General features: G+C 42.0%; 4 protein-coding genes and 1 long non-coding RNA gene across 5 annotated transcripts in view; 1 reads left to right on the top strand and 4 right to left on the bottom strand.

The window, feature by feature from the left end:
- Positions 1–19,132, top strand: part of LOC117521243 (nucleolar protein 9) — a 30,685-nt gene extending 11,553 nt beyond the window's left edge. The window contains exons 7-11 of the mRNA XM_034182576.1: positions 1,813–1,953; positions 3,200–3,319; positions 3,479–3,691; positions 16,842–16,947; positions 18,899–19,132. Of these exons, the coding sequence (XP_034038467.1) occupies positions 1,813–1,953; positions 3,200–3,319; positions 3,479–3,691; positions 16,842–16,947; positions 18,899–19,053 (735 nt within the window). The 3' untranslated portion in view covers positions 19,054–19,132. The remainder of the gene's footprint in view (positions 1–1,812; positions 1,954–3,199; positions 3,320–3,478; positions 3,692–16,841; positions 16,948–18,898) is intronic.
- A 32,330-nt stretch (positions 19,133–51,462) lies between these two features.
- Positions 51,463–186,841, bottom strand: rem2 (RAS (RAD and GEM)-like GTP binding 2). The gene is made up of 5 exons (XM_034183050.1): positions 186,595–186,841; positions 164,631–164,967; positions 147,296–147,369; positions 92,847–93,024; positions 51,463–52,027 (listed from the first exon to the last, which is right to left on the bottom strand). Exons 1-5 carry the CDS (start codon positions 186,604–186,606, stop codon positions 51,699–51,701), a joined length of 930 nt encoding a protein of 309 aa, XP_034038941.1. The 5' UTR covers positions 186,607–186,841; the 3' UTR covers positions 51,463–51,698.
- A 30,631-nt stretch (positions 186,842–217,472) lies between these two features.
- On the bottom strand, positions 217,473–239,816 carry si:ch211-119o8.4 (galanin receptor type 1). The gene is made up of 2 exons (XM_034183338.1): positions 239,389–239,816; positions 217,473–218,635 (listed from the first exon to the last, which is right to left on the bottom strand). Exons 1-2 carry the CDS (start codon positions 239,793–239,795, stop codon positions 217,930–217,932), a joined length of 1,113 nt encoding a protein of 370 aa, XP_034039229.1. The 5' UTR covers positions 239,796–239,816; the 3' UTR covers positions 217,473–217,929.
- A 70,365-nt stretch (positions 239,817–310,181) lies between these two features.
- Positions 310,182–563,965, bottom strand: carmil3 (capping protein regulator and myosin 1 linker 3). The gene is made up of 36 exons (XM_034182575.1): positions 563,784–563,965; positions 557,495–557,589; positions 519,263–519,313; positions 518,995–519,054; positions 501,561–501,682; positions 494,160–494,254; positions 490,897–490,967; positions 488,420–488,493; positions 459,751–459,826; positions 448,116–448,204; positions 438,277–438,371; positions 433,569–433,655; positions 429,022–429,131; positions 427,435–427,512; positions 416,660–416,736; positions 399,674–399,778; positions 394,369–394,438; positions 394,185–394,266; positions 390,613–390,709; positions 390,470–390,524; positions 383,162–383,334; positions 379,950–380,018; positions 379,530–379,623; positions 370,979–371,077; positions 370,752–370,871; positions 366,343–366,456; positions 352,478–352,653; positions 352,307–352,394; positions 347,025–347,147; positions 336,840–336,906; positions 335,522–335,709; positions 334,884–334,963; positions 320,428–320,547; positions 319,393–319,567; positions 314,603–314,969; positions 310,182–310,366 (listed from the first exon to the last, which is right to left on the bottom strand). Exons 1-36 carry the CDS (start codon positions 563,839–563,841, stop codon positions 310,182–310,184), a joined length of 3,885 nt encoding a protein of 1,294 aa, XP_034038466.1. The 5' UTR covers positions 563,842–563,965.
- LOC117521600 lies at positions 538,411–543,079 on the bottom strand. The gene is made up of 3 exons (XR_004563991.1): positions 543,070–543,079; positions 541,431–541,436; positions 538,411–538,526 (listed from the first exon to the last, which is right to left on the bottom strand). It is a non-coding gene; the product is annotated as an uncharacterized LOC117521600 (long non-coding RNA).
- Positions 563,966–570,947: the final 6,982 nt, after the last annotated feature.

Here is a 570,947-nt window from a genome sequence, read left to right as displayed (position 1 = left end):
GACTAAAAGATTAATCCAGGTTTTGAGTATATTTCTTATTGTTACATGGGAAACAAGATACCGGTAGATTCAGTAGATTCTCACAAATCCAACAAGACCAAGCATTCATGATATGCACGCTCAAAAAAAAAAGTAGAAAAGGGGGTGTTCACAATAATAGTAGCATCTGCTGTTGACGCTACAAACTCAAAACTGTTATGTTCAAACTGCTTTTTTAGCAATCCTGTGAATCACTAAACTAGTATTTAGTTGTATAACCACAGTTTTTCATGATTTCTTCACATCTGCGAGGCATTAATTTTGTTGGTTTGGAACCAAGATTTTGCCTGTTTACTAGTGTGCTTGGGGTCATTGTCTTGTTGAAACACCCATTTCAAGGGCATGTTCTCTTCAGCATAAGGCAACATGACCTCTTCAAGTATTTTGACATATCCAAACTGATCCATGATACCTGGTATGCGATATATAGGCCCAACACCATAGTAGGAGAAACATGCCCATATAATGATGCTTGCACCACCATGCTTCACTGTCTTCACTGTGAACTGTGGCTTGAATTCAGAGTTTGGGGGTCGTCTCACAAGCTGTCTGCGGCCCTTGGACCCAAAAAGAACAGTTTTACTCTCATCAGTCCACAAAATATTCCTCCATTTCTCTTTAGGCCAGTTGATGTGTTCTTTGGCAAATTGTAACCTCTTCTGCACGTCTTTGATTTAACAGAGGGACTTTGCGAGGGATTCTTGCAAATAAATTAGCTTCACACAGGCGTCTTCTAACTGTCACAGCACTTACAGGTAACTCCAGACTGTCTTTGATCATCCTGGAGCTGATCAGTGGGTGAGCCTTTGCCATTCTGGTTATTCTTCTATCCATTTTGATGGTTGTTTTCCGTTTTCTTCCATGCGTCTCTTTTTTTTTTTTTTTTTTTTGTCCATTTTAAAGCATTGGAGATCATTGTAGATGAACAGCCTATAATTTTTTTGCACCTGCGTATAAGTTTTCCCCTCTCCAATCAACTTTTTAATCAAACTTCGCTGTTCTTCTGAACAATGTCTTGAACGTCCCATTTTCCTCAGGCTTTCAAAGAGAAAAGCATGTTCAACAGGTGCTGGATTCATCCTTAAATAGGGGACACCAGATTCACACCTGTTTGTTCCACAAAATTGATGAACTCACTGACTGAATGCCACACTACTATTATTGTGAACACCCCCTTTTCTACTTTTTTTTACTAATAGCCCAATTTCATAGTCTTAAGAGTGCATATTATGAATGCTTGGTCTTGTTGGATTTGTGAGAATCTACTGAATCTACTGGTACCTTGTTTCCCATGTATCAATAAGAAATATACTCAAAACCTGGATTAATCTTTTTAGTCACATAGCACTACTATTATTCTGAACACTACTGTATACGCGCACACTGAATATATACATTGCTGGGGTTGGCTGTTATTTTGAAACAAATAGTGGTGGAAATAAAAAAAGACTTCTGCAATGAACTATTGTATTGTAAAAATAGGCAAGATGAAATTATATTTCATAACAATGAGTCGTTTTTAAAGTGTAATGCAAAATATTTCATAATAATGACTGAATTCTAGAGAATTAAAATTATTTTGCTATTTCATGATATCACATACGTCTATATTTATTCACATGATTGTGTATTTCATAATGTCTTATTTATTTTGAACTATTTTGTTGCGCCAAACAGTGGTGGTGTAACTTGAGATTTAGGGATGTCCTGATAATCCTGAGAATGACTTTATTCCTCACTGGTGTCCACCCACCCCCCCGCTTTTCCATGTAGTTCTTGAAGTTGTTTGACGAACTCATCCAAGGAGTGGAGGCCATCTTGGCTGCAGGTCACATGGGTGTTGTTGTCCAACTCGCCGAAAGCTGTGCAGAAAGTGAAGCGAAACAAGAAGAGATGATGCAGTGTCTTCTTCACGTAAGCCTGGGAACACTTCATATTTGAACACTCCATAGAAAATGTGAAACCGAAAGTCCCATAATAAGTCTATTCAGGTCTGAGAGCACGCACTGTCACCACCGTCCGGGTTGGCAACGGTCAAGGCAGACACCAGTTTATATCCACCTCCCGAAAGTAACCATCTGTCTGCTCCAGCCAGGTGGTATCTGGGCATCTACTTAGCTTATTCCGGTTGCTGGGGACCTCAGCATTGTGGCCCTTGCATGCTGAATCACAGTCAGAGACATGTGCCAAATAGTGAGTGTCGGGACTGACATTCCCTCACAATGCACATTACATATTACGTACACTGTTTACCAGCTCTTGGTTAAATGGCGTGACTATGCACGATGTTTAATGATTGATTATAACTGACGGGAAAACCTGACAGTCAGTGTGAATAATTCTCCATGCTTGACTGCTAAACTGATCCAGAATTAATTTAATTTTGTTTCAGTCCAACCTCATTCACAGTGATGTTCCTGTATTGCTAGTTAGCATGCCAACATCTCCATGCAGTGGCTTGTAAATCACTTCAGAATTATTATGTGTATGGAGAATACATTTTAATCCACCTGTGGGAGTTCAGGCCTGGCACCACAGGTCCCTGCAACTTTACCCAGTGTCAGCAGCTTCACTATCTTTGCAGTCTGAGATTTGTTAGTTCAGAGCTGACTGATGGATCAACCATCAGAAGCATGGCACCAAAGGTAACCAACATCCTTACAAGAGGATTAGCCTAATACAGCTGCTCAAAGTAGGTGGCCTAGTGGGTCAGTACAGCAGTCATTTATCAGGATTTGCCAGACTGGACAGGGTATAGGTTTGGAGGAACACCGCGCTTCAGTTCCCCTGTAAACAGACTGAGGGTCACTACACCACAGATTGTGTATCACCTGATAACAGATGCTTCCTGGTGTACTCTCAGTGCCATCACAGCTTGCTGTCTCAGATCCCAATACAGCTCAGAATTACTACCAAGACACACTGTTAACACCTCTGGATGATATTCAGAGTGCCCCCAGAGATGAAATGCCACCTCCTTTGAGTTGTTGACTGTTGACTCCAGTGCAGTCCCAGCAGATTTCAGGGTCTTGTTAAGAAAGAACTCCTACATTCTGTTCATGTCTCTTGTCCCAGCTACTCGCAAGTGCATAGTCTATGTAAATATTTACAGTCCGGTATTGAACCCATTCTGATGTACTGCCACTCATTTTTCTCCCAGGCTTTCCACTGCGCTGAGCCTGGCTCTCGACATGTTGCCTGCCTCCCTCTGTTTATGTCCCTGCTCGCCTATGAGGTGTATTACCACTCTGAAACAGCAGAGAGCAATGCAAAAGCAGAGGTAAACAATTGAGGGAATAAAATGTATCCTTCCAGCTCAAAAATCATAATCTTGACATTCCAGTCTAAATAATTTTAGTAAGGTAGAAAAATGAAATGCATTTATTAAGATTCAGGCATTGAGTAAATGTTGCTTATAGTTTCGCTTCAATGTCTCCAGGTTCCACTGTCCTCCATCTGTTACCATGGTTCTCGCCTGGTCCAGGCACTGGCTCGGTTCAAGGAGCGCTCACTTCTTCTGAGCAGTCTGCGCACTCTGACCCCGGCTGACCTCCTAACATTGGCTTGTGATCCTTCAGGCAGCCATGTCCTCCAGGCCCTCATCACCACATCCAGTGACAAAGGCAGGGGCAAGATCCTGAAGAGAATGAAGGTATGAGTGCAGTCATCATTTCCAAAGCGTAACACTGCAAGGAGATAATCAGTGGTGTCGTACATTTACAACAATATCGAGGTGTTTGTGGCATAGACTAAACAAACATCAAAGTGGCATCCTCATGTGCTCAGATCTTGCTGTGTGTTTTCAAAATGTTCTAAAAATGAAGCTCCAATACTGGGAGGATAGCCATTTCTGTCTTGCTCAGTTGATGAAATTTTTAATAATCAGTACATCCAGAAAGTGTTCACAGTGCTTCACTTTTTCCACATCTTATGTTACAGCCTTATTCCAAAATGGATGAAATTCATTTTCTACACACAATGCCCCATAATGACAATGTGAAAAAACTTAGAGTTTTGCAAATTTCTTAAAAATAAAAAGCTGAGGAATGTCATGTACATAAGTATTCACAGCCTTTGCCATGAAGCTCAGAATTGAGCTCAGATGCATCCTGTTTCTACTGATCATCCTTGAGATGTTTTTACAGCTTAATTGGAGTCCACCTGGGGTAAATCCAATTGATTTGAAATCAGAATCAGAAGTAGTTTATTGCCATTGCCAGTGAACAGGATTCACAGACTAGGAATTTGCTTCGGTACAATGGTGCAACATTAAGAAGAGATAAAATGCTAAGATAAAATATAACATATGTGTCAAAATAAGATAAAATATAAGATAAAAAAAAGAAATATGAAATATGAAAGGCTGTGTGCAACAGAAAACAGAGAAACAGAAAAAACAGTGCAGTGGGAGGAGTGCAATTAAAAACCAAAGTACATTGTCTAAAGTGACCCGTGATAAAATGATAAAGTGACAGAGTTAAGCTTAAGGTGACTGAGTTATGAGGTGTTCATGAGTCTAACGGCAGAGGGGAAGAAACTGTTCTTATGGCGGGAGGTTCTGGTCCGGATGGACCGTAGCCTCCTGCCCGAGGGGAGTGGTTTGAACAGACCGTGTGCAGGGTGAGAAGGGTCAGCTGTGATCCGACCTGCTCGGCCCAGAGTCCTGGAGACGTGCAGGTCGTGGAGAGATGGAAGGCTACAGCCGATCACCTTCTCAGCAGAGGCCACAATGCGCTGCAGTCTGTGTCTGTCCCTGGCTGTGGCCCCCGGCGTACCACACCGTGATGGAGGAGCAGAGGATGGACTCGATGATGGCCGTGTAGAACTGCACCATCAGCTGGACAGGCAGCTTGGCCTTCTTCAGCTGCCGCAGGAAGTACATCCTCTGCTGGGCCTTCTTGATGAGGGAGTTGATGGTTGAGTCCCACTTGAGGTCCTGGGTGATGGTGGTGCCGAGGAAGCGGTGACAGACCACAGTGGTGATGGGGCTGTTGGTGATGGTGAGGGAGGGCGGGGGGGCTGTGGCTTTCCTGAAGTCCATGATCATCTCCACTATTTTCTGGGCGTTGAGCTCCAAGTTGTTGCTGCTGCACCAGGTCACCAGCCGGTCCACCTCCCTCCTGTAGGCAGACTCATCCGCATCCGAAATAAGTCTGACGAGGGTGGTGTCGTCCGCAAACTTGATGAGCTTTACAGAGTCGTGGCTGGAGGTGCAGCAGTTAGTGTACAGGGAGAAGAGCAGAGGGGAAAGGACACAGCCCTGTGGAGATCCTGTGCTGAGAGCCCGAGTGTTCGAGACATTTTTTCCCAGCCTCACACGCTGACTCCGGTCCGTCAGGAAGTCTGTGATCCACCTGCAGGTGGAGTTGGGCACGTGGAGCAGAGAAAGCTTGTCCTGGAGCAAAGCTGGAAGGATGGTGTTGAATGCAGAGCTGAAGTCCACAAACAGGATCCTAGCGTAGGTTCCTGGGGAGTCCAGGTGCTGCAGGATGGAGTGCAGGGCCAGGTTAATGGCATCATCTACAGACCTGTTGGCTCTGTAGGCAAACTGCAGGGGGTCCAGGAGGGGGTCGGTGATGGACTTCAGGTGGGATAAAACCAGGCGTTCAAAGGTCTTCATGACTACAGACGTGAGAGCCACAGGCCTGTAGTCATTAAGTCCAGTGATGTGTGGTTTCTTGGGGACTGGAACTATGATTGAGGACTTGAAACAGACTGGAACATGGCATGACTCCAGGGAGGTGTTGAAGATCCCGTGAAGACTGGGGCCAGCTCATCAGCGCAGTGTCTCAGGGTGGCAGGAGAGACAGAGTCTGGGCCCGGGGCCTTACATGGATTCAGCCTTTTGAAATGTCTCCTCATGTCCTCCTCTTGGACCGAGAGGGCAACAGGGGGAGTGGGGAGGGCAGCAGTGAGAGGGGGGAGGTCCAGAGTGTTTGAATATCCAGTTGTGTGGGGGGTGGTGTGAGTCCTTGTCTTCAAAGCGTGAATAGAAGACGTTCAGGTCGTTGGCCAGCTTGAGGTCGTCAATAGAACGAGGTGCTTTGGGCTTGTAGTTGGTGATCTCTTTCAACCCCCTCCACACAGAGGCCGAGTCATTGGCGCTCGGTGGAATATACACAGAGCAAAGTATGAAAGAGTTAAACTCACGTGGAGAGTAGACCGGTCTGCAGTTTATGAGGAGATATTCCAGAGAGGGACAGCAGTGTTGGGAGATCACAGTCACATCGGAGCACCAGGCTTTGTTGATATAGAAGCAGAGTCCTCCCCCTCTAGTTTTTCCACCAGAGAGTGCTCGGCCTCTGTCTGCGCGGAGGAGTTGGAATCCCTCTAGTTGGAGCGTGCAGTCCGGTGTCTGTGCATTTAACCACGTCTCCGTGAAGCACAGTACACAAGATGAGGAGAAATCTCTATTCTTCTTCATCAGCAGTGCCAGCTCATCCATCTTGTTGTGGAGTGAGCGGACGTTGGAGAGAAATATCCCAGGTAGGGGCATGCACGTGCCCCTTCGTCTGAGGCGCACGAGAGCTCCAGCTCGTTTTCCTCTCCGCCGTCGTCTCACTTTTTTTGGCCAAAAAGTGAACCAGTTCAGCTGCAGGCACTAAAAAAACTGGCGTAATGTCCGTGGGTGTTGATGATTTGATGTTTAGAAGCTCCTCGCGGGTGTAGGGACATGATGACGCACGATTCACGCACAAAAACACACAAAACAGGGAGCACCAGAATACCAGGGCGCCTTCACGTGGCGCCATCTTGGAAGGGAAGATTTGGAAACGTGCACACCTGTCTACATATAAGGTCCCACAGTTGACAGTGCATGTCAGAGCACAAACCAAGCATGAAGTCAAACAAATTGTCTGTAGACCTCTGAGACAGGATTGTCTTGAGGCATAAAATCTAGGGAAGGATACAGAAACATTACTGCTGCTTTAAAGCTCCCAATGAGCACAGTGGTCTCCATCATCCTTAAAAGAAAGTTAGGATCCACCAGGACTCTTCCTAGAGCTGGCTGTCCATCTAAACGTAGTTACAGTTGTGCTCAAAAGTTTACATACCCTGGCAGAATTTTTGAGATTCTTTTTGAAAAATTCTGCCAGGGTATCTTGCAGAATTGCATTTCTCAAGTATTGCAGCATGTATCTGCATCTATGTATCATATTGGGAGTTTAGTGTATTGTTCCACCACTGTTTTGCATAAAATACACTACCATGCTGCAGAGGTGGGACAAAGTTACTGTCAAGTCATTCTCAACTCATCAATCTGCAAGTCTCAAGTCAGCTTGCAAACAATTGGTCGTCATTATTAGGGATGGGTATTGATAAGATTTTATCTATCGATTCTGATTATCGATCCGATTCCTTATCGATTCCCTTATCGATACCTCGTGAATTTTGTACTAAAAGTAGGCTTTACAGGTTTTCTATGTATTTCATTGAGTCTTAAAGTAAATAAATATGAAGTTGGTCACTGTATCCTTGATCTCTGGACATAAATAAAAATAAACAAAATGGTGTTTTGCTTTGAATTTATTAATTCCGACTGGATTGTATCGTTCTGATTTGACTCGTCAGAGAGCCATGCAACGTTTGGAGCTGTGTTAACAGAACGGAGGACGATTCTTGTTTCTTTCTTGTAACAAGTCAGGAGTCCCACTTAGTAACTTGAATCCGCACAAAAGTGACTCACGATTTCACATATTCACGGATGAAAGTGGTGAAAAACAAAAAAAAGCTGAAACCCAAAATTACCCCCCAACACCACCTGCACGAAAATGTTTCAATTAAAGAAGCTCTGAAATGCAATCTGGGGCTATTCCAGACAATAAACTGCAGTCAGTGCAGCATCCATTTAGTGAGAAAAAACCCAACTTTCCTTATTCAAATTCATTCCAGTAGTATTCTGTCTTTACTAGGATGCAGCAGTTTTCTAACTTGGCAGATACGTCTGAAGGAAATCACTGAAGAAATTAACAAACTGAAAATATGGTTTGACTGAAACAAATTGTCATTAAACTTAAATAAGACAGTGATGAAATGGAGGTGTAAGAGTCACTAGGTGTTCACAGGAAACAATTATTTATTTCTGTATTTATTTATTTATTTATTTATTTATTTATGTATGTTCATTGTTAGTTGCTTTTATATTTTCTGTTGTTTCTATTCAGGTCCTTTTTGTCTCTTTCTCTAAAATTGTATATAATCATTAGATTATTAATATACACTCAACAAAAATATAAATGCAACACTTTTGGTTTTGCTCCCATTTTGTATGAGATGAACTCAAAAGATCTAAAACTTTTTCCACATACACAATATCACCATTTCCCTCAAATATTGTTCACAAACCAGTCTAAATCTGTGATAGTGAGCACTTCTCCTTTGCTGAGATAATCCATCCCACCTCACAGGTGTGCCATATCAAGATGCTGATTAGACACCATGATTAGTGCACAGGTGTGCCTTAGACTGTCCACAATAAAAGGCCACTCTGAAAGGTGCAGTTTTGTTTTATTGGGGGGGATACCAGTCAGTATCTGGTGTGACCACCATTTGCCTCATGCAGTGCAACACATCTCCTTCGCATAGAGTTGATCAGGTTGTCAATTGTGGCCTGTGGAATGTTGGTCCACTCCTCTTCAATGGCTGTGCGAAGTTGCTGGATGTTGGCAGGAACTGATACATGCTGTCGTATACGCCGGTCCAGAGCATCCCAAACATGCTCAATGGGTGACATGTCCGGTGAGTATGCCGACCATGCAAGAACTGGGACATTTTCAGCTTCCAAGAATTGTGTACAAATCCTTGCAACATGGGGCCGTGCATTATCCTGCTGCAACATGAGGTGATGCTCTTGGATGTATGGCACAACAATGAGCCTCAGGATCTCGTCACGGTATCTCTGTGCATTCAAAATGCCATCAATAAAATGCACCTGTGTTCTTCGTCCATAACAGACGCCTGCCCATACCATAACCCCACTGCCACCATGGGCCACTCAATCCACAACATTGACATCAGAAAACCACTCACCCACACAACGCCACACACACTGTCTGCCATCTGCCCTGAACAGTGTGAACCGAGATTCATCCGTGAAGCGAACACCTCTCCAACGTGGCAAATGCCAGCGAATGTGAGCATTTGCCCACTCAAGTCGGTTACGATGACGAACTGGAGTCAGGTCGAGACCCCGATGAGGATGACGAGCATGCAGATGAGCTTCCCTGAGACGGTTTCTGACAGTTTGTGCAGAAATTCTTTGGTTATGCAAACCGATTGTTTCAGCAGCTGTCCGAGTGGCTGGTCTCAGACGATCTTGGATGTGGAGGTCCTGGGCTGGTGTGGTTACACGTGGTCTGCGGTTGTGAGGCTGGTTGGATGTACTGCCAAATTCTCTGAAACGCCTTTGGAGACGGCTTATGGTAGAGAAATGAACATTCAATACACGAGCAACAGCTCTGGTTGACATTCCTACTGTCAGCATGCCAATTGCACGCTCCCTCAAATCTTGCGACATCTGTGGCATTGTGCTGTGTGATAAAACTGCACCTTTCAGAGTGGCCTTTTATTGTGGGCAGTCTAAGGCACACCTGTGCACTAATCATGGTGTCTAATCAGCATCTTGATATGGCACACCTGTGAGGTGGGATGGATTATCTCAGTGGAAAGGGACGGAGTATTTCGCTGGCGTTTTGGCCGCCGTACCATCCGCAAATACGCGGATAAAACGCTGCTAAATCTGCCGAATAAAGCAGCGTTTTGATGCCGTAGCATCCAGCACATGTCAGGCAACGGGAGTTAATACCCAATTCTATCCTTTACAATCGCAGTTTAAGACACGCGTGAGAACGGCGGTGTTCTGCTGCCGCCGATAATGCCCTGTGTACCGCTGGATTTATCCAGCCAAATCCTGCGTTACTCCAGGAACTTTTGCATATAGGCACCGCCCCCAGAGTATAATAGGCTGAAGCAACATGAATACATGCCTGTCACTGCAGGGGGAGTGAGATCATACTCAGCCTTTTCTTCTCCTTCCTTTTACCCTCCTCAACGTGTTGCTCCGTCTCCACCACAGGGCTACCCTCTGCTTCTGAACCAAACCTCTTGGTAAGTCCTTGCTGCTGCCAGTTTTCTTTTAGGAGGCATACTGGAGCTTCTCTGCAAAAATATCTGGAGCTGGCCACGAGTGAGTGGTCTCCATGCAGTGCGCTAGCGTTTTTATATTGACCGCCGCCTATCACCCGTTTGGAACGCCGTTAACCGGGAGGTGGCGTTTAGAACGGCGTACTGTCCGCTAGCGCCACCGTTTTGTCTGCCTCTGTCGCCGGTTAAAATGCCTTTGAGGACGCCGATGTGGGCTCTATCGCCGTTTTACACGCCATTGATTAGGGATACAACGCCGGCCGGCAATTATGGCGGTGTAAACTGCGGCACTACAGGAAGGGGCAGGATGAAACGGCGATTAAAAAGTATCAAACGCCGTTGTTCGCATTGTCTCCGTCGTCACGCGAATTCTCCGGGAGCGCTCCCAGAATTATTCGACATGTTGAATAATTTTTTCGACGATTCCCGGTAAAGCCGGAACTAAGCCACGCCCCCTAGTGCCGGCCTTAACAATGGCGTGTGATCCTTAAGACGGCCAAAAACTCTTCTGGGAGGCTTCCGGGAGCTCTTACCGTCTATGTGTAAACGGGGCTTTAATGCTAACTTTTAACATTGAAAATGCCATAGACATGCTAACGCGTTAGCATCGCTCCCATTTTTAAGTCTATCTATCAACTGTTTCAGAAGACCATAACAGGTCGGTTTAACATAGAAAAGGTAAATAATACTCACAGACATATGCTCTTTAGGGTTTTAGCGGGGGAAAATTAAGCGAAAGAAAGAAAGAATAAACGAAGCAATAGATCGAAGCATTGCTTCAATCTGCGAACTGCGAACTGCTGGGACTGGTTGGGGCTGAGGGAGAGAACCAGGAAAAAGACATGCTGTGGAGGGGAGCAGAGATCGATCACTAATGATTAAATGCAGAGTGGTGCATACAGAGCAAAAAGAGAAAGAAACAGTGCATCATGGGAACCGCCCAGCAGTCTACGTCTATAGCAGCATAACTAAGGGATGGTTCAGGGTCACCTGATCCAGCCCTAACTATAAGCTTTAGCAAAAAGGAAAGTTTTAAGCCTAATCTTAAAAGTAGAGAGGGTGTCTGTCTCCCTGATCTGAATTGGGAGCTGATTCCACAGGAGAGGAGCCTGAAAGCTGAAGGCTCTGCCTCCCATTCTACTCTTACAAACCCTAGGAACTACAAGTAAGCCTGCAGTCTGAGAGCGAAGCGCTCTATTGGGGTGATATGGTACTACGAGGTCCCTAAGATAAGATGGGACCTGATTATTCAAAACCTTATAAGTAAGAAGAAGAATTTTAAATTCTATTCTAGAATTAACAGGAAGCCAATGAAGAGAGGCCAATATGGGTGAGATATGCTCTCTCCTTCTAGTCCCCGTTAGTACTCTAGCTGCAGCATTTTGAATTAACTGAAGGCTTTTTAGGGACCTTTTAGGACAACCTAATAATAATGAATTACAATAGTCCAGCCTAGAGGAAATAAATGCATGGATTAGTTTTTCAGCATCACTCTGAGACAAGACCTTTCTAATTTTAGAGATATTGCGTAAATGCAAAAAAGCAGTCCTACATATTTGTTTAATATGCGCTTTGAATGACATATCCTGATCAAAAATGACTCCAAGATTTCTCACAGTATTACTAGAGGTCAGGGTAATGCCATCCAGAGTAAGGATCTGGTTAGACACCATGTTTCTAAGATTTGTGGGGCCAAGTACAATAACTTCAGTTTTATCTGAGTTTAAAAGCAGGAAATTAGAGGTCATCCATGTCTTTATGTCTGTAAGACAATCCTGCAGTTTAGCTAATTGGTGTGTGTCCTCTGGCTTCATGGATAGATAAAGCTGGGTATCATCTGCGTAACAATGAAAATTTAAGCAATACCGTCTAATAATACTGCCTAAGGGAAGCATATATAAAGTGAATAAAATTGGTCCTAGCACAGAACCTTGTGGAACTCCATAATTAACTTTAGTCTGTGAAGAAGATTCCCCATTTACATGAACAAATTGTAATCTATTAGACAAATATGATTCAAACCACCGCAGCGCAGTGCCTTTAATACCTATGGCATGCTCTAATCTCTGTAATAAAATTTTATGGTCAACAGTATCAAAAGCAGCACTGAGGTCTAACAGAACAAGCACAGAGATGAGTCCACTGTCCGAGGCCATAAGGAGATCAATTGTAAGCTTCACTAATGCTGTTTCTGTACTATGATGAATTCTAAAACCTGACTGAAACTCTTCAAATAGACCATTCCTCTGCAGATGATCAGTTAGCTGTTTTACAACTACCCTTTCAAGAATTTTTGAGAGAAAAGGAAGGTTGGAGATTGGCCTGTAATTAGCTAAGATAGCTGGGTCAAGTGATGGCTTTTTAAGTAATGGTTTAATTACTGCCACCTTAAAAGCCTGTGGTACATAGCCAACTAACAAAGATAGATTGATCATATTTAAGATTGAAGCATTAAATAATGGTAGGGCTTCCTTGAGCAGCCTGGTAGGAATGGGGTCTAATAAACATGTTGATGGTTTGGATGAAGTAACTAATGAAAATAACTCAGACAGAACAATCGGGGAGATAGAGTCTAACCAAATACCGGCATCACTGAAAGCAGCCAAAGATAATGATACGTCTTTGGGATGGTTATGAGTAATTTTTTCTCTAATAGTTAAAATTTTGTTAGCAAAGAAAGTCATGAAGTCATTACTAGTTAAAGTTAATGGAATACTCAGCTCAATAGAGCTCTGACTCTTTGTCAGCCTGGCTACAGTGCTGAAAAGAAACCTGGGGTTGTTCTTATTTTCTTCAATTAGTGATGAGTAGAAAGATGTCCTAGCTTTACGGAGGGCTTTTTTATAGAGCAACAGAGTCTTTTTCCAGGCTAAGTGAAGATCTTCTAAATTAGTGAGACGCCATTTCCTCTCCAACTTACGGGTTATCTGCTTTAAGCTACGAGTTTGTGAGTTATACCACGGAGTCAGGCACTTCTGATTTAAAGCTCTCTTTTTCAGAGGAGCTACAGCATCCAAAGTTGTCTTCAATGAGGATGTAAAACTATTGATGAGATACTCTATCTCACTTACAGAGTTTAGGTAGCTACTCTGCACTGTGTTGGTATATGGCATTAGAGAACATAAAGAAGGAATCGTATCCTTAAACCTAGTTACAGCGCTTTCTGAAAGACTTCTAGTGTAATGAAACTTATTCCCCACTGCTGGGTAGTCCATCAGAGTAAATGTAAATGTTATTAAGAAATGATCAGACAGAAGGGAGTTTTCAGGGAATACTGTTAAGTCTTCTATTTCCATACCATAAGTCAGAACAAGATCTAAGATATGATTAAAGTGGTGGGTGGACTCATTTACATTTTGAGCAAAGCCAATAGAGTCTAATAATAGATTAAATGCAGTGTTGAGGCTGTCATTCTCAGCATCTGTGTGGATGTTAAAATCGCCCACTATAATTATCTTATCTGAGCTAAGCACTAAGTCAGACAAAAGGTCTGATAATTCACAGAGAAACTCACAGTAACGACCAGGTGGATGATAGATAATAACAAATAAAACTGGTTTTTGGGACTTCCAATTTGGATGGACAAGACTAAGAGTCAAGCTTTCAAATGAATTAAAGCTCTGTCTGGGTTTTTGATTAATTAATAAGCTGGAATGGAAGATTGCTGCTAATCCTCCGCCTCGGCCCGTGCTACGAGCATTCTGACAGTTAGTGTGACTCGGGGGTGTTGACTCATTTAAACTGACATATTCATCCTGCTGTAATCAGGTTTCTGTAAGGCAGAATAAATCAATATGTTGATCAATTATTATATCATTTACCAACAGGGACTTAGAAGAGAGAGACCTAATGTTTAATAGACCACATTTAACTGTTTTAGTCTGTGGTGCAGTTGAAGGTGCTATATTATTTTTTCTTTTTGAATTTTTATGCTTAAATAGATTTTTGCTGGTTATTGGTGGTCTGGGAGCAGGCACTGTCTCTACGGGGATGGGGTAATGAGGGGATGGCAGGGGGAGAGAAGCTGCAGAGAAGTGTGTAAGACTACAACTCTGCTTCCTGGTCCCAACCCTGGATAGTCATGGTTTGGAGGATTTAAGAAAATTGGCCAGATTCTAGAAATGAGAGCTGCTCCATCCAAAGTGGGATGGATGCCGTCTCTCCTAACAAGACCAGGTTTTCCCCAGAAGCTTTGCCAAAAATGACAATGAAACAGTTTAATTCAGTGTTGGTTTGGGTCCCCAAGTAATGCAGGTGTCATAGTGGCTCAATAACAGCTTAGTTCAAGTGAAACTGGTTCATTCTCACTGATACATGATAATGCAGCGCTAACATGGAATTTTAAAATGGATTATTTTACCTCATGTCATCGAACCTCATTGTTTTGAGTCTACACACCTGTGAATGACAAATTTATTCTACTATTGAATACCAGTTCAAATACGTTTAATTGAATGTTTTCAATATGTTTCCCGTTTCTTCAAATTTTGCATAATTGGAATAAGAGAAAATGGGTCTTTTTTATTTTTGTTTACCAGTGATTTTATTTTTTTATTAGCCTATCCTAAGTATGAAGAGAAAATTAATTAATTAATTTTTTTTTTATTTCTGCTCATCCATTTTTGACCAGGAAAAATAAACAAAGCTCATATTTACTCTTTTGTATTAGAAAAAGGTTTCTGTTGATTGTTTGGTTTTTTTTTTTTGTTTTTTTTTTTTTAGCTGTCTCCACCTTATTTTACTTTACAGGCTAGGGGGTGTGTGTGTGTGTGTGTGTGTGTGTGTGTGTGTGTGTGTGTGTGTGTGTGTGTGTGTGTGTGTGTGTGTGTGTGTGTGTGTGTGTGTGTGTGCTTTAATCCCTGGTCGAGGCTGCAGTTCTGACACAACTAAAGGTGAAATTTGAAATATCGAAAATGTTTGTCCGTGTTTTTAGTTCACTGTGTCATATCTGTGTTGCACCATTTTTTTTGTTGTTGTTTTTCCAATAATTTTAAACATTTTATTAAATATTCCAGTTGTACAAAATGGTTTAATTTGCATGCATTTCTAAAAATAACTTCTAGCCAGTAATGCCGACCAGCCAAGACTAGACGATAAAACTGTGGGTGGGTCAGATCCCGAAGTTTTAAAATATTATTGTAACTGTGCAAAAAATGACACTTTGGGTCTTAATTAACATGTTTGTATGTGCTGCGGTGAATTCCCTTCTACTTTTATTGATTCCACACCACGAGAGCTGCAGCAACTTCATAAATTTTTGCTTCTATATTATCATGTGATATGTCTTGGGGGGATGACCCTGATAGAACAGTTTTGTTACTTTTCCAGTGGCAATACACAGAACCTCTGTGATAAGGTGCAAAACAGATCCACATAAGTGAGGATCTGCAACATCTGATTGCTGTTCTGCTAATATTGTGCTCAGTGATAACATGGGTCAAACATGTGTCTGCAGTCAGTCTGAAAGAATCTGCATGGGTCAGGTCAGGTGAGCCTGCTTTTGGCTTGGGGTCAGACCCAGGTGTTGCACTTGTGTAATTTTATTTGAATGGATTATGTGACCTAGTTCTTGAAAACGAGTTCATTGGGTCCTGACACCTGCTCCCCACAGCCATCAACATGTGTCTGAGATGTAACACTCATTAGCATCTTCAGGGGACTTTATTTTTGGAGAGGTATTTACATCTGATTCCCACTGATAGCCCTGTTTTCACCGAGTGGTCCGCATCGGTACAGCACACTGTTTTCTGCATTTCCACATTCAGATTTAGGAATGTACACCAAAATAACTGACCCGTACCATACCGTTTTTTTTTTTTTTGGCACCCTTTGGCTGGGGTCCCAAAATTATGGTCCGTTTACAAAAGGGAGGCGCTAACCTGCTGCTGTGCATTGATTGACTCAACAGCTAAGTGAAAGCTGCACTAATGCGAACAGTTCAGACTGTTTCAAATATTAAAACCATTTACACACTTGCCAAATATAAAGTCTTATTGTTACCTGTTACGTCATTTCAGTCAGATTCATCATCACAGCCTGACAAAAACGTACCCACATAAAGCGCCCTTATTTTGGAAAACGACGCCTGGTAATACTTTAATTCTTTGTCATGGCTGAAAAAACATAGCGTTTTAAAAGAAGTCCCTCTGTGTTTCTCTGCTCCAGGTGTGTTTGAGTCAAAGCACCTCATTCATTTACATCAGCCTTTAACACAGGCATGAGTTGACACTTCAGCACTCTGCTCATGATGAAAATAAATCCCATGATCCACCAAGACAAAAAATAAAATGAAATTTAAAAAATGTTCAATTCTGGCTTTCCAACCCGTACCATACTGTGCGGTACCGATTCAGACTGCTCGGTGGAAATGAGGCATAGGTCAGTCAGCCTGTGTCCAAAAATTAAATCTTTGTGGCAAAAAAAGGTGATGTCACAAATTATTTTACTTTTTTGTCCATAATAATGTATTCAGATTAGCACAAGTATTGATCACTACCTGCTGCTCCACCTCCTCAAGTTTGAATTCACCCACTAATTTAATTAGGTGGAAAGTCTTTTTTGTTGCCCTGACAGATTGATTCAACAAGAAAGAACATTGTTAAACAATGTAAACATTGATTTCTTCAGTCTTTCTCTTACTGTCTGTCTGTCACGAACAGGGCCAGTATGTCCAAATGGCGTGCTCCCGGTTGGGTAGCCGTGTGCTGGAAGCTGTATGGAACAGTGCATCTGTCAGCCAGAGACAAAGCATTGCACAGGAGCTCGGTGAGTCCAGAAACATCCTGCAGGTGTCATGTTCATATCGTGGTTGTGTTATGTTACATATTGATTTTTGTTTGGGCATCCATGTCACCAAAACCTTGCACACTGCAAACATGAACAAAGTGTCCTGGAAATGTCCCATATGTGTGTGTAGCGTCACATTGACTGTGCCCCTGGAGAGAATAGACTCGGCGCCTACTTTTTCATACGTGCCATGACGAACATCGACATAAGAAAAGAGCTGCATACAGTGGCTTGCAAAAGTATTCAGCCCCTTGGTATTTCATGCAGTTTAATTTGTTTATGGCATTTCCTATACAAAAAGTAAATCAGGCTTCTCAATATAAAAATTTCTAAAATTGTCTTCCTTCGACTCAAACTGAAAACAAATCTCTACAACTTGATATAAATTAATTAAAAATATAAAAGCCAAGATGATGGGTTGCATAAGTAATCAGCCCCTTTGGTGTAATACCTGTAAATAAACAGTTTAATTGCCAGTTTTCTTCAGACAAGTCAGGGGATGGATACATGAACATTTCCACATCACTGAATATGTCTTGAACTTTATTATGAAGAAATACAAATGATATGGCACTCTATGGTAAATCTGTGGAGTAGACAGTTCTCAAAAACTGAGTGACTGTGCAAGAAGGAGAAGAGTGAGGAAAGCCACCAAGACACCCAGACAACCCAGAAAAAAACGTTTTAGGCTTCTGTGGCTGTGATTGAAGAAATTGTGCACAGTGCAAATTCTGCATTTTGTATCTCCAGTTATACAGCTTCATGATGATGTGATATAGACGAGGGTCTTCTTTCACTAAAATATCAGATCTAGGCTTGCATCTCAGATGTACCTTCTGGCAAATTGTAGTTGAACTTTCAGGTCTTCTTTTTTAAGAAAATCCTCCTCTGCTCCACTTTATCATGAAGGTGTATAACTGAGGATATAAAATCCAAAACTTGCACTATGCACAATTTCTCCAGTCACAGCCACAGAAGCCTATAAGTTCTTCTGGGTTGTCTGGGTGTCTTGTTGGCTTTCCTCACTCTTCTCCTTCTTGCACAGTCACTCAGTTTTTGAGAACTGTCTACTCCACACAGATTTACCATAGAGTGCCATACTGTTTGTATTTCTTCAGAACACATATTCAGTGACTTTGAAATTTTCATGTATCCATCCCCTGACTTTTCTGAAGAAAACTGGCAATAAAACTGATTATTTACAGGTATTATACCAAAGTGTTCCCTTACTCATGCAACCCATCATCTTGGCTTTTATATTTTTAATAAATTTATATCAGGTTGTAGAGATTTAATTTCAGTTTGAGTTTAAGGATGATAATTTTAGAAATTTTTATGTTGAGAAGCCTGGTTTACTTTTTGCATTTGAAATGTCATAAACAAATTAAAATGTGTGAAATACCAAGGGGCTGAAAACTTTTGCAAGCCACTGTATGTCATTTTGCCATCATATTGGCAACATTAAATAATTAACACCTTTTACTGGGATTTCTATGACTGCGAAAGAAGGCACGGACATGAAAAATATGAATACAACTTTTTAAAAGTTGACATGTGCCAGAAGTTGGTTGACGCCATGCAACAGATATTGTAAAGCAATTCTCAGAAACAGTGGTTATGAGTCTTGTTTAAACACTCTGCTATTATTTTGACTGTACAGTGTGTGGAGTAAAAATCTTTATGAAAGATGAACAATGTAGAAAGATTGAGCAACAACATAAATACAACTGAAGCTCAGCCGGTCTAAATAAACACGCACGACTGCTGTGATATACTGGCAGTGTGTTTTAGGTGTAATACAGAGGAGCATTCATCTCAGATTGTAGTCCAACAATTGAACACTGCAGTGACTTGGTGCATTTTTGTGTTTCTACATGTTCCTGCGTGTTTTAATCTCACTTCATGAGTTTATTTCCTTTGTTCCTTCTAGGACCTCGTGAAACCCAGCTGAGGTCTGACCAGTTTGCTCGTCACATATGGGCTAAATTTGCCCTGTCCCACTTCATTCACAGGCGAGGCCACTGGATGGAAATACAGAGCGGTCAATCCAAGAAGCAGAAACTTTTTAGTGACATATTTGACTGAAAAGTAAAGACTTGGACACTTTTTTTTGTATTGTAGATGGCAGGTTCTCAGTGTAAGAAAATAAAAATGAGTAAATTGTCTTTGTGAGTTTCCTCTAAAAGAGTGTGATATTTACAAGATTTGTTTTCATGTCAAGAGAGCGCTTTCATCAACGTTGGAACCTGAACAGTCTGCAACAGTCTTTAGGACAGGAGTGGGTGTACAGAGCACCACAGCCACAAGGGGTGCCAGTGCAGCATCTTTGTGGTTTGTAGAGAAACAGCAGGAAACATTTGAAAACATGAAATTGCAGAAGTGAGACACTAGTAGTTGCTTTAAATAATTGGATGTGATGATTAATTGGCATTGTTGATAAAAGGTAATGGATAATAAAATGCCAAACACAATGAGTTAAGTGGTTTAAAAAGATTTTGAGTGTTTAGTGAAGATGTCTTAGACCAGATGGGGGGGTGAACACAATAGCAAGGGTGGTGGCCAAGTGATTAGTGTGCTTAGTTTCAGTTCAAAAACCTTAGCCCTTCCACATTTCTCCATGCAGTGTGGAGTTGTGTCAGGAAGGGCATCCAGTGTAAAAATTGTGCCAAATCAAAAGCCACCTGCTGGCACCTTGGATCTGCTGTGGTGACTCCAAGTGAAAACAAGGGAGCAGCCGAAGGGACTTTCTTAGTGAAGAAGGCTCACATGTATCTTTCAGAGCACTCATTTGTCCTCAAGATTTCAATACCTTTGAAGTTTATAGTAATAATGATACATTTATTCCCTGTGATTTGCAGGGCATGCCCAGCTATAACGGATTTAGTCAATAGGTCTGCAAAATTTCTGCCAGTAACGCTGTAAAACGTCTGTGCAGGATTGGAGAGAGAGATGAGAAGCATTGAATCACCCTTTTTCAGGTCATGTTGACATCTTTTGGCAAAATTTACAGTTATTCTCATTTTAAGTAGGAGTGCTGGCATGAGGCATATCTGGGCTTGTTCACTCAGATATGCCCAAAGTCTGATCTATGAAGCATTGTGATCACTAGGCTCACTGTTTTTTTTTTTTTTTTTTTTTTTTTTGAAACACTGAGAAGTGAAAAGCGCTGAACAAGTTACAGATCAGTAACAAAACTTAAAAAAAATGCCCTATGCAAGATGAGATTAAACTGAGCCATATATTTGTATAATTGTCATAAATATACAGTTGTATGCAAACATTTGGCCACCTCTGATCATTTTCATGATTTTCCTTTATATATCATATAGCAGACAAACACACTGATATTTGAGAAGTGAAATGAAGTTTCTAGTATTTACAGAAAGTGTGCAATAATTATTTAAACTAAATTAGACTTGCATAAATTTGGGCACCCTTGTCATTTTATTGATTTGAATACATTTAGCACTAATTATTGGAACACAAAATTGGTTTGATATGCTCAGTGACCCTTGTCCTCCTTACACAGGTGAATCCAATCATGAGAAAGGGTATTTAAGGTGGCCATTTGCAAATGTTTCCCCTCTTTGCAACTCTTCCAATGAGTGGCAACATGGGAGCCTCTAAACAACTCTCAAATGACCTGAAAACAAAGACTATTCAACAACATGGTTTAGGGGAAGGATGCAAAAAGCTATCTCAGAGATTTCAGCTATCAGTTTCCACTGTGAGGAACATAGTGAAGAAATGGAAGAAAACAGCCATAGTACTAGTTAAGGCCCAAAGTGGCAGGCCAAGAAAAGTCTCATAAGCTGAAGTGAAGGATGGTGAGAACAGTCATAGTCAAACCACAGACCTGATTCAAAGACCTACAACATGGTCTTGCTGCAGATAGTGTCTTTGTGCATCGTCCAACTATACAGTGCACTTTGCACAAACATGCTGCTGTATGATGCTGTAATGCAGAGGAAGCCTTTTCTGTGTACATACCACAAACAGTCACTTGAGGTATACTAAAGCACATTTGGACAAGCCACATGGATTCCAGTCAATATCAGCAGATTGTTGAGAACAATGTTCATGAATCAGTGACGAAGTTGAAGTTGCGCTGGGGCTGGATCTTTCAACAAGACGATGACCTTAAACACTGCTCAAAATCTACTAAGTCATTCATGCAGAGGAACAAGAACAATGTTCTGGAACGGCCATCTCAGTCCCCAGACCTGAATCTTATTGAAAATCTGTGGTGTGATTTTAAGCGGGCTGTCCATGCTCAGAAACCAACAAACCTGAGATGTTTTGTAAAGAAGAATGGTCCAAAATACCTTTAACCAGAATCCAGACTCTCATTGGAAACTATAGGAAGCGTTTAGAGGCTGTTATTTCGGCAAAAGGAGGATCTACTAAATATTGATGTATTTTTTTCTGTTGGGTGCCTAAATTTATGCACCTGCCTAATTTTGTTTAAAGAATTATTGCAGACTTTTTGTAAATCCTATAAACATTTCACTTCTCAAATATCACTGTGTATGTCTGCTATATGATATAGTTAACTGAAATTGTGGATCCAAACAACCAATGATTTATAAAGGAAAATCATGAAAATTATCAGTGGTGCCCAGTTGCATACAACTGTAAGGCTTACACTCTGTGAGCTGTGGAGGTGCAAAACCATTCAGTATTTTAAGTCAATGACACCAAGTTATGTGACCAAGCTTTCCTATTATGCTTAATATTTCAGAACTCTAGCTCCTATGTTCTGAATCATCTGGGGACATTTAAACTTATGGGGTAGTCAAGAAAATAATACATTGCAGTATTCAAGTCTGGAGGACAAGACAAGAACAACACTTACAAATAGGATTGGTCTAGTCATTACGATGTATGAAAATGGGCTGTTCTTCCAACTGCATCCATTAGGGGTCGCCACAGTACATAATCTCCATTTCACCCTATCCTTAACATCTGTCACACCAGCCACTTGCATGTCCTACCACACCACATTGCTAAACTTCCTCTTTGGGTTTGCATTTCTCTTGCCTCAGCATCCTTCTCCCAATATGTCCCACATCCAAACCACCTCAGTGTCTCTTCTACCTGCAGTGTCCCATTGGTACTTTCATTCCTGTAATTATGTTCTTCTTTGTCATTTCTCCTCAGTACTAAATGTAAAGTCAAACAAATTAAGCTGGGATCGCTTTATTTGTAGGAATTTTTGAGAGCAGTTTAGTTACCAAGGAGAAGGTGAATTACAAATTGATTTCCAGATGGTTGGTCTTTATGTGGCAGATGATTCTCAGCAGAGAAGGAGCACATGGCCAAGGTGACAGCCTGCCAGACAGCATGAAGACGGCCTTTTGTTTGACCACGGGGCGGTATGGTGGTTGTTTTTAGTTGGCAGCAAATGTGGCTGTAGTGCAGTGTAAGGATAAATGTTTTTCCAACCCCAGGGAAGTTGTTTTTGCTTGTGTGTACCTGATGGGTTATTAGCAGCATTTTTCAAAAACTAATTAACAGATTCTCACAACACTTGCTGGTTAGGTAAATTGTGGAATATAACCCATAATGTTATGAAGCAGGTGCCAAATAAAAATATTTAATTGCAAGCTTGAGCATGCTAATACTTTAATCAAATGTGGACAGTTGTGCCTGTGGTTCACACTATGTTTTGGTGTGGATCTAGATTGAGTCTTACATGTGAAATTTTAAACATGTAACATTTCAAGATTACCTGTGTCACACAATAGGTCCTGGTTGAATTATAAGTGTGTCATCAGGCTTCTTGTTCATGTCTTTGGATAAGACATTTTGTTTACTGGCCCCAGTACATCTAACTGTTCGAAGGTACCAACCATAGTTGTGGAGTAACTTGCAATGGACTTGCATCACATGCAGGAGAGTAATGAACATCTGTTCCCTGGGGATAAGAAGTTGTCCAATCTGCCTCAGGGTGCCCAGTCCTGTATACTAGGTTCGAAGTCTTTTGTGCCGGAGTGTGAAGTGAATGAGAGTCTATTGTAGAGCCCGACCGATATATCGGCTGGCCGATATTATTGGCCGATATAAGCCCTTTTCAAAGTACTCCCTATCGGCCGGAATTTTGCCGATAGAACGCCGATAATTTCTCATAAACAGAACAGTTACTGAAATAATGTTTGTGTCGGCAATGTAAAATGTCCTTGCACCGTTTGTCCAGTAGATGGAGCTCTGACTCCATTCAACTGAGAGCTGCTTACACCCCTGCTTAAATGTGTTCACCACCAGCCCCCGTAGTTCACCGTTATACTGCGCTGATCGGCTGACAAAAGCATACAAGTAAGTTTATAAGGATCTATATCCTTATCCTGAACCTATATCTAAGTTGCAGCAACAAGAGGTACATGTTCATCAAACAGCGTGTGCAAGGATAAGCAATAATAATAATACTTGTAACAGTACAAGACATAAGAAAATGAGGTATTATTGCATTATTGCAGGGAGGAATGACCTGCGGTATCGTTCATTCTTGCACTGAGGGTGCCTCAACCTGTCACTGAATGAGCTGTTCAGCTCCACTACAGTCCGGTGCAGAGGGTGAGAGGAGTTGTCCATAATGGATTTGAACTTGGCTAACACCCTCCTTTCAGCCACCTCCTCCAGAGAGTCCAGAGGACAGCCCAGGACAGAGCTGGACTTCCTGACCAGCTTATTCATTCTCTTTCTCTCCCGCTCTGTGCTCTTAAGCAGAGGCCTGCTCACTCCAAAGGATCTCTGAGGTGGAGGCGACTCTGGCCTTTTTTGTACAGGGCATCGGTGTTGAGTCTTCAGCTTGGGGGGTCACCCAGGGGTGGTTGTTGGGAAAGCACCGTACCCTCCGGGTAGGCACAGTGCTCTCCACACAGAAGTACAGGTAGTCAGTGACACACTGGGTCAGGCCGTTGATGTCTTCACCATAAGAGTTTTGAAACATGCTCCAGTCTGTGGTTCTGAAACAGTCCCTCAGCCTCTCAGTGGCATCTTCAGTCCAGAGTTTCACTGACCTTTTCTGTACTGGTTCTCTACTCACCCTGGGTGTGTATCGGGGGAGCAGATAGATGCGATTGTCATCTGAGCGTCCCAGCAGGGGGGGAGGTGTAAGTGTCTTCCACATTAGCGTAAAAAAGGTTGAGTATTCTATTGTCCCTGGTTTTACACGTGACATACTGGGTGAAATTTGGGAGGGTGGCAGAGAGGGAGGTGTGGTTAAAGTCCCTGGTGATGAGGAGGAGGGTGCGGGGGTGTTGTGTCTGCAGCCGTGTGACTGTACTGTGGATCCGCTCACAGGCAGCAGCGGCGTCTGCAGAGGGAGGAATATACGCACAGAGTGTAATCGCACTTCCAAACTCCCGTGGGAGATAGTATGGCCTCATGCTCACCGCGAGTAGCTCCACGTCCGAGGAGCAGATCTGATCCTTCACGTAAATATGAGCTGTGCTGCACCATCTCTCACTCACATAAACGGCGAGCCCCCCGCCTCTTTTTTTCCGTTCTCCGCCAGCGTCCTGTCCGCGCGGATGAGTGTAAAGCCATTCATGTTAATGACCGAGTCCGGTACATGTTCATCCAACCCCGTCTCTGTGAAGCACATGAGACTGCAGCCCTTATACGACCTCTGGAAACGGGTTAGCGCTGCTAGGTCCTCTGTCTTGTTGCGGAGAGACCTCACATTCCCCATGACCACAGACGGAATATAAATCCTTCTCCGCTTTGTCTGTCCGCCCCTGTAGCCTCTCCGTCTCTTCCGTATGTTTCAGGTATGTCCAGGTGCTCAGCATAGCGGGGACCCGGCCACTGTACATTGAGTCTCTTAGTCCAAGCAGCTGATCCTGGCTATAAACAATAGGACATCCAGAGCTGGAAACAAAGGGATTTCCCCGCACTGCCTCAAATAATGCCGAAAGCAACATAAAAGTAATCACAAGAGTAACAAAAGTGGGTTTCCCATGTGTATACTTGCACAGGGTACCACCCACTGCAAATAAAGACAAATAAGCACTATTAAAAAGTATTAAAAATAGCAAAAGCAGGAAAAGAGGGAGCAGAGCTGAGGTAACAGGCAGCCGCGTCGGCAGCACCATCTTGAAAAAAAAAATGTTTAACTCTTCCTGGCGTGGGTGGAGCTATAGGGGAGGCACATCCGTGCCTCCCCTACAGCACGTCCGTGTTGGAAACCATGGCACACAACAAAAAGCACGTCCGTGTTGGAAACCATTCGGAAGATTCAGACGGCTTTCGGTGGCTTTTCAGTCGAATGAGTATCTGAGAAATTGTGTAACAGCTGGGCATGTCACAACTTGTCCTGTGAGACTTCCAACACAGACGTGCTTTTTGTTGTGGGCCATGAGCGGCTCCGTCCCGACGCTCATGGCGGCTCAATTCCTTCGCACATCTTTCATTATAAAATCTCCTGTAACAGTGGAATGTGCCGCAAAAGTGCTGATGTACACCTCTTCCACAATTTCTCTGGTAGTCAGACGACGTCCCGGATCAACACAGCCTTCACTTTGGAAATGATCTGGTCGTTTCAGCCTGTCGATGGCCTCTCAGAGCGCGCCGCGCCCTGCACGCGCCCTGTGCCGCGCCCTGCACCGCGCTGTGGGCCATCTTTAATCCGGTTGTAATGATCCTTAATCTGTGTGACGCCCAGAGTATCTTCACCGAAAGCCATCTGAATCTTCCGAATGGTTTCCACCTGGCTATCTCTCACAGTTTCTGGAAAAATTTGATTCAGCGCTGCTCCAATTGCTCAGCCATTTTCCTGACAATGAAAATCCAACGAGGGGGCTGGACCAGTGCTCGCTCAAAGCCTGCCCACAGGCGAATGACGCAACCGACAGGCGTGAAAAACCTCACGCATGCGCACGAAGGTTCAAGCTTGACTGATGCAAGCGCACATGATTCAAATCCATATAGTTTATATATATGTGTGTGTGTGTTTCTCTGGTGACTTTACGTGAAAAAACTAGCAGACAGCAGCTGATTCATGCTCTGTTGGCCTATATATGAGATGTAAGATGCTGCCCCTGAGTGTTTCTCAATTGCCCTCAAAATTATAGGAACACTTGGTGTTTCACATATTTGTATTTGTTTATGCCATTTCAAATACAAAAAAAAAAAAAAATTATAAAATTATCTTCCTTAAACTCAAACTGAAAGCAAATCTCTTCATATCAATAGAGATATAATATTTGGCTTCAATATTGAGATACGATAATTTGGCCATATTGTGCAGCCCTACTGTCAACTAGCTGAAAAGTTTAAATATTAATTTACATCTACATAAAAAAAAATGCTTAAAGTGACAGGAGGTTAAAAGGGGGCCTGTTGCAGGCTTTTAGCCATGCCAATGCTCCCCAGAAGCATTTACTGAAAATAATGTGTGAAGGACCTAAATGAGACAGTGAGGACTTTTTCCAGGCATGTGAGATGCAAAAAACGAAAATACTTAAAATGGCGGCGAGTTAAGAGGGCCGTAGTTGAGGCTGAAGGTTTTAGCCATGCTAATGCTCCCCAGAAGCATTTACAGAAAAAGTCTGAAGTACTTAAATGACATGGTGAGCTACTGATCGAAGAGCTTTGCTTGTTCATGTCTGTGACATATACATATTAGATTGCGCTCACAATACTGTTTGGACATTTTCCTATGGTATTTTTATGCATGAAATATTATGTAATTTGTTATTTTTCAATGCCACTAATATTGGCTAACAACAATAACCGACTACTCTGTGCTACAAACTGCGCAGTAATTTTAAACAGTGTAACTTCTGTGCCAAGCTTGAGGTCACATGTGGATCTTGGAAGTATCTATATTTCAAAAGCTTGGAGGCGTCCAACTTATTTTCTGACTGGTGATGTTGCTTGGAAACCAGGATGCACTTCGACACCACTCTGAGGTAAATTGAATGCAGCGTGTGACTCCCAATGGATGTGACACCAGTTTGTCAAAGGTCACTTCCCTAGCCAAGGCCCTTACCCATTCACAGCTGGGTGGTCTGGATAGCTACAACTGAGATAGGTACTTAGAGGTACAACTAATAAATATACAAGAGTACCAAGTCTGTTACCTACACCTCGGTTTGGTGCAATTTGATGATCAGATTAGTAAATTTAACAACATATTGTAATGTGGTTTATTAAAATACTTGATATAAATAATTGTCATTTGGGAGACTGTAAGAAAGAGATCCAGAAGTAAAATGAGAATTAAAGATGGCCACCAACATCATTGGTTCATTAGATTTAGATCACTGTGGCTTCAGGTTCATCTTTTGGTTGGGTCTTGTTCACTTTGCTTTTTGTCTTACTGCACTCTCTTGTCTGTGTTCAGGCTTTGGTATAGGTGTATCTTCTCCCTTTAGTTTGCCACACCCCCCTTACAGATTGTTCCTCCACAAATATATATATATATATATATATATATATATATATATATATCATAATTGTCAGTTATGTGTAAACAGACCTGATGAACCTTTCAGTACAGAGGATGTCCAGTATCTTATTTCAAGTATCTTATGTGAAATAGAGCAAAGGGGATACAATATTTTTAGCTTGCTAACAAATCTTTATTTAGATTAAACATACAAGAGTGATGAGACATTCAATGCAAAAACATGTCCTATAGACACTGATGACAACAGTATTTTGTGGTTAGGAACTTTTCTGCCAATTGGTAAAAATATAAAAAAAATAGTCTCTGCTGTTGGTATCCATTGATGTCATCAGGTTTCCACCTTTGACAGTAATGACAGTGACTGCAATTCTGTTTGTGTGCTGTTCAAAATGTTGAAATCTCTGAGTCAACATCAAAATGTCACAGAAAAATGTATGAAATGATCTCTCTGCTGTTAACCTCGTGCCGGCCTGTCAGGGATTTTGCGGTGCATCAGGCTGTAGTATTTCTCTCCAGATTGTTTATCACAATGCAGTCAGAAAGTTGAGAAATTTACAGTGCCTAGTGTTGCTTCAAAAATAAATTGATAAATAAATGAGGTGAATTCCTAAAAAAATTCCATTTTGTGACATTTTGTTGAGTCTAGCTAAATACGTGTTATTGTAGGAGACACATTTGTGCTGATTTATAAAGGAGTCATATTTTGCTATTTACAATATTATGGCTGAAAGTGCCCTGTTTTTACTTTTGTAACAACAGGCGCAGAAACAGGATTTTTTTTTACCTCTGAAAAACCTTAAAACCTGAAAAACGTAAAAAAAAAAAAAAAAAAAAAAAAACCCTGATGCCAAGTATGTAATGTTTTCTGACCCTGTTTGTGTCTTTCAGCAGCATTATCCAACAAATGAACTTTAAAAAAAAAAAAACCTTCAAATACACAGGTACAATACAAATACAAATAAAATTTTTGTGCAGCAGATAGCTGAAACAGTTCTTCAAATTGTGATACAAGCACCAACTTTGGCACAAATACACCTTAGACATTGCTCTTGAAAAAAATGGTTGTCCACTTGAATTTTCAATAAGCAGCCAGATTGGGGTCAATTGAAGAATTACACAGGGGTCAAAATTTAAAAATGCTTCAATCAAATTGAAAACTACACATTATTTGTCTGATCATAAAGATTCCAAAAAGGTATAGTTTGGACTATCTTTGACTGAATGTTGTGGAGTTATGGGGTAAAAAAAGCAAGAATGGTGACAAAGGTCAATTTCAGTTTATACAGGGGTCAAAAGTAAAAGGTGCTCCAATTTTGGTAAAAAGTGATGCCAGTTATTGGTTGAGCTAATAGGATTAATAAATGGAATAATTTTGACAGTGTTGAATGTTTGGTCTCCAAAGTAAAGGTCAAACAAGCTCAATATCCATTGGATTCTATGATATGATAACTAAGCATGTTGCATGGTCCAAACTATCCATCCATCCATCCATTTTCTTCCGCTTTATCCGGAGTCGGGTCGCGGGGGCAGCAGCTCAAGCAAAGCCGCCCAGACCTCCCGATCCACACACACCTCCTCCAGCTCCTCCGGGGGAACCCCAAGGCGTTCCCAAGCCAGCCGAGAGATGTAGTCCCTCCAGCGTGTCCTGGGTCTTCCCCGTGGCCTCCTTCCAGTGGGACGTGCCCGGAACACCTCTCCAGCGAGGCGTCCAGGGGGCATCCGGAAAAGATGCCTGAGCCACCTCAACTGACTCCTTTCGACGTGCAGGAGCAGCGGCTCGACTCCGAGCTCCTCCCGAGTGACCGAGCTCCTCACCCTATCTCTAAGGGAGCGCCCAGCCACCCTGCGGAGGAAACTCATCTCGGCCGCTTGTACTCGCGATCTCATTCTTTCGGTCATGAGCCAAATCTCATGACCATAGGTAAGGATCGGAACGTAGATCGATCGGTAAATCGAGAGCTTTGCCCCCCTACTCAGCTCTCTCTTCACCACGACGGTCCGATACAGCGACCGCATCACTGCAGATGCTGCACCGATCCGTCAATTGATCTCACGCTCCATCCGTCCCTCACTCGTGAACAAGACCCCGAGATACTTAAACTCCTCCACTTGAGGCAAGGACACTCCACCGACCTGAAGAGGGCAAAGCACCTTTTTCCGGTCGAGAACCATGGCCTCAGATTTGGAGGTGCTGATTTTCATCCCGGACGCTTCACACTCGGCTGCAAACCGCCCCAGTGCACGCTGAAGGTCCTGATTTGACGAAGCCAACAGAACCACATCGTCCGCAAACAGCAGAGATGAGATTCTGTGGTTCCCAAACCAGACCCCCTCTACACCCTGGCTGCGCCTAGAAATTCTGTCCATAAAAATAATGAACAGAACTGGTGACAAAGGGCAGCCCTGGCGGAGGCCAACGTGCACTGGAAACAGGTTTGACTTACTACCGGCAATGCGAACCAAGCTCCTGCTGCGGTCGTACAGGGACCGGATAGCCCTTAGCAAAGGACCCCGGACCCCATACTCCCGGAGCACTCCCCACAGGGTGCGCCGAGGGACACGGTCGAATGCCTTCTCCAGATCCACAAAACACATGTGGACTGGTTGGGCAAACTCCCATGAACCCTCAAGCACCCGATAGAGCGTGTAGAGCTGATCCAGTGTGCCGCGACCAGGACGAAAACCACACTGCTCCTCCTGAATCCGAGGTTCGACCATCGGTCGAATTCTCCTCTTCAGTACTCTGGAATAGACCTTACCGGGGAGGCTGAGGAGTGTGATCCCCCTATAGTTGGAACACACCCTCCGGTCCCCCTTCTTAAACAGAGGGACCACCACCCCGGTCTGCCAATCCAGAGGCACTGTCCCCGATCGCCACGCGATGTTGCAGAGGCGTGTTAGCCAAGACAGCCCCACAACATCCAGAGACTTAAGGTACTCAGGACAAATTTCATCCACCCTAGGAGCCTTGCCACCGAGGAGCTTTCTAACCACCTCGGTGACTTCGGCCTGGGTAATGGATGAGTCCGCCTCCGAGTCCCCAGTCTCTGCTTCCTCTTCAGAAGACACGACGATGGGATTGAGGAGATCCTCAAAGTACTCCTTCCAGCACCCGACAACATCCCCAGTCAGGGTCAACAGCTCCCCACCCGCACCGTAAACAGTGCTGGTGGAGAGCTGCTTCCACCTCCTGAGGCGTCTGACGGTTTGCCAGAATCTCTTCAAGGCCGACCGATAGTCCTCCTCCATAGCCTCCCCGAACTCCTCCCAGACCCGAGTTTTTGCCTCTGCGACCGCACGGGCTGCGGCACGCTTGGCCTGCCGGTACCTGTCAGCTGCCTCTGGGGTCCCACCTACCAACAAAGATAAGTAGGACTCCTTCTTCAGCTTGATGGCATCCCTTACTTCCGGTGTCCACCACCAGGTTCGGGGATTGCCGCCGCGACAGGCACCAGAGACCTTGCGACCACAGCTACGAGCAGCCACATTGACAATGGAGGTGGAGAACATGGTCCACTCGGACTCCATGTCTCCAACCTCCCCTGGGATCTGGGAGAAGCTCTCCCGGAGGTGGGAGTTGAAGACCTCGCTGACAGAGGATTCCGCCAGTCGTTCTCAGCAGACCCTCACGATACGTTTGGGCCTGCCAGGTCTTACCGGCTTCCTATCCTCCCAGCGGATCCAACTCACCACCAGGTGGTGATCAGTTGACAGCTCTGCCCCTCTCTTCACTCGAGTGTCCGAGACACGTGGCCGAAGGTCAGATGATACGACTACAAAGTCGATCATCGACCTCCGGCTCAGGGTGTCCTGGTGCCACGTGCACTTATGGACACCCTTGTGCTTGAACATGGTGTTCGTGATGGACAAACTGTGACTAGCACAGAAGTCCAAAAGTCCACGGTAGGTCCAAACTATTCCTTTTTAAAACCCTGTTAACTAATAACTTGCATCACCTTTTACCACAATTAGAGCAACTTTAACTTTTGACCCCTGTACAAACTGAAACTGACCTTTGTCACCATTCTTGCTGTTTTTACCCCATAACTCCAGAACATTCAGTCACAGATAGTCCAAACTATACCTTTTTGGAATCTTTATGATCAGACAAATAATGTGGTACAGTTTTCAATGTGATTGGGGCATCTTTTAATTTTTATCCCTGTGTAATTCTTCAATTAACCCCGACCCGACTGCCTATTGAAAATTCAAGTGGCCAATCGATTTTTTTTTCAAAAGAGGAATGTCTAAGGATTATTCTGCCGAATTTGATACTTTTATTGCCATTTGCAAGATTCCACTCTATATATTCTCTTGTCTGCTGCACTATTTGCCATGCAATGTGAGCCAGAGTTGTACCATCTCGGCTTACCCAGCAGCATCAGTAGCCCTGCACCACTTTTGGGTACCCTGATGTGTTGCACAGATGCAGGCACACAGGTTCCAGATACCATCCCAGACAGTGCCCATGCTCATAAGTGGCATGTTGTTCTGACGTACGCACAACAGGAGCCCAGCTTGTGGGCTCTCTCTGCATTCAGCAGATCTTTCCCTGCAGTCACTGAAACTTTCCTCAGAGTCAGTCCAAAAACAGGGTTTTATCATCTTCAAATACACCAATACAGTGTTGTGGTATCCAGAGCAGTAGCATCTCAGCTCACCCATCAACTTCACCAGCCCTGCACCACCCTTGGGTGCACACTTGTTGGAAGGGTGAAGCATATGCTAAGAAAGAACACCTTTGGATTGAAAAAAAAATTATTTGTTCAATTCAATTTCAATTTATTTAGATTATATAGCACCAAATCACAACAAAGCTGCCTCAAGGTGCTTCACACAAGTAAGGTCTAACCTTACCAACCCCTAGAGCAAGCACACAGACGACAGTGGTAAGGAAAAACTCCCTATGATGATTTGAGGAAGAAACCTCAAGCAGACCAGACTTAGAGGGGTGACCCACTGCTTAGGCCATTCTAAGCAGTGGTTTGTGTTCTTTTTTTTTTTCTCTCCCCACTCACGCACAGTAGCACATGTGGGGGTATTATTATTGGCTGTGTGTCCCTCCAAATGTAGCTGAACACAGTATTATGATATGACTTGGATCAAACTTGGTGAAATGTCAGATGAGCAGCCAAGGATAAAGTTCTTTGATTTTGATAAAAATCGGTTAGAAGTTGAGGTCACAGGCCAAGGTAAACATTTTGGCCCAGTGCTTATATAGAAAGGATATTTACGAACAAATACACCTATGATTGTTAAAAAACATTAATATTAGGTCATGTGTCATCTTTCCGTTGGTCACATGACCTTTTGCTTGGGTTACCTTGAAAGTTCAAACTCAGTGTCACAACGATTGAACTAAGACAAATGGGACACATTCCATGCAAAGGTTTTGCTGAATATGTGCTGGACAGGTACAACAAAAACAGATCTCATTTGTCAACATTACCTTTACATTTTTATTTGTATTGGCAAAATGAGTCAGTGGGAAGCTTTATTAGATTTTATGTATTTTTCCAAGTTGTATGTCTGCAATTCAGAGTTTACAATTTTCAGGCAGTGCCGAATTTTGTACCTTGCACATGCACTGCTCACTCCATGTCGTCTGCAAGATTTCATGGTGCAAAGTCACTATATTTGCTGTGGAATTCCTGCAAAATAAATACTAACAATAAAATTGATCATTTTCTGATATAATTTATAATAACTTGATTTCAACACAATAATTTTTTTTTTCATTTTTGTGAACAATCCAAAGGGACTGCAGCATTACTGCTGGATCACCTAAGTGTGTGTGTGGGGGGGGGCATTTTTGCGTAGAGACTTTAATAAAACATTTGTAAGATCCAGAGTGATCTACTTTAGCTTGCTTTATAATATGACAGCTTTAAAACAATCTGCTCAGGTCTCAGGCGGAATTAAACTTAACCTGGTTTAAATTAAAAACCTGTGGTAAATTAATCCAGGCAGGATTTTGCAGTTGACCTGAAGAAAGTACATTTTTAGCAGCGGACACATTTCCGACACACATCTGTGTAGGCCAACTTTGTGATCAGTGCTCCTGTCCTGAGGACATCTTGATAAACTCTTTCCACATTTTGTTTTTGCTGTCACATTTTAAATTTCAAACACAAGAACCTCAAGCAGCAAAGTCAATTTTGTCTCTTTGTCCACTTGCCAATACAATCACTTGGCTTAATGTGTTTTTTTTTTTGTTTTTTTTTGGAGTAGTTTGCTCAAAGGTCAAGGAAAACAGGGCTTGAAAAACAACTCTCTTTGTGTGTGTTGGGGGGGGGGGGGGGGGGGGGTATATCTGACCAACCAAGGAGCTTAGATGGATCAAACCTGTTGGTAATACTTGAAAAGACATCTAGAGCTTATTAAATTTTGGAGGAGTTTGAACAAAGGCCAAGGTCAAGAAAAACTTTAACCTCAACATCTCAAAATTGGTGTGAATATTACTTGAATTAATATCTAGAGATGATTAGATTTTGGAGTATAGACTGGCGTCCTGTCCAGGGTGTACACCGCCTCACACCCTGTGACTGCTAGGATATAGGCTCTAGCCCCCTGGAACCCTTAACTGGAGTACATGGTTGAAGATGAGTGAGTGGTGTCAATGAGGTGGCATGGTGACACAGTGGTTAGCACTGTTGCCTCACAGCAAGAAGGTCATGGGATTGCATCCCACCTGGGCCTTTCTGTGTCTACATTGCAATGGGTTCCTTCTGGGTACTCTGGCTTCCTCTCTTATAAAGACATGCAGGTTTAAATTGACCGTAGGTTTGAATGTATTTGTCCGTCTCTATGTGGCCCTGTGACAGACTTGTGTCCGGTCCAGCCTCCCCATGACCCTTAATTGGAATAATCAGGTATAGTAAGCAATTTAAGTAAGTTATACATAGTCAAAAGCACCATTACAGACATATGAATATGCACATTTACGTCATGGCGCGTACACCGCACAGGATATGCATCAGCCCTCTGATGCCTTTTTTTTCCACCAGCTTGCTATATTGCACAAAGCACATTTATATACACACTTTGTGGTTTGAAAGCGTGATCTTGCTCCCTTTGGAGTTGTCACTGTGTGCATGTATAACCGCTCAGACAGAGCAGATGAACAATGACCTTTGGGCTGCGATGAACCATTACACCTTGCACAACAATTTGCACAGCTCCCTTGGAGACAAAAGGCTGTTGGTTACGGCTCTCTGGACTGTCCACACCGCTGTATGACTGCACCCTTGCCCTGGCCTGTCCTCATTTGTAACACATTTCCAGGATTGCCTCACAGCTAGTGCGCCGACACCCACACCTCGGGAAAATATGCATCTCATTAGTTATGCACAGTGCTCACTGAAAATAGGCTTTTGCTGCAAAGTGTGGAAGAGTAAGACAGGTTTTCCCTGGCACACAGCTGGTGGTTGTTTTATTTTTTATTATATTATTTCCATGGCTGGACCTGTCTTCTTATATCAAAAATCATAATAAATTCTCCTAGATGGGGTCAGTGACATTAAGACACACAAACGTCTGATTGAGTCAGGATGCCATCAATATAGCTGATATCAATGACTTGTCTCCTCCCTTTGCTCAAGGCCCTGACCCCTTTAAGCATGAAATAAACCCGCTGGGTGTCTGCAGAAGAGATTACGTAAAAATCTGCCTCTGTTTGAAGAGTTGGTCACATCTGTTTTAATCAGTGTTCTGGGGAATCCGAAAACAAACAGAAACCCTTGTGATTCTGAAAATCAACATAAATATAGGACATTTGAGATGCCAAAGGACTCTGGGACTCATTGTCTCCTTGACAACAGTCTCTAAGCAACCATCACTCCTCAAAGCTTTTTTTTCCCCAGCCCCGTCTGTCTCTCTTGCTCTCTCCTCTCTATTTGCCAGTTTTGCTTAGTCTAAAGTCGGCCCATGTATCCACTCTCAGACACTTACAGGACCAGTTCCTTCATACTGCAGCTGTCTGATATCAGCCGATGTGACTGGTTACAGGCACCATTGTTTTGTTGGGTTTTTTTTCTTTCTGTGTCGCTGAAGGTGTTTCTTTAAACCTGTGAAAACCAGGGAGGAGCAGAAAGGCAGTGACAGGGACAAACATTCACATATTACTAGGGGAGCTACGACCACTACCTTTGCACCCCCCAGGACTAAACCAAACCTACTTTTTTAGGTTCCTTAAATAACCCCAAAACACACTCAGGATGTTCCCAAAAATAAGAGATTCAATGGGAAGACCATTGCAGATCACAGCAAACTCATTTGTGCCTAAACTAAATTCATTCATGGGTTTAAGTTTCAAAATGGCATCCAAAATGGCCACCAATAGACCATTAGCATTGAATCTCTGCGATATTTAAGTTGTTTATATGTTGTTTAAAGGTGTTTTAGTGAAAAACCCCATTTTGGTGGCCATCTTGGATAACTGGCTTGAGGCCAGTTTTTTATTTTTGGGAGCATCATGGTTGTGTTTTGGGGTCATCTAAGGAACCTAAAAAAGTTGGTTTGGTTTAGTCCTGGGGGGTGCAAACGTAGTGGTCGTAATTCCCCCAGTATATATTACTGACACAAATGGGAAGTCAAGTCAGTGACCACAGTTAAATGTGGCACAAGTTCACTTTTTACAGCCTCAGTCATATTAAAACAATGATTCCTGTCAAGTCTCTGACTCCCTGCCTCACCTTTGATGATTGCATCATATAAAAGAAATCACATTTTCACAAACTGCTGAAAGCCAATATATATGAATCAATAGAGTATGTGCAGTAGATACATACACATATTCCTCAGGCTGGGTGCAAACTTCACTTCACAGTAGAACCGCCTTGGATCCTGGATGGTAACCATCCATGCAGACAACTGGTCCAACCCATGTTGTCTATTTGCTGCAGCCGGATGAAACGTGGGCATCCATTTGGCAGTGTTGTGTGGGCCGCTGAAGAGGAGGTACTGCTGGCCCACCACCACCAGATGGCGCCCTGCTTGAAGTGCGGGCTTCAAGCACAAGAGGGCGTCATAGCAACCAGGAGTGACAGCTGTCACTCGTCATCAGCACCAGCTGTCACTCACCTACATCACCATCACCATAAAGGCCGGACTGCCACTCCACCTCCCCGCCGAGAAATCAGCTACCTTAGAGGTAATGTTCTCTTCTGTGTCTGAACTTAACACTGACTTATAGTCTGAACTTTGCAGCCGTTTTCCTGTAAGTGTTGCCTTATCTGTGGGATTGGCATTTGGTGTGTTCAGCGACGGCTTCACTTCACACCCCAACCAGATAAGTGGTTAGACAGGAGCTGCACGTGTGTGTGATTGGAGGTGGAGGTGCTCCCTCCCAAAGGAACACAGACTGTGGGATTACTGAGTGTGCGTACTCACACTCATCTGTGCTGTTTTTGTTCTCTGCCAGCAGTGCCAGGTCTGACAGCTGGAGACGGTGGCCACCTGGGGACCCAGGACTTGGCGGCTCCGGTGTTCTTCAGATCCGTTGGCGGTGAGGGCCGTGTGGGATCCGGCTCGGTTCTGGATGGGCGCCTCCTATCCTCAAGCCTGCCCACACGTCACTCAACGTGTAATTGACTGTACGTATTAAAAGAAATACTCCTAGCTGGCCATGTTTCTCCAGACCATGTTCTGCTAATAATGTTGGATCAGTTACACAACAGGTTGGTAGCACTATTTTGGGCATACTTTTTGTAGGCTGGTTGAAGGCTGCACTGTTGCACAAATCTACAAAAGCTGCACAGAAACCACATTATTTGGCTGACCTGACTGTTTGTCAGATTGACCTCAGCTTTTGGATATGGCTTGCACATGGCACAATGATGTGCATCCTTTAATTTGAAAATTTTTGAGTTAAATTTTCAAAACATTTATTTTGAAATTAAACCTTTATTTTGACATTGTAACATTAGTACCTCCAAGATGGCACTCTCTGTGGCATCTCTGTCCTGCAAAACCTCCGTTTGTATATGGATTTCCATCAAAATTTGTTTCCGTGTTCCGTTTATTTCATTATATATATATATATATATATATATATATATATATAATGGCTTCATTTTGACATGAAATGTGCTTTTTCTCAAAATGTAACCCTGTGGAGAAAAACAAATGCACCCTTCTCTTTCTTCTTCTGTGGCATATAACAGCAGCCGGCATCCTTATTGTTGCGTTGCTGCCACCTTTTACATCAGCCCATTATAGCAGTCCTAAATCTTCTCAGTAAGTCCAGTGTCATTCAAGTATTTAAAAAGCCAACACTTCCCCCTCTCACTTCACCTTATGGCTAAAATACGTCCTACAGAAACTTCATTCAGGCTTTATAATTGATTTCCTTCTGTTTTTACTCTTTAATAGGTGAGCCAATCAAAAATGACAACATAGTTTGTAAAATAAAATATTTTGAGGGAAAATTAAAACACTGTGCTAAGTACTGTAGAGGTATATTAATTGGTTGTGATTTTTAATATTTATATTTTGCTATTATAACGTGGCATTTCACAAGACTCTATTTAGAATTCAATTGGTCTGGTGATGGCATTTGGCATTATTATGCAGTATTGATCTGGTGATGGTCTTTTTACTCTCACTCCTCTTCAACCGCTTATCCAGGATTGGGTCGCTGAGGCAACAGCTCCTGCTGGGGATCCCAGACTTCCCTTTCCTGGATCCCGAGGCGTTCCCAAGCCAGTGTGGAGATATAATCTCTCCGCTTAGTCCTGGATCTTCCCCGGGGTCACCTCCCAGATGTACGTGCCTGGAACACCTCCCTAGGGAGGCGCCCTGGAGGCATTCCTACCAGATGCCTGAACCACCTCAGCTGACTCCTTTCAACGCAAAGGAGCAGCGGCTCTACTTCGAGCTCCCCACGGATAACCGAACCCTATCTGTAAGGGAGACACCAGCCAGGCACCCTCCTAAGGAAGCCCATTTTGGCCGCTTGTACCCACGATCTAGTTCCTTTGGTCATGACCAAACCCTCATGACCATAGGTCAGAGTAGGTATGAAAATTGACCAGTAGATTGAGAGCTTCGCCTTTTGGTACGGTAGAGTAAATGTGACACCATCCCTGCTGCGCCGATTCTCCAGCCAATCTCACGCTCCATCGTCCCCTCACTCATGATCAAGACCCCGATGTACTTGAACTCCTTCACTTGGGGCAAGACCTCATTCCCTACCCAGAGTAGACAATCCATCAGTTTCCTGCTGAGAACCATGGCCTCAGATTTAGAGGTGCTGATCTTCATCCCAGCCGCTTCACTCTCGGCTGCGAACTGATCCAGTGAGTGTTGGAGGTCACAGGCCGATGAAGCCAACAGGACCACATCATCTGCAAAAAGCAGTGATGAGACCCTGAGCCCACCAAACTGGAAACCCTCCTCCTCCGACTACGCCTCGATATTCTGTCCATGAATATCACAAACTGGATTAATGACAAGGCGCAGCCCTGGCGGAGTCCAACCCCCACTGGAAACTAGTTTGACTTACTGCTGAGAACCCGAACACAGCTCTCACTTTGTGGTCTTTTTTAATTTAATTTTTAGCTCCCAATTTTCTATAGGAATGGAAACATCCTCCAGGCACTGCACTAATAATTAATAAATATACAGTCAAATATAGGGCATTTTAGGGATGTTATAGAAGAAACACCAATGATAGACAAAACATGTTTTCGATAATCAGTTGCACCGGATTAAAAAAAAAACATTTAGAATAAGGAAACATTAGCAGGAGTGTTTCCAGGAGATAAATGGTTATAGCACTCAGTGCTCACATTTGGTCTGCCATATTTGTTAATTAAAATAACTCATCTCTAAGATAATTACCTTTTTATTAATACGATTGACTTCAATTAAACTCCACATACTGTACACTTCATCTACTAAGGCATGCCATCTGTCACATCTGGATCTCTAACTGGAGACAGACCAATTTGCACTCAATCATTTATTAAATAGATTTTTCAAAAAGTCTCTAAGTGAAACCTAACTACTTTATCATTAAAAATTTAATGGTTTTCTCTTCTCATAGCAATAAATTTTATATAGATAGATAGACAGATAGCACGCATATTACACCCAAATCAGATGACTAGATTCAAGTTAATCCTGGTAACAGAGAGACAGATGGGGTATAAATTATATTATCTGGACTGTTCATATATTTATCATCCATATAGTTAAATTATGGGATTATGAGGCGATCATTTCAGTAATGTACAGATGTAATGTTTTCAGCTCTGTCTCTCTGTCCATGGATGACATAGAGTGTCTCATAAAGCTTTAAACCAATATTTAGCAACACTGCCGGAGGCGCACTATTAAGATTGCCTTGGTCTCTGTGTAACTATATTTGTATGTAAGCCTATGAGCAAAATGTCTTAACAGCACCAAATCCATTTTTGACCCATTTTGTTAGGGACAATGGGCATGTGGATTGGAAGAAATACAATGCAAGTTATTGGTGCAATTACCTCCCAACAACATGGTTCCCAGTTCAAGGCTACCTGCGATCTACTGTATATCTTGTGCCAAATCATCACGTGAATCCATCCTGAATGATCTACTGAGGCAACCCCCATTAAAAGGAGAGAAGCCAAAAGAAATTAGTATAGATAAACTCAACAAAAATATAAATGCAACACTTTTGGTTTTGCTCCCATTTTGTATGAGATGAACTCAAAGATCTAAAATGTTTTCCACATACACAATATCACCATTTCCCTCAAATATTGTTCACAAACCAGTCTAAATCTGTGATAGTGAGCACTTCTCCTTTGCTGAGATAATCCATCCCACCTCACAGGTGTGCCATATCAAGATGCTGATTAGACACCATGATTAGTGCACAGGTGTGCATTAGACTGCCCACAATAAAAGGCCACTCTGAAAGGTGCAGTTTTATCACACAGCACAATGCCACAAATGTCGCAAGATTTGAGGGAGCGTGCAATTGGCATGCTGACAGCAGGAATGTCAACCAGAGCTGTTGCTCGTGTATTGAATGTTCATTTCTCTACCATAAGCCGTCTCCAAAGGCGTTTCAGAGAATTTGGCAGTACATCCAACCAGCCTCACAACCGCAGACCACGTGTAACCACACCAGCCCAGGACCTCCACATCCAGCATGTTCACCTCCAAGATCGTCTGAGACCAGCCACTCGGACAGCTGCTGAAACAATCGGTTTGCATAACCAAAGAATTTCTGCACAAACTGTCAGAAACCGTCTCAGGGAAGCTCATCTGCATGCTCGTCTTCCTCATCGGGGTCTCGACCTGACTCCAGTTCGTCGTCGTAACCGACTTGAGTGGGCAGATGCTCACATTCGCTGGCGTTTGGCACGTTGGAGAGGTGTTCTCTTCACGGATGAATCCTGGTTCACACTGTCCAGGGCAGATGGCAGACAGCGTGTGTGGCATTGTGTGGGTGAGCGGTTTTCTGATGTCAATGTTGTGGATCGAGTGGCCCATGGTGGCGGTGGGGTTATGGTATGGGCAGGCGTCTGTTATGGACGAAGAACACAGGTGCATTTTATTGATGGCATTTTGAATGCACAGAGATACCGTGACGAGATCCTGAGGCCCATTGTTGTGCCATACATCCAAGAACATCACCTCATGTTGCAGCAGGATAATGCACGGCCCCATGTTGCAAGGATCTGTACACAATTCTTGGAAGCTGAAAATGTCCCAGTTCTTGCATGGCCGGCATACTCACCGGACATGTCACCCATTGAGCATGTTTGGGATGCTCTGGACTGGCGTATACGACAGCGTGTACCAGTTCCTGCCAATATCCAGCAACTTCGCACAGCCATTGAAGAGGAGTGGACCAACATTCCACAGGCCACAATTGACAACCTGATCAACTCTATGCGAAGATGTGTTGCACTGCATGAGGCAAATGGTGGTCACACCAGATACTGACTGGTATCCCCCCCCAATAAAACAAAACTGCACCTTTCAGAGTGGCCTTTTATTGTGGACAGTCTAAGGCACACCTGTGCACTAATCATGGTGTCTAATCAGCATCTTGATATGGCACACCTGTGAGGTGGGATGGATTATCTCAGCAAAGGAGAAGTGCTCACTATCACAGATTTAGACTGGTTTGTGAACAATATTTGAGGGAAATGGTGATATTGTGTATGTGGAAAAAGTTTTAGATCTTTGAGTTCATCTCATACAAAATGGGAGCAAAACCAAAAGTGTTGCGTTTATATTTTTGTTGAGTGTATGTGAATATTTAAAATTCCCCATAACATTTGTCTTTACCTGCTTGATACATTTAAATGCTGGCATAGCATCACTGTAGACTCTGAGCACTTTCGATGAAGAGGTAGGCTTTGGACCTTCTGAACATAAAGAAAAATTGTCTTATTGGTGTTAGTATTTTTGTACACAGCAAATTTTGCAGAGTAAAATATCGGGGAAACCAGTGCACAGTGGATCAGAAATGTTGTTTTGTGGCAGCATAAACACATTATGCATAGGTTTAGGTCATTCTATTGTGGATTTAATACAGCAAGTTATTGTTTATAAGGCTGTGTTATTTATTTCTCCCCAAGTGTAATTTACAGGTGTTTAAAATCGATTTAAAAATTTTTGATTCACTGTGCCCGGACACTTATTCACAGGGCACAGTGAATCAACTTAGAATATAATGAAAAATCACATGATTATAAAGATTTCTTAAAAATTATTAAATATATGCTGACACATATACAAACTATAATCCAGCAAACCAGCTATGTAATGTGTGAGTGTCTTATACAGTGATATAAGTCCTTTAGAAGCTATTATAAATGCAACTGTCATAATTTCTGTTCAAACGTGAAAACAGTTGTTTTTATACACAAATTATAGAAATAATTCATGGAAAAATAAATGTATAAGCTTCAACAAGTAATATTTGTTGTCCACTTGATACTGGGTCTTAGAAAATCACTTTCTAGACTGATTCACTGTGCCCCAGGTGCATGTGACACACATGAGTCATGTTATTAAATAGCTGATATTCTGGAGAAGACATAACACATAACACATGCTCATCAGTTGGACAGGGTAGTCTTCTATCGAATCATTTTTTTGGGCCACCTTTCCTCTGTTGTGAGAAATAAATACAAAGACACTGACATCTACAAAATTTACTTTTGATAGGAAAAAACTGACTTCACTTGCCACTTAGTTTTACCATTAATATTTTCCAAAAACAAAACATTAATTTATAAGGGGGATGTCTTTATGCATAAAAATATGGTATAACCGCTGCAAATACATATGTAGTTTTGCAGATATAGCTACTGATTCACTGTTACCCATGATTCACCGTGCCCTGGTTTCCCCTACTCTGCCAGGACTACATTTGGTCCCAATCCAAATATTCTATAACAGTGCTAAATCAGTTCTATCACAGTGTAAAATCAACTGCATCATGCTGTGAATGACTCTTATTGGAGTTAAAAACTTGATTTGACAAGACAGTAGAGGTGATTTCACTCTATAATAGAGTGTATTTAACTCTATTTGGACTGGGACCAAATATTATAATTGCAGATTACATTTTGGTCTGCAAAATTTACTGTGTAGGTTGGTGAAACAGCTCCTCTGTGAGTGTGTCTGCACCGGCCTCCCCCCCCGCTGACCCTTAACTGGAATAAGCGGGTTTAGGGAATGGGTGGGTGGATGGACACCTGCTCATTGATCATGTGTTTGTGCAGGAACTGAGTCATGATCTTTCTTGACAAACGCACATGAAAATTCAGTAAGGTATTTCTTCTATAATATATTCTAATTCTAAAGTAGAACTCTACTGTATACTAAGATATAGCTAAATATATATAAAAAAAGAGTAGAGTAGAATAGAGTAGAGCCACTTAGGTGCCTGGTTTTGAAAAGCAGGGATGTTGGGTTGAAAAGCTTTATTATCCCATGGGAACTCTGCCTACCCACCCAAGCGGCTTAGGAACATCATGTATATAAGTGATAGTTACACAATAAGGGTAATAAACAGCATATACAAGAAATATAGCACTACATAATATATAGGAATTAACTTATGAAGTCTAAATATGCATACAGGAAAAGATATTAGTAGGCTAAGTTATAAATATGGTTAATTTATTATAGAAACAGAAGCTATGATGTAATATGTTTTAGGTATCTATCTAAAGTTCACCCTACTTGCTTACTATATGAAGACAAAATACATATTCTATATGATATCTAATGGAAACCCCAAAATAGGATACTATATATTGATATCTATTAAAGAACCCATAAAATGAAGAATATTAAAAATCTGCACCATGTAAAATACATAAGTAAATCACAAAAATAAGCTCACTATAGCTAGATGAGCTACCGTTAGATTAGCCATTAATAAGCCAACCGTACCTTGCTAGCCAACAAGGTAAACAAAGCTGGTAACTAGTGTACAAAGTACAATAGCGTAGTTTAACCCTAAAATAATGATATTAACAATTACATTTAAAAACAAATGTGAACAATAGTGTATATTAACGTTAGCTTCCCAAACAGAACAGAACCGACTATACTGTTAGCTACATGAACAGAAAACTAAATCAATGTTTCCAGACTGCATTTTCTTGCATTTTATGTCCTTGTGATGTCTCATGTCCAGTCTATATTTAGTTGTATGTCTAATTTAGCCTCTGTTACTGCACACTTGGAGTCTGGGGAAACGCAATTTCAGTCTTCTGTGTAATGTACTGTTGCATGGCTATATTGACAATAAAGTTCACTTTGACTTTGACTTTTCTTTATAGAAGGGTAGTGTCTGCATATACAGACAGAGAATTGTGGAACCCCAATTAGAGGCAGCCAGTGGTGACCTTGGTGATCTAGATGGTCACCTTCAGTGTAATTTGCCAGGAGGTTGCCCTGAGAATGATTTTTTTTTTTTTTTGCAGCGCACGTGCTCTCTGACTCACAGCAGCCTCAATGCTCGAGTCACCCCTGAGGTACGAGTCTCACTTGCCCAGTGTGCAAGCGGCAACCTGTCGTCATGTGTGCTGAATTGAAAACCAAATTGCTCCGCAGACATCACACATACAGCTGGTGTACTCGCCAGTCCACATCAAACAGACCTCGGTGTGACATGCAGGCTGTGTGAGCCGGCTGGGGTCAGCATTAACAGCCTGTGAGGTGAGAGTCTGTTTATTTTCTGAGTGAAATCTGAGTTCTGATGTTTGAGGTGCTGTACCGGCAAGGAGGGGAAGCTTCGACTACCTGCAGGTAAAAAACATTTATACTTGTAATGTGTGTGCTCCCTGTGTTCGGCACACTAAAGATCATTTCTTTGTTTTCAACACAGTAAATTTTGCAGAGTAAAATACGTATACTCTGCCGGGATAACATTTGGCCCCAGTCTAAACAGAGTAAAATACACTCTATTATAGAGTGAAATCAGCTCTACCGTCTTGTCAAATCAAGTTTTTCTACTCCAATAAGAGTCTTTCACAGAGTTGATTTTACACTGTGATAGAGTATATTTACTCATAACTCTATTTGGGTTGGGACTAAATGTTATCCCAGTGGAGTGAGTATATTTTACTCTGCAAAATTTAGTGTGCATGAATAATTTTTAACCTCACCAGCTCTCAGTGGAAAACAAACAAACAAACAAACAACAAGAATTTTTTAAACTTTCAATTTATTTCATTTATATAGCGCCAAATCACAACAAAGTTGCCTCAAGGTGCTTCACACAGACGACAGTGGTAATGAAAACCTCCCTCTGATGATTTGAGGAAGCAACCTCAAGCAGACCACATTCAAAGTGGTGACCCTCTGCTTGGGCCATGCTACGACACAATTTACAAAACAAATATACAGGAAATGTTGCTCGTGCACAGGACAGGAGGGTTACAGAAGTAGACACCCATCTCTGGATGGAGCCGCACCTCAAACAAAGAGGAAAAAACAGAATCAAGCATCGGAAAGACAACAAAAACAGTATAATTTGTCAGCATTAAGCAACAAGATCAACAGAAGAAATACTAAGGTGATCGCTGGCCACTAGCCCTAAGCTTCACTTAAAGACCCAGAATTTAGATAAAGTTGAGGCCGCGGCACGCTCCGTTTCCTAATAAAACGAATTTAAAAAGATAGGAAGCATAGTAACATACTATACCAGTATGCTAGCCATATGAAAGGGAAAATAAGTGCTTCTTAAGTCTGAACTTGAAAGTCTCTACAGAATCTGACTGTTTTGTTGACACAGGGAGATCATTCCACAGAACAGGGGCACGATAAGAGAAAGCTCTTTGACCCACAGACTTTTTATTCACTCTAGGGACACAAAGTAGTCCTGCACCTTGAGAATGCAGAGCCCGTGCCGGTACATAAGGTTTAATTAAGCTAGCTAGCTAGGGAGGTGCCAGTCCATGAACAATTTTATAGGCTAGTAGCATAACCTTAAAATCTGATCTCACAGGGACAGGAAGCCAGTGAAGGGATGCCAAAATGGGTGTAATGTGGTCAAACTTTCTGCTTCGTGTCAAAAGTCTGGCAGCAGCAAAAGAACCCTTCATATTTGTACTATATACAGTTATGATGAAAAGTTTTAGATACCACAGCAGAATTTTAGTTTGCACTGTGCATACTTTCTCCAATCACAGCGAGAGACGCCTATAACTTTTTCTGGGTTGTCTGGGTGTCTTTCTTCACTCTTCTCCTTCTTGCACAGTCACTCAGTTTTTGAGAACTGTCTACTCCATGCAGATTTACCATAAAGTGGCACACTGTTTGTATTTCTTTGTAATTAATGTAAATAAAGTCCAAGACATATTCAGTGGCAGCTCTACCATCAGAGAGCCTCGTCCAAAACTACCACAAAAGACTCCAAGCTGTCGTTGATGTTAAAGGGGCAATACACAGTTAAGAACAGGGGTATGTAAACTTTGGATCAGGTTCATATGGATAGTTCTCTTGTCATTTTGATTTAAGAAGGGGAAACACCGTTGTTTGACAGTAAATGGGTTCACCCAACCACTAACCATGAGTGGAAAAAATGTTTGTTATTATTCATATTCTCTGAAAATGTTTTTTTTTTTTTTTTAAATCTGCCAGGGTATGTAAACGTCTGAGCACAACTGTATATTTATTTATATATAAATACAAATATGTATTTTCATGCAATTTCCATTTTTCCCATAGCCAGGTATCGCAATGTTGTGATGACACTCATCTCAAGCATTATTACGTAACTATGCTAGGTGGGAAATGTAAGCTCATTTATGATGAGGTCAACCACAAACATGATCCCTGCACAATCAAGCCGGTAGCGTGTTACTGACTCACTGTCATTCTATATATGGAGAATCTCTCCTACCTCTCTGTCTTTTCCGCCATCTTCTCTGCTTAAGACACGCTTAGCCTTCTTAAAAGTTCTCCCTACTCTTACCAGTTTGGCACCTTAGGAGCTCTCTTAAGGCCAAAAGGGATTTTGTGGCCAACTTTCATCTTACCAAGGGAAAATTGTAAGACATGTAAGAATTTAAGGAATTCTTCGATTTATTCGGAATAACATCACTGGAAGCTACTTTTAGCCATACCCGCTTTGTGGATACGGGGCAAGATCACTCATACTTAAACCCAAGGCTTTACCAGGCCAGCCCTAGGGGAATTCCTCACTAGCCATGCTAGTAGGAACATCTTTTCAATCTGGACTTCACCTTATTACGTATTTCCACACCATTTTTTGACCTCACAGATGCATTTACGCATGTTCTGTGACAACCAGGTCAGCTGCCACATCCTGTCAATAATGGCAGTTTGTGACCAGATGACATATGTTTTTGCCTACACTGAGGTTCCAACACCAGATCTCTTGTACGTGAGACCAACCAACCTGGTCACTTTTTTTTTTTTTTTTTACCAAAATTGGAGCAGCGTTAACTTTTGACCCCTGTACAAACTGAACCTGACCTTTGTCACCAATTTTTGCTGTTTTTACCCCATAACTCCTGAACATTCATTCATAGATAGACCAAACTATACCTTTTTGAAATCGTTATGATCAGACAAATAATGTAGTGTAGGTTTCAATTTGACTGGAGCATTTTTAATTTTGACCCCTGTGTAATTCTTCAATTGACCCCTACCTGGCCGCCTGTTGAAAATTCAAGTGGCTAGTCATTTTTTTCAAAAGAATAATATCTAAGGAGTATTTGTGCCAAATTTGATGCTTATATCACCATTTGCCATTAGATGTTTCTCTAAATATTCTTTTCTGCTGCTCTTATCTTCTTTCTGATGTTACTCTCACTTGGAATTGCCACATCTACCACAGCTGCCCATTCTTTGTTTACTTATGTACGTACTTCGTAACTGGTCAATGCAATATTTGTTAAATTCTCTGAATTAATGGCAACAATCTACACTACAAGCACATCTTGATGTTTCATTTCAACTCTATTGTGATGGTGTACAGAGTAAATTTTCCAAAAATTGTGCTAATATTACCAATCTGACCGTATCATTTCCAAAGTGATTTCATATGGCGGCACTACTAATTCATCACAGCTGTAACTGGGAGGGCATGTCTTTATTTTCCCTTTGTTTAACAGGTTTAAGCACACTATCCAAACAACATTGTTGGAGGTACTAAGCTGTTCATTTCACAACTGTGTCAGAAAATAAGAAGATTACACTCTTTTAGGACATCAAGCAAAATTAATTTATTCTCACTGGAAATACAACAGTGCTTAGTAGACGGTGACAAACAAGTGATCATGTGTTAATGACACTGCCACGCAGACACGACATCCAAATAACGTTTCCAGAACGTTCTCATTTGGGTCACCTGTGTTGCCAGCTGCCACAGAAACGCTCGTTTAGTCTCGATGCACATAATAATGGCAGTGGGTGCAAATCAGAGCAGAAATTAAAACAAGGTAGATTATTTTTTTCTTTCTTGTTTGTCCTTTCTTGCTCTGGGGAGATCAGAGGTGGGACAAAGTAACCAGCAAGTTACTCTCAAGTCATGAATCAGCAAGTCACAAGTCTCAAGTCAAGCCTCAAGTCCACCAATGACCACAAGTTGTTTGCAAGCTGACTTGAGACTTGACTTGAAACTTGAGACTTGTCGATTCATGACTTGAGAATGACTTGACAGTGACTTTGTCCCACCTCTGGGGAAGATCCCTGTGTTCCATGACAGTTTTTATTGAAGGAGGTTGAGTGTGTTTTCTCTGCATCCTGCAGTAAAGGGTTCTTTGTGCTGGAAAGCTCAGAATGCGTTCAGCAAGATATGGCTTTGGGCGTGACCACTTTGTTTTTAGCCTTGTATAAAAGTCAACAGTGAAATCTTCTTGTTTTGGGTATGGAACACAAATGGCTAATGTGGTGTGGAAACTGGTAATGTGGATTAAAATGTGCAGAGATTAACATTATTTTGTTAAATAAAGGGACTTGCCTTAGAAAGGTCACTGCTAGACACACTAGCTAAAATTGTGCAGTAGCTGTTGCCGCTGAGGCACGTTAAATTCATTCTTGTAAAACCTACGGGATTATCTACTCGGCATGCTATAAAACAGTCTACATTAGAGTATCATCAGTCTACAAAATTTATGTGTGCTACTTTGATGTGTGTTTGACTGTTTTGTTCTGTTTCACATCAGAAATCGTCCAGTCAGCATTACCATGACTTGTTTCCCTCATCAAGTTCTTGCTGTTACACCAATGCTTGTATTGTAACTTAAGACCCACCAGTTTGTCAGTCCTCTTTTTAAACTGGTTTTCAGGCTGAAAGGTAGAAGATAAAGGTATGGTGTAGTAAGCCAGACTGGAGTCGTTTCTATCCCCTCTTGACCATCTGTTTATTCATTTTTTTACTTCTCTCTCTTGTACTCTTCCCCTTCACTCCAGCTCTCCACCTGGTGTTTATACAACCCCAGTTCCAATGAAGTTGGGACACTGTGTAAAATGTAAATAAAAACAGAATACAATGTTTTGCAAATCCTCTTCAACCTATATTCAATTGAATACACCACAAAGACAAGATATTTCATGTTCAAACTGATAAACTTTATTGTTTTTGTGCAAATGTTTGCTCATTTTGAAGTGGAAGCCTGCAACACATTTCAAAAAAGTTGGGACAGTGGTATATTTACCACTCTGTTACATCACCTTTCCTTCTAACAACATTCAATATGCATTTGGGAACTGAGGACACTCATGATTAGGTATAAAACGAGCATCCCCAAAAGTCTCAGCCATTCACAAGCAAAGATGGGGTGAGGATCACCACTTTGTGAACAACTGCGTGAAAAAATAGTCTAACGTATAAGAACAATGTTTCCCAATGTTCATTTGCAAGGAATTTAGGGATTCCATCATCTACAGTCCATAATATAATCAGAAAATTCAGAGAATCTGGAGAACTTTTGAGACGTAAGTGGCAAGGCCGAAAACCAACACTGAATGCCTGTGACCTTCAATCCCTCAGGCATTGCATTATCATTGTGTAAAGTATCTTACTGCATGGGCTCAGGAACACTTCAGAAAACATTGTCAGTTAACAGTTTGTCGCTACATCTACAAGTGCAATTTAAAACTCTACCATGCAAAGTGAAAGCCATACATCAAAAACATCCAGAAATGCTGCCGCCTTCTCTGGGCCCGAGCTCATTTGAAATGGACAGACTCAAAGTGGAAAAGTGTGCTGTGGTATGATGATTCCACATTTCAAATTGTTTTTGGAAATCATGGACGTCGTGTCCTCTGGACAAAAGAGGAAAAAGACCATCCAGATTGTTCCCAGTGCTAAATTCAAAAGCCAGCATCTGTGATGGTATGGGGGGGTGTTAGTGCCCATGACATGGGCAACTTACACATCTGTGATGGCACCATCAATGCTGAAAGGTACATCCAGGTTTTGGAGCAACACATGCTGCCATCCAAGCAACGTCTTTTTCAGGGACTTCCCTGCTTATTTCAGTAAGACAATGCCAAGTCACATTCTGCACATTGCAACAGCATGGCTTTGTAGTAAAAGAGTGCGGGTACTAGACTGGCCTGCCTGCAGTCCAGACCTGTCACCCATTGAAAATGTGTGGCGCATTATGAAGAGCAAAATACAACAATGAAGACCCTGGACTGTTGAACAACTTAAGTCGTACATCAAGCAATAACAGGAAAGAATTCCGCCTATAAAGCTTCAACAATTAGTGTCCTCAGTTCCCAACACTTATTGAGTGTTGTTAGAAGGAAAGGTGATGTAACACAGTGGTAAACATACCACTGTCCCAGCTTTTTTGAAACGTGTTGCAGGCATCCATTTCAAAATGAGCAAATGTTTGCACAAAAACAATAAAGCTTATCAGTTTGAACATTTAATATCTTGTCTTTGTGGTGTATTCAATTGAATATAGGTTGAAGAGGATTTGCAAATCATTGTATTCTGTTTTTATTTACATTTTACACAACATCCCAACTTCATTGGAATTGGGGTTGTATATGTACTCAAGGCACTTTTCCACTGCATGGTACCTGCTCAACTCAACTAAACCCATCTCTCCCCACCCCTTTTTTTTGGTTTTCCATTGTCCAAACATGGTACCAAGTTCTGTTTTTAGTATCACTTCCATCGCGGCTCCAAGCAAGTTGAGGCGATACCAAAAGGTGATGTGAAACACTGCAGATTATTAACTGGACAAAAAGAATCATCACTATCTGGGTCATCATTGAGCACAAAAGCACATAAAAGATGTCGTGAACAAACCAGCCCAGTCTCACGGCAGTTCGTGGCAGCATTACAAAGAAATATGTTAATCTATGGGTTCGTGATGGGGTACGAAAATGGGGCACTTTTCATAACGGGGCACAAATTAATTTCATGATGGGGGCACGAAATGTGGGGTGAAGGGGAGCAGTCTGGGGGGAGTTATGGTTAACATTTGGGGAGGGTAGACACTTATGCTAGGGTTATGATTAGTATTGGGAGAAGGAGATTATAAATAGTAAAATGAAAAAAAAACATGATGGGAGACTGGGCTGGAACAAACCTGTCATTTTTCAAATATTGTTTTACCAATAGTGTTGTCTGTACTATACTGTACTGCAAAAGCAAAGCTACTCACTGATTATGATGTCACGACAGTTTCATGTTGCATTGCTATGAGGAATAAGGTGTATGACACTTGGCAGTGGAAAAAGCTAGCACCTGATAGCAAAAGCAAAAAGAGCTGAGGAGAGTAAAGTCAACCTGGTACCATCCAGTGGAAAGGAGCCATCTGTGTGTGCATGTGTGTGAGAGTATCCCTTTGTAAAGAGTGCGTCACAGTGCACTGAGGTCATGGCAAGAGCGAGACTTCTGCCGGAAGATTTTGCTGCCTCGGTGGTGGCTCATCTCACGGTAGCGGCCCCGATCTCTGTCCCGGTCTCGGCCGTACGAGCGTGGTACCAGTCCCGCCAGGAAACGCTTGGCCCGGCTGGTTAGGCTCTCCCTGCGGCCTGCCCTTGAATCACCATCTGTCCAGCCAGGGCCCACACAGTCGCCCCTCGCCATCCGAACCGCAGCCTCCAAGAGCTCTGTGGTTCCATGGTCCAAAGAGGCCGACACCTCCAGGTAGAGACAATCAAACATCATAGCACTGGATTGGGCCTCTGGTGCACACACAGGAAAAAATATGCAGAGATATGTTAAAATTGTATTTGTCGACTTGTCCATTCATACACACAAACATTCAATAGATTTATATTGGAAACATCTTGTTTACACGTCCTTTTAGCTTAGGTGTTTTGCATAATGCAGTTTAATCATTTCCAAATTATGGAAAATGTGCTTTTGAAATATTGATGGCCATGCCAGCAAAATGAATAATGCCATTCTCCAACACAGTCTTATTTATTTATATCCATGCTTCAAACAATAATGGACACAAGTGCTTTATAGATATATTTGTAGGCTTTGACAAATCATGTTCCCTCTAAAATGCAGTGAATGAATACATAAATAATTGAGTCCATCCTCTACATTTTAACACAGTAATTCACCATAAACGCTATCATCGTGTATTTCACAAAAATAAATGGGCATCCTGTTTACAGCCAGTGAATTTTGATGCAACAGATTTTGCTTTGCCTTTGTAATACTCGTACAGTAGTCTTCAGAATAATAGTAGTGCTATGTGACTAAAAAGATTAAACCAGGTTTTGAGTATATTTCTTATTGGTACATGGGAAACAAGGTACCAGTAGATTCAGTAGATTCTCACAAATCCAACAAGACCAAGCATTTGTGATATGCACACTCTTCAGGCTATGAAATTGGGCTATTAGTAAAAAAAAGTAGAAAAGGGGTTGTTCAGAATAATAGTAGCATCTGCTGTTGACGCTACAAACTCAAAACTATTATGTTCAAACTGCTTTTTTAGCAATCCTGTGAATCACTAAACTAGTATTTAGTTGTATAACCACAGTTTTTCATGATTTCTTCACATCTGCGAGGCATTAATTTTGTTGGTTTGGAACCAAGATTTTGCTCATTTACTAGTGTGCTTGGGGTCACTGTCTTGTTGAAACACCCATTTCAAGGGCATGTCCTCTTCAGCATAAGGCAACATGACCTCTTCAAGTATTTTGACATATCCAAACTGATCCATGATACCTGGTATGTGATATATAGGCCCAACACCATAGTAGGAGAAACATGCCCATATCATGATGCTTGCACCACCATGCTTCACTACCTTCACTGTGAACTGTAGCTTGAATTCAGAGTTTGGGGGTCGTCTCACAAACTATCTGCAGCCCTTAGACCCAAAAAGAACAATTTTGCTCTCATCAGTCCACAAAATATTCCTCCATTTCTCTTTAGGCCAGTTGATGTGTTCTTTGGCAAATTGTAACCTCTTCTGCACGTCTTTTATTTAACAGAGGGACTTTGCAGGGGATTCTTGCAAATAAATTAGCTTCACACAGGCGTCTAACTGTCACAGCACTTACAGGTAACTCCAGACTGTGTTGTGTGGGCCGCTGAAGAGGAGGTACTGCTGGCCCACCACCACCAGAGGGCGCCCTGCCTGGAGTGCGGGCTCCAGGCACCAGAGGGCGCCGCCGCCTTACGAGAGCAGTCAGGGTGACAGCTGTCACCCATTACTGGACACAGCTGACTCCACTCAGCACGGGGGTATATCATCAGGACGGCGTCTCCACCTCAGTGCCGAGATATCGCCTTAAGACTGAGGTAACGTTCTCTGCATTCATATTCTGAATAACCAGCTAAAACTTGTTAAACCTTTTCAGGACTGCTGACTACTGATAGCTAAATTGCTTGGATAAGTACTCACCTTCCTGTTATATATTGATCAAGAGGTGGAGGCGGCTTCTCCCCTCTCCGTTACTGGGTGCTGTCGCATCCACACCTGTGTGTTGTTGCTCTCTCCCGCCAGCAGTACCGGATCCGACGAGCGGAGGCAGTGGCCACCTGGGAATTCGGGACTTGGCGGTTCCAGTATTTCCAGGGTTCGGTGGCAGAGGAGATCTGGGTGGTTCCGGTTCGACTGAGACGGACGTCTCCTACCTTCGAGCCTGCCCACACGACACCAGTGGATTCGACCCCAAATTGTTAATTGTTGTATTCGTTGTGCTCGTTTCACAACAGTAAACTTGTTATTCACCTTTCTCCATTGTCCGTTCATTACGCCCCCTGTTGTGGGTCCGTGTACCTACACTTTCACAACAGAATATCTCGGCCAGCGTCATGGACCCCGAGGGGCGTCAACCGGCTGTTGAACGGCCAATGGAAGACCAAGGCGCGTCGGCGGCTTCGGGAGGGGTAATCGGTGAGTTGCAGCGGATCCTCACCGCTTTCACCTCTCGGATCGATTTAATGACCGAGCAGCACGTACTCCTAAACCGCAGGGTGGAGGCTCTCGCCGCACAAGTGGAGGCGCGCCCTCCGGGCGCCGCTGCGGCTCTCCCTCCCGAGGACCCTGCGCGTGAAAGTGACGTTCCACTGGTCGTTCAACGGTCCCTTCCTCCGTCCCCAGAAGCATACATAAGCCCTCCAGAACCGTACGGAGGCTGTGTGGAGACGTGCGCGGATTTTCTGATGCAGTGTTCGCTCGTCTTCGCACAGCGTCCCGTGATGTACGCGACTGATGCTAGCAAAGTAGCTTATGTAATAAATCTGCTTCGCGGGGAGGCATGCGCTTGGGCTGCAGCGCTCTGGGAGCAGAATTCACGGCTCCTTCATACATACGATGGGTTTGTACGGGAGCTCAGAACGGTGTTCGACCATCCCAACAGAGGAGAGTCCGCTTCAACCGCACTACTGTCAATGAGACAGGGGCGTCGGAGCGCAGCTGCCTATGCAGTCGCCTTCCGCATCGCGGCGGCGAGATCCGGCTGGAATAGCACTGCCCTCCGTGCCGCCTTTGTAAACGGACTGTCACTGGTCCTAAAAGAGCACCTGGTGGCAAAGGACGAACCGCGGGACTTAGATGGGCTCATCGATCTGGTCATACGACTCGACAACCGGTTAGAAGAACGCCGTCGGGAACGAGGCGAAGGGCGTGGCCAGGCACGCGTCGTCCCTCTCCCTTCCGGGTCCGATCGAGCTCCGCCTTCCCCACGCTCCTCTGTTCCTGCGCTCCGCGCGCCTATGGCTCCCCCTGCTGACGAAGCTATGGACACGAGCAGGGCAACATTTAGGGCACCTGGAGCACAAAGGAGGCGGGCCCACGGAGCTTGTTTTGTTTGTGGCTCGAGTGAGCATCTCGCAAACGACTGCCCCGAGCGGTTAAACTCCAACGCCTGCCCCTAGAGACTGGGCCAGGGGTGGGCCAAAACATTCACGTGGGACACACCCACATTGCTACACGACTCCCAGTCACGATCCTGTTTGAGGATTCAACCCTGAAGGCCCCAGCACTGGTGGACACGGGCTCTGAGGGGAATCTGCTAGACAGCAGATGGGCGAGGGAGATAGGGCTCCCTCTGGTGGCTCTTACCTCGCCTGTGCAGGTTCGGGCGCTAGATGGCTCCCTACTCCCGCCAATCACACATAAGACACCTCCAGTAACTCTGGTGGTGTCAGGTAACCACCGGGAGGTGATCGAGTTCTTTGTGACTCAGGCCACCTCCCGTGTGGTTTTGGGTTTTCCCTGGATGCTAAAACACAATCCCCGGATCGATTGGCCGTCCGGGGTAGTGGTTCAGTGGAGCGAAACCTGCCATCGGGAGTGTCTAGGTTCCTCGGTTCCTCCCGGCTCCCAAGCTAAGGAGGAGGTCCGAGTCCCGCCCAATCTGAAGGCGGTGCCGGCGGAGTACCATGACCTCGCTGACGTGTTCAGCAAGGATCTGGCTCTCACGCTTCCTCCCCACCGCCCGTATGATTGTGCCATTGATTTGGTTCCAGGCAGTGAGTTCCCGTCCAGTAGGCTGTACAACCTCTCACGGCCGGAGCGTGAATCAATGGAGACCTACATCCGGGACTCATTAGCTGCCGGGTTGATCCGGAATTCCATCTCTCCGATGGGTGCTGGTTTCTTTTTTGTGGGTAAAAAGGATGGCGGGCTTCGTCCATGCATTGATTATAGGGGGTTGAACGAAATCACGGTTCGCAATCGATACCCGTTGCCCTTGTTGGATTCGGTGTTCACCCCCTTGCATGGAGCCAAAATCTTCACCAAGCTTGATCTTAGGAATGCGTATCATTTGGTTCGGATCCGGAAGGGAGACGAATGGAAGACGGCATTTAACACCACGTTGGGCCATTTTGAGTACCTGGTCATGCCGTTTGGTCTCACTAATGCTCCCGCGACTTTCCAAGCGCTGGTAAACGATGTCTTGCGGGACTTCCTGCACCGGTTCGTCTTCGTGTATCTGGACGATATACTCATCTTTTCCCCGGATCCTGAGACTCATGTCCAGCATGTCCGTCAGGTTCTGCAGCGGTTGTTGGAGAACCGCCTGTTTGTGAAGGGCGAGAAGTGTGAATTCCACCGCACGTCTTTGTCCTTCCTGGGGTTTATCATCTCCTCCAACTCCGTCGCCCCAGATCCGGCCAAGGTTGCGGCGGTGAGAGATTGGCCCCAACCCACAAGCCGTAGGAAGCTGCAACAGTTCCTCGGCTTTGCTAATTTCTACAGGAGGTTCATTAAGGGCTACAGTCAGGTAGTTAGCCCCCTGACAGCCCTGACCTCACCAAAAGTCCCCTTCACCTGGTCGGATCGGTGCGAAGCCGCGTTCAAGGAGTTGAAACGGCGCTTTTCGTCTGCACCAGTTCTGGTGCAGCCCGATCCTAGCCGCCAGTTAGTGGTTGAAGTGGATGCCTCGGACTCAGGGATAGGAGCGGTGCTCTCCCAGAGCGGGAAGACCGATAAGGTTCTTCACCCGTGTGCCTATTTTTCCCGCAGGTTGACCCCCGCTGAACGGAACTATGACGTCGGCAATCGGGAACTCCTAGCTGTGAAAGAGGCCCTCGAAGAGTGGAGACATCTGTTGGAGGGAACAGCCGTACCATTCACGGTTTTCACTGACCATCGGAACCTGGAGTACATCAGGACCGCCAAGCGGCTGAACCCCAGGCAAGCCCGCTGGTCACTGTTCTTTGGCCGTTTTGACTTCCGGATTACCTACCGTCCCGGGACCAAGAATCAACGATCGGATGCATTGTCCCGGGTGCACGAAGACGAAGTCAAAACGGAACCGTCGGATCCCCCGGATCCCATCATCCCGGAGTCCGCTATCGTGGCCGCCCTCACCTGGGACGTGGAGAAGACCGTCCGGGAGGCCCTGACCCGTGACCCGGACCCCGGAAACGGACCAAAGAACAGACTATACGTCCCACCAGAAGCTAGGGCTGCAGTCCTGGACTTCTGTCACGGTTCCAAACTCTCCTGTCACCCTGGGGTGCGAAGAACCGTGACAGTCGTCCGGCAACGCTTCTGGTGGGCATCCCTGGAGGCCGACGTCCGGGACTACGTCCAGGCCTGTACCACCTGCGCCAGGGGCAAGGCCGACCATAGAAAGACCTCAGGGCAGCTACAGCCACTGCCCGTGCCTCATCGCCCCTGGTCCCACATCGGCCTGGACTTTGTCACGGGTCTCCCGCCGTCCCAGGGAAACACCGTCGTTTTCACGATAGTGGACCGTTTCTCCAAGGCGGCCCACTTTGTGGCCCTCCCGAAGCTCCCAACGGCCCAGGAGACAGCGGACCTCCTGGTCCACCACGTCGTCCGTCTGCATGGAATACCATCAGACATCGTCTCCGATCGCGGTCCCCAGTTCACCTCGCACGTCTGGAGGAGCTTCTGCCGGGAACTGGGGGCCACGGTCAGCCTTTCGTCCAGGTATCACCCCCAGACCAACGGGCAAGCAGAGCGGGCCAACCAAGAATTGGAGCAGACTCTACGCTGTGTGACAGCCGCGCACCCGACGGCCTGGAGTACCCACCTGGCCTGGATCGAGTACGCCCACAACAGCCAAGTGTCATCAGCCACCGGCCTCTCCCCGTTTGAGGTGTGCTTGGGGTATCAGCCCCCCTTGTTTCCGGTGGTCGAGGGAGAGGTCGGTGTGCCCTCGGTCCAGGCCCACCTACGGAAGTGCCGTCGGGTGTGGCGTGCCGCCCGCTCTGCTTTGTTGAAGGCCCGGACGAGGGCGAAGAACCATGCAGACCGGCGGCGGGCCCCGGCCCCCAAGTATCGTCCTGGGCAGGAAGTGTGGTTGTCCACCAAGGACATTCCCCTTCAAGTGGACTCCCCCAAACTCCAAGAACGATACATTGGTCCCTTCAAAATCCTCAAAGTCATCAATCCCGCCGCAGTGAGGCTCCAGCTTCCGGCCTCGCTGCGGATTCATCCAGTTTTTCATGTCTCCCGGATAAAACCCCATCACACCTCACCCCTCTGCACCCCGGGTCCGGCACCACCTCCTGCCCGGATCATCGACGGGGAACCGGCTTGGACCGTGCGCCGGCTCCTCGACGTCCGTCGAATGGGCCGGGGTTTTCAGTACCTGGTGGACTGGGAGGGGTACGGCCCCGAAGAACGCTCCTGGGTGAAGAAGGGCTTCATCCTGGACCCGGCCCTCCTGGCCGACTTCTACCGTCGCCATCCGGACAAGCCCGGTCGTGCGCCAGGAGGCGCCCGTTGAGGGGGGGGTCCTGTTGTGTGGGCCGCTGAAGAGGAGGTACTGCTGGCCCACCACCACCAGAGGGCGCCCTGCCTGGAGTGCGGGCTCCAGGCACCAGAGGGCGCCGCCGCCTTACGAGAGCAGTCAGGGTGACAGCTGTCACCCATTACTGGACACAGCTGACTCCACTCAGCACGGGGGTATATCATCAGGACGGCGTCTCCACCTCAGTGCCGAGATATCGCCTTAAGACTGAGGTAACGTTCTCTGCATTCATATTCTGAATAACCAGCTAAAACTTGTTAAACCTTTTCAGGACTGCTGACTACTGATAGCTAAATTGCTTGGATAAGTACTCACCTTCCTGTTATATATTGATCAAGAGGTGGAGGCGGCTTCTCCCCTCTCCGTTACTGGGTGCTGTCGCATCCACACCTGTGTGTTGTTGCTCTCTCCCGCCAGCAGTACCGGATCCGACGAGCGGAGGCAGTGGCCACCTGGGAATTCGGGACTTGGCGGTTCCAGTATTTCCAGGGTTCGGTGGCAGAGGAGATCTGGGTGGTTCCGGTTTGACTGAGACGGACGTCTCCTACCTTCGAGCCTGCCCACACGACACCAGCGGATTCGACCCCAAATTGTTAATTGTTGTATTCGTTGTGCTCGTTTCACAACAGTAAACTTGTTATTCACCTTTCTCCATTGTCCGTTCATTACGCCCCCTATTGTGGGTCCGTGTACCTACACTTTCACAACAGACTGTCTTTGATCATCCTGAATGGGTGAGCCTTTGCCATTCTGGTTATTCTTCTATCCATTTTGATGGTTGTTTTCCATTTTCTTCCACGCGTCTCTAGTTTTTTTTGTCCATTTTAAAGCACTGGAGATCATTGTAGATGAACAGCCTATACTTTTTTGCACCTGCGTATAAGTTTTCCCCTCTCCAATAAACTTTTTAATCAAACTACGCTGTTCTTCTGAACAGCGTAGTTTGATTAAACAGCATAGGGCCAGTTGTTTTGATTATAAAGTTGATTTTACAACAGTTGTTGTAAAACCCAAATAATAGTCAGAAGTCCAAACCACCCCATGAGAAGGATTTTGTATGAACGTAACTGAAGTACACATTCTCAACTTACTCTGTGTGGATTTGAATTCCATATAGCTTGAAATTAATTTGTTTGTCAGTTTCTTTTGTTTCTAAAGCCTAGGTACAGTGTTTGTTAGTATACTGAGGTTAATTGTTTATTGTACTATGAAGTACTGAAGTGACTTAAGCACTTGATTAATATTTTAGTCTTTACATTTAATAAACAAACAACAACAAAAAATCCGGTGTGAAACTTGTGCCAAATCAATGTGTAGATCCACCTTTGACATGCTGTGTCGAACCCTAATGAAAACAAGGGAGTAGCCAAAGGGACTTACTTTACTTTTACGTAGTCCAAACACAAGTGTTTTGAGAACATTAGATCTCAACTTCTGGGAACATTAGTGCCAACGTTATTGTCGAACGTCCTGGGAACCAAAATTAATCTTTCCTAAAAGTGCTCCGAGAACTTTACAGCTAATGTTCTCATAACATTTGACAAAAGTTCTTAGAACATTTTGAGAACTTTATTTTGTTAGCTGGCTTGTTAATTTCAGTTTCAGGAACTTCTTTTAAAGTAGCCCAAAGGGTACAATGCAACATAAAAGGGGAATAAAAAAAGGTCAGAGTTCAAATAGCGTAGATATATCAAAGTGTGAATACTCTTTACAAATCATACAGTCAAAAGAATATTTTAATCTGTGGTGGCCTCAATATAGACCTATTTAATTCCCACACTGCTGCACAATTTGCTGTGCCAATGTGACCCACCTTGTGCCGCTGGACTCTGCCTTCTATAAAGTAATTATTTCATAGCGGATGATGCATTTCCTTGCTGATGAAACCATATGTTATCCCTCCCGGAATCACAGAGAAATTATCTACAGCTGCAGCTTTTCTCATGTGCTTCATGAGGTGGAGAATGCATCTGGAACCATCTCAAAGGTGGTTGTTGTCCATTCGGCTGCTCCTGTTTTGTTCGGGTCGCCACAGCAGATAGATCCACATTGATACTTGGCACAAGTTTTACGCCGGATGCCCTCCCTGACGCAACTCCAGTGTTACCTGGAGAAACACGCATAGCTGCCGGTGTTCCAAAGAGGTCTCCCATCCAAGTACTAACCAGATGCCGCACTGCTTAGCTTCTGAGATCTGACGGGATCAGGCTGACACAGAGCAGACCAGCTGCACAGAACCATCTCAAAGGTAATTATTTATAATATTTATATTGTAATGAATTGGTAAAACAGCTGCATTGTCATTTCCTCTTATGAGTCTGATCATATATTAGTAAAATTATGTTAATTTATTATATTGTTTATTATGGATGTAACATGTTGTCGTAATCGTTCAGATGTACAGCGCTGCACTATGGCAATTACACGCATTGACTTGCAGTGACACACAGTGTTTTTGAGTAGACTGCGCAATGTTCAAATCTCGTTCACATTAATTTTGAACAGAGATTTGGAACATTTCAAAATTTTCTTCACGCACTTGCACACAGCTGCGCACAGTTTACAACAGTTTACAACCAGTTTACAACCAGTTTACTCTCTGATGCCAGAGATTGCATGCCAGTGTGGGAATCAAATTTGTGCAAGTGTGAAGATACCTAAAGCAACACAAAACAGCTGAAAGTTCATAAATTCAATGTACAGCTTGGCTTTGTGTCCAAAAATCACCAGACCCAGTAGAATAACATCACATTGTGCAACCTTAATTACCTCCTCCAAGGAAGTTATGTTTTCGGTCGCGTCCGTTTGTTTGTTGGTTGGTTGGTTGGTTTGTTGGCAAGCAGGATTACTCAAAAAAATCCTCAACGGATTTCAATTAAATTTTTACCAGGGGTGTAGCTTGGCCTAACTTAGAAGTCATAAAATTTTGGTCATCATCCGGAACACGATCCAGATCCAGTAATTTTTTTTAAGGATTCTTTATCATTGCAGGATAGGGCCAATTTCAACATTTTTGCATCTAACTTCATGAAGACGGGTCACAAAGGATGAACAAAAATTAAGTTACGACACAACAATAATTTAGCATTTGTTTCTCCTCATTGAATAAACTTATTAGAAAATAAAAAAAACTTGTGTAGTTCATGCAGTTTCTCTTTCTAAATACATTTGTTGAAAAACTAAGGGTTTAACCACTGAATCTGAAACATGACGGTAGATGCGTGAAACGATGTGGAATAAGTCTCTTTGCCAAAGGGTATTCCATGTGACGTCAGTGACCCTATGGTCTTGGCGGAGGTTTGCGCTCTCCGAGTGCTTCTAGTTGACAATGTTACAGAAAATAACACAGAGTCGTGACATCAGTGATCACTTGCCAGTGTTTGTAATTACACGGGCTTGGGACAGACACTCAGAATGCACTGGTGTTATTCACTGGAGTGTAAATTTGTGACAATGAAATAGGACTACTTTGTCTTTGAATGATTATATCCATATGATGAAAACTTAAAATCAACAATAATGTTGATTTTAAGTTTTAGTTTAAGTTTTAGATTTAAAAGAATGGTGACCCCTCTTATGCTTTTATGTGTTGTCAGTTGCTCTTTTTGTCCCTCTTGTTCTTTTTCACTACCACAAAGCTATCTATCTATCTATCTATCTATCTATCTATCTATCTATCTATCTATCTATCTATCTATCTATCTATCTATCTATCTATCTATCTATCTATCTATCTATCTATCTATCTATCTATCTATCTATCTATCTATCTATCTATCTATCTATCTATCTATCTATCTATCTATCTATCTATCTATCTATCTATCTATCTATCTATCTATCTATCTATCTATCTATCTATCTATCTATCTATCTATCTATCTATCTATCTATCTATCTATCTATCTATCTATCTATCTATCTATCTATCTATCTATCTATCTATCTATCTATCTATCTATCTATCTATCTATCTATCTATCTATTATCTATCTATCTATCTATCTATCTATCTATCTATCTATCTATCTATCTATCTATCTATCTATCTATCTATCTATCTATCTATCTATCTATCTATCTATCTATCTATCTATCTATCTATCTATCTATCTATCTATCTATCTATCTATCTATCTATCTATCTATCTATCTATCTATCTATCTATCTATCTATCTATCTATCTATCTATCTATCTATCTATCTATCTATCTATCTATCTATCTATCTATCTATCTATCTATCTATCTATCTATCTATCTATCTATCTATCTATCTATCTATCTATACACTAACTGTAGTGATGGTACAGTTATGTACAAACCACAGATAAAGGACAGGTTGTGTAAGCACTCCGTGTCAATGTGTCCACTATTCCGTGGTTTTGGAGTAAATATGATGACACGGGCAGTAGGAATAATGGCCCACATGCCACCAGAGTATGTGTAATCACAAGTCATCTACAACACCATATCCACCTGCAACACCGACAAAATCACTTCTGTCCTCCTGTTAGTGTGACAGCAGCACAAACCGGAGGACATCACTCAATTAACTCTGTCTCCATATCCTCAATTTCCCTGGCAGGACTAAGTCTTAAAAGCAACATTTTTTTGTTTTTGTTTTGGTTTGTTAAACTTCTTAAATTAAATCTGTGTCCAAATACCAGTGCTATGACATTAGAACATCTATTGAAATGAATAGAACAGGATTAATGGAACTGTTCAAGCCTAATGTAGTTGTTTTGTGTTTTGAACAGTGAGACCATATGTTTGGCTTATTTCACATGTATTTGAAGAGGAAACTATTAGAAGCCTTATTTCACGGAGTCAATAAAATATCATTGATCCTCATCGGTATAATATACAGTATAAATTAGTTGTTGTTGTCCATTCAGCTGCTCCCGTTTTTGTTTGAGGTCGCCACAGTGGATACAGCCAGATCCGCATTGTTATTTGGCACATGTTTTACGCCAGATGCCCTTCCTGGCACAACTCCAGTGTTACCTGGAGAAACATACATAGCCGCTGGTGTTCCAAAAAGGTCTTCCATCAAGTACTAACCAGGTCCCGCACTTCTGAGCTTCTGAGATCTGACGGAATCAGGCTGACACAGAGCAGACCGGCTGCATACAGTAGGAATTAGTACTTCAATAATATACCGTACAAATTAGTACTTGGATAATATTTACTATGTACAGTATATGTCACAGACATGAAAGAGCAAAGCTCTTCAGCATCTCACCATGTCAATTAGGTCCTTCAGACTTCTTTCAGTAAATACGTCTGGAGAGGATTAGCATGGCTAAAAATCTTCAGCTTCTGGGGGGCTCTGCTCCCCAGGCCCCCCAACTACGGCTCTCTTAAGCCCCTGCCACTTTAAGAATGCTCTACCTGCTTCCCTTGGGCCAGGTCATCAGCAAGCATGGGATATCCTACCATTGCTACGCTGATGACACACAACTCTACTTGAGAACAATTCCAACTTCCACAGCTCTCCTGCCAACATCCACACTTACCACCTGGTTGGAGGAGATAAGAGGCGTGGATGAAGCTAAATTTCCTTCAACTAAACAGCTCCAAAACACAAGCCATTCTCGTTGGCATTTCATATCAGCTCCGCTTTTCCACCATCACCAGCATTACCTTTACTGACCAAAGCATTCCCCTTTCCACTTCTGTCACAAACCTAGCTGTCAGAATTGACCCACAACTCACTTTTGACACCCACATCAAACATCTGTAAAACATCATTCTACCATCTCAGGAACACTGTCAAACTTCATTCAACTCTTACCCTGGCTGATGCAGAAATGCTTGTCCATGCCAGCTGGATTATCGTAATGCACTCCTCATCGGGATCTTTGGCAGGAACTTACACAGACTGCAATGCCTCCAGAATGGTGCTGCCAGGATCCTGATGAGGGTGCGCAAATACGACCACATCACCCCAATCCTCAAATCTCTCCATTGGCTCGCTATCCCACTCAGAATTGAGTATAAGGTCTCCCTCCTCACCCAGCAGTAACTTTATGGACATGCCCTCCATATCTCAAGGAACTCCTCATCCCCCAGCCCCCCATACGCACGCTTCAATCCGCAAATACAAAGAGCCTAAAAGCCCTCAGAACCAAGCTCAGCACCATGGGCGACTGGACCTTTTGCTCTGCAGCTCCAAGGCTGTGGAGCTCCAGACCACCTGAGGGCCCCACAGACCACTGATGTTTTTAGGAACTTTTCAGTAAATATGCTGGGAGCATAATCATGGCAAAAATCTTGTGCTTCTGGGGGCTCATGAGCGAGCTTCGCGCCTCTGCATGATGCTTCGCCCGTATTAATTGAAGCCTCATGAAAGACTTTCTGTGCTACGTCTCTGCAGACTCTGCATCTGCCCTTAGTTTCTGCTCCAGTGAATATTGCTGTAGATACAAATGGATCTCATGCCTTCTTATTCAGTAATGATGAGATCACAATGTGTGTGAGAGAGGGAGAAAGTCCCAGTCAGCAGGATGGTGTTCACAATATTCAACATATCACTTGAGAGAGATGCTGATGATGGTGTCAATGGAGCAGATGTAAGACTTTAGCTGCTTTATGGGACTAATTATGTGCCTGTATTTAGCGCCAACACTTTATCGTGAATTGGTATGAATTAATGAAGGAGAAGCATTCTGGAAAAAACTGCATTATTTTGTCAGATGCTGCATAGTTTTTCATGGAAAAAATTAGAAAAATTATTACAAGGAGCTCAAAGTGAAAGTGTGTGTATTTGTGATTTAATTACAGTAGATAATATGTAAAACATCAATGCCATATAAGTTGTTTACAATGTTTCAATTTTTGACTCCATCAAGGAGGTTATAGGTTCACCCATGTCTTTGTGAGCTTGTTTGTTTGACTGTTGGATTGCACAATCACCCAAAAATTAATGGGCAAATTTTAATGAAACTTATTGGAGGGCTGGACGTGGGAAAAGAAAGAATCCAGTAGCCACTAGCATGAACGAGCTTATCCTGACCTTTGATACTGATTAAAGGATGAAAATTGATGAGAATTAAAGTCAGTGATAAGCATTAAAATTCAGTAATCATCATCAAGGATCTGTGATTACAGATAAAAGGTCAGTGATTACTTTCAAAGGTCAGGATTAATTATAAAGCTAAGCAATCACAATCAGAGGTACAGTCAGGGAAAATGACCAGAGAGAACAATAAAAAAATGACGAGCATGATGTTGATTCCCAAAATGTGAATCTGTGGCAAAATTGTAAATTATCTGCACACCGTGAATTGCAAAGCGTGAATACTGAAAAAACATCTTATGAAACGTGAATGCACATCTCGCAAAACGTGAATTTCTTCACAATTCTTGGTCTTACGTTTTGCATTCCTCCAGGAACACCTTAGTGGAAAATCCACACTTTGTGTCTCATCCCAGTGCATCGTCGTCGCTTATAAATCGACCACTTTGCATCCCGCTCAAGACTCCCAGCTTTCCCTCCCACAGCCCCACCAACCACCAGGGTCCGATGATAATGATGATAAGAAAAATATAAATAATAACAATTATATAGGTGTACAGGTAAAGTTGTGTGTGATTTTTTTTTTTTTTTGTACAACATATATTAGCTGTACATGTCACAATCCATAGGCCTTTTGACTGTAACCTAATGATAATATTCAATTAAAAAACAAATGGACAGTTATATTATTTAAATACACAATCATTTCATTGGTTTGAGGCATTATATTCATTAATTATACTGAATGTGTCACTCACTAAGTTGTGTTATTTATGAGGGCTATGTTTTCTATAAAGCGTATATTAGCTATCATGTAATAACTGACGTTTGCTGATAATGTTCAGTCATTAATCAGATAGAATAGAATTTTGTTCTGTTTGACTGTAAAAAAAAAGATGCACACTTTAGCCTATTACCCAAGAATATATAATTAATACACAATAATTTATTTCTGCTAAAATGTACGAGTTCCTTCAAATGTTCCTTCAAATGTTCCTTCAAAGCCCAAGCTGGATTTTTACAGTGTCAGATTTATTTATAAATATTCAAAAATATTCATCGTATGAACATTTTAGTTGCTTCAAAACATGGCCGATTAGTTTGTAAAGAATATATAAAATATATATATAAAAAGTAACTAGCAGCATGGTGGCTTAGTGGTTAGCACTAAGATCAGTTGTTGTAGATCAGTCAAATGTGCAGTCAATAGAACATAGGCCAAACTGTAAATGTGCACATATAGCTCATGAAAATTAAGATTGCATTGACACAGATCTTTTGATAGTGACACGCCCCACCCCACCCAAATAATGTTTTTGTGGAGATAGGGTTTGCGATCAAGATTTCCTGAAGTACTTGACCTGTAAAGTACTTAAACTGAAAGAAAATATATGTCATGACTTACATTTTGTGAGAACGGTTAGCGGATATTCGCAGTTTGCGTAAATTTTCATTAACAGTTTGCAGATAATTCACGATTTGCATAAATTTTTGGTAACGGTTTGTGGATATTCATGATTTGCATAAGTTTTTGTTAACAGTTTGTGGATAATACACAATTTGCAGCAGATTCACATTTTGCAGGTCAACAGTGGTCAAAATTGACCATTTAAGGTCAAAAGATTGGAGAGGCAGATTTGTGACCAGAGGATACTCAGTTTCTTTCCCAACCAGGCAGGCAACTAACTGAAGTCATGTAGAGCAACATCCTTAAGCCTTAGGTTGCTTTGAACCCCTCGCTCACACTGCCTCTGGTGTTACCGTTGCGGGGTACAGATGCGAGACCCGCAGAGAATCCAAGTAATTAAAATGATATAAACCTTTCTTGGTGGCCACGGAGCTCTGCGGCTGTGGTTATCGAGACCCTGCAGCGCTGCGGATTTTTCCACGAGAAGTCTATCCTTGTGGGCTGCCGGAGTGCTCCACATCAAAACAGTGGCTGTAGTCTCTGGACCTGTTGCCGGAGTTGGCCGCAGCTCCGCACAGCAGACGGGGGCGGTGTGAGTGGCCCGCTGCGGCATTTACCGAGCCTGCAGACTCGGTAAGCGCCTCGGAGGAAGTGAGAGCAAGGCCTAATGTGCAGCTGAGCGCCTTGCATGGCAGCACATTGTCTGAGCTGGTGAATGTGAGACATCATTATCAAGTGCAATGAATGCATGCATCAGATAGAAAAGTGCTATGGAAATTCCATCCATTTACCATTTAAGGTAAAACTTCAGCGATTGATCAAGGTTCAGTAATCTATCCCAAAATCACTGATCAGAAAAAAAAAAGGTGAAACATTGGCAATCAATAGCCGAGACTATAATCAAAGTTCAGGAATTGGCATTAAAGTTTAGGTATGAGCATCAAAGTAATAAGTATCAGTTGGTTATGTCATTGATAGATTGGGTGTGCTTTGGTTTTTTTGAGGTACGTAATTACTGTATGGACAGTTTTACAGAGAGGAGTAAAGTTTGGAATATGGTTTTGATTTTAATTTAAATCAAACAGACTGTGAGGCATTGACTGGACTTTACCTTTCCTTTTGTATGCATTTCTAAAAATGCACATTGACTTCTCACAAAATAACCGCTGCGTTTACAGCAAACCTTATGACCCCTTCACACATAGTGCAAAGTTTGGACGGCGTTTGGACGAAAACAGCAAAACAGTGCGAAACAGATCAAAATTAGCACATGAAACATTGTGCTGATGGGCAAGCGTGCACAAACCCGGTGCGAGAGTTTGTGCACGCGCCGGTGTCCATTGAGCAGGAACAGTACGAGGTGTACCACATGGCACCGCTTATGTGGAATAAATAAAAAAATAAAAACCAGCCGGTACCTGTGGGACCACATCGCGCTGCTTATGTGGTATAATTTAAAAAAAGAGAGAAAAATAAAAAACACACCACCCGAGAGCTGAGAAGCTGTTCTTTGAAAACTGCAGGAATCTACCTCATATCATGAAGGACATGGAAGTATTACAAAAAAAATAAATAAAATAAAATCCCACACCGTATAAAAAAAAACATATTTATCAAGTGAGCCATACAAATATGATCTATCTGTTCCTCTGGTGATGACCCATGGTCACAGACATACAGTCATGAAATGACATGAATGAGAAGCAGTGTGCTCTGATCATGTCCACATCTACTGGTCAGGTGCATCCAGCTGTCTGCGCACGTGTTCTGCCAATCATGTGGAACAGAGCTCACGTGGGTGACGTGACGTCAGATCGCCCGCTGCGTGTTCTGATCTGATGGTCTGTTTCAACCTGGGGGGCTGTCAGTGTCTGCTCAGTGTGCACGCTCACTTGCTGCAGCTTGTCGCCACCACGGCAATATATGTTTTTATTTATGTCCATGTAAATACAGCAATCAGACATATGTGCCTCACAGTGGACAGTTGTTAGTCCATGACTGTCCAAACACAGTAGGTGCTGTCCAACTGGAATGCCCAGAATGACAGATCACCACAGCTGCTTCGGTTGGAAGCCACACCTCCCGTGAGTGGAGCGCACACATCCACGTGTCAGTGTGTGTTTGCAAAGTCACACTCGTGGGGAACTTAGACAAATTTCACAACAGGTTGACAATGATTGTCTGCAGTCTGTTATCGTGCCAAGAGTGCGACTGGCCACATATTATCTAAGTGCCAAGCGAGCGGTGTTAGATGTTCATGCGTGTCACCTGGAATTTGGCCGGCACCTGCCGCGAGAGTGTTGACGGGTTCGCACAGCGCACACTCTGTCTTTCAGGCACTTGTGAGCGCAAATAGATGTAACAACAGGTGTACGAGGCATTGGAGGCAGGGACGACATTACACGGTTTGCACACAATTCCTGCGTCATGCGCACGAAGTGTGCACCTCATCCAAACTTCGCACTATGTGTGACGGGGCCCTTACAAATAAGTCGTTCCGCATTAAAAAGATCTACTTCCTTTCTCTCAACCTCATCGGTTGTGGTCGATGACCCCTTCTGCTGGTTCTGCTTCAGGTTTCTTCCTGATTAAAAAGTAGTTTTTCATCACTTTTTGCGCCAAGTGTTTTCTCGAGGGGGAATGTTGGATTCCTATAAACTATACGAGGTCTGTCCATAAAGTATCGTACCTTTTTATTTTTTTTAAACTATATGGATTTGATTCATATGTTTTCATGTCAGACATGCTTGAACCCTTGTGCGCATGCGTGAGTTTTTCCACATCTGTTGGTGACGTCATTCGCCTGTGAGCACGCCTTGTGGAAGGAGTGGTCCCGCCCCGTCGTCGGATTTTCATTGTCTGGAAATGGCGGAATGAAAAGGACTTTTTTCCATCAGAATTTTTTCAGAAGCTGTTAGAGACTGGCACCTGGAAACCATTCGAAAAATGTATCTGGCTTTCGGTGAAAATTTTACGGGCTTCACAGAGAATAAGGTCTGGTAGTACAGCTTTAAGGACCCCTTTAAGGACGCTCAGTGTGCTGCGCTACGAACTGCGACAACACGGCACAAGCCACCGGACCATTTCTGAGCTGATGGCTCTGTGGATACGAGACCGTCGTGTGCTCTTTCTCTGGTTATCACAAGAGCTGGGCATCAGCCATTTTCCGGCAGATTTCACTTTTAACAAGAGATTTTGTCATGGAAAGCCACGCGGAGGCTTCGTACATCACGACTGATTCGCTTTGGAAGCGAGACAAAGGAACACCTCCGTTTCGGTGTGTCAGAGGACAAGTTTGGACATGTCTGTCTCGGCTTTCAATGCTTACCAGTCCAGTAAGTATCAGTGAAATTGTGGAGAGCTGGACATGTCCTTAAAGGGGTCCTTAAAGCTGTACTACCAGACCTTATTCTCTGCGAAGCCCGTAAAATTTTCACTGAAAGCCAGATACATTTTTCGAATGGTTTCCAGGTGCCAGTCTCTAACAGCTTCTGAAAAAATTCTGATGGGAAAAAAAGTCCTTTTCATTCCGCCATTTCCAGACAATGAAAATCAGACGACGGGGCGGGACCACTCCTTCCGCAAGGCGTGCTCACAGGCGAATGACGTCACCGACAGGCGTGGAAAAACTCATGCATGCGCACGAGGGTTCAAGCTTGTCTGACGTGAAAACATATGAATCAAATCCATATAGTTTAAAAAAAATAATAAAAAGGTACGATACTTTATGGACAGACCTCGTACAGTACACAGACCTGCTCTATATTGTTTCTAAGTTGCTTAATATCTGTTATAGTTTTGCTCTGTGCATACACTTTTTACATGCCCTATTAATATTGAAATACGACACTGAATATAAAGTACCAGAGTGAGACAGTGTTTAATGCTGCTGTTTACTGAGTTTGATGTAAGCTAAAATCTCTTGGCTGTAACTCAGGTTTAGAAATATTTCCTATCACATTTCCTGAAACTAAATGTGTTGTTGAAAATGCTCAGGCTGTCCACTCTATGTCAACCTTACTGTTTATTCCTGATCAAACAAGCCTACATGATGAGGACTGTATCATTCACCACCACACAGGCTTACTTCTCAACTGAAAGTTTTTAAAAAACAAACTGTAGTAGATCAGCTTTGTCCTTGCCCCAGCTTACCTTTGAACCAATATCTGAGAGTTTAGCAGTCATGCTGAGTGCACAGAATATTGCTTTTAAGGCTTTGCATTTATTATACTTTATTTTTCTGCAGTGACCTTGTTCTTGTGAATTATTTCAAAGTAAATAGGCACCATTTCTATAGCACTTTTCCACTGGAAGCAGACCCTCAAAGTGATGCCTCACATTCACCCATACACACTTCTAAATAACAATTTATTTTGAATGCTTATGTTTTTGCTCAATGTCATGTTGATTTGGTATATTTTAAGATTTTTTTTTTTTTAAATGACATTCAATCAAAAACAGACACAGACATGAATATATCATCAACCCTCCTCCCGCACAGTGGATCAGCCCCTCCTCTCTGAAGGTCAGCGGGGAGCAGAAAGACAATCCTCAACAGATAATCCAGTAATCCTATCTGTTGTCCTACATTTATCAAAATGGTGTAACTGCATAACATATGCCAAATTTTTTAATGAAAAAAAAAAGAATAATGGGATGTAAATGAAATTTCTGTATCAAGTGACTAAAAACAAATGGAAAGACATACAGGCAGACTAACATGCATGCATACATACAGGCAATAAAAATGACAAAGAACCACTAAAAATCTAATATGAATAATAAATGCATTTTTTCTGTGATAAGACTGCATCATTTATTCTAATTCTGTTGGAAAAGCAGATTGTATGTAATGATTCATCATGAAGAATCCCTGCTCCAGTTCTATGGACATTTCACCCCTCCCAAGAAACTGTGAACACAGTTTGTATTTTCATATTGCACTTTTTAAAAAAGATGCCTCTTTTACTGTGCCCTTTTATTTCAAATATGCCCTTGCTAAACCCTTGTTAAATGAACTAGGGCCCTCATTTATTAATCTGTGCATAGAATAGGTTGTAATTGGTGTTGCACAAAGAAAATGTAGCATGTGTGCAAATACAAAAAAAAAAAAAAAAAAATCTGTGTTTATGTAACAGACGCATGTTGTTTGCTGGTCAGCTGTTTATCAGTCCCACATGTTCTAAAGCACATGCTCATGCTGCAATATGTGGCAGTAATTAAACCATTACTTAAAAAGCCATCACTTGACCCAGCTATCTTAGCTAATTATAGGCCAATCTCCAACCTTCCTTTTCTCTCAAAAATTCTTGAAAGGGTAGTTGTAAAACAGCTAACTGATCGTCTGCAGAGGAATGGTCTATTTGAAGAGTTTCAGTCAGGTTTTAGAATTCATCATAGTACAGAAACAGCATTAGTGAAGGTTACAAATGATCATCTTATGGCCTCTGACAGTGGACTCATCTCTGTGCTTGTTCTGTTAGACCTCAGTGCTGCTTTTGATACTGTTGACCATAAAATTTTATTACAGAGATTAGAGCATGCCATAGGTATTAAAGGCACTGCGCTGCGGTGGTTTGAATCATATTTATCTAATAGATTACAATTTGTTCATGTAAATGGGGAATCTTCTTCACAGACTAAGGTTAATTATGGAGTTCCACAAGGTTCTGTGCTAGGACCAATTTTATTCACTTTATACATGCTTCCCTTAGGCAGTATTATTAGACGGCATTGCTTAAATTTTCATTGTTACGCAGATGATACCCAGCTTTATCTATCCATGAAGCCAGAGGACACACACCAATTAGCTAAACTGCAGGATTGTCTTACAGACATAAAGACATGGATGACCTCTAATTTCCTGCTTTTAAACTCAGATAAAACTGAAGTTATTGTACTTGGCCCCACAAATCTTAGAAACATGGTGTCTAACCAGATCCTTACTCTGGATGGCATTACCCTGACCTCTAGTAATACTGTGAGAAATCTTGGAGTCATTTTTGATCAGGATATGTCATTCAAAGCGCATATTAAACAAATATGTAGGACTGCTTTTTTGCATTTACGCAATATCTCTAAAATTAGAAAGGTCTTGTCTCAGAGTGATGCTGAAAAACTAATTCATGCATTTATTTCCTCTAGGCTGGACTATTGTAATTCATTATTATCAGGTTGTCCTAAAAGGTCCCTGAAAAGCCTTCAGTTAATTCAAAATGCTGCAGCTAGAGTACTAACGGGGACTAGAAGGAGAGAGCATATCTCACCCATATTGGTCTCTCTTCATTGGCTTCCTGTTAATTCTAGAATAGAATTTAAAATTCTTCTTCTTACTTATAAGGTTTTGAATAATCAGGTCCCATCTTATCTTAGGGACCTCATAGTACCATATCACCCCAATAGAGCGCTTCGCTCTCAGACTGCAGGCTTACTTGTAGTTCCTAGGGTTTGTAAGAGTAGAATGGGAGGCAGAGCCTTCAGCTTTCAGGCTCCTCTCCTGTGGAACCAGCTCCCAATTCGGATCAGGGAGACAGACACCCTCTCTACTTTTAAGATTAGGCTTAAAACTTTCCTTTTTGCTAAAGCTTATAGTTAGGGCTGGATCAGGTGACCCTGAACCATCCCTTAGTTATGCTGCTATAGACTTAGACTGCTGGGGGGTTCCCATGATGCACTGAGTGTTTCTTTCTCTTTTTGCTCTGTATGCACCACTCTGCATTTAATCATTAGTGATTGATCTCTGCTCCCCTCCACAGCATGTCTTTTTCCTGGTTCTCTCCCTCAGCCCCAACCAGTCCCAGCAGAAGACTGCCCCTCCCTGAGCCTGGTTCTGCTGGAGGTTTTTTCCTGTTAAAAGGGAGTTTTTCCTTCCCACTGTCGCCAAGTGCTTGCTCACAGGGGGTTGTTTTGACCGTTGGGGTTTTTACGTAATTATTGTATGGACTTGCCTTACAATATAAAGCGCCTTGGGGCAACTGTTTGTTGTGATTTGGCGCTATATATAAATATAAATATAAATAAAAAAATAAATAAATATGTGGTAAAATTAAACATGTTTAATTTTTTTTTGCGTCCTGTGCTTGACGCAGAATGCGACAGTACTCAACGTGACAGGCAGCCACATCCTCACAATACAATGTTACCCGATGCCAATTTATGATTCCTGCTTTGTTCCATTGTTCCCGCAGTATAAATCACACAGGATTATTTTTAATACCGTACACAATGCAGTAAAAACTACACGGTCAAAAAGAGCACAGAAAAAAAAAAACCATATATATATGCTGATTGCAGCTGCAGCTCCTCGCTCTCCTCTCACAAATGTGTTTAAATAAAGTCCATAAAGTTGTGCTTACAGACTGATTGCCAGCAACAGGACATGTCCACATCCAGTAAAAAGTCCGGACATCTCCAGTCCACTCACGGATGATTTGTTGGCGCATGCACATGTGAACAATTAAAAGAAACAAAACTGTCTGGCTGCAGACAGTTAGTTCCTTGTTCTCCCCTCAAACTCTCTCATCACTGTGTTTCAAAAAGGACATAAGTCCTGCTCACAGACTGATTGCCAGAGACAGGACATGTCCATATCAAGTATAACTCCAGACATCTCCACATTCACTCACGGACGGTTCGTTCGCACGCACGCAGCTCGCGGTCGGTTCATTCACGCGCGCGCAGCTCACCGTCAAAGGAAGAAAGATAAACTATAACAGAACTCAGAGCACAGACCTGCAGCTCAGCACATGAACAAATATAAACTAGAAGAGAAATCAGAGTGCACAGTCTGGCTGCAGCCAAACTGTGGACTCTGATTCCTCTGTGCAGAGAACCTGCAGGCTGCATTCTCACCTCCTCTCTGCCCCCTGCTGCATGCACCTGATGCAGACATTCCTGCGTCATCATGATGCCACAGGAAGCAAATCAAAGGAGACCTGGTGTGAGGAGAGGAGGTGAGGACGCAGCCTTTCGGTCCTCTGCACAGACAAATCTCTGGCTGCACAGTCTGGCTGGTACAGCCTGTAAATGTACAGGCTGTACCTTTACAGTACAGCCTGTAAATTGTCCAGTGTAAAGCTGTTGTAATTTACAAAAACTTTACATTTTACACCCACCAATCCAACTGCATTTTTTGGGCAAAATTAACGTTATCATGCTATTTTTTAACAAATTATTTCTGTAGAATTTAAATGCAGTTCTTACTTATAAAAGTTTGCTGTGTTGTTCTGATTTTGCTGAGGGCCACCACAGGCAGTTTGGCATAGCATCCACATGTTGATCTGGTTTTTCCAAACACAAACCTGGCCTCGGGCAGCCTTGAACCGAGGACATTTTGCATGGGAGAAGAGCATGTTTACTGGATTCTGCAGGTCATAACATTTCCAGCATAATTTTGTACCATGTAACACACTGGTGGCGCAAGCAGGCAGAGTTGATGGTGCCAAATGGGCTGGTCTGAGTATTTCAGAAACTGCTGATCTACTGGGATTTTAACACACCATCTGTAGGGTTTACAGAAAACGGACCAAAAAAGACAAGATATCCAGTGAGCGGCAGTTGTGAAGATGACAATGCCTTGTTAATGTCAGAGGAGAATGGGCAGACTGGTTGAAAGGGCAACTGTGTGATGGTATCATGCCAACATGTACCAACATCTCTGAGGAATATCTCCAACACCTTGTTAAATCTATGCCATAAAGAATTAAGGCAGTTCTGAAGGCAAAAGTGGGTCCAACCTGGTGCTAGCAAGGTGTACCTAATAAAGTGGCTGGTGAGTGTATTTCACCATGGTTAGATGATTGCAGCTCCCTTTTCTCTGTCTGCAGTAAAGAAAAGAATATCCTCCCACCTCTCGCCAATTAATCCAAGAAAAAGAGAGCACATTACACCTATCCTTTCATCTTTGCTCTGGCTGTCTTAGTTTTAGAGTGGATTTTATGACTTTACCAATCCCTTTTAACATCCTGAACAGTTTGCCTCCAAGTTCTATTTCTGACCTTTTACGAGTATCTTTCCAGGAGCCTTCATGGCCCCTGAGGTCCTTAAACACTGCTGTCCTAGTAGTTCCTAAATCCAGACTGAAAAAACAAATGTGACAGATTGTCTAGGGCCCCCCAGACTTCGGCGCAATCTTCCAGAGGAGATTAGAATGAATAAGTCTCTCTCATCATTTAAGTCTCTTCTTAAATGATCAGAACTAATCCTAATACCTATGATTGCACTGAGTCACCATGACCTGTTTGAAAAGCCTGCAAATTGAATTGGAGAGAAGTGGAGCGTAGAAAGGTGGCGCATCCTGCAGGGATCAAAGTATTATTAACACCGACAGGACAGATATGAGATCTCTTACAGATCAAACAGGGACACTCTAAGGAGAAGGAGATAATGAAGAAGAAAAGATGAAGAAGATACATGAGCCACAAACGCAGAAGAGATGCTGATGCGAGATGACAGGAAGATAAAATGCGCAAGCAACAGGTGGGCAGAAAAGAAGACAGACGGAAAGAATGCATACTAAACAAATGGAGACGGCGTGCGCATTAAAGTCCATGGGCCGAAAATGCAGCCACACTGAGCAAATGACAAACATATTGTCAGTATGAGCTGATATACATCACTACGTGCTCCAGAGAGACAAACAGAGGGGAAGGTGATTGACGGCAGAATAAAAGCTTCAGCGTCCAGGCTATAAATAAGACTTTATGTCTTCAACCCTCTGAGCCACAACTCTTGCTATAAGCGAGATGTGAACTCGCCGGGCAGGCCTGTCCACTTCCGTGCAAGGCTCACATAACGGGACAGACGTGTGAGAACACAAGAGCATCTTCCTCGCGCGCCTTGGGAGCAGAGCCGGAGTATTTCCATATTGCTGACCACACTGCTTCTGTTTTATTTTTATGACAAGAGAATGTGCTGAGTGTAGACATTTCTCATTGGTATTCCTTCTCCTCACATCAGTTAGAATATACACTGTGACCCAATCTGACTCGACAGGGCAGCGCGGGCACCGATGTGCACAAATTTTACACTTGCTGCCTCTGTTTAACTTGTGCAGCAACCCAAATAAGATCTGACCCCAAACTGTGCTTTCCACACTTTCACACACTGCACAAAGGCACACGTGAGAACCGCACACAATCTGTCTCAGCGACAAACCAAAAGGAACCCTAGTTTGAAGCGTAAAACAGTAATTGTACTTGAATTCCAGATATGGCACTAAACATGCTGTACACCTGTGGAAGTCTTGAATTATTACATCCACCAAGGATGTGTAATGGAGGCCAGCAGGTGTCGCTGTGCAGATGTAGTTAGTAAACCTCACTCCCAACAGCTCAAAAGGATTCTCTGGTCACAAGGTCAGAGCCCTGGGTTTTAGCCTTCTGGTTAGAGAGTCCGACTTCCATGCTGAGGATCGTGAATTCGCGTCCTGAGGGGAGCGAATGGGTGGAGTCATAACAACACAACGCAGAGTGCAGCCGCTACAGATGTAATAAAATAATTGGTGTTTATTTCTTTATTTATCTGTCTGCCTATTAGCACGATTACGCCAAAACTACTGCATGGATTTTGATGAAATTTTCACCACAGATTGATATTAGACCATGGAAGACTCCATAAAATTTTGGAGGTGACCCAGATCCGGATTCACACACACCCACACGCTTGGGTCGCGGGGGGCTGGAGCCAATCCCAGCAGTCATAGAGCCCAAAGCGGGGTACACCCAGGACAGGACGCCAGTCTGTCAAAGGGTTACAAACAGACAAACACATTCACACACTCGCATACCTATGGACAATTTAAAGATTCCAACCCACCTAACCCGCATGTTTTTGGATGTGGGAGGAAACCGGAGCACCCGGAGGAAACCCACACAAACACAGGGAGAACATGCAAACTCCACACAGAAAGACCACAGGTGGGAATTGAACCCATGACCTTCTCGCTGTGAGGCAACAGTGCTAACCACTAAGCCACTGTGCTGCCCCCGGATCCGGATTCAGGATCAAAATTTCACTTTATATAGGCTTTGAAGGATTCTGTCAAAACTACTTCACGGATTCTCACCAGTTTTCAGACTTCACTGAATTTTGGAGGTGATCCAGATTCTGGCTCAGGATTTGTTGGCAGTGATCTGGATCAATATGCAGGTTCTACAGCAGAAACATACAACATCTCGATGTAAAACCAAGATCAGGAAGACACTATTTTGTTTCAGCTTTTGAATTAAATATAAGATTGTAACATCTTGATCAGCTGGACCATTCTGGATCAGTATGCAGTTATTGCACTGTGTTGTGGAATCCGGATCCAGGTAAAGTCCAAGTCATGATATGAATCGTATCTTTTTTTGAGTCCTCGTCAACCCTTGGTGGACATCAGAAATCTCAGATTACTCTTGCTGCATTATAATATTATTACAGCTTGTCATGTGAAAACTGTGCAGCTCACATTACTTTATGTAATTATTATTTTTCCGACACACTGGGCATAATTTTTACCAGTGTTTTACAAAGTAAAATATCCATGATGTACAGTACAACATAGTAATGTTGTATCATAAAACATAGCTAAATCTAGGTATATCATCATGCCTAGCCTACAAGTACTCAGCTATTGGATGGATACATCCATCCACATACATGTCTAATAGATTACAATTTGTTCATGTAAATGGGGAATCTTCTTCACAGACTAAAGTTAATTATGGAGTTCCACAAGGTTCTGTGCTAGGACCAATTTTATTCACTTTATATATGCTTCCCTTAGGCAGTATTATTAGACGGTATTGCTTAAATTTTCATTGTTACGCAGATGATACCCAGCTTTATCTATCCATGAAGCCAGAGGACACACACCAATTAGCTAAACTGCAGGATTGTCTTACAGACATAAAGACATGGATGACCTCTAATTTCCTGCTTTTAAACTCAGATAAAACTGAAGTTATTGTTCTTGGCCCCACAAATCTTAGAAACATGGTGTCTAACCAGATCCTTACTCTGGATGGCATTACCCTGACCTCTAGTAATACTGTGAGAAATCTTGGAGTCATTTTTGATCAGGATATGTCATTCAAAGCGCATATTAAACAAATATGTAGGACTGCTTTTTTGCATTTACGCAATATCTCTAAAATCAGAAAGGTCTTGTCTCAGAGTGATGCTGAAAAACTAATTCATGCATTTATTTCCTCTAGGCTGGACTATTGTAATTCATTATTATCAGGTTGTCCTAAAAGTTCCCTAAAAAGCCTTCAGTTAATTCAAAATGCTGCAGCTAGAGTGCTGACGGGGACTAGAAGGAGAGAGCATATCTCACCCATATTGGCCTCTCTTCATTGGCTTCCTGTTAATTCTAGAATAGAATTTAAAATTCTTCTTCTTACTTATAAGGTTTTGAATAATCAGGTCCCATCTTATCTTAGGGACCTCATAGTACCATATCACCCCAATAGAGCGCTTCGCTCTCAGACTGCAGGCTTACTTGTAGTTCCTAGGGTTTGTAAGAGTAGAATGGGAGGCAGAGCCTTCAGCTTTCAGGCTCCTCTCCTGTGGAACCAGCTCCCAATTCAGATCAGGGAGACAGACACCCTCTCTACTTTTAAGATTAGGCTTAAAACTTTCCTTTTTGCTAAAGCTTATAGTTAGGGCTGGATCAGGTGACCCTGAACCATCCCTTAGTTATGCTGCTATAGACGTAGACTGCTGGGGGGTTCCCATGATGCACTGTTTCTTTCTCTTTTTGCTCTGTATGCACCACTCTGCATTTAATCATTAGTGATCGATCTCTGCTCCCCTCCACAGCATGTCTTTTTCCTGGTTCTCTCCCTCAGCCCCAACCAGTCCCAGCAGAAGACTGCCCCTCCCTGAGCCTGGTTCTGCTGGAGGTTTCTTCCTGTTAAAAGGGAGTTTTTCCTTCCCACTGTAGCCAAGTGCTTGCTCACAGGGGGTCGTTTTGACCGTTGGGGTTTTACATCATTATTGTATGGCCTTGCCTTACAATATAAAGCGCCTTGGGGCAACTGTTTGTTGTGATTTGGCGCTATATAAAAAAAAAATTGATTGATTGATTGATTGATACATCAGCATGCAGACAAACAACATTTGTCACAAAGTTTTATCTCAGCTATCATGGAACAGTTACAAATTCCATTTATTGGAGCTGCAGCCCAAAAAAGAACTATTACAGAAGTGTTAGAATACTGAATTCCACTGGATCTTGATCTTTTTTCTGATGAGAATGTTCTTTTGATAGTACTGTTGATAACTTTAATCCACAGTACTGGACTCATTAGCATTTGTGAAGCCCAGATGGTGCTATGATCGCAAATGTCTTGGCTTTACTGATCATCCTAGCTTACTGATCTACCTAGAATTTATGACTAGTGATTATGATGAGTGGCATATATACATGCTCTGTTAGGTGGTAATATGAGCAAAGTGGTGCAAGCTCGCTCATGGTACAGGGAGTCACAGACAAGAAGTGCCATATTTTGAGTCCACAGTGAAACAGGAAATGTCAAATGTTGAACGCTTCCTGGATCAACACTTCCTGGATTGACAATAGAGGAGATCTCGTGGGATCTCGCGAGAATTCAGTGGTAAGTTAACGCTGAAACAGGAAGTGCCAAATTTTGAGTCCACAGTGAAACAGGAAATGTCAAATGTTGAACACTTCCTGGACCAACACTTCCTGGATTGACAATAAAGGAGATCTCATGGGATCTCGTGGGAATTCAGTGGCAAGTTAACACTGAAACAGGAAGTACCAAATTTTGAGCCCACAGTGAAACAGGAAATGTCAAATGTTCAACCTGGAGCTACTGCAGGGGATATTAACCTGTTTTTTATTATGTTATCTTTGTGCTGGTATGTTTATTCTCTGCAAGGTTTTTGTGTAACTTTTTGTTTGTCTCAATTAAAAAGAAAATACAGTTTTAAAAAAGAGAAAGAGCAGATCCCGCGCAAATAAATTCAGTGGAAAGTCAACACCGAAATCAAAAATGCTAAATTTTCAGTCAACACTGAAACCGGTAATGTCAAATGTTGAACACTTCCTGGACCTGTTTTTCAGTTTTTGCTGTGGTATGTTTAATCTCTGTAAGGTTTTTGTAGAATTTTTGTTTGTCTCAATTTAACAAAAAGAGTCTGAAGGACCTAAATGAGATAGTGAGGACTTTCCAGGCATGTGAGAGGCAAATAAAGAAAAATGCTTAAAATGACGGGGGGTTAAGAGTAGTGTGCCTTAATTGACGTGGCGCCATTTTGGTTCCAACTGCGCTGAACTTTTGAATGAACCTTTAATGTTTTCAACTTTTTAAAAAATCATTTAACCACATACAGCAACACATCCAGGTACAGGTGCTATCAAAATAAATATAAAAATAGTTAAACTATCAAATTTCCAAATTTATGTTGATTTATTTAATTAATTTAAAGCCTGATTTATGCAGCTGCTGCTCTGTAACTGCGCCATGCAATGACATGTGTGAGTTTTAAAGTTCTCCGTCTCTGGATTATGCTGTATTATGGACTAATTTGTCCCTCAACAAGCTTTTCTTTCTACAATCATCACCTCCAAATCAAAGGTACGCTGTACATTTTCCTCTTTTATCGACTTTATGATGTAAATGTGCAGACTTTTCTGATCCATTTTTAATCAGTGTGCACTGCAAAAACTATTATAATATGATGGCAGATGAAGGAGTAAAAGCAGACAAGTGTCAAATCACAGCCTTTTGTGTCTGATTTAACAGGTGCATGTCAGGCTTCAGGTCCCAGTCTGAACACGGTTTGAAAAAATAAACAGTCGGGCTTTTAATCATAGAAATGACTCCTCTCCCACTTCCCACAAATCGGTGAGTATCACAGCTGAACTTCAATTTGTACCTCTGTTACTTTACAATTCCAGGCTGCTGGTCTGAGTCTGAGCACAGTGTGAAAAAATAAACGGTTGGTCTTTTAATCACAGAAATGTCTCCGGTCCCACTGTCCTCAATACAATACAAAAACTTTGTCATTTTTTTGTCCGGTGACTGTGAATATCTGGTTTATACGATGATTTTAGGTGAGTTTTATTGTACATGGGACTGAACAATAAATTTACCTATCAAAACTTTGATGATGAAGTTGCTTCCATCCCACGCGGCTGACTTTATTTTCCCAAATTTTTCTTCTGTTTGGATCTGAAGGGAATCTGTACATCTTGAAGGACTTGCTGTGTCTGTTTGTGCCTCCAAATGCACAACAACCAGGTATTTTCAGCAAATAAATAAATAAAATAGCTGGATTTCCATGCAGACAGATTAACAGCGAGCGCTATTTTGGAACTAAGATGGCACCAGGGATCACGTGACAGGATTTTTTTTTTTTTTCTCTCTTCATGTCGCCACTCTCTCAATTAAGGCACACTAGTTAAGAGAGCTGAAAGGTTTTAGCCATGCTGAAAAAAGTCTGAAGAACCTAAATGACTTGGTGAGATACTGACTAGCTTCGCTCGTTCATGTCCATGGCATATACATATTAATAATAACAATAAAATAGGTCAAGTCTGCAGGTCATAGAGCTTTCTCTTATCGTGCCCGTTCTGTGGAATGATCTCCCTGCGTCAATAAAACAGTCAGATTCTGTGGAGACTTTCAAGTCCAGACTTAAGACGCACTTATTTTCCCTTTCGTATCGCTAGCATACTGGTATAGTTTTGTTTTATGCTTTCTACTCTTTTAATTCATTTTATTAGGAAACAGAGCGTGCCACGACCTCAACTTTACCAAAATTCTGGGTCTTTTAGTGAAGCTTAGGGCTAGTCGCCGGCGATCACCTTAGTATTTCCTGTTTTTCTTGTTGTTTAATGCTGGCAAATTATACTGTATTTCTTGTCCTTCTGATGGCTGATTCTGTTTTTTCTCTCTGTTTAAGGTGCAGCTCCATCCAGAGATGGGTGGGGTATTTGTACTGGTGTCCTCTGGCCTGTGCACCAACAGCATTGAGGTAAAAAAACAAACAAACAAACAAACAAAAATAAACATTTGTAAGAATTTTCTTCAGAAAACTGCTGTGTATAAATTAGCACTTCTGTGACACATTTCTGCACTGTAGTGTTCCGTGTTTTGGCCTGGTTTGACCAACCTTATGCCTAACTCATCCTGAAATGTAACCCCTCACACTAAACCCTATCCTACTAACCCCGAACATGATACCCTACCCTTGACCCTAACCCTAAACTGGAATAGATTTTTATCATGACACTGCCTCTTGCTTGCCTCTACTGGTGGTTGGCTCTCACTGCGGTATTGTATCACTTCCTGTTCCGGAGCACAGCAGTGTTTTTCTGTATCTGTTAGCTGTTTAATCTGTGCAGTTAGATTGATCTAGTTATCTAGATTACGATTTGTTTCCCAGTGTAATCTTTACGTGCCTTAACTAAAGCACTCCTTCTGCTGAATCACCTCTAAATTATTTACACATTATTCACTTTGCGTGTTTTTAGGAATCTGCTAGCTTAGCGTAGCTACTAGCTCTTAGCCGATTTAGCATGGCGGCTTCTCCTGTCTCTCCCGCACTTTTCTGCTCTGGGTGTGAAATGTTTAGTTATTCCTCGGCCTCCTTTAGCAGTAATGGTACTTGTAATAAGTGTAGCTTATTCGTAGCTTTGGAGGCCAGGCTGGGCGAATTGGAGACTCGGCTCCGCACCGTGGAAAATTCTACAGCTAGCCAGGCCCCTGTAGTCGGTGCGGACCAAGGTAGCTTAGCTGCCGTTAGTTCCCCCCTGGCAGATCCCGAGCAGCCGGGAAAGCAGGCCGACTGGGTGACTGTGAGGAGGAAGCGTAGCCCTAAACAGAAGCCCCGTGTACACCGCCAACCCGTTCACATCTCTAACCGTTTTTCCCCACTCGGCGACACATCCGCCGAGGATCAAACTCTGGTTATTGGCGACTCTGTTTTGAGAAATGTGACGTTAGCGACACCAGCAACCATAGTCAATTGTCTTCCGGGGGCCAGAGCAGGCGACATTGAAGGAAATATGAAACTGCTGGCTAAGGCTAAGCGTAAATTTGGTAAGATTGTAATTCACGTCGGCAGTAATGACACCCGGTTACGCCAATCGGAGGTCACTAAAATTAACATTAAATCGGTGTGTAACTTTGCAAAAACAATGTCGGACTCTGTAGTTTTCTCTGGGCCCCTCCCCAATCAGACCGGGAGTGACATGTTTAGCCGCATGTTCTCCTTGAATTGCTGGCTGTCTGAGTGGTGTCCAAAAAATGAGGTGGGCTTCATAGATAATTGGCAAAGCTTCTGGGGAAAACCTGGTCTTGTTAGGAGAGACGGCATCCATCCCACTTTGGATGGAGCAGCTCTCATTTCTAGAAATCTGGCCAATTTTCTTAAATCCTCCAAACCGTGACTATCCAGGGTTGGGACCAGGAAGCAGAGTTGTAGTCTTACACACCTCTCTGCAGCTTCTCTCCCCCTGCCATCCCCTCATTACCCCATCCCCGTAGAGACGGTGCCTGCTCCCAGACTACCAATAACCAGCAAAAATCTATTTAAGCATAAAAATTCAAAAAGAAAAAATAATATAGCACCTTCAACTGCACCACAGACTAAAACAGTTAAATGTGGTCTATTAAACATTAGGTCTCTCTCTTCTAAGTCCCTGTTGGTAAATGATATAATAATTGATCAACATATTGATTTATTCTGCCTAACAGAAACCTGGTTACAGCAGGATGAATATGTTAGTTTAAATGAGTCAACACCCCCGAGTCACACTAACTGTCAGAATGCTCGTAGCACGGGCCGAGGCGGAGGATTAGCAGCAATCTTCCATTCCAGCTTATTAATTAATCCAAAACCCAGACAGAGCTTTAATTCATTTGAAAGCTTGTCTCTTAGTCTTGTCCATCCAAATTGGAAGTCCCAAAAAACAGTTTTATTTGTTATTATCTATCGTCCACCTGGTCGTTACTGTGAGTTTCTCTGTGAATTTTCAGACCTTTTGTCTGACTTAGTGCTTAGCTCAGATAAGATAATTATAGTGGGCGATTTTAACATCCACACAGATGCTGAGAATGACAGCCTCAACACTGCATTTAATCTATTATTAGACTCTATTGGCTTTGCTCAAAAAGTAAATGAGTCCACCCACCACTTTAATCATATCTTAGATCTTGTTCTGACTTATGGTATGGAAATAGAAGACTTAACAGTATTCCCTGAAAACTCCCTTCTGTCTGATCATTTCTTAATAACATTTACATTTACTCTGATGGACTACCCAGCAGTGGGGAATAAGTTTCATTACACTAGAAGTCTTTCAGAAAGCACTGTAACTAGGTTTAAGGATATGATTCCTTCTTTATGTTCTCTAATGCCATATACCAACACAGTGCAGAGTAGCTACCTAAACTCTGTAAGGGAGATAGAGTATCTCGTCAGTAGTTTTACATCCTCATTGAAGACAACTTTGGATGCTGTAGCTCCTCTGAAAAAGAGAGCTTTAAATCAGAAGTGTCTGACTCCGTGGTATAACTCACAAACTCGTAGCTTAAAGCAGATAACCCGTAAGTTGGAGAGGAAATGGCGTCTCACTAATTTAGAAGATCTTCACTTAGCCTGGAAAAAGAGTCTGTTGCTCTATAAAAAAGCCCTCCGTAAAGCTAGGACATCTTTCTACTCATCACTAATTGAAGAAAATAAGAACAACCCCAGGTTTCTTTTCAGCACTGTAGCCAGGCTGACAAAGAGTCAGAGCTCTATTGAGCTGAGTATTCCATTAACTTTAACTAGTAATGACTTCATGACTTTCTTTGCTAACAAAATTTTAACTATTAGAGAAAAAATTACTCATAACCATCCCAAAGATGTATCGTTATCTTTGGCTGCTTTCAGTGATGCCGGTATTTGGTTAGACTCTTTCTCTCCGATTGTTCTGTCTGAGTTATTTTCATTAGTTACTTCATCCAAACCATCAACATGTTTATTAGACCCCATTCCTACCAGGCTGCTCAAGGAAGCCTTACCATTATTTAATGCTTCGATCTTAAATATGATCAATCTATCTTTGTTAGTTGGCTATGTACCACAGGCTTTTAAGGTGGCAGTAATTAAACCATTACTTAAAAAGCCATCACTTGACCCAGCTATCTTAGCTAATTATAGGCCAATCTCCAACCTTCCTTTTCTCTCAAAAATTCTTGAAAGGGTAGTTGTAAAACAGCTAACTGATCATCTGCAGAGGAATGGTCTATTTGAAGAATTTCTGTCAGGTTTTAGAATTCATCATAGTACAGAAACAGCATTAGTGAAGGTTACAAATGATCTTCTTATGGCCTCGGACAGTGGACTCATCTCTGTGCTTGTTCTGTTAGACCTCAGTGCTGCTTTTGATACTGTTGACCATAAAATTTTATTACAGAGATTAGAGCATGCCATAGGTATTAAAGGCACTGCGCTGCGGTGGTTTGAATCATATTTGTCTAATAGATTACAATTTGTTCATGTAAATGGGGAATCTTCTTCACAGACTAAAGTTAATTATGGAGTTCCACAAGGTTCTGTGCTAGGACCAATTTTATTCACTTTATACATGCTTCCCTTAGGCAGTATTATTAGACGGTATTGCTTAAATTTTCATTGTTACGCAGATGATACCCAGCTTTATCTATCCATGAAGCCAGAGGACACACACCAATTAGCTAAACTGCAGGATTGTCTTACAGACATAAAGACATGGATGACCTCTAATTTCCTGCTTTTAAACTCAGATAAAACTGAAGTTATTGTACTTGGCCCCACAAATCTTAGAAACATGGTGTCTAACCAGATCCTTACTCTGGATGGCATTACCCTGACCTCTAGTAATACTGTGAGAAATCTTGGAGTCATTTTTGATCAGGATATGTCATTCAAAGCGCATATTAAACAAATATGTAGGACTGCTTTTTTGCATTTACGCAATATCTCTAAAATCAGAAAGGTCTTGTCTCAGAGTGATGCTGAAAAACTAATTCATGCATTTATTTCCTCTAGGCTGGACTATTGTAATTCATTATTATCAGGTTGTCCTAAAAGTTCCCTAAAAAGCCTTCAGTTAATTCAAAATGCTGCAGCTAGAGTACTGATGGGGACTAGAAGGAGAGAGCATATCTCACCCATATTGGCCTCTCTTCATTGGCTTCCTGTTAATTCTAGAATAGAATTTAAAATTCTTCTTCTTACTTATAAGGTTTTGAATAATCAGGTCCCATCTAATCTTAGGGACCTCGTAGTACCATATCACCCCAATAGAGCGCTTCGCTCTCAGACTGCAGGCTTACTTGTAGTTCCTAGGGTTTTTAAGAGTAGAATGGGAGGCAGAGCCTTCAGCTTTCAGGCTCCTCTCCTGTGGAACCAGCTCCCAATTCAGATCAGGGAGACAGACACCCTCTCTACTTTTAAGATTAGGCTTAAAACTTTCCTTTTTGCTAAAGCTTATAGTTAGGGCTGGATCAGGTGACCCTGAACCATCCCTTAGTTATGCTGCTATAGACGTAGACTGCTGGGGGGTTCCCATGATGCACTGTTTCTTTCTCTTTTTGCTCTGTATGCACCACTCTGCATTTAATCATTAGTGATCGATCTCTGCTCCCCTCCACAGCATGTCTTTTTCCTGGTTCTCTCCCTCAGCCCCAACCAGTCCCAGCAGAAGACTGCCCCTCCCTGAGCCTGGTTCTGCTGGAGGTTTCTTCCTGTTAAAAGGGAGTTTTTCCTTCCCACTGTAGCCAAGTGCTTGCTCACAGGGGGTCGTTTTGACCGTTGGGGTTTTACATAATTATTGTATGGCCTTGCCTTACAATATAAAGCGCCTTGGGGCAACTGTTTGTTGTGATTTGGCGCTATATAAAAAAATTGATTGATTGATTGATTGACTGCCAAAGTGGGGATGTAATAATGCAAGACTGCAGTTAAACCTACTTGAAGATAAACAGCAAAATGCAGTATTGCATAAATAAAAACCAGACTACATTCTGGATGCACTGTAGACACAAGTTCAACACAAGTTCAAATGCTGCAGTTACCTCGCTGCATTTTCCAAGTCATTCTGTTCTTATTGCAGATAACATCATTGCCTATAGGTCATAATTTACACACCAGTCATGTTCTCAGGTCTCTTTAGTGTTGCTTAAAAACATCCAGCAAAGCAATATATGTTTTATCTCTGGTTAATTTGTTTTTCTGAAACCTTGCATCACTGTTGCAGATCAAGTGCAGAAAAAGACAAACATTTTTTGCTCAACATGACTCCTCTTGAAACTGTCAAGTGTGGATGCTATAGGATTCAATTATTTGGTTGCAAATTGCAGCTCCACATCAACTGATGAAAAATATCCACTCAGTTGGAAGGTTTTCTTTTATTAGAACATTGAATCAATACAGTCATTTGACACAGAAAACAACTGTATCTAAATTGCTTCATATCTTGATCAAAAATGAAACATTACAATTGTTTTCACCCCTGGTAGGAAACATTTTAACAAATGATCCTTTTGCAGGAGTAACATCACTAAAGCTGTGTGTAGTTTTAACCCAAAACTGCTCAAACTGAAGTTGAATAGCTGTGATGACCACAGTGAAATGTTTAAAAGGCAGAGATAAGATTGCTTCATACTTAATTTGACAGATGGTTGCAATAGAACGAGATGAAAACCTTCATTTCAATAATGAAATGCAATAAATCTGGGAACTTATTCCAACTCAAACAATTGAGCAGCTACACACATATCTTGTACAGATTGGCTAAGAAACATAGTATATCTGGTTAGTATATCCTGTTGGGTCAGGAATGGGAACCAGAACCACTGTGATCCTGGTTGGCCACCATCCAGATGAAGAACCAGTGTGCCCGTGTATCCTGAAAGTAGCCATCTATCTGTTGTAGCCAGGGGAAACATTGGCATCTCCTTGACGACAATATATTTGTTGCTAGCATGTTTAAGCCCCCGTCACACATAGCAAGAATGTGCCGGAAGCATGCCCGATACGGCAAATATTGCAATAATTCAACGAAGTCGGGAGGAAAAGCGGCGTGGTCTGCAGTGTCAGAGTGCAGACAGACTGCCTCATCCACAACTGTCAGATTGCATCCAGAGCACATGTAGACGACACAGACTGCTGTCAGATGGCCATAAAAGGTGCTGCAGACTGACTGATCTCCAAATGTCTGGATGACAAACCGGAGCACTGTTTTCCTCACATGCACGTGCACTCCACTCACATGCATAGGGCTGTAATTTTCACTCATTATCACACACTCACTGTGTGTGTGTGTGTGTGTGTGTATGCATGCGTATGCATAACACTGCATGGGCCACTAAGTGCGTGCACGCAGGGTGCATGTGTGCGCACCTGCCACTGGACATCTTCACTCAAAATTTGCTGGCATTGGGCCATGCAGTCACTCAGACAGAGCGCCTTTCCAGGGAACTTTCTTTCTTCTTGTTTGCCCACTTCAGGAGCACAACGCAAATCTGGACACTGCAATGGTTGGATTATCACATGGAATTAATATTTTTCTTTTGGGTGAGAGGATTCTAACCGCAGGCTGCTGTCCTGCTTTATGTCCATGTGGGCGCTATGAGAACTCCTGGACTGCTGTTGGAGGTACGATGCATGTTTATTAATGGTGTAACTGTCTGGTACAAGTTCCATGTTAAATCTTCTACAGAGTTAGAAGGTGATCATTTATTACAGCGTGAGATCCGTTCAGCTCTGAGCCTGACATGCGCAATGACGTGTTACTGTACACAACAGAGAGGCAGCTGCCTGTGTTATGATGGAAACAATAGTTTACATTATTTATGTAACCCTTGGGAAGTAATGGACAAATATCTGTACAGTAAGGTCTATTGCGGATATAACAGCCTGTTCAGATTTTAGCATTAGTGCACAGAGCTTTTGGTTTGATAGCCACTGTTCACATTCACTGTACATGATAATAATTCATAATTATAATTGTATATATATTATAATAATTATACAGTGGGTGAAGAAGAGGTCCAGACGTAATTTGAAAGAAGAATGTTTTCAAGATAGCACCCCTTGGCTACATATTGCGATGCTACGGGATTACTTTTCACCATTATGCTGATGATACTCAGTTGTACATGCAGATAACTGCTGGTAATCTTATATACATCAAGATTTTAGGTGATTGCCTTGCTTCTGTGAAAAGCTGGATGTTGAGGGCGCCAGACTAACCTCAGGACACCCTACCTACTCAAGACCTTGAGGAAGCGAATAAGCACCAAGAGAGACAGTTTTTATCTCAATAATGGACTCTGTTTTTGTTGCTTTTCTGTTTTCTGTTTCTCCTGTTTTTTTTCTCATCTTTTGTAAAAACCCTGTATCTGTTAGAATGGCTCAAGCAGTGGGTCAACCCCCTGAGTTTGATCTGCTTGAGGTTTCTTCCCCAAAAATACCAAAGGGAGTTTTTCCTTATCACTGTGGCCTGTGTGCTTGCTCAGGGGTGTTGGCAAGGTCAGACTTTACCTGTGTGAGGCGCCTTGAGGCAGCATTGATGTAATATGGTGCTATGTATATAAATAAAATGAACTGAATTCATTAGACAGCTGGGATAGGTTCCAGTAAGATTTATAAATTGTTTATGAGACCATGTATGTAGTATGGCTTAGAACCAGTAATGCTGACAAAAAAGACAAGAGGAGAAACATAAGATGCTGTAGTTTTCTTTGAGAGTGAGGATGATGGACAGCATGCATATCAGAAATGCATAGGTGAGACAGTTTGGAGAGAGAGAGGCGACACTGAGTTGATTTACGCATGTACAGAGGAGGGATGTGGACTATAAAAAGAGAAGGATGTTGAGGATGGGGTCACCAGGTAGGAGAAGAGGAAAGCCAAAGAGGAGGTACAGTATATGGACGTGGGGTGGAAGGGCATGCAGATGGTTTGCAGAACAGAATACAAAAAGCATCATAAGGTGATTATAAAGAATCCGTGATTTTATTTTAATGGAACACAAACATTTAAAATAATTCAATGCAAAAGTAGTTAAAATAATTGCCACTGTGTCCTTCGTGACATTCTGTATAAAAACATTCAATTACACCCACTGTTTCACTGTAGTGAAACAACAAAACTGTTTGTCACTACATATCTAAATTCCCAACGTTTTACTGGTAGCACTGTGCTATGTCATGCTAGACACTTCTAACAGTTAACATTTTCAAGATACATGAACGATTCAATCCATCATGGCTCACTGCTCATCTTGGTCACATCATCACAGTCTGAAAATAACAACATTTATAAATGAATAAAAATAAAACTTTGTCGTGTTTATTGGCAGATCACAAACTAGCTCTCGCGGTGCATAACACCACCTACTGCATCAGAATGTATGGAAACATGGCATTAGATATTCTAGCTCAATACAATACAGAACATGAAACAAAATGAAAAATAAACGATTAGGAAACAGCAAAAATTTGACAGTTAAAAAGTAAAAAAAAAAGTTAAAAGTTTAAAAATAATTAAAAGACTGAGTAACAGCACTCTGCGAGTTCTGTTGCCAAAAAACATAATTTTGCTTCCAACTTGGGAACTACTCTTCACCTGGGTGAACACTGGTACTTATGCAAGTGTAACAACTGTACTCTCCCATCTGCATTGTGTCTCTGTTTTTGATTCCTCCCACTCACTCCCCTCAGTACACAAACTAACAATCTCTGACATGGGAGGCGGAAGTTCTGTCCAGTCGGCTTAATCCTGGGCTCTGGCCACTCAGGCCAGAGCATCCTTTAGCTGTCAGGGGAGTGAGACCTGTTGACTATCACATACACAGCGACTCCTGCTGGCCTATGTCACACTAGTTAGCAAAATAGATCGTCATACTTTGCAATCAACGTTTGACTGTCTGCTTGTTCCTCTACTCCTATCAGGTCCTTTGGCTGAGATCCACCAAATGTGATATGTGGATGACAGTCAACCCTGAAATTGTCCGTCAAAGGTTTGTTTTGGCAAAGGTTCTCATTCAGAGGTCCACCAATATGTGGGTGGGTTCTGGAATTGTCCAGGTGAGATCAAATTTACCAAACGTCGGTCATTGTGGACAACATCTTTGGGGGTCAAAAGACAACATTTTACTTTTTCAAGCCAATTTTCTCCAACCTTAGCAGACATATTGAGGTGGATTCAGAAATCGTCCAGAAAGGTCAATTTCTCAAAAGTCAATCACTGGGCCCAAGCTCATGTCTGCTTGACTGTTTGTTGGCCAAAAAAGGTTGACCCCAAAGTACCATTAAACAATTAATTATGGCAAAGGTCAAGTATTTGATTTTCAACCCAAACTGGACCAAAAGTATCACACACTTTGGTGGATTCCAGAATTGTCCTGTCAAGATCAGACAGGGTTCAGTTATTTGCATGAAGGTTAATGTCAAAACGGCCAAAGGCCAGATTGCCCACTGGCATGTTTACAGAGTTCCGCAAAACACTCAAACATTGTTCTCTCATGTGATCACATTACAGCTACATTTTTGGGTATTTTATGCACTCATTCATTATAGTGCATTTAGTGCGTTTCTCCCAGATGACTGCCAACGCAGTACAAGAAATTGGGAATGAAATGCCAGAATGAACATTCAATAACAATGCAGATGATTTCCCATTTGGGGGACTGCTTTAAAAATATAAAAATTAGATTAAAGAGTGCATTTGTAACCATTGCAGTGTGTTTGTTTGTTTTCTAGCACTGTGTACTCAGCAGCCTGGTTTCTGTTTATCGTCTCCTGATATTCAAACCGAACCCTACCTGTTTGCATGTGTGTGCGACAGGTTTAAATTACACCTGGTCGTCCTCTACCTACCCTCTGTGCTGATTTCTCGGGAGCGGACGAGGTCACTCTTATTACCAACCAGGATGATTGGCATGTGAGGCTGGGACTCCCTGAGGAGAAGACGGCGCTGGGCAGTCCGGTGGAAGCTTCGTCTGTCAGTTACCGAGAAGACCAGGATACAGACATCACACCGTAGAGTGCTCAGGTCCTGTGAATACACAATGCACATGCATTAATATGTGCATGAATAAAACAAACAGATGAGCAAAGAATTCTTGAAGAAGAGATCCAGTGCTTGACAAAAGAGTGGAATGAAATGCAGCTGCAGCATCTTGCACCAGATCCTTCACTGCTATAAGCATCATCACCCAGAATAGCTTTTCCAAGCTCATATCCTTTCTCGATTCTGTGACAGCACAGCACTGCCTCGGCTAATCCGAAACTCAACTTTTATCTCTGTCCTGTGAGAAGACTTGGAGGAGGACTTTCTTTACTTGACTGTATGCACATCACACTTCACTTTCAGTATCTTGACCTTTTTAAGTGTGACAAAAAACTTACAGGGGGGGGGGTTCCTGACACCTAAGCTCAATTAGCCAGAGTGAATCTAGCTGAAACAGCAAACTTGCCTCGAGCCACATTTGTCCTCTCTGCCACACTTACGTCAAACTACAACAAAGTTGTGTATGTAGGCTCATATTCCAGCGTTTCTCCTGGGACTGCCTTGTTGGCACGGTGGTCAGGTCAGAACAAGGTTAACCCTCTGGGGCCGACGCCGTCGTATACAACAGCTAAGACCAAGATTTACTAAATTATAAATAACTTTTGAATGATATGAGATAGAAACTTACTTTTTTTGCTGAAAAGTTAACTCTGCAGACTTTGGAGCCAGCCATCGGCCATCTTTGTACTCCTCATAGAAGCTGTGTGATGATGACGTGTGCAATGTGAGTGTCCAATCGGAATTGGTTCACTGTTACATGGTTTTCCAAAATCCAGTCGTAGGGCAGATTTATCCATCCATTCATCCATTTTCTTCCACTTATCCTACGTCGGGTCGCGGGGGCAGCAGCTCAAGCAAAGCCGCCCAGACCTCCCGATCCACACACACCTCCCTCAGCTCCTCTGGGGGAACCCCGAGGTGTTCCCAAGCCAGCTGAGAGAAGTAGTCCCTCCAGCGTGATCTGGGTCTTCCTCCCGATGGGACATGCCCGGACACCTCTCCAGCGAGGCGTCCAGGGGGCATCCGGAAAAGATGCCCGAGCCACCTCAGCTGGCTCCTTTCGACGTGGAGGAGCAGCGGCTCGACTCCAAGCTCCTCCCGAGTGACAGAGCTCCTCACCCTATCTCTAAGGGAGTGCCCAGCCACCCTGCAGAGGAAACTCATCTCGGCTGCTTGTATGAATGAATGAATGAATGAATGAATGAAAACTGTTTATTTTGAACATTTGATACAACAACAATTACAAGATAGATCAGTAAAGACAACAACAAAAAAGTTCCTACTGTGTACCCAACATGTCCGAAAAGGGGCAGGGTGAAGCATCAGCTTATTTATCCCTACCCCTTCTTCCCCACAACCAGTAATACCCTTTGCCACATATACACATAGATTCCTACACACCTAAATCGATATCAATATATATATATATACATATACATACACATACACATATATATATATACATACACACATCAACATACATACACATATACATACACATATATACACATATACATATATGCACAAACATAAATATACACCTTCACATACCTACTTACATACAAAATACTATATATTTACAAGCCGAAGCAAAAAACAAAAACACCCTAACCCTCATTACCCTTCCTCCTCCCTATACCCAGAAAAAAACATATTTTTGTACCGCTGTTTGAACTGGTTCATGCTTGGACATTGCTTGAGCCCCACTCCCAATCTGTTCCACATCCTCACCCCACAGACAGAAATACAGAAACCTTTTAATGTTGTTCGTGCCCACTGATGCTTTAAATTAAATTTCCCCCTCAGACTGTAATCCCCTGATCTGTTAAAAAACATATTTTTAATATTTGCTGGAAGTAAATTGTTTATTGCTTTATACACAATTTGTACTGTTTGAAAATGAACCAAGTCTGTGAATTTTAAGAATTTGGATTGTAAAAATAGTGGATTTGTATGATCTCTATAGCTAGTATTATGAATAATTCTTATAGCTCTTTTCTGCATTACTGATAGTGATTGTGTTGTACCTTTATAAGTATTACCCCATACCTCTGCACAGTACTGTAAATATGGTAAAACCAGTGAGCAGTAAAGAATGCGGAGTGAGTTGTGGTCCAGAATATGTTTCGCTTTGTTTAGAACTGAAATGCTTCTTGACAGTTTACTTTGTATATGTTTTATATGAGTCTTCCAGTTTATCTTATCATCTATTATCACCCCCAGAAACTTATTTTCATGTACCCTTTCAATATCTACCCCCCTCGACTTGTAACTGAACCTGTATGTCTGTATTACAATAGCCAAATAACATGTATTTTGTTTTACTTAAGTTTAATGATAATTTGTTTCTGTCAAACCATATTTTCAATTTTCCCATTTCTATACTGATCCTCCTCAGTAACTCCTGCAAATCCCCCCCTGAACAAAAAATGCTTGTGTCATCTGCAAATAATACTAATTTTAATATTTTGGAAACATTGACAATATCATTTATATAAATTAGAAACAGTTTTGGACCCAATACTGACCCCTGTGGGACGCCACAAGCATTGATGATGTATATTCCCCCAACTTCACAAACTGTTTTCTGTTACTTAAGTAGCTTCTCACCCAGTGCAACACCAACCCCCTAATCCCATACTGTTCAAGTTTATTGATTAATATGTCATGATTAATTGTATCAAAAGCCTTTTTAAGGTCTATAAATATTCCAACTGAATGTAATTTGTGGTCTATGGCGTTTGTAATCTCCTCAACTGATTCTATTAATGCAAGTGATGTTGAACTATGTGCTCTGAATCCATATTGACTATCAGTAAGTAATTTATGTTTATTTATGAATTTGTCTAATCTATTATTGAATAACTTTTCTAATAATTTGGAAAATTGTGGAAGCAAAGAAACAGGTCTATAATTTGTGAAGTGGTGTCTATCCCCAGTCTTATACAGCGGCACAACCTTAGCTATTTTCATTTGATTGGGAAATTTACCGGTTTGAAATGATAAGTTACAGATGTATGTTAATGGTTCTACAATCCATTCAATGACCTGTTTTACCACCACCATATCAATTTCATTTAAATCGGTAGATGTTTTATATTTACAATTATTCACAATGTCTAGAATCGGGAATTTTTTCTGCCAAGCTTGGTCCAATATTTACAAAAAAATTATTAAAACCGTTGACTACCTCATCCTTATTTTCCTTCTTGACATTATTATCAATGAAATACTGAGGGTAACTCTGTTTTTTATTACCATTTTTGATAATGCTATTTAATATATCCCATATTCCTTTAATATTGTTTTTGTTATTATATAATATGTTACTATAATATTCCTTCCTACATACCCGTATAATATTAGTTAATCTATTTTTGTATTTCTTATATCTATTTTCTGCCTCTTTAGTCTTTAGTTTTATGAATTCTCTATACAGTGTATTTTTCTTATTACATGCATTTCGTAACCCTTTCGTCATCCATGGTCGAGCTTGGATTTTTTGTTTTCTGTAGTCTTGTTTAATTGGACAATTTTTATCATATAATGATGTAAACATTTGTAAAAAAGTTTCATATGCACTATCAACATCACTTTCACTGTATACCTTTTCCCAGTTTTGCTCCTGTAAATCCTTCTTTAGTGTGTTCATGTTTTCCTCTGTCCGCACTCGCCTGTATTTTATTTTCTCCTCTGGCTGATTCCGCCGATGGTTTCTATTATAAACGATGAAAACTGGTAGATGATCACTAATGTCATTGATTAATAATCCACTCACAGTGTTATTCTCAATATCATTGCTGAATATATTATCAATTAAGGTAGCACTATGGGATGTAATTCTGCTTGGCCTGGTGATTTTTGGATATAAACTCATACTGTACATTATACTGATAAATTCATCTGTTATTTTATGCTTATTTGGATTGAGCAGATCAATATTTAAGTCACCACAAATGAACACAGTTTTTTGATTAGTTTTTGAGAACATTTTTCCCATACAGTCAGTGAATGTTTCAATACTAGATCCTGGTGCTCTATATATACAGCTGACTAATACATTTTTGCTTTTTTCTTCACATATTTCAATAGTTATACATTCTAATAAGTTATCAATCACAGTTGTCATATTGTCTACTATTTTATAATCCATGTTCTTATCCACATACACAGCCACTCCTCCTCCACTCTTATTTTTTCTGTTTACACAATTAAATTCATATCCATCCAGTTCAAAATCCATTCCTTTATCTTCATTGATCCATGTTTCTGATATAGCAATTATGTTAAATATTTTTTTAAACTGACTTAAATATTCTTTAATGTTGTTAAAGTTTGCATATAGACTTCTGCTGTTGAAATGGATTATTGATAATTTGTTATCCGTTCTAATGATCCAATTAAACTGTTCATCTGTATAATAGCAACAACTGTCATTGATATTTGAGAAGAAATTATTGTCCGGGTCTATATCGTGCTCCAAGTCCAGTACATTGTGGTCTGTGTATTTAAATGTTCTCAGTTCTACTTTTCCATGATCAGCAATCCTTTGAGTTATATCCTTCTTGTCTCCAGATGTAGATGAATAGGTAGTAGATGAATAGGTTCCTCTGGTCTGTGTCATGGTGTTGTGATGTGTTTGTGTCCTCATACCTTATTGGTCATATTTGTCCAGATCCTCGCTTTAAGAAACACTATTGTTCATATTTGTCCAGCTCCTCGATGTTCCTTATTGCCATGACTTTTGCTTGTTCTGGTGATCCGTTCAGTTTGATGAATATTTTACAGTTTGAAGTCCATGTGTGCTGGATTTTTCCCTGTTTCTTCAAGAAGCGTGCTTTCCTGGCGATGTCGGCATTCCGTTTGGTGAGATGTTCATTGATGAATACGTTTGTCCCTTTCAGTTTTCTTCCTTGTTTTAACAGTGCTGTTTTGTGTTTTCTGTTGATGAATCTCATGATGACGGTTCGTTTATCACCGTCATTTCTCCGGGGCAGAGGGTGGCACGCTTCAATGTTATTTAAATCCATTTCTATACCTTTAGATAGGAGGAAATCAGCAACCTGTTTTTCCACAGAGCTGACCTCCTGTTCACTGGGCTCCCCTCCGCACTCATCTGTTACCGCCCGTGCGTAGGACCGTGGTTTGATGTGAAGACCTGTGATGATGACGTCGTTAATTCTGGTGTACTGCTCCAATTCAGCCACTCTATTTTCCAGCTGCACCAGATGCCGGTCTTTCTCGGCATTCTGGAGCCGTAATGCCTTCACCTCCTCCACCAGATCCATGATTGATTTCTGTTGCTGCTTCACAACAGAAATCTCCTCTGATAGAAAGTCCAGAGATTTTTTAATATCGTCACCTTCCTCCGCTGTCAGAACCTTCTTAGGCCCCATGGTCGGCTTATGAGCAGCTTGTCGATCGCCGATGTTAACAGCCTGCGTTGTTTGTCACCGGGATGGATCTGCACTGCGCTGGTGCCGCGCGGCCTCGGTGTTTCCGCGCTGATGGATCCGCGGTGGCTGCACGAGGCCTCGGGGAAGCGGCACTCGTGACGCGCGGCTCTAATGACGCAGCGCGCGGCCTCAGTGAATTCACCACGTTGAGCGGGCCTCGGACGTTGTTGCTGTCCAGTCGCGGGGCTAAGTTGCCGGTTGAGGTGGTATTCCCACTGTCCGGGTTGGCAAACACCGGCGTGGCAGATGGCAACTACAAACACCACCTCTGAAAACTCAGGTACAAACTTTTTGCAGCTCGCTCTGACGACACGCAGCTCTGACTGACTGTGACTGACGCAGCTCTGACCTGATATCTGACCTGATGATGGCCGAGGCTCTACAGAGGTCGCAACTGGTTAGCAAGTTTCCTGATTGTTAATCCTGCTAATTGTACTCGTGATCTTGTTCTTTCAGTCATGAGCCAAATCTCATGACCATAGGTGAGGGTCGGAACGTAGATCGATTGGTAAATCGAGAGCTTTGCCCCCCTGCTCAGCTCTCTCTTCACCACAATGGTCTGATACAGTGACCGCATCACTGCAGACGCTGCACCGATCCGTCTATCGATCTCACGCTCCATCCGTCCCTCACTTGTGAACAAGACCCCAAGATACTTAAACTCCTCCACCTGAGGCAAGGACACCCAACCGACCTGAAGAGGGCAAGGCACCTTTTTACAGTCGAGAACCATGGCCTTGGATTTGGAGGTGCTGATCTTCATCCCGGACGCTTCACACTCAGCTGCAAACTACCCCAGTGCACGCTGAAGGTCCTGGTTTGATGAAGCCAACAGGACAACATCATCTGCAAACAGCAGAGATGAGAGCAGTTCAAAAGCTCCCATGACCGACACGAAATCAAGGACCGAGACGTCGCCCGGGCAGATTTACCTCACGTGAAAAGCCAAAGATCGTTTTCAGGAGTGATGTGTTACTAGTTGGCCCGTCTGAATAGCCCTCTGGGTGCTCCAATGAGTACATACTATTAGTACATACTCAGTGTGCCCTGCGCCATTACACACAGCAATCAGTGAAAGCAGACGGAGAGCCTCTGATGACAATCTCACGTGCTCAAACAAAGATTGTGTAACTATCAGGATTGCTCCACTAGTTTGCATGTGAATGTTACTGGATAACTCTGTTGCTTTCTCTGCGTAAACAACAAAACGTACAGACCATTTTGTATATATTGTTCAAAATGTGCATTTGTGTTTATTGTTTGAACCTTTTTATTGTACAGACTTTCACACAAGACCTCAAATTGCCTTTATAAAGTGTCAAAACATTTATTATAGTTTGCTGTGTGTTTTTAATAAATTTGTGTGGAAAATTATTTTTCGCTTTATTTTTTTCTTGCCTATTTTTGATTGTAAACCGTTATTACACTTATAAAACACAACAAAAACATATATACTCTGAAAGCACAGCTTGTTCTGAAAAAAAGAGACATAAAACTTGATTGTGGGATGCAGGGAGAGCTGTTAACAGCAATAATAAACCATTTATGCCAGGTGAGTGAAGTGTCCAAAAAATGCCCTCGGACCCCAGAGGGTAACAATGCTTATGTCTGTTTAAAAAAAAAAAAACTTTAGCAAATATTATGCAAGCGCTGCTAATTTTCAAACATTTGTGATCACAATGACTTTCATGATATCAGTCATTGTGCAGCTGCTGCTGGTTCAAGGATAAAATGTGTTATCAACAGTCACTTTACACATTTAACTTTGCACCTACAGCAATAGTGACCATACGGTGTCAGATGGGTGCCAAAACGAGTTTTGTGTAAAACATGCATATGAGCATATTATATTATTTCACACACGTAGGTATTAACTGTGTGCATGTGAATTATCTTCGACAACGCACACTCAGTGGGAACTGCTCTTCAAGTGAGGAAAAAGGTGCTGCGGATGAGGAGGAACATGTGGCCGTCGCACCAGCCGCCTTCTTGAAGTTTATTTCTGCTCGCGCTGGGTGGATTTCTGTACTCTCACTTGAAACTTGGGGGAGGGTTTTGGCACTATGAGGGAGGAACCGGGGGGGGGGGGTCGGTACTAGCTCTGTTGTGATTGGTTGTTTCTAAAGTGCAAGGTTTGATTGACAGCCCTCCTCTGACACATAAGTCAGTGAGACAGTCTCATTTCTGCTTAAAACTGCACTCGTCTATCTCAGCGACAGATCTCTGAAGCTAATGTACAACAATCATTTCCACATAAATTCAGCATTATTTCATAATAAATTACAGAAAGTCCTAAAAATCACCTGAGATTAATGAAACCTGGCACGCCTGAGTCTGACGCTCTACACCCAAAGTGATCAAATGAAATAATGTGATTATTAAACATCAAATGACAAAGTAAAAACGCTTAAATCACATTCAAACCATTACGCCACAAGCTCCCTGAAGGAGACAACGGCGTCTTCTTTGTTTCAGCAGCCTTGTATAAATGTAGGGAAAGCCTTGCATTGATGAATATGCATTTGTTTGTGCTGTCTGTGAATATGATATGTACAATACCAGTTTGGAGACATTCAAAGTAATTCAGATTCCAAAGAGCTAAATGACAGTCTTAAACACATGCACACACACACACACACACACACACACACACACACACACACACACACACACACACACACATATATATATATATATATATATATATATATATATAAGAGCCACATAGTCATCACTTCTCTGACCCAAGTAGCATCTCAAAATCTGTCAGCTGCTGTTTGAAATCTGTTGTGCAGAAACAGAAGGGAATAATCAAATAACCTCTACCCTCTTCTCTCAGTAGGCGGTGATTAAAATCATTAATTTATAAATTAAATTAAAATGGGAAGTGGAACTTTGTAGGAAACTAATACATACAATAATTATTGGTTAAGACTACTTACTTAATAAATGGGAGACTGAGGGAGAGATATTCAGACTGGACTTTGCTGTATGGTTGAGGATTTAGTGTTGTGATGTCCCTGCAGCTGTGCACTGCAGTGCAAAATGCAAATAAATTTTAGAGCTAATGTAGATTAGGTGGGCATGATTTGTATCTCAGCATACTATAGGTTTTTATGTGATAAGTTCTTTTGTTATTAATTTTGGATTACAATTATCAGACTATGAAAGGCCACATATTTTTAAGTGCTATGAAGTGTTTTCAGTTTTCCATTTTCATTGTTATTGTTTCAAATGGATGATAATGATTCATTATTTGCTACTTTAGTTATGTGACCTCTACAGCAGCACATAAGTATATGAGGGCTGTCAATAAAGTAACGGTCCTTTTTATTTTTTTCAAAAACTATATGGATTTCATTCATATGTTTTTACGTCAGACATGCTTGAACCCTCGTGCGCATGCGTGAGTTTTTCCACGCCTGTCGGTGACGTCATGCGCCTGTGAGCACTCCTTGTGGGAGGAGTCGTCCAGCCCCTCGTCGGAATTCCTTTGTTTGAGAAGTTGCTGAGAGACTGGCGCTTTGTTTGATCAAAATTTTTTCTAAACCTGTGAGGCACATCGAAGTGGACACGGTTCGAAAAATTAAGATGGTTTTCGGTGAAAATTTTAACGGCTGATGAGAGATTTTGAGGTGATACTGTCGCTTTAAGGACTTCCCACGGTGCGAGACGTCGTGCAGCGCTCTCAGCCGCCGTCGTCAGCCTGTTTCAAGCTGAAAACCTCCACATTTCAGGCTCTATTGATCCAGGACGTCGTGAGAGAACAGAGAAGTTTCAGAAGAAGTCGGTTTCAGCATTTTATCCGGATATTCCACTGTTAAAGGAGATTTTTTTAATGAAAGACGTGCGGACGGGTGCCGACACGGTGCGGCGGCACAGGAAAAACACCTCCGTGTTGATAATCATTTGTAAAATCCAGGCGGCTTTTGATGGCTTTCAGTGGAGTGAGTATATGAGAAATTGTTTAACAGCTGGACATGTTCCAACTTAAGGCTTCCAACAGAGGTGTTTTTCCTGTGGCGGAGCGTCACAGCGGCTGCGAGCCGACGCTGCAATACACAATTTTAGAATAATGCTGTAACATAAAATGTGGAAAAAGTGGAAATGATGCTATCCATTACTCTAAAACCTACCTCATCCCCTAACAATTAGCTCCAAATCGAACTCCTAACACTAACTCTTAACTTAAAACACTAAGCCCAACCTTATGCCTAACTCATCCCAAAATGTAACCCCTAGCAGTAAAACCCAAACCATAACCCCTAACTTGATTACCTACCCTTAACGCTAACCCTAAACTGGAAAAGAGTTTTATCAAGACACTGCCAAAGTAGGCATGTCATGTAGCAATGCAAGACTACAGCTCAACCTACTTGAAGACAACGGAAAAATGCAGTATTAAAATAAGAATTTAAATTAAAAACCAGGCTTCACTCATCCAGACAAACACAGACCATAATATCCATCTGTGGGTTGTCAAACTGTGGAATGGGTTCCCTGAGAAAGCCAGTGCAGGTGAATAAATTGAGAAATGTGTGAAGTAAATCCGTTTTTTAACTCGGGGTTGCCACAGCAGATATACACTCAACAAAAATATAAACGCAACACTTTTGGTTTTGCTCCCATTTTGTATGAGATGAACTCAAAGATCTAAAACTTTTTCCACATACACAATATCACCATTTCACTCAAATATTGTTCACAAACCAGTCTAAATCTGTGATAGTGAGCACTTCTCCTTTGCTGAGATAATCCATCCCACCTCACAGGTGTGCCATATCAAGATGCTGATTAGACACCATGATTAGTGCACAGGTGTGCCTTAGACTGCCCACAATAAAAGGCCACTCTGAAAGGTGCAGTTTTGTTTTATTGGGGGGGGGATACCAGTCAGTATCTGGTGTGACCACCATTTGCCTCATGCAGTGCAGCACATCTCCTTCGCATAGAGTTGATCAGGTTGTCAATTGTGGCCTGTGGAATGTTGGTCCACTCCTCTTCAATGGCAGTACGAAGTTGCTGGATATTGGCAGGAACTGGTACACGCTGTCGTATACGCCAGTCCAGAGCATCCCAAACATGCTCAATGGGTGACATGTCCGGTGAGTATGCCGGCCATGGGACAACTGGGACATTTTCAGCTTCCAAGAATTGTGTCCAGATCCTTGCAACATGGGGCCGTGCATTATCCTGCTGCAACATGAGGTGATGTTCTTGGACGTGTGGCACAACAATGGGCCTCAGGATCTCGTCATGGTATCTCTGTGCATTTAAAATGCCATCAATAAAATGCACCTGTGTTCTTCGTCCATAACAGACGCCTGCCCATACCATAACCCCACCGCCACCATGGGCCACTCGATCCACAACATTGACATCAGAAAACTGCTCCCCCACACGACGCCACACACGCTGTCTGCCATCTGCCCTGAACAGTGTGAACAACGATGAACTGGAGTCAGGTCGAGACCCCGATGAGGACGACGAGCATGCAGATGAGCTTCCCTGAGACGGTTTCTGACAGTTTGTGCAGAAATTCTTTGGTTATGCAAACCGATTGTTTCAGTAGCTGTCCGAGTGGCTGGTCTCAGACGATCTTTGAGGTGAACATGCTGGATGTGGAGGTCCTGGGCTGGTGTGGTTACACGTGGTCTGCGGTTGTGAGGCTGGTTGGATGTACTGCCAAATTCTCTGAAACGCCTTTTGAGACGGCTTATGGTAGAGAAATGAACATTCAATACACGAGCAACAGCTCAGGTTGACATTCCTGCTGTCAGCATGCCAACTGCACGCTCCCTCAAATCTTGTGACATCTGTGGCATTGTGCTGTGTGATAAAACTGCACCTTTCAGAGTGGCCTTTTATTGTGGACAGTCTAAGGCACACCTGTGCACTAATCATGGTGTTGTGTGTTGGGGGGGTGTGGCTGGACATTTTGGTGTTCTTTTCTTTTCTTTGCTCTCTAGGTGGTATGAAAACTGATTTGTCTGTGGAGAAGGTGCTGGCTGAAGAGTCCTTCACCCTCATCAACGTTATGTGCAGCACCTGTGGATGGTGCTCACATGCAACCTTAAAGACTTTCAGCTGAAGCAGATAATTAGATGGCGTTCTGCATTTAAGCCATGTGTGATTCAAGCAGAATTGCCGGGAACTCGACCTTGTGATGTTCGTTTGTGAGACGCTGAGGACCGCGCCTGGGTTTGACACATCGTGCCTGTGAAGGAAGAAGGGTGAGGGACACATGCTGTCAGCACACATCTGAGGTGATTAATTGTTTGACTAATTGTTGATAGTAACTTGGTATTTTGTTACGCAGTGGATTTGAATTGTGATGAGAATTGTGCAGCTCGCTTCTCACTGCCGTGGCGTGTGGAGTGGTAATCCTCCACCTGTTGTGAGAAGCTGCTCATTTACATAAAGCTTAAATACAGACCTGAATGTGTTGCTGATAGTGTGTCTTTTGAAGGATATTGGTTGTAGCTGCTGACTTACCTCACCTTTTCTATCCTTCGCAGAGAGTTGGTTTGTCGTGTCCACCTGGGGGGTGTTTGGCGGTAAAGTGAGTCCAGAAGTGCCGGGCTTCGATCCTTTTAGGCGCTGGAGAGTGTGCCAGCCTTCACTCCACCAGACTGACGCATCTTTTGTTCATACACTTTGTTATGCACCAGAGGGTGGAAAAATAAATTGTTTTGTTATTGGAACCGCTTTCTGGTTATTTTAGCGCTGGGTTCCGTCTGACGCAGGTCCACTCCTCAACCCGCGTCGACACATAACAGTAGTTCCCGGCCATTCCATAATGGACCCAGCGGCAGAGGCGGTTCCTTTCGCCCGAAAAAGTTCAAGAACACTTGGAGAAAATATGGGAGTAATTACAGCATCTCGCAAACCAAATTAAACAAACAGACGCCCGTGTTACGGAGCTTGCAGTGCAAGCCGTTCCGCTTCCTGCTGCTCCAGCTGCGGCACCATCGATACCGGTGCAGATAACTCCGTCACCCAGAGATTCGGCGTCCGAACCGATTATTTGTCATCCGGAGCCTTATGCGGGAGACGTTGAAGCCTGTGCTTCATTTTTGATGCAATGTTCTCTGGTTTTTGCTCAGCGACCGGCTTCCTTCTCTTCTGATGGGAGCCGTGTTTCATATGTGACAAATTTGCTCCGAGGTGACGCCTTATCTTGGGTCACAGCGTTGTGGAGTAACAACTCGCCATTGTTAGGATCCTTTAAGGATTTCTCCCGGGAGTTCCAACTGGTTTTTGACCATCCGGTGAAAATGAATACCATTGCCCAACGGTTGCTGAATCTCAGGCAGGGGAGGCGGAGTGCGGCGGAGTATTCCGTGGACTTCCGGATTTTTTCTGCTCAGTCAGGTTGGAACGCCGCAGCTTTACAAGGAGTGTTTGTAGATGGGTTAAATGAGTCATTAAAAGACGAGCTGGCAGTCCGTGACGAGCCAAACGATTTAGATGAGCTAATATCGTTGGTGATTCGTCTAGATGATCGGATGAAGGAGCGTGGACGCGAGAAAGGGCGGCCATCAGAACGGGTGTTTTTGTCTCGGGGCTTTCTCCGACACAGATCTGGGCCGCCTCTTCTTTGCCCCACTGAGGCTCCTCCGACGGGACCTCTGGCTCCTCTTGCAGACGAGCCCATGCAGCTCGGACGAGCTGGGACAGCTGTATTGCCCCGACATATAAGCGTCAAGAAAAAATAATGGTGACGTATCTCCAGGTGTTCTGGGACAGGCGAATAATACACAAAAAAAAAAAAAAAAAACTTGTATGGGCTAATGTTTTGTTTTTTTGAATAGGGGTTATAATTTGTTTGGGGAGTCAGAGGCATGTCTGGTGGAGTGAACGATAGGCGGTAGAAGCCCGTCTGGACTCACTTGATCGTTGTTTTTTTATGTGTATTTAAGTATTTTCTGTTTGGGTCTGGGGTCATTTTGTTTTGTTGTTTTTTATTTCCCTACTTCCCTAACCCCAACCTCACTTGCCCCAAGACCGTTCGTCTTGTGGGTTGTGGGGTGGTGCAGGTTGGTCACGCTGAGCGTTCTCAGAAGACCTCTGCACCTAGGGGGGGGGGTTGTTACGGGCGTTTTTCTTGGTTTGGTTAGGGCCCGGTTCCACTCCAGCCTCGGTGGGCCTTTGTACCATTCGTCATTGGTGTTGCCGGGGTGTGGTGCAGCGGGGACATACCTCAGTCGGAGGGGTGGGCCGATCTGTTGCCGTTCGCCATTTCGGTAGTTCCACCCCTCCCGAGAGGCTGGGGTATGGTCGAGTTGGGGCACCGGACGTATTTCCGGTTTTCCGCTGCGCCTAGGGGTTGGGGCTGGGTTAGTTTTTCCTGTTCCCTTCCCCGGCTTGATGTTTTGTGCCGTTCGCCAAAATTGAGCCGCCGAGGGGCTCTGGGAGGGACCTGGGGTCTTTCGGGGTGCCGGGGAAGGTAACAGGGTTTAACGGTTATTTTATTTGCCCCCGGGGTTGTTTAGGGTAGTCCTCCGGGGGTTGGACTTTGATTTTGTTTTGTTTCCTTCCGGGTTCCACCTCCAGGGTTGATGGGACGGTCCTCTGGGGGGGAATTGGTTTGTGGGGCCGACTAGCCAGGTGTGGCCGGGTCTGGGGTTCCGGGGTTGTGGGGAGGGTGCCTCCTGGGGTTTGATGGTACGGTCCTCTGGGGGGCGCCGTTTGCTCCATGTGTACTTGGGGACCTTTGTGGGATTCCGGTTCTGGCTATTCCTCCTGGAACCGGCGGTAAAGGCCTTCTGGGGGGTGTTGGGCTCTGCAAGTCATTCTGGGAGGGTTGTTTGTTATTTTTCTTTTATGCATTTATGTTTGTATTGTGTTTGTGGGGCTGTGTTGGGTTTTTGCATTTGGGAGTTTTTCTTTTCTTCCCGGGGTTGGATGGGACGGTCCCCTGGGGAGGTTTTGGGTGTGTTTTATGTTTTTTCTTGTATGTTGGATTGTATTAGGGACTGTTTTGGGGTTTTTGTTGATGCCAGCCGGCCTTCCAGCTGCGGTGCCCTGTCCTGCTGTCTGTGGTGGACCTTGGGAGCGTTATGCTGTCTGCTTCCTGACGAGGACCCCGGAGGGAGGTGCTGTTCTCGGACCTGGTCTGTTCGGTCGCCGGCAGGCTTCCCGTTAAAGGGGGGGTACTGTTGTGTGTTGGGGGGGTGTGGCTGGGCATTTTGGTGTTCTTTTCTTTTCTTTGCTCTCCAGGTGGTATGAAAACTGATTTGTCTGTGGAGAAGGTGCTGGCTGAAGAGTCCTTCACCCTCATCAACGTTATGTGCAGCACCTGTGGATGGTGCTCACATGCAACCTTAAAGACTTTCAGCTGAAGCAGATAATTAGATGGCGTTCTGCATTTAAGCCATGTGTGATTCAAGCAGAATTGCCGGGAACTCGACCTTGTGATGTTCGTTTGTGAGACGCTGAGGACCGCGCCTGGGTTTGACACATCGTGCCTGTGAAGGAAGAAGGGTGAGGGACACATGCTGTCAGCACACATCTGAGGTAATTAATTGTTTGACTAATTGTTGATAGTAACTTGGTATTTTGTTACGCAGTGGATTTGAATTGTGATGAGAATTGTGCAGCTCGCTTCTCACTGCCGTGGCGTGCGGAGTGGTAATCCTCCACCTGTTGTGAGAAGCTGCTCATTTACATAAAGCTTAAATACAGACCTGAATGTGTTGCTGATAGTGTGTGCCTTTTGAAGGATATTGGTTGTAGCTGCTGACTTACCTCACCTTTTCTATCCTTCGCAGAGAGTCGGTTTGTCGTGTCCACCTGGGGGGTGTTTGGTGGTAAAGTGAGTCCAGAAGCGCCGGGCTTCAATCCTTTTAGGCGCTGGAGAGCGTGCCAGCCTTCACTCCACCAGACTGACGCATCTTTTGTTCATACACTTTGTTATGCACCAGAGGGTGGAAAAATAAATTGTTTTGTTATTGGAACCGCTTTCTGGTTATTTTAGCGCTGGGTTCCGTCTGACGCAGGTCCGCTCCTCAACCCGCGTCGACACATAACACATGGTGTCTAATCAGCATCTTGATATGGCACACCTGTGAGGTGGGATGGATTATCTCAGCAAAGGAGAAGTGCTCACTATCACAGATTTAGACTGGTTTGTGAACAATATTTGAGTGAAATGGTGATATTGTGTATGTGGAAAAAGTTTTAGATCTTTGAGTTCATCTCATACAAAATGGGAGCAAAACCAAAAGTGTTGCGTTTATATTTTTGTTGAGTGTATATCTGCTGTGGCAACCCCGAGTTAAAAAACGGATTTACTTCACACATTTCTCAATTTATTCACCTGCACTGGCTTTCTCAGGGAACCCATTCCACAGTTTGACAACCCACAGATGGATATTATGGTCTGTGTTTGTCTGGATGAGTGAAGCCTGGTTTTTAATTTAAATTCTTATTTTAATACTGCATTTTTCCATTGTCTTCAAGTAGGTTGAGCTGTAGTCTTGCATTGCTACATGACATGCCTACTTTGGCAGTGTCTTGATAAAACTCTTTTCCAGTTTAGGGTTAGCGTTAAGGGTAGGTAATCAAGTTAGGGGTTATGGTTTGGGTTTTACTGCTAGGGGTTACATTTTGGGATGAGTTAGGCATAAGGTTGGGCTTAGTGTTTTAAGTTAAGAGTTAGTGTTAGGAGTTCGATTTGGAGCTAATTGTTAGGGGATGAGGTAGGTTTTAGAGTAATGGATAGCATCATTTCCACTTTTTCCACATTTTATGTTACAGCATTATTCTAAAATTGTGTAAATTCATGTTGCCCTCAAAATTCCACACACAACACCCTGTAATGACAACATGAAAAAGTTTTTTTTTAATTTTATAAATTCATTGAAAATAATAATAATAATTAAAAAAAATCACATGTACATACCCAGCTAACAATATAAAGTTCCCAAAACATTATAAGAACGTTTGCCAAATGTTATGGAAACATTAGCTGTAATGTTCTCAGAACGTTTTTAAAGAAAGTTTCATTTTGGTTCCTAGAACGTTTGATAGTAATGTTAGCATAAACATTTTGAGAACGTTAGGCCAAACATTCTGGGAATGTTTGCAAGGGAAATTTAGTTTTGGTTCCCAGAATGTTTTACAATAATGTCTGTGCTTGGACTCTATAAAAGTATACATCCTTTGGCAACTCGCTTGTTTTCACTCAGGGTCACCACAGCAAATCCAAGGTGGGTCTGCATGTTGATTGGGTGCCCTTCCTGATGCAACTCCACATTACATGGAGAAATGTGGCAAGGCTAGACTTTGAACCGGGAGCTTTTCACACTGAAACCAAACGCGCTAACAGCTTGGACACCACCTGTGCTTGCTTATATATATATATATATATATATATATATATATATATATATATATATATATATATATATATATATATATATATATATATATATATATATATATATATATATATATATATATATAATAGTATCCTCTGGATTCTAACAGGTTTATTATATTATTATGTAAAATAATCAAATAATAAATTTAGCTTATTGTTCAGTGACATCTTCCTATGCATGCTATAACTTTTAAATTGCAATTATCACAACTTTAAAATAGCAAAATAATGATTATAATAACAATTAAGCATTAAATGGATTGCATTTATATAGCACTTTTTACCCCAATGTGAGGCTGCTGCTATGCAAGGTGCCCACTACACACCTGGAACAACTAGGGGATTAAGGACTTTGCCCAAGGGCCGTTAGTGATTTTCCAGTCAGGCTGGGATTTGAACCAAGGATCCTCTGGTCTCAAGCCCAACGCTTTAACCATTAGACCATATACAAAAGTCTCAAAAACCTCCCCAGACAGTTATACTAAGATAAGGTCCCTTGACCCATGGTCTCATGACCAAAAATTTTCATATTTTTCGCTGAAACAGGCATATTGACTTGGTTCGGTTTATCAGCTTTCCAAAGACTAGAATGAATGCTTGATAAATAATACACTCCCCTGCAGCAAATGAATTGCTCACAGATACTTTTCCACATAGACTTTTTAATTCAAACTTGATCCTGCTGCAAAGTTTAATTAACCTTTACGAAGGAAAAATAGAAAGATGCATAAAATGTTCCTAGAATGTTCCAAAAATGTTATGCCAAAATATATGTCCCCCAAATTATATTTATGATAAAAAAGAGTGAACAATGAACTTCAACAGAATGCATTTTTGCCATACACATAACTCCATTTGAAAATATATTGTTTTTTACTGTATATTTCATTTCAAAAAGGCCTTCCCACGGTTTAATGTAAACATTCCCAGAACATTCCGATGATATTATACAAAATCGAGTAATGTCTTATTTCATTATTAAGTGTTTGATTCCAGAACAAGTTGCCGACAGTTACTGATTCAAAGACTTTAGACTAGGGAAGACAAAGATATTAGAAGTATTATCGTTGTTAAATGTTCTGTCAAATTTCTCTTGACCATAGACGTGACTTAGTTTTTCATCAAATAGATGAATCAAGCACATTCATTCAGGTAAAAAACAGGTCTTCCAAGCATTGTTTCATTCAAGCTTTTCCAGAAGGCTTTTGGTAACATTACATATCAAAATGTATGTTTCATCCAAACATTTTATATATATATATATATATAATTTCTTTTGACTATAAACCCAACCTACTAGTTGTATGTTTAACACTTGATGAAACTGGCTGTCTGGACAACTTTTAATTCAAACATTTCCAGAACATTCTGGTAACATAACCTAAAGTTACAGTCTAGTCATTGAAAGAAGTTTGGTGTTAGAAAGATGGTGAGACTAGAATTAATATATTTGTCAAATTTCCCTCAACTATGAAGATGACTTAATATATAAAAGGAAGTAATAACATGAGCAAAACATTCAGGAAACATCTGTAATAACCATACCCAAAATAAAACCAATATACAGTATAACATGACCAAAACGTTATGTGTTAGTTGGGTAAGTATTCGTACACTTTGCTCAATGCTTTGTTGATGCACCTTTGGCAGCAATTACAGCCTCAAAGTCTTCTTAAATATGAAGCCACAAGCTTGGCGAACCTATCTTTGGGGTTCTATTTCAGACCTGACTGATACACCCATCTGTTGTGCTAAAGGTCCACAGGGTTGTAAAAGCTAAAATGTTGAACAACTGATGCACGATCAACACAAATAAAGTTCCCTCAAAGCCAGAACACATTTAAAGTGACATTCCCAAACTGTAGGTCAAAAAATAAAGGATAACAATATGATTAGACAGTACCCTGAGGAGTCAATATATACTTAGGATGAAACAGTATCAACTCCATGCAAAACTATTTTTTTTTAATAGTAATGGGACTGTGAAGCCATCAATACTGGTAAGTGAATCAATATCAGATATCATGTTTGTCCCATTAGCTAGCTGTAGGGAACCTGTGAACAGACTTGTCCTACATCCACAAGCCTCCAAGTTAAATGCTTGCCCTCCAGAGAGAGGAAGATACTTGAAAAATTCAAATCATCTCAAGCAGCCAAACAGTATTGGATCAGACTCTACAGCAGGAAATTCACAGTGAGTGCCTTGGCACTTTGTGCTATCCGTTCACACGGTGCACAGGAAATAAGGAGAACAGGAGTGGGGAGCGGAGGAGGGAGCATGAGCACGGAAGGCAACATCACCACCTGACAGTGTCTGATTGAGGCATGAGGGAGAATCCAAACAAGAAGACAGAGAAAGGAACACAGACAGACACTAATCTTTGCAAGTAAAGGAGGACAAGACAGAGTGTGCTTGAATTAGGAGTGTGATGGAGCACACCAGGAGGAAAGCTACTATCAAATAAATGTACCTCGCTATCAAACGGAGACTGAGCAATTCAGGAAAGTGCCAGCTCTCCTCTGTCATTGTTAAGCAGCTCGTATCTGCTTACAGTGTCGGCCAACTGTCAATATTGATTGCTCCCTTGCAAACACACAATACACACCGACCAGTCAACATCCAGACAAATACACACACACACACACACACATATATATATATATATATATATATATATATATATATATATATATATATATATATATATATATATATATATATATACAAACAACTAGTGTACTGCCCGTGGGGATCCAAGGGTTGTAGATTGGGTATGTGTGCCACAAGCTTGGCACACATATCTTTGGGCAGTTTTGTCCATTCCTCTTTGCAGCACCTCTCACACTCCATCAGGTTGGATGGGGAGCGTTGGCGCACAGCCATTTTTAGATCTCTCCAGAGTTCAATCAGATTCATGTCTGGCTGGGCCACTCAAGGACATTCACAGAGTTGTTCTGAAGCCACTCCTCTGATAACTTGGCTGTGTGTTTAGGGACATTGTCCTGGTAAAAGATGAACCGTCGCCCCAGTCTGAGGTCAAGCGCGCTCTGGAACAGGTTTTCATCCAGGATGTTTCTGTTCATTGCTGCATTCATCTTTCCCTCAATATTGATTAGTCTCCCAGTTCCTGCCACTGAAAAACATCCCCACAGAATGATGCTACCACCACCATGCTTCACTGTAGGGATGATGCCTGGTTTTCTCCAAACATGATGCCTGTCATTCACCCCAAAAATTTCAATCTTTGCCTCATCAGGCCAGAGAATTTTGTTTCTCCTGGTTTAAGAGTCCTTCAGCTGCCTTTTGGCAAACTCCAGGTGGGCTGCCATGTGCCTTTTAGTAAGGAGTGGCTTCCATCTGGCCACTCTACCATAGAGGCCTGATTGGTGGATTGCTGCAGAAATGGTTGTTCTTCTGGAAGGTTCTCCTCTTTCCACAGAGGAATCCTGAAGCTCTGACAGAGTGACCATCGCCCCTTCTCATAGGCCCTCCTCCCTCAATTACTCAGTTTAGACATGTGGCCAGCTCTATGAAGAGCCCTGGTGGATTCAAACTTATTTCATTTACACATCATGGAGGCCACTGTGCTCATTGGGACCTTCAAAGCAGCAGAATTGTTTCTGTACCCTTCCCCAGATTTGTGGCTCGAGACAATGCTGTTTTGGAGGTCGACAGAAAATTCCTTTGACTTCATGTTTAGTTTGTGCTCTGACATGCGCTGTCAAAGAAACATTTTTCACACTGTCATTATGGGGTATTGTGTGCAGAATTTTGAGGGAAAAAAATCAGTTTTAGAATAAGGATGTAAGAACAAAAAAATTGGAAAAAATGCAGCACTGTGAACACTAACACACTAACACTATATATATATATATATATATATATATATATATATATATATATATATATATATATATATATATATATATATATTCAATTAGATTTGGCTAGTTTTGTGAAAAAAATGAGTGTGATTTGGTTGTAAACTACGAAAATGAGTTTGTGTTTTCATACATGCCTATTTCTTGGTGTGTTAGACTAGGTATAAAGAAATGTTTGAACGTTTGACATCAAATTTTGAACTGACCAAAATTCAAGTAAAATTTTCCCTGATGGAAAAACTAACTTTGACATTCCTAATCGATCTACTTGAAGGGTATATCGTGAAAATTTCATCAAAATCGGAGTCGGTCATTCAGCCACCCCCACATGAGTTTCTCTGAGACAACTCATTAAATTGGCTGTAGGCGTGTGAATGACTTTGTCAAGTCATTTTGCAGATGAGACCGTGTACTTTGTTGTTTTGCAAAAAGAAATTAATAAAAACATTAAGCAGCAGCTTGACTTGTGTGGAGTTGATCTTTTTTCCGTCTGTGCATTGCAGAGCTGTTCAGTTGTAAAGCACATACACTGTGTTGACTTTAATGTATTTGCAGTGTGCTCTGCGCAGCCCAGTCTCACGTTTGTTTTTTGTTTTTTTCGTGCTCCCGTGACGAAATGAGTCAAATTTTCGTGACGAGATTTTTTGAACTCACTATTCCTAACCCTACTCCTACTCCTGACCCTAACCTTAACCATAACCTAATCTTACTCCTCCCCCCCACCCTAACCATAACCACCCCGACTCCCCCCCCCACCCCCGCTTCACTTTTAATTTCGTACAGCCATCATGGAATGAATTAGAATGAATTTGTGCTGCCATGACGAAAACGAGGCACTTTTCGTCACAATATCATAAACCAATAGATTAATGTATATTTCGTGCTTAGGGATTCCATCATCTACAGTCCATAATATAATCAGACGATTCAGAGAGTCTGGAGAAATTTCTACACATAAGCAGCAAGGCAGAAAACCAACACTGAATGCCCGTGACCTTCGATCCCTCAGGTGGCACTGTATTATAAACCGACATCATTGTGTAAAGGACCTTACAGCGTGGGCTCAGGAATCCTTCAGAAAACCATTATCAGTTAACACAGTTCGTTGCTACATCTACAAGTGCAAGTTAAAACTCTACCATGCAAAGTGAAAGTCAAACAATAACAACATCCAGAAACGCCGCCTTCTCTAGGCCCAAACTCATTTGAAATGGACAGACGCAAAGTGGAAAAGGGTGCTGTGGTTTGATGAGTCCACATTTCAAATTGTTTTTGGAAATCATAGATGTCGTGTCCTCTGGACATAAGAGGAAAAAGACCATCCAGATTGTTACCAGCACAAAGTTCAAAAGCCAGCATCTGTGATGGTATGGGGGTGTCTTAGTGCCCATGGCCTGGGCAACTTACACATCTGTGATGGCACCATCAATGCTGAAAGGTACATCCAGGTTTTGGAGCAACACCTGCTGCCATTCAAGCAAAGTCGTTTTCATTCTGCAAGTGTTACAACAGCGTGGCTTTGTAGTAAAAGAGTGCGGGTACTAGACTGGCCTGCCTCCAGTCCAGACCTGTCGCCCATTGAAAATGTGTGGTGCATTATGAGCACAAAATACGACAAAGGAGACCCCGGACTGTTGAACAACTGAAGTTGTACATCAAAGAAGAATGGGAAAGAATTCCACCTACAAAGCTTCAACAATTAGTGTCCTCAGTTCCCAAACACTTATTGAGTGTTGTTAGAAGGAAAGGTGATGTAACACAGTGGTAAACATATCACTGTCCCCACTTTTTTGAAACAAGTTGCAGGCATCCATTTCAAAATGAGCAAATATTTGCACAAAAACAATAAAATTTATCAGTTTGAACATTAAATATCTTGTCGTTGTGGTGTATTCAATCGAATATAGGTTGAAGAGGATTTACAAATCATTGTATTCTGTTTTTATTTACATTTTACATAACATCCCTTCATTGGAATTTGGGTTTGTAAAAATGATATTTTACAAAATGTCTATTTTTTCACTGAAGTGGAGTTAGGAGAAACCCTCCAGGACACCTGACAGAAAGCACGGTTTGTTATCAGTCAAACATAAAGACATATCAGGCTGTACTTTCTCAAAAGAAAAAATGAGATTTATCTCATTTTTGAAGCTGCAGTTGCAGCAGAGTTTCTTTTTTTCTCAAAGCCGTTAGTGAGATGGAGGATGATGACAACTAGCTTTGTAAATCCCAAGTTCGGGGGGAAGGAGACTTTGAATCATCTATGAAACTGGAAGAAGACAAAACTGTACATAATATTAAGGTCATAGTCTAACATATTAAATTATCCACACAAATTAAAGCAAATTCACATGTACCCTGACACACATAAAGACTATGTGCCAGAGTCAAATGAAAAATCTTTAAAAATGAGCATGATGAATGATTGATAGACATCTTTTGTATGAGTTAATATGGCTCTGTGAGCAACCAGAGGCCTTCCAGGGAAGGAAAAATCCAGAGAAACAGCATGTGGCCTGATTTTGAGAGTGTTTATGAGCGTATATGGATGTGTAGTCAGATCCATAAATATTCAGAAACAATGAAGCTTTTAATTTAGCTGTCGACCGCAGCATGTTGGAGTTGTGAAGATTTTAGATGAAAGGCATTTATTTGCAAAGTGGATGAATGCTGACAGAATTTCAATACTTTCTGCTTGTTGCTCCCAAACCAAATGTCATTAAAAAATTACTGTATATTTTAAAGCTTTTTATTAAATGTGTTTTGCTGGTCTTGTGACTTATAGTTATTTTTTGTTATATGTTAAAAATATGCGCATATACGCATTATACGCATGAACATCCAACACTGCTCACATGGCACTTAGAAAATGTGTGGCCAGTCACCTTCTTGGCACGACAGCAGACTGCAGACAATAACTTTTGTACTTGCAGAGAAATTTGTCTAAGTCTCACACGAGTGTGGCTTTGGTGTGTGTGTTGAGATGACAGGAGGTGTGTCCTCCCACTGAAGCAGCTGTGGAATCTGTTTATCTGGACATTCCAGCTGGACACCACGTACTGTGGTTGGACAGACATGGACAAACAACTGCCCTTTGCTGTTATTAAGTGGACATAAATAAAAACATATATCAGTGTGGCGGCGTGCTGCAGCAAGCGAGTGCATGTGCACGGCGTGCACATGGACAGGCTACTCCCAAAGTGGTAAAGGACCATCAGATCAGAACACACAGCAGGCGATCTCACTGTCACGTCACCCACGTCAGCTCTGTTCCGCATGATGCGGTGTCCTGCGCTGCGTCGTCCAGAAGACACACGCACGTGGCCGGTTGGAGACATGCCAGCAGATGTGGATATGATTGAGACGAGTGAAGTGATTCTCATTCATGTCATTTCATGACTGTGTGTCTGTGACCATGGGTCATCTACAGAGAAACAGACAAATCATATTTGTATTGTTCACTTGATAAATGCTGTGTTTTTATATGGTGTCTGATTTTAATTATTTTTTAATACTTCCATTTCCTTCCTGATATGAGGCAGATTCAAAGAACAGCTCCACAGCTCAGCGGTAAAGTCTCTGACTGGCAATCAGAGGTTTTGGACGGTGCGGGTTCGTGTCCAGTGGGTTGTATGTTTTTTTTTTTTTTCACATAAGCAGTGCAATGTGGTCCCACAGGTACCAACTGGTACCACATAAGTGGAGAAATTTTCCGCAGCTCGCACTGTGTGTTCCTGCCTGAAAGACACCGGCGCCTGCATAAACTCTCGCACCGGGTTTGTGCACGACTGCCCGTCACGGCGATGTTTCGTGTGCTAATTTTGAACTGTTTTGCGCTGTTTCGCCATCCAAACTTCGCACTATGTATGAAGGGGCCATAAAGCCCCTTCACACTGGGCCTGCGTAGAGTTGCATTGTTCCTCTTATGCAGGAATGGCTCTGTATGTTGGCCTGCCTCTTCTTCTTTTGTGGTTTTGAAGCTTCACTGCCAGCAAAGATGAGCAGAGTCCAGCGGGATGGAAAAAAAATAGTAATGCAAGTATGTACTGATAAAAAACCTAAAAGTATTTTTCGCCAGACTGCTGTAGGGTAGCATAGAATTGCGGAGGCATGGTGTACAGTAGTGCAGTGTTACGTAGACTTGAATACAGTAGCAGAGTGTTGCACACACTTGCATAGAGCAATGAGTCTAGTGCTTAATGCTGAATGTCCACAAAAGTTAAAAAATTAAACATGTTTAATTTTTTGTGTCCATGTTTGCAGACCCCTTCGCATCCCTCAGCCTTCTGCCACGTATGGCTGCATAAGCTCGGCGTAGTCGGTACGACGCATTACGGAACTCTATGGTGGCCTGGTGTGAGAAAAGCTTGAGAGTTGATTGTAAGTACTGCTGTTATATTTGAAAACAGTTGCTCAATGTGAAGTCACAGAAGTAGCAAACCACCAGCAAAGGCACTCGTTGTAGTGAAATCACTATTTAGTATATTTTTAAAAGGAAATTGGTGAGACCAAACACCCACGGGCCATTGTGTGGTAAATCCAACAGAGAAGAAAATGTTGGGAAAGTGTAGGTACACGGACCCACAACAGGGGGCGCAAATGAACGGACAATGGAGGAAGTCAAATAACAACACTTTACTGTTGTGAATGGGCACAACAAACACAACAGATTACAACAATAGACAAAAAGCCAAATCACAAAAGGTTTCGTGTGGGCAGGCTCGAAGATAGAAGACGTCTGTCCAAAGTAGAACCGGAACCACACGATTTCCTCCGCCACCAGACCCCGGGAATACTGGAGCCGCCAAGTCCCGAACTCCCAGGTGGCCACTGCCTACGCGTGTCGGACCTGGTACTGCTGGCGAGGAACAAAAAAACAATTAAATGTGGGCGCGTTTGCACCCAGCAATCCACACGGCAGGAAAACTACCTCCACCTCTCGTTGGAAAAAGAGTCTGCTATACAATGCACAAAAGTCACAAAAGGTTACTGTCGAAAGATCACACAGTCAGTTGAGAACGTTACCTTCCAGGTAGAGCGATATCTCGGCAAAGAGGTGGAGACGTCGTCCTGCTGATGTACCCCTGCTGATCAGGTGATTGGTAACAGCTGCTGCAGGTGATGCGTGACAGCTGTCACCCTGGCTGCTCCTGTGAGGCGGCTGCGCCCTCTGGTGCCTGGAGCCCGCACTCCAGACAGGGCGCCCTCTGGTGGTGGGCCAGCAGTACCTCCTCTTCTGGCGGCCCACACAACAGGACCCCCCCCTCAACGGGCGCCTCCTGGCGCCCGACCAGGCTTGTCCGGGTGGCGGCGGTAGAAATCGGCCAGGAGGGCCGGGTCCAGGATGAAGCTCCTCTTCACCCAGGAGCGTTCTTCGGGACCGTACCCCTCCCAGTCCACCAAATACTGGAAGCCCCGGCTCATCCTACCGACATCCAAGAGCCGGCATACAGTCCAAGCCGGCTCGCCATCGATGATCCGGGCAGGAGGCGGCGCCGGACCCGGAGTACAGAGGGGTGAGGTGTGATGCGGTTTAACTCGGGACACATGAAACACAGGATGGATCCGCAGTGAGGCCAGAAGCTGAAGCCTCACTGCGGCTGGACTGATGACCTTAAGGATCTTGAAGGGGCCGATGTAACGGTCCTGTAGCTTGGGGGAGTCCACTTTGAGAGGAATGTCCTTTGTGGATAACCACACCTCCTGCCCTGGCCGATACGCAGGGGCCGGGGTCCGCCGACGGTCTGCATGGGCTTTTGCCCTCGTCCGGGCCTTTAGCAAAGCAGAACGGGCGGCACGCCACACCCGATGGCACTTCCGTAGGTGGGCCTGGACCGAGGGCACACCGACCTCTCCCTCAACCACCGGAAACAACGGGGGCTGATACCCCAGACACACCTCAAAAGGGGAGAGGCCGGTGGCTGAAGACACCTGGCTGTTATGGGCATACTCGATCCAGGCCAAATGGGTACTCCAGGCCGCCGGGTGCGCGGCAGTCACGCAGCGCAAGGCCTGTTCCACCTCCTGGTTTACCCGTTCTGCTTGCCCGTTGGTCTGAGGGTGGTACCCGGACGAGAGACTCACCGTGGCCGCCAGTTCCCGGCAGAAGCTCCTCCAGACTTGCAAGGAGAACTGGGGACTGCGATCGGAGACGATGTCTGTTGGAATCCCATGCAGCCGGACGACGTGGTGGACCAGGAGGTCCGCTGTCTCCTGGGCTGTTGGGAGCTTCGGGAGGGCCACGAAGTGGGCCGCCTTGGAGAATTGGTCCACTATCATGAGGATGGTGGTGTTACCCTGGGACGACGGGAGGCCCGTGACAAAATCCAGGCCGATGTGGGACCAGGGGCGATGAGGCACAGGCAGAGGCTGGAGTAGTCTTGATGCCCTGCGATGGTCAGCCTTGCCCCTGGCGCAGGTGGTGCAGGCCTGGATATAATCCCGGACGTCGGCCTCTAGGGACGCCCACCAGAAGCGCTGCCGGACAACTGCCACGGTTCTTCACACCCCTGGATGACAGGAGAGCTTGGAGCCGTGACAGAAGTCCAGGACTGCAGCCCTAGCTTCTGGTGGGACGTATAGTTTGTTCTTCGGCCCAGTTCCGGGGTCCGGGCTTCGTGCCAGGGCCTCCCGGACGGTTCTCTCTACGTCCCAGGTGAGGGTGGCCACGATAGTGGACTCCGGGATGATGGGTTCCGGTGGACCCGACAACTCCGCTTTGACTTCATCTTCATGTACCCGGGACAAGGCATCCGATCTCTGGTTTTTGGTCCCGGGACGGTAGGTGATCCGGAAGTCAAAACAGCCGAAGAACAGTGACCAGCGGGCTTGCCTGGGGTTCAGCCGCTTGGCGGTCCTGATATACTCCAGGTTCCGGTGGTCAGTGAAAACCGTGAATGGCACGGACGTTCCCTCCAACAGATGTCTCCACTCTTCAAGAGCCTCTTTCACCGCAAGGAGTTCTCGATTGCCGACGTCATAGTTCCGTTCGGCCGGGGTCAACCTGCGGGAAAAATAGGCACACGGGTGAAGGACCTTATCGGTCCTCCCGCTCTGGGAAAGCACAGCTCCTATCCCTGAGTCCGAGGCGTCCACTTCAACCACTAACTGGCGACTAGGATCGGGCTGCACCAGAACGGGTGCAGACGAGAAGCGCCGTTTCAACTCCTTGAACGCGGCATCGCAACGATCCGACCAGGTGAAGGGGACTTTTGGTGAGGTCAGGGCTGTCAGGGGGCTAACTACCTGACTGTAGCCCTTAATGAACCTCCTGTAGAAATTTGCAAAGCCGAGGAACTGTTGCAGCTTCCTACGGCTAGTGGGTTGGGGCCAGTCTCTCACCGCTGCAACCTTGGCCGGATCAGGAGCGACGGAGTTGGGGGAGATGATAAACCCCAGGAAGGACAAAGATGTGCGGTGAAACTCACACTTCTCGCCCTTCACAAACAGCCGGTTCTCCAACAACCGCTGCAGGACCTGACGTACATGCCGGACATGAGTCTCAGGATCCGGAGAAAAGATGAGTATATCGTCTAGATATACGAAGACGAATCGGTGCAGGAAATCCCGCAAGACATCATTAACTAATGCTTGGAACGTCGCGGGGGCGTTTGTGAGGCCGAACGGCATGACCAGGTACTCAAAGTGACCTAAGGGGGTGTTAAATGCCGTCTTCCACTTGTCTCCCTTCCGGATCCGAACCAGGTGATACGCATTTCTAAGATCTAGCTTAGTGAATATTTGGGCTCCATGCAGGGGCGTGAACACTGAATCCAACAGGGGCAACGGGTATCGATTACGAACCGTGATTTCGTTCAGCCCCCTATAATCAATGCATGGACGAAGTCCGCCGTCTTTTTTACCCACAAAAAAGAAACCTGCACCCATCGGGGAGGTGGAATTCCAGATCAACCCGGCGGCTAAAGAGTCCCGGATGTAGGTCTCCATTGATTCGCGCTCAGGTCGTGAGAGGTTGTACAGCCTGCTGGACGGGAACTCAACGCCTGGAACCAAATCAATGGCACAATCGTACGGACGGTGGGGGGGAAGGGTGAGCGCCAGATCCTTACTGAACACATCCGCAAGGTCATGGTACTCCACCGGCACCGTCCCTAGATTGGGCGGGACTCTGACCTCCTCCTTAGCCTGGGAACCGGGAGGAACCGAGGAACCTAAACATGCCCGATGGCAGGTCTCGCTCCACTGAACCACTACCCCGGACGGCCAATCGATCCGGGGATTGTGTTTTAACATCCAGGGGAACCCTAGAATCACACGGGAGGTGGCAGGAGTCACAAAAAACTCGATCTCCTCCCGGTGATTTCCTGACACCACCAGAGTTACTGGTGGTGTCTTATGTGTGATTAGAGGGAGTAGGGAGCCATCTAGTGCCCGCACCTGCACAGGCGAGGTAAGCGCCACCAGAGGGAGCCCTATCTCCCTGGCCCATCTGCTGTCTAACAGATTCCCTTCAGAGCCCGTGTCCACCAGTGCTGGGGCCTTCAGGGTTAAATCCTCATAAAGGATTGTCACTGGGAGTCGTGTGGCAATATGGGTATGTCCCACGTGAATGTTTTGGCCCACCCCTAACCCAGTGTCTAGGGGTGGGCGTTGGTGTTTAACCGCTCGGGGCAGTCCCTCACTTGATGCTCTATTGAGCCACAAACAAAGCACGCTCCGCGGGCCAGTCTCCTCTGTCTATCTGGTGCCCTAAATGTGGCCCTGCTCGTGTCCATAGCTTCGTCAGCAGGGGGAGCTGTCACCACACGGAGCGTAGAGGCCGTGGAGCGTGGGGAGGGCGGAACTCGGTCGGAACCGGAAGGGAGAGGGACGGCGCGTGCCCGGCCACGCCCTTCGTCTCGTTCCCGACGGCGTTCTTCTAACCGATTGTCTAATCGTATAACGAGATCAATAAGCCCGTCTAAATCCCGCGGTTCATCCTTGGCCACCAGGTGCTCCTTCAGGACTAACGATAGTCCGTTTACGAAGGCGGCGCGGAGGGCAGTGCTATTCCAGCCGGACCTCGCAGCCGCGATGCGGAAGTCGACTGCATAAGCAGCTGCGCTCCGGCGCCCCTGTCTCATTGACAGCAGCACGGCTGAAGCGGTCTCTCCTCTATTTGGGTGATCGAACACTGTTCTGAACTCCCTCACAAACCCATCATATGTCAGAAGGAGCCATGAATTTTGCTCCCAGAGCGCTGTAGCCCAAGCGCGTGCCTCGCCGCGAAGCAGATTAATCACATAAGTTATCTTACTAGCATCAGTCGCGTACATGACGGGATGTTGTGCGAAGACGAGCGAACACTGCATAAGAAAGTCCGCGCATGTCTCCACACAACCCCCGTACGGTTCTGGAGGGCTTATGTATGCTTCAGGGGAAGGTGGCAGGGGTCGTTGAACGACCTGTGGAACGTCACTATTGCGCACAGGATCGACAGGAGGGGGAGCCGCAGCAGCGCCCTGAGGGTGCGCTTCCACCTGCGCGGCGAGAGCCTCCACCCTGCGGTTAAGGAGGACGTTCTGCTCGGTCATCAGATCCAGCCGAGCCGTAAAAGCGGTGAGGATTCGCTGCAACTCACCGATCATTCCTCCTGCAGACGCCTGTGCGCCCTGCTCTTCCATTGGCCGTTCAACGGCCGGTTGACGCCCCTCGGGGTCCATGACGTTGGCCGAGATATCCTGTTGGGAAAGTGTAGATACACGGACCCACAACAGGGGGCGCAAATGAACGGACAATGGAGGAGGTCAAATAACAACACTTTACTGTTGTGAATGGGCACAACAAATACAACAGATTACAACAATAGACAAAAAGCCGAATCACAAAAGGTGTCGTGTGGGCAGGCTCGAAGATAGGAGACGTCTGTCCAAAGCAGAACCGGAACCACACGATTTCCTCCGCCACCAGACCCCGGGAATACTGGAGCCGCCAAGTCCCGAACTCCCAGGTGGCCACTGCCTCCGCGTGTCGGACCTGGTACTGCTGGCGAGGAACAAAAAAACAATTAAATGTGGGCGCGTTTGCACCCAGCAATCCACACGGCAGGAAAACTACCTCCACCTCTCGTTGGAAAAAGAGTCTGCTATACAATGCACAAAAGTCACAAAAGGTTACTGTCGAAAGATCACACAGTCAGTTGAGAACGTTACCTTCCAGGTAGAGCGATATCTCGGCAAAGAGGTGGAGACGTCGTTCTGCTGATGTACCCCTGCTGATCAGGTGATTGGTAACAGCTGTTGCAGGTGATGCGTGACAGCTGTCACCCTGGCTGCTCCTGTGAGGCGGCTGCGCCCTCTGGTGCCTGGAGCCCGCACTCCAGACAGGGCGCCCTCTGGTGGTGGGCCAGCAGTACCTCCTCTTCTGGCGGCCCACACAACAAGAAAAACCCTGTTCAAAAGACAGCCATATCAAGAAGACTATTGAGGAGGCTGATGCATCTCTGCCAAAAACAGCAACTGAGAAGGGACCTTAAAAGAGACCTCAGTAAAAAAACAACAACAACAAAACAAAAAAAAAACTCAATGTATGACAACTAGATAAATCAATAAAATCAAAAAAGGCTTCACATTTGTGCAAAAATACCTTACGGCCAGATGAGAGAAACAGAGTACCAGAATAATAGCAGGAGAAGGTATGAAGAACAGAAAAAATGCTTGTGGGCTGAAGTAAATTCATTCTGCTGTGAAACAAGGTACCAATATGTAAACTTACTGATGGAACTCGTTCATGGTATGTATTGCTCATGTAACGTCTGACAAAACAGCCACTGGCATGAATTCTGAATTATGTGTTGCCGTCTTATCACATTTACCAACACACTTCCAAACAAATTCAAATTTCAAATTTATTAATTTATATAGTGCTAGTTCACGACAATATTGCCTCAAGGCGCTTCACTCGATACGGAAAAAAAACAAAAACAAATTCATGGTAAATGTGGACAGTGATCAGAAGCACACAGTAAAGCTACAATTTTAATTTTCACAGCTATACATCCCACATTTCATTGCAAGGAGATTGCACAGGTCACCTTATGGGAGGTCCGGACCCGGCGCCACGAGGGAGCGTTTGGGGGCGACGCCCCCTCACGTCATCAACCTCGCCCCCTCGGATGTGAGAGTTATCAAAAATAAAAATAAAAAAGAAAGAAAAAGAAATACTGGAAAATATAACGCCTCGCAGTTTCGCGGATTTTTTTTAGTCCAATTTTGCATGCTTTTTTTTTTTTTGTTTGTTTTTTACAGCGCATTGTGCTCTGCGTCCTCATCAAGCAGGCCGTTGTTCTGTCAAGATGACAGGACACCTGTTGCCGCACCGCGAAGGGAGAGTACGGGCATTGTGTTCTGCGTGTCTGTTTATAAGAATCTTCTCACCCAGAAGAAAGAGCGCCAACAACTACCCATAATTGTGTTCTTCACTCGGAAAAAGACACCTGCAGCGAGGTGTGACTCAATGGAAAAAGACACGGCGCCAGGACGAAGAGGCGCTATCAGAGGAACTGTGAAATACTGGTCAGTCACTATTAATAATTTCTTATGTGTCCAACCTTGTAGGTTGATCATTAAAATTAAATTTGTTAGTTCTAAAAGCCATCATAATTCTTTATAGGAAAACGTTCTATTTTTATTTCTCAAACAAATGTTTGGGCCTGAAAACAGGATGGTCTTATTTTTCTACTAAGGTTTGAACTTTGAGAGTGTTTACACATGAGAGAAAAGTGAGAAAATGTTAATGCCTGTTTGAGAAAAGTGTATAAAGTGTGTGGTGAGGGGTTTTACAGCCTTAAAACGTCTATAATAATTGCAAAAAATAACGCTGACTACTTTGCGGATTTCGCCTATTGCGGGCTATTTTTAGAACGTAACTCCCGCGATAAATGAGGGACCACTGTACCCACATGAAAGGTTTATCTTTGACCCGTTGTGTGACTGTCATGCCCAATTGCGCTGTGTTTGCACTTGTGATGGAGGGCTGTATGTGGGGTTAATCTACTGTCTTGTGTCGTTTCTCAGATCAGTTGTTGGTTTGGTTTTGTGGTATGCAGGAGATCACTTGACTGAGGGTCTATACATTCAAATAATAATTAAAAAAATACTGTCATCACTCTTTACTCTTACTCAGTCAGTCTCTTACAACGGTGTAGCCTAAATACACGAGCTTTCTAGGAGCCCACCCAATTCATTACGCACGCTCAGAGGCAGGAACCTTCCGGTGCACACTTTTTTTGTGGGGGGGGGGCGACCCCGTCCCCTGTGATAAAGTCATCGCCCCCTTAATATTTTTTTTCTGGCACCAGGCCTGGGGAGGTCCAAAAAGTGTGGTGTGACTTGGACTGAGTGCTCTCATTCTCAGACAGATTACCGAAGGTTGTAAACAATCACCGTCTAATTTACAAACACAGACACATTGACCACATGTTGCAAATAATTGGAGTCAGTCTGTAGGTTGTTGCAAACCATAAAATGGTAAATGGACTGCATTTATATAGCACTTTTCCATCTATTTGCTGTTTCACAGTTGTGAATTTCGTATCATCTCATGGTCTCTGACTCACGCAGGAGGTCAGTTTCAGCAGAGTTCCGGTTCTCTCAGGGTCAGCAGCACGAAATGGCAGGACACAAATGCAAGGCTCAGACACAGGCGAGTCACTTTCAAAAGGTTTTACCGTGGGTATTTGCAGGGTTCGGTACAAAGAAGGCAGTCCAACAGTAGCAACTGTATCATAATCATGAGGCAAGAGCATGGTCCAAAAAACATGCAGAGGGTCAAAAACGTGGCAAGGCAGTCAAGGCAAAACACAGAAGATAAGGCTGGAAGTGAAGACTGTGAGGCACGATGATCTGGCGGGGAACAGGTGGACAAGGTGAGGTTTAAATACAGGAAAGTGATGAGCAGACAATGAGGAACAGCTGTGATGGAAAGATCCAGGGCGTGGGAGTAGAAAGACAGAGGAACATGCCCGCCACCAAGTGACAGACAAGAGGAATCAGTGCAGCAATTTTAAGTATGATTCAGCGCAACGACCATGTGATATTTGGGTGGGCGCTATTCATTCTATGCATTTTGACCCATCTACTAGATGACAATGTACCCAAACATTACACATTGCGATGAATCACACTTAAACAGAATTTTCAGTTTTGCAAATGCCCTTTTTCTTTTACAAATGACAAAAAATGAGATACAAATACACATTCATTTGTAAAAACCAACACACGCGTTACAGTAACTTGTGTGTTGGTTTTTACAAATAATAAACCAACCAACCAGTGATGAGCAGAGGCTCATTTTCCCATAATGCCTTTTGGCATCTGTGTGTGTTAATGTTCAAACCTTCAGAATTTGCACATTTTTTTAAATTAAAAGATATGTGTTATATTTTCACTTTGTAAAAATTCACGTTAATGTAGATAAACTATCCGGATTAATTTGGTTTATAAACCAAAACTATAAGTCAAACATGCTTTGCTTTTCATGACTTCTGCCTCACATCTGGGGCACTGTATGTTGAATGCAAATGACTTTTCCTTACAGCAGTGGGCAGGGCGCACAAAGGCAAAGGCTCTGACTTGTTGTTTGCGTTGAGTTTGTGATGATCTTTAACTCTAATCAGAAGCATCAGTGGTGCTTAAACTCAAAACTGGCTTGTCAGTAGCTGAGAGTGTACTGGAGTTAATACTGAAACTTAGTGCTTAGTGGTTAGCTGTAGTTTCCTCTAAATTTTTTAGTGGTTTATCGGTTTAGCATTATGAAAGTTAACTTTTCAGTTAGCAGATTAGCAGTTATCGAAGCTAACTTTTTGGTTAGCTGTGCCCCCCCCCACTGTCAGTGGGTGATTATAGAAATGTCTGGACAATGACGCATTGCAGGCACACAAACAGCTGTGGTTCTCTGTGGGCTGCTGTGACCCACTCACAATTAAACAGAATTTTTTTTAATTAGTCGGCCTGCCTAACACATATTCTTCCTCTCCTTGTGGGAGCCATGATGTGATGTCATGTGGATTTATCACCTCCACAGTTGTAAGGGGACTGGCATTGAGATCCAGAATCCGCCAAAATAATACCCTCAACTAAATGGCTGCATGTAGACAGCAACAGGTTTGTAACCCTGGCACTTCTGGAAAACCTGGTGATATCATGGCATGCAGGACAATACAGTATTACTGACTCTACAAGTATACAAATGATTTAAACACCTTGAAAAATCTCACCACAGTTAAATTATCATGGACATTCTCCCGGAACCTCTAAGATTTTCCAAGGTGTAGACAAGATTTCAAGTCCTGACTTCCCAGGATGCATATCTGTGAAACTGTGAATGGGGCCTAACCCAACATATTTATAGTTATATGTTTATTTTGCATAGTAATCTGTTATGCTTGGTTATGTTACGAGATATTAACATATGTCACATGTCATAGAATCCTATGGATGTTGACCTTGTTTGATCTTAATTTGGAGACCAAGCATTCAACATGGTCAAAACTATCCCATTTAGTAATCTTATTAGCTCAACCAATATTTTTCAAAACTTTTAATCAAAATTGGAGTAACTTTTACTTTTGGTCCTTGTACAACCCCAATTTAAATGAAGTTGGGATGTTGTGTAAAATGTAAATAAAAACAGAATACAATGATTTGCAAATCTTCTTCAAACTATATTCAATTGACTACACCACAAAGACAAGATATTTAATGTTCAAACTGATAAATTTTATTGTTTTTGTGCAAATATTTGCTAATTTTGAAATGGATGTCTGCAACAAAGACATCCATTTCAAAAAAGCTGGGACAGTGGTATGTTTACCACTGTGTTACATCATCTGTCCTTGTAGCAACACTCAATAAGCATTTGGGAACTGAGGACACTAATTGTTGAAGCTTTGTAGGTGGAATTCTTTCCCATTCTTCCTTGATGTACGACTTCAGTTGTTCAACAGTCCGGGGTCTCCGTTGTCATATTTTGTGCTCATAATAGATTGGAATAGATTACATTGAATTAGATAGAACTTGATTGATCCCTTGGGAAGACTCCCTCAGAGAAATTGAGGTTCCAGCAGCATTGTATAGCAGCACACAGAGTATCAAAAGTGACAGACGAGATCTTATGGAATCTCACGGGAATACAATGGCAAGTTCATACTGAAACAGGAAGTGCCAAATTTTGAGTCCACAATCAAACAGGAAATGTCAAATGTTGATCACTTCCTGGCATGGGTGAAATCTAGAGCAGAGGCCAGGGTTGCACTGGACTCCCCCGAAATCTGATTAGACACAGATGATTGACATGTCATGGCACCGCACATCTGGTTGAAAAGAGTTGCATTTTGAAATCAGTGACACATATTGACTGCTAGGCCCCTCCAGTACAGTAGCTGGTGCTGTGTACCACAACAAGTTCTAATCCACGTTAGTAGAAGAAAAATGTTTGACTCATGGACTCCAAATGACAGGAAAGTTATATTCGTGAGTAAACAACCGTATTTTATGCCAGAAATGAGGTCCAGATTGTTAAAAGCGGCAGTTCTCCTTTAATTTGGGTTGTCTTATATATACGTGTTTCTCCCGAGATTTTCAAAGAGCAGGTTGTTGATTCATGAGATATACACTCAACAAAAATATTAATGCAACACTTTTGGTTTTGCTCCCATTTTGTATGAGATGAACTCAAAGATCTAAAACTTTTTCCACATACACAATATCACCATTTCCCTCAAATATTGTTCACAAACCAGTCTAAATCTGTGATAGTGAGCACTTCTCCTTTGCTGAGATAATCCATCCCACCTCACAGGTGTGCCATACCAAGATGCTGATTAGACACCATGATTAGTGCACAGGTGTGCCTTAGACTGTCCACAATAAAAGGCCACTCTGAAAGGTGCAGTTTTGTTTTATTGGGGGGCGATACCAGTCAGTATCTGGTGTGACCACCATTTGCCTCATGCAGTGCAACACATCTCCTTCGCATAGAGTTGATCAGGTTGTCAATTGTGGCCTGTGGAATGTTGGTCCACTCCTCTTCAATGGCTGTGCGAAGTTGCTGGATATTGGCAGGAACTGGTACATGCTGTCGTATACGCCGGTCCAGAGCATCCCAAACATGCTCAATGGGTGACATGTCCGGTGAGTATGCCGGCCATGCAAGAACTGGGACATTTTCAGCTTCCAAGAATTGATGTACAGATCCTTGCAACATGGGGCCGTGCATTATCCTGCTGCAACATGAGGTGATGTTCTTGGATGTATGGCACAACAATGGGCCTCAGGATCTCATCACGGTATCTCTGTGCATTCAAAATGCCATCAACAAAATGCACCTGTGTTCTTCGTCCATTATAGACGCCTGCCCATACCATAACCCCACCGCCACCATGGGCCACTCGATCCACAACACTGACATCAGAAAACCGCTCACCCACACGACGCCACACACGCTGTCTGCCATCTGCCCTGAACCATGTGAACTGGGATTCATCCGTGAAGAGAACACCTCTCCAACGTGCCAAACGCCAGCGAATGTGAGCATTTGCCCACTCAAGTCGGTTACGACGACGAACTGGAGTCAGGTCGAGACCCCGATGAGGACGACGAGCATGCAGATGAGCTTCCCTGAGACGGTTTCTGACAGTTTGTGCAGAATTTCTTTGGTTATGCAAACCGATTGTTTCGGCAGCTGTCCGAGTGGCTGGTCTCAGACGATCTTAGAGGTGAACATGCTGGATGTGGAGGTCCTGGGCTGGTGTGGTTACACGTGATCTGCGGTTGTGAGGCTGGCTGGATGTACTGCCAAATTCTCTGAAACGCCTTTGGAGATGGCTTATGGTAGAGAAATGAACATTCAATACACGAGCAACAGCTCTGGTTGACATTCCTGCTGTCAGCATGCCAATTGCACGCTCCCTCAAATCTTGCGACATCTGTGGCATTGTGCTGTGTGATAAAACTGCACCTTTCAGAGTGGCCTTTTATTGTGGACAGTCTAAGGCACACCTGTGCACTAATCATGGTGTCTAATCAGCATCTTGATATGGCACACCTGTGAGGTGGGATGGATTATCTCAGCAAAGGAGAAGTGCTCACTATCACAGATTTAGACTGGTTTGTGAACAATATTTGAGGGAAATGGTGATATTGTGTATGTGGAAAAAGTTTTAGATCTTTGAGTTCATCTCATACAAAATGGGAGCAAAACCAAAAGTGTTGCGTTTATATTTTTGTTGAGTGTAATATGAAGACGCTCAGGCTGAAAGAAATGCAGGTAAATTACTCCTCCTCTGTCCTGTATAAAACCTGTGTGACCTACTAATTTTACTCTCTGAAGGACGTATTTTTAAATAACCTCTTAATTTTGCTGTCTGAGTGCAGTAAGTAGTACAAGCAGAAAGTAGTGAAATTCTTTCAGCATTCATCCACTTTGCATATAAATTCCTTTCATCTAAAAACTTCACAACTCCAACATGCTGCAGTCAACAGCTAAATTAAAAGCTTCATTGTGTCTGAATATTTATGGATCTGACTACACATCCACATACACTCATAAACACTTGCAAAATCAGGCCACACGCTGTGTTCTCTGCATTTTTACATCCCTGGAAGGTCTCTGGTTTCAGACATCTTATATATTACTGTGGAACAATACGGCAAACAGTGTTGTAAAGGACAATAACCAGGACATTACAGAGCAAACAGGAAGCGATTGCAACTCACAGTGATTCCAATTAAGTAAGTAAGTAAACTTTATTTATATAGCACTTTTCACAGACCAGGGTCACTAAGTGCTTCACATGATAAAATCAATAAATACAAAATAGCACATACATTTAAAAAAAAATCAAGCTAAAATGCAATTTTAAAAAGGTGAGTCTTAAGTTGCTTTTTAAAAGCATCGACAGAGTCTATCAAGCGAAGGGAGCAGGGAAGCTCATTCCAAAGGCGCAGCGCCACGGCTTTAAAAGATCTGTCCCCTCGAGTTTTAAAACAGGTACGGGGAACCATCAGCAGGTTCAGGTTGGAGGACCTCAGGCCCCTGGTGGACACATATGGTTGGATCAGTTCCTTGATGTATTCTGGAGCCTGCCCATGCAGAGCTCTAAATGTAAGCACGAGGATTTTATAATTTGTCCTAAACGAGACAGGGAGCCAATGCAGGGACTTGAGTATTGGGCTAATGTGGGCTCTCCTGTGGATGCGGGTCAGAAGCCGTGCAGCGGAGTTTTGCACAACCTGCAAACAAGCCAGTTCTTTCTTATTAAGACACGTGAACAGGCTGTTACAGTAATCCAGTCGCGAAGATATAAAAGCATGTACAATCATCTCTAACTCTTCAAAAGACACCATTTTTCGAAGTTTAGAGATATTCCGGATCTGTAAAAAACAATTCCTAACTAACTGTTTCGTATGATGTTCCAGAGACATCCCTTCATCCAAGATAATGCCAAGATTGCGCAGGCTGCCCTTAACTGAACTATTCAGTTCAACAATTAAAAATAATGGAGAAGCAACCTGAGCTTCTTCTGGCATTTTTACATAAAAAAGCACAATAACAACGTCTATAAACCCAGAGAATATATTCCTAGAGTTTTAGGCACAATATACAAAGAATTTAATGCTGTTGTCCGTGTGGAGCCTGATCAGAGCATCTCAAATGCATTTTTCCTGTTGTGAACTTGTACCCATAATGGACTGGCACTGCCGAGGCATGTCCACACACTAAAACCTTCAAAATTAGTGCAATCCTTTAAAACTAAAACATATAGCTGATATTTTCACTTTATAAAACTTCAGACGTGACATTAATTTAAATAACATGTCCGAAATTAGTTTGGCTAAAATTTTAACCATAAGTTAAAACTGTATGCCCCTGGATGACTTGGGTGACACTGCCAGCAAGTTAGTATGGTGTCAAGAGAAATGATCTTGTGACAAGTTCTCCTCTGATTGCAGAGGATAGAGAGGTTTCTCCTGAAACCAGCTCTCCTCTGTTTGCAGAAAATAGAACTATATATCTTTTACAAAACATTTAAGTAAGCACTAAAGTCTTTGATATCAGACTTAACAAATGTTTTTGATTGTTAAAGCTTTATTTACTACATCTGCAAAAACACGTTAGTGATCTAAAAATTATTGGACCTAAATTTATTGGAAGATAAGTGGTCTGCTGATGGTTTTCAAAGTTATCTGAAAAGCTAATCCAATAATGAAAATGTAATATAAAATACACTCAACAAAAATATAAATGCAACACTTTTGGTTTTGCTCCCATTTTGTATGAGATGAACTCAAAGATCTAAAACTTTTTCCACATACACAATATCACCATTTCCCTCAAATATTGTTCACAAACCAGTCTAAATCTATGATAGTGAGCACTTCTCCTTTGCTGAGATAATCCATCCCACCTCACAAGTGTGCCATATCAAGATGCTGATTAGACACCATGATTAGTGCACAGGTGTGCCTTAGACTGTCCACAATAAAAGGTCACTCTGAAAGGTGCAGTTTTATCACACAGCACAATGCCACAGATGTCACAAGATTTGAGGGAGCGTGCAATTGGCATGCTGACAGCAGGAATGTCAACCAGAGCTGTTGCTCGTGTATTGAATGTTCATTTCTCTACCATAAGCCGTCTCCAAAGGCGTTTCGGAGAATTTGGCAGTACATCCAACCAGCCTCACAACCGCAGACCACGTGTAACCACACCAGCCCAGGACCTATATAATAAAACCAGTAATAATTCTTTCTGAAATGGAAAGCTTAAAAACACTTTTTTCCTACCATTCTCGAGTCAGATAGGGTTCAGTTAATTGTGGTCTGACATTAAAATCCACTTTTTATGCTTCAAAATGTTGTGTGCTATGTAGTTCATCATAATTATACTCAACTGTCATTTATGAAACAATTAGCTCACTGAGCTAAGGAGTTGGGCTACCAGTATCTGAGGTTAATCCCCAGTCGTGCCTGTTATGTGCATTATCCCAGTCGATTCAGCTATAAATGGGTACCAGACTTGGCTGGAATAACCTGTGATAGACTGGCGCCCTGTCCAGTCGGAGCCGTAGACTTTCATCAGCTTCACACTTTGTATTCTGTGATAAGCACCGGCACCAATGGGCCTTAGGGCCTACATAAGACTGACTTCCCAAGAGAATAGAATAATGCTGGTTTCACATGTCAGCGACAAAAAAACAAAACAACAGTCGTGATAGCAGAATTAGTGACGATATGAGTCGCCACATTTTCAATGCAACAGGGACAATAATTTACATAAAGATTAAAACAGAGCTGAAAGACACAACAAAGGTTTAGAATTTTGCACAGCTTTACCATTAAAACAAGAAGCCCTGGCTCTGATGGGTTTAAAAAGTTAACTTTTTTCTGAGGTTATAGATTAATTCCTCTCTGTAAATCACACAGATTATTCACATTTACTTGATTAAAACCGTCGGACACTCTGCGACAAAGTAATCCATCTGTTGTGGCCAGCCTTTTGTCTGTCTCTCTCCCCTTTCCCTTCTGTCTTGATTCCTGAATGATTGTAGAATACTGCTTCATGACCTCATCTACGCGGACGCTTCCAGGCGTTCTTACATCTGAGCTTCCCGCAGGTCTTCTCAAGGTAACCTAGCCTCCTCTATTTTCCATAATAGAACTCCTTGACCTTTTGTTGGTTCCAGACGCATTCCTGCGTGGCTTCCACGCTGCACTACTCCTGGACTCCATGCTACTTCCAGCACTACATCACTTTGGAACTTGCTGCTGCTCTCAACCTCAGAGCGCGCTGCTCTGCCTTGTTTAGCTACGTTCCTGCATGACTCTGAGTTTGTGAGATTCCGCTGTTACCCTGCTCCTGTTTGTGACTGTGCATGACCAAGAACTGTTTTTAAGAGCTATATGAACTGATATGCAGAACTACTGAGAACTCTCAAGTCATTTCTGAAGCCAAGCCAAGCTTAACTGGAACTGCGTCATAAGGTGCCCAGCATCTGACCTCTGACAATTCATGAACTGTGAAGAATTCCTGAACAGTGAACCTTATTTCTTAAACAGTAAACTGTATTTCCTGAAATGTGAAAGTTCCTGCTTTAAACCTACCATGAACTGTCTGTTGTTAAAGGCTTCCAATGTTCCAAGTGCATTCACTCACCTTCTGTTTTCCTCGTCCTCCTAGAACATTCGTAGTCCTCAGCTGTGTGCATCCCACCTGGGTCTGGTTCCAGTCCCTGCTTATTCTCAAACTTTCAAGCCTGGCTCAGTGTGCACTGAAGCTCCCGGATTTCCACCGCTACAAGCGGGCCCTGTCTCGGCTCTGCAGGCATCCCCAGTGCAGCGCTTTCAGTTATTTATTTATTGTAAATAAATCTCTTTTCATTCACAACCAGTTCTCTTCTTTGCTCCCAGCATTTGAGTCCATCGCCTGTATCGGTTTGGTCCTATCCGGATCTCTAACCACAACACCATTTCTTGCTGTTCATTTTTCTTCCTCATTAAAAATAACACAATGTCCGGTTTGGCTTTGTCACTGCTGTAAGCGGCAAAAATTCCAAATTTTAAATGTTTGACAGCAAGTGTCATCGTGGTGTGTGGCCACCACGGTTGCAGCCAGAGGTGGCAGAATGTATCTGTCAACCTCTCATTGAAAATAATGGAACATCCGGTTTACCATCTACTCCTCACACCCGAATGCACATGTGAATGTAGCATAATTGTATGATTACGTTTGGGAGGGGCAACATGCAAACGTAGTGAAATTCCTTCATTCATTCACCAAACATTCCAGTAAAAGAGGATAAGCATCAGCACTAATGGACCTCATGGCTTGCAAATTGAGTTGTCATGGCAAGCCCTCAGTGGCGAGGAAGACTGTCTCTTGATCAGTTCCTGAGCAGGATAAAACAGAATAAACTTAGATGACAGAACAGGTCCAGTCTTGATGAGTACTGTTTCTTACAGAAGCTGCAGGTTGATTAAGAGATGCCTGTGTGTGTTTGTTTGACATAGGCATGTCATTGCACACCAAAAAACACACAGCTCTTGACAGATCCTTAGACTGGTCTATGGCTCGGAAATTTCAGATGGTTGGGGTCTGAAGACCTACTGCAGCCTTCATTCACCATCACAGCCACTGGGCTGCAAGCCATTACCTCCTCCACCTGATCCTGAGTTGTTCTTGTTTTACCAGAACCCAATAGCCATCTCATGTTCAGGGTTCCTGTGGGGACTTCATGGCTCCCATAGTGGCACAGGGCACACAAGATCCCCACCATATTTCATCCCAACAGGTAATCCCCTACTTGATACGATACCCGGGCGTCATGATGTAGTCGAGAAGTTGAATTTTGTCACCCTGTATACACTGGTAAGTTGGGCCTTTTTTAAAGGTGGCCTTTATAATAATTGTTATTTTTATGCCCTGCGATAAACTGGTGTCCTGTTCAGCATGTACCCCACCTCATGCCCTATGACTGCTGGGCTAGGCACCAATCCCCAAGACTGTTAATTGCAGTAAGCGGGTATTGAAATAGAGGGATTATTATTATTATTTTTAATTAATGATTGAATTAATATTTATTTTGAGCACATAACAAATCAAAAAGGAAAAATAAAATACACAACTTTATGAGAATATTTAAGAAAACATTATTATTGAATACTTATTGACACTGGAAATTTTGGGAATTGGAACCAAGAATGGAATTTTTAAAATTAAATAATTAAGCTTAAAAAGTCTATTTATTAAATTAAACAATTTGGACAACCATTTATTTTCAATTTGTTTCCACTGCTGTCCATCTGTTCGATTCTCATTTAAGTGCTGCCAACAATGATTTAATGAAAGGTCTGCTGATAGGTAACAAAATGACGGTACCGTATATACAAGCATTGATTAGTTTCAGTAATTAGAATGCAGGCCATGTTTCTCTCTCCAGGTCATCAATGAGTACACTAGATATCCTTCACTCTGCAGACACTAAATCAGCACACACTAAAATCCATTCAGCAATCCTTTAAAGGTTTAATGGCTGATGTGTAGTTGGGCAACAATGGATAAATAGCTAACTGGAACAACTCTCATTTGGACATAAAATAGGAAAGAGACAAATGTTCCAGGGTTTGTGCTCCCTGGACAATACACAAATTACACTTAAGGCAAATTTGTTTTTCTTCCACACTGAGTGCTGGAGCAATGTTTCTACTGCTTCGTAATCAAGTAAAGGAATATGGTCAAGAGCCAATTATCGTCTTGCAAATTACATCGAATTTGGTTCAGCATAGTTATTGCTACACACACACACACACACACACACACACACACACACACACACACACACACACACACACACACACACACACACACACACACACGCACACACACACACACACAGAGTTGAAGTCCCTTTGGAGGGCAATGCAAAAGAGTGATTCCCTAAATACTTAATTGCTATTATTAAAAACTACATACCCAAGCATTATCTAACTGTAACTTTAACCCCCCCAAAATAAATAAATAAATAAATAATTTAACTGCAAGAAACCCAGTTTTGTGTTTCCAAACAGAACATAAATTCTCTGACAAATTCAAACATGAATTCATATTTTTCCAGGTTCTACTTTGTGGTTCTCTGTATGACTAAGATTTACGGCTATGAAAAAAAAATAAAAGATGAGACTCGAGCCTGAAAAGAATTTCTGATGGAAAAAAAAGTCAAAACAGACAAATACACAGGAGGTGAAAAAGAAAGAAGGGTCTCCCCAGGCCTTCATCACCTCTACCTCATCTATTTCTTTAAATAAACACATTACCATGGCAATGACTGTACATTACCAGCTATCAAAGAGACATTAATGCAGTGCCTCTAAAAATTAGAGTCCCTTTAAAAATCACCCCTCCATTGAGCTTTTAAATGTTTTTTAATTGTTTTATGACATCATGTCAAAGACAAAAACAGACATCATCGAAAAATTGCAGAAATTATGCTCTTTAATCTCAAAGTGAAAATGCTATAAATTTATTATTTTATTTTTCTTTTATTTACTCTTGCTTTTGATTCAACATTGATTCAAGTTTTATGCCAGATGCCCTTCTTGATGCAAATCATGTTACATGGAGAATGGGCATGGGTAATCTTGAACCGGTTACTTTTTGTTTTGGAAGCAAGCACAGTGGCAACTTAGGCATCATGCTGTCCCTCTTTTTCAATTTAAAAAAGGGATCTAAATTAAAATTAAATGAAAAATATCTGCAGCAAAGGAAAGTTTTTCGGGTTCTGGTACTTCCTGCTTTGAGACTTGGATGCTAACCAGTGACTAAAGACGAGCAGATGCCTTTGGTACTATGTGTGACAATGGACTGACTCTGTGTTATCAGTCAGCTTTGTACGAGGCACCAAAATCCTCCTAACCTCCCTTCTCGCAAAGTGTCTGAAGATAGCCCAAGCATTTCCTGGCTGAATTTATGACACCTCAGGAAAACTTCAGCAAACAATCCTTATGGATCAAAAGACTCTTGTTCCAAGCTGTTCCAGTCAGCACCAGTTCAAATGGAATTTTTTTGGCAGTTTAATGAAACTTGTCCTATTTTGAGAACTTCCAACCCAGAACAGGGCACTTTCTGCTGATAACATCTCAATAAACATAGTGTCTCATTCAGGCAGATGACCAAAGATCATAGGTCATACAACAATCAACATAGGGATAGAACCACAGTGCCCCCTTTTGGAAGGACACAGACCCCTCAGTACACAAATATACTTTGAACAAAGAAAGGAGAAAAACTGTAATTTCTTTCATTGTGTTATTATACTTATCTGAAGACAAAATTTATATTCCAATTTAATCTTTTCTTTAGAGTGATGTTAAGAGTTTTCCTTTTACATAATCTGTTGGTGCATGCTTCAATGTTATGTTTATTGTTAATGAATATCAAATCGTAAACTGTTTTTTAACCACTTTCCTTTTTCTCGGTTGGGTTTAGAAGATGACTTTTAGTCAGCTTATATGTGTTAGTCAGAAAAAGAATGTTATCATACCATGTCATATTATTTTATTGTATTCAATGGAGTTTCTCAAATAATGTTCTGGTAAAATCTATCTGATGCCAAGTAGGCAGAGCTTATGGCCATGTTCAAAGCACTCTTTAAAAGAACCCTGAGACAAAGAAAAATGCTCTTCTTCTGTAGTCTTGTCTTCACCCTGTTGCTTCCTGCTCCATTGGTTATTTTGTTCTTCCCCTTAATCTTAGCTCATGGCATTTGTTCTATTGTTTCTGTGCTTCAGTCCTCCATTTTGTTTTCTGTTAGCTGTAGCTTGGAATGCTGCTAACTTTTGCAAGTAACTTTAAGGCATGAGTCAAGTCATCTGCATTTTGAAGACAACTTCCTAGCTGAGTTTTTCAAATTAAGAGCAAATTTGCAAGTCTCCAAATTGTTCATTTTCCACTCAATGTAAAAAGTTGTTTTGTTTTATTTTTCTCCACAACATTCTTTGTCAAGTCTTGAGTCTTTTTCTAAATTTTTACAAAGACTTTAAATTTATTTATTTATTTATTTTTTTTTTTGAAGTTATGGAAGCCGCCGGAGCATTTTAGACAGCAAACACCAAAATCTTCATCTTGGGTCAGTCTGGTGAACCATATTTCTATAGAACCACCAAACTATTATGTTTGGTCCTGCTGGGAAAGCAAACAAGCAGTCTGTACACATGTAAGCCACCTGTGAGACCTGGTGGGTTAATCTGACACAGGTCATGAAAGGAGGCCAGCAAATGATCAACCGGACCGGACCAAACCTCTTCATCCGATCCAAAGGGCCCAGATAAAGTGAACCTTCAAGTTGTCTGATGGTCTTTACTGTCAGTGATGCAAAGTGGCTTGGGCTAATTTTCTTAATAATAAAAACAATAAATTGTGAACCAAAAGTCATCACTAAATTTCAACCAGGTTTATTATCAATTTCCATATTTAGTGCCTAGTTCTTTCTTTTTCCCTTGCTCTTCATGCCTCATCATATCCTCAGTAAGAAAATTATGAATCATTATCCATATTCTCAAAATCTCAGTCACATGTGTTTGCACCTGTAAATATGTAAATAAAATGTGTAAATATTATGCCAGTTGTTTGTCTGTACAGTTGACAGCAGATGTTTAATCAATCATATTCAGAACTTATGACTTTCATATTTTTTGAGTTTTCCCCAGTGAATAAGAGGGCTGCCTCGAGAGAATAATCTGACTATTGTTTGTGCATATGCGCCAAACAGCACTTTGACCAGAAGGTTGTTGGTGTTTGTTGTGGCAGCAACCCTGTTTGTGAAGTTCATAGACAGGATTTCAAGGCACAGTCAGGGATTAGAGGGTGGCCACTTTGGTGACCTCAGAGCTGCATCTCTGCTTTTTGCAGATGATGTGGTTCTCTTAGCTTCATCACGCGTGACCTCTGATGCACAATGAGCAGATTTGATGCCTAGTGTGAAGCAGCTGGGATGACAATCAGTACCTCCAAATCTGAGACCATGGATCTCTGTCGGAAAATGGTGGATTGTCCCCTCTGTGTCAGGGAAGAGTTACTGCCCCAAATGGACGAGTTTATGTAACTCAGGGTGATGGTGGGGGGAGGACTGAAGTGGGAGATCAAGAGACAGATTGGGGCGGCATGTGAAATCTTACAGATGTTGTACCCATCAATCATGGTAAAGAAGGAGCTGAGCTGGAAAGTGAGGCTGTCAATTTACCAATCTATTTATACTCCTGTCCTCACCTATGGTCATGGGCTTTGGGTAATGACTGAAAGAATAAGATCGTGGATACAAGCGGCAGAAATTAGATTCATGTGTCAGGTATCTGGCCTTACACTCCTGAGCAGGGTGAGAAGCTTGATTATCTGGGAGGGACTCGGAGTAGGACCCTACTTCTTTGCAACGAAAGTGGCCAGTTAAGGTAGTCTGGGCAGCTGTTGAGGATGCTCCCTGGACGTCTAGCTAAGGAGGTCTTCCAGGCATGCCCAACTGAAAGGAAGCCCTGGGGAAGACCAAGTGCATGCTAGAGAAATTATATTTCCCAGTTGGCTTGGGAACACCTTGGGATCACCGAGAAAGAGTTACTAGATTTGGCAGAGGATAGCTCCAACATGTTAGCCATATGGTGTGTTTCTCTGGGTGTAATGCAACATGCAGGTGCCCCAGTGTTGGCGACCGCAGCTGTTGGAAAAGGTCAAGGTGATACCCATGTTTCACCTGGCTGTGGCAGACAGATGGTTACTTTCAAGAGATGTGGATGGACTGGATGTCTGCCTGGGTGGTTGCTATTTAGCACTCAGGGCAGTTCTGTGGTGTACTGGAGTGCCAAGCTTGCTACCAACAGGGGTTGGTAGCAGGATGCAGACTGTTGTGGTGCTATTAGGTAGCCTCCCAGCAAGGATGCAGCAATGGGAACCTGAAATCCTCAATCTGATTTCACGTCATAACGCAATAAAAACATGCAAAAACCAAAAAAGTGTGAGTTCTTTTTTGAGGCACTATCTGTCACATGACTAACACCATTCCTAAGGCAGAGGACAGTTTGGGCCAGTCAAGGCCAAGGGTGCATTCTATTTTGGGAACATGAGTGACTTATTTAAACCATCTGAAAGGAGCACTACCATATCTTGGCATCCGACTAAGCAGACTTTTAGTCTTCTGTGCATGTGCGTGAGTTTCACTTTCAATCATCTGTCAGCAATCTAGAAAATTCATACTTGGAAAACTGCTCTAAGCTGCACCTGGAATGTGTTGTGTGGTCGTCGTGATGCCGGCGGCTGAGAAAACTGCCAGTCAGCTGTGACTCAAACCAAAATCCACTTGAGCAAACAGTTGTTCAACATGCAACAGCTTTTCATCAGTTTTTGGCAGTTTGTAAAGTGTAGAGAGCACTGAGGCCCTGATGGGGCTGGTCAGGAGTACAGGAGTCCACAGGGTTAGGAACTGAACATTCAGGCATATGAACTCATACATGAAGGAGTGGTTAAGTCCATTTTTATGTCTGCACATGTATGGATGTTTTTTGTGGTAATTTGGGTTGCCTCCTCAGAAAACAGCAACTCCAGAAGCTCCGCCTCCTGGGACTGTCATTTTTTGACTGTCCACTTTGCATTTCAAGGCCATGCCATGTGACACCCATTAGGACAAAATCTGAACACACGTTTGTCTGTGTGCATGAGAGCCGGTGATAGCGTTTAGCTAGTATTTATGTGTCTCATAGATATTTATATATTTATGTTTACCACTGAAAAGAAAGGAAAAAAAACTTGGCAGATGCTTTGGGAAGCTGTCCAGTTCCCTTGCCCTGAATCATTTCCAAGCTTCCCGCTGGCCTGCGTCTGTTGCCTCTGCTTTAATGCGCTGCCTTGTATTGACACTCACAGAATAACAAATGTAATTAAATCTCAGCCAGAATTAACTATGAGAAGAAGAAGAAAAAAAAAGCTTGTACACAGGAACACAGCAGAACACAGCGAGAGAGTGAAAGGAAAGGGAGGATTTTAGATGATGACAGCTACAAGGCGAAAACATTTAGGTGAAGAGAGACAAGTATTTAAAAACAGTCAGGGAGTTCCCCCAAGGCTACAATAGAAAGTCTAGACAGCTTTTAGCTTTTACACATTTTAATTTCTTTATGGCATTAAAGAAAAAAAAATCTGTCTCCTCTATATGAAAATTTCTAAAATAATCCCCTTTAATGGGCAGTACGGTGGCTTAGTGGTTAGCACTGTTGCCTCACAGCGAGACGGTCGTGGGTTCAATTCCTGTGGCCTTTCTGTGTGGAGTTTGCATGTTCTCCCCGTGTTTGCATGGGTTTCCTCTGGGTCCATCCAAAGACATGTGGGTTAGGTGGATTGGACTCTTTAAAATTGTCCGTAGATGTGTGTGTGGGTGTGTCTGTGTTTGTTTGTCTGTTTGTGGCCCTGCGACAGACTGGCGTCCTGTCCTGGGTGTACCCCGCCTCGTGCTCTATGACTGCTGGGATAGGCTCCAGCCCCCCGCAACCCTTAATTGGACTAAGCGGTAGAAGATGAATGAATGAATCCCTTAATCTCAAACAGACTACAACGTGATAGAAATTAAATAAAAAAAACATCAAAGGCAATATAATGGTTTATATAAATAATGGCACATTTTGAACAACTCAAGTAAATCATAACCTTCACAGCCAGTTTTCTTTCTACAAGTCAGGAGATGGCACTGTATGGTAAATCTGTTTACAGTAGGCAGCTCTCAAAAATTGAGCTGCTGTGCAAGAAGAAGACTAGTGAGGGAAGCTAGCAAGATGCAGATGACTAGTGTGAAGGAGATGATAACGCTAAATACTTTTGTATTTGGTAGTACTCTATTATTATTTGAAACTGCAGCTGAACTTTCAAGTATAAAACTCCAAAGTTCAGCAACAGTTTGCCAGAAGGCATGTGGGAGACTCGAGCCTTGATTTGATCTGTCTTCTTCTGCACAAGTCCTTCTCTGTGCCATGACACTGTGATTGGTGGCGCAGCAGTCAAAATCTCCGTCTCTGATCGTAGCCACAGAAGCCTCTAACTCCTAGAGAATTGTCAGAATGTCTTGGTGGCTTCCCTCACTCGTCTACTTCTTGTACGGTCACAGATTAACCATACAAACCCATACTGTTTGTATTTCTTAATAACTGATGGAAATTGAAGTACAGCACACAATCGGTGACTTGGAAATGTTCATATATCCATCCCCTGATTTGTCTCAAGAAAACTGGCTGTGAAAGTCCCAATTTACTTGTGTTGCAGTCAAGGGTGCCACCCATTATTTTCGCTTGTAGTTATTTTTGTAAATGGCATGAAAGAAATAAAATGTGTACAAACCAAAGGATGTGTAACCTTTCCATGTCAACTGAATGTGTAACTATGATTTGTACAAATTTAAGCAGAATGCAGTGTAATGCCACGTGGTCATCTGCCCATGTGGTCATCTGCAGTGCTCCACATCAGGGATAAAGACAATAATTAGTCCTTCATCAGAGGTTTAACAGATGATTATCACTGCAAGCTTTTTGATTTCACAAATTGCCCCACGTGTCATGAGGAGTTGTCACAGTTGTCACAGCCTCATATTAATTCCTTCCCAGGTTTCAGCCAAAAAGCACATTGATCATGTCTAACAGAAGCAAATTTAGGGCATGCTGAATTTCATTTTCACAATCGATTTGTGTCAATTATGTTTAACAAGAGAGTGACTGCCAAGTGCAAATACTGCAAATGCCTTCAAATTGTGTACAATAAGCAGGGTTATTCTGAGAATGACAATCCAAACACAAAAAAGCAGTGTATAAATATAGTATATGCATGTCATTGTTGGGCTCATTAGTGCTTACTGTATATATTATACAAATAATGAATGTTTATGAGTTCAATGGTATGAATATTTCATGAGGTGAAAGCTGAAATGTTCCATTCAATGGGGCTTCGCCAAATTAACCCTCTGGGGCCGAAGACCAAGCTTTACTAAATTCTAAAGAACTTTTTAATGATATGAGAAAGAAAGTAACTTTTTTTTTTTGCTGAAAAGTTAACTCTGCGGACTTTCAAGCCAGCCACCGGTCATCTTTGTATTCCTCATAGAAGCTGTGTGATGACGTGTGCAATGTGAGTGTCCTATCTGAATTGGTTCACCGTCACATGGTTTTCCAAAATTCAATCGTAGGGCAGATTTACCTCACATGAAAAGCCAAAGATCATTTTCAGGAGTGATATCTTACTACTTGGCCTGTTTGAATAGCCCCCTGGGTACTCCAATGAGTACATCCAGTGAGCCCTGCACCATTACGTACAGCGATCAGTGAAAGCAGACGGAGAGCCGCTGATGACAATCTCACGTGCTCAAAGAGTGTATAACTATCAGGATTGCTCCACTAGTTTGCATGTGAATATTACTGGATAACTCTGTTGCTTTCTCGGCGTAAAGCACTGTTTACCATATCAATGGACAAGAAAACGCATGGACGATTTTGTATATATTATTCAAAATGTGCATTTGTGTTTATTGTTTGAACATTTTTGTTGTACAGTCTTTCACACAAGACCTCAAATTACCTTTATAAAGTGTCAAAACAGTTGTTTATTATAGTTTGCTGTGTGTTTTGAATAAATGTGTGTTGAAAATTATTTTTCACTTTACTTTTTTCTTTCTTATTTTTGATTGTAAACCTTTATTACACTTATAAAACACAACAAAAGCATATATATTCTGAAAGCACAGGTTGTCCTGAAAAAAAGAGACATAAAACTTGATTGTGGAATGCAGGGAGAGCTGTTAACAGCAATAATAAAACATTTATGCCAGGCAAGTGAACTGTCCAAAAAATGTCCTCGGACCCCAGAGGGTTAAATATTTGTTCCACTGAAACAATGTAAAAACATTCAGTATTTGTTTTATGTAACAGCTAAAATAGATGCTTGTCATTTGATATTTTGGTTACACTTTACTTGAAGGTATCGTCATAATAGTGACATAACACTGTCATAAGTGTTACATGACAGTCATGAATGTGTCATAAACATTATGTCACTGTCATAAATGTTTATGACTGCTATCATTAAGTGTCATTTGGTTTTTGTAATTACAAGTTGATAATTTTTTGGGTTGTCTTGAATATGACAACTTGATATAAATCAAAGCGACATAACCAGAAGTTTTCTTTAGCCTTTTTGGTCTTCAGTTGTATGCCAGCTTGTCAGCTTGTCATTACAAAAACCGAATGACACTTAATGACAGCAGTCATAAACATTTATGACATTGACATAATGTTTATGACACATTCATAACTGTATCATGTAACACTTATGACAGTGTTATGTCACTATTATGACGATACCTTCAAGTAAAGTGTTACCAATATTTTATTAACTTATAAATAACAGAAAAGGGACTTACATTTTGATGTGCTTCACTGGTGCTTTGACATTAACAGTCAAACACAAACCTTAAATCAGAGTCCAAAATTGTTCTCAGTCAACTGGGAAGAACAGTTAGATAGTTTAAAAATAGTTCTGATGATGTAGTCCGCAATGCCCAGCATCCTCTTCATCGTAGCAGCTTTTCATGCCTCCAGACGACTTACAGCATAGTGGATTCGTTTTTATGTGTGTGTGTGTGTGTGTGTGTGTGTATTAAAAGAATTAGCACCATCATTAACTCATCGTCCGTCAGCAAAACAAACTCTGCCATGTTTAGCTAAACGCTGCCACCACTAGTGGGCGGTGGTCACAGCGTGCAGTGGTACAAAATGTATGGAACGAAATTTGCACACTAAATGGAACCAAATTACACACTTAATGCAACACAACACAAATGCGACGAATAATCCATGTCACGTGACATACAAAGCACCAATCAAATGACAAGGAGCCACTCAGCCGTTATATAATGCATGTTGTTTCCACTAATTTGTCATTAATGGGCCACTCCTTCATAAATACAAACCAAAAATTAGACAGGGAGTGAATCATAGGTTCCACATCTGCAACAAACCATGTGACAAGCAAAGATTCTACAGTGCAACAATAAAAACGCCTGACTCTCAATTCACCAAAGTGAGTTAGATTTTTGGTGGAATCTTAATGGTGTTGTTTGTATTCACAGAATGTACCTCATCATTTGCTTGTTCATGATAAATGTGTCCCTTTTCATTAAATCAATCTCTTTTACCACACTTGAACAAAGTGATTTCTACAAATTTAAGCAATGCACTGTCATGCCTCATGGTCATCTGCCCCGGTGGACATCTGCAATGATCCACGTCAGAGACAAAGACAAGAATTAGTCCTCCATCAGATGTTGAACAGACAATTATCACAACATCCTAGGGGTGCAACGATACACAAAATTCACGGTTCGGTATGTACCTCGGTTCTGAGGTGTTCTTCATGTTTAGATGCTGTTTTGGATTTTAAAAAGGGACGCTTTATGTGGATTATTTATTCAGATAAATTTCACTGAAACTAACAGGTAAGAATTTATATTTACTACATGTATTTTACTCTGCCAATCAATGCATTAATAGACGTATTTCTGTTGTTTAAACCTCAGGGTTCAAAGCATGTGAAAAAAGCAGCAGCTTTTTAGTTTGTAAATGACGGTGTATCTAATACCAAGATAAACTGTGACTTCTAATACTGTGTTTTACTGCTTTTGAAAGATTATGACAGCGTTTAGGGTTTTATTTTTTATACAATCATTTTTCGTGCGTTCTTATGTGTTTGTGATCCTTCAATTTACCCAGCAGCAAAAAGTGAAACTGGTTTATCAGAAGCCGACAGTGTAATCTGATGTGGCTGCGTCTGAATCAATACTAAAAGTTATCGATTATCTGTAATAAAGAAATTTTTTTTTAGCAGTTTATCGGTTTAGCATCATAAAAGATAACTTTTCAGTTATCGGATTAACGGTTATCAAAGCTAAGTTTTTTCTTAGCTGTGCCCACCACTGGATACAAACAATATGAGACAGAGAAATGTGGAGCTGAGAGTAACTCACTTGTTTCCAGTTGTCGTAAATGATCATTTTGCTGTCCTCATCATCGACTGTAACTGTGCACTCATAGCCTTCACCTGCGAGAAATGAGAGAAAGAAAGTGTAAGGAATTGGTATCATCAATGGAAGGCAATGTTAATAAAATGTGAGAACCTATGACTGCCAAAAGTTTTTAATGAATGCACATATTAAATGCCACAGGGCACAATTAAATGCCATACATTAACAGTACTGTCAGGGGTCGTAACTGCAGGTGGAAATTCCTCACCACTAATGATCTTTAAAAAAAAACAAAAGGAAGACTTGTTCTGCTCAATAAATTTTAGCTTTATGAAGACATCTAGACATTGCAACTTTTAGTTTTATGTAGATTAAATGTCTAAAAGTAACCGGCAGTGTCAGAGCTAACCCATATTTCATAACAACGCCAACATTTAAAATTAGTAACAAATTTATCATTTTTAATTGAATTTAGCTTATAACGTCAGTTTTTATTACACTTCTTTGAAAATGTGTCTTTTATGTCAGACTCATCATTCAAGTTGTGCAGAAGGCAGCAGAGTCAGTGGATAAAAAGTGTAGTATTGAATAGAACACATTTGGAAAGCAGCATCTAGCAATATAATACATGTTTTCCACACACACAAAAAAGTTATTTTATCCAACTGTGACCTGCCACTCCAACACATGCACAGTGGGTTGGGAGTGAGGCTTAAGTAGTTAGCTACAGTTATTAGGCACTAATGTTGTGCACTAAAATAGGGAACCCTTTCTTTTTTTTTACATCTGCCAAGGACATAATAAAATCATCTGCGTTTATTTATTTATTTGTCTGTCAGTCTGTCTGTCTTTTAGCAGGATAACATCAAAACTACTGCACGGATTTTGACAAAATTTTCTCCACAGATACACATTAGGCCAGGGAAAAATCCATAAAATTTTGGAGATGATCCGGATCGGATTCTGGATCAGGTTTTACTTTATACAGTCTTTGAGGGATTACATCAAAACCACTTTACGGATTCTCACCAAATTTTCATCATGGATACATATTAGGCCATGGAAGACTCCATTACATTTTGGAGGTGATCCGGATCCAGATCAGGATTCTGGATCAAGATTTCACCTTATATACACTCTGAAGGATTATGTCAAAACTACTTCATAGATTCTCATCAAATTTGCACCACAGATAAATATTAGGGGATGGAAACCTTCATTAATTCTGGAGGTGATCCGGATCTGGATTCTGGATCAAGATTTTCCTTTATGAAGGCTTTCAAGGATTACATCAAAACTACTTCACGGATTCTCAACAAATTTGCACCACAGATAGATTATTAGGGCATGGAAGACTGAATGTTGGAGGTGATCCAGATCTGGATTGGTGGACATCAGAAATCTCTGATTGCTCTTGTTTTGTTGATGTTATTGTTTGTTTTTCTTGGGTGGCATTAATGACATATTTAAAACAATAATGCAAACAGGAGAATAAAACCGAATAGTCCCAATAAAAATTGAATAATGCCATCATGTTAATAATGACAGTATGTAATCTTAAGGTATGGAAAATTAATTGCAGTTTTATTTAGATTAATTTAATTTGAGTAATTTGTGGAAAAAAGGGATTTCTTCTATGCAATGCAATAGTCAGACACTTCATTGCTAACAATGCTTCAGTATAACCAGAGCTGTAAAAAGAGAACTTGTCCTTTAAATTGTGCTAGTTTTTAATGTTTGAAATGTTGTACTCGAGTTCAAAGGATAATCTAGCGCAGTGACCCAGTTTCTGTAATGGAAACACATCATCATGATAACATGTATATGCTTCTAAGTGTGTCGTCTGTCTATTTTTGATGCATGAATGCAGGTGTAGCTCATGAGGAGTGTTGAATACTGTATGGCACGACGAAAGAGTATGTCTGCTTTGTAGTGTGGAGAACTGCCACTTGTCTTTAACACTGACAGATTAACTGTCTTTGGATGCTTAAGGACCTGCACTGATTATCACGGCATCAACGACAGGCATTCACACTAAAAATAGCCAAAAGAGAGAAAAAAGTGGGAAAGTGGTTTGTTTTCCATTTTCTCTTTTTTTTAAACACAATTTGCAAGAGGATTTCAACAATGTGGAATATAATAATTAGATCTGATGATGCTGTTTTCGTTAGATTTCCCTTTTAAAGTAGTCCTATTAGTATATACTTTTTCAGCAAGATTATAACTGAGCTACATTTTTAAAAGCAGAAGCAGTGGTGGACACAGTTCCGATAATCCGATATCCGATAATTATCGAAGATAATGTTTTCATTATCGGATTATCTTTTCAGATAACTCTGAAAACCATTATCGGAGTAATTATCTTCCGATAAATATTTGTCTGATAATTTTAACACGGTAAACAAAGCTGAACAGCTATAAACTCTTATAAAATTTTAAATTAGTCGAACACCTACCTGTTAAATGTTTTGTAGCAGATGCGTCATTCTACCCTTTGCAAAAAGAGCTGCCTCTAGAAGAAACCGCTCTATCCTCTGCAGGCAAAGGAGAACTGGTCACCAAAACAAAAAACCTAATTTCTTTTAACCCCATACTGATACGACAGCAATATCACCCAAGTCATCCAGAGGCATACATTTTTAACTTGTGGTTCAAATTTTAACCAAACTAATTTCGGACAAGTTATTTAAATTACTGTTACGTCTGAAGTTTTATAAAGTGAAAATATCAGATATATGTTTTAGTTTTAAAATGATGCGCTAATTTTTAAGGTTTTAGTGTGGGTATGCTGTGTCTCCAGGTGCATTATGGGTAGGATAGGGTAATCTCAGTACATTCACGACATGAAAAATGCATTTGGGACACTCTGGTCAGGCTTCACGGATAACAGCATTAAACTTTAGTGCCTACAACTCTTGTGAATATATTCTCTGGGTTTATAGACGTTATTGTGTTTGCGTTTATTAAATTCCACGCATATTAAACGTAACAGAGTAGCAGCAGACACAGATTATCTGGAATTTTGTTTTGGCAAGTCTCTACTGCCATCTACTGGCCAGTAGTACTCATGGCAGTATTCAAACTGAAGCTGGGCTGATATTTTCAATCACACTCTACTTGGTTCCAGCTCAAAGTGTACCACAGAACCACACAGTGTAAAAGTTCAGAGCACACGATTTATGTTCTCACACACATTGCACGTTCAAAAACCACACATCGGACTTGTGTTTCCAGAAGCAAAACGTAAACGTTTTTTCAAACTTAATTTACAAAAACTCTCGATGGGAGACATCAAAGTAAAAAAAAAAAACATAAAAAAAAAAACACATTACAAGACAGGTCTGCGGTGTTTGCACAGGCACAGTGCGAGAGGTGGTTGTGAGATGTTAAATGCAGCTCGTTACTCCATGTATACTAAACGATGCAGGACGCACGATTAACCTGAAACTCAGTGATCCAAAAAATTCTCGCACCAATGGAAAATCAACTGAAAAAGGGCCAAAACTCACACTGGCACCAGTAGATCATGACAGTGTTCTATTTACTTTGACACCAGTTATATCAGACAGTTATCTAATTACAACTTGGCTTTTTTTTTTTTTTTTTTTTTTGAAAATGCCTGTTTTTACAAATAAAAAATGGAATATTTTACAAAAGCACATTTATCTGTAAACACCAACACATGACACATGTCACATTAATGTGTTGGTTTACATAATCAACCAACCAACCAATCAGTGTTTAGCGGAGGCACATTTTACCCAGAATCCTTTGCGATCTGTCTGTGTTTGTTACAAAACTTCAGAATTAGTGCATTGTTCAACATTAAATGATATATGTTATATTTGAACTTTGTACAAATGACAGAATTAACATTAATGGAGTGATACTATCGATATTCATTTTATTTATACACCAAACCATACCTCAGCATTGCTTTATTTTCCAAAACCTTGGCCTGATGGCAGCATTGTGATTGAGTAGAGTTGAGCTTTATGGCTCCTCTCAGTTGCTGCTATGCTGGAAGCCATGTAGTAAACAGGAAATTCCAGCAAGGAGCAAGATGTTCAAAGATAGAAGTACTAGCTCATTGTTTGGGTCTTTTGTCGCTTTTGATGCTTTCAGAAGCGATTGTGGTGTTAAAACTCAAAATCAGTTTGTTAGTAGTTGCAAGTGGCATTTTTGGGTGGTTTATCATTTTATCTTTATCAAAGATAACTTTTCAATTATCTGTTATCGAAGTTAATTTTTTGGTTATCTGTGCCCATCACTGAGCAGAAGCATGTACCTTCAAAAATTCAATGAGTAGATAGATAGATATATCACACATACATTGAATTCAGAAAGTCTTTACAGTGCTTCACATTTTCCACATTTTGTGTTATAGACTGATTCCAGAATGGAATAAATTAGTTTTTCCCTCAAAATTCTACACACAATACCCCATAATGACAAGGTGAAAAAGTTTTTAATTTTTTTTATTTTTACAAATTCAGAAAAAAAAACAACAATAACAAAAACTGCAACTAAGAAATCACACGTACATAAGTATTCACAGCCTTTGCCATGACACTCAAAATTGAGCTCAGGTGCATCTTGTTTTCACTGATCATCGTTGAAATGTTTCTACAGCTTAATTGGAGTCCACCTGGGGTAAATACAGTTGATTGGACATAATTTGGAAATGGACACACCTGTCTACATATAAGGTCTCACAGTTGACAGTGCATGTCAGAACACAAACCAAGCATGAAGTCAAACGAATTGTCTGTAGACCTCAAAGACAGAATTGTTTCGAGGCACAAATCTGGGGAAGGGTACAGAAACATTTCTGCTGCTTTGAAGGTCCCAATCTGTAAACAGAAGTGCGGATCCACCAGCACTCTTCCTAGAGTTGGCCACCCATCTAAACTGAGCGATCGGGAGAGAAGGGCCTTACTCAGGGAGGTGATCAAGAGCCCGACTATCACTCTGCCAGAGCTCCAACAATCTTCTGTAGAGAGAAGAGAACCTTCCAGAAGGACAACCATCTCTGCAGCAATCCACCAATTTCTAAGAATTTAAACTTGCTCTGTATGGTAGAGTGATCAGACGGAAGACACTCCTTAGTAAAAAGCACATGGCAGCCTGCCTGGATTTTTCCAAAAGGACTCTCAGACCATGAGAAATAAAATTCTTGAACTCTTTGGCGTGAATGCCAGGCACCATGTTTAGAGGAAAACAGGCACCATCCCTACAGTGAAGCATGGTGGTGGCAGCATCATGTTTTTCAGTGGCAGGAACTGGGAGACTAGTCAGGACTGAGGGAAAGATGAATGCAGCAATGCACAGAGACGTCCTTCAACAGGACAATGACTCTAAGCACACAGCCAAGATATCAAAAGAGTGGCTTCAAGACAACTCTGTGAATGTCCTTGAGCGGCCCATCCAGAGCCCAGACCTGAATCCAATTGAACATCTCTGGAGAGAGCTGAAAATGGCTGTGCACTGACGTTCGAGAGGTGTTACAAAGAGAAATAGGCAAAACTGCCGAAAGATAGATGCTCCAAGCTTATTGCATCACATTCAAGAGGACTTCATGCTGTAATTGCTGCCAAAGGTGCATCAACAAAGTATTGACCAAAGGGTGCAAATACTTATGTACATGTAATTTCTTACTTTTTATTTTTAATAAATTTGTAAAAAAAAAAAAAAAAAAACTTTTTCATGTTGTTATGGCTGCACTGTATAATGTGAATGAACTGATTCAAATCCAGTGAACTTTAATGCGGCAGATTAATTCAAAAGTCTCCTTCATTTTGCCTATGTAGTATCCCATAGATGTGATTGCTCCCTGCTGGATGGAAAGGAGACTCTGTGTTGATGATTGATTATACAGACCATTTCCTCATTCATATTTACAAAATTCGTGAAACAATCATTAATTTTCTGACTGTTTATTAGTGGTTATGTACCAAAAACTCAAGCACCACAGTCGCAGATCGACACAACCCAGTGGAAAGGATTTTGTATGAAGTAGTAGACTACCCGCTGGTTAGAAAGCACAATACAAAAGATACATCAGTAAGAGAATGAAGTGTTTGAAAAAGACTCCATAAATACTGGTCATGGGTGTTATTTTTTTGTGGAAAAACAATGGCTATACATCTTTGAATGTACTCTTGCACAATACTCCACTGAAGCAAGTTGATGAAATGTAAACAACTTAGAACAAAATAAATGTGAGATCAAAGCTCTTGGTATAATTTAAATATGTATCTATTATGTTTCAGACATCATCATGTTCACTAAAGCCCAGTTATCTTAACACATTAGGGGCGTGGCTGCTTTGAGTGACAGCTTGTATGTTGTTGTTATGGTTGATCAAAAGCTGTTGTTGTGAAAGCCTGTTTTTCTGAACATTTTATTACAAATATTTGTAATAATACTACTTGTGTGATTAATTCACTGAATGAATCATACAAGATGTGCATGTGGCAGTATTTCCCTCAAGTGAAATTACTGCAATGTCATTTTGGATGCTAACAGTGTTTGTGTTTTTAGCAGCTGTTGCTAGCTTAATGATGGTACGTAGCGCATGGCCTCGATTTGTCATAATTAAATAAATACATTAATGCTGTCTCAACAAAAACCTGAGTTTTGAACTGCAGACAAAGACTGTGTTTTCCTTCTCAATTGAGAAATTCCTAAGTCATCTGGAGATCTTAAGATAAGCTTGGAGACATCCCCCATGGGCCAACATTGGGATTCACAACAAAACAAAACTCTAATTCAAAGTTCTTCAAAGGGGAGCCCTTGCCTTTTTAATCAGTGAATTTTCAGTCATTGTGAATTACGTGACATTATAATGGCTTCACGTCAAAATCTGAGCTTCTCCAGGCAAGGAGAACCCAAATTTTATGACCTCACGCCAAGGCCAGACCCTCTCAAGACTGCAAGATGATATCGCTTCCACAACACAGGGCCATAAAACTTTGGGCCTTGACAAGCAGCTATTATATTTAGGTTTAAGTGAAGAAAGACATTCTTTTAAAATAAACAAATTGCATCAGTATTCTTTGATTCACATATATAAAGACGTCTAATGGTGTTTGTATTGATTAATCAAACAAAATACTTTGCATATAATTATTCCATTTTATTGACATGTGTTCCTGTAACTGATGTGTGTTTAAATGTGATCTTTCTGCCTTATCAATATGTTGATGGTGAGGCATTCTGTTTATCCAAAGGAAATGTTCAAGTGACGATTAATAATGTGTATCCATTCGAGTGTCTTAGAACAATATTATACCAAAATAGTTAATGTGTTTAAATAGTTGAATCATTTGAGTCTGTCCTGTGAACACGTGAAATTTCTGTGAGATTACACACCCTAAATGGGTGGAGTTTGGTGACGTCAGTCCCCCTTAAAAAGTTAGAACAGAGCCCTTCTCTCTGCCTCTTCGGCCCTTCTCCCTGCTCTCCTCTCTCTTCCTTTCTTAAACGCTTAATTTCTATTCTTGGGTCAAGGCCCCATCGTTAAGATAAGCTAAGCTACAGCTACCATGTGGCATTCATTCTTTGTTCATTTTTGATCATTTTAACAAAGTTTTAACCTGACGCTTTAAGGTGCGTCAAGTCTTATGAATTTTTAAGAGAACTTCCGAGCTGAACTTTTCAAATTAATGGCAAATTTACAGAAAAGCGACTCTCCTTTTCTGTCAACAATTTTGTTTGTTTTTTTCAACGCTTTTAAAGTTTTAACTTTTTCCTAAATTTACAAAGATTTTTAATCTGGCTCCAACAAACTTTTTAAAAGCTACCAGAAACCATTTTCAACAAACACCTTCCACCTCTGGGTTCCTGCAAGCTGATGACAGTGCTGATTTCAAACCATCAGCCATCCTGTCGGTAAAGCCGACACAAGCCTTTGGGAACGCCTGAGGAGACCGCTGAGTTAACCCCTTGACCCAAATGAGAATGACGGACAGATGGCCAGACAGACAGACGGACCCCTCCGAACCACCATCTCATCTCACCAGCTAAGTGACCCAGTTAAAGGTTCCAGAAAAAGGATTTGTTGTTAATGATACAAAGTGGCCCCTCCTTATTATTATTCTTCCTTTTAAGCATATTCATATGTTTAATATTTTTCGTAATAATTGGCTTCAAATTTCATCTATAAATTCTAATCAGATTTATTTACTTAGTCTTTAAGCTTTATCTCTCTCTCTTTCAATGTCTCATGAGTTAGTAAGAATTGTGTCCATAAATGAACTTATTTAATCACTGTCCACAAAAATGTCAGTAAACTGTTCATTTCCTGTATACTTGTAAATAAATAGTAAATATTTCTGCTGTGGTTCATTTTGTGTTCAGAAGGAAACCCTTGTTCAATCGTATTGTGAATTCAGACTCTCAAATCAGAGACTGATTAATTGAGAGTGATTAATTAATTTGAGACTGATAAATTAATGAATGTTTAAAGTACCCATGCTATAAATAGGTGGTGCCTCGAATAATGACTAAATAATAAGTATTAAACCCTAAATTATTAATTATTTTGGTGACTCATCAGATGGGTTTAACCCAATCTAATTCAATTTGGGAGTTTAACTGCTTATTCACATTTTATAATGTTGCGTCCCATGTGAGGAGATTTAAATAAATTGTTACATTTTCATTGGTGTCCCGTGTGGAGGCTCTAATAAATAAATTGTTACAGTATGTCATTAAGGGCCCCTTCACACAGAGTGCAAAGTTTTGACAAAGTGGACACTTAGTACACATGACGCAAACTGTGTAATGTCGTCCCTGCCGCCAACGCCTCACGCACCTGTTGCTACAACTATTTGCACACGAAAGCACCTGAAAGACAACGTGTGCGCTGTGCCAACCCATCGAACTCTCTTGCAGCAGGTGCCGGCCAAATTCTAGGTGACACGCATGAACACCTAACACCGCTCGCATGGCACTTAGAAAATGTGTGGCCAGTCACACTCTTAGCACGACAACAGACTGCAGACAATCACTGCTGTACTGCTGTCAGATTTGTCTAAGTTCCCCACGAATGTGACTTTGCAAACACATACACTGACACGTGGGTGTGTGCGCTCCACTCACGGGAGGCGTGGCCTCTGACAGAAGCAGCTGTGGTGATCTGTCATTCTGGACATTCCAGCTGGACAACACCTACTGTGTTTGGACAGTCATGGACTAACAACTGTCCACTGTGAGGCACGTGTGTCTGATTGCTGTATTTACATGGCCATAAATAAAAACATATATCACCGTGGTGGCAACAAGCTGCAGCAAGCCAGCATGCACACGGAGCGGACACTGACAGCCCCCAGGTTGAAATGGACCGTCAGATCAGAACACGCAGCGGGCGATCTCACTGTCACATCACCCACGTGAGCTCTGTTCCACATGACGCAGTGTCTGTGCTCTGGCGCGCCGTCCATAAGACACGCGTGTCGGGCAGAACACGCGGGCGGCCGACTGGACACACATGACCAGTAGATGTGAACATGATCAGAGCACACTGCTTCTCATTCATGTCATTTCATGACTGTATGTCTGTGACCTTGGGTCATCACCAGAGGAACAGACGGATCATATTTGTATTGCTCACTTGATAAATGTGGTGTTTTATATGGTGTGGGATTTTAATTATTTTTTTTGTAATACTTCCATGTCCTTCTTGATATGAGGCAGCTTCCCACAGCTTTCAAAGAACAGCGGCTCAGTGGGAATCAGAGGTTTTGAAAGCTGCAAGTTTGCATCCTGGGTGGTGTGTTTTTTTCTTCTTTTTTTTTTTATATTCCACATAAGCGGCATAATGTGGTCCCGCAGGTACTGGCTGGTTTTTATATTTTTATTTATTCCACAGAAGTGGCGCGATGTGATTCCACGCATACCAGCTGGTTTTTATTTCTTCCACATAAGCAGCACCATGTGGTGCACCTGGCACTGTTCCTGCTCGACGGACACTGCCGTGTGCACAAACTCTCGCACCAGGTTTGTGCACGCCTGCCCGTTGGCCCAATGTTTCGTGCACTAATTTCGAACTGTTCCACCATTTTCGTCCAAATGCCGTCCAAACTTCGCACTGTGTGAAGGAGCCATAATCTGTGATTATTGAGGAAATGAGTGGGTTATAATTTTAAATCAAAGCAAATCCGTTTTGCAAACCAGGACTCAGCCCTCAAAAATATGATTTAATAAACATCTGAACCAACTCGTATAGCTGAGCTTGTCAGTGTTCAGACATCATTTCTAGTGCCCAGGTCATACACAATCTCACACACACTCCTCTACCCATATATGGGTTGGCCCTACACACACACACACACACACACACACACACACACACACACACACACACACACACACACACACACACACACACACACACACACACACACACACACACACACACACACACACACACACACACACACGTTGTAAGTGAAGCAGACACTTCTTCATTCTCTCTGTCTCTCAGTAATATGTGTTGTTTGGAAGTTGCATATATCTTGGAAAGAGCTTGTTTGCCACTTTCTTTCACATGGAAAGCCTAAGTGTGGTGGCCACTAAAGCATGTCTAAAAATATATGTATTAAATTCTTTCACCAGAAATACCTCATATTCATCCTTGCAACATCATTTTCTGGTCTTGAAAAGAGAATTTCTGTGCCTGTTGCAAAGTGCCCACTGGCTCAGTGGGTGTTTCTCACAGAGCAAGCAAGACTACATCACAGAATTCTGAACTCCTTTCAGGTCTTATGGCCCATTCACACATAACACAAAGTTAGGCGAAAGAAGCAGGAACCTGCTGAAAAGCTACAACAACAACAACAAAAAAAGCTGAATTGGGGAACCGTGAAAAATTCCACCTGCTGTCAGGAGGGACACACGGTCGGACATACGAGAACAATAGTGCAGCGATGGTTTCATGCACGCTTGTGCGTGCAAACAAACACAGTGCGAGCACGCAAGAGGTGTGAGACCACATCGTGCACACACAACAGTGGAAGGAATTAGATGTGCAAATGTACATAAATCAATTAAAATGTCTATGGACAAATTAAGAGAGTACAGAACATTATAAGAACAATTAATGTACTGTGTAAATAAGACAATCTGGTAATGATTGTTCTCAATGTAATAACATTAAGAAAAACAAAAAAACAAACAATTTACAGGAATAATACAGTTCCCCTTATTATTCTTATTATGTGTAATTGATGCCTGATGACGTGATGGTCTGTGTTGGAAATGACGGATCAATTGGATTGTGTTTTGTCTGCTAAAATATTTAATTCCTGGTATAAAGAGCAGACATCACAAGAATTAACATCCCTCTGTTCCCTGTTCCTCTGTACATGAACCAAGGAATTAATGAACTGACGATTGAATGATCGTGAACACATCAACCGGCTCTGGCGTGTCCAAGTGTCCAGCGCATGGTGCGCCAAAGGACGCAGTATGTTTCGGAGGATACCGAAGGACACTGCATCATGTGGACTAACATGTTGTGGACATGACATTTGGATCGCCAGCTGAGCAGACATATGATTACACAGATATATTCACATGGAGCAGCCTGCCTGATCGCGTCTGCAGTGTGCAGTGAAGTGCTGCTAACGGCGTTATGTGTTTTTATTTATTACCACCTCAGGAAAGCGTGCCCATACGTGTGCCTCACGGTGGAGTGTTCAGAGGTGGTGCGCTACATGGCAGGATATGTGTTCTCCATCTGTGAGCAGCGATGGCGCAGGACTGAACTGCTGCAGGTCACCTGCGACACGCCCACTTGTTTGGTGCAAGTCACAGTGGCAGAACACATATCTGCCATCAACTCATAACATGCCACAGTAATGCACATGCAATTTCTCATGACATGCATTGTTTTATTATAATTATTTATTGTTCTTTGTCTTAATTTAACACGTTGTGTTCAGCCTGTCAGTGTCAGAGTGAGTCTGAGCTGGACATGTCCCCGTATGTGCAGAGAGAAGCAAAGACATCACACGTCTTGCATTTTGTGGCATAACACCTTATAAATATGAGCCAAACTCTCAAAGGAATATTTCCAACACCTGCCATGAAGAATTAAAGCAGCTAAGGCTCACTAAAGTGACACACTTTTTGATGTTGGGTAGGGATGCAGATTCCACATCAATGCTGTCATTACTGGATGTAAATGCAGCCTTTGATACAAGTGATCACCAGATGTGAGTTGTAACACTCTACAAGTAACATACTTGAGCAAAAAAAGTCATTTTTTAGAGGAACAAGCATTTTTCAGATTAATATTTTAAACATGTATTTGTACTCTTAGTTGAGGAGTTTTGCATGGTGGCCAAATGTTTAATGCTGTTGTTTCAAAACAGAAAATTTCTGTTTCAATACCACCATGTCCATTCCACAATATGGAGTTGAGTTAGGAAGAGCATCAGTGGTAAAACATGCCAAATCAACATGCAGATCCATATCGGAGGCACTGTGATGACCAACTCAGTATCACATCATTATGGGAGCACGGATTCATTCTAATTCATTCCGTGATGGCTGCACATAATTAAAAGGGCAGCGAGGGTCGGGGTAGTTATGGTTAGGGTAAGGAGTAGGGTTAGGTTATGGTTAAAGTTAGGGTTGGGGGTAGGAGTAGGGTTAGTAATAGTGAGTTAAAAACACCCCCGTCATGAAAATTTTAATCACTTTGTGAGGGGAGGATAAAAAAAAATGTGAGACTGGACTGGATGACCATAGCTGAAAAGTGAGAAGCCAAAATAACTTAGTAAATACATTTGCCATAATGTCTTTGTGACAACCCCTCTGCTGTAAATTGGGTAGAGATGACGCAAGTACTGAGATGCATAGTGTGGATGAAAATAAACAATACCTGTTTGTGGACTGACACTAATGCAGTGACAGAAGACAGAACAAGAGACAGAGTGGAGCAATCCTTAATTTACTGACCACAGTGTTTTATTCCAAAACTGATTTACAATCTCCACAAGCAGGCTGTCTCAGGTAAAGCATGCTTATATTTGGTTCTATAAAGGGCTATGAAATGTCCAAATGGTATCTTTATCAAGTATCATAGGCATAATTTGTGGTTGTGATCACCTAAAGGCTTCCAGATGTCCAGGAGAATCTTTGGCTTTTTGATCCGAATAACTTCATGCAATGATTTGTCATCATGGGTGAGACCTGGGTCTGTCACTTCGAACCGCAGTCCAAATAACAGTCAAAGCAATGAAAACATGTGGATACTCCACCATCAAAGAAAAGTTGGAAAAGTAGCCTCTGCCATAGTCTCTGTCTTCTGGGATATTGAGGGCATCATAATGGTGAACTATCTCCAGAAGGTACAGAAAATCAAGGGGGCCTATAATTATCATTTTGCGATAACTGCAGGAGAAAATCAAGCAGAAGCAATACTGAATGCTCCAAAGAGATGTCCTGTTTCACCATCACGGTCATTGCAACGGCTGCCATTCATAAATGTGGCTTCGAACTTGTTCCACACCCACCTTATTCCCCTGATTTGGATCCTTCAGACTTCCATCTGTTTCCAAACATGAAAAGGCCTCTTGTGGGAACCCATTATAATACTGATAATGATGTCATATCTGCAGTGGATGATCCTTGATCTACAGGATATGACCTTCTTTGACAACAGTATTAAGACACTGCAGAGACACTGGAAAAAGTGTGAGGATGTACATGGGGACTATGTAGAAAAATAAAGCATTACATTAATTCAATTGTGGTTTCTTTGTCAGGCTGAAAACTACCCCTCGCATTTGAGCAGATTTCCCAAAGTGTAACTTTCACTTTTATTTGAGTTATGTTATTTTACTTGTGTATAGATATTCAGTACTCTACTCTTCACTGTTGGTCAGTCAATTTTGCTGGAAAGAATTGAAAATTATTTTGATATTCCTAGATCTTACATGCTGGGTCGGTTGTTATAAAGCCACAACATCTGAATTCTTAACTGTGAAGCAGGGGGTCAAGGTTCTTGTAGGTCCACTACCGATTTCTCTATGACTTGTACCTTTTATGGAGACTATAGGTCTGATTTATTAAGATCCCAGATAACAAGTGCTAAATTACGTGGACAATCCAAACTTTTGCAATTTGGGATGGAGACAGTTTTGCGGGTGATTTAAAGAGTAAATGCGAAATTGATAGCGGGCGGTAATGTGACATAGACAGCCAGATATACTATACGTAGGTCTTATGCATGTAAGTACAAAATGAAATTCAATCAGCCACTTAGTTACTGGACAGAGGTGCAAGGCACCTCTTTATCCGGATATAATATACATGGAAGACAACTCAGTCAGGACTTGAAAAGCATTATATTTTATTGATTTATCAAATGCTGTCTGTATTATATTTACTACCATTACGTTTGTAATGTTTCTCTCTCTCTCTCTTTTTAAGAAGGATTACACTCGGTGCTGTTTCTCATTATAAATGAGAATTTCCCCTAATCCACATGTGACTTTCTTTTAAATCATTTCATGCTGTGAGCCCTTCTGCTGTCTTCTGATCAGGAGTACATTCGCTCACAGTATGCACCCTGTGCTTTGTTACACACAAACTCTGACACATAACTGTGTTCATGCAATGGCAAAAGAAAAAAAAAACAAAACACAACAAAACAAAAAGAAAACCATCTCTGATTTCAGACATTCATCTCCTGTTCCATCCATGGCACTCCAGCAAACTAGTGATCATTCACGATACGCTTCACCTATGGAACGCACAGAGAAACGTGCACAGTTCTTTGAGTGCTCCTGCAGAACACACGGCAACCACCCACCATCCTGCCAAATCACCATGGAAAAAAACAAGAAGCAAATGTCTGAAACAGGAGACCACTTTATATGTTTGTTTGTTTGTTGTAGTAACCAGTGCATGTTCAAGAGCTGTGCGTCCCTTGCTCATAGCCATGCTGTCTCACTCACACTCTGATATAAGCATCTGTTTTTGGTCAACCTGTTACATATGTAGACATTTATTCTTAGAGAAACAGATGCTGAATATGGCCGATGTTTACAATGAATGATTTATTTATTTATTTGTAATTCAATGCAGCCTCTGTGCAGGAACAGTAGCCTTTCAAGTACAATCAATCAAGTTTTCAAACTCACAACATCTAGATGCTATCAGCACCTGCTAAATTTCCTTTTGACCATGATAATTTCTGTTACATATGCAGACCTCACCTATTTGCATGGTTTCCTCCCACTATTTTGCACTCATGAGTGGAAAACCTCAAATTACATATTTATGAAGGCAAACATGGTAGCAGCCAGGCAGATGCAAACTTAAGCTCATTTAACACCCTCAGTGAGTGACTTTGTGATTCATCAGAATGAAAAAGTTAACGCTCTGAGATCCAAGTGCATTTTCTCAATTTTACCATACCTTCAGTAATTCCCCTTTTAAGGTACTTGCATATAGTATAATGTCAATATGCTGCATATCAAAATGTTCAGAATAATCTAAGCTTTCTGAATGTGAGACAACTATTTCCTCTAGGTTTGGCTGTCAGTGAAAGTTTGTCTAGAGGGAAGATGGAAACTACAGCTGAGAATTTTTAGTTTCAGGAAGTCATCGAACAAACTCCCTGTGAAATTCTGTCACTGACCTATTAATATATATATATATGTCGAAAAGTACACTTGGACACACTGACATGTTTTTGGACCACAGAGGGTGAAAAATAATGGGGTGACTTTTGATCCAACATTGTCTTTTGTTCTACATAGTAATAATGGGGCCAAGACTTCACATTTTAATTTGCATAACATTGATGACACCTAACCTGTCTATGGTGGATGCTGAACTTCTGACTCATATTGTTGTTTTATTTTGTGGCTTACTACATCACAATATATCTTCATATGATTTAGAATACAGCTGTTAGAGTTTTGACTAAGGCCAATTTTCCATATACTACATTTGCATTGCATCACATATCCATCAAGTCTTTGTCACATTTTTGGTCCATCCTTTATATACAAGCTTTGTTGCAGAGCCTCTGGGGAATCATTGGACAAGCAAACAAGCAAGAAAGAGATAGAGAGAGAGAATGGATTTGCATTATACTGAATGCCTCAGGGAGGGGGTGTGTGTGTTCGTGTGCACATGTAACATACTGCTGTGGAGGTCGTGGAAAAGTATGTTTATCAGCTCAATACACGTATCACACACACAACAACCCACAGAAGAAACACAAATGCAGTACGTGGAAAACCAGTCTATCACTCAACAAAGAGAAAACCTAAAGAAACTGCTTCAGTTATTAACATTCAACTGAATTAACTTTACCAAAAATAACATGTTTGCATAAAAATAACATGTTAAGTTAATTTGTGTCAACTTAACATAATTGTTAAATTGTTAAATGTGTTTCAATTAGAAACACAAAAAAATTAACTTATTTAGGAACATTCGCACATATTTAAATTATGTAAATCCAACAGACATTTCCAGTGTACTTTGAGCAAATGAGCTTAATAGGTTATCAGGCTTTAGAGACTTTAGTGTAAGGTGGGAGAAGTGCTCGTGGTAAGATAAGGTATCCAGTTAATAAAATCTTTTCCAAGCCTTTGGACCAGTGGGTCTTTGCTTATGTCCAACTGAAAGTCTACAGCTCTATCTTCCTGCGAGTCCATCACTGGGTACTTCCCAGCAAAGGTCAGTACTAATTAACAGCTTGGGGGGTTAGTTAATATCCTCCCAAATGTGGATTTCTGTAACATGCCATAGAAAACCCTTGCCCTGTTGAACTGTAAAAGAGAGGGAAAAACACAGACTTTATGTTGCACAGTATTGACCCATATGTTGAATGAGAAAAGATGCAGTTGAATAATTTATGAGCACAGTTCTTCAGAGAACTGTGCCCATTATTCCTCCACACGCCTGAGCTGGGGGCTTTGTGGGATAGGAGTTGGGCTCAATATATAGACCAGGACTTGCGTATAGGTATGTGCTTCACGTTATCTGTCTATGTACTTGGACAAGATACATCATCTGCATCCTCCCAATCCACCCAGCTGTAAATCGGTTCGACCTTAGCTGAGGAAGTAACCTTCGATGGATAGACATCCTGTCCAAGGGGAGTTGCAGACTCACACATATGTGGGTAAGCACCAGCCTGATGGGCCTCATGGTTACGATAGGACCTACGTTTTCCTCCACATGCATGGGTGAAGGTTTACCAAATTCAAACCTTGAGACAGGTAACTTTCAAAGAGGTCTCCCAGTCCCAGTGAACACATTCAATAAAAAAAATGACATAATCCATCCCCACCCGAGCTATTACCGCATGCTTGCGTCTCCGAGTCTACGGAGAGGGATCTATCTGTCTGCCCAGCCAGAGATAAGGCGAGTGACGACTTGCCCACGCCATTCTGTCCAAGTAGCACTATCTTCAGTGCCCCGCCATGGCTGTGGTAAACCAAATGGGCAGCCGCCGAATGGCTCGATGATTCATCCAGAGGCACTGCTGTGTCACTGATAGGCAACGTGGCCGGCTCCTCCAAACCTGGGATCCAATCGCAGTCCTCCGATACGGCCTCTTCCCTCCTGAGCTGGTGCTTGACAGGTAGAGGAGTGCTGCCTCGACGGAGGGGGGGCGCAGTGGTCAGAAACATACTGTACTGGAAGAAGACAAAACAAAGAAATGTAAGTGTCCTGCCTGTGAAGCAATAAATAGGTTTGAACGGGCTGCTGTTGCTAGAACTGACACTGTACGTTCTGGTATGTGATATCACCGTGATGGGGGGAGGGCATCTGCATTATGTATGTCTGTGTTGATGGGCGAGGTGATAACAGTGGAGGTGAGGCAGATAAAATGACAAGGAGGGAGGAAGATGTCGATGAAGACACAGAACGTATCAAAGGTGAAATCAAGAATAGAAGCAGGAGGTCCGCAGTGTTTGAAGGCATGCTGAAAAAATAAAGCAGACTGATGAGGAAAGGAGAGGGAGAGATGATCAAGTGAGGACATGACGATTGAATCTCTACAGGCAACCTGAACTGCAGGTCGTATGTACTCGGACATCGTGATTGCAGCAGGAAGTCAGGTCATAAAAATAAAGTAACCATTTCATTTACAGAGAAAAAAAAAAGAAGGCTGGAAATCTGTTTGTGAAACAGTGTGGCTGACAAAGTGTGCACAACTGTTTGCACAGTGACGTGCATTGATGCGTGCGCAACAGTTACAGACCAACAACCCTCATCAATATTAATACAGCAATCAATCCAGCTCCAGGAAGATCCCTGGTGTCTGTGGTCTGATGCCTGCCAGTGGCAATGCTAAAGACTCGATCAGCACTTAATTATGTAGTGAAGACACAATTAGAGCAGAATGTAATCCAGTATGACTACACCTCAAGACAAACTCTCAAAAATCTCAAAGTCCCTTCTACTAAGATGCATTCGTTTGTACTGGTACATAATGAACTGGTAGCTCTCAATGTTTCAGACAGTACAGACAAGTTTTTAGAATTTTCAACAGTTAAAAATATTGACATACATATACAGTGAGGTAAATAGCAGGGGTGGTGGCCAAGTGGTTAAATTGCTTGGTTTCAGTGCAGAAGGTTCCGGGTTCAAATCCCACCCCTGCCACATTTCTCCATGTAATGTGGAGTTGCATCAGGAAGGGCATCTGGTGTAAAACCTGTGCCAATTCAACATGCAGATCCACCTTGGATTTGCTGTGGCGACCCCGACTGCAAACAAGGGAGCAGCCGAAGGGACTTACTATACAGTGAGGTAAATAAGTATTTGATCCACTGTTGATTTTGCAAGTTTTCCCACCTACAAAGAATGGAGAGGTCTGTAATTTTTTTTTATCTTTCTTGTGTTTCCTCTATTGTCTAATAATTACACCAACAGTTGTTGTCTTCTCACCAAGCTGCTTGCCTGTTGTCCTGTAGCCCATTCCAGCCTTGTGCAGGTCTACAATTTTGTCCCTGGTGTCCTTAGACAGCTCTATGGTCTTGGCTATGGTGGAGAGGTTGGAGTGTGATTGATTGAGTGTGTGGAAAGGTGTCTTTTATAAAGGTAACAAGTACAAACAGGTGCAACTGATACAGGTAAAGAGTGCAAGACAGTTCACTCGCCTGGCATAAATGTTTTATTATAGCTCACCTTGCATCCCACAATTAAGTGGTATGTCTCTTTTTTCAGGACAACCTGTACTTTCAGAATATATATGCTATACTGGTGTTTTATAAGTGTAGTAAAGGTTTATAATCAGAAATAAGAAAGGAAAAAAATAAAGCGGAAATAATTTTCACACACATTTATTCAAAACACACAGCAAACTATAATAACTATTTTGACACTTTATAAATATAGTTTGGGATCTTGTGCAAAAGAATGTACAAAATAGAGGTTCTAACAATAAACACAAATGCACATTTTGAACAATATGGTCTAATGCGTTTTGTTTGTCTTTATGCCACATCTCAAAGCAATCTCAAGTCTGCTATTACACAAAGGCTTACAACAAAAAACATTTTACTTCCATGGAGTTAACTCCCTCTTGGAACGTGCTCCTGCACTGTAAACAACCTATCTTCACAGTTTGAGGCCCTGTTCACACCCCTCCCCCCTCCTATCATTCATATGCATAAACGGCACTTTACGAGTGAGAGCGAGAGAGGCTTATTCACCAATATTCACTGGCCAAGTAGTGAATCATTTTTTTCCACTGACACTCTTTGGTCGCAACGCAACGCTGCACTTTTACGCATGGAGCCAGCAGCCAGAGGGCCTCTAGTGAGCCTCGACCGACCTATAATTACAGCCGCGAATGGCTTGCATCAGCCACACTAAGCCATGTAACGCTGTGATAGTGCCATGATAACGCAATGTTGGCGCACGTATAGGCATGATGGGTTTGGTCCAAACCTCCAGCCCTCCTACACCTGGTCCCTTTAAAGGTTTTCAATTCACAGATTCACACAAGCATTTAAAGATGTCACATTTTTTAGATGCAGTCCAAAAATAGATGCTTCAGTACAGTGCCGCGGTTGTGCACTGTGCGCCACGCTGCTGTCAACCTGTAATGCACCAGAGCAGCTACAACCGAATCAAGGGTTCCTGGACAGCCACCTCTGTGCTCCTCTCTGGCTCCGTGGCTCACTGGCTTTATTTTTTACTTGGCTTTAAACACACACACCATGATCTCACTTTAAACTTTATGTTTGTCCATTTATTTCTGCAAAATCGCTCTTTTGCGTGCGCACTGCTGTTCTCCATTCATGGACAGCCGCCTCTGTGCTCCTTCTCACTGGCTTCCTTTCCATCTGTGGCTTGCTGGCTTTATTTTTTTTCCCTGGCTTTAAACACAATCATTTTCACAGTGTGATCCCACTTTAAACTTTGTGTTAGTCCGCATATTTCTGCAAAATCACTTTTTTTGCACACGGTGCTGTTCTGAATACAGAATGAGTTGGCCGCTTTAATTATATACACCTGTTTGATCACTTTAAAAAAAAAACATATATATATATATATATATATATATATATATATATATACGAGGTCTATTAGAAAAGTATCCGACCTTATTATTTTTTTCAAAAACCATATGGATTTGAATCACGTGTGAATACATCAGACATGCTTGAACCCTCGTGGGCATGCGAGAGTTTTTTCACGCCTCTCGGTTACGTCATTCGCCTGTGGGCAGTCTTTGAGTGCGGAGTCGCCCACCCTCTCGTCGATTTTTTCATTGTTTAGGAATGGCTCAGAGACTGCTGCTTTGTTTGATCAAATTTTTTTCAAAACTGTAAGGCATAACTGAGTGGACACCATTTGATAAATTTAGCTGGTTTTCGGTAAAAATTTTAACGGCTGATGAGAGATTTTGGTCTGGTAGTGTCGCCGAAAACCCGAAACAGGCCGACGATGGCACCTGGAAGCGCTGCACGACATCCCGCTCCATGGGGAAGTCCTTACACCGACAGAAACACCCCATAATCTCTCATCAGCCGTTAAACTTTTCACCGAAAACCAGTTTAATTTCTCGAATAGTGTCCACTCGGATATTCCTCACAGGTCCAGAAAAAATTTTGATAAAGCAACGTGCGCCGTCTCGAACAGCGTGTGAAACGAAGAAATTCAGCCGAGAGGGCGGGACCACATCTCACTCAAGGCCTGCCCACAGGGAAATGACGTCACCAAACACGCGTGAAAAAACTCACGCATGCGCATGAGGGTTCAAGCATGATTGGTGTAATCGCACGTCATTGAAATCCATATAGTTAAAAAAAATAAATAAAAGGGTCGGTTTATTATCTAATAGACCTCGTATATATATATATATATATATATATATATATATATACGTGGTCTGTCAATAAAGTAACGGTCCATTTTATTAATTTTTTTAATTATATGGATTTGAATCACGTGCAATTGCATCACACAAGGTTGAACCCTCATGCGCATGCGTGAGTTTTTCCATGCCTGTCGGTGACGTTATTCGCCTGTGAGCATGGCTTGTGGGAGGAGCGCTCCACCCCCCTCGTCTGATTTTTTCCTGAGAGAAAATGGCCGAACGCTTGGAGCAGCGCTACTACATTAAGTTCTGCCAGAAACTTGGCGACAGCCAGGCAGAAACGATTCGAAAAATCCAGACGGCTTTCGGAGATGAAGCCATGAGCAGCACACGGATTAAGGAGTGGTACAATCGGTTTAAAGATGGGCACGTAACGGTGGAGAGCGAGCCGCGCTCCGGTCGGCCATCAACGAGCCGAAATGATGAGATTGTTTCCAAAGTGCACACTGTGGTTATGCGGGATCGTTGTGTGACTGTCCGAGAAATTGCAGAGGAAGAGGACATTAACAGGACTTCGGCACATTCCATCGTGACGGAAGATCTGGGCATGAAACGAGTGGCGGCGAAGTTCGTGCCAAAGTTGCTGACGGCGGAGCAAAAGCAACATCAACATCGTGTTGAAGTCTCACAGGACATGCTGGACTCCATTCACACTGATCCCAGCTTTATGGACACTATAATCACCGGAGATGAGTCCTGGGTGTATGGGTACGATCCGGAAATGAAATTCCAGTCATCACAGTGGAAGCATTCCACGCGCCAAGACCGAAGAAGGCGCGCCAAGTGCGCAGCAAGATCAAGGTAATGCTGACTGTTTTTTTTTTACTCCCGTGGTGTGGTACACCATGAGTATGCACCAGAGGGTCAAACAATAACAAAGGAGTATTACAGGGATGTCCTCCGTCGTCTACGTGATGGTGTGCGGCGCAAGAGACCGGAGTTGTGGGCCAGAGGAAATTTGCGCCTCCACCACGACAATGCGCCAGCTCATTCCTCTCACTTAATTCAGACTTATTTGACCAAAAACCAGACTCCGGTGGTTCAACAGGCACCTTACTCCCCTGACATGGCCCCTTGCGACTTATGGCTCTTCCCAAAACTTAAAATACCATTAAAAGGAACCCAATTTGAGACAAGAGAGGACATCATGGCTGCGACGACGGCGGAGCTGTGCGCCATCCCAAAAAAGGCGTTTTTGGAATGCTTCCAACAGTGGTGACACCACTGGGAGAAGTGTGTGGAGCCCAAGGAGAGTACTTCGAGGGTGATTAGGTTTCCAACCCTCCAGGTAAGCCAGTTTTTTTTCCCAGCCAATGGTCCGATACTTTATTGACAGACCTCGTATATATATATATATCTATCTATATATATATAGATATATATCTCTATCTCTCTCTCTCTCTCTCTCTCTATATATATATATATATATATATATATATACGAGGTCTGTGAGAAAAGTATCGTACCTTTTTATTTTTTTCAAAGACTATATGGATTCATATGTTTTTACGTCAACCAAGCTTGAACCTTCGTGCGCATGCGTGAGTTTTTCCACGCCTGTCGGTTGCGTCATTCACCTGTGGGCAGGCTTTGAGTGAGCACTACTCCACCCCTCTCGTCGTCGTTTCATTGCGAGTAAATGGCGGAATGATTTGGGCTTTTTTTTTCCATCAGAATTTTTTCAGAAACTGTTAGAGACAGGCAGCTGGAAACCATTTGAAAAATTTATCTGGCTTTCCGTGAAAATTTTATGGGCTTCACAGAGAATAAGGAGTGTTACTACAGCTTTAAGGACGGCCCACAATGGCGCACAGCGCGCCGCACTCTGACCCGCCATCGAGAGGCAGAAACCACCACATCATTTCTAAACGGATGGCTGTGTGGAGCCGGGACCGTCGTGTGCACTTTCTCTGGTTATCACAAGAGCTGGACATCAGCCATTTTCCGGCAGATTTCACTTTTAACAAGAGATTTTGTCATGGAAAGCTGCGCGGAGGCTTCGCGCGTCAGGACCAATTCGCTGATGAAGCGAGACAAAGGAACACCTCCGTTTCGGAGTGTTAGAGGACAAGTTGGGACATGCCTATCTCGGCTTTCAGTGCTTACCAGTCGAGTGAGTATAAGAGAAATTGTGGAGAGCTGGGCTTGTCCCAACTTGTCCTCTTGTGATAACCAGAGAAATTGCTCACGACGGTCCCGGCTCCACACAGCGATCCATTTAGAAATGATGTGGTGGTTTCTGCCTCTCGATGGCAGCTTGGAGCGCGGTGAACCGTGCGCCATTGTGGGCCGTCCTTAAAGCTGTAGTAACACTCCTTATTCTCTGTGAAGCCCGTAAAATTTTTCACCGAAAGCCAGATAAATTTTTCGAATGGTTTCCAGGTGCCTGTCTCTAACAGTTTCTGAAAAGATTCTGATGGAAAAAAAAGCCCAAATCATTCCGCCATTTCCTCGCAATGAAACGACGACGAGAGGGGTGGACCAGTGCTCACTCAAAGCCTGCCCACAGGCGAATGACGCAACCGACAAGCGTGAAAAAACTCACACATGCACACGAAGGTTCAAGTTTGGCTGACGTAAAAACATATGAATCAAATCCATATAGTTTTTGAAAAAAATAAAAAGGTCCTTTACTTTTCTCACAGACCTCGTATATATAAAATTTATTTCTTCCGCAGCTTACAATTCACTGTGATACAACTTTTAACTTTGTGTTTTGCCTTCAAAATTGCTCTTTTGCGCACTCTCCTTCTGTGTGGCTGCACAGCTCTGCACTGCTTTTTGCGGCTTATCTGGAATTATTTCTTCCACAGCTTTAAACACACATCCACTTTCACACAGTCATCCAAATTTTAACTTTGTGTTCATCCAATATTGACTAAAAATCTCTCTTTTGTGAGCTGGAGTTCTGCCTCAATGCTCGTTTGGAGCGTGATGAGTCACTGCCTCAGTGCACAGTGCGCACACACAGTGGAGCTCATGTAACTAAGCTTTACACGATTGCTGGGTGTGTATTCACACACCCACCATTAACTGTTTCTGTTTTCTGCCAGCAGTACCGGGTCTGACTGCTGAAGACAGTGGCCACCTGGGGCGCAGGACTTGGCGGCTCCGGTGTTCTTCAGATCCGTTGGTGGTGGAAGCTGTGTGGGATCCGGCTCTTCTCTCACCAGACGTCTTCTATCTTTGAGCCTGCCAACACGTCACCTTGTGTATAATTGACAATCCACATTATTGTCATTGTCTGTATTTTGTTGTGCGATTCACAACATTAAATTGTTACTTTGGCTTATCCATTGTCTGCAGCACCTCCCCCTGCTGATCGGAGGCCTGAAACAGACATTCCGCTGGTCGTTCAACGAACCCCCCCACCGTACCCTGAAGCATACATAAGCCCTCCGGAGCCGTACGGAGGCTGTGTCGAGACGTGCACGGACTTCTTAATGCAGTGCTAGCTGGGCTACGGCGCTCTGGGAGCAGAATTCATGACTCCTAACGTGTTTGACCACCCTCATAGAGGCGAGACCGCTTCAAGCGTGCTGCTGTCGATAAGACAGGGGTGCCGGAGCGCAACTAAGTATGCAGTCGACTTCAGCATCGCGGCTGGAATGCTGTTGCGCTCCGCGCCGCCTTTGTAAACGGACTGTCTCTGGTCCTTAAGGAGCAGCTGGTGGCGAAGCACAAGCCACGGGATTTAGACGGGCTTATCAACCTGGTTATACGGTTGGACAACCGATTACAGAACACCAACGGGAGCGAGACGAAGGGCGTGGTCCCTCTTCCTCCCGGGTCCGAAAGGGAGCCGTCTTCCCCACGCTCCACAGCCAGGGCTCTCTACGTGACGACAGCTCCCCCTGCTGCCGTTGCTATGGAGACGAGCAGGGCCAAAAGGCGATCAGATCAGAGACAGAGGAGGCTGGTCCGTGGGGAGTGTTTTCTCTGCAGCTCAACTGAGCACACGCAGAGAAACTGCCCCAAACGGTCAAAACAGCAGCACCCGTCCTTAGAGACTGAGCTAAGGGTGGGTCACAATACCCACACGGGGAGACCCCGTAAATCTGCACGAATCCCAGTCACGATCCTAAGTGAGGATTTAACCCTTCACGCCCCAGCACTAGTAGACACAGGGTCGGAAGGGAATCTGCTGGACAGCAGATGGGCAAAGGAAGTAGGGCTCCCTCTGGTGGCTCTGCCTTCACCTTTGAAGGTACGGGCACTAGATGGCACCCTTCTTCCATTAATCACACACCAGACACAGCCCGTGACATTGGTTGTGTCTGGGAATCACAGGGAGGAGATCGTGTTTTATGTAACACCTTCTACCTCCCGAGTGATTTTAGGGTTTCCATGGATGGTGAAGCACAATCCCCGGATTGATTGGCCGTCTGGGGTTGTGACGCAGTGGAGCGAAACCTGCCACCGGGAATGTTTAGGATCCTCAGTTCCACCCAGTGTGACAGCTAATGAGGAGGTCAAAGTCCCCCCCCCAATCTGACGGCGGTGCCGGAGGAGTACCATGATCTTGCTGACGTCTTCAGCAAAGATCTGGCACTCACTCTTCCCCCGCACCGACCGTACAATTGTGCCATCGATTTGATCCCGGGCGCTGAGTACTCGTCCAGCAGGCTGTACAACCTCTCATGTCCGGAACGCGAATCAATGGAGACCTACATCCGGGACTCCTTAGCTGCCGGGTTGATCCTGAACTCCACCTCCCCGATGGGTGCAGGTTTCTTTTTTGTGGGTAAGAAGGACGGCGGACTCCGTCCATGCATCGATTACAGGGGGCTGGACAAGATTACGGTTTGTATTCGATACCCATTACCCCTGTTGGATTCGGTGTTCACGCCCCTGCATGGAGCCCAAGTATTCACCAAACTCGATCTTAGGAATGTGTACCACCTGGTTCGGATCCGGAAGGGAGACGAGTGGAAGACGGCATTTAACACCCCCTTAGGTCACTTTGAGTACCTGGTCATGCCGTTTGGCCTCACTAACGCCCCTGCGACGTTCCAAGCATTGGTTAATGACGTCTTGTGGGACTTCCTGCACCGGTTTGTCTTTGTATATCTAGACGATATACTCATCTTTTCTCCGGACCCCGAGACTCATGTCCAGCATGTACGTCAGGTCCTGCAGCGGTTATTGGAGAACCGGTTGTTTGTGAAGGGCGAAACGTGCGAGTTCCACCGTACTTCTTTGTCCTTCCTGGGGTTCATCATCTCCTCCAACTCCGTCGCCCCTGATCCGGCCAAGGTTGCGGCGGTGAGAGATTGGCCCCAACCAACAAGCCGTAGGAAGCTGCAACAGTTTCTCGGTTTTGCAAATTTCTACAGGAGGTTCATTAAGGGTTACAGTCAGGTAGCGAGCCCCCTGACTGCCCTGACCTCCACTAAAGTCCCCTTCACCTGGTCGGATCAGTGCAAAGCCGCGTTTAGGGAGTTGAAACGCCGGTTCTCGTCCGCACCAGTTCTGGTGCAGCCTGATCCTAATTGCCAGTTCATAGTTGAAGTGGATGCCTCTGACTCAAGGATAGGAGCCATGCTGTCCCAGAGCAGGGAGTCCGATAAGGTTCTCCACCCTTGTGCCTATTTTTCCCGCAGGTTGACCCCGGCTGAGAGGAATTATGACGTCGGCAATCGGGAACTGCTGGTGGTGAAGGAGGCTCTTGAAGAGTGGAGACACCTGTTGGAGGGAGCGACGGTGCCCTTCACGGTTTTCACGGACCATCGGAACCTGGAGTACATCCGGACCGCCAAGCGGCTGAACCCCAGGCAAGCCCGCTGGTCACTGTTCTTCGAGCGCTTTGACTTCCAGATTACATACCACCCCGGGACCAAGAACCAACGATCGGATGCCCTGTCCCAGGTGCACGAAGAGGAAGCCAAGGCCGAGTTGTCGGACACAACAGAGACCATCATCCCCGAGTCCACTGTCGTGGCCACCCTCACCTGGGACGTAGAGAAGACCGTCTGGGAGGCCCTGACACGGAACCCGGACCTCGGGACCGGCCCGAGGAACAAATTGTACGTCCCACCAGAGGCCAGAGCTGCGGTTTTGGACTTCTGTCATGGTTCCAAGCTCTCCTGTCATCCTGGGGTGCGCAGAACCATGGCAGTGGTCCAGCAGCGCTTCTGGTGGGCATCTATGGAGGCCGACGTCCGGGATTACGTCCAGGCCTCTACCACCTGTGCCAGGGGCAAGGCCGACCACAAGAGGACTTTGGGACTCCTCCAGCCCCTACCGGTGCCTCACCGCCCCTGGTCCCACATCGGCCTGGACTTTATCACAGGCCTCCCGCCGTCCCAGGGCAACACCACCATCATCACGATAGTGGACCGGTTCTCCAAGGCGGCCCACTTCGTGGCCCTCCCGAAGCTCCCCACGGCCCAGGAGACGGCAGACCTCCTGGTCCACCACATCGTGCGTCTGCATGGGATACCAGCGGACATCGTCTCGGATCGTGGTCCTCAGTTCTCTTCCCAAGTCTGGAGGATTTTCTCCAGGGAACTGGGGGCTACCGTGAGTCTCTCGTACGGGTATCACCCTCAGACAAACGGACAGGCAGAGCGGGCTAACCAGGAGCTGGAGCAGGCCCTCCGCTGCGTGACCTCCGCGCACCCGACGGCCTGGAGTAACCATCTGGCCTGGATCGAGTATGCCCACAACAGCCAAGTGTCATCTGCCACCGGCCTCTCCCCGTTTGAGGTGTGTTTGGGGTACCAGCCCCCATTGTTCCCACTCGTGGAGGGGGAGGTCGGTGTGCCCTCGGTCCAGGCCCACCTCAGGAGGTGCCGCCGGGTGTGGCAGACTGCCCGTTCTGCCCTGTTGAAGGCCCGGACGAGGGCCAAGGCCCATGCAGACTGCCGGCGTTCCCCGGCCCCTGCATACCAGCCCGGGCAGGAGGTGTGGTTGTCGACAAAGGACATCCCACTTCAAGTGGAATCACAGAAACTCAAGGACAGGTTTATTGGACCGTTTCCCATCTTCAAAGTCCTCAGTCCGGCCGCAGTGAAGCTAAAGCTGCCAGCTTCACTGCGGATCCACCCGGTTTTCCATGTGTCGCGTCTCAAAACTCATCACACCTCACCACTCTGCACCCCTGGCCCCACACCGACTCCTGCCCGGATCATCGACGGGGAGCCGGCATGGACCGTGCGTCGGCTCCTGGACGTCCGTCGTAAGGGCCGGGGGTTCCACTATCTGGTGGACTGGGAGGGGTATGGACCCGAAGAACGCTCCTGGGTGAAGAGGAGCTTCATCCTGGACCCGGCCCTCCCGGCCGATTTCTACAACCGGCACCTGGACAAGCCTGGTCGGGCGCCAGGAGGCGCCCGTTGAGGGGGGGGTCCTGTTGTGTGGGCCGCTGAAGAGGAGGTACTGCTGGCCCACTACCACCAGATGGCGCCCTGCTTGGAGTGTGGGCTTCAAGTACGAGAGGACATCGGAGCCGCTGGGAGTGACAGCTGTTACTTATCAGCACCAGCTGTCACTCGTTCAACTCATCACCATATAAGCCGGACTGCAACTCCACCTCCTTGCCGAGAAATCAGCTACCATTCCAGGTAACCTTCTCTGCTGTGAATTTTCTGAGACTGAATATTGTTCTGTGTGCAGCCGTTTTCCTGTGGTGACAGTCTGAAGCTGGATTGGCGGATAGTGTGAGCGCGACGTCTTCGCCTCTCACTCCTTCCAGGGAAGTGACTGACAGGAGCTGCACGGGTGATTCTGTATCTGGAGGTGGAGGTTTTCCCTCCTGGAGGAACTAAGCTTTACACGATTGCTGGGTGTGTATTCACACACCCACCATTAACTGTTTCTGTTTTCTGCCAGCAGTACCGGGTCTGACTGCTGAAGACAGTGGCCACCTGGGGCGCAGGGCTTGGTGGCTCCAGTGTTCTTCAGATCCGTTGGTGGTGGAAGCTGTGTGGGATCCGGCTCTTCTCTCGCCAGACGTCTCCTATCTTCGAGCCTGCCCACACGTCGCCTTGTGTATAATTGACAATCCACATTATTGTCATTGTCTGTATTTTGTTGTGCGATTCACAACATTAAATTGTTACTTTGGCTTACCCATTGTCCGTTCATTATGGCCCCCTGTTGTGGGTCCGTGTCACGACACCTTCCCAACAATCTCTTGTTAAAAGTGAAATCTGACGGAAAATGGCTGATGTCCAGCTCTTGTGATAACCAGAGAAAGAGCACACGACGGTCTCGTATCCACAGAGCCATCCGTTTAGAAATGGTCCGGTGGCTTGTGCCACATCGTTGCAGCTCGGAGCACGGCGTGTCCTTAAAGGGGTCCTTAAAGCTGTAGTAACAGTCCTTATTCTCTGTGAAGCCCATAAAATTTTCACCGAAAGCCAGATAAATTTTTCGAATGGTTTCCAGGTGCTAGTTTCTAACAGCTTCTGAAAAAATTCTGATGGAAAAAAAAGTCCTTTTCATTCTGCCATTTCCAGACAATGAAAATCCGACGAGGGGACGGGACCACTCCTTCCCAAGGCGTGCTCACAGGCGAATGACGTAACCGACAGGCATGGAAAAACTCACGTATGCGCACGAGGGTTCAAGGTTCAGGTTCTTTTTGTCTCTTTCTCTAAAACTGTATATAATAAGTATATTGTATATAATAATCATTTGATTATTAATATATAAACAAAAATAAATTTAAAAAATATTACAATTTGAAAACAAATGCACCCGAACGTGATGACAGCTGCAACTGCTTAATGCTAACTTTTAACACTGCAAATGCCATAGACATGGTAACGCGTTAGCATCGCTCCCGTTTTTAAGTTATAAAATACATCTATCAACTGTTTCAGAAGACCATAACAGGTCGGTTTAACATAAAAAAGTTAAATAATACTCACAGATGTATGTTCTTTAGGGTTTTAGCGGGGGAAAATTAAGCGAAAGAAAGAAAGAATAAATGAAGCAATTGAAGCACTGTTTCAATCTGTGAACCACTGCTTCGATTGGGTCAAGCTTCAAAGCAAAGCCACGCTGCAGAAAAGTTGATTACGGACCCGCTGCAGGGTCCGTAATCAATGTAGAGAAATGATCATTTTCCTGACAAACACCCACCAAAATAACGGAGACTCTGAAGGACCGATAACAGAATCTTTAAGCAAAAAGCTTATTGATGTCAGTGGATTGAATCATTTCTCAACGATACCCGAAAGGAACCGGTTCTCGATACCCATCCCTATTCGTGAATGAATCGATTCCCGTTTGTCTGTCTGTTATTGTGTCCGCCCGCGCAGTCTTTTAATAAGTTCCCTGCAACTGTGCAGTAGCCTAGCTCTAACGATGCGTCCTGCCACATTGCTAAAACCTGCCTAGTGCCTAAAGAGCAGAAGAAGCCTAATGCTTTTAAGAAGGGTTTCCATTCATGAAAGGGATTTTGCTTAGTTTTTAAAGCCTGACGGAGACCCTGTACTTACATTCCTGACTGTGAAGAGTGAACAAATATCTTGTTTCTTGTCATCCATTACCAAATATCACCGAAGTCTAGCTCAAGAGAGAGAGATGGGGTGGGGGGGATGGGGGTCGATGGGCAGTCGCGGCCACTGTGGGAAGTGTGCTGCTTGGAGTGACACGTGGGATAGCCAACCAAGTTAGCGAGAAACGGGTAGCTATTCAGACAAGGATATCTACTTTAAAGAGGGGGGCTTCAAGCAGTGGCATACATTTAACCCCTTATGTGCCATAATAATAGAGGACAGCGGTTTTATTGGTCGTGATTACACAGTAGGGGGCAGAATATTGGTAGGGACATGACCCTAGTGTCCCTACCCAAAATTACGCCCTAGGACTACTGCAATGTTCTATTTTCTGGTTTACCGCAGTCTAGCATTAGGGGTCTCCAATTGCTTCAAAATGCTGCAGCCAGACTTTTGACATGAAGAAGAAAGTTTGACCACATTACACCCATTTTGACATCCCTTCACTGACTTCCTGTCCCAGTGAGATCAGATTTTAAGGAACTGCTACTAACTACTATAAAATTATTCATGGACTGGCACCTCTCTACCTAGCTGACCTAATTAAACCTTACATACCGGCCCGGGCTTTACGTTCTCAGGGTGCAGGACTACTTTGTGTCCCTAAGGTGAATAAGACGTCCGCGGGTCACAGAGCTTTCCCTTAGTATTTCTCTGTTTTTCTTGTTGTTTAATGCTGGCAAATTATACAGTATTTTGTCTTTCTGATGCCTGATTCTGTTTTTTCTCTGTTTAAGGTGCAGCTCCATCCAGAGATGGGAGTTGTATTCGTGCTGGCGATCCTCCTGTCCTGTGCGCCAACAGCATTTCTTGTATATATTCGTCCGTGAATTGTTCTGTAATTTATGTTTATAGCATGGCCCAAGCAGAGGGTCACCCCTTTGAGTCTGGTCTGCTTGAGGTTTCTTCCTCAGAGGGAGTTTTTCCTTACCACTGTTGCTCTGGGGTTTGGTAAGGTTAGACCTTACCTGTGTGAAGCGCTTTGAGGCAACTCTGTTGTGATTTGGCTATATATAAATGAAAATAAATTGAAATTGAATTGAAATTGAATGTCTGAAAGGAAATGCTTTTGACAATAACTACAGATTTTGTTCATTTCTATTTATGTCCAGAGATCAAGGATCCACCATGTAGAGTATATTATGTCCAAAGTTTAAGGATCCAGTGACCAATTTCATATTTATTTACTTTAAGACTCCATAAAACGTTGTTCCATTTCAATTCAATTTCAATTTAATTGGCTTATAAAGGGCCAAATCACAACAAAAGCTGTCTCAAGGCACCTCACATAGAACAGTTCAACATAAAAACAATAAAACAAATAAATAAAAATTCAAAAATTCAAATACATAATTAAAAACAGAAGCAAAAGAATAAAACAGAAAAAAAAATTAAAAATATTCATAATAAAGAGAATAAAAATAGGCTTTAAGTCTTGACTTAAAAATGTCCATGGACTCCGACTGCCTCACAGTCGCAGGAACACCGTTCCACAGAGCGGGTGCACAATAAGAAAAAGCTCTTTGACCCGCTGACATAGAAAACCTGTAAAGCCTACTTTTAGTACACAAAAAATACACAATAGGTATTGATAAGGGAATTGATAAGGAATCAGATCGATAAGCAGAATCAATAATGGTATCGATAAAATCTTATAGATACCCATCCCTAATCCTGACTAGTCTCCCAGTTCCTGCTACTGAAAAACATTCCCACAGCATGATGCTGCCACCACCATGCTTCATTGTAGGGATGGTGCCTGGTGTCCTCCAAACATGATTCACGACAAAGAGTTCAACCTTTTTCTCATTAGACCAAATAATTTTGTTTCTCAAGGTCTGAGAGTCCTTCAGGTGTCTTCTGGAAAACTCCAGGTGGGTTGCCATGTGCTTTTTACTAAGGAGTGGCTTCTGTCTGGCCACTCTACCATACAGCCCTTATTGGTGAATTGCTGCAGAGATGGTTGTCCTTCTGGAAGGTTCTCCTCTCTCCACAGAGGAATGGTGGAGATCTGACAGAGGGATTCTTGATTTTTGGTCACCCCCCTGACAAAGGCCCTTCTCCCCCAATTGCTCAGTATAGACAGATGGCCAGCTCTAGGAAGAATCCTGGCGGATCCGAACTTCTTCCATTTATGGATGATGCAGGCCACTGCACTTGCTGGTACCTTCAAAGCAGCAGAAATGTTCCCTGGATTTGTGCCTCAAAAAAATATTGTCTCAGAGGTCTACAGACCACTCCTTTGACTTCATGCTTGGTTTGTGCTCTCGCATGCACTGTCAACTGTGGGACCTTATATTGTATGTAGACAGGTTTTCCAAATCATGTCCAATCAACTGAATTTACCCCAGGTGGACTACCAATTAAGCTGTGTAAACATCTCAAGGATGATTAGTGGAAACTGGATGCGCCTGAGCTCAATTTTGAGCTTTATGGTAAAGACTTGATTTTTATTTTGAATAAATTTGCAACAATCTCAAAAAAACTTTTTCACATTGTCATTATGGGGTATTGTGTGTAGAATATTGTGGAAAAAAATGAATATCATTGACTGTTTATTAAACAAAGTACTGTACATTAAAAAACAGGTTAGCCTACTTCATAATGCTGCTATATATACACTCAACAAAAATATAAACGCAACACTTTTGGTTTTGCTCCCATTTTGTATGAGATGAACTCAAAGATCTAAAACTTTTTCCACATACACAATATCACCATTTCCCTCAAATATTGTTCACAAACCAGTCTAAATCTGTGATAGTGAGCACTTCTCCTTTGCTGAGATAATCCATCCCACCTCACAGGTGTGCCATATCAAGATGCTGATTAGACACCATGATTAGTGCACAGGTGTGCCTTAGACTGTCCACAATAAAAGGCCACTCTGAAAGGTGCAGTTTTGTTTTATTGGGGGGGGATACCAGTCAGTATCTGGTGTGACCACCATTTGCCTCATGCAGTGCAACACATCTCCTTCGCATAGAGTTGATCAGGTTGTCAATTGTGGCCTGTGGAATGTTGGTCCACTCCTCTTCAATGGCTGTGCGAAGTTGCTGGATATTGGCAGGAACTGGTACACGCTGTCGTATACGCCGGTCCAGAGCATCCCAAACATGCTCAATGGGTGACATGTCCGGTGAGTATGCCGGCCATGCAAGAACTGGGACATTTTCAGCTTCCAAGAATTGTGTACAGATCCTTGCAACATGGGGCCGTGCATTATCCTGCTGCAACATGAGGTGATGTTCTTGGATGTATGGCACAACAATGGGCCTCAGGATCTCGTCACGGTATCTCTGTGCATTCAAAATGCCATCAATAAAATGCACCTGTGTTCTTCGTCCTTAACAGACGCCTGCCCATACCATAACCCCACCGCCACCATGGGCCACTCGATCCACAACACTGACATCAGAAAACTGCTCCCCCACACGCCCTGAACAGTGTGAACCGGGATTCATCTGTGAAGAGAACACCTCTTCAACGTGCCAAACACCAGCGAATGTGAGTATTTGCCCACTCAAGTCGGTTACGACGACGAACTGGAGTCAGGTCAAGACCCCCGATGAGGACGACGAGCATGCAGATGAGCTTCCCTGAGACAGTTTCTGACAGTTTGTGCAGAAATTCTTTGGTTATGCAAACCAATTGTTTCGGCAGCTGTCCGAGTGGTTGGTCTCAGACGATCTTGGAGGTGAACATGCTGGATGTGGAGGTCCTGGGCTGGTGTGGTTACACGTGGTCTGCGGTTGTGAGGCTGGTTGGATGTACTGCCAAATTCTCTGAAACACCTTTGGAGACGGCTTATGGTAGAGAAATGAACATTCAATACACGAGCAACAGCTCTGGTTGACATTCCTGCTGTCAGCATGCCAATTGCACGCTCCCTCAAATCTTGCGACATCTGTGGCATTGTGCTGTGTGATAAAACTGCACCTTTCAGAGTGGCCTTTTATTGTGGGCAGTCTAAGGCACACCTGTGCACTAATCATGGTGTCTAATCAGCATCTTGATATGGCACACCTGTGAGGTGGGATGGATTATCTCAGCAAAGGAGAAGTGCTCACTATCACAGATTTAGACTGGTTTGTGAACAACATTTGAGGGAAATGGTGATATTGTGTATGTGGAAAAGTTTTAGATCTTTGAGTTCATCTCATACAAAATGGGAGCAAAACCAAAAGTGTTGCATTTATATTTTTGTTGAGTGTAGAATATGTATATGCATTATATATTGACTAGCATATTGCCCGTGGGGATCCATGGGCACTAGATTGGGTAATGTATATAAAATGGCTAGCTGACATTTTTCAAGGGTGGTAATAAATGATACAAAGTTTCTATAATGAGTTGAAATGGCGTGTAAGTTCGGAATGTTTTTAGAACCTTAGACATTAGACCTCAACTGTTTTTAGAAAAAGAGCTCAGCCCTTTTTATTTCCTGTTAATTATGTAATTTTCTAATATTAATTTGCTGTCTTAATGTATTTATAAATTGTTAAGGTTGTTGTTATCACATACACATGATTATTGTTATTATTGTTGTTGTAAGTATATTTTTTATTTTATTATTACTTTAATTTTGTAATTTGATTTTTAAATCAACCACAATGGAAATAAGTGTTTTCACTTTCTTGTGCCATCCATGTATTTTATTAACATATTTATAATTATATTATGTACTTACATTGAACTTGCTATATAAAATTACACACGCACGCATGCATGCATGCTTTTAATATATAGATGATTTACTGCCCCCTGCTGGAATGGCATGTTAGTCTAGAATGTAATTAACGTAAGCTAATATCCATGGTTTCTCCAAAAATATTAGTCCTATCAATGTTCCATTTTCACACAGTTCATCCTTGACCCAAAATACATAAGCAAACCAAACGACAAATGTCAGCTCTCCATAGTTTGTCCGTGATCGAAGTTATACACACACATGCATGCACGTAGGGAACAATTTTGTCTTTTACGCATTCTGCCATAAGCAGGTGCTTCTATTTTTACACATGCACAAGCAGAGATTGTGTCAGAAGACATCAAACGCAATACACTTTTCACTCACGGTACCGACAGCATGCCCCTTAACTAAACTGACTAAACCAATTGAATTACAAAAAAACCAACAAACAATAATACTAACAACACTGTTAAACTAACATGAACTACAGTAACAACATTTAAAACCCCACAACCCTGAACTCCCATGGTGCAATACAGCACAGCGTCCATTGTTTACTTGTTAGCTATATCGCTAATTTCTCCAAAAATATTTGTCCTATCAACTTACCATTTTCGCAGCATTCATCCTTCACCCAAAATACATAAGCATACCAATCAACAAATGTCAGCTCTTGCAGGAAGAGCTGGCATTTGCACTGATAGAAGTCATATGCATTCACGCAGGCACGCACACACACAGAGGTCACTTGGCTATTATAATATACATAGTACACTTCAAAAATACATTTGCTGTAATACCAAAATGTGATATTCTACATAACACTGCATGGCACACTACATAGTACAGTAATGTACAGTGTGGTTTGACATATTTTATTGCAGTTTGGTGCAGTGTGGTATAGCATAGCATAGCATGGGTTGGTCTAGGTCTGGGATCATGTGCCAATGCCATATGTTGCTGCATCCATCACAACACAGAACTGCATCAGGTCTTGGAGAGCATCCACACATGCAGACAACCAGTTCATCCACACTTCTCCAAAGCAGCCATCTGCCTACCGCAGCCAGGTGAAACATGAGCATCCCCTTGTCCTTTTTCAGTTGCTGGGGCTCTTATACCACATGTGCTGGATCATTCCCAGAGAAGCACACCACGTTGCCACAATGTCAGAGCTGATGTCCCCTCACTATTCAAGTGATAGCCTTTATCTGAATCTCCCTAAGTCACCATTTGACACAAAGACATTCCAGTGGTACCCAAGTATTCTCCAAAGACAACTAGTACCAAAGACATCCAGTTATGACCTCAGGACATTGGTACGTGTCCATGTCTTGCAACCATATAATGAGACAGGAAGTATGTTCACATATACTATAATGTGCAATACAGTGTATTTGTAGTGCAATACCATTACCTTTGTAAATGTGCAGTTATCCATAATATATAGTAATTTCAATTTCAATTTATTTTCTTTTAAATAGCACCAAATCACAACAAAGTTGCCTCAAGCCACTTCACAGAAGTAAGGTCTAACCTTATCAACCCCTAGAGCAAGCACACAGGCGACAGTGGTAAGGAAAAACTCCCTCTGATGATTTGAGGGAGTAATAAATGGATAATGAATATTTATGAGTGCAATGGTAAGAATATTTGTATGAACTGAAAGATGGCACACACTATTCAGCAAGGTGCCAACATACATTCCATCTTCCAACAAATTAAAATATTTTTTCTTTTACACCAACTGACAAAACATTTACTATTTGTTTTATATGACACCTAAACCAATCTGCAATATTTTATTCAAATTAGACAGGTCTTTCTGTCTATGTGTCTGCCCCGGAGATAACTTGCTGGCACATCACTAAGATGAGCTTAGAGCCTGTGGGGAAACACATCTGCTTTCCTCAATCCAGCAAAAAAGTCCTTCTATGACCACTAAAGGTGTCCCTGCACAGTAAAATCACCAGTGTAAAACTAACACTAGTGAGTTTACTGTGTGCAAACACAATGTCTACTGGATTTATCTTCATTGTATCATGGAAGCTAATGGAGGCACTCAATAGAGGGAAATGTATGGACTGCATTTATATAGCGCTTTTCCATCTGCATCAGACGCTCAAAGCTCTTTACACATCAGTGCCTCACGTTCACCCCAATGTGAGGCTGCTGTCATACAAGGCCGCCCACTACACATCGGGAACAACTAGAGGATTAAGGACGAACAACTAGAGGATTAAGGACCTTGCCAAAGGGCCCTTAATGATTTCCCGGTCAGGCTGGGATTTGAACAGAGGATCCTCTGGTCTCAAGCCCAACGCTTTAACCACTAGTCCATCACCTCCCCTATGGGACATAAATTCACAGTTAATCATGCAAAAATGCATGATACTTGGTGTCACACATACAACTGGATAATCAATGAATGTCATGTGACATACAATCCACCAATCACATGACAAGGATCTATTTAGGTGTCGTATAACAGTGCATAATACATACACCGTACTTCTTCTGAAAATAGTTTAGTCTACTGTACTATACAATTTGCTTTGAAGTGTAAAGTTCATTCATTCATTCATTTTCTATACCCGCTTACTCCAGTTAAGGGTCACGGGGTGCTGGAGCCTATCCCAGCAGTAATCTGGCGTGAGGCGGGGTACACCCTGGACAGGACACCAGTCTATCACAGGGCGAAGTGTAAAGTTACTACATAGAATAGCAATAGTATGTAGTATCAGTAGAATTTCTGAAAACAACAACAACACCAACAACAACAACAGTCTGAAAAAAAAACAAAAAAAACCCAGAAGGTTCCTGTTTCAAGATCACCCGTGCCCATTCTCCGAGTTATGCAGACTTGTGTGAGGAAGGGAATCTGGTGCAAAACCTGTGCCAAATTAAGATGCAGATCCATACTGAATATACTGTGACAACCCTGAGCCACAGGAGGAGGGGAGAAGCTGAAAGAAATTAGCATATTGTATGGTTTGGAATATATGGTTATTCTGCACAGCGTAGTGTAATTCAGTCATGTTCTTTGGAACCGATAGCACACAACGCACTGTACTATGTTTTGCAGCACACACTCATACAGTATAGTGTTTTGTGGTACAGCACATTGGAATAATGTATAATAATAGTTTTTCAAACTCACTCCATCTTCAACCACTTACTCCAATTAAGGGCCACAGGTAACAATTTTTAAAATTACCATACTGTAGCTGTTACTGTGGCACTCTTGCTCACTCAGACACGCACACACCCGCATTAAGGTCGATTAATGGGGCGAAGTGTGCGCGCTAATGAAGCATGGAGACGTGCACAGTGACCGTGCACTGAGCGTGTCAGGGGTTAATCTGCTTTACTTTGCAGCCTCTGGAGAAACTAGGGCAAACAACACAATGCAAAATCAACAGGACACAGGCGGCGCTTCGATTATATCAGCCCGCAAACTGCACACCAATTAGAACTGCTGTGAAAATAATAAATTACTATCAGGGACGGACGCACGAAGGAATCACAGAACAAAAGGAGTGATCGGGTCTGTTTCACATCACAGGGTGTGTGCAGCCTACCTGCGTGTGTGTGTGTGTGTGTGTGTGTGTGTGTGTGTGTGTGTGTGTGTGTGTGTGTGTGTGTGTGTGTGTGTGTGTGTGTGTGTGTGTGTGTGTGTGTGTGTGTGCGCACAAAGCAAGAGGCGGGGTAATATGCGTCTCCTTACCTGATCAGCCATGGTGATCACTCAGCAGGGTCTTTATCGAACCTCTCTGCCGTCCGCGTCAGGTTATGGGTGCGCATCGCGCGCACGGCGCACAAAAGAAACGCACCGACATTCATTTACCATGATGCTTATCCCCCAACATCGGTGCGTAAAAAAGCCCCTTCTGGTGAGTAGGTGCATGGGAATACGGAGGCACGAGGAGGAGGAGGAGGAGGAGGAGGAGGAGGGGAAGGAGGAGGAGACTACACCTGCGTGCCCGGTGATGGAGAAGGAAGAAAGACAGAAGCCATCAGAGCATCACCTCCAGAAGAAACCGGCAAATACGCACTCCTTATACCTGCATCTCCTCTCTCTCTCTCTCTCTCTCTCTCTCTCTCTGTGTGTGTGTGTGTGTGTGTGTGTGTGTGTGTGGAGAGCGTGAGTTGTGGGCGTGTCTGTCACTAAGGGACAGGGATCTTCCCACGTGAGCTGGGTTGTCGGTAGGAGGACCGCTCCTCCTCCTCCTCCTCCTTCTTTCACTGCCAGTTTGCGTGCTCGCGTGCTCCTCTACCTTCTGAAGTGTGTTTTTAATTGTTTGGAATTTTCCAGGTGCATTTCATTTTAGTTTTATGGCAAAAACAATGTCTCAAACCAATCCTCCGCCGGGTGTCGACAAAGTCACACATGTTGTGCTGCCAATATTTATAATAAAATATCAACAACATCAACAACAACAATAATAGCTTGATAGATGTCGACCACAATGGCACATCATAATACCATAAAACTTGACAGTTAAAAACAATAGCATAAATAAACACCAAGCACCCATGAAACAACACTGAATGCATGATTATAAGTGGTTGCTAAGTGTGACGTAAGGCATCATGTGATTTTCAACTTCCGGCTCCAAACAAAAAAGGCGCGCTGTCATTAACATTGAGAACAGTACTGACAACTGTACTGCTTAACAACCGGATTGGGTGAACCTGTGCAATTTTGTTTTGTTTGTTTGTTTTCAAAGAACACAGTTAAACAAGGGCAAGGGACACAACTGTAAGATGATTTTTTGTCTGTCAGCCTCACTTATTTTCATCAAAAGTTAACTTCTCAAATGAATAAACAGTTGCCTTGCCACACGTTTTGAGCAGCTTTTGTCACCATCTAGCAGGCAATGATTATTGGGGAAAGTGAGGAACATGGACCCACAACAGGGGGCGCAAATGAACGGACAATGAAGAAGTCAAATAACAAGGTTTTACTGTTGTGAATTCGCACAACAAACACAACAGATCACAATTGTAAAAATAAACCAATTCCACTGGTGTCGTGTGGGCAGGCTCGACGATAGGAGACGTCCGTCCGAGTCGAACCGGAACCACCCGATTTCCTCTGCCACCGAACCCCGGGAATACTGGAGCCGCCAAGTCCCGAACTCCCAGGTGGCCACTGCCTCCGCTCGTTGGATCCGGTACTGCTGGCGAGGAACAGAAACAGTCAGATGTGGGTGCGGCTGCACCCAGCAACACGTAGGGTGGAAACACCACCTCCACCTCTAGTCACAAACAATACTGCAGTGTAGGGTACTTATCCGATATGAATTTAGTTCAGTCTTCAGCTGTCTTAAGCACAAGCAAAAAGGTTATTCTTCAGAAATGAGATGTCTGGCTGAGTGCGTTACCTTCCTGGTAGAACGATATCTCGGCAATGAGATGGAGATGCCGTCCAGCTGATATACCCCTCAGCTGATGGATGTCAGCTGTTTCAGGTGATGGGTGATGGCTGTCACCTGGGCTGCTTCTGTGAGGCGGCAGCGCCCTCTGGTGCCTGGAGCCCGCACTCCAGGCGGGGCGCCCTCTGGTGGTGGTGGGCCAGCAGTACCTCCTCTTCAGCGGCCCACACAACAGGACCCCCCCCTCAACGGGCGCCTCCTGGCGCCCGACCGGGCTTGCCCGGGTGGCGGCGGTAGAAGTCGGCCAGGAGGGCCGGGTCCAGGATGAAGCTCCTTTTCACCCAGGAGCGTTATTCGGGGCCGTACCCCTCCCAGTCCACCAGGTATTGAAAACCCCGGCCCATCTGTCGGACATCCAGAAGCCGGCGCACGGTCCAAGCCGGCTCGCCGTCGATGATCCGGGCAGGAGGTGGCGCCGGACCGGGAGTACAGAGGGGTGAAGTGTGATGTGGCTTGATTCTGGACACATGGAATACAGGATGGATCCGCAGTGAGGCCGGAAGCTGAAGCCTCACTGCGGCGGGATTGACGATTTGGAGGATTTTATACGGTCCTATGTATCTGTCCTTGAGTTTCGGGGAGGCTACTTGCAGTGGTATGTCCTTGGTGGATAGCCACACTTCCTGCCCGGGGCGATACGTAGAGGCCGGGGTCCGCCGCCGGTCTGCATGGGCCTTAGCCCTCGCCCGGGCCCTCAATAAAGCAGAACGGGCGGCACGCCACACCCGACGGCACTTCCGCAGGTGGGCCTGGACCGAGGGCACACCGACCTCTCCCTCAACCACCGGGAACAAAGGGGGCTGATACCCCAAACACACCTCAAAAGGGGAGAGGCCGGTGGCTGACGACACTTGACTGTTGTGGGCGTACTCGATCCAGGCCAGATGAGTACTCCAGGTCGCCGGGTGCGCGGCTGTCACACAGCGTAGTGTCTGCTCCATCTCCTGGTTGGCCCGTTCTGCTTGCCCGTTGGTTTGGGGGTGATACCCGGACGAGAGACTGACCGTGGCCCCCAGTTCCCGGCAGAAACTCCTCCAGACGTGCGAGGAGAACTGGGGACCGCGATCGGAGATGATGTCTGATGGTATCCCATGCAGCCGGACGACGTGGTGGACCAGGAGGTCCGCTGTCTCCTGAGCCATTGGGAGCTTCGGGAGGGCCACGAAGTGGGCCGCCTTGGAGAATCGGTCCACTATCGTGAGGATGACGGTGTTTCCCTGGGACGGCGGGAGGCCCGTGACAAAATCCAGGCCGATGTGAGACCAGGGGCGATGAGGTACGGGCAGCGGCTGTAGCAAACCCGAGGACATGCGGTGGTCGGCTTTGCCCCTGGCGCAGGTGGTACAGGCCTGGATATAGTCCCGGACGTCGGTCTCCAGGGATGCCCACCAGAAGCGCTGCCGGACGACCGCCACGGTTCTTCGCACCCCAGGATGACAGGAGAGCTTAGAACCGTGACAGAAGTCCAGGACCGCAGCCCTAGCTTCTGGTGGGACGTAGAGCCTGTTCTTCGGCCCGGTTCTGGGGTCCGGGCTTCGTGCCAGGGCCTCCCGGACGGTCTTCTCCACGTCCCAGGTGAGGGTGGCCACGATAGTGGACTCCGGGATGATGGGATCCGGGGGATCCGACGGCTCCGTTTTGACCTCATCTTCATGTACCCGGGACAAGGCATCCGACCTCTGGTTCTTGGTCCCGGGACGGTAGGTGATCCGGAAGTCAAAACGGCCGAAGAAGAGTGACCAGCGGGCTTGCCTGGGATTCCGCTTGGTGGTCCTGATATACTCCAGGTTCCGGTGGTCAGTGAAAACCGTGAATGGCACGGACGCTCCCTCCAACAGATGTCTCCACTCCTCAAGAGCCCCTTTCACCGCAAGGAGTTCTTGATTGCCGACGTCATAGTTCCGTTCGGCCGGGGTCAACCTGCGGGAAAAATAGGCACACGGGTGAAGGACCTTATCGGTCTTCCCGCTCTGGGACAGCACGGCTCCTATCCCTGAGTCCGAGGCGTCCACTTCAACCACCAACTGGCGACTAGGATCGGGCTGCACCAGAACGGGTGCAGACGAGAACCGACGTTTCAACTCCTTGAACGCGCCATCGCAACGATCCGACCAGGTGAAGGGGACTTTTGGAGAGGTCAGGGCTGTCAGGGGGCTAACTACCTGACTGTAGCCCTTAATGAACCTCCTGTAGAAATTAGCGAAGCCGAGGAACTGTTGCAGCTTCCTACGGCTTGTGGGTTGGGGCCAGTCTCTCACCGCCGCAACCTTGGCCGGATCAGGAGCGACGGAGTTGGAGGAGATGATGAACCCCAGGAAGGACAAAGACGTGCGGTGGAACTCGCACTTCTCACCCTTCACAAACAGTCGGTTCTCCAACAACCGCTGTAGGACCTGACGTACATGCCTAACATGGGTCTCAGGGTCCGGAGAAAAGATGAGTATATCGTCTAGATATACGAAGATGAACCGGTGCAGGAAATCCTGCAAGACATCATTAACCAACGCTTGGAAAGTCGCGGGAGCGTTGGTGAGACCGAACGGCATGACCAGGTACTCAAAGTGACCTAAGGGGGTGTTAAATGCCGTCTTCCACTCGTCTCCCTTCCGGATCCGAACCAGGTGATACGCGTTTCTAAGATCGAGCTTAGTGAATATTTGGGCTCCATGCAGGGGCGTGAACACTGAATCCAACAGAGGCAACGGGTATCGATTGCGAACCGTGATCTCGTTCAGCCCCCTATAATCAATGCATGGACGAAGTCCGCCGTCTTTTTTACCCACAAAAAAGAAACCTGCACCCATCGGGGAGGTGGAATTCCGGATCAACCCGGCGGCTAACGAGTCCCGGATGTAGGTCTCCATTGATTCGCGCTCAGGCCGTGAGAGGTTGTACAGCCTGCTGGACGGGAACTCACTGCCCGGAACCAAATCAATGGCACAATCATAAGGACGGTGGGGGGGAAGGGTGAGCGCCAGATCCTTGCTGAACACGTCGACAAGGTCATGGTACTCCACCGGCACCATCCCCAGATTGGGCGGGACTCTGACCTCCTCCTTAGCCTGGGAGCCGGGAGGAACCGAGGAACCTAAACATACCCGATGGCAGGTCTCGCTCCACTGCACCACTACCCCGGACGGCCAATCGATCTGGGGATTGTGTTTTAACATCCAGGGGAACCCTAAAACCACACGGGAGGTAGCAGGAGTCACAAAAAACTCGATCTCCTCCCGGTGATTTCCTGACACCACCAGAGTTACAGGTGGTGTCTTATGCGTGATCGGAGGGAGTAGGGAGCCATCTAGTGCCCGCACCTGCACAGGCGAGGTGAGCGCTACCAGAGGGAGCCCTATCTCCCTGGCCCATCTGCTGTCCAACAGATTCCCCTCCGAGCCCGTGTCCACCAGTGCTGGGGCCTTCAGGGTTGAGTCCTCATAAAGGATCGTAACTGGGAGTCATGTGGTGATGTGGGTGTGTCCCACGTGAATGTCTTGGCCCACCCCTAGCCCAGTCTCTAGGGGCGGGCGTTGGTGTTTAACCGCTTGGGGCAGTCTCTTACGTGATGCTCTGTCGAGCCACAAACAAAACAAGCTCCATGGGCCCGCCTCCTCTGTGCATCTGGTGCCCTAAATGTTGCCCTACTCGTGTCCATAGCTTCGTCAGCAGGGGGAGCTGTGGCCCCACGGAGCGCAGGGGCCGTGGAGCGTGGGGAAGGCGGAGCGCGGTCGGAACCGGAAGGGAGAGGGACGGCGCGTGCCCGGCCACGCCCTTCGTCTCGTTCCCGCCGACGTTCTTCTAACCGGTTGTCTAACCGTATGACAAGATCGATGAGCCCATCTAAATCCCGCGGTTCGTCCTTAGCCACCAGGTGCTCCTTAAGAACCAATGACAGTCCGTTTACAAAGGCGGCGCGGAGCACAGTGCTATTCCAGCCGGACCTCGCAGCCGCGATGCGGAAGTCGACTGCATAGGCAGCTGCACTCCGACACCCCTGTCTCATCGACAGTAGCACAGTTGAAGCGGTTTCTCCTCTATTGGGGTGATCAAACACGGTTCTGAACTCCCTCACAAACCCATCATATGTCTGAAGGAGCCATGAATTTTGCTCCCAGAGCGCTGTAGCCCAAGCGCGTGCCTCGCCGCAAAGCAGGTTTATTACATAAGCTACCTTGCTAGCATCGGTCGCGTACATAACTGGACGCTGTGCGAAGACGAGCGAACACTGCATAAGGAAATCCGCGCACGTCTCCACACAGCCTCCGTACGGCTCTGGGGGGCTTATGTATGCTTCCGGGGAAGGTGGGAGGGGTCGTTGAACGACCAGTGGAACGTCAATGTTACGCACAGGGTCTACGGGAAGGAGAGCCGCAGCGGCGCCCGGAGGGCGCGCTTCCACCTGCACGGCGAGAGCCTCCACCCTGCGGTTAAGGAGGACGTTCTGCTCGGTCATTAAATCTAACCGAGTCGTGAAAGCGGTGAGGATCCGCTGCAACTCACCGATTACCCCTCCTGCGGACGCCTGCGCGTCCTGTTCTTCCATTGGCCGTTCTACAGCCGGTTGACGCCCCTCGGGATCCATGACGTTGGCCGAGATATCCTGTTGGGGAAAGTGAGGAACACGGACCCACAACAGGGGGCGCAAATGAACGGACAATGAAGAAGTCAAATAACAAGGTTTTACTGTTGTGAATTTGCACAACAAACACAACAGATCACAATTGTAAAAATAAACCAATTCCACTGGTGTCGTGTGGGCAGGCTCGACGATAGGAGACGTCCGTCCGAGTCGAACCGGAACCACCCGATTTCCTCTGCCACCGAACCCCGGGAATACTGGAGCCGCCAAGTCCCGAACTCCCAGGTGGCCACTGCCTCCGCTCGTCGGATCCGGTACTGCTGGCGAGGAACAGAAACAGTCAGATGTGGGTGCGGCTGCACCCAGCAACACGTAGGGTGGAAACACCACCTCCACCTCTAGTCACAAACAATACTGCAGTGTAGGGTACTTATCCGATATGAATTTAGTTCAGTCTTCAGCTGTCTTAAGCACAAGCAAAAAGGTTATTCTTCAGAAATGAGATGTCTGGCTGAGTGCGTTACCTTCCTGGTAGAACGATATCTCGGCAATGAGATGGAGATGCCGTCCAGCTGATATACCCCTCAGCTGATGGATGTCAGCTGTTTCAGGTGATGGGTGATGGCTGTCACCTGGGCTGCTTCTGTGAGGCGGCAGCGCCCTCTGGTGCCTGGAGCCCGCACTCCAGGCGGGGCGCCCTCTGGTGGTGGTGGGCCAGCAGTACCTCCTCTTCAGCGGCCCACACAACAATGATAGCATTTCAGGGCTTGTGGTACATTTCCTACTTGAAACTGAAAATGCAGTAAAAAAAAAAAAAAAAAAAAAAAAGCCATTTAGAAATGTCAGAAATGCATGATGGAACCACCTCCAAATTTTACTGTAGGTAGCAAGTGTTTTTCTTGGAATGCTGTATTCTTTTTCAACCATGCATACCGCCTCTTGTTATGTCCAAATAACTCAGTTTTAGTTTCATCAGTCCACGGCACCTTATTCCAAAATTCAATCAATCAATTTTCAATCTATTTTTTTATATAGCGCCAAATCACAACAAACAGTTGCCCCAAGGCGCTTTATATTGTAAGGCAAGGCCATACAATAATTATGTAAAACCCCAACGGTCAAAACGACCCCCTGTGAGCAAGCACTTGGCTACAGTGGGAAGGAAAAACTCCCTTTTAACAGGAAGAAACCTCCAGCAGAACCAGGCTCAGGGAGGGGCAGTCTTCTGCTGGGACTGGTTGGGGCTGAGGGAGAGAACCAGGAAAAAGACATGCTGTGGAGGGGAGCAGAGATCGATCACTAATGATTAAATGCAGAGTGGTGCATACAGAGCAAAAAGAGAAGGAAACAGTGCATCATGGGAACCCCCCAGCAGTCTACGTCTATAGCAGCATAACTAAGGGATGGTTCAGGGTCACCTGATCCAGCCCTAACTATAAGCTTTAGCAAAAAGGAAAGTTTTAAGCCTAATCTTAAAAGTAGAGAGGGTGTCTGTCTCCCTGATCTGAATTGGGAGCTGGTTCCACAGGAGAGGAGCCTGAAAGCTGAAGGCTCTGCCTCCCATTCTACTCTTACAAACCCTAGGAACTACAAGTAAGCCTGCAGTCTGAGAGCGAAGCGCTCTATTGGGGTGATATGGTACTACGAGGTCCCTAAGATAAGATGGGACCTGATTATTCAAAACCTTATAAGTAAGAAGAAGAATTTTAAATTCTATTCTAGAATTAACAGGAAGCCAATGATGAGAGGCCAATATGGGTGAGATATGCTCTCTCCTTCTAGTCCCCGTGAAGCTGGCTTGTCCAAATGTGCTTTACCATACCTCATGTGACTCTTTTTGTGACGTGTATGCAGAAAAGGCTTCATCTGCATTACAGCATCATACAGCATCTCTTTGTGCAAAGTGCACTGTATAGTTGAAGGATGCAAGAGACACTATCTGCAGCAAAATCATATTGTAGGTCTTTGGAGCAGGTCTGTGGGTTGACTATGACTGTTCTCACCATCTATCACTTCAGCTTATCTGAGTTTTTCTTGGCCTGCCACTTCGGGCCTTAACTAGTACTGTGCCTGTGGTCTTCCATTTCCTCACTATGTTACTCACAGTGGAACGTGACAGCTGAAATCTCTGAGATAGCTTTTGTATCCGTCCCCGAAACCATGATGTTGAACAATCTTTGTATTCAGGTCATTTGAGAGTTGTTTAGAGGCTCCCATGTTGTCACTCATTAGAAGAGATGCAAAGAGGGGAAACATTTGCAAATGGGCACCTTAAATACGCTTTCTCATGAATGGTTCACCTGTCTAAGGAGGTCAAGGGTCAGTGAGCTTACCAAACCAATTTTGTGTTCCAATAATTAGTGCTAAATGTATCCAAATCAATAAAATGACAAAGGTGCCCAAATTTATGCACCTGCCTAATTTTGTTTAAATAATTATTGCACACTTTCTGTAAATACTAGAAACTTCAATTCACTTCTCAAATATCAGTGTGTTCATCTGCTATATGATATATTTAACTGAAATTTTCGATCCAGACAACCAATGATTTATAAAGGAAAATCATGAAAATTATCAGGCGTGCACAAACTTTTGCATACAACTGTGTGTGTGTGTGTATATATATATATATATATATATATATACATACACACACACACACACACACACACACAGCTTTAGGTGAAATTCTATTGTACCTGCATTAAAGGTAAATGTCCACCAGGTGGCGATGTTGCTCCATTTCAAGACCCATGAGTACAGGCTGCTGAGGGACGCCGTGCCAAATCTGTTGCTTATAGTAGGAGATATACACACACTAGCAGTGTTCCTGTGCATTGGCACACTGATGTAAGATTGTGTAGACATTTGTGATATACACCTCCTAACCTCCACATATAAGTGCAATAAAACATATTTTAAATAGGCCCACATGGAGCCCAGTAGCCATCAGCACAACAAATTTATTCATCTTATTAACATGCTTTTAGTAATCATGCTATTTTTTCCATTTTTTTTTTTTGTTATTGTCTTACATGATTATGCCTGCATTTCTACTTAATATTCCATTTAAAAATGTAATGCTTCATTGTTCACGTCAGCAAACTGGTGGACATTTTTTTCTTCTCTAAATTCTCCATCAGCAGAGCATTTACCTTTATCCACTTGTTGTTTAAGATACCATATGTCAGGAGACACCTGCAAATTGGCAGGATGGGTGTTTTCTCATCGAGAGCTCACATCTGTCATATTTAATCTGAAATAATCTGGCGTGACTGACAGCTCTGCCTCCTCATCACTGATGAACTGATTTCACAAATGCTCCTTCAAATACAATGAAGTTCAGTTCTGTCGCTCAGGCAGATGTTATTTGTCAGTTTCAGTGAGTTATGTGAATATTTAAAGTCTTCAGTTATTAATTTATAAGTCACATCGAGTAAACAACTCTGGAGCTGTTGCATGTAAAATGCTGTGCATCTTCTTACAGTTGTTATTACTCATACTGCCACATAAGAGGAAAGGTCAATTTGTAATTCAAGTTAAGAATAAAGAGTTTTTTTATTGTCATGTGCACAGTAAAAACAGGCAGTTATACCACACAATGAAATTCTTACTCTGTTCATTCTCCCTAGAAAATTTGTATGTAGAAAGTTCACATCAGATGGTTCAAAACAAGACATAAAATACATATTATGAGACTGAAGAATGTATTATATGCACTATTTAAGGGCCCCTTCACACATAGTGGGAAGTGTGGTCGGTGTCTGGTCGATTACGGTGAAACAGCGCAAAACAGTTCGAAATTAGCACACGAAACATCGCACCGATGGGCAGGCATGCACTAACCTGGTGTGAGATTTCGGTGTCTGTCGAGCAGGAACATGACGCCGCTTTTGTGGAAGAAATAAAAACCAGCTGGTACGTGTGGAACCACAATGCAACGCTTATGTGGAATAAATAAAAAAAATAAAAAACAAGCTGGTACCTGTGGGACCACATTGTGCTGCTTACATAGAATAAAAAAAAAAAAAAGCACCCAGGATGCAAACTCACACTTTTCAAAACCTCTAATTCCCAGTCAGAGACTTTACCACTAAACTACAGCGCTGTTCTTTAAAAGCTGTGGGAAGCTGCCTCATATCAGGAAGGACATGGAAGTATTACAAAAAAAAAGTGCTACACCATATAAAAAACACCACATTTTTCAAGCGAGCACTACAAATATGATCCGTCTGTTCCTCTGGTGATGACCCATGGTCACAGACATGCAGTCATGAAATGACTGCATGTCTGTGACACGTGTTTTGCCCGACACGCGTTTGTGACACGTGTTTTGCCCGACACGCGTATCTTGTGGATGGCGCGCCGCAGCACAGACACCGCGTCATGTGGGACAGAGCTCACGTGGGTGACATGACAGTCAGATCGGCCGCTGCATGTTCTTATCTGGATGTACAGTTTAGAGGATGTGTGGATGTACAGTTTATGCAGTATTGGCAATTTTGTGCAATATTGTGTAGTTTAACAACATTTCCTGCTGTGCAGTTGTCGTAAGGTCCATAGGTGCAGTTGTAATCAGTGCCATTAGTTTGATATTAGTTATGTCCACCAAGGATGTAATAAAATCACCTGCATTTATTTGCTGTCTGTCTGACTTTTAGCAAGATTACGTCAAAACCACTGCACAGATTTTGACAAAATGTTCACGACAGATAGATATTAGGCCAAGGAAGAACCCATTAATTTTTGGAGCTGATCCGGATCCAGATTCTGGATCAAGTTTCTGTTCGGCGTGTGTGTCTGATCAAGGATTACTGTTTGCAGGATTATGTCAAAATTACTGCACGGATTTGACAACATTTTTTATCACAGATACACATTAGGCCATAGAAGACACCATTAAATTTTGGAGGTGATCTGGATCCAGATCCAGATTCTGGATTAAGTTTCACTTTATATAGGCTTTGAAGGATTCTGCCAAAATTACTTCTTGGATTATCACCAAATTTTCACCATGGATACATATTAGGCCAAGGAAGACTCCATAAAATTTTGGAGGTGACCCGGTGTTGCAGACCGAACGGCCCCCCTAAAAATTGGTTCCCCCTGATGCCGTGGTGATGACGTGGTTCATGGATTAACACCTTGTTTCTGCTTCAAACTGCACTCCAGTCATCATCTATCTCAATGACAGATATCTGAAGATTTTGTACAACAATCATTTCCACATAAATTCAGCATTATTTCATCATAAATGACGGCAGAAGTGATCAGAGCACTGCTGCTAAACAAGCTGCTAGCTGATGCATTTACTGCGCAGTGGACACTGCAAAGCATCACAGAATTTTGCCTCATTTCTGCTTCAAATGGCCTCGTTTCTGCTTAGAACTGCCTTTAGAATTATTTAAGAGGTTTTACCTTTATCATCTGATGGTTAATAATCCCATTAATCCATTTCATTACTTTGGGTGAAGTGAGTCCGTGTCACAGCTGCGGTGGTCCGAAATGACGCATGCAACGATTCAAAAGGTGGACCGATTTTGAGCGGCGGACCATTCGGCCTGCGACACCAGATCCGGATTCTGGATCCAGATTTCACTTTATGTACGCTTTGAAGGATTATGTTAAAATTCTCACCAGATTTGCACAGATAGATATTAGGGCCTGGAAGACTCCACTGAATTTTGGAGGTGAACCAGATTTGGATCCGGATTCTGGATCAAGATTCACCGCTGTCGGAGTGTGGATGCATTTGTACTACACTCCTGGGAGGAGTAGCATAGGTGATCGTCAGCTCAACATTTGTGACATCAGGTGACGTTGCCTACATAAACCTGGTGTAACGCTGCAATTGTGTCACTTGCTACTGGTGTGTCATCGAGACAGGATCTAAATATTCCTTTACATTTCTTCATATTTCTATATATTGCTTAATGCTCAAGGGATCCAGAGGAGGTGGTGCATCCAGTCAAGCCTCCAACACTGGACAGAGGAGGGAGGTGAAGAAGCATCATTTTAGCATGAACGCTGAAGATTTTCAGCATGTTGAAAATTTTTCTTGGGCCACGGCAAACATCAGCATTACCTGACTGACGTCTGCCGAGGTCCTGTGGAGTCTAACAGACCTCAGTGCTGGTCAACAGTAAGCAACTTTTCACTCTCCGGCAGCAAACACCATGCGAACTGAGTGCGAATGGGCCATTACACATGTATAGTTGGGGTTTCAGTTTAAATAGTCCAAAAGTCTAGCAATTTGGTTTACACATGTCCAAATTCTCTTGTTATCAGTACAATTAAGAAAAAAAAAACAACCCTGAAATCATGTTATATAACTGCATGACATGTATGGAAAGTCCATATCTGGAGTTTTGGTTGCGAGACTCGAACAATGAGGCAGTCTGTGTGACACACCCACAGGGATACGCCCACATGATCTGCAGGAGATCAAGCATGTTGGCGTACAAGCAGGCTGTTTTTGGAGAACTGAATATGATCATTTGGAGTGTTTTTCACCTCCATGTATGTGATTTTGGGTATGAATTTTAAAATCTGTTTCAAAGACACCAGGTGACTCTTATTAACTTGGCGAATGGGAGTAGAACATGACCTATTTAAATGCATTTTGCAAGTTAAAGAATGAACTTCATGAAGTTCAGTGAAATAGTGGTCCTGGTGTGTAGTGAGGGAATCCCAAAGATTACAGGATCAGCAGTCGTTCTCAGAATAACATTGTTTATTTGCACTGCAGGGAAGGTAATCAGAAAGTTCCTCTGGGTGACACTGAACTGTAGGAGGTTTGAGCTGAAGGAGCATGAAGGAAGCTGGCTGTGGGGCCGGATGAAAGCCTAAGTGTGATCTTTTGATGGCTGGTGCAGCAGGCGGACAGGCTGCAGGCGAAAATAACAACAGGAGGCAACACTAGGCATGGCCATTGCCCAAATTAGCAGGTGAATTTTGACAGCAAAATATTTTTTCATGATGAACACCAGTGGGATAATTGATATTTTTTCATTTATTTTTACTGCATATTAAATAATGTTCTATTTTTGTAAGAATATGAATAAAGGTTTCAGTGAGTTTAATACCTTTATCAATCAATGAATAAATCAATCAAGCAATCAGTCAGTCAATCAATGCCCTAATTTAACCAGGTTAAAAACACATTGAGATTTAAAACCACCTTTTCAAGAGTGACCTGGCTAAAAGGGCAGCACAAAACAAAATACAGCAAACACTCAAAACAAAATAAAATAAACTAAAATAAAATGCAGTCGCCATTTCACACATTACAGAAAAACAAGAGTGGAATTTCAAGCTTTTACACAGTGCAGCCACAAGATCCAATAGAGCTTATTTGTCCGTCTTTTACAATTGCCTTAAATTTCCCCAGAGATTTCAAGTCCTTCCGCATATCATTCCAGGTAGGCGGGGCCAAAAATTTAAAAGCCTTTTTGCCCAGTTCGGTTCTGACTCGCGGGACCTGCAACTGTATGATGTGCTGAGAGTTCAGGCCATATCGGCTGAGGTTTCTACACATGTATGAGCACAAGTATGTGGGCAGAAGTCTAAGAAATGATTTGTAAATAAAACTCAGCCACTGAGAGAATCGACAAACATAGATGGACAATGTGAGACAGCATATAAGGAACAGTGATGCACATGATAGCGGCAACCAGTAATAAAATACAAAGCACAGGGCTATACATTATCCAGTTTCTTTGGATCGTGTCTGATAAGGAGCATTCATAAAAAGCAGGTCTCCATAGTCCAACAAGGGTAAAAACTTGGAGTGATCAAATATTTTCTGAATTGCAATGAAATACTTGATTTATTTCTCAAAAAGAAGCCCAATATCAGTTTCAGATTAAAAAAAGTTTATCTTTGTGCAGTTTGAAGGACAGGTTCTCATCAAGCAGAATGCCTAAGTATATTTATAAGATGTTTAAGCTTCAGCTTTGCAACCATACTTCCCCCAAAACCCAAAGACTTTGGTTTCCCAATGCTGCCCGGTGGGTCATGGGAATAACGCCACCGGATCGCTAGTTGGCATCCTTTAGGGCCCCTTCACACAAAGTACAACTGTGGTGGAATTGCGCATGAAGTGTGCATGAAGCAGGAATCGTATGTAATACATGTAAAATCGTATTTGCCTCAAACGCCTTGTACACCTGTTGCTACAACTATTTGCGCACACAAGCAGCTGAAAGACAGAGAGTGCACTGTGAGAATCTATTTGATCCCTGTCGCGGTAGGTGTTGGCCAAATTCCAGGTGACACGCACGCACATCTAACACCGCTTGCTTGGCACTTAGAAAATGTGTGGCCATTTGCACTATTAGCATGACATCAGTCAACAGACAATCACTTTCGAGTTGGATGTGAAATCTGACTAAGTGCCCCTACGACTGTGGGTTTGCAAACAGACACAGTGACACATTGGTGTGTGCGCTGAACTGACAGGGGGTGTGTCCACTCACAGGAGCAGCTGTGGAGATCTCTGGTTCTGGATGTCCCAGCTGGAGAACACGTACCATCTTTGGACGGAAATAACTGTCCACTGTGACACACGTGTCTGCTTGCTGTCCGCAAGTGGACATACATAAAAACATATATTGTTGTTGCAATGGGCTGCAGCGAGCGCACGCACACCATGCACATTGACAGGATACCCCAGATGAAATGGACCATCAGATCATAACATGCAGCGGGAGATCTGAATGTCACATCACCCATGTGAGCTTTGTTCCACATGACGTGGTGTCTGTCCTGCAGTGCACCGTCCACAAGACACGCATGTCGGGCCGGACATGTGCGCGGGGCCAGCAGGACACACTGCCAGTAGATGCGGACATGATAAGAGCACCCTACTTCATCATTCATGTCATTTCTTCACTACGTCTGTGACCATGGGTCATCTACAGAGGAACAGACAGATCGTACTTGTATTGCCTGCTTGATAAGAGGGATTCAATAAAATGTGGTGTTTTTATGTGGTGTGTGGTAGTATTTTTTTTATATGTCCATGTCTTCTTGATATCAAGCATTTTCCCGCACCTTATACAGGGCAGTGATGGTAGCTCAGTGGTAACATTTCTGGCTGGCAATCACAACTTTTGGAAATTGCAGGTTCAATTCCCGTGGGTGGCATGTATTTTTTTTCACAGCAGCTGCGCAATGTGGTTACACATGCTGCAGGTGCTCACACTGTGTTCCCGTGTGCATGAAACCATTGCAGAGGCATCGTTAACGCGTGCCCGTTGGATCGATGTTTTCGTGGTTCACTCATACGAGCTGTTCCGGTGTGATTTGCCCTGATTTGTACTTATTCGTACTATGTGTGAAGGGGCTCTTATGGACGGAACTACGACCATAACTGATCGTCTACGAACCTCCAACTTTCGTTCTTGAGTAATGAAAACACGCTTGGCAAATGCTTTAACTTTCATTTGTCTTGTGCCAGTCCAAGAATTTCACCTCTAGCAGCACAATACGAATGCCCCGGCCGTCCCTCTTAATCAAGGCCCCAGTTCAGAGAAAGAAAACCCACAAAATAGAACCGGAGTCCTATTCCATTATTCGTAACTGCGGTATTCAGGTGACCGGGCCTGCTTTGAACACTCATTTTTTCAAAGTAAGCGCTTCGGACCCACGGGACACTCAGCTAAGAGCACCGAGGGAGCACTGAGAGGCAGGAGCTGGGACAGATGGCAGCTCGCATCACAGCGGGCCATCAGCTTGATCCCGAGATCCACCTAGGAGCTTTTTAATTGAAGATAGACTATTGGATCTGGAATTACCGTGGCTGCTGGCACCAGACTTACCCTCCAATGGATCCTCATTAAAGGATTTAAACTCACTTTAAATGTGTATGGCACTGGATTGAATCATGATGATGTGATTGTTGTAAGTTAATGAATGCCCTATGTACCACATTTTCTGAAGAATAAGTTAAATTTTTTTTATAGGTTTGGCACGTCCATAACTTTACAGTGATGCCTCATATTAACCATACACTCACACACTGAAGCAATTCCAGAATCATAAGTCAGACAGGTATAAAAATAGAATGTTGGTGTTTCTGTGTGAACTCACTGGCTCAACAAAAATGTGCTATACAAATCCTTATATTCAATAGATGCACCCTGAGGAATATGAGTGTATGAGAGAATGGTAGTATTGCGTCTTAAATGTTCACTCTCACAGGATCAATACCTCTCTCTCGCTCTAAACTGTAGCCGCTGATGGAGCTATCTGTGTTGCATAGAGGAGATGGGAGGAATTGATCAACATGGGTGACAGCCTAGTTGTCATTTTCATCTCTCCCGCCTCCTCCACGGAAGCCAGAGGACACCTCAAGTCCGTGCTGGCTATCCCGATTATTACTTCCTCTGGATGCTTCCTCCAAAGTACCTGATGCTACTGCAGAGTTATAAAAGGTTTTTTTAATCATGCCCTGCATATATAGAAGGGACCTCAATTTCCTCGGGAGATGAAGGTGCCAAAGTGCTGCACTAAACAGAATGAATGAGAAATATCCTCTCAAAGGGAGCACTGAACATATGGTTAATATTTTAATCTTCCTCTAATCCATAGCTTTAATTAAGTTTCATCAGAACATCTCAGATGCCATTGAGCAAGAGGATCACAGTTCAGGAAGATGACATAGAGACATAGATAAGTGTTCTCATTATATCCATAAAGGATATTCAGCCAATATATATATATATATATATATATATATATATATATATTAGGGGTGTCGGAAAAAATCGATTCATGTCCGAATCGCGATTCTTATTTATTACGATTCTGAATCGATCCAAAATGTCCAAGAATCGATTTTTAAAAAGCATTTTTTTTTAACATTTTCTTGCTTACTCGCTGCGTGCTTCAAACATTCGTGAGCTGCAGCTTAGCATGGCGGACGAAGAGCTAATTCAGCCAACACCGTCTTTGCTGAAGGCAAATGTTTGGGCGCATTTTGGATTTTATTATTTGCTGCGTGAGAAGGAGCATGACATGACTTATGCAGTGTGCAAAATCTGCAAAATAAAAGTCAAGTACTTCAGAAACACTTCAAATCCGCAAGCCCACATGCTACGTCATCACCCGGAGCTAAAAGAGGGGAGCAGCGGTATCTGCCGACTACTGACGAGTGCTTCGCTAAACAGCCAACCTGAACGAGCAAAGCAGATAAGTAAATTTACATCTAGAATCACTTGATTAACCCTGTAAAGCTGCATTTTCTTAAACATAAACATTTTTTAAGTAATATAACTATTTCTCAGAGCTCTTTGAATTGAAAATCGATTCTGAATCGAATCGTCACCCCAAGAATCGGAATCGAATTCAATCGTGAGTTGTACGATTCACATCCCTAATATATATATATATATATATATATATATATATATATATATATATATACACACATACAAATCCTTATATTCAAATCACTTTCATATATATTTGACCATCGTCATCGATGATGTCAGTTCTGCTGCTTTCTCTGGTGGGCCCTTGTGTGGCTGTTCAGGCCAATTCTTGATGCACAGACTCTAGAGCACAAAGGGCATTGGAATAGTTGAGAGTCAGGTCTAGGAATCCTGTTGAGAAAGTGACGTGACACGGACCCACAACAGGGGGCGTTAATGAACAGACAATGGATAAGCCAAAAGTAACAATTTAATGTTGTGAATCGCACAACGACGTACAGACAATAACAATATGGTGACTGTCAATCATACACCAGGTGACGTGTGGGCAGGCTCGACGATAGAAGACGCCTGGCGAGAGAAGAGCTGGATCCCCACACAGCTTCCACCACCAACGGAGCTGAAGAACACCGGAGCCGCCAAGCCCTGCGCCCCAGGTGGCCGCTGTCTTCAGCAGTCAGACCCGGTACTGCTGGCAGAGAACAGAGACAGTACTGATGAGTGTGAGTTCGCACACTCAGTAATCCCACAGTCAGTGTTTAGTAAAGGAGGGAGAACCTCCACCTCCAATCACACACTCGTGCAGCTCCTGGTTAACCACTTATCTGGTTTGGAGTGTGAGGCGAAGCCGTCGCTGTCACACCAAACGCCAATCCCACAGACAAGGAAAACACCAGGGAAATGGCTGCAACAGAAGTTCAGATTATTACTCAACGTGTTAGTCAGCAGAGAAATTACCTGAATGGTAGCTGATTTCTCGGCGGGGAGGTGGAGTTGCAGTCCGGCCTTTATGGTGGTGGTGATGAGTAGTGGATGAGTGACAGCTGGTACGGATGATGAGTGACAGCTGTCACTCCTGGTTGCTCCGACGCCCTCTCGTGCTTGAAGCCCGCACTTCAAGCAGGGCGCCATCTTGTGGTGGTGGGCCAGCAGTACCTCCTCTTCAGCGGCCCACACAACAAATCCTTGCTTTTCGCCTACTCCTGGTGCTGGCAATACGGTCCCGTCGTGCAGTCTCAAAGTTTGCATGGGCCCTCTCTACAAAGGACCTCCATTCAGTTATATTTGAAGCATAGGCTTCATGTTTGTTTGGAGCCAGGCCGCACAGTTTCAGGTTGTCCTTTACGGCGTCCTTAAACCGTTTCTTTGGGCGTCCGACTGATCGTGTTCCTTGCGCAAGCTCACCATAAAGAAGCTGGCGTGGAAGCCGTGAGCTGTCCATTCGGAGGACGTGGCCTGTCCAGCGGAGCTGAGTCTTAAGGACCATGGCCTCAATACTGACGAGGCCGGTCCGTTCCAGGACTTCAAGGTTGGTCACTTTGTCTTGCCATTTTACTCCAAGCAGACTTCGCAACGATTTCATATGGAATCACTCAAGCTGCTTCAAGTGCCTCTTGTAGAGGGTCCAGGACTCACAACCATACATGAGACTGGATAGGACGACGGCACTGTATACTTTGATTTTGGTGTGCATTTCAATGTTTCAGTTGGCTAACACACGGGATTGAAGGCGTCCGAAGGATTGACTGGCCTTGCTGATTCTGGCCGCTTTTTCCTTATCTAGGGATCCATCAGCTGAGATTACACTCCCTAGGTATGTAAACTGGTCTACAGCCTTTAGTTTATGGCCATCAATGGTGATTATCGGTGAAGGGGCTGTCGATCCGGGTGCAGGTTGGTGAAGAGCTCTCAGCTCTCAGCTTGGAGGTCTGATTCTGTATGCGTCATCAAAGCGCAGTCATCCACAAAGAGGGCTTCTTGGATCAGCTTGGTAGTAGTCTTCGTGCTGGCCGCCAGTCTTCATAAATTGAAGAGGGATCCATACAACCTGTACCTTAGATACACCCCATTATTGAGATCACAGAGGGCGCGGTTCAAAACGCAGGAGAAGAAGAGGTTAAACAGCACTGGGGCAAGGACACAGCCCTGCTTTACCCCGTTAGATATTGCAAACGGGGCTGAGGTACCGCCTCTGATTAAAACAGAGCCGACCATGCCATCATGAAAGAGGCGGATGATGCGGATCATCTTGTTCGGGCAGCCGAGCTGCTCCAGGATTAGCCAAAGGGCTTCTCTGTTGACAGTGTATATATATATATATATATATATATGTGTGTGTGTGTGTGTGTGTGTGTGTGTGTTGTCACAGTATGACCCCTTTAACATCACTGAATCCAATACCATTTAATTTTAAAATTTGCCCATTGAAGATTAAAAACTGGATAAAAAACATCATGACTCAAGCATTTTAAACTTTTTTAAAGGTTGGTTCACACACAAACCACCACATTTGAGATATAACCATGACAGTTATTACAGCAATTCACTTTGGTATGAAAAGTATTTAAGAGATATTTCACCTCCATGTGTTGTTGAGCAGCAGGAAACTAATGATGCTCTTATTCTCTCTTATTCCTCACTTCAAATAGCAACATGAGTTAATCCGTGTGCCGTTGATGTGCTCATAGCGTTATTTTTCCTTGGTGCTATAAAAAAACAATAATCAGAAAAAAACAAACAAACAAAAAACCAGGAACAACAACAAATCTTCTGGTCTGGAGCTGTTGTTTATTCATTTTCTGCTGCCTAAACCGCACATGCACATCCAAACCTGTTATTGTTCTCAAAAACACTGGTTAATTACAGACCACGTCAGTGACATCAAAACAAAACTGATCAAAGTGTGATTAAACACAACTTAAAAAATTATTATGTTATTGGTGCTGTATTTAATTAATCTAAAATAGTGGTTTATTTTCACAGCCAGCTGTGACACAGTCTCTATACAGTCATCTACACATACAATACATTATATTGCCCATTTTACATATGGTATTCTTTCCAAGAAAATGTTTGGATTGTTTTAATGGCACCCTAATATTTTCTATTGTAGATCTCTTTGGAATCAGAAAAAAACATGAATGCTAATTTTCTAAATTTTCTATGGTACTTGTATTTTATCGTCTTTTATCTGAAGATTGACACTGATTAATGCATAAATTACAGTATCTTCTCAAAAAAGACTAAAGCTGGCTCACTGGATTGGATTTCTGTCTCATAAATATATGTAGTCCCAACTAAATTAAAGTAAATTATCTTGCAGGGGTGCACTTTATTTGAGATGGGGCTTCATATATTTATTAATATGTAAATATTTATAATTGAATTGAGTTCATCCAGTGAGTCTTTTTTTTAAGTGCAGCAGTTTTCTTTTCATTTTACCTGCAATTTTACAGCAAGATAAAATAAAAAGTTTTTTACAAACAATTTTGAGTGTGCACAAAACACTTTCTTTTTTCAGTGAATCCAGTTTATACTCCTTCCCCAATGATTTGCATTCTACAAATATTCAAGTACAACCCAATATCAGAAAACGTTGTGCCTATATGGAAAGTGAAATATATATATATATATATATAGATATATATATATATATATATATATATATATATATATATATATATATATATATATATATATATATATATATATATACCCTGTGATCCTTATTTTTACTTTGACTTCTTCATTTCATACTTCATGAATCCAATATATTTCATGTTTTGTCTGATCAACTTCATTTCATGTATTAATATACATCCATTACTGCATTTAAGGTCTCCAACATATTAACCCCTTAACGCCTATTGTCGCATATATGCTACAATATTTGACTCAAATATGCAACATACCAAATTGACCAATATGCCTGTTGTCACAAATTTGCAACATACTATTATTATTATTATTATTATTATTATAACATTATAACATAAATTATTACCAAAATACCAAAATTACTATTTATTTTTTATGCAAAAGTGTAATTAATAGTCTCAACATTATTTACCATCTACTTAAAGGCAAAAACACACACAAAACATTTTTTTTATATACAGCTATATAAATTCAGGTGTTAAGGGGTTAAACATAAAAAAAAAGATTTCATGCAAACGTAATTTCCATTTTTAATGTACTGTTATAAGAACTGCTAGAGTTCTGACTAGGAGCAGGAAGTTTTAACATATTACCCCGAATGTGGCCTCCCTTCACTGGCTTCCTGTCCATGTCAGAGCAGATTTTAAGATTGTGTTATTAACATACAAAATCCATTATGGACTAGTGGCTTCCTTTCTATTTGACCTTATTAAACTGTATATACCAGCCCATGTTTTGCATTCTCAAGAGGCAGGACTACTGTTTGTTCCAAAGTTAAAAAAGAAGTCAGCAGGCCACAGAGCTTTCTTACCGTGCACCTGTTCCATAGAATAGTCAGCCTGCTGACTGAGATAAAACAGTCTGATTCTCTGGAATCATTCAAGTCTAGATTAAAGACCCATCTGTTTTCCCTTTAGTGTGACTAATGTATGAGTGTTCTGCTCAACCATTTTTTTTCCCTTCTCTTTCATAATTGTGTTACTAACAGTGAAGCAGGTCTCAGTCTCATATTTAAATTCTGGGTCTGTTAGTTAAGCAAAGGGCTAGCTCCCAGCTACCACATTTTTTTATCCTGTCTGTTATTCTGTTGTTTTACTGCTGACAAATAGTGTTTTGTCTGCTGTCAGTTCTGGGGACTAAAGGCTGGCCAGTCCAGTACTTGTAACCTATTCTAACACAATCACACCTTTGTAATACGTGCAGGCTTCTTTGCCTCATAAAGTGTTTAGTGCCATTTATGAATGTAGGTATGTGTTGTCGTGGTTAGCAAACATTTTCCAAAGTAATGCCCATGTGGTTATATCAGCTATTGATGAATGATGGTTTTTGATGCAGTACTGTCAGGGATAGATCAAAGGTGTGCAGCTTAGGCTTGTGTGCTTGGTCTTTTTGCACTGTAATTCCTCCAGATTCCTTCAATCAGTTAATGATAGTATGAACTGTAGAGGGAGAAATATGAAATTCTTTATGAATGTTTCTTTGAGGAGAATGTGTTGGGAAGGTGTCGTAGCACGGACCCACAACAGGGGGCGCAAATGAACGGACAATGAGTAAGCCAAAAGGTAACAATTTAATGTTGTGATAATACACAACGAAACGTGTCAATAAACACCAGGTGATGTGTGGGCAGGCTCGAAGATAGAAGACGCCCGACGAGAGAGAAGCCGCGTCCCACACGGCTTCCACCACCAACGGTCTGAAGAACACCGGAGCCGCCAAGTCCCGAGTCCCCAGGTGGCCTCTGTCTTCGACTGTCGACCCTGGTACTGCTGGCAGAAAGCAGAAATATGATGTGTGAGTGTGAGTCCGCACACTCAGTAATTTACAGTCCAGACACCGTTAGGAGGGAGCACCTCCACCTCCAAATCACACACACTCGTGCAGCTCCTGTTTGTCCCTCTTCTGGGTCTTCACAGGAATGCGACTGCACACAGAACAATGTTAGACAAAGTATTAGTCAGCAGAGAAATTACCTTGGTACTGGTAGTCGATTTCTCGGCGGGGAGGTGGAGTTGCAGTCCGGCTTTTATGGTGGTGATGATAAACGAGTGACAGCTGGTGCAGAGGATGAGTGACAGCTGTCACTTCTTCTGGGTCTGGCGCCCTCTCGTGCTTGGAGCCCGCACTCCAAGCAGGGCGCCCTCTGGTGGTGGTGGGCCAGCAGTACCTCCTCTTCAGCGGCCCACACAACAGGACCCCCCCCTCAACGGGCGCCTCCTGGCGTCCGACCAGGCTTGTCCGGATGTCTTGCGTAGAACTCGGCCAGGAGGGCCGGGTCCAGGATGAAGCTCCTCTTCACCCAGGAGCGTTCTTCAGGTCCATACCCCTCCCAGTCCACCAGATATTGGAAACCCCGGCCCTTACGACGGACGTCCAGGAGCCTGCGGACTGTCCAGGCAGGCTCCCCGTCAATGAGCCGGGCAGGAGGCGGTGTAGGTCCCGGAGTACAGAGGGGCGAGGTGTGGTGTGGTTTGAGACGGGAAACATGAAAGACAGGGTGAATCCGCAGTGAAGCCGGGAGTTGAAGCTTCACTGCGGCCGGGTTGATGATCTTGAGGATCTTAAAGGGTCCGATGAACCTGTCTTTCAACTTTGGGGAGTCGACACACAAAGGGATGTCCTTGGTCGAGAGCCACACCTCCTGCCCGGGCTGGTATGTGGGGGCCGGGGAACGTCGGCGGTCTGCATGGGTCTTGGCCCTCGTCCGGGCCTTTAACAGGGCAGAGCGGGCGGTCCGCCACACCCGGCGGCACCTCCTGAGGTGGGCCTGGACCGAGGGCACACCGACCTCTCCCTCCACCAGCGGGAACAATGGGGGCTGGAACCCCAAACATGCCTCAAAAGGGGAGAGGCCGGTAGCAGACGAGACTTGGCTGTTATGGGCATACTCGATCCAGGCCAGATGGTGACTCCAGGCCGCCGGGTGCGCAGAGGTGACGCAGCGAAGGGCCTGTTCCAACTCCTGGTTAGCCCGCTCTGCCTGGCCGTTGGTCTGGGGGTGGTACCCGGACGAGAGACTCACGGTGGCCCCCAGCTCCTTACAGAAACTCTTCCACACCTGCGAAGAGAACTGGGGACCACGATCTGATACAATGTCCGATGGTATCCCATGCAGCCGCATGACGTGGTGGACCAGAAGGTCTGCCGTCTCCTGGGCTGTCGGGAGCTTCGGGAGGGCCACGAAGTGGGCCGCCTTGGAGAACCGGTCCACTATCGTGAGAATAACGGTGTTGCCCTGGGACGGCGGGAGGCCCGTGATGAAGTCTAGGCTGATGTGAGACCAGGGGCGATGAGGCACTGGCAGGGGCTGGAGGAGTCCCGTCGTCCTCCGATGGTCTGCCTTGCCCCTGGCGCAGATGGTACAGGCCTGGACGTAGTCCCGGACGTCGGTTTCCAGGGACGCCCACCAGAAGCGCTGCTGGACTACTGCCACGGTCCCTACGCACTCCGGGATGACAGGAGAGCTTGGACCCGTGACAGAAGTCCAATACGGCAGCTTTTTGCCTCTGGTGGGACATACAGTCTGTTCTTGGGGCCAGTCCCGGGTCCGGGCTCCTTGTCAGGCCCTCCCGGACGGTCTTTCTCCACGTCCCAGGTGAGGGTGGCCACGACAGTGGACTCGGGGATGATGGTCTCGGTGGGGTTTCGACAGCCCCGCTTTGGCTTCTTCTTCGTGCACCCGGGACAATGCATCTGGTTTTTGGTTCTTGGTCCCGGGGCGATACGTGATCTGGAAGTCAAAGCGCCCGAAGAACAGAGACCAGCGGGCTTGCCTGGGGTTCAGCCGCTTGGCGGTCCGGATGTACTCCAGGTTCCGATGGTCTGTGAAAACCGTGAAGGGCAACGATGCCCCCTCCAGCAGGTGTCTCCACTCTTCAAGAGCCTCCTTCACCGCAAGAAGTTCCCGATTGCCGACGTCATAGTTCCGTTCAGCTGGGGTCAACCTGCGGGAATAAAAGGCACAAGGATGGAGGACTTTATCAGCCTCCACGCTCTGGGACAGCACGGCTCCTATCCCTGAGTCAGAGGCGTCCACTTCTACTATGTACTGGCGATCAGGATCAGGCTGCACCAGAACTGGTGCAGTCGAGAACCGGCGTTTCAACTCCTGGAACGCGGCTTCGCACCGATCCGACCAGGCGAAGGGGACCTTGGTGGAGGTCAGGGCAGTCAGGGGGCTAACTACCTGACTGTAACCTTTAATGAACCTCCTGTAGAAATTTGCAAAGCCTAGGAACGGCTGTAGTTTCCTGCGGCTTGTTGGTTGGGGCCAATCTCTCACCGTCGCAACCTTAGCCGGATCAGGGGCGACGGAGTTGGAGGAGATGATGAACCCCAGGAAGGACAAAGAAGTGCGGTGGAACTCGCACTTCTCGCCCTTTACAAACAGCCGGTTCTCCAACAACCGCTGTAGGACCTGACGTACATGCTGCACATGGGTCTCAGGGTCCGGGGAAAAGATGAGTATATCGTCCAGATATACGAAGACGAACCGATGCAGGAAGTCCCGCAAGACGTCATTTACCAAAGCTTGGAACGTCGCGGGGGCGTTAGTGAGGCCGAACGGCATGACCAGGTACTCAAAATGACCTAACGGGGTGTTTGAATGCCGTCTTCCATTCGTCTCCCTTCCGGATCCGAACCAGGTGGTACGCGTTTCTAAGATCCAATTTTGTGAAAATTTGGGCTCCATGCAGGGGCGTGAACACTGAATCCAACAGAGGTACGGGTATCGGTTGCGAACCGTGATCTCGTTCAGCCCTCTGTAATCAATGCATGGACGGAGTCCGCCGTCTTTCTTGCCCACAAAAAAGAAACCAGCACCCATCGGGGAGGTGGAGTTCCGGATCAGCCCAGCAGCTAAGGAGTCCCGGATGTAGGTCTCCATTGATTCGCGTTCCGGACGTGAGAGGTTGTACAACCTACTGGACGGGTACTCAGCGCCCGGGACCAAATCGATGGCACAATCATACGGTCGGTGCGGGGGAAGAGTGAGTGCCAGATCTTTGCTGAAAACGTCAGCAAGATCGTGGTACTCCTTTGGCACCGCCGATAGATTGGGGGGAACTTTGACCTCCTCATTAGCCGTAGTGCCGGGAGGAACCGAGGATCCTAAGCACTCCCGGTGGCAGGTTTCGCTCCACTGCGTCACAACCCCAGATGGCCAATCAATCCGGGGATTGTGCTTCACCATCCATGGAAAGCCCAAAATCACTCGGGAGGTAGAAGGTGTTACATGGAACACTATCTCCTCCCTGTGATTCCCAGACACAACCAAAGTCACTGGTTGTGTCTGATGTGTGATTAATGGAAGCAGGGTGCCATCTAGTGCTCACACCTGCAATGGTGCCGGCAGAGCCACCAGAGGGAGCCCTACTTCCTTTACCCATCTGCTGTCCAGCAGATTCCCTTCAGACCCCGTGTCTATCAGTGCTGGGGCATGAAGGGTTAAATCCCCACAAAGGATTGTTACTGGGATTCGTGCAGATTTGCGGGGTTTTCCCGCGTGCGTGTTATGACCCACCCTTAGCCCAGTTTCTAAGGACGGGCGTTGTAGTTTGACCGTTTTAGGGCAGTCCTTCTGCATGTGCTCGCAAGAGCCGCAGACAAAACACTCCCCGCGGGCCAGCCTCCTTTGTCTGATTTTTGATTTTAATTTGGCCCTGCTCGTGTCCCTAGCCTCCTCAGCAGGGGGAGCCGTAGCCACACGGAGCTCTCTGGCAGTGAAGCGTGGGGACGACGCCACCTTGTCGGAACCGGAAGGGGGAGGGACGGCTCGTGCCCGGTCACGCCCCCCGGCCTGCTCCCGACGATGCTCATTTAAACGGTTGTCTAAGCGTATAACCAAATCGATCAGCCCGTCAAATTCCCCCAGTTCCTCCTTGGCCAGTAGGTGCTCCTTAAGGACCGGGGACAGTCCATTTACACAGGCGGCGCGGAGCGCAACGTTATTCCAGCCGGACCTTGCTGCCGCGATGCGGAAGTCGACTGCATACTCGGCTGCGCTACGGCGCCCCTGTCTCATCGACAGCAGCACGTTCGAAGCGGTCTCGCCTCTGTTGGGATGATCAAACACTTGTTTGAATTCCCGTACGAACCCAGTATAAGACGTTAGGAGCCGGTGAATTCTGCTCCCAAAGCGCCGTAGCCCATGCGCGTGCCTTTCCTCGAAGCAAATTAATAACATAAGCCACCCGGCTAGCGTCTGATGCGTACATGACGGGGCGCTGTGAAAAGACGAGCGAACACTGCATGAGGAAGTCCGCGCACGTCTCGACACAGCCCCCGTACGGTTCCGGAGGGCTTATGTATGCTTCAGGGGACGGTTGGGGGGGTTCGTTGAACGACCAGTGGAACGTCTGATACAGGCCCAGGACCAGCCAGAGGAGTGGCTGCAGCAGCGCCCTGATCGCGCGCTTCCACCCTGGCGGTGAGAGCCTCCACCCTCCGATTAAGGAGGACACTCTGCTTGGTCACTAATTCTAACCGGGCCTTGAAGGCGGTTTAAGATCTGCTGCAGCTCACTCAACCCGCCTCCCGCTGACGCCTGCGCTCTGGCTCTTCCATTGGCCGTTCAAGCTTGAGTTGACGCCCCTCGGAGTCCATGACGATGGCCGAGAAATCCTGTTGGGAAGGGTCGTTAGCACGGACCCACAACAGGGGGCGCAATGAACGGACAATGAGTAAGCCAAAGGTAACAATTTAATGTTGTGATAATACACAACGAAACGTGTCGTAATTTTCACAGTCAATAAACACCAGGTGATGTGTGGGCAGGCTCGAAGATAGAAGACGCCCGACGAGAGAGAAGCCGCGTCCCACACGGCTTCCACCACCAACGGTCTGAAGAACACCGGAGCCGCCAAGTCCCGAGTCCCCAGGTGGCCTCTGTCTTCGACTGTCGACCCTGGTACTGCTGGCAGAAAGCAGAAATATGATGTGTGAGTGTGAGTCCGCACACTCAGTAATTTACAGTCCAGACACCGTTAGGAGGGAGCACCTCCACCTCCAAATCACACACACTCGTGCAGCTCCTGTTTGTCCCTCTTCTGGGTCTTCACAGGAATGCGACTGCACACAGAACAATGTTAGACAACGTATTAGTCAGCAGAGAAATTACCTTGGTACTGGTAGTCGATTTCTCGGCGGGGAGGTGGAGTTGCAGTCCGGCTTTTATGGTGGTGATGATAAATGAGTGACAGCTGGTGCAGAGGATGAGTGACAGCTGTCACTTCTTCTGGGTCTGGCGCCCTCTCGTGCTTGGAGCCCGCACTCCAAGCAGGGCGCCCTCTGGTGGTGGTGGGCCAGCAGTACCTCCTCTTCAGCGGCCCACACAACAGAATGGTTTTTAAACAATCCAATAATTTTCTCAGATATTTACTGATAAACCTTTGCCTATCTTTGCTCCTCAAAGACTCAGCCTTTGATGGCTACTGCTTTTGTACCAAATCATGACTGTAACATCACTTGTTTGAAATAACCTTATTTATTTTATTGACTTGCCCTAAATTGTCCCATTTTTTTTTGTTAGAATGTGTCGCATACCTTGATTGCAGGAATGGCTGTACATACATGTAATGAAGCTGACCACACAAAACATGAAATATCTTTTGTTCATTCTGTCTACAATTAAATAATGCAGGGCTCACTGCATCCATGGGAAACAGACTGCATTTATATAGCGCTGACAGGGGTTTGAATATAACCGCATAACCACTAGACCAGGGGTGGCCAAGTTCAGTCCTCGAGAGCCACATTATTGACACTCTTAGTTGTCTCCCTGCTCCAACACACCTGAATCCAATGAAAGGCTCATTAAAGGTCTGCTAACGAGTCTTTCATTGGATTCAGGTGTGTTGAAGCAGGGAGACAACTAAGAGTGTCAGGAATGTGGCTCTCGAGGACCGAACTTGGCCACCCCTGCACTAAACCATCACCTACCCAACACCTTTCCTGTTTTTAGTTTTATTTTTTAATTTGCATTTTCCATACTGTCACAATGTTTTCTGATATGGGGTTGTGCAAGTACACAGGAATTAAATTGATGTTTTCTTACCATAACTGTATTGGGGTACCTTCGAAACTAGGCTGCTATAGGTCAGAATTGGATTGGTGAAATACATGAGATATTAAAGCTGAAAACACAAGATTTTTCTGGTAAATGGTGGTGTTTATGATGGTGTTTATAGTTGGGACACTTAAATCCTTTGGGAGGGGCATAGCTCCATCAAACCTCACCTTTGAACACCTATCTCCTAAGCTGTTCCTTTTCTATTCCATGTTACACATTTAAAAATAAAGGCCCCATTATATAACATTTCATCATTCCAATACATGAAATCTCTGAAACCTCTGACAACCCCCCCTCCCCCCACTCCCAAAAAAAATTAAATTACTTGGAAGAACCCATTTGTGAAACAATGCTCTTATCCACTGCAATTACAACTACACAGCATGCCATTTACATTGCAATAATAAACCACTACAGACACAGAAGGGCTCAGTTTTTTCCTCGTAATTTTACTCAGGCCTCTTCAGATGTGAGTCTTTGGTCAACCTCCGATGTTGTAAGTACCCAACGGTTAGAACAAAAACAGGTCAGCTTCTATTAAATGCTTTATGCTGCTCAAAATGGAACCTGTTTTTTCAAGGTTGCTGTGATGACACTGAGTTTTGATAATGTGGCAGTCAAGAGCTTAGAGGGAGTTTCACACAGAGACACAGCACGTGTTTTCCCTCTGTCAATGGGCTTAGTAATGGGGTTACAAGGCCGTATTATTTGTTTGTCCCAAACACCCGTCTTAAACCAAGGAGAGGAGCTGTTTTCCCCATTTATCAGGTGCTTTTTGTTTTGGCACACAGGGGAATTTTGCTTCTTTTTGCTTGAATGAGTCGTGCCCGTCAATGTGGTGGCTCAGCAGCGCTTTGGTCCCTGATGATAGCTAAGACTGGAAGCATCTGCCTCATGTGGGACACAAAGCTGTAAAGAATTCTCCTTAAGATCGCTGACTTAGATTTGTAAACCATGTCAATGCTTTGATATAGACTTTGTTTCACTGTGAAATATTCAGTCATTTCCAGTTATCGCCATCACTGCCAGGACACCCGGCTGCTTAGTGACACTGGAACGACGACGGAAAACATAAACCTTCAGTTTTTATGGTACAAAGTGCACTTTATGGTACACAGTCATCTCGCTGAAAGCCTCATACATGGTTGCCTGGAGGCTTTTGTATATTTAAGAGGGCACTCCATTGTTTTTTTTTTTACATAACACTTTATCACCATAATTACAGCTACCCAAAAGTAAACAGACTTCCAACAATTTATGAACATATTAAGAATGTCTTTTTAATGATTGACTTTTGTTTATCCATGAGCAGTTGTACTGAAAGTGATTTTTTTAATCAAAGCTTTTCTGTTTTAAGCAACTAAGCAAATGAAAAAAAGCTGTTCAGAATATGACAGTAGCTTTGTTTCTCAAGTTCTCACCTGTTGTAAACCAATTAATAGTAAGCAAAGGGTGGAACTTAAAGGGGGACCCTGGAATTTTTCAACTTGGGCTCTATTTTTAGATGGTCTTGGGTTGTTACTAACAATGGAGCAGGTCTCAGCCTCATCATATTTAAATTCTGGGTCTGTTAGTTAAGCAAAGGGCTAGCTGCTAGCTATTACTTCTGATTTTTTTTATTTTGTTGTAAACCAATTAATAGTAAGCAAAGGGTGGAACTTAAAGGGGAACCCCAGCATTTTTCAACTTGGGCTCCATTTTAGATGGTCTTGGGTTCAGTTTTTCACTCAGGACAAAAAATATTTGAATCGTTGCAGTGTTGATTTAGCATTTAAACACCATCACAGGCTAAACAGCTGCATAATGTTATTGTATGGGGCAAGTGGAAAAAGTATCTGGGATTACAAGTATTACCAGTATTTGATGGCATGGAGGGGATCCATACAGTATTGATGTAAATGTGTACAAGATTACCTCACAAAATGTAAAGAAACATTTTAAAATGTCAGACTCTGCAGTTAGCTGTTTACCTTAGCCTCATGTCTGTTGCTTTTGACAACAGGAGTGAGCTTCTCACCACCAATCGAATTATAAGGACTCGGTGGAACAGTTAATATGTGTGTGACTGAACAAGTGATGCCGCTGGTAACTTTACTGAGTCAGTCTATGTGTTAAATGTTGCTGGGTTTTGTGAGTTTACAGTCGGTAAAGCACGTGATAGGCAGGAAGCAGGAGCAGGAGCTATACGCCAGTGATGTACGTTAGAATTTTTCCTGTTGTTATTAAAAAATGCAGGTAGAAGTGCTCGTAACTGGCGAACCGCTGGACATGACAGCAGAAAGTAAAGGGGAGGGTTCCAGCATGGAGCCAGACATACCAACAAAATGGCCGACAAAGATGCCACCTCCCACAACAAAGACACTCTTGTCTCTCTTTCTGCAGTTTGTGCAGTCGAGGTAGGTGATAAATATGAAACAGACAGAGTTGAAGCATCTAGTGACGTGCTAATGGGTGAAGCTACAGAGCTAACATAGGGAGACATAACATTGACAAACTCAAGTGCATAATAAGGCAGCCAGCTAATTGCAAAAACCAAAGTTGCTGCAATCAACAAAGCAGTCGCTTTTTTGTTGCGCCGGTCGGCGGTCAGTGTTCCCTTGCAGCGGTGGAGGTGAGAGATGATAAGGCCACAGTTGATGGCAATGCAGAGGAGAGGGGCAACATAATACACCAGAAAAGCAGGAACCAGGAACCCCAGCCACTCCCCGCGGCCAACTGACCACGTGCAGCCGCTGTCAAACTTGATGTAGGTGACTTTAGGCAGTGCCATGGCTACTGAGACCACCCAAACAAGAATCACAGCAAACAGCCTGTAGGAAACAAGGAGAAGGCATAGGTATACAGATTAGCCAGGTCAAGTTATAACCAAATGGGACTGAAGTTCTGGGCACAAGAAATGCAAAATCTACTAATCCAGAAGTCAGAAATAGTCAAAGAAGAATGGAAACTGTATACTCGTGGAAGTGAGGGTACACTGGCTCAATGTAAACTTACAAATTTATTTACAAATATTTCAAAGAAAGACATTTCATTTACATTTCAGAAAGTATGCATTTGAGGAAGCTTTCTTGAAATTTGTAAAAAGGATCTCCCAAGAAGCTACCTTAGCTTATAAAAGGAGTCCTAAGCACAAGATATATTACAATACAACAGTAAAAAAAAAAAAAAAAAACACCCACCACCCCAACCCCTATGGATGCATTAAGCACTCCCACACACACATTCATACAGTCTCACATTATCTGGAAGTGATATTGCACTTATATATTCACAAAGGTACATCATCAAACACATTAGATTATTTGCGGCAGCAATTTTTCTTACATTTACAGTCGTGACAGAGGCATTAAAAAAACAAGGTACAAAGACATTTAATTATAATACATTTGAATTTCATTGTTGTGTACATTATATACACATTGTTTTGTATTATTTACTATTAGGGTCTAGCCTGAGTATAATGTAACAACAAGTCATTTTTCAAAAGTTTCTTAAATATACTTAACGATACTGAGTTTTGTATTGTATCGTCAATTACATTCCACATCTGTGGACCTTTGCATGTAATGCTAAAATTAGTACATTTCAGTTTACGCTTTTTGCCTGATTTTTTTTTCTTGTGTTATATTCATGAGTTGGATAAGTAATTGGGATTAGTTGGCAAAGTCTTTCATTTCGCTTTTATGCTACATTATACATCATGCATGTGTTCTGAAATATGTTGCTCTCAGTTAGCTTCAGAAGCCTACGCCTATAAAAGAAAGGATCAGAGGGAGCATTATATTCGAACCAGGTTATAACATGAATCACTTTCTTTTGCAAAGCAATCAATTTATTGAGATAACTAGGATACGTGTTACACCATATAATATTGCAGTAATTCAAAAGTGGTTCAAATAAAGTTTGATAAAGTGTTATAAGAGCTTTGAGAGGGAGATAATGTCAAATTTTATAGAATAATCCAACATATTTCGATAACTTACTTGTCAATTCATCAATTTGTTTTTTAAAATATAAAAATTCATCAATATATATAACTAAAAATTTTATGTACTGTACTCTTTCAATGCCAATTCCATTAATCTCTATCTGTACATTTTCAATATTTATCCGAGATCTGTTAGAACGGAACATAATGTAGTGAGTTTTATTAATGTTTAAAGATAGTTTATTGCATTTGAGCCAAATGTCAACTTTAGTTAATTCTTTATTAACTGTGTTTTGGAGAAACTGAAGATTTTTATGTGATAAAAAAAAAGATTTGTGTCATCTGCAAAAATAATTTTGTGTAATATATCTGATGAATTTATAAAGTCGTTTATGTAAATAATAAAAAGAAGAGGACCTAATATGGATCCTTGTGGAACACCACATTTTGTTGTCTTGTATTGCGATTTACTGCTATATATCTGTACATAATGCTCCCTTTCAGACAGATAGCTTCTGAACCAACTGAGCGCAATACCTCTGACACCATAATGCTCAAGTTTCCCCAATAAGATGTTAAAATCTATAGTGTCAAATGCTTTTGATAAATCAAGAAATATCCCCACTCCACATTCACCTTTATCTATAGTATCATATATTTGCTCTATAAGATCAAGATGGCCATACATGTTGTTCTCTTTTTCCTGAAGCCATACTGAGATGTGGTGAGTATGTTCAATTTGTCCAAATATTCACTTAATCTGTTGTAAACAATTCTCTCGGATACTTTGGAGAGAGTAGGCAATACAGATATTGGACGATAATTATGCATATTATTTTTGTCCCCAATTTTATATACTGGGATGACTTTTGCTATTTTGATTTTTTTTAGGTACAACACCATGTATTAAGGACAAATTTATACAATAGGCAAGTGGTTCAATAATTTCATGAGCCACATATTTTATAATTTTACTACAAATACCATCCATCCCTTCAGTGCACGAACGTTTCAGTCCCACTATGATTTTAAGGACTTCAGCTTCATCAGTTGGTTTCAGGAAAAATGATTTAGAATAGTTACCTTTTAGATACAAGTGATATGTAGCACCCCCTGGTGGCCTTATAATCTTTGATCGCGATTCTCCTATGGAATTGAAATAATTGTTGAAGCTGTTGGCAAGATCTTCATTTGCCTGTTTGCATTTGGTGTCAGGAAGGACAGTTGTTTTTTTACCCCACTGAGAATTTTATTTACTACTTTCCAGCATTGCTTTTGGTCACCATGGGCAGCCTTCAAATCTTGTGAATTTTGATTTCTCTGACTTATTCTTATCAAGTTAGTCAGTTTATTTTATATTTACGATCCTGTCTTTGTTTTCATCAGTTGGCTTCTTAATAGAAAGTTTAAAAAGCTTATTTTTTGTTTTAATGGATTTCAGGATGCCCTTGGTAATCCATTTTTCCTGTTTACCAGAGAGTGTTTTGTTTACTTTTTCAGGTATAGTTTTGCTTATATTGTCAGATATCTCTTGTAGAAGTGTATTATAGGCATCATCTGGAGTATTACAATGATAAACAGAATTCCATACTTTTGCTTTAAGATGATCTTTGAGTGATCATAATACTTTAACTTTTGTCTTTTGGAGTGGTTCATTTAGGTGTCTTGTAATATCAACAAAAAGCACAACAGGAAAATGATCAGAGATACCCGACAGTATAACACCCGAGTCAAAGCGATGACATTATCAATGATTGATTTACTGGATTCGGTTTCCCTTGTATACAGATTAATTGTAGGAAAAAATGATGAAGCATAGATACAATTTAAAAATAAAATAAAACCCTAACCCTAAATAAAAATAAAATCTAACCCTAACCCTAACCCTAATGACATTATTATAATAATTGTTTTCATATGATATATGACATGATATGTGTGTGTATGTGTATATGTATGTATGAGATTTTACGATTACTTATATGATTAACGGCTGCATGAAATACTAATAGTGACAACAACACAAGGACAGGTTGAATTAATATATATATTTAATATATATACATTAAAGATAATTAAAAATAAAACACTGCACATTCAAGGATCCTGTCCATTCTAACCCTACATTTATGTCTGTGTGTTTTTAATGCACTACATTCCACAATGTTTTTAATGCACCATACAAGATGAGACCCACACATAGACAAAAAAAAGAAAAGAAAAAAGAATGGGTCAGATACAATGCAATAATCAATGTCACACTATTTTGAAAGGTTGTTTAATCGTTGTTGTTGCTGTGGCATGGATTGATGTTGTTATGATTATTGCTATTAATATACACAGATATGTGTTTTGTAGACGTGTGTGCATGTAAGTATGTATGTATGTGTATATATATATATATATATATATATATATATATATATATATATGTATGTGTGTGTGTGTGTGTGGGTATGTATGTATGTATGCATATGTATATATACCTCCTTGTGTATCATGTCTGTATTGTTTTATATTATATGGTTATTATCCTCATGCATTTATTTCTTTATATTACCGTTGTTGCCAGTGCTCGTTAATGCCTGTTTTGTTTTATGTTGTCATGTTGTCTTTGTCTTCTAATAAAGAAAAAAAAAAGATACAATTAAAAAAATCTATTTTTGCCACATTTTCTACGGCAAGATTGATGTTATAATCTCCTAGAAGAAAGCAATTTTTGTTACAATTATTTAGTGTATTAAGGAGTTCTGCCAAGCTATTTAAGAAAATATTTAAATCTGAATCTGGAGGCCGATATATTACTCCAACAATAATGTTTTATCATTTTTATATCTAGCTCAATAAACAGGGAATCCGAAAATCCATCATCTATAGTTAAGTCATCTCTGACTATTACAGAGTCATGTACATTAGCATATACACAGACACCACCACCCTGTCTACCTGTTCTGTTTCTATTGTATAATACATAACCATCAAGTTTAAGTGTGTCCAGATATGTTCTTTCATTTAACCATGTTTCACTGCATCCTATAATATTGAATTTATGATTAAGACTGGCTAAGTAAGTAAGTCATCGTGATGTTTAACTAGGCTTCTTGTATTAAGGTGTAGTATTGAGAAAGGATATTTATTAAACACTTATAAGTTTTCAGGTGAAGCCCTCTTGCAATTTATATTTTCAAAGCAATGCTGTTCAAGCACTTCATTTGATTCAATTGTCATGTCATCATACCCCATTAAATGCAAAAAAAAAATATATATACTCAACAAAAATATAAACGCAACACTTTTGGTTTTGCTCCCATTTTGTATGAGATGAACTCAAAGATCTAAAACTTTTTCCACATACACAATATCACCATTTCCCTCAAATATTGTTCACAAACCAGTCTAAATCTGTGATAGTGAGCACTTCTCCGTTGCTGAGATAATCCATCCCACCTCACAGGTGTGCCATATCAGGATGCTGATTAGACACCATGATTAGTGCACAGGTGTGCCTTAGACTGCCCACAATAAAAGGCCACTCTGAAAGGTGCAGTTTTGTTTATTGGGGGGGATACCAGTCAGTATCTGGTGTGACCACCATTTGCCTCATGCAGTGCAACACATCTCCTTCGCATCATCCGTGAAGAGAACACCTCTCCAACGTGCCAAACGCCAACGAATGTGAGCATTTGCCCACTCAAGTCGGTTACGACGACGAACTGGAGTCAGGTCGAGACCCCGATGAGGACGACGAGCATGCAGATGAGCTTCCCTGAGACGGTTTCTGACAGTTTGTGCAGAAATTCTTTGGTTATGCAAACCGATTGTTTCAGCAGCTGTCCGAGTGGCTGGTCTCAGACAATCTTGGAGGTAAACATGCTGGATGTGGAGGTCCTGGGCTAGTGTGGTTACACGTGGTCTGCGGTTGTGAGGCTGGTTGGATGTACTGCCAAATTCTCTGAAACGACTTTGGAGACGGCTTATGGTAGAGAAATGAACATTCAATACACGAGCAACAGCTCTGGTTGACATTCCTGCTGTCAGCATGCCAACTGCATGTTCCCTCAAATCTTGCGACATCTGTGGCATTGTGCTGTGTGATAAAACTGCACCTTTCAGAGTAGCCTTTTATTGTGGGAAGTCTAAGGCACACCTGTGCACTAATCATGGTGTCTAATCATCCTGATATGGCACACCTGTGAGGTGGGATGGATTATCTCAGCAACGGAGAAGTGCTCACTATCACAGATTTAGACTGGTTTATGAACAATATTTGAGAGAAATGGTGATATTGTGTATGTGGAAAAAGTTTTAGATCTTTGAGTTCATCTCATACAAAATGGGAGCAAAACCAAAAGTGTTGCGTTTATATTTTTGTTGAGTGTATATATATATTTTATGATATCCAATGTGTACATTCATTTGATACATATTTGATACATATGCAAAATTCATCTGGCTAAGTGCAATAAAAATGAAAAGCGAAAATGTCAGTGATACACCAAAATACAGTACTTCTAAAACTAGCAATAAAATAAACATACTAACCTAAACAGTAATCAGAGTTATACGATTTAAACCACCCTAATACTGCTCTGAAATAACAACACAACCTAATCCCTAATCTAAATTAAGTCTTCTTCAAGTTATTATACACGTAAGCACACACACACGAACACACACACACGTCTCTTCTTTTGAGCATCTTACTCTATGAGTAATCTTAGTGGGCTTTATATATATAAAACTAATAGGGTTGCCGGAAAAAAATCGATTCACGTCCGAATCACGATTCTTATTTATTACGACTCTGAATCGATCCAAAATGTCCAAGAATTGATTTTTAAAACGCATTTTTAAAACATTTTCTTGCTTACTCGCTGCATGTACTGTTTGTAAGGCAACGGCTTCCGTACTACAGAGTCCCCGCGAGGGGAGGGTCCGGCGTGCTTCAAACATTCGTGAGCTGCAGCTTAGCATGGCGGACGAAGAGCTAATTCAGCCAGCACCGTCTTTGCTTAAGGTAAATGTTTGGGCGCATTTTGGATTTTATTATTTGCTGCGTAAGAAGGAGCATGACATGACTTATGTAGTGTGCAAAATCTGCAAAATGAAAGTCAAGTACTTTGGAAACACTTCAAATCCGTAAGTCCACATGCTACGCAATCACCCGGAGCTAAAAGAGGTTGAGCAGCGGTCTCTGCCGACTACTGACCAGCGCGTCGCTAAACTGCCAGCCAACTCTGAACGAGCAAAGCAGATAAGTACATTTACATCTCGAATAACTTGATTAACCTTGTAAAGCTGCATTTTCTTAAACATAAACATTTTTTAAGTAATATAACTATTTTTCAGAGCTCTTTGAATCGAATATCGATTCTGAATCGAATCGTCACCCCAAGAATCGGAATCAAATTGAATCGTGAGTTGCTGTACGATTCATATCCCTAATAACTAATAATAATAATATAGACACATAACTTTAAAATGCAGTTGTTGCTCCGTGAAAAGTAATGGGTAAGCATTTCCTTCCTTTCTTTTGGAGCTGTGTGTGTGGTTTTTTTTTTTTGGAAATATTTAAATTAACTTCCTTCTTAATGGCTTCATAATAATGTAAGTAACACATAAACTCAAATCACATTACACAGTACTGTAATATTCCCAGATAAATGGAGCTACAACGTTGACTGTCAAATCTATATTTCATATGTTGTCTTTTCAGCAATGTCTTTGCACAGCTCCCCCAGAAAGTTGTGACTAGTGATGTAACTGTGTGCAATGTCTTCCCAATCACAACCATTAAACTTTGCAACTCCTTCAGAGTTGTCACGAATGAGCTGACACTCATCGTGTCCGTGCACCATCGCTGGGTTTATCAGCACGGCCCGCTCCAAGAAGATTTACCAAACTTTGACATTCCCTTTCCATTTAATATTGATTGAACTGAACCATGAGGGAAATATAACAAGCAAAATCATGTGGACAGCTTTAACCTGCTGACATATCAATAAAATAATGAGAGACAGACACTGAGTTCAGCTGACACCTGTCCAATTATGTTTGACCCCTTACAAAAAGGACCCCTTTAGCAAAAAGGAAAGTTTTAAGATTAGGCTTAAAACTTTCCTTTTTGTTAAAGCTTATAGTTAGGGCTGGATCAGGTGACCCTGAACCATCCCTTAGTTATGCTGCTATAGACTTAGACTGCTGGGGGGTTCCCATGATGCACTGAGTGTTTCTTTCTCCTTTTGCTCTGTATGCACCACTCTGCATTTAATCATTAGTGATTGATCTCTGCTCCCCTCCACAGCATGTCTTTTTCCTGGTTCTCTCCCTCAGCCCCAACCAGTCCCAGCAGAAGACTGCCCCTCCCTGAGCCTGGTTCTGCTGGAGGTTTCTTCCTGTTAAAAGGGAGTTTTTCCTTCCCACTGTCGCCAAGTGCTTGCTCACAGGGGGTCGTTTTGACCGTTGGGGTTTTTACGTAATTATTGTATGGCCTTGCCTTACAATATAAAGCGCCTTGGGGCAGCTGTTTGTTGTGATTTGGCGCTATATAAATAAAATCGATTGATTGATTGATACACAAAAGGGACAACACACAAAAAGTGTCGTCATCCCTCGACTCTTGGACTAGTTTGGATGTAGTTGCACTTTAAATTGAAGTCGACAGTCTGCACTTTGGCTCATATTCAGTGTTTACTTTCAACTCTAATATATAAAATAATAAAAACTTTGTCAAAGTCCAAATGCACAGTACGTAGACTGAAGTGTTTATCAAACACTGTGTGCACTACTTTTCTTGTTCAGTTTACTGTTAGGTCGGTGCAATAAACAGTGAAATAATTCATGTTACAGCAAGCACTGACCGTCAGTGACCTCAAATACCACATTAAACTGCATTGGTGGATAAATGTGAAGCTATAATTGGAAATCAGGTTCACTGGCAGCATCCGTGCTTTTGGATTCCTCTGCAGAAATGTGTTACCCTCTACTACTGTATGCACACTGACTCATCACATGAGCAAACACCTGTCACACAGTTCTACACAGTTTTGTTTTGCAAATAAATAACCTGAGGATGAAGCAGGTCTCCAGGGTGTCATTTGAACGCAGTTCAGAAAGAGTTAAAGAACTGTGATATAACTTCGTGTGTGTAAGTAGCTCCTATTCACCTTATTCAGCCCCGCCCACTTTTACAACAGAGGCATTTCTGTTTTGTCTTAGGACTTCCAGTGAGTGATGTTTTCAATAGGGTTGGGTATCGAGAACCGGTTCTTTTCGGGTATCATTAAGAATTGATTCGATCCACCAACATCAGTAGCCTTTTTACTTAATAATTCCCTTATCGATCCTTCAGAGCGGCCATTGTTTTTCAGGGTGTTTGTTGGGAAAAATGTTAATTTCTCTACGTTGATTGCAGACCCTGCAGCAGCTCTGTAATCCACCGCTTCTGCAGCGTGACTCCACTTTGAAGTGTGAACCAATGAAGCAGTGCTTCGATCCGCTGGCTCGTTGGTTCTTTGATTGGGTGCTCTTCAGAAGCGGCAAGTCTGCTTCTTAATCCCTCTCAAAGCCATTAAAATATGTCAATTGTGAGTCACTTTTGTGTGGATTAAAGTCACTAACTGGGACTCTTGTCTTGTTGCAGTCAAGAAATGAGAATCGTCCTCCATTCCGTTGGCACAGCTCCAAACGCTGTGCCGCTCTCTCCCAAGACAGAGTCCGGTCGGAATTAATAACCTCAAAACGAATTGCCACTTGAAATAAAATGACACCTCTTTCCAAACGCTGTAATACAGACAATAAACTACAATCAACTAAAACTTTTTCCCTCCCAAAATGAGACATCCTGCATTTTTTATGAATTACATCCTGACATGCAGTGCAGCCAGCTGCAAGAGCTTTTGACAAAAACTACAGATTTTGTTTATTTCTATTTATGTCCAGAGATCAAGGATCCACCATGTAGAGTTTATTATGTTTATTATTATGAGTTTAAGGAACTGATTATGTATGCCGATATTGTTAACTACATTGTCTTGTCACTTGGTGTGGACGGTTTAGCTATGAGGAACAATAAAAGCTCAGAAGTCTATCAATACTACCCAACAAGTAGTACCACCATAATGCCAAGATTACGTAACGTTAATATACGTATGGTGTTATTTCATGCAGTGCTTGGTTGTATCAACGCCAGAAAATGAGTAAATTAGATAACAGCTAACACTACAAACACAGCTTACCCGTTTGCCTCACTAGCATCCACCGTGGCTTCTACAATGGAGCGTTGTAGCCCAACCATTTCTCTGTGTAAAGATCCAGTGGTGTGGATTTCCACAAAATAAAAACAACAGACATAGGCAGCGCCTTTAGCCAGAACCGGAGATCCTTGTTTTTCGACAGGAGAGGGAACAAGTTAATGTTGGTCCACAGCACTCAGATCTCTCCTTTCCATCTTCAAAACATCGTTCTGAAAGTGATAGTTTCCTCTTCTTCCAGTTGTTATGGCACTCACGAACTGAACAATAAATGCTGCTCATGTTCGGACACTTCTAGCGTACTGTGTTCCCACGTAACTAATCATTAGACACGCTGGCAAACCGGAAGTTGCTTGAAAAATGGAGCCGCCTACCCCGACTTCTTGAATAATGTGAATACGAGGTTGTTAAGGATTTTATATATATATATATATGTTATCACTGTTAAACATTTGTACCTTCGTCTTCTTTCTTATGAAAACGGTGTTGTGCTGTTTGCACCTAACCCCGAGAATGTATGTGTTATTCAACCTTGTTTTAGCATGCTGGGGTCAATCTGAACTGGGAATGAAGAGCTGGATATACTTATTATTATTATTATACAACTTGTTTTTGTAGCCGCTAACGACTGGGAGTGAAGCATGACGGGGTCAGTCATGAACTGGGAGTAATAGACCTGAAGGTTGTTTTTGACTGTTGTGACGTGATGCTTAGTGTGAAGACCAGGACGCTCCAGGCAGATGCACAACAGCTGATAACTGCAACAGACGAACGAGATGTGCTGACCTCCGACGATAAGAGTAAAAGAAAGAAACTGTTTGTCCTTACAGCTGCGCTTATTGACGTATGTGTTTATGTTACGGGAAGAAACTTGTCTCGCGTTGTCCCCCCCCCCCCTTAGGACAAGTTTTATGATGTAATGAGGGCATCTCTAATAAAAAGAGCAGGAGCACAGGCCAGACTTTAGTGTAGCTTTGGTGTACAGCCTGGCCGCACTCCGCGCGTGATTAATTTGACTTTCTGTCTCACTGGTGTTTCTTGACTCTGTTTGTCTTATCAAAGGTTTTAAGAATGTTTGGAGGAGAAAATACCCAACATTGACTGGGGGCTACGTCCGGGATCTCAACAATACCGGAGGTGTCCAGCGGAGGTCGTCAAGTCCAGACGTAAATCCTTGGCCAAGGTCCGATCGATTGATCGTGTCTGCAATTGTCGACCACCGTTGGCATCGTCTGGTTGACGAGATTTTCCCGAAGAAGACAGACAGGAAGTCGAGTCAGTGAGTAAAATTTCTTTGTAAACAGTACTGAGTGAGTGGTGATCAGATCACATAAACAGTTAAATTCCGCAAGCGATGATACAGAATCGTCTGTTAATGCAAAGCAGTTAAACTCTGTAAGGAGGGTGCGGACTCCTCTGTTTATATACGCGTACCGGTAGGGGATAAAAGTGATCACAAAAAACAGTTAAACTCCGTAAGCGATGATACAGAATCGTCTGTTAATGAAACACAGTTAAACTCTGTAAGGAGGGCGGACTCCTCTACGGTTGCGAGGGACGCACGTAGTTAAATTCCGGAAGGAGGATACGGACTCCTCTGTTTTAATACGTAAAGGAAATCCCGGGTAGAAATACGTGCACTGTAAAAAAGCAGTTAAATTTGGCAGGGACGGCGGAGTCCCCTAATGCAGGACATTAGTTAAATTTCACGGGAGGGCGAGCTCCCCTGGCATAAGAATACGCGTACGATTATTAAAAGTGTTTCTATGTGTAAACAGTGTTTTGTGTAAGTGTAAATAACTGTGTGAAAGTGTAATACTTTGGACAACGTTAGTGACAACCGTGCGTGTGGAAGCAGCAGGCAAGTGATTCCGCTTCCTACGGGGAGGTGAAAGGAATCAACCACACGACGGCAAATTAATTGTCACGTCCAAAGAAAGTGTGAAAACTTCAGATTTAGAACACCCTAGGTGTGCCCCCGTCTGAAGTCCAAATTATAACAAGGGATAATAAAAATGGGGGGTAAGACGTCTAAAAATAAGGAAAATTTATCAACTGACGACTGGAAATTTATGGAAGCAAAAAAATCCAAAAGCAACAAAGAAATTGGAGACCTGGATAAATAAACATGACTTTGACGGACGACTGAACCTGATCAGTATACAGAAGCTAAAGAAGGAGTTAGAACAGCAACATAAAGGTGATGAGAAAAAGATGCAGAAAGTAGGGGCAGATTTAGTGGCATTTTGGGAGGAGGAAGCAGAGAACAGACAGAAGGGAGCAGAGAAGCGACGATTAGAGAAAGCAAGGAAAAAGAAAGCTGTAGGTAAGGCAGAAGAAGATGTGATAATTCAGCACAGAGAACCAGAACAGCCTCAGAAACCACCGCCGGCTGGATCGTCGGTGACAACAACACCTTTATCTCCTCTACCAGAGGATGACGATGTACCGCCACCACAGTATGATTTGGCAGTAAAACCTAAGGTAAAAAGTGAAAAACCAGAAAAACCAGAAAAACCAGAAAAACCACAAACACGCAGTCAAGCGAAAGTGCCTACAGCCCCTCCCATGGTGGAACACAGTGACCAGGGAGGTGCCTATCCTATGATAGAAGTACCAAATCCTCGTGCAGGAACAGCAGGACAGCGATCAACCATGCTCGTATATCGAACATGGAATGCTGATGATATCAAAGCAGCAGTCGACATGATACCATCGCCACATGTCGATATTGAGGGATTTATGCAGGATATAGAAAACATTAGAAATTCTTACCACCTTAGTGGACCTGAAGTCCAACAGGTGTGGATGAAAGCATGTGGCCCTAAAATGGAGTCAGATACGCGGAGACTGGAATCCTGCAGACCAGGATGGCGTACCATTGCCACATGATGATCCAGTCTTGAAAACAAGAGTGGAAGCTATGATTACACGTGCAAAAGGTGTGTTAGGACCAAAGATAAATTATACTGAAATTACCAGGACAACTCAGAAAGAAGGAGAACCATGGATAGAGTTTAGATGCAGATTTAGAGTCCATAGTGGCATATTGCCAGGAACACCAGTGTATGAAAACAAATTGAAAAATATTTCACCTGTGAAGCTGACAATGACTGATTTGATTCATGATGGCAACTCAACAGCTGTCATAACAGTAACAGGTGCCACTGAAGATGTTTTAAAATTGAGATTCACAGGTATGCCATTACATGTGTCACTTTGTAAACCATATTTGACAGAATGGCAAGAATTGGGACTGACAGTCATAACAGCTTTGTCAGCCACTGATTGGAGCAGAGTTGGACCACGAACGGAGTTCAGTCCATCAACTAAATTGTATAAAGTGCCAGTTAATGTCTCATTGGTGCTGACAGCTGGAACACACATTGATGTGTCCACTTCACAATCCTGAGTGTTTCAGTTGAGTCCTGAAGAAGATGATCTTCTCTCTTCGGTACCATCAGGATTGTGGACAACAGGTCCTTCAGACGTAGGACTGATAAAAAATGCACAACCTGTAGTTATAAGACCAAAAACAGAATACAGACCATGTGTAAGACAGTATCCATTGAAACCTGATGCAATTGAAGGAATCAGGCCAGTAATAGAGAATTTATTAACAGCAGGAGTAATAGTGCCATGTCCAGATTCACCATGTAACACACCCATATCTCCTGTAAAAAGGCTCCGCCCTCAGTGGGGTGGAGAATGATTCAAGATCTGCAGGCAGTAAATGCTGCTGTGATTAAAAGAGCACCATGTGTTCCAGAACCACACACCTTGTTAAATTTGCTGAGACCAAATTCTAATAGTTTCTCAGTAATTGACATAAGTAATGCATTTTTCTCTGTGCCAGTACACCCAGATAGTCAATTCTGGTTTGCTTTTACCTTTAAAGGACAACGATATACATTTACCAGATTACCGCAGGGTTACGCAGAGAGTCCAACTATTTATTCTCAAGTCATGTCAGCATGTTTAGCTAATTTCGTTCCACCGGCAGATAGCCAACTATTGGTGTATGTTGATGACATTTTGATTGCCTCTGACACACGAGAAAACTGCATAACTGACACAGTAGCATTATTATGTTTCTTATTTGATAATGGCCACAAAGTGAGTAAAAACAAAGTTCAGTTGTGTAGGGATAAAGTAAAATATTTAGGACATGAATTATCAGCCACAGGGCGCACGATCCTGTCTGACAGAAAGGAAGCAATTTTGCACGCTCCAAAACCACAAACCAAAAAGCAGATGATGTCATTTCTTGGACTGACTAATTACTGCAGGGCATGGATTCCCTGCTATGCAGAATTGACTAGTCCACTTTCTGATTTGATGTACAAGGATGATATTTCAATGTCAACCGTGTTGGAATGGAACAAAGATGCTGAGGAAGCTTTTGTAAAAGTAAAACAAACATTAGTGTCATCCACAGTTTTGGCACTACCAGATTATAGTAAACCATTCATTCAAACAGCTGATTGTAAGAATAAGTTCATGACTAGTGTTTTGGTTCAAGTGTATGGCTCAAAATTGAGGCCAGTTGCCTACTACTCATCTAAATTGGATGCAGTGGCAAGTGCTCTACCACCATGTGTACAGGCTGTTGTTGCAGCCTCTATGGCTGTTCAAAGTAGCAGTAATGTTGTTCTATTCCATCAGTTGACACTGAAAGTTCCACATGCAGTTTCTGCACTTCTGTTGCAGACAAACATGAGCCTTTTGTCCCCAGCAAGACATCTTTCGTGCATGTCCTTGCTATTATCACAACCACACCTTACGGTAGAGCGCTGTACAACATTGAATCCATCCACATTGATACCTTTACCTGAGGATGGTGAGCCGCACAATTGTCTTGATGTAGCTACGGTCTGTACGAAAGCACGCCCAGACCTCCAGGACACACCCATCCCAAACAGTACAATTGTGTATGTGGATGGTTCTTCCACTAAAAACGCTTATGGACAAACACAATCTGGATATGCTGTTGTCACAAATTCAGAAGTATTGGATTCTGCTTCATTGCCATCCTCATTTTCAGCACAAGCAGCTGAATTAGTTGCTTTAACTGCAGCTTGCTATCTGTTTAAAGGTACGGCTGTATCAATTTATACAGACAGCCAGTACGCTTTCAGCACAGTGCATGTGTTTGCAAAACTGTGGGAAGAGCGTGGAATGGTGACATCATCTGGAAAGCCAGTGACTCATGCCACTCTCCTAACTGCACTACTGAAGGCTGTGAAATTGCCTAAACAAATTGCTATATGCAAATGTGCGGCTCACACCAAGGGCTCTGACAGTATTTCAAAAGGAAATGATTTTGCTGACAGAGCAGCAAAAGAGGCAGCAGCAGCTTCTTCTATTTTTGTTGTACAGGAAACCACTCCAGATTTGCATTTAGGTCATACACTGCTTGCTGACATGCAACAGCAGGCAACTGAAAGAAAAACAGATGTGGATAAATAAAGGAGCTACGTATGCAAATGATTTGTACGTATGCCCACAAAAGAAACCCATATTGCCAAAAAATATGTTTAAATGGGCAGCTATTATGAGCCATGGCGTGACGCATGTCTCATCAGGGGGTATGATATCGCAATTGCAATCTATTTTTTGTCTTTATGGGTTCGATGCATATGCAAAACAGCATTGTAAAGCATGCATGACATGTGCAAAACACAATTCACAAGGCAATTTGAGACCCCAAAGAGGCAAATTTCCAACACCACAATATCCCTTTCAAGTGATTCACATGGATTATATACAGCTGAGTAAACATGAAGGGAAGGAATTTTGTTTAGTCGTAATTGATGCCTTCTCAAAATGGGTAGAATTGTTCCCTACAAAACATGCAGATGCACTTACAGTGGCTAAGGCATTGTGCAAAGACATCATTCCACGATTTGGAATACCAGAAACAGTTTATTCAGATAATGGAGCGCATTTTGTTAATACAATAGTGCAATACGTAGGAGAAGCGCTACAGGTCAATCTCAAAAATCATTGTGCTTATCATCCACACAGTGCCGGATTAGTGGAAAGGACAAAGGGCACAATAAAAATAAGATTAAGGAAATGTATAGAAGAGACAAAACGAACCTGGATTGAATGTTGGACCTAGTAAAATTGTATATGAGAATAACACCAACACCATCAGGGTTAACACCATTTGAGATACTTTATGGACGACCATATCGTCTACCAATTTTGACATGGATACTAAAACAGCAGATGAGGAACAAACATTAGCAAATTTTATGAAAAAGACATTAACACAGAAAGAGATAACTTAAACACATTTACTGCCGAATAATTTTGATCTTCCACAGGACGGCCTTCCAGTAGTCTAGCCAGGAGACTGGGTGTTCATCAGAGTGATTAAGAGGAAGAACTGGTCCAGTCCTCGTTGGGAAGGTCCATACCAAGTGCTGTTAACAACACCAACTGCAGTAAAGATAGCGGAGAGATCAACGTGGATACATCACTGTAAGATACAGCGTGTGTTGGTGGCCTCCACAGTGTAAGGGGAAGTCTGGCTACAAAGGGAGTCTATTTAATTAGCAATAGATTGTCTCAATGCCAGTGAAGCAGGGAGATCCTTGCACTGTTAGGTGAGGTGGTTAACAACACTGTATCCTAGCAATCATGACTGAACTACAGCAGACCCCGGAGCGGCGTGCTCAGCGCCGCCGCTGCCGGACTGTTGGTAGGGCAGCCGGTTGCGTTGTGATCTTAGTGTGTTTCGTGCTCCTCGGATTCCTGGCCTGGTGGTTGACCCAAGAATTGCAGCTCACTGTGGACCGAGCCAGAGAACAACGAATTACGTTACTAATTGTTATGTTTGTTCGCAAATACCTATATCCTCAACACACCCAGCTCTGACGGCTAAACCGTACCCTGCTAGGGTGACAGAACGTCTTATCATACGGATGCATAATCAAACTGTATTTCGGGGGCAGTTCTAACACCACTTGCCTCAGTGCAACCACTTATATGATAGGGATTTCAACAGAGGACGTACAAGCGTGCCCAAGTGCTGCTCCATTGACTAGACTGAAGGGAAACGCAAAAATATCATCACGTTAAATTGTCATCACAACGGCCATTCCCAAATTGCTTTTACGGGACAGGGAATAAAACTGTAGGTAAAATTAAGAAACGTCTGTGTACCCAAACGTATGTTTTATCAAATAATTTAAGCCTAGCCAAAACATAATATGTGGATGGTACTTATCTTCATCACATTGGACGGGGATGTAATTATACAGGCTCCTGTCCATGGGGAACGGATGAATCATGTGCTTATGTTAGTAAGTTTTTGCTACCACCTGTAAATGGTACTCCGGTGTATGATGACATCTATTGGCTTTGTGGTTCCAGACTGTACATGAGTCTCCCACCAAATTGGGGTGGTGTGTGTGCACCTACCCAGGTGACTGACCATACATATGTGGTAGGACCTCCACAGAGAAGAATGGCAGCACCAGACGGAGGAGATTGATATACCCAGATGTGTTACCACATGATCACATGTGGGGCTCGGATGTACTAAAGGACCAAAAAATTGTGGTCTGTAGGAGATAAAATAGCACATTCATTGTTCCCCTGGATAGGAGTGGAAAAAAATTCATTAATGATTGAAACTCTGAATTATCGATTGGGTCTGTTTATGAATGTAACTAAAAAAAATAGTAGCAGCTCAAAACACTGAAATAGATGCTTTACGTACCATGGTGATGCAAAATCGCATGGTTTTAGACTTGCTTACTGGTTCACAGGGAGGAATTTGTGTTCTGCTGAACACAACATGCTGTACTTTCATCCCAGACTCCATTCATTCAGTGGATATGCAGGACGCATTGGAAGAGCTGAATAAACTTTGTGATGCAATGCATAAAGACACCCTAGCCGTGAACCGGTGGGATCCCTGGTCCTGGTTGACTTCAGGACCATGTTGGCAGTTACTATTGAAAATGGTGACACCAGTTATTATAGTCCTAATTCTGATTGGACTTTGCATGTGTTGTGTGATCCCTTATATCAAAACAATGGTTGGCAAAATGGTGTCAAATACATTTGTACAGTGTAATCTGGCCTTCCAACAAACTATGCCAAAATATCAAGCATTGAAACAGTCAGACCTTAGTGGAGAAAACTGTAATGACTGTACTGAGAATTATGATGATATTAAAAAGCTCACAACTCCAGTTCAAGCTTGAACTGTTGACGTGATGAGTTAACACACTCTTAGCCTATGAAGCTTTAGCTGAAAAAGTAATAAGACAAGTGGTGTAGTCGAATAATACAGAAAAACGGTTCATTTATACCAGTCAGCCGAAGTGATGTATGGTGGTGGTGTGGTGATAACAGAATCTTTGACAGACTGCCACGAAATGTGTCAGGTTATTGTGCATTAATATCATTATTGTTACCCATGACCCCTGAAAACGTTACGACATATGCAGCCTCTCTTATTCCTGAGGATTGGCAGAAAGGCATAGCCAGACATAGAGTAAAAAGAGATTGGAAAGGAGTAGGAAATCCAACATATATTGACGCAATAGGAGTCCCCAGAGGAGTGCCTGACGAGTATAAACTGGTTGATCAAATAGCAGCTGGATTCGAATCTTCCATCTGTTGGTGGTGTTCAATTAATAAAAACGTGGACAGAATAAACTAAGTTAATAAACAAACTAACTAAGCTGGGTGATGCCTACTATATGTTTAACAGGTGATAAACAGGTGGGAAATGTTAAGGATTTTATATATATATATATATATATATATATGTTATCACTGTTAAACATTTGTACCTTCGTCTTCTTTCTTATGAAAACGGTGTTGTGCTGTTTGCACCTAACCCCGAGAATGTATGTGTTATTCACCCTTGTTTTAGCATGCTGGGGTCAATCTGAACTGGGAATGAAGAGCTGGATATACTTATTATTATTATTATACAACTTGTTTTTGTAGCCGCTAACGACTGGGAGTGAAGCATGACGGGGTCAGTCATGAACTGGGAGTAATAGACCTGAAGGTTGTTTTTGACTGTTGTGACGTGATGCTTAGTGTGAAGACCAGGACACTCCAGGCAGATGCACAACAGCTGATAACTGCAACAGACGAACGAGATGTGCTGACCTCCGACGATAAGAGTAAAAGAAAGAAACTGTTTGTCCTTACAGCTGCGCTTATTGACGTATGTGTTTATGTTACGGGAAGAAACTTGTCTCGCGTTGTCCCCCCCCCCCCCCCCCCTTAGGACAAGTTTTATGATGTAATGAGGGCATCTCTAATAAAAAGAGCAGGAGCACAGGCCAGACTTTAGTGTAGCTTTGGTGTACAGCCTGGCCGCACTCCGCGCGTGATTAATTTGACTTTCTGTCTCACTGGTGTTTCTTGACTCTGTTTGTCTTATCAAAGGTTTTAAGAATGTTTGGAGGAGAAAATACCCAACAGAGGTCTATTAGAAAAGTATCAGACCTTATTATTTTTTTCAAAAACCATATGGATTTGAATCATGTGTGATTGCGTCAGACAAGCTTGAACCCTCGTGTGCATGCGTGAGTTTTTCCACGCCTGTCGGTTGCGTCATTCGCCTGTGAGCAGGCTTTGAGTGAGGAGTGGTCCACCCCCTCGGCGGATTTTCATTGTCAGGAAATGGCGGAATGATTTGGGCTTTTTTTTTTCCATCAGAATTTTTTCAGAAACTGTTAGAGACTGGCAGCTGGAAACCATTCGAAAAATTTATCTGGCTTTCGGTAAAAATTTTACAGGCTTCACAGAGAATAAGGACTGTTACTACAGCTTTAAGGACGGCTTTAAGGACGCTCGGCGTGCCGCGCTCCGTGCCGCCATCGAGAGCCACAAATCACCGGATCATTACTAAACAGATGGCTCTGTGGATCCGAGATCATCGTGTGCAGTTTCTCTGGTTATCACAAGAGCTGGACATCAGCCATTTTCCAGCAGATTTCACTTTTAACAAAAGATTTTGTCATGGAAAGCCGAGCGGAGGATTTCTCGTCACGACCGATCTTGATTGCAAACCTTATCACGACAAAAATGAAACACTAGTTTCTAATCTCTGGAAGGTAGACTACGAGCTACAACCTTATTTTTATCCATACGAACTGTCCTCTGAACTGGAAAAATATCGGAACGAGCAGCCGGCTGAGAAACGGAAGTGTAGGGACCATCTACAAAGTGCAAACAAAAGGAGATGCCAGAAAAAATATTTTAAAATATAAGGTGTGGTGTCATGAAATTCACTGGACACATCCAGTGAATTATTTCATTCTGCTCATTCAGTCGCTGAGATAGATGAGGACTGGAGTGTGCAGTTTTAAGTAGAAATGAGGCGATAATCAGTGAATTGCTGCTGATGCTTTGAAATGACCCATGTGCAATGAAGGCAGGGTGAACCAATTTTTAGGGATGGGGCAGTTTTGTCGGCGACACCAGCTTATTGGCTCACTTTGGAATGCTAGGGTTTGAGGTGGAACAAACATGAGCTAAGCTATGATACCTGAAAATAACCAGTAATAGAACGAATTAAACAACATGACTTCTTCGATGATCTGTTAGTAAAATTATGCCAGATATTTGCAATCAAATGCTCAGAAAAGACAGACACAGTCGGTTCACAACAGCTAGCAGCCGCCGTTCGCAGTCTCTATGACTAGACCAGTCTGCAGTCACCGTACGTCAAACGCTACCTGTCACTTAAAGTGACCATGCTCCTAAGCCACTTTATTAGGTACACCTTGCTAATCACGGGTTGGACCACCTTTTGCCTTCAGAGCTACCTTAAGTCTTCATGGCTGTTGGAAACATTCCTCACAGATGTTGGTTCATATTGACATGATAGCATCATGCAGTTGCCCATTCAACCAGTCTGCCCATTGACCTCTGACCTTTGACATCATCAAGGCATTTTTGCCCACACAACTGCTGCTCACTGGATATCTTCTCTTATTCGGACCACTCTCTGTAAACCCTATAGATGGTTGCATGTGAAAATCCCAGTAGATCAGCAGTTCCTGAAGTACTCTGACCAGCCCATCTGGCACCAACAACCATGCCAGATTCAAAGTGACTTAAATCCTCTTTCTTCCCTATTCTGATGGTCAGTTTGAACTTCAGCACATTCCTGACGCAACTCCACATTACATGGAGAAATGTGGCAGGGGTGGGATTTGAACCCGGAGTCTTCTGAACTGAAACCAAGCGCATTAACCCCTTGGCCACCACCCCTGACACACACACACACATATATATATATATATATATATATATATATATATATATCAATCACAGCAAAATCTATCGTCTTTCAATACTTCATAAAACCAATTTTTGCTTGACAAGTGATACTCACATTTGGTTCATGCTAGCGGGCGGTCTTGTCTGCGGTGAAACAATGCGATACCTCAGCACTGACAAGACTACCAGGCTGAAAATATCCACACCTGCTGTCAACGAGGTCATGAACCCCAGGAAGATGCAAGTCCCCCCACCAAGCTGCCAGTTCTGGAAACTGGCACTCAGGAACACACAAGGCAGTGTAAGCAGGGTAGCCAGATCTGCCAGGCTAAGGTTGAGGAGCATGATGGAGCTCGGCTTGGACCGGCTACGGCGGTTCCTCACCAGCACCAGCCACAGCAGTAGGTGACCACTGACCCCGACCAGAAGAGAGACCAAGCTGACAACTGGCAGCACCAGGTTGAAGGTGATGGTGGTGTTAGTGGATACGACGTTGAACAGCAGGTTTACTAAGGCAGGCATGGCGAAGGCAAGGCTGTGTCAACATGAGAGGACTGGAGAGACTGAAGGGGGGTGGAGAAAGAAAGAAAGAAAGAAAAACAAGAGAAAAGATGTGGATTACAAACAACAGGGGAAAGGCATGACTGAAGATAATAAAGATGTTATGGAATGACTCCCAACAAATAAGAATGCTACGCAGACAAAATCTTAGCGGAGACATGCAGAGTGATGACAATTTAGAGGGCTCATTTCAATAATTAACTACTGCTCATGTATTATTCACAACAGCTGCTGCACAGCTCCAAAATGACCTGCTATTCAGAGCTCGCCAGGTCCTTCCTGTGACTGACTTGCCTGATGAGTCAGACAAGACAATCTCATCACCCTTTGGTTCTTAGGAGATGTAACCAAAGAATACTGCGGCATCAAAAAAAGTCTGAGAAATCGCGACATTAATACGGCAGCTCGCCTTGGTCAGAATGTGACGAACAGGCAAACACAAATCACACAAATACAACAGAGATTGTTTGTTCCCGGGGGGGACGTAAAGCACAGAATTAAATGTAACTCCAATATGTAAAATTTGCTCTGACAATTATTTTATAGTCCTGGGGAATATATATACGAGGTGTATTAGATAAGAAACAGACACTTTTATTTTTTTTTAACTATATGGATTTGAATGACGTGCGATTACATCAATCATGCTTGAACCCTCGTGCGCATGCGTGAGTTTTTTCACGCGTGTCAGTGACATTATTTCCCTGTGGGCAGGCCTTGAGTGAGATGTGGTCCAGCCCTCTCGGCTGAATTCCTTTGTTTCACACGCTGCTCGAGATGGCGCGTGTTGCTTTATCAAAATTTTTTCTGGACCTGTGAGGAATATCCGAGTGGACACTATTCGAGAAATTTAGCTGGTTTTTGGTGAAAAGTTTAACGGCTGATGAGAGATTATGGGGTGTTTCTGTCGGTGTAAGGACTTCACACGGAGCGGGACGTCGCGCAGCGCTTCCAGGCGCCGTCGTCGGCCTGTTTCGAGCTGAAAACATCCTAATTTAAGGCTTAATTCACCCAGGACGTCGTGAGAGAACAGAGAAGATTCAGAAGAGGCCGGCATGAGGACTTTATGCGGACATTCCACTGTTTAAGGACATTTTGTAATGAAAGACATGCGCGCAAATCTGTGTGCGCCGCGACAGGAAAAACACCTCCGTGTTGAAAACCATTTGTAAAATTCAGGCGGCTTTTGATGGCTTTCAACAAGTGAGTAACTGAGAAATTGTTTAACAGCTGGGCATGTTCCAACTTGTCCGTTAAGGTTTCCAACGGAGGTGTTTTTCCTGTCGCGACCCCCCGCGGTCGGGTCCGGCCCGACATGCGACTCTGCCCGCACGTTCTTTCATTACAAAATGTCTGTTAACAATGAAATGTACGAATAAACTCCTCATGCCGACTTCTTCTGAAAGTTCTCTGTTCTCTGATGACTTCCTGGGTCAACAGAGCCTGAAATGTGGAAGTTTTCAACTTGAACGGCGAGACGCTGCCGCCTTGAAGTGCAGATTGCCGTCAGGCGCCGTGGGCCGTCCTTAAAGCAACACTACCAGACCAAAATCTCTCATCAGCCGTTAAAATTGTTACCGAAAACCAGCTGAATTTATCGAATGGTGTCGACTCAGTTGTGCCTTACAGCTTTTGAAAAATTTTTTATCAAAGCAGCAGTCAATGAAAAATCAATGAATGAAAAAACAATGAAAAATCGACGAGAGGGTGGGCCACTCCTCACTCAAAGACTGCCCACAGGCGAATGATGTAACCGACAGGCGTGAAAAAACTGTCTGATGTAATCACACGTGATTCAAATCCATATGGTTTTTGAAAAAAAAAAAATAAGGTCGGATACTTTTCTAACAGACCTCATATGTATATATATATATATATATATATATATATATATATATATATATATATATATATATATAGCCCTTTTTCAGCAGTATTTTGTTGGCTTGGTGGATCCCATTGGACCACTCCAAAATAAAACAAACCACAACAATGTGTAGAGAGGTTAAACCAAAGGCTGTGTGTGCTTGCATTTAAAAATATTTCTGAGTCAGACACGTTATCCAATTTTTATTTTTGGCACATAGGTCTGAGCCAGTAACCTATGAGCTGAATCCACAATGAAGCGATGAAGGTACGACATATTGCAGTTTGAGAAACTGCACAACCTGTTAAATCTTATGTGTTGTGTGTCTGCACATTTTTTCTGCACCTTCGCTGAGGAGGTAATCTTGTCTGTTTGCAGTATTAAGCAAAGATTACTGAGGTGATTTTCTTGAAAACTGGTGGAAGGATGGAGTACAGGCCAATGAAGAAATCATTAAAATTTGGAGTAGAACCAATTAAGGAGCCAGGATTTTCATTTTTTTTCTCTCTCCAATTTAATACATAAACCAATGGTTCCCAAAGTGGAAATCACCACTAATCAAAGCCAGGCTTGTTCAATTCGGCGTTGATTTCTTAGAAGACATTGATGGAATACCCCCTGGTGTTTTTCCGTGAGCACTTGTATGTCTGTCATCTCCTAGTGTTTCATTTGATATATTGTTGCTGTCCCTGTTATTTCAGTTTTTTCAAGGCCATCAAATTATCTCCATCGGGTATTGCAAAGGCTTTTCGTCCATCCGTCTGTCCGTCTGTGCTCAGCATAACTCCAGTCCTGTTACTGCCAAGGTCTTCAAATTCACGGGGAACATTCTTGGGACACAGACCTTGGACAAGTTCAAAGATGGCTAACCTTGACATATTTTAAAAGGTATTTTAAGAGGTTAAAATTCACATCCTGTTTCAACCTGTTCAGGGTTGTTTTTGAGTGGTGGATATGACAGCCAATCAGAGTAGAGCTGTACTGTACCATCAGTGGCTGGTCTCTCCAAAATTGCTTCATTCTGTGTTTATATATATATATATATATATGTTTCTCATATATTATGTAAAAGCTAGCGAGAAATAAACACTTCGAAAACTGAAAACACTGTTTTTGGAATCTAATAACACCTCTGAACTTATTTACAACACATTTAGCAAATGTTAGCGTAGTGACGTCACAGGTTAGTAGCTTGCTGCAAAACTCAGTTTCATTTGTATGTAAATATATCCTCTTTGTCATATATTATATAAAAGCTAGCAAGAAATAAACACTTCTAAAACTGAAAACAGTGTTTTTGGAACCTAATAACACCTGTAAACTTATTTACAAGACATTTTGTGGATGTTAGCATGGTGACGTCACAGGCTGGTAGCTAGCTGCAAAACTCTTTCATTTGTGTGTAAATATATCCTCTGTCATGTAGTTTGTAAAAGCTAACGAGAAATAAACACTTTTAAAACTGACAACGCTGTTTTTGTAACGTGATAACACCCCTGGAGTCATTTACAAGACATTTTGCAGATGCTAGCGTGCATGCTAACTTCCGCTAACTCAAAGCTATCTTCCTATGGAGTTAAATTTGTCTCATTAATACCTGCAAATACACAATGGGTGATCTACAAATATTCCTTGATTTGCATTATTTTCACTCTTTAAATGTAAATATTGTTTATGACTGATTGATTGGCTTTATTGAACATGTACAAATCGTATGTAAGACAATAGGATCTTACTAATTGGGGGAGGTGATGGTCTAGTGGTTAAGGTGTTGTGCTTGAGACCAGAAGATCCTCAGTTCAAATCCCCGCCTGGGTGGAAAATCACTAAGGGCCCTTGGGCAAGGTCTTTAATCCCCTATTGCTCCCGGTGTGTAGTGAGCGCCTTGTATGGCAGCACCCTGACATCGGGGTGAATGTGAGGCATTATTGTAAAGCGCTTTGAGCGTCTGTTGCAGATGGAAAAGCGCTATATAAATGCAGTCCATTTACTAATTAATTAAACAATTGCAAATTATAAAGAACACAATGCCCATACAACCGAGGGCATTTTAGCATTGAATTATATTTTACTTCTGCATTGTGCCAGATGTTTTTGGATTTTGTCTCCCTGATCTGATTGCCTTATCCATCACTGAACTCTGTGTTTGTTTTTGAAATTTGCTTTTCCATTGTTCCTTGAGTACTGTTGCCATGCTGCCTGATCTCCTTATCTTTGTCCTCTGGCCCTCTTCCTTGAAATGCCTTTGCTCAAACCCTCACAACCCAACCTAAGAATAAACTGATTCATTCCAGACTTTTCACTTTTGGAATTTTTATTTTTTAACAAGTTTGCATGTCCTCCACGTGTTTTTGTGGATTTTCCTCTGGGTGCCTCTGCTTCCTCCCACTTCCACAGACATGCAGGTCAGGTGAAGTGGTGCCTCTAATTTGACTGTAGGTGGGAGTGAGAGTGTGAATGTGTTTGTCTGTCTATAGGTGGCCCTGCGATAGACCGCGGCCTGTCCTGGGATAGGCTCCAGCTCCCCGTGATGCATAACTGGAATAAAAGTGTAGAAAAAAAATCAATGTGGTGTATTATTATTACTTTCTTTAAGATGTGAGCTTTTCATTTCGATAACCTCAGGGAAGACTAAACCTGGGGCACCCTCTGCGATCGTTGGTGCACCGCAAAGAGGTGCTGTAAACTAACGATGGATGCGTATCAATGAAAATAAGGAGCTCTTACAACTGAAATGTTTGCCTCTGAAAGTTGGCATTTAAGCAGAATTTGACAATTTCATAAATGCTGCCATTGACACAATTTTTACCAATCAGAAAAAAAACCTGGATCGCTTGCAGCACTGCTGTGTTGTAGCATGAGCACAGAAAGCAACAGATGGTGAACATGTGCTGATGTAAAAGTCCTCCCTCTCTCTCTCTCTCTCTCTCTCTCTCTCTCTCTCTCTCTCTCTCTCTCTCTCTCTCTCTCTCTCTCTCTCTCTCTCTCTCCCTTGCTCGCCATTTCCTGATGAGCAAACGCGAAGCCTTTCAACTGCACAAAAAAAAAAATCTACATTTCTAATCATCATCAGCGATGCTCACAGGAGTAACTCTGGATAAACACTGAATGATTTTGGTGTTTTTTTCCACCATTCAGCAGAGAGAAAGTGAATCCCTGTTCGGCTGTTCTTCTCAGCTGTGCGCTCTGAACTGCTGTGAAAGCGTTTCACATCACAGTCTCTGGATATTGAAGCAGCTGATTTTCAGTAACAATTCAGTTCATTTTTCAGAAAATCCGTGCTTTGCAGCACAGACCATTTGAACCTGAGAGCCCGGCGGAAATTTGCCGTTACTGGTGGATTAAAACTCGTTTCTGGTGCGGTGTGCGGAAGAAACAGCTCGCCTTCAGCACAGAAAGTTCCCACTCCCCTTAGTCTCCTCCCGTTCAGCAGTAAACAGCAGATAATGATTTATTCTGCCTTACAGAAACCTGGTTACAGCAGGATGATTATGTTAGATTAAATGAGTCAACACCCCCAAGTCACACTAAATGTCAGAATACTCAAAGCACGGGTCGAGGAGGAGGATTAGCAGCAATCTTCCACTCCAGCTTATTCATTAATCAAAGTCCCAGACAGAGCTTTAATTCATTTGAAAGCTTGACTCTTAGTCTTGTCCATCCAAATTGGAAGTCTCAAAAATCAGTTTTATTTGTTATTATCTATCGTCCACCTGTGAGTTTCTCTGTGAATTTTCAGACCATTTGTCTGACTTAGTGCTTAGCTCAGATAAGATAATTATAGTGGGTGATTTTAACATCCACATAGATGCTGAGAATGACAGCCTCAACACTACATTTAATCTATTATTAGATTCAGTTGGCTTCGCTCAAAATGTAAATGAGCCCACCCACCATTTTAACCACACTTTAGATCTTGTTCTGACATATGGCATAGAAATTGAAGACTTAACAGTATTCCCTGAAAACCCCCTGTTGTCTGATCATTTCTTAATAACATTTACATTTACTTTAATGGACTACCCAGCAGTGGGGAATAAGTTTCATTACAGTAGAAGTCTTTCTGAAAGCGCTGTAGCTAGGTTTGAGGATATGATTCCTTCGTTGTTATGTTCTTCAATGCCATATACCAACACAGTGCAGAGTAGCTACCTAAACTCTGTGAGTGAGATAGATTATCTCGTCAATAGCTTTACATCCTCACTGAGCACAACTTTGGATGCTGTAGCTCCTCTGAAAAAGAGAGCCTTAAATCAGAAATGCTTGACTCCGTGGTATAACCCACAAACTCGCAGCTTAAAGCAGATAACCCGTAAGCTGGAGAGGAAATGGCATCTCACTAATTTAGAAGATCTTCATTTAGCCTGGAAAAAGAGTCTGTTGCTCTATAAAAAAGCTCTCCATAAAGCTAGGACATCTTACTATTCATCACTAATTGAAGAAAATAAGAAGGTTTCTTTTCAGCACTGTAGCCAGGCTGACAAAGAGTCATACTCTATTGAGCCGAGTATTCCTTTAACTTTAACTAGTAATGACTACATGACTTTCTTTGCAAATAAAATTTTAACTATTAGAGAAAAAATTATTCATAACCATCCCAAAGACATATCTTTATGTTCGGCTGCCTTCAGTAATGCTGGTATTTAGCTAGACTCTTTCTCTCCGATTGTTCTGAGTTATTTTCATTAGTTACTTCCTCCAAACCATCAACATGTCTGTTAGACCCCATTCCTACCAGGCTGCTCAAGGAAGCCCTACCATTAGTTAATGCTTCGATCATAAATATGATCAATCTGTCTTTATTAGTTGGCTATGTACCACAGGCTTTTAAGGTGGCAGTAATTAAACCATTACTTAAAAAGCCATCACTTGACCCAGCTATCTTAGCTAATTATAGGGCAATCTCCAACCTTCCTTTTCTCTCAAAAATTCTTGAAAGGGTAGTTGTAAAACAGCTAACTGATCATCTGCAGAGGAATGGTCTATTTGAAGAGTTTCAGTCAGGTTTCAGAATTCATCATCGTACAGAAACAGCATTAGTGAAGGTTACAAATGATCTTCTTAAGGCCTCAGACAGTGGACTCATCTCTGTGCTTGTCCTGTTAGACCTCAGTGCAGCTTTTGATACTGTTGACCATAAAATTTTATTACAGAGATTAGAGCATGCCATAGGTATTAAAGGCACTGCGCTGCGGTGGTTTGAATCATATTTATCTAATAGATTACAATTTGTTCATGTAAATGGGGAGTCTTCTTCACAAACTAAGGTTAATTATGGAGTTCCACAAGGTTCTGTGCTAGGACCAATTTTATTCACTTTATACATGCTTCCCTTAGGCAGTATTATTAGATGGCATTGCTTAAATTTTCATTGTTACGCAGATGATACCCAGCTTTATCTATCCATGAACCCAGAGGACACACACCAATTAGTTAAACTGCAGGAATGTCTTTCAGACATAAAGACATGGATGACCTCTAATGTCGTGCTTTTAAATTCAGATAAAACTGAAGTTATTGTACACTCAACAAAAATATAAACGCAACACTTTTGGTTTTGCTCCCATTTTGTATGAGATGAACTCAAAGATCTAAAACTTTTACACATACACAGTATCACCATTTCCCTCAAATATTGTTCACAAACCAGTCTAAATCTGTGATAGTGAGCACTTCTCCTTTGCTGAGATAATCCATCCCACCTCACAGGTGTGCCGTATCGAGATGCTGATTAGACACCATGATTAGTGCACAGGTGTGCCTTAGACTGCCCACAACAAAAGGCCACTCCGAAAGGTGCAGTTTTATCACACAGCACAATGCCACAGATGTCGCAAGATTTGAGGGAGCGTGCAATTGGCATGCTGACAGCAGGAATGTCAACCAGAGCTGTTGCTTGTGTATTGAATGTTCATTTCTCTATCATAAGCCATCTCCAAAGGCGTTTCAGAGAATTTGGCAGTACATCCAACCAGCCTCACAACCACAGACCACATGTAACCACACCAGCCCAGGACCTCCACATCCAGCATGTTCACCTCCAAGATCGTCTGAGACCAGCCACTCGGACAGCTGCTGAAACAATCGGTTTGCATAACCAAAGAATTTCTGCACAAACTGTCAGAATCTGTCTCAGGGAAGCTCATCTGCATGCTCGTCGTCCTCATCGGGGTTTCGACCTGACTCCAGTTCGTCGTCGTAACCGACTTGAGTGGGCAAATGCTCACATTCACTGGCGTTTGGCACGTTGGAGAGGTGTTCTCTTCACGGATGAATCCTGGTTCACACTGTCCAGGGCAGATGGCAGACAGCGTGTGTGGCATTGTGTGGGTGAGCGGTTTTCTGATGTCAATGTTGTGGATCGAGTGGCCCATGGTGGCGGTGGGGTTATGGTATGGGCAGGCGTCTGTTATGGACGAAGAACACAGGTGCATTTTATTGATGGCATTTTGAATGCACAGAGATACCGTGACGAGATCCTAGAGGCCCATTGTCGTGCCATACATCCAAGAACATCACCTCATGTTGCAGCAGGATAATGCATGGCCCCATGTTGCAAGGATCTGTACAGAATTCTTGGAAGCTGAAAATGTCCCAGTTCTTGCATGGCCGGCATACTCACCGGACATGTCACCCATTGAGCATGTTTGGGATGCTCTGGACCGGCGTATATGACAGCGTGTACCAGTTCCTGCCAATATCCAGCAACTTCACACAGCCATTGAAGAGGAGTGGACTAACATTCCACAGGCCACAATTGACAACATGATCAACTCTATGCGAAGGAGATGTGTTGCACTGCATGAGGCAAATGGTGGTCACGCCAGATACTGACTGGTATCCCCCCCAATAAAACAAAACTGCACCTTTCAGAGTGGCCTTTTATTGTGGACAGTCTAAGGCACACCTGTGCACTAATCATGGTGTCGAATCAGCATCTTGATATGGCACACCTGTGAGGTGGGATGGATTATCTCAGCAAAGGAGAAGTGCTCACTATCACAGATTTAGACTGGTTTGTGAACAATATTTGAGGGAAATGGTGATATTGTGTATGTGGAAAAAGTTTTAGATCTTTGAGTTCATCTCATACAAAATGGGAGCAAAACCAAAAGTGTTGCGTTTCTATTTTTGTTGAGTGTACTTGGACCCACAAATCTTAGAAACATGGTGTCTAACCAGATCCTTACTCTGGATGGCATTACCCTGACCTCTAGTAATACTGTGAGAAATCTTGGACTCATTTTTGATCAGGATATGTCCTTCAATGCGCATATTAAGCAAATATGTAGGACTGCTTTTTTGCATTTGCGCAATATCTCTAAAATTAGAAAGGTCTTGTCTCAGAGTGATGCTGAAAAGCTAATTCATGCATTTATTTCCTGTAGGCTGGACTATTGTAATTCATTATTATCAGGTTGTCTTAAAAGTTCCCTGAAAAGCCTTCAGTTAATTCAAAATGCTGCAGCTAGAGTGCTGACAGGGACTAGAAGGAGAGAGCATATTTCACCCATATCGGCCTCTCTTCATTGGCTCCCTGTTAATTCCAGAATAGAATTTTAAATTCTTCTTCTTACTTATAAGGTTTTGAATAATCAGGTCCCATCTTATCTTAGGGACCTCATAGTACCATATCACCCCAATAGAGTGCTTTGCTCTCAGACTGCAGGCTTACTTGTAGTTCCTAGGGTTTGTAAGAGTAGAATGGGAGGCAGAGCCTTCAGCTTTCAGGCTCCTCTCCTGTGGAACCAGCTCCCAATTCGGATCAGGGAGACAGACACCCTCTCTACTTTTAAGATTAGGCTTAAAACTTTCCTTTTTGAAAAAGCTTATACTTGTAGTTAGAGCTGGATCGGGTGACCCTGAACCATCCCTTAGTTATGTTGCTATAGACTTAGACTGCTGGGGGGTTTCCCATGATGCACCCTGTGTTTCTTTTTAGTCACCTCTTTTTGCTCTGTATGCACCACTCTGCTTTTAATCATTGGTGATTGATCTCTGCTCTCTTCCACAGCATGTCTTTTTCCTGATTCTCTCCCCTCAGCCCCAACCAGTCCCAGCAGAAGACTGCCCCTCCCTGAGCCTGGTTCTGCTGGAGGTTCCTTCCTGTTAAAAGGGAGTTTTTCCTTCCCACTGTCGCCAAGTGCTTGCTCATAGGGAGTCGTTTGACTGTTGGGGTTTTTCTGTAATTATTGTATGGCTTTTGCCTTACAATATAAAGTGCCTTGGGGCAACTGTTTGTTGTGATTTGGCGCTATATAAATAAAATTGATTTGATTTGATACTGGCGGAGTTGTGAACCTCTGTGCCCATGTGACATCACACATTGCTGTTATAGCAGCCAGCATGGTTGCCTGCTGGTGGCTTTAGACCAGCCATACAAAAATGCTCTTAACTTTAACATAAATGCCTAACAGATGCCTACAACTTTTCATATGGGCTCTCAATATCATAATCTACCAACCCAATCATAAATTATCAGTGAGTTTGCCTTTCCTTTAAGGTGCAGGTCATCAGGCACAGCCTAAAAATAAACTTAATATTAAAAAACTTCTTCTTTGTGTTTATTGGCAGATTGCAAACCAGCTTTAGAGGTGCATAATGTGTGGAATTATAAGTCAATACATGACAGAATGTGGAAAAGTAAAAGGAAAATGTAAATAATCAAAACATATAAAAATATATGTCAATCAATCAATCAATTTTATTTATATAGCGCCAAATCACAACAAACAGTTGCCCCAAGACACTTTATATTGTAAGGCAAGGTCATACAATAATTACGGAAAAACCCCAATGGTCAAAACGACCCCCTGTGAGCAAGCACTTGGCGACAGTGGGAAGGAAAAACTCCCTTTTAAATGGAAGAAACCTCCAGCAGAACCAGGCTCAGGGAGGGGCAGTCTTCTGCTGGGACTGGTTGGGGCTGAGGGAGAGAACCAGGAAAAAGACATGCTGTGGAGGGGAGCAGAGATCGATCACTAATGATTAAATGCAGAGTGGTGCATACAGAGCAAAAGAGAAAGAAACAGTGCATCGTGGGAACCCCCCAGCAGTCTACGTCTATAGCAGCATAACTAAGGGATGGTTCAGGGTCACCTGATCCAGCCCCAACTATAAGCTTTAGCAAAAAGGAAAGTTTTAAGCCTAATCTTAAAAGTAGAGAGGGTGTCTGTCTCCCTGATCCGAATTGGGAGCTGGTTCCACAGGAGAGGAGCCTGAAAGCTGAAGGCTCTGCCTCCCATTCTACTCTTACAAACCCTAGGAACTACAAGTAAGCCTGCAGTCTGAGAGCGAAGCACTCTATTGGGGTGATATGGTACTATGAGGTCCCTAAGATAAGATGGGACCTGATTATTCAAAACCTTATAAGTAAGAAGAAGAATTTTAAATTCTATTCTAGAATTAACAGGAAGCCAATGAAGAGAGGCCAATATGGGTGAGATATGCTCTCTCCTTCTAGTCCCCGTCAGTACTCTAGCTGCAGCATTTTGAATTAACTGAAGGCTTTTCAGGGAACTTTTAGGACAACCTGATAATAATGAATGACAATAGTCCAGCCTAGAGGAAATAAATGCATGAATTAGTTTTTCAGCATCACTCTGAGACAAGACCTTTCTAATTTTAGAGATATTGCGTAAATGCAAAAAAGCAGTCTTACATATTTGTTTAATATGCGCTTTGAATGACATATCCTGATCAAAAATGACTCCAAGATTTCTCACAGTATTACTAGAGGTCAGGGTAATGCCATCCAGAGTAAGGATCTGGTTAGACACCATGTTTCTAAGATTTGTGGGGCCAAGTACAATAACTTCAGTTTTATCTGAGTTTAAAAGCAGGAAATTAGAGGTCATCCATGTCTTTATGTCTGTAAGACAATCCTGCAGTTTAGCTAATTGGTGTGTGTCCTCTGGCTTCATGGATAGATAAAGCTGGGTATCATCTGCGTAACAATGAAAATTTAAGCAATGCCATCTAATAATACTGCCTAAGGGAAGCATGTATAAAGTGAATAAAATTGGTCCTAGCACAGAACCTTGTGGAACTCCATAATTAACCTTAGTATGTGAAGAAGATTCCCCATTTACATGAACAAATTGTAATCTATTAGATAAATATGATTCAAACCACTGCAGTGCAGTGCCTTTAATACCTATGGCATGCTCTAATCTCTGTAATAAAATTTTATGGTCAACAGTATCAAAAGCAGCACTGAGGTCTAACAGAACAAGCACAGAGATGAGTCCACTGTCTGAGGCCATAAGAAGATCATTTGTAACCTTCACTAATGCTGTTTCTGTACTATGATGAATTCTAAAACCTGACTGAAACTCTTCAAATAGACCATTCCTCTGCAGATGATCAGTTAGCTGTTTTACAGCTACCCTTTCAAGAATTTTTGAGAGAAAAGGAAGGTTGGAGATTGGCCTATAATTAGCTAAGATAGCTGGGTCAAGTGATGGCTTTTTAAGTAATGGTTTAATTATTGCCACCTTAAAAGCCTGTGGTACATAGCCAACTAATAAAGATAGATTGATCATATTTAAGATTGAAGCATTAAATAATGGTAGGGCTTCCTTGAGCAGCCTGGTAGGAATGGGGTCTAATAGACATGTTGATGGTTTGGATGAAGTAACTAATGAAAATAACTCAGACAGAACAATCTGAGAGAAAGAGTCTAACCAAATACCGGCATCACTGAAAGCAGCCAAAGATAACGATACGTCTTTGGGATGGTTATGAGTAATTTTTTCTCTAATAGTTAAAATTTTATTAGCAAAGAAAGTCATGAAGTCATTACTAGTTAAAGTTAAAGGAATACTCGGCTCAATAGAGCTCTGACTCTTTGTCAGCCTGGCTACAGTGCTGAAAAGAAACCTGGGGTTGTTCTTATTTTCTTCAATTAGTGATGAGTAGTAAGATGTCCTAGCTTTACGGAGGGCTTTTTTATAGAGCAACAGACTCTTTTTCCAGGCTAAGTGAAGATCTTCTAAATTAGTGAGACGCCATTTCCTCTCCAACTTACGGGTTATCTGCTTTAAGCTGCGAGTTTGTGAGTTATACCACGGAGTCAGGCACTTCTGATTTAAAGCTCTCTTTTTCAGAGGAGCTACAGCATCCAAAGTTGTCTTCAATGAAGATGTAAAACTATTGACGAGATACTCTATCTCACTTACAGAGTTTAGGTAGCTACTCTGCACTGTGTTGGTATATGGCATTAGAGAACAAAAAGAAGGAATCATATCCTTAAACCTAGTTACAGCGCTTTCTGAAAGACTTCTAGTGTAATGAAACTTATTCCCCACTGCTGGGTAGTCCATCAGAGTAAATGTAAATGTTATTAAGAAATGATCAGACAGAAGGGAGTTTTCAGGGAATACTGTTAAGTCTTCAATTTCCATACCATAAGTCAGAACAAGATCTAAGATATGATTAAAGTGGTGGTTGGACTCATTTACATTTTGAGCAAAGCCAATTGAGTCTAATAATACATTAAATGCAGTGTTGAGGCTGTCATTCTCAGCATCTGTGTGGATGTTAAAATCGCCCACTATAATTATCTTATCTGAGCTAAGCACTAAGTCAGACAAAAGTTCTGAAAATTCACAGAGAAACTCACAGTAACGACCAGGAGGACGATAGATAACAACAAATAAAACTGGTTTTTGGGACTTCCAATTTGGATGGACAAGAATAAGAGTCAAGCTTTCAAATGAATTAAAGCTCTGTCTGGGTTTTTGATGAATTAATAAGCTGGAATGGAAGATTGCTGCTAATCCTCCGCCTCGGCCCGTGCTACGAGCGTTCTGGCAGTTAGTGTGACTCGGGGGTGTTGACTCATTTAAACTAACATATTCATCCTGCTGTAACCAGGTTTCTGTAAGGCAGAATAAATCAATATGTTGATCAATTATTATATCATTTACTAACAGGGACTTAGAAGAGAGAGGCCTAATGTTTAATAGACCACATTTAACTGTTTTAGTCTGTGGTGCAGTTGAAGGTGCTATATTATTTTTTTCTTTTTGAATTTTTATGCTTAAATAGATTTTTGCTGGTCATTGGTGGTCTGGGAGCAGGCACCGTCTCTACAGGGATGGGGTAATGAGGGGATGGCAGGGGGAGAGAAGCTGCAGAGAGGTGTGTAAGACTACAACTCTGCTTCCTGGTCCCAACCCTGGATAGTCACGGTTTGGAGGATTTAAGAAAATTGGCCAGATTTCTAGAAATGAGAGCTGCTCCATCCAAAGTGGGATGGATGCCGTCTCTCCTAACAAGACCAGGTTTTCCCCAGAAGCATTGCCAATTATCTATGAAGCCCACCTCATTTTTTGGACACCACTCAGACAGCCAGCAATTCAAGGAGAACATGCGGCTAAACATGTCACTCCCGGTCCAATTGGGGAGGGGCCCAGAGAAAACTACAGAGTCCGACATTGTTTTTGCAAAGTTACACACCGATTCACCGATATGTGTTGTGGCCAGCCTTTTGTCTGCCTCTCTCCCCTTCCCTTCTGTCTCCTCTTGTGTGTTGTTTGTCTGTTTCCCTCCAGGTGGCGTGCTGCAGAGCCGAGGAACACCTACTGCTCATCATCTTCTCACACCTGACGCTCATGAGTGGCTCATCGGGAGCAGGTTACTTAAACCCCGGCTTTGAGCTCAGTCACTGCCAGATTCTTCGATTAGCTATGCCAGATTCTTCTATCAGATTCCTGCATGTGATTCCATGATCGCCATGCCGTCTTTCCAGCCGCTTCCATGCGCTTTGATGTCTGAGCTTCCCGCAGCTCATCTCCAGGTAACCTGGCCTCCTCTAATTTCCATATTAGAACTCATTGATCTTTTCCAGATGTTTTCCTACACAGCTTCCATGCTGCCCTACTCCTGGCTCCCACACCACTATATGCACAATGTCACTTTGGAACACATCTGCTCTCTGCCTCAAAGCGCACAGCTCTGCCACATTCAGCTAAGTTCCTGCATGTCTCTGAGATCCCATTCTCATACTGCTCCTGTTTGTGACTGTACATGACCAAGAACTATGTTCAAGAACTATTACCAAGAACTGTATGAACTAATATAGAACTGCTAAGAACTTTCCAAGTTGATTCTGAAGCCAAGTCCTGCTTAATTGGAACTGCATCATAAGACGCGCAGCATCTGACCTCTGAAGATAATTCATGAACTGTGAACAATTCCTGAACAGTGAACATTATTTCCTAAATTGTTAACTTTATTTCCTGAGCTGTGAACTTACATTGTTTATTGTTACGTAAATGTTTATTTGTGAAGGTAAATGTTTATTGTTAAAGGCAGCCTGAGTTACGAGTGTTATCACACACCTCTGTTGTCCTCGTCCTCCTAGTTCCGTGTCCTTGGCTCTGTGTGTTCCACCTGGCTCCAGTACTAGTTCCATATACTCCAGGATCCCAGCTCATTCTCCACCTTTAAAACCTGGCTCGGCTTGACCTGCAGCTCCCTAGTTTCCACCGCTACATGCGGGCTGACTCTCCACTCTGCAGGCATCCCCAGCGCATCACATTTTGTTTATTTATTTTGTAAATAAATGTCTTTTCATTCACAACCAATTCCCTTCCTTGCTCCCAGCATTTGGGTCCATAGCCTGTAACGGTTTGGTCCTATTCAGACCTCTAACCACAACAATATGAATGCTATCAGGAAATAGCACAAGGTTGTTAGTTGTGGCACACTCATATAACACTCCCAAATCATATATTTATACAAATGTTGATTGTTCCCCAAGATCAAAAGGTCAGTGAGCATGTGCTGGTGCCACAGGTCACTGCATCCACCACTCTACAAAACACATCTTGGATGGTAACCTCCCAGGCATACACTCAGACCTTGCTCAACAGCAGGCTGTTTGTAGCAGTTCAGTTTCTTATTATAGTTCCAAATCACAACATAGGTTGTCCAAAGGCACGTCACATACCCTTACCAACTCCCCTGAGCAAGCACATAGGCAACAGTAGGAAGGAAAAATTCCCTTGGGCATTTCTGAGGAAGACACCTTAAGCAGACCAGTCTCAGGGGAGCCAACTGCTTAGGCCGTACTAAAAATAACAAAGATAAACTAAACAAAGCGCAGCAAAGAGTTGTCAAACATGCAAAACAATAACAGAAAAAAAAGATTTGATTATAAGACCATAGGCCAATTGTATTCCATAATTTGGGATCAGTGAAGAGTTCAATGACTACACCTCAAACAGAAAGAATCAATCAGTCAAAACTAATGACTCACAAAATATTGTTTGTCAGCTGCAAAATAATAGAATAGCAGACAGGATGTGAATGTTATCAATGGCAGCAAACCCTTTGCTTCACAAATAGTCAGTCCCATCGGTTGCTTCCTCGTTTTCACTCGGAGTTGCCAAAGCAGATCCAAGGTCGATCTGCCTGTTGATTTTGCACAAGTTTATGCCAGAGGCACTTCCTGACGCAACTCCACATTAATGGAGAAATGTGGCAGGGGTGGGGTTTGAACCGGGAACCTTCCGTACTGAAACCAAGCGCACTAAGATATGATGAGACTGACTCCTGCTCCAATTATTAGTAACAAAATTAAGATGGAGGGGAAAAATATTTTAGTACACTATTATTTTAGTCATACAAAAGGCTCAACCAATGGGTCTTTAATCTGGAATTGACTGACTCCAGAGAATCAGACTGTGCAAGGTAGAGGTGGGACGAAGTCACTGTCAAGTCACTATCAAGTCATGAATCTGCAAGTCCCAAGTCAAGTCTCAAGTCAGCTTGCAAACAATTATGACTTGAAACTTGACTCAAGACTTGCTAATGTCTGATTTTCCATAATCACCTATATTTTCTTGCCAATGTGTTTTATTTGCACAAATATGCAGTTTTAAAAATTCTAGTGTCTAACAGCTTTTCTGAAGAAACAAATCTCTCAAAAGAATTTATACCAAATATGGTGGTTGTATCTTCAACTGAACAATTCTTACACTTATCTGTTGTACTACTAGTCAGAACTAACATCAGCATCTTGAACCAATTGGAGACCTTTGACGCTGGACTATGGTAAACCAGAAAATAGGATATTACAGTAATCCAATCGAGAAGAGAAAAAGGCATGAATCAGTGTGTCTGCATCAGCCATAGACAGAATAGGTCAAATCTCTGCATTATTTTTGAGGCGATAAAATGCATTCTCAGTGATTTCTCTAATGTGTAGGTCAAAGCACAGTGAGGGATCAAAGGTCACCCCTAGATTTTTTACTCTGTCACTGTTATGTATGACACACAAGTCCAAGGTTAACATTTACTGGACAAAGTGATGCGTCTGTCTGATGCCAGGACCAGTGACCACCAACTTGGTCTTGTCAGAATTTAAAAGTAAGAAGTTGCAAGACATCCATTTTTCACTGAAGCCAGGCAGTCCTGTAAAGTCCTAGTGTGGGTGAGATTATCTGCATTTATTAGTGTGTACAGCTGAGTGTCATCAGCATAGCAATGAAAAGGAATTCCAAAGTGACTGAATATTTGACCAAATGGTGCTATGTAGACAGCGAATAGCAGAGGGCCTAATCCATACTCCTGGCGTACCCCATATTTTAATGGAACAAGATTTGAAGTAACGTTGTTATATGACACACCATGAGAGTGACCAAAGTAAGAGGTCAACCACATGAGAGCATTGTCAGTAATGCCAAAAAAATTCTCAGACCTATCCAGTAATATATGATCTGTATCTGTTAGCTGTTTAATCTGCGCAGTTAGATTGATCTAGTTATCTAGATTACGATTTGTTTCCCAGTGTAATCTTTACGTGCCTTAACTAAAGCACTCATTCTGCTGAATCACCTCTAAATTATTTACACATTATTCACTTTGCGTGTTTTTAGGAATCCGCTAGCTTAGCGTAGCTACTAGCTCTTAGCCGATTTAGCATGGCGGCTTCTCCTGTCTCTCCCGCACTTTTCTGCTCTGGGTGTGAAATGTTTAGTTATTCCTCGGCCTCCTTTAGCAGTAATGGTACTTGTAATAAGTGTAGCTTATTCGTAGCTTTGGAGGCCAGGCTGGGCGAATTGGAGACTCGGCTCCGCACCGTGGAAAATTCTACAGCTAGCCAGGCCCCTGTAGTCGGTGCGGACCAAGGTAGCTTAGCCGCCGTTAGTTCCCCTCTGGCAGATCCCGAGCAGCCGGGAAAGCAGGCTGACTGGGTGACTGTGAGGAGGAAGCGTAGCCCTAAACAGAAGCCCTGTGTACACCGCCAACCCGTTCACATTTCTAACCGTTTTTCCCCACTCGACGACACACCCGCCGAGGATCAAACTCTGGTTATTGGCGACTCTGTTTTGAGAAATGTGAAGTTAGCGACACCAGCAACCATAGTCAATTGTCTTCCGGGGGCCAGAGCAGGCGACATTGAAGGAAATTTGAAACTGCTGGTTAAGGCTAAGCGTAAATTTGGTAAGATTGTAATTCACGTCGGCAGTAATGACACCCGGTTACGCCAATCGGAGGTCACTAAAATTAACATTAAATCGGTGTGTAACTTTGCAAAAACAATGTCGGACTCTGTAGTTTTCTCTGGGCCCCTCCCCAATCAGACCGGGAGTGACATGTTTAGCCGCATGTTCTCCTTGAATTGCTGGCTGTCTGAGTGGTGTCCAAAAAATGAGGTGGGCTTCATAGATAATTGGCAAAGCTTCTGGGGAAAACCTGGTCTTGTTAGGAGAGACGGCATCCATCCCACTTTGGATGGAGCAGCTCTCATTTCTAGAAATCTGGCTAATTTTCTTAAATCCTCCAAACCGTGACTATCCAGGGTTGGGACCAGGAAGCAGAGTTGTAGTCTTACACACCTCTCTGCAGCTTCTCTCCCCCTGCCATCCCCTCATTACCCCATCCCCGTAGAGACGGTGCCTGCTCCCAGACTACCAATAACCAGCAAAAATCTATTTAAGCATAAAAATTCAAAAAGAAAAAATAATATAGCACCTTCTACTGCACCACAGACTAAAACAGTTAAATGTGGTCTATTAAACATTAGGTCTCTCTCTTCTAAGTCCCTGTTGGTAAATGATATAATAATTGATCAACATATTGATTTATTCTGCCTAACAGAAACCTGGTTACAGCAGGATGAATATGTTAGTTTAAATGAGTCAACACCCCCGAGTCACACTAACTGTCAGAATGCTCGTAGCACGGGCCGGGGCGGTGGATTAGCAGCAATCTTCCATTCCAGCTTATTAATTAATCAAAAACCCAGACAGAGCTTTAATTCATTTGAAAGCTTGTCTCTTAGTCTTGTCCATCCAAATTGGAAGTCCCAAAAACCAGTTTTATTTGTTATTATCTATCGTCCACCTGGTCGTTACTGTGAGTTTCTCTGTGAATTTTCAGACCTTTTGTCTGACTTAGTGCTTAGCTCAGATAAGATAATTATAGTGGGCGATTTTAACATCCACACAGATGCTGAGAATGACAGCCTCAACACTGCATTTAATCTATTATTAGACTCTATTGGCTTTGCTCAAAAAGTAAATGAGTCCACCCACCACTTTAATCATATCTTAGATCTTGTTCTGACTTATGGTATGGAAATAGAAGACTTAACAGTATTCCCTGAAAACTCCCTTCTGTCTGATCATTTTTTAATAACATTTACATTTACTCTGATGGACTACCCAGCAGTAGGGAATAAGTTTCATTACACTAGAAGTCTTTCAGAAAGCGCTGTAACTAGGTTTAAGGATATGATTCCTTCTTTATGTTCTCTAATGCCATATAACAACACAGTGCAGAGTAGCTACCTAAACTCTGTAAGGGAGATAGAGTATCTCGTCAATAGTTTTACATCCTCATTGAAGACAACTTTGGATGCTGTAGCTCCTCTGAAAAAGAGAGCTTTAAATCAGAAGTGTCTGACTCCATGGTATAACTCTCAAACTCGTAGCTTAAAGCAGATAACCCGTAAGTTGGAGAGGAAATGGCGTCTCACTAATTTAGAAGATCTTCACTTAGCCTGGAAAAAGAGTCTGTTGCTCTATAAAAAAGCCCTCCGTAAAGCTAGGACATCTTTCTACTCATCACTAATTGAAGAAAATAAGAACAACCCCAGGTTTCTTTTCAGCACTGTAGCCAGGCTGACAAAGAGTCAGAGCTCTATTGAGCTGAGTATTCCATTATCTTTAACTAGTAATGAGTTCAGGACTTTCTTTGCTAACAAAATTTTAACTATTAGAGAAAAAATTACTCATAACCATCCCAAAGACGTATCGTTATCTTTGGCTGCTTTCAGTGATGCCGGTATTTGGTTAGACTCTTTCTCTCCGATTGTTCTGTCTGAGTTATTTTCATTAGTTACTTCATCCAAACCATCAACATGTTTATTAGACCCCATTCCTACCAGGCTGCTCAAGGAAGCCCTACCATTATTTAATGCTTCGATCTTAAATATGATCAATCTATCTTTGTTAGTTGGCTATGTACCACAGGCTTTTAAGGTGGCAGTAATTAAACCATTACTTAAAAAGCCATCACTTGACCCAGCTATCTTAGCTAATTATAGGCCAATCTCCAACCTTCCTTTTCTCTCAAAAATTCTTGAAAGGGTAGTTGTAAAACAGCTAACTGATCATCTGCAGAGGAATGGTCTATTTGAAGAGTTTCAGTCAGGTTTTAGAATTCATCATAGTACAGAAACAGCATTAGTGAAGGTTACAAATGATCTTCTTATGGCCTCGGACAGTGGACTCATCTCTGTGCTTGTTCTGTTAGACCTCAGTGCTGCTTTTGATACTGTTGACCATAAAATTTTATTACAGAGATTAGAGCATGCCATAGGTATTAAAGGCACTGCGCTGCGGTGGTTTGAATCATATTTGTCTAATAGATTACAATTTGTTCATGTAAATGGGGAATCTTCTTCACAGACTAAAGTTAATTATGGAGTTCCACAAGGTTCTGTGCTAGGACCAATTTTATTCACTTTATATATGCTTCCCTTAGGCAGTATTATTAGACGGTATTGCTTAAATTTTCATTGTTACGCAGATGATACCCAGCTTTATCTATCCATGAAGCCAGAGGACACACACCAATTAGCTAAACTGCAGGATTGTCTTACAGACATAAAGACATGGATGACCTCTAATTTCCTGCTTTTAAACTCAGATAAAACTGAAGTTATTGTTCTTGGCCCCACAAATCTTAGAAACATGGTGTCTAACCAGATCCTTACTCTGGATGGCATTACCCTGACCTCTAGTAATACTGTGAGAAATCTTGGAGTCATTTTTGATCAGGATATGTCATTCAAAGCGCATATTAAACAAATATGTAGGACTGCTTTTTTGCATTTACGCAATATCTCTAAAATCAGAAAGGTCTTGTCTCAGAGTGATGCTGAAAAACTAATTCATGCATTTATTTCCTCTAGGCTGGACTATTGTAATTCATTATTATCAGGTTGTCCTAAAAGTTCCCTAAAAAGCCTTCAGTTAATTCAAAATGCTGCAGCTAGAGTGCTGACGGGGACTAGAAGGAGAGAGCATATCTCACCCATATTGGCCTCTCTTCATTGGCTTCCTGTTAATTCTAGAATAGAATTTAAAATTCTTCTTCTTACTTATAAGGTTTTGAATAATCAGGTCCCATCTTATCTTAGGGACCTCGTAGTACCATATCACCCCAATAGAGCGCTTCGCTCTCAGACTGCAGGCTTACTTGTAGTTCCTAGGGTTTGTAAGAGTAGAATGGGAGGCAGAGCCTTCAGCTTTCAGGCTCCTCTCCTGTGGAACCAGCTCCCAATTCAGATCAGGGAGACAGACACCCTCTCTACTTTTAAGATTAGGCTTAAAACTTTCCTTTTTGCTAAAGCTTATAGTTAGGGCTGGATCAGGTGACCCTGAACCATCCCTTAGTTATGCTGCTATAGACGTAGACTGCTGGGGGGTTCCCATGATGCACTGTTTCTTTCTCTTTTTGCTCTGTATGCACCACTCTGCATTTAATCATTAGTGATTGATCTCTGCTCCCCTCCACAGCATGTCTTTTTCCTGGTTCTCTCCCTCAGCCCCAACCAGTCCCAGCAGAAGACTGCCCCTCCCTGAGCCTGGTTCTGCTGGAGGTTTCTTCCTGTTAAAAGGGAGTTTTTCCTTCCCACTGTAGCCAAGTGCTTGCTCACAGGGGGTCGTTTTGACCGTTGGGGTTTTACATCATTATTGTATGGCCTTGCCTTACAATATAAAGCGCCTTGGGGCAACTGTTTGTTGTGATTTGGCGCTATATAAAAAAAAAATTGATTGATTGATATGATGATCATCTGTATCAAACATGGCGTGCAAATCAAGCAATAGCAGCACTGTGGTGGTATCCAAATCCATTGCAAGCCAGAGATCCTTCACCACTTTGGTAAATGTTGTCTCTGTGGAGTGGTGCATTCTAAAAACATAATGCAGTGGATCAAAGAGATTATTTTTAGCAAGATAATCCACAAGTGCTTCTGAAACCACTTTTTCCAAAATTTTAGAGCAAAAGAATAGATTTGTCATTGGTCTGCATTTTTTCAATGAACCCAGATCTAACTTAGGTTGCTTAGGAATAGGTTTGCTTACTGTAGATTTAAAACTTGTAGGAACAGAACCTAAACTTAGGGACAGGTTAATAATTTTCAGCACAGTGGGCCCAAGTGTAGCCCACAGGTCCTTAAACAATTTAACTGGTATCGGGTCAAAAAGGAAAGCCATGCTTTTAGCAAGTTTTGTGAACTGCGACAACATACCCAGCAAAATAGCATTAAATTTGATAAGTCTAAGTGTCTTCATGGACATGGCGCCTAGGTAACAAGGCCTAACAAGTAACCATATATAGTAGTGAGCCTAGAGCATGCTGGTATATTTCTGACCTAAAATCTTCTGTTTTTTTCTTTATAATAAACTAAAATAATTTGGAGCAGTAAATGGTGAAGGACTTACAGCTGACTGTGTTTGAATAAGTGTAGCCACAGTGTCAAACAAGAACTTTGAATTACACTTGGTTTTGCTAATCAAGTCAGAGTAGTAGGTCTGCTTTACAGCCAACAACACATGCTTGCATTTCAAGATGGCATCATGACATACAAGGTGAATGACTTCTAATTTTGAGCTAGACATCATGTAGATACTCGCTGCATGGCGTGATTTTATAGCAGATGGAGCAATCAAATCTAATGGACTCATGAATGCTGAATTTAGGCTATCTACTGAATGATCATGTCCAGAAAGTGACGCTTAAATATCAGGCATTCTGCCACCAAGTTCATTTATGGTCGAAGAGCTGATGTGATGCTGAGTTGATAAACAGATATCCGATCCCAGTTGACAGGGTAATGAAGCTGTAAACTTAATAAGTGAGTGATGTGAAACCGCTGACGTAAGAGAAGCAATGCCAGTATCATCAGAAGCAGTCATCTCACAAGTGACCCCTGAGGTGATGCAGTTGAGTGAATGACTTGTTCCCGCAACACTTCTTCCTCCAGCTCCCTCCACCTGATCTCCTCTATAACCACTGGAGTGCAGCCAACCCCCAACCCACACACACCTGTATTGGTACTCATTGCCTACAAATCCAGGAAGAATTGTGCAAACCAGAATAGACCAATGCCCAGCGGTGCGTCAGTCTCGCTCAACTAGGCATTAAGTCCCACTTCCACTATCGGGTTGGTGGTGGTGGTGGGGGGGGTGTTTCCAAGATTGCGGCACTATAGTGTGAAACATATGTTACCTACCAGAAAGATCTCATTGTTCCGATTGCCACATCTGGGGCATGTATAAGGGACGTTTTCCACTCTTCTTTGGGCAAGTTACGGACATTTGGCGCAGTGTTATCCATAGATTCAGCCATGTCCGTGTAGCTTACACAGAGCATGCATGTCAGAACTGCTCGTGTAACGCTTTGCACCCCATCTTGTTCCATGTGAGTGACTTCCTGAGTAATTATCACGCACGTCAAACCATGCAATAGTGGTCTATTATTACTGTAGTAAATTTCATTTATTTTAGCTTTAAATTCATTTTTAATTTTTCACTTTTATGCATATGCACAGAACTGCTCATGTCACAAGCAGCCTCGTCCACATATGTTCTTGATTTCCCTGAATTAATAATTGCATAGTTCATAACTATGTTGAGTCAGAAACTGACGTGCAGCCTCATTGGTATCAAAACCAATGAAGAAAAAACAACTGTGAACTAAACAAATGAACATCTCACTCTAAGAAATGAAACACAGAGGTTTTAAATGTAATTAATACTATTATTTTTAATATACTTTCAATTGTTAATTTTAGGGATTTAAGTAATAATGTTTCATTTAATTAATTTCAACTACAATATTGTTTCGCACTTAATTGACAAGGTTATGTGGAAAAAGTTACCTTAACTTTATCAATTAAATTCAACGTTTTCTTAGAGTGTACAATATGAATATCAATCAGTAAAGTTTGTAAACTCAAACACTTCTAAGTCCAATAGGGGAAACATTCATTAATTTGAAAAGTTGGAACATGAAGCAACAAATCTAATAATGCTTTGTTTGTGTAACACTGACAATAAAATGTTGAGGACCTTAAAATCAATCTGGTAATTTTTACAGGAAGAATAATTGGATATAGAATACATTACACCCATAAAGTGCACTCACAATAACTATTCTTCCTTTTGTTGTCTTTTTTGAACACAAATATACTGCTAAGTGACAATATTTCTGTAAATCCAAAACTAAAAAGAGTACAAACAGATTGTAAGGATTTTGTGCACATTTTTCACTTTGGATAAAAGAAAAAGCACAAATCTGAAATAAATATGTTCTTTACTTACTATAAACGACAGCTTGTTCAAGGAAAAGCCATCCGCTGACATCTGCTGATGCACTGCCTAAAGGGGAGAAGGGGTTTGCTCTTGTGTCACCTCCTTTTTACTTCTGACGCTGTCCGTTGTCCAGACACACGCATGCACACGCACACTCACATACACACACATGTGGCATACAATCTACACATTTTTCTTTTCTACTCATAAAGTAGCAAATAGCAATCAAGCAGCAATATTGGTATTATTATAAGCAAAACCATGACTAAAAACACAATACCTCAAAGTATAACATAATTGCCTATCATTTTAAAATTTTATTGAAAATAAGTGATAATGTTCCATACTGAAATAAATTCATGAAGCTCTTCTTTGATCAGTTGATCAGACTGATTGTGACATGTCAGTGTTGTTAAATCAACACAGACAGTGTACATATGGTCCCACTCTGGCCAGAGTAGGACCATATGTACACTGGCAGTGTTAATTTGACACTGTCAGTATTAGTTTTACACTTTTGACTTTACTGTGTGTGAACCTTTCGGGAATGACAAACTGAACGTTTTTGTTTCTAAATTGACAAAAGACAACAAACACACTGAAAAAAGAGAATGTTTGAACCAACTTAAAAAAGTTTTACAATTTGTAAAAACCTGAATGAATTAAGTTGTTTGAACTTAAGTTTGTAAGTTAGAGTTGATTTAACTTACAAACCTAAGTTCAAACAACTTAATTCAGTCAGGTTTTTTACAAATTGTAACACTTTTTTAAGTTGGTTCAAACATTCTCTTTTTTCAGTGCAGGCACAGAGGAGAGAGAACATCAGCACAAGGAAGCTGGAGAGATGAAGATAAACGGAAGGAGGGAGGACAAATGACTCCTTCCACCGCTGCCTGCGTGGAAAGTTTCAAACACATCTCCTCAGTTCGTCAAGGTGGAAGCAAACTGAATAGTTGCCTTTCATAAAGCTAAGAGGAAAAATACAGCGACAGCTGCGTCGGTGGGAAATGTCTGAGTCGTGTAGAGTTCAGGATGGAGACAGAGGAATCCGTCAAGTGTGTGCTGGCTGGTTTTCTTTTTTTCTAAGATGAACAAATATATTATCCTAAAATACATCAGGAAAATTAAAGCAATAAAGTTGATGGGGTTATTACCTTGTTCCTTCATGTTCATGAACCATGGCCATGGATGTAAAAAAGGAATTAATGAACTGACATGAATGACTTGATGTGCTCATATCATGAACACATCAGCCGGCCCCATGTGTCCAGCTGTCCAGCGCACAGTGCGCCAAAGGACACCGTGTCATGTGGACCACAACTGACGTGGTGGATATGACACTTGGCTCCTTGGGTGTTCACAAGATCACATGGATACTTGCACATGGGGCAGCCTGGCTGATGGTGTTCAGTGTGCACTGAGGTGCTGCTGAACGTGTTACAAAGGTGATATGTGTTTTTAATTATTACCATGTCAGGAGAGCATGCTGATACATGCGCACTGCAGACGGTGTGTTGAGAGGTGATGTTCTTCATGGCATGATCTGTGTTCTCCAGCTGTGAGTAGCTATGACACAGCAGTCAGCTGCTGCGGGTCCATGCCACGAAGAACATCACCTCTCAACACGCCACTGCGATGCATGTGTGGGCGGGCTCTCATGAAATGGGGAAAATTACAAACAAAGAAGATCACCTTTGGATTGCCCCCAGCCATGTCTCACTGTGCATGGCAAGGTGTGAACAGCGTGATCAGCCAGCCAGCCAGGTTCCTGTCACATCCACCATGCAAGCTATAGTCCACATGACAGAAAGAAAGAGTGGAAAAATAAATACATGCACACAATAAGGGAAAGGAGTGAACTCATTCATGTGTGATCAATTTGTTCATCGTGCTCTGGACATGTTAAATTAAAGAGAACAGAGTGAAGGAGGAAAAATAAATAAAATAATACAATAAATAAATAATACATATTTACATAACAAATACAAAAGTAAAATCAAACAATGATTAAATACATAAGTAAATAACACAAACAGTAATAATATAGGGGAATGAAATTAATAGGGCATAAATAAAATAAAGTAAAATAAATAATTACAGAAAAAAGGGACAGACTTTTCCTGTGGAGGTCTCCTTTGAACTTTGAATTTTAGTTCTTTCCACAATTTTCTAATGAATTCAAGTCAGGTGATTGGCTCGACGATTCTAGTAGCTTTATTTTCATTCTCAGAAACCGAGAGTTTCCTTGGCTGTGTTTGGTATCATTGTCTTTTTGAAATGTCCACCTTCGTTTCATTTTCATCATCCCAGTAGATTTGTCTTGGTACATTTTTCCATTCATTCTTCTGTGGAGGCGGAAGGATTTTCAGGCTGTCTGTGAAAAGAAAGTCGAGACATTGACCATTTGTTAAATAACAGGCTCTTTAATACGAGGCTTCGGACACTGTGTCAAACAGGTTGTTCTGATTGGAACAGTGTCAAGTGTGGCTTTCTGAGCTCTGCTTTAATCCACATCAGGGCAGGTGGGCCCATGCGGGCAATCACGTATACAGTGTCTAAAGAATGCATCTATCAAAAATAAACACAGTTAACTAAAAAACAGGTTGTTAAAATAGAGTACAAGAATGATGGATTTTGTCACAGTGTTTGTGCTTCACAGTGCTGTGATAATCAAAGAGTCCCTTTCATCTGAGAGAATGTCTTTTCATCATGGGGCTGATCAGAAGTCACTTGGAGGTTGTGAACAAAGTCCCCTGCATTGTGATTGATCAGCAGTTTGTGTCACTCAGAGGTCATTCAGGGGAGGTGATGGTCTAGTGGTTAAGCATTGGGCTTTGGACCAGAGGATTCAAACATCACGGTTGGTATGGTGTTTTTGGGGTGATGTGCAGTGACATGCATGGTATATATTATGGCATCCAAAGAGTTGAGTTTTGGTATCATATGTCCAGACTATATTCTCACAGTATTTCACAAGCTTGTCTATGTAAATGTTGCGCAGCAAACTTTAAACAAGCTTCAACATGCTTTTTCTTGAGCAATGGAGTCTTGTGTGGTGAGCATGCATACAGGGTATGGCAGATGAGTTCACTGCATCTTGTTTTCTATTAAATTGTGTAAACCGTATTTGCTAATTATTGGTCTTTCTGAAGTGGTCCTTGACTCTTGGACAACTCTTCTGATAATCAGAAATCTTCTGAGGAGCACCTGGTTGTGGCCAGTTTATGGTGAAATGATATTCTTTCCACTTCCAGATTGTGGCCCCAGCAGTGCTCACTGGAACATTAAGAAATGTAGAAGTCTTTCTGTAACCAGTGCCATCAGTATGCTTTGCAACAATAAGGTTGTGTAGATCTTGAGAGAGCTCTTTGCTTTTACCCATCATGAGATGTTTCTTGTGTGACACCTTGGTACTGAGAAACCTTTATAGAGGCCATCAGTTAGGACTGAACTAGCTGAGATTAATTTGTACTGACAAGGGGCAGGATTGATTTTTAATTACTGATAGATTTCAGCTGGTGTCTTGGCTTTTCATGTCTCCTTTTCTTTCTTCAGGTGTTCAGTACTTCTTTTCTGTGTCATTTTACATCATAATCATTTACACAACTTAATTTATGGACATCTATGGTTTGATTTCTTTGTATGAGCAGATTACTTTGGTTGTTACAGACATCTGGTGAAAATGTCATGTCAATAGCTCTTTATAAATATATTTACTGAGAAAAATAGTGATGTGTTCAATACTTATTGTATCTGCTGTGTATATACAGTGAGGAAAATAAGTATTTGATCCATTGATTCATTTTGCGAGTTTTCCCACCTACAAAGAATGGAGAGGTCTGTAAATTTTATCATAGGTACACCTCAACTGTGAGAGACAGAAGTTAAAAAAAAAAATCAGAAAATCACATTGTATGATTTTTAAATAATTAATTTGCATTTTATTGCATGAAATATTTGATTGCCTACCAAACAACAAGAATTCTGACTCTCACAGACCTGTTAGTTTTTCTTTAGGGCCCCTTCACACATAGCATGAATAAGCACGAGTCAGGGCAAATCACAGCGAAACAGCCCAAATAAGCAAACCATGAAAATATTGAGCTGATGTCAGAAGGGACACACGGTTGGGCAGGCATGAATGATCCCGCTGCGATGGTTTTGTGCACACTCATGCATGTGCTTGAACACAGTGCGAGCAGGCGGAACGTGCTGCACCACATCGGCGCAATTATTAGAAAATGGAAGAAACACCAGATGACTGTCAGTCTTCCTCAGTCTGGGACTCCATTCAAGATCTCACTCTGTGGGTTAAGAATGATTGTGAGAAAGCCCAGAACTACACGGGAGGACCTGGTCAATGACCTGAAGAGAGTTGGGATCACAGTCACAATGATTACATTAGTAACACACTATGCCGTCATGGTTTAAAATCTTGCAGGGCAGCAAGGTCCCCCTGCTCAAGCCAGCACATGTCCAGGCCTGTTTGAAGTTTGCCAGTGACCATCTGGATGATCCAGATGAGGCATGGGAGAAGGTCATGTGGTCAATTGAGACCTTTTTAGTATCAACTCCACTCGCTGTGTTTGGAGAATGAGAACAACCCCAAGAACACCGTCCCAACCATGAAGCATGGGGTAGAAACATCATTTTTGGGGGTGCTTTTCTGCAAAGGGGACAGGACGATGACACCGTATTGAAGGGAGGATGGATGGGGCCATGTTTTGTCAGATTTTGGCAAACAACCCCCTTTCCTTAGTAAGAGCATTGAAGATAGGTCATGGCTGGGTCTTCCAGCACGACAATGACCTGAAACACACAGCCAGGGCAACTAAGGAGTGGCTCTGTAAGAAGCATTTCACGGTCCTGGAGTGGCCTGGCCAGTCTCCAGACCTGAACTCAATAGAAAATCTTTGGAGGGTGCTTAAACCTGAAACCTGAAAGATCTGGAGAAGATCTATATGGAGGAGTGGACCAAAATCCCTGCTGCAGTGTGTGCAAAAGAACTAGAGGAAATGTCTGACCTCTGTAATTTCAAACAAAGGTTTCTCTACCAAATATTAAGGTCTGTTTTTCTGTTGTATCAAATACTTATTTCATGCAGTAAAATGCAAATTTATTATTTAAAAATCATACAATGTGATATTCTGAAATTCTCACAGTTGAAGTGTACCTATGATAATAATTACAGACCTTTCCATTCTTTGTTGGTGGGAAAACTTGCAAAATCGACAGTGGATCAAAGACTTATTTGCCTTACTGTATATATATACGTATTCGTTATGGAATTCTCCCCAGGTAAATATGTTCTCTTCATTAAAATGAGCTGTAATTTTGCAACATGTTGCAAAAATAACCTACATTATAATGTGTGGACTTCAGTCGAAACTAAACTTCGTCAGTTTTGTGAAATTTGAAAAGCCGTACAGCTTTAATATGTTGTGAAAAGTGTAATGACACGGACCCACAACAGGGGGCATAAATGAACAGTCAATGGAAATAAGAAGTAACACTTTTAATGTTGTGAAATGTGCACAACGATACAGATACAATTCAATACTACAGTCAATTAGAAAGTTGGTGTCGTGTGGGGGGGCTCGAGGATAGGAGACGACCCACACGATTTCCACCGCCAACGAATCTGGAACACACCGGAGCTGCCAAGTCCCGAGTCACCAGGTGGCCACCGTCTCCAGCTGTCAGATTGGGTACTGCTGGCAGGAAGCAGAAAACAGTCAAGAGTGGGTGTTTGAGCATACACCCAGTAAACAGTCAGCAGAGTTCTTCTTCAGGAGGAGAAAACACCTCCACCTCCTGTTTTCACAAGTTCTGAGTGTTACCGTACAGACCCCAATTTCCACTTGTTGAGTACTGGAGTGCAGAGCGGGAACGCCAACTCCAATCAACTCCCTCCGACTCGGCTACAAATGGAAAAGCTGCAAACTCACAAGATCACTGAACCACAGCTACCAGCTCAGATGCAAAGCTACGTTACAACAAAGCTTAGCTGAGACACGTATGAAGACGGCTGAGAGTCTACCTGAATAATGCAGACGATTTCTCGGCAGGGGTGTGGTGTCTTCTCCAGGCTTTTATGGATGGCATGATGAGGTGATGAGTGACAGCTGTCAGAGGTCCTGAAGCTCCTGGCGGCGAACTGCGCCCTCTGGTGCCTGAAGCCCGTCTACAGGCAGGGCGCCCTCTGGTGTTGGGCCAGCAGTACCTCCTCTTCGGGCAGCCCACACAACATGATGACTATTTATGTAGGGCTTTCCCAGGAATCAAAGCACTAAACAAAATATATTATATAACGGCTGAGTGATCCTTGTCATTTGATTGGCGCTTTGTATGTCACATGACATGGATTATTCGTCCCATTTGTGTTGCATTGCATTTAGAGTGCAATTTGGTTCCATTTAGAGTGCAAATTTGGTTCCATACATTTGGTATCATTGCACTCTGCGCACGCGCACACACACACACGTGCTCACACATGCACACGCACACTCGTGCACACGCGCCTGTGCGCACACACATACACACAAAACGCACGCGCGCATGCACATACAAAAATCCACTGCACTGTCTGGAAGCAGGAAGTTAGAATGAAAAGCTGGACTAATTTTTGACATGATTTTTTTTTTTTTTTCACTGCACTGAGGATGTTTACAGTCTTTTTTTTTGTAGTACACTCGTGCAGAAGCACCGACCTGGTTGTGTGAGGGGACAACGACACAAGTGAGATGACAATTTGATTGTGCTAACTGATGGTGCTAATTCTTGTAACACACACACACACACACACACACACAAAAAAAAACACAAAATCCACTCCGCTGTAAGCCGTCTGGATGTATGAAGAGCTGTTCAGATGAAAAGCTGAAAAACCGATGTGATTTTTGGCTGGACTGAGGAACTACACAAAGTCTTTTTTTTTATGGAAGTCTGAAGTCAGTGCACAGCATCACTGAACTACACGTCACAATTTGGACTTAAGCAGCAGTGGAACACCAAAATGTGAGTCCCTTTTCTGTTGTTTATAAATTAATAAAATATCAAATGACAAGGATCTATTTTAGTCGTTATATAAAACAAATAATAAATGTTACTTTCTTTCAATGGAACGAATATATACCATTGAACTCATAAACATTCATTATTTGTATAATAATAAAAGAATAAACACCAAAAATCAAGAGTACACTATAACAATGCACACATTAAAGAGCTGGTTAACACAAAAACAAGGTGCTGCTTATACTCTAGTGTGGCTTACATGCCGGTGTGACTTATAGATGGGGTTTTTCTTCTTCAAGAGGAATTTTTTAACAGGTGTGACTTGTACTCCGATGTGACTTATACACCAGAAAATACGGTATGCTTCGACATATTTGGAACAAAGATCTGTGTGGCACTGCAGGTCAAGTATTGCCTGAGCCAAGACAGAAATTACACTGGCGCCATGGGTGGTTAGTGGTTAGCACTTGTGCCTCACAGCAAGAAGGTTATGTGATTGCTTCCCACCTTTCTGTGTGGCGTTTGCATATTCTCTTCTGTGTCTGTGTGGGTTTCCTCCGGGCACTTCAGTTTCTTTCCCCAATCAAAAACATGCTTATTTAGGATCTGCTCCTTTCTCTGCCCTTGATGAAGGCAGCATCTCTACATCTGGAGTTGGTCCCCGGGAACCGGACTGTGGCTGCCCACTGCTCCTAGTTGGATTGTGTCTAACTGTACAGTGGGGAAAATAAGTATTTGACCCCTGTCAGTTTTGCAGGTTTTCTCACCTACAAAGAATGGAAAGGTCTGTAATTTTTATCATAGGTACACTTTAACTGTGAGAGACAGAATCTAAAAGAAAATTCCAGTAAATCATGATTTTTAAATAATTAATTTGCATTTTATTGCATAAAATAAGTATTTGACCCCCTAGAAAAACAGAGCTTAACAATTGGTACAGAAACATTTGTCTGCCATTACAGAGGTCAGACGTTTCCTGTAGTTCTTGACCAAGTTTTCACACACTGCAACAGGGTTTTTGGTCCACTCCTCCATACAGATGTTCTCCAAATCTTTCAGGTTTGGAGTTTCAGCTCCCTCCAAAGATTTTCTATGGAGTTCAGGTCTGGAGACTGGACAGGCCACTCCAGGACCTTGAAATGCTTCTTACGGAGCCCCTCCTTAGTTGCCCTGGCTGTGTGTTTGGGGTCATTGTCATGCTGGAAGAATGTCTTAGGTGTAAAGAAGTCATAGGTGTCTCAGTCCATTTAGTGTTTTTCAGTGGTTATAACATACATCATTTAAATTCCATTTCAGATTATCTAACCTGGAGCATTGTGAGAATTTGAAATAAGCTTTTAAAGCTTTGTGTAAACAGTTTGTTGAGCCTCAGGTGGTACACAGACAGAAGATCGTTCAGATGACTTCCCTGATTGTAGACAAATTAGCCAGTGTAGTTTTGGTTATGCAGTGTATGAACTGCACTTCAGAACAACAATAAAAGAAAGTATTTAATTATTTTTAATTGTCATTTTATATATTTAAAAAAATAAATCCCTTTGATTATGGTGTTCTGTAATTTAAGTGTGTAAATAATACACACATACTGTAGATCAAATGCATATAAGAAGTTATGAAGGTGCTAAATGATAAAACTATTGCGGTAAATGAAAACAAAGGCTCAGCAAAACTGCACTTTATTATGTGGACCAGGTACCAGACTAATTTCACACTTTTGTATGCACCTTTGCCACTAAAAACAATCATAATTCAGATTTAGCAGGTTGTTATTGACAGAAATAGCCAATGCTCTTGTAATACATGTATTACAAAAGCCTTTTTCTGGACACGTTTGTGGGGGCTTGATCACGACTGACAATCAAGCCAACAGGTATTGCAATTTTTGTAATTTCCCCTCTGTGCACCAATACAGTGGAGATGAAATGAAACAATCAAGATCTGGCTGTGGTGTAGATTGTTTACCTTAATTCAAGATGGAAAGGCTGAGCTGAAGGACAGCACAGAGACGCTGATCATGGTAGCGCAAGAACAGGTCATGTGCATCGGGTCCATAGATGTAGGTGTCTATCAGAGAAGACAGGACCCAAGGTAGCACATAGTGGTCGTGTGCAAAATGCAACCTGGGACAGTGTACACTGAGAGGCAAAAGCATGTAGATGGGGTAGTGTACAGGAATATCTGTACCAAAGTGGAAGTGGGGGAAACCACCAAACTGGTTGACAACAGCAGAGCTAAGGTGCTCTGGGACTTCAATCCCTCGAACGACAGGTAGATGCTGTGCAACTAAACACACATACTAGTGCTTGACAAGAAGCATAAGAAGGCAGCTGTGGTCAATGGCCAAGCAACACCAGAAAGAAAGAGCATGAGTTGATTGAAAAGTACCAGGGGCTGAGGGAAGAACTAGAAAATATGTATAAGGTAAATGCCAGTGGTCCCCGTGGTAATAGGCACTCTTGACACTCCCCGTGCCCCTAAACTGGGAGAATGACTCCATCAGATTCCAGTTTCAACAACTGAAGTCTCTGTCCAGATACTGCACAGGACCATTACACTCCCAGGCTTCTGGAAGTGAACCTGTGCTCGAGAGAGTGGTACACACCACCATTGCTCTCCTGGCATACCCTAGTACCCTAGTGCTTGGGGATCCAGTGAAGACTAAATAGTAAGTCCCTTCGGCTGCTCCCTTGTTTGCACTTGGGGTCGCCACAGCAAATCCAAGGTGGATCTGCATGTTGAATTGGCACAGGTTTTACGCCGGATGCCCTTCCTGACGCAACTCCACATTACATGGAGAAATGTGGCAGGGGTGGGATTTGAACCCGGAACCTTCTGAACTGAAACCAAGTACACTCAACAAAAATATAAACGCAACACTTTTGCTCCCATTTTGTATGAGATGAACTCAAAGATCTAAAACCTTTTCCACATACACAATATCACCATTTCTCTCAAATATTGTTCACAAACCAGTCTAAATGTGTGATAGTGAGCACTTCTCCTTTGCTGAGATAATCCATCCCACCTCACAGGTGTGCCATATCAAGATGCTGATTAGACACCATGATTAGTGCAGAGGTGTGCCTTAGACTGCCCACAATAAAAGGCCACTCTGAAAGGTGCAGTTTTATCACACAGCACAATGCCACAGATGTCGCAAGATTTGAGGGAGCGTGCAATTGGCATGCTGACAGCAGGAATGTCAACCAGAGCTGTTGCTCGTGTATTGAATGTTCATGTTTCTACCATAAGCCGTCTCCAAAGTCGTTTCAGAGAATTTGGCAGTACATCCAACCAGCCTCACAACCGCAGACCACATGTAACCACACCAGCCCAGGACCTCCACATCCAGCATGTTCACCTCCAAGATCGTCTGAGACCAGCCACTCGGACAGCTGCTGAAACAATCGGTTTGCATAACCAAAGAATTTCTGCACAAACTGTCAGAAACCGTCTCAGGGAAGCTCATCTGCATGCTCGTCATCCTCATCGGGGTCTTGACCTGACTCCAGTTCATCGTCGTAACCGACTTGAGTGGGCAAATGCTCACATTCGCTGGCGTTTGGCACGTTGGAGAGGTGTTCTCTTCACGGATAATGCGAAGGAGATGTGTTGCACTGCATGAGGCAAATGGTGGTCACACCAGATACTGACTGGTATCCCCCCCCCCCCCAATAAAACAAAACTGCACCTTTCAGAGTGGCCTTTTATTGTGGGCAGTCTAAGGCACACCTGTGCACTAATCATGGTGTCTAATCAGCATCTTGATATGGCACACCTGTGAGGTGGGATGGATTATCTCAGCAAAGGAGAAGTGCTCACTATCACAGATTTAGACTGGTTTGTGAACAATATTTGAGGGAAATGGTGATATTGTGTATGTGGAAAAAGTTTTAGATCTTTGAGTTCATCTCATACAAAATGGGAGCAAAACCAAAAGTGTTGCGTTTACATTTTTGTTGAGTGTAACTTAAACCACTTAGCCACCACCCCTGCCAATATGTCACATTTATTCAAAGTACATAGGGATGTATCCAATTTGGAAGCAAAACATAAAATATGAGTGTGGATAGAGGCATGATTGGTGTTGTCTCAGAGAAGATAACAGTCTCCATTCAGCTGTGGTTATTCAATTAATGAGGTGCTATTTAAGCCTGTGAGAAACTAGGTTTTGTGAGACCTACTATGGCCAAGGAAAAGGCATGATCCACACACACCACCACCAAATATCCAACAGACAATACCCAGACGTCAGAGACATTAAGAAGACAGGACAAGAGAGAAAACATGTGACCCAGTGTGACTGAGAGAACAGGAGCTCTCACCTAGACATAGGTTTAATTTCATTATGTGAATACCCTTATGATTTTGTCTGTGCAATGTGAGTGAACGTTTTACAATGAGCAATTCAAATGTGGATTAAGTTACTTGCCAGATAAGGACCTTTTGATGTGTGTGTTTGGTCAATACTGATATGGTCTTATCATAGACAAACAGGCCACTGTTCTAAGCTCCAGCTGCAGCCATCCACCCATCCATTTTCTATACCTGCTTACTCCAAATAAGGGTCATGGGGGGGGTCTGGAAATAATCTCAGCAGTCTAACCCAGAAGCTAACCAAAACGTTTACTTCAATATCCATTAATCTGATAACTGAAAACTTATCTTTTATGACGCTAAACCGATAAACTGCTAAAAAAAAAAATCTTTCTTTATTACAGATAACCAATAACTTTTAGTACTGATTCAGACACAGCCACATCAGATTACACTGTCAGCTTCTGGTAAACCAGTTTCACTTTCACTTTTCACTGCTGGGTAAATTCAAGGATCACAAACACATAAGAATGCACAAAAAAAGGAATGAATAAAAAATTAAAACCCCAAACACTGTCATCATCTTTCAAAAGTATGGACTAAAAAGCAGCTGCTTTTCCACACGCTTTGAACCCTGCGGCTTAAACAACCGAAATGTGTCCATCGCAGAGTAAAAGACACGTAGTAAATATAAATTATTACCTTTTAGTTTCAGTGGGATTCATCTGAAGAAATAATCCACATAAAGGGATTTTCTTGTTTTTATCCAAAACAGTGTCTAAACGGTGAAGAAAAGTCCCTCTGTACACAGCTGCGCAGTGAGAGCTCCTCTCCCCCACCGAGTCTTGGCGAGTAAATTATACCTTCAGCCACAAAGAAATAAAATAAAATGTTAGAATGAGTCCGTTTTGTTTTTGTGTGGAGTGGACGACGCACAGTGACGTCCAAAGTGAACCTGAACTACACTACCCACACTGCTCCCTTTGTCAACCAGCCAGTCACATATTGCGCTTCATGATGATGTCATCAGCAAGTGCCAGGCAGCCAGTCTGCCACAAACACCCAACAGACGGACTAAATTGCTTGATTTTAGGGTTTACAAATGTTTTTGACCATTAAACTTTGCTCACTTTACCAGCAAAAAATGTTATCAGACTGAAAGTTATCAAACTAAATTTATCAGAAGATAACTGGTCCAATTATGGCTTTAAAACTTATCTGAAAAGCTAAGTTTTCAATTCACCTCACGTGCATGTCTTTGGCCATTGGAGGAAGCCGGAGCACCTGGAGAGAACTCACACAAACACGGGGAGAAGCTCCAGCTGCAACAAAATAAAAATATAAATAACGTTCATAGAATTTGATATGCAACACTTGTTCAAAGTAACAGCGTTGTTGTTAGATGGAAAAATTCTCCAGCGATATCTACTCCCTCTACAGCTTAATCAAGCTGCAAACTATTCTGCTTGACTTCAGGCTATTTTTCCCTCCACTGCACCAACCTCTTCAAGGTAATTAAAAAGAAATGAAAGCAAAGCTGCCCAAATGGCACAAAGAAAAATAGAAAACTCAACTTTGTTGTTCACTTTTCCAAAAAAAGATTCAACAACGACCATTGTTTCTGTTCACGGAATTACAGCTGCATCCACAAGACTGCCAATAACACAAAGGGTGCATTAATAATTTCTGTGTTCAGGTTCAGTTGCTCTCAGGCTGCATTTGCATGCAGGCTCTGTACTCTCCATCAACATTAAAGTAATGCACAAGATGAAAAAACTCTTCATTACTGGACACAGTTTATCAAACATGATTTAGATGCCTCTTTATTATCTTTTTCCATGGCATTATCTGTTGCTGTCAATCTTATTCTGACCGCAGCACGTACTTTACCTGCTGTGACGGTAACCAGACCGTCACACTGGTCTGGAATCCCTCAGGGTCCTCAGTTAGTCACCCACTTTCTGTCAGATTGCCGTGTTACTCGGCAGCCTTCATGTTTTATTCTGCTTTACGCCGGTTTCCCACTTCTTTTTAAGAGAGGAAGCATTACATTATGCAGCTGTCCATCTGTGGTTGATATGCTGTCCAGGGGACCAGCCTGGTGTGTGTACTAGAGGTGGGCAATACCGGGAATTTTGGTATTGATCTGATACCAAGTAAATACAGGCCCAGTATCGCCGATATCAATACTGATACCGATACTTTTTCGTATTTAAGCTTCATAGATCCAAAGGATCCAAAAGACCTAGGATAGAATTTCACCAAACATTGCATGTGACAACAAAATACTTTATTATCACAATCAAAATTTTTGTTTAAAAAATATTACTCAACAAAACTTAAAACAAAATCTCCTGAGGTAGAGGGCTGACAAACCACAATACAAGGGTGTGCTGCTCCGTGTTGTGACACAGCGCAGCGCTGCTCTTACAGAGAGTAGACTTTGATGAATCTGCATGCGCAGCAGTCAGTGCATGTGGGAGAGAAAAAAAAAAGCTCTTAAAAAGAAAGTATCGATCGTTTTACATGAGGATTGTTCAATATCAATACCAGCGTTGGTATTGATATTATCGATATTAGGATCGATCCGCCCACCTCTAGTGTGTACCAAATGCAAGGAAAATAACGAGAAGTCAGAGAATGTTCTCACTCTGTGCACCCAGGTAGTGCAGACTAGTTCAGAAGATGAATGTTTCTGACTTTTCCAACAATCAGTTATTACACTGCATTAAATTAGGCTTTTATGGAGTTTAATTTTTATAATTTCCTCTTTTGTTACTGTACTGGCACATTGCAATTAATTCAGCAGCAAGGAATCCTATACATATCAACTATTACAACACCAGATGATTTTACATGCAATTTCAGGCATGCACAACATACCTCTGACATAACGTGTTGATAAAAAAACCACGATGTACATGGACGCGCATTTGACACAAAGTGCTATTATTGAATTCATAACTGCAGCTGTGCGCCCATGGATATTCATCTGCAATCTGCATGAGCATTGTCAAGAGGTAGACAAGGAGTTTGATGGGTGAAAATCTGGCCACAAGGAGTCTGCACGACCACACCCATAGCAGGTGCCCATCACAGCCACACATGCACAGGATCAAGTGTGGGTGTGATCATGGCAACACTGTTAAATAATACCAATATGTGGACCCTTTGCAAAAAAGCTGTGTGCACGCTTGACACAGGTTCTTCCTGGAAAGAGCCCTCTGACTTTTTCCATTTTCACAAGCTGTAAGAATACCTGAAGGGACACTTTATACTAATGATGCAGATGTGCAAGCTGTTGCGCATCACTGTTGTCAAAACAGACACCTGATTTCTTCAACAATGGGATGCAAAAACTTGTCCGATGTCAGTGTGAGTGAGTGGAAAGGCAAAGTGACTATGAATGATTGTGTTATTGAAGTAACCACATGGAAGGCAGCACTTGACCCGATACAAAATGCCTTGCAAATGTACGAGGTCTATTAGAAAAGAAACCGACCTTTTTATTTTTTTCAAAAACCATATGGATTTGAATCACGTGTGATTGCGTCAGACAAACTTGAACCCTCGTGCGCATGCGTGAGTTTTTCCACGCCTGTCGGTTGCGTCATTCGCCTGTGAGCAGGCTTTGTGTGAGGAGTGGTCCAGCCCCCTTGGTGGATTTTCATTGTCAGGAAATGGCGGAATGATTTGGGCTTTTTTTCCATCAGAATTTTTTCAGAAACTGTTAGAGACTGACAGCTGGAAACCATTCAAAAAATTTATCTGGCTTTCAGTGAAAATTTTACGGGCTTCACAGAGAATAAGGACTGTTACTACAGCTTTAAGGACGGCTTTAAGGACGCTCGGCGCGCCGCGCTCCGTGCCGCCATCGAGAGCCTCAAACCATCGGATCATTTCTAAACGGATGGCTCTGTGGAGCCGGACCGTCGTGTGCACTTTCTCTGGTTATCACAAGAGCTGGACATCAACCATTTTCCAGCAGATTTCACTTTTAACAAGAGATTTTGTCACGGAAAGCCGAGCGGAGGCTTCGCGCGTCACGACCGATTTGCTGATGAAGCGAGACAAAGGAACACCTCCATTTTGGTCTCACAGGACGGCTTTGAGATGGCGTTCAGACAGCTGTCGGTGGTTTTTCCATCGAGTGATTATCCGAGAAACTGTGGATGTGCCTGGACATGCCAGAACATGTCCCATGAGGCTTCATCACGGCGTTGCTGTGCGCCATGTGGCACCGCCGCGACGCGCGAAGCCTCCGCTCCTCTTTCCATGACAAAAACTCCTGTAACAGTGGAATGTGCCATTCATTTCCAAAGTGGACGCTGTGTTTTATCCGGGATGTCATCTGACTAGCACAGGAATTGTGAAAAGACATGGACATCAGCACTTTTTCGGCACATTGAGACAGACGTGCGGAGGAATTCCACGTGTCTGGCTGCGCGTTTGTTCCACAGTTTTGGAGCAGCAACAGGGAATGCGCAGTCCCCTCTGAGCTTTCGCTTAGTTTTCGGCACACTCGGGAGCAGCTGCTCAGCTGACTTGAGAGAGCAGGTGGGGTTATAAGGGTGTAGGAGCTCAGAGAGGTAGGGCAGGGCAAGCACACTCAGCTTTAAAAACAAAAGAATTTTAAAATGAATACTAAACTGTATGGGCAGCCAGTGGAGCACGGCTACAATGAGGGAAATGTGCTTGTATTTACGTGTATCCATTAAATGACATGCAGTAGCATTTTGCACTATCTGAAGATGGGTGATGAAGGACACACTAACCCCCACAAGCTTTATTATTACAGTAATCCAGCCAAGTAATGACAAAGGCATGGATTGCTGTCTCAAACTGCTGCCTCAAAATAAATGGCTTTATTTTGGCCAGTTGCCTGAAATGGAAAAACACTTGATTTAACAATGGCCCTGATATGACTGTCAATTTTCAGATCTACATCCACTTTAACCCCAAGATTTGTTATGACTGGCTTCATATACTGGGCCAGGGAACCCAGATCTAGCAGAGGGTGCGAGTGGTGCCTCAAAAAAACATCATTTCAGTTTTCTTGTCATTAAAATTTAAAAGTTCAAAGCCATCCAGGCTTTTATATTGTCAAGACAGCTGACTAATTAAATGGCAGAGTGTGCATCATTCTTTTTAAGAGGCACATGCATCTGACAGTTATCCGCATAACAGTGGAAAGGAATACCATGCTTCCTAATTACAGAGGCAAGCAGGACGATATAAAGAGAAAAAAAAAGAGAGAGCCTAGAACAGAGCCTTGTGGGACCCCACATGAGAGATGAGTAGAGGAAGACACAGAGTCACCAAGGCTTATACAGAAAGTTTGGTCTGCCAAGTATGACCTGAACCACTCCAGCACTATGCCCCTGATGCCCACTCATTGCTTCAAGTGAGAAATCAGTATTTCATGCTCCACTGTGTCAAATGCAGCAGTTAAATCTAAAAGTATAAGAATAACAGTCACCAGAGTCAGTAGCTATAAAAATATCATTAAAAACTCTTAAAAGAGCTGACTCTGTGCTATGGAGGGTTTTAAAACTGGATTGTAAAACCTCAAGAATGCTGTATTTAAAAAAAGCCATCTAGCCATCTAAAGCCAACTATCTTCTCAAGAATTTCAGAAAGAAAAGGCAGATTGAAGATGGGCCTGAAATTGGCAAGAACTGCAGGATCTAGCCCAGGGGACTGTGTTATACCTAGCAACGGGGTCAACCCTGCCTCCTCACAAAAATAGGAGTTTCTGTCCCCTCCTTGCTCAGACTTGCTCTCTCAACACCTGCTGGCTCACTTTTAGGCTAAGATCCCTTGCCAGGAATTTTAGGCTAAATTTTGAGCTCTTTGAGAGGACTTTGAATTGCTTCACAGATACGGGCCCTGCAGTTTTTCCTTTTTCCACTTGCGTTCAGCTCTATGGCACTCACATCTATCAGCACCAATCATGTCATTTAGCCAGTGATCATATTTAGTTTTAGGCTGCCTGAATTTTAACGTAGGCACAGCATCTAAAATAGTCTGGCAGGTGAAATGAAACCATGAGCTAAACTCCTCTGTATGACACACAGACTCAGGAAGGACACTGTTGCAATTAAGAGTCTAAGAACTGAACAGCAGTGGAAGAGTTAATGATGCGACTGCACCGAACAGCAGCGCAGGTTTTACAGGACAGAGCAGCTTCAAGTAATATAGGCATGTGATCAGAAAACACTGCGTCACAAGTCTAAGTTTAGAACAGGCAAACCACATGATACAGCAAGATCAAGTGCGTGTCTGTGTTCTTGTATGGGTCCAGACATAAACTGCACAAGATTAAAAAGTCAGTGAGGTTTAGTCATTTGCCATTAGCTTATCAGGACAACGCACATGAACGTTAAAATCACCAACAATAAGTATACATCATATTTAGGCATAATTTCATTCAAGCAATCAGAAAATTCATCTATAATGTCCTTATTATATTTAGGACACAACACTGTGTGGGAGCGACCCAGCTCAAATAAACTCCATTCAAAACTGGTGAACGAGGATGAAAGCGATAGCTGTTTACATTTATAGTGACTCTTATAGACAGTGGCTATTCCACCTCCACAGCACGACGTCCACGGGGAGTTAAAGTAGCAACAAACACGGGGTAGGAGTTCAATGAAAGCACTAGACTCACAACACTCAGCCACACCTCAGTCACAGAGAAAATCCAATTCTTGGGACATGAAGAAATCTTTTAGGATAAAAGTCAGGTTCGCTAGCGATCTAGCATTTACCAGGGCAAACCTGGCAGGAACTGGCGGGTCCGCGGTGTTAGCTGTCCAGGGAGCCCGACACAAAGGCCGCAGGTTGCAGTAATTCACCTCGCACCAGTGTGGACGACGAGAGCAGGAGCCACGGGGCTGGAACACCTCACCTGGGCTGATGACTAGTGTCAACCAGGAGTCAACAGGGTGCAGCACGTGCCGGGGAATAAAGAGGCTAGACACCGCTCCAAACTCAGACCAAGAAGTTGAAGAGCCCACCAGACAAGCCTTCTGCCTCATCACCCGACCGCTACATTTTGCACTTACGCCAAGGAGGTAGAGCCAAAGTGCGACAGAAGTGAGCTGTGTTCTTCGCCAGAAATGGGGCACATTTCCATGTCCACCATGATCCAGCTTTATTAGATCTTCAGCATAAAGTCGAAGATCCAGCCATGATTAGCGATTATACACCATTAGAGCATTGACGTTTACAGCAAACAGCGACACAAACACAAACATAATTTAAATGGATTTTTATTTAGATTTTATTTTAGATTTATTTAGAGTGGACCAACATAAATTGGCCCAAATGTAATAGAGTGAAGTAAAAAACAGCAAACATTAATATTATATATATATATATATCATACATAAGTGGTGCATTGCTAAGAAGCCCCTAAAAATTATCGTAACACAAATAAATCATAAATTTACAGCCAGTTTTCTATAACAAGTGGATATATGAACATTTGAGGAACGGCTGAAATAACAAGGTTGTGGATATTGGTGGAAATGAGGTTCCTTCATCAGGTACCTGGGATTACACTAAGGAGCAGTGTGAGAAGTTTGAATATCCGGGAGGGACTCAACATACAGGCACTGCTCCTTCACATCGAGAGGACTCTGCTAAGGTGGTTTGGGCATTCGGTGACGGTGTTCCCAGTTGACTCCCTAGGGAGGTGTTACAGGCATGTCCAGCTGGGAGGACACCCTGGGGAAGACCCAGGACATGCTGGATTAATTTATATTACCAGCTGGCTTGGGAATGCCTCAGGATCCCCCATGAAGAGTTAAAGGACTTGACGAAGGATAGGGAGGTGTGGCATGAGCTCCTTAGTATGTTGCCACCACAATCTGGACCTGATTAAGTGCCTGAAAATGAAAGAATGAGTGTACGAATGAATGACTGAGTCACTCACAGAAGATATCATGGACTTCATTCACAGTTCCCTCAGAATCCCTTGCGCTGCTGTGCCCATGCCAAAGTGAACTCCTCCCCCTGACTGCTGCTACCATAGCGGTCCCTCTTTGTTCTTCACAATTTCATTTCAAAAATGTATCCACCCCTTTTTTGCTGCTCAAACTGCATCAGGAGAAATTTTATCTTAATAAACAAAGCAGCTGAATCACACAACATCATGTATTCACTTTATAGTGAAGCAGATAAGTATGATTTCTTGCCAGAATTGTTCACTTGGTGATGCAGATTTGACATGAATGTTCTTCATAAATCAGTGTTTGAGAAAAAAGTGCTGACCACTTGAAAATCCAATATGGCGCCAGGTAGGGGTCAATGAAGAATTGCATAGGGGTCAAAATCTAAAAATGCTCCAATCATATTGAAAGCTATACCACATTATGTGTCTGGTCACAAAGATTGCAAAAAGGTATAGTTTGGACTATCTACGACTGAATGTTCTGGAGTTATGGGGTAAAAACAGTAAGAATGGTGACAAAGGTCAGTTTCAGTTTGTACAGGGGTCAAAAGTTAAAGTTGCCCCAGTTTTGGTAAAATGTGGTGCAAATTATTGGTTAATAGGGTTTCAAAAAGGAATAGTTTGCACCATGTGTCATGCTCAGTTGTCACGTTACAGAGTAACATCTGTCACATGCCATAGAATCCAGTGGATGTCGACATTTACTTTGCAAACCAAGCATTCACCACAGTCAAAACTATTCCATTTATTAATCCTATTAGTTCAACCAATAATTTGCACCACTTTTTACCAAAACTGGGGCAACTTTAACTTTTGACCCCTGTACAAACTGAAACTGACCTTCGTCACCATTCTTGTTGTTTTTACCCCATAACATTCAGTCATCGATCATCCAAACTACAGTATACCTTTTTGCAATCTTTGTGACCAGACACATAATGTGGTATAGGTTTCAATATGACTGGAGCATTTTTAGATTTTGACCCCTATGCAATTCTTCATTGACCCCTACCTGGTGCCATATTGGATTTTCAAGTGGCCAGCACTTTTTTTCTCAAACACTGATTTATGAAGAATATTCATGTCAAATCTGATACTTGCATCACCAAGTGAAGGATTGTTTCAGTTATCTGCTGCACTATTAATGGTACCAAGAACACAACATGCAGAAAGCATGCAAGGAAACTTCCACTTGTGAAGAATTGATAGGCCAAGGTAGGCCAGTTTGCACTGCCAATTACATCACTGTTTGTTGTACTCAGTGTGCTTTTATTAACATCAGTCATGCTCATTTCTGCTGAAGATCAAGTTGGAGATAAAACACACCATTGGTGCTTATCTCTCTATTCCATGAAGCCTTTATGCATAGAGCTCCTTGTTTTTGATGTATGACCTATGACATCATGCCGTTGATTGGAAAAAAAAAACTTCCGCACTAAAATTTTTGCCATGTAGCATAGCTGTATTTTTAGCAAAAATACGAGGTCTATTAGATAAGAAACCGACACTTTTATTTTTTTTTAAACTATATGGATTTGAATGACGTGCGATTACACCAATCATGCTTGAACCCTCGTGCACATGCGTGAGTTTTTTCACGCGTGTCGTAACGTCATTTCCCTGTGGGCAGGCCTTGAGTGAGATGTGGTCCAGCCCTCTCTGCTGAATTCCTTTGTTTCACACGCTGCTCGAGACGGCGCGCGTTGCTTTATCAAAATTTTTTCTGGACCTGTGAGGAATATCCGAGTGGACACTATTCGAGAAATTAAGCTGGTTTTCGGTGAAAAGTTTAACGGCTGATGAGAGATTATGGGGTGTTTCTGTCGGTGTAAGGACTTCCCACGGAGCGGGACGTCGCGCAGCGCTTCCAGGCGCCGTCGTCGGCCTGTTTCGACCTGAAAACATCCTAATTTAAGGCTTAATTCACCCAGGACGTCGTGAGAGAACAGAGAAGATTCAGAAGAGGCCGGCATGAGGACTTTATGTGGACATTCCACTGTTTAAGGACATTTTTTAATGAAAGACGTGCGCGCAAATTTGCCGAGTCGTTTCCGTGACGACTCGACGAATCTGTGTGCGCCGCGACAGGAAAAACACCTCCGTGTTGAAAACCATTTGTAAAATTCAGGCGGCTTTTGATGGCTTTCAACAAGTGAGTAACTGAGAAATTGTTTAACAGCTTGGGCATGTTCCAACTTGCCCGTTAAGATTTCCAACGGAGGTGTTTTTCCTGTCGCAACCCCCCGCGGTCGGGTCTGGCCCGACATGTGACTCTGCCCGCACGTTCTTTCATTACAAAATGTCCGTTAACAATGGAATGTCCGAATAAACTCCTCATGCCGACTTCTTCTGAAAGTTCTCTGTTCTCTGACGACTTACTGGGTCAACAGAGCCTGAAATGTGGAAGTTTTCAACTTGAAACGGCGAGACGCTGCCGCCTCGAAGCGCAGACCGTCAGGCACCGTGGGCCGTCCTTACGGCGACACTACCAGACCAAAATCTCTCATCAGCCGTTAAAATTTTTACCGAAAACCAGCTGAATTTATCGAATGGTGTCCACTCAGTTGTGCCTTACAGTTTTGAAAAAAATTTGATCAAACAAAGCAGCAGTCTCTGAGCCATTCCTAAACAATGAAAAAAAATCGACGAGAGGGTGGGCGACTCCTCACTCAAAGACTGCCCACAGGCGAATGATGTAACCGACAGGCGTGAAAAAACTCTCGCATGCCCACGAGGGTTCAAGCATGTCTGGTGTAATCACACGTGATTCAATAGGTCGGATACTTTTCTAATAGACCTCGTATACAACATAAAACAAGATATTACATACAAAGTACCACATTTGTTTCTCTTGACTATACCTACAGACCAAGTGTCTTTATATTGCTGGACAGCTGACCCAAAGAGGTAAACTTTCATTTCTTGTGATGCAAATTTTAGTCAGTAGATCAAGAGAAACCTTTACTCACACAGTGGTACAAAGAAGTGTTTAAGGGTTTTCCTTTGGAATATCATATTCCTACATTAAATAACAACAATAAACTTATTTATAGTATTTGCCAAGGCTTCCTTGATGATCTTACAGGTGATCTTGTTGACATTATTGCACAAAAGCACCCCCCCCCCCCCACACCAATTTAATTTTGTTTGTTTGTTTGTTTGCTTCCTTTGACAGTATACAAAAAGTGGAGATAATGAAATTCATTTGTATATGGGCTAGAGTTATGATTTTTTATGCTTAACCACTTTGGCTAAATAGTCTATTTTCTCTTTTGCCACAATTAGTTTGCTATGTAGCCGTAAATGATACCCATTAGGAGACAAATGGTTTCATCAAAGACAAGATAAGTGGACCTGGTGTATAAGTCACATTAATGTTGTTTGACCATGAAAAACATTTTTAGCCCCTGAGTAGGGTTGCCAACTCTCTGAAAAATAAATAAGGGACACCTCACCGCCAGGGCCGACCATTGCCTTCACCCTTCCCAGCGTCTGTGTGAAATGATTTTTAACCATTTGACTGTTGACTTGACCCTGAATTTAAGTAGATGCATACATGCATTTGTTCTGATATGAACACGTGGAAAACAAATTATTATTTAGCAATTTATTTTTAGTGCAAAATAAATTTTCACTCACAATTTCAATATGAGCAGTCTGTCCTGCTTCAAAGCATAAAATTAAAAAAAAAATATTTAAAAATAAATCTCTCTGTAGTGCTATTGCTTAACTTAAAATTGTATAAATTAACAAAAAAACAATTGAAAATTTGCATCATCCAAAACAATGTAACAGTGCACATTTACACATTTAGTGTAATAAAAAGTGCAAAAAATAAAGTCTGAAAAGTAAACAATACTTACAATACTTATAGCTGTTGTCGCGCACCTTTTCCACCCAGCCATTTTCCTTTTCTCATTCTCCCCTGTATTTTTGCATTCTTTTTTGTTTGTTTTTTTTTTTTTAGGATGAGTAGTAACGACGTTACAGACATTGCTGTCTGTAGGCATATCTGCAGTGTAGGTGTCTGCATCGATATCAGCCATGCTGCTTTGTTATTGTCGTCCAGCGACCGTCGTCGGCTCATGACGTCTGTATCTTCTTGCGAGCTTCATGTCCCTCGACCAATGAGATAAGAGTGATTCTGTATCGTCAACTCGTGTCTGTCAGCTCATTGGTGAAAAGCAGGAGAGAGGCTGGGATCAAATTTACCGTAAGTTTCCATATAAAGCGCCAGTCAATTCCATTGTCATTTTACAGACTTTTTGATTCTCACAGAAATACGGGACAAACTGCGTCCCGTTTCAGGTCAATACGGAACGCACACTTTTATTTCCAAATAAGGGACGATTCCGTGTTTTCAAGGGACGGTTGGCAACCCTACCCCTGAGGCTAAAAGCAGCCAAATTCTTTTAGCCACATGACGTTTCTCTTAGCATTTAGCTACATGGCTAATAGGTAGCAGTAACCCAGCGTATGCAATGGAACCTGAATGCAACACATGCATGTTCACTAATTTAACAATTTTTTTGTTGTTGTCTAGTTCTGTGTGTGTGTGGGGGGGGGGGGGGGGTAGCTTTGTGTACCCTGGTGATGAATGTGGCCTGTGTAGGTTTTGGGAAAATTAATTTGTCATGGTACAGGAGAAGAGCGAGTGTTGACAAAGCTGAGCTGCTGACCTGATGAATGCCTGCCCTGACTGTGGAAGATCAGAGAAGCTTCTCATTGTCAAAAGACAAACAAACAAAGGTTGATCATTGTTTGTAAAAGGTGATGAACATGTCCTCAATCCCTGTGTGCGATTGTTCGACGCTGTGTGGAGGCCAGCTGTGGTTTCAGACTGTCTGCTCGCAACCATTCAGTCATCTGCAACAAAGAATATTACAACAGTTATCATACATAGTCTGTCATCATTAGGATCGTGACCACTGTGATCACAATTTGGTAGCTGCATGTCACTGGAACGAGAACAGGCGCACTGGGAACAGTACTCTGCTGCCATCTAGTGGTGATATAAGGGCAACGCCAATCCATGCCATGCAATCTATAATTGTTAGTGATGAATAATCCATATAATAAAGGGCAAGTGGCCTCTGTGTGTCTTTGTATTCGGAGCATCAATTGAAATCCAGAAAGAGTTGAGTTTAGTCCTTTTGCATCCTTATGTATTTTTTCATGAGGATTCAAGTCATGAAAACAGCAAGGTGAAAGGAACAATATTTTTTTTGAAAATTCAGTAATTTATGAAAACAATAAGCCTGTTTATCATGGGGCTGTTAAGCTCTGATTACACTATGTAACAAATTTTAATTTTTGTTTTGTTCCTGGGTACACAGTGTGTTTTTCTAACCTGTTATGCCTTAAATAAATAGAAAATAGCTGTTATTCCACAGAAACTTTGCTTCTGTGATCAGGACAATATTTTGAAATTTGTCTGTTTTCAACAATATTCTCGATTCACCTTCACTACAACTGAGTAGTCTTCTAGAATATTCTTGAACTGCTAGAATTGTCCAGAATTTTCTAGAAGTTTCCAGAATTATGTAGAAATTTCAAGAAACTTTTAGAACTTTCTAGAACGTTAAAAAAAAAAAAAAATCTAAGTTTGTGCTGAATGTAATCATTTTTCCATAGACTTTAGATATAAGCAGTTGAAATATAACACTTAGAAGCCAGGAAAAAAAATTGTGTTACATAGTGTTATCATAAGAATTGTGCACAAAATGAAAGAAGCATGAAAGTTTCAGGGTTTGCTTTTGATGACATAAGCTTTGATTTAAGATGTGGAGGCGTTCGCAGTTTGACACCTGGGGTCAGCTAGAGGTCATTGACCTGATGGATATGAAATTTCTATGTATTAAATTAGAAATTGATGCGTCTTAAGATCTAAATGTGATGGAAATGTAAACTAAATGTATATTTCCATGTTTCTGAGCATGAAAAACTCATTTTTGATATTTCCAATACCCCAGAGGTTAATAACAGTCACTGTCAGGGGTCAAAGGTCAAGCTTGCTTGAAAAGATCCCACATTTTGGTTAATCTAAATATAAAATGTATAGCTCCTTTGTGTTTTAGCAAACAATTATATGTAAATATGAACCAGGCAAAAGAACAGACCTATGAACATGGATACAACAAAAACGTACAAAAATATAGGCCTAACCACAACACGTCAGAAACAACTTGGTGTGTCCACAACATGTGTCATCATGAATGTTGCTTTGTAAACATAGTTCGGGAGGAGACTGTAGGATGATTGACAGCCACCAACTCACCCGTCTCCCATCTTCCAGGAGATATAAACCCACCAGCTCATCCTCATGTCATGTGCCCTGGCGCTGCAAATTATCCCTCCCCCTCCCCCTACTCCTCCATTTCACTGGAGGCTCTACTCTTATATCAATAAGGGGTGGAAGCGGACACGTTCTCTAGGATCTCCGCTTCAATCAGTCCAGGACCAAGGCCAGCTACCAAGTCAAACACGCATGCTTACATCACATCAAACAGTCATAAGGGCGAACTAGTAGAACTAGTGAATGGTGTTTGAGTCACTGTAGTCACCATTTATAGTGCCCAACACAGCCCTTTTTGCAACCACAAGGCACAAGTTCATAGCAAGCCTGTGATGCCTCAGGGAGGGTTGTCCAAAGTAGCTGCCAACCAACGTCGGTGTCAATCCATCCCCGGTCTGAGGGACTGGGCAAATGTGGTTGAGGAACGAAGGCCAGGTTCCATATGTAAGCTTGGTACATTGCTCTTTTGATGTGTTGTCTCAAAGCATCTTGTGTAGGGGGTATGTTTTCCAGTGATCAGACCTCAGGGTGAAAAGATGCTGTCTTACCTCACTGACTTCTGAGCATGCACTCGTTCTGTCATAAATCAGTACAACAAAACATTCAAGCTGAGACAAGGAAAGATCACTCAACTCTTGAGGCATCTGCAACATTTCATGAAAAGCCTCTGTAAACTCTGGATATACACGCCATGTATCCCAGGCAGTCTTTTTGCCACGACCACAGAATGAAGAAGTTGTATCACATCCGGTAAAAGAATGAAATGCTAGCAGTGCAGAACTAGTGGAAGGACCCGGTGCAGCACTCACCTTGTGAATGGCTGTATAATAGAAATTGCTACCAACTCCAAAGGCGATCCACATTTCCTCCAGACTGACTTTCTTGAAGACATCCACTGCCAAGATGACCACGTCAGAATCAACAGTTCGCACCATCACTTTCTTGGTTCCCTTGTTGGCTGCATCCGCCACATGAAGAAAGAGACGAGTATCAACTTCCTCATAAGTGCATGTACACAGGAGACTCACACAACCGCCAGGAGAACAGAGGACAGTATTATTGTTTGTGGCACACACTTCTCTGTCACGATATAATGGAAGAGAACTTGAAATAGCGCAGCTTTGTTTTCCTCCACAGACAAGAAATCCCTCCAGTTCTTTGGCATCAGAGTGCCTGGTTCCACAATTCTCTGAGTTCCCTTTCCTCTCCTCTGTCTTGTCGTGGCTTTTAGGCTATTTGTTTGGTACACATCCTAAACAATGTCGATGTGTCTTGTGCCTGTCAACTGTGATACTATGTATGGTATAACACTGTCAGCATAGTCCTGAAAGGTTTTAGCAGTGCCTGGCGTGAGCATATGCGCAGAATGTGGACCAAAATGTGGGATCTTTTCAAGTGACCTTGACCTTTGAACCCTAAGAGTGACAGTTTTTGACCTCTGTGGCAATTGGACTCATCAGAAAAGGGTTTCCCGTGCTCAGAAACATAGAAAAACACATTTTGTTCACATTTCCATCACATTTAGGTCCTAAGACACATCAATTTCTAATTTAACAAATAGAAATTTCATATTCTACAGGTCAATGACCTCTAGCTGACCCCAGGGGTCAAACTGCGAACACCTCCACATCTTAAATCAAAGCTTATGTCACCAAGAGCAAATCCTGAAAGTTTCATACTTCTTTCATTTTGTGCACAATTCTTATGCTTAACAGCCCCAATATTATGTCGCAGTTCCAGAATAAAAGCCTGCATTTCAAAATAAAAGCCTGTAAGATTGCTGCAGGATGGACAGAATTCATCAGTCTGTTCGTCCTCGAACATCCCAGACAACAGATTCAAATCTGGACATTTTCTGTATGCATGTGACCCCAAACACAGAATTAACATGTTCACACTCTGGACTAAACAGCAGAATTGTGTCTCAATAGTGTCTCACACAGGCCAAAAAAAAAAAAAAAAAATGAATTTGCTCTAATGTGAACACTGTCACAGTGCAAATATAAAACTTCAGTTACTTGTAATTAATAGTAATTAATTAATTAAAAGTAATTAATTAATAGATAATTATAGTGGGCGATTTTAACATCCACACAGATGCTGAGAATGACAGCCTCAACACTGCATTTAATCTATTATTAGACTCAATTGGCTTTGCTCAAAATGTAAATGAGTCCACCCACCACTTTAATCATATCTTAGATCTTGTTCTGACTTATGGTATGGAAATTGAAGACTTAACAGTATTCCCTGAAAACTCCCTTCTGTCTGATCATTTCTTAATAACATTTACATTTACTCTGATGGACTACCCAGCAGTGGGGAATAAGTTTCATTACACTAGAAGTCTTTCAGAAAGCGCTGTAACTAGGTTTAAGGATATGATTCCTTCTTTATGTTCTCTAATGCCATATACCAACACAGTGCAGAGTAGCTACCTAAACTCTGTAAGTGAGATAGAGTATCTCGTCAATAGTTTTACATCCTCATTGAAGACAACTTTGGATGCTGTAGCTCCTCTTGTTCTGTCTGAGTTATTTTCATTAGTTACATCCCCCAAACCATCAACATGTCTATTAGACCCCATTCCTACCAGGCTGCTCAAGGAAGCCCTACCATTAATTAATGCTTCGATCTTAAATATGATCTATCTATCTTTATTAGTTGGCTATGTACCACAGGCTTTTAATGTGGCAGTAATTAAACCATTACTTAAAAAGCCATCACTTGACCCAGCTATCTTAGCTAATTATAGGCCAATCTCCAACCTTCCTTTTCTCTCAAAAATTCTTGAAAGGGTAGTTGTAAAACAGCTAACTGATCATCTGCAGAGGAATGGTCTATTTGAAGAGTTTCAGTCAGGTTTTAGAATTCATCATAGTACAGAAACAGCATTAGTGAAGGTTACAAATGATGATCTTATGGCCTCAGACAGTGGACTCATCTCTGTGCTTGTTCTGTTAGACCTAAGTGCTGCTTTTGATACTGTTGACCATAAAATTTTATTACAGAGATTAGAGCATGCCATAGGTATTAAAGGCACTGCGCTGCAGTGGTTTGAATCATATTTATCTAATAGATTACAATTTGTTCATGTAAATGGGAAATCTTCTTCACAGACTAAGGTTAATTATGGAGTTCCACAAGGTTCTGTGCTAGGACCAATTTTATTCACTTTATACATGTTTCCCTTAGCCAGTATTATTAGACGGCATTGCTTAAATTTTCATTGTTACGCAGATGATACCCAGCTTTATCTATCCATGAAGCCAGAGGACACACATCAATTAGCTAAACTTCAGGATTGTCTTACAGACATAAAGACATGGATGACCTCTAATTTCTTGCTTTTAAACTCAGATAAAACTGAAGTTATTGTACTTGGCCCCACAAATCTTAGAAACATGGTGTCTAACCAGATCCTTATTCTGGATGGCATTACCCTGACCTCTAATAATACTGTGAGAAATCTTGGAGTCATTTTTGATCAGGATATGTCATTTAATGCACATATTAAACAAATATGTAGAACTGCTTTTTTGCATTTGCGCAATATCTCTAAAATTAGAAAGGTCTTGTCTCAGAGTGATGCTGAAAAACTAATTCATGCATTTATTTCCTCTAGGCTGGACTATTGTAATTCATTATTATCAGGTTGTCCTAAAAGTTCCCTGAAAAGCCTTCAGTTAATTCAAAATGCTGCAGCTAGAGTGCTAACAGGGACTAGAAGGAGAGAGCATATCTCACCCATATTGGCCTCTCTTCATTGGCTTCCTGTTAATTCTAGAATAGAATTTAAAATTCTTCTTACTTATAAGGTTTTGAATAATCAGGTCCCATCTTATCTTAGGGACCTCATAGTACCATATCACCCCAATAGAGCACGTCGCTCTCAGACTGCAGGCTTACTTGTAGTTCCTAGGGTTTGTAAGAGTAGAATGGGAGGCAGAGCCTTCAGCTTTCAGGCTCCTCTCCTGTGGAACCAGCTCCCAATTCGGATCAGGGCGACAGACACCCTCTCTACTTTTAAGATTAGGCTTAAAACTTTCCTTTTTGCTAAAGCTTATAGTTAGGGCTGGATCAGGTGACCGTGAACCATCCCTTAGTTATGCTGCTATAGACTTAGACTGCTGGGGGGTTCCCATGATGCACTGAATGTTTCTTTCTCTTTTTGCTCTGTATGCACCACTCTGCATTTAATCATTAGTGATTGATCTCTGCTCCCCTCCACAGCATGTCTTTTTCCTGGTTCTCTCCCTAAAACTGTTGGGTTTGCACCCTGTTTTTAAAGAAATGAGAGGCACAAACACTGAAAAGAAACCAGTCAGAGAGAGACAAATATATATATTTTTTGCTCTGCGCAGAGGAGGAGAACAATGAAGTAGCTTGTAAGTGCTCAGCTACAAAGCTCTCCTAAAATCTCCTCCTCTGGCCCAGCCTTTTATTTACTTCAACATGAGAAAAAACAAACAAGGACAGTCGGGAGAGGTTACACGAGTCATGTCTGCAAGAGGGTGATAGCAAAGATAGGTAACGGCTGAAACCTTCCATTCCTGCAACATGAGCCTTGTGGCTCGTCAAAGCAGGATAAGGCAAAATGAAAAATAGCTTGCTCACTCATGAAGAATGCAGTCAACAAGTCTTTCTTTCTAAAATCTCCTCTTCTCACAAAGAGGAAAAATAATAAGCATAAACTATAAGAAAATAAATAATAATAATATAAGCATAAACTAAAGAAAATAAATGATAATAAGAGCATGAACTATATAAAATCCTTGACACAGCCCCAACCAGTCCCAGCAGAAGACTGCCCCTCCCTGAGCCTGGTTCTGCTGGAGGTTTCTTCCTGTTAAAAGGGAGTTTTTCCTTCCCACTGTTGCCAAGTGCTTGTTCACAGGGGGTCGTTTTGACCGTTGGGGTTTTTCCGTAATTATTGTATGGCCTTGCCTTACAATATAAGGCGCCCTGGGGCAACTGTTTGTTGTGATTTGGCGCTATATAAATAAAATTGATTTGATTTGATTTGTAATTTCTTTATATGGAATATTGTCCTGGTTAAACAGCTTCAGAAAGCTTATTGATGATTTAAAAAAATAATTTTTGTAAATTCAATCAATCAATCAATAAATTGAACTGAAAACATTAAACCTTCAATAAAGACTTGCATAAAAGCCAAGACATTTTTCTATGTTAATACTTAAAAAAAATGTAGCATAACTGTCAACAGATTTTCCCCCAAAGTCAACTGTCTTCCATATATAGCACAAATGACCACATCTACAAACCGTGGATCCCCACAGGTCAACGTTCTAGTGATAATCATCATGGTATCCCTTACCAAAAAATAGTACTGATAAGTATATAAAAAGTAAACTAGAAGTATACTTGAAATATACTTGCATATACTACTTTTTGGTAAGGGATGTGGTGAGCGGCCAGCCCCAAAAATGCTCTTAAAGGGTTTGTTTTGGCAAAGATCAACATTTAACAAATTGCCATTGTGTAAATCACACTCTGGCATTATGCATTATTTAAATTTGCAAAAACCCTGATTAACATGATTCCAGTTCTTGCAGCATCAGTACTGGTAACCTCCTAAAAGTGCGTCGCGTAATGGGTTAGTGCAAGTTTAGTCACTTGGATAAGATGTGAAACATCTTGAAGATAAAACGGCATCTACACTTAGATTAATTAAACTACTGGAAAACAAACTATGTCACTGCTGTCAATTTATATAGACATATTTTATATGCAGTATAATTTATATATTAGAATATGAAATAACAGAAAAAAGGAAATTTTAACTCAATAAACGTATAAAATATGAAATTTATGCACAGCCCACATTGTGGTTTCTTTTTTAAAATGTGTGTCTGTGTTATATGGAGCTGTGACTGGTGAAGGAACAGACAAATGTTTTCACAGACTCTCCAGTCAGAGCAGCTGAGGCTTGGAACTTCAGAGTTGTGTCTTAGCTTCCCTCACTATTCTCCTCCATCCACAGTCATCCAGTTTTGAGGAACCAGCAGCTTACAATAATTGACTTTAAGATAATACAACCTCTAATTGTGTGATACATTTATTGATACAGTCCAGTGGCATCTACCGTAACTGGTGTTAACCCACTGTTTATGCATGACTCGTGACATGCTTTCTTTTAAAAACATTAACACAGACAGACATACCTCTATTTTGGGCCTGTTTATCACCCTCTTCTTTCCTTTGTTTCGTGTATGCAGCTCCTGATGGCTTGGAATCACTGATCTCTATATATTACTGGATTACTCATTGGCCAATATTTTTAAAGTAAACGGGCCACCATATTACCACTCAGATGTCCCGCTCCTGAATGCTCTTGTCTATTGATCTTTAATGAGGCACACGCAACTTTATTCTTTGTAATATTGTTAAAAAATACCTTCATGTACAGCTATAAACTGCGCAAATCGCCAGATCAAAGGCTGTGGACAAACATTTCACCTGTGAGTATGATTGAAATGCGAAGTAATGAGCAGTAATTTGAAGAGTTCTATCCCTTACCTTTTCACACCAATGAAGAGGTCCTGGATGACACAGTCACGCGTGGACTCCCTCGGCCACTCCCAGATGCACTGTCCGTCTCCGATCATCTCCCTTATTTTGGCATGCTCTGAGGACAGCTCCTGTGTTTCCCACGGGGAATGTCAGATCCTCATTTTTGTCTCCAGTCACTCACAATGTACTTTCATCTATTGTCAACCCTAACAACCAAATCTCATGATTTTCACATGTTATGAGCTGTGGTGACTACATTCAGATGGTTTCCCAGATGCCTGTGATAACTCTGGGTGTGTGAGGGACAGTGTTGTGAGGAACTCTGTCACCTCGTCAACTTTGAACTGTTCAAAACTCAGGCAAAACCCCTGTGATGGTCTGTGATTCAAGCAAGGGAATGGGGACATCCAGCGAACATTGCGCAATTTCTCACAATTTCCCTTGCAAATGGCCATTTACAAGCAGTTGCAGTCCAGTGGGCTAGTACTCTAAGTAATGCCTTCTAAGTGGCTCTACTCTACTCTTTTCTACTCTTCTATTTTACTCATCCATTTTAGATATTTAGATATACAGCGGCCTCGCAGTTTTTCGCGGATTTTTTTTGTCCAGTTTTGCATTTTTTTTTTTTTTAACAGCGCATTGTGTTCTGCGACGTCATCAAGCAGGCCAGTTGCGGCACCGTTCTGCGTGTCTGTTTATAAGAATCTTCTCACCCAGAAGAAAAAAGAGTGCCAACAACTACCCATAACTGTGTTCTTCACTCGGAAGAAGACACCTGCACCGAGGTGTGACTCAGTGGAAAAAGACGCGACAGTGGAACGGCGCCAGGATGAAGAGGCGTGATCAGAGGAACTGTGAAATACTGGTCAGTCACTATTCATAATTTCTTATGTGTCCAACCTCATAGGTTGATCGTTAAAATTTAATTCGTTAGTTCTAAAAGCCATCACAATTATTTATAGGAAAATGTTCTATTTTTATTTCTCAAACAAATATTTGGGCCTGATAACAGGTTGGTCTTATTTTTCTACTAAGGTTTGAACTTTGAGAGTGTTTACACACAAGAGGAAAGTGAGAAAATGTTAATGCCTGTTTGAGAAAAGTGTATAAAGTGTGTAGTGAGGGGTTTTACAGCCTTAAAACGTCTATAATAATTGTAAAAAATAATGCTGACTACTTTGCAGATTTCGCCTATTGGGTTATTTTTAGAACGCAACTCCCGCGATAAACAAGGGACCACTGTACCTTAGTATACTAGCACAGTTCCACCTTAGAATTGGAATATAATATATAAGATATACCTTACTGACGGCTCCAACACCAAGTACCTTTAACAGGATTAATGGACATTCAGCATATACACAACACAATCAATCTTCTGACACTCATTCCTTGTGTAAAATCACCTTTATTTATTCAGACTGATAGAAGCATTTTTAGAAAATATACTCATTTTCAGGCCTGCAAAAATCAGATTAAAACCGTAAGTGATCCACTGACTGACAATACTTAAAGACGTGGGAGCATTCAGATACACGTTTCTCAATCATCACTGTCAGCATTCATCAAAAGCACGCTTACAAACACAGCTGCTGAATTATAGATTATCACAAATAAAAACATGATTGAATGATTAGTACTGTGGCTAGTGCACTTTTATATGAAGTATTTACAAAACTAATAGAATAAATACAATACATAGTCACTTAGTTGTCACAGATTGTCAAGTAAAACACAGGGATAGGGATAAGGTGATGCTCAGTATTAAATAATTCTGCACAATATAAACTGCAAAAAAAAAAGTTAATGAGGATAATTGACAAAGTACTTTGTACAGTTGGTTGTTTAACGGAGTTGACGTACCACGTGAAAACAGAAAGCTTACAGTACATGCAAGTTTAGCAACATATGTATTAAAAATAATAATAATAATTAATAAATAAAACCTGCTGTTGTATCTTTGTTTACTGAGTCCACACAGTATTAAAAGCTAGCCTCTTCTCCACTCCTCCATAGACAATGTTCTGATGAAGCAATAAACTCCTTGTCTGCTGGTAACATCACAACGCATCTCTGTTGCCAAGTTGGGGACTTTCATAATCTAAACAAAGTAAAAGCACAGTCAGTACATTATCCAAAGTGGAATACAAAGAAAATTCATCCCCACAGTGATATTCAGATTGCAATTCGTGTACAAGTGTATGCTTGACATTCAACCGATCCTAAAATGTGACCAGAGAGGGCTCACAGAAACATTTACCTGTTGTTCCTTCACAAATGTACACCTGTTTTGATAAATATTTACTGGACCAATTAGTCCATGGACCAAGCAGGTTTTCGGTACCACTTAAGGGGAAGAAACAACACTTAGAATCCAGCCTCAGTGTATCATGGCCTACACAAAAATGTATGATAGCCATCCCAGGGTGGTAGCTGTATCCAGGTAGGGGTCAAACTTTAAAAATGCTCCAGTCATGTTGAAAACTATATCACATTGCTTGTCTGATCATAACAATTCCAAAAAGGCATAGTTTGGACTATGTATGACGGAACATTCTGGAGTTATGGGGTAAAAACAGCAAAAATGGTGACAAAGGTCAGTTTCAGTTTGTACAGGGGACAAAAGTTAAAGTTGTGTCAATTTCAGTAAAAAATGATGCAAATTATTGGTTGAAATAAAAGGATTAATAAATTGAATAGTTTTGACCGTGTTGAATGTTTGGTCTCCAAAGTAAAGGTCAAACAAGGTCAACATCCATTGGATTCTATGATATGTGACATATGTTACCCTGTAATGTGAAAACTAAGCATGACAGATGGTGCAAACTATTCCTTATTAGAACCCTATTAATCCAAATAATAATTTGCATCATTTTTTTTTTTACTGAAATTGGAGTAACTTTAAATTTTGACCCCTGTACAAACTGAACTTGACATTTGTCACCATTTTTGCTGTTTTTACCCCATAACATTCCGTCATAGATAGTCCAGCTATACCTTTTTGGAATTGTTATGATCAGACAAGCAATGTGATATAGTTTTCAACATGACTGGAGCATTTTTAAAGTTTGACCTCTGTGTAATTCTTCATTGACCCCTACCTGGATACAGCTACCACACTGGGATAGCTATCATACATTTTTGTGTAGGCCATGATACACTGAGGCTGGATTCTAAGTGTTGTTTCTCCCCTTTAAATGATACTAATTAGGTCAAAATTGATGACTGGCTCATGGATTAAATGTGCAGCATATAGTGTAAGTGGGGGCACAGTTTTTGATCTTGTGTGTCCGTCCACATTTATTTCAAGAGTTTTGACCTAATTTGGACCAAGCCTTGGGGAATATTTGAGGGTCAACACAGGGAAAAGTGGTTTGATTTGGATAATAATAATAAAAAAAATGGTTAAAAGCTAAGCTAACAGGCAAAGGTCAAAATTGTGGAGCAATGCTTATATTTGGAGATATTCAGGATGCCATTATCAAGGAATAGGGCAGTGCAGTCTTGTTTGAGGGCGGGCGCTAAAGGGGTAAAATATGACGCATATGACGTAATTTCTCCACTTCCATGGACAGAAACACAGCACTTTCTCTGAATTTTTGGGCAAATTACACAGCAAACAAAGTGAAAATGCAAAGAAAAAGTGACAATGCAGTGGAAAATGGACGTGTTGCAGTTTGTGTATGACCCGGAGCTCAAATGTGTTGAGGCGAGAGAACACAGCGCTTAACACTTACTGACATGACCTCTCTCATTTGCCTCGTCTTCCCTTCTCCACTGGGAACCAAGAAAACCCTACACTTTTCGCGATTGCTTTGGAGATTGCAGCCAAAAGCAAAACAGTACACCATTTTCCCGGGAAGAGACTAATCCCCGGGTGGAGTGTGAGAGAGTCACCACAAACCATTCGAAGGATGGGGGTTTCAGCGGAAGCCATTTTAAATTGGCACCTCTTAAACCGGCAGGTCCGCTAGGTGACAGCGAGTATGCTTTTAAGGTTACTGAGCAGGGCTGAATGGTTTGTGCTAAAACTTCCACACTCCTCCTGGGGATTCTCTGCTGTGTTCATGCCAGTGTCCCCAAATCTGGTCAAATATCACATAGGGGTTCAAATGATACTGTGCTGGCCTATTGGTTAAAAATGTAGCTATTGTTACTATGTTTTTTTGGGGGGAGGTGATGGTCTAGTGGTTAAGGTGTTGTTCTTGAGTCCAGAAGACCATGGGTTCAAATCCCCGCCTGACTAGAAAATCACTAAGGGCCCTTGGGCAAGGCCTTTAATCCCCTATTGCTCCCGGTGTGTAGTGAGCGCCTTGTATGGCAGCACCCTGACATCGGGGTAAATGTGAGGCATAACTGTAAAGCGCTTTGAGCATCTGATGCAGATGGAAAAGCGCTATATAAATGCAGTCCATTTATGAAACACAAATATGAAATTGCATGGCTTTCTGACTTTGAAAAGTCAAACTCTTCACCATAAATGTACAGACACAGATTTAGTGTTTGGAGTGCAAAATTAATTGGACATTGGGTTCCATTCACTTTACATCCAAATAAGTAGATAAGATGTACGGAGGTGATCTGAAGGGTGTTGCTGTCAACTCACAACAAGTGATCTCAACTGCCATCACTGTTGTTAAAACAAAACCTCATTAGTTTTGAACTGTCCAAAGAAAACCATCAGACTGCAATCAATAAATCAATTCGTATAACACTGTAGAGGGTTAAAATATAGTTTTGTCAGCAATAGAGAAAAGAATTGTTTCTTTATTGAAGAAAGACTCATAGATGCACAGTTGGACAGCTGAAGAACACCCTACAGGAGGTACGTATAACTAAGTCAAAGTCAGCGATCAAGGGAAGGCATCAGCAGAGAAGATAGAAAGGACTGAATAAAAGATGTAAGCCAGTTGTAAACCTCAAACAAAGACCAGTGGATAAATATCTTATGGGCAGATGAGATACATAATACATGGAAAAAGTGGGCAAAAACAGAAGGGGAAAAGGTGGGATTCATGACAGATTTGCCCAAAATTTAACATTTTTAATGTTGACAAATCAGAATTGCAAAATGACTGAGTGATGTTATGCTACTAGTGGGTTCTGTACTCTTGTGGCTCTCATTCTGATAGTCATGGTGATGGATGTGCAAGTCGTGCTAAAACTTGGCATTTTGTAGATTTTTTTTTTCTCTTTTCTGCTATATGCCTGTCTCATTGTAACTGCTATAAAAAGTGATCCTGCCAAATGGAATTTCATTGTATTTCTTGTACATTGACGATAAAGTTTCTTCTAGTGTTCTTGGTTTTAGTGCAGAAGGTTCCTGGTTCAAACCCCACCCCTGCATCAGGAAGGGCAAACACCTGTGCCAGTTCACCAGGCAGATCCATCTCAGATCTGCTGTGGCAACCTCGAGTGAAAAAACAAGAGAGCAACGGAAGGGACTTACTTATCATTCTCTCAGTAGTATTAACAGAGTGCCCTGCAGCAGACTTTTGATATAAAATTGGCAGTTGCTTTGCCACATAATTTGTGCCCCTTCAGTTCCACTGCCTCTGGGTCTCTGTAGTAAATGCCAAATGGCTGCATGTAAGGAATTATAATGAATCAACTAAATATGACTGCTGACTGTCAAAAAAGAATCAGCTTTCTGGTAATTTCAGCCAGGGATAAAAGGCTTTCCTTTCACGAATAATGAGCCTATATTCTAAAAGTACATACATGCAGCCTTTATCAAGTCTAAGAACAGTAATATTAGTCCATGGGCCTACAGCCAATAGAGACTTAACTGTTATCACTCCAGATGAAACAATGAATGCCTCCTTCACCCCTCTCTATGTGAAACAGTTGAAAGCTAGCCTTAACTGGGGAGGGGGTCTGAGACACGCTTTCTCCCCTGTTTACAATGGGGTAGTCAGATTAAAGCAGTTTTAGTCTTTTGTTCATGGTAATGAGTCATTCACGTCATCAGGAGAGGCGTCAGTCCCATCGTTAGAAGGGACAGCTACCCTGTCCTTAGGAGGGTGCTAACTAGAGCACAATAGGTGCTAATTAACGCAATTGTTTCGTCACTAGCCAATAGCAGTCTGCCTCTCGGTAGGAGGTGGCTGGTTAGGTTTAAAACTCTAGCTTTTGTGACTTCTGTTTGTTCTTCTCAACAAGGGTCAGACAGAAGTCAGACTACCAGAGCAAGAATTTTAGCTGAGGAAGCTTCTGCGATTTGAAGCGAAACGTCCTCGCGTCAAGCAACCCAGTCCAGTCGAAGATTCAAGCTTCTCTACTATGGAAACCACCTGGACAACTGATAGCCTACATAGTAATAAATTCCAAAGGCTCAACCAATAATGTGCATCATATAAAATAAAATTAATACATTAAAAAAACCCTGAGGCAAATTTAATTTTTAAACTCTGTACAGACTGAAATAGTCTATATGCACCATTTTGTTGTTCCTACCCCAAAACAAAAAAGCTAGTGCATAGACAGAAACATATTTGATTTATACAAAAACAAGGTGTTTCAGCATGTTTTCCGCCATCTTGGTTTATTTTGTTTGAGCGAGCAGCCAGCTGATGTCATGGCTGCCTTTCTTTACTCTGACTGGCAGTCACTGTGTCCTTTCCAGCATTCTTGCACAGATTGGGGGAAGCCCCCACATGATCTATGACATCTTTACCAAGTGTAGGTCATGGCGTCTGATTGTTTGAATTTCTACCCAACAGGGGTCAAAATTCTACATAGTTTCCAGACAACACAAATTTTAATCATATTGGAGTGCCTTATTTAAATGCAAAGGAATAAAATTCTAATGGTGCAAAAGAAAATTCTTTTGCTGAATTAAATCTTAAAAAACCCAATGGGCATACAGTTTTAATATCATTCACACATGCATTCAATATGTGAGGCATGACACATCCATGTACAAAGTTTATAGCTTTGTTTGCAAATTTATTAAAAAAAAAAATCGCATGCATGTACGTATTCACAGCCTTTGCCATATAGCTCAAAACTGAGCTCAGGTGCATCTTGTTTTCATTGATCATCCTTGAGATATTTCTACAGCTTAATTGGAGTCCACCTGGGGTAAATTCAGTTGATTGGACATGATTTGGAAAGGCACACACCTGTCTACATATAAGGTTCCACAGTTGACAATGCATGTCAGAGCACAAACCAAGCTTGACGTCAAAGGAGTTGTCTGTGGACACCTGAGACAGGATTGTTTTAAGGCACAAATCTGGGGAAGTGTACAGAAACATTTCTGCAGCTTTGAAGGTCCCAATGAGCACAGTGGCCTCTGTCATTCGTACAAGGAAGAAGCTCAGATCCACCAGGACTCGTCCCAGAGCTGGCTGCCTGTCTAAACTGATCGATTGAGGTAGAAGGGCCTGAGTCAGGGAGGTGAGCAAGAACCCAATGGTCACTCTGTCAGAGCTCCAGCATTCCTCTGTGGAGAGAGGAGAACCTTCCAGTAGGACAACATGTCTGCAGCAATCCACCAACCAGGCCTTTATGGTCAAGTGGCCAGACGGAAGTCAATCCTTAGCAAAAAGGCACATGGAGTTTGCCAAAAGGCACCTGAAGGACTCTCAAACCATGAAAAAAAAAATCCTCCAGTCTGATGATGCAAAGATTGAACACTTTGGCAAGAATATCAGGTGTCATGTTTGGAGGAAACCAGGCACCATCCCTACAGTGAAGCATGGTGGTGGCAGCAACATGCTGTGGGGATGTATTTCAGCAGCAGGAACTGGGAGACTAGTTGGGCTTGAGGGAAAGGTGAATGCAGCAATGTACAGACATCCTGGATGAAAACCTGCTCCAGAGCACTCTTGACCTCAGACTGGGGTGATGGTTCATCTTTCAGCAGGACAATGACCTGAAGCACACAGCCAAGATATCAAAGGAGTGGCTTCAGGACAACTGTGTGAATGTCTTTGAGTGGCCAGAACCCAGGCCTGAATCTGATTAAACATCTCTGGAGAGAACTGAAAATGGCTGTACGCCGACGCTCCCGATCCAACCTGAAGAAGAATGGGCAAAACTACTCAAAGATAGGTGCACCAAGCTTGTGGCATCATATTCAAGAAGGCTTGAGGCTGTAATTGCTGCCAAAGATGCATCACCAAAGTATTGAGCAAAGGGTGTGAATACTTATGTACGCATGATTTTGATTCTTTTTTTTAAATACATTTGCAAAAACATTAAAAAAAAATTTCATGTTGTCATTATGGGGTGTTGTGAGTAGAATTTTGAGGGAATAAAGCTGTAACATAAAAAAATGTGGAAAAAGTGACGTGCTGTGAATACTTTCTGGATGCGCCGTACCTCAGGTTTGTGAGACTTTGTGACACTCTAAATGAAACTGAAGAATTTTTTTGAAAACGTAAGTGGTTCTTGAATTAATAATGAAAGTATCTCACAATACACACACACACACACACACACACACACACACACACACACACACACACACACACACACACACACACACACACACACACACACACACACACACACACACACACACACCTTATGGTCAAGAGGATCTGATGTGAAGTGATTTTGAACATGGCACAGTTACTGGTGCCAGACAGCCTAGTTTGAGCGTTTCACAAATTGCTTCAGGATTGGTACAACATTATGATAAAGAAGGAGCTGAGCTGGAAGGCGAGGCTCTCAATTTACCAGTCGTTTTACACTACTTTCCTCCCCTATGCTCATGAGTTTTGGGTAATTACTAAAAGAATAAGATTATGGACACAAGCGGCAGAAATCAGACTCCTCCTTCGGGTATTTGGTCTTACACTCCTGGACAGGGTGAGAAACTCCTTTATCCAGGAGAACCATTATTTATTTGCATCGAAAGGAGTCAGTTGAGGTGGTTCGGGCATCTTGTGAGGATGTTCCCTGGTCATCTCCCTAAGGATGTCTTCCAGGTACGTCCAACCAGGAGGAGGCCCCAGGGAAGACCCAGGACATGCTACAGACATTAGATTCCCCAGCTGGCCTGGGGTCAACTTCAGATCCCCTGGAAGGGTTGCAGGACTTGGCCGAGGATAAGGAAGTGTGGCCTGCTTGCTCTGCTGCCATTAAGACCCAGATAAGGGGCTGAAAATGATTGAATGAATGAACGAACAAATGGCTTCTCTACTGGGATTGTCATGCACAACCATCCCTACAGCCTACGCATAGTGGTCCAAACTAGAAGAAACATGCAATGATCAGAGGTACTCGAGGCAAAAATGGCTTGTTGATGACAACTTGATCAAAAGTCAAGGTTACACAAAACATCTCCAAAAAAAAGACATATACGACCATATCTCCATTATCATTGTGGCTCGAGATTTGATGAAAAAGCTTATGTTGATTAGTAGGATATTTATGATTGATTGTATAAGTGACTTCATCATGAAGTCACAAACAACTCGAAATAAGAAGTTATGTAATTTAAAAAAAAAAATTTTTCAATACCTTATGTGCAGGGTATGCATCAGCCCCCTGGTGGCTTTCATTTGAGACAATTTAAATCCCAAAAAAATTTCAGGTGATAATTTCCTGGTCAAATAGCAACAATGAAATGTGTGAAAAGTCAAGGGATGGAAGAGAAACAGATACATACACCTGGTCCCGGCAGGGCAGTCCAGAGATCTGTTTCTGTACTGGGGAAAACAGGGCATTTTCACAGGGAGTTTGTGATCTGAAGACATCTCCAGATCGTTGGTTCTATCCTGTTCAACTCCTGATGGGAAATGGCATGAGACACACAAAGTGGGAGAGTGGGACCTCAGAAGGGGACAGTAGATAAAACAGCAACACGGCTCACAGCTACCAAGCTCTGCAAGCAGACGAGTGCACACATGTTGCTGTCATTTGATTTGAAACAACTAAACAAAACAACCAATGCACTATTCTTACACATTATCACCAAAATAAAATCACCACAAAGCAGCCAGTGCACGAGAACGATGCCAGAGCATGCACAGGATATATATCATGGAGTATGTACCTAGTATGCACATCAATGTCTCAACATGCATGAGACAGCAAAAGAGACATACAAAAAATAATCATGTGACATACAGTACCTATATCAAACGAGTTGGATTTCCAGCAGTGATACGATGGTGCTGGAAAACCATTACTTCCTCCTTTTTCACCTAATTGGGTGCATTATTATTATTATTATTATTATTATTATATAATGCTAATGCTCATAATTTAGCCTTTAGCCATATATCTGTGTGTGTGTGTGTGTATGTATGTGTGTGTGTGTGTGTGTGTGTGTGTGTGTGTGTGTATAAATCCATTTTCTCCCCCCCCAAACTTTTTTGTGAAAAAAGTGATTTTTTCAGTCACAAAAATGTTAAAGAAAAAAAAACAAAAACAAACAAACAAGTAACAGCATGCACAGATTATGAATTTAACAGCAGAAATTATTGGGAAAACACCAACGGCACACTACTTACATATCTTTTATTTACTTTTTTTTTAGAAAGGCTCCAAATTCATAAATAATAACTCAAAACAAAGAAATCTAAAATTTGAGTGTGGTTCATCATTTCTGAAAAGCACATACTTTTCACTATAATACTAAATTTTGCCTCCAAATGCAATTTTACTAAACTAAAAAAAGAAAAATAAAGCTTTTGCAGATTACCCAACTCCAAATCAGAAAACGTTTGGATGGTATGCAAAATGGAAACAACAAACAAAGTGATACTTATACTTACTTTTACTTCTGTTTCATTGTTAATAGTATGAACCAAAGATGTTTCATGTTTTGTGTAGTCATAGTCATTTTATTTTTTTCATACACACTGAACAAAAACATAAATGCTCCACTTTGGTTTTGCTCCCATTTTTCATGAGCTGAGGTCAAAGAACTAAAACATTTTCTATATACACAAAAGACCTATTTCTCCTGAATATTGTTCACAAATCTGTCTAAATCTGTATTAGTGAGCACTTCTCCTTTGCTGAAATAATCCATCTCACCTCACAGGTGTGGCATATCAAGATGCTGATTAGACAGCATGATTATTGCACAGGTGTGCCTTAGGCTGGCCACAATAAAAGGTCATTATGAAATGTTCAGTTTTGCTTTATTGGGTGGGTGGGTGGGGGGGTCTGGGGGATTCAGAAAACTGGTCAGTATCCAGTGTGACCACCATTTGCCTCACACAGTGCAACACATCTCCTTGGCATAGAGTTGATCAGCAGCCAGATGCCATCGAATGTTGAGCATTTGTCCAGTCAAGTCGGTTACGATGATGAACTGCAGTCAGGTTGAGACCCTGACGAGAACAACGAACATGCAGATGAACTTCCCTGACAATTTCTAACAGTTTGTGCAGAAATTCTTTGGTTCTGCAAGCCGATGTTTGCAGCAGCTGTCCAGGTGGCTGGTTTCAGATAATCTTGGAGTTGAACATGCTGGATGTGGAGGTCCTGGACTGATGTGGGTACACATGCGGTCTGCGGTTGGTTGGATGTACTACCAAATTCTCTTTAACGCCTTTGGAGACGGCTTACGGTAGAGAAATGTACATTTAATTCACGGACAACAGCTCTGGTGGATATTCCTGCTGTCAGAGTGCCAACTGCACGCTCGCTCAAAACGTGCGACATTTTAGAGAGGAATTTTATTGTGGCCAGCCTAAGGCACACCTGTGTAATAATCATGCTGTCTTCATCAGTAGCTTCATATGCCAAACCTCACTAACAGATTTAGACAGATTTTTGAACAATATGAGAGAAATAGGGCTGTTGTTTATACGGAAAATGTTTAAGATCTTTGAGTTCAGCTCATGACAAATGGGAGCAAAAAGAAATGTGCTGCATTTATATTTTTGTTCAGTGTACATCCATTCCTGCATTTTACACCTGCAAAACATTCCCAAAAATAAAAAAAAAATAAACAGGGCTATGATTAAGTAAAAAAAATAAAATAAATAAAAATAACTAACTAACTAACTAAATACAATAATAATAATAATAATAATAATAATAATGGCATTACTTCAAACTTGCAACGATGGGCAGAGGATCTCCATTTGGTAAAAAAAAGTGTAAGAAAGTCATTGATTAAAAACAATATTCCTCAAAGAAATAATGGAAAGCATTTTCAAATTTCATTGTTTACAATGGGAGGAGCCTAAACTGAACACTCGTGATCTCCAACCGAACAGATGGCACTGCATGAAGAATTGTCATTCATCAATACTTGATATGGGCAAGGGATTATTTTGGGATGTCTTTGTTTCAACATGGAATTACATTTACAAATGCCACTTAAAAGTTTGTTATGATGGATCATCTGGATTGGACCATCACACTGTAAACATGTACTGTGGTCAGAGGAATCAGTATTTTAGTTCTTTTATTGGAAGAAATGGTCAATATCAACTCAGGATCAAAGACAGAAAGGATCATACAAACTATTACCAGCAACAAGTCCAAAAGCCAGGAAGTTCTGGGGGTTGTGTCAGTGCCCTTGGCAAGCGGAATTTACACTTTTGTAATAGCAGCATTAATATAGGGTATAGGTGCTCGACTGTCCTGATTGCAGAATATACCAACCTGTCCCCAGTAGAGAATGTGTGGGGAATTTTGAAATGAAAACAGACAACCCCCTACAACTGCAAATCTTCTGATGAGTTTGCAGGAAGAATGGGACAAAATATCACCTGAAACACTTCATCGCTCATATCAGAGGTGGGAGTAAGTCACCATCAAGTCACTCTCAAGTCATGAATCAGCAAGTCCCAAGTCAAGTCTCAAGTCACAATGACCACCAAGTGTTTGCAAGCTGACTTGAGACTTGACTTGGGACTTGCAGAATCATGACTTGAGAATGACTTGACAGTGACTTCATCCAACCTCTGGCTCATATCCTCAAACCCAAAATGTCTTAAGAGTTGTGGGAAGTAATGGCAATAACAAAGTGGTAAATGCTTTAGCATCCCAGCTTTTTTGGAATGTTTTGCAGGATTGAAATACATGAAGTATATCAACAGATGAAATGAAGTTGACCAGAAAAACAAACAAAAAACATGAAATATGGTTCATCCTGTCTGCAATGAAATAAGTGTCATGTTTGTTTTGTTTAATTTGTATTTTTTTTTTTTTTTTTTTCTGCACCATCCCAACATTTTCTGATTTGGACTTGTCATTATTATAATTTCTGAAATTCCACTCGTGTAAGTATATGTAAAATAAATAATAATATACCTTGACTGACAGATGCTAAACCTGGAACAGACTCAGCAGATGTTGGTTTTATGGAAGATGGGCTTTTTGTCTCAGTGGTCCCATCTTCTTCAAAGGTGGAATCAGTGGAACATTCAAAAACCTGCTTCAAAGCAGGCTCTGTAGAAAGTGCACTCCTCCGGTCATTAGTGGGTTCCTCATCGGGAACAACAGAGGAGGTTTGGTTGAAGCTTTTGTTTTTTTCTGGAGAACTTTTGTCTCTTGACAACTCTAAGCAGGGCTGATGAGAAAGATACAGCAGCATTTAGTTATACAATTTCTGCAGCTTGAAATTTACTGTGCAGTGCAGATTCAAGTCTTTTATATAACCTCTTTGTTTATGGCACACCTTATTTGAGATAAGAGGCTGTCCTTCGGTTCCTCGTGCTCTCTGTTTATCTTCATGCTTTTGTTCACTCTGATTTTCCTCTTCCAGCCTTTCAGCTTCTTCTGGTGAGATGAAAAAACATTTTAGTAAATCACCAAAGCTTTTTTTTTGGATTAGAAAACTCAGATATAATTAATATGTAAGACACAAAGGTGACAGAAAAACAATATTGACACAGTTAGTTTGAAAAGTTACATTTTACAGTTTCTTTATACAGGTACTTCATTAGCAGCTGCCAACACCTTGTAACTAATAAGTAATGTAACTAATAAGGCAACTAGTAATCTAACTTGGTTACTCTCAAGACAGAGTTCTCAGAAAAGTAACATTTACTTTGCTAATTAGTTGCTTTGTTGAGTACTCAATCTTAAGAGTAACCAAGTTAGATTACTAGTTACTTTATTAGTTACATTACTTATTAGTTACAAGTTGCCAGCAGCTGCTAATAAAGTAACTGCATAAAACTGCTAATAAAGTAACTATAAAGTAACTAAAAAAGTAACTAAAAAAGTAACTTTTCAAAGTAACTGCACATTCGCACTGTTGCTTCACAGCAAGAAGGCCCCAGATTCGATTCCTACCTGGGGCCTTTCTGTGTGGAGTTTGCATGTTCTCCCCATGTTTGTGTGGATTATCTCCAGGTGCTTAGACGTCCTTCTACTTCCAAAGATGTGCAGGTTATGTGAATTCAATTGACCATAAGTTTGTCTGTCTATACGTGTCAACTCGGTGACAGATTCTACCCCTCCTCCCGCCCATTGATTGTTAGGCTCCAGCTCCTCCGTGGCCCGTAATTGGAATATTTGTTACTTTCTTAATTTTTCTTTAATTTACATTTTAAGTAACTACCTATCTAAAGCTAACAAATATTAGTTAAGGAATTTCCCGATTGTCATTGCATTAATCACACGCTGTCTGGATACACCCTCGTCAGATGAAGGAACATGTAGCTGTAATGCTGCTGAGCAGTGAAGCTTGGTCTTCTTTGACATAATTCAAAAAATACTAAAGGATTATTAATCAAGCAAGCAAGTTCAATAATTCTATTATATGGCTGTTCAGTGCTGTGTTTTCATCTTGTTGGTCTTCATTTTGCATGTCCACTTCGAGCTTGTTTGCTGTTAATTCCTCCAATTCAAACTCATCAGTGTAATAAAAGTTGCTCGAGAATGGTCCACTTCGTCACTCAGAATTTCTTTGTTTGCTTTTTGTTTTGTTTTATTTCACGCCGTGAAAATTGTAAACAAAGTCACAAATCTGATACTCCATCCAGACCAATTGTCATGGTAACGGTCTGATATGGGAAAATATCAGACCGAAAATCAGCCAATCAAAGCGAACGTATCGTCGGAGCCATATAATAATTGATATTATTCTCTAACAAAATGTCATCATCACCATCATCACCACAAGATGTATAAGATTTAAAAGTAATATGGAAACATCACATAATATATACTACGTAGATAAGACACCTGACGTCAAAAAACTTTAATTTAATGAATGAAACACTATGCCATTGTTTATAAAAAGAAATCCATAGACAGCAACAGAACCCTCTATTTTAAAAACACTTTCTTTAACCATGGATAAAAGTGTTTTTTTTTTTTTTGTATTTGTTAATTCTTGTCATTTCAAGGGAAAGTAAAGAATTTCCCCAACTGGCTTCCAGTTTAGCTGTCACAAGTTTCTCTGTAACACACATTATACCTTCTGGATCAAAATGGCCAAAACCTATTTTTTCTATATACTCCGTTAATCATACAACCCCTGGCAATAATTATGGAATCACCGGCCTCGGAGGATGTTCATTCAGTTGTTTAATTTTGTAGAAAAAAAGCAGATCATAGACTTGACACAAAACTAAAGTCATTTCAAATGGCAACTTTCTGGCTTTAAGAAACACTATAAGAAATCAGGAAAAAAAAATAATGGCAGTCAGTAACGGTTACTTTTTTAGACCAAGCAGAGGAAAAAAAAATATGGAATCACTCAATTCTGAGGAAAAAATTATGGAATCACCCTGTAAATTTTCATCCCCAAAACTAACACCTGCGTCAAATCAGATCTGCTCGTTAGTCTGCATCTAAAAAGGAGTGATCACACCTTGGAGAGCTGTTGCACCAAGTGGAATGACATGAATCATGGCTCCAACACGAGAGATGTCAATTGAAACAAAGGAGAGGATTATCAAACTCTTAAAAGAGGATAAATCATCATGCAATGTTGCAAAAGATGTTGGTTGTTCACAGTCAGCTGTGTCTAAACTCTGGACCAAATACAAAACAACATGGGAAGGTTGTTAAAGGCAAACATACGGGAAGAGTACTGTTTGTCATCATTAAGTCTGCAAGCTGTTATAAAAGCCAGAGGTGGTGCAACAAAATACTAGTGATGTGTTGGAGCATTCTTTTGTTTTTCATGATTCCATAATTTTTTCTCAGAATTGAGTGATTCCATATTTTTTTCCCTCTGCTTGGTCTAAAAAAGTAACCGTTACTGACTGCCACAATTTTTTTCCTGATTTCTTATAGAGTTTCTTAAAGCCAGAAAGTTGCCATTTGAAATGACTTTAGTTTTGTGTCATGTCTGTGATCTGCTTTTTTTCTGCAAAATTAAACAACTGAATGAACATCCTCCGAGGCCGGTGATTCCATAATTTTTGCCAGGGGTTGTAATATGACATACGAGGGCTGTCAATAAAGTATAGGTCCTTTTTATTTTTTTCAAAAACTATATGGATTTCATTCATATGTTTTTACGTCAGACATGCTTGAACCCTCGTGTGCATGCGTGAGTTTTTCCACGCCTGTCGGTGACGTCATTCGCCTGTGAGCACTCCTTGTGGGAGGAGTCGTCCAGCCCCTCGTCGGAATTCCTTTGTCTGAGAAGTTGCTGAGAGACTGGCGCTTTGTTTGATCAAAAGTTTTTCTAACCTGTGAGACACATCGAAGTGGACACGGTTCAAAAAATTAAGCTGGTTTTCAGTGAAAATTTTAACGGTTGATGAGAGATTTTGAGGTGATACTGTCGCTTTAAGGACTTCCCATGGTGCGGGACGTCGTGCAGCGGTCCCAGGCGCCGTCGTCAGCCTGTTTCAAGCTGAAAACCTCCACATTTCAGGCTCTATTGATCCAGGACGTCGTGAGAGAACAGAGAAGTTTCAGAAGAAGTCGGTTTCAGCATTTTATCCGGATATTCCACTGTTAAAGGAGATTTTTTTAATGAAAGACGTGCAGACGGGTCTGCGCATCGGGATGCAGCCGGCGCGGTGCGCGGCACAGGAAAACCACCTCCGTGTTGATAACCATTTGTAAAATCCAGGCGGCTTTTGATGGCTTTCAGTGGAGTGAGTATATGAGAAATTGTTTAACAGCTGAACATGTTCCAACTTGTCCTTAAGGCTTCCAACAGAGGTGTTTTTTCTGTGGCGGAGCGCCGCAGTGGCTGCGAGCCGACGCTGCAATCCGTCCACACGTCTTTCATTAAAAAAAAATCTCCTTTAACAGTGGAATATCCGGATAAAATGCTGAAACCGACTTCTTCTGAAACTTCTCTGTTCTCTCACGACGTCCTGGATCAATAGAGCCTGAAATGTGGAGGTTTTCAGCTTGAAACAGGCTGACGACGGCGCCTGGGACCGCTGCACGACGTCTCGCACCGTGGGAAGTCCTTAAAGCGACAGTATCACCTCAAAATCTCTCATCAGCCGTTAAAATTTTCACTGAAAACCAGCTTAATTTTTCGAACCATGTCCACTTCGATGTGTCTCACAGGTTTAGAAAAAATTTTGATCAAACAAAGCACCAGTCTCTCAGCAACTTCTCAGACAAAGGAATTCCGACGAGCGGCTGGACGACTCCTCCCACAAGGAGTGCTCACAGGCGAATGACGTCACCGACAGGCGTTGAAAACTCACGCATGCGCACGAGGGTTCAAGCATGTCTGACGTAAAAACATATGAATGAACTCCATATAGTTTTTGAAAAAAATAAAAAGGACCTATACTTTATTGACAGACCTCGTACGTACCTACATTTACATTTTCCCCACAGAAACATTTCTATGATAACTATAGCTGCTTTTACTCTCTGTCACAAGCATGTGTGCATGTGTGGTTAATGAAATCATTTTTTTCTACTAAAGGTTTTGTATGAAGAACAATTGATAGGTCATAGCAACAACATAATCACAGTCAACATAATGACAAGATTACTGGATTACACAGTGTCTGTATCTGATTACTAATTTATTTCAATGTTACAATCAAACATCACTTGCAGACAAAGTTGCAATACCTAAACTTTCCCGCAGGTGTCTCTGCCTCATCACAGCCAAACTAGGCTTGGTGCTCTGCGGTGGTGGCTCCGGCTTTGGCCCAGGGGGACCCACACTGCTGCCTTTCTGCTCGGTCTCGTCCGTCTCCACTTGTGTGTCTGTCAGTGATACGATCCTCTCTGGCCTACCCACCTCCATCCATCTGTCCACCTGCTGTTTGGTCGAAACCACATGGCCATTGGTTCGGGTGTCTGCAACAGCACCTGTGATGGTGCACGACCTTTCAATTTCTTCCTCTGGGGGTTTGAAGTCGCAGGTACTGCTGGCATCCGAGTCCTCGATGTCAGCGCCTATGCAGCTGTACACCATGCTGACCAGGTCTGTGGACTGGCCAAATTACAAAGCAAGTGCTTTAATGTCAAACACTGAAGTCGGCAAGGGTCAGATCCCTCTATACCTTTCTATTTTACAACATAATCTCACTGAGTAAGCTTACCGGTTGATGTAGCACTGAATAATTTATAATGGCATTATGAACGAAGCCTTGGATTAGAATTTGGGAAGTACTTCTGTTGAATTGCATTGCACAAAAATAAAATTATCCTACAGGTTTGTGTAAACCTCTAAAATATCAGTGGGGATTCATGGGCTATGCAGTAGACACCATAGGGATTTGGAAAACTGTGTATATGCAAGTGTGCACACTCAGGTTCAAAAGTATTTGAATGTGATCATTTTTTAGCAGCAGAGCTGAAATTACACAATCGTCCACAGATGAAGAATGCAAAAAATACCATCATAAACAAGACTTTACCATGACATGTCAGATTATTAGATAATGTTCACCAAATGACAAAGTAATCCCCATAATATTCTAGGCTGCATAATTTGCATATTTCCCCAAAGATTCACCCCCAACATTACCTGTAAAGAGATAAATGCACATAATTAATATTCAACATCATAATTAGAGATCTGACTTGTAGTTGCAGACTTTGTGAAAATGGAGGGACTGTGCATAAAAATATAAATCATAATTCTTAAATGGTTAATTTATAAAGATTTTTAAACCCCTCAAAAGAAAGTAATTGAACAACCCACCATGTTTTTAGGACTAGACCATCGTGATACTTCTCATCTGCCCACAAATGCATCACAAAGAGAGGTGTGTGTTGTATAAAGTTACACCGGCCTATGAGTCACACTTAGTTTTGAAAAGTGGTGCTACTGTTTCATAACACAAACACGATGTCAGCGAGCAGAAGCTAATGGCCTCATTAAGTTTACTATACAAGGCACAAAACGTGAATAAACCTCTTGTCACCACTGAACAGATGATCATACATGAGGTAAATGTGCAATTAATTAATCTCTGTGCCTTATTTATAATGTAAACCGTGCATTAACGAGCATAAGCTAATGGGCTAATTAATGTTGTCATAGGAATCACGTAGAACTCAGTGATCTTTTGGCCAGTGAACAGATGTAGCTTTGTTCAGGGTAAGTATAGCTTTGAAAACCTTTGTAAAACATTTTATAGCCTTGCCTTATTTTAGCCTAGCTGACCTGCTGTTCCTGCTCTCATCTGAAACAGTCCAAACAAGTGCTGGGTCAAATAGTATGAAGGTTATACAGTATTCTCACTTTCAATTCAAGAGCATTTCTTTGTATTGCGTTGAAGTACTACACAAATAAAATTACCATCATCTTCATGGTGGAGTCATATTCAAGCTACAATTCTACAGGATGAACACGCTTGATCGTTTCATTTTAAATTCCATTTTGGTGTTGTGCTCAAGTATAATTACAAAAATTGTGTTACTGTAGAATTACTTGTGGACCTGACTGTACATGAGCATTTTGCGGCAGAGACTTAGAATTAGTGTTGGGTATTGAAAAACAGTTCTTTTCAAGAATCGTTAAGGGCCCCTTCACACATAGTGCGAATTTGGTCAAACTGTACATGAAGTGTGCATGAAGCAGTAATTGGATGCAATACGTGTAAAATCGTAGCTGCTTCCAACGCCTCATACACCTGTTGCTACAAGTATTTGTGCACACCAGCGGCTGAAAGGTAGAGTGTGCCCTTGTGAGAACCCATCAAACCCTCTCACGGCAGGTGTCAGACAAATTCCAGCTGACACACAAACATCTAACACCGCTCGTTTGGCACTTAGAAAATGTGTGGACATTCACACTATCATCATGAAAACAGTCAGCAGACGATCACTGTCAAGCTGGATGTGAAATTTGTCTAAGTGCCCCCACGAGTGTGGAGTTGCAAAAAGCCACACACGTGGTGCATGTGTCTCGCACGTGTGCACGAGGAGGGGCCTGTCAGCTGGTCACAGCACACTGACAGCTCAATGGCAGCTCAGTGCACACAAACACAGAAACTACCACCGGGACAGTTATATAAATAATTACAATACCTACATACACAATTACATAAATAATGAAAATGAATGATCACATAACAGCGTTACACGGTCTGGGCACTGAACGGACGGGGGGCGTGCCCGCTCACAGCCACGGCTGTAAAGATCTCTGCTCCTGGATGTCCCAGCTTGAGAACGTGTTTGGAAGGACATGAACTTACAACATTCCTCCGTGAGGCACGTGTCTCTGCCTGCTGTCCTCATGTGGAAATATATAAAACACTGCGGGCTGCAGTGGCCGCACGCAGTGCACCTCCTTCATGTTTTTGTTGATTTCAGGCATTTTTCCATTCTGATTACAGACCAGAGATGGTAGCACAGTGGTAACGTTTCTGTCTAGTAATCAGAGCTTACAGGTTCAAATCCTGTGAGTGGCTTTTTTTTTTAACCAGGGTTATATATCCACAGGGTTCTGTACTGCGTCCCCTTTAATGTATTATTTACATCAACCCAGTGACATTCACTAATTATACAGCTGTTTTTTATTTTATTTTCCTCCACATCTGCGGCACGATGTGGTGCACCTCATCCCAGCTAATCTCACTGTGTTCCTGCTCGCACGACACCGTAGCATGCACAAAACTGTTGCACCGGGATTGTGCACGCCTCAATGTTTTTGCGGTTCGCTCATACGAGCTGTTCCGCTGTGAGTCGCCCAGATTTGTAGTTAATCGCACTATGTGTGAAGGGGCCCTAAGAAATTATTCGATCAACCGATATCGATAGCCTTTTTGCTGAACGATTCCCTTATTAGTCCTTCAGTTGTTTTTGAGGGTGTTTATCAGGAAAATGATCATTTCTCTACGTTGATTGCAGACCCTGCAATGGGTGTGTAATCAACCGCTTCTGCAGCGGCTCTGCATGAAGCAACAAAGCAGTACTCTGACACACTGCTTCGTTGGTTCTCTGCTTCACTGCTTTTGAGAAGTGGCAAGTCCACTTCTTAACGCCTCTCAAAGACATTTAAGGATGTCAATTGTGACTCACATTTGTGCAGATTAAAGTCACTAACTAGGACTGTTGTCTTGCTGCAGGCAAGAAATGAGAATCGTCCTCCGTTCCGTTAGCACAGCTCCAAACGCTGTGCTGCTCTCTGCTGAGTCAAGTTAGAAAGATAGAGTCCAGTCAGAATTAATAACTTCAGCGCAAATTGCCATCTTAAATCAAACGACACCTCTTTCCACAGCCACAGACCAAAATGTTTTTTGTTTTTTTTTTGTTCTCCAAAAATAACACGTCCTCCGTTCTTTATGAATTACATTGATGTTGACGTGCAGCACAGCCGGCTGCAAGAGCTCAGCTCAGAGGTATGGAGTGTCATTTGTCTCTTTAATATCTGACAGTAAATGGTTTTGACAAACACTACAGGCTTTGTTTATTTTTATTTATGTCCAGAGATCTAGGATCCCCTATGTACAATTTTTATTTATGTCCAGAGATCAAGGATCCAGTGACCAATTTCATATTTATTTACTTTAAGACTCAATAAAATGTTGTTGACATATAAAACTTGTAAAGCCTACTTTTAGTACAGAGAAAATTCACAGGAGGTATTGATTAAGGGAATCGATAAGGAATTGGATCGATAAGCGGAATTGATGGCATCAATATTGATAAAATCTTATCAATACCCATCCCTACTTAAAATATAACAGAGATAACACAAATCCAATACAGAACAAAATGAAAAATTGCTCAGAGAGCACAACGAACCAACCCACATTCCTAAATATCATGTAGAGAAAATACTGTAATGGCTTTTATACAAAAAGTTAACTCACAATAAAATATCTGAACTCATTTAAATGAAATTAGCCATCTTCTTCTATACGTCTTAGGACGAGGTTGCACATTTTGCTTTGAATTCTGATCTTTATCATTAAAAATAAGCTCATTCAACTTCTCCTTTGGTTCACTCAGGTGGATCTGCAAGTTGATTAGGCACTCATTTTATCGGATGCCCTTCCTGACGTAACTCCATATTACATGAAAAATGGCCAGGGGTGGCTTTGAACCGGAAACCTTCTGGACTGGAAACAAGTGCACTTACCCACTCTACCAAAATCACCAACTCCTGATCCTGATCATTGTCCAATCCTAACCACAATCATATCACTTCTTCCCATCAATAGGCCAAAATAGGAGTAGGCATTCTTAAGATATCTTGCTAACATCCATACAAGCACAATTACAAAGAGATGAATGTGCTCATTAGAGTGTACACCTTTGCCGGTGGCACTACAGAGATGGGGAATAGTCAGCATACTGCTGTGCAAGATGCAGATTCCCAGGGTAGGGGTGGATTCTGCAAGTTCCACAGGTAAGGCTTCCAGCTTGAATCTGATTTACAGCAGCTAATGTTCAGCATTTACCTGTCTTTGGATGAGGCAGGGGGGGCTGACAGCCCTCATTCCGTGCAGAGGAGCGCCCTGCATAGGTTGGGGTGAAGGCATTGTCCCGTTGGCTCCGGGAAGAGCACATTCCGGCCTCCCATTGTCCTTCGGGTGCTGAATCATTGAGTAGACAATCTCAGAGGTGCCGCTGAAGCTAACAGACAAGACACAAAGGTTGCCATGTGTGAGTCACAGCTATCAGAGGGCGTGGAAATGTGTGAGAAAGCTCAACCCTGTAGCAACAATCTCTTAAAGACTATAAAACACAACCATAAGTCCCTTTGGCTGCTCCCTTGTTTGCACATGGGGTCATCACAGCAAATCCAAGGTGGATCTGCATGTTAATTTAGCACAGGTTTTACACCGGATATGCCATTCCTGACACAACCCCACATTAAATGGCGAAATGTGGCAGGGCTGAGATTTGAACCGGGAACCTTCCACCCTGAAACCAAGTGCATGAACCACTTGGCCACCACCCCTGCACTATAAAACACAACCGAATGTTTAAAAAGATACTTTATCTGTCGTCATCATGACGATGAGTCATCCATCCTTTTGCTGTAACACCGCTTCCCTGTTTAAATGTGCAACTTGGAGGACCCGTCAGCTAAACAGATCTCACAGAACATGTTTTCCTATTTCTGAACTTATTAATGCCAAATAATCCTAGTCTTTCCTCTCCCTTCTTTTCTTCAATATAAATACATATATTTAGTTTTGCTTAGTTTGCCACCTGATACTTGCCACTTTTCTGTAATGTCATTTTGCCTTCGATGGCGGCGTTATGTAAGTGTGTGCAGTTCAATCAATTCAAAGCAAAGGCAAACAGCTGGAGATGGGGAATATTTTATTCCATTAAAATATTCATGAAGCTATGAAATATCCAGCGCTGGATTAATTTAACATCCGCCTTTCTTTCTCTCTGTCTCTCTCTGGGCTGCTGTGCTTAGATGCTGTTTCCCCCCCCCCCCCCCCCCCCCCCACACACACACACACACACTTCATGCTTACTCCAAATCCTGATTGGAAATGGTGGAGTTGCGGTTCTTGCGGAAACCGGAGAAAATTGACAGCACGCTGCGTCTTTTCTTCCTCCTTAGGGACTGGGCCTGATGGAGGGATGACAGCTGACTGATGGAGAGGAACAGAGGAAGATGGAAGAGAGGATAAATTATATTGTGGTACATTAGTGGTAAATATGAGGAGGAAATATTAGGTACACAAAAGGTAAAATTGTCAAAGTCAGGCTTTTGATTTTTTTTTTTTGCATCAATGTATCATGAGTGCACTGATCAATCAGCCATCAAGCATTACCGACATGCAAACCTTTTCTAAGTCATTGCTGTGTGGGTGTTAGTAGTTACTAATGTCACACAGTGTTACTATCTGGGCACTATTAGAGAGCACCATGTTCCACTAGAGTGCCTTAATTGAGAGAGTAGCGTCAACTCAGAACATGGCGCCATTCTGGTTCCAACTGCGCTGAACTACTGAATGAACTTTTATGTTTTCAACATTTCTAAAAATCATTTAACCACATACAGCAACATATACAGGTGCTATCAAAATCAATATAAAAATAGTTAAGAAAATTTACAAAAGTTACAATTCATGATGATTTATTTAATGAATTTAAAGCTTGATTTTATGCTTCTGCAGCTCTGTTAGTTTTAAATTTTTCCATCTCTGGATTATGCTTTATTCTGGACTAATTTGACTTTCAACAAGTTTTTCTTTCTACAGTCATCACCTCCAATTCGAAGGTAAGATGAACAATTTCCTCTTTTTCCACTCTGTGTTGTAAAGTTGCAGACTTCTCTGATCTATTTGTAATCAACGTGCACACTGGTAAAAACTATTAAAATATTAAAGAGTGAAAGCAGAAAAGTGCCAAATCACAGCCTTTTGTGTCTGATTTATCAGGTGTACATCCAGGCTGCAGCTCCGAGTCTGAGCATGGTGTGAAAAAATTAACGGTTGGACTTTTAATCAGGGAAATGAATCCGGTTCCACTTTCCTCAAATTGGCGGGTGTCACAGCTGAACTATCATTTGTACCTTTGTTACTGTGCATGTCCAGACTGCTCTGGGCTTTTAATGGAAATATATTGCAATCGGACGCGATATTTTATCAGATGTGAGTGAAAATCCGTTATACAAAATCTGTTATATACAGTGTTTATGGAAAACAATACAAAAACAATGGGACTTTTTTGTCTTTTTTTTTTTTTGTCTGGTGACTGCAAATATCCGGTTTATACGATGATGATTTAGGTGAGTATTACTGCATACGGAACTGAACAATAAATTTACCTTGCAAAACCGACAATGATGTCGGCTTCCATCCCACACAGCTGACTTTATTTTCCCAAATTTTTCTTCTGTTCGGATCTGAAGGGAATCTGTACATCTTGAAGCCCTTGTTGCGTCTATTTGTGCATCCAAATGCACAACCCAGCATTTTCAGTGAATAAATAAAATAGCTGGATTTCCATGCAAACAGATTAACAGTGAATGCTATTTTGAACCCAAGATGGCACCACAAGTGACTTTTTTTTTTGGGTCATGTCACCACTCTCTCAATTAAGGCACTCTGTGTTACACAGATGTATGACTTGAAGATAAGTGGTGACTTTTTCAACAAGCAACATATATGCTTAGATCTGGAGACTCGTTTTTATCATCACTTAGTAAAAAACATCACAGATGCTGTCATAGAATGAAATACATGCACTGCACGAATAGATAAAAATACAGAATAAAACCATAGTATACCAGCCCAAGTTGTGTGATAGTGTGATACATAGGGTTAAAAAAAACCCTATCGATAACTGTCTCTGTATCTGTGTATACACATCATACAATAAATAAATAAAGGACACGGGATATTGCACATATGTAGATGCTACAAGGATAAAGTTGATCCCAGATGCTACAGTGTATTCTATGTCCTACATTCTATATTGCACAGTTCTTTCTATAGATTTGTGTTTAACTGTCTTATGCCGGTTGGGAAAAAGCTGTCCCTGAATCTGCATGTTTTACAACTCAGGCTATGATACCATCTACCTGAGGGCAGGAGGGAAAACAGATTGTTGAAGGAATGTGAAGTGTCCCTGATTATCTGTCTTGCCCTGGACATGTAGCGCTGTTCTGCCAGTTCACCAATGGTTGGCAGCATGGCCCTAATAATCTTTTCTGCTAACCTCACGATCCTCCCTAGTGCCTTCCTGTCTGCAAGGCTGCTACTTTCATGATACAGAGAGATGTTACTGGTTCATACACTCTATTATTCCTCTATAAAAGGAGGTGAGGACAACGCACTACAGACATTACATCGTCTTACATTGCCTTTAAATGTGAACAATTTCAGTGACAGCTGACAGTGTTGGCAGATGTCTCCATCTCGACCTGTGAAAAATTTCTCAAATTTTTCACTGATAAGGTAGCAGCAGTAAGAGACAACATTGTTAATAACTCTGGTGTCTGTGTAGAAGTGGTCTCTCCCACAATCCCAGCAGCGACTCTGGATCACTTTGAGCAGGTGTCTCTCTCGCTCCTCTCTGAGGTGGTGCAGAGCATTTCACCTGGTTATTGTCCATTGGACATAATTCCCGCTAAGTTATTAAAACAGGTCTTTACTTCTGTTGGGCCATGCCTCATCTCATTTATTAACAGTTGTCTTAGCTCTGGAACAGTTCCACAAGTGTTTAAACATGCTGTTGTCAGACCACTACTTAAGAAACCCAATCTGGATCCCTCTGTCCTGGCAAATTTTAGGCCAGTCTCAAATGTGTATTTTTTGTCCAAGGTTTTAGAAAAAGTTGTTTTATACAGTTGCAAGAGTTTTTAGAACAAAATTAGATTCTTGAAAAATTTCAGTCTGGTTTCAGGTCTCGTCACAGCACTGAGTCTGCTCTGTTGAAGGTGCAGAATGACATCCTCATGTGTCTGGACTTGAAAAGACCCATGCTGCTGGTCATGTTGGATCTAACTGCAGCATTTGACACTGTGGACCACTCTCTCCTCTGCAGACGTTTGCGAGAACAGGTTGGATTCTGGGGCACTGTGTTAAAGTGGTGTCAGTCTTATCTGACTGATAGGAGCATTAGGGTCATGATGAATGATCTCTCCTCCTCTACTGTTCCCCTAACTACAGGCGTGCCCCAAGGTTCCATTCTTGGTCCTTTGCTGTTCTCCCTATACATGTTGCCACTGAGTTCTGTCTTATCCAAACACAATATGTCTTTTCATTTCTATGCCGATGATTTACAAATGTATCTGCAAGTCACACACAACAGGTCCTGTGCACTGCTGTCCATGCAAAATGCATTGTCAGACATTAAACACTGGCTTTCGCAGAACTTTTTGCTCCTCAACGAGAGCAAAACTGAGTGCATTTTGTTTGGCTTGAAACCTGGTGATGCTTTACCTGACTTAAATGATCTTGCTCCTTACTGTCAGTCAGTTGTAAGAAATCTGGGGGTCAAATTTGAGGAATATTTAAAATTTGACAAACAAATTGACAGTGTGGTGAAAGCCAGCTTTTTTCAGCTTTGTCTTCTGGCCAAAGTCAAACCTTTCCTTTCACGGACGGACCTAGAAAAGGCTATGCATGCATTCATCAGCTCCAGGATAGATTATTGTAATGCACTGTATGTGGGTGTCAACCAGAGCTGTCTCCAACGTCTGCAGATGGTTCAAAACGCTGCAGCCCGCCTTCTGACAAACACTCGCAAACAGAGTCACATTACTCCAGTGCTGTTTAGTCTTCACTGGCTCCCAGTCTGCTTCAGAATTGATTTTAAACTTTTAATGTTTGTTTTTAAAGCTATACACGGACTTGCAACTTCTTACCTGTGTGAGGTGTTAGCTGCACACACACCAACAAGAACTTTGCGGTCCTCCAGTCAACACCAGCTGGAGGTCCCCAGGACCAAGAGCAAACAGTGGGGAGACCGATCATTTGCGGAGGCTGGGCCTAGACTTTGGAACTCATTGCCCATTGCGTTGCCCTCGATAAGTACTCTATCTCTGTTGAAAGCTAAACTAAAAACCTATTTGTTCAGAGTTGCTTTTAGTACATAGTTTTATTGTGGTTGTTCATTTGTTGTTGATTTTATGCATTGATGTGAAGCACTTTGGTTCAGTAGTCACTGTTGTAAAGGGCTATACAAATAAAGTTTGATTGATTGATTGATTGATAGCTGTTCATAATTTTCAATAAATTATCCAGCAGCCAGCAGTTTTGTAACATAGCCACTATGAAACAATCACAAAATAATTGTTTACTTCTCTAATTTAGCATATATTTCTTTGCAAAAATGGTCTGCCTTTCTCTGTGACAACTACAGCTAATCCCAATCAATCATCAATCCTCCATCCACTAACCATCCAGCAGGTGGCATACATGTCCATGGGATATTATATAGACAAAACCAAGTGGCGTTTTCGATTGATGTGTTTCATCATGAAAATTTACCGGAGGATTTGTTCTCAGGTGTTCTTTTAATTTGGCAACTTACAAGATGATAACATTTATGTATTTATTTACTGTACTTGTCTGCACAACCTGGCTGGGCTGGACTAACTCACCCACTCGCCTGCTTTTTGCCTGTCTTTTATGAACAAATTATTTCCATCATAGGAGTCATCACACAGTTCTGCCGCCTTATGCAACCTTCTTCAGAAGTCTGATAGACGTTGGCACAAATGACTTTTTAAAATGGTTCATCTTAAATTTTGGAACTCTATACCGCCTACCTGAAGGGAAGAGTTCATATTCTTTATAGAGGATATGTGAGGAGTCATGTGTGATTTGGGGTCCTTGACTGGTTCCCTGTTGAAAGTATCACATTGGTTCCTGATGATGTCTGCCACTTCCTCCAAGACTTGGTTGTGGCATCATGTGTAGATCTGCAGGGAGTGGGTGCAAGCTGAAAGCACATCAGGGACTGTCCCACATTCCTTGTGGCAGGTGACACAAATGTCCAAGTCAGTGTATCCCCAAAGCTTCAGATTTGTTGCAGACGGTAAAAGATCATAAACAGCATATATATAACTTGACTTTTGGCTTTTGCAAATGCCTTTTTATTTTTACAAATAAAAAAAATGTCATATTTTGCAAAAGCACATTTATATGTAATCACCAACACACACACCTCACATTAACGTGTTGGTTTTTACATAGAATGAATGAGTCAACCAATCAGTGTTAGCTGAGGCACATTTTACCCATAATCCCTTTGGCATCACCCAAATTAGTCTGATAATGTTTTTTAAAGTCATCTAAAAAGATAATCCAATAATGAAAACATTATCTTCGATAATTATCTGTTATCGGATTATCGGAACTGTGCCCACCACTGGTATTGCAACACAGTTGTCTATTGCAACACCAGGTATACAGCTTCATGTTGGAGTGGCACAGAAAAGAACTCTCTTAAAAAGACAATAAATTTCAGCTACAGTTTGCCACAAGACACATGAGAGAGTTGAGCCTAGCTTTGATCTGTTTTCTTGTATGAAAATCCTTCTCTGTTACACTCCTGTAACTGGTGGCACAGCAGAAAAACATTGCACTTTCTCCAATCATAGCAACAGAAGCATGCAGTGGTTTTAAATTGTCTAGGTTCCTCTGTGGCTTCTCCCAGTTGTCTTCTTGCACAATTACTCAGTTATTAAAAAAATGATAACTCCAGACAGATTTACCATACAGTATCGTGCAGTTTGTATTTCTAAATGATTGATATAGAAAAGTCAAAGACTTATTCAGTGACAAATGTTCATGTATCCATCTGCTGGCTTGTCTCAAGATAAATGGCTTATGAATAGTCTTTAAAAATGGATTTTATTTTATTTGTCCAGTTATTTAGGATCTCTAAAAATTGACTTTTAAGTGACTACTGTGATAACATACAACATGCAAGAGCGGCATTTATCACAGATACATTTTACATGTATCTGTATATGTATTTCACAGATTTTTTTATTGTCATTGTAACCAGTACAACGAAAGGTAAGGTGCAAGCCTTTCAGTGCAAATATAAACCTGAGTAAATCATGCACAAACCTGAAGAGTCGGAGAGTGGAAATTGGCAGTGGCAGTGGATATTGCACATTAACAAATTTTGCACTAATTTCAAGTGTGGCATGCGACATGGATATCTGGTTCCAGAGGCATTCAAAGCTCTAACAGCAGTTGGGTAGAAACTGTTTTTCAATCGATTTGTACTTGTTTTTATGGCCCTGTACTGTCTGCCTGATGGCAGTACCTTAAACAGAGTGACCAGGGTAGGATGAGTCCTTTAGGATGGTGTTGGCTCTACTGAGACAGTAAGAGCCATGAAGGTCCCCCACTGTGGGTAGAGGGCACCCACTGATCTTCTCTGTCATTTTGATAACCCTCTGCAGCTCTGTCCTGTTTGCCCCCGTGCAGCTGGCAAACCACATACAGAGGCAGTTTGGTTATATTTGGTGTAATCTACAAGTGTTTTAATATTTTCATTACATTTAATATATCCGGAATTAAGGCTGTGTATCTCACTTACTAAAACACATGCAATTATTCTACAGCTCGCAATTCATTTTTGTAAATGTATTTAGTAGCAGCCCACGGACTGATACGATTCAATTCAATACCTTCTGAATAAAAGAGTGAGTCAACACTTCCATACAAAGTGATGCAATACTTTCACCCTAACTCTGATGCGGAAGAGAAGAATAATGTATTCATCAGAGGAGTCAGTGATGTAATTTTCAATGCACTGCTGCCAATATGTCAGACCGTGGCTCACTGGGAGTGTATGATGATAAAAACACTTTACTTGATAATAAAGTGCTTTCTTGAACAGGTGGAAAGCACTGCAATTTGTCTGTCAACTTTTGTGAACTTTAATTGTAATTACAAAAAGGGATAATCATGTCACATTAATGATTTGCAAGATAATTATTCCCTGAGCTGGCAACAATGTAGGGCTTGGACAGCAAAAGCTGCAAGTGAGGTAGTGCATCCCAGCCAGCTTGTGCAGACAGTAACTCAGAAAACAATAAATGGCATCTTGTGTAAAGTGTAAAGCAACAATTTAAAAGAAGACATGATGGGAACTAAGCACACTCTATATGGTGCACTTCTGATGAACCAGATTGGTCGGAACAGGGACCTTGTTTTACCTAAATTACAATCAGTGGTGGGCACAGTTCCGCTAATCCGCTAACCGCTAATTATCGAAGATAATTTCATTATCGGATTAGCTTTTCAGATAGCTTTAAAAACCATCATCAGACCAATTACCTTCAGATAAGTTTTGGTCCGATAACTTTAAAAACCATCATCGGACCAATTATCTTCCGATAAGTTTTGATCATTTTTAGACCGCTAACATTTTTGTAGCCATAGCTTTTTGTAGTAGATGAACAGTTCTATCCTCTACAAACAGAGAAGAGCTGGTTCCAGAAGAAACCACTCTATCCTCTGCAGGCAAAGGAGAACTGGTCACACAAAAGAAAAAAAAAAAACTCATTTATTTTGACCCCTTTACTGATACATTAGCAATATCACCCAAGTCATCCAGAGGCATACAGTTTTAACTTATGGTTAAAATTTTAACCAAATTAATTTTGGACAGGTTATTTAAATTAACATCATGCCTGAAGTTTTATAAAGTGAAAATATCAGATATATGTTTTAGTTTTAAAGTACTGGACTAATTTTGAAGGTTTTAGTGTGGACATGCTGTGTCCACGTGCATTATGGGTACAGTCACGACAGGAGAAATGCATTTGAGATGCTCTGATCAGCCTCCACATGGACAACAGCATTAAACTCTTTGTATATTGTGCCTAAAACTCTTGTGAATATATTATCTGGGTTTATAGATGCTGTTATTGTGTTTGTTTTATGTAAAAATTCCAGAAGAAGCCCAGATTGCTTCTCCAAAAGCCAAAAAGTCTGTTAAATTGTGATTCAGGCCGTGTGATATAACCAGCATCAAAATGCATAGAACACTGCCATCTACTGGCGACCGGTTATATCACAGTGTTGTCGACCGCAGGATTTTAAAATTATCTGTAGGTTTCCAAAACCTGAGAGAACACACATGTGAAGATTAAAAAAAAAAAAATCATAGATCTGACAGGCTTAGTTGTACAGTGTGTGGTGTCAGCCACATGGTAAAACAACACACACAAACAGATTTTACACACGAACATTCCCGGGTCAAACACCTCGCGTTCTGATTGGCTGCATGTCACATTTAGCTCCTCACATCCTTCTTAACACACCACACACGGCAGGAATAGTGATAAGATTATATTTAGCGTCATCACGATTGTTGGGGCGTCCTTAAGATTGTCGGAAAGGGAAGATCAGGTCCGATATTGGCCTAATTATCTTGCCATGAGCCAGGCTTGATGTTATGGGTTTGTGACTGCCTTTGATTCTATTAGAAGCTTTGGCGGTGTTTAAACTCAAAATCAGCTTCTTAGTAGCTGAGAGTGTATGGAAGGCAAAACTGAAAGTTATCGGTTATCTGCAGCTTCCGATAAGTTTTTAGGCAGTTTATCGGTTTAGCGTTAAAAAAGATAACTTTTCAGTTAGCTGATTACCAGTTATCGAAGCTAACTTTTTGGTTCGCTGTGCCCACCACTGATTACATCCGTAGATGTGTCTGCCACCTGCTGGATAGTTAGTGGAGGTGCCCGTTTTCATGGATGTCCTAATGGATGGTTAATGGATGCTGGATGATCACCTGAACACTGGACACATGAGGTTTGCTTCAGCCGCAGGAACTATGAGGGGACTGTCACCTTTGCTTGTGTCTCCACCACAGGGGTGACCTCTGAACATGTGTTAATGTGTTATTATGATTGTACTGTATTGTCTGGGCCTGTCTTGTCATGTCTGTACTTGGTTATGTAGTGTGGCTGCCTGTGTGTCCAAGACAAATTTCCCCTTGGGGACAAATAAAAGAATTTTGAATCTCGAATCTCTTAAGTGATTTTTCATAACCTTTTTTGGGGCAAGGCAAGTCCTTTTTTGGGGGATATATAATTTTGAGCACCTCTGAAATGCTCTAACAAAAACTCTAACACAGAAGAAGGGCAACAAGTGCCATTTGTGAAATTAAGAATGAAAATTGAGCAGAATGGAGAGAAAAAGCAACAGACTGCCAAGCAGAAAACTACAACTACAAATGTCTTAAAGACATCTGGGTGTATTCTAGGCATCATATTCCATCACAGTTTAAAGTGTAATATTAACTGGTGGTAACTAATGCCAACTGAATGGAGTACCTTGATTGATATTAAATTTGTATGGAACTCAAAACTGAAAAATATAGTGCAGCCGGAAAGTATTCACAGTGCTTCAACTTTATCCACATTTTGTTTTTACAGCTTTATTCCAAAGCAGATAAAATATTTTTTTTCCTCAAAATTCTACTATATATATATATACACTCAACAAAAATATAAACGCAACACTTTTGGTTTTGCTCCCATTTTGTATGAGATGAACTCAAAGATCTAAAACTTTTTCCACATACACAATATCACCATTTCCCTCAAATATTGTTCACAAACCAGTCTAAATCTGTGATAGTGAGCACTTCTCCTTTGCTGAGATAATCCATCCCACCTCACAGGTGTGCCATATCAAGATGCTGATTAGACACCATGATTAGTGCACAGGTGTGCCTTAGACTGCCCACAATAAAAGGCCACTCTGAAAGGTGCAGTTTTATCACACAGCACAATGCCACAGATGTCGCAAGATTTCCAGAAGGACAACCATCTCTGCAGCAATCCACCAATCAGGCCTGTATGGTAGAGTGGCCAGACAGAAACTACTTCGTAGTAAAAGGCACATGGCAGCCCACCTGGAGTTTGCCAAAAGGCACCTGAAGGACTCTCAAGACCATGAGAAACAAAATTAGCTGGTCTGATGAGACAAAGCTTAAACTTTTTAGTGTGAATATCAGGCATCATGTTTGGAAGAAACCAGGCACCATCCCTACAGTGAAACATGGTGGTGGCAGCATCATGCTGTGGGGATGTTTTTCAGTGGCAGTAACTGGGAGACTAGTCAGGATTGAGAGAAAGATGAATGCAGAGTGCTCTTGACATCAGACTGGGGTGATGGTCTAGTGGTTAAGGTGTTGGGCTTGGGTCCAGAAGATCATGGGTTCAAATCCCCACCTCACTGGAAAATCACTAAGGGCCTTTAATCCCCTGTTGGTCCCGGTGTGTAGTGAGCACCTTGTATGGCAGCACCCTGACATCGGGGTGAATGTGATGTTCATTTTTCAGCAGGACAATGACCCTAAACACACAGCCAAGATATGAAAGGAGTGGCTTCAGGACAACTCTGTGAATGTCCTTGAGTGACCTGAATCCGATTGAACATCTCTGGAGAGATCTGAAAATGGCTGTGCATGACGCTCCCCATCCAGCCTGCTGGAGCTTGAGAGGTGCTGCAAAGAGAAATGGGCAAACTACCCATAAAAAGGTGCACCAAGCTTGTGGCAACTAATTCAAGAAGACTTGAGGCTGTAATTGCTGACAAAGGTGCATCAACAAAGTATTGAGCAAAGTGTGTAAATACGTATGCACGTGTAATTTCTTTCTTTTTTTTTTTTTTTACTTTTAATACATTTGCAAAAATAAAAAAAGAACTTTTTTCATGTTGTCATTATAGGGTGTTGTGTGTACAACTTCGCTTTACATAACATAACAAAATGTAGAAAAGGTGAAGCACTGTGAATACTTTCCAGATGCACTGTAATAGACTTTGGTAGTAATTCAATAAAGAAAACATCAGCAGTTGTCTACTGTCAGGAAAGATGACTGTAAGCTTGCTTTCAGCTTGTTTTCATCTTGGAATATAATACGTGCCATGGAATTAATATACATGCTGTTGGATTAAACTGCACAGTGTTTGGTACCTTACAGGAGTAAGTGAGGTCATACCGGACTTTTCCATTGCAAATGGGGAGGCCCACGGAATGAACTCAGTGGTGAAGACGATGGAATATGTCTAAGAATGATTCTAACATGACAAGTATGATCAAATGAAGTATTAATGTGTTAAAATTAAGAGTTGATTAGAAAAAGTATGTTACAAATAAGTGAAATGAATGATTATATGAGTTGTTTTTCATAAAGAGTGCAGAGTCAGAGAAAAAGAGGAAGTTAAGAAGATGTCGGAAGCAGGGCAAGAAAAGCTGATGTTAAACAACTGATCAAATGATTAAGATGTTGGTAAAATATGAAATGAATAAGGAATGAAAATGTTTGTATATGATTATATGAATTGTTTTTATGTGAAAGAGAGTTGTAATGAAATGATTGAATATGATTGATGTGATTTTGAAGAAATGATTTAAAAGAATGAATTCTCGGAAAAGCTGAAGTGTTAACAGAAAAGAGGAACTTGAGAAATAAGTTACTGGCAAAGGCTGCGGAGATTTCCAGTAAGCAGAAGGAGAAAGGAGGAGGTTTTGAGTCAACAGCGTCCCCATGGTAACCAAGATCATCTGAGGACAACAAGAGTCAAGCACATATATAAACTGTGTAACACCAGAAAACGGGGTTATTCTTCCAGGGAGAGGTGCTGTTGCCACTACTCCCCTGCTACGAGGAGATCACAAGACTTGACCATCTTGTGACCAGCAATTGGAATCGTGGAGTGAGAGGATTGGAGCCATAAAGATCATTTGAGAGAGTTTTCAACTCCTACTCAGGCCATCCAGTCACGGAGTAGCAGAACATTGGAGAATAATCACTGGCCTTAAGTCTGAGTGAGGAATGTTCAACAATTTCTCTCTCAAGGAACATCACCGCATACCAGAATGGATTAGATCAACTTTTGGTTGATTGAAGACGGAATAAATTCTTATGTGGATTAACTTCCTGAAGGATTACAACATCACACAAGGATCCTGGTCAGCTAACAATTAATAGCTGATGAAAAGGAAATCAAGTTCATCGAGCTGGGGATCCTAACCTCAAAAACCTCCTTCCCTCACTCCTAGAAAAAATTGTTAAGAAGTCAATCCAGTCCCAGTCAAAGTAAGATCAGTCAGAATTATTGAATTAAAAATAAAAATCTCTGCCAATCATTATTCTAATTATACTTGAATTACTGTTGTGAAATTATTACCATATAATCTATGTTGATTATGTTATTGGCACTTGCAAAACCTGCAATAAATTTCCAAGCATGCAGTTAAAGTGTTAAGGCTCGGACATTGGATCCTGGGGACTCGCTGTACGAGTCACTAAATTCAAAATCTAGCAACATTCCAAGAGCCCTAATCCATAAGAGGAGAGCTGCCGTTAATGGGCGTGGCCGGTTCGTATCCTGGTTCCTGAGAAGGCTATTCGACCGGGGTGCGAGATCAGCTTCAGCGGGGTGGACGTCCGGATGGAGGCAGTGAGCAGCTAGACGAATCTCCTCGCCACCAGCTTGAACAGCCTTTGTGCAGCCCTGCTGGGTAATACCCGTGGAGACACGAAGGTCAGATCCCAGAGACGGAGAGTTGGTTTTGTACACAAACACACTCATCGGAGGGTGAGCGTGTGCCGTGTATCTAAAAAGCGGGATCTGACACGTGGCGCCCGAACAGGGACCTGACAAAGTGTAGTCGGGTCCGAGGAAGAATCCTGGCCAAAGGAGAGTCTTTGCCATTGGGAAGGTGGAAAGCCTCTGAATAGATCACCAAAGGAGACAGTGTTGTGGAGAGTGTCGGCTGATGGCCTGTATAGGTCCAGTAATGGCTTGAAACATATCTGTCCTCCAGAGGTGTGAAAATTGGAGGCGACCACCAGAAGGATGAAGTAAAGACAATAGGAGTAAGTATCCCAGGGAGCTGGGATCAAGGACGAGAAGCAGACGTGTCACTGCTGGATCGTCTGGACTGGGACGAGAAGCAGACGGGGATAGCCTGCTGGATCGTCACGAAATGACGAGGAAGGGAAGCAGGCGAGGGAGCCTGCTGGATCGGATTGTCAAGAAAGCAGGTATGAGAGTATACCGTGCAAAATGGTGATCTACAAGAGAAAATAGGATCATCAACCCGTGAGGTTCCTGAGGGGAGAAGCGGGAGAAGGAGCAGCTGATTTGGAGTTAACCTCTGGAATTAGCGCTGAATAGCCAAGTAGTCTGTCACTCACCCCTGACTCAAGGCGCCAAGAGAGGCTTTGAGAGGCAGACGACTCGAGACGACAAGGTCGGACCCCAGAGACGGAGAGCTGGTTTTGTACACAAACACACTCATCGGAGGGTGAGCGTGTGCCATGTATCTAAAAAGCGGGATCTGACACTACAGTTCTGTAAAGTATGTCTGTAGCATGGCCCAAGCAAAGGGTCACCCCTTTGAGTCTGGTCTGCTTGAGGTTTCTTCCTCAGAGGGAGTTTTTCCTTACCACTGTTGCTCTGGGGATTTGGTAAGGTTAGACTTTACTTGTGTGATGCGCCTTGAGGCAACTCTATTGTGATTTGGCGCTATATAAAATGAAAATAAATTGAAAATGAAAAAATTATGGTCAATTTAAAGTCTCCAATTCACTTAGTCCACGTGTCTTTAGAAGAGGGAGGAACTTGGAGAACCTGAGGGGACCCATGCACACACAGGGACAAAAGGATAGATATGAAATTAAGAATTTTTATGGTGATGATATAGTTCAGTGGTTAGCGCTGCCCACCACTTGCTTGATGCCATCTGTCCTTTATATTTCACCAGTTAAACTTCACCAGTTTTTGTTCAAATTATCTCACATTTTTCCAGCATGTGTAGAAACAACTCAAAATTCTATAATTAATGTTTTATGTGTTTGTTTTTTTTTCCAGGTACAGAAGTGCCATTCACTGGAGTAGAAAAGGGGTTGAACAAGACTGTGCAGTGTGCATTTGTGAGAGAATTTGCTAAAAATCCACCAATTGCAATGCAGATTAGGACATAGCACAAAAAAGTTCAAAGAGGAAGGCTGTGTGTCAATTGCAATGCAGATTTGGACATAGCACAAAAAAGTTAAAAGAGGAAGGCTGTGTGTGCAGGTGAAAAACAAACTGCATGACTACCAGTATCGGAAGAAATGGTTGAGCGAGTTTGCGAAACATTTTTTGTGAAGCTCCAGGAAGTCCATAAAAAGAGTCTGGAAACCCAGATTCCTCCAACGACAGTTCAGTGTGTGCCGTGTCATATGCGGTGCGCATATTGAAAACTTGTGAAATTGTTCATGAAATTTGAATTTATCTTTCAAATTTTGAAGAATGAATCTTACTGTCCTCAACATTAAGCCTGTTAAATTTCATTTGCCTAGATTATGTAGTGACTCAGATATTTACATCTCAAAGGATATCACATTTTTGAGACATCGTGCACATTGTTCTTTAAGGCAACTACCTGCTATTTTTACATCTTCTGCAACTTTTAATGACAGACCAAAACAAATGATTGTGTATTCTACCTGTCGGGTAGAACCCTCTTGCTGTAGAAATCTGGGAGGCCATCCTCGAGCATACTGACACTTCCGTTCTCTGAGCAATGCTACACACAAACACATGAGAAACAGAAGAAGAGAATAACAATGACCAAGCTGAGAGGCTGACAAAAGGTATTATCATTTCAACATGTCGGCCGGCCAAACCAAATCCACTGCCAATATTTGTACAACAAATCATCTTGCTGTCCTAACCGCATTTGTACCGATTTATAAAGCCTTTTATGAAGCCTCAACACAAACAAGGGATTAAGTTAGAGGCTGCCCTGTGGCACCTGGGAGATGGCTGCGCATGAATAACACTTGAGTCACTGAGGCACATGTGACAGCTTCCTACTTTAAAAGAAAGTCATTTTTAGAAAATGCCACTGGCACAGAAAGCAAGAAAAACAAGAAAAGTTCACAAAAAGGAGTAAAATAGAGAAACAACAAAACTCAGTCTGTGTGGTGGATTTTCTCTTCCACTCTGAGACCTTCAGAGCTCTGTTACATACATATAGACAATGTTGCCACTAGTGCAACAAAAACTAATTTCCTTTCCAAGGTGCAAGAAGAAACTTTAGCAGTAGAGCTGGGTTTTATGCAGTATTTGTCGATCAACTCACGGATTCTGGGGGAAGGTGCCCTGCTCTGTGTCTGCGTGGAGGGCGTGGCCTCACGTGGGTCACATGACGTAAGGGCGAACCATTGGTGGGAAGGGTGGACAGACACTCCCATGATGCAGAATGAGAAAGTGGGGTAGATTGTACAGGCCTGGACAAGGTTGGAGAAGACACCGGCTCCTCACCGAGACCTGCAAGAAAATACAAATAATACCAAAGCACATAAAGTCACATATGCAACTTCACAGTTACATTTATGTTGCACAGTATAAATTACTGCAAATATGAAAATGCTTTGTGAATTGTATTTTTAAAATACGACTGTGGAAAAGCATATTTTATATATATATATATATATATATATATATATATATATATATATATATATATATATATATATATATATATCCATAGTAACTGCTTAGTAAGTACAGTAGTTGGTTACAAAATGCTTTTCAGCTTTTAATAATGTTAAAGCTGGATTTGGAATTTTAGTCAAAAACACCTGGATGTCTTGTTTACTCAAGTGGTTTTGGATGTTTTTGACTAACTATTTAATATCTTCTACATGGATTGTTAAGAATATTAATTAAATTAAAGCTCCCTTAAATCCTAAAAGCTGTCTATGCACCTTGTTCCTACTTGATTTGAGTGCTGCTTTGGACACAACTGAGCAGAACATTCTTTTAAACATTCTCCTGGAATTACATGAACGTCACTCATAGTACATTAGTATGGTTTCACTCCTATCCAACGGATATGATGCACAAAGGTCGTGACAACAAAACCATCTCCAGTGGAGTACCACAAAGCTTTCTCATCGATACGGTTCTTTCACACAGCCTTACATGGAACCTTTTTAACCAGAATTTCACATGGTTCTAACCAGTTTGGGAATGATAACCAAGGTGAAACCCCAAATCAGAAACTTTAAAAACACAGACTGTCCTTGAAATAAACCCATTTGGAGAAACAAATCTGGTTCAAACCACTAATTTTCAGATCCTGGGAGTGGAGGCTACCTAAAAATTCCAAAGTATCAGAAATAAGCTGTAAATATTAACACTGCAGACTTTTTGATTTAAAAAGAAAACTTATATTTTACTTGCAAGCTGTTGACTGCATGGTGAGAAGTCCATATGTTTGTCTAAATTTCAACTTTTTATTTGCTAGTGCATTATGGTTTTTATTTATTTATTTATTTTATATTTTTCCCACTAAAGAAACACTTTGTCATTTAATATTAAACAGATTCTCAAATGACTTTGCCATTATTGCATTCCAAACCTCTTGAAGGCAAGTGAATGCAAATCAAACTCACTTATTCTGGTGGAGACGGGCCGAATTCTTCTCGTCCTGGAGGTCCGCTTTTTAATAGCTATGGTGTCCTGTTGTCAGAGGAGAAATGAGAGTGCATTAATTTCATGTTGAAACACAAATACAATTGCACAGACATAAGCACAAGAGATGAAATATTTCACAATATTAAATATATGTGGGGTCGGTGGTTTCAAGTGCATCAATGCCGTAATTACATTCTGTGTAAAGTGTTGCCCCACCAATGGTGTTGGTTTGCTGAAAGGTAGTCTGGTTTTCTTCCACCATCCACCATCAAAACATGAACATTAGGAGCTTTCATCTTATAGATGTAGATATGCATCAGGAATGACAAAATGTTTGCCATATCAAATCAATAGAGTTTAAAAAATAGTTATAGTTATAGCATCAAGGAACAGGTGCAGTGGAATTAATAGAAGCAGTCAAAAAAAAAAAAAAAATAAAAATAAAGGATTCAAGTATGTTTTTAACATAATGAATTAAAAGTCATCAGTGATCTAATTCTGCTGATGTGCTGAAGTGATAATGGAGGCTGAGTACAAAATGTCATAGTGTATGCTGGAAAATTTCTATCATATGGATGGTCAGCATTGATCCACTGGGCATGTTGGATTGAGCCAAAAACTGAGCTTCTCCTTTGCCAAGAATATGACCTTTACCACGTGTATGTGTGTATATGCAGTTCACTGAAACATGCCACTCGGTTTTAATTGTGCATATACAGTATTTCTGCAAAAATCTTTGGCACACTGAAGAAAAAATCATCAAGAAGCAATGTACCTAAAAATAATGAAACACTTATGAATATTTATTATATATTTATTTTATGCTATTAAATGTTTTTATGCATATTTTATTTAATTGTTTTTGTAATGGTTTTACTGTTGGATATTTGTTTTTACCATGTTTTGTTTTTAAATTTTGTTGTAAAGCACTTTGGTCACTCTGAGTGTTGTAAAGGGCTCTAGAAATAAACTTGATTGATTGATTAAAAATCATTCATCATCATTGCCACCTTCTTCTGATTAACTGATTCATTTATGATGGACCAGGCATATTCACCACCCCCATCTCATACACATATGTACAGTTGTGGTCAGAAAATGCATGGATGTCATGGTAATTGGGGATTTTAATGATGTCTTTGAACTGTTCTTTTGTCAGGGTGGAATGATTGTAGAGCATACATCATTAATGACTTTAACAAACAAGAATTTGGTGCACATGATTGAATTTATTTTGTATCTCCTCTAATCCACACAGGGTCAAAGTTATACATATGCAGCTCAAATATATACATACATTCACTTAAATCTTTTAATAAGTTGTGCTGAAGGTTCCACAGTGTCTTAACATGACAAGGTCAAGGCCTATTAACTCCTCGTTAGTGATCATGATTGACTACACCTGGTATCTTCTATTTGCCAGTATAAAAAGAATGTGTGGGACAGCACTCACTGGACTGATCAATACTCAGAACAATGGGAAAGTCCAAAGAACTCAGGGAGGTCTAAGAAGGAGTATTGTAGATTTACACAAGTTGGGAAGGTCTCTTGGATCCATTTCTAATGGGCCCTTCACACGTAGCACAAGTAAGTACAAATCAGGATGAATCACAGCGAAACAGCTCGTATGAGCGAACCAGGAAAACATCCAGCCGACGTCAAGAGGGACATGTGGTCGGGCAGGCGCAAACGATCCCACTGCGATGGATTCGTTTAGCAGCTGGAGCATGTGTAACCACATCACGCAGCTGCTGTGGAAAAAAATACAAGCCACCCACGGGATTTGAACCTGCAATTTACAAAAGCTCTGACTGCCAGTCAGAAACTTTACCACTGTTCTACCATCACTGTCCTATAAAAGGTGTGGGAAAAATCCTGAAATCAATAAGGAGATAAACGTATTTAAAAATAAAAAATAAAATCACACACCATAAAAACAACACTGCATTTTATTGAATTCCTCTTATCGCGCAAACAATACAAGTATGAACTGTCTGTTTCTCTGTAGATGACCCATGGTCACAGACGTACAGTCATGAAATGACATGAATGAACCAGTGCATTCTTAACATCTCCACATTTACGCGCACGTGTCCAGCCCGACACGTGTCCTGTGGACGGCGTACCGCAGAACAGACACCGCATCATGTGGAACAGAGCTTATGTGGATGACGTGACATTCAGATCACCTGCTGCATGTTATGATCTGACGGTCTGTTTCACCTGGGACAGCCTGCTCGCTCACTGCAGCCCATCACAACAGCAATATATGTTTTTATGTATGTCCACATGAGAACAGCAAGCAGACACATGTGTGTCACAGTGGACAGTTGGAAGTTCATGTCCATCCAAACACGATACGTGTTCCCCAGCTGTGATGTCCAGAACCAGAAATCTCAACAGCTATGGCTGTTGGTAGACACACCCGTCAGTTCAGCACACACACCAATGTGTCACTCTGTTATGTGTTATGTGATCATTTCTTTTTAGTTATTTTTACTGCTATTTAGTTATTCCGCAACGCATCCATCCACAACATATCCACCACGTGTTGCGGATTGGAGGGGGGAGCACACATGCGATTCACACGCACAGCACATGTGTTGCAGGGGAGCTGACACTCTGGCACGCCACATGTGCATTGCTGTTTTGCAATGCCACACTCATGGGGGCACTTAGACAAATTTTACAGCCAGCTCGAAAGTGATCGTCTGCTCACTATTTTCATGCTAACAGTGCGAATGGCATGAGAGGGATTGAATGGGTTCTCACAGGGCACTCTCTGTCTTTCAGCAGCTGGTGTGTGCAAATAGTTGTAGCAACAGGTTTATGAGGCGTTGGAGGCAGCTTCAATTTTACACATATTGCATATGATTTTGGCATTGTGGGCAATTCAGCCATGTTTGTACTATGTGTGAAGGGCCCCTAAACAACTGCAGATATTGTACCCAAGTACCAGTTCCTCAGATGTGTCATCACTTTGCCAAGGTCTGGAAGAATACCAAACCTGCCATCCTCACGAGAAGAAATTGGTTCGGATGTTCAGGTACAACCCAGGAACCACCAGGGATCTGGTCCGCCATGAACAGGAAACTGATGGAATATCAGCATCACTGTCCACAGTGAAGCGAGTTTTACATAGTCATGGACCGAGAGGGTGCCGACCAAGAAAGAAGCTCCTGCTCCAAAAATTGACACCTTCAATCTAGACTGAAATTTGCAGCTTAAATGCCTCCTGGAGAAAGGTTTGATGGTCAGACAAGACAAAGATTGAGCTATTTGGCCATAATGACAAGAGGTATGCTTGGAAGAATGGAGATGAGACTTTCAAACCTAAGAACACTAAGTGTTAAGTATGGTGGCAAGTCACATCATGCTCTGGGGCTGTTTTGCCATCAGTGGTACTGGTGCATTGCCCAAAGTGCAGTGAATAATGAAGGAGGAGGACTGCCTCCAAATTGTTCAGCATCACCTCAAATCAATAGCTTGCCAGTTGAAACTTGGCCACAGCTGGGTGTTCACATAGGACAATTATCCCAACACATTACAACTGGTTGTTGGTTGGATAACGCAGGCTAACACTAAACTGCTGGATGGCTTTCCCAAAGCCCTGTCTGCAATCTTATTGAAAATTTGTGAACCACACTTAAAAGTCAGGTCTGTGCCTGCCAGGAAAACAACCAGTTTAAATAGACACCACCATTTCGGCGAAGAGGAGTGGTCAAATATACAGCCAGAATTATGCCAGAAGCTTGTTGATGGCTGCTAAAAATGCCTGGTTGAGGTTCAGCTTGCTAAGGGACACTTAACCAAATATTAGTGAGGGTGTATGCATATGTTTGAGCCTGTACGGATAATTGTGACTATGTGAATTAGAGAAGATCCAAAATAAATTCCAACTTATGCACCTTTTTTTGAGCCATTAATGATGTACTGTGCTGTACAATCATTTCTCTCATCATTATGAGCCCAAAATTATCATGACAGTCATGCCCGTGTATGTAAACCTCCAACCACAACTGTATATACTTTTCAATTTATTTATTCATTTATTTATTTCCTGGGATTGTGGGGGGGTGGATAAAAAACAAAACAACAATCTCTTAAAAAATAATAATAATATGAATGTACAAACCTAATTAAATACAACTTGAATCTTTTGCTATAAAACTGCAGGAGCAGAAATTTGTATCTTAGAAGTTAATCAATCACATATACCTTACTGTCTCCACAGGGAAATTAATCTTGGGGATAAGTGCTTCACACGGCAAAGCAGAAAGTGACAAAAGGCACAAACAGACAGCTACGGCATTGATAAAACTCACAAAATAAAAAAGATGAAAACCAAAGTATAAAACCTGCCTTAAAACAGCCTAAAAGATAACACTATCTATAAAATTCACAACCCTATAAAATACACACATACATTAAAAACCAGTGTGCATGTAAGTGCAAATAAGTGATGAAGTGAGCAGTGAAGTGACAATTTGAATTTCAGCAAGTTTTCATTATTTTTAAAAGTTTTGGCGATACATTAAATGGACATTGTCTTAGATCTTACATCTAGTTTATATTCAATGTTAAATACAGATACAGAGGGAACCCTTTGTCTGCACCCTTTGTACATATTTGCATTCATTTTCTGAAAGCTTACAGATACGTACATAAGTGCATTGCATTCACTGGATAAAAAATAGACATCTTATCTCATAATTACAAGAAAAGATCTCCTAATCTTGAGATCTTTCTCTTGTAAATACAAAATAGAATAAAAAAGAAAACATTCTTGTTGCATGAAAATCTTCACTAATCAGTGACCAATTACTCTGCTATTATAACCTTCTCAGTTTGAGACACTGGGAAATACTGATATGTTTCTTAAAAATGAGGATGGTATTAATGTTAATATGTCAGCATTGCACAGGCATCTCAAGTTGTTGGGATTGTTAAGGCGGAAAGCCCAGTCTGACGTGCTGGATGTCGCGCTCTTTCTGCAGGAGCTTTTGAACCAATACGGGATGCTTCATGGATACAAATTAATGTGTTTGAAAAGCATGTGCAGTATGTGGTTCTGAGCGAAGCAGAGGGCAATGTAGCACCTTTCCTGATCTCATAATTACTAGATCTTTTCTCGTAATTATGAGATAAGGCGTCTATTTTGTTTTATCCAGTGAATGCAACGCGCTTCCATAGAAGCAAACAAAGCTGAGCACTACCATTTGAAATTGTGTGGATAGTGTAGCTAAAGTTTAAGCCAGACTCAACTTTAGGCTAAAGGACATGAAGGAAGAGCTTAATTAATGGTGGTATATTTTGATGAGAGCTTTAAATCTAGAAATTATCTTGTTTTTAATGTACATCTTTGATTACACTGCTTCCTACAGTTTTGTTTCTTTTATGGAAAAAAAAAAAAGCATTTCAGCTTCGTGGACTGTCACCATGTTAGATGTTGTCAAAAACATTCAAAAGGGTCTGCAGTGCGTGTAGTGGATGCTTTCGCTTAACATTCACGCCAATGTAAAGGCTGTATGTGGACAGTGACAGTGATATGCCATTTGAAAGGCATGGATGGATTTACATATGGATATGGACCATTAATGAGGCTTCAGATTGCTGTAAAATATTAACTTTACCAACTTCTTTAATATTAACCAACACATTGAATGTGCCATATTCATCTTGTGCAGTGCACAAGCTTTTGGTTAGAGTCCCTCAAATGAGATTCTAATCCACATTCCACTCCAATCTGAAAACAGTTTTTATGTTAATTTTAATGTATAATGTAGCACTATGTATGGTGTATTGCTAATCAAGATTATTCTCAGACTGAACTGGAACTCAAAGGTCCTGCCCTTATACAGTAGAATACAACATCAGAAACTAAAGAACCTCCCCCTGTAGTTCAGGATTGAACATTGAAAGTCAAAGCCAATATCCCTCATGACAGAAAAATCATAGGAATATGTTTTAAAAACTGCCACAATCAGCTGGAAAAGCCAAAGAAAGTTGAGGTGGGTTGTCATCAGGGCATGGCCACTTATAAATATGAGTATGGCAAGGGTCGTGTGATAGGGTTATTTCCTCCATTTTTTTTTTTTTTTTCCAGACAAAAGTTGATGAGTTGGATAACTTGCCCTACCTCGTTATTAGGGTTGAGCCGGATACTCCTTTCAGATGAGTATCCGATACAGATAACGCATTTTTGATCAGCATGCTCGTGCTGAAGGAAAATCCTGATTGGCTAACTGACTGTCTTCACGCTGTGTGATTGGCCAGTCACTCACAGCACCCGCCCCTTCCTACACAGACATGTCTCTGTACCAGACCTCACTCTTACACACACACAGACAGGAACTCTCACTCTGTGCTTGGCTTGATTCTACCTCACGTTCCTGTCTTCAGTATTCCTTAGGTTTTCTTCAATTCACCACTATTTTGGTTTGTATGGTATTTAAAGTTAATTGTGAACTTGTTTTGTAACGTACAGGGTGCATTTGACAAGACAGAGCTGAAAACAGCTCATGTTGTGTCGGTCACTGCGTCACTCCCGTTGGGATTTTGTTTTTTAACTGTTTGTTTGCTCTTACTTTGGCAGGTGATATAAAGTCAGAAAAATTTGCTCGTACTGAACGCGGTGCTTTTGAGAAGATTACAGTGAACAAGGCTGACATCTGCCATCCCTGTTTGCCATCACTGGATGTTTTCATGAATCACCAAGTTCACACAGATCATAAAAAATAAACAGTCTTAGAACAACCTCTCTCCCTCCCTCTCACTCAGTCACACACACACACACACCTTAATCAATACTGTTTAACTTTGTGTGGGAAAAAAAAATGACAAGAATGTTAGGTAGTAAAAATAAATAAATAATTTAAAAAAAAAAATCACACTGTGATCATAAAATTAAAAAAAATAATAAAAAAGTTGTGTTGCGTATGACAGCTCTTGTTCATTCATACTTAGTTCATAATTTTCTACTACATCTAATGTCAGTTCTGAGGCTCTTCTGTTACTCATTCTTACTTAAGAATATTCATGTTCTGAGTTTATACAAAAAGTTGTTCTGTAAATAGTTTCATTACTATTGCGATCAAAAACATTGAATCTCAATTCTGAGGCTGTTCTGCAAATATTCATTCATACACTTAAGAATATTCATGAATCTTAAACAACTTCTTCTGTAAATAGATCTCTTACTTTTGTGATCAAAATCATTGATTTGAATGTCAAATTTGAGGGTGTTCAGTAAATAGTTTTCAAATAAACAATAAATATAGCAACTTCTGATTAATCCATATCAATTTCAGTCTTAAAATAATAATAATAATGTTTTGGTATGTTTTACTCTGCTGCCTGCTTAATTACTACTCTGCCACCAAATCCCTCACCTGATTAATGGAACTCCTGTGGTTTTTGACCTTGATCTATTTCTACCACTCTGATTACTTTACACTAATCTCAGGTCATCTTCTCTGTGCTGGGGTCACCAGTTGCTGTTCATTAAAATAATAAACTCTGTAATAGTATTGCATGAGTTTATTATAAACAGCAATGACAAGGGCAAGGACATGTAAGGACTTGCTCTTACGAAGTCAATATCGTGTGATGTGTGTCATAAAAACAAAAGTACAGCTATCTCCCATTAAAGATGTTGCACTGGAATATTTTCCTTCATGCACATCTTCATATAGTGAGCTCCCACTGTGTGACGTTTCACTTAAATTAACTACCTGGTATAGTAAGAGTTACAGGGGGATCTTACACCCCAGTAAGCTCCCCCACAACCACCCCAACTAATGTTCGGGTCTGATATCCATCACTTCCCCAACCCCCTTCTTCTCCAGAAATTCAAAACTTGCACAATGCACAATCTCTTCAATCGCTACCACCGAAGCCTATAACTTCTACAGCGTTACCTTGGTATCTTGGTGGCTTTCCTCGTCTCCTTCTTGATGATTAACTCCACACAGACTTACCATAGAGTACAATACTGTTTTGTATTTTTCATAACTGATGCAAATAAAGCCCAAGTCATATTTAGTGACTTGGAAATGTTAATGTATCCATCACCTCACTTGTCGAAAGAAAATTAGCAATAAAACTGATGATTTACATGTGTTATACCACAGGGGGCCATTACTTATGCAACCCATCATCTAGGCTTTGACATTTTGATTTAATTTTTATCAAGTTGGGGAGATTTGCTTTCAGCTTAAATTTAGAGGATACTTTTATAAGTTTTAATATAGAGAAGTCTCCTGAAATATGTTTTGAGTTTGAAATGTTATTAACAAATTAAAATGTGTAAAGGTCCAAGGGGGTGAATACTTTTGCAGGCACTGTATGGACAGGGTAACTGCTATGCCACAACCAAATGTTTGACAGTGACAAATGGCAACAAAAACAGCAACCACAACAACAGAGAAGCTAACAGGAACTGTAAAAAAAAAAAAAAAAAAAAAAAAGCACTTCATAGATGAGATGATCGTAATTATGACAGTCATCATAGAAATACAAATCTGACACAGGCTAGAGGGTATAGTGTGTAAATGTCAATGGTGTGAATGTATGCACACATATGTGCATGTCAGTCCTATAAATCCAGTGTGATAGCTACAATGAGATTTGTAATAATGTGAGTGAATGTGAGGCCATCAATGCCACAGAAACCCCAAACTGCATGAATGGCCCCACAGGGAGCCCACAGTCACAGCAAGCACCTCAAAGAGAACTCTCCTGTCTCTGAGGATTGATAGGACCAGAACTCTGTGCCACGAGGAAGTGAGGAGTGACCACGGGAATGCAGATCAGCTACGCTACAAAAAAGATACAGTCGCATACCATGACCATTAGAGCTGCAACAAAGAATTATTTTCATAATTGAAAAAAGGGATTACTTTCTTGATTACTTGTAATGTCCAAAAACAGCAAAATAAATAAATAAATAAATAAAATGATGATCAGTATTATCCAGAGTCCAAGATGATGCCTGTAAATGTCTTGTTTTGTCCACAGCATAAGATTCAGTTTACTGCCAGATAGAACAAAAGTAGACCGCAAACTAAACCAGAAAATATTCACATTTAAGAAGCAGAAATCAAATATTTTTTGAAATGACTCAAAATGATCAGTCAGTTATCGAAACAGCTGTCAATTAATCATTGTATCTCTGATACACACAGGAATAAATCAGCTCTGTAAGGATAAGATATAGGACAGACACCCAGATTCTGAATGTCAGACAGGGCCCAATCACACTCACAGAGGGGCAAGACAATGACCCACTATGGACCACCCACCACAGCAAGGGCTGACAACACTCCCAGGCACACGTCCCCTTCCCACACACCCCAAGGATGAGGTCCTGGCACAAAAGACAACAGGAGGGGACAAACCAGATGCTTCTAGCCAGTGGGAGGGCAACCCAACAGCCACCCCAGCAAGCTCCCCATGTAACCACCCCAACTAATGCTCATATTTGATACCCACCACTTCCCCAATGCCGTATTCTCCATCAGAACCACAGGGCAACAGGAAGACCATCAAACAACACCTCTTAACGGTTCATGCCCACACCATGTACCACTGCCCAGGAGCACCAGGGGGCACCCAAGGGACTCAGCAAGGGACACTCAGGAATATGTCTGAAGGTCAGCCTCTGGGCACCCCTGACCACCTGCCCCCCCCTCCATCCACTCACTTGGCCCATCATATGGGGTAATGATTATAATTATACACTGGGGTTTGTTTTTTAGCCATGAGATGAATGGAGAACAGGCATGCAGAGCAGGAAGAAGGACAACTAGAACACAGCTGGTAGACCACCTCTCTCCCCATGTCTTCCTAATTGCCACATCCACAGCAGAAGCAATTCCCAGTAAGAAGTTACTATGCAAGTGCAAATTGTAAGCTGTACACAAGGTGTGTACCAGGGGCACAGCACTGCATATCAAACATATGGAAGAGGGTTGGAAAAAGAGTCGTAATTTAAAATTCATAGATGAACCATCTCACAAGTCCTACATGATGTATATGGTTAACGTGATGACAAATTAAATCATATATAATCGTATATGTACTATGTATCTCCAGAGAGCAAGCAAACACTCACTTGACAAGCAAGCACACCTATATTCCCAACATGAACCTCACACACTTACGATTCCCAGGTTGATGCCAAGATCCTCATCAGCGAAATCCAAAGACTCTATAATTCTGGAGTGCCGGATAGTTCGTCGTCCTGTGCCATCATCCCAGCGCTTTGCCTGAGACACCTGCCGTAGCTGATGTAATACACACATCAAACATATATAAATGCAAATACAGACTTACACACTATTGACAATAGCACAATGAGAATAGCACCCAATGTCCGTTATGTCCACCCTTACAAACAAGAAGGACACAAACAAAAGCCCAAGAAGATGAAGAAAATCCATTTCTTGATAATCACAAGGTGTGATAGGGTACAAACTTGTACCGCAACAAAACAGAGAAAAGAAAGTGAGATGTAACGATTAAACCAGTGAACAGAATACAAAACAGAACCTGGCAGGCACAATTATTGCCAAAAATATTGTTACCTACCTTCCACTGGCTGCATTGTAAACAATTTTATGTTATTGATGGGAGGATCTGCATTGTCTAATCATGTCCCCAAGCACAATATTTGCATGACACCTGCTCTAAATCACTGTAAACTTTGGATGGTAATGACATGCAGCTGCTGAATTAAGCTTTCTTTAGACACAAATAGGAGAATGCAGCCTGGAGGATTTGTGTCAAACACTTTCCAGACATATGGATTTACCACAGGTTTTCAGACGCACAAAGAAATTCATTAGAAAAAAAAATAGGCTGTTGCATGGAATTTTAAGAACACACACACGCACACACTGCTCCAAAAAAAAAAAAAAAAATGAAAGAAACATTTTGAAAAGATCAGATCTCCTGATGTAGACTGGGTAACTTGATAGGAACAAAGGGATGCCACATCATTTGATGGAAATGAAAACTGAGGGCTGAATTAAAAGAAACCCCAAAAATGATATGGCAGGCTTCTCCGTTTTGCCAAAATTTCATTGCAGCAGCTCAAAATGGTACTCAGTATTTTGTATGGCACCCAAATGTTTGCATGCATGCCTGACATTCTTTCGCATGCTCCTAATGAGATGACGGATGGTGTCCTGGGGGATCTCCTCCCAGATCTGGACTAAGGTATCACTTTGCTCCTAAACAGTGGGATGTGCAACCTGGTGGCCTTGGTTGGGCCGAAACACAATGTTCCAGTGGTGTTCTGTTGGATTTAGGTCAAGCGAGCATGGGGGCCAATTCCGTTCTCCTCCAGGAACTGCCAGCATACTCTTGCTACATTGTCGTGCACCAGGAGGAACCCTGGACCCACTGCACTAGTGTAGGGTCTGACAATGGGTCCAAGGATTTAATCCTGATACCAAATAGCAGTCAGGGTGCCATTGTCTAACCTGTAGAGGTCTGTGCATCCTTCCAGGGATATGCCTCCCCATACCATCACTAACCCACCACTACAATGGTCATGCTGAATGATGCTGCGGGTAGCATAACATTCTCCATAGCATCTCCAGACCCTTTCACATCTGTCACAAGTGCTCAGGTTGAACCTGGTCTCACTTGTGAAAAGCACAGGGTGCCAGTTGTGGACCTTCCAATTCTGGTATTCTATGGCAAATGTCAATCGAGCTCAGGCCCACTACAGGATGTTGGGCCCTCAGGCCACCCTCATGAAGTCTGTTTCTAACGGTTTGGTCAGAGACATTTACCCCAGTGGCCTGCCAGAGGTCACTTTGTAGGGCTCCAGAAATACTTATCCTGTTCCTCCTTGCACAAAGGGGAAGATGCTGGTCCTGCTGATAGGTTAAGGACTTTCTACAGCCCTGTCTACCTCTCCTAGGGTAGCTGCCTGTCTCCTGGAATCCCCTCCATGCTCTTGAGACTGTGCTGGAAGACACAGCCAACCTTCTGGCAATGGCATATATATTGATGTGCGATCCTAGAGGAGTTGGACTACCTTCACAACCTCCGTAGGGTCTGGGCAGCGCATCACACTACCAGTAGTGACACTGACCCAAGCAAAATGCAAACCTAGTATAAAATCATTCAGAAAAGATGAGTGAAAAAAAAAATGTCAGTGGCCTCCACCTGTGAAACCATTTGTGTTTTGGGGGTTGTCTCATTGTTGCACCTCTAGTGAACCTGATGTTTATTTCATTAACACAAAAGCAGCTGAAACTGATTAACAAGCCCTCTCTGCTACTTAACTGACCAGAACAATATTCTAAAAGTTAAACTGACAACGGATCAAACAGCCGAATGCATGTTGGAGTGAAATATGGTGGGGACCTTATATGCCCCGTGGAAACTACAGTCACCATGAAGGCCCAACAGGAACCCTGAAGACAAGATGGCTAACAGGGCTCTAGTGAAACAAGAAGTCCTCATTGGCAGATCAGGTGGAGTAGGGGACAGCTTGTAATCCAATGGCAGTGAAAGCAGATGAGGGCTGCAGCAAGTGCACAAACCCTAAACATCTGGGATTTCACAGCCATTGGACCAGACTAAGGATCTGTCAAGGACTGTGTGTTTGTTGACTTACAAAGATAAACAAGACCCACTCACAGGCATCTCCAGATCAACCCTGGATGTAGATTTTCTACACTGTGCTGCACACCCACAAGTCTCTCTGCAATCGGCAAAGAGTGACAGGGGCAGGATTGTGGAAGCCCTTAGCTCTGATGTGGCAAGGATGGGTTATTCAATCTTCAAACCCTTGGAAGAAGCAAGAGGGATTTTCAGTAGCTGCATCTGTGACTGACCAGCCTTTTTAAGGATCCACTCTGCTCACCCTGAACAGGGAGGGGGCAAGAAAAGGTACCCTAAACATAGTCTGCTTCAACTTAAACTATCTGGATTACTGTGTCCATAGGGTCACCAGCTCTGTAGTAGGAAAACAAAAACACAAGTGATGAAAAAGCTTTCCTCAACCTCCAGAAAGATCCAACCTTGTGAGACAAAAGTCTTGACTCCAGCAAAGCCAAGCGACTCTGTAAATGAAACTCACAAACTAAAAAATCACTGCTAGATCAAAAAGGCTACTGAAATCCAAGCCCTCGCCAAGATAAATGACATGAAATGGCTTTTTCAATGCCACCAAAGCAATCTATGGCCCCTCCACCCATGCACAATCCAGAATGAGATGAGGAGCATGCATGAATACATCATAAAGATGCCCACTACCACTACCACAAGAGGGCCTCGGAGAGGTGAAAACAGATGGTGATAAGGAAGAGGAGAAGGAGGTTTCATGGAAGACCAAGCCCCTCCATTTAATGTACTACCATCGACAGGTAGAAAAAGTGGCTGACATCAAGAAGTCCTACCAGTGGCTAACAAAATACATATATGAAAGCATAGAGGCTCTGATCAAGGCAGCACAACAACAGGTCCTAAGCACTAGATCGTTTCAGCACCAGGACTCTACCACTGCAGACAGGACCCAAGTTACCCCAAAAACAGTGCAGTACATAGTACCAGGATGCAAGATGCAAGCTGGGACAGTGTACACCAACAGGTACAAACAAGTGGTTGACAGCTGACCATGAGAAAAATGTGAAAAATTGAGAAGTATGAGGGGCTGAAGTAGTAACTTGAGCAGATGTGGAAGGTAAAATACAAAGTGGTGCCAGTTGTAATAGGAGCATTAGAAGCTGTAACCTTGAACTTCAAACTAAAAGAGGGTCTCTGGGCTCTGGTAGAGGACCCATGCTTGAGGAACACACATGTAATGTCTGGGGAGGTGAGGAGATTTTATATATATATATATATATATATATATATATATATATATATATATATGTCTGTTATAATTGAAATCCGTTATATGAATGAATGGACAAAATCTGTTATATGTATGTAATTAATTAGTTACAGTCAGGAGGTACCGAATAATCAACGGGGAATCCCCAGCACCAATTAGGCTTATGTATTTCCTTGATTAAAAGCCTGACCTTGAATCAGGACCTGCCTCATTTAATGACCGGGTCACAATTTCATCTGAAAAAATAAATAAATAAATAAATGCCTGTCTTAAATAAGCTCCGGCCATTATGTGCATTAAAAAGATTTCATTTAGTTGAGTCACTCTTTTTTCCTAAGTCCACTTCAGAGTGGTACTTTAAAATCCAAAAGCCTGATTTATGCTTCTCTAACTCTGTGGCTATGCAATGACGTTGACGTGCGTGTGACCCTTTTAAGTTCTCCATCACGTCTTTATGCAAACTGCTGCAAGAACAATGGCTTTTTCTGGATTAATTTGTCCATCAGCGATCTTCACTACTTTATGCAATTATCAACCGCGAAACCAACGGTACAGGAAATTTTCATCCATGAATTGCAGGTCATTTGAGTGTCTGTTTCTGACTCCGTGTTGTGAAGTTGGTCATATTTGCGGACTTTTCTACCAAACATATTTGATCCATGATCAAAATGTAATCAGCATGCACACTGTAAAAACTTTTAAAATATTATGGGAGAGGAAGGAGTGAAACCACAAAAGTGACAAATCACAGCCCTATGTGGTCTCCGTCATTTAGCAGGTGCGCTGGTTCACAGCCATGCAGAGGGCTCTGAGCTAAAGCGGTTTGGTTCACCACACCCAGGGATATGTACGAAACGTAACACCATATTAAGTAAAGGCAACAAGCAGAATTTTGTTGATAATTGCCAGCCTTGAATTACGGCCTGTCTCGTTTAGGCACCTGGTCTGAGCATGGTTAAAAAAAAAAAATGCCGGGTCTTTTAATCAAGGAAATACTTTCCTTGAGTCAGAGTGTCAGTGCTGAACTTAATTTTGTACCTCTGTTACTGGACATGTCCAGAGTGCTCTGTCCAGTATATGTGAGAGGTTTTTAATGGAAATGCATTGCTATCGGATGTGACGTTTTGTTCAATGTGAGTGAAATCCGTTATACAAAAATCCTTTATATATGGTGATTCTTAACATGGGAAACCATAGAAAAGCATTGGGGCTTTTGTCTGGGGAGTGCGAATATCCAGTTTATCCAGGTTATGCGATGACGGATTAGGTGAGTTTTACTGTGTGTGTGTGTGTGTGTATATATATATATATATATATATATATATATATATATATATATATATATTAGCTTTTTGGTGCAGTACAAAAGACAAGGATTTTGTTGTAAAAAAAAATGATCAAATTTATACTCAAGGATCCTATGTGTCAAACTGGAGCTAAACATTTTAACACATTCCTTCTTTGTTGATGATTGACAATGTCGGCACCATCAATGCTGAAAACATGAAAATTTAATCTTAAAACACAGAAGAATATCATGAACCTGCAGTACTAGAAGAAGTTCATGCAGTAAAGGGATATTACCAGTACCAGGGATTTATGAGTGGAGTACAGCTCTTGTAGAATCTGATCCACAATGGAGTTAGTTAGGTAGGAGACAACAGACAGCTTCACCTCCCTGTGAAGACGATGCGGGACACAGTTCATTTAATATTTCAGCTGCCAGCAGTGCTGATACAGAATGTTTTAGTTGGTTCTCACTCCAGGGCTCTGTTGATGTCCTCAGCTGCTCTTTCCATCAGTGCACTGTGAATGGCGGAGCGAGGGATGGAAACTTGCTCCGAGATAGATGACAGAGGAGGGCTGAGTCTCTCGGCAGCGGAGCAGGACAGTGGACACAACTCACGGCACAGAGACACCATGGAGTCCACTATCACCTGCACACAAAACACCACATTTAGAATTAAACTCTCTTCTTTGTTGTGGCGCCAGGCCCCTCCATACATTCACCCTTTAATATTTCATTATTTATTCACGGCATATTCATCTGCTGGCTTGGCTTCTAATCCTGTGCTTAGACATCCACACGTCTTCATCTTTTATTCATCTGCAATCTACATTTTTGTGATCAGGGGAGAACAGAATTATTTCTACCCAGTGCTCAAATGAGCACCAGTAGATTTCAGCTGGTGCATGGGTTTAAACTGCTTATCGGACTCGGCATCTTATAGATGCTGACAAAGAATTCTCGACTGCTTGAGATGAAATGAAAAATGCAGGAGGCTCGAAAACCTTTCCCCGGCTTGTTGAGGTGCTTCTTTTTCCTATAACAACATACGTACTCTGGAGCTGCTGTTGAGCAGAACTGGCAGTTCTGAAACAGTCCAGCAAGCGTTCAGTTTCCAAATGTGTACCCCTGAAGAATCAGAAGGACGTTGTCCTTCATCCATCATGAGATGATGATCCACACTGATCCAGGGCCAGCTTCAGTTACAGTCTGAGGTACATTAGGTATAGAAGAATACACATTTGGAAGAACGTGTTCAGCAGGTCACAGTAATCCTTTGGACGCAGCTCAAATTTAATGCATGGCAACTTGCCTTCATGTTTTCAGCAAATCGTTATCCAACCTTGCAAACCACATGTCCCGTCTTCAGTAGCCACTGATGTTGCACCAAGTTAAAGATGATTGTTTTCTTGACGCATACTTTTTCAACTGTTCCAGGGTTTTTTTTTTTTTTACAGCACAGACATCAATTCAGTTCAATTTATTTCATTTATACAGTGCCAAATCACAAGACAGCTGGCTCAAGGCGCTTCACATGAGTAACATGAGTAATATGGTCTAACCTTACCAACCCCTAGAGCAGGGGTAGGCAACCTGTTCCAGAAAGAGCCATGAGGGTTCAGGTTTTCTTTGCAGCCACTGACTCCACCAGGTGATTTCACTGATTAACTGATTCCATCTGCTCAAAGTGATATTAATCAGTAAAATCACCTGGTGGAGTCAGTGGCTGCAAAGAAAACCTGCACCCTCATGGCTCTTTCTGGAACAGGTTGCCTACCCCTGCCCTAGAGCAAGCACACAGATGACAGTGGTAAGGGAAAAACTCCCTCTGATGATTTGAGGAAGAAACCTCAAGCAGACCAGACTCAAATGGGTGACCCACTGCTTAGGTCTAAAGCCGCGCTCACACCGCATGTGATGCCACAAATTCGCTTCCTTCGCCTGGCAAGGGACGCACCACCATTGCCCGGTGTGTCCCTCTGCTTGGGCGGAAACTTTCGCTGTGAAAATTTGCCTGCATCATCAAATAGGAGGAACTTCCATTCCCCTCACCGTGAGTCAACATGCCAGACCTTGATCACATGGAGCGAGTTGCTGTGTTGTACGAGGTCTATTAGACAATAAACCGACTCTTTTATTTATTTTTTTAACTATATGGATTTGAATGACGTGCGATTCCACCAATCATGCTGGAACCCTTGTGCGCATGCGTGAGTTTTTTCACGCGTGTCGGTGACGTCATTTCCCTGTAGGCAGGCCTTGAGTGAGATGTGGTCCCGCCCTCTCGGCTGAATTCCTGTTTCACACGCTGCTCCAGACGGCGCGCGTTGCTTTATCAAAATTTTTTCTGGACCTGTGAGGAATATCCAAGTGGATACTATTCGAGAAATTAAGCTGGTTTTCAGTGAAAGGTTTAAAGGCTGATGAGAGATTATGGGGTGTTTCTGTCGCTGTAAGGACTTCCCACAGAGCGGGATGTCCTGCAGCGCTTCCAGGTGCCGTCGTCGGGCTGTTTCGACCTGAAAACATCCTAATTTAAGGCTTGATTCACCCAGGACGTCGTGAGAGAACAGAGAAGATTCAGAAGAGGCCGGCATCAGGACTTTATGCGGACATTCCACTGTTTAAGGACATTTTATAATGAAAGATGTGCGCGCAAATTCGCCGAGTCGTTTCCGTGACGACTCGGCGAATCTGTGTGCGCCGCGACAGGAAAAACACCTCCGTGTTGAAAACCATTTGTAAAATTCAGGTGGCTTTTGATGGCTTTCAACAAGTGAGTAACTGAGAAATTGTTTAACAGCTTGGGCATGTTCCATCTTGCCCGTTAAGGTTTCCAACGGAGGTGTTTTTCCTGTCGCGACCCCCTGCGGTCGGGTCCAGCCCGACATGCGACTCTGCCCGCACGTTCTTTCATTACAAAATGTCCGTTAACAATGGAATATCCGAATAAACTCCTCATGCCGACTTCTTCTGAAAGTTCTCTGTTCTCTGACGACTTCCTGGGTCAACAGAGCCTGAAATGTGGAAGTTTTCAACTTGAAACAACGAGACGCTGCCGCCTCGAAGTGCAGATCGCCGTCAGGCGCCGTGGGCCGTCCTTACGGCGACACTACCAGACCAAAATCTCTCAGCCATTAAAATTTTTTACGGAAAACCAGCTGAATTTATCGAATGGTGTCCACTCAGTTGTGCCTTACAGTTTTGAAAACATTTTGATCAAACAAAGCAGCAGTCTCTGAGCCATTCCTAAACAATGAAAAAAACAATGAGAGGGTGGGCCACTCCTCACTCAAAGACTGCCCACAGGCGAATGACGTAAAACAGGCGTGGACAAACTCTCGCATGCCCACGAGGGTTCAAGCATGTCTGATGTAATCACACGTGATTCAAATCCATATGGTTTTTGAAAAAAATAATAAGGTTGGATACTTTTCTAATAGACCTCGTATTTGTTGTGGAAAGGCAACAAACGTCGCCAGTGGCGCCGTCGCTGGGTTCACAATATCCTCATGAAACGTTCCCAATTTGGGGGGTTTTATCATTTGCTGCAGGAGCTGTGTCTGGATGACAGCTGCTTTCCTCAGTACTTCTGCCTCTCCAGGACCCTGTTTGAGGACCTCGTGTCCCGTTCGCACGCGCACATACAAAGAAAAAAAATGGCTGCTCCTGTGGTTCTTCACTCTCTCTCCCCTCAAACTCTCATCATTGTGTTATAAACCAGTCACCACTTGTTTTATTATGCATCTGTGTAGAAAATAAAATGATCTTCACGGAAGATTTGTTCGCGTGCGCACATGAAAGAAAAAAAAACAAAAAAAACACTGGCTGCCGATGTGGTTCCTCACTCTCTCTTCCCTCAAACTCTCATCATTGTGTTATAAACCAGTCAACATTTGTTTTATTATACATCTGTGTAGAAAATAAAATTATCTTCACGGACAATTCGTTGGTGCGCGCACGTGAAAAAAAAAATGGCTGCTGCCACTGCTGCTCGCTCTCCTGTCATAATTGCGAAATAAAGGACAAAAGGGACATAAGTCCTGCTCACAGGCTGGCTGCCAGACACAGGACATGTCCACATCAAGTATAAACTCTAGACATCTTCACGTCACTACATATCCAGTCCCTGATTGGTCATCGCGGTGCGACAAGACGAAAAAGTTCAGATTTTTCAACTTGGGGAAAGAGGGCAACGCGACACAATATCGCACCACAAATGCGCCAATCGCTCAAAATCGCTTCATTCGCGTCGCTTTATTCGCGTCGCGTTGCATGGCTTGACACCACAACGCATCCTTCCATAGGGATTACATGGCAACCTGTCACCGCTGTCGCTCGCGTTACGCCCGGTGTGAACGCGGCATAACAATTACAAGGTTTTGCAAAGTTTTACAAAGCTGAAGAAACACAAAATGGAAAAACAACATAATATAAAGATACGACAACACACCACACACAGTAGTGCAAAACAAAAAACAAAAAATCAACTATGATTAACAAAAAACACAAAAATGCTGCAAAAATAATAAAAAGCTGATAAACAGTATAGAGCTGAAATACATGTATATTGGATGTAACTTCAATTTGTATTTTAAACTTTATTAATTTGGATGAACTCTCCCACGTTTTTATAGTCCTGGTCAGACTTATTGGTGCACTTGTATTTTAACTACATAATTCAAAATATATGCATAAGTAAGTGTAAAAGAATCAATTTTGTCAAAATACATCATAAAATTTCCACTTATTAAACAACAAAATACAATAATATAGTGGAAATAAAAGCTTGACACTTTGATATTGATAGGCATACTGATGAATTTACAATAAATCAACAGTCTGACAGTAGGCATTTCTCATAAACTGAGTTTTGCATTTATATCTTAGACCACCAAAAATCTGGTTCTATGTCCAAGGTTGTATGTGCCTTTTTTAAAATAAATACCAAACACTCAGACACACCCCCATTTATACATGACATTAATGTGTGTCCACTGACCACAGTGAAACCCAAGTGAAGTCCTGCTCACATCACATCTCTGCTGATGTGAGACTATTGTAGCAAGTTATCAGCGTGCCACATTAGGGTGGTCCCAAAAAACAAACTTCAACTTTTTCAAGGTGTTTCTTTTTTTGGTTCTTTTAGGTGTAAAAATAAATTGGGTGAAATTTCATGAGATTTGAAAAACCACTGCCACCCGGCCCCTATTTTTTTGTGACATGCGAGTGACATTTTGAGTTATGGACTGGATACATGAGTTCATTAGAGGCAGATTTTGTTAGATCTGCCTCAGGTCGCATTTTTGATGCATTCAATGTCAACATGGACTTCTTCATCAAGGACCCCTGAGTGGGAGGGGTCCATTCCAGTCTTCACAGCAGGTCCTGGATAACATTGCTGCTGTCACAAATTTTGCTGAGTGAGGAGTTGCACTTATCCAGGATTACAATCAGAATGAATGAAGGATGAACATCAGCACCAATAGCCGCTGCAAGTTGTTGAGTGGCATTGACATCAGTTCCCTGAGGCAAAGAAAATCGAAACCAAATGCCACTCCCCATGACTGTTTGTTTGTTTTCACTAAATAGGTGGACAGTAACATGTAATAGATTATCTCTCATTTCAATTTGTATTTCATATGTAAACAGGTACATTACAGTTGCTGGTTTGTACTAATACATGCTTAACCATTGTGATTTCCACCCCACGTGTGGCAGTGGTTAGAATAGCCGTATCAAAATGAAAATTTTGCACAAAACATTTTCTCATCAAGATGGGCAATTTTGTTGGAAAGCACCTCAAGAAAGTCACAATTTTTTTTTGGCATAAAGTATCAGGCTGGATGGTCAGGAATTACAGGACAAAAATGCAAGGCTCAAACAAACAGCTCTGGTTTTTAGAAGGCTTTACTGATGTGGCTAGCAGAGGTCAGTACACAAGTAAGCAGTCCAGAAAAAGCAGCAGTACAAAAAACATCAGGCAATCAGCATGGTCGAGGCAACAGGCTGGAGGTCAGGTACACACAATGATGCAGGCAGGAAAATGAACGCAGGAACAAAGCTGGAATGAAGGCACATGGCATAACAAACTGGCGAGGAACAAACACACCCAGTGAGCTTATATAACCCCAGGTGACAATCAGCAAATCAGAAACAGGTGTGCATGGAAAGCACCAGAACAAGGGTGTGACCAGAGAGAGAGAGAGAGAAACACCCATCACCAAGAGAAAGACAAGAGAAGAAGAGACAAACCCAAGCAGAAAATCCCAGCAAGAGAATGACCAAAACAAAAACCAAAGAAATGCAAAAATAAACAGATCAAAAGACCAAAATAAATCAGAAAAACAAACAAAACTCAAACCCTGACATAGAGGACCATCCTAGTGGTGCATGCAGTCAAGTGCAGGTAGACATTCGTGTATATATGTTGGAGAAAGTGTAGTGACACGGACCCACAACAGGGGGCGCAAATGAACGGTCAATAGATGAGCCAAAAGGTAACAATTTTAATGTTGTGAATGTGCACAACGATTATACAGACAATCACAGAATCGGATAGCAGTCAATACACCAAGGTGACGTGTGGGCAGGCTCGAGGATAGAAGACGTCTGTCCCAAGAAGAGCCGGAACCACACGATCTCCACCGCCACAGAACCCGGAGAATACTGGAGCCGCCAAGTCCCGAATTCCCAGGTGATCACCGTCCCCGACTGTCGGATCTGGTACTGCTGGCGAGGAGCACAAACAGTGAGATGTGGGTGTGTGCACACCCAGTAACAAAAACAGTCAGAAGGTGGAAAGTCACCTCAACCTCTAATCACACACTCGTGCAGCTCCTGTCTAACCACTTATCTGGTTTGGGTGTGAAGCGAAGCCGTCGCTGTTCACACCAAACGCCAATCCACAGATAATGAAACGCCACAGGAATACGGCTGCAAAGAAGTTCAGGTTATTATTCAATGATTTAGGTCAGCAGAGAAAAGTACCTTCATAGATAGATGATATCTCGGCAGCGAGGTGGAGATGACATCCAGGTTTTATGGAGTGATGAAATGAAGATGGGTGACAGCTGTCATGAGTTGATGTGTGACAGATGGCACTCCCGGTTGTGTCCGTGGCGGCAGCGCCCTCTCGTGCCTGAAGCCCGCACTTCAGGCAGGGCGCCCTCTGGTGGTGGGCCAGCAGTACCTCCTCTTCTGGCGGCCCACACAACAATATAAATATTATATACCTAATCGAACCGAAAATAACCATTAAACACTCAGCAAAATACGCTCAACAAAAATATAAACGCAACACTTTTGGTTTTGCTCCCATTTTGTATGAGATGAACTCAAAGAACTAAAACTTTTTCCACATACACAATATCACCATTTCCCTCAAATACTGTTCACAAACCAATCTAAATCTGTGATAGTGAGCACTTCTCCTTTGCTGAGATAATCCATCCCACCTCACAGGTGTGCCATATCAAGATGCTGATTAGACACCATGATTAGTGCACAGGTGTGCCTTAGACTGCCCACAATAAAAGGCCACTCTGAAATGTGCAGTTTTATCACACAGCACAATGCCACAGATGTCTCAAGATTTGAGGGAGCGTGCAATTGGCATGCTGACAGCAGGAATGTCAACCAGAGCTGTTGCTCGTGTATTGAATGTTCATTTCTCTACCATAAGCCGTCTCCGCAGACCACGTGTAACCACACCAGCCCAGGACCTCCACATCCAGCATGTTCACCTCCAAGATCATCTGAGACCAGCCACTCGGACAGCTGCTGAAACAATCGCTTTGCATAACCAAAACATTTCTGCACAAACTGTCAGAAACCGTCTCAGGGAAGCTCATCTGCATGCTCGTCGTCCTCATCGGGGTCTCGATCTGACTCCAGTTCGTCGTCGTAACCGACTTGAGTGGGCAAATGCTCACATTCACTGGCGTTTGGCACGTTGGAGAGGTGTTCTCTTCACGGATGAATCCCGGTTCACACTGTCCAGGGCAGATGGCAGACAGCGTGTGTGGCGTCGTGTGGGTGAGCGGTTTTCTGATGTCAATGTTGTGGATCGAGTGGCCCATGGTGGCGGTGGGGTTATGGTATGGGCAGGCGTCTGTTATGGACGAAGAACACAGGTGCATTTTATTGATGGTATTTTGAATGCACAGAGATACCTTGATGAGATCCTGAGGCCCATTGTTGTGTCATACATCCAAGAACATCACCTCATGTTGCAGCAGGATAATGCACGGCCCCATGTTGCAAGGATCTGTACACAATTCTTGGAAGCTGAAAATGTCCCAGTTCTTGCATGGCCGGCATACTCACCGGACATGTCACCCATTGAGCATGTTTGGGATGCTCTCGACCGGCGTATACGACAGCGTGTACCAGTTCCTGCCAATATCCAGCAACTTCGCACAGCCACTGAAGAGGAGTGGACCAAAATTCCACAGGCCAAAATTGACAACCTGATCAACTCTATGCAAAGGAGATGTGTTGCACTGCATGAGGCAAATGGTGGTCACACCAGATACTGACTGGTATCCCCCCCCAATAAAACAAAACTGCACCTTTCAGAGTGGCCTTTTATTGTGGACAGTCTAAGGCACACCTGTGCACTAATCATGGTGTCTAATCAGCATCTTGATATGGTACACCTGTGAGGTGGGATGGATTATCTCAGCAAAGGAGAAGTGCTCACTATCACAGATTTAGACTGGTTTGTGAACAATATTTGAGGGAAATGGTGATATTGTGTATGTGGAAAAAGTTTTAGATCTTTGAGTTCATCTCATACAAAATGGGAGCAAAACCAAAAGTGTTGTGTTTATATTTTTGTTGAGTGTACAAAAACTTCACCTTATAATAATAATAAAATTATTTAAAGCTTTAAAATTAATCATAGGCAACACAAAATAAATTTTAAGACTCGTCTTGAAAGAGTCAATGGAAGTTGCCTTTCTAATACCAACAAGCAGGTGACAAGGTAGGAGCATGGCAGAAAAATGCTCTGAGGCCTGCTGACTTCTTTTTATAGTGCAGCAGATAAGAGAATATTTAGAGCGGAATCCTGCAAATGGTGATAAAAGCATCAAATTTGGCAGAAATACTCCTCAGACAATCCTGTTTTGAAAAAACCGATTGGCCACTTGAATTTTCAGTTGGCGTTCAGGTAGAGGTCAATTGAAGAATTACACAGGAGTCAAAATTAAAAGATGCTCCAATCATATTGAAACCTATGCCACATTACTTGCCTGATCATAAAGATTCCAAAACGATATGGTTTGGAAGGTCTGTAACTGAATTCAATGGAGTTATGTGATAAAAACAGCAAGAATGGTGACAAAGGTCAGTTTCAGTTTGTACAGGGGTCAAAAGTTAAAGTTGCTCTAATTGTGGTAAAAGGTGATGCAAGTTATTCGTTAACAGGGTTTTAAAAAGGAATAGTTTGGATCATGTATCATCCTTACTTATCACGTTACGGGGTAACATATGTCACATGTCATAGAATCCAATAGACGTAGACCTTGTTTGACCTTTACTTTGGAGACTAAGCATTCAACACTGTCAAAACTATTCCATTTATTAATCCTATTAGCTCAACCAATAATTAGCATCACTTTTTACAAAAAATTGGAGCAACTTTAACTTTTGACCCCTGTACAAAATGAAACTGACCTTTGTCACCATTCCCATAGAATTCAGTCATAGATAGTCCAAACTATACCTTTTTGGAATCTTTATGATCAGGCAAATAATGTGGAATATTTTTCAATATGATTGGAGCATCTTTTAATTTTGACATCTGTGTAATTCTTCAGTTGACCCCTATCTGACCACCGATTGAAAAGTCAAGTGGCCAATCGGTTTTTTCAAAAGAGGAGTGTCTAAGGAGTATTTCTGCCTAATTTGATGCTTTTATCACCATTTGCATAATTGTTTCAGTTATCTGCTGCACTATTAACCCTGGGGACACAGCACAAGTCTGCATCCAGCAACCACATGACATGAAGCACATAAGGCAGCAAGACAGTTTGGTGCACGACCATTTAGAGCTGATTGTTTGACTGTTTCACCTCAGGGAGCTTTGTTGGCTGCTGTCTGCTGGTGCTCTCCGACAGACAAATGAGAACCCATTAACTCACCATAGAAAGTTTCACGTGTTTGCTTTCTCAACATCAAAGCACTTGACACACTGCAGTCTGACAGGTTCCAGTCTAATTGGTTAAATTTATATCAGGCACACAGCATAGCCATGATGGAGAGCTATGGACTGTTTAACTGCATTTTTGATTGCAAAAGAACTTGAATATGCCCCAAAAGTATTTGCATCACAGTGCACCTCACTGACAAGCCCTTGTCGGTGAGGCGCCGACGAGGGTGGCTGCCTATCCAGAGCTCTGTTAGTGTAGCTGTTTTTGAGTGTGTCTTTATCTTGTTTTTCATCTAAAGTCTGTTCAAATTGAAAGTTTAATTTCTCGGAGTGTGGATATCTATCCTATGGATACCGGCTTTTACACTGCTCGTAAGGGCTGCAACAAACTGGTTTACACACAGGCGTGGCAGCTGGCATTACGGTTGAGTGAATCTAACATTACAGACATTTACATCATACCCAGCGAGTTGAGGAAAACTTACTGTGGCTGCAGAGCAGGCAAGAAGCTAAAAGCCAGATGACTGGAGAAACGATGGAGGTATAAACCCTCTGTTCCTTCGGTTGTGATGGGGAATTTTAACTCGCTTGCCAACAAAACGGACGAGCTAGCTGCCTCGGTGAGGAATGTCAAGACATATCGGGAGTGCAGTGTTCTGTGTTTCACAGAGACGTGGCTAAACAGCAACATCCCTGAGGCTAACGTGGAGCTACCCGGCTTTTCCACAGCGAGATCAGATAGATGTCCAGAGTTGAGAGGAAAAGGTAAAGGTGGGGAACTTGTACTTTTTATCAACATTAAGTGGTGTCACCCAGGTCATGTCATTGTGAAAGAAACAGTCTGCTGTCCAGACACTGAACTTTTAGCTGTCAGCATCAGACCATACTACGTGCCTAGAGAGCACAAATCACGTGATCGCTGTATGTGTTTACATTCCACCGCGTGCACTTCTGGAGAAGGCGTGTGACATCATTCACTCCACTATTGCTAAGCTCCAGACACAACATCCTAATGCCTTCATTTTTATCTCTGGGGACTTCAATCAGGTTACACTGGAGTCAACTCTGCCTGCATTCCATCAGTTTGTGAACTGTCCCACAAGGAAAAACCGGACAATTGACCTCATGTATGCCAATGTGAGGGAAGCTTACAAGGACATTCCACTGCCTCCACTGGGTAAATCAGATCACAGCTTGGGTTTACTGCATCCACAGTGCATCCCGTGTGTGTGTCGACAGCCAACCGTCACACGCTCATTCAGGGTATGGTCCCCTGAGGCAGAGGATGTTCTAAGGGACTGTTTTGAGTGCACAGATTGGAAGGTGCTGCATGAATTGCATGGGGAGGATATTGAGGGAGTTAGTCACTGCATAACTGACTATTTGAACTTCTGTTTGGACATTGTTGTTCCCACCAGAACTGTACGCTGCTTTCCCAACAATAAACCCTGGATAACCAGTGACGTCAAGGACCCCCTGAACAAGAAGAAGAGCGCGTTCAAGGATGGTGACCGGACAGAGCTGAGGTGCGTACAGAGTCAAACTGAGAGAGGCAAAGGAGACGTATAGCAGGAAGATGGAGGAAAAGTTGCAGAATAATAACATGAGGGAGGTCTGGAATGGGATGAGAACCATAACAGGTTGTAAAAAGACCAGCAGGAATGTGGAGAGGGTAAATCAGCTGAATCATTTTTAGAACCGTTTTAATGCAGCTGCCTGCTCTAGTACCGCCCCCCAATCTCCTCCACCAGTTGAGGTTACCCGTACACCACTCCATACACACCCCTCATCACCTACCTCCACTATCAACCCCCCCCGGCAGCTACCTCAATCAGTGTGCCACTCAAACCAGCCAAAAACCTCCATTCTGGTCACTGTGAGCCTCCTCCCCCTGTCTCTATAACATCAGAGATGGTAAAGCGTGAGCTCAGGAGACTCCAGCCCAGGAAGGCTGCTGGACTGGACAGAGTGTGTCCTAGACAGTGTTGCCACAGTTACTTTGAAAAAGTAATCCAATTACTGATTACTCCTTGAAAAAGTAACTTAGTTACTTTACTGATTACTCAATTGTAAAAGTAACTAAGTTAGATTACTAGTTACTTTTTTAGTTACTTTCCCCAGCTGCCAACAACAACCCACGTCAACATGACAATGATACCTGTTTTGCCAAAACTCACTTTATAGTCACCCTTTCTTCACTTCAATGAAAATAAATACTTGTTTTATAAAAAGTGAAATAATCTTTCTTGACCTCATATTTAACTGTTGACAGCACTGTAACAGTAAAACTTGCAATTTCAAACCTACATTGTTTATAAATGTGACTATTAAATTCTAACATTTTTCTAACATTTAAATTCTCTATAAACATTTTACTTGTCAAAATTATTATTATTTTAAGTAGTATTAGTAGTTGTAGTAAAAAAAACGGCTTCAAAACTGGACCTTTAATCTAGGGGTGTTGTGGGGGAGGGGGGCATATCCCTGCCCCACGCCCCCATTCCATCTGGATTCGCCCCTGCTTTGGCGTTTGAGCATAAAGAATGGATAACATTTATTTATGCAGAAAACAGGACCAGATTTACAGGTAAGAAAGTTTTATTGTGTTTTCACATCATGTGGTCCTCAGAAAGAGAGTTTAGGTGCATTTGAGTGGAAAATAGTGTTAGTTGTTGACACGTCGCGGAGGATCAGCTATTTTTAACGAGACGATATGGAGCGGCTCAGATCAGAATTCTAAATAAAGGAGAAAAATAAAGTATAAAAATGACTTTGTAAAGCTCAGTGCAGGTGTGCTGTTTTCACCACGCTTTAAGAGGTGAGGACGAGTTGGAGCTGATGAAAAGCTCACAGCTCGCTTAAAGTGGGCAGTTCAGTCGAACCCCGACCTCCTGCCCACGGACCAAGTTTAATGGTGCTGTTGACCCACAATGCAAAAATAATAGTAACGCACAGTGACTTGGAGAAGTAACTTTAATCTGATTACTCATTTGGAAAGATTAATGCGTTAGATTACTCGTTACAAAAAAAGTGGTTAGATTAGAGTAACGCGTTACCAGCATCACTGGTCCTAGACTCCTGAAAGTCTGTGCGGCTGAACTGGGTGAGCCTTTATAGTATGTCTTCAACCTCAGTTTACATCTTGAGAGAGTACCAACTTTGTGGAAGACGTCATGCCTCATCCCAGTTCTAAAGAAGTTACATCCCAGTGAACTGAATGACTTCGGGCCTGTTGCTCTAACTTCTCACATCAAGAAGACAATGGAGCGGTTACTAGTGCACCTCCTCAGACCTCAAGTCAGCCATGCACTCCATCCGCTACAGTTCGCACATCGGGAAAAAGTAGGAGTGGAAGACGCCATCATCTGCCTACTACACAGAGCTCATTCATACCTAGACAGAGGAAATGATGCTGTGAGAATCATGTTTTTTGACTTCTCCAGTGCCTTTAACACCCTTCAGCCCCCCTGTTGAGAGATAAGCTACTGCAGATGAGGGTAGAACCACACCTAGTCTCCTGGATAACAGACTATCTCACCATGAGACCACAGTTTGTGAGGCTGAAGGACTGTGTCTCTGGGACTGTGATCAGTAGTACAGGTGCCCCACAAGGAATTGTCCTCTCCCCTGTTCTGTTCACCCTCTATACGTCAGATTTCAGCTACAACACTGAGGTATGTCACATGCAGAAGTTTTCTGACAATACAAGTATTGTGGCATGTATCTATCTATCTATCTATTCACCACTTGTTTTGCATCCACCCTTAAAGTCTGACATATGGGCATGAATCAACCATGCCCATATTCCCACAAGTGCAAAATTCTTTGCTGATATTTATGTGATATTTTCAACACTGACCTTTGCGGAGCAGAAATGTAACTTGTACTCCAATGGAATTATGAATTACAAGTTGCTAAGAGCAATAAATAATGATATTTAAGTTGGATGGCTGCCTTTTCTCCCCACTCAGTACCACTAAGAACAAAAAAGAAAAAAAGGAAAGGAATGAAATCCATTAAAGAGTTTCTCCCCCTGTGAATTTTAATAAAACATTCCTTTTGAAGTCTGCAAACCTGAATGACAAACACCTCATTTAAATCAATACTGAAATGCAGCTACCATAGCTTTTCTCTCCATTTAAAATAAGAGTGCATTAAGACGTTGTTGGTTCTCAGGCCTACCTGAAGTTCTTTGTCGGCAGCCTTGGCCAGCTCTCCCGCCAGTGTGTCCAGTCGCTGTTTTACAGGTCCGTCCACGGACAACACATGGGCCAGCTCGCACAGAGACGGATACAGCTAAAACACACAGGATGACAGGAAAGACAAGAGTTTAAATATTTTACAAAAAGTAAAACAAAGAAGGGACAGTTGACAAAAAAGGAATTCACATCACATTCTATACATAACCTGTCTCAAACTGCTGGTCTGGGGGCCACATAAGGCCCATGACCTAAACGTTTATGGGTTGCAGCATGGATCAGCAGCTATGACCTGCATAATAATGTCTGTTCTGGGCAATACAGTAAAAAAAAAAAAAAAGACAGTAATATACAAGATAATACAACAATGTAGCCTAATACTGAGGTGCATTTTTTCAAATATTCTAGTAAATGCGTGTGCTGGTCCAACATGCTGCCAGGAATTCAGTGTGACCTGTGTAGAGCACGTGCAGGTAACATAATCATGCTGCACACTTTTATTTTTTGATTTCGTAATGGTTAGCATTTGGTTGCACAGGTGACATTTATTATTTGGGGTCCGATACTTTGAATAATACACAAAGGCGGAGCTGTCAGCATACTGTCAACACATTATGAATCGATGGCTTGCTATGGCGCAAAGATTGCCATTTTGTGATCAAATGGGTGCACTATGAAATGATATTTGAGGGATAGCAAGGGATTTTAATGCTAAAGTAATGATTTTTAGGGACACGAAGATGCCTGTCTTTAAATTGGCTAGATTTCTGTGGTAACATAGGCTACCTGGCTTACAACAGGGTCAGAGTTTTAGCTATGAAAGGGGCTGTTAAAAGTGCTGTCCTTTCACTTAACTGGACATCGCAGTCTCATTTGAGGGCGGGCGCTAAAGGGGTAAAATATGACGCATATGACAAAATGTTTCCACTTCCGGGGGACCAACCACGACATTTTCAATGATTTATTTTTTTTGGACAACTTGCATGCAAAAAAAAGTGAAAATGCAAAGAAAAAGTGACAATGCGGTGCAAAGTGGACATGTGTTGCGGTTTATTTATGATCTGGAGCACAAATGTGTCGAGGCGGTTGTGCAGGCAATTTTCCGTGTGAAGTTATGCTGTGTATATATTGCGCAACAGAGCACAGGTCCTCCTAAGTGTTCAAATCCTACGATATCACACAGGGTTCAAATTAGACTGCAGTGCCCTATTCATCCAAACTGTACAAAATTCCCTTACAAGAGAGGCTATTTACATACCTCAATGCCATCTCTCTCGCTCTCCATGTGGCATGTAATATCCATTTATGTGGATGTAGCAACATATGACATGTTATACATCCTCTTTTGTGTGAACATGCATCAGCTCTGACAGCAACATTAGGATTTCTTGTGCCAACTCAAGCAAACAAAGCCCGAGTGTGTTGATCTCTCCTTATTGTACAGCCCTCAAAACTGAACCGAAAGGGATAAAACATTTCTTTTAAAAATGGAGAGGAAAAAAAAATGACCTCATCAACCCGTCTGGTCAACTGAATTTGCTATTTTGTTAATTCTTCATGTTAAACATCAACACACTTGATATAATAGTCCTCTGTCAGGATGATGTACTCTGTCTTCTCATGGCACAAAGGCAGTGAAGGACAACAGGAACCTGTTTTCAAGTGAATGTGAAATTGTGTTTACTCTGGTAAATGGTAAAGTGAATGTGTTAGTGACCACTGAAGTTTTCATCCCGACTCAGAACTAAAATGATACACAAGAAAGTGATGGCTACAAATCCTAAAGTGACAACCTGGCTTTTCTTCACGTTTCATGCCTTAAATCCATGTTTTTCTCTGCTCAGGATTCTGGAAAGTCATTCATTCTATACTAGTGATTTGAGCACCACACTGCACACAAGAGGCCATAGTTGGTGTTGAAAGGGATATTACATGACAGTGAACTGGAACACTGAAACTGACAGGCCACTGTATAATGATATGTTATCATAGGGCTGTATCGTAACATATCAACATCATGCAGCAGCGGATCACAGAAGAACGACATGCACATTACCATGACAGTGTCGGAAAGAAAGAAGGCCCAGGAGCTGTGCGAAAGGTTGTGATTGTGCCAGCCCAGTCTCACATTATAGTTTTTCGTCCTCCTGTCACGAAATGATTCAAATTTTCGTTACTAACCCTACTCCTACCCCCAACCCTAACCTTAACCATAACCTAACCCTACTACTTCCCCTAACCCTAACCATAACCACCCTGACCCCACCCCCGCTGTACTTTTAATTACGTGCACCCGTCACAGAATGAATTAGAATAAATTTGTGCTCCCATGATGAAAATTTAGCACTTTTCGTGAGAATATGACAAACCAATAGATTAATGTATATTTTGTGCTGCTGAATCACGACATGCCATGAGACTGGATTGGATTCCGCACATGGCTGAAGACGAGACCAAAATCAGGTGATGTAGACACTCTCGAGCATGAACAGGTCAAAAAGGATTTACACTGACAGCCACTCTATAGAGGGGGAGAATTCAGAATGTCTGGGTTTTCAATTTTCCTTGATCAGGACTAATGTCCAAGTTTTCAATTGCTTTCTGGAATCGGCCATCAGAAGTGTATCTGTATGTATCGAAAGTGTTGAACTTGCAGAGACATTCACTTCTCTCTGCAGTCACATTCATGTCTGTGGGTACTCGACTATAATAATAATAATAATAATATTTTTTATTTAACCAGGTAGAATTCCATTGAGACTGAAACCTCTTTTACAAGGATGACCTGGCCAAGAAAGTAGCATACGTCATAGTGGACAAGTTAACATCAACATGAGAATGTTGGTGGTGAATAAAGTACAATCATCTTGGTCATAATAACACTGCACATAAAGTAAAGTCTCAAGAAGATTTGGATTAGAAACACAGACATTGAGCAAAAGAATCCCATTTGCCCTCTCATAAAATAGACCGGAGGTTGTTTAAGGAAGTCAGTCTGGGCAGTTTCAGTTCGGATTGGACAACATTACAGTCAGAGGGAGCTGAAAAACTGAAAGGACTCTTTCCTGCTTCAGTGCTGACACGAGGTACACAAAAAAACATGTTAATCAAGCGCAGGTCAATACAGCTTTCAGATCTCTGTAATGACAGTAAACTGGATAAATAGGTCAGAACCAGTCCAATAAGAGTTTTGTAAACCAGAATCATCCAGTGTGTATAACGCCTAACAGACAGAGAGGGCATGCCCACTTTGGCATACAACTCACAGTGGTGGGTGAGGCGGCTACAACCAGTGATGAATCTCAGGGCACAATGTTGGCCTCCCTCTGTGATCTTCTCATGCTCATTGAGCAGGTTTGAGGCCATGTGTAAAGTGACTGGGATGACAATCGCACCAAATCTAAAGACCACGGTCCTCTGTCGGAAAATGGTGGATTGTCCCCTCTGGGACAGGGGAGACTTATTGCCCCAGGTGGAGAAGTTTAAGCAATCTCTTGTTCACAAATGGGATAACTTGTAGTGTGAGACTGATAGACAGATAGGGTGGCATCTGATGTTTTATGAACCCTGTACCGGACAATTGTGGTGATGAAAGAGCTGAGCCAGAAGGTGAGGCTCTCAATTGACTAGTCAGTTTACACCCCTATCCTCACCAATGGGCACGAACATCCCGTAATGACCAAAAGAACAAGGTTGTGGATACAAGTGACGGAAATGAGATTCCTCCATCAGGTATCTGAGCTTACACTCCTGGACAGGGCAAGAACTTCGACTATGCAGGAGGTACTAAGTAGAGCCGCTGCTTCTTCGCATTGAAAGGAGACAGTTGAGGTGGTTCTTGCAGCTGGTGAGGATGCCCCCTCGTTGTCTCACTCAGGAGGTCTCCCAGGTACGTACAACTGGGAGGAGGCCCCAGGGAAAGACCAAGGACACGCTGGATGGGAATATATATCCCTGCTGGCTTGGAAACACCCCGGAATCCCACAGGAAGAGTTACAGGACTTGGCCGAGGATACAGAAGTGTGGAGTGAGCCATTTATTCTGCTGCCATCGTGACTCAGACCCGGATAAGTGGCAGAAAATGAATGAATGATACCACTGATATGTTTAACACAAGAATGCAACACAATCCATCATTTATTGCAATTTCTTCTACTGGAGTCATAATATAAATATAAAACTTCTGAAACGTAGCAGCTATTAAAATCCAACTTCACCTGGTCACACTGATCTTAAATTTAGCAAAGTTGTGCTGTTATTTGATAGAACCAGATGCGTGTCCCTCCAGTAAGTTGAGTTTGCGCCACTGTTCAACAATGAGCTTATACAGCAGCGCAATGTGAATTATTTTCAGGTGTGAGTCACAAACAGAAGAGCAGGAGACCCACTCACAGCTCTGGAGTTCCTGGCCTCACTCAGGATTTGTCTGGCTGTCTGCACCTCCTCTCCTTCCTCACAGCCTTTCAGGACACACACCTGCTGCTGCACCCGCACACACAGACGCTCCATCACCTGCAAACACATCATGTAGAAATCATTCACATATCCAACATGTAAAGTTAAAGTATACAGCCAGGGATTTCGCCTGAAAGTTTGTGCACCAATGGCGACACCCTCACCTGTTCAGCGGTGCTGGTGACAAGTCCTTGGTGCAGCCTGAGCACCTGTTTCTGAGAGAAACGCTGAGTCTGGTTGTTCCTGAGCAGAGCGCGCTGGATCTATAATGTGCACATAAAAACAACCAAGAAGAGGAGTGGAGATGACAGGAGAGCAGTCCATTTGCATAGTAATAAGAAAACTGCTGAGAAAAAGTTGATCCCTTGAAATAACTGCAACGTCTTGACTTTTTATTAAAATAATAATAATTAAAATAAAAAGCTCAGCTGGCAGAAGCTTTCATTGCTTAATAATCTTGTGTAAAGACATGGAATCAAGTGCTCCTCAAAGACTTAAGATGCAGACAAGCAAACACTAACCTACGTAGATAAACACACTCCACAAAATTATGTTGTGTTAGAAACTGGAATTGATTTGCTCTGATGCCATTTTTGATGCTGTAAAAGACCATTAAATTACAAATTTAATTGTCCAAAAAAGTAGCATGTCAGCGTCATTTCATGACTCGTACTCTACTCTGGCAAGTCAGAGTGAATTTAAAAGGATCTTGTGAATCAGTGGGCTTTACAGTCAGGTGAATAAGTCGTGGGACACTGGCACAATGGACAGTGACAGAGAAGAACAGAAGTCAAATCTCTGCTGAAGTATCCCGCATGCTTTCAGGCAAACTGCAGGTAAAATTTCACATCTTTTGAACTAAGTCTTTCTGTTCCAGTCCCTCATGAAGCTGTATAACTGGTAATGCAAAAGACAAAAGGTGCACAGTTTCTCCAATCATAGCCACAGAACCCAACAAGAGCAACTGGAGATTACTGATGTCCGCCAGTCCGGATCTGGATCATCCCCAAAATTCAGTGGAGTCTTCCCTGCCCTAATATGTATCTGTGGTGCAAACGTGGTGAGAATCCATGAAGTAGTTTTAACGTAATCCTTAAAAGCCTACAAAGTGAAATCCTAAATCAGAATTCAGATGTGAATTACCTCTAAAATTCAGTGGAGTCTTCGATGCCAAAATATCTATCTGTAGTGCAAATGTGATGAGAATCCATGAAGTAGTTTTGACGTAATCCTTAACAGCCTATAAAGAGAAACCCCCAAAATGTAATGGAATCTTCCGTGGCCTAATATGTATCTGTAGTGCAAATTTGGTGAGAATCAGAGAAGTAGTTTTGACGCAGTCCTGCTAACAGTAATCCTTCAGAGCCTATCTAAAGTGAAAATTGATCCAGAATTCAGATCCGGATCACCTCCAAAATTTAATGGTGTCTTTCTTCCTTGGTCCAATATCGTCAAAATCCATGCAGTAGTTTTGATGTAATCCTGCTAACAGACAGACAGACAAATAATAAATAAACGCCAATGATTTTATCACGTCCTTGGAAGATATAACTCCTTTATATAACTCCTTTAGAGCTGTCATGGCCGTCTTGGATGCTTACCTCACTAGTCTCCTTCCTACATGATCAAAGTTTTTGAGAACTTCCTACACCAGACAGACTTACCATACTTAATGGGTGATATGAATAAAGTCCAAGACATTCAGTGACGTGAAAATGTTCATCCATTAGTTTCAAAAGAAAACTGGCTGTGAATGTGATTTATGATTTCGTTTAGTTTGTCCAAATATAGGCTCTGAAAAATGGAAGTACTACATATAGAAGTAGCCATAATTTATAGTCAATGTAATAATTTTTTAAACCCTCTGAATTAAATTTCAAAAATCTACGGTGCTGTAAAATCCCCATCTTCATTGTTTCAAATGAACAATGGCAATGTACATGAAGCTTCTTGCCCAGAAGGCACAGACAGATATTTGCGACCGTATAACAGCATGAACGGCCGCTAATCATCAGACACAAGGGGGTTATTCCCATTCTAATCCAATTCCATCATTTGCACAGTTTATTTTTCTGTAGGTAATTCAGTTGGCGACAGGGGCGTAGGTTTGCATATGGACCATAGGGACAAGTCACAACCAATATTTTGGGATGGCAAAATAGTCCCTACCAATATTTAGCATTTTTGTTTATATAACAAAATCATTCACTATTTTTTTTTTTAACTCGATACTATAATTTTAGTCGTCACGTTTTGTGTTTTCGACGTGCCAGAATGACAGGGTTACCCATGTTGCAATTTCATTGGCTCACGTTCTTCTCACATGGACGTAAACAAAGCGCATCTCGTGGCAGGCAGTGCTTAATTTGTAAAGTGGGAGGTCCCGGAGCGCAGAGGATGGGTGGCTCCGGTGCAGTGTTGCCAGATGTACGATAATTATCGTATTTGTACGATAGTTTTGCCCTCTGTACGATGTACGATCAATAATGGGAAAAAACCCAAATATGTACGATAATTTCAGTTGGTTTCCCAAACACGCATCTCTCTCTGACACCCAAGAATCATTTTGCAGGCGTTGCACTCAGGCGGCATCAAAGACACAACACACACAGGGCTGCTGCTGGCTTTGGGCTGCCGGGACAGTCATTTGAAAGCCCGCCCCCTCCCCATACAAAGTAATGAGTTCCCATCCAATCTCTGCAGGACAGGAAGATTCCCCAACCAACATCTTTTTTTTTTTTTCGAAACTGTATTTCAACAAATGCAATAACAAACGAACAAAACACAAGAGCAAAGAGATATACAAGAAAAATAAAAAAAAGTTCAAGTTCCTTATGGAGGTGTCAACATTTTTTCTGTGTTCAACAAAATCTGCACAAGTGGCCATGGCATCGGATGACGACAGCGACCTCGAGGTTGAATTCGACTCTTTCTAGTCTGGTAATTAACACATGTTTGTGTTACTTCACAGTCTGGTAGTGCATTTGCTTGTGCATTTGCGTTCTTTTTGTGCCATAGTTTCCCCATTAATATAATTACTGTTTAAAAATGTGACATAAAATTCTTTGTAAATTTAAAAAAAAAATGCTAATAGCTACGTTGTATGCGTTTTGTTTGTGTACGATAATTTCTCCCAAAATACGATAATTTTGAGGTTTTGGTACGATAGTTTCATATTTCATATCTGGCAACACTGCTCCGGTGCAGAAAAACAAGAAGGGCGGGGGGGAGGGGTTGCGAACAATGCTGTGCGCCACACTTAAAATAAACTGCACACCCACACAAACACGCACACACACCTTCACAAATGACACTAACATCCTGCCTTTTCCTCAAAAAATACTACATTTATGTTTGCTGTCTGTCTATGTACTTTTCTGTCACTTTTGCACTCTTTTTCATACTTTTCCCTCGTTTCAAAAGTCACCGAACGCACTTTACTGTAATATATGCAACATATAGCATACTGTTGGAAAGCACGGGTTCTTGGCTTGCTGTCAGTGTTGAAATTTTTCAGAGTGAGGGCTTACATGAGAATTTACGGTAATGAGAATCAGCGGCGCACTAGTGTGAAACTTCCGTGTTTTTCCTCTGTGTTATGACATCACAGGCTTACGTTTACCGTAATACACCATATATATCATTGGAAATCCCTTTTTTTTTGGCAAATTAGGTTGCCAGATACCTACAACTGCATTATTGATGAAGAGAATAGATTATACATCTTGTTTGCAAAAACTTTTTTTTTTTTTTTTGTTAGCTCCACAAGTATTTTTTTGTTGTCTTGTTCTCTCAGGTGTAGGCCTATAGAATAGATTCGTGATTTTGGGTGCAATTTTGTTATTTAAGCTATTTGTTTGTTTGCCTACACACTTAATATTGTAAATAAAGTGTTAAATTATTCAGCATTATGTCGTCATATGTTATGCATTATGCTGTACTTGTGCGTCTAATGGTATGAGTGGGTTAGGGGGTGATGGTGGTGAGCAGGGGGGCCGGGTGGGGTGTGTGGTATTGTCCCTACCAAAGCTGAGACCAAACCTACGCCCTTGGTTGGCGAGCCTTACCGTGAGGCAGCGTCGCTCCAACAGCGGTCAGGGTGCCGGGTAATCCATGAAATGTCAAAAGCCATCAAATGTGAAACGTAATTCTGTATCAGAATCCACATCAGTACTTTCATATGGTAGCTTAAATTCACCCATTTCGGCGGCGGCATCAGTATGCGACTTTCTCATGCTCTCAGCTAACAGCGCTAACAGCTAGCAGCACGTGCAGCCGGTGTTCTGTCGAATTGTGTGTCTCGTTGCATAAATCGACAGTTCCGCATCCCGACAATATTACGCATATGTGCGCATGCACAGTTGCACAGAAGGCCGGCCTGTCGACAGGAATGACATCTCGTCAGAACACAGGTCAGGGCATGGAGTAATACATCTAAATATGAAACGGTCAAATATTTTGACACCATTATACCAATATTTATATGGCCTGAAATCTCACATGCTTATTAACCAATCAGATTTGCGGAAAAAATGTAATTGGATTAGAATAAATTATGTAAAGTTTCTATAATGATTTGGAATGGCGTTCAAGTCCAGAATGTAATTATCAATGTCCATTGTTCACTGTTTTTACATAATATCTGTAATTTCTGCAAAAATATTAGTCCCATCAACATTCCATTTTGGCAGCATTCATCCTTGATCCAAAATACATAAGCATACCAATCGGCAAATGTCTCCAGTTTCTCCATGTTCGAAGGTAAACGCACGCACGCACATACACATATGCTAGTTGGTTTTTAATATGTAGATGCACAATCATTATAGCCTTATAGTGTATGCATATTTCCATCTCCAAGCTAGATAACCATAAATTATTTTTGGACTTAAGTTTTCTCAGGTGATATGTATTTGTGTAAGGATGTAGGCTGTGGCCTAAAGTGATGAATGCACCGTATCAAGGTATGGATTAAGCAGCTCCTTTACCTCAGGTAAAATGGGCCAAAAAAAGATGTGAAAAGCATAAAATTGTAAAATGCCTATCAGAGTGAGAAAAAAAACATTCTTGAAATACAGTGCATCCAGAAAGTATTAACAGTGCTTGACATTTTCCACATTTTGTTATGTTACAGCCTTATTCTAAAATGGAGCAAATTCATTTTTCCCCTCAAAATTCTACTCACAACACCCCATAATGACAACATGAAAAAAGTTTTTTTTTTCCCCAAATGTATTAAAGATGAAGAACTAAGGCATCACATATACGTAAGTATTCACACCCTTTGCTCAAAACTTTGCTGATGCACCTTTGGCATCACATTTTTGGCATCACATCTATTTTTGGGCAGTTTTGCCCATTCCTCTTTGCAGCACCTCTCAAGCTCCATCAGGTTGGATGGGGAGCGTCGGTGCACAGCCATTTTTAGAACTCTCCAGAGATGTTCAATCAGATTCAGGTCAGGTCTCTGGCTGGGCCACTCAAGGACATTCACAGAGTTGTCCTGAAGCCACTCCTTTGATATCTTGACTGTGTGCTTTGGGTCATAGTCCTGCTGAAAGATGACCCACTCTACCACACAGACCTGGATGTGAACACTGTCCTTCTGTGAGGTTCTCCTCCCTCCACAGAGGAGTGCTGGAGCTCTGACAAAGTAATCATCAGGTTCTTGGTCACCTGCCTGACTAAGGTCCTTCTCCTCTGGTGGATCCAAGCTCCTTCCATTTGTGGATGATGGAGGCCACTGTGCTCATTGGGACCTTCAAAGCAGCAGAAATGATTCTGCACCCTTCCTCAGATTTGTGCCTCAAGACAATCCTGTCTCAGATGTCTACAGACAATTCCTTTGACTTCATGCTTGGTTTGTGCTCCGACATGCACTGTCAACTATGGGACCTTATATGTAGACAGGTGTTGTGCCTTTCCAAATCATGTTAACTCAACTGAATTAACCCCAGGTGAACCTCAAGTAAAAAGGTGAAAGTAAAAGTGAAACACCTCAAGTATGATCAGTGGAAACAGGCTGCACCTGAGCTCAATTTTGAGCTTTATGTTGGGCTGTGAACACTTATGTACATGAGATTTTTTTTAGTTTTAATTTTAATAAATTTGCAAAAAATCTCAAAAACCTTTTCACATTGTCATTATGGGGTATTGTGTGTAGAATTTTCAGGAAAAAATAAATTTCATCCATTTTAAAATTACGGAAAAAAGTGCAGCGCTGTGAATACTTTCTGAATAAACTGTAGCTAAACTATTGAAGCATGACCACAAAACAATCAAAGGTTTTGTTGCAAACAGTCAGCAAGTTTGCATGAAATGTGTAGAGAGACAAATAAACTGCAAATGATTTAAGAATTAAACATAATGCTACCAGGAACCCTCTTGAGAACATGTGGGCCTGAGAGAACAATACACCTCTTTGAACAACATTTGGGAGGCTGTGGTTGTTGTTGCATGAAAAGTGGATTGTCAACAGATCAAGTAACTGACAGACTCTATGGCCGGGAGGCTTGTGACAGTTACTGAAAAGAAGGTGGCTGTATTGATCCTTGAATATTTTTGAAATGTTAGAAGTGTTTGTTAAACTTACTGCAATAAATTAAAATAAAGAAGTGATGGCAACATTTTAGCTTTTTCTTCATAATTCGGCACACATACATTATATATTTCTCTGAGAAAGGCAAAACTCACTTTTCAGGTATGAGGTTTATTCACATTTTGGATTGACTGGCAACACTGTATTTCTTAAACAACAAAATTAATCCACAGGAATATATAATTTGCCTAACAAATGTGCACACTGTGTATATTAAATCATGCCTTTAAATGTGCAGCAACTCCATACTCCCAATTTGGAACCAACCACACTGAGGAAAGATGGACCTCCATGAGAAACATACTAGAGCGCCAAAAATGACACCTTGTCAGCAAGCCAACTGTGCATGTCTGCGGTAAGGAGCAGTGGACCCTGCTCACTGTCAAAGAGGACACCTGCCCCTATTCTTGCCACAAGTGGGAATACTGTTGTTACTCTGTCTGAGAATGTGGACTGCCATAGACACAGCAGCACATCATGGCAAGCTGTGTTCTAAACAAATTCAAGGGGGACATCAAGACCTTCCATGTGCCAATGATGAGGCTGTCAAGTGACCATAACATTTGAAGATGATTAATGATGACCATTAATTATCTGCAGGTGTTTTAGTCCGAAGGGATCCCATACATAGAAAGATGATGAAGAAGATAAATTGCATGGATTGTTTCAGCAGTGATTTAGAGACACGGAAAGGTGGTACATCTTCTCCTCCAGTGGACCGGAAAGACAAACGAATGGGGCTAAGGCCGGTCAACTTGTTAAATCATCCGTCATAGCACAGCTGCTGGGGTGCTAAAAAGGACTCGAACGTGTTGCACCACCACTACAGGAACAGTCAGGAAGAAGGCAATTTGACACTTTATAAAAAGTAACTTGATGTGTGAAATAAACTGAGGCAGGTGCAGATTGGTGTGTATCTGGCATTTCACGTGAAATCTGACGCGGGTTGACATAATGGTATGAATAGAAACATTATCTGTTCTTTGAGACGTGCAAGTGACAGATGTCAAAATACTAAATTATGTCAGCGGTGTGCACTGCCCGTGACTCTGCAGCGTTATAGCAGATGGAGAGCATGTATGGTCTGCAGCAGGGTGTGCAACCACTTACTCCCGCACTGCTACACCAAGGAAAAATGCATATTAAAAGAATTATAGGTAAGTAATCCAAACCCCATGGATAAATGTCCTCTAATCTCACCAAATTTCCCAAAAATATAAATACTTAAGACATATATTTTAGTACATTTATTAAATGATATTAATGAAGCATGAATAATCTCCCAAATAACAATAGCTAACTATTTTAGTAGGTTTCTTTAGTCATAGTATTTATGAAATGTATGTTGCTCAATAAAATATACATTCTTTAATATGATCATAGCCAGTAAGCTCTCTCTTATCTGGAAAAACCTGAGAGCACTGTGAGAATTATGTTTTTTTTATTTCTCCGATGGTTTTAATACCAAACAGCCGGTGCTTCTGAAGGACAAGCTGGAGAACACAAATGTGGACCCCCGCCTCTCATCTTTGACTACCTCACAGAATGACCACAGTAAGTGAGGGCTAGGGACTGTGTCTCTGACATGGTCATAAGCAGCACGGGGGCCCGCAAGGAACCATCTTGGCTCCCTTTGTCTTCACACTCTACACTGCAGACATCATGTACAACTCTGTCAAGCGTCACCTGCAAAGGTTCTTTGACGACTCTATCTCAACATGACACTAATGGGCTAACACTGGCATGAAAACTTTGCTAGGATCACATAACACAATGCTAAAGGCACTAACATTAGCATGAGAACTTTCTAGCAACACATACATCAATATGAGATTCCTCCATTGTGAGAAATAATATTCATAATGTGCTAATTCATAATGGGTATTGGGATAAGATTTTATCGATAGATAAAATCTTATCAATACCCATCCCTACACCCCACTGGGTCTGGTCTGCTTGATGTTTCTTCCTATAACTCTTTTTCCTTACCACTTTTGCTTGCACACATGTGGCGCCTTGGGGCAACTTTTCGTTGTGATTTGGCGCTGTATCAATAAACTGAATTGGAAAAATAATTAAAAACCGAACCCCTAACTGTCGCCTTGAGCCAGTCTTACCTTGGTGATGGCCTGGTCGGTCTTTTCTGGGGCACTGCGGTAGGCCTGAGTGACATCACTGAGAGGGAGGGGCATGTACTGCAGAGTAAAGTTACTAAGCAAAGGAGAGATGAAAAGGAGAAATAAAGAAGAAGACAGAAATTAAACTGGCAATGATTACTATGACTTTTACAAGACCACTCAGTCAAGCAGGTTTGATTTGAACACATTTGCCAGTGTTCCTTACACGTACTGAGACAAAAACTTAACATTCTGCAGAGGAAAAAAACAATCTTTTTACTTGCAAGCACGTCGGAAGACTGATGAAATGGGGTGTAATGGTAAACAGTGTACATTGCTGATCTGAGATACAATCTGTCTTTAAAAGCGAGCGCACATTCCATGTAGGTGTGCGCACAGTATGCGTCGTGTTCCTCTTACTGCTCCAGTGCACGTGCCACATCTTGAAAGCCTGTCGCCGTGGTGTTGTTGCGATCCCACGACACACTCCTGAGAGAAAACACAGCGAAAACAAAGATCGGTTTACTTCATAAAACTCCTGGCAGTATTGCAGCATTTATCCAGCGTTACATATCAGTGAGGGAACTTTCCTTTAAAAGGGATTAAATATGCACAGAATGAGCCTGTGAATGAGACACATCCATACTGTCTGCTTCTTGTTTTTAAAATATCAGTCATTTTCCTACTCCCTCAAACACTTTTGCTTTCCCCGGCTCGTTCTGCCCTAGAAATTCAATCGGCAATACCCAAATCTCACTCCTCAGGTGGTCTCCCTCTCTCATCCCATCATAGCGTCCTCCCTCTTGGGTGGCTAAACATTTCCCGCCTTAATACTCTCTTCTTATTCCCTCATCTCTTTTGCTGTCCTCATTTCCTGACACTTTCTTCTCCCTCTTCCCACTCCTGAGTTTTAAATCTGTTCCTTTAAAGCAGCAACATTTCACCTTATTTGACCCATCACTCTTAACCCAGATTTTGTTTTAAATTAAATTTCCGAGTTATCATTAATTATTCTTTCGTGTTTTGTAAAAAAACATTCTCATTACTAAACTAAATTAGTTGATTGCACTATTCAACTGAAATTTTCGGTGCAATGATCATGTTAAGCAGAGTTAACTTTTTGTCTCAAGTTTCTGTAAGGGAGGGGAGGGGTCCATTTTAAATTCTACCTAGCAACCATGTCAAGTGTGAAGACTCCACTCATCCTGCTGCTTCTGCTCATGGCTTCCTGTGCTCAAATTCAAAACCTGTGGATTTTGAGAGCAACACATAACTTTCTGGTCAAAAGACGGTTCATTGAAAATAGCTTAGTGTTTAAGTGCTGCTTCTTCTTTTTTTTTCTCTCCGCTGTACACAGTCTACACTTGGCTGTGGGTTTTTGAAAGAAACACTGACTTAAAGAAAGTGGAATGTAGGCTTCAAGTTATTTGTTGATAAGTTTCTGGAAATTAGTTTCGCCCAAAGAGTGGTCCAGTGAGAACACGTTAGCTAAACTGAAGTTATTTTTTGGCAATATAACTCATCATTTGGTGTGCTATTACTAAATCAAACACATTTCAACTGTTGCTTTTTTTTTAACATTCACTTAATTTTTTTGTTTATGTTTAGTTAATGTAATAAATACTTTTTAAACAAAATTGTAGAACTTAAAATCTGTTCATTTATATTATGTGTCACTTTGTTGCCTTTTTTTAGTAAACATTTGTCATTTTTTACAGTACAGTTTTAATGCATTTTTTCCTGTTTTTACTTGTCTTTTGGTTGACAAGGTGTTCATGAGGTGTTCCTTCGTCATATTTTTTTTAAATAAAAGTCTTTGGAACATTTAAATGTATTGTAGCAATCGCCGGGCCGGTTTCTAAGACTGTGAACTGTTATGCTGCAGTGCATCATGGGAGTACAGGGTTTTGAGAGTTTTAAGTGTTGTTAATGTGTTTCATGTTAGTTTAACAGTGTGGTTAGTGTTACTGATTTATTGTGTTCAGTAGTTCAGTTGAGTTAGTCAAGTTTAGTTAAGTGTCTGTTGCCACCATAAGTGGAAAGTGTATTGCGTTTGATGCTTTCCACCATTTTCTGTGTTGTTGGGGTTGCAAATAAAACGGCACCTCCTTGCGGCAGAATGCAGAAAAGCTCAGAGCGTCTTGTTCTTCCACACCACTCGCCACAGTATTCTTTAATTCCTTCCCTTTCATACACTTTTGTTGAAACAATGCATTATAATCTCAAAATAAAGATGGAGTAGTTAATTAAATTACAAGAGAAGACATTACTTATATTAAGAAACTGTTTTAACTATTGGTTAATAATGTTTATTATGTTATTTGTTATATGTTTATGTATGTTTAACTTAAAATAGTTATTTTATACACCAATGAGAAACCATTTATGTGAACTAATGATTTTGAGTAGCAACTACTACTGTGATTTGTTAATACAACTTAACCTGATTAGTTTTAGCTTGTGTAAAAACTAAAGCGGTTTAAGGCAACGGGTTTCCACACAATTTTCTAGTAAACTCAACTAATTCAGGTTAAGAGTGTACATCCTAAGCCTAAAGTATGTTTGATTCAAACACCTCTAAAGGTCAACCAGAAATCACAGTTCTGCCACATGAATTTGTCCCTAGGGTGAATAAAAAGTCTGTGGGTCAAAGAGCTTTCTCAAATCGTGCCCCTGTTCTATGAAATTATCTCCATGCATCAATAAAACAGTCAGATTCTGTAGAGGCTTTCAAGTCCAGACTTAAGATGCACTTATTTTCCCTTTCGTATGGCTACCATACTGGCATAGTATACTACTATGTTTTTTTTAAATGTCTCTTAAATTCATTTTATTAGGACATGGAGTGGACCGCGGCCTCAACTTTATCTAAATTCTGGGTCTTTTAGTGAAGCTTAGGGTTAGTGGCCGGCAATCACCTTAGTATTTCTTCTGTTGTTCTTGTTCCTTAATGGTGACAAATTATACTGTATTTGTTGTCTTGCTGCCGCCTGATTGTTGTTGTTTTTTTCCCCTTCTCTGTTTAAGAAGTGGGAGTGGATGTTTTCTTCTGCAAGCCTCCCGTCCTGGACACCAACATGGACTCTCAAAATTTCTTCTGTATGTGTATTGTCACTTGTGTCGGTAGCATGGCCCAAACAGAGGGTCACCCCTTTGAGTCTGGTCTGCTTGAGGTTTCTTCCTCAAATCATCAGAGGCAGTTTTTCCTTACCACTGTCGTCTGTGTGCTTGCTCTAGCAGTTGGTGAGGTTGGACCTTACTTGTGCTAAGCGCCTTGAGGCAGCTTTGTTGTGATTTGGCGCTATATAAATGAAATAAATTAATATGAATTTAGACTCACTCCATTCTTAATTTATTCCTCATTTCTTAGCATCTGGATGTGCCGATCCTTTGTTGAGCTTTTGTTTTATTTTGTTGTTTTGTTCATGTTAGTATGACCACAGCAGATGGCCACCCCAATGAGTCTGGCCTGCTTGAGGTTTCTTCCTCTAGTCAAAAAAATGCAAGAGTGAGAATTTCCTGACTACTGTTGCCAATGTGTGTGCTCAGGGGGTGGGTGATGTTTAAATGTTCTTTGTGCATATGTTATGATTGGCACTGCAATGGAATCAAATTCGGACACACGTGTACACCTTAGTGTCGTGTTGATCTGCAAGGCTTTGCTCAGCATCTTGGCACCAGCATCCTCGAGGCTGTTTCCACTCAGATCCACTTTCCGTAAGCAAGCGTTGGAGCCTAGAGTGTTGACAAGCACTGTGCCCCGCTGACGAAGCCTCGAGTCAGCCAGTGAGAGGGACTGCAGAGCCTGGATGAGGCAGAGATCAAGCGTGATCAGGCATGATGATGGAAGAGAAGTACAAAATCTGAGTGCTAACAACTTTATCCAGTCCCAACATTCCCAACAGCTGTCCACACTGCAGAGGAAATTCATGTCTCATGTTTGTCCCTCAGCATCATGTGTAGTACTGCCACTGTTTCTCTGAAATCCACCCATAATGCCATTCTGCCACGGCTACCAGCATGGGATGAGTCACGATGTACAGACAGAGAAACAAAATATACTGTATAATATACTAAACTGTGCTCCCTCAATTCCTGATTCTGGTTGAATCCCATTAAATCAGCTGCTCTGATTGGTCAATATGTGAATGTTGTGAGCTTTTAACAATGAGTTGTGACTGCTGCTGATGTTTGGCAACACACTTGTGTTCAGAGTAGCAGCATGTACTATTGTTTTTGTGAGGCTGCATTAATGAATGATTGGTTCACAGACTGAAGAAACTTGGTAAGCCGCTGGCTTGCGTTTTTGTGAAATGAATCACAGTTGTCCTATCAATTCTTTTTGCTTTCTTTCTTTTTTGGGGGGGAGCTTAAACTAGGGGTTGAACAACACCTATGGTGGTTTTGTTGGCAAAGTAAGATTTACTGGCTTCGACTTTGTGGACAATGCTGTGAACTCTGCTGAATCAATGATACTCTGATTATAACACTTGAGACACCAAGTGAGGAAGTGGAGTGTCCAGGTTTGCAATTGTCCTGGATGAAGATTAAGATCCAGGCACTCAATGGCTTCCTGGACTCGGACATTAGAAATGGATCTGAATGTGGCTAAAGTGCATGATTTGTAGAGAAATTCACTTTTCTTACCAATGACATTTATGTTTCTGGGTCCTTAGACTTTGAGATCAGGAGATGGCTAGGAAGAGGTTACAGAGTCATGAAGTAGCTGGACAGGAGTTTTTGGTTATGCAAACATCTTCGCAGGAAAATGAAGGTTCAAGCATTTAGGGTCCTGGTGCTTCCTGTCTTACTGTATGTTGTGAGACTTTGATTCTAACAGTGACCTAAGGTGACGACTGGATGTCTTTGGTAGCAGATCTCTTCAGAGGACCACTGGGCAAATGAGAGATGACTTAGGGAGAGTAAAATGAGGAGTATTACTTGAATTGTGAGGGAGCGTCAGCCACTGTATTTTGGACATCGAGAACCCAGAGTGATTCCATAGTATGGTGGATGTAGGAACCCACTGCACCAGTGCATTTCCCCAGATTTAACTTGGTGATACTACAATAAGCTTCATCTGTTTCACTGAATGTTACCATGAGTGGCGTGAGTAAACTGGTTACAGTAAATACAGTGACCTTGATCTCTGCCATTTTGTGCATGATGTGAGCTGGATACATGCCAGTGATTGCTGCTGTGCAGACAATATTGTTTTGCACACAAATTCTGATGGCATTTATACAGTTCTGCAAACAAAGCATTGCGTGTTGGATCTACTGTTGGACTGATGATGTTTTGCAGCAAAATGTATTTGTTTATTAGACACTACACACTGTAGTCATTCACATGCAATGGTTTGTTCATTCTTCAGTGATGTGGTAGTTGTGGGTTTTGCATGAGAAATCTTCATATATATTATATATATATATATATATATATATATATATATATATATATTCAGTTTATGGGTTCTTTACTAGATATCAACATATAGTATCTAAGTTTGGGGTTTCCATTAGAGAGCATATAGAATATGTATTTTGTCTTCCTATAGTAAGTTAGCAGGGTGAACTTTAGATAGCTACTAGTCTACAGACTAGATATACGTATACTACAATCTTCTCCTGTATAAATATTTAGGTTTTAGAAGCTAATTCCTATAATATTATGTAGTAACTATATTTCTTGTATATGTTGTTTATTACCCTCATTGTGTAAATGTCACTTATATACATGCTGTCCATATTCTTGAGCTGCTTAGGTGGGTAGGGAGAGTTCCCATGGGATGAAAAAAAGCTTTTCAACGTACCATCCCTGGTTCTCAAGACCAGGCATCTAAGTGGCTTTACTCTACTCTTCTTTTTTTAAATTTAGATATACCTTAGTATACACTAGTAGTTCTACCTTAGAATTGCAATATATATTAGAAGACATACCTTACTGATTTTTCATGAAGATTTCTCATGCAAAACCATTAACTAAGATAGATAGAACGATAGATCGATCGATAGATAGATAGATCAATAGATAGATAGATGCTGCTGGCCAACCAACCAGACATAGTGGTGGTTAACAAGGGAAAGAAACCCACAGTTGTGACTGATGTGGCAATTGCAACTGACAGCAACATCAGAAAGAAGGAGCACAAGACAATCACAAAATACAAAGGGCTGAAGGAGCAACTGGGGCAGATGTGGATGGTAAAGTCCAAAGTGATCCCAGTGGTAATATTAGCACTAGGAGCTGTAATGGGCCTTTCACATTGCATACATTAGGTCAATCCGTCAACGCTTTCCAATCTGTCAAGATGCGTTTTTAATGCATCCGATGCATGATGTCAGACACGTCTCTTCGGAAGCGGCAAGGGGGGCGAAGATTGCCATGTCACACTCTGGCTGTTTCCACAATCTGAAAAAAGTTCAGCGATCGCCATCTTGAATTTGCGTTGCCTGAACCATAAAAAAGCTTTAAAAAAGAGCAGTAGAGCGATTCTCCCATCACTCTGCTGGGAGCTTTTTTTGAGCTACTTTTCGGAGTGACGCTGACCGAGGGAGGACTGACGACTTGGTGGGATATCAATCAAACTGCGACAGCGGGCCGACCCGCACGGAGAAGCTGGCCTTCAGGCATCATCACTGGGCAGAGCGAGACAGGCAGCCGGGGTGATGGAGCAAACCCACTCAGTCCGAAATCTCCCACTTTTTGGATATATGCAAAGTCCCAGTTTGCCCAACGGAGTTTAGTTCTGCAGCTTTATCGAGGTGAGAATAATGTAAAAATAAAAAGTGACGTTTACTGAACTGCTGTGAAGGTTTAATGATTGGCTAACGTTAGCGTAGCCTTTTAGCACCGTTGATCTGAGTGATCGCTTTAATTTCTAAATGGTTCAGTCTTTTTATTTTTACCAAATAAAGCTACAGCTTTTTTCAGACACCACAAAAGCTCAACTTTAAATAACTTATTTTTTCGGGCGTTTTTTAACATCGTTTTTTTTTTCCCTTTTTTTTTTTATATATAAACTGTTTAGTGTTTCTTTATTTTTAAAGAAATATTTTTATTTGTCCCAATCAGGAACATTTGCTGTGCAGACAACCAAACTTCCATTGATGAGCTGAACACCATGAAGTCCAGTTGAAAGAAAACATCTCTGCTCTTCAAAATAGGACAAAAGTGTCTTTCAGCAACACCACCAGAGTTCAAAGCTGCAGAAGAGACCTTCATCTGGTCCCAAGAATCCAGCAGAACATCACCTGCTTCTAAATAAAAGGCTCTTTCCTCTTTCAACAGCAACTATTTTATTATTTTTTCAAAAGCCGTTTCATTTTATATTTTAACAATAAATGAACGGATCATTAAAAATGTCCACAAAATCAAAGTCAAAATACATTTGCACAGGTAGAAGCTCTCCAGTTATTGCACTCAAATTCATATTATAGAAATGACTCTGTCCTGATAACAACATTAAAGGCAATTACATATTTTGGCAAAATTACAAGTTGAAATGACGATATATAAAAAAATCATCATGAGGTTTATGTCACAGAAATCCTACTTTACAATCACACTGCAGTCACTGTTAAATTATTTCCTGTTGCATTTATAATAAACATTTGTATTTATTCACAGTGTCTGTTTTTCTGGTTTAAATGAGATATAAATAATCTACCAGACTTAAAAAAAAAAATGTACAAATTTCCATGTTATTTTGTCTAAAAATAAATGTCAGAGGTTCCTTATGTTAAACAAGAAATGATCTAATCTGAAATAACAGGTGGTTTTAATTTACAGATGAAAGGTTTCTAAAGAACCATTTCTTGACTTATTTAGTTATTTTAATTACAAGTGTTCTAAACTTTTAACAGTAATCAGAAATTCTGAGGTAACAACAACAAAAAACATTTCAAAGGATTTTTCTTCAGAAAACTGCTCCATAAACCCAGCTTTATCTATCCATGAAGCCAGAGGACACACACCAATTAGCTAAACTGCAGGATTGTCTTACAGACAAAGACATGGATGACCTCTAATTTCCTGCTTTTAAACTCAGATAAAACTGAATTTATTGTACTTGGCCCCACAAATCTTAGAAACATGGTGTCTAACCAGATCCTTACTCTGGATGGCATTACCCTGACCTCTAGTAATACTGTGAGAAATCTTGGAGTCATTTTTGATCAGGATATGTCATTCAATGCGCATATTAAACAAATATGTAGGACTGCTTTTTTGCATTTGCGCAATATCTCTAAAATTAGAAAGGTCTTGTCTCAGAGTGATGCTGAAAAACTAATTCATGCATTTATTTCCTCTAGGCTGGACTATTGTAATTCATTATTATCAGGTTGTCCTAAAAGTTCCCTGAAAAGCCTTCAGTTAATTCAAAATGCGGCAGCTAGAGTACTGACAGGGACTAGAAGGAGAGAGCATATCTCACCCACATTGGCCTCTTTTCATTGGCTTCCTGTTAATTCTAGAACAGAATTTAAAATTCTTCTTCTTACTTATAAGGTTTTGAATAATCAGGTCCCATCTTATCTTAGGGACGTCATAGTACGATATCACCCCAATAGAGCGCTTCGCTCTCAGACTGCAGGCTTACTTGTAGTTCCTAGGGTTTGTAAGAGTAGAATGGGAGGCAGAGCCTTCAGCTTTCAGGCTCCTCTCCTGTGGAACCAGCTCCCAATTCAGATCAGGGAGACAGACACCCTCTCTACTTTTAAGATTAGGCTTAAAACTTTCCTTTTTGCTAAAGCTTATAGTTAGGGCTGGATCAGGTGACCCTGAACCATCCCTTAGTTGTGCTGCTATAGACTTAGACTGCTGGGGGGTTCCCATGATGCACTGAGTGTTTCTTTCTCTTTTTGCTCTGTATGCACCACTCTGCATTTAATCATTAGTGATTGATCCCTGCTCCCCTCCACAGGATGTCTTTTTCCTGGTTCTCTCCCTCAGCCCCGACCAGTCCCAGCAGAAGACTGCCCCTCCCTGAGCCTGGTTCTGCTGGCGGTTTCTTCCTGTTAAAAGGGAGTTTTTCCTTCCCACTGTTGCCAAGTGCTTGCTCACAGGGGGTCGTTTTGACCATTGGGGTTTTTCCGTAATTATTGTATGGCCTTGCCTTACAATATAAAGCGCCTTGGGGCAACTGTTTGTTGTGATTTGGCGCTATATAAATAAAATTGATTTGATTTGATAAATGAGCAGTCCTGTGACACGTTTGTTTTGCCCAGATCAGTGGTTTCTGTACCAATCCCTTTTGTAGAGATCAGTGGTTTCTACACCGATCCATTTCGTAGAGATCAGTGGTTTCTGCCACTCGTCTTCCGTGTTTTGGCCTGACGCGTCGTTCCTATTGGACAACGCAAAGCTACGTCACAGCTCAGAACATCGAAAGTTGGATTGGATTGAACTTTGACTGCGTCAGCCTGCTGACAAGCGGCAATGTGCGATCCCGTCAGAAGCGTCGGTTTAGCTCGGCTTTTGATGCGACGCTTCTGACGCATCTAAAAAGCAACACGTCTCATTGAAAATGATGCTTTTTAGACCGATTTTTGACGCATTTGACTCATCTGACGTATTCAGTGTGAAAGGCCCTTAACACTCAAATGGAAACAGTGGCTCCAGAAGATTCCAGGCACAACATCAGAGGTCTCTGTCCAGAAGAGTCCAGTTAAGACCCTGCACCGAACCCTCAAACCCTTAGGCCTCTGGTAGAAGACCCAAGCTTGAGGAACACACATACCACCCTCCCCAGGTGAGATGAAAGGGAGATTATTATTATTTATTTATTTATGACAAACACATATACATTGTTCTCAAACAATATGATGTGTAATCCCTCCAGGGTCTGCCCAAGAGATAGATTCAAATTCGACGAGTCATAAATCATTCAAAAGCAGACATTCAGGGAATCTCTCTTCTTACATGCCAAAAATCAGAATGACCAATGTTCAACTGCTACCTTGTTACACCACCTTACAGGGTCTTCAAAGTTCAGTCCATGGAAATAAATAAACAAATAAATCAAATTATTTCCATCACAAGCATCTATAATCTCATTCTTTCAGTTATGGGCCAAAACTCATTACAGTAAATGAGCAAAGTGAAACCTTTGCTTTCCCACTCAGCTTGATCTTCACCATGATAAACCATTGTAATGACCAGATTCTTGATGACACACCGAAATCTACCAGGTGATACCACAGTCTGCTTTATCCTTCCTTGTGATAAAGACCCCAAGGTACTCAATCTCCATCTGCCTGAGCAATAATTCACAACCTCTGACAAAGCACCATCTCTGCCTTACAGGTTCACTCTGCTCCATCCTGCCTCAATGAGCACTGGAGCTCAGTCTGAAGAAGCCTTCAAAACTAAAGTAAACCATCTGCAAGTAGCAGTCATACGATCCTGAGGCCCTAATAACTGACACATTCCATCTCCCAGATGCACATATTTTCTGTCAACGACAATGCTGTATGCGTCATCATCCCTAACAAACCTGTGAATGCCTTTAAACATCAACATCCATCTGCACCTCCGTGTACATACTTCACTGAGTGCACGTTTGTGAGCTATCACCATCAACAGTGGTAAATAATTAAGAAAGCTTCTCAATGCCAGATTTACAAAGCAGAGAGGAGAAAAAGCCTCGGAACCATCGAGGATGAAATAAAACCAAATGAGTCATTCGCTGGGACTTCACAGAACATGACTCGTGTGTATGTTTGCAGCTTATGTGTGCAGGAGGTGCGAGAATGAGCTAGAATGGTGGAGAGGATGCAAAAAATTAAAGGGTGAGATGCGAGACTTTGTGCACATAAAGAAATTGGTTTTCTGGCAACAAATCTGTGAATACAGGCGTGTGTAGGCGTGCATCTGTGCAGAATGCTGCAGAGGATTTCTGTGTGCATGTGTACAATATGTTGCATAATTCAACTCACACACTCTTCTTCCTGCACCAAATGAACTAGTTTCTGCAGAATTTCATCCAACACCCTGAGGAGGCAGAGAACAGGAAGACATTCATCATCAGTATCATCTACCTCACTATCTGTACCGCTGCGGGTCCCGGCACGGCCCGTACCTGCCCTTGATGTTGAAGTTCTTCCCTAACATCAGGTGTTTGAGGGAGGGGTGCCTGGAGAATGCTGGGATAACAGCCAGTAAGTCAGCATCCAAACCTGCACACAACACATGCAGTGCACATCACTGGAGTACAAGTGCTACACCAGTGGGATCACAATGGGCCTCATGTATCAATGTTGCGCAGTCGTGGCGTAAATTTACAGCGTAAACTTGAAATACACCGCCGTGACATGTATCAAGCAGTGCGCACCTGCCCATTTCTGGCGTACGCCTGACGTGATCTTGATAAACACGGCGGGTGGAAACGATTGTAATTATAATAAACACACCCATAAATATTCAGACTCCGCTTCAGACACACCCTCATTTTACAACATGGAAGCCGGGAAGACGGCAATGAAAAAGAACACCACCAATCACGACGCGTGCCAATAGAACGTCAAAAGCAGCCGTCGTATCAATTGTTTTGTAGTATATAATCAATAAAGTGTTACAGTGGTCCCTCATTGATCGTTGGAGTTACGTTCTAAAAAAATAGCCCGTAATACGCGAAACCGCGACGTAGTCAGCGTTATTTTTTACAATTATTATAGACGTTTCAAAGCTGTAAAACCCCTCACTACACAGTTTATACACTTTCTCAATCAGGCATGAACACTGTCTCACTTTTCTCTTGTGTGTAAACACTCTCAAAGTTCAAACCTTAGTAGGAAAATAATACCAAACTGTTTTCAGGCCCAAACATTTGTTTGAGAAATAAAAATAGAATGTTTTCCTATAAATAATTATGATGGCATTTAGAACTAACAAATAAATTTTAACGATCAACGAACGAGGTCGCACACATAAGAAATTATTAATAGTGACTCACCAGTATTTCACAGATCGGGCCTCTGCATCCTGGCGCTGCGCCTTTTCCCACTCACATCTCGCTGTAGCAGGTGTTTGTGTCCGTGTGACAAACACATTTATGAGTAGTTGTTGGCGCTCTTTTCTCTTCTGGGCAACAAGATTCTTATAAACAGATACGCAGAACACAGAACACTGTAAAAAAAAAAAAAGGCATGCAAAATTGGACTAAATACTCCGCGGGACTCCGAGGCCACGACAGGTGAACAGCGTTATAGCGAGGGACCACTGTATTCTCTTTTCACATGTCAATAATTCTTGACATGTGGATATTTGCTCGCTCAATTAATAAGACACGCCTAATCTGTCAGATTTCTTTATTTTTTAAATGTATTTCTGTATTTATTTTATTGTGACAACCGAATGGAGACGACAAAACCTGGTTGCAGCACGGGCGAATTAAGGGAATGACGAAACTACAGTTGTTATTATCAATTTCATAGTCTAAAACAATCACACCACATGAAGTTAAGCTCAGTGCTGCTCTGGCTCCAGGCTCGAAGTCTGGAGAAAAAGGCGAGCAGCGCTTTCTTTGCAGTCAGCGCTGTGACCACGGATCGTGCTCCATAACAATCCCACAAAGGCGGGATTTGTATTGATTATTATGTAATATAATCAGGAAAGTGTTATTTATATAACATATGCATTGATTTGTATAATGGCACTGTTTATCATGTTGATCATCTTCATTTTTATGTGGATTCCAGCGCTGGTTCATTTTGGTCTATAATTTACGCCACCTCTCGACCTGGTGTATATTTTCTGCGCAGCGTACGCCAACGACCACATTGATAAATGCCAAGTAGCGCAGCCGTTTTGGCGTACACCCCATATACGCTCAAATATCGCCGTACGCAACGTTGATACATGAGGGCCAATGCGATTATGTTGAGTTCTTGCTCAAGCAATGAACCAAATAAAAGAACAGGTGTGAAACATACTGGAATACTTCATGCTAGGCTACAGTCAGGCACACAAGTCTTTGGACTATTTTGGAATTTTTTTTTCCCCTCTGTACACCATCACAATGAGTTTCAACAAGTTAAAATGACACAATCAATAGGTTCAACAAACATACAGCATTAGCCATTGCTCCGATTGCTTTGATCAAATTAATTAATCTTAAATTTCAGCATTAAGGATCAAAGATAGGACTTGCTCCTAGATCCAGAGCCACACCAGACAATAGTGCCTATAGTGGTGGAATGGCAAACAGAAGGACTTTCAACTACAATGTACCAGAAGGCACATGAGAGACTGAAGCCTAGATCTGACCAATGCTTCTTTGTCTTACTCCAATATGAAGCTGTGACTGGCGATCCAACAGACAGAAGTTGCACTCAGTTTCTCCAATCACAGCCACAGAAGGCTATAACTTTTTTGCAGTTGTCATGGGTGTCTTGATGGTTCCCTCGCTAGTTTTTCATAATCACTCAGTTTTGAAAACTACCTACTCCAGACAGATTTACTATACAGCACCATGGAGTTTGTATTTCTTAATGACTGATGAAAATGAAGTCCAAGACATAGTAGTGAATTGGAAATCTTCATGTATCGCCACGTTCCGACTTGTCTAAAGAAAACAGGTTGTAATAGTAACAATTTACTGTAAATTCATTAAAGGGTACCAATAAATGTGTCAATTTGCATCAATTTATTTATTTCAGCATGCAAAATAAAATCACTGCCATCGAGTCCATCCTCTGCTCTTCCATCACCGTCTGGTACACTGCTGCCACTGCTAAGGACAGGAGGAGACTGCATCATATCATCCATGCAGCAGAGAAGGCGGTCGACTGCAGTTTGCCATCCCTACAGGACCTGTCTACCTCCAGGACCCGGAGGTGAGCAAGGAAGATTGGGGCTGAAGTCCAAAATCTCAAGACACAAGAACAGCTTCTTTCCATCTGCCGCTAGACAAATTCATAACGGAAGTGACCCCCACTTGCACTGCACCCCCCACTGCCATAAAGTACAGATTGGTCATCTCTACACTGTAAGGTACTGTACATCTGAACTCCAATCACCTGGAGAAGTGATGGTGTAGTAGTTAAGCAAACTGGGCTTCACACCAGAGGACCCTTGGTTCAAACCCCCGTCTGGCCGGACAATCACTATGGACCCTTGGGCAAGGTCCTTAATCTTCAAGTTGCTCCTGGTGTATAGTGAGTGCCTTGCGTGGCAGCACCCTGACATCGGTGTGTAAGTGTGTCTGTGTGAATGGGTAAATGTGAGGCATCACTGTAAAGCGCTTTGAGCTTCTGATATAGATGGAAAAGTGCTATATAAATGCAATACATTTACCTGGTTTTGCACAGTCCCATTTCATTATGTTATATTTATTTAACAGTGAATATAGTTTTTCTTATTTGACTCTTTTACTTCTTACAGAAGTGTTTTTTCTTTTCTTTTTTATTGTTTATGTACCAAAAAACAATAATTGGTTGGTTTGCATTTCTGAACAGTAATTCTGAGGATGACTGAACAGGTTCTTTCTTGATCTGTGCTACACCCCCTACACCAAGTTTCATTAGAATTGAATGTGTCATTTCACAAACATTGCGGTGGTGTACAGAGGCAGAAATAGTGTCGTTGTCCAAATGCATATGAAATCGACTGTATGCGTAAGCAGCCTAAAGGGTACGAGTACAGATATGTTACCATTATCAGTGATGTCTAAAGTGCCCACACATGAAACTCGAGGAAACAGCTCTTGAATGACTCCAGCACCTGCTGACCTCAGCTGTGAGGGACGAAAGAGAGGGAAACGGAACACGATGAGAGCATGCGCGGGAGTTAAACCGGTAAGAGATAAGTGAATATACCTCCAACTGTCAGAGTGTACCTCACAGCTGCTGATGTCCAGGTGTAAGTCAGTGATATGAGGGTTATTAGACAGACCTAGAAACAGAGCCCTGCAGGAAAATACAGGCAGAGTGTGATGGATAAAAAGACAGAAAAGCAAAGGGGACCAAAACAATAAAATTGTGAAGGGTGAGATTAATGGAAGAGCAGTTTATGAGAGAGAAAAGTGGAAAAATGAAGCAGAGTGTCAGAGACAGAAGAAATGGGGAAAATGATCTCAAATAAGTCAGATTTAAAGTAATTACAAAAAAAAAAAAAAGTCGAACTGCTTCTTTTCAGCCAAACAGATCATCTCCCTTCTGTCTCACATCTGCATACTTCAACTTTTGAAGGATTTACAGAAAAGTAGCTTTGACAAAAGACTCGCAGCTCCCCACAGTTCCATCAGAAACCACCTAAAACTCTCAACATTTATTCCGAAAGATGTAGTAGACAGTTGAACAGATGGCTCCCAAAACAAAATGACATTTGCACTTCAGTGTTCTGCTGGAGGCTTACTTGTGCATTGATTACTCAAGAGTTACACAACATGAGGAGGTAAAAAAATGTTACGTGAGGAGTCTAGTTTGGCTGACATCCATCATGCAGTTCATCACCATCTCAGCTGTTGGCAGCTTCATTTGTTTGCTCCAGTATTGATTTGTTGTTGTTGGCGAGTGTGTCTTTAACAGAGGAAGTGTAAAACTGCAATCCTCCATTTACTGCATCTGTTAAATACTAACTATCATGGCCACTCACTGAGGTTAACCACAGTCCTTCACAAAGACACTCCTGCACCTTGGTCTTCCGTCAATATATATATTTATATAACGGTGGTGTGAATTCTTGTGATTTGATTGGTGCTTTGTATGTCACATGACATGGATTATTCATCTCATTTGTGTTGCATTGCATTTAGCGTGCAATTTGGTTCCAATTACCATGCAAATTTGGTTCCATATGTTTTATACCATTGCATGCTGTGACCACTGCCAACTAGTGGAGGCGGCATTTATCTAAACATGGTGGAGTTTGCTTTGCTGACGGATGACGATTTGAAGGAGCTAATTGATGGTGCTAATTCTTTGAACACACACACACACACACACACACACAGACACACACAAAAAAAAAAAATTCGCTGGACTGAGGAAGTACACAGTCTTTTTTTTTGTGAAGTACTTGAAGTCAGTGCACGCATCATGGACTACTATCTGTTTTTCCAAGTTGACCGAACAATTTTGGACTCCTATTTAAAGTTTGTGTTGGACTGTTAATGTCAAAGCACCAGTGATGCACACAAAAATGTAAGTCCCTTTTCTGTTGTTTATAAATTAATCAAAATATCAAATGACAAGCATCTATTTTAGCCGTTGTTAGTTGTTAGTTGTATAAAACAAACAATGAATGTTTTTAATTCTTTCAATTGAACAAATATTTAATTCGGTGAAAGCTGGAACGTACTATTCAACTCTGCTTCACCTCATTGAATGGAACATGCCATCTTTCACCTCATGAAATATTTGTACCATTGAACTCAAACATTTATTATTTGTATAATAATAGATGAACAGGAAACTCTGACACCCAGTAACAACTGGGGAGCGAGAACAACCCTTCAAAACTAAATCAAATCAACCTTTTTATGATCCTTAGATTATCCAAAGCACAATCAGGATTTCCCCAGATATAAAAACTGGCCTCAAACCAGATATTCAAAATGGCATCCAAAATGGCCATCAAAATATAATGTTCTTTTACTCCTCATTATTTTGTTTATTGTATTTTAGGGGCATTTCATTGCAAAACAGTCCTTTATCTGTCATGTTGGATTACATTTTTAATTTGAAACTCACAAATAAAATTACAGAGGCACAAGTGTATTTATTTGTGACTTAAGACTTTCTTCTCATGGAATATGTTTTGGCACCATCTTGAATATTGGGCTTCAAGGCCATTTTTTTTTATTTTGGGAGAGATCCTGATAATAATATAATATATATAATTTATATAATAATCCAAGGAGGCTAAAAGTTTTGTAAAAAGATGAGGTTGAGTACAAAGATCGTGGTCTCAGCTCCCCTACTAATGGCACTAAAATGTAAGCCAGTTTTGTGTGTTTCTTTCCTTTTTAACTCAAACTGCCCCCAAATGGTGGAATATCTTTCAGCATTCAAGGCAGAAATAATCAAACCAAAAACATGCTCTGAATTATACTGTTTGTACTGATGATGGATTACTACCATCCTCTCAAGGACATTCAGCATCATCCATACAAAAGCTCTGAAACACAGACCAGGATAGCACATTTAAAGTCTTTTATTTTGCCAAATGTTAGCTGCAGACGTGAAATTAAAAGCCCTTTAGCAGTGAGCCTTCATGTGCCATTTATCCAGTAACTGAAGGTATATATAACCTATATAAATTAAAAAAAATGAGGCAGCAAGAAATTCATTTAAACTCTCTGGTGTGCAGTTAGAGTCCAGTAGCACTAAATATAAGTATAAATGGATGTGTATCAAATAGAAGAAGTGGAACTAACAAGACCGCTCACATCATTCACATTGAAGAACCTATCAAGATCACAATCAAGGAAATTGAGAGTTAATTTCTGTTACACTATCAGCATCTGCTCAAAAAACAAAACAACAAAAAAAACTATGCCACCATTCTCAGAAGAGAAGCTGCCAGCCCCATTATTAAAAAAAGAACAAACAAGTCAAATGTGACCGATTTCCCTTTTAAACTGCTCATTTGTAGCTGCGACTAGAAGGCTTCATATACTTCCAAATGTAGCTGCTGATGCATAAAAAGCTGCTAGATTTTTAACCAATACAGAGAATGTAATCATACAATGTCAACGTTAATTTGAATCCACCTACTGGTTGTCAGTGTTGCTGTTTACTTTGGAAAAAGTAATCCGATTATTGATTACTCCTCGTAAAAGTAACATTACTTTACTGATTACTCCATTTTAAAAGCACCTAAGTTAGATTACTAGTTACTTTATTAGTTGCATTCAGCAGTTGCCAACAACAGCTGCTGAATGTAAGGAAATTAACTAAACTAACTGTGGTAACGCTGCGCATTGTACATAAACAAGCAGACTTTAAGGTTTTATTGGTAATATATAAAACACTGAATAATATGAACTTGTGGAGCAATACAGCCTAGTGATTAGAGAACCTGCCTCCTTTCCTGGGGACTGTGAGTTCAAGCCCAGAGTGGGACGAAGTGACGCAATATACATATGGACCAAACACATAATGCAGTGGTGTCCAAAGTATTCCAGAAAGGGCCGAGAGGGTGCAGGTTTTCCTTGCAGCCACTGACTCCAGCAGGTGATTTCACTAATGAACTCATCCCACCTGTTCAAAGTGATGTTAATCAGTGAAATCACCTGCTGGAGTCAGTGGCTGCAAGGAAAACCTGCACCCTCTCGGCCCTTTCTGAAATAGTTTGGACACCACTGAAATAATGGATTACTACAGTAATAATTAATTGATAATGAAAATACTTGTTAGAGCCTGAGGAAATATTTTAGGATTGTATTTTTCATTGTCTTGCTGAATCTCAGGAAGAGGTAAAGCTATGTAAAAGATTTTCTTCCTTATCATATACCTATAAATGATACGCCAATATGATTGGATAAAACACTCAAGAATAAATAGCAATACACCCTTGTGATATTTTTCGCAGACCGGTAATATTTTTCATACCACCCGAGTAAGTAGAGAAGTTTGAATCTTCGACTGGACTGGACTGGGTTGCTTGACGCAAGGACGTTTCGCTTCAAATCGCAGAAGCTTCCTCAGCTAAAATTCTTGCTCTGGAAGTCTGACTTCTGTCAGAAAGCAGAATTTTCTGCAGAATTTTAGCTGAGGAAACTTCTGCGATTTGAAGCGAAACATCCTCGCGTCAAGTAACCCAGTCCAGTCCAGTCGAAGATTCAAGCTTCTCTACTATGGAAACCACCTGGACAACTGAGAGCCTACACAGAAACACCCGAGTAAGTGAATGTCACCTTGGTAATCAGCCAATCCACACATATGTTGCGATGTCACGGCACGTGCGAGCGTAGATATTGTCAATGTGTAATTTAATACAGTGGTCCCTCGCTATATCGCAGTTCATCTTTCGGGGCCTCGCAGTTTCGCGGATTTTTTTAGTGCAATTTTGCATGCTTCTTCTCTTTTTTTAACAGAGCATTGTGTTCTGCGTCCTTATCAGGCGGGCCAGTCGCGGCATTGGTCAGCATCACCACGATTGCTCTCACTGCCTCCGATGCGCTTACTGAGTCTGGGAGCTCGGTAAGCGCCGCAGCGGGCCACTCACACCGCCCCCGTCTGCTGTGCCGAGTTGCATCCAACTCCAGCAACAGGTCCAGAGACTACGCTCGCTGTTTTGATGCGCAGTGCCGCTGCATGGTCTTGGTAACTGCAGCCACAGAGCTCCATGGCCATGACTTGGATTCTTTGCGGGTCCCGCATCCGTACCCCCAGAGGCAGTGAGCAAAGGGAGAGCACGTGCATTGTGTTCTGCGTGCATTTATCATTTATAGGTATATGGTGTATGGTTTTCTGAAGGGTGTATAAAGCCATATTCATTGGTGAACAACTTGATAACTGATAATATTGTTTTTCCATTTAATTTTTGGCACATTACGTCCTTTATATTTTGAGATATTTTAAAATTTGTAAAAAAAAAAAAATACTTTTTATGGTAAAATATTCAAATGCAAGGTTTAATGTTATTGTCAAAATTTGTGGTCGTGATTTACACAAATTAACCATAAGATCACTGACTAATCAGAAAATAAAGAAAAAAATGATTAATTGAAAAAATAATGGATATATATGGTATGGTATATGGTACAGTATATATGGTAACATGGTAGTACTGTGTAACATTCTGACTGGGTGTCCAAATCAAATAAGCTACTCTGTGCTGGTTCCAAGCCCAGATACATAAGCAGGGTTGTGTTCAGAAGGGCATCGGGCATAGGTTTTGCCAAACCAAACATGCAGATCATGCAAGCCTGTGATGGAGTGCTGAGCTGTCCAATGTGTAGATCCACTCTATCACAGTGAGCACTGAGAGAAGCTCCAACACTGTAATCAAATTTGTTGCAGATAATAAGATGGATGCATGGCTGGATGGATGGTTGGTTTTAAATATGAACTGAAGGACTTCCAAATGGCTACGGTGCACAGCTCTGCTTTTATCAACCTGCAGTGATTTGCATCTCATGCCACAATGTTCCCGCTTTCAAAGGTCCCTTTAAATCGTCGTGTGTGACGACTCACCTCAGTGAATCAGGAGGGACCTTCATCGAGGACAGGCTGACATGGGTCAGGCTGAATGCTGAGCTGAAGAACTGACGGAAAGTTGGCAGAGAATCCCTTGCCTTCCTGGATAAGCAATGGGAAGAAACAAATAGATTGGAAATATGTCAAAACCACAGGGGAGAAAAGGAGAGAGGGCGAACATTAAAGAGATAAGAATCCTGGTGACAGCCATCAACACGGAGATGGGAACGGGTCGATATCGATAAAGTGGTGGATACATGTGACATGCTGAGAAAGAGTGACGAAGTTTGCAGCAAACGACTGACTAAGCTCAGATGGATATAACAGAAAGTGAGAGAGAGGGAGATGAGACTAAAGATGACAGATGGTGGCAGTAACATTTGGGTCCGAATTATATGAAGCAGTCGCAGAGAAAAGGTCAAGCTGGCATTAATTACCGCCACCAGGTAAAAGGTAACGCAGTCACCAATTATCCGACCATCTGCTCAGTGTATGTCCGCTGCATTAGCCTGTCATCAGAGAAAAGACTGATTGCGCTCAGAATGGGGCCGAACGTGTCTGCGTGCATGTTCAGAATCCCTCTGAGTCACAATACATCAGGGAACAATGGCAGCATTCACGGCGTCCGTGTAGTACACAGCTTCTGCTCTGTGTCACAGCAGACAATCTGCCATTTGAGCTCCCACTGCACAAATAAGGCACCACAGGGGAGGAAGGGGAGAGAGGAAGACCAAATCCCCTCGTAGGAAAACAGCGGCCATCTTCCAGGAAAATATCACATGCTGCTATGCCGTTTTACTTGCGTATTCATGGAGCATAGCAGCTGGTCCTTTAATTTTTTTTTCTCAGACTCAACCTTACAGATAATAATTGTTCTATGATGATGCTATGAGTGCGTGCACATGCTTGCATGTGCATGACTGAAAATGCACTTACCAAAATTATTAAGCGATTTCTGAAAAGAGTGGCGCTACTGAAATAAACCAGAGCACGTGCATTTGAATGAGTTAATAAGCATCACATACACCACATTTCCCAGACTATAACTCAAACCAGAGTATAAGTCGCACCCTAATTTGGATTTTTTATATTGTTGTGGGGTACTTTTATTACTGGCTTTATTATTTTCTTTTTTTTAACTGCTGTGATTCCTGGGTAAATCCTACATAAATAGTTATTATTAATATCATCATTATCAGTGATACTAATAATAACAACAACAAATGTGTGATATTGTTGGTATATATGTCATATTGGAGTACAACCCCAATTCCAATGAAGTTGGGATGTTGTGTAAAATGTAAATAAAAACAGAATACATTGATTTGCAAATCCTCTTCAACCTATATTCAATTGAATACACCACAAAGACAAGATATTTAATGTTCAAACTGATAAACTGATAAATATTTGCTCATTTTGAAATGGATGCCTGCAACATGTTTCAAAAAAGCTGGGACAGTGGTATGTTTATCACTGTGTTACATCACCTTTCCTTCTAACAACACTCAATAAGCGTTTGGGAACTGAGGGCACTAACTGTTGAAGTTTTATAGGTGGAATTCTTTCCCATTCTTGCTCGATGTATGACTTCAGTTGTTCAACAGTCCAGGGTCTCCGTTGTTGCATTTTGTATAATGTGCCACACATTTTCAATGGGTGACAGGTCTAGACTGCAGGCAGGCCAGTCTAGTACCTGCACTCTTTTACTATTTTGCACGCTGTTGTAACACGTGCAAAATGTGGCTTGGCATTGTCTTGCTGAAATAAAGTCAAAGTCAAAGTCAAAGTGTCTTTATTTGTCTCCCTAAGGAGAAATTTGCCTTGGACAGAGTCTGCTACACAACAACACATCCAATACATAGCACCCATACATTAAAAACAACACAGTAAGTCAAAGGATAAAATATAAATACACAACATTATTAACATCCTTGTGCAGATTCCGCAATTCATACCCTTAAGCTATCTTCCCTGAACTATCTGCAGATTTATGAGCTTCACTGATAATGGAATAAATGAATATTTATATCGATTATATTTACAAAGAGGAACCCTGTACCTCCTTAACTCTACCATGCCAAGCTTTCACTTGGCATGGTAGAGTTTTAACTTGCACTTGTAGATGTAGTGACGAACTTTGTTAACTGACAATGGTTTTCTGTAGTGTTCCTGAGCCCATGCGGTAAGATCCTTTACACAATGCTGTCAGTTTTTAATGCAGTGCCGCTTGAGGGATTGAAGGTCACGGGCATTCAATGTTGGTTTTCGGCCTTGCCGCTTATGTGTGGAAAGTTCTCCAGATTCTCTGATTTTTCTGATTATATTATGGACTGTAGATGATGGAATCCGTAAATTCCTTGCAACTGAACGTTGAGAAACATTGTTCTTAAACTGTTGGACTATTTTTTCATGTAGCTGTTCACAAACATCCTCACCCCCATCTTTGCTTGTGAACAACTGAGACTTTTGGGGATGCTGCTTTTATACCCAATCATGAGTGTCCTCAGTTCCCAAACACTTATTGTTTGTTGTTAGAAGGAAAGGTGATGTAACACAATGGTAAACATACCACTGTCCCAGCTTTTTTGAAACATGTTGCAGGCATCCATTTCAAAATGAGCAAATATTTGCACAAAAACAATAAAGTTTATCAGTTTGAACATTTAATATCTTGTCTTTGTGGTGTATTCAATTGAATATAGGCTGAAGAGAATTTGCAAAACATTGTATTCTGTTTTTATTTACATTTCACACAATGTCCCAACTTCATTGGAATTGTATAAGTCACATGACCTTCCAAACTAGTCAAAAATGAATAAATAAAAACATGAGCGGAAAACGCAGGAAATCTATAGATTCCATTTGGCTGATGCCATTCAGGAACATGAGTCTTATTTACGTGTTATCTAATCTGGCCAGAAAGGGCAGATCTCGCTGCCACAATAAGCAGATCATTAATCACACTATTCAACATTCTGTCACTGTGCATTTTAAAGTGCATATCTTTGGTAAATGAAATGTAAAATGAGCTGAATATTCTAAATAAATAAAGAATTATAAAAACACTGATGCATTGTTTTATTTTTGGTGAAATATGTCTTGAGAAATGAAGTCATAAACATGGAGAAATTAGATTGATTTTATCGGTCGCTGATAAATGCTTGCAGAGACTGATATGAACCCACGTGCACACATGGACGCATGCTTCCCCACCCCCACCTCCCCTTGTGTTTCTACATTGATTCATGTTGCTCAGTGGTCAGCTCCAGGATACCATCACATCTGAAAATAAACTTCATGCTAAAGGGTGGCATTAGGATTGGGTCCTGTGGGACCCATGCAAATCACATATTAGTGGGCAGTTAGAACTTTGCTGGGGGCAGAAAGGGTGGCTAAGAAAAACACCTGCGGGATGGGGAGTGATAGGATGACTCAGCCAACAAAGGAGAATCGTGTAAAAGTATGCGGTGTCCACACGCTACTTTCAGCTTAAATAGAATGTGTTTAATTTAACAGGAGCAGTGGACAACAGGAGCAGACGGGAATAGCAACAGGTGCACATACACATACAGAGACAGACACAGATGCAGCCGCAGTGGGAGTTACCACAGGAACCCAACAGTTTCACTGTACTGCATGCTCATATATGACACTCAACAAAAATATAAACACAACACTTTTGTTTTTGCTCCCATTTTGTATGAGATGAACTCAAAGATCTAAAACTTTTTCCACATACACTATCATCATTTCCCTCAAATATTGTTCACAAACCAGTCTAAATCTGTGATAGTGAGCACTTCTCCTTTGCTGAGATAATCCATCCCACCTCACAGGTGTGCCGTATCAAGATGTATCAAGAGTCATGAGTCATGACTGTGCAGCGTGCCACAGCACTTTGTTTACAGTGAGCTTCATGTGTACGACATAAAAAGTTTTCACTCTAAAATACATTCATGTGAGGATCCCCCCCTTTTTTTCTTTTTTTTTTTTTTTTTTTTTTGCTCAGGGTCACGACTGCAGATCTGCATGTTGACTTGTCACAGGATTTATGCTTGATGTCCTTCATGTCTAAACTCAAGATGTGCACGAATGGGGCGCGTGTGGTTTTGAACCAGGGACCATCTCTTTTGAAAGCCAGCGCACTAAATGCTTGCACCACCGTGCTCTACTTAGAACATGTCTCTTATTGATGAAGATCTTAGTTGAAATAATTATTCATAACACCTCTCCCAGTACAGACACAGGAGGACTTTATGTGTGCACCTGTGCCGTAGAATATCAAAATGCACTGCTCTTTTGGCTAAGAGTAATGCATCTGTTTCTGATAGCCTCACAGCATCGCATGTCTACTGAACTAAACACACATGATTTTAATATCTGCTCTGAGTAAATATAGACTTGTAATACAGGATACAAGCTTTTTCTTTCAGTGCATGTGCTGTACAAAATAATAAAAAAAAAATTACAAAGCATTGTGTGGTAGCATAAATAGGCATTTAGCTTCTCTTAAAGTAGTTGATTTAATTAGTTTTGCTCGCAGAGTAATAGTTAGCGATACCATTTGTTTGTCAGTAATACGTCTTTCTGTGCACACTTCACAACATTAATCTGTGTGTTCTAGTTTGAAGTCTATGACGTGTCTACTGTGTTATCACATCTTAAGCCTGTTATCATATCTTTTGACTGTCCACTGCAACATAATGTGACAGGAATGAGTGTTATGCCAGGATTGTAGAGAAACACGCCATATTGCAGCATGGCATGTCTGCATTACCGATGTGTGTTGTTGAGTTCAGAGCACATTTCGCTTCAAGCGTGTTCAAAACCTCTCTAATGCAACCATATTACAGGAATAGAGGGACATACATGTCATTCAATGCGCATATTAAACAAATATGTAGGTCTGCTTTTTTGCATTTGCACAATATCTCTAAAATTAGAAAGGTCTTGTCTCAGAGTGATGCTGAAAAACTAATTCATGCATTTATTTCCTCTAGGCTGGACTATTGTAATTCATTATTATCAGGTTGTCCTAAAAGTTCCCTGAAAAGCCTTCAGTTAATTCAAAATGCTGCAGCTAGAGTACTGACGGGGATTAGAAGGAGAGAGCATATCTCACCCATATTGGCCTCTCTTCATTGGCTTCCTGTTAATTCTAGAATAAATTTAAAATTCTTCTTCTTACTTATAAGGTTTTGAATAATCAGGTCCCATCCTATTGTAGGGACCTTATAGTACCTTATCACCCCAATAGAGCGCTTCGCTCTCAGACTGCAAGCTTACTTGTAGTTCCTAGGGTTTGTAAGAGTAGAATGGGAGGCAGAGCCTTCAGCTTTCAGACTCCTCTCCTCTGGAACCAGCTCCCAATTCGGATCAGGGAGACAGACACCCTCTCTACTTTTAAGATTAGGCTTAAAACTTTCCTTTTTGCTAAAGCTTATAGTTAGGGCTGGATCAGGTGACCCTGAACCATCCCTTAGTTATGCTGCTATAGACTTAGACTGCTGGGGGGTTCCCATGATGCACTGTTTCTTTCTCTTTTTGCTCTGTATGCACCACTCTGCATTTAATCATTAGTGATTGATCTCTGCTCCCCTCCACAGCATGTCTTTTTCCTGGTTCTCTCCCTCAGCCCCAACCAGTCCCAGCAGAAGACTGCCCCTCCCTGAGCCTGGTTCTGCTGGAGGTTTCTTCCTGTTAAAAGGGAGTTTTTCCTTCCCACTGTCACCAAGTGCTTGCTCACAGGGGGTCGTTTTGACCGTTGGGGTTTTTCCGTAATTATTGTATGGCTTTGCCTTACAGTATAAAGCGCCTTGGGGCAACTGTTTGTTGTGATTTGGCGCTATATAAATAAAATTGATTTGATTTGATTTTGATTTGATGAATCTCTTTATTAATAGCCTAAATGATGTGTTTTCTCCTGATGGGATGGGAGAAAACACAAAATCAATGCATCTCCATTATTGTATGGGCATAAATTTTCAGAGTTTTGCAGGTGTGGCCGTGAGTGGAAATACACATCGCAGATTTGTGGGGGGGGTGGGAATGCAACACAAGTTGCAGGCGGTAATGGTCCAAAATTCTACTGCTGCCAGTCTTCCATGCGCACTTTTCTGACGGGAAAGTTCAGAGCAGACTCTTTGCCAGGACTGATTTCACACATGTCCACGAAGACAAAGAGACTTTGTTATGGAGCAAATAATCATATGGCACATACATTGTATAAATGACTTTTTTTCAAAATGCCATAAAACCCTTCCCTCCCTCACTTCCTCTTGACAGTGAGCTGATACTTGCTTAAAATGATCACTGTGGAATACCCAGGCAGATCAACACAGGGTTATTTTAATTGTATGCATCCATTACAGCTCTCTCTTGTGCCAAAGATTGTATGATAATTGCTTTTATGTGAAGCATGTGATTGCCATGTTGTAGCAATATCACAGCAAGTCATAATTACTGACAGCTTTTCAGGATGTGCATGAACAAATGTAATTATATATTTCTGCTGTCAGATTTGTCTTTTTTCTTCTGTTTTTACTACAGACAAACATCAGTAATGTGCAGCAACTGGTGACAGCCTTGCTCTTAATTTGCACACAAGTTGTGGTTTTCAATGCTTTTTTTTGAACATTTTAGAATAAAGGTGCACTTATCCCAACTTCATTGCCAAGCAGACAATTACCTCCATTAAGTAACTTCAGATTATTTATGGTTTGTATGCCTCAAATAGCCTCAGAAATGTTTGTTCCACAAATAAGAAGGCTGTAAAAGTCTGAAAGTCATTAGTGTCAGGATAAGTAACATCGCCGGAATCAACAATGAGCAGGAGAAGGAGGAGGGAGAGGGAAAGTGTGCACTCTTCAAGTCACAGTCTATGGTTCTCTCACACATGTTACAAATATGATGTGATAGCTGTTCATACATAATGCACATTACAGGTCCTGAAGTAATCACTGAAAATGGTGCAGCTTGTGAGTGTTTGCAATTATATACTTTTAATATTGTTTATAACTGCCTTTTTGTTGTCATTTGTTTTCTTGCCGGCCTGTTCCTACCACGAGGCACCAATAGTGTGAGGCAGTTGGCAGTAATTGCATAGTTTGCAACTGTGTATTATCAACATTTTTTCAACATTTCCAAAACTTGATGATAACCCTGTTTATTCAGTGATTATTCAAAATAAATGCAGGGTTTTTTTTTTTGGTTTTTTTTTATTACATATGAAAGAAATCTATTTGGAAAAATTGCATTCTTCACATGTGATAGCGTGCTCATTCTACACAATATTTGCTTAAGTTGATGAGTTAAAAAGGATTACAGATGAAATTATGATCTACAGGGAGTAGGGAGCAGGTTGAGACAAACCTGGAAACCTGGGGAGGTGGAGATATGCTCTAGAGAGAAAGGGAATGAATGTCAGTAGGAGAAAGGTGTTGATCCTGCAGTACACATCTGCAGTACACATCTGAGGGCACATCAGATGAAGCCAACAGAACTACATCATCTGCAAAAAAGTAGAAATTAATTCTTAGGTCACCAAACTGGATAAGCTCAAGTCCCTGACTGCGCTTTGAAATCCTGTCCATGAACATCACAAACAAGACTGGTGGCAAGGGCCAGCCCTGTTGGAGTCCAACACCTACTGAAAACAAGCCTGAAGTAATGCAGAAAATGCAGACGCAGGTCCTACTTTAGTCGTATGGACATGCCATCATGCATTGCATTGGTTCCACTTCCCCATACGTCCACAGCATCCCCACAGGACACCTTACACCTTTTCCAAGTCCACATAGTTCATGTAGACTGCATGGCTATATTCCCAAACCTCTACCAGTGTCCTTGTGAGGGTAAAGAGCTGGTACACCGTTCCATGACGAGGAGGCCATTGCAACGCAGACAAATGACAGAAAACGAATGCCTGAATGAAAGAAAGAAATTTCACTGCCTGACACTCTACAGCCAGACACTTATTTTAGTTGCCAAACACAGCATCAAGGAGTTGATTGCTCAAAGTACAGATGTTCAATAAAGTCCAATGCAAACAACTTAAAAATATACACCAGATTTTATTTGCAGCCCCACATTTTCAAAAGGATTTTAACATTCTTGAACAAACTAACAATCGAGATAAACTGTCATGTTCAACACCTGTGCTGTTACAAATCCTGCTTCCAGTCTGGAACACAGACATCACCAGATGTTGTGTTTCTTCTCTGGTAATGCCACTTTACAAAGATAAAGAGAGAAAATGAGCCTTGCAGACACTTTGATTTCTCTCAGTTAATCCTAATGCAATTTATGCAATTTTCCTAATAGAATTGACAGTTTTTTTTTACTAATAAATGTGTGGCGTTAGATCAGTAACATTGCCATTTTTGAAACATCTGCTCAGTCCTCCTACTGACTAGAATTAAAATGTATTTCCCAATTATATCCCAATGCAGATCTGTACTAGATCTGCTGTGAGGATCCAGAGGCAGCCGTAAATGAAATTTACTCTGGTGAATGACAAAAGCTCGTACAGATACTGTACAATGCAAACGGCAACCACACCAGTATCTACTGCATTGAGTTCTATGTTGTTCATGTCGTCTACAAGCTCACCACTACGCAGACACACAGAAAGCACTCAACAATAATGGCTATGTTCTGTATATGGGATGACTTGTCGTGTCTTGTTTTTACCCAAGGCCAACAAATATGGCCATTGGATATTGCGAAGGCTTGTCTCCTGTCCGTCCGTCTGTCTGTGCTCAGCACAAGTCCAGCCCAATTACTGCCAGACTCTTGAAATTCACAGGGAACATTCTTGGGACACAGACCTTGGACAAGTTCAAAGAAAGCTAACCTTGATACATTTTAAGATGTTAAAAAGTCAAATTCTGCTTCAGTCTGATCCATCTTGTTTTTGAGTGATGCGGGTAACAGCCAAGAGTAAAGCTGCACCATGACGCCAGTCGCTAGTCTCTTCAAACCGTTTCTTTTTGTGTGTTTATATACACGGTTCTCATAGATTTTGTAAAAGCTAGCGAGAAACACTCCTAAAACTGAAAATGCTGTTTTTGTAATCTAATAACACCTCTGAACTTATTTTCAAGACAGTTCACTGAGGTTAGCATGGTGATGTCACTTCCTGTGACATCTTCCTTCCTGTGTAGCTACTTGCTACACCACAAAAAAGCTAACAGCTTCTTTCTGGTATATTATATAAAAGCTAGCGAGAAATAAAATGTTTATAAAAGTGAAAACTCTGTTTTTGGAACCTGATAACACCTATGGAGTCCTTTACAAGACTTTGTGGATGTTAGCTTGCACGCTCACACTCACTCACACAAAGCTAACTTCCTATGGAGTTAAATTTGCCTCTTTAATAACTGCAAATGCACAGAGGGTGACCTACAAATATTCTTTGATTTGCACAACATGAACAAATGATGATTTTATCCAAACATGTACAAATTGTACGTAAGACAATATTATCTTAATAATTAATTAAACAACTGTAAATTAAAGAACACAATGCTCATATGACTGAGGGTATTTTAGCATTGCATTATATTTTTAGCATTGCATTATATTTTTAGGTTAACTCAATTTGTCACCTGTCATCCTTTTTAGTGTGCCTGATTTGGCTACGGCAATAGAGTTTGGTCAGATTCATGGGTTCATTTGGATTTCCTACACTGATGGTGGCTGCATTCAGGCTTCACATTGACAGTTAACAACAACAGATTCCAAACACAATACTTGAATTGATCGCTGCACCTTTTACCGGCTTACGAGTAACTGAAATTCTTTGGAAATGTTACACACATGGCAATGAAACAGTGCCACAACCAACTGTACAAATGCTGTTGATCGCATAACGACACATTAACATTAACCTTATGCAATTTGTTTGCCATTCACCCGATTTGGATGTAAATGCACTGAAATTAAAGAACAAGGTCAGTTTAGTTAATTTCTTTCCTTTTAGTTCACGTTGTCTTTGAGCAATAAAGATCCTAATAACTTCATTAATGTCCAAATATTTATCAACCTCATTGCATCAGCATTACTGTCAGAACTACCAAGGACCATATCCAACTGCACACCACTTTACAATGTCTATTTTGTCAGCTATTTTACTCTTATGTACCCAGGGTGTTTGGCATGGCTGGTCAATAGATGCAAGATCAATAACAACTACCTGGCAAGAAGATACTGAGGAACTACATACCTCACTTTTCTGTTCTACCAATTCATAAATCCTTTTGCACATACCACCCTCTGCATATATAAGTCCTCGCCACCCTTATGCACATTAAGCAGCCCCTTTCACTATCTTTTGGTAATTGCACTTTTAAAACTGGTCCCTCAGATTTAACAACTGCCAAATTGGCTCATAACCTGGCAACATTTCCCACTACAGGTAATTATTGGCAGGCGCTCATTTCAAACACCACAGCCAAAGAATCCTTCATTCAAACATCTAGATTAATTTTCCGTTCAGTCAAATGCAGAATTAACCATCAGTCACTTCACTCCACACAGTCATGGCAATTCAAAATACAAGTTGTTTCACCAGGGAAGAAATATTGGAAAATGTGGGGTAATTAAGTGAAGGGATATCAAAGTATGAGTCTAGGAAATGGAAAAGGGTTAAGAAAGGGAGTGCAGGAGGGAAATGAGATAAAATAGAGTAAGGTGAAAATCAGATAGCTGCTTTACAAGCTCCTGTCACTGGCAGTGTGAGAACCTCCCAGTGTGTGAAACAGCAGCCCCACTTTCACCGCCTGTTATGATTAACACACAACCTGTAGAGACTCCACGGAGTCACGTGGAGAAGTGTCGCGTAAGTAGACATAGTGCCACTGTCACACAGCAATGGCTGGAGAGTTGTATCAGGCACCGCTCATGCCACAAATACATGTGTACTTTGATATTTTCACAATTTTCAAAGATACTGGAAAAACTTTATAATAACAGATTGGAAAAATTTTATAGAACAACACAACTTGCTTGATGAAAGTCAATATGGTTTTAGAGCAAAAAGGTCCACTGCATTGGCACTGCTCGATTCAGTAGAAGAGATCAATAAACATAAAAAGAAATAGTAGCAGGTTTATTCATTGACCTAAGAAAGGCTTTTGACACAATAGATCGCAACATATTATTTCAAAAGATGGAACTGTAAGGGATCAGAGGGGTGGCTCTGAACTGGATTAACAGTTACTTCCAAAATCGGAAACATTTTGTTAAACTCAAGGACTACTGTTCTTCATATCTGGACATCGTTTGCGGGCTTCCCCAGGGTTCTGTGTTGGGACCAAAATTATTTATTTGTACATCAATGATTTATGCAAAGTTTCAGATTTGTTTAAAGCAGTGCTCTTTCCAGATGATACAAACCTGTTTTGTTCAGTAGGAAATTTGCAACACTTATTATCTGATTTAGAAACTGAAATGATGAAGTTAAATAGATGGTTTGATATTAATAAATTATCAGTAAATTTGTCTAAAACTAAAATATTATTTGGAAATTATAAAAAAAGTCATACAAATTCAGTTACATATACAAGGGGTAAACATCGAAGGTGTCAAAGAGAATAAGTTTGTAGGTGTCATTTTTGATCAAAGAATTAACTGAAAAGCTCATATTCAACATATTCAAAAGAAAGTATCAAAAAGTATTGGAGTGTTAAATAAAAAAAGCATGTTCTTGATTACAAAACACTACATACACCCTACCTGACTTACTGTGCTGATGTTTGGGGCAACAATTATAAGTCTACATTGCAACCATTATTCATTCTTCAAAAAAAACAGCATTAGGAACAATTCACAATGCAGGTTATCGAGATCACACCAACTCATTGTTCACTGAATCTAAAATATTAAAACACCACGATTTGATTAATGTATTATGTGAAAAATAAGCAACTGCTATTTACAATTCAAGATTTTTTCACAGAGAGAGAGGGAAAATATAATTTAAGGGGCTTGTATCATTTGAAAATTGCTGGCACTCGGATGACGATGGAAAGGTTTCTGTGTCTCTATTTGTCGCCCTAAAATATGGAATAATCTGAAAGAGGAACTTAAATGATGTCTAAATATTAATCAAATATCAATATAAAGAAATGATGTTCCCTAGATATGTACCTGATGATGAAAGATGAGTTTTGTGCTTTATGTGTTGCTATATTGTAAATATAAATTGTTTGGTAGCATTCGGACTGTGTCCTTTAAGTTGAAGTGATTAAAGTGGTTGAAGGGAGTGGGAATAAACAAATTTTACTTCCCCTCCACTCTGTTTTGGACAAGATTAAACTGGATGTATAATCCAGTAATATAAATTGTCACAGAATTGAGCTGTATATTGTTTGAATGCTGTAGGCTTATGGCAGATTGTATTTTTAAATTGTGTGCATATTAAGTTATCATTTCTTCACTTTTCTGTGGTCCGAATAAACCATTCATTCATTCATATCTGCACACGCCGCTCACTGTTCGCCAAACCCACTAAATCTGTGTAATAGGTGTGTGTGTGTGTATTTTGCCTTGCCTCCACCTCTCAGATCTGCCCAGCTGATCAGTGGCACCTGCCAGCTGATGCTCAGCTGGGAGTGTAAAAGTCCAGCATGCCACATGTTTGGGATCAACTGGGTTCCTCTGCTGCAGCGTTTTTTTTTTTGTTTTTTTGTTTTTTTTAATTATTATTCTTTTGTATACTTTTTTGTTTTATTTATGTAAACTGTTATTATAATTATATTATAAATCTAATAATTTTCTGAGCATCCCCCACTCACTCCTTTTCTTGTATCTGCAAGTTGCGTTGCCAGTGACCTAGACAGCGGCACGTAACAGTGTGTTGCAGTCCGTTCCCTATTTACAGTGGGACGAAAAAGTATTTAGTCAGTCCCTGATTGTGCAAGTTCTCCTACTTAGAAAGATGAGAGAGGTCTGTAATTGTCAACATAGGAACACTTCAACTATGAGAGACAAAATGAGAAAAAAAAAAAAAAAAATCCAGGAAATCCCATTGTAGGATTTTTGAAGAATTTATTTGTAAATTATGTTGGAAAATAAGTATTTGGTTAATAACAAAAATTCAACTCAATACTTTGTAACATAATCTTTGTTGGCAATGACAGAGGAGAAACATTTCCTGTAAGTCTTCACCAGGTTTGCTCACACTCTAGCTGGTATTTTGGCCCATTCCTCCATGCAGATTTGCTCTAGAGCAGTGATGTTTTGGGGCTGTCGCTGGGCAACATGGACGTTCAACTCCCTCAACAAATTTTCTATGGGGTTGAGGTCTGGAGACTGGCTTGGCCACTCCAGGACCTTGAAATGCTTTTTACGGAGCCACTCTTTTGTTGCCTGAGCAGTGTGTTTGAGATCATTGTCATGCTGGAAGACCCAGCCACGTTGCATCTTCAATGCTCTCACTGATGGAAGGAGGTTTTGGCTTAAAATCTCATGATACATGGCCACGTTCATTCTTCCCTTAACACGGATCAGTCATCCTGTCCCCTTTGCAGCAAAACAGCCCCAAAGCATGATGTTTCCACCCTCACTTTACCAAAATGTTCTATTTTGGTTTCATCTGACCACATGATATTCTCCCAATCCTCTTTTGAATCATCCACATGCTCTCTGGCAAACTTCAGATGGGCCTGAACATGTAATGGCTTAAGCAGGGGGACACGCCTGGCACTGCAGGATTTGAGTCCCTCTCTGCATAGTGTGTAGCCTTTGTTACTTTGGTCCCAGCTCTCTGCAGGTCATTCATCAGGTCCCTCCATGTAGTTCTGGGATTTTTGTTCACCGTTCTCATGATCATTTTGATATTTTAAGCATCTAAACATAGGATCCACAAGAATGTCTAAAACATCTAAAAGCATCTAAACATAGGATCCTCAACACCATCTAAAACATCTAAAAGCATCTAAACACAGGATCCTCAACACCGTCTAAAACATCTAAACCATCTAAACATAGGATCCTCAACACCGTCTAAAACATCTAAACCATCTAAACACAGGATCCTCAACACTGTCTAAAACATCTAAACCATCTAAACATAGGCTCCTCAACACCATCTAAAACATCTAAACCATCTAAACACAGGATCCTCAACACCATCTAAACCATCTAAACATAGGCTCCTCAACACTGTCTAAACCATCTAAACATAGGCTCCTCAATACCGATGCTTTGCTCCTCAACACTGTCTAAAGCATCTAAACATAGGCTCCTCAATACCGTTGAAAGCATCTAAACCATCTAAACATAGGATCCTCAACAGCGTCTAAAACATCTAAACCATCTAAACACAGGATCCTCAACACCGTCTAAAACATCTAAACCATCTAAACACAGGATCCTCAACACCGTCTAAAACATCTAAACCATCTAAACACAGGATCCTCAACACCGTCTAAAACATCTAAACCATCTAAACACAGGATCCTCAACACCGTCTAAAACATCTAAACCATATTAACACAGGACCCTCAACACCATCTGAAACAACTAAACCATCTAAACATAGGATCAACACCACCATCTAAACCATCTAAACATAGTATCCTCAACACCGTCTAAAACATCTAAACCATCTAAACATAAGCTCCTCAACACCATTTAAAACATCTAAACCATCTAAACATAGGATCCTCAACACTGTCTAAAGCATCTAAACATAGTATCCTCAACACAGTCTAAAGCATTTAAAGCATCTAAACAAAGGCTCCTCAACACTGTTTAAACATCTAAACCATCTACACATAGGATCCTCAATACTGTCTAAAGCATCTAAACATAGTATCCTCAACATTGTCTAAAGCATTTAAAGCATCTAAACATAGGATCCCCAACACCGTTTAAAACATCTAATCATTGGATCCTCAACACTAAGGAACCTGTGTGCTGCCTTTAAAAGAAAAAAAAAAATCATTTGTTTGTTAGCATTTTTAAAAAATAGGTACCAAGTTGAAAAACAGCAGAGTTCCCAATTCAATGTACAGCCTCGGCAGTCTAGCTGTAATGAAACAGGGTAAAACCAGATAAGCTGGAGGAAGGATGGCAAGAAAATGTGGAGGAAGAGTAATAGGAGAAACAATGCAATAAGTCAATAAGGGGAACAATAGTGGTGGCAGCGGTTGGGATCGGTGGATAAATGAGTGGAGTGAGAAGGAAAACGGAACAAAAGAGAGATGGATGGAATGGGCATGAAACCAGTAAAATAAAGGGGGATGCCGCGAAACTCAATCTACCCTTTGAGAAATCAGACCAAACCATTTAGCCAAGGGCTCGCAAAAGACTGCAACTCACACCACTGTGTGAAATAATGACAGAATAAAGAAAGTTGGTGAGGAGAGAAACACATAAAAAGTAAAAGACAGTTATAAAGAAAGATAAAGTAGACATAGTGAAGTGCATAAACAGAGAAAATGCCGGCACAGAAGCCTGGGGAGGGGAACAATAATTCCCAAGTAAAATTATTCTCATTTTTCACACAGTTCTTTTCTCTGCGAGTGTGTAATGTAATATGCTGAGCAGGAAAAGTTCCCGGGCTCCTAGGGGACACAGTGTGATGAGAGCAAAAGCCTCTTCCTCCTGCCAGCGATGTAAATACAGACACACACACACTGCCGTGAATACCCACACACACATACAAGAAGACATGCACAGAAACACTGGTAGGCATGCTAGAAGTGCTTGACAGAGGCAAAAACCTGTTTAACAAACAGACGTGTGAGTGTTCAAGAAAGATGAGGATATTGTTCGTCTGAGTAACGCACGCGAGCAGTGAGCCGGCAGAAACGAGGGGGCGAGTCGAGTGTACGCGCCAATTCTGTCATTGAGGTCCGTGGCTAAACATTGATATGTGGTAGAAAATAAATGATGCTCGACCTGCTGCGTACACCCTGATGGGAATTCCTTAAGATCTATTTGGCTGAGTCAGAAAAACAAATGTGATTTTACGCATTTATGTTTTTTGTTTTTTTAAGGGATATGCATCTTGTGTTTGCGTGTGCACAAAAATTATGAAAAGGCTTGAAGGATTTTTATCAACCTATGTAGTGCATCGGATAAGAGAATATTTAGAGAGGAATCCTGCAAATGGTGATAAAAGTGTCAAATTCAGCAGAAATACTCCCTAGACACTCCTCTTTTGAAAAAAAAACGATTGTCCACTTGACTTTTCAAACCAATAATTTGCATCACTTTTTACCAAAATTGAAGCAACTTTAACTTTTGACCCCTGTACAAAATGACATTGACCTTTGTCACCGTTGTTGCTATTTTTATCCCGTAACGCCATAGAATTCAGACACAGATAGTCCAAACTATACCTTTTTAGAATTTTTATGATCAGGCAAATATGTGGAATATTTTTCAATATGATTAGAGCATCTTTTAATTTTGACCTCTGTGTAATTCCTCAATTGACCCCTACCTGACCACCAATTGAAAAGTCAAGTGGCCAATCGTTTTTTTCAAAAGAGGAGTGTCTAGGGAGTATTTCTGCTGAATTTGATGCTTTTATCACCATTTGCATGATTGTTTCACTTATCTGCTGCACTAATGGAGGAATATTATTATGTTTAGCATCTCCAGTGATTCATTTGTGGAACAGATTGGTTAAGTGTCAACATCAAGATCAAGAAAAGTACATTTACCATAACACTAGTGAACGGATTTTCACCAATCTCACTCTGAATATTATTTGGATTATTGTCTGCAGATGATGAACTTTGGCAGCAGAGATATTTTTGAACTATGTGTTGCTCAACGTTTGACCAATCGGTTTCAAATGTGGTTCGAGATTTGATCAAAATCTCATCATGATCAGTCGAATATTTGATTGATTGTTTTAACTGACTTCATGATGTCACAAAGGCATCAAAATATGAAGATATATACAGTGACAAATATATAACGTGTTTTTATTCAGCCAGCGTGTTTGAGGTTTAGGCCCACCTGTGAGAGAACGAGTTCTTGGATAGGTTCAGGTAGGACAGGTCAGCGCAGCAGCCTCGCAGCAAGGCACCAAACAACTGCACACAAAGAGACAAAAACAAAATGAGTTGTGTCGCTATGGCAACGGAGCATGCAGTGCATCACTTTGGCTCATGAGCGCTGCTACAATCAGTTACAGTGTACAGGACATTACCGCTGACACAAATACAATTTGAACAGAGGCTACGGTTATGTTGGTTTTTGTTTTTTTCTTGGCCAATCGGTCTTCAGTACAAATCTGCCATAACATATCATAAGCACATTATTTATGTCTTAAAAATAGAATTTCACAGAAGAGTAAACATGAGTAAAAGCACACTGGGCCAACTGAGAAGAATACATTGGGCTCCACAAGAACTTGGACAGAGAGCATTTTTGTAAAGTTGAAATTTCAGATTCTGTTCAATGGGCTGAACAAAAATACTGCATTACCACAAGTATGGTCATTTGTATGTATAGCCCCTCCACTGTCAGGGCCCATGAGTTCATTTATGAAGAAGCAGCGGCTCTACTCTGAGTCCCTCCTGAATAGTCGAGTCCCTCCTGAATTTCTCAGCCTGTCCAGCAGTATCCAGATACAAATTGAGATCGTCGCCTTATGGCTAAGCTCCTTCTTCAGCATGATGGTCCAGTACATCAGTAAAACTTCAGATGCTGCTCCCATCCCTCTATCGATCTCACACTCCAATTGATGAAAAAGAACGCTCATGAACAAGAACCTAAGATACTTAAACTCCTCCACCTCAGGCAATAACTCTCGAGATTTGATCAAAATCTCATCATGATCAGTCGAATATTTGATTGATTGTTTTAACTGACTTCATGATGTCACAAAGGCATCAAAATATGAAGATATACACAGTGACAATCCATCGTTTTCCAACAGAGGACCATGGTCTCAGATTTGGAGGTGCTGATTCCCATCCCAGTCGCTTCACACATGGCCTCGAACCTGCTCAGTGCAGATTGGAGGTTGGAAGTACTTGCCTGAACAGGAGCAGCCCATAAGTAATTGGACAAATATAAGGATTGTTTTCAAATCAAATAATCACTTTTACAGCCATTTGTTCTTTTGGGGGATGAATACTTGAACACTTCCAACTCTGAGACTATGTTTCAGACTTGATTTACATCAATCCTTAACACAAACAAAGAGTATGTTGCTGGACAGTAAATGTTTTTGGGGTAGACAGTTCACAAAAACTGAGTAACCATGCAAGAAGACACCTAATGAGAGAAGCCACCAAGACACCCATGACAGCAATGAAGGAATTATCAGCTTATCTATTAAATCACCAGTAATACACCTTCCCACTGAAGTGGCACAGAGAATGTTTTGGCTTTTTTTCCCCAAAGATTTACAGCTAACAATTTCCAGAAGACACAGGAGACTAGAGTCTCAATTTGATTTCTGTTATTGAATAAACATTATTCTATGACTGGTGACTGACTGGCAGCGAAATAGTCAAAACTTTCACGATGCAAAAGTTGTCCAATCACAGCCACAATAACCAATGACTCCATCAGAGTTGTATATGTGTCTTGGGAGCAGTATCATTCTTGCATGGTCGCTCATTTTTGGAGAACTACTTTCTCTAGAAAGATTTACCATATAGTATGGCACTGATTGTATTTGTTAATAATTGGGGAAAAAATACACGACATTCAGTGACTTAGAAAAGTTCTTTTGTTAAAAACCTAAACTAAAAACTAGCTGAAAATGTGATTTTTATATATATATATATATATATATATATATATATATATATATATATGAATAACATTTCGTTCATTCAATTAATTCTGGCTTCTAAAAAAAAGAGGGACTGTGCATATGAATGTCTGAAATTCCTAAATAATATATTGTCAGTAAACTTTTTATATTAAACGGAACTATCTCCAGTGCTGGTTCTCAGGATCTCCCAAGAATAGTTAGAGGGCTTGTTGAGCTGCTTGGTCTACTACGTGACCTGGACCCAGATAAGTGGTAGAAAATTAATGAGTGAGTGAATGAATGAATAAATATGTCCCCACTGAAAGTGATTGTTCTTTTTTTAACTTCAGAGGTGGTGAACAGAGCCAAAATAACAATGTATAAATCACTTACACATCCGATACACACACTGAAAGTGATTGTTCTTTTTTTTTTTTTTTTACTTCAATAAGGTGGTGAACAGAGCCAAAATAATGTATAAATCGCTTACACATCAGATACAGGGTTTACAGTGATGCCTCACATTCACCTCTTCATAAGCTAATGCCAGGGTGTGGCCATGCAAGTTGCTCAACTGCACACACTGCACTGACCATACTCAAGGGCATCTCAGTGGTTTTCCTTTCTGGCTGGGGTGTCACTTATAACCCGAAAGACAGAGGACCACGTATATCACCTTGAGGCCCACCAAGACTACATGGGAAATGTGGCCTTGGGAGGGCTGAAGAATAAAATTTTCCAATTTTGGGATAAATCCATTGAAAAGGGTTGCATTTCCCAAAAAATCTGAATGTATGCTATTGTCAGAACCCCGGTGGAGCCGACTACCTGGGTTACGTCAACTCGGTAGATACCCTTATTGCTAATGTACACCAGCTGTGCCACTAATGCAGATTAATCTGTCATTGTTACACTGCTGATGTGCACCATTTTTATCCAAAGGTTCTGAATCAGATGGCTGATGCAGCCATATAGATCACACCCAACTTGCACAATGTGTTCCCTTTGAACGTAATTCATCCACATTTGGACTCTTTTTGTTGAATTAGCACTGTAACACACATGCCTTCATTCATCCAAGACTGACCTGAAAAACAGAGACCATATTATGCTGATGAGCTTGATAATTTGGAACAAGTTTCTCTCTTGTGGCTATTACATCAGCTGTGGATGCTTAATAGATGTAACTGTGGTATATACAGTGCATCCAGCAGGCTGTAAGATAACAAAATGTGGAAAAAGTGGAGTGCTGTGAATACTTTCCGGATGCACTGTATTCAGTTACATTTTCCAGGATATAAAGGGTTCAGAACATTTGGAACAATCTTGAAATTTCTGATATAGTGGCTTGGGCCTTGGGTAAATTATGGTACGAGTATGAAAGACCACTCCCATGAGAATAGAAATGTTTCACCACCTATTGTCTTAAGTGGACCAAGGCAATGTATGATGGGATTTTAATCCCATACAGTGGATCACATATTGTTATTGAAACATCTGTAGGTAATTGCTGTTGCTGCTGCTATGTAGACATTTTGGTTTACTTTGGTTTGTCAGCTAATTTAGCCATGAACGGCACAATTCAAACATTTTCAGAGATTTAATTAAAAGATTTAGGAGCAGTAGGTTGTGGGTTCAAGGAGCTACCTCAAAAATCATACTCAAAGTTTGGTTAAACTCAATCCTCTGTTGAATGATTGCAGTGGTGGGCACAGTTCAGCTAATCCAAAAGCAGATAATTATAGAAGCTAATGTTTTTGCTAGTAGATTCGCTTTTCAGATAAGTTTTAAAACCATAATCGGACCAATTATCTTCTGATAAATTTAGTTTCGATAGCTTTCAGCCCAATAACTTTTTTTTTTTTTTTTTTTTTTGCTGGTAAAGTGAGCAAAGTTTAACGGTCAAAAACATTTGTAAACTCTAAAATAAAACATTTTAGTCCATCTGTTGTGTGCTTATTTATGGCAGACTGGCTGTTGCTTGCTGATGACATCATCATTAAGCACAAAATGCAATTGGCCGGTCGACGCGGGGAGCATTGTGGGTAGTTTAGTTCAGGTTCACTTTGGACATTACAGTGTTTCTGTCCCTTGTCCCTTGGAAATCTGCTGCAAAACCCATAACGCATCGTGCAAAAAGAATTATTTAAATGTCTAAAGGACACTGGATTACTTCATCGCATCTAAACAAATGACTATGGCTGCCAGGAGTTAAGGTTTTGCAAAACCTCAGTGATCAGTCACCAGCCCGGTAGGTGGCGGTAAATGCAACTTAAGCTGGTGCCGTCCGCCAATGTATCCAAAAGAAGAAGAAGAAGAAGAAGAAGAGTTATCGTCTGCTCGACACCAAAACAAAATGGACTAATTTTAACATTTTTGTATTTTATTTCTTTGTGGCTGATGGTATTGCCAAGACTCGGTGGGAGAGACGAGCTCTCACGGTGCAGCTATGTACAGACTGGGATGTTTCTTCACCGTTTAGACTATTTTGAATAATTTCAGGATGATTATTTTTTCAGATGAATCCCACTGTAACTAACAGGTAAGAATTTATATTTACTCCGTGTATGTTACTCTGCAAATCAATGTATTAATGGACATATTTCGGTTGTTTAAGCCGCAGGGTTGAAAGCGTGTGAAAAAAGCGACAGCTTTTAGCTTGTAAATGATGGTGTATCTAAAACCGAGAAACTGTAGCTTCTAATACAGTGTTTTACTGCTTTTGGAAGATGATGACACTGTTTGGGGTTTTATTTTTTTTATTCATTCATTTTTCGTGAGTTCTTGTGTGTTCGTGATCCTTGAATTTACCCAGCAGCCCCTGCTGTGCTTAAAGTGAAACTGGTTCATCAGAAGCCGACAGTGTAATCTGATGTGCCTGCGTCCGAATCAGTACTAATAGTTAGCAGTTATCGGTTATCTGTAATAAAGATAATTTTTTTTTAGCAGTTTATTGGTTTACTGTCATAAAAGATAACTTTTCAGTTATCTGATGAATGGTTATCGAAGCTAACTTTTTACTTAGCTGTGCTCAGCACTGACTGACTGTAACGTTGCGAACCATGCTGTAATTTTTGTGGAATCAGTGGCTGACCTCCTTGTTACATTTGAGAAACTGAAAACATGGGAGTGTCTGGGGTTGTGACTGTCCTGGCTCAAGACTAAGATCAAGAATTTCAATGACTTCCTGGATTTAGCCATCAGAGGTGCATCTGTCTGTGATCAAACTCCCACTCTTGATAATAGATTCACTTTTTTCAGCAGTGACATTCATGTCTCTGAGATGATGCTGTATGAGATCATGCCAAGTAAGCACATATGAGGGCTCTAGACAGAGATGGATGACATTGCCTATACTTTTACAAGAGAATAAAGGTCCAGGTTTTCAAGGCACCCATGCTTTCGGTCTTATTGTATGGTTGTGAGATCTGGATGCTAACCAGTGACCTCAAGCAACAATGGATTGTCTTTGGTACTAGGTCTTGTTGCAGAATCCTTGAGTACCACCATAAATTATGGAAACCAAGATGAAGTGTACTACTGGCATCAAAAGTGAACATCAAATGCAACATTCTGACCATGTGGTGTCTTTAATTGTGCGTGATCCAGGACACAGGTGCCTGACTGCTGAAGACCCCAGTAACTGGAGAACACCAAGGCAACGGCTACATTTCACCTGTCTGTGGCAAATAGTTGAGTACTATTGAGAAGTGGGGATCAACTAGTTGTCCACCTAGGTGGTTCAGGACTCAAGTTGTCTCCATGATGTAGTAGACTGAGCTGCACACAGAACCACTGCGTCCTCCCAGACCTGATGTACTGTTTCCTCTCTGCAGTGCCAACATATTGTATTATCATGCAATGTCACAATACAGCCATTCATCTAGTATGCAACAAAGTTCATAAGAAATCAAGTTCTAACATTCTGAAGAAAAAAGGCACTTTCAGCCTTTAGGGGGAAGTACAAAGATGATACACATTAACCTAGCTGTTTGCTTGACAGAAAACAGCTTCAGGCAAACACAATAACCATCAACACTGAATTTAATCTTGGGTGACAAGTAAAAACTCATCACTTTGAAGTGGTTAAACTATCGGACAAATGAATTTTTTCGTGTGTGTGACCCTTCAGAGAAATTGATTAACTGTACTGTTGACAGTTCATCAGTGCAGATTATTAATTCAGTCCAACAAACCAACAAGTAAAATTTTTAAAAGCCTACTTCTTTAAACAGTTCTTCTCCAAGGGATAAATGAAAATTAGCAAAAGAGAAAATGAAGCAGTTATCATGGCACATAACCGTGATCTCAGGGGAGGCAGGCTTGAAAAGAACAAGCATATCCATCGGGTTTTGGAAGCCAACCACCCACGCAGACAACTAGTCCATTCCCACATCTCTAAAATAACCATCTAACTGCCAGAGGTGAAATGTGGGCATTCCCTTGGGCTTCTCCGGCTACTGGGGTCCTCAACACCCAGGCACCTGCATACTGGACCATGCACAGTGAAACAGACTATTTGCCCAGAATTTTGTAGCAGATGCTCCCTCACAATGCAAGTGATATGCTTCAAAGTCTTTCCAGCAATACCCAAGGATCCTCCAAAGAGACATTCTACCAAAGACATCCATTCATCAACTTGGGTCACTGGATAGCATCCTAATCTCACAACCATACAGCAAGACAGGTAGCACCAGGACCCTGATGACTTAGACCTTTGTTCATCTGCAAAGATATCAGCATTGCAAACACCTCTGTCCAGTGACCTCATGACTCCACAAGCTCTGCTTAAGCACTTCTCAATCTAAAAGCCTGAGGACCCAGAGAGATGCATGTCACTGCTGAGATAAGTGAATATGTATACAAGTTCAACTCTTTCACCACATACAGATACATTGCTGATGGCGGAATCCAGGAAGTCATTAAAAGCCTGAATCTTAGTCTTGATCCAGGACGAACTCAGATACTATGATTCCTCACTCAGCTCCTCAAGTGCTGCAATTAGAGTGTCCACTGATTCTAATAAAAGATCACAGCAATCGTCTGCGAAGTAAGGTCAGCAAACCTTTCCTTGCCAACAAAAGCACACAAGTCACTGGTTTCCACAACCCTACCCAATACCCAGTTCAGGCAAGCATTGAACAGTGTAAGTAAGAGTTGAATACACCCCTGATGAATGCCAATTTTCACAGGGAAAAACTCAGTCTGTCTCCCTGCCACACAGCACTCACAATATCTGTGAATTGGCTGGCTGTGACATCCAGTGGCTTCTTGGGGATCCCATAAAGTCTCAGGATGTCCCAGAGAGCAGTCCGATCAACTGAATCAAACATTTTGTGAAAATCGACATCGGCTGCAAAGAAGTACTGCCAATACTCATGCTTACATTCTATGAGTACCTGCAGGGCTAAAATGTGATCAACAGTTGACTTGTTTGGTGTGAAGCCAGACTGTTCTGGTCACAGAGCAGCAAGTAACTGAAACTGAATCCTACTGATAATAATCCTTGCAAGCACCTTCCCTAGCACAGAGAGCAGTGTGATTCCACTATAGTTTTTGCAGTGCATACAATCATTATTTAATTTTCAGATTAACACAACAAGTCCTCTTCCTCAATCTGAAGGGATGACACCTGTCTCTTAGATTGAAGCAAACTTGTTTGCAATGCCAGGAGAACAGCATCTCCATCCTCTTGGAGAAGCTCAACTCCAATGCCACAAATCCCCGGTGCCTTCCCCACCCTCAGTTGATTGACTGCCTTTGCCCTCAGTTGTTTGACTACCTATTTGAACAGTATGTGGTGGGTCACTATTGACTGGAAAATCAGCTCCAAGAAACCTGGTGCCAGCAATGTTCAACATTCCAGCAGGAAGAGCAGCCATACACAACTGCTCAATGTAACTGGCCCAACATGTCAGTACAGCAGAGGCATCTGTCAGGACTGAACCATCCTCTGTCACAACTGCAATGAGATGAGGTCTAGATCTGAGGAACAAAGTGCTTGAGATTCCTCTGTAAGCAGGTCAAGGGTTACTACACCACAGATGGTGTGTCACCTGATCACAGACTCCTCTAACAAGTGTCTTTGTCCATTCTCAGCTCCCTTTTTATTTAAAAAAAAGACAACAAATGTCACAAACCCAAAGACCGAAGGGTTACCATTCATGACCCAGTAACTGCAGCAGCATGAAGGTCCTCTTTCCTGATTGAAAAGACGTTCCCGCTAGCTTGGCTAACGGGGAATTCCCCTTTGGCTGACCTGGTAGAGGAATGGTCTTTAGTGCGAGCCGTCCGGAGTTCGAGCCCACTGCTGTCCGGGCCACAAAGGTCCTACGGTCACAATTGGCTTTGTCGGCAGGATGTGGGTAGCCACAGAACGTGCTTAAATGCACCTGTGACTTTGGGATGAAGTCAAAAGTGGTGGGGAGCTATGTAGCAGGATGAAGGTCCTGGGTCCTGATTGAAAAGATGTTCCCGCTAGCTTGACTAACGGGGAATTCCCCTTTGGCTGACCTGGTAGAGGAATGGTCTTTAGTGTGAGCCGTCCGGGGTACGATCCCACCACTGTCTCGGCCACAGAGGTCCTACTGTCACATAACATTATCAGTAGCTGGGTTTCCATTACAGATTTGTGCGAAAGTTCAGAAAAGCTTTCAGAATGTGTCCAATATTGCATTATTCCATCAATACTGGTTTTAGTATTTTAAATATTGTGCGACTGTGTACATCATGTGACTCTGTGACAGCAAAAAAGTGTTTCCATTGCAGTTTTACTAAATAAAACTTTTCCAAATCGCCCGAAAAACCACCTCGTGAGCATAAAAACCTTTTTCACGATACGGTTTTGAACCTAAACAAGAGGAAACGACAACTGAATTAATGCAATGTTTTATTTTTCAACATAATCCCCATTTAAATCCATACCCTTTTTCCAGCATCACGGCAGTGCCTTAATTCCATTGTCATAGAAGGTCTTACTGTGTAGATCAAGGAAGTCATCCACTGCAGATATGACATCATTATCAGTATTATGAGTTCTACGAACATGCCTTTTCATGTTTGGAAACAGATGGAGGTTCAAAGGAGTCAAATTACGGGAATAAGGTGGGTGTGAAACAAGTTCAAAGCCACATTTATGATTGGCAACTGTTGCGATGTCCAACATGTGGACCAGAGCACTGTCCTGGTGAAACAGAACACCTCAATGGAGCATTCAGCGTCAATTCTGCTTTATCTTCTCATGCAGTTGTCGCAAAATGGAAGCATAATAGGCCCTATTGATGATTCTGTCCCTTCTGGAGATAGTCCACCATTATGATGTCCTCAGAATCCCAGAAGACTGAGGCCATGACTTTTTATGAGTCAAAATTTCACACATTCACAAAAGAAATGTTGGTTTCTCAGAATCCAAAAAAATAGAGAACCACATCCTACTTTTTTCTGGGTCAGAATAAAACTTCTCAATCACCCTTCCTACTTCAGGATATATTTACAGAGAAATGAATTTAATAACCATGCTTGTATTTTCTGGCATTACGGAATCTATATGTAGCAGAAACAATTTGCCATACAGATTTTGAAAAAAACAGGTATGCATTTCCATGATTTAAGATAAAGACTTGCATAGCAAGGTACTGACAAATACCATGATTTGGACATTCATATGATCAGTTACATTCTATTATGGACTCTGCAGGCTGACTATGACCCACATTTACTGTAATTTCTATTTTATTTTATTTTATTAACTTAAGGTCATCATCTCATCTTCAACTGCTTATCCGGGATCGGGTCATGGAGGCAGTAGGTAGTAGTAGTGGTAGCTCCAGTAGAGGACCCCAAACTTCCCTGTCCTGGGCCACATTAACCACCTCTGACTGGGGGATCCTGAGGTGTTCCCAGGCCAGTGTGGAGTTATAATCTCTCCACCTAGTCCTGGGTCTTCCCCAGGGTCTCCTCCTAGCCAGACTTGCCTGGAACATCTCCATAGGGAGGAGGCATACTTACTAGATGCCCAAACCACCGCAGTTGGCTCCTTTCAACGCAAACGAGCAGTGGCTCTACTCAGAGCTCCTTGTGAATGAGTGAGCTTCTCACCCTATCTCTAAGGGAGTCCCCAGACACCCTCCTAAGGAAACCCATTTCAGCCATTTATACCCGTGATCTAGTTCTTTCGGTCATGACCCAACACTCATGACCATAAGTGAGAGCATGAACAGAGATCAGTATTAATTACAAATGATTCTGGATCCATATTAGGATTAAAATTTAATTCTTCTTGGAGCCAAAGACTGCCTCTCCACCACATTTCCCTAACATATATTCATGTAATTTTTGAGATATTTTGCTGACGAATAGACCAACAGGATCAAAAATATTACCACCTCGGTGGAGGTAATGCACTGGGAAAAGCAGTATATTTCACAGTACCTAAGAAGGACACACATTGACACATATACTGCAAATACTGAATAATGTCAGTGAGACTGTCAATTTGTTCTGGTTGTATACAGTACTTTATGGTGTTGTCACCCTAATAAACAACATGCTCAACTTCACCACAGTAACACATATCATTGAGGTTCAGTGGATCCAGAAAGTATTCACAGCACTTCACTTTTTCCATATTTTATTCATTATTCCAAAATATATGAAATATTTTTCCCCTCAAAATTCTACACACAATACCCCATAATGACAATGTGAAAAAAGTTACTTGCAAATCTATTAAAAAAAAAAAATAATCTAAGGTGCCATTCTATGCACCTTAGCATAAATCTCTACTTTATCATTGCTATACTTCTTTTGTATTTCTTTTGCTGGTTAGAATTAATATCATTTCTAAGACTTGTAGACTAGAACAGGACAAAGACAGACTGAATCCTCTGAGGTCACTTTTTGTTATGTGTACTGGGCAGTTCCTATTTAGGACACTACTGCTTTCTTGGCCTGAATCCTCTTCTACAGATGAGTTCAAACAGAAACAGATAAACACTGGAACAGAGAGGAAATGACTACAAACCAAGTCCACGGTGCAGTCCGTCCCAGAAAGGTCCAAATGAACCAGACAGTTCGGCTGGGCCAGGAACAGGTACAGATTCTGCATAGAAGAACAGCTGAAGTCAAATCAGAGCTTTAACGTGGAACTCTGGGTTTTTACAACCTCACCCTATTTTTTTTATTTTTGAGTTCAACATTTCTCTCATGGGGGGTGATAACATAAATACACACATATTTTATATATATATATGATGTCAAACAGACTAGTACTGGCTTGAACGGCAATATCATCATCATGGACTTTGGCCAAGTGGAAAACCTCAAAGTAAACCACTTCTTGTTGCCACTGAATATGAGAAAATGTCATGAGAAGCATGGAGAGGATCCCGACTGAGGCACACCAGTATATTTACCTTAGTAAATGTAAAGAAATCCTTTTACACAATTATATTGCCACACAGAACAAGGTCTTTTGATTTTTTGTTCTTCCTCAATCAGAAGTTGTCGTTTTCCATAAATTAGAGTGTTTATAATAAATTCCAGAGGAGATTGGAAGCAAAAAACAAAACAAAACAAAAAAACAAACATATACTTGTCTATAAAAGGGGGCCCTGCAGAAAATGTTTAGTCACCACGGGTGTATTGTGTGGCCAGCAAAAAATGAAGGTATTTATTGCACTTCCATAGAGCCTGCATGAGTTTTTCAAGTCTGTTTTAGTTGCTTTTTCAAATTCTTCCTGCCTCATTTAGTAAAGCACTTTAACTTTATTTAAATATCTTTACATCTCTCTGGTGACGGTGGCAGAGAAGAGAACACTGGAGAAAATTATGGACAATGCCAGCAACCAGAGGAGCATCTTCAGCCACAGACTGCTCCTTCTCAAGTGCAGGACCAATAGACTGAAAAACTCCTTTAGCCCTGGCCCCACCGAGTAATGAAGGATGAATAATGAGCCACGTAGCATGTTTTTTTTTTTGTTGGTTTTTTTGGTACAAGTCCATGTTATTCAACTAACGTGATAGAATAGTGACTCTGAGAGGCTCTTAGAGGCAGAATATTCAGCTAACGAGACTCATGTCTGAGTCTGGTGCTAATTTCAAGAAATTCAAAATTTAGCAACAGCAGTATGGGGCAGTTAGTGTGCGAGGTACTACGAGGACAAACGAGCATTTTACAGGCATGTTTGTGGTGAGGACGAGGCTGTTAGAAGCCCATTATCCAAGTACCTGGCAGCCACGAGGACATGACTGGCTATTTTGGACAGGCTATTTTGGCCCCACCCTCTCACGCACTTCATCATGACAATCCCACCTACTTTGTGCGCTAATCATTTTGTAGTGAATTAATCATTTTCTGTCAGTTTGGATGTTGAACACACCTCTAATCGCTTCTGGAATCACAGAGGACTGTTTTGGCTGGAGCTTTTATTTTCTCTTTTTTCCTCTCTCTCTCTCGTTCGTGTGGTGCATGAGGTGGAGAATGTGTTTGGAACAGCCTAAAAGTATTGGTATTTCTATTTATATTTGCATTTTTTTTTTTTTTACTTTCACTTTTGATGTACTGTGTGCTGCTATACAGTGCTGCTGTATATGATCTAAATTTCCTCACCGTGGCATCCTCTCCAGACAGAACGCCAGGGTTTTTGCTGAGGTCCAGATGCAGCAAAGAATTGGAGTAGTCATCACATGAACACAACGCCTGGGACAAAGAAACAAGACCTGGTGTCGAGAAAGGAGATTGGATGGAGGGAAGGAAACGTATGAGAGGTTTGCACTGAGAGATTAATTTGCATTGCATTAAAAAAAAAGTACAATCTTCCAATGTCCCAATTTAAAACATCTCAACATGACTTTTTAGTAGTTAGTAGTCAGTAACTTACGTCATGGAGGAAAAATTTAAAAGTAATGTGAGAAACAAATGAGGAATTGTGAACTTTTTGAGTAAGCCAAACATATGTTCCCTATATATCCTGATCGCCAACACCAACCCAGAAGACAGAAAACTTCATTCTTCAAATCAGATCACTACAAAATTACACCCACGATTTGGCTGGATATCCTCATTAAAATCCTCACACTGCAATTCTGAGGCAAAGCACAGCATGGCACAAAAGGCTGAAGATTAAATATAGACAGTAAAAAAAAAAAAAAAAAAAGTTTAGCCATGGCAACACATACACGTACATATATATCCCCCCCCCAAAAAATCTGGGTGTTATTCAAGGAAATATCACATTTACAGTCACCAATTGCAGAAAGCATATTTCTCCCAACGCCTTGCAATGTGTAAGTGTGTGGTAGATGCCAGCCATGTGTCTTTTTAAGGCTGGCAATGCACTAAGCTCTTCATCCCTAATTTGTAGCGATTAGGAGGAAAATGAGGGGAAGAGGGGGCATGTTGTCTAATCTTCCTCTATCGAGCTATCAGCACAGGAACTGTCTGATACTGCAGGACTTCTAACATTCAGAAGCTGTTCCTGCAAGCGTGCATCTGAGCACATCTGAGACTTTTTTTGAGATAGAGGGAGGGAAACTGAAATCTATAAATATTCAGCAAAAACACTCAGCCTTGTGCAGTGTCATATCAAGAGCTACCCATTCAAGGTCAATACCACTGCTGCATCACTGTGCCAACCTGTTGGTAAAAAAAAACAAAACAAACAACAACAAAAAAAAACATTGTAGGAGTTTTTTTTCTTTTCTTTTCATTGATAACGTGCAATAATATAGTGCAGCATGCAATACTTAGCTGTGTGATTCATAATTAAATGCACCAGCTCATCCTTTATGCTACTCTCCTGCAACTCAGGACAAAAAATATATAATTTGCATCAGTTAAATGAGAAAGAACAATGACCCATCAATGCTGCAAAATGGAGAGCTGGAATATATGCTACCAACATTGTTACTGAAAAAAAGGCTAACAGTCTATAGATTTATTTGTGCAATGCCTCAAATCTAAGGGATGTGGTTGTATGGTTCAGGATAAAAGCAATCGAAATATGGGACACTGTACTAATGCTTATGTTGGATATTAGGGAGAGAGAAAGAAAAAAAAAAACAGATCAACTACTTATGATTATGATGAGAGTACCATTTGGCAGATGATCAAATATGCATGGGAATGTGCTTGTGAGTGCAGCCCATGTACAAATAAAGTTAAAGTGTGCTCTATTAGTCCTATATAGGCCCTGAGTTGCACTGGTGTTTGTGCGTATCTCTGGATGAGAGTCTACAACTCACACTGGTGAAGATACCAATCTAACACAGGTAACTACAACCCCTGGCAAAAATTATGGAATCACCGGCTTCGGAGGATGTTCATTCAGTTGTTTAATTTTGTAGAAAAAAAGCAGATCACAGACATGACACAAAACTAAAGTCATTTCAAATGGCAACTTTCTGGCTTTAAGAAACACTATAAGAAATCAGGAAAAATAATTGTGGCAGTCAGTAACGGTTACTTTTTTAGACCAAGCAGAGGGAAAAAAATATGGACTCACTCAATTCTGAGGAATAAAGTATGGAATCACCCTGTAAATTTTCATCCCCACAACTAACACCTGCATCAAATCAGATCTGCTCATTGGTCTGCATCTAAAAAGGAGTGATCACACCTTGGAGAGCTGTTGCACCAAGTGGACTGACATGAATCATGGCTCCAACACGAGAGATGTCAATTGAAACAAAGGAGAGGATTATCAAACTCTTAAAAGAGGGTATATCATCACGCGATGTTGCAAAAGATGTTGTTTGTTCACAGTCAGCTGTGTCTAAACTCTGGACCAAATACAAACAACATGGGAAGGTTGTTAAAGGCAAACATACTGGTAGACCAAGGAAGACATCAAAGCGTCAAGACAGAAAACTTAAAGCAATATGTCTCAAAAACAGAAAATGCACAACAAAACAAATGAGGAACGAATGGGAGGAAACTGGAGTCAACATCTGTGACCAAACTGTAAGAAACCACCTAAAGGAAATGGGATTTACATACAGAAAAGCTAAACGAAAGCCATCATTAACACCTAAACAAAAAAAAACAAAAAAACAAGGTTACAATGGGCTAATGAAAAGCAATCGTGGACTGTGGATGACTGGATGAAAGTCATACTCAATGATGAATCTCGAATCTGCATTGGGCAAGATGATGATGCTGGAACTTTTGTTTGGTGCCGTTCCAATGAGATTTATAAAGATGACTGCCTGAAGAGAACATGTAAATTTCCACAGTCATTGATGATTTGGGGCTGCATGTCAGGTAAAGGCACTGGGGAGATGGCTGTCATTACATCATCAATAAATGCACAAGTTTACGTTGATATTTTGGACACTTTTCTTATCCCATCAATTGAAAGAATGTTTGGGGATGATGAAATCATTTTTCAAGATGATAATGCATCTTGCCATAGAGCAAAAACTGTGAAAACATTCCTTGCAAAAAGACACATAGGGTCAATGTCATGGCCTGCAAATAGTCCGGATCTTAATCCAATTGAAAATCTTTGGTGGAAGTTGAACAAAATCGTCCATGACAAGGCTCCAACCTGCAAAGCTGATCTGGCAACAGCAATCAGAGAAAGTTGGAGCCAGATTGATGGAGAGTACTGTTTGTCACTCATTAAGTCCATGCCTCAGAGACTGCAAGCTGTTATAAAAGCCAGAGGTGAGACAACAAAATACTAGTGATGTGTTGGAGCATTCTTTTGTTTTTCATGATTCCATAATTTTTTCCTCAGAATTGAGTGATTCCATATTTTTTTCCCTCTGCTTGGTCTAAAAAAGTAACCGTTACTGACTGCCACAATTTTTTTTCCTGATTTCTTATAGTGTTTCTTAAAGCCAGAAAGTTGCCATTTGAAATGACTTTATTTTTGTGTCATGTCTGTGATCTGCTTTTTTTCTAAAAAATTAAACAACTGAATGAACATCCTCCGAGACCGGTGATTCCATAATTTTTGCAAGGGGTGTATTTGCAGATGGGTGGATGAGGTCAACAGAGATGAGCTACCTGCTGTATAAATAAGATGTTGGGCAACCAATATGGAGATTTGGGTTCAACTTCTGGTCATGTTACCTGCTTGTGTCCTTGGACAAGACACTACTACATTGTCTCAGTCTACCAAGCTGTAAATATTCACAGTACACGGATAAGCACGGACACCAATGGCACACAGGATCCCTTTTGGAATTACTTATTCATACTTTATTTATCGGGTCAGGCATAGGGGAATGTGCTGCTATTGTGCATTCTAACACCCTACAGAAGCATCCCTGGTCTTGATTGGCAACCACCGAGACAGACCAAGATCGATTGCAAATAAGCAACATATTGTTGCCCACTTGGCCTCTTGAAGTTGCTGGAGTCCTGAGCACTGAAGTGCCTGCTTGCTGGATTGTGCAAATGGAAAAGTGTCACACAGCCATAGTGTCATTGCTGATGTTTTCTCCCAGTGAAAGCAATGTGCATCATCTGGGTATCCCTAAGTAACTACAATTATTCCAGTAGTAGGTAAGGATTCTCTGGCGACACCAGTACCTAAAACGCCTGGTTGTCACCTTAGGTCAAGGGTTAGAGTCCAAGTCCCACAACCATACATTAAAACCAGAAGCACCAGGACTCTACAGACTTGGATATTTGTTCTCCTGCAGAGACGTTGGCATTGCTATATGCCTCTGTCCAGCGACTTCAAGATTCCACATGCTCTTCCCAGACATCATAGACCTAATGGACCTATAAATGTGTATTCTTCACTTAAGGTTTCCTAGTTTAATGATGGACAACCTTACCACAACAACTAATGGTCCTGCACTGCTTCTACCCAGACGTTAACACTAGGTCTAGACATTACCATGGTCAAGAGCAGAGGTGTGCATGTTCTGATGGTGGCATGAAACCCACATGGATATGAAAAGAGAAAGGACATAGGATTTTGTACAAAATTGAACCCAAGGCCCAGTTGTCAGGTAAGAGTGCTAGCTACTGCAACAACTGGTGATACCATGCTCCCTGATTTAGGCTAACGGAAGAAATTTGCTCCCTGAAAGAGTCTTTGAGCCAAACACCAGACTAAAGGCACAATTTCATTTCAACACTGTTTTTCCTCTGTCGCGTCAGCCACTAGGGGCCACTGTGTCATAGAGAAGGACTCCTACCCTTGGAAGAGAGGGAGGTCTTGGAGAGATTCAGGAGGCGCAGGCCCTTGTTGAGGCGACATACTTGTTGAATCAGGTTAGAGACTCCTGCAATCAGAAAAGGAGAGGAAAAGGGAAAGGAGATAAGTATAAGAAACAAAGAAGAATTAAAGAGAAGAAGAAAGGAGAGAAGATGATAGAAGTGGACAGAGGAGGCAAGGAAACAAGCAGATGAACTAAAAAAAAGGAGTTTTGGCTAGCAAAGAGGATAGCAGAAACAGAGGCGAGAAAAAGAGCAAACACGGATGGTAAAGGAAGAGAGTACATCAAGTAGAACCTGGGGGAGAAGATGCAAGAATAAGGAGAGAAACAAAGACGAAAGGAAATAAACACAGTTAAAAAAAGGGGGGGGGGGGGGGGGGCATCCAAAGAAGAGAGAAAACAAGTTGAGGAAAATAACCAAGGAGAGAAGAGGAAACAAGGACATGGAGGGAGATAAGGAGAAAGAAAGATGAGAGGAATCAAGGACAGAAGGTGATGACAGAAGCAGACAATGAAGGAGAGATGAAGGGAAATAACAAAAGGTGACAGTCAGGGTCACACAAAGGAAGACAAAAAGAAATTAGATTTTTTTTTAATAAAATCCTTCTCTGTGCCACTCCGCTATGCAGGTGTGTAACTGGTTATTATCAAATATTATTTTACTCAATTTTGTGGACACAGCATCACATTTAATAACTGATCAATTATGTGTGGAATATAACGTTTGCATCCCTCTATTTTCAGGTATTTGTTTTGCATGTAACGTCTTAAATCTTTGTTTGGTTTTCTTTATAATTTCAGTTCAATTCATTTCATATATATAGTGCCAAATCACAAGAAAGTTGCCTCAAGGTGCTTCACACAAGTAAGGTCTAATCTTACCAACCCCCAGAGCAAGCACACAGGCGACAGTGGTAAGGAAAAACTCCCTCTGATGATTTGAGGAAGAAACCTCAAGCAGGCCAGACTCAAAGGGGTGACCCACTGCTTCGGCCAAAATACCGAAACAATTGACAATACAAATATACAGGACATTTTGGGAGTCCATGTTGGTGTACAGGACGGGTGGTCTGCAGAAGTAGACACCACTCCCACCTCTGGATGGAACCACACCTCCAACAAATAGTACAATTTGTCAGCATTAAGCAACAAGAAAAACTGAAGAAATACTAAGGTGATCGCCGGCCACTAGTCCTAGGGTTTCACTAAAAGACCCAGAATTTAGATAAAGTTGAGGCAGCGGCCCACTCTATTTACTAATAAAATGAATTTAAAAGGGTAGAAAGTATAGTACCATACTATGCCAGTATGCTAGCCATATGAAAGGGAAAATAAGTGTGCCTTAAGTCTGGACTTGAAAGTCTTTACAGAATCTGACTGTTTTATTGACGCAGGGAGATCATTCCACAGAACAGGGGCACGATAAGAGAAAGCTCTGTGACCCACAGACTTTTATTCACCCTAGGGACACAAAGTAGTCCTGCACCCTGAGAATGCAGAGCCCGGGCCGGTATGTAGGGTTTAAGTAGATTTAGTTACACCTGCACACCGAATATGCCAGGTTTTCGAGGTTAACCCACACTTTAATAAATTTCAGGTCAGAACTAACCAGTTTACAATTAATTATAATTATAAATATTAAATTACAAGTATTATCATGTGCTTGGTAGCAATTTAAAAAAAATCTTCAGAAGCTTCCCATCTTCAAAGGTTTCCCAGGCCCAAGCCTTGATCCATCACACACTGTAAAAAAATTTGACCAATGGTTACTTTAAAAAATTGTCACATAAAAGAGACAGGTAATATAATTGAATATACTTTAAATTCTACAATTTTGGTTGATAAGTTTTGAATACATTAACTAAACGAAAAACAACAAATAAATAAATACATGCTAATTAAAGTAACAGTTGAAATTTGTTGGATTTAGTAATAGCACATCAAATGATGAGTTATATCACCAAAAAGTATTTAGTAAATCCTAGTCAACTTCACAAGGAAAGCAAGGATTTACACCAGATGCCCTTCCGGAAACAACTCCACATTACATGGAGAAAAGTGGCAAGGGTGTGGTTTGAACCAGCAACTTTCCGCAGTATTCTAGCACATTGTTGCTTAATTCAACATATTCACACTGCTGTTCTTATTCATCTGCACCTAAAAAAAATGTTAAATTCAATTTTAAGTTTTAATTAGTATAACAGGACTTTAAATCTATTCAATATTATATAATGGCTGAGTGGATCCTTGTCATTTGATTGGTGCTTCATATGTCACATGACATGAATTAATTCATCCCATTTGTGTTGCATTGCATTTAGAGTGCAGTTTGGTTCCATACATTTGATGCCGTTGCACTCTGCACACACACGCACACGTCCTTGCACGCACACATGCTTGCGCACGCATGATCGCGTACGCATTCTTGTGCGCCTACACAACACGCACATGCACGCACACACAAAACAAATCTACTAGGCTGTCTGGAGGCTGTTGGCAGGAAACCAGAATGAGAAGCTGGACTCATTTCTGATGTGATTTTTTTTTCGCTGCACTGAGGACGTACACAGTCTTTTTTTTGGTAGTACACGCATGCACAAGTGCCAACCAGGTTGTGTGTGCACAGGGGACAACGACTCTACCAAGACATAATTTGATTGAGCTAACTGACGCTGCGAATTCTTGTAAGACACACACACACACACACACACACACACACACACACACACACACACACACACACACACACACACAAAACAAATCCACTGTGCTGTCTTGAGGCTGTTAGCAGGAAGAAAGAAGAAAAGCTAGACTCATTTCTGACGTGATTCTTTTTTTCACTGCACTGAGGATGTACACAGTCGACCGACCCGGTTGCGTGTGTGTGCACATGGGGAACAACGACACGATGATTTGATTGAGCTAACTGATGCTGCTAATTCTTGTAACACACACACACACACACAAAATCCACTCCGCTGCAAGCCATCTGGATGCATGAAGACCTGTTCACATGAAACGCTGACATGAACTTTGGCTGGACTGAGGAATTACACAAAGTCTTTTTTTTTCCGAAGTCAGTGCATAACATCACTGGACTACATGTCACAAGGTGGACTTTAGCAGCAATGGAACAGCAAAATGTAAATCCCTTTTCTGTTGTTTATAAATTAATAAAATATCAAATGACAAGGATCTATTTTAGCCGTTATATAAAACAAATAATGAATGTTTTTACATTCTTCGCCTCGTTGAATGGTATGTTCCAGCTTTCACCTCATGAAATATTCATACCATTGAACTCATAAACAATCATTATTTGTATAATACTGACAGTCACTTTGTTGCCATACCAAATATCCTGACCAAACTTAAGTAACTTAAGTTTGGTCAGGATATTGGGTAGTGTAAATGTATTGAATTAAGCAACAATGTGCTAGAATATGAGTTGGGTAGGGGTGGTGGCTAAGTGCTTAGTGCACTTGGTTTCATTTCCAAAGGTCCCCGGCTCAAACCCCACCCCTGCTATATTTCTCCATGTAATGTGGAGTTGTGTCAAGAAGTAAGTTTTTTAATAAATATTTTTTAGCAATATAACTTATCATTTGACTTGCTATAACTAAATCCAACACATTTAACTGTTGCTTTTATCAACAAATCCTTTTTTGTTTAACTTTAATGTATTCAATACTTTTTAATCAAAATTGTACAACTTAAAAAAAAATCTATTCAGTTATATTATGTGTCACTTTGTTGCCACATTTTTTTAAGTAACCATTGGTCAAATTTTTTTACATTGTAGGTTTAGAGATTCTAATAGAACCTTGACCACATTTTTTTTCACTGGTTTATGTATAATCCTACAATCTAACAAGGCAACCAAAACAGTGAATGAAATAATATCTTCTTTGGGAGGAATTAAAGAGATGATGAATCACAAAAGGAGAAGAGATTTAATTTTTTTGGCTTTAAAAAGGCCAGATTGTACTTTCCCTTTAGGTAAAGCCAATACAGTTCATGAAATGCCTTGAAACACTGAAGGAGTTGTAGGTTTCTGTGGCCTGTGAGAAATTGCATTTCCCATATAATTTGTCAGAAGGTCCATGGGAGGCTCAAGCCTTGATTTTATGGTTTTCTTGTTTTAAAATCCTTCTCTATTTCACTCGACTATCAATGTGTCTAAGCGATGGAACATTTGAAAGAATGGATTGAGTTTGTTAACCCACTGAGATCAGATTTAAGATAATGGAGCATCAGCCCATACATACATTTCATTATTTTTCGCTCCTTTTTTATATATTTGTTGTTAATGTGTTTATTTGTTTAACTTTTAAAAAGTCAATAATTTGAGATAAAAAAAAAAAAAAAAGACAGAAACACCCATAACACTTCAATATAGCCACTTTAATTAAGTTTATTAGTGTCGTGCGGCAAGGTGTCAGACCGACAAATACAAGCTTTGTTTAATCTTTGTTTAAAAAACAAAAACAAAAAACTAACAAAAAAACAAAAGGACTATCACGAAAGATCGATCAGAGAGCAAAACAGCCAGAAAATAAAGGAACTGCGAGGGCTGGGATTGATTTAAGTGTTTCAGAACAAACAAAAGAAGCTGTGAAGTCAAAGCAAGAGAAAAACGAAACACAGGCTCAGAGACACAGCAACAGGAGGGAGAGCCGGGCCGTACCTTGATTGTCGAGTGTGTTGTGAGCCAGACTGAGGGAGTGAATCACAGAGCCTGGGTTCTCCGACAGCGCCGACGCCATCTTCTGTGGGAAATCTCTGAAAACAGTACACACACACACACCAAGTTGAAGGATGAGCACCATTTTTTAAATATTTTCTAAAGTGTCTGTGTGTGTATGTATATATATATATATATATATATATATATACACAGTGAGGAAAATAAGTATTATTTATTTGTATGTTACTGCTGCAAATAAGTATTTGAACACCTGTGAAAATCAATGTTAATATTTGGTACAGTAGCCTTTGTTTGCGATTACAGAGGTCAGATGTTTCCTGTAGTTTTTCACCAGGTTTGCACACACTGCAGCAGGGATTTTGGTCCACTCCTCCATACAGATCTCCTCCAAATCTTTCAGGTTTGGAGTTTCAGCTCCCTCCAAAGATTTTCTATTGAGTTCAGGTCTGGAGACTGGCCAGGCCACTCCAGGACCTTGAAATGCTTCTTACAGAGCCACTCCTTAGTTGTCCTGGCTGTGTGTTTGGGGTCATTGTCATGCTAGAAAACCCAGTCATGACCCATCTTCAATGCTCTTACTGAGGGAAGGAGGTTGTTTGCCAAAATCTCACAATACATGACCCCATCCATTCTCCCTTCAATACGGTGCTGTCGTCCTGTCCCCTTTGCAGAAGAGCACCCCCAGAGTATGATGTTTCCACCCCCATGCTTTACGGTTGGGATGGTTTTCTTGGGGTTGTTCTCATCCTCTAAACATGGTAAGTGGAGTTGATTCCAAAAAGCTCTATTCTGGTCTCATCTGACCACATGACCTTCTCCCATGCCTCCTCTGGATCATCCAGATAGTCACTGGTGAACTTCAAACAGGCCGGGACATGTGCTGGCTTGAGCAGGGGGACCTTGCGGCACTGCAGGATTTGAAACCATGACAGCATCATGTGTTACTAATGTAATCTTTGTGACTGTGGTCCCAGCTCTCTTCAGGTCATTGACCAGGTCCTCCTGTGTAGTTCTGAGCTTTCTCAGAATCATCCTTACCCCACAAAGTGAGATCTTACATGGAATCCCAGACTGAGGGAGACTGACAGTCATCTTGTGTTTCTTCCACTTTCTAATAAATAATCATAGCAGTTGTTGTCTTCTACCAAGCTGCTTGCCTGTTGTCCTGTAGTCCATCCCAGCCTTATGCAGGTCTACAGTTTTGTCCCTGGTGTCCTTAGACAGCTCTTTGGTCTTGGCTATGGTGGACAGGTTGGAGTGTGATTGATTGAGTGTGTGAACAGTTGTCAAGGTAACACGTTCAAACAGGTGCAATTAATACAGGTAAAGAGTGCAGAATAAGAGGCCTTCTTAAAGAAAAATTAACAGGTCTGTGAGAGCCAGAATTCTTGCTGGTTGGTAGGTGTTCAAATACTTATTTCATGCAATGAAATGCAAATTAATTATTTAAAAATAATACAATGTGATTTTCTGGATTTTTTTTTTTCTTTTTTTTTTAGATTCTGTCTCTCACAGTTGAAGTGTACCTACGATTAAAAATTACAGACCTCTTCATTCTTTGTAGGTGGGAAAACCTGCAAAACTCACAGGGGGTCAAATACTTATTTTCCCCACTGTATATATGATCAGGTAGCTTAATGGAAAAGCGGCTGGCCTGCTCATGCAGAGCTGTGTTTGAATCTCGCTCATGCACCCTATCTCTGACCTTGGACAAGACACTTAATCCACAATGTCTCAGTCCACAACCTGGCCCAAACTGGCATCCAATCCAGCGGAAGTCATAGACTTTGGACACTTGAATCTGAAGAATCTGGAGATCAGCCAAGTACCTTCATGTCCTACATAGGACTAATGTGTTCTTGAAAATGTAGACAAACTGGTGCATTCATATTTGTGTTGAGTGTTGCAGTCAGATTACACCCCTTTTACATACCAAGTGGAGTGGAACATGACCTAAATGCACTTGTGCTTATGTGCTTCAGTCTGCACCCAAAGGATTGCCAAGATAGGGACCTTACAGTCTAGTGAAGATACTTCGGCAGAGTCAGATGACTTGTATGACTTTTAGTGTTGGCAAAAGTCAGCTACAATCCTGTGGACACACTTCAGAGCATGAGTGCTGAAGACCCCAACAACTGGTGAAGGCCAGGGAGATGTGCTCATTTCACTTAGCTGAAACACAGAGGACAACTTTTCAGAGATTTGAGATAGTCTGGTTGTCTGCCCGGGTGGTTGAAATCCAGGACAGACTCGTTCATTCACATAGTGGATGCAGCAACAGCTGCTGGACTGAACCTGTCTGACTTCACAGAGCAGACAGGTGCAACGTGACTTTCAGTGCCCATTTCTGATTAATTTCTCTGCTGCACCATCAATGTCAGTGTTTTGTTTGATGCTGGGTTTCAATCATAAAAATGAAGACAATTCTGTGTAGTATTTGAAACATGAGACCACAGTCTGGTTTGCAAATATATCAGCCATAAAACAATAACAACAAAAACAACTTAAACAGAAGCGAGACTCAATGCATGACTAAAAATAAATCTACAGCACTCAAAGCACCAGAATTCATCAGATTTTCTGTAACTGTGAACGAGTAATAGAATTGGAATGGAACACTGATGTTGTTGGAAGAAATCAGTATAATTTGATGAAGCAGGTATGTTTTATGAATTACCACTTTTCTGAATATATATAGAAATGTTTATGAGCGTGACATGCAATATTACTGAATAAGAATAATTTCAATTTCAATTTTCATTTATATAGCGCCAAATTACAACAAGGTTGCTTCAAGGTGCTTCACACAAGTAAGGTCTAACCTTACCACCCCCACAGCAACAGTGGTAAGGAAAAATTCCCCCTGAGGAAGAAACCTCAAGCAGACCAGACTCAAAGGGGTGACCCTCTGCTTGGGTCATCCTACAGACATAAGTTACAGAACAGGAATTATAGTCAATACTTTAAAAATCACTTCTTTTTAAGTGTCAGGCCTGACATGGTTCCCTTTTCTTTGTGAGATGATATAAATATAATATATAATATATAAATAGTATTTTAAGACTTATTTCAATGATAATGGAAGTACATCCTTTCAAAGAGCACTGACTGGTGAATTCTTATGAATATGTACATAGATACTGGAATCATAATGTGGAAAGATGTATTAAAATACTCTCAACAAGAGCAATCCCAGATTTTTGATGTCCACCAATCCAGATCACCTCCAACATTCAGTGGAGTCTTCCATGCCCTAATATCTATCTGTGGTGCAAATTTGGTGAGAATCCATGAAATAGCTTTGACATAATCCTTCAAAGCCTATATAAAGTGAAATCTTGATCCAGAATCCGGATCCGGATCACCTTCAGAGTATTCCATGACGTAATATCTGTCTGTGCTGAAAGTTTTGTCAAAATCCGTTGAACAGTTTTGACGTAATCCTGCTAACAGACAGACAAATAAATAAATACCAATGATTTTATACCATTTTAAAATGATCATAACAAATGCAATATAGAGATTTTAGAGGAGTTTTTAGCCAAATTGCATTGCCACTCTTTGTTGAGTCAGTTTCCAAATAAAGTTGACATAATGGTTTATGAGGTCTGTTAGAAAAGTATACGACCTTTTTATTTTTTTTCAAAAACCTGATGGATTTGAATCACGTGTGCTTGCATCAGCCAACCTTGAACCTTCGTGCACATGCGTGAATTTTTTCATGTCTGTCGATTGCGTGATTTCCTGGTAAGCAGCCTTTGTGTGAGGTGTGTGTCAAGCACTCAGCGTTTTTTCATTCCAAGGAAAAAGACGGAACAACTGGAGCAGCGCAACTGCATCAAATTTTGCCAGAAACTTGGCGACAGCCAGGTGGGAACCATTCGGATTATTCAGACGGCTTTTGGTGACGATCCTATGGGCATCACACAGATTAAGGAGTGGTACAACCAGTTTAAAGACGTCTGCACATTGGTGGAGAGCGAGCCACACTCCGGGCAGCCATCAACATGCTGAAATGACCAGATCATTTCCAAGTGAACGCTGTGGTGATGCGGGACCGTCGTGTGACTATCCGAGAAATTGCGGAAGAGGTGGACATCAGCACTTTTTCGGCACAATCCACTGTGACAGAAGATTTTGCCATGAAAAGAGCTGCAGCGAAATTCATACAAATGGCAAAAGCGCCTTTGTGTTGAAGGCTCACAGGACATGCCCATCTCTTCCACAATTTCTCGGATAGTCACACAACTGAAAAGCCACCAAAAGCTGTCTGAATCTTCCGAATGGTGGAAGAGGTGGGCATCATTTTTCGGAGTCCAGCATGTCCTGTGAGACTTCAACGCCATGGCACTTTTGGCTTCAGCACGAAGCTGCTGACGGAGCAAAACTGCCTCAAGCAGAACCAGGCTCTTACATAGTCAACACATCAGCCAGCATGGCCTGTCCAGCTCTCAGTGATCCGCTACAAATGTGATATATGTTTTATTTATTAGAATGTGGGGAAAATCGCACAGTGTCACGCACCTCATGGGAACATCCCGTGGGGTGATTTCCTGCATGGCACGATATTCAGCGGCATTGTGGTGCGCTGACGCCGTGGTCAGCTGAAGCAATATGTGTTAATTTATTTCCACATGAGGACAGCATGCTGACGTCCGTGTCTCACAGTACAGTTATGTGAGGTTGTATCCTATAAGCCAGTCCAGGTGTTCCCCAGCTATGACTTGCGAGCACAGATATCTGAACAGCTGCACATCACAGAGGGACACGCCCACCTTTCAGCGGACCTTGGCAGCTCTCTGAAAAAAGCTCATTCTCTATACCTTCATTCTGTGATTTTATTCTATGTATGTATTATTATGCATTTGTCCTGCATCTGCCAATGTCTGTGATTGCGCTTTGCCGCATTTTGTGTGCTCAGACTTGGCTGGCCAGTGTCCATGTGATCATGTCTGTACATACATAACAGCATTTCATGCAAGTGTGCTGCCCTCGCACGCCACATGTGTTGTGGGGGGGCACAAAAGACACGCACGCCACGTGTTGCGGGGGGAGCACAACAGACATGCATGGCACATGTGTTGCGGGGGGAGCGCAACAGACACGCATGCCACATGTGTTGCGGGGGGCAACAGACACGCACTCCATGTGTTGCAGGGGGGGTGCGACATGTGCTATATGCGATATACACGCAGGCCACATGTGTTGAGGGGAGAGCCGACACTCTGGCATGTCACGTGTGTTGCTTGGCTATGCCACAATCATGGTAGTCCAGCAGCTTAACTCCAATATGTATAAGAATCGTTCAGTTTGTGATAAAAGCATGAAATTTGGTACACATATAGCCAAAGGCATATCGAAAAGATTTGGAAATAGAGGCATCATGAATTTTCAACATGACGCCCATGGCAGCTATTTGTCAAAATGGCCGCCAGAAACAACAGCTTTCTTATGAGTGATGGATATAATGTGACATTGTACACAGAATTCAATTAATTAATTACCATAAGTGGTTGCTAATGTGTTTTTTTGGATTAGACATTTTCCTTAAAAATTCAAAATGGTCGCCATTGTTTCCAGACTGGTTACATACGGATAAACTCTGTGTCAAATTATACATTTTTTGTGATGCATAATTTGAATTAGCAAATGTAGAATTTCTGAGAAGCTTTGTTCTATCTCACAAGACATATATTAAGTGAGGCCAAATCTAGGGTCTATCACAAGGAAGACTATTCACACTCGCCTTCACAGAAGCAGAGGGCAGTGCATTGTAACTGAGCTTTTTTGCACGTGCAATGCCCAACATGACCCTTCTTACATTTGCAAGAGACAAGTTCATAACTGGACTGGCCTGCATCTGGTAGTTCCGGAAGGGTTCATAGTCTCCCTCAGATGTCTTTGACCAACCCCATTTGCAAAGTGAAGGCATGTCCCTTGCTATTACCTTCAAGACCTTCCAGGTTAACCTTTCTGGCACGATTATAGAGACCTGCTAGGCATCTGGAGTGATACTTAGCTTCAGTTGCCACCATGTCGCCAGCACTAAGTCGTCCAAGAATTCTGTGTCTTGAAGCAGGGTTGCAGCAGCACGCACCCGATTGCCTACTTGAAATGTTGCAGCCTCGTGAAGGCCTTCATTGCCAGCAGGCTGTCTGCAGAAGAAACAGATGTCCTGTCTCATTTCAGGATTCCGACTTGGTTGGGATCTTCTGAGTTTAGATTCTGACTGTTGATCAGGACTTTTACTGCATGCTCGCTTTTTTGCCCTTTTCAACATGGTTTCATTGTACTTCAGCCTGCATGTATGATGATATTGAGCTTTGTTCACAACCATGGCTGCTTCAATACCATGACCCTCATCCAGTCTTCCAATAGGAAATGTTGAAGGGAGCTGGCCAAGTTCATTGAACTGGATTAAATACTCTGCAAGTGAAGTATATCCACTCCCCTTGTCTTCTCACTTAGACTGCAAAGGACATCTCAATGCCTCTGTTGTGTGCTCTTGTCAAATAATACAGAGCTTCCAGTCTGTCTTGGCTGCGCAAGAAGTTGATGGTCCTTGACCATCAAAATTCACAAGTTGTAATTTCGTTGACATTTTCTCAACAACAAAAAAAAAATATGTTTGCAGTAAAGGCTGAGGGTTTATCCTTTTACCACCGTTTACTACCAGGGACAACAGTAACACATTTGTGTATGGGATACAACTAGGTTCGGACAAGAAAATTGCCCTACACCTAGCCCGATCGTTCATCCAATGCCATTTCATTCCTGTGCGATCTGTACACCATCCAGGTAACAATATGAAAGTCATATAAAGCCCCATTACCCTTGGCTCGGCTCTCCCGCGCTGGCACATCCTGTCCATTCAGGTGTGGCTATGTAACTACATCTAAATTAATAAACTATTAAGTAGATGTGGTGCTAACATTACATAGCATTTAGGAAAGTAAACTACACTACCACTAAACTATCACCACAACCAGCACATTACAGAAAATATGGCATTATTAAGACTAGAGGAGTGTATTTAGCTGGCACTGAACCCCATGCTGAGTTTCACAGCAGTGGTGTCGCCAGTGTGCCCTGGCTGTGCTTTGACATCCACTCTATTACATTTCCATTCATTGAATGGTTCAGTTTGTGCAGATATGGGGATTTTTACTTTATTGTTCAACATTTTAATTCCAATAAAATGTATAATAGTTCTATTTACATGCAATTATACATTTTATTGTGGGCCATATGGCTTCCATTTTGATGTTCAGTTGTGAGGTAGAAGGATGCTTCTGGCCAATTTTAAGTTCAGAATTTGAATTCTGCATCATAAACGATGACTGATTTGACACCGAGATCATACATATCAGACCGTCATACAAGTGACGGCTGCCATCTTGGGAAATGGCGGCCATCTTGAATATGAAATGACAACTTTTCAATTATCCTATAGACATTTACCAAGTATAGTATATGGTAAATATGTCTAAAATATCATATTATGTCCGTCACGCATAAGAAAACAGGCGTTGCTGGTGGCCATTTTGAAAAATGGCTGCCATGGGCGCCATGTTGAAAATTCATAATGCCTCCATATCCAAATCTTTTCAGTATGCCTTTGGCTATATGTGTACCAAATTTCATGCTTTTATCATAAACTGAACGATTGTTTTGGTTATCTGCTGCACTATGGGGCTCTTTGACAATTTTCACAGACAGCTCAAATGTGGTCAGCTGCTGTCTATTCATACCAGGAGGGCAAATAGCCCCGCCTTTTCTAAGTGTCCAGTGAGCTGTGTTAGATGTTCATGCATGACACCTGGAATTTGGCCGACACCTGCCGAGTGGGGGATCGAATGAGCATTCGCTGATGTGCACGAATGGTTGTGGTGACAGGTGTATGTGGTGTTTGAGGTGGCTCCGATTTTTCACAAATGGCATACAATTCCTCCTTCGTGCGCTACTCGGCTTCAATCGCGTTATGTGGGAAGGGACCCTTATGTTATACCCAAAAGTTCAAACAATGGAGATGTGGATTATGGATTGGAAATAAGGCTGTTAGGATTTAGTCTTCAAAACACTGACTTGTGCATTAATTGAAGCAAACATCTATTATCTTAACTTCACCTCATTTCTTTGTGTGCACACTCGTGTTGGAGCTGCAAGACTGCACCCGCAGTGAAACTCAGACAATATGGCATTTGAGCACACCACCAATTCATCTTAGACGATGGCCACATTCAGACTGGGATAGGCAAATCCGCTCATTGTACACACACGTCCAAACTCAATCCAGCTCAAGCTGTAAGAATGGACATGATAGTGCAGGAGTGTGGGTGTCTGGACGTGAGAGTGTGCGGATCTGGACGTAAGAGTGTGGGTGTGCCCACACACGGGCATGGCAAGGAGGTTTGATGTCGTGATCCACAAGCTAGCCTTATTCTAGCCTAGGGGTGGGCAACAAGGGCAAAGACAGTGCAGGTTTTCCATCCAACCAGTCACCTCAGCAGGTGAGTTGCTGATGAGCTTCTCCCCTGAACATAAACACCTGCTCATCAATGAAATCACTTGCTGAGATGACTGGTAGAAAGGGAAACCTGCAGTGTCTTGGCCCTTCATGTCACATGATTGCCCACCCCTGTTCTAGCCACATTTACGTTCAGACCTTGGCGAATGCCTCCCAGTGTTAAGTTGTTTGGATATACAATAATCCATATTAAATCCAACTAACGCCATTCAGATTCAGATAAAAACCTATCCAGCTCATTTGGCCTAAATTGGGCTTGAGCCAGATTGCCAACCTCAGTCAAAACAGGGTAGATGAGACAAAGCGTCATAATGGAAGTGAAAACCCTGCTGTTTATTTGAGTATCATTTACACTTAGGTAAATATGTATTTAGACACTGACAATTTTTGTAATGTTGCCTCTGTACACTGCTACAAAGGAACTAAAATGAAACAACAAAGATGTGCTTGTTGTGTAGACATTCAGCCATTTGTATATACACAGGGCCTCCATGTTATGGGCCCATACATAATTGGCCAAACCAATTAAGGGTATTTTTTTATATATATATATATATATATATATATATATATATATATAAATCACTGCTTTGACATCCAGTTCTTGCTTGACAAATCAGGAGATGGACACATAAACATTTACAAGTCAATGAATATGTCTTGAACTCTAGTTACATCAATCATTAAGAAATACGAAGAGCATGGTACTGAATGGTCAATCCGTCTGAAGTGCTATGCTTTTTTTCTTTTAACTTTTGGTGCAGTGCATGTGGAGAGCACATAATACAAATTGCACTCTTTATTGGAAGTGATTTAATACAGGAAACTATAAAAACTTGGTTACTTCATCTCGCTGCAGTAAATCATCACGGCTAAAGGAAGCCCATTTATCTTAATTAAAGCTAAATAAGCTGCTCTGCTTAATGATACTGGCCGTGCACGTGGGGTAAAAAGTCCTGCCAGGTGAAACCCACACTTTCATCAGCGTCTCAGTGTGGAGAAAAATAACTGCAGGCAGATGGGACGGTATTCACATGCAGGAGAGGAGATGCACGGGAGAGCAACTTTGAGGAAGAGATTGCGATGATAGCATCAGTTGTGAGGAAGACAAATAGAGTGGGAGGGTGAGAAGAGAGGAGCTAAATTTAAAAAGTGACACAAAGCATGCAGGAGGAGAAAAGCTGGAGAGGAGGAAAACAAAGGTGGAACAGTTGGAAAGGTGTGAAGAGGTGACAACAGGAGCTAAACAGGCGGGGAGTCTGACGGTGACGTCATGAGAGAGGAAACCTACGATTTGAGCCCGACGTTCTCCAGTGTGAGCTCCTCCAGACTGTTGGACTTGCTGACTGTATGCAGAACCTGGTCCACAACTTCTGACCCCTCAGAAAAACAAAAAACAATGTAATGTTAGTTACCCGGTCATATCCAGTCCAAACATGCTTCTAAAAAGGGGGTGAAATGTCTTTTAAATGATCAGTTTCATCAACAGTCACGTAATCCTTTTATTCTATTTTAGTGCGTTATCTTCATTTTTATTGTTTTACTATTTTTTTCTTTGTTTTGTTAACACTTCTGTTATTTTTGTTATTTAGGTAACAGTATTGTTAATTAGTATTACGAAGTCTGTCAATAAAGTATAGGTCCTTTTTATTTTTTTTCCAAAAACTATATGGATTTCATTCATATGTTTTTACGTCAGACATGCTTGAACCTTCGTGCGCATGCGTAAGTTTTTCCATGCCTGTCGGTGACGTCATTCGCCTGTGAGCTCTCCTTGTGGGAGGAGTCGTCCAGCCCCTCGTCGGAATTCCTTTGTCTGAGAAGTTGCTGAGAGACTGGCGCTTTGTTTGATCAAAATTTTTCTAAACCTGTGAGGCACATCGAAGTGGACACGGTTCGAAAAATTAAGATGGTTTTCGGTGAAAATTTTAATGGCTGATGGGAGATTTTGAGGCGATACTGTCGCTTTAAGGACTTCCCACGCAGTGGGTCATCGCGCAGCACTCCCAGGCGCCGTTGTCAGCCTGTTTCAAGCTGAAAACCTCCACATTTCAGGCTCTATTGATCCAGGACGTCGTGAGAGAACAGAGAAGTTTCAGAAGAAGTCGGTTTCAGCATTTTATCCGGATATTCCACTGTTAAAGGAGATTTTTTTAATGAAAGACGTGCGGACGGATTGCAGCGTCGGCTTGCAGCCGCCGCGACGCTCCGCCACAGGAAAAACACCTCTGTTGGAAGCCTTAAGGACAAGTTGGAACATGTCCAGCTGTTAAACAATTTCTCAGATACTCACTCCACTGAAAGCCATCAAAAGCCGTCTGGATTTTACAAATGGTTATCAACACGGAGGCGTTTTTCCTGTGCCGCCGCACCGCGCCGGCTGCGTCCCGACGCGCGGACCCGTCCGCACGTCTTTCATTAAAAAAATCTCCTTTAACAGTGGAATATCCGGATAAAATGCTGAAACCGACTTCTTCTGAAACTTCTCTGTTCTCTCACGACGTCCTGGATCAATAGAGCCTGAAATGTGGAGGTTTTCAGCTTGAAACAGGCTGACGACGGCGCCTCGGAGCGCTGCGCGACGTCCCACTGCATGGGAAGTCCTTAAAGCGACAGTATCACCTCAAAATCTCCCATCAGCCATTAAAATTCAAGCATGTCTGACGTAAAAACATATGAATGGAATCCATATAGTTTTTGAAAAAAATAAAAAGGACCAATACTTTATTGACAGCCCTCGTATTTATTTTATCAATATTTTTAGTATCATTGTTATTTACCTTAGATATTAGTATTATTGATACCTTATGTTACATATTACTTTGTGTTTATTTTATATAATTTGTCATAATTATTGATTTGGTACTGCCTTTGTTGTGTTGTCTTGTATTTTTTAACTTTTGTCAGACCACAACTGAAATGAGCGTTTTTTGCTTTCTTGTGCTATTCATGTATTTTAATGGGCAGTTACGTATGTATTTTGTGCATTATTTTACTAAATAGGTTCAATCAATCAATCACTGTCAATTGGAGGCGTAATTTTGTGCAGAAATAATAATAAAAAAATAGGACAGTTCTCATTATTCACAGAACATATTGAATATTAATAATGCAGTTTGTAAAAATGGTTCTATGAAATTGCCATCTGAGGAACTGAAAACAGCCTCATATCACAGCAAAAGTCTCACTGTGAGTTCAACTCACACTGTGCTGAAATTAACGCTGCTCCTGAGTTTGAGATCACGTTCCAAATTTTTGTCGAAATATTAAGTTTTTCATTGTGTTACAAAGGTTGACAGAGACAATTTTTGATATTTGCTTCAGTACACCACCACAACAGACTTTTCGTTTTAATTTCAAACATTTAGGAACACATACATTTGGAAACAGTACGTAGTGCCTCCAGTTTCAGATCCCATCAGTAATTGGGCAAACTAAACATGAGGAATATCTTCAATACAAATGAAAACTTTAACTGCTAGTTTTTGTCAAAAAATTCAGGGGATGGATACATGTAGATTTCCAAGTCATTGAATATGTCTTGGACTTCATTTACATCAATGATTAATAAATAAATAGTAAGGTACTGTATGACAAATCTGACCAGGGTACTCCATTCTCCAAAAAAGATTGGCTCTGGTGAGGGGAACCATCAAGACATTCAGACAATTCTGAAGGAGTTAAAGGTTTATATGGCTGTGATTGAAGAAATTCTGTATAGTTTAAACTTTCTTTGTGGCATATTCAGTCACGCACCTTCATGGTGTAGCAGCATCTTGAAGAATTTTCTCAAAAGGAAGACATGAGGTCACAACTGCTATTTGTCAGAAGGCACCTGGGAGACTTGAGCCTAGAAGTGATCTGTTTCAGTTTTCTTGTATGAAAATCCTTATGTACTACTCCACCATGAAGCTGTCACTTATGCTGTATCATACAAAAGTGGCACTATGCACAGTTTCTCCACTCACAGCAACAGAAGGCTAAAACATCTTCAGAGTTGTCTGGGGGTCTTTGGGTCGTCACTCACTACTCTATTTCATTGTCTGCAGCCCACTCTAGTCAGATTTACCATGCAGTACCATGCTGTTTGTATTGTATTCAGAAAGTATTCACAGCGCTGCACTTTTTCCATATTGTTTTATGTTATAGCCTGATTCCAAAATGGATGAAATTCATTTTTTCCCCAAAGTTCTGTTGTGAAAAAGGTGTGCATGAGATTTTTCTTTTCAAATGTATTAAAAATTAAAAAAAAACTAAGAAATCACATGTACATAAAGCATTCACTTTGATCAATAGTTTGTTGATGCACCTTTGACAGCATATAGAGTCTCAAGTGTTCTTGAATTTGATGCCACAAGCTTGGCGCCCCCATCTTTGAGCAGTTTTGCCCATTCCTCTTTGCACAACTTCTCAAGCTCCAGCAGCAAAATGTGGAAAATTGAAGCGCTGTGAATACTTTCTGGATGCACTGTAGATACATACATTCATTCATTTTGATATCTACTTGTCTTGTAAACAGAAAAATGGCTGTAAAAGTGATCATTTGTATCAACAATAAGTATTAAAATTAGTTTGTCCATTTACTTTTGGCCTTTGAAAATGGAGGGACTGTGTATAAAAATGGCTAGAATTCCTAAATATGTCACGCAATATTATCAATGAATATGGTGATATGAATAAAACAACTTGATAACGATTTTATCACATACCTATAAATGATAAATGTTGTATGGTTTTCTGAAGGGTGTAAAAAGCCATATTCATTGGCGAACAACTTGATAACGATTTTATCATATACAGTGGTCCCTCATTTACCGCGGGAGTTACGTTCTAAAAATAACCCGCGATAGGTGAAATCTGCAAAGTAGTCAGCGTTATTTTTTACATTATTATAGATGTTTTAAGGCTGTAAAATCCCTCACTACACACTTTATACACTTTTCTCAAACAGGCATTAACATTTTCTCACTTTTCTCTCTTGTGTTCTCTCAAAGTTCAAATAGTAGAAAAAAATAGAACGTTTTCCTGTAAATAATTATGATGGCTTTTCAAACTAACAAATTTTATTTTAACAATCAACCTACGAGGTTGGACATGTAAGAAATTATTAATAGTGACTCACCAGTATTTCACAGTTCCTCTGACCGCGCCTCTTCGTCGTGACGTCGCGCCGCTGTACGGATTGGCTGATTACTCCGGTGGTATGAAAAATATTACCCGTCTGTGAAAAGGGTGTATTGCTATTTATTCTTTAGTGTTTTATCCGATCATATTGGCGTATCATTTATAGGTATATGATAATTTTTGTTATACCCATTAAATTAAATTTGAAAGTCTACACTTTGTCATTTCAGTTAAACGCCACTGGTTTGGTGTATAGAGGCGAAATTACAAAAACTGTATCCGTGTCCAAATACGGATGGACCTGACTAACATTTGTTTTGCGGATTCTCGTTTTTGGATGCTGTTTAAATGTTTAAATCAGAACTACTTTGATTTTGGCGTACCGCATATCATGCAAAGTGTTACTAAGTGCTGTGATCATTGGAAACTGCTTCAAAGGGTGGAATCAGAAATAACATTCACGTGGAAACACTGGTGAAGAAACATGGAAATACCTGGAAAGTGCTGAAAAGTGTTTGAACAATAACAAGTGCTACACGTTCCTGTGGTTTTGGCAATAATTTCATCAAATTACAGCTTTACAGTGTCACCCCACCACACCACCCTTGCTTTTTTGTAACTGTTTTTCTGACGATGCGCAATTTGTCAGAAAAAGTGTGACTTTTTACTGAAATCAGTGTTCACACAAAACCGTGATGCCAATTTTGTGCCAATAGCATCAACAGTGATGCAACATTATATTTTATTTTTGTCAATAACTGCACATTTTCCTGCTGTTAGACTATGCATATTTGACTGGCTTGTTGCACTCCTGAAATCAATCAATCAATCAATCAATTTTTTTTTTTATATAGCGCCAAATCACAACAAACAGTTGCCCCAAGGCGCTTTATATTGTAAGGCAAGGCCATACAATAATGATGTAAAACCCCAACGGTCAAAACGACCCCCTGTGAGCAAGCACTTGGCTACAGTGGGAAGGAAAAACTCCCTTTTAACAGGAAGAAACCTCCAGCAGAACCAGGCTCAGGGAGGGGCAGTCTTCTGCTGGGACTGGTTGGGGCTGAGGGAGAGAACCAGGAAAAAGACATGCTGTGGAGGGGAGCAGAGATCGATCACTAATGATTAAATGCAGAGTGGTGCATACAGAGCAAAAAGAGAAAGAAACAGTGCATCATGGGAACCCCCCAGCAGTCTACGTCTATAGCAGCATAACTAAGGGATGGTTCAGGGTCACCTGATCCAGCCCTAACTATAAGCTTTAGCAAAAAGGAAAGTTTTAAGCCTAATCTTAAAAGTAGAGAGGGTGTCTGTCTCCCTGATCTGAATTGGGAGCTGGTTCCACAGGAGAGGAGCCTGAAAGCTGAAGGCTCTGCCTCCCATTCTACTCTTACAAACCCTAGGAACTACAAGTAAGCCTGCAGTCTGAGAGCGAAGCGCTCTATTGGGGTGATATGGTACTACGAGGTCCCTAAGATAAGATGGGACCTGATTATTCAAAACCTTATAAGTAAGAAGAAGAATTTTAAATTCTATTCTAGAATTAACAGGAAGCCAATGAAGAGAGGCCAATATGGGTGAGATATGCTCTCTCCTTCTAGTCCCTGTCAGCACTCTAGCTGCAGCATTTTGAATTAACTGAAGGCTTTTTAGGGAACTTTTAGGACAACCTGATAATAATGAATTACAATAGTCCAGCCTAGAGGAAATAAATGCATGAATTAGTTTTTCAGCATCACTCTGAGACAAGACCTTTCTGATTTTAGAGATATTGCGTAAATGCAAAAAAGCAGTCCTACATATTTGTTTAATATGCGCTTTGAATGACATATCCTGATCAAAAATGACTCCAAGATTTCTCACAGTATTACTAGAGGTCAGGGTAATGCCATCCAGAGTAAGGATCTGGTTAGACACCATGTTTCTAAGATTTGTGGGGCCAAGTACAATAACTTCAGTTTTATCTGAGTTTAAAAGCAGGAAATTAGAGGTCATCCATGTCTTTATGTCTGTAAGACAATCCTGCAGTTTAGCTAATTGGTGTGTGTCCTCTGGCTTCATGGATAGATAAAGCTGGGTATCATCTGCGTAACAATGAAAATTTAAGCAATACCGTCTAATAATACTGCCTAAGGGAAGCATATATAAAGTGAATAAAATTGGTCCTAGCACAGAACCTTGTGGAACTCCATAATTAACTTTAGTCTGTGAAGAAGATTCCCCATTTACATGAACAAATTGTAATCTATTAGACAAATATGATTCAAACCACCGCAGCGCAGTGCCTTTAATACCTATGGCATGCTCTAATCTCTGTAATAAAATTTTATGGTCAACAGTATCAAAAGCAGCACTGAGGTCTAACAGAACAAGCACAGAGATGAGTCCACTGTCCGAGGCCATAAGAAGACCATTTGTAACCTTCACTAATGCTGTTTCTGTACTATGATGAATTCTAAAACCTGACTGAAACTCTTCAAATAGACCATTCCTCTGCAGATGATCAGTTAGCTGTTTTACAACTACCCTTTCAAGAATTTTTGAGAGAAAAGGAAGGTTGGAGATTGGCCTATAATTAGCTAAGATAGCTGGGTCAAGTGATGGCTTTTTAAGTAATGGTTTAATTACTGCCACCTTAAAAGCCTGTGGTACATAGCCAACTAACAAAGATAGATTGATCATATTTAAGATCGAAGCATTAAATAATGGTAGGGCTTCCTTGAGCAGCCTGGTAGGAATGGGGTCTAATAAACATGTTGATGGTTTGGATGAAGTAACTAATGAAAATAACTCAGACAGAACAATCGGAGAGAAAGAGTCTAACCAAATACCGGCATCACTGAAAGCAGCCAAAGATAACGATACGTCTTTGGGATGGTTATGAGTAATTTTTTCTCTAATAGTTAAAATTTTGTTAGCAAAGAAAGTCATGAACTCATTACTAGTTAAAGATAATGGAATACTCAGCTCAATAGAGCTCTGACTCCTTGTCAGCCTGGCTACAGTGCTGAAAAGAAACCTGGGGTTGTTCTTATTTTCTTCAATTAGTGATGAGTAGAAAGATGTCCTAGCTTTACGGAGGGCTTTTTTATAGAGCAACAGACTCTTTTTCCAGGCTAAGTGAAGATCTTCTAAATTAGTGAGACGCCATTTCCTCTCCAACTTACGGGTTATCTGCTTTAAGCTACGAGTTTGAGAGTTATACCATGGAGTCAGACACTTCTGATTTAAAGCTCTCTTTTTCAGAGGAGCTACAGCATCCAAAGTTGTCTTCAATGAGGATGTAAAACTATTGACGAGATACTCTATCTCCCTTACAGAGTTTAGGTAGCTACTCTGCACTGTGTTGTTATATGGCATTAGAGAACATAAAGAAGGAATCATATCCTTAAACCTAGTTACAGCGCTTTCTGAAAGACTTCTAGTGTAATGAAACTTATTCCCTACTGCTGGGTAGTCCATCAGAGTAAATGTAAATGTTATTAAAAAATGATCAGACAGAAGGGAGTTTTCAGGGAATACTGTTAAGTCTTCTATTTCCATACCATAAGTCAGAACAAGATCTAAGATATGATTAAAGTGGTGGGTGGACTCATTTACTTTTTGAGCAAAGCCAATAGAGTCTAATAATAGATTAAATGCAGTGTTGAGGCTGTCATTCTCAGCATCTGTGTGGATGTTAAAATCGCCCACTATAATTATCTTATCTGAGCTAAGCACTAAGTCAGACAAAAGGTCTGAAAATTCACAGAGAAACTCACAGTAACGACCAGGTGGACGATAGATAATAACAAATAAAACTGGTTTTTGGGACTTCCAATTTGGATGGACAAGACTAAGAGACAAGCTTTCAAATGAATTAAAGCTCTGTCTGGGTTTTTGATTAATTAATAAGCTGGAATGGAAGATTGCTGCTAATCCACCGCCCCGGCCCGTGCTACGAGCATTCTGACAGTTAGTGTGACTCGGGGGTGTTGACTCATTTAAACTAACATATTCATCCTGCTGTAACCAGGTTTCTGTTAGGCAGAATAAATCAATATGTTGATCAATTATTATATCATTTACCAACAGGGACTTAGAAGAGAGAGACCTAATGTTTAATAGACCACATTTAACTGTTTTAGTCTGTGGTGCAGTTGAAGGTGCTATATTATTTTTTCTTTTTGAATTTTTATGCTTAAATAGATTTTTGCTGGTTATTGGTAGTCTGGGAGCAGGCACCGTCTCTACGGGGATGGGGTAATGAGGGGATGGCAGGGGGAGAGAAGCTGCAGAGAGGTGTGTAAGACTACAACTCTGCTTCCTGGTCCCAACCCTGGATAGTCACGGTTTGGAGGATTTAAGAAAATTAGCCAGATTTCTAGAAATGAGAGCTGCTCCATCCAAAGTGGGATGGATGCCGTCTCTCCTAACAAGACCAGGTTTTCCCCAGAAGCTTTGCCAATTATCTATGAAGCCCACCTCATTTTTTGGACACCACTCAGACAGACAGCAATTCAAGGAGAACATGCGGCTAAACATGTCACTCCCGGTCTGATTGGAAATAACCATGAACTTCAGGTGAAGGTCTAGTGGTTAAGGCGTTGAGCTTGAGACCAGAAGAGCCTCGGTTCAGATCCCAGCCTGAGTGGAAAATCACTAAGGGCCCTTGGGCAAGGTCTTTAATCCCCTATTTGCTCCCGTTGTGTAGTGGGCGCCTTGTATGGCAGCACCCACACATCGGGGTGAATGTGAGGTATCATTTGTAAAGCACTTTCAGCATCTGATGGAGATGGAAAAGTGCTATATAAATGCAGTCCATTTACTTCAGAGCATAACTTGAAGCCAACTCATTTTCTGATGATTTTAAATACTTTTCTATCAGCTGTTAGAAAGTAAATTACTCTTGAACTATACATTAGGAAACTAAGACTTTATGTATGTAATTTGAGAAGGATATATATATATATATATATATATATATATATATATATATATATATATACACTAAACAAAAATATAAATGCAACACTTTTGGTTTTGCTCCCATTTTGTATGAGATGAACTCAAAGATCTAAAACTTTTTCCACATACACAATATCACCATTTCCCTCAAATATTGTTCACAAACCAGTCTAAATCTGTGATAGTGAGCACTTCTCCTTTGCTGAGATAATCCATCCCACCTCACAGGTGTGCCATATCAAGATGATGATTAGACACCGTGATTAGTGCACAGGTGTGCCTTAGACTGCCCACAATAAAATGTCACTCTGAAAGGTGCAGTTTTGTTTTATTGGGGGGGATACTAGTCAGTATCTGGTGTGACCACCATCTGCCTCATGCAGTGCAACACATCTCCTTCACATAGTGTTGATCAGGTTGTCAATTGTGGCCTGTGGAATGTTGGTCCACTCCTCTTCAATGGCTGTGCGAAGTTGCTGGATATTGGCAGGAACTGGTACACGCTGTCGTATACGCCGGTCCAGAGCATCCCAAACATGCTCAATGGGTGACATGTCCGGTGAGTATGCCAGCCATGCAAGAACTGGGACATTTTCAGCTTCCAAGAATTGTGTACAGATCCTTGCAACATGGGGCCGTGCATTATCCTGCTTCAACATGAGGTGATGTTCTTGGATGTATGGCACAACAATGGGCCTCAGGATCTCGTCACGGTATCTCTGTGCATTCAAATTGCCATCAATAAAATGCACCTGTGTTCTTCGTCCATAACAGACGCCTGCCCATACCATAACCCCACCGCCACCATGGGCCACTCGATCCACAACATTGACATCAGAAAACCGCTCACCCACATGACGCCACACACGCTGTCTGCCATCTGCCCTGGACAGTGTGAACCGGGATTCATCCGTGAAGAGAACACCTAAGGACGACGAGCATGCAGATGAGCTTCCCTGAGATGGTTTCTGACAGTTTGTGCAGAAATTCTTTGGTTATACAAACCGATTGTTTCAGCAGCTGTCCAAGTGGCTGGTCTCAGATGATCTTGGAGGTGAACATGCTGGATGTGGGCTGATGTGGTTACACATGGTCTGCGGTTGTGAGGCTGGTTGGATGTACTGCCAAATTCTCTGAAACGCCTTTGGAGACGGCTTATGGTAGAGAAATGAACATTCCATACATGAGCAACAGCTCTGGTTGACATTCCTGCTGTCAGCATGCCAATTGCACGCTCCCTCAAATCTTGCGACATCTGTGGCATTGTGCTGTGTGATAAAACTGCACCTTTCAGAGTGGCCTTTTATTGTGGGCAGTCTAAGGCACACCTGTGCACTAATCATGGTGTCTAATCAGCATCTTGATATGGCACACCTGTGAGGTGGGATGGATTATCTCAGCAAAGGAGAAGTGCTCACTATCACAGATTTAGACTGGTTTGTGAACAATATTTGAGGGAAATGGTGATATTGTGTATCTGGAAAAAGTTTTAGATCTTTGAGTTCATCTCATAGAAAATGGGAGCAAAACCAAAAGTGTTGCATTTATATTTTTGTTGAGTGTATATAAATAAATAAATAAAAGGACTAACCCACTTGTGTCTGATGATTTGCGGACGTTCATGCTGGTTATTCGGTCGCAAATCGAGCTTTACCGGTGATGCGTTAGCGGAGCCGTAAAACAGCCATTTGCGACCTTATAATATCATGAACGTCCACAAATCAGACACAAGGGGGTTATTCCCTTTCTAATTCAATTCCATTGTTTGCACGGTTTATTTTTCTGTGGGTAGTTTGGTCGGTGAGGCTTACTGTTGAGCAGAGGCAGCGTCGCTCCAACTGTGGGCAGGGCACGGAGTAATCCATCAAATGTGAAAATCCATCAAATCCATCAAATGTGAAACAGTAATTCTGTATCAGAATCCACATCAATACTTTCGTATGTATCTTAAATTCACCCATTTCTGCGGCGGCGGTATGCGACTTTCTCTCGCTCTCAGCTAACAGCGCTAGCAGCTAGCAGTGCGTGCAGCCAGTGTTCTGTTGAATTGTGCATCTCGTCGCATAAATCGACAGTTCCACGTCCCAACAACATTGTACATGCGCAGTTGCGCAGAGGACAGGAATGACATGTTGTTAGAACACCGGTCAGTGCGCAGAGTAATACATCCAAATGTGAAACAGTCAAATATTTTGCCAGTGTTGCCCCGTTATTATACAGTTTGAAATCTCACACGCTTAACCAATCAGGTTCACAGAAAAAAAAAAGTAATTGGTTTAGAAATTATATATATATATATATATATATATATATATATATATATATATATATATAAAATCCTGCAGTCAATTCTGTTAATGTTTTTCCACATACCGTTTTACTGAATGTCTGGTTTTTGGGGGAAACCACTATTTTTGGCAGTTAGGATGCCAACTCCACATGACATGTTGGACTAATGTTAAACAAAACCTTGTACCACTATGTATAATGGTGATGTTAGCTTTAGCATGCATATGTGGTTAGGCAAACTGCAGATATCAACTGCAGCTATTGTTTTATTCACGCCTTCCTATTACTAACCAAAAGCATGACGTTGATGTAATAACATCTGGCATAAATAGCGGTTTGACCTGAAACTACAAATATAATTCATTACTTGAATCAACAATTAAATATAAAATAACTTACTTGCAGTTCTATTTTTTCGGAAATCCAGTTTAATAAAAATTGTTTTTCAGTATCTGAAAGTGCATTCTGAGGCTTTTAAATGATGAAAATAATTAAAATGAATAAATGAAGAATAAAGCTGGATCAGTTACGTTTGAGATGTGAAGCTATAAGAAGATAATAGTTACTATTCTCATGTCTTTGCAGTACAGTTTGGTGAACCAGGTGTTGTATGCGATGGATGCCACGATGACCGCCAAGTCCCTGGAATGAAACACACACACAAACATATTTATAATTTGATGTTCAAAGGTCAAACTGCTGAAACTCATTTCATGCTTTAATCCTTAACGTTGTTGCCAAATTTGAGCTTTGCTCCTCATTTTGTAAAACACAGTTTATCAAAGTGACAGAGCGCGCGATGTGGGCGGGGCTGATCTCTGAAGGATGGCTGGTGCCGCAACGCAGCTTGTGCTGAGGACAGATGACCACAGAGATCAATGGTCGGGTCAGTGGATTATTCAATAAAGCCACAGTTTGATCCCAGCTGCAGACTGCAAACAGCCAGTCAACCACACAGCCTCCGGTGATCCTGTGTGTGTGTTTGTGAGAGAGAACGGCAGAGTTTTAGAATTCTCCAAGGTGCAACTAAAGCCACACTGCTTCTAATATATCATAGACAAACAAGCAGCAACACGGAGGAAGTAAGCGGCCAAAGAAAGAGAAATGAGTGAAAGAAAGAGAGGATCAAAACGTGGAGTGTTGCCATGGTGGGACCTGCCGTCAGAGACTGCAGCAGCCAAAACACTACAGCACCTCTCCAAGGAGTTAAATAACCACAGGCCGTGTTCCTTTTCATTAGCGTCAGTCCAGTCAGTGTGCATGTATGTGTGTGAGAGAAAGACATGTACATATCAAGATTAATCATCAACACTGCTGATTCACATTTTGACAGGAAGACACGTAATTGACCTCTGATGTGTCACATAGTCATCCAGTGCTTGTGGTCTCACACATTTATACTCTTTTAAACAACCAATTTCAATAATTACTCAACTAGGACAGAAGTTCACCAACATTATTAATAACTCTGCAAAAAGAGCAATTAAAAAAACTGCAAGCATGTATTATAATTTATGAGCTAGGACTGCATATATATTATTTCCACTTTCAATTATAATGTTGATTATTTTCACAGTTATTCAGTGAGTTGTTTGGTCCATGAAATCTCAGAAAATCATGAAAAACATTGATTAGGGCGTTCACACATAGCACAAATGTGGTCAAATTGCGCATGAAGTGCGCATTAACCAGGAATCATATGCAGTAGATGTAAAATTGTAGGTGCTTCCAACGCCTCGTACACCTGTTGCTAAAACTGTTTGCACACACCAGTGGCTGAAAGACAGAGTGTGCCCTGTGTGAGCCTAATCAAACCCTCTCACGGCAGGAGTCAGCCAATTTCCAGCTGACACACACGAACATCTATCACCGCTCATTTGGCACTTAGAAAATGTGTGGCCATTTGCACTATTAACACGAAAACAGTCAGCAGATGATCACTTTCCAGCTGGATGTGAAATTTGTCAAAGTGCCCCCACGAGTGTGGCTTTGTAAACAGGCACAGTGACAGGGTGTGTGCACTGGACTGACAGGGGGGTGTGCCCGCTCACAACAGTGGCTGTGGAGATCTGTGGTTCTGGACGTCATGGCTGGGGAACATGTACCGTGTTTGGATGGACATGAACTAACGATAACCCGCTGTGATGCACATGAGTCTGCTCACTGTCCTCATGTGGACATACATAAAAATGGGCTGTTGCAATGGGTTGCAGTGAGTGTGCACACGGCATGCACTTTGGCAGGCTACCCCAGGTGAAGAGGACCAGCTCATAATATGCAGCGGGCAATCTGGATGTCACGTCACGAAACAGTCACAGCGTCATTGTGTATGCCTGCCCGTCAGCTCTATGTTTTCAGGGTTCGCTCATACGAGCTGTTCCGCCATGTTTCACCCTGATTTGTACTTAGTCATACTATGTGTGAAGGGGCCCTTAGTGTTTCCCAAGATGATGTCCTGAAATGTGTGTGTGTATATATATATATATATATATATATATATACACACACACACACACACACACACACACACACACACACATATATATATACACACGAGGTCTGTTAGAAAAGTATCTGACCTTTTTATTTTTTTCAAAAACCATATGGATTTGAATCACGTGTGATTGCATCAGCCAAGCTCGAACCTTCGTGCGCATGCGTGAGTTTTTTCACGCCTGTCGGTTGCTTCATTCGCCTGTGAGCAGGCTTTGTGCACTGGTCCACCCCTCTCATCTATTTTTTATTGCGAATAAATATCTGAATGATTTGGAGCTTTGCTGCATCAATTTTTTTTCCAGAAACTGTGAGAGACCTCCAGGTGGACACTGTTCGAAAAATTAATATGGCTTTCAGGGACGATTTTATGGGGATTACACAGATTAAGGAGTGATCCAGACAGTTTAAAGACCGCCCACAACTGCTGAGAGCGCGGTGCGCTCCCAGCCCCCATCAACAGGCTGACACCCCGTTGGAACAACCAGATCATTTCCAACGTGAAAGCTTTGTTGATCCGGGACCTCGTCTGACTTTCACAAAAAGGCTGAAGATGTGGACATCAGCACTTTTTCGGTACATTCTACCATTACAGGAGTTTTTTTCATGGAAAGAAAAGCGGAGGGACGCGCCACGGAGCCGTTCATTAAGCGGGACAAAACCACCTCGGTGTTGGTCTCACAGGACGGCTTAAAGGTGGATTTCAGATGGATTCCGGTTGCTTTTCAGTCGTGTGATTATCCGATTGTGATTGTGCATGAGCTGGACCTGCCCCAACATGTTCTGGAAGGCTTCATCACGGCGTTGCTTTGCGCCATGCAGCTCCACCGCGACGCGCGGAATTCCTCTGCACGTCTGTCTCAATGTGCCGAAAAAATGCTGATGTCCACTCTTTTCACAATTCCTGTGCTAGTCAGACGACATACCGGATCAAGACAGTGTCCAGTTTAGAAATGAAAGGCACATTCCACTGTTACAGGAGTTTTTGTCATGGAAAGAGGAGCGGAGGGACGCGCCACGGAAGCGTTCATTACGTGGGACAAAACCACCTCGGTGTTGGTCTCACAGGACGGCTTAAAGGTGGATTTCAGACGGCTGTCGGTTGCTTTTCAGTCGTGTGATTATCCGATTGTGATTGTGCATGAGCTGGACATGCCCCAACATGTCCTGGAAGGCTTCATCATGGCGTTGCTTTGCGCCATGCAGCTCCACCGTGCTTTAACAGTGGAATGTGCCGTTCATTTCTAAACTGGACGCTGTCTTGATCCGGTATGTCGTCTGAATATAAAATAAAAATGTCGGATACTTTTATACTACTTATATACGGAGGTCTGTTAGACCTAGTATATATACACTCAACAAAAATATAAACGCAACACTTTTGGTTTTGCTCCCATTTTGTATGAGATGAACTCAAAGATCTAAAACTTTTTCCACATATACAATATCACCATTTCTCTCAAATATTGTTCACAAACCAGTTTAAATCTGTGATAGTGAGCACATCTCCTTTGCTGAGATAATCCATCCTACCTCACAGGTGTGCCATATCAAGATGCTGATTAGACACCATGATTAGTGCACAGGTGTGCCTTAGACTGCCCACAATAAAAGGCCACTCTGAAAGGTGCAGTTTTATCACGCAGCACAATGCCACAGATGTCGCAAGATTTGAGGGAGCGTGCAGTTGGCATGCTGACAGCAGGAATGTCAACCAGAGCTGTTGCTCGTGTATTGAATGTTCATTTCTCTACCATAAGCCGTCTCCAAAGGCGTTTCAGAGAATTTGGCAGTACATCCAACCAGCCTCACAACCGCAGACCACGTGTAACCACACCAGCCCAGGACCTCCACATCCAGCATGTTCACCTCTGAGATTGTCTGAGACCAGCCACTCGGACAGCTGCTGGAACAATCGGTTTGCATAACCAAAGAATTTCTGCACAAACTGTCAGAAACCGTCTCAGGGAAGCTCATCTGCATGCTCGTCATCCTCATCTGGGTCTCGACCTGACTCCAGTTCGTCATTGTAACCGATTTGAGTGGGCAAATGCTCACATTCGCTGCCGTTTGGCACGTTGGAGAGGTGTTCTCTTCATGGATGATGCGAAGGAGATGTGTTGCACTGCATGAGGCAAATGGTGGTCACACCAGATACTGACTGGTTTCCCCCCCCCCCCCCCCCAGTAAAACAAAACTGCACCTTTCAGAGTGGCCTTTTATTGTGGGCAGTCTAAGGCACACCTGTGCACTAATCATGGTGTCTAATCAGCATCTTGATATGGCACACCTGTGAGGTGGGATGGATTATCTCAGCAAAGGAGAAGTGCTCACTATCACAGATTTAGACTGGTTTGTGAACAATATTTGAGGGAAATGGTGATATTGTGTATGTGGAAAAAGTTTTAGATCTTTGACTTCATCTCATGCAAAATGGGAGCAAAACCAAAAGTGTTGCGTTTATATTTTTGTTGAGTATATATATACATACACAAGGTCTGTTAGAAAAGTATCGGACGTTTTTATTTTTTGCAAAAACCTGATGGATTTGAATCACGTGTGCTTGCATCAGCCAACCTTGAACCTTCGTGCGCATGTGTGAAGTTTTTCACGCCTGTCGATTGCTTCATTTGCTGGTAAACAGCCTTTGTGTGAGGACATGTGTAGTGCGCTCGGCAGATTTTCATTGCAAGGAAAAAGATGGAATGACTGGAGCAGCGCTACTGCATCAAATTTTGCCAAAAACTGGGCGACAGCCAGGTGGAAACCATTCAGATGATTCAGACGGCATTCAGTGACTTTTCAGTTGTGTGACTATCCGAGAAATTGTGGAAGAGGTGGGCATGTCACAGCATGTCCTGTGAGACTTCAACACGAAGGCGCTTTTGCTCCGCCATTAGCAGCTTCGTGCCGAAGCCTTCGGCATGAATTTCACCGCCACTCTTTTCATGGCCAAATCTTCTGTCACAGTGTAATGTGCCAAAAAAGTGCTGATGTCCACCTCTTCCGCAATTTCTCAGATAGTCACACGAAAGTCCTTCATCACCACAGCATTCACTTTGGAAAAGATCTGGTCATTTCAGCATGTTGATGGCCAACCGGAGCGTGGCTCGCTCTCCACCGTTGTGCGGCCGTCTGTGTGATGCCCATAGGATTGTCACCAAAAGCCGTCTGAATCATCCGAATGGTTTCCACCTGGCTGTCGTCCACTTTCTGGCAAAATTTGATGCGGCGCTGCTCCAGTCGTTCCCCCATTTTCCTTGCAATGAAAATCCGCCGAGCACACTGCACACGTCCTCACACAAAGGCTGCTTACCAGCAAATGAAGCAATCGACAGGCGTGAAAAAAAATTTACGCATGCGCACGAAGGTTCAAGGTTGGCTGAAGCAAGCACACGTTATTCAAATTCGTTAGGTTTTTGCAAAAAATAAAAAGGTCCGATACTTTTCTAACAGACCTCATATATATATATATATATATATATATATATATATATATATATATATATATATATATATATATATATACGCCCCAGAGATGGGAATGGTATTTGTGCTGGAGACCCGCCTGTCCTGTGCACCAACTGCATTTCCTGTATATTTGTTTTGTGAATTGTTCTATAATTTATGTCTGTAGCATGGCCCTTGAGTCTGGTCTGCTTGAGGTTTCTTCCTCAGAGAGAGTTTTTCCTTAACACTGCTGCTCTGGGGATTAGTAAGGTTAGACCTTACTTGTGTGAAGCACCTTGAGGCAACTCTGTTGTGATTTGGTGCTATATAAATGAAAAAAAATTGTAATATATATATATATATATATATATATATATATATATATATATATATAGAAATACACACACACACACACACACCTGCTGCTGCAAGAGTGGCTCAGACAGCTGAAGACAGATGGTGATAAAGAACAAGAGAAGGAGATTTCAAGGAAGACAAAGCCATGGTACATCCCATGGTGGAGAGGATGTACCATCATCAGAGGAAGTGGCTGACATTGAGAAGACCTACCACTGGCTAGAAAAGTCCAGCATAAAGGCTCTGATAATGGCAGCAGAAGAGCAAGCCCTAAGCACCAGATCCATAGGTGCAGGAGCCTACCACAGCCAACAGGACCCAAGTTGCAGGCTGTGCAAATGTGCCCCAGAGATAGTCCCACACATAGTAGAAGGATGCAAGATGCAAGCTGGGAGAGTGTACACTGAGAGGCAGAACCAAGTGTCTGGAATAGTGTACAGGAACATCTGTGCCACATACGGATAAGAAGTCCCCAAGTCCTGATGGGAGACGCCACCAAAGGTGGTTGAGAAGGACAGGGCTAAGGTCCTGTGGGACTCCAAATTTCAGACAGACAAGCAGCTGGTGGCCAACCAACCAGACATAGTGGTGGTTGACAAGGGAAAGAAAAGCACAATTGTGATGGATGTGGCAATCCAAGTGGACGGCAACATCAGAAAGAAGGAGCACAAGAAAATCAAGAAGTACCAAGGGCTGAAGGGGCAACTGCAGCAGATGTGGAAGGCAAAGTCCAAAGTGGTCCCAGTGGTAATTGGAGCACTAGGAGCTGTAACACCCAGATTAAAAGAGTGGCTCCAGCAGATTCCAAGCACAACATGAGATTTCTCTGCAGAAGAATGCAATCCTAGAAGCAGCTAAGATACTGTGCTGAACCCCCAAACTCCCAGGCCTCTGATAAAGGACCTGAGCTTGAGGAATACACATACCACCCTCCCCAGGGGGGGCGGAGTGAGAATTATATATATATGACATTACATAACATTTCTCAACCTTGCATCCAGTGAGTCAAAACTTCACACATCTGAAAACTGTTAGTTTCTCAGAATGCAAACAATAAAGAGCTACTCCCTACTTTTTCTGGGTCAGGCTCAAAACTTCTCAATCGGCCCTAGGGTCTGCAATGATTTTTGGCAAGTAACCACAGGCAGACACGGCCCATTTCCAGAACTCCCACACTGTGGTGGTAGGAGCTAAAAATGTGCTGTCAGTAAGCATCTTCAAGCCTTGGCAGAAATTAGTAATTGAAAATGCCAACAGGCCAGTGAAGGGGCCGGCGGCCTGGTGAAATACTCGTTTGATCTGTGCCCACATTAGAGATGAAATGATTAGTGCCACTATCAGTTTAGTGGACGGATTTGATGCTAATATGCCACATGTGCAATCACACACAGAGATGTAGTATGTTAAAGAGGGGAGTGATGGTAAGTTGGGTTGTTCCGCATAAGAAGAACAAAGTAGAAGTCATGATTTTGTTTTGTTTTTTTTTGTTTTTTTTTACTATGGATGCAAAGCTGAAAATAGAGCAATAGAAATGGATAGCAGTTTGCTATCTGGCTATAGTTCAAAACCATATTTCCACTGTCACAACTGCTACCTTGTTCAGTCCTGACAGATGCCTCTGCTGTACAGTCATGGTGGACAGGCTACTTTGATCAGTTGTATTAGGCTGATTCTCCTGCTGGGATGTTAGACACATCCTGTGACAGGCTTTTGTAGCTGAATTTCCACTTAACTGTGAACTATCAAATCTTGGTGAGATTGCAAAGGCTTTAAAACAGCTGAAGGCAGGGAAAGCTCCAGAGAGAACTCCATAGCAGCTGAGCTCCTCCAAGCAGTATCTCATGATACAGTTCTCATGATGCTACACAAAACTTTGTTTCAAAGGACTTGTGTCCCAATCTGGAAAGGCAAGGATGACCGCGTAGAATGTAATAACTATAGGGCTATTACAATTATTGCTTGCAAGCACATTCCCTGGCACAAACACCAGTGATGGAGAAGGTGCTTGCAAGCAATAAGCCACAACAAGTCAAACATTGACTGCATTCTAAACCTGTGAGTACAAATACAATACAAATATGAAACAAATATTGTCAGTATTTCTTTGCAGCCAATGTGGATTTTAGTAAAGTGCTTGATTCTATTGATCGGCCTGCTCTCCAAAACAACTTGAGTCAGGGATGTGTTCTAGCTCCTACAATACTTATTTGTCTGTCTGTTATCAGGATTACGCCAAAACTACTGCACAGATTATGATGAAAATTCCAATACAGATAGATATTAGGACATGGAAAAATTCATTCAATTTTGGAAGTGATCTGGATCCGGATTCTGAATGACATTTCACTTTATATAGGCTTTGAAGGATTACGTCAAAACTACTTTACAGATTGTCACCAAATTTGCACCACATTAGGGGATGGAAGCCTCCACTGAATTTTGGAGGTGATCTGGATCTGGATTGGCAGATGCTGAAAATCTCTGTTTGCTCTTGTTTTATAAATTTTTTTTAACATTGTTTGAGATGGGTTTCTCCTTGGAGCAAGAACCAGGGGCAGCAGTACAAAGCAGGTCACTCTGCCCAAGTGACTCAGTGACACACTGCTGAGTTCAGCGAGCACCGCTGATGAGCTTAGTGGGCTGTGCGGAGCACACATCTCCTTTCCTTTAAAATAAAAAATAAAAATCACTGCAAGACCAGATCCAATTTTTCATCTGACAGTGCATCAACAGCCACTAAAAATAGCTTCTTCATATAATTTTTACAAAACACTAACAGCAGCATGTGGCAGCACAAAACATGGGATAAAAATGTATGCCAAACAATACAAAAACACACAGTATTGATGCTACAATGGGACAAACAATGAACATCATAATGAAAGCCAAGAACATCAACTCTAAGTCACAAAATTTGAAATGAGTATGGATTGAAGATGGTGGAAATTATTATATGTTAGTCAAGTTTGAAAGGGTTCAATTTTGGGATAGAAGTGATGAAATGTAAACCACAACCACATATTAGCAAAGTTATGGAATGGTTTGGACGTCAGACTCAAGCAATGCCAAAACATTCATGAATTCAAGTCACATTATAAACAGAGGGTCTGGGATCGGTATAGAATGATTGAGATATAACAATAAAAGCCATTTTACATTCATGGCTCATGACTCTGTATCACAATTGTTGGTTTGTGCATTATATGTTTCTTTCTTTCATATGTTTGGTTCTTTATCATAATTGGTATTGTTGTCTCTTATCATTGTTGGTATGTTTTTTATATGTTTGCTTTCTTACCGTAATTGGTATTGTTGTTTTCTTACCAATGTTGGTATGAGCATCATATGTTTGTTTTCTTTGCCGTAACTGGTATCGTTGATTTCTTACCGTTGTTGGTATGTGCTTGTTGCTTGTTTATTATATTGGTATTGTTTTCTTGCTGCTGTTGGTATCTATTGTGGGAATTTACAAGTATTTAAATGTATTATTTTCTTAATTTTCTATCTAATTGACGGGAAGCAGCTATGCACTTTATGTTAAATTTGAATAAAGGGGTGGGATTAAATAAGTTTTCTTCCTCCCACTCCTTTTTGAGCAGATTCAATGTCCTGAGTTAATAGTAAATTCAGTTTTTTGTTTTTTATGTTATTGTTAAATTGTTTTCTGTTTTTTTCTGTTTTCTGTATTTCTTATCCTCTGCTCAAATAAAATAGATGATGATGATGATATTACAGCATCACTGAGTCACAAATTAATTTGCACTGCTCAGCACCTAACTTATAGTGTCCTCCTAAAGGTACTGGGACACCTGGTATTCATTGTAAATTGATCATGCCATTTCAAACACAAAAACAAAAAAATAAAAATTTCTCAAATTATCTTCCTGAAACTAAAACTGAAAGCAAGTCTCTGCTATAGAGGAGGATTTTCTTAAACCAAAACGTCCAACCTAGGCTAGGCATCTCAGATGTACCTTCTAGCAAATTGTAGCTGAACTTTGAGGTCTTCTTTTTTAAGAAAACCCTCCTCAAAACCACTTCTTCATGAAGCTGTATAACTGGGGATACACAAAGCAAAACATGCACTATGCACAATTTCTCCAATCACAGCCACAAAAGCCTATAACTTCTTTTAGGATGTCTGGGTGTCTTGATGGCTTTTCTCTCTTCTTCTTGCACAGTCACTCAGTTTTTGAGAGCTGTCTACTCCACACAGATTTACCATAGAGTACCATACTGTTTGTATTTCTTCATAACTGATGTAAATTAAGTCCAAGATCTATTCAACAACTTGGAAATGTTTATGTATCCATCCCCTGGACGGATGAAGAAAACTGGCAATAAGACTGATTATTTGGTACAATACATATTAAAATAATACATTTTAATTTGTGAAATGGTATTTCACAAGTTAAAATGTGAAATACCAAGTGTTCCAGTGCTTTTTGGGGCACTGTATATGTTTGACAGATAAGTGTTTTCATTTTCTTTTTTCTTGTTTGAAAATGAGGTTTACAACTTGATCAGTCAAATTGATTTAATGCAACAAGAAAAACATGACTTTTGACATATATTTGAAGAGGAATGTTGGACATTCCACATTAGATTTTCTGTTGACCTACTATTGACAGGGAAGACAAATGCTACATTCTGATGAAAATTTGAGGGTGCCTAAAAAAATTGACAGAGTGCTGTACAAAATGGCATATTCTTCCTTGGACACAAAAGACAAAATGATAACAGGAAAGAAGAACAAGTACTGCAAATTATACCCCTGCTTGCAGTATGGCTGTGCCATTTGTTTAAATATACTTTTTGACAAAAAACATGCTTTTTTTTATTGCCTGAAAACCATCTATGTATAATTTTATCAGTGACAGTAATGTTCTCACTGTACAAGAGACAGAAATGACTGATACAGGGTCTGAGGCAATGCCTGTCATTGGATTAGTGATTAAAAGTCGAATCGAAGTCTATAATTTGATTTAGATAACATTTTTCCTGCATCATGACTCATTTTATTAACTGCAGGATATACAACAGCAAATAGAGACAAAGCACAGAGAGAAATGTTGAAGAGGCAGTAACCACTGGGACTGCTTAGTGGATTAACAGGCAACGGTGCACACGTGTGTGCGCCCATGTGCACACGTGTACATGTTAAGGCAATAAATGAACAGCATTTCATGGTTCTCCCTCCTCCCCACCCCAAACTACTCTGGACAATGCCCACATACCCCAAAGTCCAATTTGTTTGACGAGTGTGAGTGCTCTGGGTAGTGCTGAGGTATGGCATGTTTTACTGTGTCTGGCCTGCCATGCAGAGATGGTTTGGGGTGTGGTCCAGTTGGACTCCGGTCCAGCCCACATATAGTGTGATCAGAAGAAACACCAGAGGATGGATGTTGGACTTTATATCACTGACATGACTGCTCAATTTATCAATTACTACAATTATTATTATTAATACTACTTGGATAATACAATCTTCAATTCTTTCAACAATCTTTGGGTTAAAAAGAGGTCTCCTTTCTCACCCTATTGACAAATGTGACTTACAGTGAGCAAAGCCACAAAATATTGTTGATTTGACCAAGATGTAAAATAAATAAATCATATCATATCTTGGAGTCATTTTTGATCAGGATATGTCATTCAAAGCGCATATTAAACAAATATGTAGGACTGCTTTTTTGCATTTACGCAATATCTCTAAAATCAGAAAGGTCTTGTCTCAGAGTGATGCTGAAAAACTAATTCATGCATTTATTTCCTCTAGGCTGGACTATTGTAATTCATTATTATCAGGTTGTCCTAAAAGTTCCCTAAAAAGCCTTCAGTTAATTCAAAATGCTGCAGCTAGAGTACTGACGGGGACTAGAAGGAGAGAGCATATCTCACCCATATTGGCCTCTCTTCATTGGCTTCCTGTTAATTCTAGAATAGAATTTAAAATTCTTCTTCTTACTTATAAGGTTTTGAATAATCAGGTCCCATCTTATCTTAGGGACCTCGTAGTACCATATCACCCCAATAGAGCGCTTCGCTCTCAGACTGCAGGCTTACTTGTAGTTCCTAGGGTTTGTAAGAGTAGAATGGGAGGCAGAGCCTTCAGCTTTCAGGCTCCTCTCCTGTGGAACCAGCTCCCAATTCAGATCAGGGAGACAGATACCCTCTCTACTTTTAAGATTAGGCTTAAAACTTTCCTTTTTGCTAAAGCTTATAGTTAGGGCTGGATCAGGTGACCCTAAACCATCCCTTAGTTGTGCTGCTATAGACGTAGACTGCTGGGGGGTTCCCATGATGCACTGTTTCTTTCTCCTTTTGTGCTGTATGCACCACTCTGCATTTAATCATTAGTGATCGATCTCTGCTCCCCTCTACAGCATGTCTTTTTCCTGGTTCTCTCCCTCGGCCCCAACCAGTCCCAGCAGAAGACTGCCCCTCCCTGAGCCTGCTTCTGCTGGAGGTTTCTTCCTGTTAAAAGGGAGTTTTTCCTTCCCACTGTAGCCAAGTGCTTGCTCACAGGGGGTCGTTTTGACCGTTGGGGTTTTACATAATTATTGTATGGCCTTGCCTTACAATATAAAGCACCTTGGGGCAACTGTTTGTTGTGATTTGGCGCTATATAAAAAAAATTGATTGATTGATTGATTGATATCATCAAATCAGTGCTGCCATCAGACCCTCAGTTTCCAATTTAGCACGGGTCAGTCAGGTGATTTTCAGTTTACTTCCAAACCAGCACTTGCTGTTCTTTGCGTGTCCGGTGGTGGTTGGGTCAAGAATGGCATTCGGCATAAAACATGCACCAAATCAATGTGCCACCTTGGATTTGCTGTGGTGACCCATAGTGAAAACAAGGGAGAAGCTTAAGGGACTTACTTGCTGTTCTATGCATCACAGAGAAACATAACACAATCATCATGGAAATTTAATTCGGCAAAGTTGAATATGAATGGAAAAAAAAAAATATTCCAGGCAATGGCTCCACCTTGCCAAATTTTATTTTTGTTCTTCTTGGGAGGTGGTTGCATAGAGTCAACTCATGGATCCTTGGTTTGATTCCCTGTCAGACAGGAAACTCAAGGAGTGCCTTCAAGGAAGATCCTTAATTCTCAAAGCCTGTATTTCACTGAGGCGAGAAACATAGCAAATTTTGTGTTTCACCAGGGTTCGTAAAAGGTTGAAAAACAATTTGAAAACAGTTTTTAGGGTCACAAAGAACATTTCTTCTGGCAAATAAATTTTGAACATAATCAAAATTTCTTAGTAATCTCCCCACACACACACACACAAACAGTTGCAAATGTTGGTAAAACATGTAATTAAAGTTCTTTTTGGTTCAAAACCACTCTCTGACTCAAACATTGTACAATTTCTTCTTCCTTTCTTCATCTTTCTTTTCCTTCTCTTCTGCAGCAGGATAGCTGCAGCAGCAGCCAGACAAAGCAATGCTTCCTCAAGGGCAGCAGAACTTCATTACGTTTGTCAGCATTTGCCACTCTGTGAGATACGGGCTTGACTTTCACCAACAAAGTTAGCAAATCCAAAAATCACAACGTTCGTCAGCATCTGCTGCTCCGTGAGATACTAGCTGAAGTTGGTCCCATTGCGCATTTCAGCACTCTGCATGGCAGCACACCAACATCACTGTATATGCATTAATCTGTGGATGTGAGGCATCACTGTGAAGCATTTTGAGTGTGTGCAAAAGATGGAAAAGTGCCATAGATATGCAGCCCATTTACATCTTTTAAACTGTCATTGAAAACATGACATTTGTAAAAGTTACTCTGGGTTCTTGAACTTGCAAAGTGCATCTTTTCATTTATTGTTAACATGTTTTTTTGGCTAATCGTATTGTAAGTTAATACAAGCAATCTGCATTGCACATAAATTAAAATCAAAGGACAAAAAATAAACCCTTTGCCAGTATAAATGTGGTAAATGATATTACTTTTGGAATGCAAATTAAGAATGTTGGATAAATCACTGAAAATAGAAGGCCATTTTCCTTCACTGTAGTTTGTGCTGGTGCCATCAGCCCATCACATTTTTTCTTGTCTGAGGAATAAATGGGCTAGGTACAAAAAAGTGGGGGAAAGTGCATTAAATGGGAAAAACTACTGATTTTCTGGGCTTCATACCAAGTGAAATGGTTCTTTTCTCCTTGACTGCCTCTGTTGCCAATTCACAATGATCAATCAGACAAAATGCTACTGATATAACCGGAGTGAAGCCAGTGGTATGAGACACAGACCACCACTGCATGCTGTCAGTTTAGAGCAACAGTGCCCTCAGGATATGCCATTAGGTGGCTAAAAAGATTGGCACGCTGTAATGAATCAATAGTCTGATGATATAGATCCAACAGCCAGGTCCAGTGTCAGTGTACAGGTACGGAAGATTTTAAAAAACAAAGAAATCAGCTTCTTCAGCAACAGAGGAAACAAAAGCAGACACAAAGCTTAGGGCCTCTTCACACATAACACGAAAGATGCAGAAACCAGAAGAAAATCTGCAAACCAAAAGTGAACTGGGGAACTACAAAACCGCGGGGACGGCTTGCCGGATTTAGCCTCTGCCTAGATGTACATCAGGAAGTAATGAAATGACATGTATTACTGTTCTCACTTTATGTTTTACATGAATTACCTGATGTGTTCCTGTCATGAAGACATCAGCCGGGCTCATCTCATGAAGAGCCGACTCTTGCATCATGAATGCATCAATCAGCCAGGATGGCGTGTCCAGTGCGCAGTGATATGTGTTTTAATTATTACAATGTGGCTAAATCCCACAGTGTCATGCACCTCGCGGCTCCAGGTCATCCGCGGACGTCGGTGCTGTGGGGAAAAAATAAAAACCACACACCATAAAAAAACACCGCAATTTATTGAATCCCTCTTAGCGAGCAGACAATACAAGTATGAACCTTCTGTTTCTCTGTAGATCACCCATGGTCATAGACGTATAGCTGTTACAGCCTTGAAGCAGAATTAGTTTCTTGTTTCCACACCTGTTTTTTTTTTTTTGTTTTTTTTTTTTATTTCCTGTGTGTCCTGTGATCTTCTCACCAAGCGATGCTGCCTCATTGTGTTCTTCGAGGTTAGCCTGCCACCTGCCGGTCTTCCTGCACGTGTTTTGACCCTCTGCTTGCACTCCTAGTTAACACATTTAATTATTCCCTCATGGACGCTTTTACTTCACGAACTGACATCCTGGTATATTCGGACCATCTGCTTGTTTCAACAGTTTACCCATATATGTGTTTCCACAAGGACACCATTGTTGAACAGACTTATTCTCTGATACGTTTTCAACTCAGCAGTGTTGCAACAGTTACTTTGAAAAAGTAATCCAATTACTGATTACTCCTTGAAAAAGTAACAGTTACTTTACTGATTACTCAATTTCAAAGGTAACTAAGTTAGATTACTAGTTATTTTCAGCAGCTGCCAACAACAAAACCCCGCCACCTCAACATGAAAATGATAACCTGTTTTGTCAATACTCACGTTATAGTCTCCTTTTCTTGACTTCAATGAACATAAATACTTGTTTTATAAAAAATAAAATAAAGACATCTTTCAGGGCTGGATCCAGAGTGAAAATCTGACAGATGCAGTTTTGCCCAATGATAAAATAAAAATCGTACGCGTCTTGTTATTCAATAATCTTCATTCTTTTATTCGTGTGCAACATACACTGTCACACTTCTTTAAATAGATTTATTATACTTCATGGACCATAGTGAACACTTCTTATTTGTATAAATATGATGTCCTAAAAAACAACACTATAACAAAAATTTACTGTAAACAGGATCAAATTTATTGCCAAAATCTTTCAATTATACCTGAATCTATATATGATTTTTTTTCAATTTATAAAAATCAAAAATATGACTGCATATATTCTTAATAATAATGTATTGAGATACAGACAGTTCACAGAAGACATTTTCCATTGATACCAATCAAAATTAGAAACAGTCCAGCAGGTAACAATATTCATCATGTCCATGACTAAATATACTAAAACAAATACATCACAATTGTAAACATATCACAATTGTGATATGTGTACAATTGTGATGTATTTGTTTTAGTATATTTAGATTTTGTTGTGATTTGGCACTTTATAAGCCGATTAAATTGAAATTTAACATTTTATTGAGTCTTAAAGTAAATAAATATGAAATTAGTCACTGGATCCTTAAGCTTTGGACATAATAAACTCTTCATGGTGGATCCTTGATCTCTGGACATAAATAGGAACAAACAAAATGTGTAGTTTTTGTCAAAAGCATTTCCTTTCAGACATTATTGGCATAAATGTCTTTCGATATATCTGAGCTGAGCTCTTACAGCTGCTGTGCTTCACTTCAGGATGTAATTTGTAAAGAAATACAGCACGTTTCATTTTTGGAGGAAAAAAAAAAAACATTTTAGTCGATTGTAGTTTCTTGTGTGTATTACAACGTTTGGAAAGAGGTGTCATTTTATTTAAAGCGGCAATTCATTTTGAAGTTAGTAATTCCGACCGGACTCTGTCTCAGCCGCGCAGAGTTTGGAGCAACGGAACGGAGGACGATTCTCGTTTGTTGGCTGCAACAAGACAAGAGTCCCAGTTAGTGATTTTAATTAATCCACACAAAAGTGACTCATGATATTTTAACGGCTTTGAGATTTGAGAGGGGTTAAGAAGCGGACTTACCGCTTCTAAAGATCAGTGAATCAAAGAGCCACTTGCCATTGGATCAAAGCATCGCTTCAATGGTTCACGGCTTCAAAGTGGAGTCACGCTGCAGAAACGGTTGATTACAGACCCGCTGCAGACCAAACCCTGAATATCCGACTTTATTTGTACGTCCGTATGACTCTGAAACCCGGAAAAATCCATATAATTTACGGACTATAGGTTGACATGAAAACCACCGAAAAGCTGTGTTCACCGCGGGGACACGTTCGGCACTACGAGGTCTATTAGATAAGAAACCGACACTTTTATTTTTTTTTTTTTAACTATATGGATTTGAATGACGTGTGATTACACCAATCATGCTTGAACACTCGTGCGCATGTGTGAGTTTTTTCACGCGTCGGCGACGTCATTTCCCTGTGGGCAGGCCTTGAGTGAGATGTGGTTCAGCCCTCTCGGCTGAATTCCTTTGTTTCACACGCTGCTCGAGACGGAGCGTGTTGCTTTATCAAAATTTTTTCTGGACCTGTGAGGAATATCCGAGTGGACACTATTCGAGAAATTTAGCTGGTTTTCGGTGAAAAGTTTAACGGCTGATGAGAGATTATGGGGTGTTTGTCGCTGTAAGGACTTCCCATGGAGCGGGACGTCACGCAGCGCTTCCAGGTGCCGTCGTCGGCCTATTTCGACCTGAAAACATCCTAATTTAAGGCTTAATTCACCCAGGACGTCGTGAGAGAACAGAGAAGATTCAGAAGAGGCCGGCATGAGGACTTTATGCGGACATTCCACTGTTTAAGGACATTTTGTAATGAAAGACGTGCGCGCAAATCTTTGTGCACCGCGACAGGAAAAACACCTCCGTTTTGAAAACCATTTGTAAAATTCAGGCAGCTTTTGATGGCTTTCAACAAGTGAGTAACTGAGAAATTGTTTAACAGCTTGGGCATGTTCCAACTTGCCCGTTAAGGTTTCCAACGGAGGTGTTTTTCTTGTCGCGACCCCCCGCGGTCGGGTCCGGCCTGACAAGCGACTTTGCCCACACGTTCTTTCATTACAAAATGTCCATTAACAATGGAATGTCCGAATAAACTCCTCATCCCGACTTCTTCTGAAAGTTCTCTGTTCTCTGACGACTTACTGGGTTAACAGAGCCTGAAATGTGGAAGTTTTCAACTTGAAACGGTGAGACGCTGCCACCTCGAAGCGCAGATCACTGTCAGGTGCCATGGGCCATCCTTAAAGCGACACTACCAGACCAAAATCTCTCATCAGCCGTTAAAATTTTTACCGAAAACCAGCTGAATTTATCGAATGGTGTCCACTCAGTTGTGCCTTACAGTTTTTAAAAAATTTTTTATCAAACAAAGCAGCAGTCTCTGAGCCATTCCTAAACAATGAAAAACGACGAGAGGGTGGGCGACTCCTCACTCAAAGATCACACGTGATTCAAATCCATATGGTTTTTGAAAAAAATAAGGTCGGATACTTTTCTAACAGACCTCGTATTCAGGATTACTCAAGATTTTTTTTTTTTTTTTTTTTTTTTTTACCGATGACGAACGATGCATAAAAAAATCTGACAGATGCAACTGCATCGGTCCAAACCGGTCTGCATCGGGCCTGATCATTCTTATCATATTTAACTATTGACAGCACCATAACAGTAAAACTTACAATTTCTTACCTCAGTGTTTATAAATGTAACTATTAATTTTTTCTAGCATTTAAATTCTTTCTAAACATTTTACTTGTTGAAATACTTCTTTAATTATTATTAGTAGTATTAGTAGTAGTAAAAGTAGTATGAAAAAATGTCTTCAAAAATGGAGCTTTAATCTAGGGTTGTTGTTGGGGGACCCCCCCCACCACCACCACAGACACCCTCTTTTTATATGGATTCGCCCCTGACTTGCTGTTTGAGCAGATGATATGGCTAATGTTTATTAATGGAGAAAACACAACCAGATTGACAGGTTTTTACATCATGTTGTTCTCAGAAAGAGACTTTAGGTGCATTTAGGTGGAAAAAAAAAGTTAGTATTTGCACGTCGTAGATCAGCTGCTTTTAGTGAGGAGACAAAACAGTGGCACAGAGTTTTAAAGACAAAAAAAAAAGTAAAAATGCCTTTGTAAACAATAGCTCTGAGCATGATCACAATTTGAGCGACAACTGTTTCTCAAGTTGAAGCTGCTGCACAGCTGATACAGCTCTGTGCTCACAGCTTGCTGAAAGTGGGCTAAGTGGACAGTTCAACCGAACGCTGACCTCCCCCTGCTCACAGGTTGCGATCAACCCACAATACAACACAGTGACTCTCAGAAGTAACTTTAATCTACTTACTTTCACACGTTAGATTCCTCGTTAGTGAAAAAAGCAGTCAGATTACAGTAACGTTTTACCGGCATCACTGCAGCTCAGTTACCACTACAGCTGAGACAAAAGACTTCTGTGTGGTTTTCTGCTCTGGGGTCTCCAGCTGTGCTTACTGCAATGAGTTTATCTGTCTATATGTGTCAGCCGTCGTAAAGACTGGCAACATTCTCAGAGTGTACCCCACATCTCACTCAATGACTGCTGCCTCCACCAGTAAGTGGCCAATATTTTCTTGTTTTTGTTTTTTATATGAAAATTTTGTCTTCATATAAAATCATCTGCAAATAGAACAAATGAAAATTAAAACACTGGTGACCACATGACCTCTTTGGCCAAAGTAATAAATAGCTAATCAGGCCTGGCGCCAGAAAAAAATATTAAGGGGGCGATGACTTTATCACAGGGGGCGGGGTCGCCCCCCCAACAAAAAAAAAGTGCGCACCGGAGGGTTCCTGCCTCTGAGCGTGCGTAATGAATTGGATGGGCTCCTAGAAAGCTCGTGTATTTAGGCTACACCGTTGTAAGAGACTGACTGAGTTAGAGTAAACAGTGATGACAGTATTTTATTATTATTATTTGAACGTATAGACCCTCAGTCAAGTGATCTCCTGCATACCACAAAACCAAACCAACAACTGATCTGAGAAACAACATGAGACAGTAGATTAACCCCACATACAGCCCTCCATCACAAGCGCAAACACAGTCCAACTGGGCATGACAGTCACACAACGGGTCAAAGATAAACCTTTCATGTAGACACACAGTGGTCCCTCGTTTATCGCGGGAGTTACGTTCTAAATATAGCCCGCAATAGGAGAAATCCGCGAAGTAGTAAGCGTTATTTTTTACAATTATTGTAGACGTTTTAAGGCTGTAAAACCCCTCACCACACACTTTATACACTTTTTTCAAACAGGCATTAACATTTTCTCACTTTTCTCTCATGTGTAAACACTTTCAAAGTTCAAACCTTAGTAGAAAAATAAGTCCAACCTGCTTTCAGGCCCAAACATTTGTTTGAGAAATAAAAATAGAATGTTTTCCTATAAATAATTATGATGGCTTTTAGAACTAACGAATTTAATTTTAACGATCAACCTACGAGGTTGGACACATAAGAAATTATTAACAGTGACTGACCAGTATTTCACAGTTCCTCTGATAGCGCCTCTTGGTCCTGGCGCCGCGTCTTTTTCCATTGAGTCACACCTCGCTGCAGGTGTCTTTTTCCGAGTGAAGAACACAGTTATGGGTAGTTGTTGGCGCTCTTTTTTCTTCTGGGCGAGAAGATTCTTATAAACAGACACGCAGAACACAATGCGCGTGCTCTCCCTTCGCGGTGCCGCAACAGGTGTCCTGTCATCTCAACAGAACACCGGCCTGCTTGATGAGGACGCAGAGCACAATGCGCTGTTAAAAAAAAAAAAAAAAGCATGCAAAATTGGACTAAAAAAATCCACGAAACTGTGAGGTGCTATATTTTCCAGTATTTCTTTTTCTTTCTTTTTTATTTTTGATAACTCTTACATCTGAGGGGGCGAGGTTGATGACATGAGGGGGCGTCGCCCCCAAACGCCCCCTCATGGCGCTGGGTCTGCAGCTAATTACTCATTCCAGAATGACACAAATCAAAGGCAGAGGTGATATGTTACTGTGAACTACCACGTGGACTTCAAACATTTACAAAAAAAACCAACAAAAAAACTGACTTCCAAAATACATGAAATCGTACAGAAACAACACCCCTCTACAGCATGGTGTCAATGTGCAGTGGTCCTATCAGGCTTGGTGTTGACAACTGGCAGGACACAAATGCAGAACACAAACTCACAGCTCTGTAGGCTTAACTCTTTTACTGGGTTGGTTAGCTGGGGTTGGTACACGGCAAGGCAGTCAGACAAGAGCAGAAGTACAACAATCATCAGGCTAGAGACGTGGTCGAGAAAAACAAGCAGGTAGTCAAAAACACAATGAGGCAAAACGAAGCAAGGCAAAGATACAAGAAAAGGCTAGAAGGAAGGCTCACGGCACATCGATCTGGCGAAGGACCAGAGCACAAAGAGAGTCCTAAATACACCCAAGTGATGAGCTGCAAATCAAGGACAGGTGTGAGGGGAAGCGACTAGAACAGGGATGTGGTCAGACAAAGGGAAATGCCCACCACCAAGAGAAAGACAGAGAGAACCCAAGCAGAAAGCAACAGGCAAAGAACCAACAACACCCAAAAGTAAGACGAAACATACCATAAAACTGAGCACAAACCAAAACCTGACGGGTCTTTCCTTTTTGACTGATTGTGCAGTAAATTCAAAGCAAGAAAGCATACATGGATGAATGAAATGAGAGAAGAACATGTAGCAAGTGAATGACAAGCGAATAAGAGCAGGACAACAGAGCGAAAGTGTCAGTTTTCAGTTAGGAGGAAAGAACTCAGACTGCGATCAGACAGACAGCAGACAGCAGAAATTGTCCTGTCACTTGTGGTAACAGTAGATGGTTTTGAGGAGCACAGATGGAGGAGATACAAATACGCAAGGACAAGAAGTGGAAAACGAGTGCTATGCTCCAGGAAAAATAGATTTTTAGATCCTATCTTCAGTCATATTCATCATGTTACTTTTGGAGTTTATTCTTTACATATGGGACCATTATTGTAACAAGAACTGAAATGAATCCAATTCCAAACATTTTCCAAAAATACATTTTTTTAATCCCATAATAAGTAAACCTGGTTGAACTCATTTACATTTCAGCTGTTAAATATCAGTCAGGAGGACTCATTCCATTATTTATAATATTTATTGTGTACCTGTTATTTAGTTTATTATATGTATGTTATTTAGCATATTCTGTTATTCATAGTACATCTGTTATTTTATATATTCATCTTTCCACCCTGTAGTTTGCACATACATAGTATATCTGTACATTTGCTATTTTAATGTATTCATCTTTGTTTTTGTGTGGCGACTCTGGCAACAGAATTTCTTTCCACTTTGTACCTTTCCCAAGGTGAAATGACAATAGAGAAGCCTTTAATCTTGAAACAGCTGTTACACTTCCTCCACATGTTCAGAAAAGACAACGGGGGACTTCAAAAAATGATTGTAGAAGTGAAGTAAGAGCAGAGGATGTATGGCACCTTACAGCTGCTTCCCCACTCTGTCTTCTGTCTCTGACAAAGACATCATTCCTTTTCTCTGTGATCTCACAGAGCTTCTAATACCACCAGGCAGAAACTCAGGACAACCAATGTGTCAGAAAGCGATGACTCGGAACACAAAACACACATCTTTTCAAGCAGGGCAGTGCCTGTTAGATAGTTGCTCACAGCGACTGAGATGTATGAAATCCGAGCTGGAAGAAAAAAATACAAAACCTTGATTAAACATATAGCTTTCAGTCAGTTAGGGCAGGGAAACATTGGCTTTTAATTTGGATAAACGAGATTCTAGGTCAAAGGTTTGAGCCCTGATTAGACTGAACATGTGGGTGGGTAAAGTGAAAGAGTAGCAGGTGTCTTATTCTCACCATCAAGGCTAAGGTGCCGTTGAACAAGATAATTAATCCTCAGACTACTCTCCGCGTGCAGATGAGCACATTGGATTGGCAAGTCTCAACATTAGTGTGCAAGTATGGATAGGCGAGGATTCTTGAGACATCCCTCCAATGCAATTTCAGTAGCTGATGGATGGATAAGTCATACTAAAAAGTGAAAAATTTCAAGTCATGTGGAGACAAGTTTGGGAGCATGCACTGGTGCTTTGCTTCACCGCATCCATAACACCACAGAGCTGACTTGGGTCATGGAACCACCCAGTCAAACAACCGGTCCATCCCCACATCTCAAAAATAACCGTCTGCCGCAATGTTCCCTTGGCCTTCTCAAGCTACTGAAGTCCTCAAAACTCATGCTGGATCATGTGTAGAGAAACATGAACCAGTTAAGAGTCAAATTTAGAGTAAAGTGAAATAAAATTTTGCATAGGTCCTCTTGTCAGGGCACCATTGCTTCAAAGTGGGACACACAGATTCTCTGATACCCAAGACATCCAGTCATCATCTTAGGTAACTGGTTACAATCCAGAGTTAAAATTGGAAACACCAGGGGACTCATGTACAAACTTTGCATACGCACAAAATGTAGAGTACCTCCTTCTCCATGGTAACTTTCAGATGTATCAAAAGTGAAATGACCGTGGAAATGTGCAGTGCTGACCACACTGGGCTTCCTGGCAATAGGGGCGATCCAGCTGTAGCTGGACACTTGGTTAGGAGTGTGCCAGTCAACCTTGAGCTGAGCTTTGCCAACTGTGTGGGATGGAATCATCAAATGTCATCCAGGTACATCACATTCCCATACAATGCTACTGAACAGGCCCACATTAAAGCGCAATATGCAGTGAGAGCCAGTTTCCCTAATGTAATCGGAGCTATTGACTGCATGCATATTGCTATAAAGGTGCTTTCACATGTTGAATTTGTTTTTGTTAATGGGAAACATTTTCATTCCATCAGTGTTGAAATGATATGTGATGCACAAATACATCTAACTAACATCATGGCTAGGTGGCCTGGTTCAATGCATGACTTATTCATCCTGACTAACAGCATGGTGGCTGCTTGGTGAATAAATAGTTTATTCATGTATTTGTTCCGAATGAAAACCAGCGCTGGCACATTTGGGCATGTGTTCATTCAAATATGTTTTTTGTTTGTTTCTTGATGGCGAAACCAGAGCTACAGAGCGTCATAACAACCAGTGATTGGTCTCCTTGTGTTCAGTATTTGCCAATAAACATGCATAAAGTTGTGAGTGTCACACACTATTAGCTGTGGCACACCTCTTTTTTTCCACATCAGTGTGTGTGTGTGCTGCTCTGAGCACACAGAGTTTACGACCTCACACACATACTCCCACACACTTCTTTTCAATTTAATATGTATCCATTTGACAGGGTACCAAATAAAATATCCCTGCATGTCTCCAATTAATTTACATTCATCTGTAGCTCACACTCAGTGTAATTTATTTTGTTTGTTCATGTGGAATGATCGGACAGAGAGGGGAATCCCAGGTCCCAGTGCATTTTAAATAAATTTGCATATTTAAATAAGGACGTGGACAGAGGAGTTTGGTACTTCTGTAGGCATGCTCAATTTACGTTGATTACGGTGTACAAAAAGAACGTCTTTGGATCCATGTGTGCGCACACGTTGATACATCTGACTTTTTGTGCGTACGTCATGTTTCAGTAGGAAATCCATGCAAGTCTTTCTACATAATGCCCCAGGAGTCAGGACTATAAAGACTTGGATCATATCTGCATTGTCAAGCAACTCTGCAAATCACAACATAGGCTTGTCTTAGATGACTGTCAACCTTGAAGAAAGAGCTCCCACAGACATGAACATCACTGCTAAATTAAGTGATTTTTTTTCAACAAGTACCTATAACTCATCAACAATGTATGCAACAACAACACACACTATAAGTTTTATTTAAAGCCAGTATCACACGGGAAGACATGACACATTATGATCAAAATGTTTCTGCACATTTGTGTTGTGTACTTTTGCACAGTGGTCATGATAACAGATGCTAAATTATGTGGGGGGTTTTTTAAGAGAGGGGAAACAACAGACATTAACAACATTGTGTGGTTATCTTTTGCTTTGTTCGTTGTCCTGAGCAGCTTTTGTCACTGTTTGAGTAAACTGAAGACAAAATAATAATAATAATAATAATTAATTATATAAATAACAAGTGCAGTTTGCACATAAATTTCTCATCATCTGCACTATAAATGAAATAAGGATATATTAACAACTTTAAATTTCTCATCATCTGCACTATAAATGAAATAAGGATATATTAACAACTTAATTACCCTCCTTACTCCTTACCCTCCTTACTTCACTGATGTTTTCAAGTGTGACAGCTTATCCCAGCAACTGTCTGTGTGTCGCTTTGTGAATGAACTGGTTGTGAATACTGGTTGCTGTCCATGGTGGAGATGCAAAAAGGTCCAAAAAAAAAAAAAAAGTAATCTCCCACCTCCTTGTATAAATCAAAATTCACTTCAAAGCATGCATGCAGATGCCTGCAAGGACAGAGTGTTTATAACAGAGATGAGCATGCAAGCAGGAGGGCTGTTTTTCTACATGTGGACACAAGAAAACTTGCAGAGCAAATGAAGAAGCACCATATTGGTAGGACAGGATGCATTTAGTGAGAATGTGGCATGCCTGTGTGCGATGTGCTTGGTTCTCATAAGAATGTTGACAGGAAAAAAAACTGCATGTTGTACATACGCAATCAAGCATTTGTTAATAAGTTAGCAGAAACTTGTTAGACACTGTGAGAACATGGCAGAGACCTAAGCAGGACAAAGTATGGACTTGAAGATGGCACATTTTTGCATTTTGAACATGTCCACCAACACTTTCAGGAGAAAGTACATTCTTCACCATCTTGTGACAGGGCCCTTGTAAGTAAATCAACTTGTTTTCTAAAATACTTTTCCACTTAAGGTACATGCATAAAGTCCATCCATCCAACCATTTTCTTCTGCTTTATCCAGAGTCGGGTAGCGGGGGCAGCAGCACAAGCAAAACCGCCCAGACCTCCCGATCCACACACACCTCCCCCAGCTCCTCCGGGGGAACCCCAAGGCGTTCCCAAGCCAGCCGAGAGACGTAGTCCCTCCAGCGTGTCCTGGGTCTTCCCCGGGGCCTCCTCCCGATGGGACGTGCCCGGAACACCTCTCCAGCGAAGCGTCCAGGGGGCATCTGGAAAAGATGCCTGAGCCACCTCAACTGGCAACTTTCGACATGGAGGAGCAGCGACTCGACTCCAAGCTCCTCCCAAAGTGACCGAGCTCCTCACCATATCTCTAAGGGAGTGCCCAGCCACCCTGCGGAGGAGGGTGGGGTTCGGAACATAGATCGATCGGCAAATCGAGAGCTTTGCCCCCCTCCTCAGCTCTCTCTTCACCATGACGGTCCGATACAGCGACCGCATTACTGCAGATGCTGCACCGATCCATCTATCGATCTCAGGCTCCATCCGTCCCTCACTCGTGAACAAGACCCCAAGATACTTAAACTCCTCCACTTGAGGCAAGGACACTCCACCAACCTGAAGAGGGTAAAGCACTTTTTTCCGGTCGAGAACCATGGCCTTGGATTTGGAGGTGCTGATTTTCATCCCAGACGCTTCACACTCGGCTGCAAACTGCCCCAGTGCACACTGAAGGTCCTGATTTGATGAAGCCAACAGAACCACATCGTCCGCAAACAGCAGAGACGAGATTCTGTGGTTCTCAAACCAGACCCCCTCTACACTCTGGCTGCAACTACAAATTCTGTCCATAAAGATAATGAACAGAACCAGTGACAAAGGGCAGCCCTGGCGGAGGCCAATGTGCACTGGAAACAGGTTTGACTTACTACCGGCAATGCGAACCAAGCTCCTGCTGCGGTCGTACAGGGACCGGATAGCCCTTAGCAAAGGACCCCGGACCCCATACTCCCAGAGCACCCCCTACAGGGTGCCCCGAGGGACACAGTCGAACGCCTTCTCCAGATCCACAAAGCACATGTGGACTGGTTGGGCGAACTCCCATGAACCCTCGAGCACCCGATGGAGCGTGTAGAGCTGGTCCAGTGTGCCGCGACCAGGATGAAAACCACACTGCTCCTCCTGAATCCGAGGTTTGACTATTGGTCAGATTCTCCTCTCCAGTACTCTGGAACAGACCTTACCGGGGAGACTGAGGAGTGTGATCCCCCTATAGTTGGAACACACCCTCCAGTCCTCCTTCTTAAACAGAGGGACCACCACCCCGGTCTGCCAATCCAGAGGCACTGTCCCCGACCACCACGCGATATTGCAGAGGCGTGTCAGCCAAGACAGTCCCACAACATCCAGAGACTTAAGGTACTCAGGACGGATTTCATCCACCCCAGGAGCCTTGCCACCGAGGAGCATCCTAACCACCTCGGTGACTTCGGCCTGGGTAATGGATGAGTCCGCCTCTGCGTCCCCAGTCTCTGCTTCCTCTTCAGAAGATGTGACGATGGGATTGAGGAGATCCTGGAAGTATTCCTTCCACCGCCTGACAACAACCCCGTCAGGGTCAACAGCTCCCCACTGGCACCATAGACAGTGCTGGTGGAGAGCTGCTTCCGCCTCCTGAGGCGTCGGACGGTTTGCCAGAATTTCTTTGAGGTCCTCCTCCATGGCCTTCCCGAACTCCTCCCAGAGCCGAGTTTTTGCCTCTGCAACCGCACGGGCTGTGGCATGCTTGGCCTGCCGGTACCTGTCAGCTGCCTCCAGGGTCCCACCTACCAACAAAGACAAGTAGGACTCCTTCTTCAGCTTGAGAGCATCTCTTACTTCCGGCATCCACCACCGGGTTTGGGGATTGCCGCCGCGACAGGCACCAGAGACCTTGTGACCACAGCTACGAGCGGCCGCATCGACAGTGGAGGTGGAGAACATGGTCCACTCGGACTCCATGTCTCCAACCTCCCCCGGGATCTGGGAGAAGCTCTCCCAGAGGTGGGAGTTGAAGACCTCGCTGACAGAGGGTTCCGCCAGTCATTCCCAGCAGACCCTCATGATACGTTTGGGCCTGCCAGGTCTGACCAGCTTCATCCCCTCCCAGCGGATCCAACTCAACACCAGGTGGTGATTGGTCAACAGCTCAGCCCCTCTCTTCACTCGAGTGTCCAAGACACGTGGCTGAAGGTCAGATGATTCAACTACAAAGTTGATCATCGACCTCCGGCTCAGGGTGTCCTGGTGCCACGTGCACTTATGGACACCCTTGTGCTCGAACATGGTGTTCGTGATGGACAAACTGTGACTAGCACAGAAGTCCAACGACTGAACACCACTCTGGTTCAAATCGGGGAGGCCATGCTTCACAATCACCCCCTCCAGGTCTCAGTGTCGCCACGCCCTTGGGCATTGAAATCCCCCAGGAGAACAATGGAGTCCCCAGTCGGAGCGCTATCTAGTACCCCTCCCAGGGACTCCAAGAAGGTCGGGTACTCTGCACTGCCGCTCGGCCCGTAGGCCGAGACAACAGTGAGAGACCTGTCCCCGACCCGAAGGCATAGGGACGCGATGCTCCCATTCACCGGAGTGAACTCCAACACATGGCGACTGAGCTGGGGAGCAATAATCAATGCGACCCCATGCATAAAGTGCTTTACAATATTTGCACCTATTCACATGGTGATGTCAGGAGCTACCATGCACACTGCAAGCAACGTAAGCAATTACAGACCTTTCTCAAGTTCCTGTCAAGGAAATTAAGTTTGTTCAGGTGAGAAGATTAATTCTGTGACCCTACAGTCACAAGGTCATTCTAACCTTACAAGTTATGCTACACTAAGAGATGAAGGAAACCCTAACTTGAAGTGAAAACAAAATTGAAGAATGAGATTAAAGAAAAAGTGTGAGGCCGATTAGGATCACCGCCAATATATACTGAAGTCTTCCATCACGTGAAGGCCACCTCTCCACAAAATGTAATCATAATCCACAAACACATAGACAGGCACGATCACGCCCTCCACCACTCTCTGTCAGATGGCAGAGGCAATCACAGGCATCATGCTGTCAGCTCCTGACGTGAATGCAAACTACTTCAGACACTCAGCACTTTTACCAACTACTGGTTCATATTCACAGGCAGCTCTGCATGCTGTTGCTGTCCAAATCCAGCTTGTATTAATTGTCTCCTTTTTAGAGTATACAGGTATAGCAAAAAAAATAAATAAATAAATAAATCTGCCTGTAGATGAAGAATTAGGGAATTAATGTGTCCGCTTACCTGCTGTCAAGATGGCTGAAATCCAGTAAATTAAACTCCCTGTTGTCCTGAGAGTGGTAGATGGTGTCAACATCCTGGCACAGAAAATAACTGAAGTTAAATAAAAAAAGTGACATCAAGGCAGATAAACGCAGAAAAGTAACATTTTTTAAATCATACCAAAATCTAATCAAAGCACAACACCTACGGATACATTATTATGTACATTGTGTTAGGGGTTGCACAAACCAGCCAACGAACCAGTCACCTGGTCACTAATCATGTGATTATGACATGTTCACGCACTGTGTGGTAATGCTGGTCAAACGTTTATTTAATTTAATCAGTGCAGGCAGACATTTTGCAAACTTTTGCAAAAACTGCTAGTTAGAATTGCAAGTCATTACATAATGTTCTGAGATTACCTGAACGCATCACCAGTATGAAACCTCCTACACCTCAATCAGGGCCTTCCACTTTCTGTTACTCCATGCACACGCACAGTAGTGCATCTCAGTATGTATTCATTGTAACAGCAATTAATTAAACCGGCCGCACACGGGGCGCTTTGACCGGACGCAGCAAAAGTCATGAGGATTGGTTCATGTGTGGTGTGCTTTTGGTACACCTGCTAATGTACAACTTTTTAAAAGCAGGAAGTGCCAAAAGAAAACAATGATAGCAGCTTTTGGCATTTCCTGTAGTTTGCGACATCAAGAGAAAAAGTGTAGGTTTGAGCATGAACCTGTAGATGACTGGCCGTCAGGCATTAGGAGAGACAAAAACAACAATGATAATCCAAGGGGCAAACATTTTTCTTTGGAGAAATGCAAGTTTTTGTTCACACTACAGGCTCCATCGTGCAAAGATTCAGTTTTCTCTTATCTCATTTCAAACTTTGTTCTTTTGCACTTATACACATTTCTGTTGCTGCCAAGTTGTGACCATTATTGTTTGTACCTGTTTCTGTTGAAACTATGCATTCAGGACCTGATTTTGTAAGGTCCATATAAGTGTTAAAGCCTGGTGTCCACATGTTCCCATCAGTTTCCAGGTGGGCTCCAGATATAAATCAGATCTGAAGCCTCAAGAAGGTACGGAGCTGAGGCTGGCAGTGACCTTGACACTAGTGACACCTATTCACGGGATGCAATATTTTGCCACCTGCTTGCTGCGGTGCCTCGGTGAGCTTTAGGATAAAAGATCTGACACAGATCTGTATTAGTGTTTGGTACAAATCTAATGCTGTCAGCTTGCAGCAGGATTCCCGGGACATTGCAGACAGCCGGTAAAGCTGCCGTGCACTTGCTGGTGACCCAGTCGGATTTGCGATTATTTCTACTGGTGTTGAAATTTTGAACAGACTAAAATTTTGGTCCCGGTGATCCCAACACTCCAGATGGTGAACAATGTTTGCAGATGGGCCGCGGTGGGTTTGGTGATTATCGCGTGAGTTTGCCGTTTTGCTTTTTTCTTTTTTTCCCCTATCGGGAACCCAATCACAACCTAACCACAATGCATGTGGACATGGGGTTTAAATTACGTGGGCAATCCAAATGTTTTTCACTTTGGGGTCGATACAGTTCTGCAAGGGATTTACTAAGAGCAAATGCGAAATTGATAGGGGGCAGTTATACGACGTAAACAGCAGTATGTGAATAAGGATTTTGCAAGTGTTATGGTCATAAGAAATAAATTAAATTAAATAAGCCACACATTACATAAGTGGGCACAGATGCAAGGTGCCTCTTTATCGAAAGGTAATATACATGAAAGATAGCTCAGTATTTGAATAGCAATAGATTTTGTTGATTTATCTAAGCCTGTTTATATTATATTTGCTGTCATTATCCAGTGTTAGTCTAAACTATTTTTAAAACTGATTACACTCTGTGCTATTACTGCATCTTTTGGCAGGTTGTTCCATGTATCCACCACTGTCATAGTAAACAAGAATTTCCCCTTCAGTTGTCTTTTGATAATAGCAGATCAGGAGCACATTCACTTGCAGTATGGGCCTTGCACTTTGTTATGCATGAACTCTGCAACATAGTCTTCATGCAGGGGCACTTAAATAAATAAATAAATACATTTCAGACATTTAATACTTGTTTTCTCCAAGGTGGTTTGGCAACCTAGTGAATAACTGATGTGCTTTGTCTGTGGAAACCACACAGACAAGTGTGCATACAGTTCTATGTGCATTCCAAACAAAAGGGCTAAATTGACAATACATGCAATGTGCGAATTTGATAGACACAATCCTTGTTGCACAATACTGGTAACTCAATAAGCAGTTACACTGTCAAATGCAATGGTGTTTGGGCACATTTTTTACACATGGAAACCTAGTTGTGTTGCAGGTATAGCTTGTAAAACGCTAGTTTGTCCCATGGTTACATCAGCTACAGTTGAAACATAACTTCACTTTCATGACATAAATGTCAACAAACAAATCTGAAGTTATGCAACCCTTTCAGGGTGCACAGTGCCCTTACCCACTGCACTTCTTCTTTGCAGCCAATCCCATTGTAGTCACACAGAGCTGCGTATGTCTCGGAAAATCCTCCTGAACAAAAAGGAGCATCATCCAGGTCGGAGCGCGATAGTTCAAAGGATGAAAAGGAAGAATAAAGCAGCAAAAGTAAAGGAATGAAGGAAAATAAAGAACAGAGAGATTAGCTCTAAATACTCAGGTGAGATGAAAGTATTTCACCTTGAAACAGCTGCCATTGTAGATTAATGAGATTACCAGAAGACAGGGAGTGCATCCAGCAATGTTGCTCTTCTGACCCACTTTCATGAGGACTGGTCAAAACTCAGAGTTTGAATGTAAACAAACCCAGAATTGTGGACGCAGTGTGTCAGAAACATATAATTACATCAGTGTGGGCTGATGTGTTAATTTAATTATTCCTATCATAATAGTAAATCCCTCAGGGAGTGAGAAATGTATTTTCAGTGTGCAGCACCAGCATTCATCACTAGATCACCAGCATGTTTGTGCAGGATCAAGCAACATAAAAATATCTACATCATGCAATTTACGAGGTCTGTTAGAAAAGTATCCGACCCTTATATTTTATGCAAAAAATATATGGATTTGATTCATATGTTTTTATGTCAGCCAAGCTTGAACCTTCGTGCGCATGCGTGAGTTTTTTCACGCCTGTCAGTTGCGTCATTCACCTGTGGGCAGGCTTTGAGTGACCACTGGTCCACCCCCCTCGTTGGATTTTTATTGTCAGGGAAATGGCAGAATGATTTGGGCTTTGCTCCATCAGAATTTTTTCAGAAACTGTTAGAGACAGGCAGCTGGAAACCATTCGGAAAATTCATTTGGCTTTCGGTGAAAATTTTTTGGGCTTCACAGAGATTAAGGAGTGTTACTACTCCTTTAAGGATGGCCCACAATGGCGCACGGCGCGCCGCACTCCGAGCCGCGATCAACAGGCAGAAACGACCATATCATTTCTAAACGGATGGCTGTATGGCTCCAGGACCATCGTGTGCAATTTCTCTGGTTATCACAAGAGCTGGACATCAGCCATTTTCCGGCAGATTTCACTTTTAACAAGTGATTTTGTCATGGAAAGCCGCGCGGAGGCTTCGCACGTCACGACGGATTCGCTGATGGAGCGAGACAAAGAACACCTCCATTTTGGAGTGTCAGAGGACAAGCTGGGACATACCCAGCTCTCCACAATTTCTCTTATACTCACTCGACTGGTAAGCCACTGAAAGCCGAGATAGGCATGTCCCAACTTGTATATTATATATATACATACATATATATACACATATATATATAAATACATATACATACACACACACACACACACACACACACAAAGGACTACGTCTGTCTGTCTGTCTGTGATACACTCCCAGACTGTAATATGTGGCCCTAAAAACTATATACATTCTGAATCCTCATGACATGGGTAACAAACGTACCTTCTTTTTTTTTAAAGTTGAACTGAAAATTACCCCCAAAATAGCCATTTATGTAACACCATACAGTGTTGTACCATGAGCTTTTCATGCTGCCACTTCTGTCTGTCTGGGATAAACTCCCAAACTATAATATGTAGCCCTAAAAACTATATATTGTGAATCCTCCTGACATGGGGAACAAACTGGTACCATTTTTTTCTTTTTAAGTTGAATTGAAAATTACCACCAAAATAGCCGGCTGTGGGTATGACCGGGCAGATTCAAATTTCCAGCCCTGTATGTGTGTTAGCCATCTCTGTTTACTTAATCCAGGGGTGCCCAAGTTCGATCCTCGAGATCTACCTTCCTGACACTCTTAGTTGTCTCCCTGTTCCAACACACCTGAATCCAATGAAAGACTCGTTTGCAGGCTTTTAATGAGCCTTTCATTGGACTCAGGTGTGTTGGAACAGGGAGACAACTAAGAGTGTCAGGAAGGTAGATCTCGAGGACCGAACTTGGGCACCCCTGATTTAATCTCTTTCTACAGCACACTCAGCATAGCACACTCCACAAAACAACAACATGCTTAGGCTGAGGCTGTGGGTATGACCAGGCAAATTCAAATTTCCAGCCCTGTATATGTGTTGGCCATCTCTGTTTATCTGCTGTAGCCAATAACAGGTGAAGTTAGCCTTGTGTTTTGGATCATTGTCATGTTGGAACATCCAAGTATGTCCCATACATAGCTTCCAGGCTAAGTGCAAATTTTCCTCCAGTATCTTCTGATAACACACTGCATTCATCTTGCCATCAATTTTGACCACGTTTCCTCTGCCTTTGTAGCTGACACATCCCAAAAACATCAGAGATCCACCTCCGTGCTTCACAGTACAATAGGTACCTTTCATCATAGGCCTTGTTGACTCCTCTGCAAATGTAACGTTTATGGTTGTGGCCAAAAGTGTTCAATTGACTTTGTTCTTTGTGCTATTAGGTGTACTGTAAGCGGGATACTTTGTGGCATTCGCACAGTAATGCCTATCTTCTGGCAACTTGATCATGCAGCCCATTTTTCCCACTTTTCTTTTTTCCAGAGAGTCCTGTATTTTAGATGAAGTTATGTGTGGGTTTTTCTTTGCATCCCAAACAATTTTCCTGACAGTTGGTGAAATTTTTGTTGGTCTACCTGACCGTGGTTTGGTTCCAACAGAATCCCTCATTTTCCACTTCTTCATTGGAGTTTGAACACATGGATTTGCATTCTCAGTCCCTTGGTTATTTTTTTTATATTCTTTTCCTGACAGTTCAGTCACCATTTTTTGACAGCTCATTTGCTTTCCCTAAGACTCAGAAATGTCAGTGCAGCACTGGATGAAAGATGCAAGGGTCTGTCAGGAGTCCAGAAACTCATTGACCTTTAATACACACACCGATTACAAGAAAACAGATCACAGGTGAGGATTGTTACCTTTTGTTACCATTTAAACCCATTTGTGTCAACTTGTGTGCATGTTATCAGGCTAAAATCACCAGGGTATTTGATGTTGACATTATGATTCAAAAGAGTAAACAGCTGTTTGACAATAAATGGCTTCACACAACCAATAACCATGAGTGCCGAAAAAAGTTTTTGTTGTCAATCATTCATATTCTCTGACAAATTGCCAAAAACTCTGAATTTCTGCCAGGGTATGTAAACTTTTGAGCACAACTGTATGCTTCCCCCCAAATATCTAAACATGCACTGGTTCTTGCTAAATTTTAAAGTTTGAGCACCAGTTTTTGTGCTGTATGCATGCTATGTGCAAGGTGCAAAACTCACCACAGGTTTTCTGGGGCTCAAGGGAACATTCTGAGTTTGGAGAAAATTTCTGGGTTCCATCAGTCATTTCTCCCTCAGCTCGGCAAACAGGAGGGCTGAAAGAGTGGGAGAGAGCGAATCATGTCCCCATTCTCTTTACCAGTATTTTCTTAAGCGTACCAGTCTAGTTTTTTTTTTTTTTTTTTTTTCCCCCCCCAAGAACCAGAGTTGTAAGCAGGGGTTCGCCTGTCAAAATGACCAAAAACTGTGAAAAGATGCAACCACAATGTCTTCACTTCCTTGGGTTTTACTGCAGAAGCTTCTTTAAGCCAAGCACTGATGAAGTGGAGCAGAGCCCAGGAGACTGTTGAACTGCTATTACAAAGTAGCTCCAGGTGTGAAGTTATCTAGAAGTTCCACTGTCTCACTGTCTCTTCACAAGCCCTTTTTAAAGTCATCATCAAAGAATGCCCAATATCAGGAAACAACCATTTCTGAATAAGACTACAATTTTCAATTTCAATTTATTTTCATTTATATAGTGCCAAATAACTACAGCAAATCTTTAAAGATTCTGAGGCAAAATGAGGCAGGAAAATGAATTTTTTTTGTTTGTTTGTTTTTTATGAAATTTGTTTAATCCCTTGTCTGTTTTAACACTAGAGTATGAGTCACACCTGGCTCACACCATAAGGAATATATTCCATTTTAAATATTGCTACATTAAGCTGGTGCCACCTTTTAATTTCCCATGAATTAAAGGGCTAGCAATCTCCCTGTATTTGGAATGATGCATGCCAACGTGCATTACTGGATGCTTGGAAACATTTTAAAAACCATATTGTCTGATCAATACAGTAAATAAATTAAGAAAACATTCAGCTATAAAAAGCAATTCAGTAGGCACTAACTCCACTTCCTGAGGGTGCTCAGGAAAAACAATCTAGAGGAGAAGCTGCTGGTGTTGTTCTACAGAGCCACCACTGAGAGCATCCTGATGTACTGCATCACAGTGTGGTACGGGGGGTGCTCAGCAGCAGACAGGAGAGCGCTGCAGAGGGTGATCAAAACGGCCCGGTTGATCACTGGTTGCTCTCTGCCCAGCCTGGAAGACACTGCCAGTTCCTGCTACCTTAGCAGAGCTGCCAGCATCAGCAAAGACACATCCCACCCCAGCAACCACCTGTTTGACCTACTACCCTCCAGCTGACGGTATAGGTCAATCAAAACTAGGACAAACAGACTCAGGGACAGCTTTCTCTCCAGAGCGATCACTGCACTGAACAATAACAAATCACTCTAACCCGCATCTTTCAAGGTTCTTGTGCAATATCTGTAAACCATGTGCAATATGATTCCACACTTGTATATAATTCTCGTTACATTTTACTTGGTCCACATTTTATTTCATTTCATTTTACCTTATGTTTATATTCGTTGTACATATACTCTGAATAATTTACCGTTAAATTTCACTATCTTTTATATTGGCTAAAAATTACTCACACCACGGAAAGCACCTTTTTGGAGTTGCACTCAAATCTCATTGTAATGCAAATTACAATGACAAAGGTGATTCTGATTCTGAAATAATTCTGTTATCCTGCAAAAGACTGGCGCAAGCAAATTTTTCTCATGAGACTTTATTAGAGGTAATGTTTCTATACCATTTTGTGATTTCACTCAGTTTGAGGTGAGGAGCTGTTCAAACAGGTCATTGTCAAGAATTTCACCAGCTGTTTTGAGACAACCTTCTCTTCTCTATGATCTTAGCTAACATCAGGTTGGAAACAAATCTGTTATTGGACATGATTTTCAGGACTGAAGATTGGGGTTTTTAGGACCAATAGCCCGCACCAGGAAGTGAGAAGTGATCATGGGGATCACAGACCAGCCACCCAACAAAAGAGCGCACCCAACCTCCCAACATGCAGGAGTGACACACCCTGTGTGAATGAAATACATGAAACAAACCACTTGTTCCATAAGCAGACACAACCCAAAACCCTACAGGTAGAGTGGGCCCTGCTGTGTCAGGCACGTGGCATCCACAGCTGCCCCGGGAGGTGACCTGTACGTCCTAGAGCAAGCATCTTGACAACCCTGCACACCATCTCAATCATCCCCAACTCACCAAACCTGCACCCCACCACTGGGCAACAGCAACACAACACAGAACACTGTAGTGCACCACTCCCATATACCCAAGGGGCTTCACCTGTTGGATAGGCACCCCTAGCCCCCTAGATATTTTATGATCATGTAAAATTACGGCATGGAAACAACTTGTTGGGTGACTATGAGTATGTGGCCAAGTAATATGAACACATGGTCACAAAATCACTTTCCCCATCAATGACACGGGGTGGGTGAGCTCTGTACGGTTAACACCATCTTACATGATCAACACTAATTTAGAACTCTCCTTTTTTAAATTTATTTCACCATCAGCACTTCAATCTGAATTAACAAGGACAGTGATTATCTGCAGTGTTAAAACTAATTTGGTAATGAATCAAAACACCATTAATCCCTCGGATGTTTGAAGCTACTGCGTCGCTTCGCTCCAATTATGCAAAAAGCACAGTGCTATGCTTACTGGCTGCTGCTTTTTTAAATTTCTGTTTGACATAAAAGCCAGCAGTTGCAACAAGAGGAGAGATCCTGGTATCACACAGTAAACAGTGTTCAAAAGTACTTTGCACCTGTTATTGTTTATATAGGATTACACCGCTACTGCTCCATTCAACCCACACCAACTTTAATCCCATTTGTCATCAAGTCTCACCGCACCTAACCACAGCATGACCTTAATCCCCACCTTATCAACAACCATCATCTGTCCTTCTAGCGTGTGTGTGCTTGTGCCAGTTTATAGGAGTTATCTTGATACCATGTATATCAGTACAGCGGCACCAATCAGCTACAAATCAAACCAGAAATAAAACCTCCTTCTCTCATCGTTCTGTTTAAATGTTCTTGCTGGAAGCAATCTGCCATGGCCTTAATGGAAAAGAGCCATTCTGAAAGATGATAGAGTGTACAGATAGCCTTCTGCAGGTCAATAGCTGGAGTACAGTCTATCCCTCTGCTCTTAGACATTGTAGATGAGACTCAGGAGAGAGCAGAATACACTCTCTCTTCTTATCCTCTTCACCCGTGCAGTCAGCAGTCAGTGCTACAGGACACAATTTTGAGACCAGAACTCAGCATATTTTTTATGTCCTCTACACATGAGTTTTCATGATTATTTATGGCAAGAATACTGTGGAGTCCATATTTCAGCTGGCAATGAGTTGAGTTATAACAAAATTCATTAATGTACTTTTGCATGGGTGCCAATACTCTCTAAAGGCAGACGGATAATGAAAGCCTGGCTGAAAATGTCATTATCTGCAGACTACTTTGGTATACTCTGAAATAGAGTTGGTATTTTTAACCAGTTAAAGAATGTGGCCATTGTGCATAAAATTGACAACTGCATTGGTTGGAAACAAGCCTTGACATTTGTGCTGCTCTATGCACAAGACAGGGCTACATGTCCTATTGGCCCATGTATGAGTGGTAAAAACTAAGGTATACAACTATCATTCACACAACTACTGCAGTACCCGTAGGAAGTTTACATTCCTATAGAAAATCGAGAGCTTAAGTAGATTTCTAATGGATAGACATATGAGGCTGTGTTTGAAGGTGGGATGTAGAAAGAGGTGTGCATATGTTATATTATATTATTATTAGAATATAGTATCTCATATTGTTTTAAAAATCTGTTTTATTATACATTACATGAAAATAAAAGGATTCATATTAAACAGGTTATTGGAAGAGAGTCAAAAGGATTCTTATTAAACACATAATTGGAAGAGTCAAAATTAAACAGAACATTTAGAATACTTGAACCAGCAAATCAGTATTCCACCTCCTGAACACAGTTTATTTAAACTTGAACTCACAGCAAATTTAAGATTTTATTCAGCTTATGTACTTAATGAAACATTGTACAAAAAGTGGGAAATTTGTTGCCGTTATCAAAACACTGATTTTAGACGTCTGCTTAGTGTTGTCAAGTTAATCTCAGTCACAAGGAACAGTGACAGCATGCCTTTCACAGTCAAAGTATTTGCTGGGATGATGGCATTAAACATTTTATTGTGAAATGGTGCAAGCAACATGAACTCTGATTTTGTTTAACTTTGCTACTAGTAACATCAGAAAGCCACACTATCTTGGAAGTGCAAGTGTTACAATGTTAGTCAAAATAAAGGTTTCAAAATATAAGATTATGAAAATTAATCGCCCAAATTTTCATAATAAAAGATGCACATCATTGTGCCATGCACAAGCTATATGTGAAAGCTGCTGCTGTTAAAATCTCTGCTCCTGGACATCCCAGTCGGAGAACACCTACCGTGTTTTGAAGGACATGAACTTACAACATTCCTCCATGAGGTGCATGTCTCTGCCTGCTGTCCTTACGTGGAAATATATAAACCATCTTTCGCCTTTGTGCCGGTCTGCAGCGGCTGCACATAGCGCACCTCGTCCATGTCCTTGTTGATTTCAGGCATTTTTCTGCACCATTTACAGGCCAGCAATGGTAGTGCAGTGATAAAGTGTCTGGCTGGCAATCAGAGCTTTTGGAAATTGCAGGTTCGAATCCCGTGGGTGGCGTGTATTTTTCTTTTTTTTTCCACAGCAGCTGCATGATGTGGTTACACATACTCCAGCTGCTCACACTGTGTTCCCACTGTGATGGTTTTGTGCACGGCACCGTTGTGTGCACGAAACCATTGCAGTGGGTTCATTCACGCCTGTCCATCAGCTCAATGTTTTCGTGGTTCGCTCATACTAGCTGTTCCGCCGTGATTCGCCCTAATTCGTATTAAGTTTGAAGGGGCCTTAGTAATTACATGGTCTCAATGGAACTCATAAAACAATAACAACCAAAACACAAAGCTGTAAAAACAGTTCAGATAATAAGTGGACTGGATAATGCTGAAGTAAACTACAAGGCAGATCCAGACGTGAGCGGAATAGACGTAAGATTAGAAGATCATGGCGACTACATGCGTTAAGCCTTAATGTTTTGAAAAAGATACTGAGTTTTATTCCATTGTGTGGTTTAAATTCTTTATGTTTTCCTAGTCTGTGTGGGCCTGTTGGCAGTTTGTAGTGTGTATGAAATTGTGTTCCTTTGGGGAAAAACTGCCACAGAAGCTGTCTGATGGTGATTGAGGAAACTTAAAAACACCAGTGAGCTGATGATGAACAAGGGGATTAATCTTTGAAAAGTGGAAAAAATATGTGAAGACTGGAGGCGTTGTCACTGTGCACAGGCTCTGCATGTGCTCAGATCGGGCACACAGCCAACTGTGTTCACAAGATTGTGTGATAAAAGCAACATATCTGTCACCTTTGATGATTTGCTCATAACCTTTGTGAATATTTGTGCTCCGCTGCTAGAAATGCAGACAGAACACCATCTTTATGTAGAGGGAATTGATGTATAGCAATTGTGATCAAAGAAATCCAGCATCTAGCATGTGTGTAGGTAAAATGCAAGTGAAGGAAATGCACGTAGACACTGAGTAGTAGAGTCATGATTGATCGTTCGCTAAGATCAATTTCAAGAAATTCAACTAAACAACATCATGTGAACTTTGAAAGGCATAGCGACAATGGCCTATTAATACACTCATACGGGGGCTGTTTCTGAACCCTCTAAACTACCTCACTGACCGCCCGCAGTACGTGCGGCTGCGCGGCTGTCAGTCTGAGGTGGTAAGGTGCAGCAGCGGGGCCCCCCAGGGCACCGTCCTCTCACCTTTCCTCTTCAGCCTCTACACCTCGGACTTCACCTACAACATGGACAGCTGCCATCTCCAGAGGTTCTCTGATGACTCCGCCATTGTGGGTCGTGTGTCTGAGGGGGAACGAGCGGGAGTACCGGTCAGTCATCACAGACTTTGTGGACTGGTGTGAGCGCAACCACTTTTGTCTCAACACCAGTAAGATGACGGAGATGGTGATCGACTTCAGGAGGAAACCACCACCTCACCCACCGGTGAACATCCAGGGGGAGAACATAGAGACCGTGGACAGTTTAAAATACATGGGTGTTCACCTCGACAGCAAACTGGACTGGACTCACAACACTGATGGCCTGTACAAGAAAGGACAGAGTAGCCTCCACCTCCTGAGGAGACTGAAATCCTTTGGAGTGAGCAGGCCTCTGCTTAAGACCTTCTATGACGCTGTTGTTTGTTGTGCCCCGGGCAGCACAGAGCGAGAGAGAAAGAGACTGAATAAGCTGGTCAGGAAGTCCAGCTCTGTCCTGGGCTGTCCTCTGGACTCTCTGGAGGAGGTGGCTGAGAGGAGGGTGTTAGCCAAGTTCAAATCCATCATGGACAACTCCTCTCACCCTCTGCACTGGACTGTAGTGGAGCTGAGCAGCTCGTTCAGTGACAGACTGAGGCACCCTCAGTGCAAGAAGGAACGATATTGCAGGTTGTTCCTCCCTGCTGCTGTCAGACTGTACAATAACACTGTGAAATAACCACATGCAATAATATGTCCACAAATCACGTGCAATCCCCCCACTTCACATATTGTAAATAAGATGCTCTTATCTCTTTTTCAATCCCAATCATATATATATATATATATATATATATATATATATATATATATATATATGGCACCCCCCCCCCCCCCAGTTACACCTTATCCGTTCACAAATTCACACTCCCCCCTTACAAAATCTGAGATCTGCCCATTATAGGCCTATTCCAACTGAATCCCCACCCCCAGGTATATTCATAATTTAGCATGTAAACAATAGTATCAGACAGTATATACATTTTCTATATGATCTGATTCACAATAAGTAGGTCAAACACAGTAAGTAAACACATCAAAAAGCAGAGATGGACTGGATGTCTGCTTGGCAGCCAGTACCTAAGATGGTTCCATGGCGAATGCAGTAACGCACAGCACCAGCACCCGCTCCCAGACCTCATATCACCTGAGCTATAGTTATCCAGAGCAGCAGAAGATATAAAGGTGTTATTGAGACAGAAATCTCAACAACAGATTTTTCGATGTATGGGCAAATTTGGATGACAAGACAATGCCTTGAGGTATTAATGAATACATAACTCACTAAGCATCATAGGCTTGCTTTAATCCTCCTGATTTGTTGGCAATGAAGCCAGTGGTGACACAGAAATAAGTGGTATGCAAACTAAGGTAAAATGAGAATGCAGCTGGCTGCTGAGGAGAAAAGTGACATTGCCAACTTGGCATCTCACCACCGAGTGTTCTTAACGTCTGTCATCTTCAACTCTGCTCCTCAGATTGTAAACTGCTAAAACAGCCATGTTTTGTGTGCTTGAGGCAAAGATGTGTGGTGATGCTTACGCATAAATAGAGTTGTTGAAGACTCGGGAGAGTGCGTAATTGATGTGGCTGACCATGTGGTCCAGCTGGTCCTGGGTCTGCAGTCTCAGTGAGAAGGTGGTCTTGTCTGTGTCGATGACAACCTGTAAGGTACACATGGCAGGTGGTCACAATATTGTTGGGTAAAGTCATCATATTCCAAAAACTGTTAAATTGGATGCAACATCACAATTCAGAGTTGAGGTCCTCACTGCTCCTAATTATCCATTTATCTGTTTTCATCCTCTTAACGTAATGATTGTGGAGTGAGCTGCCTGTCCAGACTGTTCTATCTGGGCCATGCCATGCATACTGGTAGGCAGTTGTAAAGGATGAACTAGCAAGTCCACACAATTGGGCTCATCTTGAGGATCTTCAGTGCACAGCAAAGCACAAGTCTATTTTAGAGGTATCCAGCCACACATTGCTATTTAAGTGGTGCAAAACAAGACGCAGTGGATGTAAAGTGGTTGGATTATACAACCACTTATTCATGGCCATGTTATGGCCTACCACAAATTCAACCAATTGGAGCTGCACCTGTCATTTGCTAAATCCTTCTTCTGCTTTGAAAAGTAAGAATACATCATGAAAGGCGACCATTTACTTGGCTGCGGGACCTGCATAAACCAGAGGTGCTGTGACTTCAGCTGGAAAAAGCAAGCACATCTCAGTCAGATTCCAATGTTGTCAATGGAGACATACATTTATACATGTAATAACATTAAAAAAACATGTACATATATTCTGGATATAAGAGACATTGTAATGTCAGGCATAAATGTAACTGCATTAAAATTCATGTATAGATACAGTCTGGATACAAGACGCATTACATTTCCAGGTGTAAATTAGGGGTTTGATGATCGAGCCAAAGCTCAAGCAACTTTAGTAAGGCAATCATTAATCCAGGACAGAAATTGCGTTGCCCTGCCGCAGCCAAAGACAGCTCTGCTGTTTATTCACACTGCTCCATTATATTTTCAAAAAAGAAAATCTGCATTGTGTTTTAAATTTAGCTTAAACTGTAGCCATATCAAAATATCTGAGCAGTCAAATATGTGCATCGTCTCTGGGTTCATTCACGCAAAAAAGATAAGTGATGTCTCTTCACATCACACTGGCAACAATAAATAATTATACATTTTATTTCATTTTGTATGGCTGGGAAAGAAGTGACACATGGAAAATATAAATAAAATTTAAAAACAAACACTTCAGTGATTCAACCAACATTGAATGCCCGTGACCTTCAATCTCTCAGGCAGAACTGCATTAAAAACTGACATCATTGTGTAAAGGATCTTACTGCGTGGGCTCAGGGACACTTCAGAAAACCATTGTCAGTTAGCACAGTTCATCGCTACATCTACAAGTGCAAGTTAAAACTCTACCATGCAAAGTGAAAGCCATACATTAACAACATCCAAAAACACCGCCGCCTTCTCTGGGCCTGAGCTCATTTGAAATAGACAGACACAAAGTGGAAAAGTGTGCTGTGGTCCAATGAGTCCACGTTTCCAATTGTTTTTGGAAATGATTGGAGTTGTGTCCTCTGGACAAAAGAGGAAAAAGACCATCCAGATTGTTACCAGCGCAAAGTTCAAAAGCCAGCATCTATGATGGTATGGGCAACTTACACATCTGTGATGGCACCATCAATGCTGAAAGGTACATCCAGGTTTTGGAGCAACACATGCTGCCATCCAAGCAACATCTTTTTCAGGGATGTCCCTGCTTATTTCAGCCACACAATGCCAAGCCACATTCTGCACGTGTTACAACAGCGTGGCTTTGTAGTAAAAGAGTGCGGGTGCTAGACTGGCCTGCCTGCAGTCCAGACCTGTTGCCCATTGAAAATGTGTGGCACATTATGAAGCACAAAATACAACAACAGAGACCGCGGCTTGTTGAACAGCTGAAGTCATACATCAAGCAAGAATGGGAAAGAATTCCACCTACAAAGCTTCAACAATTAGTGTCCTCAGTTCCCAAACACCTATTGAGTGTTATTAAAAGAAAAGGTGATGTAACACAGTGGTAAACATACCACTGTCGCAGCTTTTTTGAAACATGTTGCAGGCATCCATTTCAAAATGAGCAAATATTTGCACAAAAACAAAGTTTATCAGTCTTAACATTAAGGCTGAATCTCAATTCTACTCCTCAGCCCTTCCCCTTACCTCTTCCCCTCTGTTTTGCGCGGGCACGAGAGACAGAGGGGTGTCTCAATTCTGTTTTTGGAGCGAGGCAGAGGGCTTCAAACCCCTTCGTTTGGAGTGAATCTGGATGCGCACTCCACTTGGAGGGGTAGGAGGAGCTTACTGCTGTCTCCAAAGAAACAAACATGGTGCTGAAAGAGCCGCACAAATGAACGCAGCTTTCATTACAAATTACGCTGTTTAGTAAGTTATAACTTGCCAAAAAAAGTTTACAGGCAATTGTCTGCGACAGCAACATCTATGCTGCTGGATGCATGTTGCATATATTGTTGTTCTGAAGAATATCGTAACTTCGCTCGTGCGCTGAGACGTTATAATGCACATACACACAAACAATATGATAAGACACTTTTATATCTCACAATGGAGAAAACCATGATAAAGTGTAAGCACGTTAATTTGTATGTTCATAAATCTTTGGATAATAGAGATTCCTGCTGTTGGACTTCAAGGTCTGTAACGCGTATGTTTTTGTAAACAAACAGGGAGCCCTGAGCAAACTCATCTCCTAATAAGCTTTCAGGCAGAAAATGAGAAGTTTCATCAATGGGAATAAGTTGGAAAATATATACACACACATGTATATGTGTAACACATAACCTGATGTCCTGCTATTATTTGTCAAGGAAATTTCTAAAGGAAATAGGGCTGGATGCAAAAAAAAATGTGAGAATTTGAAAAAGAAATATAAGGTTAACAGAACTAGATAGCCCATAACATACATACAGGTGCTGATCATATAATTAGAATATCAGGAAAAAAGTTGATTTATTTCAGTAATTCCATTCAAAAAGTGAAACTTGTATACATTCATTGCACACAGACTGATATATTTCAAGTATTTATTTTAATTTCTAATTAATTATTTACTAAATTAATGATTAATCAAACAATATTAATTATTACTATTATTGATTAATTATTATTGGTATTAACATGAATTAATTACTAATTTATTTATTAATTATTGATACTATTAATTATTATTATTATAATAAATTACAAATTAATTACATTAACATGACATGATTGTGATGCGTTGAAGAAATCTGTGACTTCTATTTCTTTGCATTTACACAGAAAGGCGACAAAATAAAAAGAGCAAACAGGCTACTGCAACAAGTTGCGTTTCGGCTGCCATGCTAACAAACAGTTTTTTTTCTCCTAAGGCAGAGGGGTGTCTCAATTCATAGGGCTAGAGGCATACCCCTTTGCCTTACCCCTTGTTTTAACGGGGCAGGCGTAGGGGTAGGGGCAAGGCCAATGGGAAGGGGTACAAAAGAGAATTGAGATTGGTGGTAAATATCTTGCCTTTGGAGCATATTCAATTGAATACAGGTTGAAGAGGATTTGCAAATCATTGTATTCTGTTTTTATTTACATTTTACACAATGTCCCAACTTCATTGGAATTGGAGTTGTAGTATGCCCACAGACAAAATAAAAAAATAGCCCAAATTAAATGTGCACTGTCAAAAACATGAAAGCAGTCACAGTTAAAGAGTGTGGAACAAAACAATTCAAATGCAGGCAGTTCCACATGACTGTTGCTTTCACATTGCAACAGGCTCACCTGCAGAGGGAAAAAAATTAATAATCTCGCCTCCTGCTTCATTCGTAGTGACAAAATGTGACTAATAATTTGTTATTAAATGGTAAATGGACTCCATTTATATAGCGCTTTTCCATCTGCATCAGACGCTCAAAGCACTTAACAATTATCCCTCACATTCATCCTTTCACACAGACACACTCGCACACTGATACCAGGGTGCTGCCACACAAGGCACTCACTACACGCCGGGAACAACTTGGGGATTAAGGACCTTGCCCAAGGGCCCTTAGTGATTTTCCGGTCAGGTTGGTGTTTGAACTGAGGATCCTCTGGTCTGAAGCTCGCTATTGGTGTCAGACACTGAATCCACTATGATACAGGATGTCTGCCGTAAATGCATCCATTGCTGGAGTATAGGCTCAATATCCCAATCAAAACGTCGCCGAGCGCTTGAGTGAGGAAGACTGGCCCGATTTCCAATTCCTGTGTAAATGCCATCACACTTAAATCATATCGAGATACATTCTGGATACCAGAGATTAATAATGTCAGGTCTAAAAGGAGTCAGATACAAACAAGAGCCTTCAAACTTCCCTGAGGTGAACAGTAAGATGCAGTTTTCATCCCCCCTCCACCCGAGCTTTAACTTTTTTTTTTTCCTACCATTCTCTGTCATAGCACGTTATTGAAAATATGATACACTGCTGCCTCTCCAAAGAAGAGGAGCAGACTGCAGTGCGTCATCCATGCAGCAGAAAAGGTGACTGTCTGCAGCCTGCTATCCCTACAAGACCTGTACAGCTCCATGGCCCTGAGGCAAGCAAGGAAGATCATGGCTGATCCCTCTGACCCAGGACACAAGCTTTTTGTCACACTCCCCTCTGGCAGGTGGCTGAGGTCCATCAGGAACAAAACCTTAAGACACAAAAACAGCTTCTTTTCATCTACAGCTAGAGGAATAAATAATTCCAGAGACCTTTACTACCACAAAGTACAGATTGGTCATCCCTGCACTGAAACGTACTGTACATCTGTACTTCAATCACCTGCTTTCGCACAGTCCCACTCCACTACATTATGTTTATATTTATTTAACAGTGAATATAGTATTGCCTGTCTGACTCTTTTACGTCTTACAGAAGTGTTCTTTCTTTTCTTGTTCTTATTGTTTATGCATCAATAACACCAGATCAAATTTCTTGGATATGCAACTTACTTGGCAATAAGTTTGATTCTGATGTACTCTTGCCTATGACAATGGGTGCAGAGTGTTGCCAATGACTGCCAGAGTTCTGTGTGCCAGAGAGAGGGATGGCATGAGACTGTGGTTTGAGTTTTGTTTTCTGACAAGGAACATTATTTCACTTTGTGACCTCGGGACACCATAGATGCTGGTGCTAAATGCACATTAGTGAGGCACATCTACTTTGAACATGGCTCCATATCAATGCTGTTGTTGTGTGGGCCGCCAGAAGAGGAGGTACTGCTGGCCCACCACCAGAGGGTGCCCTGCCTGAAGTGCGGGCTTCAGGCACGAGAGGGCGCTGCCGCCATGGACACAGCCGGGGGTGACAGCTGTCGCTCATTACCTCTTGACAGCTGTCACCCATCTACTCAACATCATCTCACTCCATAAAGACCAGACGTCATCTCCACCTCGTTGCCGAGATATCATACTTCATTGGAGGTAATATCCTCAGCCATTTGTGTTTCTAATAAGCTGTATATTGTGAGTGTTTGCAGGAGTACTGGTCCCTCTTCTTGTGGAGGCTGAGTGAGTGCAGGACGGCACTCTTTTCCTCTGAGGGATCACTGTAAATACCTCAGCATTCTGAGTGAGAGGTGGCATTCCCACCGTTGTTGTTACTGGGTGTACACACACCCACACTTGACTGTCTTTGTTCTTCGCCAGCAGTACCAGATCCGACAGTCGGGGACGGTGATCACCTGGGAATTCGGGACTTGGCGGCTCCAGTATTCACCAGGTTCTGGGGCGGTGGAAATCGTGTGGTTCCGGCTCTTCTTAGGACAGACGTCTTCTATCCTCGAGCCTGCCCACACGTCACCTTTGTGTATTGACTGTTATGATATTCTGAGATTGTCTGTATGTTCGTTGTGCACATTCACAACATTAAATTGTTATATTTTGGCTCATCTATTGACCGTTCATTTGCGCCCCCTGTTGTGGGTCCGTGTCACTACACTTTCCCAACAGGATATCTCGGCCAGCGTCATGGACTCCGAGGGGCGTCACCCGGCTGTTGAACGACCAATGGGAGAGCAGGGAGCGCAGGCGTCTGCAGGAACCGCGGGATTTAGATGGGCTTATTTGATCTCGTTATACGGTTAGACAATCGGTTGGAGGAACGCCGTCGGGAGCGAGGCGAAGGACGTGACCGGATACGCACCGCCCCTCTCCCTTCCGGGTTCGAAAAGGGGCCGCCCTCCCCACGCTCCACAGCCGCAGCGCTTTGTGGGGCAACAGCTCCCCCTGCTGACGTTGTTAGGGAAACGCACAGGGCCAAAATGGGGAGGCTGATCCGTGGAGAGTGTTTTCTCTGCAGCTCAACTGAGCACACACAGAGAAACTGCCCCAAAAGGCCAAAAAGACAACACTCGCCCTTAGAGACTGGGCTAAGGGGGGGTCAAAACATTCAAGTGAGACACACACAAATTGCCACACGACTCCCAGTCACAATCCTGAGCGGGGATTTAACCCTTCAAGCCCGAGCACTGGTGGACACGGGGTCAGAAGGGAATCTGCTAGACAGCAGATGGGCAAGGGAGGTAGGGCTCCCTCTGGTGGCGCTTCCTTCGCCGTTGCAGGTGCGGGCACTAGATGGCACCCTCCTCCCTTTACTCACACACAAGACACAACCAGTAACTCTGGTGGTGTCTGGAAACCACCGGGAGGAGATTGAGTTTTTTGTAACTCCTTCTACCTCCCGCGTGATTTTGGGCATCCCATGGATGTTGAAGCACAATCCCCGGATTGATTGGCCATCTGGGGTGGTGGTTCAGTGGAGCGAAACCTGCCATCGGGGGTGTTTAGGATCCTCGGTTCCTCCCGGTTCACAGGCTAAGGAGGAGGTCAAAGTCCCTCCCAATCTGACGGCAGTGCCGGTTGAGTACCACGATCTTGCTGACGTCTTCAGTAAGGATCTGGCACTCACCCTTCCCCCGCACCGTCCGTACGATTGTGCCATTGATTTAGTTCCAGGTGCTGAGTTCCCGTCCAGCAGGCTGTACAACCTCTCACGACCTGAGCGCGAATCAATGGAGACCTACATCTGGGACTTATTAGCTGCCGGGCTGATCCGGAACTCCACCTCCCCGATGGGGGCAGGTTTCTTTTTTGTGGGCAAGAAAGATGGCGGACTTCGTCCATGTATTGATTACAGGGGGCTGAATGAGATTACGGTTCGCAACCGATACCCGTTGCCATTGTTAGATTCCGTGTTCACCCCCCTGCATGGAGCCAAAATCTTTACTAAGCTGGATCTTAGAAATGCGTATCACCTGGTTCGGATCTGGAAGGGAGACAAATGGAAGACAGCATTTAACACCCCATTAGGTCACTTTGAGTACCTGGTCATGCCGTTCGGCCTCACCAACGCCCCCGTGACGTTCCAAGCCTTGGTTAACGACGTCTTGCGGGACTTCCTGCACCGATTCGTCTTTGTATATCTGGACAATATTCTCATCTTTTCACCGGATCCTGAGACCCATGTCCAGCATGTACGTCAGGTCCTGCAGCAGTTGTTAAAGAACCGACTGTTTGTGAAGGGCGAGAAGTGCGAGTTTCACCGCACGTCTTTGTCCTTCCTGGGGTTTATCATCTCCTCTAACTCCGTCGCCCCTGATCCGGCCAAGGTTGCGGCGGTGAGAGATTGGCCCCAACCAACAAGCCGTAGGAAGCTGCAACAGTTCCTCGGCTTCGCTAATTTCTATAGGAGGTTCATTAAGAGCTACAGTCAGGTAGTTAGCCCCCTGACAGCCCTGACCTCTCCAAAAGTCCCCTTCACCTGGTCGGATCGGTGCGAAACCGCGTTCACGGAGTTGAAACGACGGTTCTCTACTGCGCCAGTTTTGGTGCAGCCCGACCCTAGCCGCCAGTTCATGGTTGAAGTGGATGCCTCTGACTCAGGGATAGGAGCCATGCTGTCCCAGAGCGGAGAGACCGATAAGGTACTTCACCCGTGTGCCTACTTTTCACGCAGGTTGACCCCGGCTGAACGGAACTATGACGTCGGCAATCGAGAACTCCTTGCGGTGAAAGAGGCTCTTGAGGAGTGGAGACACCTGTTGGAGGGAGCGTCTGTGCCATTCACGGTTTTCACTGACCATCGGAACCTGGAGTATATCAGGACCGCCAAGCGGCTGAACCCCAGGCAAGCCCGCTGGTCACTGTTCTTCGGGCGTTTTGACTTCCGAATCACCTATCGCCCCGGGACCAAGAACCAGAGGTCGGATGCCTTGTCCCGGGTACATGAAGAGGAGGTCAAAACTGCACTGTCGGATCCACCGGAGCCCATCCTGCCTGAGTCCACTATCGTGGACACCCTCACCTGGGACGTGGAGAAGACCGTCCGGGAGGCCCTGGCACGGAGCCCGGACCCAGGAACAGGTCCGAAGAACCGTCTGTACGTCCCACCAGAGGCCAGAGCTGCAGTCTTGGACTTCTGTCACGTTTCCAAGCTCTCCTGTCATCCAGGGGTGCGAAGGACCGTGGCAGTTGTCCGGCAGCGCTTCTGGTGGGCGTCTATGGAGGCAGACGTCCGGGAATATATCCAGGCCTGCACCACCTGTGCCAGGGGCAAGGCAGTACACACAAAGGCCCAAGGACTCCTCCAGCCGCTTCCGGTTCCTCATCGCCCCTGGTCCCACATCGGCCTGGATTTCATCACGGGCCTCCCGCCGTCCCAGGGCAACACCACCATCTTCACGATAGTGGACCGTTTCTCCAAGGTGGCCCACTTCGTGGCCCTCCCAAAGCTCCCAACAGCCCAAGAGACAGCAGACCTCCTGGTCCACCACGTTGTCCGTCTGCATGGGATACCCTCCGACATCGTCTCAGATCGTGGTCCCCAGTTCTCCTCACATGTCTGGAGGAGCTTCTGCAGGGAACTGGGGGCCACCGTGAGCCTCTCGTCCGGGTACCATCCACAGACGAACGGACAGGCAGAGCGGGTCAACCAGGAACTGGAACAGACCCTCCGCTGCGTCACATCCGCGCACCCAACGGCCTGGAGTAACCATCTGGCCTGGATCGAGTATGCGCATAACAGCCAGGTGTCTTCGGCCACCGTCCTCTCCCCATTTGAGGTGTGTTTGGGGTATCAGCCCCCGTTGTTTCCCGTGGTGGAGGGAGAGGTCGGTGTGCCCTCGGTCCAGGCCCACCTGCGGAAGTGCGGTCGGGTGTGGCGCTCCGCCCGCTCTGCCTTGTTGAAGGCCCGGACGAGGGCGAAGACCCATGCAGACCGCCGGCGATCCCCGGCCCCTGCTTACCAGCCCGGGCAGGAGGTGTGGCTTTCCACGAGGGACATCCCCCTCCAGGTGGACTCCCCGAAACTCCAGGACAGGTACATTGGCCCCTTCAAGATCCTCAAAGTCCTCAGTCCTGCCGCAGTGAAGCTCCAACTCCCGGCTTCACTGCGGATCCATCCGGTTTTCCACGTGTCACGTATCAAACCTCATCACACCTCACCCCTCTGTGCTCCCGGACCGGCGCCCCCTCCTGCTCGGATCATCGACGGGGGGCCGGCTTGGACGGTGCGCCGGCTCCTGGACGTCCGTCGGATGGGTCGGGGGTTCCAGTACTTGGTGGACTGGGAGGGGTATGGACCCGAAGAACGCTCCTGGGTGAAGAGGAGCTTCATCCTGGATCCGGCCCTCCTGGCCGACTTCTACCGCCGACACCCCGACAAACCTGGTCGGGCGCCAGGAGGCGCCCGTTGAGGGGGGGGTCCTGTTGTGTGGGCCGCCAGAAGAGGAGGTACTGCTGGCCCACCACCAGAGGGCGCCCTGCCTGAAGTGCGGGCTTCAGGCACGAGAGGGCGCTGCCGCCATGGACACAGCCGGGGGTGACAGCTGTCGCTCATTACCTCTTGACAGCTGTCACCCATCTACTCAACATCATCTCACTCCATAAAGACCAGACGTCATCTCCACCTCGTTGCCGAGATATCATACTTCATTGGAGGTAATATCCTCAGCCATTTGTGTTTCTAATAAGCTGTATATTGTGAGTGTTTGCAGGAGTACTGGTCCCTCTTCTTGTGGAGGCTGAGTGAGTGCAGGACGGCACTCTTTTCCTCTGAGGGATCACTGTAAATACCTCAGCATTCTGAGTGAGAGGTGGAGGTGGTATTCCCACCGTTGTTGTTACTGGGTGTACACACACCCACACTTGACTGTCTTTGTTCTTCGGCAGCAGTACCAGATCCGACAGTCGGGGACGGTGATCACCTGGGAATTCGGGACTTGGCGGCTCCAGTATTCACCAGGTTCTGGGGCGGCGGAAATCGTGTGGTTCCGGCTCTTCTTAGGACAGACGTCTTCTATCCTCGAGCCTGCCCACACGTCACCTTTGTGTATTGACTGTTATGATATTCTGAGATTGTCTGTATGTTCGTTGTGCACATTCACAACATTAAATTGTTATATTTTGGCTCATTTATTGACCGTTCATTTGCGCCCCCTGTTGTGGGTCCGTGTCACTACACTTTCCCAACAGTTGTCATAGTAACCATCCTGTGCTACCTAAAAATACAGATAATTGCATTGGCATAGATGAGAGAGCGATAGAAATAGGTCAAGAGAGAGGGGAAAGATAAACTGTTACTCCAGTTATGATGTGCCATAAATGTTGGGAACCAACACAGAGTACCACGTAAAAACAATTGAGTGGTAGGGTATGTGTGCGTCATGAACCCTTTCATGTAAGGTGCAGCTGAATATTGTGTATAAATATTACAAGTGCACCGTGTCAGTACAAATAGTTTCCAGTGCCACGCGATATGAACATGTTAAGGACCAACATGCCTATATGAGTGCAAGTGGACCAAGGATTTTGAAGATGTGAGCGCTGGCCATGAAAACGCATTGCATGGAAAGTCACCATAACACTCTGATTGCACTGAATGCTCCTTTGCACAGAGTAGAAGACAGGGGCCACTGGTCACCCAAGTTGGCTCCCTCACCTGGTTGGCATTTAACATTCTCAAAAAATGACACTGTTTAGCTTTTATATGAGCAAATATTGTATTCTAATAATAAAAGTCCACCAGGTGACAGCAGGGTGCTTTCCAGTTCATGTAAATTTGAAGAATTTAACCTTGCACTTCTGCAATAAGATAACTCTATATCATCATCATCACTTCCATGACCTTGAACTGGAATAAGCAGTTTCAGAAGGGATTATTGTAAATAATAACAGCCACACTGATTGTGCATTTTAACTGATTAAGGGGAAAAAAAAAAAAAAATCTATGCATCATGTCCCCAATAGAAGCAAGAATTTAAGACAGTTAAAGGGAAAGCCTGGCAGAGGCTTACAAGGGACAAAGCACCTTGTGACAACATAATAGCTGTGGCACATCCTGTAAAAAGCTATTACCTCTTGTTATGTTTTTTCCTACGTTTAATAAATAATAAAAAAAAAAGCTATTGTCACTAAATCAGCAAAACCTACATTTTGCTGGAACACATAAAATACACTCAACAAAAATATAAACGCAACACTTTTGGTTTTGCTCCCATTTTGTATGAGATGAACTCAAAGATCTAAAACTTTTTCCACATACACAATATCACCATTTCCCTCAAATATTGTTCACAAACCAGTCTAAATCTGTGATAGTGAGCACTTCTCCTTTGCTGAGATAATCCATCCCACCTCACAGGTGTGCCATATCAAGATGCTGATTAGACACCATGATTAGTGCACAGGTGTGCCTTAGACTGCCCACAATAAAAGGCCACTCTGAAAGGTGCAGTTTTGTTTTATTGGGGGGGGATACCAGTCAGTATCTGGTGTGACCACCATTTGCCTCATGCAGTGCAACACGTCTCCTTCGCATAGAGTTGATCAGGTTGTCAATTGTGGCCTGTGGAATGTTGGTCCACTCCTCTTCAATGGCTGTGCGAAGTTGCTGGATATTGGCAGGAACTGGTACACGCTGTTGTATACGCCGGTCCAGAGCATCCCAAACATGCTCAATGGGTGACATGTCTGGTGAGTATGCCAGCCATGCAAGAACTGGGACATTTTCAGCTTCCAAGAATTGTGTACAGATCCTTGCAACATGAGGCCGTGCATTATCCTGCTGCAACATGAGGTGATGTTCTTGGATGTATGGCACAACAATGGGCCTCAGGATCTCGTCACGGTATCTCTGTGCATTCAAAATGCCATCAATAAAATGCACCTGTGTTCTTCGTCCATAACAGATGCCTGCCCATACCATAACCCCACCGCCACCGTGGGCCACTCGATCCACAACATTGACGTCAGAAAACCGCTCACCCACACGACGCCACACACGCTGTCTGTCATCTGCCCTGGACAGTGTGAACCGGGATTATCCGTGAAGAGAACACCTCTCCAACATGCCAAATGCCAGTAAATGTGAGCATTTGCCCAATCAAGTCGGTTACGATGACAAACTGGAGTCAGGTCGAGACCCCGATGAGGACGACGAGCATGCAGATGAGCTTCCCTGAGACGGTTTCTGACAGTTTGTGCAGAAATTCTTTGGTTATGCAAACCGATTGTTTCGGCAGCTGTCCGAGTGGCTGGTCTCAGACGATCTTGGAGGTGAACATGCTGGATGTGGAGGTCCTGGGCTGGTGTGGTTACACGTGGTCTGCGGTTGTGAGGCTGGTTGGATGTACTGCCAAATTCTCTGAAACGCCTTTGGAGATGGCTTATGGTAGAGAAATGAACATTCAATACACAAGCAACAGCTCTGGTTGACATTCCTGCTGTCAGCATGCCAATTGCACGCTCCCTCAAATCTTGCAACATCTGTGGCATTGTGCTGTGTGATAAAACTGCACCTTTCAGAGTGGCCTTTTATTGTGGGCAGTCTAAGGCACACCTGTGCACTAATCATGGTGTCTAATCAGCATCTTGATATGGCACACCTGTGAGGTGGGATGGATTATCTCAGCAAAGGAGAAGTGCTCACTATCACAGATTTAGAATGATTTGTGAACAACATTTGAGGGAAATGGTGATATTGTGTATGTGGAAAAAGTTTTACATCTTTGAGTTCATCTCATACAAAATGGGAGCAAAACCAAAAGTGTTGCGTTTATATTTTTGTTGAGTGTATGTGTTGCCAAGACATTGTGTGCACACATTTTTATAAATTAAGCCAAAAGTGTAAAGAAAATGCCTTTTCCTCACTGGAACAGAATAAAAAGCATGAAACACATAAGGTGCGTGTTTCCCACCAAGATTCCAATTGTTGTTAGAACCAGAGTGGCAGTGACATGGCAGCTCATACCAGCTTATTCTGCCAATCAGGAGTAGTAATTTTCATGCCATTCTTTAAGTGACTATATAAGCTGACCTTTCATCTTAAACTTCTTCTTCTTTGTCTTTTGGCTGTTCCCGTTAGGGGTCGCCACAGCAGATCAATCGTTTCCATCTCACCCTGTCCTCTGTATCTTCCTCTGTCACACCAACCACCTGCATGTCTTCTCTCAGCACATCCATGAACCTCCTCTTTGGCCTCCCTCGTCTCCTCCTCCCTGGTGGCTCCATCCTCAGCATCCTTCTCCCTATATACCCTGGGTCCCTCCTCTGCACATGTCCAAACCATCTCAATCTCGCCTCTCTGACTTTGTCTCCAAACCGTCCCACCTGAGCTGTCCCTCTGATATGGTCATTCCTAATCTTGTCCATTCTTGTCACTCCCAAAGAGAATCTCAACATCTTCAGCTCTGCCACCTCCAGCTCTGCCTCCTGCCTTTTTGTTAGTGCCACCTTCTCTAAACCATACAACATAGCTGGTCTCACTACTGTTTTGTAAACTTTCCCCTTCACTCTTGCTGATATTCTTTGGTCACAAATCACTCCTGCCACCTTTCTCCACCCACTCCACCCTGCCTGCACTCGCTTCTTCACCTCTTTACTACACTCTCCATTACTTTGAACAGTTGACTCCAAATATTTAAACTCATCTACTTTCACCACTTCTACTCCTTGTAACTGCACAATTCCACTGGGCTCCCTCCCATTCACACACATGTACTCAGTCTTGTTTCTACTGACTTTCATTCCCCTTCTCTCCAAAGCATATCTCCACTTCTCCAGACTAGACTCAACTTGCTCTCTACTCTCACTACAGATCACAATGTCATCTGCAAACATCATAGTCCATGGGGACTCCTGTCTGATCTCATCCGTCAACCTGTCCATCACCACCGCAAACAAGAAAGGACTCAGAGCTGATACTTGGTGTAATCCCACCTCCACCTTGAATGAGTCTGTTATTCCGACTGTGCATCTCACCGCTGTCACACTATTCTTGTACATGTCCTACACTACCCTAACATACTTCTCTGCCACTCCAGACTTCCTCATACAATACCACAACTCTTCTCTTGGCACCCTATCATAAGCTTTTTCTAAGTCCACAAACACACAGTGTAACTCTTTCTGGCCTTCTATGTACTTCTGCAACAGTATTCTCAGAGCAAACATTGCATCTGTAGTGCTCTTTCTCAGCATGAAACCATATTGCTGCCCAGAGATCTTCACCTGTTTTCTAAGCCTAGCTTCTACTACTCTTTCCCATAACTTCATGCTGTGGCTGATCAGCTTTATGCCTCTGTAGTTACTGCAGCTCTGCACATCACCCTTGTTCTTGAAAATAGGAACCAGCACACTTCGTCTCCAGTCCTCAGGCATCCTCTCACTTTCCAAGATTGTATTAAATAATCTGGTTAGAAACTCTACTGCCATCTCTCCTAGACATTTCCATGCCTCCACTGGAATGTCATCTGGACCAACTGCCTTTCCACTCTTCATCCTCTTCATAGCAGCCCCCACTTCTTCCTGGCTAATCTCTTGTACTTCCTGATTTACTCTCACCACATCATCCAGCCTTTTCTCTTGCTCATTTTCTTTATTCATCAACTCTTCAAAATATTCCCTCAACCTTCTCAGCACACACTCCTCACTTGTCAGCACATTACCATGTGCATCTTTTACCACCCTAACCTGCTGCACATCCTTTCCAGCTCTGTGCCTTTGTCTGGCCAATCGGTACAAGTCCTTTTCTCCTTCCTTACTATTCAACTTCTTGTACAACTCGCAATATGCCTTTTCCTTTGCTTTTGCCACTTCTCTTTTCGCCTTATGCCGCATCTCCTTGTACTCCTGTCTACTTTCTTCATCTCTCCTACTATCCCAAAACCTTTTCGCCAACCTCTTTCTCCTTATGCTTTCCTGGACCTCTTCATTCCACCACCAAGTCTCCTTGTCTTCCTTCCACTGTCCAGATGTCATACCCAGTACTGTCCTAGCTGTCTCCCTCACCACATCTGCAGTACTTTTCCAGTTGTACAAAATTGCTTCTCCTCCAACCAGTGCTTCTCTCACCCGCTCACTAAATTTCACACAACAGTCTTCCTCCTTCAGCTTCCACCATCTGATCCTTTGTTGAGCTCTCACTCTCTTCTTCTTCTTTACCTCTAAAGTCATCCTACAAACAACCATCCTATGATGGAAGACCACTGAAGATCATTTTGTGGCAGACCATTATAATGTTGCAGGAGTAGGGATTTTTGTGAAGCTCATTAAATGGACATAGACTTTGATGTTGAACATGACCTGGGGAATTTTGTGTGCAGGTTTGATCAAAATAATGCCATAACTATAGGAGTAGGGCAGGTGGATCTGTGGCATAGACATTGGACTACCAATCACTGGGTTCGACTCCAGGTGTGCACTTCAGGTTACTGGTCTATACCTTTGGAGAATACACTTCATCTGCATAATCCCAGTGCACCCATATGCAAATAGGTCCCAACCTTTTCTGGGGAAGTAACTTGAAATGAACTGGTGTCCCATCCAGTGGGAGTCACAGACTCATCAACTGCACACTATGGTATCCATGGATAATTTCTGGCCAAATGGGCTTTCAAGGCCTGTATAGGTCTTACTTATTCTGTTGTAGGCATGTAGGGGAACTATGAATGGATGGCAGATGCTGCATCACGGCAAAGTTCATCTATCCTTCAGATGAATGAGATAAAAATAGATGCAAATATAATAGCAACATGTCTTTCACGTGAGGTAGCCGTAATGTTAAATATGAGATTTCCATTATTCAGTACAGCTGAGATCCATTTGTTCCCATATATGATGGTCTTCTCATGAGTATGAAAATGTACACATGCAAATCCAACAAAACTGAACCAACCCACCTTCAGTCATTGTTGAGATTCATATTTATATAAATATTACAGTGTGCTGCCTCATTTACTCCACATGACTAATCAGTGTTATAAATATGAATGCTTCACTATTTAGCACTGGTGAGATATACCACAGAGTCCAAACTGAGAATCTCTTCATTAGTAGAGTAGAACAAGTAGCTCCATCGGAGTTGGACTACAAATATGTAGATGTGGATTTCATTCCCTGTCACGCTACCTGTCTGTGTCCTTAAAATACAATCTGGATTATCTCAGTCTCCCCAGCTGTAAATGGACACCGGCCTTGACTGACACGTAACTTGCTTGGAATGGTGTCCCATTCAGAGGGAGCCGTAGACTTTGATTTGCATCACGCTACAGAATCCAGGGTTAAGCACTGGTACAAATGATCCTGAAGGCTTATACAGGAATTATTACTACTTCATGCTCTTCTCATTAGGAGGTCAGTTTATACCAACATCACACTGACACTCATGTTACACCATCTACTCAACATGAGGTAATATCTAACCTTGTTTTTAGAAAAGTTAATGTTGTCAGTGCTGTCTAAAATATATTTACCATTATAACTGTCTTAGTAATTGATTGAACAATGCCATGGAAGAGGAAGTGCACAAAGGGCACAGATAAGATTGATGAGGCGTTCATCAGTGCATGATGAACAAGAAGGAAAGGACTATTCGTCTGATTGTCTGATGCAATGTGATGAGGCAAGACAATGTTTCATCAGTGTATGATGAATGACCAAGGAACGGACTTTTGAGAGTGACTGTCTTATACTATCAAATGATTTCATTGAATGGACTTTGTAACACCTTGGGACTGCATACAAGTAGCATGAAAACTGAATGTACTCGTATTTTGTCTTCAGACTTACACTCTGTATGACATGTACCTTTTAAGCTTTAAATGACGAAAGATCTTAAAAACTGAAATCCGTTTCCCCTGATGTCTCTTTTGTTTTCTGTGTTAGTGTTTTTAGGTAATTTTCCTAACAATTGTGCACTAATTGTGATAAATCAACATAATGCCCTAATAACCATAATAGTAATACATAAACATTCTCATATTCAGATCCAGCTACGATTATGTGATGACAGAACCTCCCTATCTTCTACAAAAATTTTAATGAGATCAAAAATTTCAAGTTTTGTGTGAGGAAGTTGATGCGCTCTGCAGGATTTCACCTGGTGTTCTGGATAGGTGTTCATTGCTCGGATTTCCAAGAAGTTGAAGGTAACCTCCACCTGAAAACAATCAAGTAACATCACAACATCAATACGGTCACAAGTAGAAAAAGAAACACTACTATTCTTCCACAACAGTGCCACAATCATCCTTTTTTTTTCAACCTGCTGAAAGTCTGTGACAGTGTCGGATCCCTTTTGAAATACACCAAGATCAAAGCAGTTAAGTGAGAGGCATAAAATTCCATTGAGTGTGGGGATCACTTACCTTGGTGGGCACTTTGACAGCAAAGAGATACAGTCTCCATGTTGCCAGAACCTGGAGGGGAGAGAGAAGATATTTTTTGTCAAAGAGCAGGAAATGTAAATTGCAAATCACAGCTAAAAAAAAAAAAAGTACAGCACAACCTCCCCATAAAGAGAGCACGTCATCTCTGTGGTTTATTCATGCTGCTCGTAAGTCACGCTAAGCACTCCAGACGGTAGCAAGTTAATGATGATAGTGTGCGAGCGCGCGCGTGTGGAAGAAATATGACAGTGAGATAGCGAATTATGTGACAGTCCGATTTATTGTGCCAAGTTGTGTTGATGGAATTAAGTAGCGCTTATTCAACAGATGCCTCTTTGCGTCAGTGGGAAGTTAATGGTGAGAAGCAGAAAAGGAGAAAGAGGACAAAAAAGACGAAGAGAGGTGTGCTTCGCCAAAAGAAAGGCATTACCATTTAAAAGTGTCTGGATTCAAGTAAGAGAAAGAAAATTGGGGTGGGTATATATATATATATATATATATATATATATATATATATATATATATATATATATATATATATATATATATATATATGGTGTCAAGCGCCCATTCCTGCTGGGTGTGTCCCACTCCAGGGACAGTGTCAGGTGAAGAGTCTGACTGGGACGGTCCACCTGTCAAACTCAAAGAGGACAGAATCCTCGCCCTTCGGTAAACGGCTCAATCATCTTCAGAGAAACGTTGTAGAAAAAACAAACAACACTAGTTTCTAACCTCAGGAAGGTAAACAACAAGCTGCAACCTTATTTTTATCCATATGAGCCGTCCTCTAAACTGGAAAAATAATATTGACCTGAACGAGCAGACTGCGGAAAAACTGAAGCGTAGGGATCGTCTACAAAGTGCAAAAACAAGACATCAGAAAAATATTCAATAAATTCGTGTGTGGTGTCACCAAATTCACTGCACACATCATTGTGAAAAACTTTGGAGATGATCCGTAAACTGAAATCCATAAACTACTTAAGCTGAATGTATACCTACATTCATGTTTTGGGAGATATTTTTTTCACTATTCATGTTTTGCAATTAATGGTTTGTGGATAATTCACGATTTCGAGCTGATGGTTAACATAGGCCTCCCATCATTCCACTGCCATCCCTCCACTCTCACCATTCCACTGATTTCTCTGCCCATCTCCATGGAAATCTGTACATTTTGGACACTTTTCCTTGATCTTTAATCCTTCGATCTCCCAGTGTGCCACAGTGCCCCGTCTGGTTTCTCTCACTTTAACACCTCACTCCATCCCGCCTCCCCAATTCCCAATTCGTCTATCTCCTTTCCCATTTGAGTTTTTCTATTCTTTTTTCTGCTCTGTCGCTTCCAATTCCTCAAGGCCTCACTGTGCTGAATGAATCGTGGCACCCCACTGAGAGGTGGCAAGAGGTTGAAAGAAAATGACACACACAAAGAGGGGAATCAGAGACGAGGGAGAGATGCGAGACGATGGGACAGAGACACCAGGTTTTCACAGATACAGTCTTCAGAATCCCAAGTGGCTTGATGCAAAGTGCGCCTCACAGACCGGGGTGGCGTCTTTAGAGACGACTATAACAGCTTGGCAGAAAGACTAGAAAACGGAACGAAAATAAGCACGACAATTCCCTCTTTATTATAAAAACAAAACAAAAACTACCAGTCCTTACTTTTCTTGCTCAATCTGCACGATTCCAATCACGGCTCCATTGATAGCTGGATTATATCAGTTCAGAAAAGCGGTAAACAAAGTGTGACATGACCTTGGAGGCACAAAGTGAGTGAGACAAAAGAGATGTATCCAGAAAAATAAGAATAAAGAGCACACATATCTACTCTCTTCAAAGGCCTTGCAACGTGACGAAGCTTTCATCAGGTAAATAACGATATCAATAATGCAGGGCAGCCGATGAGTTCCGATTTGATCCACTGATGATAAAAACGGCTTCTTGCATTTAGTCTCTGCACTCTTAAAATATTCTTTATAACAGACATATCACTCCATACTCTATATACCAGACAGCAATGGTTTTGTCGAAGAAGATTTGGAATATGCAGCCACAATAAAGGAAAAAGTGATATTTCTACAATAAAAGACATCAGATAACACAGGAAGTATCATCAGTAACACCACAGTGGAGTTGAAAATAAACAATCAAGATGCTCTTTTTGCATTTACATATGTAGAGTTCAGATGCAAAACCCAGTAAGTATTTCTTTTTTAAATGGAGAAAAATGCAGTTGAAAATGGAGATTTAAAGGAAACCATATTTGGAAATGCACAGACCTTCATCAATAAAATGAAAACAGTTTGTTCAAATTCTTTCATATTTTGCACACTGATGGTCCCCTTGACAGCCAAGTACATGTTGACCTCAACTAAAAATTTATAGTTTTGGAGATACCGGGTTTTGCATCTGAACTCATATATATATATATATATATATATATATATATATATATATATATATATATATATATATATATATATATATATATATATATATATATATATATATATATATCCATCCAAAAGGATCCCAAAAGGCTAGGACCAAAAGTTATATTGGATCGGTTCCCACTAACCAATAGCGTTAGAGCTTACTGCCAACAGCTAGCCAATCGGTGCGCGGCATACGAAGGTCAGGAACTAGCTGACAGACACTGGTTGAAAAAATGGCAACAAACATGTCAACAACAGCAGAAAATCGTCTGCCAGCGAGGTTTGCTGAGTTCACAGAGAAGGAACTGGTGGAAATATTGAACTCCAAGGAAGAAGGTAGACAAGCACACTACTGACATTTTAGAAGCATTCATTGCATCAGAATCAATCATATGCTGTTCACAACAAAATAAATTGATCTAATTTACTTGACTCTTTGTTGTTTCTTTAATTTGGGAGGGGGGTGGAGAACATAACAATTGATGGATGGCTAGTTGTCCAACATAGAGAAATATGTTATATATATAAATAGTTATTTTAAATAGTTATTTACTATTTTAAAATAGTTATATAACTTTTCTTCATCCAATATTTCTCTATGTTGGACTCCTTACCATCCATTATATATATATATATATATATATATATATATATATATATATATATATATATTTGGACAAAGTATTTTTGTTACAGTTTATCCAATCTCACGCTCAGAAGTCTGTAAATTGTGTTAAGGTGTGGGCTGAAGACAGAGCTGCCTGGCACCAGGCTGTTCAAATTGTTGTCCTTAACGCAGATGTGACGAGAGGCCAACTACCAGCCGAGAAATGGCAGACAGAAGCAAGCAACATCAACCACACCCCTGGGTACACAATACATGTGCACCATATGCAAGAAGGACAACAAATCACGCATTGTACTGTACCGCCATAGCAGATGACATTACAGAGATGCAACGACAATGGTCTCTTGAGAACGGACTGCCCAAAGACAGACCATTACTTAAGTCCTCTGAAAATGTAGGGGCTCTGGATAAAAATGACTGCTATTCTGAAATGTTTGTGACATTTTTGATAAACCTCTTGAATTATAGACTAAAATCTACACTACAAGAACATCTTGATTGTTTCAACAAGCTCAGTCATGCCCCCCCCCCCCCCCATAAGAGAAGCATTTATTGTTTGCGAACACAATATCTCAAAACGAAGGAGGAACTTTAACCAAATTTTGACCAGCTTCACCCAAAGATGAAGCCATTAACTTTTGACTTTCAGCAACATTTTTTGAACAATATAATTAAGTAAAAAATTCTAAGGCTTGCAACTGATGAATCAGAGAAAATAGACCCATGATTACTAAAAGACGTGAATAGGAAGTCATAATGCCATTCCATTTGACACTGAAGGTCACAATCAAGGTTACTCAAGCTTTGACCTTTTATAGCCGCTAAACATTGTCAGATAGGTATGTGGTTTGTGTTAAGCATGGATAGGAAATCATGTGACCTTACAATGTGCAACTTCTAGCTTGACCTTGAGCATACTGAAGGGCAGACCTAGATTGTTGTAATGAAGTAGAAAATGTACTTTCCCCACTGATGCAGGTGTATGCTTTTGCGCCCCCTGGTGCCCCAATCTATTGTTGTGGCAAACAGAGGCAAATTTATAATACAATTATGTCACTGTCCAATGACTTATGGACCTGGAAAAGAAATAAGACAAGAAAGATGAATTTCTCACAAAAAAAACTTCCACAGCTTTCTGATATATTACACATTAAAGGCAAACTTCACCAATAAGAAGGAGCTGAAAGATCTGTCTTGAACACAGGTCAGAAATCTTCAGCTTCTGGCAAACCTCTTCTCCAAGGATCAATCTAAAATTTAACTGCTGAGGAAATCCTACAAGATTAGGAAATCCTACAAGATCAGAATGTTGACTTTGTGACCCGGTCAGCTAAGAACATTGCAGGCAGTGTGCTGCAAAAACACAAAGTGATGAGAGAGAGAGAGATGCATCAGGGCAACCTGAAGAGGCACAGAGGAGAGGATGATGGGAGCAGAGGTGCCCTTCTGAGATGGCAAAGTGTCAGAGGCACAAGTTCAAAGAGTCCGGCGGACCAGAGCAGACTGCCTGTGTCACACAGGGAAGGAGGTGCATACGCTGTGCACATGAGCCAAAAAAAAAACAGGCCGTGTAAATTCATCTCATTCTGACTGCGGGTGTGCGCGCATGTACAGCTGAGCGCATGGAGGGCGGGGGCTTATATTAATCACAAGCCATCAGGCTCTCGGTCCTGCACTTCAAACGAGATGTGCAAATCAAAGTGCTTCTCTGGGTCGAGTGTCTGTATCGCAGCGCTGCCTCTCAGGGAACAAGCCGGGGATCAGTGCCAGATGAGGCCGCCCGCAGCATCTCTGGCTCTGTCACAAGGGGGTGCAAACACCTACATACTACATATAGATCTATATCTGACACATTCCAGTAGTAGTCCAGAACTATTTGTTTTTAGTCCTTTTTACAGAATGCGGGGGGTGAAAATAAATCATGATCTTTGAGTACAGACCTTTGTTAAGGCATTCATCTCAAAAATTGGGCGAATGGTGCAGGTATTCCAAGGATTTTTGCATGCATCACATTTAAGAGACCAAAAGTAACTGGATAAATGACTACACTGACATGTGTTATGCCCTTTTTATTTGCTTTGTATTTACAGGTACTTGTAATAATGGCAATAAAGAATCTGAGCTACAGTCACATCCAAAGGTCGTCTGACTGATTTTTTTTTTTTTTTTACTCTGTACACCACGATACGAGAGTTGAAATGCAATAAAAAAAGCTCAGTGTAGACTGTTAGCATTAATTCAAAGGTTTTTTTTTAACAATAATAATAACAACAACAATATGAAAAAATCATGAACAATTAAAGAATTACAACTATTCTTGAGCCGAATCATAATTAAATAAGTTAAACATAAAGATTCCTGTCCAAATCATCACTTTTTCAGACATTTTTCTTGAGACACATCAGGGGATGGATACATGTACACCTCTAAGTTGCTGAATATGTTTTGGACTTCATTTCTATCCATCATCAAAAAAATGTAACCAACATTTGTCTGCAGTAAGCAGTTCTCAGTAGTGAGAAGAGCCACCAACACACCCATGACCCCTCTGCAGGAGTAATCGATTTCTGTGGCTGCGAATGGAGAAACTCTGCAAAGTGCAACTTTTCGCTGTTGCACCGCTAGTCACAGCTTCATGGTGAACTCAGAATTTATTCAGAATCAGAATTGTTCTTGTCATTATACAAAAACTATAACAAAATTGCATGCAGAGCCATTAAGTGCAAAAGGGCCATCTATGTACAAAGGTTAAAAGGAAAAAGGTAAACAAAAGAAGTATAAAAATGTTTATTTATACATTATATATATATACATTATATATATATATATATATATATATATATATATATATATATATATATATATATATATATATATTTTTTTTTTTTTTTTTTTTTTTTTTTTTTTTTTTGATTGGGTATTTGTTGTTATATATGAAGAGTATTTGTTGCACAAATTGGAGTGAAATGCAGAAGGACTTTCAGACACACTAAGAAAGGATGTGGTTAATAAATAATAGTAGCTTGTTTATTTAATATATTTCCATTTAACATAGTGAACTATGAAATTTCAACTGACCCTGTCAAAACATTTGTAAAGGTTTTCGAAGTGAAATGAAAATTTCAGTTAGTCAGCTAATTTTCGTGTGAGTTTTAAATTGAAACAAAACTTATTTTAAAGTGTAAATAGTCATATTTTTAAAGGCAGCAATTGAATTTAAGTATCACACACTTGAGTCTCGTGTTCCTTGCGGCAAAATGTAGCTGAATTTCCACACCTTTTTAAGAAAATCCTTCTCTGTTAGTTGGATTCTGTTGAATCATTTATAAACAGATTAAAGATTGAGCTTTTCTCTTTAATTATTTTACACTTAGTTGTACTGAATGCCTGGCTTCCTTCTTGCTTCTATTAGTCATATTACTGTTGGGAAACCACTCAGTCTCATGCAAACCAAATTGCCAAGGAGTGTTAACAGAGCAGGTTTGATTGTTGAAGTTGATGTTACTGTGGATTAATTGCTTTGATTAATTCATTTCTATTTTCTCTCTATCCATGATCGTACCTCTTGGAGCCAAACCTGGGAAGAGCACATGAAGGCTGACATCCAGCGAATGAATCATCCTAATGATTTGATTCGAGGAGTCTAAGTGGAACAACACAACAACAAATTGGAGACTATGAGGAGTTCAGCTTCTTTGCTTGGAGGAATCCAGGAGGGCTGGTGAACTGTGCTGGTGGAGTTCAGCAGCTAATCTACTGACTGACAACTCTTGCTTGAAGGGCAGCGGACTGACTTGTCACCACTCTTTGGTGGACAAATCATGGGGCATGCCAACAAGCATCGGCACTGGGATGAACCCATGCTGCACCACGTATGATTGGGACTGTACTGCACTGAGATGTGTGTAGTCTACATTAGAACATCCAGAACTTGCAGGGTATAGGGGAATTTTGTTGGGGGGAACAAATTATCACTTTTCCAGCCAGTTTTAATTAGACAAGTCATGGGATAGACACATGATAATTTCAAAAATCAGTTAATATGTCTTAGACTGCATTTAAAACATGAATACAAAGAGTATGGCACACTGTGAGGGAAGCCACCAGACATACAAACAGCAATTAAGGAGTTACAGGCTTCTCTGACTGTGCACAGTGGAACTGTGCCTGTTTCACTACCAGTCACAGTTTCATACTGAAGTGAAACAGATATAGATTTTCATGATAGAAAACATATCTTGGCTTGAAACTCCCATGTGCCTTCTGGCAGGTGGTTTCACGGCAGTTTGTGGACCACCTTACTGAGAAAACTCTTTTTGAGCCACTGCAGTCTGCTTTGAGAAAATATCATTCCACAGAGACAGCTCTCACTAAAGTGGTGAATAATCTTCTGCTTGCAATGGATTCGGACACCACTATGGTTCTGGTGCCGTTAGATCTTAGTTCTGCCTTTGTATCATCATATTCTACTTGATAGGCTGGTGAATTATTTTAGGATTACTGGGAATGCCCTTGCATGGTTGGCATCATACCTGACCAGTCATCCTCACTGTTTTGTACAGTAACACTACATCTAACCTTAGTGACATGAAATTTGGGGTTTCACAGGGGTCCATCTTAGGCCCCCTGCTTTTCTACAATTATGTAGCACCCCTTGGGTGCATATTGCGGAATTTTGGGATTACCTTTCATTGCTATGCTGATGATACTCAGTTATACATGCCAAAAACTGCTGATAATCTCATCCACATAAAAGCGTTAGAGGATTGTCTTGCATCAGTGACAAGCTGGATGTCTAGCAATTTCCTACTTTTAAACTCTGGCAAGACTGAAATGATGGTTCTTGGTCCAGTGAGACATCAGTATCAATTTGACCAGCTAACACTTAGCCTAGGCTCATGTGTCATACATCACACTGACAAAGTAAGGAACCATGGAGTAATTTTTGATTCTACGTTGTCCTTTGACCTCCACATTAGAGATATTACTGCTTTCTTCCACCTGCGAAATATAGCGAAGACTTGTCCCATCCTGTCTATGGCTGATGCTGAGACCCTGATTCATGCGTTTGTCTCTTCTAGATTTGACTACTGCAATGATCTATTTTCTTGTTTAACACAGTCCACCATTAGGGGTCTCCAATTGGTTCAAAAAGCTGCTGCCAGATGTTTAACATGAAGCAGAACGTTTGACCACATTACTCATTTTTGTGTCTCTTTACTGGCTTCCTGTACCTGTGAGATCAGATTTTAAGGTTCCTTTGCTACGATATAAAGTTATTCACGGACTAGGTCCTCCCTACTTAGCTGACCTTCTTAAACCCTAGGTACTGGCCCGGGCTCTGCATTTTCAGGGTGTAGGACTACTTTGTCTCCCCAGGGTGAACAAAAAGTCTGCGTGTCACAGAGCTTTCTCTTATCGTGCCCCTGTTCTGTGGAATTATCTCCCTGCATCAATAAAACAGTCAGATTCTGTGGAGACTTTCAAGTCCAGACTTAAGACACACTTATTTTCCCTTTCATATGGCTAGCATACTGGCATAGTATGGTACTATGTTTTCTACCCTTTTAAATTAATTTTATTAGTAAACAGAGGGGGCCGCCGCGGTGAAGCTTAGGGCTAGAGACCGGCAATCACCTTAGTATTTCTTCTGTTTTACTTGTTGCTTAATGCTGACAAATTATACTGTACTTGTCTTTCTGCCCCCTGATTCTGTTTTTTTCTTTCTATTTGAGGTGCGGCGCCATCCAGAGATGCGAGTGTGTGGCTTCTTCTGCAGGCCTCCTGTCCTGTGCACCACAGCATCTACTTCCAAAATTTCCTCAAAATTTCCTGTGAAATCGTATTGTGAATTTTGTTGGTAGCATGGCCCAAGCAGACGGTCACCCCTTTGAGTCTGGTCTGCTCGAGGTTTCTTCCTCAAATCATCAGAACAAGGTTTTTCTTACCACTGTCACCTGTGTGCTTGCTCTAGGGGTTGGTAAGGTTAGACCTTACTTGTGTGAAGCACCTTGAGGCAACTTTGTTGTGATTTGGAGTTATATAATGAAAATAAATTGAATTGAAATGGGCAAACTACTGCTCAAACCTGACATTATGTATGTATTATGTATGTCTGAACAGCTGCTAACAGACAAAAGTTGCAAAAGACATCACAAACAGGGAAGCCAATAACTCCATCATTGTTGTCTGGGTGTCTTGATGGCATCCCTTACAAGTCTTCTTTTTCACTCAGTCACTCAGTTTTCGAGAACTGCTTATACCAGACAGATTTGTCATACAGTTCCATAATGTTTGTATTTCTTAATCTTTGATTTTAGTTAGACATTTTTAGGGAATTGAAAACATTGTTATATCCATCCCAGTGACCGTCTAAAAAAAATCCTTGGTTAGTGCCATCCAACCGTAAGAAAAACACAAAACAACAAAAGTATTAAAAAGGATGTGGATTTTATATACACGCAGCATTGTGGAATGAATGGCGTAAAGTCCATAGGTATGAATTCTGTCTGGAGCAGTCATCACAGCAAGATGTGTGGAGCTTCGCTTCATCACAGGAATTTAGCTACCTTTTTCCCCCCACAGTTGTAGGGGGAAAGCCTAGTTGTATAGCCTTTTGTGTAAAGGTTGCTTAGTCTCACCTGTGTAGTGTTCGTTACAGTTTTCCTGACATCTGATAGAATACACTACATTGCTCTGTTTGTAACTAGGGATCCTCTCCTTAGGGTGAACTAATTTCTGTCTCAAGGTGTTAACCGGTTTAAAGTAAACTGGAATTTTGTGCTGTCTGAAGATCCTCTGTAGTTTTTCCCCTACTCCTGCTAAATAAGGGAGAGACACTCTTCTTCTTGTCTCCGTCTCCTGTCTATCTGGTCTCTTTGTTCTCTGGGACTTCTGCACTTTGTCCAGGGATCCTCGTGGGTACCCATATACTGTGAGGGCTTTCCGGACAAGTTGTTGTTCTTTAGCCCTTCCCTCTGCAGTTGTGGGCACCTATAAGGCTCTGTGTTGAAGAGTCCTGATCACCCCAAGCTTGTGTTCAAGGGGGTGGTTTGAGCCAAAGAGCAGATATTGGTCAGTGTGAGTGGATTTTCTGTAAACCCCTGTCTGGAGCTGCCTGTTCTCTCCAATCGTAACATGACAATCAAAGAAGGATAAATGGTTGTTTCTGGCATCCTCACGTGTGAACTTGATATTGGAGTCCACCGAGTTGATGTGTTCTGTAAAGTCCTCAACTTCCTTTTGCTTGATTTTAACCTATGTGTCATTGACATATCTGAACCAGTGACTGGGAGATAAGGAAAATATTTTTTTCAATAAAATGTTTATTAAATTAAAATGCACAACAATAAGAAATACAACCATTTTTGGAATTGCCACTTGTTCCTTCAATTTCATTGAGAAACAAAGCACTTAAAATCATTACAACTTGTACTGCAACTTTTGCGAAAAGCTGCCACAACAACACAAAATACCAAGACACTTCAGAAACTTATTGTAAAATTTAGAACAAAACAACAACAACAATGATAATAAGCTCTGCATATGACACAGGAAAGAAAAATGAAGTGTATACAATTGTATACCTCACTTGAAAATCCAAAATTCATTGGTTGAATGTGGACTCAATCAATGACATGGGTACTTCAAATGTGTTACTCTATGGAGTCTCAGGAATTCCACATTTCCAAACCATTCATCAAACCCCATAATACTTATATTGAGTTCTGTTTGTGAGCCCTGAACTGTGTACAAATGTCTGTAATCCATAACTGGTTAATCCATCATTTTTGTAAACCCCTTGAATTCTATCCAGATGTCTACACTACAGTTACATCTCAGTTGTTTCATTTCAACTCTATTGTAGGGGTGTACAGCGGCAAAATTACAAAACCTGTTACTAATAGACCTGACTGTATGTGCGATGGTCCAGTTGTTCGCAATACTGGTTAACAGGACCCAAAGTACTGCAAATTTCTCAATTTTCACTGCTCTACCTGCACATAATTACCTATATCAGGCGTGTCCCAATGCTCAGCCAGGAATCGACTAGCTGAACACATTTGACTGGGCTGAACTCAGCTGATGACGCATAAATGAAAAATGTGCCATACTTGTGGTCTGAAGGACCAGGATTGGGAAACACTGCATAATATAGCCCATGACGCATTGAATTACATAGTTATGGGCTTAGCTGTACTAGACAGCATGTATGTAAAACTCAGTCCTCAGGACCCGATTATGCCCATGGGGATCCATGGGTTCTAGATTGGGTAGTGTTTCTAAAATAGATAGCTGACATTTTTCAAGGGTGGTATTATCCCTAATTTCTCCCAAAATATTAGTCCGATCAGCTTTCCATTTTTGCAGCATTCATCTTTGACCCAAAGTCTGCCCGTGATCGAAGTTACACACACACACACCACTTCGCATTTAATATATAGATTTTCAGTTTTCAACAGATGATGCACGAATTCAAGTTAGAAAAGCAAAATGTTTGCATGACAACATTATATTGCATCGACAATAACTTAAAATCTCATAAAACTAGATCTTACTTACTTATGCACGCACGCACAGACACACACCTCTCCCACTTGTTTTGTAGCCTTCTGTTGCAGTAAGGAATCATAGAAATGTATGTGTTTTTTCAGATCCTCCATGAGAAATTAAAAGGTCATGTTGCACGTAATTTAAAATCCCAGTTAGCAACACAGCCTCAAAGTATTCATGATTGTAAATTTATCCATGCACATGCACTAATAATTAGTGGTCACTGATGTATTTTATTGGTAATTATTCCTGTTGCGCTGAGAGTTAGCAGGTGCATTTCTGGAAAACATCTTACTCAGCATTTCTCGGCATGTGACATATATTTTAGGAAAAGCAGAAACATTCTGATGGCCATCAGACAGAGTGAAACAAATGCTGTTATGTCTGACACTGAAGTTTTGAGCTTTCATTCCAAAGTGGTGGCATGGATTTACAGAGAATGTGCACAGAGGAGACATTACACTTCACCCCAAAACTCTTAATGAATTCATATGTGAGGACTTGTAGTGGACCTGCACATTGTTCTCTGACTGGCAATCGTGTGTGTGATCTGTGCGTGGGTGAGTGCCCTGTTCAGTGTTTTCCCCTTTTGTTATTTGTTCTCTTCAGTGGACCTGGTAATTTGTATTTTACTTTGAGAGAGTCAGTTGGATTTTGGATCTTGATGTTTGTGGAGCAGTACCGCTGTTGTAACGTCCATACGCACGTCGAGTTCTCCACTGTTTTTCAGCCTGTCTGCTCATACAGATGTATTTTAGATTTTTTACAGTTATGTTGATGACAACACTTATAAGCATGCACAAAGCTGAGTCTTTAGCAGAAACTGTTTTTAACAGGCTGTGTTTAGTACACACCACACTTATGTAAACTTTCCAATTAATCTGCGGTGCCATTCTTAATGTTAGTCACTACATTCTATTCAAGTGCACACTGGGACATTTTCCTCAAAGCTACATAAACACTGTTGGAAGCACTCCGAAAAATGAGTACTTTGTTTTTGTGCAGTCTCCGTTGTGAATGCTGTATATTTTGAAAGCAGTCATGGAAGTACACAAACTAATCCCACTGTATCATCGGATGGTCACTAACAGCCTAAATCTAAATTGTTATGATTTTGGTGTGACGTGCTTTGAGCAAAAAAATTTAAAGGGTTGAAGTGGTGGATGCAGGAAACTATGGCTGAATTAATGAGGACAATAAAGAGGAAAAGGGGACAGAAGAAATACATGAGCAAAGAAGAACAAGACAAGGAATAAGAGAATTCGGAAGCCTGAACTTCCAGGCCTGCCAACACGCACTTTCCTTATCACTGCAGAACAAAAGATCAACCACCCAGCATATGTAGACCTATGACTTCAGGCTGCTGCAAGCAGAGGGCATACATGATTTGTAATAATAACTCGAAGAAAAAAAAAAGCTGCCCTAATTACAGCACAGATCTCACCACACACACTGTAACTCATGATACTTTCAAAGGACTCCACACTCAGCGTCTCACTGGGAAAGCCATGAAACAAAACCATAGATGATGTAGAGGCAATGTTTGCAATAACCCAAGAATATTACACTACAAATATTACATTCGGCCTAGGGAAGGGGAGGGGCCGAGTGAGCAAATTAAGCACGACAAAAATAATAAGGGTGAAATTCTACCAGCAGCACGGGCTCCCTCTGCTTTAAAGCTTTGTTTTCCTGCTTTCACAGTCGGTTTCTCTGCAACTGTGTGTCATCTGAGCTGAAAGCAGGGGCCTGGAATATAGAAGTTACATAATTCAGTAAGCGTCTCACGCTTTTGGACTTTGTTTACCATAATAGCACATGAAACCAAACACTGGTTCAATTTTATGTCATGATTTTGCAGGCTGAGATGACAACATCCACACCATGTTCTGAAGCAATGAATCTGAGCTGGGATCAAACCAATTTTGACATTTTTTCTTTAGAATTGTGATCAGTTTGTCATGGCTGCTCATGCCCATATGTGAAAGGAATGATGTGAATGTTGTTCAGCAGAGGCCAATCAAAACGATCATTCATAAATTTTCTGTTCATACGAATCACAGTGGTAGTAGACCAAGCAGGTCAACCCATGTTTCCATATGTTCAGCCAAGACTTCTAACTCTTCCCCTGGGAATTCAGAGGCATTCCCAAGCCAGCTGGGAAATTTAGTTCCTCTACATGTTCTGGGGCTTCTCCAGGGTGTTCTCCTAGTTGGACATGCCCGGAAGACCTCACTAGAATGATCACCAGAGGCCATCCTCACTAAATGCCCGATCCACCTTTACTGGCTCCTTTTGATGTGAAGCAGTGGCTCTACTCAGAATCCCTCCCAGATTTTAAAGCTTCTCACCCTGTCCCTGAGTGGATGCCCAGATAGCCAGTGGTAGTGGCAGGATCTGACAGAGTGACCCCGCTAAACACTTCTTTGCAAAAGCAGTGAGTGGACCATGAAGCAGGCGACATGCTTTACCATGGGATCAACTTTGTTGCCTGTAGGAAGATGGCAGCAAGACAAAACATGTACTTAACTGCAACCAGGCTATCCATGCTGCACACACTGTGCAAGGACATTTATGTGATTGGGAGCCAAGTGACTTCTGTTGGTACAGTCCTTAGGATGTAAGATGTCAATTCCACCACAATAAAGGTCCTGACTAGCAACCACCCAGGTGGAGCACCAGTACACCCCCACTCCTTCTCAGAGTAGCTATCCATCGACCATATCCAGGTAATAAATGAACACCATGCTCCTCCACTCTTGGCCTTTTTCCAATTGTTAGGTTCCTCAGCACTGGGGCACCTGTGTGCTGGTCATGCTCACAAGATGTTCTCTCACAATGCAAGTAGTGTGTCTCTTCTGAGTTCCCTAAGGAACCTCTCACTGCACTTCAAGCTATTCCAGAGCTCCAAGGACCAAGTCTATGAATGACAATTCAGGGGCATTGGAGGGAACCTTTTGCTTCACGTATCCCGTCACCAACACCAAATGCACCGCCAGAGGCGGATCCAGCCTTTTATAGTGGCTGAGGCCCCCTCCTGGCTTCTCCAGACATCACACTGGCTTTCTTTTCTATCACTGTTTCACTCTCCACTCATTTTGGATTTTACTTTTACTCAAAGTACATTTTATATGACAAATTTACTTTTGATACTTAAGTACAGTAAATGTCAGATACTTTAAGAGTTTAACACAAGTAATATTTTTAAAGGAGACTAACCTTTACCAAAGTAACTTTCACTCAAGTAACACTTTGAGGTACTTTATACAATACTGGCAACTTTGCATTTATAGAATTAATGCCAAATTTCAAATGAACACCCATTTTATAAATGAAGGCAAATCCCCCAAAGTCAACACAAGAAGATTAGCCAAGACTGTACCGATGTAGTGATTTCAAGCTATGGTCCAGTAATTAGATTTTAAAATCATATACCCCTGATTAATTACTGGTTACTTTATTAATTGGGTCCTGGATGGCACACACTGGGGCCCACAGTTATGCAACTGCATACTGGATCATGCCCAGAGCAATACACCATATGGCCAAATTGTTGCAGCTGACATTCCCTCCTCATCTTAGTCAGCATTTGTTTGACACCAAGTCATTGCTGCAGTACCAAAAGATACTCTTAAGAGACCTCCAGTGCATCCAGAAAGTATTTACAGTTTCACTTTTTCCACAATTTATGTTACAGCCTAATTCCAGAAATAATTCAATTAATTTTTGTTCTCAAAATTCTACACAGAATACCCCATGAAGGCAATGTGAAAAATGTTTTAAGAATTTTCAAATTTATTAAAAAAAAAAAATAAATAAGAAATCTCATGTATATAAGTATTCACAGCTTTTGCCATGAAGCTCAAAATTAGGGGTAAATTCAGCTGATTTGACATGATTTGGAAAGGCACACACCTGTCTACATATAAGGTCTCACAGTTGACAGTGCATGTCACAGCAAACCAAGCATGAAGTCAAAGGAAATGTCTGTAGACCTCTGAGACAGGATTGCCTCAAGGCACAAATCTTGGAAAGGCACAGAAACATTTCTGCTGCTTTGAAGGTCCCAATGAGCACAGTGGCTGCCATCATCTGTAAATAGAAGAACTTCGGATCCACCAGGACTCTTCCTAGAGCTGGCCACCTGTCTAAACTGAATGATCGCAGGAGAAGGAACTTAGTCAGTGAGGTGACCAAAAACTCGATGGTCACTCTGTCAGAGGTCCAGCATTCTTCTATGGACAGAGGAGAACCTTCCAGAAGGCCAACCACCTCTGCCGCAATCCACCAATCAGGCCTGTATGGTAGAGTGGCCAGATGGAAGGCACTCCTTAGTAAAAAGGACATCGCAGCCCACACGTTTGCCCAAAGGCACCTGAAGGACTCTCAGACCACGAGAAAAAAAATTCTCAGGTCAGATCAGACAAAGAGTAACTCTTTGGCGTGAATGTCAGACATCATGTTAATTTTTTTTGTTGTTGTTGTTTCATTTATGTAGCGCCAAATCACAACAAGGTGGCAGTGGTAAGGAAAAACTCCCTCTGATAATTTGAGGAAGAAACCTCAAGTAGACCAGACTCAAAGGGGTGATTGTCTGCTTGGGCCATGCTACTGACACAGTTAACAAAACAAATATACAGGAAAAAATTTTATGAGTCCATACTAGTGTACAGGACAGGAGGCTTGTAGAAGAAGATGCCCACTCCCACTTCTGAATGGAGCCACACCTCAAACAGAAAGAGAGAGAGAGAGAGAGAAAAAAAAAAAACAGAATCAAGTGGCAGAAAGACTACATATAAGGTATAATTTGTCACCATTAAGCAACAAGAAAAACAGAAGAAATACGAAGGCGATTGCCGGCCACTAGCCCTAAACTTCACTAAAAGCCCCAGACGTTACATAAAGCTGAGGCTGCGACCCACTCTGTTTACTAATAAAATAAATTTTAAAGGGTAGGAAGCATAGTACCATACTACACCAGTATTCTAGCCATATGAAAGGGAAAATAAGTGCATCTTAAGTCTGGACTTGAAAGTCTCTAGAGAATCTGACTGTTTTACTGATGCAGGGAGATCATTCCACAAAGCAGGTGCATGATAAATGAAAGCTCTGCGACCCACAGAATTTTTATTCACCCTATTGACACACCCTACGTACCGGGCCAGTACGTAGTGTTTAATTAGGTCAGCTAAGTAGGGAGGTGCTAGTTCGTGTATAATTTTATAGGTTAATAATAGCAGAACCTTACAATTTGATCTCACAGAGACAGGAAGCCAGTGAAGTGACGCCAAAATGGGTGTAATGTGGTCAAACCTTCTGCTTCTTGTCAAATGTCTGACAGCAGCATTTTGAACCAATTGGGGACCCCTAAATGTTGGACTGAAACCAGAAAATAGAACATTGCAGTAGTCCAATCTCGAAGAGACAAATGCATGAATCAGGGTCTCATCATCACCCAAAGACAGGATGGGATGAATCTTTGCATTATTTCACAGGTGGAAGAAAACAGTCCTCATAATATCTCTAATGTGGAGGTCAACGGACAATGTAGGATCAACAATTACCCCAACGTTGCTCACTTTGTCCATGTGATGTATGTCACATGAGCCTAGGCTAGTCGTTAGCTGCTCAAATTGATGCTAATGTCTCACAGGACCAAGAAAGGTCATTTCAGTCTTGTCAGAGTTTAAAAGTCAGAAATTGCTAGACATCCAGCTTTGCACTGATGCAAGGCAATCTTCTAAGGATTTTATGCGGATGAGGTTACCAGCAGTATGGGCATAACTGAGTATCATCAATAGCATAGCAATGAAAAGTAATCCCAAAACGCCACAATATGTGGCCAAGGGGTGGCTATATAAAGGGAGAAAAGCAGGGGGGGCTAAGACAGATTCCTGTGGCACCCCAAATTTTATGTTTTAAGGTTAGAGGTAGTGTTGCTGTACAAAACACAGTGAGAATGACTGGTCATGTATGATGTTTGGACAAAACCAGGCATCATCCCTACAGTGAAGCATGCTGGTGGCAGCATCATTCTGTGAGGACGTTTTTCAGTTGCAGGAACTGGGAGACTAGTCAAGATTGAGGGAAAGATGAATGCAGCAATGTAGAGGCAACCTGGATGAAAACCTGCTCCAGAGTGCTCTTGACCTCAGACTAGGGTGACAGTTCGTCTTTCAGCAGGACAATGACCCTAAACACACAGCCAAAATGTCAAAGGAGTGGCTTCAGGACAACTCTGTGAATGTCCTTGAGTGGCCCAGCCAGAGCCCAGACCTGAATCCAATTGAACATCTCTGGAGCAATCTGAAAATGGCTGTGCACCCGCTCTCCCCATCCAGCCTGGTGGAGCTTCAGAGGTGCTGCAAAGAGGAATGGACAAAACTGCACAACGATACTTGTGCCAAGCTTGTGGCATCATATTCAACAAGACTTGGGGCTGTAATTGCTGCCAAAGGTGCATCAACAAAGTATTGAGCAAAGGGTCTGAATACTTTTGTTCATGTGATTCCTTTTTTTTTTTTTTTTTTTTTTTTTTTTTTTTTTTTAATCATTTGTAAAAATTTCAAAAAACTTTTTTCATGTCATCATTATGGGCTGTTGTGTGTAGAATTTTAAGGGGAAAAATAAATTTGCTCTGGTTTGGAATAAGGCTATGACTAAAAAAGTGGAAAAAGTGAAATGCTGCGAATACTTTCTGGATGCACTGTATACCAAGGCCATCTAGTAGTTGTTGCCTTTCATCACTGGTTAATGCCTTTAGTCCTGGTTACAATACAGGACCTAAGGTTCTGTGTTGGCGTGGATACAGATTGGATGACTTGTTGTGAGCAATGTCAAAAAGTCCATGTGTCAGTCAGTTTTGACCTAATCAGTGCCATGTAAGGGGACTAAACAACACTTACAATCCAGCCTCAGTCTACCATGGGTGGCAAAGAAATGTATGATGACATCCCAAGGTGGTAGCTATAGCCAAGTTGGGTCAATGAAGAACTACACAAAAGTCAAAATAAAAAAAAATGCTCTATTTATATTGAAAAGGTATAGTTTGGGGTATCTTTGACGAAATGTTATGGAGTTATTGGGTAAAAACACCTAATAGGATGAACAAATGGAACCACTTTGACAGTGTTGAATGCTTGGTCTCCAACATCTGTTGGATTCTGTGACATTGATTGCTCTGTAACAAAATGACTATGCACGGCAGATGGTGGAAACTATTAGTTTTTAAACCAAATTATCTCAACCAATAATTTGCATCACTTTCTTATATCAACTAGAACAAATTTAACTTTTGATTCCTGTACAAACTGAAATTGGCCTTTGCCACCATTTTTGCTGTTTTTACCCCATAATAGTTGGTCATAGCTAGTATCAACTATACCTTTTCTGGAATCTTTACTATCAGACAATGTGGAATACTTTTCAATGTGACAAACATTTTTCAATTTTGACCCCTGTGTAATTCTTCATTGGCCCCCACTTGGCTATAGCTCCCACCCTGGGATAGCCATCATATATTTTTGTGCCAGCCATGGTAGACTGAGGCTGGGTTGTAAATGCTGTTTAGTCCTCTTAAATGGTACCAAAATCCTGCTTGGTCCAGGACAAAAAGTAACTGTCAGGAACTTCAAAATTTCAAATGTTATAAAAATTCTGAACTACTTTGTGACTCCCATGACTTGATATAGTCATACTTCACTTATAATCACAATACTGAAATTTCATGTTCATGCATCAACATTTTCTGTGCCCTCGGGGGTTATAATTATATAATGGACCCAACAGATGCATCATGCCAATTATGGAGTTTTTAATGTGCAGTGTGAATTTGAGCACTTTCCTCAGAACAAACTGACGGGTGACACACAAACATCCTCATAAACTCATTGTTAAGGAAATGTTCAGCATTCACATGTTCCATCAAATGGTTATGCATACTGTGCACTGCAAAATTTCTCAGTGCGCTCCACTTGGTGCGAGATAAGCCCACCTGGAATCAGAAGCAAACAGTCTACACTCAAGCATTTTTGGAAGCCTGGTTACATTTCTGTAATGTAAAACAGGCTTACTACAGTGTTCAGATGCGGACACAAAACAAGCACACTCATTTACTAGTATTTGTTTTGTTTTGTTTTTTACTCTCCCAACTATACTACAATCAGCAGCAGTCATCTTTCTCCCTCACTTGCGTGCTCAGAATGAACTTTATTTCAATCAGGCTCAAAACACTGAAGTTATGCTTGTTTCTACTGCAGAAGCTTTGAAGAGGCACTGCACTTGAGAAATGAAGATGCAAAAGCAACTTTCCTCATATTGCTCTCCATGTTATGAATTGGGCAGCATTTTAAAAATGCAAAACAAGCTAATTATACCCAATAAAGTACCAAGTAAGCAAACCAAGAATCAGAATTCTTGAAGCCGGTGATGGTGACCGAATGCTTCCCCCCTAAAAATCAGTCCCCTCTGCCTTAACTGTGCATGCGTCATTTTAAAGCGTCAGCATCAATTCACTGATTATCACCTCGTTTCTGCTTCAAACTGCACTCCAGTCATCATCCATCTCTTGACAGATATCTGAAGCTTTTGCACAACAATCATTTCCACATAAATTCAGCATTATGTCCTTATGTCAGCGATCAGAGTGCAACAGCAGCACAGTTGAGTCTGACGTGCTGCTGTGCACGAGTCATTTCGGAGTGTCAGCAGCGATTCAGTGATTATCGCGTCATTTCTGTTTAAAACTGACTTTAGAATGACTTAAGAGGTTTTACTTTGTCATCTGATGGTTAATAATCACATTAATCCCTTTGATCTCTTTGGGTGTAGAGAGTCAGACTCAGAGGTACTGCTCTGGCGCTTTGATTGCTCCCCCATCTTTTATTATGAAATAATACTGAATTTATGTGGAAATGAATGGATTTATGCGGAAATGATAGATGATGAATGGAGTGCAGTTTTAAGCAGAAACAAGGTGATAATCAGTGAATTGCTGCCGATGCTCTGAAATTCTGCATGCGCAGTGAAGGCAGGGAGAACCGATTTTTAGAGGGGATCGTTTGGTCGGCAACACCGACATTGGTCCCCTACAAAAAGGCCAGGTTGATGGCGACACCAATCGTTAAAGCTACAGTGTGCATAATTTAGTGCCATCTATTCGTAAGGTTTCAGAGTGGATTCCGTCATCCCTAGCAACAACTGTGTTGCCCTTCACATTTTCGCTTCTGTGGAGACAAAGATTATTTTTCCCCATGTAGGGCTGCATGTAACAAGTATTTTATTAAGCAATTAATTGCAAAAATAATTGTTTGATTAATGAATTAGTTGTAATGTCCATGAAGTATAAAAACATGATCAGTGTTTCCCAGACACTATGTTAATGCCTTCAAATGTCTTGTTTAGTCCACAACTCATATGTTCAGTTTACTTCCACGAGAAGTAAACAAAGACTCAAATTGATTACCAAAATAGTTGTCAATTAATTTAATTGTTGAGTAATCCTTGGAGTTTTACTGCCTTGCCTTCTTTTGTGATAAGCAATATGTATAACTATCTATTTCAATTCAATTTATTTATAAAACACCAAACTGCAACAAAGCTACCTGAAGGCAGTTCCCACGGGTATGGTCTAACTTTACAACCCCCAACAAGCACACAGTCAACTGTGGTAAGGAAAAACTCCCTGTGGCAAATTTGAGGAAGAAACCTCAAGCAGACCAGACTCAGAAGGGTGGCCCACTGCTTGGGCCATTCTATTAGTTACAAAGTTTTCACAAACAAAACAAAGACACAATAATGAAGGTTTTTGTACTTCAGCAACCAGTAGACAGTACGGGTGGTGACAGACGTTTTGACTGTAACCCAGAAGTTGGGCATGCCTACGTACCTTGTGCATTCCGAGAAACCAACATTTCTCTACATTGCACCCAGTGAGTCAAAATTTCACACCTTCTCAAAAATTGTTGGTTTTTCGGAATGCAAACGATCGAGAACCATGCCCTGCTTTTTCTAGGTCAGGCTAAAGACTTCTTAATTGGCCCTTGTATAGTAGATGGTGGAGCAACCACTGATTGCTTTTCTTCTTTCTTCAACCTTCTAGCCATCTTGCAAAATGCAAAAGATGGAGTACATGTGTCTCTTCTGGGCTACTGTACTAACGCGGCAGTACAGCATGTTGACCTCCATGCAGGGGCTGCTACCATGCAAGTATGAAGGACTCGATCTCAGCTCATGAAACCCCATAGGTTCATTGCTGCAGGTAATTCTACAGTAATGAACAAGACGTTATCAAATCAAATCAATTTTATTTATATAGCGCCAAATCACATGCACCATGCCACAGCACCGTGGCAGGAACATGGGGCATAACGATAAGCAATTTTATTTGCACTCGGTAGAAACTATCCATTAGTGGTTGTAAACTCTGTACTCTGTAATCGTGATTGTCACTGAGGCTTTTTTAAATGCTTATTGCAAAGCGGTTTGTTTCTTTACGACAATCAAGTTTTATAAGTCCAGGGACACTGATCTGTGTGTTATAGATACAAATCAGTTTCCTCGGATCCACAGAACTAACCCCTGTAAAACTTGTTCCTGCCACGGTGCTGTGATGTGGTCCACATCTACCCCAGATCCGTGCCAGATATGGTCTGTAAACGGTTGGTCTTTCGCGGATCCAGTTCAGATCTGGTCCGGATCTGTTCCAGAACTGTAAAGCGGAGCTGTGCCGGATCTGGGCCAGGGTGCAAAAGCTGTCTGGACCGGATCTGTTTTCAGGATTGGTACCAGATGTTGGACTACATCCGGCCCGGATCTATTTGCTGTCTGGGAACCAACAGAGAAGCACAGAGGTTACTAATGTGATCGCTGGCAACTAGCCATCTGCTTCAGTAATGGACCCAGAATATAGAATATAGTGAGGCTGAGCCTTGCTCTATTGACAATGACACAGTTTAAAAGGAAAGGACAAATGGTAGGATACAATGCACATATGCAATATGAAAGGGAAATCAGATGAGTCTTTAATCTAGACTTGACTAACTCTAGAGAATGAGACTGTTTTATGTGTGCAGACAAATTGTTCCACAGAACAGGCGCATGTGTCTAAACCAGTGGTGTCCAAATTATTCCAGAAAGGGCCGATAGGGTCAATCAATTCAATCAATCAATTTTATTTATATAGCGCCAAATCACAACAAACACTTGCCCCAAGGCGCTTTATATTGTAAGGCAAGGCCATACAATAATTACGTAAAAACCCCAACGGTCAAAACGACCCCCTGTGAGCAAGCACTTGGCGACAGTGGGAAGGAAAAACTCCCTTTTAACAGGAAGAAACCTCCAGCAGAACCAGGCTCAGGGAGGGGCAGTCTTCTGCTGGGACTGGTTGGGGCTGAAGGAGAGAACCAGGAAAAAGACATGCTGTGGAGGGGAGAGAGATCAATCACTAATGATTAAATGCAGAGTGGTGCATACAGAGCAAAAGGAGAAAGAAACACTCAGTGCATCATGGGAACCCCCCAGCAGTCTAAGTCTATAGCAGCATAACTAAGGGATGGTTCAGGGTCACCTGATCCAGCCCTAACTATAAGCTTTAGCAAAAAGGAAAGTTTTAAGCCTAATCTTAAAAAGTACAGAGGGTGGCTGTCTCCCTGATCTGAATTGGGAGCTTGTTCCACAGGAGAGGAGCCTGAAAGCTGAAGGCTCTGCCTCCCATTCTACTCTTACAAACCCTAGGAACTACAAGTAAGTGTGCAGTCTGAGAGTGAAGCGCTCTATTGGGGTGATATGGTACTATGAGGTCCCTAAGATAAGATGGGACCTGATTATTCAAAACCTTATAAGTAAGAAGAAGAATTTTAAATTCTATTCTAGAATTAACAGGAAGCCAATGAAGAGAGGCCAATATGGGTGAGATATGCTCTCTCCTTCTAGTCCCCGTTAGTACTCTAGCTGCAGCATTTTGAATTAACTGAAGGCTTTTCAGGGAACTTTTAGGACAACCTGATAATAATGAATTACAATAGTCCAGCCTAGAGGAAATAAATGCATGAATTAGTTTTTCAGCATCACTCTGAGACAAGACCTTTCTAATTTTAGAGATATTGCGTAATTGCAAAAAAGCAGTCCTACATATTTGTTTAATATGCGCATTGAATGACATATCCTGATCAAAAATGACTCCAAGATTTCTCACAGTATTACTAGAGGTCAGGGTAATGCCATCCAGAGTAAGGATCTGGTTAGACACCATGTTTCTAAGATTTGTGGGGCCAAGTACAATAACTTCAGTTTTATCTGAGTTTAAAAGCAGGAAATTAGAGGTCATCCATGTCTTTATGTCTGTAAGACAATCCTGCAGTTTAGCTAATTGGTGTGTGTCCTCTGGCTTCATGGATAGATAAAGCTGGGTATAATCTGCGTAACAATGAAAATTAAAGCAATGCCGTCTAATAATACTGCCTAAGGGAAGCATGTATAAAGTGAATAAAATTGGTCCTAGCACAGAACCTTGTGGAACTCCATAATTAACCTTAGTCTATGAAGAAGATTCCCCATTTACATGAACAAATTGTAATCTATTAGATAAATATGAATCAAACCACCGCAGCGCAGTGCCTTTAATACCTATGGCATGCTCTAATCTCTGTAATAAAATTTTATGGTCAACAGTATCAAAAGCAGCACTGAAGTCTAACAGAACAAGCACAAATATGAGCCAACTGTCTGAGGCCATAAGAAGATCATTTGTAACCTTCACTAATGCTGTTTCTGTACTATGATGAATTCTAAAACCTGACTGAAACTCTTCAAATAGACCATTCCTCTGCAGATGATCAGTTAGCTGTTTTACAACTACCCTTTCAAGAATTTTTGAGAGAAAAGGAAGGTTGGAGATCGGCCTATAATTAGCTAAGATAGCTGGGTCAAGTGATGGCTTTTTAAGTAATGGTTTAATTACTGCTACCTTAAAAGCCTGTGGTACATAGCCAACTAATAAAGATAGATTGATCATATGTAAGATCGAAGCATTAAATAATGGTAGGGCTTCCTTGAGCAGCCTGGTAGGAATGGGGTCTAATAGACATGTTGATGGTTTGGATGAAGTAACTAATGAAAATAACTCAGACAGAGCAATCGGAGAGAAAGAGTCTAACCAAATACCGGCATCACTGAAAGCAGCCAAAGATAATGATATGTCTTTGGGATGGTTATGAGTAATTTTTTCTCTAATAGTTAAAATTTTATTAGCAAACCAAGTCATGAAGTCATTACTAGTTAAAGTTAAAGGAATACTCGGCTCAATAGAGCTCTGACTCTTTGTCAGCCTGGCTACAGTGCTGAAAAGAAACCTGGGGTTGTTCTTATTTTCTTCAATTAGTGATGAGTAGTAAGCTGTCCTAGCTTTACGGAGGGCTTTTTTTTATAGAGCAACAGACTCTTTTTCCAGGCTAAGTGAAGATCTTCTAAATTAGTGAGATGCCATTTCCTCTCTAAACCTACGGGTTATCTGCTTTAAGCTGCGAGTTTGTGAGTTATACCACGGAGTCAGGCACTTCTGATTTAAAGCTCTCTTTTTCAGAGGAGCTACAGCATCCAAAGTTGTCTTCAATGAGGATGTAAAACTACTGACGAGATACTCTATCTCACTTACAGAGTTTAGGTAGCTACTCTGCACTGTGTTGGTATATGGCATTAGAGAACATAAAGAAGGAATCATATCCTTAAACCTAGTTACAGCGCTTTCTGAAAGACTTCTAGTGTAATGAAACTTATTCCCCACTGCTGGGTAGTCCATCAGAGTAAATGTAAATGTTATTAAGAAATGATCAGACAGAAGGGAGTTTTCAGGGAATACTGTTAAGTCTTCAATTTCCATACCATAAGTCAGAACAAGATCTAAGATATGATTAAAGTGGTGGGTGGACTCATTTACATTTTGAGCAAAGCCAATTGAGTCTAATAATAGATTAAATGCAGTGTTGAGGCTGTCATTCTCAGCATCTGTGTGGATGTTAAAATCGCCCACTATAATTATCTTATCTGAGCTAAGCACCAAGTCAGACAAAAGGTCTGAAAATTCACAGAGAAACTCACAGTAACGACCAGGTGGACGATAGATAATAACAAATAAAACTGTTTTTTTGGGATTTCCAATTTGGATGGACAAGACTAAGAGTCAAGCTTTCAAATGAATTAAAGCTCTGTCTGGGTTTTTGATTAATTAATAAGCTGGAATGGAAGATTGCTGCTAATCCTCCGCCTCGGCCCGTGCTACGAGCGTTCTGGCAGTTAGTGTGACTCGGGGGTGTTGACTCATTTAAACTAACATATTCATCCTGCTGTAACCAGGTTTCTGTAAGGCAGAATAAATCAATATGTTGATCCATTATTATATCATTTACTAACAGGGACTTAGAAGAGAGAGACCTAATGTTTAATAGACCACATTTAACTGTTTTAGTCTGTGGTGCAGTTGAAGGTGCTATATTATTTTTTCTTTTTGAATTTTTATGCTTAAATAGATTTTTGCTGGTTATTGGTGGTCTGGGAGCAGGCACCGTCTCTACGGGGATGGGGTAATGAGGGGATGGCAGTTGGAGAGAAGCTGCAGAGAGGTGTGTAAGACTACAACTCTGCTTCCTGGTCCCAACCCTGGATAGTCACGGTTTGGAGGATTTAAGAAAATTGGCCAGATTTCTAGAAATGAGAGCTGCTCCATCCAAAGTGGGATGGATGCCGTCTCTCCTAACAAGACCAGGTTTTCCCCAGAAGCTTTGCCAATTATCTATGAAGCCCACCTCATTTTTTGGAGGCCACTCAGACAGCCAACAATTCAAGGAGAACATGCGGCTAAACATGTCACTCCCGATTGGGGAGGGGCCCAGAGAAAACTACAGAGTCCGACATTGTTTTTGCAAAGTTACACACCGATTCAATGTTAATTTTAGTGACCTCCGATTGGCGTAACCGGGTGTCATTACTGCCGACGTGAATTACAATCTTACCAAATTTACGCTTAGCCTTAGCCAGCAGTTTCAAATTTCCTTCAATGTCGCCTGCTCTGGCCCCCGGAAGACAATTGACTATGGTTGCTGGTGTCGCTAACTTCACATTTCGCAAAACAGAGTCGCCAATAACCAGAGTTTGATCCTTGGCGGGTGTGTCGTCGAGTGGGGAAAAACGGTTAGAAATGTGAACGGGTTGGCGGTGTACACGGGGCTTCTGTTTAGGGCTACGCTTCCTCCTCACAGTCACCCAGTCGGCCTGCTTTCCCGGCTGCTCGGGATCTGCCAGAGGGAAACTAACGGCGGCTAAGCTACCTTGGTCCGCACCAACTACAGGGGCCTGGCTAGCTGTAGAATTTTCCACTGTGCGGAGCCGAGTCTCCAATTCGCCCAGCCTGGCCTCTAAAGCTACGAATAAGCTACACTTATTACAAGTACCATTACTGCTAAAGGAGGCCGAGGAATAACTAAACATTTCACACCCAGAGCAGAAAAGACAGGAGAAGCCGCCATGCTAAATTGGCTAAGCGCTAGTAGCTGCGCTAAGCTAGCAGATTCGTAAAAACACACAAAGTGAATAATGTGTAAATAATTTAGAGGTGATTCAGCGGAGGGAGTGCTTTAGTTAAGGCACGTGAAGATTACACCGTGAAACAAATCGTTATCTAGTTAACTAGATCAATCTAACTGCGCAGATTAAACAGCTAACAGATACAGAAAAACACCGCTGTGCTCCGGAACAGGAAGTGATACAATATCGCAGTGAGTGCCAACCACCAGTAGTATGCTGTTATGAATGCTGTATTCCATTTATGCTGATCTCTCGCTCTGTCTCACACACACACACACACGTTCATTTTGGATGTTCATGTATTTATTTTTCCACAGACGTCTGTCTCTTGCCATTTGTAGAATTCTGCATGGATTTTCTTGCAGCCATCCGCTAATGATGTTACAACAGGTCCGTCTCTGCCAGCCTCTACTTATCTTTCCTTCAGTTTTTCCCATTTTGTAATTCTTCCTCTCTAATGATACGCCCAAGAAACTTCAACTGTTGGTGTGTTATAACTGTTAACTCTCTCTTCACTAACAAACACCCTTAAATCCCACACAAGGTAGCTTGAAGATCAGCTTTGGACAAACTATGAACATTAATAGGTGTATTACAGCAATTTGCTGCACAATTCTGAGGCAGTTTTTTGAACCATATGTGAAAACAGAACCCAGTTATACTTGCACTTTGTTGTCACAAATAATGCAAATTCCTATTGCTTATACAGAAACTCATTATCAGCATCCACACACCCACAAGGATTGTTCATAACAGCATGTTGCAAAACACAAACCGAGACACCCACTGATCTCCAAACCACAGCCCACTCGTTAACTGCAGCGTGGACTCGGGACCCACGTGTAAGCGCAGGACCTGAGCAGAAAGGAGCAGCTAATTGTTCCAAATGTGTTGAGGACTGTTCCACATGGATAATCTCATTCACTAACAGGCCCATCATCCAGCAGCGGGGACGGAACCTCAGAGTCAGAGGATAAAAGAAGAGCAACCAATCAGAATAAATAAGTGGTGGAAAAGCCAAATAGGCAACTGGGGCAGTGCAGCGCATCAGAGATTTCCTTTCCCCTCACTGCCTCCCTCGTCTCCTCCCTTCTCTCATATCCGCCCACTCCTCGCTCGCCTCCCTCTCCACCTTTGAAAATGCTTTGTTTACAGAGATGCTTCTAATCTTCAAACGCGGCGATCTAATAACGGCTGTTCCAATGTGTACGTGCAAGACTTCTGTTGCACAAGTTCAACTGCGTGCACGTGGGCGGGTGTACAGCCAGTGGAAACATGCGCGGTGATGCTTCTCAACACCTCGCCCTGGGTGCTGTTTGGACATCACGCTGAGCTGAATCCTGGTCGTGTCTGGCTGAGACAATGTGTGTGTGTGTGTGTGTGTGTGTGTGCGCGCGCGTGTGTTGACAGCATGATGGCTGGTACAGTCAACATGCACAGACAGCTACATACCAGCAGTCTCCTGAGGGGGAAAAGGGGCAAAAACAAAGGAAGGGCAAGGTGAACAAAGACTTTCTACAATACTCTATACACACTTTGTACATAATGCTGAAGAGGAAAAAAAAAAGTCTTCATTCCACAAACAAGCTGGTGAAGATGAAAGCTGTAGAAGTGTACAGATTTAACCTGCTAAATCTGCTTCAACTGTGAAGGGGAGAAATGCATGAAAGAGATGACTAAGGTTTTAAAAAAAAAAAACAACAAAACAAAAAAGAATGTCGGCCTTTTCTGAACATACATTCTTATGCAAATTATTTTTAAAACTGCACTTCAGAAGTAAATTAGAAGAAAGACCTTAAAATTGTCATTAAAAAAAAAGAAACACACTCATGAAGTAACAAACACAACAGAACTATGATGATTAGTCCATTTAAATGACAGATGTGGGAAAAAAAAAGTATTTTGATAATTAAAAAAAAACGCAAAAGTTAAGATTTTCCAACTTCCTATACATGAGAATTGATCCCTTCCTGTATTACTGAAGAGTAGAGGTGGGCGATACCGGGAATTTTGGTATTGATCCGATACCAAGTAAATACAGGCCCAGTATCGCTGAGATTGATACCGATACTTTTTCATATTTAAGGTTGATTGATCCAATGGATCCAAAAGACCTAGGACAGAATTTCGACACACAATCAACATTTTTGTTTAAAAAAAATATCACTCAACACAACTTAAAATCTCCTGAGGTACAGAGATGACAAACCACAATACAAGGATGCACTGCTCCGTGTTGTGTGACACAGCGCAGAGAGTAGACTTTGATGAATCTGCGTGTGCAGCAGTCAGTGCTTGGGGGAGAAAAAAAAACCTTGAGTATCGATCTTTTTACACGAGGATCGTTCAGTATCAATACCAGCGTTGGTATCGATATCAGGATCGATCCGCCCACCTCTACTGAAGAGAGGTTTATTCAGTTGTAAACCACTGTTCATATAATCAAATGTAAGGAGATCTATGAGCAAGGTCACCCCCACACACAGACACACACACCACTAGGGCTACACAATTAATTGCATCACATCTATCAATGCAATGTCAACATGCATGAAAATTCAGTAAGGTATATCTTATATATTATATTTCAATTCTAAGGTGGAACTATGCCAGTATATAAAGGTATATCTAAATATCTAAAAAGGAAGAGTAAAATAGGAGAGTAGAAAAGAGTAGAGTAAAGCCACTTAGGTGCCTGGTCTTGAGAACCAGGGATGATTCTGTATTCATGAGGGATGCAACTTGAAATTGAAAGAAAGAAATTGTTTCTTGTCATTTCTTGACTCATCATTGTGGTGGTGAACAGGGAAAAATAAAAAACAAACAAAAACCCAAAGTGTTGCTGTTGTTGCAGTTTGCTCCCCCACACCAAAAGACATTCAAGCAACACAATAGGATTCTTTGGACTGACATATTCTGCTAATATGTGCCAATATGTGGAATATGTATAAATTAGATTTCATAACATAGCTATAATTGCTATAGCTACCTATATTGTTAGCTATATCAATTGCAAGTCATCTATTTAGCTCACTCGAAAGATAAAAGGGAGCTGCAAAATTTTTTGAGACTTCCTTTAAATTTGCTGAGGTACAACCCCTAGAAATGTTTGTGTCCTGTATTTCCTGTATGTTCATTTTGTGAATTGTTTTGTAATTTGTGTCTGTAGCATGGCCCAAGCAGAGGGTCACCCCTTTGAGTCTGGTCTGCTTGAGGTTTCTTCCTCAGAGGGAGTTTTTCCTTACCACTGTCACCTGTGTGCTTGCTCTGGGGGTTGGTAAGGTGAGATCGTACTTGTGTGAAGTGCCTTGAGGCAACCTTGTTGTGATTTGGCACTATATAAATGAAAATAAATTGAAATTGTGTCACGGCATCTCAGCAGTGCTTTAATTTTTCTTCCATTTACAGGCACTTGATCATAGACAAACTTGTAAAGATTTTGAATCTGTGACCAACTTTAATGAAAGTCTAGGCTTACCGGCCAATACCAGCTCAGTAATGTTGAACTATAATCAAATATTTTCAGGATTTTTGTTTTTAAACTAGCTGATTTCACAACTGGGCAGCAAGGTGGATTACTGGTTAGTACTGTTGCCTCACATCAAGAAAGTTGTTGGATCGCTTCCCACCTTTGGCCTTTCTGTGTGGTGTTTGTATGTTCTCCTTGTGTTTGCGTGGGTTCTCTCCAGGTGCTCCGGCTTTCTCCCACATACAAAGACATGCAGGTTAGGTGGACTGGAAACTTTAAATTGACCGTAGGTGTGCCTGCAGATGTGAATGTGTTTATCTGTCTATATGTGGTGATAGACTGGCATCCTATCCAGGGTGTACCCCGCCTCATGCCCTATGACTATTGGGACAGTCTGCAGGCCCCCATGACACTTGGTATAGAAAATGGATAGATGGCTGATTCACAGCTGGGCAGTATGGTGGACTGTTGCCTCACAGGGAGAACGTCTCAGGTTCACATCCCACCTGGTCCTTTCTGTGCAGAGTTTCCATGTTGTCCCAGTGTTCATATGGGTTCCCTCCTAGTTAGTGCAGCAGATAAGAGAATATTTAGAGCAGAATCCTGCAAATGTGATAAAAGCATCAAATTCGGAAGAAATAGTCCTCAGACAGTCCTCTTTTGAAAAAAACGATTGGCCACTTGAATTTTCAGTTGGCACTCAGGTAGGGATCAATTGAAGAATTACACAGGAGTCAAAATTAAAAGATGCTCCAATCATATTGAAACCTATGCCACATGATTTGCCTGATCATAAAGATTCCAAAAAGGTATGGTTTGGAAGTTCTGTAACTGAATTCTATGGAGTTATGGGATAAAAACAGCAAGAATGGTGACAAAGGTCAGTGTCCGTTTGTACAGGGGTCAAAAGTTAAAGTTGCTCCAATTTTGGTAAAAAGTGATGCAAATTCCTAGTTGAGTTAACAGTTTTAAAAAGGAATAGTTTGGACCATGTATCATCCTTACTTATCACATTATGGGGTAACATATGTCACATATCATAGAATCCAGTAGACGTCGACCTTGTTTGACCTTAAGTTTGGACACCAAGCATTCAACACTGTCAAAACTCTTCCATTTATTAATCCTATTAGCTCAACCAATAATTTGCATCACTTTTTACCAAAACTGGAGACAAAATGAAACTGACCTTTGCCACCATTCTTGCTGTTTTTATCCCGTAACTCCATAGAATTCCGTCACAGATAGTCCAAACTATACCTTTTTGGAATCTTTATGATCAGGCAAATAATGTGGAATATTTTTCAGTATGACTGGAGCATCTTTTAATTTTGACCTTTGTGTAATTCTTCAGTTGATCCCTACCTGACCACCGATTGAAAAGTCAAGTGGCCAATCGTTTTTTCAAAAGAGGAGTATCTAAGGAGTATTTCTGCTGAATTTGATGCTTTTATCACCATATGCATGATTGTTCCAGTTATCTGCTGCACTAAGTGCTCTGTCTTCCTCCCAGTTCCAAAGACATGCATATTGGGTGAATTGTTGAGTCTATATTGACCGTAGGTATGGGTGATGGTGTGAATGTGCTTGTGTTTCTACTATATGGTGCTCTGACTGGCATCCTGTCCAGGCTGAACCCCACCTCTCACCCACTGACCGCTGGGATAAGATCCACCCCCCTGTGACCCTCAACTGGAAGAAGCAGGTTCAGAAAGTGGATGAATGGATTTCACAACTACGCAAAATGTGGTAGAGAAGCTTGAATCTTTGACTGGACTGGGTTGCTTGACGCACTGGCAGACAGAATAGAAATGTCCTCGCGTCAAGCAACCCAGTCCAGTCAAAGATTCAAGCTTCTCTACTATGGAAACCACCTGGACAACTGAGAGCCTTCACAGAAACATTACTCAAAATGTGGTTCATCACGACATAAAACAGTGTGTATTAAAATAATTTTTTTAAAAATCCAGAAACATCAATTGTTGTTTTCTACGATACTAAATACAGATTGCTTTTAAGAATGCAATCTTTGAGTGTAGGCGCTGTGTAACATATCTATACACGGACACATACCACCTAACAATATATCTAAATCATCTTCCAAACTTTCATTTCTTCACTCTGTGTGTATATATATCTCCATCCATTAGCGTGGAAAGACAGTCTTTTACACGGGAGTTCTTGACAATGAGCGAAGATGAACGCACATATTGGACTCCCTCTCTCTATAAAAGAATTCAGAGCTGTCGTAGCAGCCAAGGTCCATTTGGACACTTAGGAAAAAAAAAGTCTCATCGTAAGGGAGACACCTAATTGAATTGCTTCTAATGGAAAGAGGAGCTCCATACCCTTTTACAGGTTCCACTAAAGATGGAGGGAAGGGCACGATGATGGGAGGAGAGAGGGAGACAGAAAGTCACAGTGGGGGTGATGATGATGATGAGAAGGAGGCTAATCGAGGTGGACAGACAAGGAGGGAGGGACAGAGGAAACAAAGAAAGATGACGAAAATAAAAGTGCTGTGGGGTAAAGATGTCAATGGATGGAGGGGGAGGGGATAAGGAGGATACCCATGGAGAAAACAAAAGACACCAAATGACAGAGGGGTGAGAGAAGGACTGATTAATCATTTCACCGGTTCTGGTCACAAACGGTAACGGAGCAAATAAGCCCACACGTGCGCGGAATGAATAACCAGTAAGTCAGCAATGTGACTCACTGGCACATTCTCAGTAACAGCGGTGGCTCTGGGTCACACAGCATCCTTGAACACATCACAGGCTGCCTACACATCCCCTGGCATGAACCCACACATACAAAAAAACAAAATGTGACGCCCCCGTGCACACAGTCAGACATACAGTGGGACACACCAAACTGCTGCCTGTGGCATTAAGGTCATCCTGCCACATCTAATAAACTCTAAGGATGGACTCAGCAGGCCGTGGCACCGAGTCCGGTCAGCTCTGCTAAGGCAGCATCTGTCGTAAACCTGATTATCATCGCTGCTGCGTGTGCCTCAGAACACCTAATCTGCTCATTCGTAAGATCCTTTACGTGTTGAAACACTTCATTGATTTTACTTTGTAAAAGCTCTGAGCCATTCTGTTCTGGTGTCATTTTGCTGGGAAATAATAAATCTCTCTTTCATGGTGGAGTGACTGCTGAACAAATTCTGAGTAGGGCTCAAAACACTGAAGGAGTTGTACTTATCTTATCACTGTGATTCATTAAAATGGTGAGTGAAGACAACTTTAAAGCAACAAGGCCTTTGAAATTTCACATAACTGAGAAAATTTATTTTCCACCAAATTCCAAGCATTAAAATGTAAGTTTAATTTTGTAACATGCTGTAAAATTACACCTCATTTTAATTAAGAGGATATATTTATTCGGGGGGGGGGGGGGGGGGGATTCCATAGTGAATATAGTGTTTTCCATCATTGCCGTCATGCAGACTAACTACAGGGGTAAGTGCATTTTCAATGCATGAAATTGCAATAGCCTGTGACTCACTTTACATTAACATCCATAACATTTCTTGTAAATCACTTCCAAATCTAATAAAGTTGTCTAAGTCTAAGTCAAATCTACCAAATGTTGGTCATAGTATCTGATCCCTTCAATTTCTCCCCCTCAGGGGTTGAAATTCTAAATCATTCCCAGACACCAGAGCTGGAGAAGCATACATCAGACTTTAAGATTTTAATGTACAACTCTTCAGCTGACTTAGACAAAAGAGTGACTTGACCAAATTTTTAATGTACATAATGTACACAGGGCTACTATGAAGAGGATGAAGAGTGGAAAGGCAGTTGGTCCAGATGACATTCCAGTGGAGGCATGGAAATGTCTAAGAGAGATGGCAGTAGAGTTTCTAACCAGATTGTTTAATAAAATCTTGGAAAGTGACAGGATGCCTGAGGAGTGGAGATGAAGTGTGCTGGTTCCTATTTTCAAGAACAAGGGTGATGTGCAGAGCTGCAGTAACTACAGAGGCATAAAGTTGATCAGCCACAGCATGAAGTTATGGGAAAGAGTAGTAGAAGCTAGGCTTAGAAAACAGGTGAAGATCTGTGAGCAGCAATATGGTTTCATGCCGAGAAAGAGCACTACAGATGCAATGTTTGCTCTGAGAATACTGTTGGAGAAGTACAGAGAAGGGCAGAAAGAGTTACATTGTGTGTTTGTGGACTTAGAAAAAGCTTATGATAGGGTGCCAAGAGAAGAGCTGTGGTATTGTATGAGGAAGTCTGGAGTGGCAGAGAAGTATGTTAGGGTAGTGCAGGACATGTGCAAGAATAGTGTGACAGCGGTGAGATGCGCAGTAGGAATGACAGACTCATTCAAGGTGGAGGTGGGATTACACCAAAGATCAGCTCTGAGTTCTTTCTTGTTTGCAGTGGTGATGGACAGGTTGACGGATGAGATCAGACAGGAGTCCCCATGGACTATGATGTTTGCAGATGACATTGTGATATGTAGTGAGAGTAGAGAGCAAGTTGAGTCTAGTCTGGAGAGGTGGAGATATGCTTTGGAGAGAAGGGGAATGAAAGTCAGTTGAAGCAAGACTGAGTACATGTGTGTGAATGGGAGGGAGCCCAGTGGAATAGTGCAGTTACAAGGAGTAGAAGTGGTGAAAGTAGATGAGTTTAAATATTTGGGGTCAACTGTTCAAAGTAATGGAGAGTGTGGTAGAGAGGTGAAGAAGAGAGTGCAGGCAGGGTGGAGTGGGTGGAGAAAGGTGGCAGGAGTGATTTGTGACTGAAGAATATCAGCAAGAATGATGGGGAAAGTTTATAAGACAGTAGTGAGACCAGCTATGTTGTACGGCTTAGAGACGGTGGCACTAACAAAAAGACAGGAGGCAGAGCTGGAGGTGGCAGAGCTGAAGATGTTGAGATTCTCTTTGGGAGTGACAAGAATGGACAAGATTAGGAATGAACATATCAGAGGGACAGCTCAGGTGGGACAGTTTGGAGACAAAGTCAGAGAGGCAAGATTGAGATGGTTTGGACATGTGCAGAGAAGGGACCCAGGGTATACAGGGAGAAGGATGCTGAGGATGGAGTCACCAGGCAGAAGGAGAAGAGGGAGGCCAAAGAGGAGGTTTATGGATGTGCTGAGGGAGGACATGCAGGTGGTTGGTGTGACAGAGGAAGATACAGAGGACAGGGTGAGATGGAAATGATTGATCTGCTGTGGCTACCCCTAACGGGAACAGCCGAAAGACAAAGAAGAAGAAGATAATGTACATAATGCCTGGCACTTATTTAAGGCAGGTGTTTATTTTTTCAGACAAAGTTTTGACCCAGTCATTAAATGAGGCAGGTCCCAATTCAAGGTCAGACATTTAATGAAGGAAATACATAAGCCTAATTGGTGCTGGGATTCCATGGATCATTCAGCGTCTCCTCACTGTAACCCATAACATACATATAACAGATTTTGTCTGTTTTATACAGACAACGGCTTGTGATTATATTATAATGGACAAAATTTCCTGGCCCATAAATATATCCCTGCGACCCAATCTCAGATAAGTGGTTGAAGATGATATATGACAGAGAGGAGGAGTACAGGAGCCTAGTGAGGGGGACTTTGCTGCCTGGTGCAACGTAAATTATCTACAGCTCAACACCTCAAAGTCAAAGGAAATGGTCACTGACACTGGGAAGTCCAGACTAAGACCGCAACCAGTTCTGATGAAGGAAGTTGAGGTGGAGGCTGTGGATTCCTACTAGTACCTCAGGTTGTGGCTGGACAGCAAACTGGACAACCTACACCAACCACCTATACAAGAAGGGACAAATCAGGCTATACTTCCTGAGGAGGCTGCAGTCATTTAAAATCTGCAGGAAATTCCTGTGGATGTTCTACCAGTCTGAGGGCAGCACATCCAGGCTGGACAAACTGATCAGGTGGGTTGGCTCTGTGGTTGGCATGAAGCTGGACTCTCTGGTGATAGTGGCAGAGAACAGAACACTTGACAAACTGCTGGGCATTATGGATGCAGCCAGTCACCCTCAGCACACAATCATCAGCAACCAGAGGAGCCTCTTCAGCCACAGACTGTTCCTTCCCAAGTGCAGGACCAACAGGCTGAAAATGCCTTTGTCCCATATGCAGAACTGTTGCACAGTCCTTTTTTTTTTTAAAGAAGGTGATATTTCTGTAAAGTACATGTTTACACAGCTGACCTGTTTTGTCCATTTTAATGAGACTGTGGCAAATTTACATATTGAGAAAACACCCCGAGTCTGGGGAGCAATGTGAGCGGTTCCAGTGAGTTTGGGATGGAGGAGCATCACCTGAGCTGCCTTCCCCAACTTACTGGATCCTCTGCTCCTATAGCTCCCCAGACAAGGGGTGTTTGTTTTCATACCTCAGCCGGTTACTGTATTTTTCTGGAAATTATATGTTACACAAGATTGGGGATCCATGTTTGGTAGAACTATTGTACTTGTGCCAACAAAGATGGCCGAAGGGAAGAATTTTGGCACAATGTGGATCCACTACAACGGATCCGGGGGTACTAGATCCGGTAGTAAACCCATGGATCCACATCTGGATGAGGTATAAAAATAGTTTTACTCATTTGGGCAACTGTGAAAATATATTCAAAATGTAATGAAGACCAGACAAGCAGACAATGGGACCAATGAAAAGGTGGGACATGGTTCGGCATGCCTGTAGTGAAAATGCAAACCAATCAGACAATTTGTTGTGTTCCTCTGTGTGTGGTAGAGTCTGTCCCTCTCTCTGTCTCCTCCTTCCAGTGGCACTGTGGACTGCTAACTGCTGATTGTGGACACCCGTGGCACCTGTCACACCTCCACCTCAATTACCAGGCTACTTATTCCCCAGATTTCCTCTCAAGCATGGTCAGGTTATTCCTATTACCAAGCAGTACCTCTAGTCCTCTGAGTTTGCAATATTCTCTTTGCATTTTTCCCTGTGTCTCTGTAGTTTTTCCACTAGTTTGCGTCATTACATTTTTCTGCTGCCCCCTTGGATTTGGGATCCTTATCCTGTTGCTTGAACTGTGGGGTTGACATGCAGTGCAGACATGCCTCGGCGAAACCTGTTCTACAAGGTTCATGAGAATCCACAAAAATATAAGGTACTATGCAATGGTAAGTGAAGTACTTACAGAGAACAAGCTTTCACTGGTCTATAGTACAAACAACAATAACCTATCAAGATTAAAACACACTAGGCAAGTAATGGCTCAGATATTAGAATGTTTAACCTGATCCAAACCTCACCGCTATATCTCATAGTGATCAATGAGGTGACAGCATGCTCATCTGTGGGTTTTCTATACAAGGTTTGGTCTGCTTTGAAATATCATCACATGAAAGCAAACCAAACTAACAAGCAAACAAACTACAAAGTGCCCTAAAATAGACAAAGTCAAAAAATATGGAGAACATTTATAAGAAAAAAATGGTGGCAGGCCAACAGTGTTCTTTGAGCTGATCTGATTCTGTGACAAAAGCTAAAAAGAGTAAACTGGAAGGTTTTGGATCTCTCACCAGAATCCTGTCCTCTGATTTACCGCTCCTGGTGTCTTGTTTGATGGCTCGCACAAGCTTAACAGCCTGCTTGTCCAGCACTTTCCTGATGCCCTCTGTGGAGAAGCGTTTAAAAGAAAGAGCATAAAAGAGGGTTAGAAGTTATATAATGTCGACACATAAAAGATTCCGGAGCAGCAGACCCTGACACATAGAAAAGACACCATAAACTTCCATATAAATGGTGCTATTCGAGTGATTTCCTATAATAAATGCAACCTCTGCATCCTTCTACAAGGTGGACAAAAGAAAATTACAGACATCTTCTGGAGATGACACATATGATTTTTCTCTAAGAAATGTGACTTTAGTTTAAGTCCACAAGACTGACACCCCCACAGATTTTATGAAGAGCAGGTTGAAGATCAGTTGAGGCAGTTTCAAATGTCACTATCTGACTCTGCTAAATGCCGGCCAGCACATAAATGGATAAAGAGGCGGCACAAGACAAACGTGATGAATGAAGCCTGAACACACACACACACACACCTCATTTTGTCCCGCCTGGTCCTTGCTGTGTGGAGTTTATATGTTCTCCCCATGTCTACATGGATTTCCTAGGGGCACTCCGGTTTCCTCCCACAAACAAAAACGTGATTGACGTTAATAGGTTTACCCAGTGCTGAATTCACAAATTAAATTGAAAGATTGAATCAATAATTAGCTTGGCTGATCTGTGACCTTGAAAAGTTGGTCAAGGTCAGACGTATGTACACTCATGTGAGGTCATCACATGAGTTATCTATATACCAAATGTAATGAACCTGCTGTTATTTGTTCTCGAGTAACCATGTTCACCAAAAATTTGCTATGTTTGTAATTTATTTTATTCTAAATAGTGGAGCACAGACTTATTACATGGTCTGTTAGGACAATTAACTATGCAGCAAGTCATATTAGAATCAGAACTGGATTTATTATTTATGGCTTAAAATACCTTAAACGGATTATATATATATATATATATATATATATTTCACCCCCTGAACAGATGGGCAATTCTACGGTCATGGAATTGCAATGATGCAAAAGTCATTCCATAATTTAGCTTTCCATTAAAATTTTGCTCTGATTGTAATTCCATTACTATTGAACTACCCAGATGTCATAAGTAGGGAAACTAGCTCTTGAGATCAAAATTATTATTATTTTGTTTTTAAACAGGCTGCAAACATGTTTGTTTCAGCTGTAAAGTTTGGGATTTTAACATAAGGTATCATCCCTTCAAGAAACTGCAAGTGTTGTCACTTCCAAGTGGGCTTCATTTTTCAGCACTGGAGGTTGGGGCTTGATTTTATTTTTTTCATTTTCTCCAAATCAATCATGTTTAAGTGTGGGTTATAAATCCCAAACTGTGCACATACACTCTCCCTCATGGTCAGCTGTCACAGCATCTTTTCACTGATATTCTAAAAATGGAACTACTAGTGGATTATTCCTTCAAAGACTGATGTGCAGAGTTGAACATTCACACAGACAAGCCACAAAGACAAGCATGGACAAGCAGACACACACACACACACACACACACACACACACACACACACACACACACACACACACACACAATCTCAAGCTAGAATGAGGACTCAAAAGTGTTCTATTTTTAGCCTCGGAGACTGAAAGAAAGTTAGAAGCTGCCTGGCTCATCTCAATAGAACCAAACAAGATGCACAGCTGAAATCTACAGAGGCTCCAACAGCAGATGACCCCGATCAAGCTCACTGAACCGCAAAGGGGGCCACCGCAAGAAACCCAACACAAAATCAAGGGTTTTCTCCAGGGACACTATATTAGAGAGCCATGGGCAGGGCTGAGTGAACGGTAAGGGCAGACACACAAATATTATCACTTTGGCCAATGTCAAAAGAACAGATGGACAAACAAGGATGGAAAAAAATAAACAATACGCATCTCACAGGACAACCCGAAAGGACAAAACATGTCATGATCAGGGTGTGTCTATTCGCGTTGTGTGGTTTCAGCGCATGTGCACATTGGTCATAATAATGTGCAACTGAATATGAGACTCTGATCTGTTTTTTTAAGAAACAGCAGGCAAGAACAACATGGACATCACCACAGTGGGTACTGCTAGTGGTCGCCTGTTGCTTTGCACGGCTTTTGTTGATCACAATTGGAGTAAACTGTGGCAAGAATAATAACTTAAAAAAGCATGGGGCTGACCTATGGATTTCTAGACATGCAGTCAGACTATGAACATTACAACAGCTGATGGCTGACTTGGAAAGGAGGATAATACAACCTACAAAAATGTCCTAAAGTGTACCAGGACATCTTTTACGTCATGTAAAATGTGAGTTTATCTGGCACAGTTTAGGGATTTTGAACATGGCCAAAGCTCTAAAAGCAAAACTAAAAAGCTCTGTTTTCATCTTTCGACACATGTCAAACAGTTGAATTGAGACCAAATTGAGACCAAGAGAAAGTAGGGAGTGGGTCTCCAATCTTTTGCATTCTGACATTTCTCAACATTGCACCCAGTGAGTAAAAATGTCCCACATTCTCAAGAAATGTTGGCGTCTCAGAATGCAAAAGATGGATAACTACACCTTACTTTCTCTGGGTCAAGTTTAAAATTTCTCAGTTGCCCATCATATCATAGTTCAATACATAACTACATAACTGTTCCTTCTAATTATGTACAGATTATCTGTGGTGAACGTTTTAACTCTAAAGAAACATATATAGTATAAATTGTAATTATTGATTTTATGCATTTCTTATTTGTATATTTTATGAATCGTTTGCTTCTTCTGCAAGAGGTCAGAGTGCACCCCAACATATTCACACCACTTCACTTTTTCCACATTTTGTTATGTTACAGCCTTTTCTTCAAAATTCTACACACAATATCCCATAATGATAAAGTTTGAGGTTTTTGCAAATTTATTAAAAAACAACAACAACAAAAAAAAAAAACTAAAAAGGCACCTTATGCCCAGACAGAACCACACATGGCAGCCCAAATGGAGTTTGCCAAAAGGCACCTGAAGGACTCTTGGACTATGAGAAACAAAATACTCTAGTGTGATGCGACAAAGATTGAACTCTTTAGCATGAATGCCAGGCGTCATGTTTGGAGGAAACCAGGCACCATCCCTACAGTGAAGCATGGTGGTGGCCGCATCATGCTGTGGGGATGTTCATCAGCGGCAGGAACTGGGAGACTAGTCAGGATTGAGGGAAAGATGAATGCAGCAATGTACAGAGACATCCTGGATGAAAACCTGCCACAGAGCACTTTTGACCTCAGACTGGGGCGATGGTTCATCATTCAGCAGGTAAATGACCGTAAGCACACAGCCAAGATATCAAAGGAATGGCTTCAGGACAACTTTGTGAATGTTCTTGAGTGGCTCAGCCAGATTCCAGACCTGAACCCGATTGAGCATCTTTGGAGAGATCTGAAAATGGCTGTGCACCGACGCTCCCCATCCAGCCTGATGGAGCTTGAGAGGTGCAGCAAAGAGGAATGGGCAAAACTGCCCAAAGATAGGTGCACCAGGTTTGGGGGATCATATTCAAGAAGACTTGTGGCTGTAATCACTACCAAAGGTGCATCATCAAAGTATGGAGCAAAGGATGTGAATATTTATGTATGTGATTTCTTTGGTCAGTCAGGTGGATTGGTGGGGATTTGAACCCAGTCAGGTGGGTTCAAATCCCCACCTGACTGGAAAATCACTAAGGGCCCTTGGGCCAGGCCTTTAATCCCCTATTGCTCCCGGTGTGTAGTGAGCGCCTTGTATGGCAGCACCCTAACATTGGGGTGAATGTGAGGCATAATTGTAAAGCACTTCGAGCGTCCAATGCAGATGGAAAAGCGCTACATAAATGCAGTCCATTTACCATTTTACCAATTACTTAGTTTTTAATTTTTAATAAATTTGCTAAAACTTAAAAAAATGTTCATGTTGTCATTATGGGGTGTTGTGAGTAGAATTCTGGGCTGGGAAAATGAATTTACTCAATTTTGGAATAAAGCTGTAACAGCACGGGTGGTGGCCAAGTGGTTAGTGCACTTGGCTTCAGTGCAGAAGGTTCCTGGTTCAGTAGTTGACTTGTCGTGGCATCATCATACTCATTTAAAAAACAATTCAGTACAGGCTTCATGACATGATTATCATGACATGATTCACAGATACACCCGGTATCATCTGGTGAATCTTAGTGTTGTCTTTACAGCAAAAAGCAAGATCATACTTCATCCAACAGTCTGTTCAGAGCATGTGCTGGTGCCACATGTTACTGCCAACACCATACTACAGAACCAGAGGTGTTTGGGTTCTTGGTTGCTAACAGTCATACAACCAGTCCACCCTCATCTCTTGAAAGTAGCCATCCATCATGTGAAAGATGGGTGTCCCTTGATGAGGTCCTCACCACTGAAGCACCTGCTTGTTGGATCATTTGAGAAACTGGCTTGTTCACTCAGTTTCTCAAGTGCTGCAATCAAGGCATCCACCAAGTCAGTGTAATAAACATCACAGAACTGTCCTCAAAGTCATGAGCGGCAAACCTTTCCTGCCTGTAAAATAGTGATGGAGCCCTTCTTGGGGATCCTGTGAATTCAAAGGATGCAATAGTATCCCAGTCATCAATCCATCGAGTTTCTCTACGTAGTTATTCCATTTAAGGGTCTGGTGGGGGTTGGGCTGGAGCCTATCCCAGTAGACACAGGGCATGAGGTAGGGTACACTTTGGACAGGATGCCAGTCCCTCACAGGGCCACATATAGAAAGACAAACACATTCACACCTATGGAGAATTTAAAGTTTCCAATCCACCTAACCTGCATGTCTTTGGATGTGGGAGGAAGCTGGAGCACCTGGAGAGAACTCACACAAACACAAGGAGAACATGCAAACTCCACACAGAAAGCCCCCAAATAGGAAGTGATCCCATGACCTTCTTACTGTGATGCAACAGTGCTAACCACTAAGTCACCTTGCTGCTGCCCAGTGCCCAATTAACTGAATCAATAAAGCAAAGCATCAATCAACATATGCTACAAAGAACCACTGTTGATACTCAGTCTGTTCAGATTGTGTTAAATGTCAAAAGCATCCATTTCTACAACAGATAAGAGAAAATTTGACAGGACAGGAATGGCATCAGCTGAGCACCCCCACCACCCCCAATCCCTGTCTGAGTCATTTACATTTCTCCCCCTCTAGAAGTAAGAAAAACTGTTCACGCAACAAACTTAAGTTGCCTTTCCTGGTGATGTCACTCAACTCAAACAATATACCACATAGCCTTATGCCCAGACAGAACCACTGATTATTGCCAGGACTTGGAGAAACCAATTGCATTCCAGGGGTGGCATCGCCCTCAGGGGGCCTCGTACGGATCCCCCTGTGCACATAAACACTAACATCGAACTTCAGGACTACAACTACGCACATATGCCTGGGAGATGCAATATTTTCGTGGCCTGCGTTCACAGGGCCACCTGTGCTAAATGTGTGCTTGCGGAATGGAGCAGATGGAGAGATAAATCATCACATCCTCCCTCACTGCACACTCATAATTCTCACTTTCCACAGATACAGTGGAGTTGGGGCGTGTGAGGAGCACAGACCGAAGGAGAGATCAGCCAAAGATAAGCAGAGTTACTGACATTAATCTGGCTAAGACCCAATCCTTTAATGGCTTTAATACACTCTGCAGCTCCAAACCTACTCATCTGATCAGCATCTGCTCCCCACAGGAGGGTGTGGAAAGAGTGGGATTGAGAGGTCAGTAACCCCCCCACCCAACTCATTTTTTTCCACACACACACACACACACACACACACACCTCCAGGAGTGTGAACAGGCAGGTGTGATCGTGGCCTCAAGCTCCAGCTGGTAAAAACAGCATCATCAGGATGCAGAGAGAGCCACGCCCACTTTAACACCTTAATTGGCGTCACCTAAAACATGATTGACGCCCACGCAGGAAACAAGAAATAAATAAATATAAATGCGAAAGCATTATTATAACACTTAACACACACACGGGACCACGACGCGCGTAAATCCAAAAGTGAACACTCCAGGTTGTGGAGATTAATGATCTTCCAAAACCATCAACTCTTTCATTTCTTTCGCCAACACTGCAGTGATCAAACGTTTGAAAGGCGCACAGCACCGATCAGAGCAGCTGAGCGCAAACACGCAACAACAAAAAAAGTCATCCAGCAGCCACGCCGAGAGCGTTAAAGTGGCAGACGGAGCTCACCTGTGATTTCTCTGCTGATCGTGGCGAAGCCCGCCGCTGTGCTCTCCTTTGAGGCCATGGAACAGGAGGAGAGTAACCCTTTTTCTTCTTCCTGGGCTCTAAAAAAAAAAAAAATCTTCCGCGCACCGCACGCTGTCAGTCTGCAGGTGATCCGGCGCGCACTAACGCTGCGCACTGACAGAGCCAAGCAGCGCCTCCACTTCAGAGAGAGAGAGAGAGAGAGAGAGAGAGAGTCCGTAAATCACATTTTTTTCCCCTTCAAACTTCATGCGTCATAAAGGGAGACACCATTTAAGGGTCTTGCAGAAGTGATGACCTTCATGTGGAGTAGAAGAGCACTCAGTACTGTGCACCAGAAGAAGCATTTAACCCCAAGTCAGAAACTTCTGAGTTCCCAAAACCATGTGCTCACTTCAATACGCAGCAACATATTTGAGCTTTCTTCAAATTAGTCAAATATACTTTATTGTCCCCTCAGGGAAATGTCGCTTGTGCAATAGTGCTGCAACAGCTGCAGAGCAGAAAAATGACAGACAACTTAAAAAACAGATACAACTTAGATAAAGTCACAGACTGAACAAATTAAAACGGAGGCATAAAAGCCTGCTTTATAAAACAGCCTGAAAGATTGATAAAAAATCAGTTTAAAAGCCTTAATACTATTCTCTATGAAATCATATAAAAACTATAAAAATGGAGACATTAACCCCTTAAGCCCTAGAGCCTATTTCACAAAAAATCACATACCCCTACATTAGGATTTATTTCTCAGCTTGTACAAGGTCAAAAATGCAAAAGTTTGGATCAGCTAAAAGACAGGTCCTAGGGGATGTTGTGGATGCAAAAAAATTGAAAGTAAATAATACTTGGTAGGAGTAAATGAGGTTTTGTGAATTCCAATTTATGTCTTTATTTACTTGGCGTTTCAGCTGTGGTTATTTGATATGTTATTGAAGTGGATACCTTTGTAGAGGAGACTTCGCTTGACATTTTGACATATAATAAGTGTATGTTGGTGTCAGCATTGGTTAGTTATGAGTGTTCAAATGTTCCAAAACAGGGCAAGTCCCCAAGTTTGGGGACTCTAGGGTTAAAATCCAGTGTGCAAAATAAGTGCAGAGAACTCTGAAAGTGTTGTATTTACAAGGAACACAAGAAAGGAAAGTCTTGTGCATGTCTGTTTAGCGCAGTGTCCATCTGTAACACCACATGAGAGCTGGCACCGGTCAGCACCACAGTCTAAGGACCACGGACAGCTCCGTGGACAGTATGGACAGTTGTTGGAGGTTACATACACTCATCAGGGGCATGGATGTCATTATAATTTTGGGCTTTTGGGTTTTTGGTCATTGACCTGTTCTTTTGTCAGGGTGGAATGATTGTACAGCATACATCATTAATCACTTTAAACAACAAGAACTGGGTGCACAAGTTTGAATTTATTTTAGATCTCTAATCCACACAGGGACAAAATTATACATACAGGATCAAATATATACAAACATACTCCACCACTAATAGAATAGAATAGAATAGAATAGAATAATATTAGGTCGCATGTCCTTTAGCAAGTTGGACCTCAACAAGATACTTCTGACATCATTCTGACTCCATACTTAACCATGTTTCTTGGCAGAATTGGTATACTTTGTTTAAATTTGTTGGTTTACTTGCATGACACAACTTTTAAGTGCAGTCTACAAATTTTCAATAGGGTTGAGGTCAGGGCTTTAGGAAGACCATTCCAGAACCTTAATGTTAGCCTGCTTTATCCAACCCACAAGTTTTGATGTGTGTTTGGAGTCATTGTCCTGTTGGAAAACCCAATTGTGGCCAAGTTTCAACTGTCTAGCAGTTGATTTGAGATGATGTTCAAGAATTTGGAGGCAGTCTTCCTTCTTCATTATTCCATCCAGTTTGCATAATGCACCAGTACCACTGGTGGTACAAAACAGCCCCAGAGCATGAGGCTAGCACCACCATAATTGACAGCTGATACAGTGTTCTTTGGTTTGAAAGCCAAACCTTTGCTCTTCCAAATATATCTCTTGTCACTGTAGCCAAATAGCTCAATCTTTTTCTTGTATGACCATAAACAATTTCTTTCTTCATCAGCACCCTGTCAGTCCATGATGAAGTAAAACTTGCTCCACTGTGGACTGGTGTTTCAGCAGTTTCCAGTTCATGGCAGGGCATAGCTTTGGTGGTTCCTGGGTTGTTCCTGAACATCCTAACCAATTTCATCTCATATGAACATGACAGTTTGGGTCTTCTTCCAGACCTTGGCAAAGTAATGACATACTGTGTCTGACCAACATACAGATGTACAGTCAACTGAACTCATGATCTTGGAATCTGCAGTTGTTTAGAAATGGCTTTCCCACCTTCCCAACTTGTGTAAATCTACAATTCTCCTTCTTAGATCTTCACTGTGGGCAGCACGGTGACTTAGCGGTTAGCACTGTTGCCTCACAGTGAGAAGGTCATGGGTTCAATTCCCTGTGGCCTTTCTGTGTGGAGTTTGCATGTTCTCCCCGTGTTTGCGTGGGTTTCCTCCGGGTGCTTCAGTTTCCTCCCACATCCAAAGACATGTGGGTTCGGTGGATTGGAATCTTTAAATTGTCCGTAGGTGTGCAAGTGGATGTGGATGTCTTTGTTTGTCTGTTTGTGGCCCTGTGACAGACTGGCGTCCTGTCCTGGGTGTACACTGCCTCACACTCTATGACTGTTGGGATAGGCTGCATCCCCCGCGACCCTTAATTGGACTAAATGGTTGAAGATGAGTGTGTGTGTGTGAGAGCTTCACTGAGTTCTTTGGACTTTCCCACTGTTCTGAGTATTGGACAGTCCAATGAGCGCTGTCCAACACATTATTGTTTTATGCTGGCAAAGAGACCCTACCAGCTGTAGTCAATCATAATCACTCATTAGGAGTTACTTGTTATGTGTCGGACGCGGGCGGAGAACCGACCAGCGTTTGAAGTAAGACCCAGTATAAAATAAGCAGAGCACGGTACAAAGGATAACAGAATTTAATAACATAACAGTGATGTGCAGAACAAATAAGTGCGCGGTCTGGCGAGGTGGAAAGATGGTGCGCTCCCAGCAGCACAAACGGTCCGGAGCCAGAACAGTTCGGACCCAAGGACCCCGCCGACACCCCCCAGGTGGCCGCGACCAACCAAGTCTGTGAAAGAAGAAACCATCATGTGAGTCCACCACTCCACACACAGAGAGACCACTCAAAGGTGTACATAAACAGCAAACACTTCCTGGCTTAATCACCAATCAGCTTCCCACCCTGCAGGCATGGAACACCCAGTTCAATTCTCCACTGCAGTGGAAGCTGATTAAATGACTAACATAACAGCTCAATATAATAAGGTGTGAGGGACACCATATTTACTGACTGTACTCATGTTAGTCACAAAACTTAAAGTACCTCAGGAAGTGTGCTGACGAGCATGAGACCTCACCCCCTCCTCTTTCACAGACCATGGCATCAAACCTGGTACGGTCTCTGCATCCATGATGATGAGATGGCTCTCTAGACGACGATCTCACCCGTCTGGTCACAAGGTCGAGTCTCTGGCAAATACACACTGTGTACTCCAGACTTAAATGCAACCATGCCCCAATCCATAAAGATGCACCACAGCTGTGAGTCCTGACGAGCTGCACATGACAAGCTTCAGGTGATCAGGGTGAGGTCCTAATAACTCAGCCACACATCCACTCAGTCCTGAACGCATGCCACCTGGAAGGAAAAACAAAAGACAGAAAACAGAAGACAAACAAAAGCCAGCCAGGCACGCCAGGCACCCCAGCCACAACATTACTAGGCCTTGGCTTTGTTCCATTAAAAGACATTGAAAAACCTTCAGTACCAACTATTAAAAGATTTAAGTGAATGTATGTATACTGTATATTTGAGTCCATATATATAATTTTGACCCTGTGTGGATTAGAGAAGATCCTAAATAAATTCAAACTTGTGCAACCAATTCTTGTTTTTTAAAGTCATTATTGATACAGTCGTATGCAAAAGTTTGGGCACCCCTGATAATTTTCATGATTTTACTTTATAAATCATTGGTTGTCTGGATCAGAGATTGCAGTTAAATATATCATATAACAGATGCACACACTGATATTTGAGAAGTGAAATAAATTTTCCAGTATTTACAGAAAGTGCAACAATTATTTAAACAAAATTGGGCAGGTGCATGAATTTGGGCACCCTTGTCATTTTATTGATTTGAATACATTTAACACTAAATATTGGAACACAAAATTGGTTTGGTAAGCTCATTGACCCTTGACCTCCTTAAATAGGTGAATCCAATCATGAGAAAGGGTATTTAAGGTGGCCATTTGCAATTCTTTCCCCTCTTTGCATCTCTTCTAATAAGTGGCAACATGGGGTCTCTAAACACCTCTCAAATGACCTGAAAATAAAGATTGTTCAACAGCATGGTATAGGGGAAGGATACAAAAAGCTATCTCAGAGATTTCAGCTGTCAGTTTCCATTGAGGAACATAGTGAGGAAATGGAAGACTGCTGGCACAGCACTAGTTAAGGCCCGAAGTGGCAGGCCAAGAAAATTCTCAGATAAACTGAAGCGAAGGATGGTGAGAACAGTTATAGTCAACCCACAGACCTGCTCCAAAGATCTACAACATGATATTGCCACAGATAGCGTCTCTGTGCATTGTTCAACTATAAAGTGCACTTTGCACAAAGATATACTGTATGATGCTGTAATGCAGAGGAAGCCTTTTCTGCGTACACGCCACAAAAGAGTCGCTTGAGGTATGATAAAGCACATTTGGACAAGCCAGCTTCGTTTTGGAATAAGGTGCTGTGAACTGATGAAACTAAAATTGTTATTTGGACATAACAAGGGGTGGTATGGATGGCTGAAAAAGAACACAGCATTCCAAGAAAAACACTTGCTACCTACAGTAAAATTTGGAGGTGGTTCCATCATGCTGTGTGGCTGTGTGGCCAGTGCAGGTACTGGGAATCTTGTTAATGTTGAGGGTCACATGGATTCCAGTCAATGTCAGCAGATTCTTGAGAACAATGTCCAAGAATCAGTGACAAAGTTGAAGTTGTGCCAGGGCTGGATCTTTCAACAAGACAACAACCCTAAACACTGCTCAAAATCTACTAAGGCATTCATGCAGAAGAACAAGTACAATGTTCTAAATGGCCATCTCAGTCCCCAGACCTGAATATTATTGAAAATCTGTGGTGTGATTTTAAGCGGGCTGTCCATGCTCAGAAACCAACAAAGCTGAGATGTTTTGTAAAGAAGAATGGTCCAAAATACAACCCCAATTCCAATGAAGTTGGGACGTTCTATAAAATGTAAATAAAAACAGAATACAGTAATTTGCAAATCCTCTTCAACCTATATTCAAATTAAATACACCACAAAGACAAGATATTTAATGTTCAAACTGATAAACTTTATTGTTTTTGTGAAAATAGTAGAGAAGCTTGAATCTTCTACTGGACTGGGTTGCTTGACGTGAGGACGTTTCACTTCAAATCACAGACGCTTCCTCAGCTAAAATTCTTGCTCTGGTAGTCTGACTTCTGTCTTGACTCTTGTAGAGAAGAATAAACCAGAAGCCAACAAAAGCTGGAGTTTTTTAACCTAACCAGACCCCACCTACCGAGAGGCTGACTGCTATAGGCTAGTGACTACACAATAGCTCTAATTAACACCTATTGTGCTCTAGTTAGCACTCTCCTAATGACAGGATGGAAGCCTCCCCTGATGGCTCCCTTGACGACTCTCTCCTGATGACATGAATGGCTCATTACCATGAACAAAAGACTGAAACTGCTTTGACCTGAGTACCACATTGTAAACAGGGGATAAAGCGTGTCTGAGACCCGCTCCGCGGTTAAGGCTGGGTTTCAACTGTTTTACAAAAAATGCTTCCTTGACACCTCTCTCAAACCATTTCTTCTCTCTGGCTAAGATTTTAACTTCCTTGTCCTCAAATGTGTGGTTAGTGTCTTTCAGGTGGAGATGAACTGCAGACTGAGGTCCACTGGCGACCTTTCTGTGGTGCTGGTATAGCCTCTTGTGTAAAAGTTGCTTTGTCTCACCTATGTAGTGTTCATTACAGTTTTCCTGACATCTGATATGATACACTACATTGCTATGTTTGTAACTAGGGATCCTGTCCTTAGGGTGAACTCATTTCTGTCTCAAGGTGTTGACTGGTTTAAAGTAAACTGGGATTTTGTGCTGTCTGAAGATCCTCTGTAGTTTTTCCCCTACTCCTGCTAAATAAGAGAGAGACACTCCTCTTCTTCTTGTCTCCGTCTCCTGTCTATCTGGTCTCTTTGTTTTCTGGGACTTCTGCACTTTGTCCAGGGACCAACATGGGCACCCACATACTGTGAGGGCTTTCCGTACAAGTTGTTGCTCTTTAGCCCTTCCCTCTGCAGTTGTGGGCACCTGTAGGGCTCTGTGTTGAAGAGTCCTGATCACCCCGAGCTTGTGTTCAAGGGGGTGGTTTGAGCCAAAGAGCAGATATTGGTCAGTGTGAGTGGGTTTTCTGTAAACCTCTGTCTGGAGCTGCCTGTTCTCTCCAATCATAACATCACAGTCCATGAAGGCTAAATGGTTGTTTCTGGCATCCTCACGTGTGAACTTGACATTGGAGTCCACCGAATTGATGTGTTCTGTAAAGTCCTCGACCTCCTTTTGCTTGATTTTAACCCATGTGTCATCGACATATCTGAACCAGTGACTGGGAGAGATGCCCGTGAATGACATCAAGGCTGTCTTCTCCACTCGCTCCATGTACAGATTGGCCACAATGGTGTGACCATTGTGACCACCACCATATTTTAACACCAAATGACACCAACTATGGTGTCATTTGATGTGACTTCATTGTTCACCTGCATCCCCACCACTGAGGCCATTTCAGCTGTGAGGCAGAGACTGCTGGAAGATGTGTCTCTACCTGAAAGGACCAAACTCACACCAGACCACATCTGCCAACTCTTGGAGATCTGTCTTAACACCACGTATTTCCTATTTAGGGGGAATTACTACAGGCAGATCCATGGTTGTGCGATGGGGTCTCCAGTATCCCCCATTGTGGCCAATCTGTACATGGAGCGAGTGGAGA

The sequence above is a fragment of the Thalassophryne amazonica genome, chromosome 12 (genome assembly GCF_902500255.1).
Source record: "Thalassophryne amazonica chromosome 12, fThaAma1.1, whole genome shotgun sequence".
In the NCBI taxonomy this organism is placed as follows: Eukaryota; Metazoa; Chordata; class Actinopteri; order Batrachoidiformes; family Batrachoididae; genus Thalassophryne; species Thalassophryne amazonica.
Note: the sequence above shows the minus strand (reverse complement) of the source record. Positions and strands in the feature narration are given on the sequence as shown.

What these genes read in the sequence shown, in the direction of transcription:
- rem2 (XM_034183050.1), bottom strand. An exon ending in CTCGGAGACGCAAGCATGCG is followed by an intron (nt 147,370 to 164,630) that starts GTAATAGCTCGG and finishes CATTTCTCGCAG; the next exon opens with GTGAAGGCTATGAGTGCACA. An exon ending in TTTACGACAACTGGAAACAA is followed by an intron (nt 93,025 to 147,295) that starts GTGAGTTACTCT and finishes GTGTATTCACAG; the next exon opens with GACCTGAGCACTCTACGGTG.
- si:ch211-119o8.4 (XM_034183338.1), bottom strand. Translation starts at nt 239,795, where the DNA reads ATGCCTGCCTTAGTAAACCTGCTGTTCAACGTCGTATCCACTAACACC. An exon ending in CCCGCTAGCATGAACCAAAT is followed by an intron (nt 218,636 to 239,388) that starts GTGAGTATCACT and finishes TGTTTCCTACAG; the next exon opens with GCTGTTTGCTGTGATTCTTG.
- carmil3 (XM_034182575.1), bottom strand. Translation starts at nt 563,841, where the DNA reads ATGGCCTCAAAGGAGAGCACAGCGGCGGGCTTCGCCACGATCAGCAGA. An exon ending in AAGAACTCGTTCTCTCACAG is followed by an intron (nt 399,779 to 416,659) that starts GTGGGCCTAAAC and finishes TTGCTTATCCAG; the next exon opens with GAAGGCAAGGGATTCTCTGC. An exon ending in GGCACCTTCCCCCAGAATCC is followed by an intron (nt 334,964 to 335,521) that starts GTGAGTTGATCG and finishes GTTTGTGTGTAG; the next exon opens with CATTGCTCAGAGAACGGAAG.